Source organism: Oryctolagus cuniculus, chromosome 14, assembly GCF_964237555.1.
Source record: "Oryctolagus cuniculus chromosome 14, mOryCun1.1, whole genome shotgun sequence".
NCBI lineage: Eukaryota > Metazoa > Chordata > Mammalia > Lagomorpha > Leporidae > Oryctolagus > Oryctolagus cuniculus.
Window position 1 is genome coordinate 201283 of NC_091445.1, and position 574701 is coordinate 775983.

The following is a 574701-nucleotide window of genomic DNA, read 5'->3' on the forward strand; positions in this document are numbered from 1 at the left end:
ACGTGCTTATCCTGTGGACTTGAATGGCAACTGCCGCAGCGAAGCCTAAGTCAGCTGATTCCCAGGGGATGGGGCCTTCCAAGACCCCTCAGCTTCGGCCTGGAATCATCAGCTATCAGGCACCAAGAGAAGAAAGACTGGCAGCACCACTGCTTGCCTTTCCTGCAGTCCGACTACACTCAATGTGGATGCAACATATTTAAAATTTTTATCAGAATAGAAAGAATGCACACAATTCCAATTTCAGCATTTGCCAAGGAAACCACATCTTTCTCTCCCCCAGTTCTATTAACTTATTTTCTCAGAGGCAACTGTGAATTGCAAATAAATCTGTACTGTTTTAGCCAGATTCAGGGGCCAGCTCTGTGGCATGGCAGGTAAAGACGCCACCTGTGATGCTGGTATCCCATATAGTCACCAGTTCGAGTGCTGGCTGCTCCACTTCTGACCCAGCTCCCTGCTAATGGCCTGGGAAAAGCAGTGGAAGATGGCCCACTGCCATCAAAAACCAGGACTTTCATTAAATATTGTTCAACAATTCACATTTTTCACTTGTTTACATAGTCAGTACATATATTCCCAAATGGCTCATATTTTAAACACTTTTCTTAAATAATAATAAAGCCAAATATCCCACATAGTGATTAAGAATTTAAAAATAGCCTATAAAAGTTATAATGAAATGGTAAGTTCTCAAACACTACAACATGTAGGGTTATTCTTTCTGAACATTTCCATCAGACTCTTAAAGAAAGAAAAATAAAATAAGCAAATGAGTCTTTTTACTTCCATTAATAGGCAAGTCTTCCCAGGTGCTTTCTTCTCATATATTAAAAAACATTTTTTTGTCTAAATAGAAAAAACACATAGTTCCAATTTCAAAATTGGAGATTTTTCCGATTGCAAAGTTCACACAGTCAGAAGTGCACCTTCCTTGCCCTGCCGTTGCCCAGCTCTGTAATACTTTCTTACATATATTCTGAAAGTGTTTCTGAATATTTGTGTTACTCAGCTTTTTGTTACTACAAGTAAAATATCTGATAGGTGCTAAGGTTTATTTTTGCTCACAGTTTTGGAGGTTCAAGTCCAAGATCAGGTGGCCCCACTGGTCTGGCATCTGATGGACCACATGGGGAGGCTCCCCCGCCAGCCAGGAAGTGGAGAGAGGAAGCACACTTGTCTACTTCTAGGTAGGTTCTCCTTATGAAGCAACCACGATTCTATCACAGGGGCCCCACCCCAACAAGCTAATTAACTTCCAGCCTTAACCCAGGAAGGTAGACTCGTCTTCAGGGAACACCCAAGCTGGTATCAAATCCATAATAGAAGTCTGTATGTTGAAAATAAAAACATGTTACCATTAAGACTACATATTATATATCTGTAATTTTTACATATGAACGATGAAGAAAGTTAAACCTAATGAAAGAATTTTGGGAAAAAAAGGAAACCAGTGCTAGGGGAATTTATTATGGTTCACAAAGCATGCCTCTCTAAAACTGAATCAACCTTTAGCAAAAGTTAATGTATACAGGGCCAGCACCGTGGCTCACTTGGTTAATCCTCTGCTTGCGGCGCCAGCATCCCATATGGGCGCCGGTTCTAGTCCCGGTTGCTCCTCTTCCAGTCCAGCTCTCTGCTGTGGCCTGGGAAGGCAGTGGAAGATGGCCCAAGTGCTTGGGCCCCTGTACCTGCATGGGAGACCAGGAGGAGGCACCTGGCTCCTGGCTTCTGGCTTCGGATAGGCGTAGCTCTGGCCGTAGCGGCCATTTTGGGAGTGAACCAACAAGAAGGAAGACCTTTCTGTCTCTCTCACTAACTTTGTCAAATAATAATAATAATAAAAAGAGTTAATGTAATGTATACAGTTGTGGTTTTCTTTCTTTCTTTTTTTCTTTGAGAGGTAGAGCTACAGACAGAAAGAGGGAAAGTCAAGAGATAAAGGTCGTCCATCCACTGGTTCTCTTCCCAAATGGCCACAACAGCCAGAGCTGGGCAGGTGCCTCCTCCAGGTCTCCCATGCGATGCGGAGGCCCAAGCACCCAGGCCATCTTCCACTGCTTCTCCAGGCCTAGCAGAGAGCTGGATCGTAAGAGAAGCATCCAGAACTTGAACCAGCACCCATATAGGACACCAGCACCACAGGCAGAGGCTTAGCTTACTATGCCACAATGCCGGCCCCAAATTTATACAATTCAGATTGTTAAGTTATCTGTGTTTAATAGAAAATACTTAACTGGCACCCCAGTTCTGTTAAGTGTTACTTTATAACAACATGATTTACATTTAACACTTAGATGTTTTAATAAGATTTTATCAAATGTGATAATGTTATGATAAAATGTTTTTGAATGCAAACTATTTAATGTATATCTTAATAATTATACAAACCTGACTTGTGATTTCTTCCTAATGTGATAAGTAATGGCTCATCATTTAACTGATTATAAACTTGAGTATATTTCTAGGGAAAAAAAGAAAAATTTTCAAAAACCAACATCATGTTTCCCTTGCCCCCACCAAATTCTGAGACTTGCTTACTTTTATTACAATCTTACTTCTCAATCCAAATGAGGAAGAAGGGCTAGGACAAAACCATGGAGTCAGAAAGCTTATCAGGATACTTTAAAAAAGCATATGGAAAATGGAATAAAAAGATGTACTTATTTTGGTGCAAAGAAACTTTGAAATTCATGTATATAGTTTTTTTGTAAATATGCAATTTCCATGAAAATTTTGAAGACTTCTGTATGGATGGATTTCAAAAATTTTTGAATAATTTTTTATTTTGACAGCAACAGAAAAATAAAGATCTTTCATCTGCTGTTTCCTGCCCCAAATGTCCACAACAACTGGACCTGAGCAGGCTGAAGTCAGGAGCCCAGAACTCCATCCAGATCTCCCACATGGGTTGGAGGGCCCTAAGGACTGATCCATCGTCTCCCAGGGTGCACATCAGCAGGAAACCGGATCAGAAGCAGAGCTGAGACTGGGACCCAGGTACCCTGATATGGGATGCAGGCATCCCAAGCAGTGTCATAACTGCTGAGCTACCACACCCATCCCTAAAATTATCTTTTAATTCTATTTTTCCATAAACTGGTTGAAGTATCCTTATATTTGGGAGTCTGGGGTAATGTAACATATGCAAAGAATTGGGGCCAGCGCTGTGGCGCAGCAGGTTAACACCCTGGCCTGAAGCACCGGCATCCCATATGGGTGCTAGTTCAAGACCCGGCTGCTCCACTTCTGATCCAGCTCTCTGCTATGGCCTGGGAAAGCAGCAGAAGATGGCCCAAGTCCTTGGGCTCCTGCACCTACGTGGGAGTCACAGAAGAAGCTCCTGGCTCTTGGCTTCAGATTGGTGTAGCTCCAGCCATTGCGGTCAATTGGGGAGTGAACCATCGGATGGAAGATCTCTCTCTGCCTCTCCTCTCTCTGTGTAACTCTTTCAAATAAATATATAAATCTTAAAAAAAAAAAGAATTAACTTTCTTCTTAGCAAAGTATTAAAACACTTGCCTGGAAAAATTATGAAGCTCTTGAATGTATCTCTTCAAAAAATCTTCAAGACAATGAAGCATTAGTTAAAAGTGAAATCAATGCAACTTAAAATAACTTCTACATCCTTGCTGGACCCATTCTTTCTGCTAATACTTAGCTGCAATCCTATGGACATGAAATTTCTGAAACTCAGAAAATCTCATTTTTATTTCAAGATAAATTTTGAAGCAAGTAGAGAAGGTAGCAGGAATTCAGGTTTCTTGTTTTAGGTGAGTTTCCCCGGCTCTTTCTAGGCCCACACAGCGGCCTGTAGCTATCCTTGCTGCCCACAAGGACGACTGTACTTTAAATAAAGGTATTGACTGAAAGGTCAGCTTTAAGTTTGTGAGTAAAAGAAACCCAGAAAGTTAATATGAGCTAGTATGAAAATGGCTTTATTTAAACAAGGAAAAAGCATTGTACTTTCTGCAATAGATGAAGAGTTAATACTTTTCCTTATACCAGTAAACACACATCTTACCATAGTTATTTATGTTAAAATACGCCCACCAGGCAACATACGATAAAATACGAATGTTGGTTAATAATGTGAACACACAATAAATGGCTAAGAAAACAAGGCTTTAAAATGTTAGTTCTTCACATTCCGCATAGAACTTCCAGTGTTGATCCATTATATGGCATGGGAGAAATTCTTGATCACTGATCAGCAATATTTCATTTATTTGTAGATAACAGGGGACACTTTCTGTTGACTCTCTGGAAGTTCCTGTTTAATAAAAGTATCAACAAATTAAAAAATGCCTTTAAATCCAAGATTTACATTTCATCATTACAAACCATAGAATCCAGCGCAGGCTGTGTGAGAACACACATGGGAGAACCTGTAACTTAAGGTACTGGTAATGACAGCAAGGCCTGAGTCTCAGGTACAGAGACCATCACCCCTTGGAACTGCCACACTTGAGCTCATGGGCACCCATGCCCGTGACACAGCCAGGTGTGCAATGAGGGGACGCTGGGGATCACACCAAGGCTAGGCTCACAGGAATAAAGGCCTTCCCCAAACGCTAGTCCCATCTACAGTGCTTTTAATAGATGAGCTTCATCTGGTGGCTTTTTATTTTTATTTCATTATTTTTAAAGTCTTTTTTTTTAAGATTTATTTTGCTTATTTGAAAGCCAGAGTTACAGAGACAGACAGGGGTCAAGAGAGAAAGAGAGAGAGAGTTTCCATTTGCTAGTTCACTCTCCAAATGGCCATAACGGCCAGGGCTGGGCAAGGCTGAAGCCAGGAGCCAGGAACTCCATTCAGGTCTCCCTGTGGGTGGCAGGGACCCAGGTACTTGGGCCATCCTCCCCTGGACCACAACCCAGGTGCATCAGCAGGAGGCTGCATGTGAAGCAGGCAGTGGCTTAGCCTGCTGCACCTCAACACAGACTCCAAACTCAATCTACTTGCATTCTAACTTTCACTGACCTAGTGACTCCCAGAAGAGTGGTTTACAGTACAGCAACACTAAAGTTAAACCCTTTCCCCTTAGCCTATCATTCTTCTTTGTCAAACAAGAAAACAGCACCTGTATGAAGGCTGTCTGTACCATGGCTAAGCATGAGTGGGTATTACTTCACCCTCTTAACTGGCTTTGCTTGGAGAAGAACCTGGGCTCTTTCCCATAGGGCTGCGATGATTTAACAGAGAGGGTCTATTTCAAGCGCACATTCTCTTTTTTTGGCAGGGCTGACTTTATCACTAAAGTCTTAGGCCTTTCTCATCAGGCTAGCTATGACACGTGGCTAGCATAGCTGCAAGACTGATCATGAGGCCGGCGCCGTGGCTCAATAAGCTAATCCTCCACTTAGCAGCGCTGGCACACCAGGTTCTAGTCCAAGTCGGGGTGCTGGATTCTTTCCCAGTTGCCCCTCTTCCAGGCCAGCTCTCTGCTGTGGCCCGGGAAGGCAGTGGAGGATGGCCCAGGTGCTTGGGCCCTGCACCCTATGGGACACCAGGAGAAGCACCTGGCCCCTGCCTTCAGATCAGCGCGGTGCGCCAGACACAGCGCACCAGCCATAGCGGCCATTGGAGGGTGAACCAACGGCAAAAGGAAGACCTTTCTCTCTGTCCCTCTCACTATCCACTCTGCCTGTCAAAAAAAAAATAAAAATAAAAAAAAAAGACTGATTATGGCTGATATTCTATCTGTTAGCCATTGCCATGGCTTTTCTAAGTGACAAGGGTATGGCAGCCAAATACCCATGCCAGCTCCACTCAAGTTCCTCAGTAGTGGAAGTGATGGGGACAGGCAGAGAGGTGGTGAGGGAGAAGAAGGGCAGAGAGCATGCAGCCTTCCCTTACAATTCAACGTAGCGGCTGCAGGCTCGGTCACCCTCTCCCCATCACGCACCAGACGCTCACTTCCCCTCATGCCAAGACAGTGTGTACTGCAGGCCACTTGGAAACGCTGAGACCCCAAAATTCCAATAAACCTAGGACACAGGTGAAGGTATGCAAGCCCCACAAACTCCACCCTCTATCCTGTGAAAGGAGCATCCCAGCTTCAGTGGGGGGCAGCCAGTATTCCTTGCTCATGGAGACAGGTTGCCCTCGCTCACGTGCACATGTGCATCCTTCCTTCCCAGAAATCCCGCTTTCCTGCGCCTTTGCGTCTGCCTGGGACGCTTCCCCCCAACACACGGCGGCACTTCCACGGGGACAAGGCTGTGGGAACAGGCTTCTCACTCCATGAAGCACAGCCTGAGACCACCCCCAGTCTCTTATACAACAGCTTCCTTCCTGTAATAATCAGACCGGGGCAGTCGGGCAGGAAGAAAAGCACCAACCCCTGCAACACAACTGTCAGTGCCTCTGCCGGCAGCTCCATTAGTCTCCGCCCACCACGGCATCTCTACCCACGTACTTCCAGTCTGTGCTGCCCCCGGCTGTTAAATTCACCTCTGGCTAACCACCACTTGCAGTTTTCTTTGTAGCTATTCACAAGAAAAGCCCCACACATCTGGGGGTGGGGTTAACCAAACCCAACACACAATACAGAAAACCGAGCTAAACAGGAAAATCCCCACGAAACTAAATGTGAGAACACAGCAACTGACTTCAAATTCATGTTCCCAGTTTGAATTTTTACGTGGCTATCAAATTTCCAGAGCACTGCACTAAATACTCAGTTTGCCCCTGGCCCCTGATGTCAGGAGGCCGGCTTCCTGCATTCCAGGCCAGGAGGCCGTTTTAGGTGCTCTGACTAGGCCTGGATTGTTCTATGGCATGATGGACGGTGCAGCACACAGACTTCTGGCGGACTGCCAGGACCCAGCATTCACCTCTTCCCTGCGACAGGCACAGTGCCCTCTGGGAGGGCTGTATGGAGCAGGGTTCAGAAGTCTGGTGGGATATAGGCAGGGAGGCAGTGAGGAGGAGCGGAGGAGTCACTCACCCAAGCTCCGCCCTTTTCCACGTTAATCCAACATGGCTGCAGGCTTGGTACATCCACTCCTGAGCCTCACTTCCCATCATGCATCAGATGCCATGACGTCTCCTCATGCCAACATGTGTTCTGCAGCCACACATGCACCAGATGCCGTGAAACTCCTAGAGATGACAATTTGCTGCAGACCCTGCCCTAAACCCTGCCCCATTTGAATATTCAACCAGGCCTCACCCTGGGCATCATCCCTGTGCCACATTCCATCTTACTGTGTACCAAATAAATCTCACATTCCTGCTCTGTCTTATCTGTGCCTCTCACGCCTGTGGGCAAGAGCCTGAAACAGCCCAGCAGAGGGGTCCCCCCGTCTTGGGCCTGCAACAATCCCACTGTGTGTTCTTTTCTTAAGTTGTTTTTCTCAAGTTACAAGTTGTTTTTCCATTCTTACTTGGGACATGCAGATTTGAGTTCATATAAATCCTATCATTGTAGTTTTATCTGTATTTGAAGATGTGGGCCTTAAATTCTAAAATCAACATGTTTTTCTATTTTTTTTTTCTGTTAAGTCACCAACAATGCAAAACATTTTACTTAAAAACAAAGTTAAGGAAACAAAATGGAGTCGGTTTTGTCCATTTGTGATATGCTCTATACAATACAACAAAAACAAAAATAATCAGATTTATCTGATGGCTCACTTCACTATTCTACAAACTCTTTTCACATTTTACCTCTCAACCTTGTCATTTATAAAACTAGCTCAGGAGCAACTGACTTATGAGGCTCACTTCTGGCTTCCTTGATTTGTTCTTATCACCTAAGCATTCAGTACTTCCCCAAGAATGCGGAATCAGACTTTGCTTACTCTGGTCATAAATGGAAATGACCATAATGCATACATACTTCTTCTGTGCTGTTTTCCTCACAACATTTCTGGCACCAAACGTGTGGGTTTCTTCCGTATACCAACCATTTGTCCAACTCCCCGGCACCAGCTCAGTGTCCTACAGTCAATTCAGCTCTGACACTGACTACTCAGAGTCAGCATCAGACTCCTGCCACTGCCACGGGTGGAGGGGCCCAGTCCCCAACACTGGCCATGCCTCAGACACCAACTGCAAGCAGCAGGTTCTGGCTCCTCACGTTTCTGTCCAGTGTGGCTACAAATCAGAAGGTTTCCCTAACATTCTCCCTACCCCAGGGTCTGATAATTCACTAGAATGACTCAGAGATCAGGAAAACGCTTTTCTTACTATTAAAAGACACAACGCAGGAACAGCCAAATGGAAAAGGTGAGCCGGGCACGGAGCTTCCCACGCCTCCCTGGGCACCACTGCCCAACACCTTCCGTGTTCCAGAGGTTCTCTGACCCTGTCATGGAGGGGTTTTACAGAGACCTCACTACACAGCTATGGTTGTTTGAATCACTGGCCACCAGTGGGTAACCCAATCTTCAACCATTTTGCCCTCTGCAGGGATGTAGGAACAGCGTAAAGTTCCAGGCTTCTGATGAGGGTCTGGTCGTTCCGATGATGAACCCCTACCCTGCAGCTGTCCAGGGGCCAGTCAGGAGTGGCCTCATTACAATACCAGACACTCCCATCACTCTTACCAAGGGAAATTCTAAAGGTTTTAGGAACTCTGTGCGAGGAACCACAGATACAAACCATATCCTTCTGTGATGCCTCAATTCTGAATTAGAAATATAATTCCAATAAAAGCAAAATAATTATTTCATTAGATGACAAAAATCCAAATGCTCTAGTTATGTTTGTAAAAATGTTCTACTATTGTTATTTAACAGAAAATTAAATTCCTTTTTTAAAAATAAAGGTACAGGAAAGGATAATGATGGTGATGAAAATTATATATAATTTGCCATTTAAAGCTAAATTAAAACTTTCCTGTAGATTTACAATGATAAGATCATAACTGATCAGTGGAAACCACATTAGAATCAAGAAACAGAGCTGAAGGGAGTGGGCCCGGGATCAAATCCTGCCTCTACTCTGATTCAACTTCTGGCTAATGTGCCTGGGAAGCAGTAGGTGACGTTACAGAACATCCCCAAAACTGGTTGGAGCACTTGCTATAGAACCCCAAAACTTGGCCAGCGCCGTGGCTCAATAGGCTAATCCTCCACCTAGCGGCGCCGGCACATCGGGTTCTAGCCCCAGTCGGGGCGCCGGATTCTGTCCCGGTTGCCCCTCTTCCAGGCCAGCTCTCTACTGTGGCCTGGGAAGGCAGTGGAGGATGGCCCAGGTGCTTGGGCCCTGCACCCCATGGAAGACCAGGAGAAGCACCTGGCTCCTGCCTTCGGATCAGCGCGGTGCACCGGCCGCAGCGCACCAGCCGTGGCGGCCATTGGAGGGTGGTGGACCAATGGCAAAAAGGAAGACCTTTCTGCCTTTCAAAAAAACAAAACAAAACAAAACAAAACAAAACTGGGCCCACACTGATATGCACCAGGCCAACTGCTGACAAGGGCGGTGGAAGAAAGCAGGTGTTTACAGGCCATGCGTGGAGCAGGGAGTCAGGAAGCAATTGCTCAGTTCCCAGACTCTATGAGGGATGAAGGCCACAAACCTTAGAGACCAAAGCTGGAGATGAGCAATGCATCTCTGGTTGGTCCAAAGCACATGTGGCCCTGCCTTGAACAGTGACAGGAGACGGCATGTACTTCTGAAGACACGGTGATAGCAAGGTAGGCTCCAGCCTAGCTGGGATCTATGGGCAGACTGGCTATTACCTTGCTTGGCCAGGGTATGTAGTTCCTGAATAACATCTCAATTAAAATCTAGCATCAAGCCCTCCTCGTTCTTCTGCCACACCCTAAATTCAGTGAGTTGATCTTCAGTGAGGAGTTGATGCGTAATCACCACAGGGCAGACTCAGGGACTGTACAAGCTGAGGCAGAGGTGTGGCCTGATAAACTCTACACAGAAGCCTTGAGGAATAGGGCTTGGTTACAAAGATGGCCTATTTACCTGGGTCCTTGACACCCATGTGGGAGACCCAGACGGAGTTTCAGGTTCCTGGCGTTGGCCTGGCCCAGCCTTAGCTGTTGAAGGCATTTTGGAAGTGAACCACCAGATGAAGATCACTCCTCTCTTTGACTCTCTTTTAAATAAATAAATAAATACTTTAGAAAAAGAGAAAGAGAGCTGAAATATAATTATTTAGAAGAGTAAAACTGAGTCCTTATACTCTGAGGGAAAGCTGAAATCCAGTAGGTATTTTCTTAAGGTGAATTGGGGTTGGTGAACTTGATTTACTATGTGGGGTGTTCATATATTCTGCACTGCTAAGGGACAACATATGCACAATAACCCAGCAGGGCCTGGCTCAGGGCGGATGCTCGAGAAATGCCCACTCTTCTTGGTCCCTCCTATCAGTACAAGTCTTCCCTGTGGTTAGATTATAGGAGTGCTAATCAGGATACCAGAGTGAAGACATCATGACTCAAACAGCGGGAGAGAACCAAGGGTTGTAAACAAGAGCTCAGACAAACCCTCCTCTTCCTCAGCGCTGAAGGCTAGGAAGTTCTTAACCACATGAATCAGAAGCACCTGTGAACATTGCTCCGTTACACACTCTTTTACTGAGAAATGAGGCACAACAACAGCACTGAGATGAAGAAAACTATGTTCCCAAAGTCGCTTACTTACAAGAAATTATCAGTGTTATTAAAAACAAAAAGCCTATGCTTCCTGGGAAAGATTTTTCTAATTTCAGATGAACAAAAGATGTTAGGAGCTCATGAAAGAACATACACAATTAGCGCGTACTAAATGATGGCCTGGAAATCAAAGACTTCAGAGAATACTTGTTTCTTTTTCTGCTTAGCTGAATACATTGAATGTGTTTTCAGTATCTTGGTACTACAGTGACAGGCAACACAGACATAAAACTGGCTTTCCAGGTAAATAGTGAAATGTGATATATTTTAACTGAATTTAAAAAATAACTGGGGAAAGCGTGTCCAAACATAATGTCACAAATCATGTAGAAGTTTGTGAATGTTCATTTTTTCCTTCTGTTTTACCCTGAAATGTCCCTCAATAACACAGAACTGCAGCCAAGCAGGCAAAAGGAGGGATGTTGGGAGGAGGGAGGCAGCACGGGTTGGCTCCACTGTGAAGCTGGCAAGCGTGCTCCAGGGTTTCAACAGAACGTTGCTTTTAGGTTTGTGTTTCTATGTTTAAAAATCTTTAATCTGAAACAACACATACCTCAACATGCTAACACACCACATTTTAACATATTAATAGATATCATCTGATAAAAATGTTTAGGAAATACTGATTAATAAAGTTAAACAGATTTCTTTATAAGGGAGTGAGAAAGGGAGCAGAAGAAGGAGAGTTCTCCTTTAAATTTTCGGCTAAGAAAACTAATGGGTCACCATTTTTATATTTAACAATTATAGACAGCAAATTCAGGAAAAGGAGATATTAACTATCCAAAATCTCATCTACCATTTGTTGAATTCACCTCAAATTCCATTACAGCCTGTGAGATGTAGGCATTTCTACCATTAGGACAGTTTATCAAAGCAAACCCAGTCTTAAAACAGTAGTCCTCGGGGTACACTTAGTCTCCACTCACTCACCCTTCACTGAGTGAGGAGTATTCCATGAACACTCTTGGGAAGCACTGAGGAACAGAATGGAGAAAACCCGTACCAGTCTCTCTGAACTCAAAGATCTTCTACCAGTGGATACAAGACTAGCGAGCTGGCAACTGTTTATAATATACAGTGATATACATAAGGTAAACATCAATTTGCATGCTAGAATCTATACATTTCTCATAAAAGGAAATGAAATCAAAAAGTCTCTCTCTTTTTATTCTTTACAGATTTCATTTTCTGAAACACATTTGGGTCCTGTGCTGGGCCATCTAAGCCAGCTCATCCACCAAGACACAGTGGGACTGACAATTCTGCTGGATTAGGGTTGCCCTGGTCCCATCAGGAGGCAGGGTCACTCTGGCTGTGGGAAATGTAGGCGGCCCTTGCTGGTCCCCTGAGTCCTGAATGCCTGTGGGCTGATGACAGCCACACGGAAATTGTAAGCCCTTCTGGGTCCACAGCATCAGAGCTGTGACTCCCACAACCATTTTCAACATCCAGAAGAGAACGATTCTCTCCTGAATGCTTTGCTTGTCAAAGGGTTGGAGAGTTTCACATTTGTTTAACTTGCCAGGCCCTTGGACTTGCTCCAGGGACCACAAAACCAGGTAGAAAAGAGTCTTAATCACGGAGGTTCAGAGAAAGCTGCAGGAGAGGCCTACAGCAGCCAGCAAGAACTTACTGTAGGCTTCTGGGCCCAGAGCAAGGCAAGAAGCTGAACAGCACGTGGTGGCCCACAATTCTTAAATTAGCCTCAACATTTTCTGAAATACTTAAAGGAAAGAAAAATAAGGATTTCTGGAAGGAATAATAAGAAACTATTTCTATTATAGGTGAGACAAGTGGCAACTCAGAACCCATTTCTGATTTCATAACCAGGGAAATTCTGAGGAAGGAGACCCTGTCTGGGGTTGGAAATGCCTGCCTAGAAGCAAAAAGTGTCAGAAACAGATGGCCTTCATGCTGTAAGGAAGAACCCACAGTTCTGCACTGACTCTTCCAGGTAGGGGTGGGGGAGGGGCAGAGAGAGAGAGGGAGAGAGCACACGCGAGTGCATGTGCAGCTATTCCAGGCTCAGGAAACAAAGCAAAGGGTCAACTATCAAAGGTCGTCAAATCATCACCTGCCTAAGAGATCAAATATTACTCACTGATCCCACAGTCAGGGTAGCCACATGAGTCACTTTTAAAAATTCAAGGGGCCATCCTCTGATGCAGTAAGCTAATCCTCCGCCTACAGCACTGGCCTCCCATATGGGCGCCGGTTCTAGTCCTAGCTGCTTCTTTTCCTATCCAGCTCTCTGCTATGGCCTGGGAAAGCAGTAGAAGATGGCCCAAGCACCTGGCTCCTGGCTTCGGATCAGCGCAGCACGCCGGCCGTAACGCACCGGCCATAGTGGCCACTTGGGGGGGTGAACTAACGGAACAAGGAAGACCTTTCTCTCTGTCTCTCACTGTCTAACTCTGCCTGTCAAAAAAAAAAAAAAAAAAGAGAGAGAGAGAGAGAGAGGAGGAGAAAGTAGTTATCACTGGGGCTTGTTCTAAGAAGAGGAACAACCCCAGAGAGGTCCTGGGCAGGCATGTGATGACAGAAATCCTGTTTAGGTTCTGATCTGGTCATCAGTGTCCCAATTTTCTGTTTTGCACATTCTCCTTGCCTAAAGTGTTCCAACTGTCAGGACAGAGTCACTGTGGCTGGGAGGAGACACAGCTGGAGTGGTGCCCACTTCTCAGAAAGAGGCCCTGCCCTATCCCAGAGCATTTCAAAGTCTGCTCTCTGCACTGCAGACAACAGTGTCCTCAGTGTGCCATGCTGACGTCTGCTCCATCAGGTGAAGGGCATTGCTTTAATAATACCCTTGACTCACTTGAGTGCCTATTTTCAGAAAACATGGGAAACAGGCCAGCCTATGTGCAGTGGGCTAAGCCACTGCTTGGTATACCAGCATCTCCTATCACAGTGTCTGGCTTCAACTCTAGCCACTCCACATTTCTGATCCAGCCTCCTCCTAATGCACCTGGGACAGCAGAAGATGACTCTTGTGGGAGACCCAGATGGAGTGCAGGTTACAGGCGTCCATCTGGCCCAGACGCAGCTATTGATGCCATTTGGGGAATGACCATGGATGGAGACAGTCTCTCTACCACCCCCCCAAGACACACCACCTCGCAAATAAATATTTTTTAGAAAATACATAAAATTATCTAAATCATGCCTTCAGAAAGGAAGAAAGATCATTTCCCCTCTTTTGACACTTTAAAAAAATCTGTGCAAAGTAAATTCAGCATAGATATAGAGAAAGGAATTATGAAAAATGTTGTCACTTCTTAAATCCTCCTAGAAACAACTACGGTAGAACAAACAGAACACAAATGCTGGTGGGGAAGAGTTCACATGAATGACTTTATGACAGAGCAATCCATTCAAGAGACACACCACTGAGTATATGTGCATGTGTGTTCATATGTTCATAGTAACAGCACCATTCCCAAAGCCAGACAATAAAAACACCCAAACCCATCAAAGGGAGAGCGGACAGGTGGTGATCTACCCACATACAGGGTGTTATTGCTAAAGGTGACAGACAGGGATGTATTCCCTAACAGGGTGTTACTCAGTCCTGAGAGGGGACAGATGGCAGTCTGTCCACAAAACAGGTGTTAGTCATGAGAGGGGACAGATGGTGGTGTTATTCAGTCAATACAGGAACCACATCCTGACACATGCAGCCACATGGATGATCCTCAAAGACATAAAGAAGTCAGACAGGAAAGGTCAGACATTGTAAGATTCCGTTTACAAGACAAAAAGCCTTCTAATGGTTCCCTGTTAGCTGGGAAGCAGGTACAGGGTTTCCTTCTGGTGATAACAGTCTTTGGCGCTACAGAGAGTGGTAGCTGCAGAGAGTGGTGAACGTACTGGATGCCACTGGACTGCTCAGTATGAAATGGTTCATGAATTTCACCTCCCACAGGAGGGTTCTCAGGAGGGGGGGTGTTGGTGTGCACCTACCTGGTGGGTGAGTCTGAGGTGGCCTTGGAGGTGAAGGTACTTCTTCAGAAACATACTTCAGAAGCTGCTTTCCCAGATACGTTACCTGCGCAGGATTAAACACCAACTTTGAAATCACTTTTGTAAGAGGCAAATACACCTACATCCTGAAAAGTTTCACTTTGTGAGGCTTATTTTATAAGTACTATTTCATTGGAATGTAGTGATGCTTGTTTCCTTTGTGTGTCTGGCTCCTTTTATACTGCAACAGAATTGAGAGAGTGAGACAGAGATGTTCCACTCACAGAGCCTAAAATACTTGGTATCTGCCCCTCTACAGGAAAAGAAGTTTACCTCACGTCGTACATTAATGCTGTTATCCATTCACTTATTCAACAATTAATCCAGCACCTGCTACATTGTAACTTAAAAAAATTTAAAAATATGTATTTACTTATTTGAAAGGCAGAGTTAGAGAGAGACACACGCAGAGAGATCTTCCATCTGCTGGTTCACTCCCCAAATGGCCGCAACAGCCAGCGCTGGGCCAGGCTGAACCCAAGAGCTTCTTCAGGGTCTCCCACGTGGTTGCAAGTGGGGCCTGAGCACTTGGGCCATCCTCTGCTGCTTTCCCAGACCATAGCAGGGAGAAGGATTGGACGTGGAGCACAGGACTTGAACCAGCACCCATATGGGATGCCAGTGCCACAGGCGGCGGCTTTACCCGCTACGCCACAGCACTGGCCCCATGAAGTTAATGTTAAATAAAAAAGCCATAAAAGTGATAGTACTTTCCAAGAAACCAGATATCTGATTAGGTGAATGACATTCCAGGTCTAGGTGGACATGTTTGTTTGTGAGCTGAGCTTTTGTTAGCAGCCCAGAAGGTCAGAGCTTAGAAATATCTATGCAGGAACTGAGGGGCTGAGGCAGATCCCTGCCAGAAATGCTTGGGCCTCCAAGGTCCTTGGGCTCCCAACTCTTGTAAAGGGCAGTGTCTAGGTTCACTGTGGGCAAAGCAGCAGTCTCAACTGAACATCCTCCCTCAACCACAAGGCCCGGTAATGACCCTCTGTACTCCCCTAACTTCTGTGCTCATATTTCTGACAGCATTTAGGACACTTAGGAAAACCGCGTTTTAAGGTGTCTCCTTCCACACGCCACTAGTGCCCTGAAGAGAGGGGCTGTATTAGACTCACTTTTATGCCCTCAGAATGTCTGATAATACTAGGGAAAAGACACTGAAATCCTAACTCTTAAGTGAGATTCTAAAATTCTCCAAGCCTGTTTGTGTATTTTTTACAACTTTTACATATTTATATGAAAGGCAGAGAGACAGAGTGAGAGAGAACTTCTGTCTCCTAGTTCACTCTCAGAATGCACTCAACATCCAGGGCTGGGCCAGCCTGAAGCCAGGAACCTGGGACTCACCCCAGGTCTCCCAAGTGGGTGGCAACGACTCGGGTTCTTCAGCCAGCACCTGATGTCTCCCTGAGCGCACATCGGCGGGAAGCTGGATTAGAAGTTAAGCACCCAAAACTCACACCAGGCACTGCAATATGGGATGCAGGTGTCTCAACTGCTGTGCCAGACACCTGCCCTGACAGTCTGCGTGTTTGTAAAGTAATACCTCCAATTATTCAGCTACTGTGAGGATTAAAGAAATCATGAGAAAAGAGCATTTGGCTACTACCCAGCACATCCTGAGTACTCTAGAAATGCATGTGAAATTGAACTGAGGGAGAAGGACCCAGGGATCTGGAGGGTACAGGCACCCTTTCAGGGCAAGAACCCAAGCCTGGCGATGGAAATGCAATAGACCTGGCTACCCAGGGTGCCAGTTCTGTCTCACACATCAGGGGAAGAGGAGAGCAAAGGCCCCCGAGGGTCACTTGTTAGTTTCCCAAACAACCAATTACTTATAAACAATGGATTCTGTGTGTGTCACGCCCTGACAGTGTCCAACACATCATACACACTCGACGAGAAAGCTCAGAGCATTCTCACCCAGACTGCTAGTGCTTTAAGAAAAATCCACTCAGTTAAAACCAACTTCCCACAAGTAGGCATGAATTATTGAACAGGTTAATGGACAGACTTCAAAACAAACAGGCAGAAGGTCCCTTCTGGAAACTGAATTTCATTAGTGCCCGTGCTCTGGAAGGCAAAAGCATACAAACATACATCACATTTGCCCAGGACTCAAACCCTGAACCTAGAACTCGGTCTGTGTCACCAGGCCCAGGCCCAGCTCACACACCCGCTCCGGCAGAGGCATGGCGGGAAGAGTTGCACGGCTCGGGATCGTCACCACTCCAGACTTATGTTAGTAGGGGCAGCTGACATGACGCTACTCTCCCTTAGGTGAGGACAGGCCAGGGAGGCAGAGCTTAGTTCACGGAACAGCTATGTGCTCTTGTCTTCTGAAAATGTGGAACTGCAGGAGTCCTGTGTTAGAGCCCCTGATGCTTCCACTCACACTCTGCAATCACAAGGTCTGCTATTACCCAGCAACGAACCTGCGGTGGCTTGGAAGTGAGGTGCACGGAGCCGTGTGTGCAGACATAGGAGAAGGCTGGATCATTCAGCCTGCTACTCTTCTGGAAATGCAGTTAGCAAACCTAAGGAAACTGTCAATTTTATTTGGTAAGATCTTAAGAAACAATGTGAAATATTTACTGTCATTATTAATTGCCTTCACAATGTTTCTTTACAACTTACATGCTACTGTGCATTAAAATATATAAAACGAGGGGCTGGCGCTATGGCGCAGCAGAAAAGCTGCCGCCTGCAGTGCCGGTATCCCGTATGGGCGCAGGTTTGAGTTCCACTTCCGATCCAGCTCTCTGCTATGGCCTGGGAAAGCAGTAGAAGATGGCCCAAGTCCTTGGGCCCCTGCACTCATATGGGAGACCCAGAAGAGGCTCCTGGCTCCTGGCTTTGAATTGGCACAGCTCCTGCCGTTGCAGCCAATTGGGGAGTGAACCATCAGATGGAAGACCTCTCTCTCTCTCTCTCTCCCTGCCCGCCTCTCCTTCTCTCTCTGTATAACTCTGACTTTCAAGTAAATAAATAAATCTTTAAAAAAAAAATGTAAAAGTAAGCTGCTGTGAACACTTACAAGGAATTCAGGAATTTACTTCCCTGTTGGTATTCCATTTTTTTTCTTCGGCAGTCTGTTCACAGATGATCAAGTGATCATTTTAATTCCACTGACAGTTTTCTTTTTAAAGATTTATTTATTTATTTTTTACTTGAAAGGCAGAGTTACAGAGAGGGAGCGGCAGATGCAAAGATAGAGAGAGAGAGAGAGAGAGAGAGAGAGAGATTTTCTCTCCCCAAACAGCCATAACGGCTGGATCTGGACCAGTCCAAAGCCAGGAGCTTCTCCCCAACCTCCCACATGGGTACAGGGGCCCAAGGACCTGAGCCATCTTCCACTGCATTTCCAGGCACATTTGCAGGGAGCTGGATTGGAAGTGGAACAGCTGGGACTCAAACCGGCACCCACATGGGATACCAGTGCTGTAGGTAGTGGCCACTATGCCATGGCACCAGGCCCTCCACTGACAGTTATCAAAAAGCAAGTCTTGGGTCTCACCAGCAGAAGCATGTGCGAGCTGAGAGTGTTGGCCAGTTCTACTGCCATAGCCCCCAGAAGCACCCCCACCTCCATGTGTGAAGTAGCTTTCTCTCAGCCTGCAAGGGTCCGATTTGCCATCCGAAGAGACCTCTACTTTTTTCTTTTGTATTTTGGTAAACATTGAAGAAGCTGGAGCTGTTAAGTTTATTTTGGGGAAAATATCAGAACTGTTTTATTTGGTGTCATGAACTTCTACTGCTTTCAATACATGATCAGTAATCAACTGTTTTGTATACTTGTTTTCATTTCGACAAGCACTGTAATTATAGTTATTAGAATAAAATCTAATAACTATTAAAAAAAGAAGCAAGTCTTAAAAATTTTCACCACCCCAAGGTGAGAAAGAGGAAAAGATAATTGTGTTTTATCTCAGGGTGGGGGAAAAAAAAGGCAAAGAAACAAAAGTATAAACTTTCTTTGAAGTTCACTATATCACAAAAAAATTCTAAGAACATAAGATGTTTCTCAAATGAAATACTTCTTTAAGAATTCAGAAAACAATACAGAAAGTAGCTTCAAAAAGATCCCCAGGACAGAAGTACAGGGAGCTCTCCCAGCATTCACCTGCCCCACCCAGTCCTAGCTCTCCTGCACTCCCTGGACAGCAGGCCGCGAGGTGAGAGAGGGCCCTGCACATTCTTTGTTCTCAGGATTCTCTGCTCCTGGATATCTGTGTCTTACAAGAGGTCCACATCTCTACCCTCCTCCTTCTCCCTCTCCCCTTCCGCATGCAGTTGATGGACGCTGGGCTCCTGGGGGGCTTAAGCTCAGACACCCAGAGAGCACAGCTGAGTGAGTGAGGCCAGCTGTGTCCCTAGTTCCTCATCCCAACCTTTCCATGTCTCAATATTCCTAATCCTGGTAGTGGGAGGAGCCTCCTTCTCAGGAGAGTGGTGGGGAAGGGCAGGGAACCACACCACATCCAGAGGATTCAGCTTATGAGGGTGGAGACTCAGTGAGCTCTGCATGGGAAATACACAGAGATCTGTCCACGCTCCCACATCACTGCTAACTAATCTCCATTAATCCTCCGCTGGGCTTTCACACGAATGAGCAGTCAGCCCTGTTAAAATGCTTTTTTTAGTTTGCATACTGCAACTAGCTCACAAAAAGGCATTTTTTTCTGTGGAAGTGGGAAATCTTTGTTGCACAAGACTGAGGCTTTGCATGTATTCAGAAAGGTGACCAGCTAATGCTACATGCTCGCTTCTATCCAGCGCAACACCTTTCCAATGACAGTTGTAGTCTTCCTTGTGCCACTGTTATAATTGCAGAAAACAGTGTACAAAAAATCAGAAAGTAAGGCTCTAGTCCTGGTCCTGGAGGCTAATCAGGCCACTGAGACTCTGCTTTTATCTGTAGCAGGGTGACAGCTGCTCCTCCCACCTGATGAGGCTGCTGTGTGGAGGTGCGCCATAAGCGACAGCGCTATGCGATTCCTAGAATCTCCAGGTTGTCAGCATCTTTCAAACCATCTAGCCCCTTGGGAGCAGCACTGTGGTTCAGTGGATTAATCTGCCACCCCTGGTGCTGGCATCCCATATGAGCATCAGTTCGAGTTTTAGCTATCCCACTTCTAATCCAGCTCCTTGCTAATGCACTGGGAAAAGCAGCAGCAGATGGCCCATGTATGTTGGGCCCCTGCCATCCATACTAGAGACTCAGACAGAATTCTAGACTCTTGGCTTTGGCCTGGCCCAGCCCTCGCCACTTTGGCCATATGGGAAGTGAACTATCAGATGGGTGTGCGCTCTCTCTCTCTCTCTCTCTCTCTCTCTCTCTCCCCTGCTCTCTGTAACTCTCTACCTTTCAAATAAGTAAAATAAAATTTAAAATTCCCATCTAGCCCTTATTTTATACACAAGAATGCAGGTTCAGAGAGGTGGATTCAGCTGACTTAGATCGAGGATGATTCTCGAGAGAACCACTTGGAAAGCTTCTAAAATGCTATCATCTGGTCCCCAACCAAACCACAAGGACACTTCAAAAAGTTCACAGAAAAGGGAATTCTAAGATAAGTTTATTTTGATGCAAAATGTTTCAAATTTTTACTTATTTCTTTTACTTAAAAGGCAAACATAGAGGGAGACTGAGTGACAGAGGGATTATCTCTCAACCACTGGTTCACATCCCAAATGCTAGCAACAGCCAGAGCCGGGCCAAGCCAAAATCAGGAGCCAGGAACTGAAGTCCAGTCTCCACGTAAGTGGTAAGGACCCAACTTGAGCTACCACCTCTGGCCGCTCACGGTATGCATTTGTAGAAAGCTGGAACTGGGGACAACGCCAAGACTTGAAACCAGGCACTTTCACATGGGACTCAAGTACCCCAAGCAGAGTCTTGACCACACCGCCAAATGCCTGCCCCAGGGTACAAAAAAATTTTGACATCCAAGCATTCAATTAGATCAGAAGCTATGAGGCTACGGTCCAGTAGGCATTGGTAATTCTTTTAAAAACCCCTTAAGCGATTCTAATGTGTAGTCATGATTGAAAACCACACAACTTCCAGTGGAACCAGGAAACAGCTTGGTGTCCTGTCTCTCACCCAGAGGACACAGCAGAGAGCGAAGACAATGATGCTGTGGGCAGAAGCACAGGATTCGTTTGGCAAAGCTACGAAGTAACGCAGCTGCTGGGTGGGAGACGTGAGTCATCTGTCTAGTGGCTCTGTCCTCCGTCTGATGCACGGCACGACTGCGTTTATGGCATTTCTGGCTGACAACCACCTCTGGCCCTGTATCCGTACAACCACCCTCAGAACTAGTCAACAGAAATGTTCACCATGGACAATGCAGCAAAAAGTAACTTCCATCAGGAAGACACTGAATTCAGAAGTCACACAGCAGGGGCTAGGAGGGGGGGAGAATTCCTGCGGGTCTTAAGTCTCTTGCTGGTCCCTTTTGTATTTAGGGAAATATTATGTTTTACTTCATTAGAATAATAGTAACACATATTAACTAAATTATCAATGCACCAGGGGTCCCAAATTTTCTACAGGGAGTCACAAAGACTGAAATCCCTTGTGCAGGATCAAAGGGAAAGAGAAGGGGCAGCACAGTTTCTGAATCCAGGTGAGGAGCAAGGAAGGGAGTCCTGGGGAGTCTGTGTGACCACATTGTGGGGATTTCGGCGAGGGTGGAGGGGGTCCCATGTGGACCAAAGCCAGCTCTGGGGTCATTCACATTCAGATTTCTTAAAAACAACAACAACAACAACAAAAACTCAGCATCCCCCCCACCCCCCCAACCCCCAAAAAAATATTCCATTCCATTTGAATAGGAAATTAAACCTAAGAATGACCACAAAATAAACAGAAGGAAAGAAGGGAGGGAGGAAGGGAGGAATGATGCACCCACCTTGCTCCAAGCGTAATTCCAGGTCACATAACTGCCGCCACCCAGCAGATCTTTGATCCAGCTAACAGGGTTTTGATAAATCTGACCATTTTCTACTTCAATTTTACCGCTCAATAAAATGCTGGCTTTGTGAGTAGAATCCTGAAGTGAAAAATAAAACAGAGATTAAAAATCGCTACAATAAGTGAACTTCTGCTTCTGGCCATGAATAGCGACCACATTCACTCTAACATAATCACAAACACCAAACACAAAGCACAGTGATCTCAGACAGAGCTTGGTGAGCCCCACAGGTGCCCCAGCTGACCTCCTGCAGGCATTCCAGCCAACCAGGGGGAAAGGCAACCCGGGCGACGCTGGGGACTCCCTGAGCTGAGCAGACAGAGCACAGTGCCCTGGAGGCCAGGGGTCAGGACGCTGCTGGGCAGAGCCGGAAGGAGGGAGAACTCTGTACACGATCAGAGGGCTCCCCTGAGGTGGCCTCTGAGCAGTAATGGCATGCGGGTGGGCAGAAACTCACCAAAGGCACAGCCACTTGAAAGGCCTGGAGGTACAGGCACTGGGCCTCCCACAGGGCAGGGAGTGGGGCGTTCCAACAGCAAGACTGGGATACAAACCCTCGGAGCCAGTGGGGAATTGGGAAGGTACTCTGAGAGCCTTGATGCACTAGTGGAAAATGCTGAGCCCTAAAGTTAACGCTGCTCCAATCCTGCCTCACACATCTTAAAAACAAGACACCAAAGAAACTAACTGGTTCCAAGTAACTTAACTACATTATAGAACAAAATTTCAAAATATTTATAAGAATACAAAAGGCAAACTTCATAATGTTTGCGATCCAGTAAAAAATTAAGACTTAGGAGCTGGTGTTGTGGTACAGCAGGTAAAGCCAGGGCTTGCAGCGCCAGCATCCCATACCAGAGTGCCAGCTTGAGTCCTGGCTGCTCCACTTTCTATCCAGCTCCCTGTTAATGCACCTGAGAAAGCAGCAGGAGACAGTACAAGTAACTGGGCCCCTGCCACCCACATGCGAGGTCTGTGTGGAGTTCCAGGTTCCTGGTTTCAGCCTGGCACAGCCCCAGCCGTTGTGGGCATTCAGGGAGTCAATAAGTGAAAGGAAGATCTCTCCTTATCTCTCCCTCTCTCTAACTCTGCCCTTCAAATGAAAAAAAAAAAATTACGTGGAAGATATAAAAGAGACTCAAACCTCTAGAGATGAAAATTATCATGTATGAGACAAAGGATACAATGAACGGGATTGCTAGCAAATTAAACATTACAAATAAAAAGATTAGTGAATACAAAGACATAACACTAAGACTGCACAAAAATGAAACACAGAAAAGAGAATTTTTAAAAAATGAACAGAGCATCAGTGAGTCGTGGAATGCCTCCTAATATCAGTGTAACTTCAGTCCACAAAGGAGGGAGCAGAAGGGAAAATACTTGAAGAAGCAATGGCTGAAAGTTTCAAAACTTGAGGAAAAGAAAACCTAGAAATCGGGCCGGCGCCGCGGCTCACTAGGCTAATCCTCCGCCTACCGGCGCCGGCACACCGGGTTCTAGTCCCGGTCGGGGCGCCGGATTCTGTCCCGGTTGCCCCTCTTCCAGGCCAGCTCTCTGCTATGGCCAGGGAGTGCAGTGGAGGATGGCCCAGGTGCTTGGGCCCTGCACCCCATGGGAGACCAGGAAAAGCACCTGGATCCTGGCTCCTGCCACCGGATCAGCGCGGTGCGCCGGCCGCAGCGCGCCAGCCGCGGCGGCCATTGGAGGATGAACCAACGGCAAAAAAGGAAGACCTTTCTCTCTGTCTCTCTCTCTCACTGTCCACTCTGCCTGTCAAAAAAAAAAAAAAAAAAAAAAACCTAGAAATCCAAGAAGTTCAACAACCTAAGCATAAGAAACATGAAAAAAAAAAAAAACTCACTCTAATGGTCATCATAATACAAATTGCTTAAAACCAGTGATAAAGAGAAAAATCTTAAAAAGTAGCCAGAGTGAGGAAAGGCTGTTATGTTACTTAGAAAGGAGCGAAGTCAGAAATGGCAGATTTCTCCCTGGAAATGCCTGCAAGAAAACAGCAGACCAGCATCACTGAGGTCCTAGGAGTCTACTTAGCAGAAGGCTTCTGAAATGAAGACGAAAGGTGAGCAGGTGGCACCGCAGGTGCAGGGTAAGCCACCACTAGGGATGCCGGATCGAGTTCCAGCTGCTCCACTTCTGTTTCAGCCCCCTGCTAATGCCTGCTGGGAGGGAGCAGATGACAGCTCAAGTGCTTATGGCCCCGACACCCATGTGGAAGACCCAGATGGAGTTCCTGGCTCTTGGCTTTGGCCTGGCCCAGCACTGGCTGTTGCTGGCATCCGAGGAGAGAATCAGCAGATGGAAGATTCTCTCTCTCTCTCCGCCATTTGAGCAGATGAAAAAATAAACATCCCTTTAAAAATTAAGGTGAAATACACTTTTTCAGACCTGAAAAGACAAAGGGTCATAACCAGCAGACACCCAGCACAGAAGTGTTAAAGGTGGTCCCCCAGGCAGAAGCAAATGACAGCAAATGGAAACCAACCAGGATCTGCACAGACAGGAGGAACACCAGAAAGAATACATTGGAAAGACAGTCTGCTTTGTTATTCAAATCTGCTTACGTAGTGTGATGTTTATTACTTACGAAAAAGTAAAATAGAGAACACAGGTCAGAAGCAGAACTGGAAATACATTGTTTTTACATTTTTACATATATAACATGTATATGTAACATGGTATAATATTACTTAAAGGTGGACTGATAAGTTAAAATACATATTGCAAGCCCTAAGAGCACAAAGAAAATAAGAAAAATACTTAGTAAGTCAACAAAGGAGATATAAAAGAGAAAAAATTTAATAGGGAACAAAGAAGAAAGAAATACAAAACACCACATGATATATTTAAACCTAACTATCTCAGAACTAACATCAAATGTAAATATTCCAGGATTGATTTCTGGCATGAAAGCAACACGCAGTCACAGAAACTATGCTTTGAAGTCTGACTTTTTCCAGGCTGGCAAAACAGAACAGCCCTATCTTCTCACCTTCAGTGTAGTATTCAGTGAATGATAGGACATATTCAGCATTTGTGCTGGATGACTTTTCTGCACACACTAATCCAAGTCTCTGAGCACATGGAAGGTAGGCCAGGATAAACTACCATGCTCGCTAGAGCAGGTGTATTAAATGCATTTTCAACTTCAGATGGGTTTATCAGGATGGGACCCATCGTAAGTCATGTGTAATATACAAAGCACATGCACAACTCAAAGTCTCAAGAAAGGGCCACAAGGGTGTGAAGCAGGGGCCGGCACTGTGGTGTAGAGGGTTAATGCTCTGGCCTGAAGTGCCGGCATCCCATATGGGCGCCAGTTCTAGTCCCGGCTGTTCCACTTCTGATCCAGCTCTCTGCTATGGCCTGGGACAGCAGTAGAAGATGGCCCAGATCCTTGGGCCCCTGCACCCGGGTGGGGGACCCGGAGGCAGCTCCTGGCTCCTGGCTTCAGATCGGCGCAGCTCCAGCCGTTGCAGCCAATTGGGGAGTGAACCATTGAATGGAAGATCTCTCTCTCTCTCTGCCTCTCTTCTCTCTGTGTAACTCTGACTTTCAAATAAATAAATAAATCTTAAAAAAAAATAAAGGTGTGAAGCAAATGCGGACACAGAATCCGCGACAACTGGGTCACAAAGGTGAGAGTGTGTGATGCTTGAGCCAAAGCTGCTTACGCCCTTGGCTCTCAGCTCAGCGCGTGGGCTGCAGCCCTGAGGCGTGCCCTCTTCCCTTCCAGCACGTTCTTTACAAGGCACAGCATCTTACAAAGTGATATTAGAATGACATGCGGCTGATTTTATAATAGTCACATGACATTATCACGAAAGGACAGAGGCAGAACAATGCTGTGAGGCACTACATTTCTCTCCCTAGAGTTAAGATAGTAAACATATCAGGCGGATTCTGTTAAGTGAGAATGTATGTTAAATACTAAGCAAGTGCTACAGACAACTCAAAATATACAGTGATAAAGTCATTAAAATGTAACAATGGAAAATATTTACTTAATATAAAAGAAAGCAATAAAGGAAGTACAAAGGAAAGAAAGATGAGGCATATTAAAATCACAAAGCAAAACAACACAAATAAATCCAACAATATTAACAGGATTACACTTGAATAAATTAAACAGCCTAGCCAAAAGTCAGAAACCATTAGAATTGATTAAGAAACAGGATCCAATTATACAAGGCAGACATTTGCTGGACTGCCTTTCAAATAAAATTCAGAAAGAAAAAATATGAAAAAACAAAGTAAGAAACATTCTAAAATTCATATGGAATTGCAAAGGACCTAGAACAGCTGAAGCACTTTGAAGAACATAATTAGAGGACTAAAGCCACCTGATGTCAAGACTGAAATTATCTACAGTACCTACCAGAGTTCAGTACTGATAGAGACGGGCAAAAAACCAGATCAATGAAACAGAAAAGAAAGTCCAGAAACAGGCATATACATAAACAAATGACTCATGGTAGGGGTGTAAAGGCAATTCAAAGGAGAGAAGACAACTTTTCCAACACACACTGCAGCTAAAATTGGACATTCGAATTCAAACAATGAACAGGGTTCCCTACTCTGCACCAGATATGAAAATCAATTCAAAATGGGTCATATCCATAAATGCAGGATTGAAATTATAAAAAAGGAGAAATACTTGTTATCTTGGGTCAAATATTCTTAAATATGACAAAACATAATGAGAGAATTAATAATTGGACTTAACAAAATCAACCCTTCTATTCTTAAAAGACAATGTTAAGAGAATGAAAAGACACATCATGGTCTAGTAAAAAGATTTGAAAAGTATGTGTTTAGGACATGGGCGTAAGGCTTGGACTTCTCGGAGCTGAAGGCTGGCTACTCAGCCCTGAAGGCCCGCAGACCCAGCGGGGTGGCTGCCATGCGCGCCATGGCTTCTGGAGGTGGTGTTCCGACAGAGACAGGCCACCGGGCTGGAGAGGGAGGTCATGATGGCTGCATGGAAGGGACAGGACCTGTGCCATGTGCTACCCCTAAAGGCAGCTTCAGGCACCAAGGAAGGCCTAATGTAGTCCCTTCTGTCACTACCAAGTGAGCAGTGGGCTGCATCTGTGAGGATGACAAAGTGCTGTTGGTGTCTCACCAGCTGGCCCGCTAAGCCCCTGCACTAACTTAATCAAAATGTGCTATGAAGTTTCTTCTTTCCAATAAAGATTAGCCATTATACTGGCTTCCCCTCCCATTAAAAAAAATATGTGCTTGGTAAAGGACCAATAAAAAACAGGGGCAACGCATTTGAACAGATACTTCAACAAATAATAAACATGGAATACTGATGGCAAATAGCTCATGAAAAGATGCTCCACTTCATTAACATTATATATATACAAATTAAAACCACAGTAAATCACTACACATATGTATGTGACACATATGCATCTACACTACATGTTACCATGGCTGAAATTAAAAACTACTGAGTGGGGCCAGCGCTGTGGTGTAGCAGGTAAAGCCGCTGCCTGCAGTGCCGGCATCCCATATGGGCATGGGTTCAAGACCCAGCTGCTCCACTTTCAATCTAGCTCTTTGCTATGGCCTGGGAAAGCAGTAGAAGATGGCCCAAGTCCTTGGGTCCCTGCACCCACGTGGGAGACCCAAAAGAAGCTCCTGGCTCCTGGCTTCGGATCGGTGCAGCTCCGGCCGTTGCAGCCAATTGGGGAGTGAACCAGCGGATGGAAGACCTCTCTTTCTCTCTCTCTCTCTCTGCCTCTCCTTCTCTCTCTGTGTAATTCTGACTTTCAAGTAAAATAAATAAATCTTAAAAAAAAACTTACTGAGTGTGAGTGGGTATATGGAGGGATCAGAACTTTTACACAACCCATGAGAACATAAAATTTTAAAAACACACTGGCAATTTGTTGAAAAGTTAAATGTATACCCACCATATGATACAGACATTCCATTTCTAGGTATTTACACGAGAAAAAATAAAGTCTAGTACCAAAACTTGCACAACAATGTTCATAGTGGTTTGCATGTAATAGCCTGAGATAGGTACTACTTAGCAATAACTTGGTTGACAGAGAAGGAAAGAGGAACACTGAGAGATTTGAGATCAAGCTTCTAATTGGTTCATGAAACTCCACGCTGGAGCTTTAAAATTAAAATATGTTGCTCCTAACTTATAACTAAAACTCAGTAGCTAGAAAAGGCCTTATTATCTAGAAATGGGAAGGGCTGAAAACAGCTCATTGCAATAAAATTCTGGTTAGTCTGAATTTCTGTTGGAATAGTCCACAAAGAGCGCAAGGGCTGGAGTCTTCTCATTCTAAATTTCTCTTCCAAAAAGCAAATGGGAGGAGAGGGGAGGGGAAGCCTCTTTTGTAGGGGTATCTGGCAGAACCTTGATTCCTCCAGAACTTTCATGCAAATGTGATACTGTTTTAATCAAGTCAGATTTACCCAAACTCCAAGTCATAGCAGCACACTAGTCATTCTTGAGACTTAGGAACCAAAGACAGCAAGAATTTATTATTCTGACGTTGCTTTTAAATCCTTCCTGCTAACTGATTAGTTCTCGTTTAAGACCAAACCTATGAGAGCAATTGCAAAAGCACCGTCTCTCTTGCTAAGAACACAACAGGTGCAATCCTTCACTCAAGAAGCCCAGCCAAACCCCACTGCCTTTAGCAGAACCAAATGCCTACACTATGCCACAGCGACAGTTACCCACCACAAAATCTGCATGAGTATAGAGAAAAAATTAGTACCTGTGTTTTGAATTCCAGAATGTTAACTCCTGGACGAATCCTGCCTAGTGACATCAAATCTTTTATCTGCATACACTTCTTTTTGGGAGCTGGGCTGTGGTTTACAGGCTTTTTAATGAGATGCTGCTGACCCGCCCCAGAGGGAATATGGCAGGCATTTGTGTGTGGAGCTGCAGCTGCTGGCTTAAGAGACGGGCCCGCCAGCTGCACATCACCGCCTGAGGCCACAGCCCCTGGATGTGCCAGGGATTTGGATGTCGCCCGCGGCGGCTGCTGGAAAGTGGTTGTCTTGTTTCCCTGTTGTGACTCCCGAGTGGAAAGGTCTTCAGCCCACCTAACAGTGGATGGGTAGGCATCATTTTGGGCAGGTCCGCCGGTAGCCTCTGGAATCCGTGATGTGCCCACTTCTGCAGGAGCACTGTAGAACTCACACCCGCTGGCTGCAGTTTCTGGAAGATCATTTTCTTTTTGTGAAGATTCCAGTGGTGCAACCGCAGCAACAGGCTGGGATGGTGACCCAGGCTTCTCAGGGCCATCTGAATGTCTGGACTCTGACAATATATCCAAGGTGCCATCACTGACACTCTGTTCAGCATTTACCTCATTGGCAAAAATTTCTTCTCTTCTCACTGCCTCTGAATTTGCACAAAATCTGGTATTCTGGCTGTCAACACCAGTTTCGAGAGTGTCAGGAGCATCTGACTGAGGCTGCAGCGAGTTTTCAAGGCTGGTGAGCGCCTGGTTGTCCCTCTCACTGGAGATCTCTGAGGTCGATGCTGGTTTCCTTAAACCAAGACCAGACAACGAAGTATCATTCTTATAGCTCTGAATTTTTAGGCTTATTTTTTTCTGTTTTTTTGCCACAACTAAAAGGTCCTTCTGTCTTGTGGCCAAATTGGTCAGCTGTTCTCTCAGAGCTCCCTGTTTAAATGAGTCTATGGACACCCTGCAAGAGGAAGCACAAAGAGCAGAAAAAACACATAAGCAGTAGAAAATGTTTTCCAAAGTCATCAGGATGTCAGAGAGACTCTGTCTCAGTTCTAATTGGCTCCAAGGACACAAAGATCTGATGGGGGAAGCTCAGACAGACAATTTTAAGTTCACGAGCTGGAAGCTGCACCTCCTTCACTGTGTTGACATGTTCACCTACCTGTCAATCAGGGGCTTCTCCCCAGGAAATAACTTCCTCTCACCGAGGACATGGGGGTGGGACCACGTAAACACTCCTAAAAAGCCAGGCAGAACAGTCTCCTCCCTGTGGACTCCGGACAAGGAGAGCAGCGTATGGTAATTCCCTTTCCTTAGCCTACTCTCCCTAAATAAAGCCCTAATGTGCTCGGGATTTTTTTTCTTACTTTGCAAATAAAGTTTATCACACTACATGCCATGTTTGTACCTGTACTTGGAATTCTCTGAGTGAAAGGCAAGAGTCTGGAAAATTAATTTAGGCCCAAACTAGCCCACAACAGATCTTCCTGCACGACCCATCACCTCTGAAAGGAAACTGAGCCCCTCACTCAAGCTGACTCTGCCCTCGTTCAGGCAGTGACCGTGTGGTCGTTCAGATTTATATTCATGCCATTACTGGGCAGCTGTGAGACACAGCCTACAGGAAGTAGAATTCGGGTCATTTACTTAGATAGCTACTAGTCTTTTGTTGGAAGGCAGCAGCTGAGGGCAGAGGACAGGCCCCTGCTTCAGTGGGAAAGTGTATTAGGAAATAAAATTTGGGAGTAAATTCTACTCATGTTCCTTAGCTCAGCAGGGACAAGACTGCTTTGTGGAAAAGCATGACTTCAGCAGGATCTGAGAAACGCCAGCCTGCACTGAGATACTTCCAAGGCCAGGGGGCCTACCCAGACAAGTGCCATCCAGGGTATAACCCAATCCTCAAAATCTCGAGGAGGAAGGAGGAGGAAACAGCTCACAGCCCCACACCTCTGTGGCTATGACAGCAGGATATTGGACACTTTGTTTCCAGTGGTTCTCAGACTTCTAGGCCTTGAGACCTATTTATACTCAAAGAATTACTGAGGAGCTCAATGAGATTTTGTACAGACAGATCATATCTATCAACATCAACTGCTTTAGAAATTAAAACAAATTTTTAAAAGCAAGAATATAGAATCATTCATTCTCTTAGCCTTAAGAGTAATGATATCATCACACATCATGTAGCCTCTGGAAAATTCACTGTACACCCATTAGAGAATGAGAGCAAAAAGCATCTTTAATAATGTTGTAACAATATATTCAACACTCCTGAAATGGTCTCAGGGATCCCCAGAAGTCCCTAGACCCCATTTTAAGATCTGATATTTTGCTGGCAGAGCTGTGGCACAGTCGGCTAAGGCGCTGCCTACAGTGCTGGCATCCCATATGGGCACTGGTTTGAGTCCCGGCTTCCAATCCAGCTCTCAGCTATGCCTGAGAAAGCAGTAGAGGATGGCCCAAGTGCTTCAGCCCCTGCACCACATGGGAGACCCAGAAGAAGCTCCTGGCTCCTGGCTTCAATTGGTGCAGCCGCAGCCGTCCTGGCCATTTGTGGAGTCAAACAGTGGATAGAAGACCTCTCTCTCTCTCTCTCTCTGCCTCTGCAACTCTGCCTTTCAAATAAATAAATAAAATCTTTTTTTTATTTTTATTTTTTTTTTTATTTTTTGACAGGCAGAGTGGACAGTGAGAGACAGAGACAGAGAGAAAGGTCTTCCTTTGCCTTTGGTTCACCCTCCAATGGCCACTGCGGCCGGCGCACCGCGCTGATCCGAAGGCAGGAGCCAGGAGCCAGGTGCTTTTCCTGGTCTTCCATGGGGTGCAGGGCCCAAGCACCTGGGCCATCCTCCACTGCACTCCCTGGCCACAGCAGAGAGCTGGCCTGGAAGAGGGACAACCAGGACAGAATCCGGCGCCCCAACCGGGACTAGAACCCGGTGTGCCGGCGCCACTAGGCGGAGGATTAGCCTAGTGAGCCGCGGCGCCGGCCTAAATAAAATCTTTTTAAAAAGATCTGAGATTTTAAGACAAAACTGTACAAATATCTCACTTTCCTATGAAAGTTTATTGTTACTAAATTCCATGTAGACTGTGTGTTAAAGGAAGTATATACAAGTGAAAAAATCAACAAGAAAAAATTAAATTAAAAAATTAGATTAGCAAGCAACTTGTAGCATGCAAGAAGCTGGATAGAGGAGAAAGAAAAAAAAGGGAATACTAGAACACTTTAAACTACATGAAGGGGCCAGTGTTGTGGCATAGCGGGTAAAACCACCACCTCTAGTGCCAGCATCCCATAAAGGCGCCGGTTCTCATCCCAGATGCTCCACATCTAATCCAGCTCCACACTAATGTGCTGCAAAAACAGCGGAAGACGGCTGATGTCCTTGGGCCCCTGCACCCACATGGGACACCCGGAAGAAGCTGCTGGCTCCTGGCTTCCAATCGGCCCAGCTTCAGACATTGTGGCCATTTGGGGAGTGAACCAGTACATGGAAGATCTCTCTCTTTGTGTCTGCCTCTGTCTCTCTCTATATATACCTCTGACTTTCAAATAAATAAATAAATCCTTAAAAAAAACCTATATAAAACAAAGAGCTCCAAAAAAGAAAAAATGCTCTCTTTACAGTGCTCAAACCAAGATTCAAAGCCTAACAGCAACCTGAAACCCCAGAGATCAAGAGCTTTCTAGAATTCCAGGTATAATGTCAGCCATGGGGCACCAGAGGAAAGCTGAAGCTAGCCTGTCCAAGGCCCCTAGAAAGTACACTGACTTACTCAGTAACGACAAGAGGCAAGCCAGGAAACAGAAAAGAACTTACGAAACTATTCACGAGGGAGAGAGGCAAAGTGGGTATAAGAGAGTAGATTAATAAGTAAAAATAAAAGAACTGATGTTTAACTAAATTCAGAAAAAAACTGAATATAAATAGACGTCAAATGATTATTAAGCAAGAACATGAAGGAAATATTTGGCATTGTGGAACAGTGAGTAAAGCTGCCACTTGCAACGCTAGTATCCCATACTGGAGTTCTGCTGAATCCTGCCTGTACCACTTCCAATCCAGCTCCTTGTTAACACACCTGGGAAAGGCAGCAGAAGATGGCCCACGTACTTGGGCCCTACCACCAAAGATGGAGACCAGATGGAGCTCTGACTCCTGGCTTCAGCCTGGACCACCCTGGCCCGTGCAATCATCTAGGGAGTGAACTGGCAGACAGAAGATGAATCTCAATCTCTTTCTCTCTCTCTCATTCTCTCTGCCTTTCAAATAAATAAATAAATTTTTTTAAAAAGAAAAGGAAATATTTGGAAACTTAAAATGTGAATAAAGAACAGGGGAATATATAGCTAAGTCTATGAAAATATAGAACAGTGCCCAAGGAAGAAAAAGTCACAGAACACTGTTCTGAGAAAGGGGGAGAAGACACAGCCCTGCCTGGTCACGATGCAGCTCCCAGGGCTGTGCGCTGGGGAGAAGCAAGGCACAATCCCCTGCTCGGAAGGAAAGCCTTCAGCATCAAGAGTAGAAAGTTAAAGTGGAAAACTCCAGTGCGTTAAGGAAAGAAGTTTACCTGTGGGACTTGTGGCCAGACAGACTTTCATAGAATTTATAGACAACTTTTTTCACATATTAAAAAGTTCTTTTCTGAGTATTTCAAGTAATAAAATACAAAAATATCTTTCTGGGAAGTATAATTCCCCATGGTGATTATTTTAGGTAGGAAGTCAGAAATGAGCTTATGTGTATGTGACAAAGGCCTAAGGAACTGACATTTAGGACCAGCATCTGCATCTCAAAGTCATCTCAATAACCTTCCCGGTGCAGCCCAGTATCTGCACTTCAAACACCCTGCCCCTTCTCCCTGATAACCATCCCTCCTCTAATGGGAGGACACCAGCCAGGCTTCCTCCTGTCTGGTAACTTCAGGGGGAAAACACAGATAGGAATCTTTCGTATTTACATCCAAAATGTCCTTAGAAAACCTCATAAAATCATTTTTTTAATCTTAAGCAATGTTTGTATTCCTAAGGAATTCCAGGCCTAACTATTAAAGCCAAAAACGGGTAAATTCCAGAAACTCTGAAGCACTCCTGCTTCACTCACCTGTACTTTTTCGCCAGATCATCTCTTTCTGCCTTCTGTTTGGCAAGCACATTATCCACAACCTCTTTGATCTGCAGCATCTTTTCAATGTACTGTTCTAGAAGCAGATAAAACAGTTAACGTCACACATTACAGTCAGCCACACTCTAGTGTTAATTTTAAAAAATATCATTATTCTCTACTCGCCTCTCCAGTATTACTGACCCTGAAACCTAAATCAAGACTTAATTAAAGGCTGGGCATTTGGCCTGGTGGTCACGCTGCCCGTGTTCCATACTGGAGTACCTAGGTTTGATATCAGGCTCCAGTTCCCGATTCCAGCTTCCTGACAACACACCCCTGGAAGGCAGAGAGACGGCTCAAGCAGCTGGGTCCCTGCCATCCTCGTGGGAGACTTGGAATGAGTTGCTAGCTCCTGACGCAAGCCCAGCCATTGAGGGTGTATGAGGTGTGAATCAAAAGATGGGAGCTCTCTGTTTCTCTGTCAACATGCTTCTCAAATTAAAAACAAAAATCATTAAGACTATTTAATTATGTTACAACATGGGAATTCTCTGAGGTGTATAGGTACAAACACTATACACCCACCGTACCCAGAAAGAGCCAGGCTTGACTAAATTCTAATTCTGCTGCCCCACTTGACAAAGCTCGGGAAACCTGGGAAATTATGGGATATGTACTCTTTAGAATACTATACTACAGTAAGAAACAACGAAATCCAGTCATTTGCAACAAAATGGAGGAATCTGGAACACATCATGCTGAGTGAAGTAAGCCAGTCCCAAAGGGACAAATACCATATGTTCTCCCTGATCAGTGACAACTGACAACACCAAAAAGGAAACCTCCTGAAGTGAAATGGACACTATGAGAAACGGTGACTTGATCAGCATAGCCCTGACTGTTAATGAACAACTTAATACTTTATCCCTTTTAGTATTTTTTTGTCTGTTCTACTTAATATGACTGGTTTAATTCTGTAATTATCACACAGTTATTCTTAAGTGTTGAAAATTAACTGAAATGTGATCCCTGTTAAACATAAGAGTGGGAATAAGAGAGGGAAGAGATGTATAACTTGGGACATGCTCAAGCTGACTTGCCCCAAATGGTAGAGTTAGAAACATACCAGGGGATTCCAATTCAATCCCATCAAGGTGGCATGTACCAATGCCATCTCACTATTCCAAGTGATCAATTTCAGTTCACAATTGATCATAATGAAAGGACTAAGAGTCAAAGGGAGCACATAAACAAGTCTAGTACCTGCTAACACTAACCGATAGAATAAATAAAGGGGAGAGTGATCCAACATGGGAAGCGAGATACTCAGCAGACTCATAGAATGGCAGATGTCCTAAACAGCACTCTGGCCTCAGAATCAGCCCTAAAGCCATTCGGCTCTGGCTGAAAAGCCCATGAGAGTATTTCAGGCATGGAAAGCCAAGACACTCTGGCAAAAAGATCTCTGAGTGAGATCCCAGTGGAAAGAACAGGTCTTCAAAGAAGGAGGTACCTTTCTCTGAAGGGAGGAGAGAACCTCCACTTTGACTATGACCTTGTCTAAACAAGATAAGAGTTGGAGAACTCAGAGGGCTTCCATAGCCTTGGAAACTCATGACTGGAGCATAGGGAGATTACTGATGCCATAGACAGGAGTGTCAATTTGTAAAGTCAACAACAGGAGTCACTGTGCACTTACTCCTCATGTAGGATCTCTGTCCTTAATGTGCTGTACATTGAGATTTAATGCTATAACGAGTACTCAAACAGTATATTTCACTTTGTGTTTCTATGGGGGTGCAAACTGTTGAAATCTTTACTTAATGCATACTAAACTGATCTGTAAAAAAAAATATTTATCAGAGTAACACTATTTCCTTAATGACTAGAGGACTCAATATCAATAATACTACTTGAACTTATTCATTAATCCATAGATCACAGTATACAGTGTTAAAGTAATTTTAAGGGTTATCTAATTATAATAGCATATGTACATCAAGGTCTCCAGCATTATTTACAGATACCTCGCATAGGGTCAAAACATAGGGTCAAAGCATGTATTACACATGACTAACACTATTTGTAAAAGCTGTGTTTTCAAGGCTCGTATGACGGTCACGGAAAAGAGTGTCAGTGTTCAAGGTCCAGAGCTCCATGTCTTGGCAGAGGCGGATCTCGGATCAGTCACTTACAGGCAGGAAGTTGTGGGAAGGCCGTCACTCTGGGCAGTAGGCTCAACGTTCCCAGGCGGACGGCCAGGCGAGAAGTTGGAGAGGTCCCCTGCTGAGAGGCCTGGTCCGGCTTCGGGGTCAGGTCTGGCAGCAGGCTGATAATGACTCCAGGCCAGGCGGTGAGATGGCATCTTGGCTGGTCAGACACACGGCAGGACAGCAACACAGCAGCTCCACTGGCCTCTTGATCCCGTCGTTGCCTTGTGCCACGTAGCAAAAGCCTGCAGGCTGGCTCTTCGACTCCAAATGCGAGGAGATCCAGAGGTTCACTTGCACTGGGCCACGCACACACACACACACACACACTCACAGACACACACTCACACAGACAGTGAGGTTACAGCTCAGGGACAGCTCTGCAGGTCGGCTTGTGCTGCTACCTGCTCCGTGCACAGTAGCAGGCTGCCACTTCAGCTCCGGATGTGTGGAGATCCAGAGGTTCACACACACCGGGCCATGATCCCCGAGAGGATGAAGAGTGGTGCAAGGGTTCCCTTTTTATCCTCATTTTTGGCAGTTCTCCAGCTTGCTGTTCTCCAACTTGTCCAATCAATGCCGTTTCCTCCTTGCTTATGTTTGAACTGTCCCGTCAGCGTGGGTAGGAGGGTATTGCCCGTAGTGCACTGTTACCTGACTGACCAGAGATGTCTGCCTGGTATGATTAGGAGTGTCTCCCTAACAGCCGTTAGGCATTGCCTCAGCTCCTGACTGATAACTCCACTTTACTTTTATTTTGTGGCTAGTGGTACTTCTTAACTCAGTGTTTTACTGTGTTTCCACAGTTCATCTCCTTTCCAGGTAAGCGGTGATCTGTGACTCTTTTTGAGATTCCTGTGGGATTCCCCACACTCATTAGCAGGGAACTGGATCAGAAGTGAAACATCCAGGACACAAACCGGCACCCATAGCTTTATCTGCTATGACACAGTGCCAGGCCCATTTTTTGAGATTTTTAGAAAATTTATGAGAGGCCAGTGCTGTGGCGTAACACGTAAAGCCACCATCTTCAATGCTGGCATCTATATGGGCATGGGTTCGTGTCCCGGCTGCCCCACTTCCAATCCAGCTCCGTGCTAATGGCCTGGGAAAAGCAGCAAAGAATGGCCCAAGTCCTTGGGCCCTTGCAGCTAATAGGAGACCAGGAAGAAGTTCCTGGCTCGTGGCTTCAGCCAGGCCCAGCCCTGGCCATTGTGGCCATGTGGAGAGTGAGCCTGTGGACAGAACACACTTCTGTCTCTGTCTCTTCCTCTCTCTCTCTGTAAGTCTGATTTTCTTTTTTATTTTCTTTTTTTTAAGACAGGCAGAGTTAGCCAGTGAGAGAGAGACAGAGAGAAAGGTCTTCCTTTTTCCGTTGGTTCACCCTCAAAGTGGCCGCTAAGGCAGGCGCACTATGCCGATCCAAAGTCAGGAGACAGCTGCTTCCTCCTGGTCTCCCATGGGGTGCAGGGCCCAAGGACCTAGGCCATCCTCCACTGCACTCCCGGGCCACAGCAGAGAGCTGGCCTGGAAGAGGAGCAACCAGGACAGAATCCGGCACCCCAACTGGGACTAGAACTCGGGGTGCTGGCACCGCAGGTGGAGGATTAGCCTAGTGAGCCGCGGCGCTGGCCTGGAACAGATTTCTGAGAAGAAAATGTGGCACCCCACATTTTATTTTCTAAATAAATAAACAACAAATCTTTTTAAAAATTTTATTTGAAAGGCGGGGGGTGGGGGATCGATCGATCTTCCAAGTGCTGGTTCACTTCTAAATTGGCAGCAATAGCCAGAACTGGGCTGGGCCAAAGCCAGGAGCCTGAAACTCCTTCTGGGTCTCCTGCATGGGTATCAGGTGCCCAAATGCTTGAGTCATCCTCTGCTGCTTTTCCAGTTGCACTAGCGGGGAGCTGGATCAGAACTGGGACAGCTCCTCTAAAGACTGTACAGAGGACATAACAGACTCCACAGAGGTGACTGCGGACTGTTTAGAGGACATGGGTATCTGCGTTCCTCCTGCACATCCGTAAGTCAATCCCACGAAGAACGAGATGATTCCACAGCAAGGTTAGGAGAAGGCCGCTGCTGGGTTGGGGTGTAACTCCCTTCTCCTAACAGTGGGCACAAGGTGCGGCAGTCCTGAAGACCTGGTGTGAAGCTGCACCAGGAGGGCTTCCACCTGAGGGTGACTATGTAGAAAGAAAAGGTGGAGACTGAGCGGGCCCAGGAAAGGGCCATGTACACTGCCCACAACATGGGTGTTCCAGTGTCCACACTTCGGAAGTCTCAGAAAATAGCTTTCAGAGACCGAGTTTAGACACCTGCCAAAAAGCAGCAGAGCCAACTGCATCACAGTTCAGTCACCAGCCAAGAACACCAGGACCCACGGCCTTTCTTTTCCTCCCTTAAAAGGCAGTGAAACACAAATTAACAGATCATGACCAGTCAATGTATCAGTTAGAACAAAAATTTTAAAACCTGGGGGTAGAATAAAGGTTTACTAATCTCAGAAGCATTCAAACAACAAAAGAAAAAGGCTGGTAGAATTTTATTATATAGAATTTGCAGATGTATATACATAAGCACAAACTAATATACATTAGAAATAAAAAGCCAGTCAAGTGGCTGAAAAAGCACTTTGAAGCCGGCATGGTGGAAGAGGCCCAATAACTGCATTCTATAAGTGGGCTCCCACCAATGAATAGACGAAGATTAGGAACAGTCAACTCACAAACTAGGAAGTCAAAGCACTGAAAAATATCAGCAATATTCAGCAACAGGAACACAAATGTGAGGTAAATTTTCTTATCAAACTAGTAAGTTTATTTTAAATGAAAACACTGATGTTACTAGCACTGTACACAAAAACAGACACTAATATGTGTTAATGAAATGAAGTATATAATAGCTTAGGAAATCATTTTGTCAACATAAATCAAGAGGTTTTTAAGTGTTCATATAACTGGTCCCAAAAATTCTAACTTAATCATAAGTTCAGGAAAAAGCTACATGATATTAAGATACTAGCAATAGAGATAATATACGTGTTCAACTAAAAGGGAAAAATTTAGTAAATTGTGAAATGTATTTGGATCTGATGTTCTGTGACCACTAGGATTTATGGCTATACCAGTACTGCTTTAAAGGCTGTACTGGTGCCAAGGAGAGGCCTGGAAGCAAACACACCAAAGTATGGCAGGGCACAGCAGCTTAGATATATGTCTATGTGCCTTTTATAATAAAAATATAAACCTGGAAAAATCATCTTACATGCATGAGGCATTAGAAATAGTAAAATATAATAACTGTACATATTGGTGGATATGCGTTATACTATTTCCCTTAAAACATAACCTGTAGCATATGTTAGGGAGGATAAAAAGTAGAATAGGTACAACTTAAAGAAAAATTTTTTAAAATAATTAATTTATGAGAGAGAGAGAGAGACAGAGAGAGAGAGAGAACACTCATCCATTGGTTCACTTGGAAAATTCGGGTAACGACTGGGGCCGGTTCAGGCTAAAGCCAGGAATTCAATGCGAATCTCCCGTGTGGGTGGCAGAGACCCCACCACTTGAGCATCACTACTGTCTCCCAGGGTGTGCAAGAGCAGAGAGCTGGAGTCAGGGGCCAGACAGAAGTCACACTCAGGCACTCTGGTGTGGGATGTGCATATCTCAGCACTAAGCTATCTGCATCAGAAGGAAACACTTTTTTTTAAGACTATGCGAACACTGACTTATGATAAGTGAGGAACAAACAGTTCCTCACTAGCGGTGCCGGCACACTGGGTTCTAGTCCCGGTCGGGGCACCAGATTCTGTCCCGGTTGCCCCTCTTCCAGGCCAGCTCTCTGCTGTGGCCCGGGAGTACAGTGGAGGATGGCCTGAGTACTTGGGCCCTGCACCCCATGGGAGACCAGGAGAAGCACCTGGCTCCTGCCATCGGATCAGCGCGGTGCGCTGGCTGCAGCATGCTGGCCGCAGCGGCCATTGGAGGGTGAACCAACGGCAAAGGAAGACCTTTCTCTCTGTCTCTCTCTCTCTCACTGTCCACTCTGCCTGTCAAAAAAAAAAAAAAAAAAAAAAAAAAAAAAAGGACTGATGAACTACTTTGAATTACTTTACTTTAGCTAACTACTTTTCACCTAACTTTTAAAACAGATCTGAGTATGTCAGGAGGTATTTTCCACTGTATAAATAATAACTCTAGAAAATACAGTTGAGTTTGTGAGTAGTCATTTAAGATTTGAGAAATTAAGATTATGACATCAGGGGTCACAGTTTAATTTGCTATTTTGAATCATTAGTGTTTTTGCAAATAGGAAGACAGCCATGCAATAAGGCATCCACCGGGCAGATGTGCAGCTCATCTAAAAAGCAGGAGCATTTTCTCTGTCCACCCCCTGCACAGTCTTCTGATCTATTTTTGAGTCACCACAGCTAAATGAGGAGGAGCCACAGAGCAACATAACCTGACCCATCTTTACCACCTAATGCTTTCAGTCGTATCTTTCACCTAAGCCTGTCACAGCAGTAGCTTGTCTTTACATGGATCTGAATGTCTCTCAAATTACTTAGGCCTATACCTTGCATCTAGAAGCATCCCTGTCAATAATTACACAGGTCGCTGGTTTGTATCACTGACTTCTTTTTTTTTTTTTTTTTTTTTGACAGGCAGAGTGGACAGTGAGAGAGAGAGACAGAGAGAAAGGTCTTCCTTTGCCATTGGTTCACCCTCCAATGGCCGCCACGGCCGGCGCGCTGCAGCCGGCACACCGCGCTGATCCGATAGCAGGAGCCAGGTGCTTCTCCTGGTCTCCCATGGGGTGCAGGGCCCAAGCACTTGGGCCATCCTCCACTGCCTTCCCGGGTCACAGCAGAGAGCTGGCCTGGAAGAGGGGCAACCGGGACAGAATCCGGCGCCCTGACCAGGACTAGAACCCGGTGTGCCAGCGCTGCTAGGTGGAGGATTAGCCTATTAAGCCGCGGCGCTGGCTTGTATCATTGACTTCTAATAATAGTTCCTGGCATTTTAAAGATTCTCACATTTTTTAAAAAATCACTTTTTTAAAAAATCACTTTTTCAGCTTTGAAATAAACATGCATCTTAAGAAGAAAATGAGGCAGTGGTGTCTTGGACGTCCAAAATAATCACACTGAGTAAGAACACATATTTACCTGCATCTTCTTGGTTTCTGATTTCAAACTCCAATAGCATTTCCTGTTTTTCCTCTATGTCCTGTAGAATGGCACTGATGGTCTGATGCTGTCAGATACAATAGTAGAAAATCCATTACAAGAGGCAGTGTGCTCTCTGAAGAGTAAGTACAAAATAAAGCAGTAAATACAATGCTGCTAAAACATGCTCAAATGTTCTCATGCTTTGTGTAACCTTAACTAATAAGCAGATCTGAAAACAAGTAGGTTTAACTATGTCATGATTTATGCAGTAGATCCCTGGGGAAAACAGAATTTAAGAGTAGAAACCATATAAGGTAATCATAACTTCTTACTAACTTCTGTTAAAATAATAGGCATAGAGGGGCTGGTGCTCTGGTGTAGCAGGTGGAGCCACTACCTGGTGGGGCAGGCACCCCATATGATGATGCCAGTTCATGTCCCAGTTGCTTCACTTCCTATCCAGTTCCCTGCTAATGCACCTGGGAGAGCAATGGAAGATGTCCTCGGGCCCCTGTACCCAGGTGGGAGACCAGAAAGAAGCTCCTGGCTCCTGGCTTCAGCTTGGCCCATCTCCAGCCATTGTAGCCATGTGGGGAGTGAACCAGTGGATGGAAGATCTTTCCACCCCCTCCCACTCCTACCCCACCCCCTGCAACTCTGCTTTACAAATAAATAAAATATTTATTTATTTATTTATTTTTTATTTGACAGGCAGAGTTATAGACAGTGAGAGAGAGAGAGAGACAGACAGAAAGTTCTTCCTTCCATTGGTTCACTCCCCAAATGGCCGCTACGGCCAGCAACTGTGCCCAACCCAAGCCAGGAGCCAGGTGCTTCTTCCTGGTCTCCCAGGCGGGTGCAGGGGCCCAAGCACTTGGGCCATCCTCCACTGCCTTTCCAGGCCACAGCAGAGAGCTGGACTGGAAGAGGAGCAACCGGGACTAGAACCCGGCGCCCATATGGGATGCCGGCACCGCAGGCAGAGGATTAACCAAGTGAGCCACGGCGCCGGCCCCATAAATAAAATCTTTTTGAAAAATCATAGGCATAGAAGAAAAAATAAGCCACTTGGCACATAATATTAAAGATTCACATATATTCAACTAGACAACTCTTAGACTTTGTGTTATTAGAATCTCACACATAGTCGCAGAAAGAAAACACTGCTCTTTCAAAAGCTCACAGAGGAGATTTAACTCCCCAGCTTTGAGTTGTCGGCACCCATCTTCCTGCCTGGAATGCCGGCGATTGCCTTTGCCCACATCTCTCCCCAGTTGTGGACGACACCAGCACTAAGTGAGACCTCAACAGGTACTGCCTATTGTTACTGCTAGCACATCCTACACCCAAAACTTGTGACCAGTCCATACTGATTTCTCTTTTTCCAGGACTACTTAAGAATTTCAGGGCTATACAAATTAGCAGTAATACATGTAATGCCTTCCACATTTTCTCAAGATATGAGGGTCCTGCAGGTGGGTGCAGGCTTTCTATTTATGTTTGCTTTCCCCAGCACTGGGCACAAAGCTGTTGCCGAATAACAGGTGACTGGTGGACTGACAGCTGATCTACCCTCTCAAACACTCCCCATACACTTTCATTTTATCATGTTTCAGTTCTCAAGGCCTTCAGAAGTACGTCTGAAATGTTACCTTGGTGCTCACAAGGGATATGGAAAATGCACAGTACAAAAACTACCTACTCATTTGGTAATGCAACCTTACTGCTAAAATTTATTAAATGGATCGAAATGGAACTATAAAATATCAATAGTCAAAACCACCACCAAAAAATCCAAAAACCTCTTTATATAGGGACTGTCTTAAGGTTGTAAAAGTGAGGTCAAGGGTTACAAAGCCTCCAGCTACAGGTTAAATCTTTCTGCATGGCCCACATTGTAGATATAATCTGCCTTGGCCAACACTGGCTGAAACGTACTCACAATGGTATTTTATTGAGAAGGCTACCTTGCTTATGGAGTTTGTGTCCAACTAAGGATTAATTTATCCATCAAGATGCATCTTACAGAGTATCGGCTATGTTATTTTTGTAAATGCCTACTGTTACATGGTAGGTTTCACAGCAAACTGTATTATCAACTATGTAGGAGCCGGGACAGGTAGATGAGGGTTCCTTTCTGTGCACTGCACAGCTCACATGCTCTTGGAGGGAGGGACTGGGAGCTATGACAACAGTAGTGTCTCTGGGACAAGAAACAGCCAAGCAACTCATGCTAGACAAGGGACGGCAGCTCATCCGTAGCTCTGCACTCCACACAGATGACTGAGAGTTACCCACACAGCACAGCTCCACTCAGGCCATCTTATCTTCTTATGAAAACAAATACTTTCAACCTGTGTGCCCTTGAAATGGAAAGCATTCTGCCGGGCCAGTAGCTGGCTGGCTCAAAGAAGGGCATTTTCTCGCTAAATAATGGAAGAATTTCACTCACCATAGGAAGACTCTTCCTTGTTTTTTCTTGGCAGGAGTGGGAAGGTGGACCAACAGGGCTGCCATCACAAAAACACCTTTTTTGTCTTTTTGACCGAACAGCAGGAGATTTTACTTTAAAAAAAAATCAGAAACAGAAGAATGTGCAAAAAGTTAGCCTCATTTTATCATTTTAACGGTGACAGGTACAGGATGGATAAATGACGTCTCCAATTACAGTACCTCAGTGCTTGTGAAGTGACAGGTAAGGCAAGCACTTACTGAGCACATACTGGTGTGGGCACGGAGGTAGCCAGTAAGCAGCAGAGGTCCCCAGCACCTCCCCGCAGCCTCACCCACACAACCCAAACCACCCCCTGCAGTGCAGAAGAAAACCGCAGCTTTTAGTTTTGCCACTTAGAAGTGAAGCCGTTAAAAGCAACCAGTGTGTTGGGCCGGTGCTGTGGTGTGTTAGGTTAATCCTCCACCTGAGGCACTGGCATCATATACGGGCACCAGGTTCTAGTCCCGTTTGCTCCTCTTCCAGTCCAGCTCTCTGCTGTGGCCCGGGAGAGCAGTGGAGGATGGCCCAAGTGCTTGGGCCCTGCACCCGCAGAAGGAAACACCTGGCTCCTGGCTTCGGATCGGTGCAGCACCAGCCGTAGCGGCCATTTGGGGGGTGAACCAATGGAAGGAAGACCTTTCTCTCTGGCTCGCTCTCTCTAACTCTGCCTAATAAAAAAAAAAAAAAAAAGCAACCAGTGTGGCTTCCAGCTATGTCCCTGTGATGATCCTTAGCTCATTATGTCACTACAGCAAAATTACCATGACTGACTTACCTACTCCCGTTACACTTCCAAGGCTTCCAAACAGGAGCAAGGAAATGGGCAGCAGTCAAGCCTCCCCTAAACTCCACCCGCTCTGAGTGTTCAGGTAAGCTCCATCCCAGACACCAGTGCCCCACACAGAGGGACAGCCTGACCTGCTGAGTGCCCCTCTCCCCTGGACATGCCTGCACTCCTTCCCCAGTGCACACCTTCACCATGCACCTCAGTCTGGCTCTCACCAACCTTTACCCACAGCTTGTCCTTGAATTCCTTCTTGCCTTGCAGCCACAGCATGGATCCAGCCCCCCAGTATCACTTTTCATGATCTCATCTAATCTCACAGGAACCCTCTGGGGTAGGCAGTTTACTATATTCGTTTTATAGAACAGCGTGAGCCCTAGCAGTGCTTAGAAAGGTGTCCAACGTCACAGAAACACTGACTCCTAACACCTGATCTTATCAGTTCCCAAGGCCCAGCCTTTATCCACCAGGACTTGATTCACTGCCTCTGCAAATTTCCCACAGACCTTCCTCCTGTGTGGACACCCTTCCTCCATATCCCTTGAGGGTCCTGACCAAGGAGGTATATGCATAGCAAGCAATAGACATGTGGGAATAAAGTAGCACTCCGAGTAACAGAGCAGCCAACAATTTCAAATGCAAGGTTGCTTTAGCAAATTGAACTGATCTAAACAATGAGAAATGAACCTTCGGTATGGCTGTGGAGAGGGACAGAGAAATAGCTGGAGCCCTGAGAAAAGCCCTGATCCTATGAACTTACTACATAGTAGCAGGCAGTGATAAGAGTACCCTGACCTACATGTGACCTAGCCCATTAGTAAAATACCACACAATGAATATCCCTGGCTCTGACCAACCCCATTCATAATTCTTTCTTCCTTGAGAATCAACGGTTGGTGAGGATGACACTGGAAAGGGGAGAAGTGTGTGACGGGTTCTCTCTCCTTCCTCATAGTTGGGGCAAACATGTTTCTGAGGTTCTTCTGAGTCGAAGGAAAATGAATAACAATGGTCTTCTCTCAGCCTTAACAAAAGGCAAACTATTGCTAAAAATGCTTCATAACTTTACAAATATACAAGTATATTTGCTTAACTAGCATTCTTGGAATATCAGATTCCTAAAAGTTGGTATAATTCTAAACAATGTACAAATCATTACAAACTCTGAGGTGAAGAACTCTTAGTTGTAAAGACTTCTGCATAATGTGATCCCTTTCCAGTCCCTACACAAATCTGTTTAGTAAACAAATCTCCTTAGTTTCAATTAAACCTCTGTTGCATATCCAGTGTTACAGATATTAATGTTTGATGGATGAATGACACAGGTTTCATTTCAACATGTAACTCCAATCCAATAGGATCATAAGATCTATAAACCAAATTTGAAAATGCTAATTTCTTTTTTTCTCCAAAGAAACATTTTATTTAATGAGGACAAATTTTATAAGTACAACTTTAGGAATATAGTGATTCTTCCCATCATACCCGCCCTCCCACCCACACTCCCACCCCATTTCCTTCTCTCTCCCCTGTTCCCAGTCCCACTATCCATGAAGATTCATTTTCAATTAACTTTATATACAGAAGATCAAATCTATACTAAGTAAGGATTTCAACAATTTCAACACACAGACACACACACACAAAAACCTGTTTGAGAAGTTTTATAGTTAGTTTTCATAATACAACTCACTGAGGAGAGAAGTCCTGCATGCGAAGTAAGTACACAGTGACTCCTGTTATTAATTTAACAATTAACACTCTTATTTTTATGTATGCCATCAGTGATCACCCGTGGCTCTTGATGTGAGCTGCCAAGGCAATGGAAGCCTTTTGAACCCAAAAACTCTGTCAGTATTTAGACAAAGTCATAAGTAAAGTGAAAGTTCTCTCCTTCCTTCAGAGAAAAGTACATTCTTCTTTGATGGCCATTTCTTTCCATTAGGCTCTCTTTCACAGAGATCCTTCATGCAGGACATTTTTGCCACAATGTCTTGGCCTTCCAAGTCTGAAATGCTCTCATAGGCTTTTCAGCCAGACCAGAGTGCCTTAAGGACTGATTCTGAGGACAGACTGCTATTTAAAGCAATTGTCATTCTATGAGTCTGCTGTGTGGACTGCTTTCCATGTTGGAACATTCTCTCCTTTATAATTCTATTATTATTACCAGACATTTGATCTTATTTATATGATCCCTTTAACACTTATTCCTATCTATATGAACAATTTAACACTTAACACGGTCTCTTTAACACTTAAGATGGCATTTTTACCATCCAGTGTAATGGGATTTGGGGTCCCACTGCTAGGAATATATGTAGAACTATACAGATTTATAGTTATAAACTTCTTCCTCTCTCTATTATTCCCACTCATATTTTACTGAGATCTATTATCATTTGACTTTATACACATATCATTAACTCCATCTTAAGTAAAGAGTTCAACAAATAGTATGAAGCAGAGAAAAAAAACTGTTCTTCAATAGTCAAGACAAGGGCTGTTCAAGTCTTTGCTTCTCAAAAGTGTCAATTTCATTTCTACAGACTGTCTGTTAGGTGTTCTATTAGTTATCACAGGTCAGGGAGAACACATGGTATTTGTCCCTTTGGGACTGGCTTATTTCACTAAGTGTGATGTTTTCCAGATTCATCCATTTTGTTGTAAATGACCAGATTTCATTTTTTTTAACTGATGTGTAGTATTCTATAGATCATGCCCCATAATTGTTTTATCCAGTCTTCAGTTGATGGGCATTTAGGTTGATTCTATGTCTTAGCTATCATGAATTGAGCTACAATAAACATGGGGGTGCAGAAAACTCTTTTATTTGCTGATTTCATTTCCTTTGGATAAATTCCCAGGAGTTGGATGGCTGGGTCATATAGTAGGTTTATATTCAGATTTTTGAAGTATCTCCAAACTGATTTCCATAGTGGTTTTACCAGTTTACATTCCCACCAACAGTGGATTAGGGTACCTTTTCCCCCAAATCCTCACCAGCATTTGTTATTTGTTGATTTCTGTATGAAAGCCATTCTAATGGTGGTGAGGTAAAACCTCATTGTGGTTTTGATTTGCATTTCTCTGACGACTAGTGATCCTGAGCATTTTTTTCATGTGTCTGTTGGCCATTTGTATTTCCTCTTTTGAAAAATGTCTGTTTAAGTAATTTGCCCATTTCTTCACTGGGTTGTCTGGTTATTGTTGAGTTTCTTGATCTCTTTATATATTCTGGTTATTAATCCTTTACCAGTTGCATAGTTTGCAAATAATTTCTTCCATTCTGTCGGTTGCCTATTCACTTTCCTGAGTGTTTCTTTTGTAGTAGAGAAGCTTCTCAATTTGAGGTAATCCCATCTGTCAATTTTGGCTTTGATCGCCTGTGCCTCTGAGGTCTATTCAAAGAACTCTGCCTGTGCCAATATTTTGCAGGGTCTCTCCAATGTTCTCTAACAACCTGATGGTATCAGGTCATAGATATAGGTCTTTAATCCATTCTGAATAAACTTTTTGTATAAGGTGTAAGGTAAGGGTCCTGCTTCATACTTCTGCATGTGGAAATCCAGTTTTCCCAGCACCATTTGTTGACGAGACTGTCCTTGCTCCAAGCATTGGTTTTAGCTCCATGGTCAAATACAAGTCGGTTGTAGATGCTTGGATTGATTTCTGGTATTTCTATTCTGTTCCATTGGTCTATCTATCTGTTTTTGTCCCAGTACCAGGCTGTCACTGCCTTGTAGTATGTCTTGAAATCTGGTATTGTGATGCCTCTGGCTTTGTTTTTATTGTTTAAGATTGCTTTAGCTATTCAAGGTCTCCTGTTCCTCCATATGAATTTCAGCATCATTTTTTTCTAGCTCTGAGAAGAATGTCTTTGGTATTTTGATCAGTATTGCAATGAATCTGTAAACTGCTTTTGGAAGAATGGACATTTTGATGATATTGATTCTTCTAATCCATGAACATGGCAGATTTTTCCATTTTTTGGTATCTTCTATTTCTTTCTTTAATGTTTTGTAATTCTCATCATAGAGATCTTTGACATCTTTTGTTAAATTTATTCCAAGGTAATTTTTTTTGGTAGCTATTATGAATGGGATTGATCTTAGAAGTTCTTTCTCAGCCATGTCATTGTCTGTGTATACAAAGGCTGCTGATTTTTGTGTATTGATTTTATATCCTGCTATTTCACCAAACTCTTCTATGAGTTCCAATAGTCTCTGGCAGAGTCTTTTGGATCCCCAATATATAGAATCATGTCATCTGCAAAGAGGGATAGTTTGACTTCTTCCTTCACAATTTATATCCATTTGATTTCTTTTTCTTGCCTAATGGCTCTGGCTAAAACTTTCAGGACTATATTGAACAGCAATGGCAAGAGTGGCCATCCTTGTAAAGCCTCCCACAGTCATGAGCACCCAGCCTCCTGTCTACTCTCTACACCAGACTCGGGAGTCTCCCAAGGAGCGTTGCTCGGCGCCAACACAAGCTGGCATAGCTGTTATGCATGTCCAAAATGGCACCGGCTATCAGCTTGTCACAGGATGCAGTTGCAGGGTGACCAGGGAAAGAGAAAATGTTGTCCCCCCACTTTGTTTTTTCTCCTCTAGTTTGGCGTATACACTATCCCCCAAGGGGTGTGGGAGACAGGGCCCGTCTCTCACAAGATGGTGCTGAGAGGAAGTGGAAAAATGCGGAACTGAGAATGGAGTGTTGCAAATGCCGAATGACTGGGAGCTGACCTTATCATCGATTGGAGGAGAACTGCGTGCACACCGCGTGGACTCAAACCTGATTGGTCTGATTGCCGCATGAACTGAGGGACAATTCTGATAGGTGGAAAAGGACTATACATGGAAGAGAATATAGCGTAGAGTGCTCTCTTTTTTTCCTCTTTTCTATCTTTCTACCCTGTAACATTTTCTATTAATAAAGCCCTACTGAAGGGGAAGCAAACAGCGTTCGGTGTCGTTCCTCCACGGGCAGGAGAGTGACAAGGGGCTCCTGGCCAGATTCCCTCTAGGTTCTTCCTGCAGCTTTATTGCCAGTGGCTTTGGCTGCTGCAGTCTGGTCTTGCCTTGCTCTCCAACACTGGTACGGGGGCTCTCAGCTGCTGGGGTACTGAGCTGTGCGAGTCCTCACCCTCCATATAGGTCCACTGTGTCCCTCAAATTTGCATAGAGTTTACTGTTTTCTCACTAACTCTGCCCTGAAATTGCATTCTTTCCACTTTTTTAAAAAAATATCTTCTCCTAGATTAGAGCAGCAAGCTCCTTCCCTACACCTTCATCTTAATTTCTAAAAATAAATAATGGCTTTATAAGCTGTACTTTGGAAATTTATATTCATAAATAAAAGTTTAAAAAAAATAAATAAATAATGGCTTTTAAGGGTTAAACATAGGAAACATCTATCCTAGTTATGAAATAATTTATAATGCACACCTCAATATTTTATTTTTATAAGCAGAGGTATATACTTGTATAAAATGGCAAGAATACGGGTGGGCATTTAGCGTAACAGCTAAGATGACATGGGGGTTGCCGGCATCCCTGATCAGAGTGCATGGGTTGGAGTCCCTGCTCCCCATTCCAGGTTCCTGCTAATAAGCCCCTGGGAGGCAGCAGGTGCCAGCTCAAGGACTTGGGTCCCCATCACCCCCATGGGAGATCTAGATTGAGTTCTTAGATCCTGGCTTCAACCTGGCCCAACCCCTGCTATTGCAGGCATTTGGGGAGTGAACTAGGAGATGGCAGATCTCTGTTTCTGACCTTCAATAAACATTTTAAAAAATAAAATAGCAAGAGTACTTATATACATACCTGTAACTACGGCATTACTGCCATCTGTACTCTCAGTCTCAACAGCACCGTAAGATCTCAGCAGCTCTCTCATTCGTTCATCATCTGCTTCATCTAAAGCAGTCTTCTGATTCTGATGTTTCTGATTAGGGTCTGCTCCATGTTGTAGTAGAATTTCAGCAGCCTACAAGGTATTCTTTCAAAGTTATTTCTACAGACACAGGATTTCGTCACAGTACTGCTAAGCATTAAAAGTTATCAAGGAAAAAAAGATTTCAAACTTTAGTCAACAACATTTTTTATTAAATCTGATATGTCAAATGTAAACTGATCCATCAACGTGCCCTGATTGGTACTCCTAAGAGAACCACATGTGACAACAGGAAGTATGACATGCTGCTTAACTGCAAAGGTAGGAGGCTCAGGTAAAGTAAGTCAGTTCTAGACTGTCTGCCATCAGGACTTTCTGCAATAATGAAATATTCTGTATCTGCTCTCTACAATAAGGTAGCCACTAGTCACATGTGGTTACTAAGCATTTAAGGTTTGGCTAATGTAACTAAGCAACTAAATTTTTTATTTAATTAATTTAAATAACTAAATGTTCCTAGTTGCTACCAGATTGAACAACACAAGTCTAGTTGGCTGTTCAGATTAAGCCACATTCATGGAAATGTGGAATTACTGAAGGATTTATCTATCTCTTTAACAAAGGCCCTTGTGCTTCCATAAATTGTTAGGGCATGTAGTGGAGAAGAGTGAAAGGGTTCCTTGAGGACCACGTCAGATCATAAATGGTACAATGAACTGCCAAAGACATAGCTGAACAAAATTCTAGAGAACAAAGTATTGACTACAAATAAGATTGCTCCAAGTAACTCAAATTTGTATTTAGAAGTTTGCAATAGGCCGGCGCCGTGGCTCACTAGGCTAATCCTCTGCCTGTAGCGCCGGCACTCGGGTTCTAGTCCTGGTTGGGGCACCAGTTCTGACCTGGTTCCTCCTCTTCCAGTCCAGCTCTCTGCTGTGGCCTGGGAAGGCAGTGAAGGATGGTCCAGGTCCTGGGCCCTGCACGTGCATGGGAGACCAGGAGGAAGCACCTGGCTCCTGGCTTCGGATCGGCGCAGCATGCTGGCCGTAGAAGCCATTTGAGGGGTGAACCAATGGAATGGAAGACCTTTCTCTCTGTCACTCTCTCACTGTCTAACTCTGCCTCTCTCTCTCAAAAAAAAAGAAGCTTGCAATTGATCAAAATTAAAGATTATTACTAACTGTATTAGTGTAAGTTAATAGTAAAAAACAGTGATCACACCTGCATATGGCAAGCAAATGGCTCAAACTACTGAAAAGTTTTCAGTTAGAAAAAGATGGTCAGAATTTAGTTAACAAGGGAGAGACACTACATGTGAGATTTTAAATCTTCCTGCTATGTCCAGGGATGGAGAGGCAGAGAAACATAGGAGAAAATGGGCCAGCAGAAGTGACCAAGGAAAGCTCCTTCTTTCTTCTATCTGCCGAGGGAGCACAGCATAAAGAACACAATCTTGTTTAAAGTTAACCATTCAAACTCATGCCTGCTACTTAGCATCTATATCTGTGGGCAAATTACTCAACACCTCTGACCCCGCTTGTTATCACCTGTGAGAATTCAGTGTGAACTCCTATAAATTATCTGGTGTACAGTGGGCTGTCAATGAATCCAGCCCTCTAAAATCTGCCCTTTTTGGGGTGGGGGGTGGTGACAAGACGAATCATGGTAATGAGAGGCAGTAAATGGCACATGAAAAGTCTCCTGCAAAGAGGCTAATGGAACCTGCACATAGGTGGCTAATGAACTCTGAGTAAAGAATGGGAATGTTATTTATTTTTAGAAGATGGGTTATCAGTACCTAAATCCAGCAGTTTATAAGTGACTGATCAGTAAAGTCACTTGTACAGTGATTTAAACACAGAGATTCCTTAGACTACTATCAGAAATTTTGCAAACTGGGAATCTATGCCTTAATCAGCAGATACTCATTTCCAGCATTACATGGGGATACACAAAGTCATTTTTGGAAAAAGCTTTTTTAGACTCTTAAAAACATACACCATACTAATGCCTACTGTGCCAATGTGTTAATATGCAGTCTTTGTAGACATTGTCTAATTTAACATGGGTTCATTTTGTATACTAGTTTGGAAAACACTCAGAACTCATCTCAGAGAGAATGGAACCCTGAACAGCTGATTTTTCCAATAATACTGACAGGAAAAAGTCTAGGAGCACAGCAGCAGGGTAGCAAGGCAATAACCAGGAAAGGCTGAAGGTAAAGTTAGAGGAGGTTCAAGCAGTGGGCCTGGGGGCCAAACAGTTTGGCAAAGATTAAGTAATCAAAAGTAGGCCCCTTACCTTTTAAAAAACAAAACCAAAACAGCACACTGAAGAAGCAAGCACTGCCACCATCATGACATAGACACAGCCCACTGAAGAAGCCACTACCCACATGGTGATTAGAAAAGCCCACTGAAATAATCAACCATTACCACCACCATGTTGTAGAAACAGCTCACTGACCTAATCAGCACTCTGGCCTCAGAATCAGCCCTGAAGGCATTCAGATCTGGCTGAAAAGCCCATGAGAGTATTTCAGGCATGGAAAGCCAAGACACTCTGGCAAAAAAAAAAAAAAAAAAAAAAAAAAAAAAAGACCTAAATGAAAGATCTCCGTGAGTGAGATCCCAGTGGAAAGAATGGGCCATCAAAGAAGGAGGTACCTTCCTCTGAAGGGAGGAGAGAACTTCCACTTTGACTCTGACTTTGTCTATTAAAGATCAGAGTCGGTGAACTCAAAAGGCTTCCATAGCCTTGGCAACTCATGACAAGAGCCTAGGGTGATTACTGATGCCATAAACAAGAGTGTCAATTGTTAAGTCAACAACAGGAGTCATTGTGCACTTACTCCCCGTGCAGGATCTCTGTCCTTAATGTGCTGTACATTGTGATTTAATGCTATAACTAGTATTCAAACAGTACTTTACACTTTGTGTTTCTGTGTGGATGCAAACTGTTTAAATCTTTACTTAATATATACTAAATTGATTTTCTGTATATAAAGATAATTGAAAATGAATCGGTGTGAATGGAATGGGAGAGGGAATGTGAGATGTGAGGGTTGTGGGTGGGAGGGAAGTTATGGGGGGGGAAGCCACTGTAATCCAAAAGCTGTACTTTGGAAATTTATATTTATTAAATAAAAGTTAAAAAAAAGAAACAGCTCACTGAAGAAACCACTACCAACATCATGTTTTAGCAACAGCTCACTGAAGCACTCATTACCACCATCATGACACAGATACAGCCCACTGAAGCAATCATTACTGCCATGTGGATGTAGAAACTGCTCACTATAGTCCACCACCATGACTTAGAAACATTCCCCCATCACAAAAATCCTTTCTGGCCCTTTAAAATCAAACCCCTCTCAAGGCCTTTTGGCTCCTAGAAACCCCAATCTCCTTCTGTCACTTTAAATTCTGTCTTTTATGGATTTTAACACACAAGGAATCACACAGTCTGACATGCAGTCTTTCCTGTCCAGTCTCTGACATAGCAAGACGCTTTTAAGATTCACCTGTATTACTGCCCGTATTAACAGTTTGCTCCTTTTACCAATTTAATTATTCATTTATCAATTGATAGACTTTTGGGATCCCTTCCAGATTTTTGCTATTGTGAATAAAACTGCAATGCACATTCTAGTACAAGTGTTTGTAGGGACAAAATGCTTTCATTTCTCTTGGGTAAACACCTAGAAACAGAAAAACAGTTCATACAGGAAGTGTGTATTTAACATAATAAAAAAAATCCAACTGTTTTCCAAAGTGTTCCATTTTTCATTCCTACCAGTAATCTAGGAGTTTTAATTGCTACACAATCACCCTAGTATTTAGTATTGTGGGTCTTTAATTTTGTGCATGCCAGTGGGTATGTACTGATACCTAGTTGTGCTTTTGGTTTGCATTACTCATTAACAAATAATGCTAAACATCGTTTGAAGCAATGGTATGCTACTTTGAAGCAGCGGTATGCTATGATAAATCTTATTTGGTGAAGTGTCTAAAAATCTACTGCCCATTTTTATTGGGTTGACATTATTAACTTTTTTTGACAGGCAGAGTTAGACAGTGAGAGAGAGAGAAAAAAATAAAGGTCTCCCTTCCATTGGTTCACCCCCCAACTGGCCGCTACAACCAGCGTGCTGCGCCAACCCGAAGCCAAGAGCCAGGTGCCTCCTCCTGGTCTCCCATGCACGTGCAGGGCCCAAGGACCTGGGCCATCTTCCACTGCACTCCTGGGCCACAGCAAAGAGCTGGACTGGAAGAAGAGCAACCGGCACCCCAACTGGGACTAGAACCCGGGGTGCTGGCGCTGCAGGCAGAGGATTAGCCAAGTGAGCCATGGCGCTGGCCGGGTTGACATTATTTTAACAGTTCTTTGTACATTCTGGATATAAACAATTTATAAGTAAATGTTCTGGGAGATATATATGTTCTTCCCATCTGAAAGGCATGCCTTTTGAAATCATTGCCTACCTCAGGAGACCAAAGTTTTGTGTTTTCTTGAGATTGCTTTAACTCTTACATTTAGGTATGATTCGTTTTAAATTAATTTTTATATATAGTAAAAAGAGCTCATTTCTTATGTGTTTTTTAAATATTTATTTTCATCTACTTGAAGGGGAGGGAGGGAGGGAGGGAGGGAGGGAGGGAGGGAGGGAGGGAAAGAGAGATCCCCTGGTTCATTTCCCAAATGCCTGTAAAAGACAGGGCTGGGCCTGGCCAAAGTCAGGAGCCAGAACTCTGCTCAGTCTCACACTGGTGGCAGGAGTCCAGGAAATTAAGCCATCATCTGCTGTCTCCAAACGTGAGTTAGCAGCCGCCTGGATTAGAGGCAGAAGAATGGGACCTGGCCAACTCCAATACGGGTTGCAGGCATCTCAAGCTATGGCTCAACCCACTGTCACAATGCCCACTTTTTTTTTCAAATGGAAAGCCAAGGATTGCAACTTCATTCATTTAAAGAGTAACCTTATCTATCAAATGTTTTGAAGTAGTATCAAAAAGCAATTGACCATGCATCTGTGAGTCTATTGCTAAACACTTTATTCTGTTCAATCAGTCTATTTGCAAATCTCAGTGGTTCTCAACTGGGATGATTTTCCCCCAGGGCACACACATTTGGCAATGTCTACAGACATTTTTGGTTATATAGATGGGGGCTGTAACTGGTATGACAGTGGGCAGTGGACAGAGTTCTGTTAAACATACCATAATATACAGGACAGCCTCCCATGACAAAGAAATTTCCTGTTCCAATTGTTAGTGCCAAAGTTACAAAACCTGGTCTAACTTATGCTAGTGAGACACTGTCTTTATTACTTGGCTATAAATAAGTATCTACATAGTTCATGTTGTGTTAGGTCCTCAACATTATTATTTTTCAAAATTGCCTTGGCTATTCTAAGCTCCTTTGACTTCTACAGAAATTTTTCAATCAGCTTATCAATTTCTATAGATTCCTTTTGAGATTTTGATTGGATTTGCACTGAATAAATTTGGATAGAAGGAGAGGCAAGATGATAGAATAGCAACAGGGAGGTCTGCTCTAGGCTTCACGAACTTAACAAAAAAAAAAGTGGAGAAGGTACAATCTCAGGGAAAACTGCAGTGGGAGGTGCTGTGAAAGCAGTGGCAACGGCCTGGACCCGAGTGGAAGGTGCAGACGTGCAGCCACAAGCATGGAGCATGGGGCATGAACACAACAAAGAACCCACTGATTCTGAGTGTGGCGGAGGGAACCAAACTCTGTCTGACCAAGAGAAACAGAAGGGCAATGGCTCTCGGAACCCCACAGTCTCTCTGTGGACAGGACAGGCTGGTGAGACAGTGAACTCTCTTGCACCTCTTAACCATGGGAGCCCTAGGTGTTGACACTAAGAACACCGTGATTCATGAGAGGGGGGAGGGTGTAGCTGGGGTTCTGAGCAAGCTCTGGGTGCAGTCATACTCTCAGAACGCCTTGGTTCCCACGGCAGCTCCTTGCATCTGGAATCGCACTCACAAGGAGGACTGCGCAGATCAGTCACGCGGATGAATGTTGAACAAACTGAGGACTAACAGCCAAGCACTGCTCAGCCTGAAGAGGAGGGGATGGAGTGGTCACACCAACAGACATGACCACCACTCCTCCTCCTCTGTTAATAAGAGGAGAGCTACCAACCCAACTTGGGTGCTACCCTGGATACACCTACCACACAGCTCTCCATGTTCACTGAAAGCACAGACATTCCACAGAGGTCCAGCGCAAAGACAAAGCCATCGGAGGGAAACAACAATTAACTCAATAAATGCCTAAAAATACAAGCAGGAATTCAAGAAACAAGATTAAGGAGGACACCAAGAGCCCCCCAAAGGAATACAACAATAGTTCAACATTAAAATACGAAGATGAAGAGATTGATGAAATGAGGAAATGGAATTCAAAAGTTAATCACAGCCGGCGCCATGGCTCAACAGGCTAATCCTCCACCTTGCAGCGCTGGCACACGGGGTTCTAGTCCCGGTCGGGGCGCCGGATTCTATCCCGGTTGCCCATCTTCCAGGCCAGCTCTCTGCTGTGGCCCGGGAGTGCAGTGGAGGATGGCCCAAGTCCTTGGGCCCGGCACCCCATGGGAGACCAGGAGAAGCACCTGGCTCCTGCCATTGGATCAGCGCGGTGCGCTGGCCGCAGTGCGCCGGCCGTGGCAGCCATTGGAGGGTGAACCAACAGCAAAAGGAAGACCTTTCTCTCTGTCTCTCTCTCACTGTCCACTCTGCCTGTCAAAAAAAATTAATCACAGGATTACTCAAAAGCAATCAGAAGCAAATCCACAAACTAAAGAAAACCGTATGTGACATGAATGAAAAATTTTCCCATGAAACTGAGGTTTTGAAGAGAAATGAAATATTTGAAATGAAGAACTCAATAGATCAAATAAAAAATGCAGTGGGAAGCCTTAACAGCACCCAGCAAGGCAGAATAAAGAATATCCGAATCAGAAGATAAACCTCTGGAAATCCTACAATCCGAACAAGGATAAAATAGAAATCTTAAAACCAGTGTTGGAGATTTATGGGATACCATCAAATGACCCAACATGAAGGTCTTAGGAGTTTCCGAAGATATGGAAAGAGAGAATGGACTAGAAGGCCTATTTAGTGAAATAATTACAGAAAACTTCCCGAATTTGAAGAAAGAAAGGGATGTCCAAGTACAGGAAGCACACACTCCTAACAGACATGACCAGAAGACATCTTCACCACGACACATTGTAATCAAACTCTCCACTGTAAAACATAAAAAAAGATGCTAAAATGTGCACAAAGAAAACCAGCATACTTTCAGAGGATCTCCAATTAGACTCACAGCTGACTTCTCATCAGAAACCCTACAGGCTAGAAGGGAATGGTGAGATACAGTCCAAGTCTTAAAAGAAAAAAAACTGTCAATCCAGAACACTGCACTCTGCAAACTCTCAATTATGAATGAAGCTGAAATAAAGACCTTCCATAACAAACAGAAATTGAAAGAATCTGTCACTACTCATCCAGCCCCGCAAAAAAATGCTTACGGATGTGCTACACACAGAAACACAGAAACATGGTCATTACTATGAAAGAAAGAGAAGGCAGAAATTCCCCCAGTAGAAGTACAAAAGAAATCCAAAGTAAACAATAGTAACATTTATGGGAAAATGGCAGGGCCAAGTTGTTACTTATCAATAGTCACCTTGAATGCATATGGCCTTAACTCTCCATTTAAAAGACACAGACTGGCTAAATGGATTAAAAAACAAAATCCATATATTTGATGCCTACAAGAAACACATCTCATCACTGAAAGTGAAAGGATGGAAAAAGATATTCCATGCTAACAGAAACCAAAAGAGAGCTGGTGTTGCCATCCTAATATCAGACAAGCTAGACTTCAATACAAAATCTGCTGAAAGAAACAAAGAAAGGCACTATGCAATGATTAATGGATTAATTCAACAGGAAGATGTGACTATACTAAGTGTATTTGCACCTAATTACAGGACACTTGGTTATTTAAAAGAAATGCTAATGGATCTAAAGGGAGATATAGATCCAATACAATAGTAACAGGGAATTTCAATACCCCACTTTCAGCAATGGACAGATCAATCAGACAGAAAATCAGCAAGGAAACAACAGAGTTAATTGACACTATAGACCAAATGGACCTAACAGATATCTACAGAACAAGAGTGGCAAAACACACATTCTTCTCACCAGTGCATGGTACTTTCTCTAGGATAGACCACATGCTAGGCCATGGAGCAAGTCTCATCAAATTAAAAAAAAAAAAAACTGAAATAATACCATGCATCTTCTCATGCCATAACGTAATAAAGCTGGAAATCAACAACTCAAAAATCTCTAGATTATATGGAAACACGTGGAGAATGAACAACATGCTCCTGAATGAACATTAGATCTTAGAATAAATCAAAACAGAAGTCAAAAATTTTCTGGAAACAAATGAAGATGAAAATACATCATATCAAAACTTATGGGATACAGCAAAAGCAGTACTAAGAGTGAATTTTATAGCAACTGATACCTACATCAAGAAATTGGAAAGGTACCAAAAAATGAGCTACCAATGAATCTCAAGGACCTAGAAAAACAACAGCAAACCAAACCTAGAAGGAGGAAAAAAATAATTAAAATTAGAGAAGAAATTTTTAAAAAATTGAAACCAAAAAATAATACCAAAAAATCGGTAAAATGAAGAGCTGATTTTTTTAAAAAAAATAAACAAAATTGAAACACCATTAGCACAGCTAACCAAAAAAAAGGAGGGAGAAGACACAAATCAATAAAATCAGAGATGAAAAAGTAAATGTAACAATGGATACCACAGAAATAAAAAGAATCATCAGAAATTATATAGGGCAGCGCTGCGGCTCACTTGGTTAATCTTCCGCCTGTGGCGCCGGGATCCCATATGGGTGCCAGGTTCTAGTCCCAGTTGCTCCTCTTCCAGTCCAGCTCTCTTCTGTGGCCCGGGAAAGCAGTGGAGGATGGCCCAAGTGCTTGGGCCCTGCACCCACATGGGAGCCCAGGAAGAAGCACCTGGTTCCTGGCTTCAGATCGGTTCAGCGCTGGCCATAGCAGCCATTTGGGGGGTGAACCAATGGAAGGAAGACCTTTCTCTCTGTCTCTCTCTCTGTCTATAACTCTACCTGTCAAATAAATTTAAAAAGAAATTATATAAAGAGCTGTATGCCAACAAACTGGGAAACCTTGAAGAAATGCATATATTCCTAGACACATAAAATATATCAAAATTGGGACATGAAGACACAGAAAACCTAAACAGACCCATAACCAAGACAGAAATTCAATCAGTAATAAAGACCCTCCCAACAACAAAAAGCCCAGAACCAGATGGCTCCACTGCTGAATTCTATCAGACATTTAAATAAGAACTAACTGTAATTCTTCTCAAGCTATTCAAAACAATTGAAAGGGGCAGAAACTTCACAAACCCCTTCTATGAAGCCTTCATTTCTAAGCCAGAAAAAGATGCAACAGAGAAATACAGACCAATATCCCTGATGAATATAGATGCAAAAAAAAAAAAAATCCTCAACAAAATATCTGCCAATCGAATCCAACAACACATCAGAAAGATCATTCACCCAGACCAACTGGGATTTATCCCTGATATGCAGGGATGGTTCAACATTTGCAAATCAATCAGTATGATACAACACATTAACAAACTGAAGAACAGAAACTATATGGTTATCTCAATAGATGCAAAGAAAGCATTTGATAAAATACAACTTCCTTTCCTGATGAAAACCTTACGCAAATTGGGTATAGAAGGAACATTCCCCAACAAAATCAAGGCTATCTATGACAAACCCATAGCCAGCATCCTGTTGAATGGGGAAATGCTGGAAGCATTCCCCCTAAGATCAGGAACTGGACAAGGATTCCCATTCTCACCACTGCTATTTAACACAGTCCTGGAAGTTTTAGCCAGAGCCATTAGGTAAGAAAAAGAAATCAAAGGGATACAAATTGGAAAGAAGGAAACCAAACCATCTCTATTTGCAGGTGACATGATCCTGTATACAGAGGTTAAAACAAAACTCCACTGAGAGATAATTAGAACTCATAAAAATGTGTTGTAAAGTGGCAGGATAGAAAGTTAACGCAGAAAAATCAATAGGTTTTGTATACACAGACAAGGTCATGGCTGAGAAAGAACTTTTAAGATCAGTGCCATTCACAATAGCTCTAAAAAATCAAATACCTTAGAATAAAATCAACCAAGGATGTCAAATAGCTCTATGATGAAAATTACAAAATGCTAAAGAAAGAAATAGAAGAAGACATTTAAAAATGGAAAAATCTTCCATACTCATGGACTGCAAGAATTATCAAAATGTCCATACTATCAAAAGCAATTTACAGATTCAATGTGATCCCAATCAAAATACTAAAGACATTCTTTGCAAATCTAGAAAAAAAAATGATGCCTGAATTCATAGAGAAACACAGACCTTGAATAGCTAAAGCAATCTTATGCAACAAAAAGAAAGCTGGAGGCATCATAACACCTGATTTCAAGACATACTACAGGGCAGTTATAACAAAACAGCCTAGTACTGGCACAAATACAGGCTTGCAGACCAACGGAACAGAACAGAAACGCCAGATATCAATCCATGCATCTACAACCAAAGGAGTTAAAAGCAATCCTTAGAGTAACAACAGTCTCTTTAACAAATGGTCCTGGGGAAACTAGATCTCCACATGCAGAAGTATGAAACCAGACCCCTACCTTGCACCTTACACAAAAATCCACCCAAAATGAATCAAAACCCTAAATCTACAACCTGATACCATCAAATTCTGCACTGCAAAATAAACACTCAGCTAAGTGAAGAGGCAGCTAACAGAATGGGAGAAAATATTTGCAAACTACATAACTGATAAAGGGTTAACATCAAAATCTATAAATAGCTCAAGAAATTCAACAACAGAACAAACAATTCAGTTAAGAAATGGGCAAACGACTTGAACAAACATTTTTCAAGAGAGGAAATTCAAATGGCTGACAGTTGAGAAAATCCTCAGGATCACTACCCATCAGGGAAATGCAAATGCAAACAACAGTGAGGTTTTACCTCACTCCAGTTATAATGGCCCACATACCGAAACCATCCAACAACAACTGCTAGCGAGGATAAGGGGGAGAAGCTGCCCTGGTACACTGTAAGCTGGTGCAACCACCATGGAAGACAGTGGAGATACCTCAGAAATCTGAATATAGACATACTATATGATCCAGCCACCCAACTCATGGGAATTTACCCAAATCAAGAAAAAATAGTATGTGAGAGTTATCTGTACCCCTATGTTCTTTGCAGCACAGTACACAATACTTAAGATATGGAATCAACCCAGATGTCCATCAGCTGATGACTGGATAAAGAAATTATGGTATATATACACTATGGAGTACTACTGAGCTATAAAAAAAAATTAAATCCTGTCTTTTGCAACAAGATCATCACAACTGGAAACCATTATACTTAGTGAACGAAGCCATTCCCAAAAAGATACCATATGTTCGCCCTGATTTGAGGTAATTAATAGTGTACCTGAAATGTAAGGCACTGGACTGAAATAGACATCTTGAAAAGCAAGGGTTTAGGCCGGCGCCGCGGCTCAATAGGCTAATCCTCCACCTAGCGGCACCGGCACACCGGGTTCTAGTCCTGGTTGGGGCACCGGATTCTGTCCCGGTTGCCCCTCTTCCAGGCCAGCTCTCTGCTGTGGCCCGGGAGTGCAGTGGAGGATGGCCCAAGTCCTTGGGCCCGGCACCCCATGGGACACCAGGAGAAGTACCTGGCTCCTGCCTTCGGATCAGCGCGGTGCGCCGGCCGCAGCGCACCAGCCGTGGCGGCCATTGGAAGGTGAACCAATGGCAAAAGGAAGACCTTTCTCTCTGTCTCTCTCTCTTACTATCCACTCTGCTTGTCAAAAAAAAAATTAAAAAAAAAAGAAAAAAAATAAAAGCAAGGGTTTATAGCCCTTGTCTCTTTCACTGAGAACAGGGTCTTGTTTTGCTTTCTCTTTATACTATTTGTTGAACTCTTTTACTTAGGGTAAGATTAGCTATATGATCATTAAGTTTACTGAAAGAAGATCATTGTAAAAGTTAATAGTGGGAATCTGAGAGGGAGGAGAAGGAAGAGTTGGAGCGTGGGTGGGAGGGGGGTTGGGGGAGAGGTGCCACTATGTTCCTAAAACAGTATAAAGGAAATATATGAAACCTGCATAACTTAAATAGAATATATAAATGAAAAAGAAAGAAAACAATGTGGATAGAAATGAAATGTGAACAATACTGAGTTTTCTAAGCCATGAACATGGTATAGCTCACCATTTATTTAAGTATACTTTAATTTATTTCAGCTGTGTTTTGTAGTACTCATTGTAGAAGTATAAAGGTCTTGACACATTTTGTAAACTTTATCCCTAAGCCATTTACTATTTTAGATATAACTGTAAATTATATTTTTAAAACTTTCAGCCTCCAATTTGTTCATCACTGCTACACAGAAATTCAGGTGAATCCTTATTAGAGTCACTCATTAAGTCTCACAGCAGGAGCCAGTGTTATGGCATAGTGGTAAAGCTACCACCTGCAATGCCAGCACCCCATATGGGCACCAGTTGAATTCCCAGCTGCTTCACTTCTGATCCAGCTCCCTACTAATGGCTGGGAAAGCAGCAGAAGATGGCACAAGTATTTGGCCCACTGCCACCAACACTGGGAGACCTGGATGAAGCTCCAAGCTCCTGGCTTCAGCTTAGTTCAGCCCTGGCTACTGAGGCCACTTGAGGGGCAAACCAGCAGATAGAAGACCTGTCTCTTCCTCTGTCTGTAACTTTTTCAAATTAAATAAACTATTTCCTAAAAAGTCTCACACCACAAAAATTATGCGACATAAAGTTTTTGTCATGTCATGAGATAAAGGTAGCCTTATTTTTTTCCTTTCCAAACTGTGTGTATGTCTTTTATTTGTTTTTCTTCCACTACTGCACTGGCTACAACCTTCAGAACAATACTGATTAGAAGTAGAGAGTATGGGAAACTCTGCCATGTTCCTGATATGAAGGAAAAAGCATACAGTCTTTCACTATTAGGTATGATGTTCTCTGGAGAGTTTTTCAAAGGCGTTCTTTTTCAGATTCAGGAAGTTCACTTTTTCCCCTTTTTTAAGATTTATTTTATTTATTTAAAGGCAGAGTTACAGAGAGAGGGTAGGAGAGACATAGAAAGAGAGGGGTCTTCCATCTGCTGGTTCACTTCCCAAATGGCTACAACATCTCTAGCTAGGCCAGGGCGAAGCCAGGAGCCAGAAGTTTCTTCAAGGTCTCTCATGTGGGTGCAGGGTCCCAAGTACTTGAGACGGCCTCTGCTGCCTGCCCAGGCACATTATCAGGGAGCTGGATGGGAAGTGGAGCAGCTGCACTATATAGGATATCAGCACTGTAGGCGACGACTTACCCTGCCGTGCCACAGCACCAAACCCAGGAAGTTCACTTCTATTCCTGATTTGCTGCAGGTTTTTCTTTGTATGTTGTTTCAACCATGAATGAATGCTAACTTTTTTTCTTTTTTTATTTATTTAACAGATAGAGTTGGACAGTGAGAGAGAGAGAGAGAGAAAGGTCTTCCTTCTGTTGGATCACTCCCCAGATGGCTACTATGGCCGGCGCTGTGCCAATCTGAAGCCAGGAACCAGGTGCTTCCTCTTGGTCCCCCATGCAGGTACAGGGCCCCAGCACTTGGGCCATCCTCCACTGCCCTCCCAGGCCACAGCAGAAAGCTGGACCAGAAGAGGAGCAACCAGGACTAGAACCCGGCACCCATGTGGGATCCCAGCGCCATGGGCGGAGGATTAACCAAGTGAGCCATGGTGCCATCCCCAAATGCTAACTTTTTTACAACTGTTTTTTCTGCATGTACTGGAATAACAGGTTTTCATTTTTAGTTTGTTACTTTGGAAAATTACATTGCTTTTATAATATTGAACTAATCTTACATTCCTGAGATACACTGCATGTGGCCATGTTACACATATATATATTGCTGGACTGACATTAACATTTTACCAATTGTTGTCTATGTGTGCTTCAAAAATACTAATCTGTAGTTCTGCTTTTTTGTAATTCCTTTTGGTATCAAAATAATGCCAGCCTCAAAAAATTATTATGGGAGTGTATTCTTTATACTTTTCTTGTAGTTTGTGTAGAGCTGGCTTTATTTATTCCTCAAATACTTGGCAAACATTTTCAATGAAGAAACCTGAGCCCACAATTTCTTTAGTGAAAAAATTTTTAAATGATAAACCCATTTTCCTTCAAAGATAAAGGCTTGTGTTTCTTCTTTGTGAGTAAGCCTTAACAGCTTCTTACAAAAAAAAAAAAAATGTGCCCACTTTATTTAAGTCATTCAATTTATAGGCATAGCCTAAAAACAATTGTACTATATTAACCCTGGAAGAGCTGCATGATACATGGTGATGTCCACTGATTTTTTTTTTTTTTTTTTGACAGGCAGAGTGGACAGTGAGAGAGAGAGAGAGAGAAAGGTCTTCCTTCTGTTGGTTCACCTCTCAATGGCCGCTGCGGCCGGCGCACCGCTCTGATCCAAAGCCAGGAGCCTGGTACTTCTCCTGGTCTCCCATGCGAGTGCAGGGCCCAAGCACTTGGGCCATCCTCCACTGCACTCCCGGGCCACAGCAGAGAGCTGGACTGGAAGAGGAGCGACCGGGACAGAATCCGGCGCCCTGATCGGGACTAGAACCCCGGGGTGCTGGCGCCGCAGGCAGAGGATTAGCCTACTGAGCCGCAGCGCTGGCTATGTCCACTGATTTCTAATATTAATAATCTGTGTCTTCTGTTTGGCTTAAGACATGGCTAGAGGCTTAAGAATTTTATTAGTATTTTCAAAGATTCATTTTTGTCAATTTTCTCTACTGTCTGCTTCATACTTCACTGATTTCTGTTTTATTTTGCTAATTTTCTTTTTCTGTTTTTTTTTCTGTTTGTTATTGAATATTTTTTTCTAACATAAGTATTTCAAATTTTAAATTTCCCAGTAATATTACTTCCTTTGAAATCACTTGTTTTATGTTACTTTTTTTCATGATAGTGTAACATGTATTTTTCCATAATTTGACTTAAAAGTTATGTCTTTATATTCTTTATATTTAAAATGAGTTACTTATAAACTTACAAAACCTGATCCAACTGATATTGTGATGTAAAATAATGTCCTATGTGCTACCATATGACCTTGCCAGAAAAAAGTGAGCCAAAAAAACACAGTTTAATAAATCTTTTGCAGTTTTAGAAATTAGCATATATTTCAATTAAAAACTAAGAGGCTATTCAATTTACAATGAGGTAACAACGTGACAAACCCATCATAAATAGAAAATACTGTAAGAAAAATGCATTTAATACACTCAACCAGGTGAACCTCATAGCCTAGCAACACAGTGCACTGTAGAGTACTGGCTGTTTACCCTCACGATCACAGCATTGAAACACAGTGCACTGTAGAGTACCAACTGTTTACCTCCATGATCACAGTATTGCAACACGGTGCACTGTAGAGTACCAGCTGTTTACCCCCATGATCACAGTCCTGCGACACAGTGCTCTGTAGAGTACCAGCTGTTTACGCCCATGATCACAGCCCTGCAACACAGTGCACTGTAGAGTACCAGCTGTTTACCCCCATGATCACAGCCCTGCGACACAGTGCACTGTAGAGTACCAGCTGTTTACCCCCATGATCACAGCCCTGCGACACAGTGCACTGTAGAGTACCAGCTGTTTATCCCCATGATCACAGCCCTGCGACACAGTGCACTGTAGAGTACCAGCTGTTTACCCCCATGATCACAGCCCTGCGACACAGTGCACTGTAGAGTACCATCTGTTTACCCCCATGATCACAGCCCTGCGACACAGTGCACTGTAGAGTACCAACTGTTTACCCCCATGATCACAGCCCTGCGACACAGTGCACTGTAGAGTACTGGCTGTTTACTTTCATGATCCATCCCATGGATGACTGAAAGCTGTGGCTGACTGCCACTGCCCAGCATGGTGAGAATACTGTACCAGCAAGCAGCTAACCTGGGAAAAGATCAAAACTCAACATCTGAAGTACAGCTTCCACTGAATGAAAACTGCTTTTGCATTATTGTAAAGTCAGCAAACTGTAAGTGGAGCCTTAAGGAGCCAGGGACCACCTGTTAGAAAAGTGTCCACCTCGCAGGCCTGAGACTGCTGCTCAGAGAGCTTACTTGCAAAGTTGGCCTTGGGTGGCATCAGTGACACTGGCCGGCAAATAGCACTCTACCCTAATTGCAAACACTTCGCCTGCTAAGGGGAGCTCATTATGCTTAAACTATCTTCACAACATGTGGTTTATGCCCTGGGTGTCTGAAATTTGGTCTATGCTAGGCAGAAAGTGCATACATTAAAAACCTTGGGCACTGAGTCACTACTAGGCCTCCCTGGCAGAAACGTCACAAGTGTTCCTACATCTTCACTGCTGGGGGAGAGGAGGCAGAGAGCACAAGAAAGCTTCCATTCACACAGATACTTCCAGATCCCACCTGCCTTCCTCCGTTGTGATCCAGATGTGCATCCTTACTGCACTGCTGTCACGAACCCAAGCCACCACGATCTGACAAATCTCCAAGTCTGGGGGTAACTCTGGTGATCCCCACCACACATACAAACGAGAGAACTAATGTTTTGTGTGTTTTATGTGACAGTTTCCAGGATAATGTCCAAAAATCTGAGTTTCCCACTATTAAAATTTGATATTTATTGTCTCTATACAGATAGCCAACTGTCATAACTAATTATTATTTCTGTTTGCTTTCTTCCACTTCAGCATCATAAAACCTTAAAAATCTGTCTTTTTTTTTTTTTGTTTAAATATCTTAAAGGCCAAAGAGTTTCTTTTCATTCAAAAGAAGACACACCAGATATTAGCCCATGTATCCTGGGATTAATGTTTTTTAAAGGAAGAAGACTTTTTGAAATTATTTGAGAGAGATCCCAGCCACGGATTCATTCCCCAAATGCACATAATGGCCAGGACTGGGCCAGGCTGAAGCTGAGAACTGGAAACTCAACTCAGGCCTCCCATGTTGGCGATACGAACTCCATTACTTGAGCCATCACCTGCTGCTTCCCAGGGTCTGCAATGGGAGGAAGCTGGAACAGGGAGCTGTCGGGCACTCTGATGTGGGAGGCGGATGTCCTGACCAGCATCTGAACCAACAGGTCAAATGCCTGCCACCACCCTAGGGTGCTTCTAATCACTGCTTCACATCTCTGATCTCCAAGTCATAAGTTCAGTGAAATTATCCCTTCATGTCACCACATTTAGGCAGAAAACAGCAGGAATATACTTTCATGAAACCAAATAAAGGGGCTGTGGCATAATGGTTACGCTGCCACCTGCAATGCCGGCATCCCACATGGGTGGGACCCTAACCTGACAAGCACTGTACCTGTAAGTGACTGTTTGTCACAGCATCATGTAAGGGCAGAATTCCATCCAGATTTCCAGAATTGACATTAGCACCAGCATTTAGTAACTCTACAATTACATCACTGCAGCCTTTTTGAGATGCCTCATGAAGTGGTGTCCAACCTAGAGAAGGAATGAAAGAAATAAACAAGCTGCTCCTTATCTATCCATATCTGTGTAGCATCCTTACTACTCAGCGTTTCCTATGTTAGTGCAATTAACGTCTACATTGATTCATATGTTTACTAAATATTGGACAAGAGACAACACTGAAAACTATGGCCTTAAAATGTATAAATGATCGACCTCATCACAAGTTATATTGATAAAAGAGACCAAACAGAGCCGGCGCCACGGCTCAATAGGCTAATCCTCTGCCTGCGGGGACTAGAATCCGGTGTGCCGTCGCCACAGGTGGAGGATTAGTCTGTTGAACCACAGCGCCGGCACACCGGGTTCTAGTCCCGATCAGGGCGCCGGATTCTGTCCTGGTTGCTCCTCTTCCAGTCCAGCTCTCTGCTGTGGCCTGGGAGTGCAATGGAGGATGGCCTAAGTGCTTGGGCCCCTGCACCCGCATGGGAGACCAGGAGAAGCACCTGGCTCCTAGCTTCAGATCAGCACAGTGCACCAGCCGCAGCGGCCATTGTGGGGTGAACCAACGGAAAAAAAGAAAGACCTTTCTCTCCTTTCTCTCTGTCTCTCTCTCACTGTCAACTCTGCCTGCCAAAAAAAAAAAAAAAAAAAAAAAAAAAAAAAAAAGACCAAACAGAAGGATTACAGAACAGAAAATGCAATGGGATACAATGAAATGCTAATCATTTCAATTTGCTTTAACTCAATATTAAAATATCTGACTCATGGGGCCCGGTGCTGTGGCACAAGCCCTGGCCTGAAGTGCCACTGAAGTGCCAGCATCCCATATGGGCACTGGTTCTAGTCCTGGCTGCTCCTCTGCTGATCCAGCTCTCTGCTGTGGCCTGGGAAAGCAGTAGAAGATGGTCCAAGTGCTTGAGCCCCTGCACCTGCACAGGAGACCCAGAAGAAGCTCCTGGCTCCTGGCTTCAGATTGGCACAGCTCCAGCTGTTGCAGCCATTGGGGAGTGAACCAGCAAATGGAAGACCTCTCTCTCTGTCTCTACCTCTCTGTAACTGTCTTTCAAATAAATAAAATAAATCTTTTAAAAAATTAATAAAATAAAAAATAAAATATCTAATTAATTTGTATCTTTGCACTGTCACACTTCATTTAAAAATGACACCTGACCAAATCAACCTTTGAGTTTTGCTCCTGAATTCTTCAGGGAAGATCTTTGTGTGTAAGCAAAATGTTAGAAGATCAATTTTGAAAGTTTTGAAAAAATAAGGGAGATAAAAGGAACAATTCAAAGGGAGGAGGAAAGAGTAGAAAGTACAGGAAATGGGAGTATCATGTATTCTCTCCAAAGTCGAGGAACAAGGAACGGAATCAAGACTTCCAAGGAATTACTAATTACTCCCCACTCTGTTGACCACACTGAATGTTTCCAAATGGATGTGAAAAACTGTTCCAAAGGAGAAAGATTTTAGAAACACTGTCTTACTATTCAACTAAACAATAACATGGTATAAAAGATTACTTGGTTCCCAGGTATAGATCAGTCAGGATCAAAAATGGGTGTGGGGATGGGGGTTCAGGGGACTAAAATGGGTGTGGGGGTGGGGGTTCAGGGGACTAAAATGGGGGTGGGGGTGGGGGTTCAGGGGACTAAAATGCATATACCAGGGAGTTAAATTGTGAAAATAATGGAATTGAAAGGACTCGGACCTGCATGATCTTTTAGGTTCACATTTGCTCCAGAGTCTATCAGAGTTTTTACCAGAGACAAATTTCCTCTTCTGGCAGCCAAATGGAGCCGACTCTCCCCTCTGGCATTCCGCTTATTGATCCCAGCTGTTTTCTTTTCTGTAGATTTGCCGAGCAAAACTGAGGCGTCTTTTCTGCCAAATGCTGTTATAAAGAATTTTAGAAAATACATAACAACTTCCTCAAAATACCGTAAGCAGAGAGCACTAAACAGAAACATGCGCCAACTGGTATCAGCACTGCTGTTACCGCTCTGCAGTGCGATCTGTGAAGAGATTACTGGTGTCAGCACTGCTGTTACCGCTCTGCAGTGCAATCCGTGAAGAGATTACTGATGTTAGCACTGCTGTTACCGCTCTGCAGTGTGATCTGTGAAGAGATTACTGGTGTCAGCACTGCTGTTACCGCTCTGCAGTGTGATCTGTGAAGAGATTACTGGTGTCAGCACTGCTGTTACCGCTCTGCAGTGTGATCTGTGAAGAGATTACTGGTGTCAGCACTGCTGTTACCGCTCTGCAGTGTGATCTGTGAAGAGATTACTGGTGTCAGCACTGCTGTTACCGCTCTGCAGTGTGATCTGTGAAGAGATTACTGGTGTCAGCACTGCTGTTACCGCTCTGCACTGTGATCTGTAAAGAGATTACTGATGTTAGCACTGCTGTTACCGCTCTGCAGTGCTATCTGTGAAGAGATTACTGATGTCAGCACTGCTGTTACCGCTCTGCAGTGTGATCTGTGAAGAGATTACTGATGTCAGCACTGCTGTTACCGCTCTGCAGTGCGATCTGTGAAGAGATTACTGATGTCAGCACTGCTGTTACTGCTCTGCAGTGTGATCTGTGAAGAGATTACTGGTGTCAGCACTGCTGTTACCGCTCTGCAGTGTGATCTGTGAAGAGATTACTGGTGTCAGCACTGCTGTTACTGCTCTGCAGTGTGATGATCTGTGAAGAGATTACTGGTGTCAGCACTGCTGTTACCACTCTGCAGTGTGATCTGTGAAGAGATTACTGCACGTCTTGAGCACATCACTTTGCATTCATTCTAGCAGCTGGTCAAACACTTGGTTAAAACACCACAAACTTGCCTCGCTCCACACGCATCTCACTCTCAGTAGTCCTTTAGCAACGGATAAGGTTTTTCTGAAAACAACCCAAGTTTAATATAAAAGTCTTGTTTTTACAGCTATTCTGTATCTCAGTGGATGTGTTCTATGACACAAGATGCAAAAATACCAATCTATGACCTGTTGGGCTCTCCTTTTTCTTTTTCTTCATAAAAAATGCAGTATGGTATCTCTGTGCAAAGATTTAAAACTTTCTCCTTGCAGTGCAAGCTAGAGACACTCAAGATGGAGCTGAAAGTAATGATGGATCCCTTGTGTCTCCCATTTCCTGCAAAACCATGCAAAAGTGATAAGAAAAGCCGTTTTGAAAGAACCACATAAAGAAAGTAGGAGAGACAACAGAAGAGAAAGACTTCCACAAATCTGAGAAAACTGAAAAGTGGCTGACGGAGAAGACTTGGCAGGGTGTGCCAAGCTTCAAATCGAGGGCTGGCAAAGGGGGTTAAAGAGGAAGAACTCAACCCCAACACACAGCATCGGGTGCCTCACGGTTCTTCCCCAGTCCTGACCTGTCTGGCAACCACTTCTCTATTCCCAGGCCCCCATCCCAAAGCCAGGAACCTAAGGTTATTCTCAATGGGAGCTGCAGGACAGGAGTGCCAGGCAAAGAGAAAAACAAGCTCACTTCATCTGCAGTCCCAGCTTCACCTGAGAAACCTGTCTAACATGAAGATTCACCAGCCCATCCTAACCCTGCTCTACAGGGTAGATTCCAAAATGGCAGCTGATGGCCCTCACACTCTAGTATTACAGTGTTCTCACATCCCTCCTTTTCAATCACTTGCTTCTAACCAAGAAAATGCCTTCACACTGCAGCCTTCCACGACCTTGATTAGGTCACTTGCTGTCCTGCAAGCAGCAAACAGAATGACTCTGGGCCATAGCCAGCTGGGACCTGTGCTTTCCTGAGGGAACTGAATTCACCCAACAATCCAATGTGGTGGATTCTTGCCTAGTCCAGCCTTCATATGAGATCTCTATCCTATCAGAGGGTTTGACCTCCAGAAACTAACAGATCACCAGAGCTGCTGTGCCAATTTGGGGTACAGCAATGGAGACGACCAATACACCAATGAAATTGAACTCCAGGGGATTCTGATGAGAACCACTGCACTAAACCATGGAATCCTTTAGGCCTTATTTCCTAAATACCAGCAACTATGCTTCAACTTTCAGGGCAAGAAATAAATAGAGGATTTTTTTTTCTAAAAAATGGACTCAGGTTATATGAATCACAAGGAAGACTGATAGCCTCATATCTATAATCTGCTGATATACACATAAAGACATATTGTTCTTTAAAGATCGGCACTCAGAAATTGTTTATTCAAAAAAGTGAATACATACACACACAGAGGTACTTCAAAAATTTCATGGAAAATGGAATTAAAGATAAGTTTATTTTTGTGCAAAAAACCTGAAATTCATGCATTTGAGTTTTCCAGAAGTATATGAAAAATGCATATGAAAAATTATGCACAGATTTCATTTTTTGTACCCAAATAAACTTATCTTTTCCGTTTTTTTAAATTATTTATTTGAAAAGAGTTGGGGGAAGAGTGAGCGAGCAAGCTTCTACCCACTGGTTCACTTCCCAAAAAGCCACAACAGCTAGGTCTATGCCAGACCAAAGTCAGGAGCCAAGAACTCCATCTGCATTTCCCACATGGGTTGCAGGGCCCCAGGTACTTGAGCCGTCTTCCACTGCCTTTGCCAGTATGAAGTCGGAGCCGAATCAGACTAGCCAGGATTTGACCCAGTACTCTGATATGGAATGCTGGCTTTGTGCCTTAGCCTATTTGTATTGAAATGAGACAAACTAAGATACTGATGGCAAGTCTGTGGAGGGTGAGAGGGTGCAGCAGAGCTCAGGGCCAGGTTGAAATCACTATTGTGTGATCGGGAGGAAGCTGGCCTTTGTGTATTCTGATATCTGAAATTACAAGCTCTGGGGCAGTGCAGCTCTGCTCAAGTGGCTTACAGTCTAGTGAGATGATGGATGGGCAGTGCATTTAAATGTGATTATGAACTGCTAGTGAGGAGTCTGCCTGTTTCCTGTGGTTGCTGTAGCAAATTATCACAAACTATGTGGCTCACACAACAAAAATTTGGGGCTGGTATTTGATGCAATGGTTAAGACACCCCTTGGGATGCTTGCATTCCATACTGGAGTGCATGGGTTCCAGTCCGGTTTGCTGCCAGTGTGCACTCTGGGAGCCAGTAGGTGATGTCTCAAGTACTTGAGTCCCTCTTACCCATGTGGGAGAGCCGGACTGAGATCCAGTCTCCTGACTTCAGTCTGGCCCTGACGCAGTTGTTGCATGCCATTTGAGGAGTGAACCAACATACAGAATATCTCTCACTCGCTAGCTCTCTCTCTCCCCATCTCTTTCTCAATAAAATAAAAATAATAAATACATTTTGAGATGGCGGAGTAGGGAGGGAGCTTACTGCTCTCATTGAGGAGAAGATAGTTTAAAAGAAGCAGATACAGTGAAATCTCAGGAAAGAGTTAGGGAGAAAGCAGCAGAGGAAACTCCATGCACAAATTAGAGAGACACCGCGGACCTACATGGAGGGTGTGGACACACACAAATCAAGACCCCAGCAGCCAAGACTCTAGATCAGCTTTGGAGAAAGGTGAAACCAGACTGCAGCAGCCCAAGCCACTGGCAATAAAGCTGCTCATTTTTCAAAAAGGAAATCCAAATGGCCAACAGACACATGAATAAATGTTCAGGATCACTAGCCATCAGGAAAATGCAAATCAAAACCATAATGAGGTTTCACCACACCCCAGTTAGAATGGCTCATATACAGAAATCAACAAACAACAAATGCTGGTGAGAATGTCGGGGAAAATATACCCTAATCCACTGCTGGTAGGAATGTAAACCGGTAAAGCCACTATGGAAGACGGTATGGAGATACCTCAGAAATCTGAATATAGCCCTACCACACGACCCAGCCATCCCACTCCTAGGAATTGACCCAAGGGAAATGAAATCGGCATATGAAAGAGTTATCTGCACCCCCATGTTTATTTTTTATTATTTGACAGGTAAAGTTATAGACAGTGAGAGAAAGACAGAGAGAAAGGTCTTCCTTACATTGGTTCACTCCCCTAATGGCCGCTACGGCCAGCACTACACTGATCCAAAACCAGGTGCCTCATCCTGGTCTCCCATGCGGGTGCAGGAACCCAAGCACTTAGGCCATCCTCTGCTGCCCTCCCGGGCCACAGCAGAGAGCTGGTCTGGAAGAGGAGCAACCAGGACTAGTACCCGGTGCCCCAACCGGGACTAGAACCCAGGGTGCCAGCGCTGCAGGCAGAGGATTAGCCAAGTGAGCCATGGCGCCAGCCTACACCCCCATGTTTATTGTAGTTAAGTTCACAACAGCTGACATAGAAACAACCCAAATGCCTATCAACTGAAGACTGGATAAAGAAATTATGGGATATGTACACTATGGAATACTACACAGTGGTAAAAATAAATAAAATTTGCTCATTTACAACAAAATGGAGAAGTTGGAAAGCATCATACTTATTGAAATAAGCCAGTCCCAAAGGGACAAATACCACATATTCTCTCTGACCTGTGATAACTAATAGAGCACCTAAAAGGCATCTGTAGAAGTGAAATTGACACTTTGAGAAGAAATGACTTGAACAGCCCTCTTCTTGACTGTTGAGGAACAGTTTTTTTTTATATACTATTTGTTGAACTCTTAACATAGAGTTAAACATATGTGTATAAAGCCAACTGAAAATAGATCTCAGTAAAAAAAAGAGTGGAATAAGAGAAAGAGGAGGAAGAGGGTTTTGGAGTATGGGTGGGAGGGTAAGCATGGTGGGGAGAATCAACATGTTCCTAATGTTGTAATTATGCAGTATATGATGTTTGTAACTGTAAAGCTGTATACTTCTGCATACATTCCTATGGACTTACTTCTAAGAGTACAGTTTAAAAACTTGCCATGGGACCCCAAATCCCCTTAAGCTGTATGGTAAAAAAACCATCGTAAATGTTAAAGTGATCATATGGATAGGATTAAGGGTCTGGTAATAATAATGAATAGAATTAAACAGGAGGGATTGCTCCAACATGAGAAGCAGTCCACACAGCAGACTCAAAGAATGACAATCGCTTTAAATAGCACTCTGTTCTCAGAATCAGCCCTTAAGGCACTCTGGTCTGGCTGAAAAGCCCACGAGAACATTCCAGGCATGGGAAGCCAAGACACTGTGGCAAAAAATGTCCTACATGAAGGACCTCAATGGGTGAGATCACAGTGGAAAGAAGTGGTCATCAAAGAAGGAGGTACTTTTCTCTGAAGGGAGGAGAGAACTTCCAATTTGCTTATGGCCTTGTCTAAATACTGACGGAATTTGTGGATTCAAAAGGCTTCCATAGCCTAGGCAGCTCATCTCAAGAGCCTCGGGTGGTCACTGATGTCATACATAAGAGTATTAATTGTTAAATTAACAAGAATCACTGTGTACTAACTTCACATGCAGGACCTCTGTCATCAAAGAGTTATATTATAATCATGTCTCAATGCTCGCAAAAGATGTATCATTCTAGGGTGCTTCTTTAAAGTTAATTAAGTTTCTAAAAAAAGAAGTGAGATTGACTTAAGGATGCAATGACTTTGAACGGCCCTTGTCTCAATTGTTGAGGAATGGATTTGTTTTGTTTTTCCCCATGCATATTGCTGAACTCTCTACTTAGTATAGAGTTGGTCTTCTGTGTATAATCTAAAATAGAAAAAAAAATTTTTTTGACAGGCAGAGTGGACAGTGAGAGACAGAGAGAAAGGTCTTCCTTTTGCCGTTGGTTCACCCTCCAATGGCCGCCACGGCCGGGGCACCGCGCTGATCCGATGGCAGGAACCAGGTACTTATCCTGGTCTCCCATGGGGTGCAGGGCCCAAGGACTTGGGCCATCCTCCACTGCACTCCCGGGCCACAGCAGAGAGCTGGCCAGGAAGAGGGGCAACCAGGACAGAATCCGGCACCCCGACCGGGACTAGAACCCGGTGTGCCGGCGCCGCTAGGTGGAGGATTAGCCTAGTGAGCCGCGGCGCCGGCCCCTTCCCTGCTTCTAAAAGCTGCAGATGGCTGTCAGCATTCCTTGCCCTCCCTGGCTTGGCTTACCCTATTCCTTTGCCTCCATAGTCATATCAGCTTCCCTTCTCCTGTGTATCTCAAACCCCCTTTTCTTTATCTTAAAAGGACACTCATCATTAGGGTTAATCCAGGATGACCTCCTCATCTCAAAGTCTTCAACTTGATTACATACACAGAGTCTTTTTCTGAGAAAGGTAATATTCACTTTAACACATAAGGTAATATTTGCAAGTCAGGAATTTGGGTATGGATCTGCTTTGCGAGCCACCATTCAACCTACTCCAGGATGTTTAAGAAGGGCTTCAGTTTCCATGAGAGGGGGACCCCGAGGGAAGGTCATAGCGAATACCTTCCTACCTCTTAGTAACAGTAGGTATAAACCAACTTTTAAGTGCTTAATGCTGAACCTGAAATGGTCCAGCCTAGTCTAGAACTAACTCAGAACTATCAAAGGGTGGTTAGCCTATTCATATTGCCACACACACAGCTCATTCATCTGACACTAAGAAACCCATGGCTATGCTTCTTTGGAAATTTCCCTTATTTTAAAAGGACTGAGTGGGGGTGTCAAAGGGTCTGACACAGCTTCCCCTGCCATCCTCACTGAGCATCCTTGCTTTTTATCTTTCCTCCTCTCACATATCAAACTAGATATTTTCACAGTCAGAAAGATGGGAAGAACACAACTAAAGACTAATGGACTCTCTGGTGGTACCATAATAAAATATATAGTTGAAACAATCTTATTACTCAGAGAATGACTGAAAAATAGGGGCTGACATTGTGGCCCAGCAGCTAATGGATGCCATGTCATGTCACAACTGCTCCACTTCTGATCCAGCTCCCTGCTAATGGCCTGGGAAAAGCAGCAGCAGATGGCCCAAGTGTTTGTTTTTGGTCCTTGCACCTACATGGGATATCCAGATAAAACTTCTGGCTCCTTGCTTCGGCCTAGCTCAGAACTGGATATAGTGGCTATCTGGGGAGTAAACCGGTGGATGGAAGATGGATCTCTCTCTCTCTATCTCTCTGTGTGTGTGTGTGTGTGTATGTAGCTCTTTCTGATAAATAAATGAATTTTAAAAACACACACAGTATATATATATCAGAAAGTTTAGAAATTCTCAGAAGCAGAGTGGATTGCTGGGCATGATTTAGTAAAGTTTCACCTACACAATCATGCAAATACAAACCTTGGTTGGAGGTAGAATTCAAAAATCTTGGTGTTTTTCTGAAATTCCAAACTTTGTTGTGCTCTTGGCAATCAGTAGGCATGTGCATTTCTGAATTGGCTTTTTCTCTTTTCTTCTCAGAGTTCCTTACAGCACCTTCATCTCCACTGATATTAGTTAATTCCCTACCTTAAACACAAACATTTTACAATATCAGCACTATCATTCTCCTTGCTAATTAAATGACTTGAAGAGAAAATTTACTAATGGGTTTGTATTCCAAGATAGACTGCATAAGGGAATTGAAGCCTTTAAAAATGTTTCTATATTGACATATACAAAATTTGCTGATTTCAATTCTGATGGGAATACAGCAAATAGCTGAAATCGATACAGTTAATAATTTCCTATCAGGAAAATGGTAGAGTTTCTAGTACTAATAAATGTTATATTAAAAGAAACATAAAAATTGATGGAAATACTATTTATTAACTTCTGCCAATATCAGTTCAGCAACCATATTTGATCATAATGGTTTGACTTTCAAAATAAACAATACTACAGGGGATGCCATTGTGACACAGTGGGCTATACCATGCCTATGAGGCTGGCATCCTATATGGGTGCTGGTTGGAGTCTTGGCTCTACTTCTGACCCAGCTTCTGGGTCAGCTTCTCACCCAGCTTGGTTCTACTTCTGACCCAGCTTCCTGCTGATGCACTTGGGAAAGCAGCAGAAGATGACCCAAGTGCTTGGGCCCTTCTACCCACACAGGAGATCCAGAAGAAGCTCCAGGTTCCTTGTTACAGCCTGGCCCAACCCCAGCTGTTGCAGCCATTTGGGGAGTCAGTCAATGGATGGAAGCACCCTCTCTCTCTCTTCCTCCCTCCCTCTGTGTGTGTGTGTATGTGCATGCGCACATGTGTCTCCCTCTTTCTCTGTAATTCCACTTTTCAAATAAATAAATAAATCTTTTTTTTTTTTTTTTTGACAGGCAGAGTGGACAGTGAGAGAGAGTGACAGAGAGAAAGGTCTTCCTTTGCCGTTGGTTCACCCTCCAATGGCCGCCGCGGTCGGCGCGCTGCGGCCGGCGCACCGCGCTGATCCGATGGCAGGAGCCAGGAGCCAGGTGCTTTTCCTGGTCTCCCATGGGGTGCAGGGCCCAAGCACCTGGGCCATCCTCCACTGCACTCCCTGGCCACAGCAGAGGGCTGGCCTGGAAGAGGGGCAACCGGGACAGAATCCGGCGCCCCGACCGGGACTAGAACCCGGTGTGCCGGCGCCGCTAGGCGGAGGATTAGCCTGGTGAGCCGCGGCGCCGGCCAAATAAATAAATCTTGTTTAAAAATGATACTACCACACCACATTGTGGCCCTCATGTCCTCATTGGTGTAAGTTCAGTTACAGGATGGGTGGAACTCAGAAATTTCTATAAAATAAGTAAATCTAAGGAAATGTGTACAAATTAAGCAATGCTATTAATACCTGGCTTGTGAAAACTTTCCTTTTCTTCTCTTTGGCTAAGTTGTTGGACATAGTTCAATTCTTTATTCACACTGTCATTTGAATGAAAATCTGTACTATGTATGGTCTCACTTTCTAGAAGTCCTGACCCCATTTTTTCAGTTTCAGTTGCTTGTATCATTTGAGAAGAAATGACTGCTGATAAAGGCCCACTTGAAGAATTTGCATTCTGGCCACCTTCAGTGCAGTTTCTTTCGGCATTGTGTTTGTTTTCCACAACACATGTAACTGTTTGACGCATTAAAGGGTCTGGTGCCCTTGGGCTACAGTTCTGAGGCTCTCTGGATGGCTCCACAGGAATAGTCAACTGTGAAGCTTCCTCTGTTCTCACACAAGTCAGGGATATTTGCTCAGAATTGCCATGTGAGTGATCAAAAGAAGATCCATAATTTGCAACATGTTGTTCAGAAATGACCATGTTAGCTTCCTGTTGTGGAAGTGTGGTTAGACTGTCTGCATTTAATTCATTTCCCTGTGGAAAATGGTCTGCAGAAGGTAAAAACGGTTGAAAATCCATCTCTTCTCTATTGGTTCTAGTCTCCTTATACTGATTATTGTAATCTGTAGAACATATCACCATTGTAGCCGTTACAGCCTTCTCAGAGGTACAAACACCACCACCATCACCACCACCACCACCATCAAGAGTTCTCTTTACAAAGGATAAGAAGGAACTTTCCCACTTATTAAGGCTCTCATCTTTTTGACTTGAGTTACTGTTTTCATGAAATTTAGAAGGGCTTCTGTGTTGTTCTTGGCCAGTAGGCGGCTGTGAATCTGTAGTAACAAGCGGTAACTCTGCTTCTTTATTTAATGCAATTCCTGAGAATGAAACACCTTTAGTTTGGTCACTGGATTTTAATTCCAAGAACTGTGATTCTTGACTCTTTGATAAATCCAGGTTCTGGATATATGTCTCTTTGGAAAATGAGCAAGCCTCCATATTGTCACCTGCTCCATCTTTCAGACCTGACTGAGCTGGACTGGAAGGTTCTTGTGGCTCTCCTGGAAGGCCATCAGGGCCATCAGGGTCAGAGTTGTGCAGCCCATGTTGCTGGGGTGTATTCAATCTTTTCACTCTCTTGGAACAAGACACAGCAAGGGCCTTTCTTGGACCGAAATCCCCATCATCTACTTGAGTCATTTTGTGTTGACTGCTTTTTATTCCTTTGCCTTTAGATACTTCTGTGCTAGAATCTTTGCCATTATGAAGACTGTTACTTCTGAGTCCTGTAGAGTGTATTTGGTTAAGAGTTGATTGTTCATGCTTGGCTTTACCAAATATTGTGTCTGTGGAATCTTTGTGGTAATGTTCACACGTATCGTCTTCATTCATAAATAAGCCCTCTTTGCTTCCTTTATCAAATTTTAGACATTCTGGTTTCTGTTTGTTGGAATTTTCAATACAAACCAAACAACTGTGACTTTCAGAATTGAATTTTGGCTCCTATGGAGACAAGATATATAGTTGGCTTTAATTTTCATCTGTACTTCTAAATTCAAATCAATGTGGATTATTGATAAGTCTTCATTCAATTTTATAATTTTATCTAACCACAAGATTAGTGGGATATATCCAACCTGACAGCACTGTACTTTAACCTTACTGGATATAATAAAAATTTTAATCTATTTAATTTTAATAGGCTCTTAAAAGGATCAGATCAAGATTCCATTACAAGGGCCCACCACAAGAATTCTTTAGAACCAGGCTCCTCTCCCACTGGTTAGAAGGCTGAAGTTAGAATGAAGATAATTCCTTCTCCTGATTCCTGGAAGAACTCTGGGTATGTGGAGGGTTTAAAAACAAGAAGATAAATATGCTCCTAAACTGGTCTGTATGGGAAGGTCATTGCCGGCTGCTAAGACTAAAACTGGAACCATTTCCTGTCACTCACCACAACTCATGCAAAGTATGGAGAGATGGTCTGACACACTGGACTCTCAGACTGTGCTTAGGCCAAGGAAATGCAACACGGTTGATAAACCACGGGCTCCAGGAGGAGGAGGAAAACGGAAATGGTTACCAATATATTAGCATGCCAAGATACTCTACATTTACTCAACTGTTTATCAAAGCAATGGCCCAGCATGCTCTGATTCTCATGTAATTATTCCAAAGTGTCTTAAAAGTAAAGGAGAAGCCACTGTTCTTAACGCTTCAGCAGTTTTTCTTTTCTGTCTGATAGTCTACAAAATAATCAGTAGGGGCATCCTCATAAAAACACTGGTTACTAAACACAGCTTTACCTGGCACTGCTGTACATTCTCTACAGCTGATGAGAAAACGCCGCTCCTCTGAGCTGGAAACAAAACAGAAAATTAAAGAAGACAGCTTCAGCAGTCAGACACTAGACTTCCAAAATCTACTAGTGCTCTGCTGTGAGAAAACCAAGCGGAATCACTTAAACTGTACAAACATGTTACATTAAAATTGGTGATTAAAGTAATCCTACCATATGTAATTTCCATATTCAGTAGAAATCAATTACTATCTTGAGAGAGCTAGAAACATTTCCATGGAAAAAAGCTAAAAACACTTCCATGGAAAAAAGCTAAACACAGTCAACCAAATACTACCAGAATAACAAACTCAAAATTTTTCATTTTCCCCACAGATTTATCTAGATGCCCTCTCGTTCGGTAACTTATGTGAACAAGATTTTATACATCAAAAAAACCAACTTTTTTTGGTCCTGTTTTAACAGATTTATTTATTTGAAAGGAAGAGTGACAAAGAGGGAGAGAAACAAAGAGGGGGAGATCGATCTTCCATCCATTGGTTTATTCCCCAAGTGGCTGAAAAAGCCAGGGCTTGGCCAGGCCAAAGCTAGACGCCAAGAACTCCATCCTGCTCTCCCACATGGGTGTCAGGGGCCCAAGCACTTGGACTATCCTCCATTGCCTTCCCAGGCACACCAGCATGGAGCTGAATCAGAAGAACAGCAACCATAACACAAATCGGCACTCTGATATGGAATACCAGGTGGCAATTTAACCCAAAATGCAAAAACACCAGCCTGGAGGAAAAAAAAAAATACTTTAATAATTGATCATTTCCTAATAGTCCTGAAGTTCTAGTTTGAATGCTGCATTCTCTTCAAAGTGAAACACACCTATACAGAAAAGGCCAATCACTTCATGGACACAGAAAAACAGATGATGTGGGAAAAACAAACACATAGGTTGCTAATAAAAGGAAGTGGTGTTGCCATCTCTTTGACTGTCTCTTCTAAATGCTGAAAGTGGAAGTATAACCATCTATACACAAATTTAACAACAAAAGATAAAAACCTAGAAATAAGGCCTTGTATCTAGGAAGTTGTCAATGAATAACTAAAAAAGGGGTGACTAAATGAAAAAATATCTCAGTTATGACACATAAAAATACAAATTCCAATGGAAGCAGATGTTTAGCTGAGCAGTTAAGATGCCTGGTTCCAATTCCTGGCTCTGGCTCCTGACTGCAGCTTCCTGCCAATGCAGACTCTGGGAGGCAGTGGTTCCTGCCACCCATGCACTCATGTGGAAAACTGGGATTGCTTTCTTGGCTCCTGGCTCTGGCCCCAGCTCAGGCCTAGTTACAGCCACTTCAGTAAACTACTGTATGGGAGTGCTCGCTCTCCCTGCCTTTCAAATAAACAAGAAACAATCTTTAAAATTTTTCAAAGAATATAAATATCCTTAAATATTTTATAAGATAGAATGTGAAAAATGGAAAAGAAAGGTATTCAACTTCTTTCTTTTTTTTCTTTTTGACAGGCAGAGTGGACAGTGAGAGAGAGACAGAGAGAAAGCAGAGAAAAGTCTTCCTTTTTTTCTGTTGGTTCACCCCGCAATGGCTGCTGCGGCCGGCGCACCGCGCTGATCCGATGGCAGGAGCCAGGTGCTTCTCCTGGTCTCCCATGTGGGTGCAGGGCCCAAGCACTTGGGCCATCCTCCACTGCACTCCTGGGCCACAGCAGAGAGCTGGCCTGGAAGAGGGGCAACCAGGACAGAATCCGGTGCCCCGACTGAAACTAGAACCCGGGGTGCTGGCGCCACAGGCAGAGGATATGCCTATTGAGCCGTGGCACCGGCCCAACTTCTTTCTTGTGAGTAGCTTTCATGATAGCAATCAAACTGATGCACACAGCACAGCACAGGAACCGATTCACTTCAGCTGCATCAAGAGAGGAGCCTTCCTCTGTCAGAGGGGCTAGGTGCAGTTTCAGAGTCACTTAAGTGCTTTCCAGCTAGGTGAAGGTGGGCAAGTTTTATGTCTCTGCCTCCATGAAATGTCCACTGATGTACGCTCATAACAGGCCTATCTATACAACTGCTGTGACGACTAAACGATAGAACCCTGCAGAGAGTTCAGCAGTGTTCCTGGGGCACGGGAAGGGCCCCATTACCACTACCACTGCTAATGGTGTTGCTACACAAGAGTGTAAAAGACACAGTGCCTTCTCTAAACCTTGGCTCTCCAATGAAAGAATACAAAAACAGCATTTTCCAGGAATCATCCTGCTGGTCCCTAAGAGAAACTTGAAGCAAAGAAGGGACATCCATTTCCTCTCAGTTTAATCCACTACATTTTTAAATGTGATCACTAACTAACATAGGCACAGACTTTTTTTTTTTTTTAAGTTTTAAGCTTTCTATTCAGTGAGAAATGCAAAGGAGTGAGGGCCCTATCTGAAAGAGAGGGAAGTCTGGATTCATACCGACCAGGAGCCAGCCACGTGGAGGAGCATGCAGGCCAGGAAGCATGGGGCAAGTGGCCCAAAGGCCACATGCCCTGGAGGCACAGGGCATCAAGGGCCCACGACGGCAAAAGGCCAAAAAGGGGCCAAAAGGGCTGGGCCCACCATGTCCCAGGCCTTTAATCCACTTCCAAAATGGGTGGTTAATTAACTGATTGGCCGGTGGGCACAAAGGTGTGGCCAGGTAGGGGCATGAGGTCACACAGGGGTGTGGTGAAGGCATGTTCTTCAAGCTCACAAACCTGATCAATTTTATCCTATAGCCTGCCTACAACATTCCCCACTCAGAGACTCCATTCGCTTAACTGCTTAATTTTTTTTAAGATTTATTTACTTATTTGAGAGGCTAGTGTTGTGGCGTAGTGGATAAAGTCACCACCTGTGACACCGGATCCCATATGGGTGCAGTTCCAGACCTGGCTGCTCCACTTTTGATCCAGCACCCTGTGAGTGTGCCTGGGAAAGTAGCAGAAGATGACCCAGTGCTTGGGCCCCTACCATCCATGTGCAAGATCCAGAAGAAGCTCCTGGCTCCTGGCTTCAGCCTGACTCAGTCCTAGCTGTTGCAGCCATTTGTGGGGTTGGGGAGAGTAAACTGGCAGATGAAAGATCTCCTTCTCTCTCTGTGTAACTCTCAAATAAATAAATAAAATTTTTTTCAAAACAGTATTTCTTAAGTTTGAACTTTCTTTTTTTTTAAGATTTATTTTATTTATTTGCAAGACAGAGTTACAGAGAGAGGTATAGACAGAGAGAGGTCTTCCATCCACTGGTTCACTCCCCAGATGGCCGAAACGGCGGAGCTGCACTGAACCGAAGCCAGGAGCCAGGAGCTTCTTTCGGGTCTCCCACATGGTGCAGGAGCCCAAGGACTTGGGCCATCTTCCACTGCAAAACTAGACCACAGTAGAGAGCTGGATTGGAAGAGGAGCAGCCGGGACTAGAACCGGCACCCACATGGGACGCTGGTGCTTCAGGCCAGAGCTTTAACCTGCTGCACCACAGCGCTAGCCCCAAGTCTGAACTTTTATTATTATTTTTTTTGACAGGCAGAGTGGACAGTGAGAGAGAGAAACAGAGAGAAACGTCTTCCTTTTGCCGTTGGTTCACCCTCCAATGGCTGCCACGGCCGGCGCGCTGCAGCCAGCGCATTGCGCTGATCCGATGGCAGGAGTCAGGTGCTTCTCCTGGTCTCCCGCGGGTACAGGGCCCAGGCACTTGGGCCATCCTCCACTGCACTCCCAGGCCACAGCAGAGAGCTGGGCTGGAAGAGGGACAACTGGGACAGAATCCGGGGCCCCAACCAGGACTAGAACCCGGTGTGCCGGCGCCGCAAGACGGAGGATTAGCCTAGTGAGCTGCGGCACCAGCCCAAGTTTGAACTTTTCAAATGAGCTTCCTTTAACGTAAGTATAATCCACTCAAAGAGTATCTATACACTTACACTGAGTATTTAACTCCAGTGCAAGAGCCTTTAATAATGGGAGTGGTGAGTAAAGATCTTCCTCGTACAAAAGATCTTTGCTGCTTTTCAGTCTTCCAGTGAAATAGGGCTACTTTGGTGTAGGACCAGGGTTCATCTCAATAATTGTGCAGCCATGGATTAACATCCCTAGTTTTCTCGTCTATATATTTGGGTTTGTAATACCTACTTACCCACCTGCTTATCTTTGGGATTGTTGGTGTGAGAACTGGAGTTAATGTCTGTGAAGTACTTGAGCAGTGATAGGGAAAGGAATAGAGACACACCAGCCGAACTCACCCTTCCGAGTCTGCGCCTGGGAGCCAGCGCTGTGGCATACTGGGTAGGCAGCTACTGCCTGCAATGCCAGCATCCCCCTTTTAATAAAAGATTTATTTATTTGAAAGGCAGAGTTATGGGGGTGAGTGGGTAAGAGGAGTGGGGAGAGGGAGGGCTGCAGGGGCTCAAGCACTTGGGCCAAGCTCTGTTGTTTTCCCAGGCACACTAGCAGGGAGCTGGACCAGAAGTGGAGAAGGGAGAAGCTGGGACTTGAACCAGCGTACACATGCTGGCATTGCAGGTAGCAATCGCCTAACCCACTCTGCCACAACGCCAGCTCCAAGGCACAGACTCTGAAGGGGTGAGTTTGGGCGGTGTGTCTGTATTCCTTTCCTATCTCCTGATGCTCGTCAGATACAAGGACTGTGCTCAGGTACTTCACAGACATTAACTCCAGGCCTCACACCAACAATCCCAAAGATAAGCTCGTAGGTTAAGTAGGTATTGCAAACCCAAACTTATAGACGAGAAAACTAGGGATGCTAGTTTACCCATGGCTGCACAATTATTGAGATGAACCCTGGTCCTACACCAAAGTAGCCCTATTTCAGTGGAAGACTGAAAAGCAGCAAAGATATTTTATACGAGGAAGATCTTTACCCCCCTTTCCCATAATTAAAAGCTCTTCCATTAGAGTTAAAAAAAAATACTCTGTGTAAGTATATAGATATTCTTTAGGTAGTTTATATTTACATTAAAGGCAGCTAATTTGAAAGTTCAACCTTTTTTATTTTATTTTTTATTTTTGACAGGCAGAGTGGACAGTGAGAGAGAGAGAGAGAGAAAGGTCTTCCTTTACCGTTGGTTCACCCTCCAATGGCGTGCTGCAGCCGGCGCACCGTGAAATTCAACCTTAAGAAATATACGAACCATCTGGGGAGGCATGATAATGCAACTTAGATTAGCAACTTTTCTGACAAAGGGAGATGGAGAGCTGAGTCCTAAGGAGAAAGATTTAGGACTTCTTCCCAACAAAGAACTCCCTTAGACAGGGATAGGTTAGAAGTGGGCAATGGTGAGCAGCAGCCTGGACTTGGAGTAAGGGAGAGAATGCTGAAGAAATCACTCCCAGAAGAGTGGGCAATGCATATCATCATAGAGACTCAGGCAACAAGGCAGATCTTCAAGGTAAAAATTAAAATACATATTTTTACCTCAAACTGGATATCTTACTGGTCATTTTTTCATATAGTTTGAAATGGAAATATTACTGTTTTAATAACCTATTCAATGTGTTTTTATAGACCTGACTTCAACAAGACACTGTCAGTCTCTCATCTTCTGGTGCAACTTGGGTACTTAGAAGAAAGTATTTTGCACTAAAGGACCATTAATTAACTGCCCCCGAGTGGCCTTTAATTATCAATGATGTTCTCTCTTTATTATAAAGGTATGGTATTTTGATCCAGATCCTAGTCTTTAATTAATGGCATTCAAACAACTGTATTTCTTGATCAAGTAAATGTTTATAAATAAATGGCTCTAAAATAAGAAAATGGATCCATTAGCCAAAAAGGAAAAACAGTCTCACTACCTTACAGTCAGATTGCTGTACTGCACTTAATTTTCAGTAGCAGATGCACCGGACCATAACTGGAATAACTCTTATATTCAACAGAACCCATTTCAGAAGGGGGTGTACTTTGAATTTCATTTACAATCACTTATATCAGGAAAAGATCTTCCCTCATAGACTTGTCAAAGGGTTTGTGCTGACACCCAATCATTAACCATGACATATACTTAACATCTGTCCTATTATCCTCGTGGACACGGAGAGGCCTGAGTTACACATTTTTAACCTCGCAGGCCTGAGCATTTCTTTATCCCACTGTTTTGGTTCCTATATGTTTGTCACTCATGTATTGTTAGGTTTTAGTGCTATACACAAGGGTACCTCAAAAAGTTCATGGAAACATACTATGAAAAAACTCCATGAATTTCAAAAAAATTTCACCAAAATAATTTCATTTTCCACGAACATTGTGAAGTACTCTGATAGTACCTGACATAGCAATCCATGAAAGAATGAATGAATCTCTTCGAATAATAAATCCTCGTGGTGTTGCTGAGTGGGCATCTGTGCACTGCCTGCTCATGTCTATCCTGGCAGCAGCCCTCTAAAAGAGAGCCCAGCTGGTTCCTGCTGCCAGACCCCTGGAGCTGTTTGCACCACTGAAGCTTCCAAGTCCTGAATCTGCAGCTTTTCCTTTAATTCTTCAGCTGCTCTGCCAACAAACTCCTGTTGCTGCCTCAAGTGGACTGGCTGCCCCAAAGAATTCTTAACAGAACACTGAAAGCTATATTAAGGAACTGACATCAGAGGGACACCTGGCTGTACAAGTGTTCCCCTTACACCTGTATCTGGGAACTGACACCAGAGGCATGGCTGTATGACTGCTCCCCTACAGCTGTGTCCAGGAACTACACCAGAGGCACGGCTGTATGACTGCTCCCCCACAGCTGTGTCCAGGAACTACACCAGAGGCACGGCTGTATGACTGCTCCCCTACAATTGTGTCCAGGAACTACACCAGAGGCACAGCTGTATGACTGCTCCCCTACAGCTTTATCCAGGAACTACACCAGAGGCACGGCTGTATGACTGCTCCCCTACAGCTATGTCCAGGAACTACACCAGAGGCACGGCTGTATGACTGCTCCCCTACAATTGTGTCCAGGAACTACACCAGAGGCACAGCTGTATGACTGCTCCCCTACAGCTTTATCCAGGAACTACACCAGAGGCACGGCTGTATGACTGCTCCCCTACAATTGTGTCCAGGAACTACACCAGAGGCATGGCTGTATGACTGCTCCCCCACAGCTGTATCCAGGAACTACACCAGAGGCATGGCTGTATGACTGCTCCCCTACAATTGTGTCCAGGAACTACACCAGAGGCACGGCTGTATGACTGCTCCCCTACAGCTATGTCCAGGAACTACACCAGAGGCACAGCTGTATGACTGCTCCCCTACAGCTGTGTCCAGGAACTACACCAGAGGCACGGCTGTATGACTGCTCCCCTACAGCTGTGTCCAGGAACTACACCAGAGGCACGGCTGTATGACTGCTCCCCTACAGCTGTATCCAGGAACTGACAGCAGAGGCACGGCTGTATGACTGCTCCCCTACAGCTGTATCCAGGAACTACACCAGAGGCACGGCTGTATGACTGCTCCCCTACAACTGTGTTCAGGAACTACACCAGAGGCACGTCTGTATGACTGCTCCTCCACAGCTGTATCCAGGAACTACACCAGAGGCATGGCTATATGACTGCTCCCCTACAGCTGTGTCCAGGAACTGACAGCAGAGGCACGGCTGTATGACTGCTCCCCTACAGCTGTATCTGGGAACTGACACCAGAGGCATGGCTGTATGACTGCTCCCCTACAGCTGTGTCCAGGAACTACACCAGAGGCACGGCTGTATGACTGCTCCCCCACAGCTGTGTCCAGGAACTGACAGCAGAGGCACGGCTGTATGACTGCTCCCCTACAGTTGTGTCCAGGAACTACACCAGAGGCACGGCTGTGACTGCTCCCCTACAGCTCTATCCGGGAACTACACCAGAGGCACAGCTTACAGTTGTATCCAGGAACAGACGCCAAAGTCATGGCAGTATGACACAGAGCTTTAAGCAAAGAAGACTTTCCTCTGCCAGCCCACTTTTGACTCTGCCGGGAAAGAAAAGTAGAATTTAGGGGGTCGACGCTGTGGCATAGTGGGTAAAGCCTCCACCTGCAGTGCCAGAACCTCTTTTGGCATTGGTTCATGTATCAGCTGCTCCACTTCCGATCCAGCTCTCTGCTATGGCCTGGGAAAGCAGTAGAAGATGGCCTAAGCCCTTGGGCCCCTGCACCTGCATGGGAGATCCAGAAGAAGCTCCTGGCTCCTGGCTTCAGATAGGCACAGCTCCAGCTGTTGCGGCCAACTGAGGAGTGAACCAGCGGATGGAAGATCTCTCTCTCTCTCTCTCTCTCTCTCTCTCTCTCTCTCTGCCTTTCTTTCTCTCTCTGTGTAACTTTGGCTTTCAAGTAAATCTTTAAAAAAAAAAAAAAGGCAGGCAGAATTTGCAGAGAGGCCCACTCACCTCATACCTGGAAAGAATCTCAGACTGACTTTTCCTAGGCACAAAGGGGAAATTCCAACAGTAGAAGTCTTGGTTGTTAAAGATAGTAATATTTTAAAACTTTTGGGGGCAACACAGTTTAAGAAAAGTGAATGCAGGAGGGGATGGCATTGTGGCCTAGTGGGTAAAGCTGCTGCCTGCAGTGCAGGCATCCCATATGGGCACTGGCTCTAATCCTGGCTGCTCTTCTTCTGAGCCAGCTCTCTGCTACAGCCTGGGAAAGCAGTACAGGATGGTCCAAGTCCCTGGGCCCCTGCACCCACATAGAGACCCTGAAGAAGCTCCTGGCTTCAGATTGGTGCAGCTCTGGTCATTGCAAACAGTTGGGGAGTAAACCAGTGGATGGAAGACCTTTCTGTCTGTCTCTCCCTCTCATTGTCTGTAACTCTATCTCTCAAATAAATACATAAAATCTTTAATAGAAAAAAAGTGAATTGGGCGCTAGCTCTGTGACGTAGCAGGTAAAGCTGCCGCCTGCAGTGCCGGCATCCCATGTGGGCACTGGTTCAAGTCCCAGCTACTCTACTTCCAATTCAGCTCTCTGCTATAGCCTGGGAAAACAGTGGAAGATAGGCCAATTCCTTGGGCCCCTGTATCTGCATGGGAGACCTGGAGGAAGTTCCTGGCTCCTGGCTTTGGGTCAGACCAGCTCCAGCCTTTGCAGCCATTTGGGGAGTGAACCAGCAGATGGGAGACCTCTCTCTCTCTCTCTCTCTCCCCCTCCCTCCCTCCCTCTCTGCCTCTGCCTCTCTGTAATTCGACCTTTCAAATAAATAAATAAATCTTTAAATCTTAAAATAAAAAGATAAAAGTGAATTAAGCACACACACAGTGCTTGGATGAAAAGAATTCATATTAGAGGATTAACAGCACTGATTCAACAAATGTTTGGTGAATTCCTACTACATGCAAGGCTTTTCAGTGTTCATCAGTAGACCACACAGAGATCCTCTCCTTCAAAGGACTTAGATTCTGGAGGGAAAAATGGAAAACAGAAGGTGAGTTAGCTGTCTAATGTGCCTGAAGGGAATGAGTGCAATGGGAAAAGGCTAAGCAGAGCGGGTCAAGGGGCTGCAGTGAGCGGGAAGTGCTTCCAAACTACATGCAAGAATCTTTGAGACCCTCCCTTCAAAAGGTAGACCGTTCCACTCTGCCAGAGTACAGACCACACTTAGCAACTCACTTCTAACACAGAACACAGCAGAAGTGTGGCACCTCACTCCAAGACAGGATATGAAAAGACTGGCTCTGCAGTAGGCATTTGGCTTATGGGTTAAGATGCCAGTTAAAACACCTGTGTCTGGGGCTAGCATGTGGTGCAAGGGGTTATTCTGCTACTTGCAATGCTGGCATTCCATATCTGAGTGCTGGTTCAATCTCAGCTGCTCCACTTCTGATCGAGCATTCCTGCCAATGCTCCTGTGAAGGCTGTGGAAGAAAGCCCAAGTGCTTGGGCTCCTGCCACTCTCATGGGAGAGCACGACGGAGTTCCTGGCTCCTGGCCTTGGCCTGGCCCAGACCTGGTGGTTGTGGCCAGCTGGGGAGTGAACCAGTGGATGAAAGGTCTCTCTGTCCCTCTCCTGCCTCTCTGTCACTCTCCCTTTAAAATAAATAGCTGCCAGCGCTGTGGTGCAGCAGTAAAGCTGCCACCTGCAATGCTGACATCCCATATGGGCACTGGTTCGAGTTCCGGCTGCTCCGCTTATGATCCAGCTCTCTGCTATGGCCTAGGAAAACAGTAGAAGACAGCCCAGGTCCTTGGGCCCCTGCACCTGTGTTGAAGACCTGAAGGAAGCTCCTGCCTCCTGCCTTCAGATCGGCGCCACTGTGGCCATCTGGAGAGTGAACCAGCGGATGGAAGATCTCTCTCTCTCTCTCTCTCTCTCTCTCTCTCTCTCTACCTCTGCTGCTCTGTAACTCTGCCTTTCAAATAAATAAATAAATCTTTTTTAAAATACATAAATAATTTTTCCCAGAAATTTTTATTTAAGGTATACAAACTTCATGCATTTCATAAATACAAATTTAGGAACACAGTGATTCTTCCCACCCCATCTTCCCTCCCACTGGCACTCCTAGCCTTCTTCCTCTTCCTTCTCCTACTCCCAACCTTATTTTCTACTAAGATCTAACTTCAACGAACTTTATACATATAAGATTAAAACCCTAAACTAAGTACAGAGATCAACAAATAGTATGAGGAAAAAAAACTGTTTTAAAGACACCTGTGTCCCATACCAGAGTGCCTGGGTTCAATACCCACTTCTGGCAACTGACTCCAGGTTCCTGCTAAGCCAGACCCTCGAAGCAGTAGTAATGGCTCAAGTAATTGGGTTCATGTCACCTCCATGAGATACCTAGATTGAGCTCCCAGCTCCTGGTTTCAACCTCTGGCTCAGCTCAGGAATTTTGTGAATTCTGGGAAGCACCCTAGTGGATATTAGCTCTCTGTTTCTCAAATAAACAAGTAACTTAAAGGTTTGTCTGGGCCACCTTCCTGCCCTCAGCTGGCTGGAGCAGTGTGAGATGCCCTATGAAACAGCTCGTGTGGGGAGTAACCACGTCTCCGCCAACAAGCAGCAGGGCACTGAAGCTGACGAGGCACAAGGGTGAAACTGAAGCTGAGTTTTCTTGCCATGGCGGAGCTTTGAGATGACTGCAACCATGAGAGACTGATCCAGAATCACTGCACCAAACACTCACAGATTTCTGACCCTCAGAGACACTGTGAGATAACACATGCCTACTTCTCTATTCCAAGCTGCCAATTATTAGGGCAGTTGTTAAATGGTAGGAGGTAGCTCATCTAATGAGAGCTGAAGGGGGCAGCAGAAGCATTAAATAGTGTGGCCAGGCTTGATCAAGAAGGTGGCATTTGAACTGAGACTATGAGGTCAAGGAGGCCTGTCTGAAGGGCAAGGAGATCAGGGCTTGCAGAATGGGTCACCCAGTTGGTGGTCAACTCATTGGGTAACTTGTAGGCAACTATAAGGTTTCTGGCTTTTCTTTTAAGTTAAGGGGAGGGCCACAGCAGGGTTCTGAGGAGAATGTTGTGATGTTTCCAACAAGTCTAACAGATGCACCAAAGAGAGTATAAAGGATGTGCCATTACTTCAACCATTTTTATATAATATAATTCATTGCTAACTACAGATTAAGCTTTTCTGTGGATCAATTTGATAGTCTTATAGATGGAAAGGCAAAATGAAAGCCCTAAGAAAAGATTCTGAGGGAAGAAAAATAGTCCTGGCCACACTCAATGAAAAGGAAACAACCTGACATAATTCACATCATATCACATTCTCCAGTCAGTGATGCATGGAAAAACCAGGAGTTTATGAAGTTTCTCCTCGGTCTGTAATTCACAACTTGGAGAAATACTAGTTTCTTTTTCTTTTAGAGTTCTTTCATTTTGTGCATTTACAAGCAAGTCACTGCACTTCATTACAACAGCAAAGACACCACTGCATGGATTTTCTCAAAACTCATGAGGAAAACAGATATGACTGGTATAATTCCAAGTCACTGACACGATGCCCACCTACAAATGGGCAGCTGGATCTTACCTGACCTAAGGCATTTCTTAAGTTTAGGAACATATCTCTCAAGGAGTCGATGCATATTTATATCCCTGGCCTCATCCAACGCACACTTCCCGCTGTCATTCCTATGTAACGGGTTGGCTCCATTCAACAGCAGCAGTTCTGCCACCTAAGAGGAGATTGCCAGACAAAGAGTAAGGCATACAATATGCAATTCTAAGTAACAACAAATGTTTCTTTCAAAAGCACAGAGTCTGTTTTATCAACAACACTTTTGCCCATTAAAAAAAAAAAAATAACTCATAGGGCCGGCACTGTGGTGAAGTGGGTTAAGTCATGGCCTGTAGCCCCGGCATCCCATATGGGTACCAGTTCAAGCCCTGACTGCTCCACTTCCAATCCAGCTCCCTGTTAATGTACCTGGTAAAGCAGCAGAAGATGGCCCAAGTCCTTGGGCCCCTGCAATCATGTGGAAGACCCAGAAGAAGCTCCTGGCTCCTGGCTTCAACCTGACCCAGCCTTGGCCTTTGTGGCCATTTGGGGAGTGAACCAGAGATGAAAGACTTCTCTTCTCTCTTTCTTTGTCTATACCTCTCCCTCTCTGTAACTTTTAGTTTCAAATAAATAAATCTTTTAAAAAAAAACTCATATAGTTGCTACTGAATCATAACTTATTCACATATAAATACCTTTTTTGGGAAAGATTTATTTATTTATTTGAGGGGCAGAGTGACAGACTGAGAGAGGGAGAGGTTTTCCATCTGCTGGTTCAAACCCTAAAAGGCTGCAACAGCCAGAGCTGGGTGGATCTGAAGGCAGGAGCCAGGACCTTCTTCTGGGTCTCCCACACTGGTACAGGATCCCAAGCACTTGGCCCATCTTCCACTGCTTTCCCAGGCCATAAGCAGAGTTGGATAGGAAGAGGAGCAGCCAGGACACGAACCAGTGCCCAGATGGGATGCTGGCACCACAGGCAGAGGTTTAGCCTACTATGCTACAGTGCCAGCCCCCAAATCCCTTTTCTTAAAACAAAAAGATGGAAGAGATTTTTTTAAAATGGAAACAAGAAGAAAGGGAGAAGGGAGAGAAGAAGAAAGTAGGAGAAGGGATGGAGTGAAGGGGGAAGGGAGGGAAGGAGAGAAAGAAGGCTGCAGCTGAGATGTCTGTAGCCAGGGCTGGTGAGCTAAGCTAGGGAAAACACGGGCCTCAGGACTGCATTCTGAGTAGAACCGAGCACTGACAGGCACCAGGAAATGGCCAGCTGTCCACCTGCATCTCTTCTGCTCCTCCTCAGTCCTCCCTCCACCACTACCGCTCCAGTGACCTCTCCGCTGAGCTCTCCCACCTGCATCTCTTCTGCTGCTACTGCTCCTCAGTCCTCCCTCTGCCACTACTGCTCCAGTGACCTCTCCTCTGAGCTCTCCCACCTGCATCTCTGCTGCTCCTCCTCAGTCCTCCCTCCACCACTACCGCTCCAGTGACCTCTCCTCTGAGCTCTCCCACCTGCATCTCTTCTGCTCCTCAATCCTCCCTCCACCACTACCGCTCCAGTGACCTCTCCTCTGAGCTCTCCCACCTGCATCTCTTCTGCTGCTACTGCTCCTCAGTCCTCCCTCCACCACTACCGCTCCAGTGACCTCTCCTGTGAGGCTCTCCCTGGCCCTCTTCCCCTCCCTGTAGCCCCAGAAAGAATGATCTTTCCATCCTTTGCTGTACATGGTGCATCACCGTGTCGAGTGTATTCTATATTACACTTGTTTCTTGCATGTCTGCCTCTTCTTCTCTACTCTATTGCTCAGAATGCAATGCTTTTCTCTCGCCTTCTGGAATCAGGAAAGATCATACTCTCCAGGTTCCAGCCCAAGCACCAGCTTCCTAGCATTACCTGTCTGATATTTTACGTCTTGTAATATCTAAGGCAGTGACCAATCCAACATGTAGGGTCCAGGCCATTTTTCTGACCCTATCTGCCTCATTTAGGAGATTTCCTGAGACGGCTCCAAGCCTCTGATGCTCCATTCCTGAAAACTGTCTCCCTCCACACAAAATTCTCAAAGCTGGGGGCTGAGTCAGTCCAGAACTGATGTGGAGTTCTGTCAAGCTCACTGGACTAAGTGAGATAACTTGAAGGCTCCTCAAAGCTAAATAGAGGCCAGCACCACGGCTCACTAGGCTAATCCTCCACCTAGCAGCGCAGGCACACGGGGTTCTAGTCCTGGTCAGGGCGCCGGATTCTGTCCCGGTTGCCCCTCTTCCAGGCCAGCTCTCTGCTGTGGCCCAAAGTGCAGTGGAGGATGGCCCAGGTGCTTGGGCCCTGCACCCATGGGAGACCAGGAGAAGTACCTGGCTCCTGCCATCGGATCAGCACGGTGCGCCGGCCGCAGCGCACCGGCCGCGGCGGCCATTGGAGGGTGAACCAACGGCAAAGGAAGACCTTTCTCTCTGTCTCTCTCTCTCACTGTCCACTCTGCCTGTCAAAAAAAAAAAAAAAAAAAAAAAAAAAAAAGCTAAATAGAAAGGGAAGTTTAAAAAGACAGACTTGGGGCCAGCACTGTAGTGTAGTGGGTTAATGCCCTGGTCTGAGGTGCTGGCATCCCATGTGGGTGCCACTTCTGGTCCCAGCTGCTACACTTCCAATCTGGCTCTCTGCTATGGCCTGGGAAAGCAGTGGAGGATGGCCCAGGTCCTTGGGCCCCTGCACCCACATGGGAGACCCGGAGGAAGCTCCTGGCTCCTGGCTTCAGATCGGCCCAGCTCAGGCCACAGTTGTAGCCTCAGTCTGGCTGGGTGAACTGACAGGGGGCTGGGTGCTCTTCACTGTGGGAGCCTTGTGTGCTGGAATTGTGAATACATGCTGGCTGTGTAGGAAGGCTCAGGGTGTGGCTGGGACTTTGCGCAGTCACTGTGGGTGCCTCCAAACACTCGGGTCTCCCTGATCGCTGGTGAGGGTTACTGCTGCAGGATTCATGCTCACACTGACAAATGCACGGATCCTATGTGTGGTTCTTTTGGCAGTGTGGACGAATACTGTACCCACTGGGGCTAGCACCCAGGCACTGGTCTCTGAGGAGAGGTGAGTATGAGAATACCAGAACACAGCAGAACAAACCTCCCCTCTGACTGAGAGAGAAAGAGAGAGAGAGAGAGAGTGAGTTACCACATCCAACTTACATGTCTCCTTGGACACTCCCCTCATCCTGGAGCACTGAGCAGAGCTCCCTGACCACACCAAGCACACACGTCTGGGTATTAAAAGAGCAGGCACTCCACTAAGTCACAGAGGCATAGTCCAAAGAAAAAGCCATCACAGGTGAAAAAAAAAAACGATAAGTAACTCTATAATTGCCTAATAATAAATTCAGCAATTCGGGCCACAGCCGTGGTGCAGTAGGTTAATCCTCTGCCTGTGGTTCCAGCATCCCATATGGGAACCGATTCTAGTCCCAGTTGTTCCACTTCCAATCCAGCTCTCTGCTACGGGCTGGGATAGCAGTGGAAGATGGCCCAGGTCCTTGGGCCCCTGTACCCACGTGGGAAGACCTAGAGGAAGCTCCTGGCTCCTGCTTCAGATTGGCTCAGCTCCAGCCGGTGCTGCCATTTGGAGAGTGAACAAATGGAAGGAAGATCTTTCTCTCTGTCTCTCCTTCTCACTGTCTGTAACTCTACCTCTCAAATAAAATATTTAAACAAAAAAAAATTCAGCAATTCAGAAATAAGAATAAGGAAAATAACACGATGGGCCCAAAAGACAAAACACTTCAAAACAAGAATGTGAAGATGAAGAGACTGACGAAATGCCAGAAACAGAATTCAAAATCTTGATCGTAGGATTACTTAGAAGCAATCAGAAGCGAATCCATGAACTAAAGAAATGCATACATAACAAGAATGAAAACCTTTCCAATGAAATTGAGATTTTAAAGAGAAACCATAATGAAATATTGGAAATGAAGAATTCAATAAAACAAATAAAAAATGTGGTGGAAAGCTTTAACAAAAGACTCGATGAGGCAGAAGAAAGGATATCTGAGTCAGAACACAATCTCTAGAAATTTTACAGTCAGACCCCCCCCCAAAAAAAGAAAAAATTAGAAAACTAAAAAACACTGTTGGAGATTTATGGGATACTATCAAATGACCCAACATAAAAATCTTAGGAGTTCCTGAAGACATGGAAAGAAAGAATGGACTAGAAGATCTATTTAGTGAAATAGTTACAGAAAATTTTGCTAATTTTTTTAAGATTCTTATTTATTTATTTGACAAGTAGAGTTACAGACTGTGAGAGAGAGACAGAGAGAAAGGTCTTCCTTCTGTTGGTTCACCCCCAAAATGGCTGCAACAGCCCGAGCTGGACCAATCCAAAGCCAGGAGCCAAGTGCCTCCTCCTGGTCTTCCATGTGGGTGCAGAGGCCCAAGCACTTGGGCCATCCTCCACTGCCTTCCCAGGCCACAGTAGAGAGCTGGACTGGAAGAGAAGCAACCGGGACTAGAACCAGCATCCATGTGGGATGCCGGAGCCGCAGGCGGAGGATTAACCTCGTGTGCCACAGCACCCCAAAAGCTTTGCTAATCGGAAGGAAGAAAGGGATGTTCAAGTACAGGAAGCACACAGAACTCCTAATATACATGACAAGAAAAGATCCTCACAACACACTGTAGTCAGACTCTCTACAGTAAAACATAAAAAAAAAAAAAAAGTTTCTAAAATGTGCTAAAATGTGAATGAGAGAAATGCCAGACTACTTTCCGAGGATCTCCAATTAGACTCACAGCTGAATTCTCATCAGAAACCCTACAGGCTAGAAGGGAATGGTGAGATACAGTCCCAGTCTTAAAAGAAAAAAACTGTCAATCCAGAACACTGTACTCTGCAAAACTCTCAATTATGAATCAAGCTGAAGTAAAGACCTTCCATAACAAACAGAAATTGAAAGAATCTGTCACCATTCATCCAGCCCTGCAAAAGATGCTTAAGGATGTGCTACTCACAGAAACATAGAAAGATAGCCATCACTATGAAACAAAGAGAAGGCAGAAATTCCCCCAGTAGAAGTAAAAAGAAATCCAAAGTAAACAATAGTAATATTTATGGGAAAATGGCAGGGCCAAGTCATTACTTATCAATAGTCACCTTGAATGCAAATGGTCTTAACTCTCCATTTAAAAGGCACAGACTGGCTAAATGGATTAAAAAACAAAATCCATCTATTTGATGCCTACAAGAAACACATCTCATCACTTGAAAGTGAAAGGATGGAAAAAGATATTCCATGCTAACAGAAACCAAAAGAGAGCTGGTGTTGCCATCCTAATATCAGACAAGTTAGAATACTTACAGAAAATCAGCAGGGCCAAGTCATTACTTATCAATAGCCACCTTGAATATAAACGGCCTCAACTCAGTTAAAAGATACAGACTAGCTGACTCAATTAGAAAATGAACCCATCTATTTGCTGCCTAAAAGAAACACATCTCACCAACCAAGATATATGAAGACTGAAAGTGAAAAGATGAAAAAAAAATACACCATGCTAACAGAAACCAAAAAAAGAGCTGGTGTAGCTCTAAAATCCTAAAATCAGACAAAATAGACTTTAACATAAAAAAAATCGTTAAAGGAGACAAGACATGGCCGGCGCCGCGGCTCAATAGGCTAATCCTCTGCCTTGTGGCGCCAGCACACCGGGTTCTAGTCCCGGTCGGGGCGCCAGATTCTGTCCTGGTTGCCCCTCTTCCAGGCCAGTTCTCTGCTGTGGCCCGGGGAGTGCAGTGGAAGATGGCCCAAGTGCTTGGGCCCTGCACCCCATGGGAGACCAGGAGAAGCACCTGGCTCCTGCCTTCAGATCAGCGCAGTGCGCCGGCTGCAGCACGCCAGCCACGGCGGCCACTGGAGGGTGAACCAATGGCAAAAGGAAGACCTTTCTCTCTGTCTCTCTCTCTCACTGTCCACTCTGCCTGTCAAAAAAAAAAAGAGAGAGAGAGAGAGAGAGAGAGAGAGAGAGAGACAAGACACCTTAAGGGATCAATTCAACAGGAAGATGTGACTATTATAAATATATATGCACCTGATTACAGGGCACCTGGCTATTTAAAAGAAATGCTAATGGATCTAACGGGAGACATAGACCCCAAAACAATAGTAATGGGGGAATTCAATACCTCACTTTCAGCAATGGGCAGCTCAACCAGACAGAACACAGAGTTAACTGACAGTACAGAGCAGATGAACCTAATGGGTATCTACAGAACTTTTCATCCTAAGGTCGCAGAATACACATTATTCTCATCAATATTTGAACTTTCTCTATGATAGACCACATGCTAGGCCATAACACAAGTCTCAGCAAATTGCAAAAAATCTAAATCATACCATGCATCCAATCTAACCACAATGGAATGAAACTGGAAATCAACCACTCAAGAAGCTCTAGAACATATGCAAATACATGGAGACTTAACAACACGCTCCTGAATGAACAGTGGGTCATAGAGAAATCAAAAAATTTCTGGAAACAAATGAAGATGACAATACATCATACCAAAATTTATGGGACACAGCAAAGAAATTTCTGGAAATGAATGAAGATGATAATACAATATATTAACTCTTATGCAATAGTGAAAAAGCAGTGTTAAGAGGAAAGTTTATAGCAATTGGTACCTAAATAAAGAAATTGTAAATGCACCAAATAAATGAGCTACCAATGCATCTCAAAGGTCTAGAAAAACAACAAACCAAATCCAAATCTAGTAGGAGAAAAGAAATGATTAAAATTAGACATAAAATACATAAAATTGGAACAAAAAATACAAAGATCCATGAAACAAAGAGCTGGTTTTTTGGAAAAAATAAACTAAATTGACACATCATTGGGCCAACTAACCAAAATAAAAAAAAAAAAAAGAGGGCGAGACCCAACTCAATAAAAGTAGATACAAAAAAGGAAATTTAACAACAGACACCACAGAAATTAAAAAGAATCATCGGGAATTACTACAAAGAGCAGTATGCTAATAAATGGGGAAACCTAGAAGAAATTAATAGATTCCTGGACACATACAACCTACCTAAAATGAGCCATGAAGACACAGAAAATCTAAACAGACACATAACCAAAAAGGAAACTGAATCAGTAGTAAAGATCCTCCAACAAAGAAAAGCCCAGGACCGGATAGCTTAACTACTGAATTCTACAAGACATTTAAAATACTAAATCCAATTTTTCTCAAGCTTTTCAAAACAACTGAAAGTTAGGATATCCTCCCAAATTCTTTCTATGAAGCCAGCATCACCTAATTCCTAAACCTACAAAAAGACGCAACAGAGAACTACAGATCAATTTCCCTGATGAACACAGACACAAAATCCTCAACAAAATTCTAGCCAATTTATTTCAACAAGACATCAGAAAGATCATTCACTCCAACCAAGTGGGATTTATCCCTGATATGCAGGGATGGTTCAGTGTTTGCAAATCAATGTGATATATAACATTAACAAACTGCAGAACAAAAACCATATGATTATCTCAATAGATGAAGAGAAAGTATTTGATAAAATACAACACCCTTGGGGCCAGCTCTGTGGTCTACCATGTAAAATACAACACCCTTTCACGATGGAAACTTTAAGCAAATTGGGTATAGAAGGAACATTCCTCAACACAATCAAGGCAATTTATGACAAACCTACAGTCAGCATCCTATTGAATGGGGAAAAGTTGGAAGCATTCCCACTGAGATATGGTACCAGCCACATATGACCACTCTCACCACTGCTATTTAATATAATCCTGGAAGTTTTAGCCAGAGCCATTAGGGAAGAAAAAAAAATCAAAGGGATACAAAATGGGAAGGAGAAGTCAAACTATCCCTATTTGCAGATGACATGATTCTACATATACGGGATCCAAAAGATTTCACTAAGAGACTACTGAATTCATAGAAGAGGTTGGTAAAATAGCAGGATATAAAATCAACACAGAAAAATCCAACAGCCCTTGCATATGCAGACAATTCCACAGCTGAGAAAGAACTTCTAAGATCAATCCCATTCATAACAGCTACCAAAAAGAATTAAATACCTTGGAATAAATTCAACCAAGGATGTAAAAGATCTCCACGATGAGAACCATAAAACATTAAAGAAAGAAACAGAAGAAGATACAAAAAAATGGAAAATATTCCATGTCCGTGGATTGGAAGAATCAATATCATCAAAATGTCCATACAAAAAGCAATTTATAGATTCAATCTGATCCCAATCAAAATATTAAAGGCATTCTTCTCAGATCTAGAAAAAATGATGCTGAAATTCATATGGAAACACAGGAGACCCCGAATGGCTAAAGCAATCTTAGACTACAAAAACAAAGACAGAGGCATCACAATATCTGATTTCATACTACATACTACAGGGCAGTTATACTCAAAACAGCCTGATACTGGTGAAAAAAAAAATGGACAGAACAGTGGAAAAGAATAGAAATGCCAGAAATCAACCCACACATCTACAACCAACTTATCTTTGACAAAGGAGCTAAAATCAATCCCTGGAGCAAGGACAGTCTCTTCAACAAACAGCACTTGGAGGGGCTGGCACTGTGGTGCAGCGGGTCAAAGCCCTGGCCTGAAGTGCCGGCATCCCACGTGGGCGCTGGTTCTAGTCCCGGCTGCTCCTCTTCCAATCCAGCTCCCTGCTATGGCCTGGGATAGCAGTCGAAGATGGCCCAAGTTCTTGGGACCCTGCACCCGTGTGGGAGATGCAGAAGCTGCTCCTGGCTCCTGGCTTCGGATCGGTGCAGCTCCAGTTATTGCAGCCATCTGGGGAGTGAACCAGCGGATGGAAGACCTCTTTCTCTGTCTCTACCTCTCTCTGTAACTTTTCAAATAAAGAAAATAAATCTTAAAAAAAAAAAAGCTCTTGGAAAACTGGATCTTCACATGCAGAAGTATGAAGACCCCTATCTTACATTTTACACAAAAATCCTCTCAAAATGGATCAAGCACCTACATCTATGACTCAATACCATCAAATTATTAGAGAACATTGGGAAACCCTGCAAGACATTGGCATAGGCAAAGAGTTCTTGGAAAGGATCCCAGAGGCACAGACAATCAAAGCCAAAATTGACAAATGGGATTACATCAAGCTGAGGAGCTTCTGCACTGAAAAGAAACACTCAGCAAATCGAAGAGGCAATGCATAGAATGGGGGAATTGTTTGCAAACTGAGCAACTGATAAAGGATTGGAACCAGAATATATAAAGAGATCAGGAAACACAACAACAACAAAACAAAGAACCCAGTTAAGAAATGGCACTGGGGCCGGCACTGTGGCATAGTGGGTAAATCTGCTGCTTGTATCCCATTCAATCTGAGTCCGGCTGTTTTACTTCTGATCCAGCTCTCTGCTATGGCCCGAGAAAGCAGTAGAAGATGGCCCAAGTCCTTGGACGCCTGCACCCGCGTGGGAGACCCGGAAGAAGCTCCTGGCTCCTGGCTTCAGACCAGAGCAGCTCCAGCCATTGTGGCCATTTGAGGCGTAAATCAGCAGACTGAAGATCTTTCTCTCTCTGCCTCTCTATAACTCTGATTTTCAAATAAATAAATTAATCTTTTGGAATATATATATAAGAAATGGCATTGCCAAAAATCTGGAATGAGGAGCTGGAGCCAAGAATCAAACCCAAATAATCCTATGTGTGATGTGGGTAACTTAACTGCTAGCCTAAATGATAGATGTATTTTTGAAAGCAGTTTTAGGTTTATGGAAAATTTGAGTTTCCATATACTCCTCATCCCTCTGTCCCTCTAGTTTTCCCTTGTTAATATCTTGTATTAATATGGTACATTTATTACAATTGAGGAGCCAATATTGATATATTATCATTAACTCAAGCTATCAGTTTACATTAGGGCCCAGTCTTGGGGTTGTACATCTCATGGGTTTTAACCTACATGTAATACCAGTAGGGTGTCAGGCACAGTTGTTTCAATGCCCTAAAAATCCCCTGTGCTCCATATATTTTGAAGCCCTGGCAATCTGATCATTTTACTGTAGTAATTCTTGTGCCTTTCCCAGATGTCTGTGGATGGAAACCCATGGTACATAACTCACACTGACTTCTCTTCCTTAGTAATAAGTATTTAAGTTTCCTATATATCTTTTCAGGGCTGGTTAGCTCATTTCTTATTCTTTTTTTTTTTTTTTTTTTTTTTTTTTGATAGGTAGGGTTATAGGCCGTGAGAGAGAGAGACAGAGAGAAAGGTCTTCCTTCCATTGGTTCACTCCCCAAATGGCCGCTACGGCCAGCACTGCACCAATCCGAAGCCAGGAGCCAGGTGCTTCCTCCTGGTCTCCCATGCGGGTGTAGGACCCAAGCACTTGGGCCATCCTCCACTGCCTTCCTGGGCCACAGCAGAGAGCTGGACTGGAAGAGGAGCAACCGGGACTAGAACCCGTTGCCCATATGGGATGCCGGCGCTGCAGGTGGAGGATTAATCAAGTGAGCCACGGCGCCGCCCCCATTTCTTTTTAATGTCAATTAATATTTTATCTAGATGTACCACAGTTGATTTATCCATTCAGTTATTGAATAATATCTTGTTTGATTCCAAATCTTGACAATTATAAATAAATAACCTATAATAATAAAAAAAAAGGGGGCAAAAGACTTAAGCATTTTTCCAAAGAGGAACTCCAATGGCCAATAGACACATGAAAAAATGCTCAAGACCATTAGCCATCAGGGAAATGCCAATCAAACCACAATGAAGTTTCACCTCCTTCCAGTTAGAATGGCTCTCATATAGAAATTAACAAACAACAAATGCTGGCAAGGATATAGGGAAAAAGGTAGTCTAATCCACTGTTGGTGGGAATGTAAACTGGTGCAGCCACTGTGAAAGACAGTATGGAGATACCTCAGAAATCTGAATACAGATCTACCATATGAACCAGCCATCCCACTCCTGGGAATTTACCCAGGGGAAGGCAGTGGAGGATGGCCCGGGTGCTTGGGCGCCTGCACCTGTGTGGGAGACCAAAAAAGGCACCTGGCTCCTGGCTTCGGATCGGCGTAGCGTGCCCTTAGCGGCCATTTGGGGAGTAAACCAGTGGAGGGAAGACCTTTCTCTCTGTCTCTCTCTGTCTCACTGTCTAACTCTGCCTGTCTGATTAAAAAAAAAAAAAAGTAAGATTGATACACCATTGGCCCAACTATGAAAAAATGAGGAAAAAGACTCAATTTAATAAAATCAGAGATGAAAAAGGAAATGTAAAAAAGGATATCACAGACATAAAAAGAACCATTAGAAATTACTACAAAAAAGGGGCTGGCACTGCGGCACAGTGGGTTAAAGCCCCAGCCTGCAGCGCCAGCATCCCGTAAGGGTGCTGGTTCAAGTCCCGGCTGCTCCTCTTCCCATCCAGCTCTCTGCTATGGCCTGGGAAAGCAGTACAAGATGGCCCAAGTCCTTGGGACCCTGCACCCACGTGTGAGACCTTGAAGCTCCTGGCTCCTGGCTTCAGATCAGCTCAGCTCTGGCCGTTGCAGTCATTTAGGGAGTGAACCAGCAGAATGGAAGACCTCTCTCTCTCTCTCTATGTATCTACCTCTCCCTGTAACTCCGTATTTCAAATAAATAAAATAATTCTTTTAGAAAAAGAAATTACTACAAAAAGCTATTTGCCAACAAACTGGAAATCCAGAATAAATGGATTGGTTCCTGGACACATACAATCTATCAAAATTGAGTCATGAAGACATAGAAAACCTACACAGATCAACAACCAAGATGGAGACTGAATCATTAACAAAGACCTTCCCAATAATGAAAAGCCCAGGACTAGATGGCTTCACTGCTGAATTCTAACAGACATTTAAAGAACTCTACTTCTTCTCAAGCTATTCAAAACTGAAAGTGAAGGGAATCGGCCAAACTCCTTCTATGAGACCAATGTCACCTTAAATCCAAAACCAGAAAAAGATACAACAGGGAAACAGAACTACAGACCAATTTCCTTGATAAACATAGATGCAAAAATTCCCCAACAAAATTCTACCTAATGGAATTCAACAACACATCAGAAAGATCATTCACCCAGACAAGTGGGATAGTATTCAGGGATAGTTCAACATTCATATATCAATAAATGTGATACATCACATTAACAAACTGAAGAACAAAAACCATATGATTATCTTGATAGATGCAGAGAAAGAATTTGATAAAATAAACCATCCTCTTATGATGAAAATCTTATGCAAACTGGGTACACAAAGAACAATGCTCAAAACAATCTAAGCAACTTATGAAAAACCTACAGCAAGTATCTCATTGAATGGGGGAAAAGTTAGAAGCACTTCCACTAAGATCCAGAACCAGACAAGGTTGCCTGCTCTCACTACTGCTATCCAATATTGCCCTGGAAGTTCTTGCCAGAGCCATTAGGAAAGAAAAAGAAATCAAAGAGATACAAACTGGAAGCAGGAAGTCAAAGTATCTCTATTTGTACATGACATGATTCTATATATAAAGGATCCAAAAAACTCCACTAAGAGACCATTAGAACTGATAAGAGAGTTTGGTATAGTGGAAGCATATAAAATTAACGAACACAGGGCTAGCGTTGTGGTGCAGCAGGTTAAAGCACTAGCCTGCAGTGCTGGCAGCCCATAGGGTGCTGGTTTGAGTCCTGGCTGCTCCTCTTCCAATCCAGCTCCCTGCTGATGCACCTGGGAAAACAGCAGAAGGATGGCCTAAGTCCTTGGGCCCCTGCATCCATGTGGGAGACATGGAGGAAGCTCCAGGCTCCTGGCTTTAGACTGGCTCAGCTCCAACTATTGCTCCCATCTGGGGGAATGAACCAGCAGATGGAAGAATTCTGTCTCTACCTCTCTCTGTAACACTTTCAAATGAATAAAATAAATCTTTTTTTTTTTGACAGGCAAAGTGGACAGTGAGAGAGAGAGACAGAGAGAAAGGTCTTCCTTTGCCGTTGGTTCACTCTCCAATGGCCGCCGCGGCTGGCGCGCTGCGGCCGGCACACCGCGCTGATCCGATGGCAGGAGCCAGGAGCCAGGTGCTTTTCCTGGTCTCCCATGGGTGCAGGGCCCAAGCACCTGGGCCATCCTCCACTGCACTCCCGGGCCACAGCAGAGAGCTGGCCTGGAAGAGGGGCAACCGGGACAGAATCCGGCGCCCTGACCGGGACTAGAACCCGGTGTGCCGGTGCCGCAAGGCGGAGGATTAGCCTAGTGAGCCGCGGCGCCGGCCGAATAAAATAAATCTTAAAAAAAATTAAAAGAAAACAAAATTAACACAAAAATCAATAGCTTTTGTATACACAGACAATGCCATGGCTGAGAAATTACTTGTAAACTCAATCCCATTAACAATAGCTACAGAAAAAAATTACAGGTGAAATATCTCTACAATGAAAATTACAAAACATATGAGAAGGAAATTGAGAGGCCAGTGCTATGGCGTAATGGGTAAAGCCACCACCTGCAGTGCCAGCTTCTCATATGGGCACCAGTTCAAGTCCCAGCTGTTCCATTTCCGATCCAGCCTCAGCTATGGCCTGAAAAAGCAGTGGAAGATGGCTCAAGTCCTTAGGCCTTCAGATCGGCGCAGCTCCAGCCATTGTGGCCATCTGGGGAATGAACCAGCAGATGGAAGACCTCTCTCTCTGTCTCTACTTCCCTCCGTAACTCTTTCAAATAAATAAAGTAAGTCTTTAAAAAAATAGACAAATGAGATTACATCAAGATGAGCAGCTTTTGCATGGTAAAAGAAATACTCGGCAAAGTGAAGAGGCAACCAACAGAATGGGAGAAAATGTTTGCAAACTATGAAACTGGTAAATGATTAATATCAGGAGTCTATGAAGAGCTTAAGAAGATCAACAACGGGGCCAGCACTGTGCTGTACTAGGTTCAGCCTCCGCCTGTGGTGCCGGCATCCCACATGGCACTGGTTTCATTTCCCAGCTGCTCCTCTACCAATCCAGCTCTCTGCTTTTGGTCTGGGAAATCAGTGGAAGAAAGCCCAAGCGCTTTGGCCTCTGCACCTGTTAGGTAGGAAGTCAGATATGAGCTTACGTGTGTGTGACAAAGGCCTAAAGAGTTGACATCTAGGTCCAGCATATGCATCTCAAAGTCATCCCAATAACCTTCCAGGGGCAGCCCAGTATCTGCATCCTGCCCTGCCCCTTCTACCCGATAACCTGCCAGGTGGGGGTCCCCACCCCTTCTGCCTGATAATCTTCCAGGTGCAGCGCAGTATCTGCATTTCAAATATCCTGCTCTGGATCCTGATCCTCCAGGGGGTCCTGCCCATCCTTCCTCTAACCAGGGCGACACCAGCCAGGCTTCCTCTTGAATGATAACTTCAGGGGGAAAACTCAGATAGGATTTTTTCATATTTACATCCAAAAAGTCCTTTGTTCCAAGAGGAGTAGAGGTGGGGAGTCAAGACCCATCCCCTTAGAAACCCCCCAGCCTCACCCGGGCTGCGCACTAGCCCCCTACCTCTATGCTGAGCTGCCCGCCTGGCCTGGCCAGGTGTACTCTCTTCACTCAACCATGTAACCCCGCTCTCCCCCTGTCTGAGAGACTGGGCACTCTCTCAGGTTCTGTCTGGAGAGGTGCCCATCTGTTCTTACAGATGTCCCTGCCCTAATAAACCTTGCTATTCTGCTTTCTGTCTCACGCCTGAATTCTTTCTTGTGCAAAGACAAGGACCCTGCCATTCACAAGTAACACACCCACATGGGAGACCCAAAAGAAGCTCCTGGCTTCAGAACAGCCCAGCTCCGGCCACTGTGGCCATTTATCGAGTAAACCAGTGGATAGAAGACTTGTCTCTCTGTCTCGCCCTCTCTCTGTTGGTAATTTTGCCTTTCAAATAAACAAAACTTTAAAAAGAAAAGAAAACAACAACAGAACAAACAATCCAGTTAAGAAATGGGCAAAGGACTTGAACAGGCATTTTTCAAGAGGAAATTCAAATGGCCAACAGACACATGAATAAGTGCTCTGGATCATCAGCCATCAGAGGCATGCAATCAAAACCACAATGAGGTTTCAACTCACCCTGGTTAGAATGGTCTCAATCACCAGTGCCATGGCTCATTTGGCTAATCCTCCGCCTGAGGCACCAGCACCCTGGGTTCTAGTCCCGGTTGAGGTGCTGGATTCTGTCCCAGTTGCTCCTCTTCCAGTCCAGCTCTCTGCTGTGGCCCGGGAAGGCAGTGGAGGATGGCCCAAGTGCTTGGGCCCTGCACCCGCATAGGAGACCAGGAGAAGCACCTGGCTCCTGGCTTCGGATTGGCACGGCGCGGCGCACACGCCAGCCACAGCACACCGGCCATAGCGGCCATTTTGGGGGTAAACCAACAGAGAAAGGAAGACCTTTCTGTCTCTCTCTCACTGTCTAACTCTGCCTGTTAAAAAAAAAAAAAAAAGGATGGTTCTAAATCAGAAATCAACAAACAAAAAATGCTGGCAAGGAAGTAGAGAAAAAGGTACTCTAATCCACTGTTCGTGGGAATGTAAACTAGTACAGCCATTGTGGAAGACAGCATAGTAATACCACAGAAATCTGAATACAAACCTACCATATAACCCAGCCATCCAACTCCTGGGAATTTACCCAAAGGAAAAGACATTAGCATACAAAAGAGTTATCTATACCCCCATACACATACACACACACACACTATGGACTACTACTCAGCCACAAAAAAAAAAAAAAAAGAAGAATAAATGTAGCTGGAAACCGTTACATTTAGTGAAATAAGCCAGTCCAAAAAAAGATAAATACTATGTTTTCCCTGATCGGTGGTAACTAATAGAGTACCAAAAATGTAGTGTATAGGAGTGAAATTGACACTTTGAGATTTGATGATTGTTTACAGCCCTTGTCTCTACTGCTGAAGAACAGTGTTTTTTCTTCTTGATATTTGTTGAACTCTTTACTTAGTATAGGGTTAGTCTTCTGAGAATAAAGTAAACTGAAAGTAGATCACTGTAAATACTGAGAGAGAAAATAAGAGAGGAAGGAGGAAGAAGGGGTAGTATGGGTGGGAGGGTGGGAAGCATCACTATTTTCCCAAATCTATACATATGAAATACATGAAAGCTGCTTGCCTTAAATAAAAAAATAGTCAGACAGTCAAAGCAGAGTCAAATCGGGACAGGCAAGGATCCTGAATGTAGGGAAGCTGTTTTTAGAATCATTAATCTTCCAAATCAGATTTGTTTTTGGTTGGAGAACATAACAGGAGCAAGCTCTGGTCTCTGAGTCTTTCAGGTCACTTGGTTGTAATACTCCTCATTGGTTACAGAATGATTAAACTATTTTGCATATTAAAAAAGTTCTTGTGGCTGGCATTGTGTTGTAGCGGGTAAAGCCGCCACCTGCAGTGCCAGCATCCCATATGGACACCAGTTGGCAGTCCCAGCTGCTCCAATCCAGCTCACTGCTATGGCCTTGGAAAACAATAGAAGATGGCCCAAGTCCTTGGGCCCCTGCATTCACATGGGAGACCAGGAAGAAGCTCCTGGCTCCTGGCTTTGGATCAGCACAGCTCCAGCCATTTTGGCCATCTGAGGAGTGAACCAGCAGATGGAAGACCTCTCTCCCTCGGCCTCTCTTTCTCTCTCTGTGTAACTCTGGCTTTCAAATAAATAAATAAATCTTTAAAAAAATTCTCCATAGTTATTAAAAGTATGTAAAAGGCCATCTACCATACTACAACCATCTCACTACAGAGTAAAATTTTACTGTAAATTCTGAGTATTCCTTAGCAGAATGAACTTGAAACTGAAATTCCTATATGGTTTTGTATTTTTCAGTCCCAGAGATATTTAATATTTTTTAAACATGGTATTGTCTCTGGAAACAAAAGCATGACAGTACCTTGTGATGCCCATTTATCACAGCGTCGTGTAGGGGAGTGATCTGGCACAGTCCTTTGATGTTGACATCTGCTCCACCTTTTAACAGTTCTCTGGCTACCTGGTAATACCCTCCCAAACTAGCTTCATGGAGTGCTGTCCAACCTATTATATAGAGAGGAAATCCAAATGAAGAGATTTAAAAATGGTAAATACGGTTACTAGTTTTCCTGTGAATTCCTTAAGATGCATATGGCTTTTTAAAGCAAAAATTATAACATTATATTTTGGTATTTATCATATCTATAGATATGTCACATATGACGGTTACAGCATAAAGAAGGGGAATAATAGGCTGTGGGCACTCAAGGTTCTTATATTTAGTATGAAGTATTACAATATTAACTCTAAGAAGAATGCAAAACATTCGAGGCGATTACTTAATCCCTAGAGCAACTGAAAAATAATGCAAAAACAAAGAAACAAAAAACAGATCAAATAAACAGAAAACAAGCAGAAAATGGTAGTTCTAAATCCAATCATTTATATTAAATAGAAATGGATTAATCACTTCAATTTCCAATTAAAAGGCAAGAGATTGACAGAATCAATAAAAAAGCAAAATTGATACTGTCTACAAGAAACATAATTTAATTATAAATACAAGTTGAAAATAAAAGGATGGAAAAGGATACTGCAAATAAACAATAAGCCTAAGAAGGCCAGCATGACTGCATTAATATTATACACAACAGATATCGAGACAACCAGGTATCAGAAATACAGACGCCATTAACTCTCGAAGGCAGACGATGGTTCACCTCCAAGGACACTTCCATCCCTTTTATCGCTCAAACTATAGTAAAAATTAGTTTGCTCAAGGCCACAAAAATGGCTACCACAGGAATGAGAAAATAATCATTAAAAAGATTATTTTCTTTTCTCAGTCCTGAACAACTAAAAGATAAGGTAAAGCAAAACAAACATTTTTCTTCTACAAAAATGCCAATGCCATATTTTTAAATTACTGAAGAAATTCCCACTGAAAACAAGGTACATTGCGTCATTGGAAGTAAAGTTAGGTGGGGTGTGGGTAGGGACTGCAACTTCAGGTGAGATCTCAGCAAAATGATCTAGTGACGGGCCATCTTGGGTCAATGAAGTTAGAAGAAGCCTAATTCAACAGAGGGCACCATCGCAGACCACAAATACGGCCAACAGAAGTCAAAGGTAAAAGAATGCCCCCTCCCCTAAGAGTTACTTCTCTTGTGTTGTAAAACTACTCCTCAAAAATAACCATGGAGTACACTTTGTAACAGATCTTTTATTGTCTCCAAAGTCTGAAAGGAATGAAATCCTCAGACAACATTTTCTTTCAACTATCTTGTAGGAAATCTCTTTAAAAATGAACAAAATTAGGAGTGGTTAAAATGCCAGTTAGGATGCCTGCATCCCACCTCAGAGCTCCTAGGCTCAACACCCAGCTCCAGCTCTGGACTCCACCTTCCTGCTAATGCAAATCCTGGGAGGCAGTGGTGAGGGCTCAAGTAGCTGGGTTCCCACCACCAGGCAAGAGATCTGGACTGCATTCCCAACTCCCAGCTTGGGTCTTGCTCAGTGAGCATCTGGGAGCGTGCCTGCACATGAGTCTTGTTTCTCTCGCTCTCTCTCTAACATGTGTATCTGCTTCTCAAACAACTGAATATGAAAAAATAAATAAAACCATAAATTTTCTATAAGGAGAACATAACAACACATGTCTAAAAAAAGATTCAAGGATAAAACAACTCAACAGCAAGAAAACACAATTTAAAATTGGGCAAACAACCTAGATAAGACATTTCTCAAGAGAAGACATCCAAAATTGCTAACAAGAACATGAAAAAAATGCTAAACATCACTAACAATCAGGCAAGTGCAAGTTAAAATCACAATGAAATATCACTTCGCACCTGTTAGAACAGCTGTGATCAAGAAGACAAAAATAACAAGTGCTGGTGAGAATGTGGCTAAGAATGTAAGTTGCTACAACTGATAGGAGAAACAATATGGCAGCTCTTCAAAAGCTAAAAACAGAATTACCATATGACTCAGCAACTCCAGGACTGGGTGTACATTGAAAGGAAATGAAATGCACTCCCATTTATCGCAGCGTAACTTACAACAGCCAAGACACAAAATCAACTTGAGTGACTTTCCACATTGAACAGATAAAGAAAATGGGGTACAGGTTGAGGAACCCTTATCTAAAATGCTAGGGAACAGAAGTGTTTCAAATTTTGAAATACTTGCATGTGCATGTTTTACAGGATGAGCACCCAAATCCAAAAATCCAAAATCTGAAATATTCCAAATCCTAAATGTTTTGAGAAATATGTTGGTTTTCAGAAAATTTTTAGTTTTGCAGCCTTTCAGATTTCAGACTAGGGATGCTCAACATAAGTTGGATGCGTGTGTGTGTGTGTGTGTGTATACACATGCATGTAGGTGCACACACACAACAAATGAAATACAGTTATAAAAGGAAAAAACCCTGTCATTTACAACAACAGGTGAACTGCAAGGACATCATGAAAGATAAATACCACAGGATTTCATTCATGTATAGATTCTACAAATGTTGATCTTAGAAGCAGAGAGCAGATGGTGGTTAGCAAGGATGACCGTGGTTGGGGGGAGGGGACTGTTGAGATACTGGTCACAGGATGCAAAATTTCAGTAAGACAGGAGGAATAAGTTCAAGAGATCTGTTGTACAATGTGGTAACTGACAATAACTGGAAATACATAAGGACAGTTCAAAAAGTTCATGGAAAATGGAACCAAAAGCAAGTTTATTTTGGTGCAAAAAATGTTGAAATCATATATACATAGGTATTCTTGAGAAGTGCTGAGTGTGTAAAATAATCATGTGAAGTAATATGTGTAATAATTAGCTAGACTTAGTCATTCCATAATGCATATATACGTCAAAGCATCAGATTGTACAGAGTAAATAAATACAATTTCATTTGTCAATGTAAAAATGGAATTAAACTTCAAAAATTCATGATAATGTTTATACAGCGACAGTTAACTCTCAGAGATATGAAGTAAATTCTTTTCTGTATGAACTAGTCCTTAACAACTGCCTATTTTTTTTATTTTTTTTAATTTTATAGCTAGAGACAGACAGACAGACAGAAAGAAAGAAAGAAAGAAAGGAGTTTCCATCTGCTGGTTTACTCCCCAAAATCCCACAGCAGCAAGCCAGGGCTGAGCTGGGGTCAGGGCTAAACCCAGGAACTAGGAACTCAATCTATGTGGCTGGTATCCCACATGGATGGTAGGGACTCAATTACTTGAGCTATCACCACCACCTATCAGGTCTGCACTGGTGGGAAGCTGGAATCACCAGCCAGAGCCGGGCATCAAACCCAGGAATTCTGATACAGCACACAGGCATCTGAATCACTAGGCCAAACATCCATCTCTTCCCTACTATTTTTAACATCATCTGTTTCTTGGTTGGCTAGTAGTATAAAGCTCTTGCTCTTATCAGCATCCTATATGACAACCTCTCTTTTCAGTCCTAACATGCTTAGGAATCAGATAGCATTATGTGTAAAATACAGCTCACAGCATTGGTCTGAGAGATGGCTTTAGTAAAAAGGCTTTATGAAATGTATTTTAGGTATTCAGTCTTTTTCAGTCTACTTCTTGGCTGTCACTCTTGTTTTTGATAGGTAAAGAATTACAACAGGGGTCGGCACTGTGGCACAGCAGGTAATGCCTACGGCACTGGCATAACACATGGGTGTTGTTTTGAGTTCTGGATTCTCCATTTCCAGTCTGGCTCCCTGCTAATGCATCTGCAAAGCAGAAAGACGGCCCAAGTGCTTGGGCCCCTGCATCCACGCGGGAGACACAGAGGAAGTTCCTGGCTCCAGGCTTTGGACGGGCCCAGCTCCGGCCTTTGCAGCCATTCAGGGACTGAATTAGCAGAGGGAGGATCTCTCTATCTCTTCCTTCTCACTCTCTAACTCTGCCTTTCAAATAAAACAAATAAATCTTTTTTAAAAAGGAATTATAGCAATTAGTTTTTAAATCAAGGACAAGGATATCGTAAAACATAAATGAGGATAAAATGCAAATCATACTTATGAAAAGACCATTGGTATGTTATTACAAAATTTTGTTTATTTCTCATAGGGCATTTAGCTTTCTTTATTGTTATTATAAAATTGTGACAGGTGACTCAAAAGTTTAAATTATCTACAAGGTATAGCAAGGTGGTTATAGACTACAGGTTATTTTGCTTGATTGTTTTAAAAGCAGGGCCTGTTCTTCATAAAAATAAATGACAATTTGTAACTGGCCTATTTCTGTCTTCTGTACCTCTGCTTGCTTGATAACAGCAAGGCCACCAGACTATGGTTCCTCTTGCCTTATCCCTGCTGCAGCCAAAAGATAACACAGGTGGCGTCAGGATCAGTGATGCCATGTCTGACCTTGACCAGGAACAATTGTGTCGTTAAAATTTTTCAAAGACAAATACAGTTGAAAAGGAACTGGCTGATTGGCTAACTGCTTCTCACTTCTGTATGCCTGTTTTCTGCTTGCACAAGCCCACACACGTAATTAAATGACTAAAAAAAAAAAAAAAAAAAAAAGTAGGTTTTGCCTTAAAAAACCCCCTGACACTGCAACTTGGGGCTGTCTTCTCTGGACTTGCTCTGTGAGACGGCAGTCACCAGTTGGCTAATAAAGACTCCTAATTTGATCTCAAAGTCTCGCTGCGCTTTTAATCTGTGCACCCCACAACAAAATAAATACATTGTGCAGAGTAGAAGCATGCTGTGAAAACATAACATAAAAGTGAAATGGTACATAAAAGTCACACACTGCTTGCCAGTAAGTCACCTGTGAGGACTTCCAGGTTCTAACATACACATTTTGAGTACACATGCACACACATGCACACACATGCACATGTAAGTGTGTTTTGGGAGGCTAAGTCATAGCTGCATTTTAACCATCGCTGGTGGAACCAGGGGTTGAGGTACAGCAAGTTAAGCCAGGCCTGCAATGCTGGCATCCCATATGGGAGTGCCTAGTTCAAGTGCTGGCTGCTCCACTTCTGATCCAGCTCCCTGCTATTGGCCTGAGAAGGCAGCAGAGGATGGCCCAAGTACTTGGGTCCCTGTGATCCACGCAGGAGACACAGACAGAATTATTGGCTCATGGCTTTGGTTTGGATCCGATGGCGATTGTGGCCATCTGGGGAATGACCCAGTGATGCTCTCTCTCTCTCTTTCCATCTCCCTATCTCTGTCTCTGTCTCTTGCCTTTCAAATAAACAAACATTTTTAATTTTAAAAAGAACATTCTGTCCCTCTCTTCCGATAACAACTGCTTTTCAAGTAAACAAACTTTTCAAAGGAAGAAAAGGAACATTGCTGGTGATTCTGATAGCAACGGTTTGCACACACCCTGTACAAACTGTGATCTCTGCAAGCCTGTGAGATAAGGGAGCCAGAAATAAAGAGAGCTAAGAGGCACAAACTGACAAGAGAGAGTAGAGAACAGGGCAATTCAAAAGGCCTAAAAAACATAGTAAGGAGGGGCTGGCACCATGGTGCAGTGGGTGAAGCCGTGGCAGCCGCTGTCTGCAATGCCAACATCCCATATGGGTACTGGTTCGAGTCTTGCCTGCTCTACTTCCGATCCAGCTCTCTCCTATGACCTGGGAAAGTAGAAGATGGCCCAAGTGCTTGGGTCCCTGCACTGGCATGGGAGACCTGGAAGAAGCTCCTGGCTCCTGGCTTCGGATCAGCCCAGCTCCAGCTGCTGTGGCCACCTGGGAGTGAAACAGAGGAAGACCTCTCTCTCTCTGCCTCTGCCTCTCTGTAACTCTGCCTTTCAAATAAGTAAATAAATCTTTAAAAAATAATAATAATAAAGAAAGAATTAGTGAAGCTTACAAAGTGCCTGGGGCAGTGAGGAAAAGGTGCATACTAACTGGCTGAAGCAAAGCAGGGAGCAGCCACGGAGATTAAAGCTGGCACAGAAAACAAAACTGCTAATGAAAAGAACCAAGTCTAAGACATGCTCAGGAAACCTACAAGTGCGAGCTGATTGCATGGAGAGCTCCTGATCTCAGTGGACAGACACAGGCAGGGGCCGGAGTTGGGGCGCAGAGGGTTAGGCTGCAGCTTGGACGGCAGTATCCCATATCAGAGAGCAAGTCCAAGGCTGGGCTACTCTGCTTCCCCTGCAGGTCCCTGCTAAAGTGCCTGGAAAAGCAGCTGATAATGACCCAAGTCCCTGGGCCCCTGCCACCCATGTGGGAGACCCTGATGGATTGATTTCCTGGCTTCTGGCTTCAGCCTGGCCCAGCTAGCCCTGCCTGTTGTGACATTTTGGGAAGAGAATCTACAAAAGGAAGAACCTCTCCCTCTCTTGCTCTCCTTCTCCCAGCTTTTCAAATAAATAAATAACTCTGTTGTTTAAAAAACATGGGCATAACCAGAGTACTAAGAGAAGCGCTATAGCTAGCAAATAAGGATCCCAAGTCAACAGTTTGGGATCATCCAAGTTGACTTTGGTATAAAGTTTAGAATAAATCCTGCTGAAACTCTGATTACACCATAAACCCCAGCCTTGCTAACACACATGCTGGAGATAAGCTGTGAACACGTGGTATCCACGGTCTGTGCCGTGCCATCTCTGTCTACCCTAAGACTTTCTGCACTGCTGCATAAACTGAGAAAGTATAGAACAAAAGGAAAAGTGTGGACCCCAAAAAGCATCTTCCAGGCTGGCCCAGTGCTGCTTAGTGCATGAAAGTGTTTAAGGCACCCTTCCTCTGCAGAAGAACAAACCGGATTCTCTCCCAAGGAAGATGGTCCCAGAGATACGGCACTGCGAAAAGACTGCTCTTTGAAGCTCCCTGTCCCACCCTCTCTACCTCACACTGCTCCATCTCCTTGCCCACTGCTCCTGCTACAGACCTGCCATTTGGTCAGAAGCCTCCCCAGGGGCTCAGTGTGCCCTCAGCTTCTCTCCTCCAGCCAAGGCTGAGCCTTACAGGAACACTGACCACAGAAAGCAGACCCAGGAGCCGTCCTTCTTTGGAACGACAATGGGCACGGCCCGCCTGGCATAATCTTTGAATGAGAAATAATGCACTTTTCCTGACAGCCACCGCCCCGACCGTCCCCTCCTCCCCAGCAGATGATAATGAAGATTACTTATGCCAGAAAACTACCCGACAGCTTTCTGCTCAGGACCGTCCTGAGGCCCACTTGGCTGTACTTGATTCAGATAAAACTGGAGAACACTCACAGGTAACCATGGGTGGGAACTCTAACTTACCAGCATAACTGGGCTGATTAACATTTGCACCTTTTTTTATAAAACAGTGAACAAGATCCACATCATTGTGCAGAGCAGCCTGATACAGTAAATTCTCTCCAAAAATGTTTCTCCGGTTAATGCTAGAAAGAGATATGTTATACTCTCTCCTTGTTCCTGAAAGGAGAAAATGAGCAAAAGAAAAAAAAAACGCTCATTTGAAAATCAGGTTGAATCCAATGAACACTCTGGAAGTAAGGTACACTATAGCTATAATGTTATCTATGTACAAAGAGAAGTGATAAATCTAATTAGTTTTAAAATATTTGTGGTAAATTATAAATCATGATAAGGTAGTGTATACTGGTTGAAACCCCATGAAAGATACATATGTGAGGACATTAACAGATTTTCTCAAAGGTTCTGGTGAAAATGACTATTCAAATCTAGAACTCTATACTATCAAGCTTACTAAAATGCTATAGGAGTGGGCAAAATCAGTTAAGATGCCCATGCACCAAACTGGCAAAGTATCTGTTCAACCGGTTCTTGACCCCAGCTTCCTACTAATGCAGACCCTGGGAGGCAATGGAGATGGCTCGAGCAACTGGGTTTCTGTCACTACAGGGGAGACCTACACCGAGTTCCTAGCTCTTGGTTTTCATCACAGTCTAACTCTCCCCAGTGCAGGCATTTCAGGAGTGAAACTGCATGGAAGCTCTCTGTCTCTGCCTCTCTGCCTCTGAAATAAACAAATAAAAAAACACTTTGAGGGACAGGCCTATTGCACAATGAGTTAAGCAGCCGCTTGGGACACCAACATCCACCATCGGATGCCAGTTTGAGTCCCAGCAACGTCACTCCCAATTCAGCTCCTTGTGAATGGGCCTCGTAAGCAACGCATGATGTCTCAAGTACCTGAGTCCCTGCGACCTACAGGGAGAGCATGGTGGAGTTCCTAGCTCCTGGTTTCCACCTGGCTGCTCTGAGGATTTGGGGAGCAAAGCAGCAGATGGAACATCTCCCCTGCTCTCACTCTGTCACTCTGCCTTTCAAACAAATAAATCTTAAAATTTAAATGACAAAGCAGCAAGGAATAGAAAAAAGTTCAGTGCAAACTAAGTTGTGGACGTTCACTTTCAGTCCTAACTAAATAACTGCTGTGACTTCCCCTCACCCCGTTCTAAACAACCAGAAAACTAAGTGAAATGCACGCAGGGAATCTAGTTTCAAACACTGGAGAGTGCAAAGTTCGAACCTAGGACCCCCTGAAATGAAGGGACACAGACAAGGGCAGGAGGCCTAGGATCACCCTGGCTTCTTGCACAGGGTTGGTAGGGGACAGGCAAAGCAGGTGGATCTTGCTGATGTGAGGAAATAGACATTAGATTGGAGGAGGCTGGGATGGCACAACTTGCTGGAAAGAACCCAAGATGAGAGAACACAGCAAAGACACTAGAAACTCATCCTGAGTCATTATCCAAATATTAAATTGCTTGTGTATAAGGCAAGCATCCATAGGCCAGCATGAACGACTATCAAGGAACTGTAATTAACCACCGTCAGAGAATACACAGAGCTTGGAGATACTCCCATGCCTACCAGCCTGCAAAGACAAATTCTGCTTAACAAGGAGAGGTAGGAGTTGGGGGGGTTGGGGGGACAGCTCTGATCTGGTAGTTCACTCCCCAGACGCCCACTCTGACCAGGGCTGAGCCAGATGCTGAGAATTCAACGTGAGCCTCCCACATGGGTGGCTGGGACCCAACTACTTGAGCCATTGTCTGCTGCCTCCCAAGAGTCCACATTTTCAGAAATCTAGAATTGCAAGCTGGAGCTGGGACTTGAACTCAAGTATGGGATGCAGGCATCCTAATCAGTGCTTTGGCTGCAAGGCTGAACACTCACTGCTACAGCTACCTTTTTTTTTTTTAATGAAACTTTGAGGGGCCAGCAATGTGGCACAGCAGGTTAACGCCCTGGCTTGAAGCACTGGCATCCAAAATGGGCACCAGTTTAAGACCTGCCGGCTCCACTTCCCATCCAGCTCTCTGCTTTGGCCTGGGAAAGCAGTAGAAGATGGCTCAAATCCTTGGGCCCCTGCACCCGTGTGGGAGACCTGGAAGAAGCTCCTGGCTTCTGGCTTTGGATTGGCGCAGTGTGGGGAGCAAACCGGACTAGACTGAGTTACTGGAATTAAGACTTATTCTATGCATCTGCTCTCCCACAATATGGCGCTGAGAAGGGAGAAACAGCTTCTACACAGATGCCTCCAGTTCAACCAATAGACTGTGGGACCTGCTCCTGATTGGAGGAGAGCAGCGTATTCGGCGTGTGGGCAGCCGAGTTGGGATTGGCGGAGGAGGACTATAAAGGAGGAGAGAGACGGCATGCACCAGGAACATCTAAGGGGAACATCTAGCTGAAGGAACACCCGTGCAGCCCCCGAGAAAGCCGGCCGGCGGTGTGCCGCTCCCCTGCGGAAGTGGGGAATGTGGCCAGGGGGAACTGCCCTTCCACGGAGGTGGAAGGGATAGTAGCCAACCCGGGAAGAACCAGCAGCAAACCCGGGGAGGGCCGAGCAGACGAAAGAACAGCGCAGGGTTTAGTGTCGTTCCTCCACGAAGAGGGGGAGCGACAGCGCAGCTCCAGCTGTTGTGGCCTTTTGGGGAGTGAACCATTGGATGGAAGACCTCTCTCTCTCTCTCTGCCTCTCCTCTCTCTGTGTAACTCTGACTTTCAAATAAGCAAAAAAATCATTAAAAATAAATAAATGAATGAAACTTTGAGAATGTTACACTTTTCAATTCTTAAAAATTTACTTATTTGAGAGAAAGACCCATCTGCTAGCCACTCCCCAAATACTTAGAACGGCTGGGGCTGAGCCAGGGCTGAATTCAAGAGGTGAGAACACAACAAAGGGAACATAATCTGACACTTGAGTGACAAAAGCTCAATCACTTAAGCCACCCCTGCTGCCTCCAGGGTCTGTGTTAGCAGGAAGCTAGAGTTAGGAGCCAGAGTCGTGACTCAAACCCAGGCACTCTGATATGGGGCATGGGTATCTTAGCCAGCACTTTAACCAGTAGGCTAAATACCTAACCCCAGAGTAGCTGTTCTTGCACATTCCATCAAATTTTCTACACAATCAGGCTGTTCATAACTAAAAACATCCTTTCTAAGCTGGGTGCCTTTTGTTCTTCTTCCTGACTGCCCTGGCTAGAACCTGCAGTACAGAGCTCAACAGAAACGATGGGAGGAGACGCCCCTGTTCTGCGGGACCATCTTGGGAAAGCCCTTTGTCAGGCTGAGGAAATCCCCCTCTATTCCTAGCTCACAGAGAGTTTGTATCAGGAATGGATGCTAAGTGCTGTCAAAGCCCTTTTCAGAATTTTAATATTAAAATGATCTTATGGGTTTTTTTCAGTTTATTATAATGAATTACAGTGATAAAAATTTTTAATTGTAAAACCAACCTTGCATTCCTAGCATAAACACTATTTGGTGTTGGTATATATCAAATCATGTTAGATTTAATATGCTAAATTCTGTTGAGAATTCATGAAGTAATATAGTTTTTCTTCTCATAACATCTTTGATTTTGGCATCAGTTTAATGGTGACCTTGTAAAATGAGTTGGGAAGTATTTCCTCATAAATTTTTTGGAAGAGTCTGTAAAGAACTGGCATTAATTCTCACTTAAATTTTTGTTAGAAGTCACCACTGAAAGTGCTTCAGATTGAAGCAGCCGATGCTACCAATGAATTGTGCAATGCTGGGAAAATCCTAACTCCTGCTGAACACAGTTTCCTGATCAGTGAAATGAAGAAGTGCAGGCAGGGAATAACCAGAATTCCATTTCTGTAAGTTACTTCCTTAAAGAAATGAAGAAATACTCAAAATATGTCTCACCTTTTCTTTCTCCAAATCGTTCATTCTTCCTGACCCATCCAGTCTGGAATCTGGATAAATGAGTATCCCTCCGTTTACCTCTTATTAAAGCAAGATCCTGCATTCTTGAAAAATAAATGTAGTTTTTAAATCACCAATGTTTTCTACTAGCATTCATGAAGAATCACACCAAATTTTTACTAGATTTTTAAAATGCAAAGGTATTTTACTGGGCTATTCTCCAGTGTATTGCAGCTTTAACAAGAAATGACTCCTCAATGGACTACACGTAAATCCATGGCAGGCAGGCCCATGCCACCCTCTCTCCATGACACGCGTGGGACTCGCTACTCTACTTGCAGTCACCTGCCAGTGTGAGCATTTTGAATCTCCCACTCCTCACTCCCCATTTCCCTATTCTAGGGAAAAAGAGGCAGGCTTTTTTGCAAAAGAAAAAACTTGTTATGTGGTATGACACTGATCAAAAATTGCGAAATCCAAAACAAAAAGAAATATAACAAATAAAATTTTTTACTTGAACCAAATTTCTCCAGCTATGTAAGTATCTATTAGGTACATACAGCCTACCTGGAGAGACACATAATTTGGTAGCATACCTGAAATTCTTAGTTGAACATTGATTTATTCCATCTTCACCACTACGTACTTTTGGTAAAATGTTTTCTGGCATCTTACACGTGTCAGCTGAGGGCTTTGCTTCCCTGATGACTTTCAGCTTTTCCAGTCTGGATGATCTCCTTAACACATGTGGAGCGTCCTGGTCACAGCCATTTTCCACTGGATTTGAATTTTCCTTACTGCTTAGTGGCTCACAAGAGGTGACATTTTGGTGAGAAGTCTGCAATCCACATGAATTTGGGTCTTCCAGAGTCTGTAAAGATGTAAATACACCCACAAACAATTACAGCACTGCAAAAAAATTTAAAACCAGAAGAAATTAAATTTTACCTTGTCCTCTAATCAAAATGCTTCTTACAAAATGAAAGTTCAAGAATTTGCAGGCATATGAACACAATGAAAAACTTATAACTGGTATAATAAAGGAAAATGCATATTTAAGAGGTTAAGAAGAGTGTAGGCCAGCGCCGCAGCTCAGTAGGCTAATCCTCCACCTTGCAGCGCTGGCACACAGGGTTCTAGTCCCGGTCAGGGCACCGGATTCTGTCCTGGTTGCCCCTCTTCCAGGCCAGCTCTCTGCTGTGGCCCAGGAAGGCAGTAGAGGATGGCCCAAGTGCTTGGGCCCTGCACCCCATGGGAGACCAGGAGAAGCACCTGGCTCCTGCCTTCGGATCAGCGCTGTGTGCCAGCTGCGGCGGCCATTGGAGGGTGAACCAACGGTAAAGGAAGACCTTTCTCTCTGTCTGTCTCTCTCTCACTGTCCACTCTGCCTGTCAAAAAAAAAAAAAAAAAAAGAAGAGTGTAAGTAAAAATAATTTTCTCAATATTCATTCTTAAATGCAAGGACGGGGCCGGTGCCGCGGCTCACTAGGCTAATCCTCCGCCTAGCGGCGCCGGCACACCGGGTTCTAGTCCCGGTCGGGGCGCCGGATTCTGTCCCGGTTGCCCCTCTTCCAGGCCAGCCCTCTGCTGTGGCCAGGGAGTGCAGTGGAGGATGGCCCAGGTGCTTGGGCCCTGCACCCCATGGGAGACCAGGAAAAGCACCTGGCTCCTGGCTCCTGCCATCGGATCAGCGCGGTGCGCCGGCCGCAGCGCGCTGGCCATTGGAGGGTGAACCAACGGCAAAGGAAGACCTTTCTCTCTGTCTCTCTCTCTCACTGTCCACTCTGCCTGTCAAAAAAAATAAAAATAAATAAATAAATAAATTCATAATAACATACTGATACAGTTGGTCACCATTCAGCAAATTAAAAGATGTAAACAGTGCTATATTTCCTTACATGAAAGACAAACAAGATATGAAATTTAGAAGTTAATAAGCATACAAATGACATTTTTGTATAAATTAACTTTACATAGAACATGATAAAAACAAATGAAACTTTTAACAATGCTTATCTCTAGAGACTGGAGCTGTAATTCTATATCTGAATTTTTTATAGAGGACACAAACTGCCAACATGAAAAAGGACCTCAGCCACTGCAGAACCACCTGGGCTGGAACAGCAGAAATTCTAAACTCCCGCAGCTATGACACTGGGCAGTATTCTCAGACGCAGAAGGCAAAGTTCTTCTTAAGCCTGAAGAGAGGCACAATTTTTTCCCCTCTCCTGGCAGCCTAATGCATATGTTCTATGTCTAATTATAAATTAACGCCAAGTCTCTTGCATTAATCCTTCTTTTATATAAGCAACCTAATAATATGTCTTCTTGGGTCTACTGGGAAGAAATCTATCCAATTTTCTAATTCCTCTGGAAACTCCATCCCACAGGAATTTCTAAAAAGATCACTGTTTGCTTCAAATTACAAAGTATCATCTGAGTGTTGATATTTGAGTAGAAAATGTGAACTTCACACAATGAGGACTTATTAAAGGTCACCACAGAAGGCAAACTCACAGCCTCATACTTAACCTACTTTCTCTGCTGTCAGATGCTTGTCCCGCTGCTCAGTTAGCCTGAAACCGTGTTCACGTGGTGTGTAACAAAGAGACTCCAAATCCACCCCTGCTACTTGCGTGCAGTCTTCGTCGAGCTCCACTTCCAAAGATTGGTTTCTAGCACTGAGACTGCCACCTTCCTCTTCTCCATGACAGATGGGCCCCACTCTGGCTTCTGACGACGCATTCAGGGTTGCCAACAACTCAGCTGGCAAGGCCGCACCTCCTGTGCCTTGAGGTAAATCTCCGCTACATGCCATCCAGGCAGTCAGAGGCAGGGGGACGGAACTCAGGGAGTCTCTCAGTGGACTCAGCAAGTCTCCAGGGTCAGCATCCTTCTTTATTTCCGACAGTTCCAACAGTCGTTCCTCCCAGCCACTTCCTGGTGATGTCAGCAACTTACTCTCCAAGGCAGACACAAAAGTTTCGAGAGAACTTCCTGCATCAGAGTTCTCTTCACGAGTCACACCCAGTGAGACTTCCTTTGAACCACACTCAGGAAGCGGATCTGATGCAGCTAAGACCGTCTCTGGCTCTGCTGATGACTTCTTCACAGCAACTGTGTCAGGTACTGTAACAGCAGCGCCTGAAAAAAGGCTAACTTCAGGGGAATCTGTGTCTTCACTCAGGTCCTGTGTACGCCAAATAGAAATTCTATGATTAGGACATGTACAAAAAGTGTTTAAAATGAAGTTTTAGTTTTATAATGTATTTTCTTTGTAAGGTATCCTCAAAAGATTCAGGGACGGACATCTGGCCTAGCAGTGAATACGCTGGTTAGAGACAGACCTGTGTCTCCCTCCAGACTACCTAATTTTGAGTCTTGATTACCAAATCGAGCTTCCTGGTACCGCACAACCTAAGATGCAGCTAATGCTGGAGTTAAATGGGCAGGTCTCTGACACCCATGTGGAGAAGTGCGTTGAGTTCCTGGCTCCTGGCTTCAGCCCTGGCCAAACCCAGTCCATACAGGCATTTGGGGAAGGCATCAACAAGAGACTGCTCTGTATCTGTCGCTCTGTCTCTCTCTCTCTCTCTACCTATTAAATAAGTGATTATTTTCAAAGGGTTGTCAAACACCCCCTCCAACCTTCCATAAATAAAAAGAATATTCGTTACTGCTCTCCTATACCAAATTACTAATGACTGAGTACACAATTAAACGCTGACTACTGGGCCAAGAGTAACAGTAGCTGGGCTGTATTTAAACCCCGTTAGGTTTAAATCACGTGCTAACAAGGAGGAGCTGCCATGGACAGCTGAACAGCCCAGGAGCTTCTTCTACATCTCCCACGTGGGTGGGAGGGGCCTAAGCACTTGGGTCATCTTCCCCTGCTTTCCTGGGCATACTAGCAGGGAGCTGGATAGGAAGTGAAGCAGCCGGGACTGACCAGTGCCCACATGGGATGTTAGCATCACAAGCAGCAGCTTAACCCACTATGTCATGCCAGTCCCAGATTTTCACAAATGTTAGAAAAATGCTTGGTGAAATAAAGTTAAACAAATTGCCTTACTGGGACTTTTCAGAGCATGTGCATTGTAAACCTTTAAGGACTTAGGACATGGTATTTTCCAAACTTATTGATCCAAAAAATCCTTCACAAAGACCTATTAATGCGAAAGGGTTCACGGGATTAAGAAATATTTATATAGTCGATGAATAATGACTACCAGATAGGGAACAATTACTCTGGTCAAGATCATAAGAGTTATCTGAAACAGATACACAGAAGGGGTAGGACTGAGCCAGAAATTAAAGGTTTGTAAAAGAGTAAAGGGGAGGATGGGGCCAGCATGTGGTACAGCAGGTAAAGCTGCCACCTGCAACACTGGCATCCCATGTGAGCACTGGTTCAAGTCCCAACTGCTCCACTTCTGATCCAGCTCCCACACTTCTGATCCAGCTCGCTGCTAATGGCCTGAGAAAGCAGCAGAAGATGACCCAAGGGCTTGGGCCTCTGCACCCATGTGGGAGACCTGGATGAAATCCCGGGCATCTGACTTTGTCCTAGCCCAGCCCTAGCTATTGCAAACATTTGGGGAGTGAACCAACAGATGGAAGATATTTCTCTTTATCTGTTTTTTTAAAAAAATATTTTTAAAAACATTTATTTGTTTACTTAAGAAATAGTTATGGAGAGAGGTAGAGATAAGGAGAGAGAGGTCTCCCATCTGCTGGTTCACTCCTCAAATGGCTGCAACAACCAGGGCTGCGCCAGGCTGAAGTCAGGAGCCAGGAGCTTCCTCCAGGTCTCCCACTTGGGTGCAGGGGTCCAAGCACTTGGGCCAACCTCTGCTGCTTACCAGGCACATCAGTAGGGAGCTGGATGGGAAGTAGGGCAGCCAAGACTTAAACCAGCACCCATATGGGATGCTGGTGGTGTAGGCCGGGGCTTTAACTCACTACACCACAATGCCAGCCTCATAAATAAATCTTTAAAAAAGAGAGAGGGCCGGCACTGTGGCACAGTGGGTTAAAGCCCTGGCCTGCAGCACCAGCATCCCATATGGGCGCTGGTTCTAGTTCCGCTGCTCCACTTCTGACCCAGCTCTCTTTTTGGCCTGGGATAGCAGTGGAGGATGGCCCATGTCCTTGGCCCCCTGCACCCACGTGGGAGACCCAGAGGAGGCTCCTGGCTCCTGGCTTCAGATCGGCCGTTGTGGCCCTCTGGGGAGTGAACCATGGATAGAAGACTCTCTGTCTCTACCTCTCTGTAACTCTGTCTTCCAAATAAATAAAATAAATCTTTAAAAAAGAGAGAGAGAAAGAGAAAGAGAGGAACACACTATTTCTTAAACATCAGCTGGGTATCAGATACCATGAGCCATCAGTGCTCTGAGTCCTCACCTACGTGAAATGAGTTTCACAGTCAGTACTTTACAGATGTATGTGGCAGAGTGGCACTTGGAACCTAAACCTGGTTCCAAATTTTCTGTTCTTTCCCCTGCCTTTTGGCTCTCTGCTTAAGTAAAAAGACATGGTGGCAGGACTGTGCAAGGTGCACCTGAGATAAAGACAACTACAGGCATGGCAGGGCTGCCTGAGGAGACGCTCTGCCGCTTGCTATCCCTGCAGAGTGGGAGAGCCGGGGGACAGTCCTCTGGTTCCCAAGACAGCAAGCAGAAAGCAAAGCCAAAGCACGAAGTTGACACTGAAGGCAACCAGAAAGAGAAAGCAGTGTCCACCACAAGGTATTGGAAGGACTAGTGTAACAGACAAGCGGACAGCAGGAATTCACTAGTCATGTCTGCAACGAGCTTAACAAGTAACACACTTCTCCAGACAAACAGTACCAGACATCACATTGGCTGAGAAACAGATAGAAAACCCCATTTTGTTAGACACAAGGAAGAATAAACACCGGAAGACCTATTGACAAAAAAGATTTCTATCTATTGAAATGGAGCCTAAGTCATATTCTTGCCTAGGGGAGACTGAATGAACTTGATATTGTCACTGAAACATTTTTTTTAAAATCCATAATCTACATAGCTAATCTCCATGGTAAGGACCAAAATTTTCTTTAAGATTTATTTATTTATTTTGAAAGTCAGAGTTACAGAGAAAGAGGGAGAGACAGACAGCGAGAGATCTTTCATCCACTGGTCCACTCTCCAGATGGTCTCAACGGTCAGCACTGGCCCAGGTTAAAGCCACTTGGGTGACGAGGGACAAAGCACTTAGGCCATCTTTCGCTGCTTTTTCCAGGCCATTAGCAGGGAGCTGGTTCCGAAGTGGAGCAGCCAGGACAGGAACCAGCCCCCATATGCGGGATGAAGGCATTGCACCTGCAGATTCACCTACAACATCACACCGCTGGCCCCCAGACAAACATTTTCAATACATTTTTAATTAAATCCACGTTCCACAAAACTAATCTCTGTGACACAGACCAACCTTTTCCGGGTACAGCAGAACTTCAGGACTTTCAGCCACAGGTCCTAGAAGACAACGATATATTTTTATTTGTTTACTACAGTACTAAAAATATGCCCTCTCACTCAGCATTTTACAATCAATTAACTTGAGTTCCCCTCAGTCGAGTGACATATAAATATGGATTTATTAATATAAAATTACTATTGTCTTGGCAATGAGGTTATAAAATTGCTCCATTTTTTTAAACAAAAATTGTATATGCCTTCAGATAGACTTGTAATTATCTGAAATTAGTTTAGCCAAAAATCAATGTTAACTCTTTTTTGGCTGAAAAACCATTCTGACTTTTCCAGTATCATCATCTGCTCCATTACAGGTAACAAAGCTTATGTGAATTCACGCCTCTAGAGAGAGGCATGAAACGAACACCCACAGGGGCCAGAAGGAGTCAAAGGCCCTGGAGAAGCCAGCGTGGTAGTGTAGTGGGTTAAACCACAGCCTGCATCTCATATGGTGCCCGTCCTAGTCCAGTGCTCCACTTCTGAGCCAGTTCCCTGCTAACATGCCTGGGAAAGCAGCAGGATGGCCCAAGTCCTTGGGCCCCTGCCACCCATGTGGGAGACCTGGATGAAGTTTCTGGTTCTTTGAGGCCATTTGCAGAGTGACCTAGTGAACGGAAGATCTTGTCAATCTTCTCTCTCCCTCTCTCTCTCTCAACATAACTCTGCCTTTCAAACAAATAAACAAATCTTGAAGTCTCCCTGAACAGTATGAGGACTGCTGCCTTGCCCCCATAGTCCTCCGATGGCAGCTCAAGTCAAGTCAGACTGAGCCAAGACGAGGGAAAAAGTACTTCCACTCCACACTCCCTTTGCCTTCTACCTCCACCACCAAGACTCAGGTATTCTGACATAGTTGGGTGGGAATTCAGGACTATGGATGCTTCAAGCGTGTTTGGTCACGTCTGGCTTCTTCTGAACCATCTATACAACTAGAATAAAAGAAAGCAGCTATTTGCTGAACCTCAGAATGCACATTCAAGGCAGACACATTTTTTCAGGTGGGACGGTTGCGGGGGGAAGTAGAATAAGTATAAATACATTCACAGAGCTTCACATTTTCCACAATATGTTTTTTTTTTTCTTGCTTCACCTTTGCCATTTAATGATTAAAAAAAGAAAAGAAATGATGACTATGAAACCAGCTAGGAAAGTTACGTTCATGGCATTCCATTCCCTCAAACGATGCTAAGCAAAAAGTCTTAAGAACAAATAATTTCTCATCCTTGCTTTAGAAACCTTTGTGTCAAGCAGTGATGGCACATTTACAGTCTGAATCTTAACCTCTATGCTTGCAAGGAGTCTTTCCTAAACAAAACTCTCAGATCCTTGGAGGGTTAAAGTTAAAACCGGACAAGAAGATTTCACCCTCTTCCTCCTCCCCTGCATTGAAACAAAGAATCTCACATCCTCCCTTGTTGTCTTCAACCACTGCATCTTCAAAATGATCATTTCTGGTTTATGCCTGCAGTTCCTATTTTCAAAACTCAATAAATCAGTAAAATATTTTATAGTAATTTATTACTGTATTAAAGAATTTTTAGAAGGAATTCTCATTCTCTAACTATGAAGTGTACTTTAAATTTACAAATACAAAAAATATTATCTTTTTAGTTATTTGAAAGTTACAGAGAGGGGCCGGCACTGTGGCATAGTGGGTGAAGCCGCTGCCTGCCAGCATCCTATATGGGCGCCAGCTCGGGTCCCGACTGCTCCACTTCCAATCCAGCTCTCTGCTGTGGCCTGGGAAAGCAGTAGAAGATGGCCCAATGCTTGGGCCCCTGAAGCCTTGTGGGAAACCCAGGGGAGGCTCCTGGCTCCTGGCTTCGAATCGGTGCAGTTCCAACCATTGTAGCCAACTGGGGAGTGAACCAGCAAATGGAGGACCTCTCTGTCTCTCTGCCTCTCCTTCTCTCTGTGTGTGTAAAGTCTCTCTGATTTTTAAATAAATAAATCTTGAAGAAAAAAAAAGTTACAGAGAGAGATAGAGAGACAAAGAGAGAGAGATTTTCCATCTGCTGGTTCATTCCCCAGACAGCTGCAACAGCCAAACTGGGCCAGGCTGAAGCCAGGAGCCAGGTGCTTCATCCAAGTATCTCATGTGGGTGGTAGGGGTCCAAACACTTGGCCCATCGTCCACTACTTTTCTCAGACCATTAGGGAGCTGGATCAGATATGGAGCAGCAGGGACACGAACTGGCACCCACATAGGATACTGGTGTCAAAGGCAGCAGCTTTATCTGCTGTACCACACTGTCAGCCCAAAAAGCATTATTCTTAATTCTTGTATATACTCTATAATTACTAGAAGAGTTTGTAATTCCTCTACTTTGCATTTGAGAGAGAAATAATGTAATGGTATGTGTAAGAATTAACTCTGAAGTGCCAAAGACAAAGAATGTGGCCATAGGAGCTGAGTTTTAATCTACACAACAATTTTAACTTGCATATAAACTTAACTTATACACAAACACTCTAAGGCCAAGCTAGCACAATTAACATAATTGGCTTATTCTGGTCATTCTACAGTTTGATTAGAATTACCCTTTCAATTTGGAGAGAGAAGATAGGACTTTATTTATATTAAACAGAGTCAACTACAAAAGCTAATGATTAAACAGTACTTCCATAAGATTAACCTACAGTCTGGAATTAAATGATTTTTCTGTTCTGATCACAAAGAAAGGAGTAGAAGCAAGAGAGAGCTGAAACAAAGTGCTAAAAGGGATGGGAACTGCCAACTCCAGTCTCTAGTCACCACAGCTTCAGGGCAGCAAGAAAATCACAAACTACTCATCCTGGCACGTCAGTGAGACTTGAGAGCACACAGTCATTAAGGGCAGGACAACAGTACACAGAAATCAACAGCATCACAAGGGATCAACGGCTCCCCAAAAGGCAAGTGGGCAGGAGGCTGGAGCTATGTGAAGTGGAGGACAGAGTGGACCCTTGTTTTCCTATAAATACTAGGATCATGCATGAGAATAGATCTTTTATGTAACAATTGCTGACACCTGCCAAGGCCAAAATCCAAAGAAGGAAAAGGAATGCCTAAGGCATAACATCGTCCCTGATTTCTCGGTTTCAAATTGCTTAAGATCATTTTGGGATAAAGGACTTCAACCTCTAAGACGGTCCCTCTGTCAGTTTCATCAACGTGCCTCTTCAGTGTATCAACAGCTGCATCTTGTAAAAGGTACATTCGTCATAGTCTGAATCATGTCAGGTTATTTGATAATGATCTGACTTTTACCAAGTCACAAAGTCTTTTACATATCTGAAGAACAAATCAATTACTATTTGCACTTATTTAAGTCAGTTTATTAAACTTTTATATCGAAAAGATGAAAACTTGAAAATTACTGCTTCTTGAACATTTAAATACTGATTATGAATTTAAATTCCCTTAAACAATTTAAAGTAAATGATTTTTTAAAGATTGTATTTATTTATTTGAAAGTCAGAGTTACACAGAGAGAGAAGGAGAGGCAGAGAGAGAGGTCTTCCATCTTCTACTACTTTCCCAGGCCATAGCAGAGAGCAGGAATGGAAGCGGAGCAGCCGGGACTCAAACCACCACCCATATGTGATGCCAACACTGCAGGCGGCAGCTTTACCCACTACGCCACAGCGCCGGCCCCAGTAAATGTTTATACTTCAAATATTTCATATAAAGGACAAGGCACACGAAGCACGAACTAAGAATCACTGTTTTGCCTCTACCAAACTGATCAGCAGAAGCATAACGAGTCAGCTCCTTATTTTTTCAGCACCGACCCCAGACATCATTGAGAGTCCTTGCTTTTTAGCAGTGACAGGATGTTAAGAGCCATCCTGTTTATCTTCAAGCTATAAGACGGTTACCAATTCTGTAAGGATCCTCGTTTATTTAGCATTTATACACTCACTGCACCCATAAATTGGGCACAAAGAAGGCTCAATACTTATTACAAGAATGAACAGGTACTATTAAAAACCAAAATCTAGAGATTAGGAGTGCATGTAAGAGTTAGTGTTAGTAGTGGCCAGTGTTGTGCACCACCAGGTTAAGCCACAGCTTGCAATGCTGGCATCCCATACTGGAGGTGTGGTCTGAGTCCCACCTGTTAGACTTCCCACCTTGCTCCCTGCTAATGCACCTAGGAAGGCACCAAAGATGGCCCAAATACTTGGGTCCCTGCCACTCATATGGGAGACCAGGATGGAATTCCTGGTTCCTGGCCCAACACTGGCTATTGTGGCCATTTAGGGAGTAAATCAATGGATAGAAGCATCTCTCTCTTTCCTTCCCTCTCTCTCTCCCTCCCTCCCTCTCTCTCTCTCTTTCTCTGCTTTCTTCCCTCCCTCCCTGTCACTCTGCCTTTCAAATAGATAAATAAATCTAAAAAAAAAAAAAAAAAAGGTCTGTGGTTGGCCACATGGTACTTCAAGACAAAGATGCCATCTACTAATACAGCCAAAAACCCAGGGTAATACTGGCCTGTGTGACTGTCAGCCAAAAAAGGCACAACACACATATTAAGAAATGTTATGAACATAAAAAAACAAGCACTGGTTTCAAATTGAGCCTTAAAATCACAAGTCAAAAGAGCAAGCGTTTGGTGCAGCTGGTACTGACGACACCTGCTCTGCTTCTCCCCTCAAGTGCACAGCACGACCCAGGGTCACCATCAACACCAACTTCACTTGAAGATGCACGCTGCGGGGCTGGCGCTGTGGTGCAGCAGGTTAAAGCCCTGGCCTGAAGCACCGGCATACCATATGGGTGCTGGTTCAAGTCCCAGCTGCTCTACTTCGATCCAGCTCTCTGCTATGGCCTGGGAAAGCAGCAGAAAATGGCCTAAGTTCTTGGGCCCCTGCACCCGCGTGGGAGACCCAGAGGAGGCTTCTGGCTCCTGGCTTCGAATCAGCTCAGCTCCGGCCATTGCAGGCAACTGGGGAGTGAATCAGCAGATGGAAGACCCACCCCCCTGCCTCGCCTCTCTCTGTGTAACTCCAACTTTCAAATAAATCTTAGAAAAATAAAAGATGCACGCTGCATCAGACTAATCATTCATAAATCCATACATAAATAAGCCTTCTGTTTTTAGGCATGAACAAATTTTGTTTTCAGACTTACATATGTGAAAACCACCTCTTCTCAGACTTACATACCTGAAACCCACCTCTTCTCAGACTTACATACGTGAAACACACCTCCTTTCAGACTTACATACGTGAAAACCCACCTCTTCTCAGACTTACATACGTGAAAACCACCTCTTTTCAGACTTAATACGTTAACCCACCTCTTCTCAGACTTACATACGTGAAACCCACCTCTTTTCAGACTTACATACATGAAAACACACCTCGTCTCAGACTTACATACATGAAAACCCACCTCGTCTCAGACTTACATACGTGAAAACCCACCTCTTTTCAGACTTACATACGTGAAAACCACCTCTACTCAGACTTACATACATGAACCAACCTCTTCTCAGACTTACATACGTGAAACACACCTCTTGTCAGACTTACAACGTGAAAACCCACCTCATCTCAGACTTACATACGTGAAAACCACCTCTTTTCAGACTTACATACGTGAAAACCCAATTCTCAGACTTACATAAGTGAAAACCCACCACTTCTGAGACTTACATACATGAAAACACACCTCTTTTCAGACTTACATACGTGAATACCACCTCTACTCAGACTTACATACGTAAAAACCCACCTCTTTTCACACTTACATACGTGAAAACCACCTCTTCTCAGACTTACATACGTGAAAACCACCTCTTCTCAGACTTACACACATGAAAACCCAGCTATTCTCAGACTTATATACGTGAAAACCACCTCTACTCAGACTTACATACGTGAAACCCACCTCTACTCAGAATTATTTACGTGAAAACCACCTCTTTTCAGACTTACATACGTTTAAACAACCTCTTCTCAGACTTACATACGTGAAAACCCACCTCATCTCAGACTTACATACATGAAAACCCACCTCTTCTCAGACTTACATACGTGAAACCCACATCTTTTCAGACTTACATATGTGAAAACCCACCTCTTTTCAGACTTACATACGTGAAACCCACCTCTACTCAAACTTAATACGGGAAACCAACTACTTCTCAGACTTACATACGTGAAAACCCACCTCATCTCAGACTTACATATGTGAAAACCACCTCATCTCAGACTTACATACGTGAAAACCACCTCTTCTCAGACTTAATATGTGAACCCACCTCTTCTCAGACTTACATATGTGAAAACCCACCTCTTCTCAGACTTACATACGTGAAAACCCACCTCTTTTCAGACTTACATACGTGAACCCACCTCTTCTCAGACTTGCATACGTGAAAACCCACCACTTCTGAGACTTACATACATGAAAACACACCTCTTTTCAGACTTACATACGTGAATACCACCTCTACTCAGACTTACATACGTGAAAACCCACCTCTTTTCACACTTACATATGTGAAAACCACCTCTACTCAGACTTACATACATGAAAACACACCTCGTCTCAGACTTACATATGTGAAAACCCACCTCTTTTCAGACTTACATACGTGAAAACCCACCTCTACTCAAACTTAATATGGGAAACCATCTACTTCTCAGACTTACATACGTGAAAACCCACCTCATCTCAGACTTACATACGTGAAAACCCACCTCATCTCAGACTTACATACGTGAAAACCACCTCTTTTCAGACTTACATACGTGAACCCACCTCTTCTCAGACTTACATACGTGAAAACCCACCTCTTCTCAGACTTACATACGTGAAACCCACCTCTTTTCAGACTTACATACGTGAAAACCCAATTCTCAGACTTACATACGTGAAACCAACCTCTTCTCAAACTTACTTACGTGAAACACACCTCTTGTCAGACTTACAATGTGAAAACCAACCTCTTCTCAAACTTACGTGAAAACCCACCTCTTTTCAGACTTACATACGTGAAAACCACCTCTACTCAGACTTACATACGTGAAAACCCACCACTTCTGAGACTTACATACATGAAAACACACCTCTTTTCAGACTTACATACGTGAATACCACCTCAGACTTACATACGTGAAAACCCACCTCTTTTCAGACTTATATACGTGAAAACCACCTCTTCTCAGACTTACATACATGAAAACCCACCTCTTCTCAGACTTACATACATGAAAACCCACCTCTTCTCAGACTTACATACGTGAAAACCCACCTCCAGTGTTTCCGTGGTTCAGTGGAAGCACAGCCTGAGGAAACAGCACGGCAAGCGGTGGACCTCTGCTCCTAAAAGCACATCAATCAGTAAATAAAAATAAATCTGAAATGGGAAGAAAAACCACCCTTTCTCATGCAAATACAATTTAAGTTTTCTTTTTATTTAAAGGGCTTTCCAAATAGGATATACCTCCATATTTTTATGACTATTCCCAATTTGTTAACTTTTACATTTTAAGTGGTTGCAAAAATGAAGGAGAAAACTGAAAAATTAATGCGCAAGCAAGTGAAACCACAATGAGGTCTGATGACTGCCAGGTAGGAATAGTGGGCCAAGGAGAAAATGATTATGTAGCTCGGCCATCCACAGACACACCGACAGTTGGTCATGATGGAAAGGGCAGGAAATACTGAAGGGAAGAGGTGGAAAGCAAAATAAGGGTCATGCGTAATCTGCAATTCTGATCATCTTCACTTGAATAATTAAAAGTTGACTGAAGATGGGCCGGCTCCGTGGCTCACTTGGTTAATCCTCTGCCTGCGGCACCAGCATCCCATATGGGAGCCGGGTTCTAGTCCCGGTGGCTCCTCTTCCAGTCCAGCTCTCTGCTGTGGCCCAGGAGGGCAGTGGAGGATGGCCTAAGTGCTTGGGCAGCTGCACCCACATGAGGAGACCAGGGAGAAGCATCTGGCTCCTGGCTTCAGATTGGCAGAGTTCCAGCCACAGCGGCCATTTGGGGGGATGAACTAACAGAAGGAAGAACTTTCTCTCTGTCTCTCTCTCTCACTGTCTAGCTCTGTCAAATAAAAAAAAAATTTAAAAATATTTGACTGAAGAAAGGCAAATCAGAGCCGGCGCCGTGGCTCAATAGGCTAATCCTCCACCTTGCGGCGCCGGCACACCGGGTTCTAGTCCCGGTCAGGGCGCCGGATTCTGTCCCGGTTGCCCCTCTTCCAGGCCAGCTCTCTGCTATGGCCAGGGAGTGCAGTGGAGGATGGCCCAGGTGCTTGGGCCCTGCACCCCATGGGAGACCAGGAAAAGCACCTGGCTCCTGGCTCCTGCCAGGATCAGCGCGGTGCGCCGGCTGCAGCGGCGGCCATTGGAGGGTGAACCAACGGCAAAAGGAAGACCTTTCTCTCTCTGTCTCTCTCTCTCACTGTCCACTCTGCCTGTCAAAAAAAAAAAAAAAAAAAAAAAAAAAAAAAAAAAAGAAAGAAAGGCAAATCAGCCACTTTTTTTTCCCTCAGCCTAATTTACTGCACAAGTGCAACCAAAGTGTCTTCCTTTAAAAACACACAAAAGTCCCTTGCTTCCGCTTTAGAAATCAGTTTCTATGTTCCAGGCATAGCTACTTGAATCTTAAGCAAGAATAACAAGTTAGCCTTTTCTTCTACCACAAAACTGAAGTGATCAATATAAACTATCTTGAAGACAGAAATGAAACTACTCATAAATAATGATAATTTCTGTGAAGCAAAAAGGAAAGAATGCTGTTTTTTTTCCTAAAATGTGATGCTTTGAGCAGAACAAGATTATTGAAAACAAAATAAAGCCATAGCTTGATTCAACAATGGGACAGCCTGGCAGGTTAGACATGGATTAAGGTATCATAGGTTCTCCCTGATCTGTGGTAACTAATAGAGCACCTAAAAGGTAATCTATAGAAGCAAAATGGGGCTGGTGCCGTGGCTCAATAGGCTAATTCTCCGCCTTGCGGCACCGGCACCCCGGGTTCTAGTTCCGGTCGGGGCGCCAGATTCTGTCCTGGTTGCCCCTCTTCCAGGCCAGCTCTCTGCTATGGCCCAGGAGTGCAGTGGAGGATGGCCCAAGTCCTTGGGCCCTGCACCCACATGGGAGACCAGGAAAAGCACCTGGCTCCTGGTTCGGATCAGTGCAACGCGCCGGCCACAGCGGCCATTGGAAGGTGAACCAACGGCAAAAGGAAGACCTTTCTGTCTGTCTCTCTCTCTCTCTCTCCCACTGTCCACTCTGCCTGTCAAAAAAAAAAAAAAAGTGAAATGGACATTTTGAGATGCAATGATTTTGTGCAGCCCTTGTCTCAACTCTTGAGGAACAGCTTTTTTTTTTTCATACTATTTGTTGAACTCTTTACTTAGTATAGAGTTAATCTTATGCGTATAAAGTTAAATGAAAATAGATCTTGGTAAAAAGAAAAAATAAGAATGGGAATAGGAGGGGAGGAGGAAGGAGAGTGGGTGCATGGGTGGGAAGAATCACTATATTCCTAAACTTGTATTATGAAAAGCATAACGTTTGTATACCTTAAATAAAAGGTTTCTGGGTAAGAAATAAATGGATGGATGGATGGATGGATGGATGAACAAACAAACAACAGAGATGTCTGCATTAGAAGGAAGGTGGAGTCAGGAGCTAGAGCCAGGTATTGAACCCAGGTACTCAGGGGACGATGGCATCTGAATTGGTAGGCTAAACTTCCCATTTCATCACACAAAATATTAAAGAGAAATACACTCAAAGGTAAAGACTTAATAAAACTAGTAACTTTTCTGTTTCATCAAACATATCCTCATCTAAAAACGGCCTTTTTTTGGCTGAGAGTATATGGCAGCGAAAAATACAATAATCACTAGCATTGTTTGGTGTTACAGCCATAATTCCTATTAAGGCACCACCATTTTACTCACAAGGGCTTTGGCATCACAAAACAGGCAAAGTCAGTATCGTTATGAAAATGGTGTGTTTTTTTTTTTTTTTTTTTTTTGGACAGGCAGAGTGGACAGTGAGAGAGACAGAGAGAAAGGTCTTCCTTTGCCGTTGGTTCACCACCCAATGGCCACTGTGGCTGGCGTGCTGCGGCCAGCGCACCGCGCTGGTCTGAAGCCAGGAGCCAGGTGCTTCTCCTGGTCTCCCATGGGGTGCAGGACCCAAGGACTTGGGCCATCCTCCACTGCCTTCCCGGGCTACAGCAGAGAGCTGGGCTGGAAGAGGAGCAACCGGGACAGAATCCAGCACCCCTACTGGGACTAGAACCCGGGGTGCCGGTGCTGCAGGTGGAGGATTAGCCTAGTGAGCCGCGGCGCTGGCTTGAAAATGGTTTTGACCTCACAGATTCTCTACAACAATCTCAGGGACTCCAGAAGATCCTCAAAACATACTTTGAAAATCACTGTTTTAAAATAACTGAAAGGATAAAGTTTTTTCAAGTTATAATAGTTGTATAAAATCTAATTTTAGTAAGCTAAATTCTTTTCTCATGCTAGCCTCCAAGTTTGCTTTTAAAACAGTATTAACAAGGCCGGCGCCGCGGCTCACTAGGCTAATCCTCCGCCTAGCGGCGCCGGCACACCGGGTTCTAGTCCCGGTCGGGGCGCCGGATTCTGTCCCGGTTGCCCCTCTTCCAGGCCAGCCCTCTGCTGTGGCCAGGGAGTGCAGTGGAGGATGGCCCAGGTGCTTGGGCCCTGCACCCCATGGAAGACCAGGAGAAGCACCTGGCTCCTGTTTCCTGCCATCAGATCAGCGCGGTGCGCTGGCTGCAGCGGCGGCCATTGGAGGGTGAACCAACGGCAAAGGAAGACCTTTCTCTCTGTCTCTCTCTCTCACTGTCCACTCTGCCTGGCAAAAAAATAAATAAATAAATAAATAAAGATTTAAAAAAAAAAAAAAACAGTATTAACAGAAAATCAATTTACCTAAATCTGGTATTCTTTTGTGTGAAATGAAACTTACCTAGAATGTCTGTAAAATAATACATACTTGTGCCTCTAAAAGGACAATTACTCAAAATATATAAAATAATTCCAAAAGTCTTAAGAAAATTAAGATTGGGGCCAGCACTGTGGCATAGTAGACTAACCCTCCTCCTGTGGCGCCAGCATCCCATATGGGTGCTGGTTCTAGTCCCTGCTATTCCTCTTCCCATCCAGCTCTCCTCTATGGCTTGGGAAAGAACCCGCATGGGAGACCCAGAAGTGCCTGGCTCCTGGATTCAGACTGGACCAGCTCTGGCCGTTGCAGCCATCTGGGGAGTGAACCAGAGGATGGAACTTTCTGTCTCTCCCTCCTCTCTTCTAACTCTGTCTCTCAAACAAAATCTTTTAAAAAAAAATTAAGATTCTTCTTAGATATACAAAACCACAACAAATTAACTAAACTTACAATATAATGAGAAGCAAAAATTAGTGAACTTACTGTAACAAAGCTGGAATTTGTCCTGCTTCACCTGGAGGTTGCTAAGAAGAAAATAGTAATTTTTTTCAAACTGATAGGGTAATCCAACACCACAAACTAAAAACTAACACTCACGGTAATTCTTGTATGTTCTTTCTTCTTTTCATTATTGTGGCACAATTCACCATCTTAACCACGCTTACATATACAGTTCTGTGGCATCAAGAACATTCACAAGATTGTACAACCATCACTTGCATGTATCTCCAAGGGGACTCATGCAATATTTGTCATTTTCTGACTAGCTTATTTCACTGATCACAATGTCTTCCAGGTTGCCAGCATGCGTCAGTATGTTCTTCCTTTTGAAGGTTCACTGTATGTATGTACATTTTGTCCACTCACCAGCTGATGGATACCTGCACTGTTTCCATCTTGGGAGGCTATATGAACACAAGGGTAGAAGTAACTCTTTGAGACCCCACTTTCACTTCTTTGGGGAACATACCCAGAGGTGGAATTGCTCGATTGTATGAAAATTCTACATTTAATCTTAAGAACCAGCCTACTGAGCACCAAAAAGGAAACCTGTTGAAGTGAAATGAGAAACAGTGACTTGATCAGCCCTTGTCCTGACTGTTGATGAACAACTTAATACTTTTCCCTTTTAGTATTTTTTTTGTTCTACTTAATACTATTGGTTGAACTCTGTAATTAGCACACAATTATTCTTAGGTGTTTAAATTTAACTGAAAAGTGATCCCTGTTAAATATAAGAGTGGGAATAAGAGAGGGAGGAGATGTACAGTTTGGGACATGCTCAATCTGACTTGCCCCAAACGGTAGAGTTAGATTCCAATTCAATCCCATCAAGGTGGCATGTACCAATATCATCTCACTAGTCCAAGTGATCAATTTCAGTTCACAGTTGGTCATAATGATAGGATTAAGAGTCAAAGGGATCACATAAACAAGACTAGTGTCTGCTAATACTAACTGATAGCATTAAAAAGGAGAGAGAACAATCCAACATGGGAAGTGGGATACACAGCAGACTCATAGAATGGTGGATGTCCTAAACAGCACTCTGGCCTCAGAATCAGCCCTGAAGGCATTCGGATCTGGCTGAAATGCCCATGAGAGTATTCCAGGCACGGAAAGCCAAGACACACTGGCAAAAAAAAAAAAATGACCTAAATGAAAGATCTCCGTGAGTGAGATCCCAGCAGAAAGAACGGGCCATCAAAGAAGGAGGTACCTTTCTCAGAAGAGAGGAGAGAACTTCCACTTTGACTATGACCTTATGTAAATAAGATCAGAGTTGGCAAACTCAAAAGGCTTCCATAGCCTTGGCAACTCATAACAAGAGCCTAGGTTGATTACTGATGCCATAAACAAGAGTGTCAATTTGTTAAGTCAACAACAGGAGTCATTGTGCACTTACTCCCATTGTAGGATCTCTGTCCTTAATGTGTTGTACAATGTGATTTAATGCTATAACTAGTACTCAAACAGTACTTTACACTTTGTTTTTCTGTGTGGGTGCAAACTGTTGAAATCTTTACTTAATATATACTAAATCGATCTTCTGTATATAAAGATAGTTGAAAATGAATCTTGATGTGAATGGAATGGGAGAGAGAGCGGGAGACTGGAGGGTTGTGGGTGGGAGGGAAGTTATGGGGGTGGGGGAGAGAAGCCACTGTAATCCAAAAGCTGTACTTTGGAAATTTATATTTATTAAATAAAAGTTAAAAAAATAAAAGAACCAGCCATATCACTTTCCACAGCAGTAACACCATTTTGTGTGCGCACAAGGGTTCTGTAAACCTTCCACAAAGGTTTCTTCATATCCCTGCCCACACTTGCTTTTTTCTATTTTTTATTATAATAGTCACCTCTTGGGTGTGAAGTGGTAACTAACTGTAGTTTGAGTTTGTATGATTAATGATATTGAGCATCCTTTCATAAGCTTCTTGGCCATTCATGTTTCTTCTTTGGTGAAATATCTATTGAAGTTTTTTGTAGATTTTTATGTATTTGAAAGGCAGAGCAAGAGAGGAAGAGAGAGAGAGAGATCTTCCATCCACTGGTTCACTCCTCAAATGCCTGCAACAGCCAGGGCTAGGCAAGGCCAAAACCAGGAGCCACAAACTAAATCCAGGTCTCCCGCACAGGAGACAGGGACCCAAGTCCTTGAGCCATCATCTGCTGCTGCTTATAGTACCACCAGCAAGAAGGCAGATCTTAAGCAGAGCTGAGATTCAATCCAGACATTCCAACAGGGGATGCAGGAGTCCTAAGCAGTGGTTTAATCTACCAAAATGCCTGCCCTGTCCAGTTTTTATTTGTCTTTTGTAGTTGTTGCTGATTTTTAAGAATTCTCTATATATTCTGGATATTAACACTTTATCAGACATGATTTGCCAATATCTTCTCTCCTTCCATGGATTTCCTTTTCACTCTTCTGCCAGTGTTCTTTGGCATACAATGGTTTTCAATTCTCATTAAATCTAACATCTATTATTCCTTTTATTAAATCTAATATCTATTATTTCTTTTATGAAATCTAACATCTATCATTTCTTTTGTAGCTGTGTATTTAGTGTTATATTCAAGACATTATTGCCAAATCCAGTGTCAGGATGCCTTCCCACCATGTCATCTTCTAAGGGTTTTATAGCTTTGGCTCTTTTTTCTCTGTCTTAACTTCTCTCTATAAAAGAATTTGTGGGACTTAAATGAAAAGAAAGGGAAGTGTTCCTTTTTTTATTCTTACTTCACCCCTCTTCATTAACCTATGAGGCTTCTGAGAAGCCATTCTTGTCAGGTTCTGAGTTTGAATATTTCTCCTGAGAACCAGAAATTATACAACTCAGTGTCACAGTATTGAGTGCCAAACTCATTCTGCCTAATTCTCAACTCATACCACAAAATCTGAAGATGTATCTCTTTTAAAAAAGGATGAAATGCACTAATAAAATGCTTCTATTTTAAGATTTCATGGCAAATTGATTTTCATCACCTTAAAACAAACCCTTGCCTTAAATATGTTGTCAGCATCAAAGATCTTTAGAAAAAGACCTCTCTTTGGGTACCCCGTTTGTTTCTATGATCAACATTAAAGCTTTCTAAAAATAAAGTCATTTCCCAAAGCTGCACACATTTTAGTGATCACAATACAGTTACACAACAGAGAACCTCAGTCTTCAACAATTAATGATAGTTTTATTTACAGATAATACAACCCCACCTAGATATCATGTCAGTTCCTCATGTATAAACTTCCTAAGAAGACTTAACAAAGCTCAGAGGCCCAGAGGTAAGAAAGAACCTCAAGAGACAGATCTAGAAATTTCCAAGGATTCATTCAACAGGATATACTTACACACTTACCAGGTATTTCCTGCACGCCACAAATCAATTCATTCCAGTATCGGCAACACTCACTTTGCTCACTAAGGGACCAGTAATACACACCCTGTTGCAGGTTCATTTTTCACTTGACCCTACTCACATTGATAAATGCAAAAGACAAGACAGCAGGAGAGAAGGGAAGATGAACCAGATAGCTGTTCTGTTTTTGTTGTGTCTTGTTTTGTTCTGTTTCCTTTTCTACAGGCATGAGTTAATGCCTCTGAGCACAATGGGAGCTGAAACTGTTCATCTGTTAAGCAACAGAAGGGCATAATCAATTTTTTCCTAAGGGACTCAAATTGCTATCTTTTGCTATTTAATATTTATTTGTGAGGCAGAGGTACAATAGAGAAGGGGAGAAAGAGGTCTTCCATCCCCTGGTTCACTTCCCAAACGACTGCCAACGGCCAGAGCTGGGCTGATCTGAAGCCAGGAGCTTCTTCTGAGTCTCCCTTGCAGATGTAGGGGCCCAAGCACTTGGGCCATCTTCCACTGCTTTCCCAGAGAGCTGGATAGAAGAGGAGCTGCCAAGACTTGGACCAGCATCCATATGGGATGCCAGTGCCACTGGCAGAGGCTTAGCCTACTGTGCCACAGTGCCAGCCTCTCTTTCTGCTATTTCCCTCCTACGACTCCACCTCTGTACTTTGGCCAGACCATTAAACTGTAGGGTTTTCTTGGTGTTTTATTTGTTGAAGGTGTGGAATGAAAGGTGAAAGAGAGGTTAACATAAATGTGTTAATGTGCAGGGTCTGCAAAAGCAGCAAATCTACGTATACACATATATCCTCACAGAAAAGCAACCTTCTACTCCCCGAGGCCATTTTCTTCAACTGAGTCACAGATTACTGGGCTGAGTCGCCAAGCCTGGCTCTCCACGATCCAGCAGACATTTCCACAACCTACAGAGTAGAGCACGAGATCCCCAAGTGTCTTATGGACCTTGAAGAACTGCTGACAACACTTGCTTATAATGTGTCTTCTCTCAGACTGAAGTACCCAAATTTGTTTACCTATGTAGATTCTCTTTAATATTTCCATGTGATTGCATTTTAGAGGGCTTTACCTGGACATACAGTGCCATTTGTACATTATTTCTGTATTCTTAAATGCTTACATTCTGAAATTCCACTCACTAGCCTTTAAATACAACCTAAACACACCGGTTTAACTACTGAGTAAGAACTGTCTGGGTCCAGTGTTGGGGTGCAGTGGGTTAAGCTGCCACCTGAAACACTGGCATCCCATATGAGGACCAGTCTGAGTCCCAGCTGTTCCACTTCCAATACGAATGAGCCTGAGAAAGCAAAAGAAGATGACCCAAGCACCTGGGTCTCTGCCACCCACGTGGGAGTCTTAGATGAGTTCCTGCTCCTGCCTTTGGCCTAGCTCATCTGGGGAGCAAACCAGTGGATAGAAGATATCTCTCACTCTTTTTCTCCCTTTCTCCTGCTCTCCTTCCCTCCCTCTAGAACTCTGCCTTGCAAACAAACAAAATATATCTTTAAAAAAAAAATGGCTTGGGGCTGGCGATGTGGCACAGTAGGTCAATCCTCCGCCTGCAGCACAGGCATCCCATATGGGTGCAGGTTTGTGCCCCAGCTGTTCCTCTTAGGATTCAGCTCTCTGCCATGGCCTGAGAAAGCAGAAGAGGGCCCAAGTGCTTGGAGACCCGGAAGGAGCTCTTGGCTCCTGGCTTCTGATCGGCCCAGCTCCAGCCATTGCAGAGCCACTGTCTCTTCCTCTCACTGTCTGTAACTCTACCTCTCAAATAAATAAATAAAATCTTCTAAAAATTTGTCTTTATGGTAGCCGAATCAGGTTCCAAAGACCTGCTTTCATCCCACTCATTCCCAGAAACATTCCTAAGCCACTTCAACTTCTGGACAAAGACAGTAGTTCTAGGATCCGAAGAACTGAATCAGAAGAAATGAACTTAAGAGTCAGGAAAAGGATATTGTGGGATGTGGAGCTCGGCTCTGGAAAGGACAGGTTCAGATTCAGAACAACTTTAGAGCCTTTTGGGAATTCACGTATCTTTATTCTCATGGGGGTGGGTGAGAATACCCAGGCAACACTTCCACTCTCGTGGCAGCAAAGGAGCTACAGCAAAAAGATCCATGCCCAGTCCTGTCCTCCATTTCTCACATGTTTGACAGACAGCAGTGGCAGGCAGCTGAGGAGTTACACAGCAGAACTCTCAGTTTCTGGGCCCACTGACCTGCAAACTGACCAGTATGCAGGCCTGCTGGGTGCCATCACGGAGAGGGAGCTGATTAACTCTATTTCCCCAACAGATACTCATGGCATTCCTGATCAGCTCAATAGAGTCAGGGGATTCCCTGTGTGTGTGCGTGTGTGTGTGTATGTGTGTGTGTGTTTGATTTTTTTTTTTTTTTTTTTTTTTGACAGGCAGAGAGAGAGAGAGACAGAGAGAAAGGTCTTCCTTTGCCGTTGGTTCACCCTCCAATGGCCGCCGCGGCCGGCGTACCGCGCTGATCCGATGGCAGGAGCCAGGTGCTTATCCTGGTCTCCCATGGGGTGCAGGGCCCAAGCACCTGGGCCATCCTCCACTGCACTCCCTGGCCACAGCAGAGAGCTGGCCTGGAAGAGGGGCAACCGGGACAGAATCCGGCGCCCCGACCGGGACTAGAACCCGGTGTGCCGGCGCCGCTAGGTGGAGGATTAGCCTAGTGAGCTGCGGCGCCAGCTGGATTCCCTGTGTTTTGAAAAATCATCTTGCATTTATGTGTCCCAACAATTTATGTCTCAGAGAGACAGTCGTAGGAGAAAATGTTACTTGCCCACTGGGGCTTAAAAAGATCATTTTGTGCACAGATACACAATCTTTCCATGAGTTCTAGCCTTACCAACCCTCCTCCTTCTTCCATTATACGCTCATAAAATTAAGCTTGGAGTTATTAATTTCCCTTTCTTGAACTCTTCAACTTATGTTATAAAAAAATTCTCTCCAACTTACTTTATAAAAAAATTTGATTTATTTATTTGAAACTCAGAGCTACAAAGAGAAAGGGAGAACCATATGGATGCTGGTTCATGTCCCAGCTGCTCTACTTCCAATCTAGCTCCCTGCTAATGTACCTGGGAAGGCAGCAGAGGATGGTTCAAGTATTTGAGTCCCTCCACCCAGATGAGAGACCCAGACGGAGGTCCAGACTCCTGGCCTCAGCTTGGCCCAGTCTTAGCTGTTATGGCCATTTGGAAAGTGAAACAATGGATGGAAGATTTCTCTCTTTTTCAAATAAATATATACATCTAAATAAGTAAATCTATCTATCCCTTTCTTCTATCTATCTATCCATCTATTTGTCCCTTCCATTCTCTAAAATTCTGCAGGCCTCTCTGGTTAGCTAACTTATTTATGGCAAGGGAGTAACCTAATCAATCCAAGTTTTCCCCATGGTGCTCCCAAAAAGAAACAAATAAGTGAGAACTCTTACACTATGTGTGTACACAGAGAGAGCAGGAGGACCTTTTCAGTGGTCCATAGCTCACATACCACACAGATCAGTATCTTCACACACTTAAGTTGAGTTACTGTATTCCCATTTTAACCTCTTTTCCTTTCACATCTCTCTCTCTACCAGAAAAAGAAAACCACAAAAGGCCTGCAAGGGGACAAAAGAAAATACCTTAAATTAAATTCCCCCTTACTGCCCAACAGATGAAAGACTTTCACCAAATTGCAACAAAGAAATAGGATGACTGTGTGGAGTAAGCAAACAGAAAGGAGCAAAATATCAAAGACAATTAGTAATCTGCCACTTTGAGAGACACTTCCAGTTTTTAATAACTATATTCAATCAACATGCTGCATACCTGTGAGACTGTGCCCTCACTAGGAACAGGCATCATCGTATTCTTATTCACTTGTTTTTGTGGATCCTTGCAGAGTTTGAACCTAAGTGGAATCTCAGGAGAAGGCAGGCCTAAAAGGAGATGTGATCATAAGTCATCTGCAACGGTCTTAAAAGCTAGGCTTCCACATCCCAAGGATTTCACAAACATGAATACACACCATAATAGCAAACCTACTTTTAGATATTTATTCTAAGAAAATAATCAGAAAAGTAAACAAAATGCAAGTATTAGGCTATTCACAGTAATATTCATATAAATATTATTAATTCATTGTGTAAAGTACAATTATGCCATTGAATAGTATGCAGCAACTTAAAAGGTTAACATTGGGGCCAGCGATGTGGCACAGCAGGTAAAGCCGCCACCTGCAATGCCAGCAACCCATACTGGTGTGGGTTCATGTCCCAGTTGTTCCACTTCTGATCCAGCTCCCAGCTAATGGCCTGGGAAAAGCAGTGGAAGATGGCCCAAGTGCTTGGGTCCCTGCCATCCACAGGGGAGACCTGGAAGAAGCTCCTCATCCCTGGCTTTGTCCTGGCCCAGTCCCAACCACTGCAGCTACCTGGGGAGAGAAGCAACAGATGGGAGACCTCTTTGCCTCTGTCTCTCCCTCTAACTCTGACTTTCAAATAAATAAATCTTTTATAAATAAATAAATGGTTTACATAAGCTCCTTCAATGTGAATCTGGAATCTCCTTTCTACACTGGCAGCTGAGGAGACAGTGGCACCTGCCATGGCTTACAAATGGCCCAGGGTAGGAATGGAGACTGAGGTCTCCACTGTACCATTGAAAGGTGCAGGATGGGCCGGCGCTGAGGCTAAACAGGCTAATCTTCCACCTAGCGGCGCTGGCACACCGGGTTCTAGTCCCGGTTGGGGCGCCAGATTCTGTCCCGGTTGCCCCTCTTCCAGGCCAGCTCTCTGCTGTGGCCTGGGATTGCAGTGGAGGATGGCCCAGGTGCTTGGGCCCTGCACCCCATGGGAGACCAGGAAAAGCACCTGGCTCCTGGCTCCTGCCATTGGATCAGCGCGGTGTGCCGGCCGCAGCGTGCCGGCCGCGGCGGCCATTGGAGGGTGAACCAACGGCAAAGGAAGACCTTTCTCTCTGTCTCTCTCTCACTATCCACTCTGCCTGTCAAAAAAATAAAAAATAAAAATAAATAAAAAAAAAGAAAGATTCCAGACTGATAGGTGATCAGTGAAACACACACACCTACACAGTGCAGTGGAGGATGAAGATGCAACTGCGTTCCAGTAGCAGACAGGAAGTGTCTACTTGAAAAAGTACCTGCTCCTACAGACCAACAATACCTAAGTACATTCTCGATGAGAAAAAGAATTTGCTTCTACCACATTCTGACTGCTGCGGGAGAGTTTTCTGTGTTCTTAGATTTTCCTTTGGCCTGTTCCTTTACTATGTGTAAAGTAACTGGCATATATATCGCCTGTTTTGTAGCTAAACGGCCAATGACAGATACATTTTGGTTGACTTCAAGTGGAGATAAGATGGAATAAAACAGGTTCTGTGCAAATTTCATGGCCACTAGTGGCATGCTCACTCAGCTCTTATCTCTGTCTCAGTAAGTTATTTTGCCCTCACCATGTTAACTAAACAATATAAACATCCTTGCACACCTCGTTTACCTGGAGAATTTTAATGATTTTTCCTTACTGTAAAATCAAAGACAATTTCAAAAATTTTTGTATATAGCTGTTACATGTAAAGCAAACTGCCTTCACATGGGGTAAATTATTCTCTAAAAAATGCTACACAGTTTTTTTTAAAGTCTTGTTTGTTTATTTGAGAGGTAGAATCACAGACAGAGAGAGGGAGAGCCAGAAAGAAAAGTCTTCCATCTGCTCATTCACTCCCCAAATGGCTTCAGTGACCAGACTGAGCTGATCAGGGGCCAGGAGCTTCTTCTGGTTCTCCCACGTGGGTGCAAGGGCACTTGGGCCATCCTCCACTGCTTTCCCAGACCATAAGCAGAGAGTTGGATTGGAAGAGAAGCAATCAGAACACAGACAGATGCCCATATGGGATGCTGGTGCAGCAGGCAGAAGCTTAGCCTACTATGCCACAGCACTGGTCCACTACAGTTTTTGCTTCAAAAAAAGCATCTTGTCTAAATAAAATTCTTATTTAAATGAAAAATAAAAAGTTAACAGGCGAGTAAAATGTTGTGGTAGACACAGAGAAGAGGAGAGACATACATAGCTTGATAACTATGAAAACTGGCATTAAAGTCTAAACAGCTATACAAAAACTAAGTACTAACCATTACTGAGAGTGGAATTACAAGGAAGGGCAAGGGATGAGATCTTTCACTTTCTACATTACACACCTTTATATTTGAAAAGCAGAGAGACAGAGACCAAAAGACAAAGAAAGATCTTTCAACCACTGGTTCATGCTTCAAATGCCCACAAAAGCCAGGACTGGGCCAGGTGAAAGCCAGGAGCCCAGAACACAGTCTGGGTCTCCCAAATGTGGCAGGGACAAAGTACTTGCTCCATCTCCTGCTGTCTCCCAGGATGGTTGTATCAGAAGCAGAATAGGTAGGAGACAAACCAGGCACTCTGGTGTGGGAAGTGAGTATTCCAAGTGGCAACTTAACAGCAGGGCCAAAGCCCATCCAGCCTTTTATACTTTTAGTAGTCAGAAAACATAATAAAAGTCTATCCATTTGGGGCCGGCGCTGTGGCGCAGAAGATTAAAGCCCTGGCCTGAAGCGCTGGCATCCCATATGGGTGCCGGTTCTAGTCTCCGCTGCTCCTCTTCCAATCCAGCTCTCTGCTATGGTCTGGGATAGCAGTAAAAGATGGCCCAAATCCTTGGGCCCCTGCAACCACGTGAGAGACCCAGAAGAAGCTCCTGGCTCCTGGCTTCAGATCGGCACAGATCCGGCCATTGCAGCCATTTGGGGAGTGAACCAGCGGATGGAAGACCCCTGTCTCTCTCTCTCTCTCTACCTCTCTCTGTAACTCTGTCTTTCAAATAAATAAAATAAATCTTTAAAAAAAAGTCTATATATTTGGAAAAGAAAGAAAAAAGTCTGGCTGGAATGTTGAAACAGACCTCTAACTTTTTCTTCCTACTTTATATATCCTAAGAAGGCACTTTGTAGACAAATAGCACATGTTTCCCCTTCCAATGACAAGTAGGAAAAATCAATCCACAACAAACTATAGCTTTCATTTGGGGTATCAGATGAGATGATATACAGTGAGAGTACTTTGTGGCCTACAAAATAATACACAAAAGTTGGAAGACCTTTGTGTATATTTAGAACATTTTTTTTTTTTTTTTTTTTTTTTTGGACAGGCAGAGTTAGACAGTGAGAGAGAGAGACAGAGAGAAAGGTCTTCCTTCCATTGGTTCACCCTCCAAATGGCCGCTACTGCCGGTACACAGTGCTGATCTGAAGCCAGAAGCCAGGTGCTTCCTCCGGGTCTCCCATGAGGCTGCAGGGCCCAAGCACGTGGGTCATCCTCCACTGCACTCCTGGGCCACTTTCCTTCTATTTAACATCTATTTACAGATATCTTCCAAAGTGGGAATAAAGCTCCCGGGAAGAAGCATGAAAGGAAATAGCCAAGCTTACACTTAAACCACTGCTGCAGAATTCATCTCTGTGAATGACCGTCTGGAAGGGGACTCAGGAAGGACAGAGAATTGGTAGGACAAAGACACTTTTTAAAAAAGATCTATTTATTTTATTATTTGAGAAGCAGAGTTACTGACAGACAGAGGGAGAGACACAGAGAGAGATCTGCCATCCCCTGGTTCACTCCCCAAATGGCCTCAACTAAAGCCAGGAGCCAGGAACTTCTTCCTGGTCTCCCACATGGGTGCATGGGCCCAAGGACTTGGGCCATCTTCTACTGCTTTCCCAGACCACAGCAGGGAGCTGGATGGGAAGTAGAGCAGCCGGGACTCGAACCGGCACCCACATGGGACGCCAGCACCACAGGCAGAGGCATAGCCTACTACACCACAGCACCAGCCACTCAAAGACACTTTCACAGACAGCTGTATGGGGGAGGGTGCTTGGCGTGGCAGTTAGGATGCTGCATGGGATGCCACATGTAAGGGTGCCTAGGCTCAAGTCCTGGCTCCACTCCCAATTCCAGCTTCTGACAATGTGCACCTCCGGGAGGCAGCATAGCTCAAGCACTATGTGGGAGACCGAGATCAAATTCCTGACTCCAGGCTTCAGCTTGGTCCAATCTCAGCTGATGCAGGCATGTAGGGAGTGATTGGAAATATCTCTTTCTGTCTCTCTCTATATCTGCCTTAAAATAAGTAAGTTTTAAAAAATGCTTAGTTTTATCCTGAAATAATGACTGATTATTAAAAACTATTATTAACCTTTATAAACAGACAGGCTCCAGGTTAAGCTGGAGACTTGGCAGGGAAGAGAGCCACCTGCATGCTACTTCAGCACCTCTGGAGCCCTTTCTAGGAGTCCTAAACATGTTTTGGAAGCTACAAGCCCCACTGTTGTCCTTATTGTAACAGACCTGAATAAACCTCAGAGTCTGCTAAAGTTGCCTAAAAGGGCTGGTGCTGTGGCGCAGCAGGTTAAGCCTCTGCCTTCGGCACTGGCATCCCATATGGGTGTGGGTTTGAGTCCCAGCTGCTCCGCTTCCAATCCACCTCCCTGCTAATGGCCTGGGAAAGCAATGGAAGACGGCCCAAGTGCTTGAGCTCCTGCACCCACGTGGAAGGCCTGGAGGAAGCTCCTGGCTCCAGGCTTCAGATCAGCCCAGCTCCAGCAGCTGCGGACATTTGCCAAGTGAACCAGCAAGTGGAAGACCTCTCCTTCTGCCTCTCCCTCTCTGTAACTCTGCCTCTCAAATAACTAAATAAGTATTTTTAAAAAAAAGATGCCTAGGGGCCAGTGCTGTGGCATAGCAGGTAAAGCCACCACCTGCAGTGCCAACATCTCATATGGGCTCCAGTTCGAGTCCCAGACACTCTACTTCTGATCCAGCTCTCTGCTATGGTCTGGGAAAGCAGTATAAGACAGCCTAAGTCCTTGGGTCTCTGACCCATGTAGGAGACCTGGAAGAAGCTCCTACTCTTGGCTTCGGATTGGCTCAGCTCTGGCCATTGTGGCCATCTAGGAGTGAACCAGTTGAATGAAGATTTTTCTCTCTCTTTCTCTGCCTCTGCCTCTCTGTAGCTGTACCTTTCAAGTAAATAAATAATTTTTTTGATATTTATTTTATTTATTTGAAAGACAGAGTTACAGAGAGGTAAAGAGAGAGAGGTTTTCCATCTGCTGGTTCACTCCCCAGATGGCCACAACAGCCAGAGCTGTGCTGATCTGAAGTCAGGAGCCAGGAGCTTCTTTCGGGTCTCCCACATGGGTGCGGGGGCCCAAGGACTTCAGCCATCTGCTGCTGCTTTCCCAGGCCATAGCAGAGAGCTGGATCAGAAGAGGAGCAGCCAGGACTAGAACCAGGGACCATATGGGATGCCAGTGCTTCAGGCCAGGGCTTTAACCTGCTGAGCCACAGCGCCAGCCCCAGTAAATAAATCTTAACAACAACAACAACAAAAAAGGGAACTAACTCTGTAAAGTTAGACTAAATATAACAGAAGTTAGTTTAATGAAAATGTAAGAGCACTTAAAAAAAGTTCATAAACAATAGAATTAAAAGACATGTGTTCTGTTGCAAAAAATATTAGAAGTCTATTTTCCATGTACTTTTTGAAGATCCCTTGTACTTAAAATATTAGGCAGCTTTCCACTGCTGCAATAAAATACCTGAAACAGGCTAACCTTATAAAGAAACAAGGTTTATTTTGCCTCAAGGGTCTGGGGTTAGGGTGTAGAGGCCTCGTCTGGCAATGGCCTTCTTGCTGGTAGAATGCTAAGGTGGCGCAGAGCATGAAATGGCAGGAGTCAGGGAGCACTCACGGCTGTCTGTGTCTGTGTCTGTGTGTGTGTGTGTGGTCTCTCCCACCCCTATAAAACCACTAGGTTTCAATCATGGGGACTCCAACCCAATGACCTAATGTAATCACTCCCCAAAGGCCCCATCTCCAAGCACCCAGCTGTATTAAGCCTCCACCCTCTTAACACCATTCATAGAAGACACATATTCAAACCATGGCACCTGGGAAGTTAAAGGGACTACATAGTGAAAAGAATCATCCTTACCTTCATATACTGTTCTTATACACTGGTGGAAACTGGACTCAGCTCTAAGAGATGTGTCTTCATCGAAGAGCAACCTTTCAAATACAAAAAGAAAAAGCAAAGGTTTTTTTATTATGTTTCCTAAACATAAAGATTAACATTCTATTGACTGTATTTGATTTGATATGCAGAGAGATAAATAGAGAAAGAGACGGAGAGCTCCCATCTACTGGTTGGCTCACTCTCCAAACGCTCGCAACAGCCCGCTGATCCCTGGAGCCAGGAACTCAATCCAAGTCTCTCATAAGGGTAGCAGGGGCCCAACAGCTTGAGTCATCACCTCCTGCTCCCAAGATCTGCATTAGCTCCTGCAGCCAGCGGCAGGAGCAAGCATCACACACAAGGGCATTGAGCCAATGTGGGACACAGGCGCAACAAATTTTTTAACTGCTAAGCCACACACCTACTCCTAGAATAACATTTTTTTAATTATATCTAAATTTGCCAAAAATTTTAGTTACACCACTATTAATATTTGTTTCAAAATATTATTTTTAAATATATATTAATTTAAAATTTACCCAAGATAAAAAATAGTCATATGGCTATATTCATTTTTACAAATATTATGATTTTTTTGGCATTTAAGGGTAAGGGACAAGTGTCGATCACTTTTGAACAGAGATACAGTGAGGAGATTATTTGAGGAGCCAGTGCTGATAGTCTTTCCTTCACATTTCTCTATACCACAAAGATTCTGGGATTAAAAACCCCAGGTTAGGGGTTGCATTGTGGCTCAACAGGCTAAGCTGGATCTTACAACTGCAGCAGCCTCTATCAGAGGGCCTGCTCATGTGCCGGCTGCTCTGCGTCTGAGCCAGCGTCCTGCTCATGCACGGGGGAAAGCAGATGGTGACGGCCCACTACTTGGGTCCCTGCCACCCACGTGGAAAACCCAGTTGGAGTTCCAGACTCCTGGCTTCAGCTGCTGTTGAGGTAATTTGGGGAGTGAACTAATGGACAAAAGATAACTCTCTCTCTTGGTCTCTCATTCTCTGTTTTTTTGAAAGGCAAAGTACCAGAAATAAATAAATCTTTAAAAAAATCCCAAGGTTAAATCTGAGTATAAGGGGGTGGTGTTTAGCATAGAGAGATTAAGACTGGGGATGCTGGCATCCTGTATCAGAAGGCTTGAGTTCAAGTCCTGGCTCCACTCCCTAAACCAGCTTACTGCTAACACACACCCTGAGAGGCAACAGGAAACAGCTCAAGTATGTGGGGACCTGGACTGAGTTCCCAGCTCGCAGCTTCAGCCTGTCCCAGGCCCAGGTGTTGCAAGCATTTGGGGAGTGAACCAGGGCATAGCAGCTCTCTTTCTCTGTTGTTCTCTTTCTCTTTCTTTGCCTTTCAAATAACTAAAGTAAATACATAAAAATTCAAAAACATAAAATAAATCTGAGTATACTTCATAATATAGAGTAACAAATTCATTTTGGGATTTGCCTCTTACTACATGTGTGGCAACACAGCAACACCAAGGGGATAGAGAGAAGATGCACAATTCTTGCCCTCAAGACCCTCCAGATTTGATGAGGGACAAAGAACAAAGAAAAGAGTATTGGTTTGTTTTTTTTTTTAAAGATTTTATTTATTTATTTGAAAGGTATAGCAGCAATTCCATTTCTGTACAAATGCACAAAGGAACTGAAAGTAGGAAACCAAATAGACCTTTTTATGTCCACGTTCACAGAAGCATTATTCAGAACAGCCAAAAGGCGGAAATAAACCAAATGTTCATCAATGAATGAAAATATAAATAAAATACGGTACATATTCACAATGGAATATTGTTCTTTTTTTTTTTTTGGAATATTGTTCTGTCTTAAGAGGGAAGGAAATACTGATACATGCTGTGGTATGGATGAAACTTGAAGACACGATGCTATCTGATAAGCCAGACACAAAAGGACAAATACTGCAGATTACACTTATATGAAGCACGCAGAGAAGCTGAACTCCAGAGGTGGAAAGCAGAATGGAGGTTTCCATGGGTGGGGGCAGCGGTGTGAGAAGTTACTGTTTAATGGTGGCGGGTGTCAGATTGGGATGATGAAAGGTTCTGGAGCTAGCCAGTGGTGGTGGTTGCAGAAAAATATGAATGAGCTTAACACCACAGAACTGTACATTTGAAAATGGCCAAAATGGTAAATTTTGTTATATTTTCCAGCAATAAAAAATGCTTCAATAACCTTTCTAGAATCCAAGAATGCAACTAACAGCTTTTCATGTGCTCCTCCCGTGAATACAAGCTGGGTCCAGGGAGTCCTCTAATGAACAAATGGAGTAGCTAAACTGGTGTGTTATTTCTGATGTTGATTACAAAAAGACACTGGCTTCCATCTTTTTCCTTCTCTTATTCTCCCACTTCTTTCCTGTGATGGAAGCCAGCTTGTGTGCTACAAACTGCCCTAGGGAAAGGCCTACATGGAGAGAAATTCTGACAGGGCCTCAGTCTACAGCCAGAGAAGAACCAAAAACTCAGTCCAAGAGCAGCGAAGAACTGGATCCTACAACATCCACGTGGGAGCAGATCCTTCCCAGTGAAGTCTTGAGATGAATGCAGCCTCAGTCGACACCATAAATTCAGTCTTGTGAAATACCTTGAGCCAGATGACCCAGTTAGATCACACCTGGATTCCTAACCACAGAAACTTAACTGTTTTAAAGCATTGAGTTTTAGAGTAAGTTGTTACACAGTAATAGAAAACCAATATACAGTAGTCACATTTCCCTAATTATCACTCTTTGTTCTGTTCCATTTAGGATCCAAAGTGCCAAGGTGCACATATTACATGTGGTTGCTATGTCTATTAAGAATATTTCGTGTGTTTGAAAGACAGAGAGAGAAAGAGAGTTCCATTTACTGGTTCACTCCCTAAATCCCTGTAACAGCTGAGGCTGGACCAGGTTGAAGACAGGAGACCAGAACTCAATCCGAATTTCTCACATGGGTTGCAGGGACACAACCACTACAGCAATCATCTGCCGTCTCCCAGGGAGCACATCAGAAGAGGAGGCAGGAATCAGAGGTGAGGCCAGGACTCGAATCAAGCACTCTGATGTGCAGCGCAGGAGTCCAAAGCGGCACCTTAACTGCTACACCAAACACCTGCCCCTGAAGTCTCTGTTATAACATATAAACAGCTCCTCCTTTTCACTCCCTCACCATCTGTTGAAGAGACAGAGCTGTTTTTCTTACAATTGTCTCACATTTCAGATTACTGATTGCATGCCACTTAACAAGTACCTCTGTCCTATACATTCGCTGTGAACTGGCAGATTTAGAGGTCTGATCTAATTAGTTTACTTTTGTGGGCAAATGTATACTAACAACAGGACAACAGAGTATGGCTGCTCCTTCTGTGATGTTAGTGGCTATTCGTGACCACTGTATAGATCCATTCATTATTTCACTTGAAGCATATAAAAGGATGATATTCTAATTGATCATGCTTCCTTAATTTATTACTGTAAACAAATATTATTAAAAACTTTTACTCACTAATTATAATCATCCTTATTTAAGCCACATTACTCAGCAAGTAACTCAGATTGTCTGCCTAGGAAAGTTTAGACCAATACCTGTCTTTCTCTTTACCAATTTCAGGAAAATGAAATTTTTTAAAAGGCCATTTTTTTAAAAAGATTTATTTTATTTATTTGAAAGACAGACTTACAGAGAGAGGTAGAAACAAAGAGAGGTCTTCCATCTGCTGGTTCACTCCCCAAATGGCTGCAATGGGCGGAGCTGCAGCGATCCGAATCCAGGAGCCAGGAGTTTCCTCCAGGTCTCTCATGTGGGTGCAGGGGCCCAAGAATTTGGGTCATCTTCTACTGCTTTCCCAGGCCACAGCAGAGAGCTGAATAGGAAGTAGAGCAGCCGGGACTAGAACCGGCACCCATATGGGATGCCAGTGCTTCAGGCCAGGGCTTTAACCCACCGTGCAACAGTGCTAGCTAAAAAGGCCATTTTTAACTCATTTTTGAAGCTCCTGGCTTCAACCTGGTCCAACCCCAACTGTTGAATCCATTTGGGGAGTGAATAAGCAGATGGAAGATTTTTTTCTCTGTGTGCCACTCATCCTTTCAAACACGTAAGTAAAAATCTTTTAAAAAATTGAGAGATTGGAGACGTAGTAGGTTAAGCCTCTGCCTTTGACACCAGCATCCCGTATGGGTGCCAGTTCATGTTCCAGATGATTCTCTTCTGATCCAACTCTCTGCTAATGGCCTATGAAAGCAGTGGAAGATGGCCCAAGTGCTTGGGCCCCTGCACTTACATGGAAGACCTGGAAGAAGCTCCTGGCTTCAGATCGACCCAGCTCCAGCCGTTGCAGCCATTTAGGGAGTGAACCAGTGGATGGAAGATCTTTCTGTCTCTTCCTCTCTCTGTCTATAACTCTGCCTCAAATTAATTAATTAATTAATTCTTTTTTTAAAAATAGAAGCTCTCAGAGACATCAGAAATACAAAAGAAACCACCTGTAAATTTTAGAAGAAAAAAAAAATGATTGTATCTGAAATTGGGGGGAAAAAAACACCAAATGGGCTCAAAAACTGAATGGAGATGACAAAGAAGAGATTAAGTGAACCTGAAGATACAGCATTAGATATTATATACTCTGGGGGCTGGCAAAGTGGCATAGTGGGTAAAAAGCCACTGCCTGCAATGCTGGCATCCCATATGGGCACTGGTTCAAGTCTTGGCTGCTTCACTTCTGATTCAGCTCATGGTAACGCTCCTGGGAAAGCAGCAGATGGCCCAAGTTCTTGGGACTTCGCATCCATGTAGGAGACTCAGAAGAAGCTCCTGGCTTTGGCCTGGCCCATCAATGACCAGGTCCAGCAACGGGGAGTCAGTCAGTGGATGGACGACCTGTCTGTCTCTGTCTCTCTAACTCTGCCTTTCAAATAAAATTTTTTTAAAAAATCTTTAAAAAAAAAGTAGAGGCCGGCGCCGCGGCTCACTAGGCTAATCCTCCGCCTAGCGCCGCCGGCACACCGGGTTCTAGTCCCGGTTGGGGCGCCGGATTCTGTCCCGGTTGCTCCTCTTCCAGGCCAGCTCTCTGCTGTGGCCCGGGAGTGCAGTGGAGGATGGCCCAGGTGCTTGGGTCCTGCACCCCATGGGAGACCAGGAGAAGCACCTGGCTCCTGCCTTTGGATCAGCGCGGTGCGCCGGCCGCAGCGGCCATTAGAGGGTGAACCAACGGCAAAGGAAGACCTTTCTCTCTGTCTCTCTCTCTCACTGTCCACTCTGCCTGTCAAAAAAATAAATAAATAAATTAATTAAATTAAATTTAAAAAAAAGTAGATATTACACAATCTAAAGAATTGTAGTCAACATATTTTGTAACGATCAGAGAGTTGGAGATCTGAGACACAATGTCCCAAAGTCTAATTTTCATGCCATCGAAAAATCAGAAGGAAAGGAGAAAAATCGGTGCAGAAAAAAAAATTGTTTGGAAGAACTCATGACACAAAAAGCCCTAAATTTGACTGAAAGATATGAATTTACAGATTTGAGAAGCTCAACAAAAACCCAAACAGGAAAAACAGAAACATCACGCCCAGACACATCATTAACTGTGGAGAATCAAAAACGAGAAAAGATTTTGAAAACAGGGGAAAAAGTTATGCCTCCCCACGAGAGAACAGTGATTCAAACGGAGGGAGACGGGGGCTTGATTGCAAAGGGGCTGCTCAGGGACTTCGGGGTAATGGACCCGTCTGGACCTCACCCTGAGAGTCCATGTGTCTGCACACCCACAGGGGCGTCGGCCACCTCCCACCCACAGGAAAGAAACGGAAACCCGTGTCACCCTTCACTGCTGTCCTCGCCTCGCCCCCGCATCCCACCAGCGGCCGTCTCCCGCCAAACTGACTTGAAGGTTCGCCCGATTCCCCCACGGATCCCCCCACGCACCACCGCGGGCGGAGAGCACTTTGATCCCAAACCGCCGCGGTGGCACCAGCACGGTAAAACGCGACCGCGCTAGCGTGGGGCTCGCCAGTGTGGACGAAAATCCGATCCTGGGGCTCTCCCAGAAGCGTCTCACGGGACCTGGCGGGGCAGCGAGTGCAGCCCGGAGACGCCCGCCGCCCGCCCCGCGCCCCCAGCCCCGCGCCCGCGGCCCCTCCGTCGGGTCGCCGCGCAGGGCAGAAAGCGCCGCCTTCCCGGTTCCCACGAGGCGCGCGCGCCCGGCTGGCGGGAACCGACTCCCCGCACACGTTCTTTCCTGAGAGAAAGTGCGGGAGCAGCTCCCGGCTCTGCACCCACGCTGCTCCGCAGAGCACGCAGGGCAGGGCGGGCGCCCCTCGACCCGGCCCCGCGGCCCGCCCGCGAGGGTGCTCCGCGCGCACGGCCACGCGGCGGCCGGGGTCACCTTCTCCAGGGCAGCGCCTCCTCCTCAGGCTCGCTGTCCGTGACCGACCCCTCCACCACGGTCTCGTCGCCGTCCCAGCCCAGGGCCCGCGCGCCCGCCTCCATCGTCGCCTCACGCTCCGGGGTCGGCTGCGCTCCTTCCCCGCAAACACGGACGCCTTGAGGCCGGGGGACACCGCGCGTCACCAACAGCGGTAACAGCCGGCGCGCGGGAAGACCCACGTCTCCAGGGCCGCCCCGGCCTCGCGAGCGTCGCCACAGCCGGAGCCGCGCCGCGTGCGCCCGGACCCCGCCTCCCGGGCCTGCCGGAAGCGGCCGCTGCGCGCCCCTCGGCGGCCGGGGCTTGCGGACCGCGCGGCGTGCAGACCCGGGCCTCCGGACCGGGCGGCGTGGAGACCGGGCCTCCGGCTGACCGCGCGGCGTGCAGACCCGGGCCTCCGGCTGACCGCGCGGCGTGGAGACCCGGGCCTCCGGCTGACCGCGCGGCGTGGAGACCCGGGCCTCCGGCTGACCGCGCGGCGTGGAGACCCGGGCCTCCGGACCGGGCGGCGTGGAGACCCGGGCCTCCGGCTGACCGCGCGGCGTGGAAACCGGGCCTCCGGCGGACCGCGCGGCGTGGAGACCGGGCCTCCGGCTGACCGCGCGGCGTGGAGACCCGGGCCTCCGGCTGACCGCGCGGCGTGCAGACCCGGGCCTCCGGCTGACCGCGCGGCGTGCAGACCCGGGCCTCCGGACCGGGCGGCGTGGAGACCCGGGCCTCCGGCTGACCGCGCGGCGTGGAAACCGGGCCTCCGGCGGACCGCGCGGCGTGCAGACCCGGGCCTCCGGCTGACCGCGCGGCGTGGAGACCCGGGGGCCTCCGGCTGACTGCGCGGCGTGGAGACCCGGGCCTCCGGCTGACTGCGCGGCGTGGAGACCCGGGCCTCCGGCGGACCGCGCGGCGTGGAGACCGGGCCGTGCCTCCGGCTGACTGCGCGGGCTTGCGGGACGCGGGTGCACCGGCCGGCGGCCGAGGGTGAGGGGTCTCCGGCCAAAGTGCGCCCCTGCGCTGGCGCTGCCACCCGCTCCCCTCATGGCTGTCCCCCAGCTGCGGGCACAGCAGGTGTTTATTAGACATGGGTGTGTTAGGTAGGAAGGCAGAAATTAGCCTGCGTGTGTGGGAAGGGCCTAAGGGAATTGACATCCACACAGTCCAGCATCCGCTTTTCAACGTCACCCCATAACCTCCCAGGTCCCGCCCAGACCCTTCTCCCTGCCCTGATAGACAGCCTTCCTCTAAGGCGGGCACCCTAGAGAGAAGCCAGCCAGGCTTCCTCTGACACCCAACAGGTCCTTGATCTGGAGGAGAGGGGGAGAGAAAAGGCGGGAAGGCAAGACCCATCCCCTTAAAAACCCAGCCGAAATGTGAACTGGGCACTGTCTCAGGTTCTGTCTGGAGAGGTGCCCATCGGTTCCTGCGGATGTCCCCACCCTAATAAACTTTGCCACTTTGCTTTCCACTGCTCTCTGTCTCACGCCTGAATTCTTCCCTGCGCGAAGACAAGGGCCCTCAGCTTTTTCTCTGGTGACATTTCGACCATCAGCTGCTCTGGCTGGTGCACTTTGTATTTCTCCCTCATCAACTCCATAAAGACAGGAGTGGTGCTTTTCATTTTTCCCTAGCCTAGCCATAATCTTTTCTCGAGGAAGTAGCGAGAACGTTATGTTAGGTATGTCTCAGTGTGTGTGAAAGCTTTTCATTCAAACCAGTTCAAAATAAAGCCGGGTGAACTCCACCTGCCAGGTGAGGGGACAACTGGAGCCTCCAACACACGGCACGCCTGTTAAGTTTCACCAGCTAAACAAATGAATGTTTTTCTGACCCTAATTCACTGCCCTTCTCACTACAAGGAGTGATTTTGCCATTACTATTGTTAGTATAATTTGTTCATACCTAAGCCATTATTTAAAACACTATTTAAACACTATTATTTAAAACACTACTTTTTGTAATTTTTATTTGTTTTAAAATCATATTTTTAACATTTTTCCAGTGTCACATTTAAGTGTGGAGACTGGATATATACACATAAATGCTATTTTTTTTGAAAACATATCACGAAGTGAGGGATTCATGCCAATGATTATAATGTGGAGAAAGAACAATATATTTTCATTTATGTGGTAATGGAGCAATATTTATAGCTGTATGTCAAAGGATATAACATATACACAATTTTTATACCCTCTATGTACTAACTTCTAAAAATAAAACATTTTCTTGTGTCTGAATTATTAGCATAAATCTCCAGCTCCATCAATCTAATTAAAATATCAGGATTTCCTTCTTTTTTACAGCTGAGTAGTATTCCATTATCCAATCATAAGTTTATAGACATCTAGGTTGATTCCATATCTTTGCTATTGTGAATTGAAATGCTAAACATAAGGGAGTAAAGGTAACTTTCATATGCTTGATGTATTTCCTTTGGATATATTCCCAGGAAGGGGCAGCTGAATCTTTTGGTAGATATAACTTTAGTTTTCTGAGGACTCTCTATACTGTTTTCCATAGTGGTTGCACCAATTTGCATTCCCACCTTTTTCTCTACAACCTAGCCAGCATTTGTTATTTTTAAGTTTTGGGTAGTAGTCATTCTAAACTGGTACTTCATTGTGGTCTTTATTTGCATTTCCCTGATGGCTAATGTTGCTGGGCATTTCTTCTTGTCTGTCAACCATTGTACTTCCTCCTTTGAAAGTGCCTATTCACTTCCTTTTCCCACTGCCTATTTCTTTTTATTTTCTCTCTCTCTCTATTTGAAAGTTACAGAGAGAAAGGGAGAGAGATCTTCCATCCACTGGTTCACTCCCCAAATAGCAAACAACAGCCAGGGCTAGGCCAGGCAAAAGCCAGGAACCAAGAGTTTCTTCCAGGTCTCCCACATGGGTGACAGGACCCAAGCACTCGGGCCATCTTCTGCTGCTTTCTTAGGCACCTTAGAGGGAGCTAGATTGGAAGTGGAGCAGTTGGAACTAAAACCTGTGGCTTAACCTGCTATGCCACATGCTAACCTCTTGCCCAATTCTTAATTGAGTTGTTTGTTTTGTTGTTGACTCCTTAAATATTCTGGATATTAATATTTTATCAGTTGCATAGTTTGCAATTATTTCTTCCATTCTGTGGGTTGCCTCTAATTGTTTCCTGTGTAGTGCAGAAGTGTCTTAAGTTTGATGTGATCCCATTTGTCTATGTTTGCCTTTATGGCCTGTGCTCCTGGGGTCTTACCAAGGAAGCTTTTGCCTAAACCAATGTCTTGCACCATTTCCCCTATGTTTTCCTGTAGTTGTTTCATGTTCACATCTTAACGTTAAATCTTGATCTATTGTGAGTTGATTTTTCTATTGGATATAAGGTAGGAGTCTTATTTCAAACAATTGCATGTAGTAATCCAATTTCCCCAACACCATTTGTTGAAGAGACTATCCTTTCTCTGGAAAGTGGATTGTAGCTCATTTGTCAAAGATTGGTTGGTCACAGATGCATGAGTTAGTTTCTGTGGTTACTATTCTGTTCCATTGGTCAGCACATCTACTTTTATACCAGTGCCAGGATGTTTCAATTATAACCGCCCTAGAGTATACCTTGAAATCTGGTATTGTCATGCCTCCAGCTTTGTTTTTATTAAGATTGCTTTGGTTTTTCAGGGTCTTTGGTGTCTCCATAGGAATTTTTTTTCTAGTTCTGTGAAGAATATCCTTGAATTTTCACAGGGATCGCATTGAATATGTAAATTGTTTCTGGGTAGTATGGGCATTTTGGTGATATTAATTCTTCTAATCCATGGGCATGTAAGATTTTTTCATTTTTCTTTTTTTTTGGTGTCTTCTTTATTTATTTATTTATTTATTTATTTATTTATTTTTACAGGCAAAGTTAGACAGTGAGAGAGAGAGACAGAGAGAAAGGTCTTCCTTGTCGCTCCCCCTCTTCGTGGAGGAACGACACAGGACCCTGCGCTATTCTTTTGTCTGCTCGGCCCTCCCCGGGTTTGCTGCTGGTTCTTCCCGGGTTGGCTACTGTCCCTTCCACCTCCGTGGAAGGGCGGTTCCCCCTGGCCACTTTCCCCACTTCCGCAGGGGAGCGGCACACCACCGGCCGGCTCTCTCGGGGGCTGCACAGGTGTTCCTTCAGATAGATGTTCCCCTTAGATGTTCCTAGTGCATGCCGTCTCTCTCCTCCTTTATAGTCCTCCTCTGCCAATCCCAACTCGGCTGCCCACACGCCCGAATACGCTGCTCTCCTCCAATCAGGAGCAGGTTCAGCTCCTGGAGGTCATCACTCAGGTTGACAAGAGGCAGCTGCGTAGAAGCTGTTTTCTCCTCTCCCAGCGCCATATTGTGGGAGAGCAGATGCATAGAATAAGTCTTAATTCCAGTAACTCAGTCCAGTCCGAGCTGCTCCCCACATTCCTTCCATTGGTTCACCCCCCAAATGGCTGCTGTGGCTGGCGCGCTGCGCCACTCCAAAGCCAGGAGCCAGGTGCTTCCTCCTGGTCTCCCATGCGGTGCAGGGACCCAAGCACTTGGGCCATCCTCCACTGCCTTCCCAGACCACAGCAGAGAGCTGGACTGGAAGAGGAGCAACCGGGACAGAACCGGCGCCCCAACCGGGACTAGAACCCCGGGGTGCTGGCGCCACAGGCAGAGGATTAGCCAAGTGAGCCACGGTTCTGGCCTTGTGTCTTCTACTTCATTAATGTTTTATAACTTTCATTGTAGAGTTCTTTCACACCCTTGGTTAAATTTATCCCAAGGTATTTAAATTTTTTTGTCTATTGTGAATGGTACTAATCTTATAAGTTATTTCTCAGCCAGAACATTGTTGGTATATGAGAATGCTATTGGTATTTATGTGTTGATTTTATATCTTAGAACTTTGTCAAATTCTCTTAGCAGTTCTAATAATCTCTTAGTGGAATCTTTTGGGTCCCGTATTTAAAGAATCATGTCTGAAAACAGGGATAATTTTATTTCTTCCCTTCCAATTTGTATCCCTGTCATTTCTTTTTCTTGCCTAACAGCTCTTACTAAAACTTCCAGAACTATATTAAAAGTGGTAAGAGTGGGCACCCTTGTCTGGTTCTGGATCTTAGTGGAAATGCTTCCAGCTTCTCTCCATTCCATATCTTGCTGGCCGTGGGTTTCTCATATTGCGTTTACTGTGTTGAGCTATATTCCTCCTATACCCAATTTTTTTAAGGTTTTTATCATGAAAGGATGTTGTATTTTACAATGCTTTCTATGCATGTACTGAGATAATCATATGGCTTTTATCCTTCATTTTGTTGACAATATGTATCGTGTCTATTGATTTGCATATATTGAATCATCGCTGCATAGCTGTGATAAATTCGACTTAGTCTGGGTGAATAATCCTTTTGACATGTTGTTGGATTTGATGTGCTAGTGTTTTGTCGAGGATTTTTGCATCTATGTTCATCAGATATATTGCTCTATAGTTCACTTTGTATGTACATCAGGTATATTGGTCTATAGTTCGCTTTTTGGTGTATCTTTTGTTTTGGAATTAAGGTAATGCTGGTCTCATAGAATGAGTTTGGAAAGGGTCTCTCCATTTCAAATGTTTTTGAATAGCTTGAAAAGAATTGGGATTCGTTTTTCCCATAAAGTTTCATACAATTCAGCAGTGAAGCCTTCCAGTCCTGGGTTTTTCTTTGTTGGAAGGTTTTTTATTATTGATTGAATCTCAGCCTTGGTTGTTGATCTATGTCTTTGTGCTTCAATTTTGCTAATTTTATAAAAGACTTATTTATTTATTTGAAAGGGGGAGAGAGGGAGAGGGAGAGGGAGAGGGCCTTCCCTCTGCTGGTTCACTCCCCAGATGGCCACAATGGCCGGAGCTGGGCCAATCTGAAGCCAGGAGCCAGGAGCTTCTTCGGAGTCTCCCACACAGGTGCAGGGGCCCAAAGCCTTGGGCCATCTTCTACTGCTCTCTCAGGCCATAGCAGAGAGGTGGATCGGAAGTGGAGCAACCAGGACTTGAACCAGCACCCATATGGGATGCCAGCACTGCAGGCAGCGGCTTTACCTGCTGCACCACCATGCTGCCTCCTCCATTTTGGTAAATTATATGTGTCCAGAAATCTATCCATTTCTTCTAGATTTTCCAATTTACTCGTATGTCTATAATAATTCCTGATGATTCTCTGTATTTCTGTGGTATCAGTTGTAACATCTTTTCTTTTTTTTATCTCTGACTTTATTAATTTGAGTCTTCTCCCTTTTTTAGTTCTGTTGTTTGTTTTTTGTCTGGTATGATCTGTCTGTTGAGAGTGGAGTTTTGAAGTCTCTCAGGATTATTGTATTAGAGCTTAAGTCTCCCGTTAGATTCATTGTCATGTTTTATAAAACTAGGTGCTCTGAGGCTGGCGCCGCAGCTTAATAGGCTAATCCTCCGCATTGCGGCACTGGCACATCAGGTTCTAGTCCTGGTCGGGGTGCCAGATTCTCTCCCGGTTGCCCCTCTTCCAGGCCAGCTCTCTGCTGTGGCCCGGGAGTGCAGTGGAGGATGGCCCAAGTCCTTGGGCCCTGCACCCACATGGGAGACCAGGAGAAACACTTGGCTCCTGGCTTCGGATCAGTGCGATGCGCCGGCTGCAGCACACCAGCCATGGTGGCCATTGGAGAGTGAACCAACGGCAAAAAGGAAGACCTTTCTTTCTGTCTCTCTCTCTCACTATCCACTCTGCCTGTCAAAAAAAAAAAAAAAAACCCTAGGTGCTCTGGCGCACTAGTTAAAGCCAGGGCCTGAAGTGCCAGTATCCCATGTGGGTGCCAATTCGAGTCCCGGCTGCTCCACTTCTGATCCAGCTCTCTGCTATGGCCTAGGAAAGCAGGGGAGGATAGCCTAAGTCCTTGGGCCTCTGAACCCACATGGGGAGACCCAGAAGAAGCTCCTGGCTCCTGGCTTCAGATCAGCTCAGCTCTGGCCATTGCAGTCCTTTGGGAAGTAAATCAGCGAATGGAAGACTTCTCTCTCTCTCTGGCTCTACCCCTCTCTGTAACTCTTTCAAATAAATAAAATAAATCCTAAAAACAACAACAACAACAAAAAAAAACTAGGTGCTCTAGCACTGGATATACATTTACTATAGTCACATCTTGTTGAATTGATCCCTTAATCATTACATAATGAACTTTTTTGTCTTTTTTTAAGATTTATTTATTTATTTGAAAGACAGAGAGAGGCAGAGGTAGAGAGAGAGGTCTTCCATCTGTTGGTTCACTGCTCAGATGGCTACAACAGCTGGAGCTGCGCCGATCTGAAGCCAGGAGCTTCTGCTTTTCCCACATGGGTGCAGGGGCCTAAGGACTTGGGCATCTTCCACTGCCTTCCTAGGCCATAGCAGAGAGCTGGATCAGAAGTAGAGCAGCTGGACTCAAACCAGCACCCATATGGGATGCCAGCACTGCAGGCAGTGGCTTTACCTGTTACACCACAGTGCCATCCCCCTTCTTTGCCTCTTAACAGTTTTTGCCTTAAAGTCTATTTTTTCTGATTTCAGACTAGCTATTCCTGTTGGTTTTTGATTTCCATTAGCATAGAATATCCTTTTCCATCCCTTCACTTTAAATCTGTGGGAATCTTTGTTGGTGAAGTATGTTTCTTGTAGGCAGGATATATTTGGGTCTTGTTTTTGTTTTTGTTTTAATCCATTCAGTCAGGCTGTAACTTTTAATTAGGGAACTCAGTCCATTTACATTCAAGGTTATTACCATTGACAGAGAATGACTTGGTCCTGCCTATTTTTCCATAAATATTCCTATTGTTGGTTTTGAGTCTCCTTTGTTCCTTTACTAGAGGGTTTTTTGGCTTCACATTCTTTCATGATGCTGATTGCCCTCCTCTGTTTCTGTGTAGTACACCCTTAAGTATCATTTGTAAGACTGGCTAGGTGGTGACAAATTTTTCAACTTTTTTCTTGTCTTGAAAGGTCTTTATTTCACCTCCATTTATGAATGAAAGCTTCTCTGAGTAAGGTATTCCAAGTTGGTAGTTTTTTTCTTTTAGAACTTGAGCTATATCTCCATTCTCTACTGTCCTGTAGGGTTTCTGTTGAGAGATCTGCTGTCAATATGATGGGAGTTCCTTTGACAATGACCTGGCATTTCTCTCTTGCAAATTTTAGGATATTCTCTTTATATTTTACTTTTGAAAGTTTGACAATAAGGTATCATGGCGAGGATCTCCTTGTTTTATTATTATTTTTCTTTTTTTTTTTTTTTTTTTTTTTTTTTGACAGGCAAAGTGGACAGTGAAAGAGAAACAGAGAGAAAAGTCTTCCTTTTTCCGTTGGTTCACCCCACGATGGCCACTGCGGCCGCTGCGCTGCAGCCAGCGCACGGCGCTGATCCAAATCCAGGAGCCAGGTGCTTCTTCTTGGTCTCCCATGCCGGTGCAGGGCCCAAGCACTTGGGCCATCCTCCACTGCCCTTCCGGGCCACAGCAGAGAGCTGGACTGGAAGAGGAGTTACCAGGACAGAATCTGGCGCCCCGACCAGGACTAGAACCCAGTGTGCCGGTGCTACAGGCGGAGGATTAGCCTATTGAGCCACGGTGCCGGCCTATTTATTTAGTTATTTAATTTGAGGGGCAGAGTTACAGAGAGGGAGAAACAGAGAAAGAGGTCTTCTACCCATTGGTTCACTCCCCGAATTACCACTACGGTCAGAGCTGGGTCAATCCAAAGCCAGTTTCCAAGATCTTCTTCTGGGTCTCCCATGCTGATGCAGGGTCCCAAGCACTTGGGCAATCTTGCACTGCTTTCCCAGGCCATTCGCAGGGAGCTAGATTGGAAGTGGAGCAGCTGGGACTCGAACCGGCATCCATATGGGATGCTGGTGCTGCAGGGAGAGGCTTAACCTACTCCGCCACAGCACTGGCCCCTGCGGATCTGTTCTAGTCATGTCTATTGGGGTTCTACATACGTCCTAAATGTGGATGTCCATATCTTTCAGCTTTTTTCAAATTAGTTTGGATTTAAAATATTCAAATAGATTGAAACACATCAAAAATATTAAAAGCTAGTACTTCATTAAATATAGTAATTGGCTACTTTTGCAGGAACCATTTATTATTCTAAAATTAATAAATAGAATATAACTAAGCATTTGTTGTACCCTTCCCGCACAATCTGTATTTCAGGATAACCAGAGTTGATAAAAGGAAAATATGTTTATAACACTGTATATTTCCTTATGGAAAAATCACAGCTAGGGGCCAGCTTTGTGGCGTAGTGAGTAAAGGCATCACCTACGGTGCTAGCATCCCATATGGGCACCAGTTTGAGACCCGGATACTCCAATTCCAATGTAGCCCCCTGCTTATTATGGTCTGGGAAGCAGAGGAAGATGGCCAAGTGCTTGGGGCCCTGCTCCCACATAGGAGACCCAGATAAAGCTCCTGGCTTCCACCTCACCCAGCCCCAGCCATCGTGGCCATTTGGGGAGTGAATCAGTGGATAGAAGATCTCTTTCTGTCCATCTTTCCCTCTCTCTCTGTAACGCTTTCAAATAAATAATAAATCTTTTGTTAAAAAAAAAGAAAAATCACAGCTAACAAATACAGAAAATCTAACATAAATCAGAAAAATCACCATTTATAACCCTTGAAACAGCAGACATAGGCGGTGATTGTTACAACTGCTAGAAAAAAAGACAGATCTTTGGGCCTTGGGCCCCTGCTGAGTCCGGCCCAGGGCTGGGGGTCCACCGAGGAGAGGCTGACCCTCCCTCCACACCTACCAGCCACCAGCGACTTTTGGGGCATCCCCCCACCCCGTGTATTTCTATTTGTTGAAAAGTGGACATTTTAAAAAATGGTCATGTTTGCTGCTTCTCATATTTCTGAGGAAACTGCTTTGTATTGTGTATTACAATGATCACCAGCTGAGAATATTGCTTTACAAGAGTTCTGTGGGGGTGTTTTCTTTTTTGTTATTAAACAAATACTTTAGATGGCAGGGGAAAAAAGCAATCATGGAAAAATATGAACGTGTGTCCTGTAAGCTGTGGACAATGATTATGGTAAGGGAGGCAGGGACAGCAAACAAAAGCATCAAACAGCTGAGCGAATACTGATGGCAGGTGTTTTCCAGACAAAGAACTGGAGAAAACATTCCAAGTGCCATCAAACATGCAGTTCAGTCAACAGTGGGTCATGAACAGGACGGTGGCCCTGTTTAATCACCCAGGGCATGGGTTCCAGGGAGCAGTGCCTCATCAGGTGGTGAGGAGAGAGGAAACCACAGGAGCAGGGAAACAGCCACCGCTAGAATGCACAGTGCAGGGCTAGCAGAAGCTTTTCCTCCACGGACTCCTCAGAAAGCCTGAAAACAGACCCTGGTCCTGGAAGGTCTTCATAATAGAAGTCTTTGTGGTACATTACCTATTTATCTGTTTACAATCAAATTTATAGTAGAAAAAAAACAAGTGAACCACCATGACTGTGTTTCTGAAAAGTGACCCCTCCTCAAGCAGCCTCCAGTGAGACATGGAGGTACAAGACAGCAACACATGACCCTTGGCCTGTGGAGGCCTCAGCTGCTCTGTGTGTGTATGTGTGTGTGTGTGTGTGTCTTTGTTCCAAGAAGTCTTTTAAAAGTTAAAAAAAATTAAAATTTTAAGAATAGAAAAGCCTCATAGAATGAGGATACAAGTAAAATATTTTGTATATAGCTTCACAATGTGTGATTTAAAAGTTATTACAAAACAACCAAAAGGTTAAAAACATTTACAAGCTTATAAAGTAAGTTACAGGGAGCCAGGGATAATTTATTATTTAAAAAAGAAAAAATACTGGAATGAATTCAGCGCAGCTGAATGCAGCTTTCTGAAGTCCATGTGAGTGCACACGGCACATCCCACTCACTGCCCAGAGCAGCTCCAAGCCTGCAACGCTGTCCCCTGGTAAGTGCCCTACACAGAAGCACCATTTAATAATCTTTTATGGTGTATTCTACTACGCTTTTCTTTTCTTTTTTTTTTTTTTTTACAGAGACAGAGAGAGGCAGAGAGATCCTCCATCTGCTGCAAGATCTGGGGCTGCGCCAGGTTGGAGCCCGGACCAGGAACTCTGCTGTGGTCTCCCGGTGCATGGCAGGGGCCCAGGTAGTTGGGCCGTCTTCTGCTGCTTCCCAGGCCATTAGCAGGAAGCTATATCAGAAGTAGAGGAGCTGGGATTCAAATCAGCACTCTGATCTGGAATGCAGAAGTCCCAAGGGCAGGTTAACCTCTGTGCCACCAGGCCTGCCCCTTACTATACCTTCTCTGTGCTTAGGTGTTTTTAGACACGTAACTACCATTGCATCCCAACTGCCTAAAGTATTCCGCACACCAACATACTCTGCAGTATTCACCACAGTAACAGCTGTACAGGTTTACAGCCCAGGGGTGTAGGCGGCTGCACTTCTAGGTGTGTGTGCGGATGCTCTAGGACGCCTGAAGAGCAACGGAACCACCTACCAGTTTTCTCAGTGTCACTGCCAGTAAGCACGCACGACTGTACAGACTGACCACCAAGGCACAGGTGAAGCAAAAGCCAGCTCTTCACGTGGCCATGCAATCTAGCAGAAGGAAAATAGCATGCTTTCTTTATGGCATTCCGAGTTGAGGTCTGGCTAATCATTGCACCAGCCAGTTACATGAGCAAGCAAGCAGCGATCAGTGTCGCGGCCTTGGCTGATCGCACACAGGCCATTCAGCTGCAATTAGCACCAGCCCGCCTGAGCGGACATTTTTGTTTGCTGGTCTTTCTCCTTCCAGCTTCTTTCGCCTTCTGTTTTTCTTCCTTACCTGCGCTCCTTCAGCCTTCTACCTTTTACACCGTCTTCCTAATATAATTGTGGCTCACACACCTCACACACTCTCCCTCACGCAGACTCCCAGAGAACTGAGACTGTTAGACGTACAGACCCTTCCTTCCTGCTGTAGAGTAAGCTCTGTGTATTTACACTACAGAAACCTTCAAGTCAGGTTCACCCCCAGGCTTCTGGACTCTTCTCAAGGACCATCCGTGCACTCTCTTGACAAACCAGTTAGCATGGAGCCCTGCTAAGCCAGTTCAGCACAAACCTTCACTCTGGATTGGATTCCTCACCCTCCACCAACCCCAGTGACATCTGGTCACCCTGGTTTGTCCTGTTAACATATTTGGCCAGAATCCCCGTCACCCCTGACATTTGACCTCTTGGTGATTTCCCGTCCTCTGACCCACCTGCATCTTCATTTGACTTCCATTTGCCCGCACTGCCTTCAGAGTTGAGCTCAATCTATTTTCCCTCTTAGTCCCTGTACCTCTGGCAATGACCTCAGTAAAGTCTGCCTTTCTCTGCTTTAACAAATGTCACCGAACAGCTGGCTTGTGGTGCAGCAGGTTAAGAAGCCACTTGTGACACCAGCATCCCACACTGGAGAGCCAGTTTGAGTCCTGGTTACTCCACTTTTATTTCCTGCTTACACACCTGGGAAGGCAGCAGAAATGGTCCAAGTGCTTGGGGCCCTGCCGCCCGGGTAGGAGACCAAGATGGAGTTCCTGCTTCCCGGCTTGTTAATGGCATTTGGGGAGTAAACCAGTAGCTGGAAAATTGCCCGCTCGCTCTCGCGCGCGCGCTCTCTCTCCCTCCAAGTAAATAAATAAGTAAATACCTTTTTTTAAATGTTATTGAGTATTTCTTCTTCTTCCCTCGCATCCCCAGCCACATCCTCATGCCAGCGTGCCGCCAGGGGAGCTGTTCTAGGACAGCGGCACGCCCTCTGGGGCTGCCGTTTGTTGGAAATGCACTGTCTCATATGTGATCTTCCGATGCTCTGGGAGACCAGGCCGACACCAGGAATCCTTGCCTTGCAGTTCCCTCTTTTTTTTTTTTTTTTTTTTTTTGACAGGCAGAGTGGACAGTGAGAGAGAGAGACAGAGAGAAAGGTCTTCCTTTGCCGTTGCCGTTGGTTCACCCTCCAATGGCCGCCGCGGCCGGCGCGCTGCGGCCGGCGCACCGCGCTGATCCGATGGCAGGAGCCAGGAGCCAGGTGCTTTTCCTGGTCTCCCATGGGGTGCAGGGCCCAAGCACCTGGGCCATCCTCCACTGCACTCCCTGGCCACAGCAGAGAGCTGGCCTGGAAGAGGGGCAACCGGGACAGAATCCGGCACCCTGACCGGGACTAGAACCCGGTGTGCCGGCGCCGCTAGGCGGAGGATTAGCCTAGTGAGCCGCGGCGCCGGCCCTGCAGTTCCCTCTTATCTAGGAGGTCAACCCTATTTGAGAAACCATTTCAACTTTGGAATCCAGAGCTGAGAGTTCACCCTGTCTTTCCGCTGAGGACCCTTTGCCCTGCAGACTGCCCTCTGGACAGAATGTAACCAGCTGGTTCTCTTGAGCACATGCCCGTGTCCAGCTTGGAAGAAGCATTTGCTGGAACAGATCCCAGCAGTTGCAGCTGCTCTGCCATGGAAGCCACGTCCACCTCTTGCCTGGTATTGTTCTCAGGTGTCCCACAGAAGTCCTGCTCACTGGACCTGGCTGGGGGAGGCAGGCGAGCCAGCCTGCTTGCAATCTCCTGAAAGAGGTCCGCACGACCCCCGGGAAGAGGTGGCTGTTGGCCATCTACCTCCAGCTCCCACAGGGTGCTTGTGGCAAACTACATCTACTGCTTCTTGGTGCCTTATTCAAAACACCCAGTTGAACATGAGAGAATACCTTTGTAAATCAGGATAAGGAAAGACTTCATAAAACACAAAATCACCACACAAATGGAAAAGATTGAGGGGGCCGGTGCCGTGGCTCACTTGGGTAATCCTCCGCCTGTGGTGCCAGCATCCCATATGGGTGCCAGGTTCTAGTCCCAGTCGCTCCTCTTCCAGTCCAGCTCTCTGCTGTGGCCCGGGAGGGCAGTGGAGGATGGCCCAAGTACTTGGGCCCTGCACCTGCATGGGAGACCAGGAAGAAGCACCTGGCTCCTGGCTTCAGATCGGCACAGTGCTGGCCGTAGCAGCCATTTTGGGGGTGAACCAATGGAAGGAAGACCTTTCTCTCTGTCTCTCTCACTGTCTGTATCTCTACTTGTCAAATTAAAAAAAAAAAAAAAAAGATTGCGGCATTGTACAACCTTAAACTTAAGAACTTCTATTCATCCAGAAGCACCATTCTCTTTTCCAATTAGATGCTTAAAATAGAACTAGGGAGAGAATAAAATCCTGCCTATATAAAGAATAACTACAGATCAATTACAAGAAGATAAGCAACCCAATAAATCCTACTTACAGGATTCTAAAGAGGAAAAAAATGTGACAAATAGTCATACAAAAAGGTATGCTCATTGAAATGCAAACTGAAACCATAATAAGATGGGATTCCACACTCGCATATTGGCAACAATTTAAAAGTGTGGAAATGTCAAGTGCTGGGAGGCTACAGGGCTCAGGAACTGACACACCCCACCCAGGAGGGCTCCAAACTCATCCCAGCACTGTGGGCAGCAGTTCAGCCAAGTTTCTTAGGTGAGCACAACCCAGCAACTCCATCCCTAGAGAGAGACCTACATGTTGGCACTGGACACCTGCACGGCATTGCTCAGAGTGGTCCCCCAGAATAAACAACCCACTGCCCCCCGAGGGGAACGTATCTCATTGTCCGTCACATGGAGAATGGATCAATACACCGTGTACTTGATGACTAAGAAAATGCTGACAATATCAGCATGCATAAATTTTAGAATTCATTCTTCACAGAGTTTAAAAACAAACAAAACCAAACCCTAAACAAGGTATTATTTAGGACACATCCACAGGTGATGAAAACTCAAAATAAGAGGAGGAAGTTAGAAGCAATACTCAGGAGAGTGACTGAGTCTCCAGGGGAAAGGCCCAGGAACAGCACTGGGCCTGCCCAGGTCTGGACTGAGCTGGGCCTCACCAGCGTCCGCCTGATGATTACGTGTCAGTTTTCACAGCAGAGGGACATAACCTGGTCAACACGCTATTGTGTGTACTGATTACATATTGTGCAACACAAAATGCAATGACGACATTAATAGACCATGTTAAATACATAGTATTTTTGTTGAGTATGAAGTACATACATACTAATTATATATGCTTTGTTATACTATAATCACCCTGAGTGGTGGGGTTCTGAGTCATTATTTCCTCCATTTCCCAAATTTCTTAAATCATGACATAATACAGTCATCCCTCCCTACCCAAAGGAGAGGGTTCTAGGACCTTCCACAGACACCAACGTCCTCAGATGATCCAGTCTCTTACACGAAACCGTGCAGTGTCTGGATAACCCACACACATCCTCCTGTGATAACTAACACAATGTAAGTGATGTATAAATAGCTGTCAGACTACATTCTTCGGTTATAACGAATAACAAGAAATAAAAATCTGTACATGTTCAGAGCAAACACAATTTTCTTTTCAATTCCTTTAGAGATTTGTTTGTTTATTTGAAAGGCAGAGTTTCAGAGAGAGAAAAAGGGAGAGAAAGAGGGAGGGAGGGAGAGAGGGAGAGAAAGGGAGAAAGGGAGAGGGGGAGAGAGGGAGAGAGATATAGAGAATCTCCTATCCACTGATTCACTTCCCATATGGCTACAACAGCCAGGACTGTGCCAGGCTAAAGCCAGGAGCTTTGGGTCTCCCACATGGGTGCAGGGGCCCAAGCACTCTGGCCATCTTCCACTGCTTTCCCAGGCACATTAGCAAGGAACTGGATCTGAAGTGGAACAACGGGGACTTGAATCATATGGGATGCTGGCATCACAGGCGATGACTTAACCCACTGCACCACAGCGCTGGTCCCTCTTTCCAATATTTTTTCTAATATTTTTAATCCACAGGGAATTGATCATGGAAGAGGAACACACAGATGCTAAAGACCAGCTGTACTTGCAAAGTCAGAAAACAGGAATTTTTTTTAACTTGCAGCTTTCTTGAGAATAGCCAGAATATTTCTAGTGTTTTTTGGAAGCTTGACTGAAACTTCAGTCCAGTTTCAGGTGCCCTGGAAAGAGAATCTTTGAAGTAAATTCCCACAGTGTCGTGGGGCAGACCTGTGAGTGCTGGGCCCTCTGTCACAGCCTCCCTTGCTTTGTGAAAATGCATTTCCTGTTTCTGAGCTGAGGCTCTCAACCTTACTGTTTCCAACGGGACCTCTGATTCAGCAACTCAGAAGCCTTGGAAGAAATAGAAAAGGGATAACGGTGCTGTGGCATAGCGGGTAAAGCCACTGCCTGCAGTGCCAGCATCCCATATGGACACCAGTTCGAGTCCAGGCTACTCCACTTCTGATCCAGCTCTCTGCTATGGCCTGGGGAAGCAGCAGAAGATGGCCCAAGTCCCTGGGCCCCTGCACCCACGTGGGAGACCCAGAATAAGCTCCTGGCTTCAGATCGGCCCCACTCCAGATGTTGCAGCACTCTGGGGAGTGAACCACCAACGGAAGACCTCTCCCTCTCTCTTCCTATACCTCCAACTCTGCCTTTCAAATAAACAAACAAATAAATCAAGAAACAAAGAAGTGGATCAAAGATGGTTTCCCCCATAGCACTTCAGCAGCGTCTAGTGGCTGTGTGAAGACAGAAGCATGCAACATTCCTCCAGGTAATCTGAAGAGCAGCAGTTTAGACAGCAAGACTGACATATTAGGTGGTCAAGTAGAATTCTCCTATGAATAAGTGATGTTACACCCATGGGTGCATGGGCCTCTTTCCGCAGCCCCCTGTGGAGCACTCTTATGAAGAACCCACTCTTATGAAGGTCCCAGCAGAGCACCCCGAAAGCTAAGGGGCTCCTGGGTGCAGTCAGTCGGTAAGAAACAGAGTTTGCAGGAATACACGCGGAGAGGAGAGGAGAGAGGGCAGAAGGGATCGCAGGGAAAGCAGAGAACAATACAGCAAGATCGTGGGGCTCACACAGTCACAGAACCAAGATTTCTTTTTAATTTTCTACATTTTGACATGACTGACAAATACTAAGTACACTTTTTACAGGGCACAGTGTAGCACTTCAGTATGTGTGTACAGTGTGTGATGATCAGATCACTTCCAACATTTGTCATTTCTTTGTCCTGGGAACATGCAAAATCTTCTCAACTAGCTGTTTTGAAATACACTGTTAACTATTTCCTCACCAGTCACCCCAATGTGCTGTGATTCCTCTTGTCTCACCATAGCCCCCTTACACATCAATCGTCCTCTGTCTCCCTTCCCTCCCATCCTTCCCACCTCCAGTAGCCGCTATTCTACTCTTCATTAAAAAAAAAAAAAAAAAACTATTTTATTTATTTGGAAGGCAGAGTTCCAGAGAGATAGAGGGGGAGAGACAGAGAGGGGAGGTCTTCCATATGCTGGTTCACTCCCCAAATAGCCACAACAGCCAAGGCTGAGCCAGGCTGAAGCCAGGAGCCAGGGGCTTCTTCCAGGTCTCCCATGTGTGTGCAGAAGCCCAAGCACTTGTGTCATCTTCTACTGCTTTTGCGGGCGCAGCCTGGACTCAAACCAGCACCCATATAGGATGCTGGCACTGCAGACAGCAGCTTAACCCACTGCACCACAGTGGCACCCCCTCCTCTTCACTTCTATGAGACAAACATTTTTGGCTTTCATATGTAAGTGAGATCTGCGGTTTTTGTCTTTCCGTGCCTGATTTATTTCACTTAGTATAATGTCCTCCAGTTCATCCGTGTTGCTGAACACCTGAAAGAATCCAGAATTCTAAGAAAACCACAGTTCAGCCTTTCTTCTAACCAGAGGGCAGGTTTCCCATTGGCCCATTGCTGTGTCACGGCCCTCACCTCCCGTCCAAGGCAGCTTGAATGAGAGATGAGAAACTCCCTGGGCAGGCATTTCGCTCAGTGGTGAGGGTGTCCACATTCTGTATTGCAGCGCCCGGGGTTGAGTGCTGACTCTGTTCTGACTCAGCTGCCTGCCCAGGCACACCTGAGAGGAGGAGCGATGCCTCACGTACGTGGGTCCCTGCCACCCACGAGGGAGATCTGGATTGAGCTCCAGGTCCTTGGCTTCAGCCTGGCCATTGTAGGCATGAGGGAGTGAACCAATGGATGAGAACATGCTTACTCTTTCTCTCTCACCCTGTCTTCAAAATTTAAATAAAAATAGCTAAAAAGCAGCAGCAGTTTGACTTCTGCCTGCAGACGTAGCTGGAGAAGCCCCAAGTGCAGCTCTGCTGGCCTCACTCGAACATGGCCTGGCAGAGACAGCTCTGTCTGGAGAAGGCTGCCAGCACTGCCCCAGAAACACTGCTGCTGCTTTTTTTTAAAGATTTATTTATGTATTTGAAAGTCAGAGTTACAGAGAAGGAGAGGCAGAAGCAGAGAAAGATAGATCTTCCATTGGCTGGTTCACTCCCCAAATGGCCCCAACAGCTGGGACTGGGCCAAGCTGAAGCCAGGAGCCAGGAGCTTTCTCCAGGTCCTCCACATGGGTGCAGAGACCCAAGCACTTGGGCCACCCTCTGCTTCTTTCCCAAGCGCATTAGCAGGAGCTGAATCCGAACTAGAGCAGCCAAGCCTTGAACCGGCGTCCGTATGGGATGCCAGTGCTGCGGGCAGTGGCTTTTACCCGCTGCACCATAGTGCCATCCCCGCACTGCTCCTTCTGACCTCTGCAGTCTGAGAGGGCTGGCGAGCAGGGCATGACCTAAGGCTCAGGTATCCTGCCCATCAGCCTCATACTTCCTGGCTTTCTTCATCTAATTTCTCTCACTTACCTTCTCTATCTGCAAATTTGTTATGACTAATTTGGTCCATCTTCAGGGACACTCAACTTGCAAATTACAAATGAAAATATTTCATTCACAGAAAAATTCATAAAGCCCAGGCCATGGTGTTACCATTCTCATGCACACAACTGCCTGCCAACAGCAATCACACATGCTGCTGGCCTGGGATCCCCAGTTAGGTGGACACAGCTCTGCCGTCTGGGGCCATTTTCCCCAACTTGGTAGGGGACTGTGATGGCTGCTTTCAGGCGGCAGCTTGACTGCGTATAGGAGCAGCTGGGCAGCCGGTGTCGCTCTGGCAACACTGGTGCCTCTGTGCGGGGGTTTCCAGAGAAGGCTGGCTTGTGGTGAGTCAGCGGACTGAGGGTGAACGGGCCATCCTCAACGTGGGGCACCCACCTCCTTTTAGAACATGAAGAAAAGGGCAGAGGAAAAGTTACACCTCCTCTCTCCCCCTCCTTCTCCTGCCTTGGACACTGAGGTCCAGCCTCTCCGGCCTTTGGCCTCAGAGTCCCGTCACCTGCTCCCCTGATCTGAGAACACTCAGGGCACCCCAGGATGTCCAGATGGCAAACAGCCTATTGCAGGACCTGTCAGTCAGCATAATCCCCCTAAAAATCTCTCATCAGTCATTCATCTTTCAATCTACTTATCCTCTATCTATCCTCTAATCTCTCATCAATCATCAGTCTAACGATGTGTCCATCCACCCACCTTTACCTTACTCATCGTCTACCTACCTATCCACCTTTCATCTCCTCTCATCTCCCCCTCTCTGCCTCTTTCTCTCCCTCTCTCTATGTAACTCTACCTCTCAAAGACATAAATAAAATCTTTAAAAAATAAAAAAAGAAGAAATGAGCCTCAACTGTATTTGTAATCAGGAAAATTCAAATTGAAATTACAGGCAATATCATCTCCTATCCTTATACATTTAGGCATACCATATTAGAAGCTTTTTCTCACGGGGCTGGCAATGTGGTGCAGAAGGTTAATCCTCTGCCTTTGGTGCCAGCATCCCATATGGGTGCCGGTTCAAGTCCTGGCTGTTCCTCTTCCAATTCAGCTCTCTGCTGTGGCCTGGGAAGGCAGTGGAGGAGGGCCCAAGTGCTTGAGCCCCTGCACCCTCATGGGAGACTAGGAAGAAGCTCCTGGCTCCTGGCTCCGGATTGGCGCAGCTGCGGCTGTTGCAGCCATTTGGGGAGTGAATGAACAAAAGGAAGACCTCTCTCTCTGTCTCTTCCTCTCACTGTCTGTAACTCTATCTCTCAAGTAAACAAATAAATGCTTTAAAAAAAAAAAAAAAAAGAAGCTTTTACTCATGTGCGTGGGAGACAAGTTCAGGATGTTCATTAAAGCCTCATTTATAATTATCAAAAACTGGAAACAAAGTTTATCATTAAAAAATCAACAAATAAATTTATATTCATATATACACCAGTGAAAATGAATGAACTATATTTATAAGGTTCAATTGAGTCACTCAGAAGAATAAAATGACTTAAAAAGGAAAATATAGAAGAACATTTCCATTTATATAACTTCCAGGAAAAAAAAACTACTTAAAATATACTGCCTAAAAATATGCAGCTGGTGCTAACGTCACAGCGAAAAGCATGCTGAACAGGCGCTCACCATGGCATAGTTTTAAATTCTCCAAAGTCTCACATAAAAACTGATAAACTAGACGACCAGACAAAACCTCCCTGGCAACATGAGCAATGGGACTAGACAGCAGCGCCCCCAGGCTGCAGAGGAAGCCAGGGGAAGCAGTGGGTGTGCAGCAGGCCCAGCACAGCACGGCTCACAAACATGGCGGGAAAGGGAGGGAGGGCAGCTCCAGAGCAGCCACTGACACCAGGCAGGCCCTGCTCGGTCCAGCAGACCAAGAGCACAGGGCCTTGGTGAGCCTGAGAACGGCTCAAGCGGTGCAGGCCCCATCAACAGTGGAGTCCACCCGCGAGGCTGCTCTTCTAGAAGACAAAGATCTACGAGGATCTACAAGGAAGAACGGGGCGGTGGAGCCCACCTCGCAGCGTGAAGCCCACTCTGCAAAGCTCACTCTTTCAGATCTTGTTTGTACATGCTGCTGAACAGTGCCGATCATAACCCAGAAAACCACAGTCCCACACAGCACAGTCCCAAAGTGAATCTGCAAAAGAGCAACATCCCTAGTCCGGGTGGGCGCTATGATGCGGTGGTTAAGATGCTGCTCGGAGCATTCCACATTGAGCGCCTGGGTTCAAGTCCCCACTGTGCTTCCAACCCAGCTTCCCGCTAGTGTGCACTGTGGGAGGCAGCAGGTAACGGCTCAAGCAGTCAGGTCCCTGCCACCCACGCAGGAAACTCAGATGGAGTTCTGACTCCTTGTTCTGGCCTGGCTCAACCCTGGCTGTCGGGAACACTGGAGGATGAACCAGCAGATGGAAGACCTCGATCTCTCTCAATCTCTCAATCCCCCCCCTCTCCCCCTCCCCCCCTTACACACACACACACACACACACACACACAGTTGTTCTGCCTTTCAAATAAATGAAAATAAATACACTTCAAAAAACTCCAGGGGACAGCACTGTGGTGCAGTGGGTTAAGCCACCACATGCATTGCCAACATGCCACATCGAAGCACCAGCTCAAGTACCAGCTGCTCTGCCTCTAATTCAGCTCTGTACTACCCACATGGGTGATCAGGACGGAGTTCCTGGATCCTGGTCTTGTGCTGGCCCTGCCCGGACTGTCGTGAGCATTTAGTGAGCAAATCAGCAGGCAGAAGAGTCCTCTCTGTCTCTCATTCTCTCTCTCTCTGCCTTTTCAATATTCTCTTTTTTAAAGATTTATTTATTTATTTGAAAGGCAGAGTTACAGAGCAGCAGAGGTACAGAATGAGAAAGAGAGAGGCCTTCCATCCGCTGGTTCACTCTCCAAATGGCCACAATGGCTGGAGCTGGGTCGATCCGAAGCCAGGAGTTTATTCTGGGTTTCCCACATGGGTGCAGAGGCCCAAGGACTTGGACCAACTTCTACTGCTATCCCAGGCCATCGCAGAGAGCTGGACCATAAGTGGAATAGCCAGGACTTGAACTGGCGCCCATATGGGATGCTGGCACTGCAGGTGGCAGCTTTACCTGTTACCCCACAGTGAACAAAATCCCTTAAATCTATAATCCACGGTGAGCATCTGGGCTAGGGATTAAGATGTCTAGTACACCTGCAGCCCATATCGAGCTGTCTCGGTTCAAGTCCTGGCTCTGTTTCCAGTTCCAGCTTCCTGCTAATGCAGACACTGGGAGGCAGGAGGTGACAGCAAGTGACTGGGTTCCTGCCACCCATGTGTGAGACCTGGATGGATTCCTGGCTCCCTGCTCTGAGTGCAGCCAGGGGCCTTTATAGACGTGTGTGGAGTAAACCAGGGCATGAGAGCTCTTTTTGTAAAAACTGCCTTTGCCTGAAAAATCCAGTGAAGCTACTCACTGGTTCAAAAATAATTGTGTGAGCAGGAGGAGAGCAACAGTGCTACTGCTGGATGAGATCTGTGCTCTGCACATGAACGTGTGTGCGATGCGTGTCCACAAACCCAGACAACACAGAAGGACGGCACAAGAAGGGGGAGATCTAGCAGGGCTGCTCATGTCAGTGCACGCCAAGTCACAGAAGAGTTTAAAAAAGCAGCGCCAAGCAGAAAACGAATGTGGAAATATTCTCTGAGAGGGCCATGCCCTGAGGGAGAAACGGCAGCTGCTTCAAGAGTGGGCCAGCTCTCACCCACCACCTCCACAACCCATCCCTGGAATGTACCTTCTCACATGTGGAATATTCCTTTTAGTGCTCTGTGGGCTTTTTTTAAAGGTTTTTTCCAGGACTGGCACTGTGGCATAGCAGGTAAAGTCGCCACCTGTAGTGCTAGCATCCCATACGAGTCCTGGCTGCCCAACTTCTGATCCAGCTCCCTGCTAATGTACCTGGGAAAGCAGCAGAAGATGGCCCCAGTGCTTGGGCCCCTGCACCCACGTGGGAGACCTGGAACAAACTCCTGGCTCCTGCCTTTGGCAGCCCTGGCCATTTGCAGCCATTTGGGGGAGTGATCCAGAACACAGATCTTTCTCTATTTCTTCCTCTCTCTCTCTCTCTAACGTTGCATTTCAAATAAATAAATAAATATTTTTTTAAAAAAAGAAACCAGTAATCTTTTTTTAAAAAAAGGTGTTTTGCTCTATTTTAAATTGAGCATTATTTTTTACACTTCACTATGCAATGTGTTTCATCTTCACATCATCTCTGATACTGAAGGCGTAAATTCTGCAAGGGCTCTTAGACAGCTCTGATCCATGCATTGTCACAGCACCGACTGTGTGTGGAAGCACTGTGTGTGTGGGTGAGAACTCTCTGCTGATCTTCCTCAGTTAATGAGGAGATGTCCTTCCTGTACATCTGCACTTCTAAGAGAGAAAAGTTCTCAAGACCCCAGCCCTGTGGGTGACTTCCAAGTCCAGCTTCCTGCTAATGCGCACCCTGGGAGGCAGCAAGTGATAGCTCAAGTGCTTGGGCTCCCTGTCACCACATGGAGACCTGAATTGAGTTCCCACCTCCTGGCTTCAGCTTGGCCCAGAATTGGTTGTTGGAGGAATCTGGGAGTGAACTAGCAGATGGAAGATAAATTTTTAAAATACATGATCTTTAAAGAAATAAAAAGGCAGAGAGATGAAGACAAATAAAGATCTTCCGACCACTGATTCACTCTCCAAATGCCTGCAATACCCAGGGTTGAACCAAGGCAGAGACAAAAGCCTAGAACTCAATCTGGGTTTCCCATACAGGTGGCAGGGACCCAAGTACTCAGACATCAGCTCCCACCTACCACGGACCGCATTAGCAGGAACTGAATCAGGAGCTGGGGCTGGAGCTGAACCCAGGTGCTGCAGCGTGGGAGGCAGGCACCTCCACCTCTGGGCTGAACGCCTGCCTTCCACATTTAATGTCAACATTTATCCAGGTCAAAGTCCTCAGGTGTCCCAGCTCCCGTTGTTCCACGGACGTGCACCCCTGGGGTGGAGCCTGTGAGTCAGATCCAGTGTGTGACAAAGGAGGAGGAATGACAGATGCTCTGTGCTTTTGTCTTCATCTGACACCAATCAGTGGCAAAACTATTTCTCCAGGTTATGCCAGCTGGGAGCAGGACCCCAGCTATCTGAAACCGGCGTCTACCACAGAGCTCCTGCTGCTAAGTCGTGTGACTGAGCCCCTCATCCAGTGGAAGTCCCTTTCCAGTCCTGACGCACAGGAGGCCGTCTGGGTGCCACACTGCCGTGACCAGCCTTTGTGGCAGGATGCCAGGCACTGCTTCCCTGGACCATCCTGGGCCATGGAGCCTCAGCTGCGTGCTGACTGCACCCTTCTGCCAGCCACGGCCTGGCCTCCGGCTCCACACCCTACACACGTCTGATGCTAGGAAATAAGGCCACAGACAGACACAAAGGGAGAAAAACAAGACCCCTGAGGAGGGCAGATGTCCTAATCTGCTTTCTGTAACCCCTGTTCCAGTTCCCCACAGGTGTTGCCCCATCTGGGCAGGTGTCCTGATCTCGGTTTTCTGTAACCACCTGTTTGAGTGTGGTTCCTCATGGGTGGTCCTCCGTCAAGCAGGCGGCAGTCAAACCCACCAGCACTGTGATGGTTAAGGGTGGACGCTGACCAGCCTGTCTGGACGCTCATTCTCAGGGAGTGGTCCCACTGGGCCTGTCTACACCTTCTGATCTCCTCTCAGCCTCTGGTGCCTGTCTGAACTGAGGGAATTCCCCCAATCCAGTCTCCAGTAACAGCACCGAGGTCAAGAGAGCACGACTTTTCCCTGTCACCATGTTCCTTCCAGCCCCCAGACCATCACACAAGGACTCGTCTGAACCGCACAATCCAAAGCTCCTGCCTCCACCCCGCTCCTCCACTCACGGAACGTCACGAAGCAGCTGAAACAGCGGAGGCATCGTTCGTTTGAAAACTGCCAAAAGGCTGGGGGGAATCCTGAAGAAATCTGGGGACATGTTCTAAGACACGGAGCCAGCCCCCCCTCCTGAGCAGTGCCATGCCAACTGCTTGACAAATACTCAACCTTCAGCGACCCCGCAAGGCAAGTCATCTGACCTTACAGTGAAGAGAGGGGCTGGGTGGGGCCCAGCAGCCTGCCCAGGTGTGGAGATGGAGGGGAGCGGGGCTGGTTCCCACAGCGCTGGCGAGGACTGCTTTCGCCCAGGCCGGACCTGCACAGCGCACACTCTTCAGCGCTCAGCACCACTCATGCAAGACCTTCCGCAGGGAAAGGCTCTGGGAGACCTGACGGTGGACACCCTGGCTCAAGCTGGGGTTTGGTTCTTTAGTTCAAAACGTTCCGCCAAAGTACTACATGCTGGGGCGTTGTTTTCTGAGCCCCACGCCCATCATTTGAAAGCTCCTGGTGACAAAATTGTTTTAGAAATAAACGAAAACCACGCAGCCTCTGAGTTTCGCACATGACCTTGTTCTAACTTGAGACTGCGACAGGTAGAGGGCAGATCCAGAAGCCTGCGTTGTGGAGTGATGCATGGGGCCAGCATCACCGTGGGAATCTGTGCAGTCCCAACACCCTCCCAGCGATGTCTTTAAAATGTGTTCAGTTAGGAAGCAGCGCACAGTACAGACAGAGCAGCACACACCCTGGAGCAGGAACTCCCTTCTCGGGTCTCAGGAGTAAGTCTGTAAGCTGCTTCCTCGTGCCTGGATTCACCCTCTGGCTGCCTAACCCCACTGTGGCTCTAAGGGAGATCACTGTATTACACCACCTCATCCATAATTTGGGACTCAATGTACTTTCTCAACTACCTCACAAGACAGTTTAAGATTAGAAAAGAGGGAATAAACTTAACACTGGGCTGAAGGGAGCCCAATATAATACAGCCCTCTTTTCTTTAATCATGTTCTGAATCGCTAAAGAAAAAATTAAAGAATATACAAGATAACATGATGCCTTTCTTACTGGTAAAGCTTAACATTGGAAAAATGGCTTATATCCACAAGCAGAGAGAATTCCAGATGCAGAATCCAAGAGCTGAAGGGCTTTGCTGACCAAGGACTGGATGCCTCCACACGGGGGACGGACTAAAAGGGTAGGCTTCCCTGGGCAGCTTCTCCCACGGCCAGAGGACTCGTCTCAACCCACCCAGGCTGCCCAGTCATCCTCTCTTCTGGGGAAAAGCTAAAGAGAGGTAGAAAGAATCAAGTGTTGTCTTGATAGAATCCCCCCGAGACAAGGCAGAAATGAAAAAAGCCTCCACCCAATTTGTCTGCACATACACACACTGCATTCATACTACTATCCAGCATTGTAAATAAGAAGACAGGGGCGGGTGTGTGGCCAAGTGGTCAACTCACGGCTTGGGACGCCCCACTCCACACTGGAGAGCCTGGGCTCAGGTCAATGCTGCTGACTCCAGCTCCCTGTTACTGCTTCCCTGGGAAGCAGCAGCATTGGCTTAAGTGGTCGGGTCCCCATCACACTCACGGAGACCCAAACTGAGCTCCCGGTTCCTGGCTCCTAGCTGCAGTCTGGCATGACTGTTGTGGACGTTTGGAGAGTGAACCAGTAGGGGGAGATCTCTCTGTCTCTCAGTCTCTCAAATATAATTCAACAAATAGATACTACTATAAATATGGTTGAAAATGTTTATCAATTGAGCACTGGGGGCAGGCATTTGGCACTGTAGTTAAGACGCCTTTTGGGAGTCCCACATCTTGCGTCACAGGTACCAGGTTCAAATCCCAGCTGCATTCTCTATTCCAGATTTCTGCTAATGTGCCTCCTGGGAGGCAGCAGGTGATGGCTCAAGTAGTTGAGTCCTTGCCAGCCACATGGAGAACCAGATTGAATTCCTGGCTCCTTTGGCCTGGCCTAGCCCTGACTGTTGCAAGCATTTGAGGAATAAATCATCAGATAAGAGATCTGTGTCCATCTCTGCCTTTCAAGTAAATAAAAAGAAAGAAAGAAAAAACTTTAAATTTTGAGCATTGGAGAGGTGCTCTGGGGCACAGAAAAACAGAAGCCATAAATGACCAATCCACTTTCTGACGCTTTCCTTATAAGGGAAATCAGGATTTCAACTGAGTAAAGTCTCAAGATGGTTCAGTTATGAATTAATTAACTTGGATAAGCTGCTGGCCTTGTGAAGAACTGCACGGAGAAAACTTCTGAATGCTCAGAGATGCAGTTTCATTTGAGACACCAGGTTAGGGAAGCAGAACCTGTCGCAGTCCCAGAAAACACCAGCATTGCTGGGCACGGCTGCAATAAAACAACACAGCACAAGTAGGCGTCACACACGAATTACGATCACATTCATGTTTAGCACTTGTGATCGGCAGACGGGGGTGCGTTTCATGAGTGCAAACCTCGGGCTTGGGGTTCCTCTTCCTGCCCTGTGAGTCCTCGGGCACCGTCTGTGTCAGTGACGAGAGTGATTCAGCACCACTGTCCGCAGGGATGCCCAGCCTGCTGCTCCCCACACCCTCTGTGGCAGGCAGACTTCCAGGTGACCCTGGTGTCCCCAGTTCTGCTATGCATGTCCTGACAAGCGCCCTTCTTAGTGGTGTATGTGAGTGACTGGTCTCCAGTGGGTAAAGTTTGGCCAGAGAGCAGCTGTCTCCATAGAGACAACTCTGTCTCACCAGCACTCACCCTGAGTGTCAGTGCTATTTGGGGGACGCCCTATGAGAGGCCCACAGAGCAGCAACAGCTTAGGAGAAACCGGGGCCTCCAACCAACAGGCAGAGAAGACCCAGTCCTGCAACACCCACATAAGAGAGCCTGGAATTTGTTCTTCCCAGCCCCATCTCCACAACAGCCCTGCTGACACCTGACCCTGCACTGGGCCACACCCTAAGGTAGAGGACACCTGGATCACACAGGCTTCAGAGGGGCAGCCCTGCTGACCTCACCTAAGACACGCTTTGCAAAAACAATTTTGCAAACTTCTAAAGAGGTTTCTATCATACAATTTAGTTACAAAAGGGGATGTGCAATAACCTGCTTTGGAGAACAGACAGGGGCAAAGTCCCAGGACTTCTCCCACACTTAGTTTCCAAACATCCTCTGGAGGCCAAGCCCTGAACAACATGCTCTCACCACTGCGCCCATGCTTCCTGTCTTACTCAGGTAACCTTAGCCTCTCCACCTCCAACAGGAATCTTTCTCTCTTTGGTTCCAAGGGAGGAGAGATTGACTGGGAGAAAACTGAATAGGGCTCCTTAGCTACATATTAGCAAGTGAAATGTTTAACTACAAAAACTTCCACCCTCCCTGCTTCCCCTGTGGGTAAAAGACCTCACAGAAACATCCAGGGGGAACACACTCAAGGATGAACACACAGACAAAAAGCCCAACGGGGACAGGCTGTGCCCAGCCTTTCTAGTCAGTTACCTGCTCGTCTGGAAGCCCATTCCCCTGCTTGAGTAAGTTGCAGTCACTCTGCCTGCGGCCGTCAGGGACAGGGGACGTTCTCTCCAGATCCACTTCCAGCTCCTGTGACCCCAGGACCCACAAGCGCTGGACTCCACGTTGCCTCCAGAAAACAACGATGTTGCTCACTCTCCAGAACTGCAAAATTTGCCACTTTGTGTCAGTAGACACTTGCACTGGTAGCCACCCAAGAGTGCGTATGTGTGTCTGGGGTGGGAGGGTGGGGGTCCTAGGGGCACCTGAAGAGAATAAAATGAAATCCAGACGGGTGTCCTCATCTGTGATTTGGGGTTTAAGGAGCTAATTCCCGCCACTAGGAGCTGCCCTAACAGGCCCTGGTTCTGTTGGCTACAGCGCCAGTCCAGAGCAGGTATTTAGCGTCTTGTGTTAAGAGTCCCACATCCCACATTTTATACACCGGGGTTTGATTTCCTTTTTAATTTGTATAGCATTGCATTGTATGGGTGTACCAAAATGATTTAACAAGCCCACTCTCGTTCCATCCGCATGAGAGCAAGGCAACAGATGGCCATCAGTGCTGGTTCAGTTAATCCCACCTGCAGACACTGAGACAACGGCCTGGTCATGGTGCATTTACGGAAACCAGGATGCAGGAATGGGCACAAAGAGCTGATCATTGGCTGATCACCAAGGGGAATCAAGAGATGGTGGATGGTGAGGCAAAGAGGGGGTCAGGAGTACCGCAGAAACCAATACAGGAAGCAGATGGCTCTGAAGGGAGCTTGTGGGGAGCAACCTGGTCTAGACTAAGTTACTGGAATTAAGACTTATTCTATGCATCTGCTCTCCCACAATATGGCGCTGGGAGAGGAGTAAACAACTTCTACACAGCTGCCTCTCACCAATTTGACTGATGAGCTGCAGGAGCTGATCTTGCTCCTGATTGGAGGAGAGCAGCATGCTCAGCGTGTGGGCAGCAGAGTTGGGATTGGTGGAAGAGGACTATAAAGGAGGAGAGAGACAACATGCACCAGGAACACCTGAGGAACACCTGTGCAGCCCCCGAGAGAGCCGGCCCGGCCAGTGGTGTGCAGATCCCCCGCGGAAGTGGGGAAAGTGGCAGGGGGAGCCGCCCCTCCACGGAGGTGGAGGGGTCGGCAGCCAACCCGGGAAGGACCAGCAGCAAACCCGGGGAGGGCCGAGCAGACAAAAGAACAGTGCAGGGTTCTGTGTCGTTCCTCCGCAAATGGGGGAGCGACAGGAGCTCCCTGTCAGACACTGGGTGGAGCAATGTGAGCCTCCCCTTCTTTGCCTCTTCAAAAGTTCTGTGAAAACACAGTGTGCTGCAGAAGCTGGGGACTGGCGCCTGCAGCACTGGCATCCCATATTGGCACTGGTTCGAGTCCCGGCTGCTCCTCTTGCGATCCAGCTCCCTGCTATGGCTTGGGAAAGCAGTAGAAGATGGCCCAAGTCCTTGGGCCCCTGCACTCGCGTGGGAAACCCAGAAGAGGCTCCTGGCTCCTGGCTCCAGTTGGTGCAGCTCTGGCCATTGAGGCCAATTGAGGAGTGAACCAGTGGATAGAAGACCCCCCCACCCACCCGCCCACTCGCTCTCTCTCTCTGCCTCTCCTCCCTCTGTGTAACTCTGACTTTCAAATAAATAATAAATCTTTAAAAAATAATAATAACCAGAAGCTGGAAGCAACCCAAGAGCCCATCTGTAGGCAAATGGATGAACGCATGGGGGTGCGTGTGTGGGGAAATGCCGCACAGCAGCGAAAAGTGAACTGCAGCACACAACACAGTGCACGTGGCACCTCCCAAGAAAAAGAGATCTAAGGGGGGCCGGCGCTGGGGCGCAGCGGGTTAACACCGGACTGAAGCGCCGGCATCCTGTATGGGCACTGATTCGAGACCTGGCTGCTCCACTTCCAATCCAGCTCTCTACTAAGGCCTGGGAAAGCAGTAGAAGATGGCCCAATTCCTTGGGCCCTTGCACCCACGTGGGAGACCCGGAAGAAGCTCCTGGTTTCTGGCTCCTGGCTTTGGATTGGCGCAGCTCCGGCCGTTGTGGCCAGTTGGGGAGTGAACTAGCTAAGGGAAGACCTCCCGACCTCCCTCCCTCTCTCTCTCTCCCTCTCTCTGCCTCTCCTCTCTGTGTAACTCTTTCAAATAAATAAATAAATATTAAAACAAAATAAAGAAAAAGAAATCAAAGGGATACAAATTAGGAAGGAGGGGAATGGCGCCATGGCAAAGTGGGTGAAGCCGCCGCCTGCAGTGCTGGCATCCCATCTGGGTGCCGGTTCAAGACCCAGCTGCAGCCGGTGCCATGGCTCACTAGGCTAATCCTCCACCTGCGGTGCTGGCACACCAGGTTCTAGTCCCAGTCGGGGCACCGGATTCTGTCCCGGTTGCTCCTCTTCCAGTCCAGCTCTCTGCTGTGGCCCAAGAGGGCAGTGGAGGATGGTCCAAGTGCTTGGGCCCTGCACCCCCCATGGGAGACCAGGAGAAGCACCTGGCTCCTGCCTTCGGATCAGCGTGGTGTGCCAGCCACAGCGGCCATTGTGGGGTGAACCAACGGAAAAAGGAAGACCTTTCTCTCTCTGTCTCTCTCTCTCACTGTCTAACTCTGCCTGTCAAAAAAAAAAAAAAAAAAAAAAAAAAAGACCCAGCTGCTCCACTTCCTATCCAGCTCTCTGCTGTGGCCCAGGAAAGCAGTAGAAGATGTCCCAAATCCTTGGGCCCCTGCCCCTATTTAGGAGACCTGGAAGAGGCTCCTGGAACCTGGCTTCGGATTGACCCAGCTCCAGCTGTTGAGGCCATTTAAGGAGTGAACCAGTGGATGGAAGACCTCTCTTTCTCTCTCATTGCCTCTCTGTAACTCTGCCTTTCAAATAAAATAAATAAATATTTTTTAAAAATTGGATAGGAGGAAATCAAATTATGGCTATTTGTAGATGACAGGATTTTATATATAGGGGATCCAAAAGACTCCACTAAGAGACTACTGGAACTCATAGAAGAGTTTGATAAAGTGGCAGAAAATATCTTAAATTTAATTTCTTTTCAAATAAAAAACTAGGGTGGGAATTTAGCTTCGTGGTTAAGACACCAGCATCCAACATCAGAATGGGTTTGTTTCCCAGCTGTGGCACCTGACTCCAGATTCCTGCTAATGTAACCCTGAGAGGCAGTAGTAATGCCTTAAGCAGTTTGGTTCCTGCCACCCACGTGGGAGACATGGATGGAGTTCCTGGTTCCTGGCCTTGGCCCTGGCCCAGTCCCAGCCATTGTGGGCAGGAGGAGTGTGAATCAGCAGGTTGGAGCACTCTTGCTTTCTCTCTCAAATATTTTATTAAAATTAGAAATGAAAATTAATGTAACCAGATATATTGAATTCCTTCCTAAGGGGTAAAACGTTGGAATGAATACAAGGAAAATGAATGTATCTGAAAGAAAAAATATGCTCTTACACAGAAAGGAAGTCTATAGCTACTGCTGCCATCAGTTTCTGTGTAGCTAATTAAAGAACCTCCCTAACAGAGACCTCAAACTTATTCTGTTTAACATATCCAAGAAAACTGAACCAAGAAATCAGGTGGTGTCTCTGTTACGGTTAATAACCCATGTCTGTATTGGAAGTGCCTCTTTCAGAATACATGTGTGTGTGTGTTCGCAGGTGCTGTGATGATCACAATGCATGTGTGTTTTGATAATTATTTGGCCCTAAAGTGGTGCACTGCTTGCACATGACATAACCCATGCACATGCTCTTGCGTGGCGTCAGTCATCTCTAGATTACTCTTAACACCCATGCAATATAAATGATATACAAATAATTGTTATGAAACATCGATTATGGGGTAATAAGAAAAATATGGATATAGTAAGTACAGATGTAGCATTTTTTCTGAATACTTTTATGTGAGGTTAGTTGAATCACAGATGTGGAACTGTGCTTATGGGGACCAAGTGGACAGAATATCACTTTTGCTTTTCTCAAACCTTTTGGGAAGCCAGGAGAACACAGGTCCCTCCCCCCTGCCTGCATCACCATGGACACTTGCTCTGCTGCACAGAGCTGTAGCTACTCCCTCAGACATAACGGGAAGGTTCACACAATGCTACATAACAGTTGACACCAGTAGCCATCATGAAACAAATACACAACAGCAAAGAACTCTGTATTTTCCTTTAAAAATGGAAAATGAGGAAATAGGTAGAATTTAGAATTACATAAAAAGTATTATTCTATGTCGAACAAAGGTTAGATTGAAATTTTCTCTGTATTGCTTTGGGGTTTCTCTCCATTTTAACACCTTACTTTTTTTTAAAATCCAAAACAAGCATGTGTTTCTCTATGACTTGATTTTAAAATTCCTACAGTTTAGACCTGTGTAGCTGAAAGGCAGTCTTGAGGAACCCAACCACCCACCGTGCTGGGACACTCAGTGTCCAGCTCCTCTGCTGCCAGTTCCTCTGAGCTGCAACTGTGAACTCAGGAGCAGTCCCAGCCAGAGGAAGGTGACAGACAGCACCGCGGGTTCTAGTCCTGGTTGGGGCGCCGGTTCTGTCCTGGTTGCCCCTCTTCCAGTCCAGCTCTCTGCTGTGGCCCGGGAGTGCAGTGGAGGATGGCCCAAGTGCTTGGGCCCTGCACCTGCATGGGAGACCAGGAGAAAGCACCTGGCTCCTGGCTTTGGATCGGGGCAGTGAGCCGGCTGTAGCGGCCACTTGGAGGGTGAACCAACAGAAAAAGGAATACCTTTCTGTCTCTCTCTCACTGTCTAAATCTGCCTGTAAAAAAGAAAGAAAGAAAGAAAGAAAGGAAGGAAGGAAGGAAGGAAGGAAGGAAGGAAGGAAGGAAGGAAGGAAGGAAGAGAGAGAGAGAGAGAGAGAAACCAATCATGGCAGTGGAGTATGATCAGAGGGAGTCACTCAGCTGGAGCCTGGCGTCTGGGGACTGAGCAAGAAGCCTCAGGGAACGCTTTCTGATGTTATGGTCTAGGACACAACAGGAATACAGAAAGAGACAGACAGGAAGATGTCAGCAGTCTTAAACGACTGAGTTTTAAAAATACGTAACCTTTGATGTCCAGCTGATTTCTCAATAATCCATTTATTAACTGACTAACTTGTTTACTGAGTAATCCATGTCCTCTTGTCTGAGTTATAATGGGTATAAATCGCTATTCTAGGGGCCGGCACCGTGGCACAGCAGGTAAAGCCGCCGCCTGCAGCACTGGCATCCCATATGGGTGCTGGCTGAGTCCCAGCTGCTCCTCTTCCAGCCCAGCTCTCTGCTATGCCTAGGAAAGCAGCAGAGGATGGTCCAGGTGCTCGGGTCCCTGAACCCCTGTGGGTGACCCGGAGCAGGTTCCTGGCTTCAGATTCGCTCACCTCTGGCCATTGCAGCCATTTGGAGGACCTCATTCTCTCTCTGCCTCTGCCCCTTTGTGGCTCTGCCTTTCAAAAAAATAAATAAATCTTTTTTAAAAAATAAATTGCTATTCTGCATTACAATGATTATTCATGCAAAGCTCTATTTGGTAGCTTGCTTTTATGTTACTTTAATTTTTCGATTGTTGTGTTGTCTCCAAGCTTTTAAAAAATTTTTTCAGGGCCAGCACTGTGGCACAGCTGGTTCGACCTGCATCACTGGCATCCCATATGGGTGTCGGTTCAAGTCCCAGCTGCTCCACTTCCTATCCTATCTGCTATGGCCTGGGAAAGCAGTAGAAGATGGCCCAAATCCTTGGCCCCCTGCACCAATGTGGGAGACCCGGAAGAAGCTCCTGGCTCCTGGTTTTAGTTCAACTCAGCTCTGGCCACTGTGACCATTTGGGGAGTGAACCAGTGGATGGAAGCTCTCTCTCTCTGCCTCTGTTTCTCCCTCTCTGTAACTCTGCCTTTCAAATAAGTAAGTAAATCTTTAAAACAAATTTTGTTTTCAACTACTTGAAAGACAGAGATTGATCTTCCATCACTCCCCAAACACACACAACAGCCAGGCCTGGGCAGGCTGAATACAAGAGCCAGCAACAAATCAAGGTCTCCTATATGGGTGGCAGCGTCCCGAGTGTTAATGAACCTAGGTAGATATCAGCCGATTTGTGTGAGAGGCCGAAGAAAATGAGAAGTTCTAGGAAACAAAGTTACGTGCAATGGAGCGAGGAAACATGTCCTGAGAGCAGGGCCCAGCCCCTGTCTGTCTCCCCCAGCCAAGGCGCCCTTGCCTGGCCTTCAGCAAAAGGAATTCACTGACCTGAGGGAGCGGTACAGCTGGTCCAACAAGGTTAGAATCACTGCACTGAAGGAGTCATTTGCTTCTCCAGCTAAGAACTTCGATGGCCAGTACTGTCCAGTGGGGTTTGTTTAGGGAATCCCACATCCAAACTCCCTACACACACACTCCCCAGGATGAGGAGGAGGGGAGAAGGAAGGAAAACCCACGTTGTGTCCATAAAAAGCCCAGTCTGAATGCAGCTGGGCTCTCAGCCCTTACTGAGCCGCCCGCCTGGTCCATCAGGTGCTGGCATTTCTGTCTCTTCACTTCTTCCCATAGAATTCTTTACTAACAGCGCTCTCATACGCTTGTCATCAGCCACAAACTTCATCATCGACAGAACAGGTTCCCAGGGTTCAGGTCAGCGGTTACACAAGCACTAGATGCCTTACCTGCTACTCCTCCAGGTGTCATCAGCAGGAAGGTGGGTCAGGAGCAGAGAAGCAAGAATCCAGCCAGGACTCCGACAGCTCCCAAGTGGCAGCTGAACCTGCTGTGCCACAAGCCTGCCCCTAGAAACTTGTAATTATTACGATTTTCTGACATCCGGGACACCTAGTCCCTCTAAATGCTCTCCTTTGAGACAGTTTCCTTTGTATATTCGCCAGATTTCACATGAATTTCAGGATTATTTTGTCAAGCACTTCCCTTTCCAAACACCTCCTGTTAGGAATTCAATAGGTCACATTAATGCATTTAAATGAAAACATCAACCCACACAAGAACATGTGCTACACTTGCCTTGCTTACATCTATTTTTAAAAATTAAACTCAAGCACTTTACCAAGTCCTATAACTCCTAACAGTTTTCCACTGATTCTTTCAAAGTTACCTAACAGTATATATTGGGGATCTTGACATATTCTAACAGTACCAAAATAAAATATTCACATAGCCCAGATTTTGTGCCAGATATTCTTTTTTCTGTAATTTTTAAATTTTTTTAAATGTATTTATTTGAAAGTCAGAGTTACACAGAGAGAAATGTAGAGGCAGAGAGGTCTTCCATCTGCTGGTTCACTCCTCAACTGGCTGCAACAGGTGGAGCCACGCTGATCTGAAGCTAGGAGCCAGGAACCTCTTCCAGGTCTCCCACATGGATGTAGGGGACCAAGGACTTGGGCCATCTTCCACTGCTTTCCCAGGCCACAGTATAGAGTTGGGTTGGAAGAGGAGCAGCTGGGACTCGAACTGGCACCCACATGGGATGCCAGTACTGTAAGTGGTGGCCTCACCCGCTACGCCCTGGCACTGGCCCCACCAGATACTCTTAGTGCTTTATACACTGGGGCCAGTGCTGTGGCATAGCAGTAAAAGCCACCTGCAGTGCCAGCATCCCATATGGACAGCAGTTCGAGTCCCAGCTGCTCCACTTCCAATCCAGCTCTCTGCTATGACTTGGGAAAGCAGTAGAAGATGGCCCAAAACCTTGGGCCCCTGCACCCACACGTGAGACCTGGAGGAAGCTCCTGGCTTCGGATCAGTGCAGCTCTGGCCATTGCGGCTATCTGCTGAGTGAACCAACGGATGGAAGACCTCTCTCTCTGACTTTGCTTCTGCCTCTCTGTAACTCTGCCATTCAAATAAATAATTTTTAAACAGTAAAATAAAATAAATGCTTTATACAGAACAACTGCATGAAGAAGTGTTGCTGTTATCTTCCTCATGTAGACTAGGAAACTGACAGAAGTCAGTGGAGAGGCCGGGAGGGCTGGCTGCTGCTGCTGCTCCTCAGTACTGACAGAGCTCCTCGTCTACCGTTTTTCTTAAACACTCCCACACTATTCTCTCGTGTGGGTGTAACACGACATACCACTGATGAATATGTTTCCCAACGATTTGCTATTTCAAGTAATGATGCAATCAATAACCTTGTACATAAATACTGCATTTGCAACTATAAATTTGGGGGCAAACTCTCAAAGGTGAAACTTATTTCTACACCAGTGTAGAGTGGCCATTAGCCGGTGCCATGGCGCAGTGGGTAAAGCCAGAGCCTTCGATACCAGCATCCCACACAGGCTATTGTCCAGTCCATGTCCCCAGCTGCTTCACTTCCCACGCAGCTCCCTACTAATGGCCTGGGAAAGTAGCAGCAGATGTCTCCAAATGCTTGGACCCCTGCACCCACGTGGGAGACCCAGAAGAAACTCCTGGCTCCTACCTTCAGACACCCCCCCCGCCCCCGCCATCTCTAGCCATCGTGGTCATCTGGGGAGTGAACTAGCACTGTCTCTCCCTCTCTCTCTGTAACTGACTTTTAAATAAAATAAGTTTTTTTAAAAAGTACAACCTTTCAAATTTTTAAAAGTCTAATGGGTGAAAAGTGCTATTAAAATGTAGTGAGGGGCCGGTGCCATGGCGCAGTGGGTAAAGCTGCCACCTACAGTGCCGGCATCCCTTATGGGCGTTGGTTCAAGTCCTGGCTGCTCAGCTTCTGATCCAGCTCTCTGCTATGGCCTGGGAAAGCAGTGGAGGATGACCTTGGGCCCCTGCACCCACATGGGAGACCCAGAAGAAGCTCCTGGCTCCAATCGGCACAGCTTTGACCACTGCAGCCATCTGGGGGGTGAACCAGTGGAAGTAAGACCTCTCTCTGTCTCTGTCTCTGACTCTGTGAAAGAAAGAAAGAAAGAAAGAAAGAAAGAAAGAAAGAAAGAAAGAAAGAAAGAAAGAAAGAAAGAAAGAAAGAAAGAAAGAAAGAAAAGAAAGAGAGAGAGAGAGAGAGAGAGAGAGAGAGATATCTTTAAAAAAAAAGTGGTGAAACAGTTTTTCATTGAAAAAGGTACACAAATCATGGTGCAGAAAGAGTCAGAAAAAGCCACCTATGGAACAGTTTGGTAAGGGGCTCCACCAGCCTGTAGAGCACCTTCTTCAGACCAGGGATCCCCAATGACATGTGCTGTCCCCACCTCCTGTCCCCACCTGTGACCACTGTGCTGTCCCCACCTCCTGCACCCACCTGTCCCCACCTGTGACCATGTGCTGTCCCCACCTCCTGCACCCACCTGTCCCCACCTGTGACCATGTGCTATCCCCACCTCCTGTCCCCACCTGTCCCCACCTGTGACCACTGTGCTGTCCCCACCACCTGTCCCCACCTGTGACCATGTGCTGTCCCCACCTCCTGCACCCACCTGTCCCCACCTGTGACCATGTGCTGTCCCCACCTCCTGCACCCACCTGTCCCCACCTGTGACCATGTGCTGACTCCACCTCCTGCACCCACCTGTCCCTACCTGTGACCATGTGCTGTCCCCACCTCCTACACCCACCTGTGACCATGTGCTATCCCCACCTCCTGTCCCCACCTGTCCCCACCTGTGACCATGTGCTGTCCCCACCTCCTGTCCCCACCTGTCCCCCCCTGTGACCATGTGCTATCCCCACCTCCTGTCCCCACCTGTCCCCACCTGTGACCATGTGCTGTCCCCACCTCCTGCACCCACCTGTCCCCACCTGTGACCACTGTGCTGTCCCCCCCTGTGACCATGTGCTGTCCCCACCTGTGACCATGTGCTGTCCCCACCTCCTGCACCCACCTGTCCCCACCTGTGACCACTGTCCTGTCCCCACCTCCTGCACCCACCTGTCCCCACCTGTGACCATGTGCTGTCCCCACCTCCTGCACCTGCCCTGTCCCTTGCCTGTGACCACTGCTCCTTACTTCAATCTCCTGTACCCCTCAAGTCTCCCAAAACTGATCTACACCTTGTCTTCTAACAGCATTGATTTGATTCACCCAGCTTAAAATTTTATACACACTAAGTCATACAGTATTTGCAAATTTTTAAAATGTATTGTTCATCATAACTATTTTTTTTTTTGGACAGGCAGAGTGGACAGTGAGAGAGAGAGAGAGAGAGAGAGAGAAAGGTCTTCCTTTTTCCGTTGGTCACCCCCCGTGGCTGCTGCAGCCGGCGCACCGCGCTGATCTGAAGCCAGGAGCCAGGTGCTTCTCCTGGTCTCCCATGTGGGTGCAGGGCCCAAGGACTTGGGCCATCCTCCACTGCCCTCCTGGGCCACAGCAGAGGGCTGGCCTGGAAGAGGGGCAACCGGGACAGAATCCGGGGTGCTAGCACCACAGGCGGAGGATTAGCCTAGTAAGCCGCGGCACAGGCCATAACTATGCTTTTGAAATATCTGCACATATGATGTTGAAAGTCATTTTTCCACAAACAAGATGTGGGGCTGCCAACCATCTATCTCTTTGCCAACCGTTTCAATTTTATGTCTTCTTTTTTAAACATGAATAATTTGACTTCATGTCTTTTTAAATATTGTACTTATTTATTTGAGAGGTAGAATTACAGACAGAGAGGAAGAGACAGAGGGAAAGGTCTTCCACCTGCTGGTTCATTCCCCAAATGGCTGCAACAGCTGGAGCTGGTCTGATCCGAAGCCAGGAGCTTCTTCCAGGTCTCCCATGTGGGTGCAGAGGCCCAAGCACTTGGCAATCATCTGCTTTCCCAGGCCACAGCAGAGAGCTGGATCCGAAGAGCAGCAGCCAGGACTTGAACCGATATCCACATGGGATCCCGGCACCGCAAGTAGAGGCTTAGCTCACTACGCCACAGCATCAACCCCTATGTCTTTTTAAAAATGTGATCACAGGGCCAGTGCTGTAGAACAGTGGGTAAAGTAGTGCTGGCATCCCATATGGGTGTCGGTTCAAGTCCTAGCTGCTCCATTTCTGATTCAACTCCTTGCTGTGGCCTAGGAAAGCAGTGGAAGATGGCTCAAGTCCTTGGGCCCCTGCACCATGTGAGGGACCTGGAGGAAGCTCTATGCTGCTGGCTTCAGATTGGCCCAGCTCCGACCTTTGTGGCTGTTTGGGGAGTGGACCAGCTAATGGAAGACTCTCTCCCTCCCTCCCTCCCTCTCTCCCTCTGCCTCTCTATAACTCTTTTCAAATAAAATCTTTTAAAAAATGTAATTGTATCATCATCTCCCAGAATTTAAGATTTTACTTTTTTTTCATTTTTTAAAAAAAGATTTACTTATTTGAAAGAGTTGCAGATGGTGGCAATGGCCAAGGGCTGAACCAAAACCAGGAGCGAGGAGCTTCATCCAGGTCTCCCTTATGGGGCCCAAGGACTTGAACCATCCTCCGCTGCTTTTCCCAGGCACATTAGCAGGGAACTGGATCAGAAGTGGAGCAGCAGGGACACTACCGGAGCCCATATGAGATGCCGGCATCTCAAATGGGCGGCTTTATCCGCTAAACCACAACACCGGCCCATATTGTATTTATTTGAAAGTTAGAATCACAGAGGAAGAGGGAGATACACAAAGAAAGATCTTCCACTTGCTGGTTCAGTCCTCAAAGAGCCTTAACAGCTGGGCTGGAGCCAGGTTCCAGGAACTGCCTCTGGATTCTCACATGGATGGCAGAGGCCCAAGCATTTGGCATCTTCTGCTGCTTTCCCAGGTGCACTGGCATGAGGCTGATCGGAAAGCAGAGCAGCTGGGACTCAAACCAGCACTCATACAGGATGCTGGCATCACTGCGGCAGCTTAACCCACTTCACCATGGTGCCAGCCTCCCCCTGCAGCTCTGGCCCAGCCCGTCCTCATGGCCATAGCAGCCCTCTGAGAGCTTTAAAACTGCAGCTTATATAATCTACAGTTTTCCCAGATAACATATGATAAGGAAGGCAGGTTTATGACAGGGACACTAAGTTGGCTTAGTGCTGATAAGTCAATAAATGTAACTCAAAAATCAAGAAATGAAACAGGGAAATCTATAGATCATTTGAATAGGTATAGAAAAAATATATAACAAAGTTCAGTACCTTTCATAATTAAACAAAATATTCTTAGCAAACTAAGAATCAGAAATCCCTTACATGGATGAAGAATGAAAACCTCACAACAAACATCAGTTTTTTAAAGATTTATTTATTTCAAAGTCATAGTTACACAGAGATAAAGGGAGAGAGAGAGATCTTCCATCTGCTGGTTCACACACCCCAAATGGCCACAACAGTCAGAAATGGGCCAGTCTGAAGCTAAGAGCTTCCTCTGGGTCTCCTTTGTGGGTACAGGGGCCCAAGGACTTGGGCCACCCTCCAATGCTTTCCCAGGCACACTAACAGGGAGTTGGATTTGAAGTGTAGTAGCTGGTACTTGAACAGGTACCCATACGGGATGCCGGCGCTACAGGCAGTGGCTTTGCCCATGACATCACAGTGCCAGCCCACAAACATCATTTTTAATGGTGTTACAAAGAATGAGGCAAAAATGTCTGTTTTCACCTCTTCTGTTCAATTTTTATTGGTGATACGAACCATTGCAAAGGCAAAGAGGCAGCAAAAACTGTTCCTATTTCCAGATAACAGGATGATTTACACTTTCAAAATCCCAAGGACTCTACAAACAACTATTAGAATAAATTAAATTATCAAGGTATCAGAATACAATATGAAAAATTCTGCAGTATCTTATAATGGCAGTAAACAATGGGAAAATAAAAGCTTTAAAACCTCATATACAGCAGTGCCCAAAACTTTGATAATTAATAATAAATCTATCAAAAGACATCAGAGACTTGAGATTAAGAACTGAAACACTAGTGCCACGGCTCACTAGGCTAATCCTCCACCTGCGATGCCAGCACACCGGGGTTCTAATCCCGGTCGGGGCACCGGATTCTGTCCCAGTTGCTCCTCTTCCAGTCCAGCTCTCTGCTGTGGCCTGGGAGTGCAGTGGAGGATGGCCCAAGTCCTTGGGCCCTGCACCCACATGGGAGACCAGGAGAAGCACCTGGCTCCTGGCTTCAGATCAGCGCAGTGCAGTGACCGCAGCATGCCGGCTGCAGCGGCCATTGGAGGGTGAACCAACGGCAAAAGGAAGACCTTTCTCTCTGTCTCTCTCTCTCTCACTGTCCACTCTGCCTGTCAAAAAGAAAAAAAAAAAAAAAAAAAAAGAACTGAAACACCCAAGTAAATGGAAAAGCATGCCGTTTTCCAAGACTAGAATATCATAAAGATGGAAATTCCTCTTAAATTGTCCTATAGATTTAATACAATCCTCTAACAAAATTCCAACAGCTCTCAAAATTAGAACTTGTAAGCTAATTCTAAGATGTACATGGAAATGCAAAGGAACCAAACATGTAAAGCAATTTAAAAAAAGTTAAAAAAAAATTGGAGTACTTACCCTGACATCAAATCTTCCTGTAAAGTTATGGTTATTAAGAGATTTTGTTATTGCCTGAAACATAGATGCCAGTGTAAAATAGAGACCAGAGCAAACCTCATTGTGTTGGTATATCCAAATGAAGCTCCTGGCTTAGGCCTGGCCCAGCGGCCCTGGCCGTTGCATCTATCTGGAACATGTACCAGTGAATAGAAGTTTCTCTCTCTCTCTCTGTAACTCTGAATTTCAAATAAACAATTAAATCTTTTTTAAACATTAAAAAAATACAAGGAAATGAGCTGTCTTCTCTATTCTTTTTTGCATTCCATCCCCATAATTTTTCTTAGCTACATTATTTCCAAATTATCCGAAGTTATATTTATAGTCTGTTCTGCAACCATAACTTCTGCCAATATTAAACATACAACTTGCTTTCCTTTAGGTAAACAGCTCTTCAGATAGAACAAGACGAGGGGTGCTGACAACACGAGCAGGGTATGCACACGTGGATACTGATTACATTACTCCCTGTGTACATGAGTATGATTCACTTTCTATAATAAAAGGTTATTAAAGTAATGCAAAGACGTAACAGAGAATCCTCCCAGGTCAAAGTACATGAATTGACTACGAAGGCAGGAAGGAAGGAGGGCAGGCAGGCAGGCAGGTAGGTAGGCAGGTACGAAGTGTGGTTGTAGTCAAGACATTTGGTTTGATTACTAAACTTCCTACAGGAAAATGGAGAGACATTTGACTTGGCAGATGATATTCTCATGTTCTGCATATTTGTAACCTAAAACTTAGTGCTTTAATCGTCTTTTCCCTCGGTGCTTTCTACATTATGTCAAACCTTCCTCTTTTTCACTAGCTTTATATTTAATACTTCCCAGTCAGTTCTTGATAATTTATTGGTTCTGTAAGAGGTGCTGTCTTATCTGTGAACAAACATCATCAAGCATGTGATTTTGGAACCCTTTCCTTACCACTAAAATCTCCCGTTAAGAGGCCATGTTCTTGTATTACCACCTACTCTTTGATTTCATTTTATTACGTGTTTTAAGGTTTAATTTATTTATTTGAGAGGCAAAGTTGGCGGGGGGAGACAGAGGTCCTCCATCTGCTGGTCTACTCCCCAAAGAGCCACAACAGCCAGAGCTGGGAGCCAGGAGCCAGGAGCTTCTTCTTGGTCTCCCACGTGGTTCAGGAGTCAAGGACTTGGTCCACCTTCCACTACTTTCCCAGGCCAGAGCAGAAAGCTGGATTGGAAGAGGAGTAGCCAGAACACGAATCAGCAGCCATATGGGATGCCGGCTACAGGCTTAGCCTACTATGCCACCATGCCAGCCCCCTTGTTTCATTGTTAATAAATTATTTTAAGAGAAAGAGAATGTTTATGATTAAGTTACTATCTTCTGGAGCGGGTTTGTCGCCCCCTCTTCTGCCTGGTGACGGTGGCTTTCATTCACCCACCGTGTTAACACGGTGTGTTCCTCTGCTTGCCACACCATTCCCTTTTGCTCATGCTTGCACAGTCCACACTCCACAGTGGTGGTTCTCAACGGCCTTCTGCCCTCCGATGGCCCTGCTGATGCTCTGTCAGAGACCCACAGCTGTGCAGCCAGGGCTGCTTCTGGCGTTCAGCAGGGAAAGGTCAGAATGGTCTAAATAACGGCGACCCACAGCTGCCCAAAGAATGATCTGGCCTCAAATGTCACGTGTCCATACTGAGGAACCTTGTTCTAGGGCCAGCTACTTGTGCAACACACGTAGACGCAGGGATTATCCTTGTTAACCCTCCTGTTTTTCTTCCTCTAACAACAACTTTGGAGCTGAACTCCAAGTTCTCCTCAGTAGACTGGGAACACAGGTGGGGGGGAGAAGGGAGAATTCTCCTGGGGCTGGGTGTACCTGTTGTTATAGTTCCTGAGCTTTGCTCTATTTTTTGAGATTGTTTTATATCCAGAAAGCCTCCTCCTGAGTCAGGCAGCAATTACTCCCATGCCTTCACATCACTTCCCTGATTCAGCCAGAACCACAGTCATGATGGGCCGGGACAGTTTTTTCTGTTGTTCCTGACACCTGCTGGGACAGGGGCTCTCCCCACATTTCTTTGACTTTTCTCCAGTCTGTCTACCAGCCACCTGCACCCATGTCTCTCCTGCTTAGGAGCTATTAAATGCTGAGTCAGATTACCCCACTCCTGTCTTGCTTGATAGATAGAGAGCAGTGGTGGGCTGAGGGCGCTAGAGTTAAAATCTTCTGTTTGGTTCTTTTGGGCTGTATTTTTCAGGGCCGATGCATACAGTTATTCTTCCTTTGCTTCATTACTAGTAGTGAAAATCCTCTCTCCCTCTCTCCTTTCATCGCTCCCCACTCCCTCTCTGTCAAGTAGTGAGGGGAATTTGGTGTCCAGCCACCATCTTCACTCAGTATTCTCCTACTACAGCACTGGATGGTAAGATAAACCAGATTAAATATTTGATCACCGTGGTAGTACTTTATTATTGATCTTGGATGGCTACAAGACCAGACCAACAGGAAGCACGGTGTCTGGGAGCTGACACAGGTTAGTTACTGTGAGGAGGCATATAAGCAAGAAATTAGAACCAAGTGCAAGATTTCCTAGAGGAGGCTTGTAAATACACCCTAAACAAGAAGTGGAAGGAATAAACCTTGCAACAGCCAAGTCAGGTGGACTACTTGCCCAAGATGTCCGACACCTCAGGATGAGGAACGGACCTCGCGGCACCGCTGACCACATGGCTCCAGCCAGTGCTTCCTTCCCGGTGTCTCTCACCGAGGCTGCTTCCAAGGTTGTCCCAGCCTATTTCTCCCAGCTGTCTCCGCTCTCACAGAGCAGGGACACAGGATGGGACGAGGGGGAGAGACGCCTAAGTATTCTTCGAAGTCCAGCTTGCCTCTCCTGTACCTAGTTTCCTCTGCATCCATGTTTTCTTCTCCTGAGTCACAGACAGCAAACCTCTCAGCGTTCTCTGATCACGTGGGGGAACCCACAAGCCTCCATGTTTCAGGATCCCCGGCCTTCTGCCTTCAAATGTGCAGGGCGTAAAGCCGTGTGCACCGCACGTTCCGAGGCCCGGCAGGAGCTGCATGCATTCCAAACACCCAGGTTCACCAGCAGTCACTGACCACGGCAGGGTGCAGGGCACCACTGTCAGCAGTAGTCCACGTTCACAACGCCTTGGGTGGACACGTTTCCCACAGGCAATCACCGCCCAGGCCCAGCTACCCTGCAGGGCCTGGCAGCCAGACGCGAACATCCACTCTCGGCCAGCAGAGGGCCGACTCCACCAGGGCCCAAGGCTGACCGCGGGGGACGGCGAGCCCGCCCAAGGTGCTGCGTGGACCGGCGCGTGAAGGGACGCCGCGCGAACTCCACCCCCCCACCCCCCGCCCAGCTCCCGCGCGAACTTGCAAGAAATTCCGTGGATTTCTCAACGGTTAGTTCTGTGGCTATTTAAGAGCTAACGTTGCCGGTCGGTGGTTAAGTCTCACGGTGGCTGGCCACTGGGGCAGCCGCGCTGCGGCCAGGTCGGAGGGCCTCCCGCGGCGTCCAGGCTCCGGCTTCCAGAGGCTGTCGCGGGCTGCTTGGAGGAGTTTGAACGACTCGGCAACCAGCCAGCAGCAGATCGGCTTTTGAAGAAACTATTCTCAGGGACGTGACCCTGAGGAGGCCACGCACCGGCCTCACAGCTGGCGGGCAGTCGACCGCAGAGCCGCGGATGTGCAGCCCACCTCGCTAATGCGGGAGTCCAGGCTCACAGCAACCATAACCTCCCCGAGCGGCCAAGCCTCCACAGCCACCGCCCTAGATCGGCTTGAAGCGCTTTGTCCAGAGCAAGGCCAGCTCGGAGCTGGAACCCCGGATCTCCCACGTTGGGGGGCAGTGACCCAGAGCCCCCCCCCCCCAAGTGCGCATAAGCAGGAAGGCGGCGTGGGGAGCGTAGCCAGGCTTCGCCCTTGCGAAGGCTAAAGACCCTCGTGCCACCACCACCACCTGCTCCTCCTGGGCGCCCTGTGCCCTTCTCGGCCACAGCTGAGGTCACTCGGACTCGGTCTCCGGCCTGCGGGTCCCTGTGAGCTCACACCACCTCTGACTCCGCAGTCAGACAAGCACACCCTGGATCCGGGATGTGGCCCGTGCTTGCGGCAGCTGTATTTAACTACCTGCCACCGCGGTGTTAGCCCTTGCCAGACAGCCCACAGCTCAGTGTGTGTCGGGGGTGGGGGGGTGGGTCACCATCAGCCGCAGGACTGCATCAATTCCTGCGGCTGCCAGGCCACACTGGAGCATCCAATCAAGTGTACGCACGGAGCCCTCCAAGGGACACAAACAGGCTAAAGCCTTACTTACATAAGGAGATACCCGTCTCTGTTCCGCGCTGAGGCTTCTGGATATAAATTCGACTGAGTTTTATGCCGGTATAAAGATTAGTAATAATAACAACAATAGTTTTTAAAAAGACTACTTCCTGTTGAAGGTCTCGGTGTCTCTGTTCACGGAATTCCCGCCAAAACATCAGCTGGGTGTCCCGCAACGCGCTCCAATTCTGACCGACCTGGAGTCAGCTTGGGGCCCACGCGTGAAGCCCCGCAGGAGTGTCCGCCTCTGCGGCACCACCAGCACGCGCGGCCGCCGGCGGCTGCCTGTAGGCTTGGGGTCTCCCACACCCCTCTCCTCCGGACACAGTTACATTCTGGAAAGCCCTTGCTCACTCGCGTGCGTTTGTTATAAGGGGCGGTCAGCCCGAGGGGACGCCGGGAGCCCGGCGCCTGCACCCGGGCCCCGCGGCCGCGGCCCAGCCGAGCACAGAGCCGCCCGCGCCTTGGCGAGGAGCGCCCTCCAGGGGGCGCCCCGGCGACGCGCGCCCTTTCCCGCCTCTCCCCTACCGGAAGCCGCCGATCGAGGGGCTCGCAGAGGATGTCCTTGATGTACAAACACCCCTCCCCCGACCCCAGAAGTCCGACTGGGAAGGACGCGGGTCCGTTCCCCTCACCTGAGTGGCCCGCGGCCGGGGATCCGCACCCACCTCGGAGCGCACGGCCTCAGCCCGCGAGCAGCGCGCCGGCAAGACGGAGGCGCCGGCCGCCGGCCGCCTTCTCCTCGCGGCGCAGGGGCGGCAGCGCAGCTGCAGGCCGCCCTCGCTCGCCCACACCGGATTCCGCTTGGGATGCTTACCCGGGGCCGGGGGAGCCTACCCCGAGGCCACGCCGGCCTCCAGTGCTCCTGCCCTGCGTAAAGGACAGGGCCTGTACGTGGGTCAGTCTGGAGGCCAGCCTCATCCTGAAAGTCTCTGTCCGTGCAGAACCTGCAGACGCGGCTTTCTCTCGAATTTCGCAAGACCTGCTGCTGTGGTTTCAGACTTGTGCCGCGCCTGGCTTTGTTCCCAGCAGGAGGGGTGATACCATGGCCCACCGTTCCCAACCCTCTGTCCCTTGCTGCTTCCCAGAGTAGGGGTCAGCAAACGTACACCATCTGTCTCCCTGCTTCTCTTGGCGCTACGGCTGATGGAGTCCTGGCCAAGGACAGGTAAGCAGGCGTCTCCGAGGAAGTTTAGGGAAAGTTTTCTTCTGGCCAAGGAGACAGGTGCAGTGCCTATGTTCTCATCCCCTCAGCCCTACCTTGAACTCAGCCGTGGGAGAGGCCGGCAGAACTGGGCGGCTCTCCTTGACCTCGCTGAGCGGCAGAGCCAATGCCAACCTCGATGGAGAATAAAAGTGTGTAAGCCACATGATGTCAGGGCTCCATGACAAAGCCCTGGAATTCACGCCATGATACATATTTAACTAGTTCCATGTTGCTTGTAATTTTTTAAAGATGTATTTATTTATTTGAAAGGTAGAGTTAGAAAGAGATCTTGTGTCTGCAGGTTCATTCCCCAATTGATGGCATACGCTGTCGCTGGGTGGGAGGAGGCTAGGAACTGCACCGTGGTCTCCCACGGCAGGGGCAGGGACCCAAGAAGTTGGGCAGTCTTCTGCCTTCGCAGGCACAGTAGCAGGAAGCTGGTTGGAAAGAGAACAGCTGGGCTCAGACTGGGCCCATGTGGGATGTGGGTGTCACAGGCAGCAGCTCAACGCACTGTGCTACAACACCTGCCCTTGTGACTGTTTTCTGATGACGGCACACCTCCACAAGTTGAACTCCTTGAACTGAACCGTCCACCTGCTTCTGAATTCTCACAATCCCTGAGTAGGTTTGGATAATCAGAAAAGTGCTTTCTAGAGAAATCTTTTCACATGACCTTAGGGTTCCACAAAAGCTGCAACCCAGATTATGTCAAAATTTTTGGAAAACAGTGCTTTTGGGAGCCAAATCAGCACCACCACCACCACTCGCCTAACACACTCTGAGCAAAATCAAGACATCCCTACTCACAGAAAAGGAGGAATAGGATGAACTGGAGGAGCAGGTGGATGTTTTGGCCTCATTTGTGCCTACCCATCAAGAAGCGTGAAACCGAGAGAAGGGATCTGTATACCTAGGTGTGGAGTGAGCAGGAGGGCTGCCTCTGTTGCGTTTAGGCCCGCCAATACCAGGGTGTCCTGTCCGGGGTGTTACGTGTGGTTGTGCCAGAGAACTCTTGCTGGGCCATGTATAAAGAAAAGAAGTTTGACTGACTGTAAGGAGCAGAAATTAAACAGCTTTACCATAATATTAACAAGAAATAAGCAAGAGCTGAGCCAACTGCAGGAGATCTGCATGGACTTGATAGGAACCACCCTTGGCCCACACACCCTCCTGGGGACCTTATCAGCCCTATGCTGACTGCCAAAACTGTATATAAACTGCTCTCTGAAGAGGCCCAGAGAGACTCTGAACACTCTCGTGAGAGCGCAGAGTGAAAGCTCCGGTTGGCCCACTGCACTCAGCCCTTCCCACAAGAGAGTTCTCGCAGCCAGCCCTGTGCTCACCTCATGCTGAGGCTCTGAGCTAGCCTGACTTGAAGCCCTGCTCGCCCAAAGCCGAGACGCTACTCGCCGTCTGAGACCTGCGTTCTGCTCAGCGGCACCACCCATGCGGATGCCGTGAGAGTCTGCCCTCTGTGGCTAAGACATGGGTGAGGAACACCAGAGGTACTTTGGGAACCCTGGGTGGTCCGTTCGCCCAGTGTGTTGTGAGAATTAGAATGTGTGACTTCCCCACTGCATGATAAAATCCTTATTGGAACCAACATTGCCTCGTTGCCCATGCTACGCTCGCAACACTAACACAATTCTGGCCAGCTTGATGCCAGCCTGGCTGTGTCACAGGATGGTACTAAAGCAGGAGAACCAACCAAGAGTAGAAGGGACTAAGTACACGAGGCAGCCGCCTTCTCTAACAACCTGTTCCTCTGAGAACTTCTTGGTCCCGTGGACCTGCTTCAGTTCCTTCTAAGGGTGGTGCCCCTGACCTAATAACCTTCCACTAGGCCTCACTTTTAAAGATCCACCATCAGTAAATACCACTGCACCTAGGACCAAGCTTCTAGCACAGGAGCCTTGGGGGGACACACAGAGCATATCCAAACCAGAAACATTCCTCTTCACTAGGCTATATTTCTTTTTCTTTTTCTTGGAAGGAGAAGGACACCTAGACAGAAACCACAAACTCTTTCCCTCTCCCTTTATTCCCTTTTCAGCTTAATGCCAGGTCATGGCACGTACCAGTCATGCTTTGAGCTCTCTGCCCAAACTGAGATGATCTGGTGCTCCAACCTATTTTAGTTCCCAAAGGAAGACAGATGGTTCCCTCGGCGATGGCTGGGTGGAGACAGAAGTCTTTGTCTATAGCCTGGGCCCAAGCTCCTGTGGGGCTTCCAGCATCTGGGCAGGGCCAGATGCTGTCCTGGTTGCTTTCCTTACCTTCTTTAGGGCATAAATTATGAACTCATGGAGGCATACATTCTAATTTTGCTAAACTTTTGTCAGTGCGCATAGGTCAAATTTCTACCCAAATTGTTTAAGTGACACATACCTGAAAAGTGCAGCGCGCAGGAGCGCTCCACAAAGAGGCAGAGAGCAGGGTCACAGTTGGCATATATGTTCCTCTCCCTTGGGGAAGATGTGCAGCCCGTCTTTCTGGAAGGGGCACAGAGACCTTGCTAACAGCTTGCTTGAGAACAGCAGGTCACTCTTCACCCATTCACTTTCCAGGAGAAGGAAAAATTGCATTAGAAGTGTCCTACCCAGCTAAGGAGATTGTACAAAAAACTTCTAACGTACTGCCAATGAAGTGGCGCATGTTACCAAAGTCTGAAAAGTGCAAAGTGGAGGAGGGGAAACATCAAATTTGAGGGGTGAGCCAAGCCCAGAGACTTCCCAGTGCTCAGTAGGCCTTGAGGGCAGGTCTTTGGGAGCATCAATAATGACAGCTTCAGCTCAGTCCAGGTGGGACAAATGTGGAAAGACCTGGAACCTTCCACAGGAGGCAGGACCTATAGGCATTAGAGATCCCAGAGTAGAGGGGCATTCTATAGCACAGGGTTAGAACATAAAGCAAAGGTACAGAATGCAGGGAAGCCAAGACCACACAGTACCTAGGAAGCTGCTGTAGTTCATTCAGTGTTAGGTTCTGGAGCTGGGGCCATGAGTAGGACCGGTGTTGCTTCCTTTATCTGTTTTTGAAGAGCACGCTTTGCTGGTTTCCCAGATCATTCCTTTATGTTGAACCATTTGCAGCCTCATAAATGTTTGGAGGGTTTAGCTTAAAGTCAAGTCTATGTATTACTGAGAGTTCCATGGATATTTCCAGCTAATGTTTATAAAATATTAGCTTTTTTTTTTTTTTTTTTTTTTTTTTTTTTTTTTTTGACAGGCAGAGTGGACAGTGAGAGAGAGAGACAGAGAGAAAGGTCTTCCTTTGCCGTTGGTTCACCCTCCAATGGCCGCCGCGGCCGGCGCGCTGCGGCCGGCACACCGCGCTGATCCGATGGCAGGAGCCAGGTGCTTCTCCTGGTCTCCCATGGGGTGCAGGGCCCAAGCACCTGGGCCATCCTCCACTGCACTCCCTGGCCACAGCAGAGAGCTGGCCTGGAAGAGGGGCAACTGGGACAGAATCTGGCGCCCCAATCGGGACTAGAACCCGGTGTGCTGGCGCCGCTAGGTGGAGGATTAGCCTATTGAGCTGCGGCGCCGTTAAGCCACTTTTATTTAGAGTCCTCTGTTTCATTCATTGTAATTTGCAGCAGATACAATGAAAGGCCCGCACACATGTCTACCAATGGGGACAGTAGTTCTGTATTAAAAGATTGCCTATCCATGGATTGCCCTGAGCATTTGCTCCATAGCTTTCTCTTCAATGGAGTTGCTCAAGAGAAGTGGGGAGGGTCCCCTTGGACCATTTTCCTTGTCATCTTTCATACTTGCCTGATAGGATCTCATTCAACTCCTGCAAAGATCCCCTCCTCCTCCCTTTTTCATTTCTTTCTGGACTCTCCCGACTGATTTCTGTATCTGGAGCTTATGCAGAGATAGACATCCATCTGAGCTAGCAAGAGTGAGAGGCTGGAGTTGGGAGAGACCAATGGGAGAGGGAGATTGGAGAGCTGACCACTGAGCCAGACCCTGCGTTTGCAGTGAAGGTTCCCTCCACCCTACCTGCTAAACAACGTATACTAGTGAGGGAGAAGTGGTCCTCATACTTGGATCAAAACTAGTTTTGTTGTTGTTCCATCCTTTCTTGGGCTTTCATTGACTCCTTTATGAACCGGTCCCCAGCTAGGAAAATCTCAGGATGGGCCTCATGCCCACTGCAGCGAGGCTGTTTCTACATTAGTGAGTACTGTTCTAAGGAAGACGAATTCTTTAAAGGAAAACACTATTCCAAAAACAGTTCATATCCACTCCTCAACTGACTCCACAAAGCTGGGAGAGGTCTACAGAGAGCAATGGGAAACCATAGAGAGGAAAATGGAGAGATGGTGAAAGCAGGTCGGGAGACAGCCGACGTCTCTCTGATAGACAACTTGGTTCTAATTTCTAGAGAGAGGGGCCAGCACTGTGGTTTAGTAGGCTAAGCCTCCGCCTACAGCACCGGCATCCCATATGGGCGGCAGTTTGTGTCCGGCTGCTCCTCTTCCAATCCACCAATCCAGGTCTCTGCTTATGAACTTGAAAAGCAGTGGAAAATCTTATTTGCCAAGTGCTTGAGCCCCTGCACCCATGTGAGAGACCCAGAAAAAGAAGCTCCTGGCTCCTGGCTTTGGATCAAGCCCAGCTCCAGCTGTTGTGGCCATCTGGGGAGTGAACCAGCAGATGGAAGACCTTTCTCTCTGTCTCTCCCTCTCTCTGTCTATAACTCTGCCTCTCAAATAAATAAATACATAAATAAACAAAATATTTAATTTCTAGAGAGATTCCAACCATTAAGTGTGGAGACTTCCAGAAACAAAGAAGGAAAATGCTTAGTTTTGGGGATAAGAGCAGCAGCCCACGTGAAACTACATCAGTAGGAATGTGACATCTGTCAGTCAGTCTGCTTGGGACTTCTTACCTTTTAAATCTGTGTTCTTCAGGACTTCAGATTTCAGTCCAGTAAAATTTTTTCCTTCAGCTCCTGCACGCAGTCCTGGCCTTAATGCTCAGATGGCCTCAAACCTACCCTTGTTCATGAAAAACCCAGGTTTTCCACCTGCCACTCCCTTTCCCCAGCACCCTTCTGGTGCAGTTGCCGCACGAGTGCCTCTGTCCAGTCCCTGGAGTCACCATCATGATTACCTACTGGGGCTTCCTCAGCCAACATGAGATGTTCCCAGACACTTACAAAATCTGGGGCAGCACTGACGGGCTGTGCTTGGGGGAAGACGGTCACTAGGACAGAGGTAACAGTGATGCCTGCCTCCTTGGTGGAAAGGCCTCCACTGGAGTCCCAGGTAGCCAAGGTATGGAAAGCACAGTCATCACTGGCGTTGATGATGTCATGAAGCAACCTTTGCAGGGAACCAGCTCCACAAAGGCCTACAAGAAGTGCATCCAAAATATACAAAATCAAAGTCAAACTTGAAGATATGACATGGCTGTAGGAGAAAAGCACCTCCCACTTTCAGAAATTGCCACTTCTTTTTGCTGAAGAAACGGGTCCAGGTGGCAGGGCAGCTCTGCTGGACTGCGTGAGGGTGGTGTGACCCCATGTGTGATTTCTCCTTGTGCATGGCTCAGAAAGGGGGAAATGTTAACAAGCGGGGCGATTGCTTTGGATCTGTCATGACGAGCTGTTGTTTGTCATCCACACAACACCAAGACTAAAGACAAATGGGAATGATGTCATCTTGAACTCCTTTATTTTGACCACTATTTATTTGAAGTGAAGGTATTGTTCTTGAGGAAAAAAATCATCTGTCTAAAACTAAATGCATTTAAATAGAAATGAAAGGGAAAGCTCCACAGCCCAAACTGTTCTCAGTAGACCCTGTGACGTCCCACTCAGATCACTTGCCATGGTGTCTGCAAAGTGTATTCTTCCCTCACCCTGCGCCTTAAGGGCTGAGCAGAGCATGGGCCCTCCGCCTGCCCCTCTTGGCCTTTCACAGGAGCGATCATCCATATAGCATTTGCCGGAAGCTAGGTGGGACCAACTATCACTTGCAACTTCTTGTTTAAAAATTGTGAAGTTTAGGGGCTGGCACTGTGGCGTAGCAGGTAAAGCCACCGCCTCCAGTGCCGGCATCCCATATGGGCGCCAGTTCGAGTCCCGGCTGCTTCACTTCCGATTCAGCTCTCTGCTGTGGCCAAGGAAAGCAGTACAAGATGGCCCAAGTCCTTGGGCCCCTGCACCAACGTGGGAGACCCTGAGGAAGCTCCTGGCTCCTGGCTCTGGATTGGCCCAGCTCTAGCCATTGCAGCCAACTGGGGAATGAACCAGCAGATGGAAGACCTCTCTGTTTGTCTCTCCTTCTCTATCTGTGTAACTCTGACTTTCAAATAAATAAATATTTTAAAAAATTGTGAAGTTTAAAAGGATGAAAAAAATAGTGTGCCAGAAAGAGAGGACTGCTCAGCACTGGAAGATATAAATTTGACACAGCTGGGAACTACAATAGGAAAGTACGACTCTTCACTGATACTATGAAAAAATATTTTTGCTTTTTAAAAAAGATTTATTTATTTATTTTAAAGATAGAGTTACAGAGAGAAGGAGAAAGAGGGAGACAGAAATAACTTCCATCCACTGGTTCACTCCTCAAATGGCTGCAAGGGCTAGGACTAGGCCAGGGCTAGGCCAGGCCGAAGCCAGCAACCTGGAACTCCAACCAGGTCTCTTTTGTGGGTGGCAGGAGTCCAATTACTTTAGCAGGGAACTGGATGGAAAGTGGAGCAGCTGATCCTTGAACCTGTGCTCATATGGGATGTTGGCATCACTGGCGGTAGCTTAACCCACTGTGCCACAACACCGGCAACGATGGCTGGAAAACCATCTTGCAGTAAAGCATCAGAAGTTTAAATAATTATATGGTGTGGCCCAAAACAGATAGTGTCGTTTATGCTGATACAAAGGAAAGCAGTGGACAAGTTTGGTGCCTGTGCTTGGGAGCCAGGTTCCAAAGTCCAGGTTTCAGCTCTGCTGCTTCCAAGGTTCATGAACTCAGGCATGCTACTTAACGCCCGTCTCTGTAGCTTGAGCATTTGTCAAGCACACTTTACAGGACAGCTTTCCTCTCAGAAATGCCAATCAAAGAAGGTAATGTATAGAGCACTAGAAATGTGGCTGAGTTGTGGGAAGTGCTATGTGAACATTTATTGTTGTTATGGTGACTCCCCATTTTCACGCATGACTCATGACGACAAAAACCAATAAAAGTGAAGGTCAGAGGCCTCACTTTTTTTTTTTTTTGCATTAGTAAATGTGCAGTGTGATGTGATTATTATAAGGTGACAACTACTCCAAAGGGGCACAGATGATTAGTTTGTACAACTAGCATTCTTTTGACATACATTTTGGGAACGATACAGAAGTTGTCTGAAGAAGATAAAGCTAGGGGTTGACGGTGTGGTGTAGCAGCTAAAGCTGCTGCCTGTGACGCCAGCATCCCAGATGGATGCCAGTTCATGTCCTGGCTGCTCCACTTCCAACCCAGCTCCCTGCTACAGGCCTGGGAACAATGGAAGATGATCCAAGTACCGGGCCCTTCCACCCATGTGGGAGACCAGAAGAAGCTCTTGGCTCCTGCCTTCGATCCGTCACAGCCCTGGCAGTTGCAGCCATCTAGAGAGTGAAACAGCAGATAAAGATCTCTCTCTCTCTCTCTCTCTCTCTCTCTGTAAATCTTTCAAAATTAACTAAAATCATTAAAAAAAAAAAAGAAAAGAAAGTGAAACTGGACCACGAGAGTTTCTTTGCTGCTGGCTTTTGCAGCTGTGCACCTGCCGGCATTCTCAATGGAGCAGAGTTTGGGAATGAAAGTTTTCAAACCTTGGTCTAAAGCTTTTTGTTCTAGGAACCTTATAATGCTTATGTGAATTAATATCTATAAGCTTTTGTACAATCTGCAACTTCTGTTCTGAGATGTTTAACTCTTCAGACTTCAAGGGCCATTCTTGATGACAATTTCTATGCCTTTGAATTTATATACTCGTTCTTCTTTTCCTTTTGACAAGCTCATAGTATTGCTAGCTTCGCCTGTTTTCTTTACTAGGCAAGGTTCATATAGGCAGGTATCGTGTCTGTGTACTGGTTGGTATATCTCCAGTGCCATCCACAGCACCCTGCACATAATGAGCATTTCAAAGAATTGGGTGAGGTGACGGCGATAAAGGCTGCAGCATGCAGCAATGGAGTGCTGTAAAATGGGCAGATTCTGGGGCAAAATCCAGCTTTTCTCATTTTTATGTGTTCCACAGCAAGTTGCCTTACATGCTTTCGTTTGTCTTTGTAAAATGATACTACCGGGTCGGCGCCGCGGCTCACTAGGCTAATCCTCCACCTTGCGGTGCCAGCACACCGGGTTCTAGTCCCGGTTGGGGCGCCGGATTCTGTCCTGGTTGCCCCTCTTCCAGGACAGCTCTCTGCTGTGGCCAGGGAGTGCAGTGGAGGATGGCCCAGGTGCTTGGGCCCTACACCCCATGGGAGACCAGGAAAAGCACCTGGCTCCTGCCATCAGATCAGCGCGGTGCGCCGGCCACAGCGGCCATTGAGGGGTGAACCAACGGCAAAAGGAAGACCTTTCTCTCTGTCTCTCTCTCTCTCACTGTCCACTCTGCCTGTCAAAAAAAAAAAAAAAAAAAGATACTACCTATTTCATAAGGATTATGAGCTTATAGCAAGAGGATAACTTGAATGTGCAGTACTTTCTATGTACAGTGTTTCAACACACAGGGCTTTAAAATCCAGTGAAGTACAAGTCCTCTTTAAAAGTTTCCACATAAGAAAATAAGACAAGCAGAGGTATCAGGGAGCTACAACCTATGCCTGAGGGACTCATAAAAGGCAAAAAGGTCCTTAAGGCATCCTTAGGATTTCAACATGTAAAGCGAGTAGACAAATCCAGGTTAAACAAACAGGACATAGAGAGAGGTAAAATGGGACTCAGACTGACTGGATAAGGGCTGGTTACGTTGGGCTGAACGTGGGGTGTGTGAACCAGGGAAGTGAGAGATGTGCTGGCAATGCAGGGTGGGGCCCTGCTGCTAGAGTCACCTTCTCTGACCCAGCAGCCAGCCAGACACTCCCAGCAACGTGGGGCAGGCCTGTGGCACCACAGGAGGATCACCGTGCCAGGGCGTGGGTCTGCTCTAGGAGCCGGAGCACCCGGAGTGCTAAGACCAGGTGGGAGAGCTGTGCCTCCTCCAGGTGAGGGAGGGGAAGGTGGGAGAGCTGTCAGCTCCTCCAGGTGGGGAGGGGTGGGGGGGCAGGTGGGAGAGCTGTCACCTCCTCCAGGTGAGGGAGGGGTGGGGGGGCAGGTGGGAGAGCTGTCACCTCCTCCAGGTGAGGGAGGGGTGGGGGGCAGGTGGGAGAGCTGTCACCTCCTCCAGGTGAGGGAGGGGTGGGGGGCAGGTGGGAGAGCTGTGCCTCCTCCAGGTGGGGGGGGGGCAGGTGGGAGAGCTGTCGCCTCCTCCAGGTGGGGGGGGCAGGTGGGAGAGCTGTGCCTCCTCCAGGTGGGGGGGGCAGGTGGGAGAGCTGTGCCTCCTCCAGGTGGGGGGGGCAGGTGGGAGAGCTGTGCCTCCTCCAGGTGAGGGGGGGCAGGTGGGAGAGCTGTCGCCTCCTCCAGGTGGGGGGGGCAGGTGGGAGAGCTGTGCCTCCTCCAGGTGAGGGGGGCAGGTGGGAGAGCTGTCGCCTCCTCCAGGTGGGGGGGGCAGGTGGGAGAGCTGTCGCCTCCTCCAGGTGGGGGGGGGCAGGTGGGAGAGCTGTCGCCTCCTCCAGGTGGGGGGGCAGGTGGGAGAGCTGTCGCCTCCTCCAGGTTGGGGGGGCAGGTGGGAGAGCTGTCGCCTCCTCCAGGTGGGGGGGGCAGGTGGGAGAGCTGTCGCCTCCTCCAGGTGGGGGGGGGCAGGTGGGAGAGCTGTGCCTCCTCCAGGTGAGGGGGGGCAGGTGGGAGAGCTGTCGCCTCCTCCAGGTGGGGGGGGGCAGGTGGGAGAGCTGTCGCCTCCTCCGGGGGTGGGGTGGGGAGCGAGGGGCAGAGCTGTCGCCCAGGTGAGGGACGGGTGGGAGAGTCGGCGTCCTCGGCAGGTACCGGAGGGTAAAGGCCCACACAGGCAGGGCCGGCCCCGCGCAGCATAACCGGAGCCCTCCGCTAACGCTAACGGGGGTCTCGCAGGCGTGAGGGCGGTTTGCATCTCGCAGCCCCTCCTCCGGTCGCCTCCCCTCCCGCCGACCGTCAGCAGCGCTCGCTTAGGCCTGCCCCCTTCCTCCTCCTCCACCGTCGGCCCCGGCAGCCGCTCGGGCCACCCCACCCGGGACCCCCTATCGCCTCGGCCGGGCGGCTCCACGCGGACGTCCTCGCGGCTCTCGACCAATAGGCAGGCCCCGCTTCCGGGCCTCGAGCCGCGATTGGCTGGCAGCGCCGTGGTGCGAGGTGGTGCGGTGAGGCTGCCGGCCGAGGGGGAGCTGGAGGCGGTTGTTAGGGCGACCGTTCGTGACGTAGGCCGTTCGGCGGGCGGCCCCAAGCTGATTGGTCGTTCGATCGGACGATCCTTTTTTATTGGCCGCCGGCTCGTGCGCCAGCGAGCGTGCGTAAGCCGAGGCTCCTTCCGCCCCGCGTCTCCGTTGACTGAGACGAGCGGAGCTGGGCGTCCGGCGCCGGCGGCCTCTGGTGAGATCCTGAGGTGAGGTCGCGGTGGGGAGCCGGGGTGCGGAGGGGCGGCGGGGCGGCGGGCCGCGGCGGGGCGGCGGCGGGGCGGCCTTGGGCGGCGCCGGCCTCGGGGAGGGGCGGCTGCTGCTGACCGGCCGGGAGCGGTCGTCGTCGCGGGGGTGCGGTCAGCGTGGCCCCGAGGCTCCGGGGCGAGGAAGGCCGGGCGTCCGCGGAGGCAGTGACGCGCGCGAAGGCCGCAGGGGCTGCTCCGGGACCCCCGGGCCGGGCCGGGCCCCCGCCGCTGCCCGCGATCTCTGAAGGGGCGAAACCTGCTCGGCGCCGGGGTCCTCCGGTCCGGCCGCGTGGGGTTGCGGGCTCGGGGTCAGCCCCGGACCCTGACGGCGCGGAGGTGGAAGCCTTGCGCGCATCCCGCAGCACCGGCCGCGGCTCAGTGGGCCGTTGCGAAATTGCCGGTGTTTGAAACTCGACCTTTTTTTTTTTTTTTTTAAACTTAGGGAAGTGGTAGTTTTAGGCGGTTTCATTGAACAGTTGTGTTTGTCAGAGGACTTGTAGTTCTAGTTTCCTGAGTGGAAGAAGAGAGCAGAGCCTGGCTTACAATCGGGGAGCGTGGGGTAGAACTGGGTACAGAATCCCTGTTCTCTGATCTCCAGCGTAAGATTTTTTTTTCCCTAGTATACTAAATCGAGCAGCAGCAAGCCAGATGCTGTTGGGGTTAAGAATGACTGCAGTCTAAGACGCGGTTCTTGCCTTTAGAGGCAAAATGTAGTCATTAATTAATGTGAGAAGGATGTCAGGTGCTGTATAATCAAATGCAGGATTATTATTGACCCAGGAACAGTGCTGAATGGGAGGAAGAATCCAGGTGCCCCGGCATCTCTCTCTGCATTCGGCCATAGTTGGTATTTCTTGTAGCAGATTGGATTAGAGTTGGACTATTCCAGTGAATTTAAATGCCCGTTCTTCTAAGAAGTTTGTGAAACGTTTGCAGCGTACTTCAGTCTGGCCAAGCGAGGCATATTGTCTGTTGACCCTGTTTCCTTTAAGTAAAAGTTTGATTGCAGCATGAATAAACACTGTATTTAATATACGTGCGCCTTCCTTAGCCTGCCAGTGCCCTTTGCAGCTGCTGCTGAAGGTGGAAGGTGAGATTCTGTAGCATGTCAGTGCTTTGCATAATCACAGAGAAATGAGATGGGAGTTTACAAGAAACGAGTTTATAATTATGGTTACTTTTGACACACCTTTGTTAAGATGACTTCGTATTTCCAAATAGGTGTGTGGTTGTCCGTGTTTTGGGTGGCTCATAGAGCTGTGTGTAAATTTTTCCCTGAATGTTGCGAAGGTTACTTTAAGAAAAAATATTGCAGAACTGACGATGCCACAATAACATTTTTTTTTCTTTAAAGATGTATTTATTTATTTGAAAGGCAGGGTACAAACACAGAAAGAGAGAGAGAGAGGGAGGGAGGGAGAGAGCGAGAGAGAGAGAGAAAGAGAGCTAGAGACAGAGAGAGCTTTCATCCACTGGTTCACTCCCCAAATAACACTGGAGTACCTGGGTTAGAGTCCTGGCTCTGGCTCCCAATTCCAGTTTTCCTGCCAGTGTGCACCCTGGGAAGTACCAGATGGCAATGGCACAGCTGGGCTGATCGGAAGCCAGGAGATTCTTCCGGGTCTCCCATGTGGGTACAGGAGCCTAAGGACTTGGGTCATCCTGTACTGCTTTCCCAGGCAATAGCAGAGAGCTGGATCGGAAGAGGACTCGAACGGGCACTCATGGGATGTTGGCATTGCAGGTGGTAACTTTAACTGCTATGCCACAGTGCTGGCCCCAACAGTTTAGATTATAATTCAGCTGGATTAAATAGTGATGTACTATATTGACTTGATAGGGAATTATCTAGGTTGAAGTGCCTTTTTTGGGGCAGTGGAGTGGGGTTGGGAGAGATTAGAAATCATTTTGACCTAGTTTTGAAACAAGTAGTTAATTTATTTTCTGGAATGTTACTGCTAATTGATTTCTTTAGATCAGTTTGTACAGTTTTTTTTTTAAGCTTATCATTTTAATTCCATTTTTCCATAAACTTGAGAGGGAGAGGGAGATCCTCCAACCACTGGTTCACTCCCCAAATACCTTCAATAGCTGGCGCTGGGCCAGGGCAAATCCAGGACCCTGGAACTCAGTCCAGATTCCATGTGGGTGGCAGGGACCCAAGTATTTGAGCCATCATCTGGTGATTCCCAGGGTGCACATGAGCAGGAAACTGGAATTGGGAGCCAGAGCTAGGAATCCAACCCAGGTACTCCAGTGTCAAAAGCAGGCATCCCAAGCATCCTGCTAGTTTAATAGAATTTTGTTGTTAATTTTCCAGCAAACCATTACAAAATATAATTTTTTTTCTCCTCAGTCTTCCATTAAAATGTTCCTTGAATAGTCAATTTCACTTTTAGCTTGAAGGCATGCATTACTTCCGTATCTAAGTGCTTTTTTTGCAAAAAGATATTCTTATGTCTGTTTCAAGATGTGTTGATTAAATGCATGTTACTATAGTGTAAGAATTTCTCTTTTAATTAAGTGGGAACTTGTCAGGCAGTGCTGTATATGAATGCAAAATATTGGGGGGGGAATTGATGACCAAGAGTTAGGATGGAAGATTGGAAAACATGAATGCGCACAAGCAGGTGCCTGCCACATTTGTACCTCAGGACTGACAGTTTAATATTGTGACTTGCAGCAAGAAATACATTTCATGTGGGAAGCTAGAGCACATACTCATAACTGTATGTTTCGTGAAACAAAGTTTCAACAAATAGTGCCTAGTTAGACTGTATGTTTTAGCTAACAGCTTTTGTTTTAACATTATTGTTTTGTTTTATTCTTTATACAAAATTTTCTGCTTTATTCTTTACATAGAATTTTCTGTTTTATTCTTTATAAAAAATTGATTTCGTGGTCTAAATAATCAAATGAAGGGCTGTGACCTAGAGTTTGGGAAGGACTGGTGTTAATTGAAATGTAAAGAAGTTGAAATGGTAGAGAAATGATACTCCATAATTGCTTTGGTCCCTAAAACTCTACAACCATAAATTAATGCTTTCTCTTTTTAAAAAATTTATTGTATTTATTTGAAAGGCAGAGTTAGAGAGGGAGATCTTCCATCCACTGATTCACTCCCCAGACAGGCGCATTGGCTGGGCTCGGGCTGGGTCAGGCTGAAATCAGGAGCCCAGAACCCCCTCATGTCTCCCGTGTGTGTGGCATGGGTCCAAGCACTCGCGCCATCTTTCTCTGCTTTTTCAGGTGCACTAGTAGTGAGCTAGCTTGGAAGTAGATCAGCTGGGACGTGAGCCTGCGTTCATATGGGATGCTGGCCTTGCAGGCAGCGGCCTAACCCCTCATGCCCAGTGCGGACCCCTGTCTTTTACTTAATTCGTTGTCTTTTTATTTCATGTCTTCAGTAGATGGATCAGTTTCTTAATTATTATGGAATGTGAGATTTTGTTTAAAATTTTTTAAAGGATTATTTATTTGAGAGGCAGAGTTACAGAGGCAAAAGGAGAAAGAAAAGGGAGAGGCAGAGACAGAGAAAGTCTCCCATCTGCTGGTTCACTCCCCAAATGGCCACAACTACCAGGGCTGGGCTAGACTGAAGTCAGGAACCAGGAGCTGCTTCTGGGTCTCCCATATGGGTGCAGGGGCCCAAGTACTGGGCCTCTTCCACTGCTTTCCCAGGCACATTAGGGGGGAGCTGGATTAGAAGTGGAGCAGCCGGAATGGGAACCAGCACCCATATGGGATAGGGGCACTGCAAATGTTGGCTTAACCCACTGTACCACAGCCCAACCCCTTAGTCTTACTTTTTATTTATTTATTTTTTAAAGATTTTGATATATGTATTTTAAAGTCAGAGTTACTCAGAGAGAGGAGAGGCAGAAAGAGAGAGAGAGAGGTCTTCCATCCAATGGTTCACTCCCCAATTGGCCGCAACGGCTGGAGCTGTGCCGATCCAAAGCCAGGAGCTTCTTCTCCCATGTGGGTACAGGGGCCCAAGGACTTGAGACATCTGCTTTCCCAGGCCATAGCAGAGAGTTGGATCGGAAGTGGAGCAGCCAGGTCTCAAACCAGCGCCCATATGGGATGCTGGTGCTTCAGGCCAGGGCGTTAACTCACTGCACCACAGCACTGGCCCCAAGCTTGCTTTTTAATCTTAATTTATTTTTATGGATAATTAATATGCTGTATCATACACATTGATTTCAGGATAAGAACTAAGGCTTGCGAGTTCCTTTTTTGGAGGCCAGACTTTTTTCAAAATCAGAATATCAGACTATTATTTGGCCAGCAAATATGGGGACATTTAGTCATGGTAGTCTTCAGATCAAAGCCTTCCAGATGAGGGAGTCTTCCAAAGGTTCATGGAAATGCGTATTATAAAGGAAACCATTCATGGATTTCAAAATTGTTTTGCACCAAAATAAGCTTATCTTTAATTGTATTTTTCCATGAACTATTTGAAGGGCCCTCATATGTTCTGTTGGGAATTCTTTGTAATGCTATAGACATCTTTAGTCGGTTATCCATTTCTACTCCTGTTGTAGTTTTTGATAAAAATACAGGAATGTTTCACATCTGATGCTTTCCTGTTGGTCTTCCAGCCCTACTGCTGATTTTGCTAAAAGGAAAGTAGCTACCAGAGCATATTTTTTAGCTTCCTATTAATGTAGGCACGTTGATAAGAAAATAATTTCTCTGGTGATAGCAGCATTAAACTGTTTCAATAAGTATAATTTTGCTGGTGACATTAGCATTTGTTTAGTGGAATAAAACAGTGTAGTACTTTCTGCCTTTGAAGACATTACATACTAACTTGTTTACTCACAAGTAGATTCGGTATTTCCTTTTTCTGGAACCAGAATGTGGCTGATGAAGAGGGTCCCTATATGTATTTTGTATCCAGGGAAAAGGAAATATGATAGTTGCATCTCACTTTTTTTTTTTAAGGTTTATTTTATTTATTTGAAACACAGAATATATAGAGAGGTAGAGCTAGAGAGAGAGAAAGAGGTCTTCCATCTGCTGGTTCAGTCCCCAAATGACTGCAACGGCCGGAGCTGAGCTGATCCGAAGCCAGGAGCCAGGAGCTTCTTTTGGGTCTCCCACACTGGTGCAGGGGCCCAAGGACTCAGCTCAGGCCATCATCTACTGCGTCCCCAGGCCTTAGCAGAGTGCTGCATTGGAAGTAGAGCAGCCAGGTCTCGAATCGGTGGTGCCCATATGGGATGCTAGCTCTGCAGGCCAGGGCTTTAACCTGCTGTGCCACAGCGGTGACCCCGCTTCTCACTTTTGATTTCTGCTTATTGTTTTTCTTATTGGTTCAGATAATAAAAGGTGCTGTATTTGTATGGTTTGATCTTAAATGCCTAAATTCATAGTTTTTAAGAAATGATTACAGCCGGTGCCGTGGCTCACTAGGCTAATCCTCCGCCTTGCGGTGCCAGCACACCAGGTTCTAGTCCGGGTCGAGGCGCCGGATTCTGTCCTGGTTGCCCCTCTTCCAGGCCAGCACTCTGCTGTGGCCCGGGAGTGCAGTGGAGGATGGCCCAAGTGCTTGGGCCCTGCATCCCATGGGAGACCAGGAGAAGCACCTGGCTCCTGCCTTCGGATCAGCGCGGTGTGCCGGCCACAGCACGCCGGTCGCGGCGGCCATTGGAGGGTGAACCAACGGTAAAGGAAGACCTTTCTCTCTGTCTTTCTCTCTCACTGTTCACTCTGCCTGTCAAAAAAAAAAAAAGAAAAAAGAAAAAGAAATGATTACATTTAAGTTGGCTGCCAGGGAGTACGAAAGGATTTAAGTATTTGAATAATGAAGTAATAACGATCTTCTTAATTTAATTCATAATTATTTTCCAGGATTATAAGGGACACTGTCAAAAAGTCACATGTGCAGGGCACTGTCCACACATAGCACGGTTTACAGTATTCTCTTCCTTAGTACCTTTCCCTAAAAATATTGTGAGCCAGGTATACTGAGTGTTCACACTTGATACTCCTTGTAGGGTCCAAGGATTTTGTAGCTACGATGCTTTCACGACTTTTCCGTATGCATGGCCTCTTTGTGGCCTCCCATCCCTGGGAAGTCATCGTGGGGACAGTGACACTGACCATCTGTATGATGTCCATGAACATGTTCACTGGTAACGATAAGATCTGTGGTTGGAATTACGAGTGTCCGAAGTTTGAAGAGGTTAGTGAAAGTAATTTGATACTGATTGCAGTCCATTTCATGTTCAGTTTCTAAAGAATGTCTTTTAGAGACATAATTTTTAAAAGCCATGAGTGAAATGTTTATTTTGGTATTCATGAACTTACCTTGTTTCCAATTATTTACATGGTATAGAAATATACTGGAAATACTTTAATTTTCTCCACTCAAATGAATTTGTGTTTGAGAAACATCTGTTACAAATGACTACCAGTGAGAAATGAGTATGATATATAACCCAGTGGATTATTTAAAAGTTGGATTTAATTTTTGATTTGTATGTCTGATATGTTTATTTGATCTGTATTGTGTCTGTATTAATGCTCTTAAAATATGTAAACTGGCACTTAAAACATAAAAGTTCTTATTTTTGATTATTTTAAAGGTCAAAACTATTGAAGTTTTTTCTTCTGTATCCCAATAGGATGTTTTGAGCAGTGATATTATAATTCTGACCATAACACGATGCATAGCAATCCTGTATATTTACTTCCAGTTCCAGAATTTACGTCAGCTTGGATCAAAATATATTTTGGGTAATGTTCTAATATGTTTAACTTCTTTGTATGCCATCAGATTTTTTATTTGCTATGGAAATAAACTTGTTTGTTCAAATCATGTATTTGGAAATACGTGTATTGCTGAACTTACACTGCCTGCATCAGTAGTTCCTTTTCTTATTATTGAGAATCAGACATCCTGAAATTTGAGACCTTCTGAGTCTATAAAGAAATGGTATATCTCAGAATATTGCTTGAGACTAAATGTTGCTGTGTAATAAAGGATGCAGTTCCTCATGGCTGAATTTTGTCATTTTAGGTATTGCTGGCCTCTTCACAATTTTCTCAAGTTTTGTATTCAGCACAGTTGTCATTCACTTCTTAGATAAAGAACTGACGGGCTTGAAGTGAGTATTAAAGCCTAACCGAACTTTCTTCAGAGTACATTTTTAAGAACCTTTCTTTCCTGTGCTGTAAAGGCAGTATATACATTTTCAAAAGTTAAAGTATGGGGAATTATGTCTGATAATAGTTGTGTTTCCACGTCCTTGGTGTTAAAAATGAATTGTTAGTCATGACTGTGTACTGTTCTCTGTGAACGTTGTAGAGTGTAATCCTTTAACGTGGGATTGCTGCGCTGCTTGGTCTTCATTGGCAACAGCGCTGTGACAGTTGTCTGCCTTAGGCTGTGTTCTGAAGGACTGGGACAGTGGCTTTGCTTTTCAGGGCTGTACTTTCCTTTTAGAGCTGTTGATGCTGTTACTGCCTGTTTCCTCTTTTATCTTTCCATAAGTAGTGGTTAATGAAACAAATGGTTACACCACTTTTTTCCCCATATTAATTCAGGGAAACTGTTTTTAAAATTAAGGATGGTATTTTGCCAATAAAACTAGCAAAGCACTGAAGCTTTTTGGTGTAAATATATTTACATTTAACATTAAGAATTTCTTTTAAGTTTTTATTTATTTACTTGCGAGGCAGAATTAGAGAGAGAGGGAGAGACAGAGAGAGAGGTCTTCCATCCACTGGTTCGCTCCCCAACAGCTGCAATGGCCAGAGCTGGGCCTATCTGAAGCCAGGAGCTTCTTCGAGGTCTCCCAGATGGGTGCAGGGGCCCAAGCACTTGGGCCATCCTCTACTGCTTTCCCAGGCCATAGAGAGCTGGACCGGAAGAGGAGCAGCCAGGATTTGAATCGGTGCTCACGTGGGTTGCTGACACCACAGGCAGAGGCTTAACCTACTTACACCATAGCACTGGCCCCCATTAAGAATATTTTTAACAAATGCTTTTGAGTATCTATTATGCTTAGGTTGAGGATGTCAAAGAAGTGTCTGGCCTGCAGAAAAGGTGCACACAACAGAATTAGACAAAGTGTGGAGGAGAAGTTTGTTTGAAAAATAATTTTTTAAACCACGTTTCTGTGTGCTAAGTGTATCTGATCATCTTGCTTTCTTTTCCAGTGAAGCTTTGCCATTTTTCCTGCTTCTGATTGATCTTTCCAGAGCAAGTGCATTAGCAAAGTTTGCCCTTAGTTCCAACTCCCAGGTGAGTATTATTCGTAAGATAGGAATGTGAGGAATATTCTTTGTTGCTTGTTTATGTTAATAGGGTATTTCTTCATAGCTCACAATTCAGGAATTGCCCAAAATTTGAAAAAAATTTTTTTTTTTTTATTTTGACAGGCAGAGTGGACAGTGAGAGAGAGAGACAGAGAGAAAGGTCTTCCTTTGCCGTTGGTTCACCCTCCAATGGCCGCCGTGGCTGGCGCGCTGCGGCCGGCGCAGCGCACTGATCCGATGGCAGGAGCCAGGAGCCAGGTGCTTTTCCTGGTCTCCCATGGGGTGCAGGGCCCAAGCACCTGGGCCATCCTCCACTGCACTCCCTGGCCACAGCAGAGGGCTGGCCTGGAACAGGGGCAACCGGGACAGAATCCGGCGCCCCGACCGGGACTAGAACCCGGTGTGCCGGCGCCGCTAGGCGGAGGATTAGCCTAGTGAGCCGCGGCGCCGGCCCCCAAAATTTGAAATTTAATTTTTAAGTTGTAAGACTTGTCTTTAAAAGTGTCTTAAGAATGGTCCCATTTACCTCGTAACTCAATTATAATTCCTTATGTACTAGAATATGTAATTTTTCCTATTTTCCTGCTTGAAGGTATTCAGAAATTATGATAATAAGACTTTGGGATAAGTAAGAGTATCTGCTTAGTGAAACACATCTGTTCTACTGGGCTCCAGGGAAGTTTTATTTTTTTAATTTTATAATTAATTTTTAGAAATTCATTTTACTTGAGAGGCAGAGAGACGAAGAGAGCTCCCCTTCATTGGTTCACTTACCAAATGGCTGCAATGACGGGCTGAAGCTAGGAACCAGGAACTCAGTCCAGATCTTGGTGGGATCCTGGGTGACAGGGACTCAACTTCTTGAGCTATTACCTCCTGCTTCCCAGGGTGTGCATTAGCAGGAAGCTGGAGTCTAGAGATGGAACTTGAAATTGGACTTAGTCACTCTGAATTTGAGATGCTGGTGTTGCAGCAGCTTAGTTAGCCTGAATGCCTGCCTCTAGGTTTATTTATTTATTCATTGGTTTTTAAATATTTGCTTTTTAAATTTATTGGAAAGGCATCGTGAGAGAGAGAGAGAGAGAGAGAGAGAGGGAGAAATCTTCTATCTGTTGATTCACTTCCCAAAACCCTCAACATCCAGTGCTGGACCAGGCTGAAACCAGGAGCAAGGAACTCCATCTTGGGGAGCTCAAGTAGCTGAGCCATCATCTGCTGCCTCCCAGGTGCATTAGAAGGGAGCTGTATAGGATGTGGAGCAGCTGGAATTTAAATCAGCACTCGGATATGGGGTGTGGGCATCCCAAGTGGCTTGACCTACTGTGCTACAACATCTGCCCCTACAGATTTATTTTTAAACCTTGAATTAACAAGGCATTTTCCCCCATATTACGTTTTTATTTATTTATTTATTTGACAGGCAGAGTGGACAGTGAGAGAGAGAGACAGACAGAAAGGTCTTCCTTTTTCCGTTGGTTCACCCCTCAATGGCCGCTGCGGCCGGTGCACTGCGCTGATCTGATGGCAGGAGCCAGGTGCTTCTCCTGGTCTCCCATGAGGGTACAGTGGGCCATCCTCCACTGCACTCCCAGGCCACAGCAGAGAGCTGGTCTGGAAGAGGAGCAACCGGGACAGAATCCAGTGCCCTGATCGGGACTAGAACCCGGGGTGCCGGCGCCGCAGGTGGAAGATTAGCCTAGTGAGCCACGGCGCCGCCCCATATTAAGTTTTATCTTGATTAGATACCTTAAAGAATCCAACTTCCTAAACTATCTTTTTTTTTTTCTTTTAAAAAAACACATTTATTTATTTGAGAGGCAGTTACAGAGAGGGAGACAGAAAGGTCTTCCATTTGTTGGTTCACTCCCCAAATGGCCACAATGGCCAGAGCTGTGTAGATACAAAGCCAGGAGCTTCCTCCAGGTCTCCCACATGGGTGCAGGGGCCCAAGGTCTTGGGCCATCTTCCACTGTTTTCCCAGCCATAGCAGAGAGCTGGATCAGAAGAGGAGCAGCTGGTACGCAAACTGGTGCCTGTACGGGATGCTGGTGCTGCAGGCGGAGGATCTAGCCTACTATGCCTCAGTGCTGGCTCCCCTAAACTGTCCTGTATCAAAGTATCTTTTAATCTTTTTTTTTTAAATTTTTTAATTTTTTAAAAATTTTTTTCCAGGCAGAGTTAGACAGCGAGAGAGAGAGACAGAGTTATAGACAGTGAGAGAGAGAGAGAGAGAAAGGCCTTCCTTCCTTTGGTTCACTCCCCCAGTGGCTGCTACGGCCGGTGCTGTGCTGATCCGAAGCCAGGAGCCGGGTACTTTGTCCTGGTCTCCCATGCAGGTGCAGGGACCCAAGCACTTGGGCCATCCTCTGCTGCCTTCCTGGGCCACAGCAGAGAGCTGGACTGGAAGAGGAGCAAACAGGACTAGCACCTGGCACCCCAACTGGGACTAGAACCTGGGGTGCCAGCGCCGCAGGCGGAGGATTAGCCTAGTGAGCTGCGGCGCTGGTAGGAGTCATATTATTTTGCAGAGATCCCACCTGTCTTTGTTTTCTGATGACACAGAACCTACAGTTATGGTAACCTGCATGGATTTTTTCCATAGTTTGCTATTTATTCTCCAGGCCTCAAAGTATCTTGAATATAAAAGAGCATGTAGTTCGATCTTGACTATGTATTTGATGAATGTTTATAATCATTTGAGCATGTGGAGAAGGATATGATTTAGGTTTTACAACACTAACATGATCTCATAAAAAATTTGCAGCTAAGCTTCTGTCAGTTAGACTGTAGTAAGATTTAATTATGTGAGATTTAAATGGTAGGGTTAATTAACCGCCACAGAGGAGTATTCTCAAGACTCATTCACAGGAAGGGGGGCAGGATATTAGGATTCTTCAAAAAGTTCATGGGAAATGCAGATTATGAAAAAGCAATGCATGGATTTCAAAAATTTTAGCACCAGGGGCAGACACTTGTCCCAAGACACCACTTGGAATGCCTTTATCTCATATTGGAGTGCTGAGGCTCTAGACCACACTTTGCACCTGATTGCAGCTTCTTGTCAGGTGCACCCAAGTGATGGATTAAGTAACTGAGTCATTGCCACCCACACGGGAGGACCTTGAATGAGTTCTCAGCTCTTGGCTTGCCCTGACCCAGCACTGACTGCTGTGGTTATTTGGGGAATGAACCAGTGGTTGATATGTTTGTGTGTTGTTCTCTTTTATGTCTTTCAAATAAATAAATTTAAAAAATTTTGTACCAAAATAAATTTATCTTTTTTTAAAAAAGATTTATTTATTTGAAAGAGTTACAGGGAGAGAGGAGAGGCAGAGAGAGAGAAAGGTCTTCCATCCACGGGTTCACTCCCTGATTGGCTGCCATGGCCGGAGCTGCGCCGATCCGTAGCCAAGAGCCAGGAGCTTCTTCCAGGTCTCCTACACTGGTGCAGGGGCTTTCCCAGGCCATAGCAGAGAGCCGGATCTATAACCAGCGCCCACATGGGATGCCAGCACTACAGGCGGCGGCTTTTACCTGCTACACCACAGCGCTGGCCCCTAAATTTATCTTTTATTTCTCTTTTCCATGAGCTTTTTGAAGTGTCCTCATAATTGGTCTTTTTTTTTTTTTTTTTTTTTTTTTGACAGGCAGAGTTAGACAGTGAGAGAGACAGAGAGAAAGGTCTTCCTTTTCTGCTGGTTCACCCCCCAAATGGCTGCTATGGCCAGCATGTTACGGCCAGCGTGCTGCGCTGATCCGAAGCCAGGAGCCAGGTGCTTCCTCCTGGTCTCCCATGCGGGTGCAGGGCCCAAGCACTTGGGCCATCCTCCACTGCCCTCCCGGGCCACAGCAGAGAGCTGGACTGGAAGAGGAGCTACCAGGACAGAATCCGGCGCCCCAACCTGTACTAGAACCCGGGGTGCCGGCGCCGCAGGCAGAGTATTAGCCTAGTGAGCCGCGGCGCCGGCTATAAATGTTCTTTTTTAACAAAAGTTCCTTTTTTTTTTTTTTGACAGAATGCCAGGGTGTTTTTGTTTGTTTGTTTTTTGTTTTTGTTATATTTATTTGAAAAGCAGAATTACAGAGTGAAAGAGGGAAACAGAGTTCTTCCATCCACTGGTTCACTCCCCAAATGGGCACAACGGCCAAGGTAGGACCAGACTGAAGCCAGAGGCAGAAGTTTCTTCTGGGTCTCCCTCATGGGTGCAGGGCCGAGCACCTGGTCCATCTTCTGCTTTCCCAGGTGCATTAGCAAGGAGCTGGATCAGAAGTGGACAGCTGGGACTCAGTGCTGGTGGCTTTACCCACTATGCCACAGCACTGGCCCACAGGAAAAATCTTTACATTAGTACTGTACTTTGTATTATGAACACCTTTTAGTCTTAACATATTATATATTTTATTCCTGTAATAATTTTAGTGTAACTGTAGGATATTCTCAACATTTTTTGAAAGTTACTTTGTACCATGCCCTTGCTAATATGTTTGGTTTGTGTTTTAGGATGAAGTCAGAGAAAATATTGCTCGTGGAATGGCAATTTTAGGGCCCACATTCACCCTGGATGCTCTTGTTGAATGTCTTGTGATTGGAGTTGGTACCATGTCAGGTGTGTAAGCAATTTTTAATATATGTAAAACTAAATATGTCACTAAAGAGGTGGCAAGAATCTTGGAGTTCCGTTGTTTATTATTCTTAAAAAATTTTAAGTAACATATGCACCTATCTGACCTGAAGTCGCTTTGCTTTGGTGAAAACTTAGCAGATTACTGATTTTTCTCTCTTGCCATGTTTTTCCATGTTCACTTTGTGGTGTTTTGTTCATTTGTGAATTTGGCTAGAATAGATGAGAGACTTGGTGTCTTTTTTTTTTTTTTTTTTTGACAGGCAGAGTAGACAGAGAGAAAGGTCTTCCTTTGCCGTTGGTTCACCCTCCAGTGGCCGCCGCGACCGGCGCACCGCGCTGATCCGAAGGCAGGAGCCAGGTGCTTCTCCTGGTCTCCCATGCGGATGCAGGGCCCAAGCACTTGGGCCATCTTCCCTGGCACTCCCTGGCCACAGCAGAGAGCTGGCCTGGAAGAGGGGCAACTGGGACAGAATCCAGCGCCCCGACTGGGACTAGAACCCAGTGTGCCGGCGCCACAGGCGGAGGATTAGCCTAGTGAACCGCGGCGCTGGCAGTGTCTTGTTTTCATTGTCAGGTGGGAAGCAGTGCCTGAGTCAGGGGCTGGATAGTTGTGAGATCTGCCAAGTAGGTGTCGGGAGATTTAGTCAGACACTAAGCACACATACTAGTAAGTATCCAGCGTGGCCTCAACATACATGCTTCCTCATGCTTAACTGGATAGTAGAGAGATTTTAAATAGGAAACAGGACTCCATTATACTGGATAAAAATTACGGCATGGAATAGAAATCTGCCATAATGAATATATCATACTGTTGTGTCCTAATGACTAGGTCTAGATTTTATGGCTTTCTTGTGGACACTATATTTAATTAACTGCTGCTTTCCTGTATTTCCTTGTGTTTTAGTGTCATCAATAGGGGGCTTAAACTTTCAGAATTAAATGATTTTACTTTTAAAGGATAGTTGGTTGTCATTAGTTGAGGTTTTTCACTAGGTGATATATCAAACATATAATGCTTCTTCTAACTTTTGAAAGATTTATTCATTTATTTGAAAGAGTTACAGAGAGAGAGAGAGAGAGAGAGACAGATTTTCCCCCTGCTGGTTCACTCCCCAGACAATTGCAACAGCCAGCTATCTTCTGCTATTTTCCCAATTAGCAGGGAGCTGGATTGGAAGTGCAATAGCTGGGACATGAACCGTTGCCCAAGTAGGATGCCGACGTTGCAGGTGGTGGCTTTACCCAGTATATCTTAATGCTGGCTCTTCTGATTTCCTAAAGATAAATTGATTATTAAGTTAGTTATTCCATCATTCAACAGATAATTTTTTAATTTAGAAAAGTTAAACTTCAGGGGCTAGCACCGTGATGTAGTGGATAAATGCGCCAGTACCAGCATCCCATATGGGCATCGATTCGAGTCCCGGCTGCTCCACTTCCAATCCAGCTCTGTGCTGTGGCCTGGGGAAGCAGTGGAAGATGACCCAAGTCCCTGGGCTCCTGCATGCGCGTGAGAGACCCAGGGGAAGCTCCTGGCTTCAGATTGGTGTAGCTCTGGCCGGTGTGGCCAGCTGGGGAGTGAACCAGCAGATGGAAGACCTCTCTCTTTCTCTCTGCCTCTCCTTCTCTCTCTGTAATTCTGACTTTCAAATAATTAAATAAATCAATTTTTAAAAAAGGTTACACTTTAAAATTCAGTTTGTTGGGGTTACATTTTTGTGTTTTTTTGTCGTTTCTGTTTTTAATGAAAATATTTGAGAAACAGAGAGAGAAATTTCCCATCTTAGGCTTGCTTCCCAAATGCCTACAGTAGCTGGTGCTGGGCAAGGCCAGTGTTAGGAGCTAGATATTCATTCATTCATTCCAGGTCTCTGCTGTAGGTGGCAGGGAGCCAACGACTTGAGCCATCACTACTGCCTCCCAGGGGCACATTAGCAGGATGCTGGATTTAGGAGTGTAACCAGGACTCAACAGAGACAGTCTTATGAACACCATATAATCCAGAATGGTGACCAGGTGACTGCTGACAACCTAGAAGCTGTTCTTCATGACCTTGGCTATGTCAGTGCATTTTTTCTAGCATGAGAGTGTGTGAAAAGAGGATCAGCCAGGAAGGAGTAGTGGGCTGTTAAACCAAGGATCATTCATTGGAATCTGATGTGGAAAGCAGCAGGGTGATGAGCTTTGTCGTGATCAGATTTGCATGAAATGATTAGATACATAGCTGGAGAATCCAGTGAAGAGACATTTATAGCTCTACGGAAAGTAGGGATTTGGCTTAGAGTAGGAAAAAAAGGATAAACTTAGAACCACTTTAATTAGGAAGCAGCCCTTTGAAAAAGCCAGTACAGAACAAGTCTTAGATTCTTGGAAGTATATGGGTCAGTGCTGTCTCTGTGTGGTGGCCGAGTGGAAGAGGAGGGACAGAGAAGGGAAGAGTGCCTGGAGGACACCTGGCCAGCACCAGTTACTGTTGAGAAGAGAAGCATGGGATTGAAAAACTTGGGTCAAGAGGGTTTCCATGGACTTGAGTTTGAAAGGATTACATTCAGTCACTATTTCAAGTATAGGTTGGTTTATAATGTTTTTGTCATAGTAATTTTATAATTTCTTGAATTTCCTTATTTGAGAATAATTAATATGGAATCTTCAAAAAAAAAACCAAAATGTATGTTTTTGTTTGATTCAATCAAATGATGTGATTTAGAGAATGAAAATATAATTGATGTTTTCTTCAGTGTTTACATTTATCTAGTTGAAAGGCAGAGAGGGAGGGAGACGGAGATCCATTAACATTCCATCTGCTGGTTCACTCCCCAAATGCCTGCAATAGCCAGGGCTGGGCCAGGCCAAAGGCAGGAGCCAGGATTCCATCCAGGTCTCCCACACTGGTGACAGGGACCACATGCTTGGGCCAGCTTTCACTGTTTTTTCAGGTGTGTTAGCAGGGATCTGGATTGGAAGTGGAGCTGGTGGGACTTGAATTACGATCATATGGCATGGCGGCGTCATGGGTGATGGCTTAACTTGCTGTACCACAGTGCTGGCCCCAGAAAAGGGAATCCTTTTAAATTTATTTTTATTATTTGAGAGGCAGATAGCTCCCATCCAGTGATTCATTCCCCAGTTGCCCACAGTATCTAGGGTGGGGTTGGGATGGGACTGGGGCTGGAGCCTGAAACTGGGAATTCAACCCAGGTTGCTACCCATGTGGGTGGCAGGAACCCAGACCACTTGAGCCACCCACCTGCTTCACAGAATGTACATTAGCAGTACACTGGAGTCAAGAGCTGGAGATGGGAATGGAATCCAGGTCCTGATAAAGGACATGGAGCCTGTAACTGCTAGGCTCTGTGCCTGCTATCAGAATCATTTTTTATTTGTGTCTCAAAGCATTTTATTTTAAATGACATCCGAAATACATTTTATATTAATGAGTACTCCAGTGTATTTGTAAAGTAAGAGTAGGAATCAGTAGTGCAGTGTTGTCCATCCTCTGTACTTTGATTACCAAGTGATACCTTCAACATTTTCTGGTGTGACATGTTAATTTTTAATCATTTTTTTCAAACATAAATAAAATGACCAAAATTATTAGAACACCAGTCAGTACCGTATAGTATAGTTTATAGTGAAATTGGAATTTAGTGGTATACAGAAGTAACTACTTGATGCTACTTCAGAGGTGGCATAACTGGCAATATATTCCATTTTTATAAAAAGCCTTGGTTCTGAGAAGAATTGCTATTGTGGTAACAAGTGGGATTGAATTATTAGTATGACTGTGGGAGAATTCCTCCCTTGTAGCTAGTTCTCCCTATCTGTGTCTCAAAACAAGGAACCATTGGAGAAGTGGTGTAGTGTAGTGGGTTAAGTCGCTGCCTGCGATGCTGGCATCCCATATTGGTGTTGGTTCCAGTCCTTACTGCTTCATTTCCTGTCCAGCTCCCTGCTATTACCCTGGGAAAAGCAGTGGAAGATGCCACCTACTTTAGAGACCCATATGAAGCGCCCGGCTCCTGGCTTCAGCCTTGCCTAGTGCTGGCTATTGCCACCATCTGGGGTGTGAACCAGTAGGTGGAAGATTACTCTTTTTGTGTCTCCCTCTCTTTCTGTAACTCATTCAAAGTAAATCGTTAAGAGAAGAAAAAGAAAAACAAAGCAAGGAGCTGTTGAAAGAGGATTGGAAATGTATTATCAGTATGTATTGAATACACCCACTGTTCCTGGCATTGCGATTCTGGGGACGTGGGTGAAGGAAGTTCCAGTGTTGCACCTGCTGTTCTCAAGGGTGGTGTCACCTCTGAGTTCTTCATTCTCCTTTGAGTAAATGGCAGAGACTTAATGTGCTTGTGTTTCTAATGTCTTTGTCCAGCCCCCAGAACTCTCTGTGATAGGTGCAGCATCAAAGATGTACATACTTTGCTGTTTATACTGTAATTTGTTTTCTAACCAGGAGTGCGCCAGCTTGAAATCATGTGCTGCTTTGGCTGCATGTCAGTTCTTGCCAACTACTTCGTGTTCATGACTTTCTTCCCTGCTTGTGTGTCCTTGGTGTTAGAGGTAAGAATGGGTCATTTTAGGCCCTTGGTAGGGGAGTAGTGTTTCTCATTACATCAGCACGCCTAGGCAGACTGATCCTTCCTAATGTAAGTGACACTGACTTACTTTGTAGCTTTCCCGGGAAAGCCGAGAGGGTCGTCCAATTTGGCAGCTCAGCCATTTTGCCCGAGTGTTAGAAGAAGAAGAAAATAAACCAAATCCTGTAACTCAGAGGGTGAAGATGATTATGGTAATGACCGTTCTCTTCTCCCTTAGTATCTTCAGTTCTAATGTCATTCTTTTTTAAAATTTGCGTTTTTACTTCCTATTTTCTGTCTATAATTTTTGTTATTTTAGTACTATTCCACCTTCTTCCTCTTGTTCTTAACTTGTTCTTCATCCTTTGAGCCTCCTGGTCTTTATTAGTCTCTCTCACCTAAATAGATTTTTCAAGTTCCTCTGCCTTAGCTCTGTTTAAAAACCTGTTCTCTGGGGGATGTTTTCAGTGGTTCTTTGGTTTCAGTAGTAATGGACCTATTGCTTTGCTTGGACACCTGACAGGTCTGGGGGCTTTCTTTCCATGGGAGGGGAGCCCAGGGGACATGGGGTCTATCTTCGAGGTGCCAGCGATGAGAAGTTGAGGTTCCATTGATAGGGAAAGGATAATTACTTAAATTTTGTCTCAGTCTCTAGGCTTGGTTCTTGTTCATGCTCACAGTCGCTGGATAGCTGATCCTTCTCCTCAGAACAGTACAGCAGACAATTCTAAGGTTTCTTTAGGATTGGATGAAAATGTGTCCAAGAGAATTGAACCAAGTGTTTCCCTCTGGCAGTTTTATCTCTCTAAGTAAGTTAAGTGAAATCTTTTTGTCATTCTATGCTATTAAATAGATTGGATTGGACTTTTATGTGTCAGCAAAATAACATTTTAATTTGCTTTCTTTTGTTTAGAATGATCAGCATGGATATTGAACAAGTGATTACTCTAAGTTTAGCTCTTCTTCTGGCTGTCAAGTATATCTTCTTTGAACAAGCAGAAACGGAATCTACACTCTCATTAAAAAACCCTATCACATCTCCTGTAGTGACCCAAAAGAAAGTCCCAGACAGTTGTTGTAGACGTGAACCTGTGGTGGTCAGAAATAACCAGAAATTCTGTTCAGTGGAGGAAGAGGCAGGAATAAACCAAGAAAGAAAAGGTAATTCTTAGTCTCTTCACTCTCAGGTCTCCCGTTACTAATTTGTCAAAGTGTTGAGGTCAGTATTGTGACATCTCTTTTGCTTTCTTGGATAGTTGAGGTTATAAAGCCCTTAGTGGCTGAAACTGACTCCCCACACAGAGCTGCATTTGTGGTTGGTGGCTCCTCCTTTCCTGATACTTCGCTGGTACTGGAGACGAAGGAACCTGAGATTGAACTTCCCAAAGAGCCTCGGCCTAATGAAGAATGTCTGCAGATACTTGGGAATGCAGAGGTGAGAAATGGAACATAAACTCAAGCCTGGAGTTTTTCTTTACAAAAGAACTTTTTTGTTAAGGGGAGGAAAAACCAATATTCACTGAGTACTGTGTGAAGCACTGTCTCACGTGATTTACAGCACTGTCTATTCTCCACAATCATGAGAGGTCGTGGGGTTATCTCCATTTCTTAGCATGAATCCTGAGACTGCAAGAGATTTAAGTCATCTCCCCGAGTAGTGCTTGCATTTCTAGGAAGTGGTGAAGCTGGGGACAGAGCCAGCCGTTCTCTGACTCTGCAGTCAGAAACGTCCTTGCTTATTGTTTATCACAGGGGAACAGCTGCTGTATTCTTTCCAGAGTGTGAGGGGGCTTAGAAAGGGCTCCACACAGAGTTAGAAAAGACTTATTTATTGATTTGAAAGAGTTACAGAGAGAGACAGAGATCTTCCATCCGCTGGTTCACTCTCCAGATGATCGCAACAGCTCCAGCACTGGGCCAGTCCAAAGCCAGGAGCCAGGAGCTTCTTCTGGGTCTCCAACGTGGGTGGTGTCTTCCGCTGCTTTCCCAGGCAGCGAGCAGGGAGCTGGATCAGAAGTGGAGCAGGTGGGACATGAACTATTGTCCATATGCTGTTATGGGCCTGGCTTTTACCCACTGCACCACAGTGCCAGCTACAAGAAAGTGTGTTTTTGCTTTATTTTGTGAGCTTGATGCTCATGAGGAAGCTTGATACCCTTCCTGAGGTTTGAACGCTGTTCTGATCACGTAAGTCCACTTACACCTTAGTGCAGATAGCACCTTCCATCCGTATTGCATAATCTAGCTAATCCTTTTAAAGAATATTTGACACAGGGCCAGCACTGTGGCACCTCCAGGTTAAGCCGGGCTCAGCTGCCTCCTGTGATGCTGGCATCCATGTGGGTGCTGGTTAGAGTCCCTGCTGCTCCACTTTGAATCCAACTCTGGGCTAATGCACCTGGGAAAGTAGGAGAGGATGGCCCCGGTGCTTGGGCCCCTGCTACCCAGGTGGGAGACCCAGATGAAGCTCCTGGCTGCTGGCTTTACCCTGGCCCAGCCCTGGCTGTTGAGGCCATTTGGCAAGTGGACCAGCAGATGGGAGATCTGTTTTTCTCTTTCCTTCTTTTTCTCTTAACTCTCAAATAAATGAATAAATCTTAACCTGCCATGCCACAGGGTGGCCCCTTGTTCTATTCAAATCATTTCCTTTCTTAGAAACTTAAAGCCCTCTAAGTTCTTCAGGTGCTTGTGTTTAATTTCAGGGGAGAGTTGATCTCCTCAACTGGACTGTCTACTATTGAGGGCCAGAATTTGTACATGTGGTTTGTAGTTTATATACAGAAGGTTTGCATTAGCCACTCCATGGAATAGGTAGACTTATTTACTGGTGAAATTTAGGCCTGAGGAGGGCAGGCCCACAGCAGAGTAGGGCAGCTGGAACTTAGCTCCTGAGGCTCCTGTCTCTGGCCCCTGCACTTTCCTGGAGTGCCTCCTAAAGCAAGCTGGCTCAGACAAGGCTTCCCTGCAGACTCTCAGGGCTGCTGACTGCCGTGTGCCTCCTAAAGCAAGCTGGCTCAGGCAAGGCTTCCCTGCAGACTCTCAGGGCTGCTGACTTCAAGACTGCCGTGTTTTTGCTTTGCCATAATTTATATAGTGCAACCATGTGATCTTTCAGGCTTGGGCTTTTTTTTTTTCTTTTTTTTCTTTTTTTCTTCCACTTGAAGGGATTTGTTACTGGGCAGGTTTATCAGCTGGGTGGTTCTGTAGTTTTTCTTAAGAGTATCTGATGTTTGGAATTTCCAACTTTGATTGGTCAGCTGCTGAATTCACATGTGTGTGACATGGGTTTGCATTGTGGTTGCATGCTAGAATTCTTTCATTGTGTTCTTTAGTCAGGGGCTTTTTGCTGAACCCGGTCATGGTTCTCCAGAGTACTCCACTCTGGCTGCCTTTGTTCCTGTCCCTGAAGCACATCTCCAGCAGGTGTTCCAGTCTTCAGGCAGATGCTGCCATCCTGTGAAACACTGGCTTCTCCAAGCAGGAGGAGCCTTTCTGTACTGCAGGTCCTTCTCTGGACTGTGCACTTCATGGCAGTTGTATCCTCTTTCTTTTCTGTATCACATGTTTACTTGATTCTTAGACCTCACACTCCTTGAAGGTTGGGTCCATAGAGGGTCTTTAGGGTTAGTAGATGCTCAGTAAATTTCCAAAGAATGACTTGTTACTGGAGAATCAAAGGGTCCTTGTCTTTGCACAAAAAAGAATTCAGGCATGAGACAGCCGTGGAAAGCAAAATAGCAAGGTTTATTAGGGTAGGGGCATCTGTAAAAACAGATGGGCACCTCTCCAGACAGAACCTGAGAGAGAGTGTGCAGTTCACATTCAGGCTGGGTTTTTAAGGGGTTGGGTCTTGCCTTCCCGCCTTTTCTCTCCCCCACTCATTCTTCTCCTCCCGAACAAAGGACTTGTTGGGTATAAATATGAAAAATTCCTTTCTGAGTTTTTCCCCCTGAAGTTATCAGACAGGGGAAGCCTGGCTGGCGTCACCCCGTCTTAGAGAAAGGATGTTTATCAGGTCAGGTAGAAGGGTCTGGACTCCCTGGAAGCTCATCAGGATCCAGGCGGGACTTTGCAGATACTAGGCTGCACCTGGAAGGTTATCGGGGTGACTTTCACATGCGGATCTGAACCGCTGTAGATGTCAGTTCCTTAGTTAGGCCTTTGTCACACACATAAGCTCATTTCTGACTCCCTACCTTACAGAGTTTGCATTTGTAATGTACAAACCAGCTAATATTTACCTTAATATCTGTAGAAAAACTAGATCTGTTAATAAAGCTATAAGTAGTATTCATAAAATTGAATTAGTTATGGTGCTAACCCATGAAGGTGCTAATTTTTTTTTTTTTTTTTTTTTTGACAGATAGAGTTAGTGTGAGAGAAAGGTCTTCCTTCCATTGGTTCACCCCCAAAATGGCCGCTATGGCCAGCGCTGTGCCGATCCGAAGCCAGAGCCAGGTGCTTTTCCTGGTCTCCCACACGGGTGCAGGCGCCCAAGCACCTGGGCCATCCTCCACTGCCTTTCCAGGCCACAGCAGAGAGCTGGACTGGAAGAGGAGCAACCGGGACTAGAACCCGGCGCCCACATGGGATGCCAGTGCCGCAGGCAGAGGATTAACCAAGTGAGCCACGGTGCCGGCCCTGAAGGTGCTAATTTTCAAAATACAACTAATAAACCAAAGGAAACTACTGGTCATTTATAACTCAGGGTAGAGGTTCTATTTCCCTCACTCTTTGTTGGAACTGACTTTTTTTTTTTTTTTTTTAAGATTTTATTTATTTTTATTTGAGAGGTAGAGTTACAGACAGTGAGAGGGAGAGACAGAGAGAAAGGTCTTCCTTCCATCGGTTCACTCGCCAAATGGCCGCAGCAGTCGTAACTGCACTGATCCAAAGCCAGGAGCGAGGCTCTTCTTCCTGGTCTCCCATATGAGTGCAGGGGCCCAAGGGCCTGGACCATCTTCCACTGTTTCCCCAGGCCATAGCAGAGAGCTGGAGGAGAAGTAGTGCAGCTGAGAATAGAACCAGTGCCCATATGGGATGCCGGCACCTCAGGCGGAGGATTAACCTACTGTGCCACAGCGCTGGTCCCTTTTTTTTTTTTTTTCTTTTTTTTAAGATTTATTTATTTGAAAGGCAGAGTTACAGAGAGACAGAGGCAAAGAAAACCGTCTTCTCTCTCATGGTTCATTCCCCAAATGGCCACAACAGCCCGAGCTGAGCTGATCTGAAGCCAGGAGCCCACGAGCTTCTTCTGGGTCTCCCACTCAGGTGCTGGGGTCCAAGTACTTGGGTTATCTTCTGCTGATTTCCCAGGCCATAGCAGAGAGCTAGATTGAAAGTGGAGCAGCCAGGACTTGAACTGGCACCCACATGGGATGCCGATACTGCAGGTGGCGGCTTTACCCAATACACCACAGTGCTGGCCCCTCCCTCCCTCCCTCCCTCCCTCCCTCCCTCCTCTGTGAAGTGCTGCTACCAGGTGATGAGATTAGATTTTAGCAGCGCATGTGGAACACGCATTTCACTTAGCAAAGAAGCTACCTGAGATGCCCACATACCGGAGGGCCTAGGTTTGATTCCTCTGGCTCCTAACTCCAGCTTCCTGGTAATGTGCACCCTGAGAGGCAGCAGTGGGGACTCAAGTGGTGGGGTCCCTGCCACCCATGTGGGAGACCTGGATTGAGTTCTCAGCCCTGGCTGTCAGAAGCATTTGGAGAGTGAACCAACAGATGGGAGATCTCTATAAGTAAAATTAAAAGTGCACATAGAATGTCAGCTTTCAGAAAAAGAAATATGAATAGCTTCTTTTAATAAAAGATTTGTTTATTTGAAAGGCAGAGTTAGAGAGAGGAGAGATCAAGAGATCTAGAGATATTCTATCCACTGTTCACTCCCCAAATGGCTACAATGGCCGGAGCTGGGCCAATCCGAAGCCAGGAGCTTCCTTCAGGTCTCCCACGTTTGAGCTGTTCTGTTTTCCCAGGTGCACTAGCAGGAAGCTGGATCGTAAAGGGAGCAGCAAGCATTAGAACTGGCACCCAGGCCGGTGCCGCGGCTCACTAGGCTAATCCTCTGCCTTGCGGCGCCGGCACACCGGGTTCTAGTCCCAGTCGGGGCGCCGGGTTCTGTCCCGGTTGCCCCTCTTCCAGGCCAGCCCTCTGCTGTGGCCAGGGAGTGCAGTGGAGGATGGCCCAAGTGCTTGGACCCTGCACCCCATGGGAGACCAGGATAAGTACCTGGCTCCTGCCATCGGATCAGCACGGTGCACCGGCCGCAGCGCGCCGCCACGGTGGCCATTGGAGGGTGAACCAACGGCAAAAGGAAGACCTTTCTCTCTCTCTCTCTCTCTCTCTCTCACTGTCCACTCTGCCTGTCAAAAAAAAAAAAAAAAAAGAACTGGCACCCATGTAGGATGCTGGTTGCACTTACTCACTACACTGCAGCACCAGCTCTTATGAATAGCTCTTACAAATGTGAAAAGATGATCAGCCTCACCCTAAGAGAAATGCAGATTCAAACTATACTTGAAATATTTTGGCCGGCGCCACGGCTCAATAGGCTAATCCTCTGCCTGGGTGCCGGCACACCGGGTTCTAGTTCCGGTAGGGGCACCAGATTCTGTCCCGGTTGCTGCTCTTCCAGTCTAGCTCTCTGCTGTGGCCCGGGAAGGCAGTGGAGGATGGCCCAAGTCCTTGGGCCCTGCACCCGCATGGGAGACCAGGAGAAACACCTGGCTCCTGGTTTCGGATTGGTGCAGCGCGCCAGCCGTAGTGGCCACTTGTGGGGTAAACCAATGGAAAAAGGAAGACCTTTCTCTATGTCTCTCTGTCTAACTCTGCCTGTCAATAAAAAAAAAAAAAAAAAAAAAATTATGAGAAAGACTTTCAGTTCTATATCACTACATATATTTTTTTAACCACGTGAATATATTACCTGTTTAAAGCGTTTATGAAACTTTACTATCATTCACATGGTAGCTGTAAAGCTTGACACGCTAGAGCTCTGCAGAATTGCATCTTTCTTTGTTAAAATTTGAGAGACAGAGTATTCCCTACTGCTGTCTTTTTTTTTTTTTTTTTTTTTTTGACAGGCAGAGTGGACAGTGAGAGAGAGAGACAGAGAGAAAGGTCTTCCTTTTTTGCCGTTGGTTCACCCTCCAATGGCCGCCGCGGCTGGCGCACTGCGGCCGGCGCACCGCGCTGATCCGATGGCAGGAGCCAGGAGCCAGGTGCTTTTCCTGGTCTCCCATGGGGTGCAGGGCCCAAGCACCTGGGCCATCCTCCACTGCACTCCCTGGCCATAGCAGAGAGCTGGCCTGGAAGAGGGGCAACCGGGACAGAATCCGGCGCCCCGACCGGGACTAGAACCCGGTGTGCCGGCGCCGCAAGGTGGAGGATTAGCCTATTGAGCCACGGCGCCGGCCCCCTACTGCTGTCTTACTCCTCAGGTGGTTGAGGCTGGGTCCAGGCCCAAGATAGGAGCTGGGAAAGCAAATCCAGGTCTCCCATGTGGGTGACAGAAACCCACCTGTACATCACCTGTTATCTGTCGGGATCTACACTGGCAGGAAGCGGGAATCAGAACCAAGCATTGAATCAAAGTGCTGCCACCTGGGGTGCAGGCATGCAATTGCTGGGCTAAAAGAAACACTTGCTCCTTTACTGTGTATTGATGCAAGTACTGTCTAGGCTATAAAGACCACAGTGATAAGGTATTATGATTTTCATTTGGCTTTGTGTTTTTTTTTTTTTTTTAAAGATCTCCTTGTACTAAAAAACTGTAGTGAAAAAATAGAAAAGATTTATGTTATTTTAATTTAGCGTTATTTGTGTTAAGTGGCTTACATATTATAAATACTATGAAGTACAGTTTTTCAAGTCTTCTGTCATCTAATTTCTCTCCCATTGTCCTCCCATTTCTTTAGAAAGGTGCAAAATTCCTTAGTGATGCTGAGATCATCCAGTTAGTTAATGCAAAGCATATCCCAGCCTACAAATTGGAGACCCTGATGGAAACCCACGAACGAGGTGTATCTATTCGTCGACAGTTACTTTCCAAAAAGCTTCCAGAGCCTTCTTCTCTCCAGTACCTACCCTATAGGGATTATAATTACTCCCTGGTATGTGGTTTTTTTGATTAGAGGTTTGCTTTGTGGGTTTTTTTTTTAGTCTTTGTAAAAATTACATATATAGTTTTATAAAACATTTTATTTTGAATAGTTCTAGTGTAATTTATAAAACATTTTTTGCTGTTATAGTCAGTTTTCTAAGATCCTAGTTTTTTCCAGCACTTTGAAAGAGTAAATTAAATGTTGTTGATAGACGAAGGATGAAGTCTGGAGCAAGTGACTGACGCGGGCTGAGGTGAGCGGCTGTGTGCAGATGCCCTGTGCCTCCTTTGCCCATCAGGTGCTGGGTGCCTGCTGTGAGAACGTGATTGGGTACATGCCCATCCCCGTGGGAGTGGTGGGACCTCTCTGCTTGGATGGAAAGGAATTCCAGGTTCCCATGGCAACAACAGAAGGCTGTCTGGTGGCCAGCACTAACAGAGGCTGCCGGGCAATATGTGTAAGTCGGGATTTACCCTTTTGCCTGTTTTCAAGTACACCGCAGGCAAGGTGACAAGAAGAGATCTGGAGATAGGGACACCTTTGGGGTCACATGAGTTCAGGCTAACATGTGCTTCTGTGACATGACTCTGCACAGCTTGGTGGCGGTGCCAGCAGCCGAGTCCTTGCAGACGGAATGACGCGTGGCCCAGTCGTGCGTCTTCCCCGTGCTTGTGACTCTGCAGAAGTGAAGGCCTGGCTCGAAACCCCAGAAGGGTTCGCAGTGATAAAGGAGGCATTTGATAGCACTAGCAGGTATGTGAGTGGGTTTCTTTATTTGCTTGTATTTCAGAACCAGTGCCTTTTTCAGCCTTTTTCAATTGCTAAACATAATTGCATTCGTAAGACACCACCACAAAATACCCACTTTAAACCCATTTATTCAAGATGAGTAATATTTATGCTTGGTGGGAAGGAGAAGAAACAATGTTGATTCAGACAGAGATGCCCACACCCTGTGCAGCCTAGTCTTAGCTTTGTCAGCAAGGCACTAGTAGGATGAGTGTTGGGTCCAGTGGGTTAAGGTGTTTCAGATACCTGTATTCCATGTCAGAGTGCCATAGACCCCTCTTGTGCTGTGTCTCAGAATGAGACAGTTAAAATAGAAGAAAACAGTTTATCCTACATGTTTCGTTCACAGATTTGCCCGTCTGCAGAAACTTCATATAAGTATGGCTGGACGCAATCTTTATATCCGTTTCCAGTCCAGGACTGGGGATGCCATGGGGATGAACATGATTTCAAAGGTGAGCATGGACGGACTGTATGGAAAAGGATAGACACAAAACTTGTAAAAGTAATCTTCACTCATAGAATGACAGTTGCTTTAAGTAGCACTCTGACCTCAGAATCAACACTTAAGCATCCTAGTCCAGCTGAAAAGCCCATGAGAGCATTTCAGGCATGGAAAGCCAAGACACTGTGGCAAAATATATTCTGCCTGGAGGACCTTTGTGAGATCTCAGTGGAAAGAAGTGGCCATCAAAGAAGGATGTACTTTGCTCTGAAAGGAGGAGAAAACTCCCATTTTGCTTATGGCCTTATCTAAATACTGATGGAGTTTATGGATTCACAAGGCTTCCTTAGCCTAGGCAGCTCATGTCTAGAGCCTCAGGTGGTCACTGACATCATAAATAAGAGTAGTAATTGTTAAATTAACAACAGGAGTCACTGCACTTACTTCCCATGCAGGACTTATGTCTGTCCTCAGTGAGTTGTATTATGACAGTGTGTGTGCACATGTTCGCAAATTGTTGTCTTTACTTGGTGTAGAGTTGGTCTTTTGTGTATAAAGTTAATTGAAAATGAATCTTAATGGAGAATGGGACTGGGAATAGGAGAGGGAGGAGAAGGTAGGGTGAGAGTGTGGGTATGGTGGGAAGAATCACTATATTCCTAAAGTTGTACTTACCAAGTTTGTATTCCTGAGATAAAAGGTTTAAACTTTGGGGGACAAGAAAAATTGTCACAGGAGGGCAGGAAGATGGATAAGACTTGTCTTCATGGACAAATGACAGTTCATGTTTATGGATCACTTAATTATTTCCTAAGAAGTCTGTGTAAGGCTTTCATTTTATTCTACTTGTATTTATTACAAGATACAATGTTCAACCCATCCTGTCAGGCTGTGTGGTTTGTGTGTTGATAAAGGTTATCTAGAAAGAGAAGATAGTGATTAAATGTATAAGCTTTAAAAATTGTCAGTAAATGGTATGGTGATTTCTCAATGGCTTGACAGTGGAACTGCCATAGGCTCTAGCAATTCTGCTGTAAACCCAGGAAAACTGAAAGCAGGGTCCTGCCGAGATGAGTGTGCCCGTGTCCACCGCAGGACAGAGCCACAGCAACAGCAGGTACCCACTGATGATGAGTGGACAGGTGACATACATATGTATTATGTGTTTCTCAGCCTTAGGAAGGAAAGGAGTTCTGACACCTGCTATCATGGGTGATCCTTGAGGACGCTGTGATTGGTGAAATGAGCCAGTTATGAAAAGACCGCGTGCTACTGTTCACATGAGGTCTCTGAAGATGTCAGGGACAGAAAGTGGGGGTCACCAGGGATTGCAGAGGAGTGGCGAGCAGGGAATTGTTTAGTGGGTTGTGGAGTTGCCGCTCTTTATAAGGCTGAAAGTTCTGAGGATCGGTGCACTCTAGTGAACGTCCATGACAGGTTGGGACAATAAACTTTGTGTATTTGACAATTAAAGTGTTCAGCTGCCAGAGTGTTGTGTGCTATCGAGATGCGTGTAGTTAATTACTTTCACTCATTTGGATGTCTTTGCAAGGCCTGTTTCCAGTATGCCATGTAAATCCTAGCAGCTCTTGCACAGACAAGACTGACTTGAACCACTCACTGCTCTCCACAGATTCGGTAACTGGGCTTTTAGATAACTGTAGCTAGCGTGGCTCTTCACTGCATGCTGAGTTACGCCCCAGTGACGTGGGAATGTTTTACACACTCATTGAGTATGGCTAACTATATTCAGAACTATTTCATAGATAGGAAGAAACCCTCTAGTCTAAAAAGGTGACTACTTCCTGCATAGTAATGTGGTGGTGTTGTTGACAGGGTACAGAAAAAGCGCTCTCCAAGCTGCATGAGTATTTCCCTGAAATGCAGATTCTGGCAGTCAGTGGCAACTACTGCACTGACAAGAAGCCTGCTGCTGTCAACTGGATAGAGGGGCGAGGAAAGACTGTTGTCTGTGAGGCTGTCATTCCAGCCAAGGTTGTCAGAGAGGTGAGTGTTGCAATGAATGTCTTTATTTTATTTATTTTTTGACAGAGTAGATAGAGAGAGAGACAGAGAGAAAGGTCTTCCTTTGCTGTTGGTTCACCCTCCAATGGCCGCCATGGCCGGCGCGCTGCGGCCGGCACACCGCGCTGATCCAAAGGCAGGAGCCAGGTGCTTCTCCTGGTCTCCCATGGGGTGCAGGGCCCAAGCACTTGGGCCATCCTCCACTGCACTCCCGGGCCACAGCAGAGAGCTGGCCTGGAAGAGGGGCAACCGGGACAGAATCCAGCGCCCCGACCGGGACTAGAACCTGGTGTGCCGGCGCCGCAAGGCGGAGGATTAGCCTAGTGAGCCACGACGCCAGCCATGAATGTCTTTATTTTATAATGTTTGGATTTAAAAATTGGGGAAAGTAGTATTAAAGTATTAAATAGAATTAGATACATGGGGTTGTGTTTTCCATTGGCGATGACATTTTCATTGTACCATATCCATCTGTCTGTATGTGGGGGAAAAAATTCTTTTTTTTTTTTTTCCTATTAAGGACAGGACTATTAAGGAAAAGAGGTGGGTCCATTTAAGATTCATTTTTTTATTTGAAAAGCAGAATTAGAGACAGGAATGTTCCATCCGCTGGTTCACCCTCCAAATGGACACAGTAGCTGGAGCTGGACTAATCTGAAGGCAGGTGCAGTAGCAGGGAGCTGGATTGGAAATGGAGCAGCTGGGACTCGATCTGGTACCCTTGGGATGCCGGTGCTGCAGGCGGCAGCTTTACAGGCTACATCACAGCACCGGCTCTGACTCCTTGCTTTCAGGAGCCACAGCTAGACCAGAGGGAAAATGTGAATGTGCACAATTCTGTTTTGCAGGTGTTGAAGACCACCACAGAGGCAATGATTGACGTCAACATTAACAAGAATCTGGTGGGCTCTGCCATGGCTGGGAGCATAGGTGGCTACAACGCCCATGCAGCCAACGTTGTCACTGCTATCTACATTGCCTGTGGACAGGTGAGCTCCCAGCCTCCACTCCTCCTCTTTCCCGTGTTCTGAGTGGAGGAGTACAGTGTGTCGTTTCCTTCTCAGGATGCAGCACAGAACGTGGGTAGTTCAAACTGCATTACTTTGATGGAAGCAAGTGGCCCAGCCAACGAGGACTTGTACATCAGCTGCACCATGCCATCCATAGAGATCGGAACCGTGGGTGGCGGGACCAACCTCCTGCCTCAGCAGGCCTGTTTGCAGGTACGCGCAGCCAGCTCCTCCCCTGGTTCTACTGGGTACTTCACATCACTCCTCTCTGCATTTGAGCTGGTTTTGGTTCTCATTTTTCCTACTAGCTTAACTCCACCAGAGCATGGACACTACAGCATGTTGAAGCATATGCTTAGCAAATTGAGAGAGCACTAATGCATGTCCACTTGGAGTCGATTGTGACTATCCTTAGCTGTGGTGTTTGCACTGCACTGTTAGTCCTGGCTGTCAGGTCTTAGAAATTTAATCCCTTGCACCGGTTCTGTCCCGGTTGCCCCTCTTCCAGTCCAGCTCTCTGCTGTGGACCAGGAAGGCAGTGGAGGATGGCCCAAGTGCTTGGGCCCTGCACCCGCATGGGAGACCAGGAGGAAGCACCTGGCTTTGGATTGGTGCAGCGCCAGCCGTTGTGGCCACTTGGGGAGTGAACCAATAGAGGGAAGACCTCTCTCCCTCACTGTCTAACTGCCTGTCCAAAAAAAAAAAAAAAAAAGTTTTAATTCCACAGTGTAGTCTAGTTCTAGAAATTGCTGGTTTTGACTCACTGTTGATTCTTGTTGTGTTCTTCTCTGGCTGCAGATGCTGGGTGTCCAGGGAGCCTGCAAGGACAGCCCAGGGGAGAACGCCCGGCAGCTCGCCCGGATAGTGTGTGGGACAGTGATGGCAGGGGAGCTGTCCCTGATGGCAGCACTGGCAGCTGGACATCTTGTCAAAAGTCACATGATTCACAACAGGTACGTCTTCCTGTCTACACTGTGTGTTCCCTGTACCTCAAAAACTGTGCAGCATAAAAACCTGTGCCTCAGATACAGCAGTCGGATGATGATTTTGTATTCTTGACACCCTGTGCATTGCTGCTTTGTCTCTCTCTGCCGCAGGTCAAAGATCAATTTACAAGATCTCGAAGGAGCTTGCACCAAGAAGGCAGCGTGACTAGCCTGGCAGCTGGGAACTGGACTCCGTGGGCACTGGGTTCTAAAGGACTAACATAAAGTCTGTGAATTAAAAATCTCAATGCAGTGTCTCGGTGAAGATGAGTGGACACGACCGGGCGATGGCTGCTTGGTGTTGGGCTCTCGCAGAGGTTGGGTCCTTTCCTTGCAGACCGCTCAGATCTGAACCATGTTAGCGCTTTACGTGCTGTGTGCTTTGGGACGATTTCTCCACGGATCCTGGGCTTCAGCGCACCAGTCAGCTGCAGTTCACTTGTGAAAGCAGAGACAAGCTGGGGAAAATTCCTTTCTTTTGATGAAGAGCGTAGTGATCAGGATGAGATTGCTCTCCCGTTGCAGCCCCCGTGGGCTGAAAATGGATTTTTAAATTATATTGTAGATGACAAAACTGCTGATTTTATAGTTAATTTATTATTCAGTCTGAGCGGTAGAACTTTAAGAGCTATGTTTATTTTTTTGTAAAGCTAATACTCCATTTGGTGCTGGTCTAGTTTGGTTTCGGGAGTCACTAACATGATTCCAGGGGCCCTGCCTCTGAGGGAAGAGACTCTCACCCCTACTGCAGAGTACTGCACCAAGCAGGGCAGAGTAGCTCTGTTCAGGAAAACCCACCTCTGCGCTTACCTCCCTGGGCCGTTCGCTCCGAGGGGCCGTTCGTCTGGGTGCCGTGTCTGTCTCGATTGGCTGTGACGGTCTCAGCACTGGGCGCTAGGAGACAGCGCTGTGCGCTCTGCTGAAGGTGCCAGAGCTTAGACAAGGCGACGGTCGAGCACGAACAAGAACTCAGCGTGGAGTTTTCAAAGGAAAATACCGTTTCTCTAAGCCGACTTTAATTTCTTACAGGACATTTTAATTTATCTAGCTGAAAAATCTAGAGTTTTTTTGTAAGCAGCTCTATCAGATCTGTAAATGTTGTAATAAAGCTTCTTAAGCTGGGAGATGACTGAAAATAGAGTTCAAGAATTAAAGACCAATCAGTTTGTATCCTGAGAAAACATTCTAGCTTGAGCCAGAACGCAGTTTCCTGTCGTGTGACCCAGGAAGCCAGCGAGGGAGGGTCAGCGGGCAGAGCCAGCGAGGGCCCTGAGTCAGTGCCTTGTTCCTGTGGCCAGGATGCTGGGGACTGAGCACTTGATGGATCCAGGACAGCTCTCAGCTTCCTCAGGGGCTCAGCAGAGTTGTCGAAGCCTACCTTTTTGTTCATGGGAAAGTTTTGTATAAATAAAGAACTGCTTTATTTTGCATTCCATCTGACGCCTCAAGTGTGGAAGACAGATCCGCGGAGCGACGGGCAAGGCGGTGGCAGCGTGCGGAGCCCAGTGGCCGCCCCGCCGCGGCTTCCGACGCCTCTGTTGCTTTCCAGCAGTGGCGGACTCAGCAGTCTCTTCATGTGGCGACTGTCACCAGTTTCATTGTGCTAAATCAGTGTTTTGTACGATTACTAAATTGTATACATTTTGTTAAGAGTACTTTTTCTCAGTTCCAGTAAATTAATTATGAAGAGGAAGTTAATCCTGGTAAGTGTGCTAGTAGCGTTTCTTTCTTGGTGTAAGCCTGCAGTCTGTGCGGTCTGACCAGGGCAAGCAGCAGCGACCGCCGCGCCCCGCGGCCCACAGTGGACATGGCAGGTTGGAGCTGCGTGTGCACTGATGGTTCTCAACACCGAGAGGGCTGCTGATGTCGAATTCACAGTCTCCACCAGACTTCTTTCAGACAGTGTCAAGGCGGGTGGGGTGAGGAGGAAGGGGAGGGATGGAGTGTGCAACAGGCTCGTGTGAGAGCTATGAAGCCCGAGGCCCAGATGCTAGGCGGCCATTTGAATTTTTCGCTGAAATGACCTAGTGTGGGTGCTGCCCGCTCCACAGCCGAGGTGGCAACAGGAGACGGTGCAGGAGTTGCAACAGCTGTGCTCGGGGGCCTGATGAGCGCTAGGACTGTTCTGAGTCTTAGGCGGACAAAGGAAGCAGCCCGCAGTGACGGGTCAGCCCACAGGACGACAGAAGGAGCACTCACGTCACTGTCCGGACACTGAAGTCAGCAGGAAGCTCACTGAATGTCCTCTCCTCAGACTGCTCCTGCTCTAGCTGGAAAAGGCCAGAAGGTATTAATAGTAAACTTCTCCCAGTTGGTAGAAGTAGCAGGTAAACTTTCACAGTGGGAGCCAGGGATGTAGTTTGCAGTGCACACATTTTAGGTGCAACCTTCCTTTTGCATTGTGCTGCCCAGGGAACACACACCCTCCCCTCACTGCGCCTGGCTGGTCTGAGCGCCGCTGTGGGAGGTATGGGCACAAGGCAGATGGCTGAGAAGTTTTCTGAACAGCTGCTCCCCACAAGAGTAAAAGAGCCTTGGGCCAAGCAGACAGACTGGAGGCAGAGTGCAAAAGGCTGCCCCGACACGATGGTTCTCACTAGACACAGGCTGCTGGCCCTGGTCTGACAAGAGCAGAGCCAGCCCTGGCGGTTCTAGCCACCTAGTAAGTCCCGCTGTTGTGCTGGCACTTAATTTTAGTGTCTAATGAGCAGTATTAGAAAATTGTGTTTATTGTTGGTGAAAACCTAACACACAAAATCCAAGAGCAGCAAGAAGGGCCATTTTGGTTCTCAGTTTCAGATCGCCGTCCACGACTGGACAGCCCCATTGGTCTGATGTCTGGTGAGCTTGGCAAATGGTGGAATGATACATGCAGAGGGAGGATGAGCCCCCCCAAAGACATACAAACACCCACTAGGCTGCGCCTTTGGATCCCGTAATTGTCTCAAGCCCCCACCTTTAGCCCATTTGCAATTAACATTAATCTGTTAACCAGTAACATATAACGGGGGAGAGCCAAGTCCTGGTCAAACGTGGTATTTTCTAATGCTCTTAAAAGTTTAGCTGGAAGGCCGGCGCCGCGGCTCACTAGGCTAATCCGCCTAGCGGCGCCGGCACACCGGGTTCTAGTCCCGGTCGGGGCGCCGGATTCTGTCCTGGTTGCCCCTCTTCCAGGCCAGCCCTCTGCTGTGGCCAGGGAGTGCAGTGGAGGATGGCCCAGGTGCTTGGGCCCTGCACCCCATGGGAGACCAGGAAAAGCACCTGGCTCCTGGCTCCTGCCATCGGATCAGCGCGGTGCGCCGGCCGCAGCGCGCCGGCCGCGGCAGCCATTGGAGGGTGAACCAACGGCAAAGGAAGACCTTTCTCTCTCTCTCTCACTGTCCACTCTGCCTGTCAAAAAAAAAAAAAAAAAAAAGTTTAGCTGGAATTCATCCTAGAGAAATGTAATAATTAGAAAAGTATTTTAGTGTTCCCACCACCTCCTTCCCCCTAGCTGCTGAACAACACTGAAATTCTCGTCTTCGACATGGAAGGGGCTGCCCCAGAGAAAGAAGACACTTGGAACTACATCGTCTCTGTTCTTGCACTCTGTCCCAAAGGGCTTCAAACTCCAAGAAGCTGTCCTTCCAGGAGGACGATGCCAACACTGTCTTCACCATCAGCACCCACCTGCCCTGTAGCCCCGAAGTTTCCAAGCTGGGAACTTAAAAGAGTCACAGTACCTGGGCAGGACGCCTACCCCACAAAAGCATCTAGACAATTCTGAAGTCCACTGGCAGCAAAGCGTATAGGTGTGTATCTGAAGCAGGATAAGCCACCTACCTGTGTTCACTGCACACTGCTTTGCTTCCATGCAAATCTGAAACTAAACAGGGCTGAGAGAGGATGCCATGGTGGGGCTCAGTGTCCACTCTAGGTATGCAGTGGGGGCACTGGATGCAGTAAAGCAGCTCCCCAGTTTCGGCCCTGCACGGTCTATGATGGAGAGGACTCCACTCCCGCGCTTCTTCATGGCCTTGGTGCTTACCAAGGAGATACCAGGAGCGCTGCCTTTCTGCTCATTTATCGTCTGGACTGGACTGGAGCTGTGGCCCAAAAAGGGTCTTAGAGTGGACCTGTCCATGCGCTTGTTGCCCCAGCCTCCTCGGGCCTCAGGCACAGCACGCTCATGCTAGAACCATCGCTCCTCCCAGGAAGCCATCAGGGCCGAGCGGCCATCCACCTCAGGCCACGGCTCCTTCAGCAGAGCTGGGCACCGTTTCCCACAGTGCACAACCGTAAGCAGCCAGTTAGGCAATCTTAAGTGGACAGCCTTGGCAGAGCCCAACTCTGACTTGCCCAGGATAGCACCTCTGTAGCCACCTCTAAGTGGAAGCCAGACCTTGCACATAACATAGGCCTCAGAAGAGTGGCCTGGGACACACATCACCAATACGTCTTTCTTGATGAGTTACACTGAATTATTAACTATAAAAAAAATGACAAACGCAAGTTGTTAAAATCTTTTTCTTCCTGTACTCTTACAAGTCGTCCCACGTTTCCTCTGGCCTGCAGTCTCCTGAAGACAGGGCTGCTGCTTTTCTTGTCACCTTAGAACCAGTGCCCAAGGCCCTGGGGGACTGCTGAGCGGCCACAGGGTGTTACTGTAGTCAGCCCTCAGGCCAAGGAGACAGTAACAGGGGAAGGGCGGAGCCTGGAGCCAGGTACCAACATTCCAATGCGTTAGCTGTGGGGCTGTCAGGTCATTTTTTTCTTTTCTTTTCTTTTTTTTTAAATATAAGAGGCAGAGAAAAATCTCCCATCTTCGGGTTCACTCCCTAAATGCCCCTACTGGTCAGGACTGGACTGGGCCAAGACCTGGGAACTCGACCTGGGTCTCCCACATGGGGCCATGAGCCGTCACTGCTGCTTCCGGAAGCACTGAACCCAGGCACCCTGATGTGGGATGTGGGCGAGTACCGGCCGTTCAGTGCCCTGATCTCTAAGACGAAGCAGCTGGACTAGCTGTCTCCTCCCAGAGCACCTCTGATGCAGCCGACTTGGGGAGCGGGCCGCACCTACCCCGGGCACACCAACCCCCCAGCTCTCCTCAGAAGCTGCACCCTCTCTAGTCCAGAGCCCCAACCATCAGCCTGCCGCCTCCCTGCTGGGGACATGGAGGAGGGGGATGCAGTAGGTCTCATCCTCCAGCGTCACCCTGCAGGTCCCCTCTGCTCCTCCAGTGCCACACGCCCCTCCCTGTTAGGCCTTACCTGACTGGTGCAGCCAACACCGCACACAGGCAGTGCCACAGCAGACGGCTAAGCCTGCACACACCCAGGAAGTCGCGGGGCTGGTCTCAGCTGGGCAGCGGGGGGGGGGGGGGGGGACCAGCCCTTCCTTAGAAGGGAACGGTGTGGGGGGGTCTGCTGTGCCAAGAAGCTCCTGGCTCCCATGTGGCCCAGCCCTGGTGGTTGCAGCCATCTGAGGAGGAAACCAGCAGATGGATTCCCGTCCTCCCTCCTCCCACCCCGAACTATGCCTTTCAAACAGATCTTTAAAAAAAAAAGCTCTCCTCTCTCCATTCCCAACAATGGAATGGTAATCATTTTCAAGTAGAAAACAATACTGTTTGATTTATTCCACTTCCAAGTCCAACTGATGTTGCTTGGATGTGCTCGGGGCGTTACCAGTGCTGCGCCTGTTGCACACACCCTTCTGGACGTGTCCTGCCTGAACAAGAGCCTCCATTCTGCTGACAGTCCCGACACGTGTCCAGTGTCAGCACGCCTGTGCCGTGCGCACCCTCCCATGGCAGCGCTTACCCACTCCCGTAGTGGCCTTGAGGATCCAACAGCCCGCCACGGCAGGTGGCTGTGACCAGGAAGGCGCTCTGCTTCTCAGTCCCGGGACTCCCAGGAGACTATCAGGTACTAAGAGCAGAAAGTCAGTCACAGACCATGAACAAATCATCATCTGGTGCTGTCCATGGCAGGGAGGTGGACAGACTTGGTAAAAACCAACAGCCACTTCCTGTCTTCTGAGAACACAGCTGACAATCAAAAAGTCTGCACATCTCACACGCCCTATCACCCAACGCCTCACGTCAACGACCCTGATCTCAATGCCGATTTCCTTTGATTCTGAATACATGTCCAGAGCTCGGCTATCATGAAACAATGGAGGTCTCTTCACTGCCTCATCCCAGAACGCTAGCACTCAACACGTACTCCCCTCTGAGAGCTGTTTCAGGCGCTGCAGAGCTACTGATACTGACCCAGATCTTGCGAGATGGGCTGAACCTTGAACGCGGACAACGTCTCGGTTGAACTGCCACTCAGATGAATTCCTCACGACTGCACTCAGCTATCTCAAGCCTCCGGATTCTAAAAACTCACAACAGAAACAAACCGCAGCCCACTGAGCTGCTTCCCCGGGGCTCAGAGAGCAGTGGTGACGGCCGTGGAGCTGTCTTACACTGGAAAATCTATCAACCTCCTCGGGCCTGCTTGTAGCTGCTTTACAAGCTCACTTGCATTGTCTACACTGCAGGACAGGAGGGCTGGCGAGGCACAGAATGGCATGATTTCCTCTTTGGCGCCTCCCTTCCTCCATGTGGTGGGACTTCAAAGACCCGATACTGAAACGTGGGGCCGAGACCTGACACGCTCAGGGGTGTTAGTCCACCCAACACTGTACCCTAGTGTACAGGAACAGGCATCACACAACAGAAAAACAGACCCAAGAGCCACCGAGGAGGCCGGCTCCACACCTGCAGCACAGCAGGCCCAGAGAGGAAGAGAGACAGACACACACACACAGAGGCCAATGTCTCCACGCCCAGACATGGAACCAGCGTGTGTTCACAGGTAACACTTTTGATGGTACGCGCACAAACATTAGGAAAGACACACACTCGGTGCCTTTCAACACAAACAGGGACTACGGGAGCTGCACACCCACACTTGCCAAGTGTAGGCGGTTCCAGGGCACAAACTTGTTGAGTGCAACGAGGGGGCTGACAGTGTATCAGTACATGAACGCACCTGGCCTGGTGGCTGAGTGCCGGGATTGGCACACACCTCCACCTCCTGCCGATGCAGATCCGGGCAGGCAGCAAGTGGTGGCTCAAGTTCTGGGGTCCCTGCCACCCACAGGACAGGCCTGGCTTCAGTTCCCAGTTCCTGGCTTTGGCCTGGCCCTGCTCTGACCTGCCATGGCTGTTGAGGACATTTGTAGTGAACCAGCAGGCGGAAGCTTGCTCTCCCCACCCCGTCTACTACCTAAGTAAGTACAGCTAGGCTGTAACTCATCGGTGTTTCCTGTTTCTTTGACCAGGTTCTAACTCACAGTTCACAGAACACAGAGGCCCAGTATTTCAGCTTTCATCTACTCAGAGAATAACACAGGGTTAAGGAAAACCAAAAACCAATCAGGCAAGCACGTTTCTCCATAATACTTTAATATTTTTCCACTTTTAAATACTGGTTTTAATTTTGTGATTGTAACATGGAAGATCCCACTGTATTATTTTAAAAAATCATCAGAATGGTAAAGCTATTTAGAAGTTACACTCCACACTCCCAAGGTACTGTAGCGATTAGGCTTTGAGTCTGCAGATGAACAACGATGACCCCAATACAGTCTGTACACCCTGGCTGACAGCGGTGAAGACGCTAGACTGGACAAGCAACCGAGAAGCCCGCGGGACCCACAGAGCCAGCGGAGCCGCCCACGCCGTTTGGCTGCCTACTCAGCGGGGAAGCCCGGCTCCTCCCTCCCTCCCAGACCTCGGCCGCGCCAAGCGTCCTGGATTCCGAGTGCTCGCTGTGCTCTCCTGCCCTGTCCAGCAGGCACACAGGGACAAAACCGCTCCGTGATCAACGAGTTTCAAGTTTCCAACAGCACAGAAGAGTAGAAAAGAGAATAAAAGGACAGCATTTTTCCTTTCTTCCTGGGGATGAGAGAACGTCGTGAGCACTGCGCAGCAATGAGCCGCCAGGCTGAGTGCCGTCTGCAGGGCCAGGCCCTCCCAGCCCCGGCCTCGGCCTCGGGGGCCTCTTCGTGTCCCTGAATCACCTCCAAATCTGACTGGGGGGGGGGGGTAACGCCGTGAGAACCAGTACAGCTCTCTCGGGCTAGAACGCGTCTTTCCTTTCCTTTCCTTTTTAATGCAAATGTTTTTAGTATAATCATTTCACTTACAGAATAAACTGCAAAGTGTATCATCATATTTAACGCAAAGACAACTAACGGTAATGGGTTCTGGACACTGTTTTGTAAATTTCCACACTTCTAGAAAATACTTCTAGAAAGCTGATTCCGGCAAGAGTTCCTGTGTGTGCACACGAGCTACCAGAAACGGCATGGAGACATTCACAGTGAGCAAAGCGCTTCTGGGACTCCGACAGCGGCTCTGCCAACTCTCCCCACCCCACCCCCATCCTCCCATCCCACCCACAGCTGATTGTAAAATAAAATACACATTTGAGGTATAAATTTTTTCTAAAACATCACAATATAAAATGCTGCCTGGGGATGTAGCAACTGATAGATCACTTGTCTTGCCTGCCCAACTGGCATTCCCACCGCAGAGGCACTTCCTATGTAGTCATGAGTAACGACTCTCTGTAATAAGGCATAGTCCATGCACATCATGTAAAGTAAATTAAAAAATAGAAAAGATTTGAGTGTGAGATCTGCGTGCATGTAATGTAAGCATTTGTTTTGTATGTTTTTCTCTCTGTACAGAATAATAAATATCATTATATCTGATGCAAGTAATTCACTTCCAGGACTGTGCACACTAAGTGATCAGATTAATCCCATCATTAAATTATCATCTTGCATTTATCATTAAGACTCCACCACCACACATGGGATATATACAGGACGCGGTCTATGCCACGGAGAACAAGCCAGCGAGGCGTCTGTGCAGGGCCTCCGGTGTAGGAGCAGCCGCTGAGTAGCACAGCCCAGACCCTGACGGGAGCGGCCACTCTGACTTCGACGACGTCCACTGCTTGCCTCCGCTCCGTGTCAAGGTTTTCACACCGCAGGGGTATTTTACTTCTCAACTTCTTACAGCAACAAGGACAGCGTGTCACCTGCAACCGGGGAGCTCTCGCTGCTCTGCCGTCTGCATCGGCGGCAAACCGAGCGCTGGCCGCCCGCACTCTGCTCCAGCCAGGAGAGCTAACAAGCACACCTGCTACTGAAACCCGGAAACAGTGCATCAAATGTCAAGCTCAGTCTGATTTGCTTATCCAGCAATACTGTATATTCTCTCACAAATCTCAGGAAAACAAGCTCATTTCAACCTGACCATCCACCAGAAAGCAGCCCACACCCACAGGTTTTGTACAGTTTCTGTTTGGAGGCAGAAGAACCTAAATTTGAAGAATCACCAAATTGTGTTTGTGACAAACAGAAAAAAAATCTGTAGCACACAGTACACAACTAAAATACAACAGAAACATAAATCTGGGGGAAAGTCGGCTTTGCAGTCCTTCTCCATCAGAATCCATGTTCTTCATGGGAGTAAGACTCTAGAAGAGGCGAAATCACAGGTCACGGACGGTCTTCAGTTATTAGGACACATGACAACATGAATCATTTAGAAATCAGCAGCAATGAATTCTATGATTATACAAAGCAAAAAAGTCAAAAAACTCTGGACCAAATTTGACTGCAGGCCTGGAAGAGCCCCATCCAGACGGGTGGTGCACAGACAGCACTCGCCTCATGTGCGCTCACCTTTTGTGCTTTTACTTTGTGCACAAAAACTGGATACAGCTAAGGATCTTAGGCCGGATCATAGTAAATTAAAAATTCTGAAAAAGTTTCCAAAAATTAAAGCATTAATTCCTAGTTGTAACTTGAAGTTGATTTTTTTTCTCTTCTAGGAGCAAGCAAATAAAAATATAGCCATATACATGTAACTTGACATGTATCTACAGCTACCCGCTGGCAAGGAGATCTCGCGAGAGATGGCTAGTGTGAAATGCTCAGCTTCACACTGGGCTATTTCCTCACTGCTGTGTGAAGGCCAAGGCTGTGGGCCAGACAGGCTGTAGATCCTACGTTCCAGCTGAGAGCACTCACTGTGTTCTTTTTCCTCCAACATGGAATGTCACACAGCCTGTCTTCGGTCACTGCAAGAAAGGACAGGACACTGAAATCAGCACTAAGTCACTCACCGCTGCGGGACTCACAACAGCTCCTTCCCACTCTCCAAGTTCACGGACCACAGACTCTCCACTGACACTCACCTCTTAAGGAGTTTCACCTTTAGGAGTATAAAATTATTAACCTTACATATTTTCGCAACTTAGTCGTAAGCTAGGAAGACGGGGTGCACTGGGTCTTCTGCAAGTCACGAAGAACTGCAGAGAGTAACGTGCTACAGGGGAGCAAAGAGGCAGCAGGCAGAGGTCTTGGGTTCTTACACCACAAACTGGCATCTCCTTCCTTACAACCAAGAATTTCCAAACTGTACTAAAGCTATGGAGACAAGTATGCCTTATTTAAGAAACAAACATGCTTGGGCCACTTGTCAAAGCAGCTTACATTGGGTCTGGCTTTCAAGTCTGGGCCGTGTGGCTCTTACACAACTTCTCCAAGCAGGACCCCATCTATCAACTGCACTCAGACTGGGAGCATTCCCCAGGTTTCAGTACTAGGATCCATTCCATACATACATCTTTAGTATCCAATGCTAAGAAGTCACTTTAGGTTAATACAGGTTTTCACCTTAGTTAAGGTTGGATCTCAACCTCGACTCAACGGGTAGAGGGGGCTGTGGCCAATCTTCTCTATGACATCACTCATACACATGTGTGCCTAGAAACAGTGCTACCTGGTTCCCCAGAGAGGAATTTTCCAAAAAGATTTCAAACCTTTCCTCCTAGGTCCACAAAAGAAAATGTGCATGTGTGTGAGCAAATGGTCAACGAAAACACTGCTCCAACCCACTGTTCTAGAGGTAAACGCTCCTCAATCTTTTTTGTTGTTGTTGTTAAGAGTTACAGAAAGACAGGGAAAGACACACACACACTCTTCAATCCACTGGTTCATTCCCTAAATGGCCGCAGGGCTATGCCAGACCCAAGCTAGGAGTCAGGAACTTCCTCTAGGTCTCCTCTGTGGATGGCAGGGGCCCAAGCACTCAGGCCATCTTTCTCAGGTGCATCAGGAGGGAGCTGGATCAGAAATGGAGCTGCTGGGACTCGCCCATATGGGCTGCTGGATTGCAGGTGGTGGCTTTTACCACTTACACCACCACTCTGGTGTCACCTATGCTTAAACAACTTGTTCTTCTAAACACAGCTGACAGCATATTCTATGGGGAGACTTCAAGCACTTGGCCATGTGCAGCAGCTGCTAAGCTGCTACCTGGAACACTGAGTACCACTTCTGCTTCAGGTTCCGGCTTCCTGCTAGCGCACATCCGGGAGTCTGGTCCCTATCACTCATGAGAGACCTGGATGCAGTTCCTTGATTCCAGCTTCAGCCTGGCTAAGCCCTGACTATCATGGGTATTTGGGAAGTAAATAAGCAGATGCAGGATGTATTTCTCTTTCAAATTAAAAAACAAAATGTCATAGAAGGCATTACAAGCCAGAAAATAGAGACTTCATCTCCCAACATAAGCTCCAGCCGTGACTCCAGCCATTTAGTGCACCCAGAGAACGGAGAGTCCTGAGACACTGTTTTACACTAACTGAGGAAAAAAATGGGTGCTCTTAAAGCCTTTTTTTTTTTTTTTTAAGATCAGGAAACAAAAAATGTCAGGAGCTGCCAAACGAGCACTGTGAGGTGAACACCTACGCCTCCCATCACAACTCTGGTAAGATGGCTCTGTGAGTAGGAGCCCTGTCGTGGTGAAGGAAAACTTGTGGGTGTTGTGCTAAGGCTTTGCAGACTTCCTCCAAACGCTCTCGGAATAAGCATACGGGTCCATCTTCAGCCCTCCAGAGTCAATGAGCAAAACGTCTTCAGCACCTCGGACACCTGCTGCGGTGACTTTTGCTCTCGACCGGTCTGCTGCTGCTTTAACTGGGCCACTCCACGTGGCGGCAGGAGCTGCTCTGATTGGACTGTGTCTTCCGCGTGACACCTGCAACGCTGTGTCTCTTCTGCAGCTGATCAGGGCGTCACCAGCTCCAGCACCCACGGACTGCAGCCGCTCAGATGTCGAGGCTGGGGGCGCTGGCTGCTGCGGTTCCTCCCCAGTCCTCTTTGGTTAGGTCACCAACAAGGCTCAGGATTTCCTCACAAACTGATCCAGTGGGTCTGCCGCCGTGGCTTCATCTTCAACACCAGCTTGTCCCTTTTTAACATGAGTTATTCGCTTTTTTAAAAAAAGATTTATTTTAATTATTTGAAAGGCAGATTTAGAGAGAGACAGACAATCTTCCATCTGCTGGCTCACTCCCCAGATGGCCACAATGGCCAGGACCGGGCCAGGCCAAAGCCAGAAGCCAGGAACTACATCCAGTTCTCCCCAATGTGTGCTGGGGCCAAAGCCTTTGGGCCATCCTCTACTGCTTTCCCAGGTGCATTAACAGGGAGTTTGCGTCCACAGCAACTGGGACGCAAACTGGCACCTACATGGGATGCCAACATTGCAGACTGTGGCTTAACCCGCTGTGCCATAACACCAGCACCAAATTATCCATTTCTAAACCACTGATCTCACTGGGGCATTGTCCCCATGAACATAAATGATGTCACCGTTCTTCCCTCAAGCTTCACCACTGTACCCACGTTTGTTTTGCTTCAATTTTAGCAGAAGTCATGATTCTGGTAGGGGCTCGTTTCAAATTGGTATCTTTATCCTACTCAGTGCCTCAAACTAGATCCTGCTCAGACATGTTAAGATAAGTTAGCAACAGTTTATTTTGGTGTGAAAAACCTGAAATCCAGGCATCGTGGGGCTGGTGCTGTGGTCTGGTGGGTAAAGCTGCCACTTGAAGGGCTGGCATCTCATATAGGTGCCGCTCGGAGACGTGGTTGCTCCACTTCTGATCCAGCTCCCTGCAAATGTGTGAGCCTGAGAAAACAGCAGAGGATGGCCCAAGTGACTGGGCCCCTGCACCCACATGGGACACCCGGAAGAGGTTCCTGGTTCCTTGTGTCATCCTGGCCTGGCCAAGCACCAGTTATTGCAGCCATCTGGGGAGTGAACCAGAAGATGGAAGATCTTGCTCTCTCTCTCCCTCTCTGTCTCTGTAATTCTGACTTTCATGTAAATAAATCTTAAAAAAAATCTAAGAATCCTTTTCCTGTAATATGCATTTTCCATACATTTTCTGATGATCCCGTTGGGCATATTTAAATATATCCCATTGTGTATTTTATATTCAAGAATGGAAGGCAGCATTTTCTGCCTTCGCTCAGTGTCCAGGCCTCTTTGCTGAGGAAGTCAGAATAAAATGCCAAGAGAGGCCCCTTTCTGCGTGGTCGAGGCGAAGACAGCAGACGTGGCTGCAGGCCGGGTCTGGCGTGCACTCAACCAGCAGTGCTCAGGGAAGCTGGAGGCCTTGTCGAGAAACACATGACATCTGTTCTCTGTCATGTCTGATGATTACGGCATGGAGACAGAACCAGTGAGAAGCACTGTGTCCAGATCCAGCTGTGACAGTTCTACAGCACAGATAATTCTCAAAGCATGCAGCACACTTATGCAGCACACTCTGCCTGGAGAACGCCAGGCTGCATTCCACAACACCCAATATTCATGCAAGTAACACTGGAACCTCTGCAACATTTTCCAGTAACTTCTGCCTGGAAACCAAGTATGAGACATCAGCTGCCCCACGTGTCAGTTTATGATAATAAATGGAGCCTCTGTGCTTTCAGACACACACACATGTGAAAGGTTTGTGGAAAGACAGAATCAAAAAGGGAAGATTATTTTGGTGGAAAAAGTTTTTAAATTCAAGCATGTAATGCATAATGAAAACCTTCATGGAAATGCCTGTACTCCAACGAAGTCCGTACTTCTAATACGCTCATTTTCTTTTTCTTTCTTTCTTTTTTTTTTTTTTTTGACAGGCAGAGTGGACAGTGAGAGAGAGAGACAGAGAGAAAGGTCTTCCTTTTGCCGTTGGTTCACCCTCCAATGGCCTCCACGGCTGGCGCGCTGCGGCCAGCGCAGCGCGCTGATCTGAAGGCAGGAGCCAGGTGCTTCTCCTGGTCTCCCATGCGGATGCAGGGCCCAAGCACTTGGGCCATCCTCCACTGCACTCCCTGGCCACAGCAGAGGGCTGGCCTGGAAGAGGGGCAACTGGGACAGAATCCGGCGCCCCGACCGGGACTAGAACCCGGTGTGCCAGCGCCACTAGGTGGAGGATTAGCCTAGTGAGCCGCGGCGCCGACCATGCTCATTTTCTTTAAAAAAGACCTATATATTTGAAAGACAGAGCTACAGAGAGAGAGAGAAATAAAGAAGAGAGGAGAGGAGAGAGATCATCCAGTCACTGGTTCTCTCACCAAATATCTGCTAACAGCCTGGTCTGGGCCGGGCTGAAGTCAGGATCCAAGAAACCCAGACTGGTTTCCCACATATGTAGCAGGGGTTTGGGCACCTTGGTCAGTACTTGCCACCTTCCCAGGCACATTACCAGGAAATTAGATGGAAAACAAAGCACTTAGGACTCGAACTAGCATTTCAATTCGGATGCCAATATTGCAAGCGGAGGCTTAACCCACTATGCCACAAGACTGGCACCAATAATACTAAATCCATTTTCCACATTTTGAAGCACTCTTGCACTATAAACACGTTAGAAATCATACTTGTGGGCCGCACTGTGGTATAGCAGGTAAAGCCGCTGCCTGTAATACCGGCATCCCATATGGAAGCCGGTTCAAGTCCCTGCTGCTCTACTTCCAATCAAACTCCCTGCTATAGCCTGAGAAAGCAGCAGATGAGGGCCCAAGTCCTTGACCCCTGCACCCGAGTGAGAGACCTGGAAGAAGCTGCTTGCTCCTGGCTTCAGATAGGCCCAGCTCCAGCTATTATGGCCATCTGGAGAATGAACCAGTGGATGGAAGACCTCTCTCTCTCTGCCTCTCTGTAACTCTGCCTTTCAAATAAATAAATACTTTTTTTTTTAAATAAAGAAATCATACTTAATAAAAAATATCAGTAATTACATAGCTACTGACTACATTATTTTCAGTTTAAGAAATTTACTCAAGGGGGCCGGCACTGTGGTATAGTAGGCTAAGCCACCGCCCGTGGCACCATGACCTCATATGGTCACCAGTTCATGTCCCAGCTGCTCCTCTTCCCTTCTAGTTCTCTGCTATGGCCTGGGAAAGCAGTCGAAGATGGCTCAAGTGCCTGGGCCCCGGCACCTGTGTGGGAGAGTCAGAACAAACTCCTGGCTCCTGGATTTGGATGGGCCCAGCTCCAACTGTAGCGGCCATTTAGGCAGTGAACCAGCGGATGGAAGACATCTCTCTCTGTAACTCTGCCTCTCAAATAAAAATCTTAAAAAAAAAAATGGACTCAATATAAACTTCTCAGCCAGTGATTTAATATGCAGAGTAGATAATAACAGGATGTTCACACATGTATACTGTTTGTATACAGTTTACAGTATTGTGTTAAACTACAACAGATTTCACAAGAACAGAATTATGCAAATTGTTCTCAAATGAACCAAAGCATGCTGAAACTAAAAGATTCAATTAAAAACTATAGTCAGAGGGTAGTTTTTGCCTGTTGTGATGAGAAACACATGGAAATTATTCTCATGCACTGTGTGAGAAGATATGCAGACACAAGCACTCCAGTGCACAACTGCTGGTGGGAGGTGAAGTATTACCACCTCTGAAGAGGGCAGTGCCTACATTACAAACGCACAAACCACCGGCACGGTCACCTATTTGTCCTATATATAACTTTAAAAAAAAAAGATTTTATTTATTTGAAAGACAGAATTACAGAGAGAGAGGCAGAGCCAGAGAGAGGTATTCCATTCCATTGGTTCAGTCCCCAGATGACCACAACAGCCAGAGGAGAGCTGATCCAAAGCCAGGAACCAGGAGCTTCTTCTGGTCTCCCACGCGGGTGCTGGGGCCCAAGGACTAGGGCCATCATCTGCTGCTTTCCCAGGCCATAGCAGAGAGCTGGACCAGAAGAGGAACAGCTGGGACCTGAACAGGTGCTCACATGGGATGCCTGCACTGCAGATGGCAGCTTTACCCGCCATGCCACAGCACCAGCCCCTATATAGACTTTCAAGTTTACAATGTCGTATGAATACAACTAGCTGTTCTAGTAAAAACTGACCAATATTAACATGTACCAATGCAGAAGTGGCTAAATAACCTACATCCATCCAACAGGAAGCCATTAAAGAACAAGGTAGGGCAAAGGTCTGACACAGCAGCTGAGCACCCCACGCTGCAGTGCCGTGTTTCAGTCCTGATTCGGTCTCTGACTCCAGCTTCTATTTATCAGCAACCTGGGAGGCAGCAGGTGGTGGCTCAAGCGCTTGGGTCCCTGCCACCCTGTGAGAGACCTGGACTGAGTTCCTGCTACTGGCTTTGGCCTGATCCAGCCTGGCTGTTGGGGCATTTGGGGAGTGAACCAGTGAGTGGAAGATCCCTCTGCATCGGTCTTTGCATTTGAAATGAAGAGTGAAAATGAATAAATAAAAATGTAAAAAGCACATCTTTTTTATGCTCTGTGGGCATCTGGGGAATTAAATAGCACATGGGAGATCTGTTTCTCTGCATTCCAAAAACAAAGCAAAAGAAAACAGAACTACCCACCCATTTAAGAAAAATAATGATGGCTTCTTACCAATAGAGAAGACCTTCAAGATAAAATGGTATATACAGCGTACTCCCTTTTCTTTCTTTAAAAGAAGTGTGTGTGTGTGTGTGTGTGTGTGTGTGTGAGAATATACCTATGTTTTCTTGCTGAGGCACTACAAAATATCCTCTGTGGACAGGTGTTTGGCACAGTGATTATGACTTCACTTGTGACGTCTGCATCCTGGATCAGAGTGCCCAGGTCTGAGTCCTAGTTTTGCTTCTGATTCCAACTTCCTGCTAATGTGCCCCTGGGCGGCAGTGATGTCTCAAGGATTTGGAGATCTGTCACCACATGGGAGACCCAGATGGAGTTCCGGGCTCCTGGCTTTAGCCTGGCCCAGCCCTGGCTGCTATGGACATTTGCAGGGTGAACCAGTGGATAGAAGATTGATCCCTCTGTCTCTTTCAAGTAAATTTTTTAATTGTATGTCTCTGGAGACATATAAGAAACTAGTTACAGCAAATACTATTCTTACTTTATATACAGTACATAATTATATAATATTTTGGGGGAGTGGGCAAAAATCAGTGAATGAGGGTACAGTGGGTAAATTTTACCTATTTTTGAAGCACTTTAACTTATTAAACATATTAAAGAGTCCAGTCAGCTTCTTCTATGAAAATGTTCAATACAGCACTGTTGGACAGTAAAAATATGGAACCAACCCAGGGGGCTGGCTAAAAATCCAACAATATTCAAGTGAGAACACTTTCCATGTCTCAGGTCTCTGTATGGAAAGACAGTCGGGATCTACTAAGCTGCAGAACAGTAAGCATAAAATAAACATTTTTTACCACAAAAAGATTTATCATCAGATACACAGGAAAAGTCTAGAAAGAACATATAAGAAGTAAGTTTTAAAGCTCTAACAACCTATTTTCCGGGAACATCATTCAACAGCCACCATTTCCAACAACTAAATTTTACTATCTGCGGAGTGATTCCGATAAAGTTTAAAAAAAAAAAAGGATAAAATATACCTTTTAATACTAGAAAAGAATGGGTGTTCCCGCAGTTTTTTCTTGTACGTAGGAAGTGAAGCGTTTCAGAAACTTAGGGTACTCTCGTTTCGCCACTGCCCTTAGCACTGAGGCTGGCGCCCAGCCTCCCGGGTTCACTGAAACAAAGCGGAAAATCAAAACTTTTAAAGACACAATTTTGAAGACACAAAACTTTTGAAGACACAATTCTCCAGAAACAACTGCAGTGCTTCAGTCGTTCCTCAGCTTTTAAAAATTCTTCACTACGGAAAGGTCAGTCTCTCTTAAAACCCAGACCATTAATTCTTTAACAGTGATCAGAGCAGACAAGAAAGCACTCAGTACTGTCCTGGCATGCTCTTAAGAGCGAAACCACACGCAAACAGTCGCAGAGCCACACTGGGTCATTTAAGGCAGATCGATTCATCAACCTTGACTAAAATTAAACAGTAATTAGCAGTTGTATCCTGGGATAAAGAAGGCATTTTGGGTGTTTGGATGGCAGTGCCTACTACAGGTGCAGAACAGGTGTGCTTTGGTTAAAGCAGGCAGTGTCAAGGGCAGAAATACCTAACTAATGACCACTCAAGGCTGGGGGAGCCATGACTCAGAAGACTCAAAGTCTGGCAATGGGATAAAGAATACTACATTGGCTGGTGCTGCGGCTCACTTGGTTAATCCTCCACCTGCGGCGCTGGCACCCCGGGTTCTAGTCCAGGTTGGGTACCGGATTCTGTCCCGGTTGCTCCTCTTCCAGTCCAGCTCTCTGCTGTGGACCAGGAAGGCAGTGGAGGATGGCCCAGGTGCTTGGGTCCCTGCACCCGCATGGGAGACCAGGGGGAGGCACCTGGGTCCTGGCTTTGGATTGGCACAGCACACTGGCCATAGCGGCCATTTGAGGGGTGAGCCAACGGAAAAGGAAGACCTTGCTCTCTGCCTCTGTCTCTCTCAGTCTTAACTCTGCCTGTCACACACACACACACACACACACACACACACATACACACACACAAAAAAAGAATATTACATTTTCTCTCCTGTTACTTTTAGGCAAATTTCTAATAAAACGACACTTAAAGGGCTGGTGTTGTGGTGTTGTGGGTAAACCCACTGCCTAAAATACCATCATCCCATGTAGGTGCCAGTTCACGACCCAACTGCTCCACTTCCAATCCAACTCCTTGCTGATGCTCCTGGAAAAGCAGTGGCAGATGGCCCACATCCTTGGGCCTCTGCACCCACGTGGGAGACCCGGATGAGGACTGTGGCTCTGGCCTGGCCCAGCCCTGACTGCTGTGGCCATTTAGGGAGTGAACCACCAGACTCACCTTCTCTGTAAGTCTGACTTTCAAATAAATAACTCAAGCTTTTTAAAAAAGGCTCTTTACAATCAGGATTTACAGTAGTGACCTAGAGATGAAGTTTTTTTTGGACAAGGCAGAGTTATAGACAGACAGAGACAGAGAGAAATGTCTTCCTTCCGTTGGTTCACTCCCCCAAATGGCTGCTCTGGCCGGCGCTGTGCTGACCTAAAGCCAGGAGCCAGGTGCTTCCTCCTGGTCTTCCACGCGGGTGCAGTGTCCAAGCACTTGGGCCATCCTCTACTGCCCTCCCAGGCCACAGCAGAGAGCTGGACTAGAAGAGGAGCAACCGGGACTAGAACCCAGCGCCCATATGGGATGCCAGCGCCGCAGGTGGAGCATTAACCAAGTAAGCCATGGCGCTGGGCCCTAGAGATGAAGTTTTAAGACTTACTTGTTTAGTCTCAGTTTCAGAAATTCTCATTTAGTATTTCTAAGAGAAAATTCAGGCATTTTTTTTCAATAATCGCACCTCAGATAAACCTCATTGACTATGATACTGCCACTTTGCAAAGCTAGGTATATGTATATTCAAAGTCTCCCAGACAATTCTAATGTACCTCTCTCCAACTAACAATCAGTCATCTACAGGGTAAGAAGTAACAAGGCAGCTGCTGTACAGCACTTAGGAAATCCACAACGCCACGCAGCAGAAACAAGGAAACAAGCACTCACCATTAGCTACGTAGGTGATCTTGCATAGAATGTTGTCCCTGCTGATCTCCTGGTTTCCTTCCGGTGGGCTTACTAAGGTTTGACAAATCATAGCAACGTTTATTTTGGCACGGACACATCGATTGTTTAGCTGTCAAAACAAAAACGGAAAACAAAGCAGTATAGGAGATACCTAGCGTTGCATATTCCTGTTGGTCTCATATCACCTTAGGTTAACCCAAATCACTAAATAAAGACATGGCAACCTCTTAGAACACCAGCATTTTCCCTCCTCCTCTTTTTCAAATTATTTATTTATTTATTTATTTATTTTTTGACAGGCAGAGTAGACAGTGAGAGAGACAGAGACAGAGAGAAATGTCTTCCTTTGCCGTTGGTTCACCCTCCAATGGCCGCCGCGGCCAGTGCGCTGCGGCCGGACACCACGCTGATCCAACGGCAGGAGCCAGGTGCTTCTCCTGGTCTCCCATGGGGTGCAGGGCCCAAGCACTTGGGCCATCCTCCACTGCACTCCCTGGCCACAGCAGAGAGCTGGCCTGGAAGAGGAGCAACCGGGACAGAATCCGGCGCCCCGACCGGGACTAGAACCTGGTGTGCCGGCACCGCAAGGCGGAGGGATTAGCCTAGGAGCCGCGGCGCCAGCCTTCCCTCCTCCTCTTAATTAGTAAATGGAGCCAAACTCTACAGGAGAAACAACAACAAAAAAAAATTTTTTTAACAGTAGTGGACAACAGAGCACAGACAACTCTAGGATGTAGACTTCTAACACCAGCCCTGAGCTGTCTCACCAAACCTCAGAAGGCAAGTGAGACAGCTCTGGGGGGCTGCTGGCAGTCCTCACCGTGGCCCTTAGACAACGGGCTACATGGGTGTAAGCAGCCAAGCCCACAGCAAACAAAATCATGGACACATTAGCAAACCCAGGCTCTTCAGGTACAGTCCGTGTCTGTCACCTCTACCCCGCCTGTGTACTCTTCAGGTACGGTCCGTGTCTGTCACCTCTACCCCGCCTGTGGACTTGGCTTTATCCCTGGCACACACACTGTACTTACAGGAGCGCTGTCGTGATCCACAGAAAAGTTACAGACTATCCACGTTTCAGGGTCATTTTCAGACAAGGCTGGTATCTTTCGGATGGCAGAAAGATATAACACATCTCGCTGAGACGCAGGCCACACTCTCTGCGCAAGAATTAAAAATCTTTTCAAAATTTGGATTACTTTTCATTCACATGAAACATGGAACTAAAAGCAACAATGTAAAACCACTGACTGTCTCAGTTGAAGGCACAATCTGTCAAATTTAAATGGAAAGCATTTGGAGACATCTACCAAAGGCTGAATCTGAACCAAGCTGTCGACTCTGCGGAACAGCATAATCAAAGGAACAATGTCCTATTTATTTTAACTGTCCACTGTAACCAGTTTTCAGAATACAGTTCACTACTATTTGTTTCATTCAGAGTAACAGGGAACCATAACTACTATCTACTCATCAACCTGAACAAAAACTCTATCCCTGTTAGGCAACAAACTGACTGTGTCCCCTTTTTCTCACAGCCCCTGGTGCTTTGAGATAAAAAACTTAGAAAGCAAAGGTTGTAGGGCAAAATGGATTGCTTCTTCGATGTTGTAACATACTTGAAAGAATTTCCAATAATTCACACCAAGTATTTCAACTTTAAGATAAACAAGGAAAAACATATCCATGGGAATGATAACGCAGCACAGGTCTCTGATAACTGCACTGCTTTTTCTTACCAATTTTTCTTAAAAAAGATTTACTTATTTGAAAAGCAGAGTGACAGAATGAGAGACAGAGATATCTTCCATCTGCTGGTTCACTCCCCAAATGCCCGGGGCTGGGCCAGGCTGTAGCTAGGAGTCAGCATCTTGATATGGGTCTCTCATGTGGGTGTAAGAGGCCTAAGTATTTGGCCGACCAGTTTTTGCCCCTCAGGAGCGTTACCGGGAAGCTGGAGGGAAGGGCAGAGTAGCAGGACCACGACAAGGCACTCTGAAACATGATGAGGCACCTTAGTCAGCTGTGCCACAATGCCCATCCCACTACCTGCTTTGAAGGACAGAAAATAAACTTTTATCCTATTTCAGTCCACACGTAGCCAAACTTGGGTCTTACCACCCGGCGTGTTTCCTGCTTCTTGAATGTTAACCAAGAGCCACCACCAAGGCGCTGATACAACATACACCACTTGCAAGTGAAATGTTCCTTAGTAAACATGGATAACTTCACCAAGCTGAGAACTGGGCAGAAACCAATGGAAAAAACCTTCCTACACTTGCCCAACTACTGTAGAGCTGATGGGTACATTCTTTCCAGTTTGTTACAACATCAAAGAGCTACCATGATGGAAAGAAGGGACATTTAAAGGAAACTTATTTCAATATTCAGAAGACAATCTTATGTTCTTGTTGGGAAAGAAGTAAAATTTAAAGAAACATATGGTTTAGTGTTTGATTTTGATTGTGCTAAACAGCTGTTCCAGGACAATTTGTTTATTGTGTACTGGGAAATAATAATTGACTTAAATTAATATCTTAAATTACATATAAAACATTATTTTAATCAGTTTTAGTTTTAATTTTCAATCCAACAATCAACCTGACCTCACCCTACCGATCTATGATTTGCCAAAAGGAAGACTGCAGGGACTGTTTCCCCAGGATCAGTTATCTTTAGACAGTAACACTCTTCTGATTCCAAATCACCAGCTATTTATCTGCATTAAAAATCACAGGACGACTACTTAGACTTTGTTCTAGAGTTCAGATTTCATGCTGGAGCCCAACATGCAGAAGCTGAAGCACGGTCTTGATTGAATCTGCTCAAGCTCCGATTTCAGCTAGACCCTAACTGAACCCTGTGTGCGGCAGCACCGTCTCTAGTGAGCAGCCGCTGTTAAGACGCAGGGCAGCTCATGAGGATGAGACAAGCCTTAGCCACTTTTCACATATTCAACTCAATTAAAACAAAGATGAAATACCACCAAATGAGAAAAACGCAGCACCAACTGAATGATTTTTTTGGTGGCTCTCCCCAAAATTTTAATTTATTATTCTGGAAGTATAATTTGGCAACTTTCAGAAAAGGAACAGAGCAGAATAAGGTGAGAGAAATAGTCTGTGATTTTAAGTATCTACAAAAACTGAGGGAGAAATGACACAAACGGAATCCATTTAGAGTGCTGCGTTCCCATGGTCTGGAGTGTGCGCAGCCTCTCAGCAGCCACACTGCCACCTTTCCCCTGCTCCCAGGTAACACTCTGATCACTCCGAGGCCCCCAGGGTAATGCCACGTCCCACTCCCATTATCACTTCCATGCAGGAAACTAGGATCCACTCATCTACTCGGTAACGGCTCTTTGTTCCCTACAGCAGAAAAGTGTTTACATGCATTCCAGAAGGTTCTTTTCTAAATTTAACATGTGCATAGAGAAAAATTAACTGCAGATCCTTACCAAGCACTGCCTCTAGATTCTGATTCTTGCTTGTATACACTTCTGCTCTACTGAATGGACACACTTTTCAAATATATGACATTTGTGAATTAACGAAGTCTAGATCTTCTGCGGCATCTGATTTCCCACCAAATTTTATTTTAGAAAATTTACGTCTGAATTACGGTAGAACCCCTATGGGATGGATAGAGGTCTTTACCTTGTGTGTCTGATAAATAATGATTGCGTTATCAGCTAGTGTTTCCACCACATGGAAGTTTTCTATAGTTGCTGAAATGGAAAGAGTAACATTAGTAGAAAAAGCATGGACATTACACCTTACTGGGGCTAAATCCAGATGGGAAGTAGTACTTCACAATTTTAGGACTGTCTGCTCTCGTGCTATAGAGAGGAGCTTTGATGCATGATCACCAGGAAGGCCAATTTAATTTGGGCCTAATATCTATCTACCATAGCACAAAAACAATTAACCACTACTGCATTACTAGGGTTGAACTAATTCCTGGGGCTGGCGCTGTGGCGTAGCGGGTAAAGCTACCGCCTGCAGTGCTGGAACCCCATATAGACACCGGTTCGAGTCCTGGCTGCTCCTTTTCCGATCCAGCTCTCGGCTATGGCCTGGGAAAGCAATAGAAGATGGCCCAGGTCCTTGGGCCCCGGCACCCCCGTGGGAGACCCAGAAGAAGCTCCAGGCTCCTGGCTTCAGATAGGCACAGCTCTGGCCATTGTGGCCAACTGGGAAGAGAACCAATATATGTAAGACCTCTTTCTACCTCTGCCTTTCCTTTTCTCTCTGTGTAACTCTGCCTTTCAAATAAATTAATAAATCTAAAAAAAAAAGAAAGAAAGAAATTCCTTAAAGTGTAACTAACTCCTCCCTCTGCCCCATTTATTGAAGTTAAATGAGTTGTTTAATCTAGGGTTAAGTGACTATCTTTGTGAAAAAAGAATGTCAAATCTATAAATGATAAACAACTTAGGAGGCTGAGAAATTTCTTAATTTACAAAATTTGGTGCTGAAGGGGAACACAGAAACTAATAGTAACTCCAAGCTAACCATAGTATGATTCATTTACTATGAAATCAAAACTGTTTAGGCGAGTGTGATAAAGGATAAACATTCTGTTTCAGTTCTGTCTTTTCCACTAACTGATTCTGTGCCTTTGACAAGTCACTTGACCTATGGGAGTCTTACCTTATGTGCATGTAGAGTGAGAAATAGTACTGATAGTAATCTACCATGAAGACGAACAAGGAGAGGCATCAGAGCACAGGATACACTACCCTAAGGAACACTGTCACAGTGAAAAGCTCTATTTAAATGTTAGGGGTGTGTGTGTGTGTGTGTATACATACTTTCTGTTGTTAATATTTATTTATTTGAAATGCAGAGTTAAATGAGACAGACAAAAAGACAGAGACAGTGAGAGAGAGGTCTTCCATCCACTGGTTCACTCCCCTAATGGCCACACTGGCCAGCTCTGGGCCAGGACAAAGCCAAAAGCCAGAAGCTTCCTCTGGGTCACCCACAAGGATGGAAGGGGCCCCAATACTTGGGCCATCCTCCACTGCTTTCCCAGGTGCATCAGCAGAGAGCCAGATCAGAAGTGAAGCAGCCAGGACTCAACCAGTGCCTATATGGAATGCCAGCACTGCAGGTCGCAGCTTAACTTGCAATGCCACAGTGCCGGCCCCTATCTGGACTATTTTCTACACTGACCTTATAAACTACAGTTCAGATACAGAAAACTAGGTTCAACTTGATATGAAATTCAAAATAATCATTAGGTTGAAATACACAAGTAACAGCAGCTTACTTTCCCAGTCATTGCGAACATCAACATTCCAGAAGTAACTGCAGACCTCATGTCCTGTGACACCTCTAACCGCATGGGTAGCTTTCAAAGGATCCAGAACGATTCCATTTTCTTCTACTTCTCTTCTGTACACCTAAAGAGGGCGTATTTAAAACTGTTTGAAAGATAAAAAGCAAATCCCTAGAGACTAGAAAGTCTGTCTTTAAGCTATGTTTTAGATTAAAAAAAAAGTCATTCATTTTTATTTATTTGAAAGGCATGGTGACAGAAACAGAGAGAGCATCAAGAGACAAAGAGAGATCTTCTGTGTGCTGGTTTACTGCCCAAATGCCTGCACAGCCAGGGCTGGGCCAAGGTGAAGCCAAGAGCCCAAAACTCCATCCAGGTCTCCCAGGCCAAAAGATAAGTATAGGAGAAAAGAGCACGCATCCTGGGCTGCTCTGGACTTGCTCCTGAGGTCAGCTCTGCACTGACCAATTAGCAAGACCTTTCAACAGCTGAGCTAAAGCCCCTTTTCCAACCAGCTTATCAGAGTGTCTCCTTTGCCTCCTCCATGTCAATCTTCTTCCCTACTCAAGAGGAAATCCCTGTATTCATACTGTATCTCATTTGCCAGGATAACTTGTCTATACAAAAACCCTGAACACATGATTTGCTTTCACTTTATTGGTCCTTTTCTTTTTGTTAAAATGTCTCGTTTCCATCTCCAGATACAGCTCAGATATTTCTCCTCAATGTCAAGCAATCTAAAGACTTGAAACTGCAGAGGTTTTTCTTTCCTAATTTTCTTCACCACTCATCTGTACTCTTCCTCTAACACATCATCAGATGGAGTCAGCAATGCTCTTTTAAATATCAATATCCCCTTTACTCAACTAAAGCTTCAGCTTGGAAGGAGTCTGATTAAATCTCTCTAGATCTTTAGCTTCAATGTCTTGGGACTGAGGCATCCCGGAGTTCAAGCTGCTACTGCTATCCAGTCCATCTCTGCAGCTCCTATTCCTGGCTCCTATTCTGTGTCTTGTGCTTAGTGATTGTGAACAAGACTAGTTGAGCAATGTTCAAACATCGAAACAGGTGCAAGGGCAGGCATGTGGCACAGCAGTTAGGATGCAGCGTGGGACATCTGCATCCCAAATTAAAGTGCCTGGGCTCAAGCCCTGGCTCTGCCTCCAATCCAGTTTCCTGTTAATGACCGCTGTGGGAGACAGAAGATGACGCTCAATTACCTGGGTCCTCACTACCCACAGAAGAGGCCCAGACTGAGTTCCTAGCTGCTGGCTCTGCACTGGCACAGCTCTGGCTGTTCTGGCATTTGGGGAATGAACCAGTGAATGCAAGATATTTTTGTCTCTGCCTTTAAAATAAATTAAGAAAAAAAAAAAAAAAAAACCAACCCTTTTTTAAAAATGCAGTGAGAAAAAAAGAAAAAGGTAGGTATAGGTATAGATCAACAGGGAGAGAAAGTGAAACTTAGGCACAACATTCAGTGTACTTAAAAAAAAACAACTAAACATGCAAATCAAGGGCCATCAGCTAAATGTGATCTGTTCCTATCTAAATTCTCCAATTCTTTCTATGACCTAGGCAAAACAACATGGTCTGGTGATAGATGCATACGATAATCACAAAGAAGTAAGTACAAGTGAAACCGGAGAAGCACAGAGACATTTTATTTCTAATATCTGGTTCTTCGTTGATGGTAGTAACTTGTTTTGAAGTGATTTGAAGATGCTGTCCCCATTCATAGCAATAATAGTGAGAACCCAACAGAGCTCCTGTCACGTTCAGTGGGGATTACCTTCATCTCTCCTTCTTCTACAACCAGCTGCCAATTGGCGTCGCCACCTACATCCTGCAATGAGTAAGTCATGTGGTTGTGCACCATTTCTTCAACCTTGGAAGGAAAAAGAAAGCGGTGAGGATCCACATTCTGCAGGTATGTCACGCTCTAAGACAGAACAGTACTGTCTACTTCAGTTCAGAAAGGGTGCGATTAGAAAGCTGAGCAACCACACGCACAGTGGTTAGTGAGCAGGCGTTTTACATGGCTGCCAGAGTTCAGTCCACATTCCAGACACTCAGGTTAATGAAAAGAGGAAAAAATGCAAGATGCTTTTACTCAAGCAACAGCCTGGCCTCATGTGCACCAAGTGACCGGAATCAGCATTTTCTGAGAAATCAAAGCTTCTATCCTCTACTTTAAAGTACAGAGATGATGTCTTAAAGTGGAAAACCATGGTACGCTAAGGGCAGAGACACACAAAGGGGTCAGAAGCTCAAGTGTTCCTCCACTTCAGAGTATGCAGGGATACCAGAAACCCAGTTATATGTTAGAGATCTGACACAAAGGTGATGCACTTTCCCTTATTTCATTGAAAAACCTTGATGTTATTATAAGAGGAACTAACTTACAAATAACCAAGCCCCAACTCTATTGTGCTAATTCTTTAATTCAAGCTTTTACACGTAATCACCTTTTAGCTCATCTTTCTAAATTTCTGAATAAGCTTCTTTTACTGAAATTTAAATGCCTTTAACATTCACAAATTACACTTTTGTAGCTTCTATAAGCAACTAAAACTGAACACATATTGAACACTCCTAGAATCTTCAATCACAGTTATCGGTAACATTTCACAGGTGCATTCTTTGCAACATTTGCTTCCCAGTTTGAAACATGTTTTTAAATAGAGCTGAGGTGATAAATACTGTATACACAAAACAATGTCATAATAAATACATCATAGTAGGCAGAAAGTAGGTTGAAATTATGTACATTATACTTCTAGTTAAAAATTTACTCCTGAAGTTCACTATTATTTCCCTCAAGACTACTGTGTGGATCAGGACTGCAGAACAAGGACCTAGTCCAAGCCGGCTCTGAAGTAAGCACACACTGGGTGTCAGGCCGCAGCTCTCCAGCTCTCACCCTGGAGCACGGTTTTGTTTCCTTGTTTTTTTTGACAGGCAGAGTTAAGACAATGAGAGAGAGAGAGGTCTTCCTTCTGTTGGTTCACTCCCCAAATGGTCGCTGCGGCCGGCCCGCTGCGCTGAACCGAAGGCAGGAGCCAGGTGCTTCCTCCTGGTCTCCCATGGGGTGCAGGGCCCAAGCACTTGGGCCATCCTCCACTGCACTCCCAGCCCACAGCAGAGAGCTGGCCTGGAAGAGGGGCAACCGGGACAGAACCGGCGCCCCAACCGGGACTAGAACCCGGGGTGCTAGTGCTGTAGGCGGAGGATTAGCCAAGTGAGCTGCGGCGCTGGCTGGAGCACTGTTTTCTATAGCAAGGGATGCCATCCATGTGAGGCGCTCCAGTACATTCTATAATTTCATGAAGTCTTCATTAGAAAATGCAACTGCTTTCAGAGGGTCAGGATGATAAGGAACGATTCTAAGTTACAAATACATACAAAATGTGTCTCAAAAGTAAGCACAGTAGTGTTGCCTTCATTCATCAGTCTGTATCACATTATGTTGGGATAAAGTTTTGTCCTCTTTAGATCCCAATCTTACAATTCTTTAGGTTTGAATATGGGATTTCAGGTGAGAAACAAGGGAGTTAAGAACACCGAGTTTATTCCAAGCTGAGGCAGAAGGAAATGCTCCCCAGAAGCAAGTCTTACTCTAAGCGGGTTACCTGTGAAGGAAGGTGTAAAGAACAGGGCACTGGAGCAGGCGCTGTGGTACAGCAGGTGAAGCTGCCACGCCTGCAGTGCCGGCATCCCATATGGGCGCCAGTTCAAGTCCCGGCTGCTCCACTTCCTAGCCAGCTCTCTGCTGTGGCCTGGGAAAGCAACAGAAGATGGCCCAAGTCCTTGGGCCCCTGCACCCATGTGGGAGACCAGGAAGAAGCTCCTGGCTCCTGGTTCTGTATTGGCACAGCTCTGGATGTTGTGACCATTTGGGGAGTGAACCAGTGGATGGAAGACCTCTCTCTCTTTGCCTCTCTGTAACTCTGCCTTTCAAATAATAAAACTTCTTTTTTTAAAAAAAAGGGTGGGGGTAGTAATTTTATTCTGTTAAAAATACTTCTGCTTTGAAAAAATGTACTTACATGTAGCTCTTTTTTCAGAAAGTATGGAGATAAGTAGTGTGTTTTTATTTGGGAGACTATTTCTGAGTTAGGTTGTTCAAATATTCAAGAAATTAAATGTTACTGATTTGTGTTTCTATCCACAAAAAAATCAGATTCCACAAAACCACTGAATAGATGAGAGCAAAAGTTAATACACAAAAAGTACACTTAACACTGTCCTTCTAAATAAAAAAAAAATCCTAAAACTGTACCTACAGAAAAGTTTCAGTCTTTTCTTCTAATATACTCCCCTGATTTAAAGAGAACAGAAAAAGCTCAACAAAGAAACACTTCAGGGTATTCAGTGCTACGCTCCTAGGCAGTGCAACACCACCCCGTGGTGGCCTCTCCACAGGGTTCAACACGACACCTGCAGGGCGCCATCTTCCTCAAGGTAACAACAGTAAGGTTAAGAGGGACAACACAGGCAAAACCTCACCATAAAGACTCGTATGTTCCCTGCAATCAAACACGGAGCCAAAATCACCACAGGTCGAGTGACTCGGTTCCTGGGACTTCAGTGCTGTGCCAGCACTCACCCGAATGACCTGCTCAGTCTGCTGCTGAGCTGTGACTCTACGGCTCAAAAAGACGTGAGGCCTTTTACATCTGCAGTCAAGACTACAACACAGGGTGGGTGCTGTGGTGCAGCAGGCTAGGCCCCCGCTCGGAACGGTACTCCATATCAGAGTACTGGTTGAAGTCCACCTGCTCTCCTTCCAATTCAATTCCCTGCTAATACATCAGGGACAGCAGTGGAAGACGGCCCAAGCGCTTGGGCCCCTTGGCATTTATGTGGGAGACCTGGTTCCTGGCTACTGGTTTCAGTCTGCCCAGTCCAGAGCTGTTGGTGGCCATTTGGGGAATGAACCAGTGGATGGATGATCCGTTTCTCCCTGTTTTTCTTTCAAATTAATCTTTAAAGAAAAAAACAAAAAACCTGACCATTTTATTAGGCTAAAAAATCAACATTCTATAAAACAAGTAATACCTACTGTCACGTAAAAAAAAAAAAAAAAAAAAACTGGATCAAAATCAATGAAACAGGTGAAAAGTTTTGTTAGTTTTTTTTTTTTTTTTAAGATTTTATTTATTTGAAAGAGTTAGAGGTACAGAGAGAGAAAAAGAGGTTTTCCATCCATTGTTTCACTCTCCCAATGGCCAGAACAGCCGGAGTCGAGCAGCTTCTCCAGGGGCCCAAGGACCTGAGCCGTCCTCCACTACTCTCTCAGGCATATTAGCAGGGAGCTAGATTGGAAGTGCAGCAGCTGGGACTTGAACTGGCATCCATATGGGATGCTGGTGCTGCAGCCCGGGGCTTTAACCTGCTGTACCACAGCACTGGCCCCAGTCTGCTAGTTTTAATTAGGCTAAGCATAATTTCAAGAATCACGGCTCTGAGTTTTATAGACCTAGAATTGAATATGCTAAACTAACATAAGCAGCATCTTCAAAACCAATGAACTGTGGAAAAATGGAGACAAAATACATTTGAATAAGAGATGCTATCACTCCAAGTCTAATCTATTCCATCTTAGATTTCAGTATGATGCCATTAAGGGAGTTCACTGAATTGGATTTTTCTAATATTATTAACACAAACATGTGAAAATAAAATTGTCCTCTAAGGGTTCAAACATAGTTCAGGCCTCTTTCTACAAACCATGTGAAAGGAACATAATCACCTCTATTACTACACACAGGGGCTAGCTGGGAGGAATAACTTATTAATGACGAATTAAGTGTGCACTGTTAACCCATAAAAATGGCCAAAGACATAAACAGTTAATTTATTAAAGAAATGCAAATGGGCCAGTGCTGCGGCTCACATGGCTAATCCTCCGCCTGCGGCGCCCCCTGGGCTCTAGTGCTGGTTGGGGCGCTAATGACACCACACTGTTTAGAAAAATACTTGAAAATCTCAATGTTATTTTCTTCAGTTCACCACTTTTGGTACACAAAGCAGTGTCGGGTCCATCATAAGCACTACATATGAAGCAAAAAAAAAAAAAAAAAAAAAAAAACTACAAGCAAGGTATATCTTAATTTATTTATCTGAGTAACATAAAAAGTTGTGCAAACAATTAAGTTACAACTCAAAGTCTTAAACATCAAGCCCTTACTCCTTAGTGACATAGACATCTGCACTGTGCAGCTCCCCTCTGGCTGACACACAGCTGGGGCTAGCTAGCACGCAGGGCTGGCCTCATCATCACTGCCTTACACTGCCTCTTTGCTCTTACGACATTTTCACTTGTATTACAACTTCTGTGTTCTTACATTTCAAGGGAAAATGGGGACAAATATTGAGGGTTTGAGTATGTGATTTTATTATCTCTTATTATATAGTTTTGTCACTGATTCATTCTACATATTTTTTTTTGAAAGCATGAATAAAAGTAGGAAACACTGCAGCATGTTTGGCTAAGAGTAATTTCTGATCAAGGAGTGTTAAGTCTTAAAGATATTCAAAGACAAAAAAAAGCTACAAAAATCAAAAAAGTGTATTTCAAGTCGGTCTCTTCTGCAGCCATAGTTAAAACTAAGCTTTACTTGTACACGTAAAATAACAGAAATATATATATATATTTTTGACAGGCAGAGTGGACAGTGAGAGAGAGAGAGAGACAGAGAGAAAGGTCTTCCTTTTGCCGTTGGTTCACCCTCCAATGGCCGCCACAGCTGGCGCACTGCGCTGATCTGAAGCCAGGAGCCAGGTGCTTCTCCTGGTCTCCCATGGGGTGCAGGGCCCAAGCACTTGGGCCATCCTCCACTGCATTCCCTGGCCACAGCAGAGAGCTGGCCTGGAAGAGGGGCAACCGGTACAGAATTTGACGCCCCGACCGGGACTAGAACCCGGTGTGCCGGCGCCGCTAGGCAGAGGATTAGCCTAGTGAGCCACGGCACCGGCCCAGAAATATTATTTTACACTGTGACTTTCAAAAACTTTTATTGGAAATTGATAAAGAAAAAATGATGTAAAGGAATTATTCTATTATATTTGCAGTAAAGCTCACACTCCTGGAGACCTCACCAGAGCCAGGTTCTGGGTACGTCACAACAGTGAAGCACTGGAAAGCTAGAAAACTAGCCCCAGATGAGGCAGCTGACCCGGATGCACAGAGGGCTCCAGCACTTCACATAAGATAACATAACGTGATTTAATAAAACACAAACACCATAAAGACATAAAGATGTGAAGAGTAAAAAAGTTTTTTAAACTAATGCTAATTTAACTAAACAAGCATTCCTCTGACTATAATTTTATCTTGTTTTGTGGGTAGAGACTGTATGCACCCAGCTTCCTGCCTTATATTTTTAAACACTCAGAGATGACAAACAGAAGCAGTTTCCATATATTTTTAGCATATCAACAGGAATATTAACTTATAACATCCAAAGGTAACCTGCATAAGGAAAATCCAACTTGCTCAATGGGAATGAACGATACAAATATTTAAAAGTCTTTCCTTGCTGAACGTAATTGGGAGATATTTTAAATTAAAAATGAATGTGCCTCTATACTAACTCCATCCTACAGATGAGAAGATGGCCATGAAAGCTGCAACATCTGGACTGAAGGAACAGATTTACATGATTTATAAAAAAACATAGCCCCTGCTTCTTTCAATTCAATTTGAAAATCTTTCTGGAGTACCTCCTATCTGACAAGATTCCAAGCCGGTCACAGTGGACGATACATGGTCAGGGGCACATGCAAGCCTGAGAGAGGAACTGTTTAGTATACAAGGAAGGTCTTTTTAATGCTCATTGTTACTGTTCAAAACTTAAAACCCAAACAGGTGGGCCAACCAAATACTTTCTAGAAACTGGGCAAGCAGGCTGAAACAGAGCACAGAATGAAATCCATCTGCACATTCATACAGTACCTGGGAGCTGAATCTGTGAGCATCGTCAGAGGCACTGACTAGATCAATGGAAGACATGGAGGAAGAGCGACTATAGGGCTACCAGAGACAGACAAAGAAAAAACCAAGTCATCAGAACAAAGGCACAACAGAGCATTCTGTACCAACTTCCAAACACGATCAAAGGAAGAAAACAAGGCACCGTATGAAACAAGCGCAGCAGCAAGTGCTGACTTCATGACCTGTTATGTACTATGTTCCAGAATCTTCCAGACTGCAATGCTTCCAGTCATATAAAACAGTACCACTTAACCCCAGAGAAGGAGATTTCACAGAACCAACTACACTTCTGGCTGTCTTAGACTAGCCACCAGTCCCTATACACCCATCCCTCTTTGACTTCCCCCCCAAAATAGATCATTACCTTCTGAACAAGATAACCAACTGTCTTAGACTATCTATATTGTATTCAACATATGAAACAAACAAAAAACCAAAGCTCATTACTTAAATTAATTCAAAAGAGGAGAAAACTCTACTGCAAGATGGTCCCATCAACAGTGAAGCCCAATGCAGGGTGTGAGTGCAGGGAACTGTGACGTCGGTTTACCTTTTGTACAAATCTGTGAGTCCCTGCCGAAGAAAAGGCATCTCCAGACGGCGAGGATGCAGGCCAGTGCAACCTGACCTTTTCACTCTGTGACTAAAAAACATGTTAAGATGAGAAGTTTTTAAAGTATACTTTTGTAGCATAGGCATGCACAATATAACCAGGAACTATCAACATTTAATTTGTAAGCACTTTAGTACTTGTATTAAGGAACTACAGACATCCTGTCCCAAACCTTTCATTGTAGGGATCCCAACACATTATTCTCTGACTCCACAGACACAATTCACCAGGCTAAATTCTTTGATTTTGCTCCTCATCAGAGCCCCCCCTACCTGCACAGCATCATGTATTATGCATCAGTCTAACATTGTTGCCAAATTTCTTCTATCCCAACTCTGTGCCAATCATGCCAATCCCCTACTTGGTCAGTGCCCTGTGGGGCTGGCCCCAGCTTCTAGACCATCAGGATCCCAGCACTGCTTGCTGCACTTAGTTCCCAAGAACAGCTCACGTGGGTGTCTCTGCCTCTTTCTCCTGACAGCAATCTGCCCTCATCTCAGCACCTTACTCTTGGCAAGCTGCCACTCAAGCTCCTTCCCCTTCTGCAGCTTGTCTAGTGTCTTCTCCTGTACGCAACAAATACTCCTAAAAGCAATGTACCAGAAACTGTATTGTACAGTGTGTGTGTGTGCCCATCTTAGGGTAATTTCTACATAATGCTGTATGAACACAACTTCTAACAAATTTACTGCACATCTCTTTCCCTATGTTTGCAAAAATGTAAACTCAAAAATGTGTGATGTGTGTCGCACCTGGAGAACACTGAGGTCATGGCTGTGCTGTCGACAGCTCTGTCCAACAGAGAGCGAACACGGAAAGGATGGAACCCAGGGACCTGAGTTCTTCAACTCTGGGTCCTGACTGCTCTGGATCATCAGCACACCATGATGTAGCTTTGTGATACTGACATGCCTCGCTATCAAGCAAGGAAAATCACAGTATCTGCAAAGACTTATGTAGAGCACCTACCAGAGTGTCCAGATGGATGTAAATTAAGTGATCTGACAGTCTCATGAATATTTCTAAGATTTACGGATGTTTCCATTGAGTCTCTTAACTAAGTGTGCTGCTGTCAGTAGGGTACGATTTTGTGAGCCAGAAGAGATCTTCTGTATCATCATCTCACTCCTTTTTCTACTGGTTAGAAAAAACCAAGGCCCAGAGAATCTACGTGGTAAGCTCACAGTTGCGCAGTCAGTCAGCAGCAAAACTGAGAGGAACGCTGAGTTGTCCTGACCCCAGATTTCCCTCCCCCTCCCCAGGTTCCTCAACCTCAACAGAAGGAAAGTGGAGGGAAACACAGCAGACCACTTCAGACTTCCACAACACAACAGTGCTGTTCTAGGGCACTGTGCCGACTTCGAAAAGCAGAGTCCCTCTGAACTCAAAGTTTCCACTGAGTGCTTCATAACAGATTTTGCATATAAAAATGAGTAATACACTTTACACATTAACCTGTTCTGAAATGAATTTTTGATTACTAATCTGAAATATAATGAAGACAGGCAAATAGGCACAGCTGCAGGTGATGTAACCTTAACCAAATAGATCAAGAAATGGGCGTGTGCTCTCTCTCTCTGCCTCTCCTCTCTGTGTAACTCTGACTTTCAAATAAACAAACAAATCTTAAAAAAAAAAAAAAAGAAAAGAAAACGAAAAGAAGGCCGGTGCCACAGCTCACTAGGCTAATCCTCCGCTTTGCGGCGCCGGCACACCGGGTTCTAGTCCCGGTCGGGGTGCCGGATTCTGTCCTGGTTGCCTCTCTTCCAGGCCAGCTCTCTGCTGTGGCCAGGGAGTGCAGTGGAGGATGGCCCAAGTGCTTGGGCCCTGCACCCCATGGGAGACCAGGAGAAGCACCTGGCTTCTGTCTTCGGATCAGCGCAGCAGCCACTGGAGGGTGAACCAACGGCAAAGGAAGACCTTTCTCTCTGTCTCTCTTACTGTCCACTATGCCTGTCCAAAAAAAAAAAAAAAAAAAAAAAAAAACCACCACCACCACCACAACAAAAGACAAGAAAAGAAATGGGCACAATGGTCATGACTGCCTCACAAGAGGGAGTGAACCAGCCAACACACTGTGCAGGTTCACTTCCAGTATGAAATCTGTATACATGTGATTATCTGCAAGACGCTCAATAGCCTGTTTATCCAGATTTGTCCCCCTAAAAGGCTAAGTAAGTTTCTACAGCAAGTAGCACAACCTAAGTTGGGAGTGCGGTGGCGAGAGTGTTGGAAAGAGTAACTAAAATTCATCCTTAAGTACCTAAGTTCCATCTACTTAAAAGATCTGAGAAATGCTTCCTCTGCTTTCCACAGGAAGAAAGCTGGGTGTAAGTGCCATGGATTCAACGATGAGAATGAAGTCCTGAGCAAGGGAAAGGTGGGGAAAACTCCAGGTGAGCACAGTCGACACCGTGAAGGGGCTAACAGTAAACCCGCAGGGGTAAAATTTCTGACCACCACCTCTTCTAATTTGTGGGCTATTTGGTGAAGAGAATGTAAAGAGAGTTTTTAATCAGAATAAATATGTGCCTGATATTAACAGAATGGTTGAAGCTGGATACTTCAAGGGAACAGGCAGGATATTTCCATTTCAGTTCATATTAACCGTGCATACTTATTTCAAGCAATCACTGAAATTCTTCCAATTGCTTGGAAATTGATATACAAAAGAACAGATTTATAACATTTTCCTAAGGACAAATTTTCCAGTTCTATTTATATGAAATAACATATATCAAGGAATGCCTATGGTGTTAAGATGGATTCCAGCTTAGGGTCTTAGTAGCAGGGATACCTGTTCTTCTATTTTGTCTTGTCTGTCAAGAGCAGCTTCAACAGCATCAAAGAACTCCTCTTCATTGATCAGACTGTTTGGGCCTTCCTGTTCAAACACAGAAAAAAACAGTGGTTGATTCAAGGCAACAGAGAATACTGAAAACCTTTGTGTTCCATTCATGGAGCACACATTTACCAGACAAGTCAAGAGAGCAGGTAACATCATCACAAGGATGAGGAACATGCTCTATGGAAAATCCACCAGTGTCACACTTACAACCCACTCAGTACTCACATAGTTACGGTGTTCTGACCAACACTAAGGAAATGTAAAGCTAAGTTTATTTTGGTGCAAATCAGTGCAAGTGAGGGAGAGTGTCTTGAAAATCTCACAAAATGTATGTTATGAAAAAAATATGCATGGATTTGAAAAAATTTCACACTACAATAAATGTGACTAAATCCATTTTCCATAAACTATTTCAACAGTATCACACTACCCATATGTTAAGGTACCAGGGTAGGGCCTGATGACCTGTGGACCATGGTCACATTCACTCTGCCCCTTCCTGTAGCTGGGCGAAAAAAGCAATCATTTCATGACATGGCAAAACTAAAACATTGGTGTCCATCAATCAATCACACACAATCATCTATGTACTGTTTATGGCTACTTCTGCGCTGCAGGGCACAGCCAAGGGCTTGCAAAACTGATGGCAGAGACATAAAACTGGAGAAGAGTAGTGCAGAGCTGCAGCAGGTCTACAGCCAATAAAAACTATACAGAGTTCAGAGAGGGATCTTCCAAAGGAGAGCTAATCATTCTATGGAGAAAGAACAGTTGGGCTGCCCTTTGAAAGTCTGGTTATATGGCAGAACAGTGGGCATCAGTCACTTGGAGAAACTGTTACACTAAAAATTCCTAGGTGTCCATCCTCTGAAATCAGGTTTTGTTAGTATCTTATTTTGTAAAATTTCTTGACTTATTTTAAATGCAGAGTTAAACAGAGAGAGAGAGAGAGAGACAGAGACAGAGAGAAGCAAGTAGAGATAAATCTGAGAGAAATCTTCCAACCACTCGTTCACCCCCAAATGGCTGCAGAGGCCAGAGCTGGGCAGATCCAAAGCCAGGAGCCAGGAGCATCTTCCAGGGCTTCCACGTTGGGGCAGAGGCCCAAGCAATTGGGCCATCCTTCGCTACTTTCCCAGGCCATTAACAGGGAGCTGGATCAGAAGTAGAGCAGCAGGACCTTGAACCAGTGCCCAAATGGGATGTTGGCGCACCAGACAGTGGCTTTTACCCGTTATGCCACAGTGTCAGGCCTACAGAAATTAGTTTTTAAAAAAATTCATATATTTGAAAAGGTGGGGGGGAGGGGTGGAGATGGATCTTCGACCCACTGGTTCACTCCTCCAAACAGCCACAATTGCCTGGGTTAGGCTGAGCTGAAGCCAGGAGCCATAACTTCATCTGGGTCTTCCATGTTGGTGGCAGGACTCCAGGTAGCTGGGCCATCATGTGCTGCCTCCCAGACACATGAGCAGGAAGCTGGAAACAGAGTGAAGCTAGGACTAGAGCTAGACAATCCATGATGGGATACAGACATCCCACGTGGTAGCTTAATCCACTGTGCCTGCATGCCCACATCCCAGAGACTACTTTTCAAAAGGTATCTGGGGGCTGGCACTGTGGCGCTGTAAGTTAATCCTCTGTGTGCAGTGCCAGCATCCCATATGGCACCAGTTCAAGACCCAGCTGCTCCACTTCTGATCCAGATCTCTCTGCTATGGCCTGGGAAAGCAGTGGAAGATGGCCCAAGCGCTTGGGCCCCTGCACCCACATAGGAGACCCAGAAGAAGCTCTTGGCTACTGGCTTCAGATCGGTGCAGCTCCGGCCATTGTGGCCAATAGGGGAGTGAACCAGTGTGGATGGAAGACCTCTCTCTCTCTCTCTACTTCTGCCTTTCTGTAACTCTGCCTTTCAAATAAATAAATAAATCTTAAAAAAAAAAAAAAAGGTATTAGGTGGAGACCAGGTGCACAAAGTAGGTGATTTTTGTGCAAGTGTGACCTCAGCTGTATCAGAATATGAAACTATAAAGTACAAGGGTAGGTATTTGGTGCAGAGGCTGGGTGCTGCTTGGGATGCCACATCCCATATGGGAGTATTTGGGTTTGAATCCTGGCTCCATTCTGCTCAATTTTCCACCTTTTTGCTAATGCATGCCCTTGGAGGGAGTGGATGATGGTGCAAGTACTTGGATCCCTGACACCCGTGAGGGAGACCAGGATGGAGTTCTAGGTTTCTGGCTTTGACCTGAAATCTTCCTGCCCTGCCCTTGGCTGTTGTGGGAGCATTTAGGGAGGGAACCAGAGGATAGAAGATCTCTAAATTATTTAAAAAAAAAAAAAAAGAAGAAGTTTTTAAAAAGGACTTTGAAAAACATCCTTTTATTTTGTCACATGTATAAAGGGAAGGAACTATCTATTGCTAAATCTAATAGGCCCTCTTTGTCTTATTTGCCCTCATAGGATTTCTCCTGCTAAGGACTCTTTATTTTTTATTTCTGAAGACTTACTTTATTTATTTGAAATGCAACGAGAGAGAGAGAGATCGATCTTCCATCCACTGGTTCACTCCCCAGATGACCACAACAACCCTGGTCGAAACTGGGAGCCAGGAACCAGGAGCCTCATCTGGGCCTCCCATATGGGTGCAGGGACCCAAGGACTTAGCCATCTTCTGCTGCTCTCCCAGGCACATTAGCAGGGAGTTGGATTAGAAGTGGAGCAGCCATATGGGATGATGGAGTTACAGGCAGCAGCTTAACCCATTATGCCACAATGCCAGCGGCCCTTTAAGGGAGCTGTAAGAAAGACTGCTCTCTAGATTTTTTTGCCCTTAAGCATGCTGGATGCTCTCGCCATCCTTTAAATGCAGTTACTCCTGTTTCACATAGATGATCCTCAATTTTCAATGGTGTTGATCCCATAAACCTACAGTAAATTAGAAAAATGGCAAACTGGAGTGCATTCAATACACCCAGCTGACTGGCCGCACCAGAACACAGCAACACAGCGCACCACAGAGTCCTAGTGCTCACCCTCATGATCTCCCAGCTGCCTGACAACTGCTCGAGTCCTGCTCCTGGCCAGCATAAAAGAAGTCACAATTTAGAGTTCCAGGTACCATTCCTGCTGAATGCATATTGCTTTTGCACCACCATTAGGTGGGAAAATTGTTAAGTCGATAAATCAAAGACCACCTGTAGTGGCTCTAACTACATCATTCTCACTCATTTCCAAGGCTTTGGCCATGGTCTCAATTCACAGGCAGACCATTACTCTCGGGAGCTAGACTTTTTATGCTTAATCATGTACAGGTTTCCTCATGGGAAACTCCCAATGAATGGGTCTGCTGCTCTCTCTAGCCATGCAAGCTTAGTCTACCCCTTTGAATGTCAATGCAGCACACTGTTTCCCATGATGCACCCAAGCCTCTTTCAGAATTCTGAAGATGCCAAGATGAGCATGTGTGCAGAGTTCCACGAAGAGACCCATGGACACGTTCCCAGAAGACATCATGTGTACTGAAACCTGCCTGAATTCCACCATGTTTCTATATTCTAATAAAGGGGTCCACTGAGCTAGAGGGTTTGCTCCCCTCTGGTCACCTCATGGTGTGTGTCCCTCTTCATGAGTTTGCCTGTACTCATGCCTGAATAATGGATTCTCCCTCTCTCTTTAAATAAATCCTGCTCCCATTATCATACACTTAGATCATGCGGGAGCAAGAATGCTGGACAGCCGGGAAAGCCATTCCCACAACACCAACAGAGCTTCAACACAAACAGCTTGCCCTGCTGCAACGTCAGCCCAAGCCGTGACTCAGTCCCCACTCCCTAGTCCTGCTTTCCAAACATGTGATCAGTGTGTCTCCACTCTCCCTGCTTCTGTGCAAATCCAGCTCATCTACACTACTGGGGAAAAGTCCCCAAGCCCTGAGACATAACTGTCACCTTCAATCTGCTCTTCTCACTGCAACAAAGAATGATTTTCCTAAACCGAGATCTGAAAATGTCATGTTCTTGCTGAAAACCCAGTATTTCTAACGGCTCAAGTACTTGGGTTCCTGCCATCTGTCTTGAAGACCTAGGCTGGGTTCTGGGCTCCTGACTTTAGCCTGGGAAGTGAACCAGACGATGGATAGTCTGCCTCTGCCTTTCAAGTAAAATGAAAACCAATAAAGACTGAGGAAAGAAAACCCAACACCTCAGGATCTGAAGAGCTCCTCCTTGGGTTCACTCTCTTCGAGTCACTCTCCTCCTACTCCCTCTTCTCATCGGTAGACTCAGCAGAGTAGTGCTCTGGCTCCCGGTGCCTGGAGCAAACACTCAACTGGGGCTATTCACCTGGCCAATGCCTTCTTACTTTACTCATTCTTAAGGTTTCACTAAAGTGCTATATTTCCTCTGGGAGTCCAGCCCTCAGTTAATTCCAGGGGCTGCAAGTGCTTCAGAGAACACATCAGCAGAATCACTAACCTACATTCCCCTTGGGAGGTTATCAGAACCACCCAATAACCCCCTGTATCAGTCACACACTCAGAGAACAGGTTATTTTAGCTGTGCGTTACGCGATCTAGAAGGATCTGCCTCTGCCCATGTCTTATAAAGTCTGGAGTGCCCCAGGGCCCTGCACTGCAGTTTTAAGAATGGGTTTAACGTTACAAAGGAACTTCCAAGGCTGCAGATGACAGAAACATTTAAGCTTTGCTTATTAACTACAACATCATGGAAATTTAATAATAACCAAAATAATGTCATAGTTTGAATTAAGCCCATGCAATATGTAATACACGATTCTTGTGTAATACAGACACAAGACAAAATAGATGGCTCCAAACTCTGAAAAGGTTGAAGAAAAGGTATCCGTTTATGTAAGAATTTAAGTTTAACTAGAAATTAAATCTCACAGGATTCAGTGAGGGGGAAAAATTAGAGTATCCTTAACCATTCACTCACTTAAGAGAGAAAAAAAGGGGTGTTTCAAATAAAAATCAAAGGATGTGTACTCAACAATGCCAGAGGAAAAAAAACTCCATAGCTTCTAGGCCTTTTGGCTACGATCAAGTGCAGGAATAAAAAACAGATTCCCACTTTGTAACGTAAGCTTAAAAATTCAGATACTTCAACAATACACTTAAACAGACCGCTAAAAACAAAAACACAAAAGCCAACAACGAAACACAGAAAATAATCATTTGAAGTGGACAATGCTTTCCAACCACAATGCCAGATGAGAAGGAAGGCAGTCAGAAAAAGGGCCTCTCTGTGGCACAGGGCGGTAAAGCTGAGACGCTGGCATCCCACATGGACACCAGTTTGAGTCCCAGCTGCTCCACTTCCAAACCAGCTCCCTGCTAATGGCCTGGGAAAAGCAGTGGAAGATGGTCCAAGTGCTTGGACCCCTGCCACCTACATGGGAGGCCTGGAATAAACTCTGGACTTCTGGCTTTGGCCTGGCCCAGCCCTGGTCATCGCCACCATTTAGAGAGTGAACCAGTGGATGGAAGATCTGTCTCTAACTCTGACTTTAAATAAATAAAATAAACAGATAAATAGGACATTAAAGATAAAGGGATGAACTGCATGCAGGACCCAAACCGTCTTTTGGTAAAACCAACAATCACACACTAAAGAAGAAAAGAACTGCAAAAGTGAAAGGAAAATTCTATCCATCTTCCCAATCAACCAGAAAAAGAAACTTAAAAACAGCCAAAGGCTAAGGAAGAGTCGTTAAAGAAATACGAATGAATGATAAAATATATTTAAAAAGCCAATAGTTATTCCCAAGCTAACCTAAAATAGTGAAACAATCTGCCTGAGAATAAAAATTATAATAGCTTATATTTCAATGATTAAGATTTTTAAAACCAGCAAGAACAGCTAATTATGTAATTTTTATACATTTTAGAAGAAACAAACTGACAATTTCACAATATTACAACCCAGGTTGGAAATCCATTGAAGCATAAAAAAACTCAGGGACTGGGCATCTGGTGTGATGCTTGAATCTCTTCAGCTGCCTGCATCGCAACCCTTATCAGAATGCCTGGGTTCCAGTCCCCAGTCCTGCTCCTGCTCCAGCTGGATGCTAATTTGCACCCTGGGGGCAGCTGGTAATGACTCATTACATACACCGGTCCCTGCCATCATGTGGAAGACCAGAACTGAGGTGGCGCCTCCTGGCTTCAGTCTGGCCCAGCCTGGCTGCTGCAGGCATTTGGGGGAGTACACTAGTAAACAGAAGATTTCCATTTCTGTGTCTGTTTTTATTTTTTTTTTAAGAGATTTTATTTATTTATTTGAGAAGTAGAGTTACTGACAGTGAGAGGGAGAGACAGAGAGAAAGGTCTTCCTTCCATTGGTTCACTGCCCAAATGGCCTCAATGGCCAGAGCTATGCCGATCTGAAGCCAGGAGCTTCTTACGGGTCTTCCACGTGGGTGCCGGGGCCCAAGGACCTGGGCCATCTTCTGCTGCTTTCCCAGGCCACAGCAGAGAGCTGGATTGGAAGAGGAACAGCTGGGACTAGAGCCGGCACGCATACGGGATACCAGCGTTGCAGGTGGAGGGTTAACCTACCGCGCCACCACGCCAGCCCCTTTTGTGTCTGTCTGTCAAATAAAGGCAGAGTGCCTTTCAGATAATTAAAAAATTAATAAATATTAAATGAAAATCCAGCCAATTAGTAGCTCCTCCATCTCCATTTTCTTGTTCTTTTTAAAACTATTTATTTATTTAACTGAAAGGCAAGTTCACAGATAGAGAGAAGGAGAGACAGAGAGAGATCTTCTATTTGCCGTTCACTCCCCAAATGGCCGCGACAGCCAAAGCCAGGAGCCAGGAACTTCTGGGTATCCCATGTGGATGACAGGGGCCCAAGGACTTGGGTCATCTACTGCTGCTTTGCTGGATGAGAAGTGGAGCAGTTGGGACTTGAACTGGTGCCAATATGAGACGCTGATGTCGCAGGTGGCAGTTTTATCTGCTATGCCAGAACGCCAGCCCCCACCTCCCTTTTTCAAATACAAATGGCGAGAAACTTTGCCTCTGTATTCTTAATATAACCATTTTCCTCTGCCTGTGGCGCCAGCACTCCAGGTTCTAGTCCCAGCTAGGGCGCTGGATTCTGTCCCAGTTGCTCCTCTTCTAGTCCAGCTCTCTGCTATGGCCCGGGAGTGCAGTGGAGGATGGCCCAAGTGCTTGGGTCCCTGCACTGCATGGGAGACCAGGAGGAAGCACCTGGCTCCTGGCTTCAGATCAGTGCAGTGCTGACCGTAGCGGTCATTTGGGGGGTGAACCAACAGAAAGAAGACCTTTCTCTCTGTCTCTGTCTATAGCTCTACCTGTCAAAAAAAAAAATATATATATATATATAACCATTTTACATTCTGCTTCTACATCAACAGTACTCCTTACTATCTCATTTTTAAAATGCTGATTTCAGGAATATCAGCAATGTTTAATCACATTTTCCAAATAAATTTTTACACATTTTTTTCTATTAAGAAATGCTAGACAAAAACAGCTCATAAAATTTTCATGTGCTATGTCAATCTGGAGAGGGTTTTTTTTTTTTTTTTAAGAATTTGTAATTATTTATTTATTTATTTGAGAGGTAGAGTTAGAGACAGAGGGAGAGACAGAGAGAAAGATCTCCCATCTGCTGGTTCATTCCTCAAATGGCTGCAATGGCCAGAGCTGGGCTGATCCAGAGCCAGGAGCCAGGAATTTCTTCTGGGCCTCCCACATGGGTGCAGGGGCCAAGCACTTGGGTCATCTTCTGTAACTTTCCCAGGCCACAGCAGAGAGCTGGATTAGAAGACAAGCAGCAAGGACAGAACCAGCACCCGTACAGGATGAAACAAGTTGATTTCAAACACTTCCAAGCTTCGGTAAAGGCAACTGGAACAATTCAGGTTCTTGAGTGGATGAAATCTTGCAGCACAGCACAGACTGAACTCTTCTGCCTTAGATTTTTTCCTCCGTAATTTGCTTTTACTAAAACAAAGCACGAGGAGGCAGGCATTGCACCACAGTGGGTTAGGCTGGGCCTGGGACACCCTCACCCCATACTGAAGCGCAGGTGCAAGTCCAGCCAGGTGCCTGCTGATGTCTCTGGGAAGGAGCAGCAGATGATGTCTCCAGCACATAAGTTCCAGCCACCCACACGGGAGACCAGGATGAACTCCTGGCTCCTGGCTTCAGCCATTGTGCTCATTTGGGGAAATGAACCAATGGATAGATTCTCTCTCTCTCTCTCTCACTCATCCTTTCAAACAAACAACTCAATAAATAAATCTTCATCCTTTTTTTAAAATAAATAACAGCAGCCAGTGCTGTGGCACAGTGGGTAAAGCCGCCACCTGTAGTGTCGGCATCCCATATGGGCGTTGGTTCTGATCCAGCTCTCTGCTGTGGCCTGGGAAAGCAGCAGCAGATGGCCCAAGTCCTTGGGCCCCTGCACCCTTGTGGGAGACCCAGAAGAAGCTCCTGGCTTCAGATCAGCCCAGTCCAGATGTTGCAGCCATTTGAGGAGTGATCCAGAGGATGCAAGACTTCTCTCTCTCTCTCTGCCTTTGTCTCTGTAACTCTGCCTTTCAAATAAATACGTACATCTTTTAAAAAGAATTTAAAGAACATAAGTAATATTAAAAATGATCTTCACAGGGGAGGAAAAAAAACTTTTCCTATTATCAGAGCCAGCCTAATACTGGGCCCTTGAAAGTCCACGTCAAACTTTGAAGGCAATAAAAACACTTCAGAGTAAGCCTGACACTTACATATCATATTACACATTTACTAAAATAAATACTGAGGAACAAGCTACACATGCAGAGTATCTGAAGGTTACAGAGCCACTTCAGACCAGCGTCTTCCCTGAGATATGGCTCAGCTGCTTTTCTAAGATCACAACAGACATCCATACTTCATAATCTGGCCCTCCAAAGTGGGATTTCTTCTTGAGCTCTGCCATTGCATTTTTGTATGCTTCCTCTGCTCTTCTTCTCTTTTCAGCTTCCTATTAAGAGAGAGAAAAAAGGAAAATATCATTTAAAGTGGAAATTTTAAGTAGTGAAGTCTTTTAAGTGGGTTTCCTCTGTATTTCAGTGTTATTTTACAATTTGATCAAATACTGATTTTACTCCTGTGAAAAAGAAGAGCATTATTCTATCCGATTAAACGTTGTCCTCTGGGCTATATACTTCATAGAAACTATCACCATTTAAATCTCCACTCCCTTAATGGAGAGGCATTTGGCACAGTGGTTAAGATACCAGGTGGGACATGTGCATCCCACAAGGGTGTGGCTGAGTTACATACACACCACTGCTGACCCTGGCAGGGAGGCAGTGCAGAGGGGAAGAATTCAACTAACTGAGCTCCTGATACCCAAGTGGGAGACTTAGGATTGAGTTCTGGACTACTCTGTTTGTGACCCAACTTCCTGCTCACGCACACCATAGAGGCAGCAGGTAATGCTGAGGGATACAGATGGAATTCTGGGTTCCTGCATTCAGCCTGGCTCAGCCTGGCTGTTAGGGGCATTAGTGAAGTGAACAAGTAGCCAGAAGATTGATTCTCTCTCTCTGCCTTTCAAAATAAAAAAAGAACTTAAACAAACAAAAAAAGGTCCACAGAGAACTTACACAAAGGTAACTACTTCTATATACCACATCTGAATTAAAGGTAGTGCACATCAATAAATTTAGCTTCAGAGATCTTATTCACCAGGTGATTTCAGTGTAGGTAGGAGGAACAGGACTATAGATCTGCTAGAATGGCTAAAATTAAAAAGATCACATACAACTCTGCTTTGTAAAGATTTATTTATTTTATTATTTCAAAATAGAAATGGTGGGAGATCTTCCAACTGTTGGTTTACTCCCCAAATGGCAAAAACAACAAGGTATGGGGCAGGCCAATGCCAGGAGCCAGGAAACCCATCCTGGGCTCCCACATTGAGAGGCAAGGACCCAAGTAACTCCCACCATCACTCACTGTCTTCCCAGGTACTCTGAGTAGAGATGAAACATTGCAAGTGGCAGCTTAACCCGGTGCACCACAGTGCTGTTCCCTGTCCTCTCCCCGCCCACAACAATGCTGTCAGGAGTGAAGTGTAAGCTGACTTCTCATATGCTGATGGGAATGTAAATTAACCTAACAGGCTTCAGAAAATCACTTTCCAGTATCCACTAAGGCAAAGTACATATCCTAGAAACCAGGGGTTTATTCCCAGGTATTTAACCATGAGAGCTTATACACCAAAATATATACATGAGAATCTTCAGCAGCTTTTCCCTAACAGCCAAAAAACGAAAACCAATGGCCCTCCACAGGAATATAGATTAAGTGAAACTGTACAATTAAAATGCATTACAGTACAATACTATCTAACAAAGAGAAAGAATAAACAATCACTAAATGCAGCAATATGCATAAATCTCACAATGCTAAAGACAAACAAACAAAAGACAAAAAAAATCGATAAAAAAATGTATTTTATGAATCCATTTTTACGATGACCAAGACAGGCAAAACGAATCTATGAAACAAAATCAGAACCGTGGTGTTACGTGTTGTTCAGGATATGTCTCCCCAAACTAATTCAGATGTTTAAACCCCAAAGTCTACTGTTAATGGCTAATAGAAAAAAGAGGAGGCTTGTCTCAATTATGGTGTCTGAAGCTGGGGCCTTTGAGAAGTGAATGAATGAGACTGGGTCCCCAGGGCCACGATGACAGTGTAAGTGAAGAAGAACAGTGGGCTTTATGTATCTCTCTGCACCGTGGTGTGCCGTGGGACTGTCCCTCTCCCTCTTCTCACCTACCAGATGCCTCACCCAAAGGGTCTACTCACTTGTGCACAGTGAGTAGCACTGCAAGCTGAAATAACCTTTGTTCCTTTCTAAGTAACTCTTCTCCAATATTATAGGTAGAGTGTGGAAAACCTAACACATGTGGTCAGCTCTTTGGGTGGTTGTATTGGTATGGCTAAGGGAAGGGCATGAAGTTATCTCCCAGGGTATTAGAAGTCATGATGACCAGTTACAGGGTGTATCAATTTGTAACCAAAACAAACAGTACACTTTAGTCTATTTATGCTACACCTTAATTTCAATATGCTTAGTCTACTGGATAAGGCACGAGTTAAGATGCTATATCTTACTCCGAAGTACCTGGCTTCAATTCCTGCCTCTGGCTCCTGATTCCAGCTTCCTGCTAATACAGACCTTGGAAGGCAGCGATGATGGATCAATTAACTGGGTTCCTGACACCCATGTGGGAGTCCTACACTGAATTCTTGGTTCTCAGCTTTGGCCCCCACTGTTTAGAAAGGCAATCAGCACTTGTGAGTACTTTTTCCCTTTGACATGCGAATTAAAAACAAAAAATTTTGTTTTAAAAAGACAGTAAAATGCATATAGCGGTAATATTTCTATTTTTTAAATAAACTAAAAGTTCATTTATTTTTATCTATGTGAAAGGCAAAATGACAGAGAGACAGAAAGAAAGAAATCATCCATGCACTAGTTTACTCCCCAAAAGCCAGGAGCCAGGAATTCCATCAAGGTCTTCCAGGTGGGTGGCAGGGACCCAAGTACCTGAGCCATCATCTGCTGCCTCCCAGGAAACACATTATCAGGGAGCTGACTCAGAAGTGGAGGTGGGACTTGATCCCAGGCACTCTGATAGGAGATGTGGACGTCCCAAGCTATGGCTTACTTAACCCACTGTACCACAGTACCAATATAAGCATTAAAAATCCTCAAGGGCAAGTGAAAAGACATGTATGCGGAGCTACTTGCCTGAGTCTATTCATGCAAACACATCTATATTCAATGAATACGTTTTCTCTTACTTAGAACTAAAATTGGTAAAATAGGATTTCTACTTTTCCTGTACAGGAATGCCTAACAACTAAGTATAGTTCTTCTACAGGAGTAGATTTTTATTATAGGCAATCATGAAAAGCTATCACCATTACATATTATTAACTTTCAACTCACTGAAAGAATATTAGGATCAACATTATATATCCACATAAAAGTATAATTAAACAACTATATTAGTAAATACCTGTTATTATCAGCTATTTAATTGCTCTCAGATTTTAGGCTCCTTGAGGGATTGCTTCTTGCTCACTACTGTTTTCCCATTCTTGGCTTAAACCCAGGCACACCACAGGTATGCAAATACTTCTTGAGATGTACAATTTCATAAAACCATGTTGTTATCATTGTCCTTTCTTTTTTAAATTTTGAATTACCTAAAAGATAAATGAATTGCTAAACACCTTTCTCGGCAAGTTTCTGCACACAACGAACACCAGAAAGTTCTTGAGTGGATAGTTGTTCATCAACAAATCCACACATCAAATATGTGTGTGTGAACACAAATGTGCAGACGTGTGCACACATACTTACATTCCATGTACAATTTAACTGGGATTCTGTACAGTGGAAAGGATAAGCAAGATCTGACACCAGTCAGCCCCATAAGGTGATTACAGATTACATTATTTTCTGGATTCCAAGGATACAGCCATCTTTTCTGGGTGTTCCTTGGTTAAGAATACTGCATGGAGAAGCAACAAAAGTAGTTGTTTTCAGATTCTTTGATTTTCTCTGCATATTGTTATGCAGTAAAGAAAGAGAATGGATAAAAATAACAAGTGTGAGGGCAGAAGCCAATCTCCCTTTTCAAAATAACAAATCTGAATACTGAAAAACTGCTATATAATGTAAAAAGGTTTTCTCAAAACATTTTAAAAAATTTTTAAGACTTATTTATTTTGTTTGTTTGAAGGGCAGAGATCGATAGATCTTCCATCTGGGGGTTCACTTCCCAAATGGCTGCATGGCCGGGGCTAGGCCAGATCAAAGCCAGGAACCTGGAACCCCATGCGGGTCTCCCATATGCGTGGCAGGCACCCAGAGCCATCTTTTCCTGCTTTCCCAGGCACATTTGCAGAGAGCTGGATTCGAAGTGGAGCAGCCAGAACTCAAACTGGCACCCATATAGGAGCCAGTGTCACAGGTGGTGGCTTAATCTGCTGTACCACAACACCAGTCCCAAAATTTCTGATGCAGTGTAGTTACAGTAGATGATTGAAGGATATGTCATTTCAACTCCAGAAAGAAAATGAAATCCCCACACAGTAGCTCCTAGAGCACTGCGGTTCGTGGTCTCACTGTCTGTTAGCCAAGGTCATCCAGAAGGGTAAGTATAGTACAGTAAGACACAAAGTGACAGACAAGACTGACTGCCAAGACACATTCATCTTTCATTACAGTGCACTGTGACACACCTATTCTATCTTACGCCCAATTTATAAATCAAGCTTTATCACAGGTAGTATGTACAGGGAAAAACATAGTACACATGCAGTTTGGTATTATCCATGGCTTCACTCATCCACTGGGGGTCTTGGAATGTATTCTTCACAGATAAGAGGAGTCTAATACTCCAGTTTAAAGCAATACTTTCATAAAAATTGTCTGTTTTAAAAGAAGACATACTGAGAGTCCATGTGACTTGCTTTCACCTGCCTCTGTACTGAACACTTCTCTTTTCTTGACAAACACGGGCATCTTTCTGGATACACGGCACTATTCAAAATTGGCCATTCTGCCAGAACATCAGGTGGTACTGGTCAAACTGAAACACCTTCAAATACTGCAAGCCATAAAACTTAACTGATAAGTGAGAAGACACAGGCTGGTTTCTAGCCTAGTCTATGGAGCTGCAGTATGAGAACAGAAAAAATTATCTCACTCTGCTACCTAACACCTCTGGACAAGTTCCTGGCACACATTTCCTTCTTCTATACAACAGTGCTGACTAGAACTAGATTCTAGGTATGTGTCAATTCTAACATTTTACTATTTTACCAAAGTTGAATTACAAAGCCAAGTTTTCCTAGGAAACAAATTCACGGAGCCATACTTCACACCAGAAATTAAAGACTCAGACTGTAATGTATTATCAGAGCTATAGTTTAAACAAAGGTGGGAAAATGTGAACACAGGGAAGTGTTCAAACAACACAATATGTCTTACCTGATATCACAACAACCCTGGGAAATGCACTGTTATGATGGTAGTAAGTAAATGTTTAACTAAATAAATTGGGGCTTAAGAAGTAAGTTCATACAACTTAAATACAGTTTTACATACCACATACAATAAAGGTAGGTATGGTTCATCACCCCTATCCCAAAGCATTATTAATCCCATCATAAAAATGTTTAGATTCAATCCTATCAGGAAAGAGTACTGTATGGTAACTAAATAAATTACTGGAGAATCTTATTAGGAAGATGAGTTTAAGATTCTCACAAAATTTCAGGGGAGTTGTACACTGCCCACTGCTTCCATCAATCAAGTACATTACTCTCTTAAGAAGTCACTTTTGGTGAAAAGTTCAATCAAGCAATGAACAGCAGGAGAAACTGGTCTCACCTTGTCGTGCCTCTTCTGCCAGCTCTCCTCGCGTTTCACCATTAGCTCAATACAATGAGAAAGCGTGGCAAGAATCCCAGCAGTAGTTGCTTTAAAAGTGATCGCTTCCCCTTTGAAGTCTATCCCATTGATTCCTTTAGGTGTTACATGCGGAAACACTGAAAAAGAGAGGTATTCATTCAAAATCTTCCAAATGAAGAATTCTTCATTACAATTAAAGATTAAAAATATTTATTAAACTAGCAAGCTTAAACATATTTATGGATAACAATTATTCCTCTCTGGCCCAACATTTAAAAATCTTCTATCCACGCTCTGTGAGCCAATACGCTCTGTGGCAGCATTATGTACTCACAAGTCCTTTTCTTCAGATCTACTTCCTGAAACCTGTTTGCTGTGCTGCGCCCAGTGAAGCAAGTGATAGGAGGAGCAATACTGGAACAATATTCCCGCAGCTTACAATGGGACCTAACTGTGGCAAGAGCTACCTGACATTTTAAGAAACCTAGAACGTAAAATATCTGAATATAAACTATAGAATTTAATAAGGCAATAGAAAATTTGGAAAACAAATATTCAAATTTAAGTCTAGGACCAATGCACATGTTAAATAGTTTGCTTACATTTCATAATTTGAACTCACAGCACTGAAATAGTCTTTAAAAAACCACAAAATGCAAAGAGAGCATAGTATCTTAATCTATAGCTAACAAAAAACTATTCCAATAGAACTCTTACCAATGAAATGCCACTTCTGTGAAAACTCATATGCAGACAGGACCATAAAAGTATAATCAGTAAGATAATAAAGTGATGAACTAGACTTCGTCAGTGTTTAAAATTTCTGCACTTGAAGATATTGATATAAGAATTAAGAGAAAAGCTATAGACATGCATAAAGATCTTTACATAGCATCTATTAATAAAGAACTTATCTCTAGAACATACCAAGCAACCTTTAAAAAGTGAGCAGGGGCTAGTGCTGCGGTACAGTAAGTTAAGCCTCTGCCTGTGGTTCCGGCATTCCATATGGACCCTAGTTCAAGTCCCAGCTGCTCCTCTTCCAATCAAGCTCTCTACTCATGGCCTGGGAAAGCAGAAGATGGCCCAAGTGCATGGGGCCCTGTACCCATGTAGGAGACCCAGATGGAACTTCTGGCTCCTGGCTTTGACCTGGCCCAGCTCCAGCCATCTGGGGAGTAAACCAATGGATGGAAGATCTCTCTATCTGTAACTCTGCCTCTCAAAAAATGAATAAATAAATCTTAAAAAAAAAAAAAAGTGGGCAGACTGTCAACACCCTTAACTAAAGAGGAGGCACAGGTAGCAAATAACACAAAAAGACAATTAACACACTTGCTACTAGGGAAATAAAAAGAAAACCATAATGAAATATCACTTCCTATCTACTAAAATGACTAACATTTAAAAGGACTGACTACAACACAAATTGGTGGGGATACTCAAGAACTAGAATCATATACTGCTAATAAAAAATATCTGGCATTTCTTTAAAAGTTAAAAACATCTACTATATGATGTAGTATTCCACTCCAGAGCATTAAAACCAAGAGAAATAAAATGTATGCTCACGCAATGGCAAATGATCATAGTGACTTTATAATAACCTGCAGATACACTGATAACTGTTGTATATCTGTATAGTACTCAGCAATGAGAAGAAATCATCTAACAAGACATGAAGAAACAACAGTCTCAAAGTGAAAAAGAATCCAGGCAAAAAAAAAAAAGGTGCATTATATGAGTCCACTTACATTAAGTTCTAGAAGATGCAGATTAATCTACAGGGAAAGAAAACAGATCTGCAATTGTTTTACAGTGAAGGGGATGACAACACAGATGGACAAAATTTTGAGGTGACAGATACGTTAACTACGTGTTGACAGTTTCATGAAATACCTACATCCACTAAACTACACACTTAAATCATGTCAATTATATACCTATAAAGTTTTTTTTAATATTTTATTTATTTAAGAAGTAGAGTTAGAGAGAGAGAGACAGAGGGAAAGACAGAAAGAAAGGTCTCTCATCCGCTGGTTCATTCCCCAAATGGCTGCAACAGACGGAGCTGGGCCGATCTGAAGCCTGGAGCTTCTTCTGGGTCTCCCATGTGGGTGCAGGAGCCATCTTCTACTGCTTTCCCAGCCATTGCAGAGAGCTGGATGGGAAGAGGAGCAGGCAGGACACAAACTGGTGCCCACATGGGATGCTTGCGCTGCAGGCAGAGGCTTGGCCTACCACACCACAGTGCTGACCCTTGTGGGGAGCAGCTCGGACTGGACTGAGTTACTGGAATTAAGACTTATTCTATGCATCTGCTCTCCCACAATATGGCGCTGGGAGAGAAGTAAACAGCTTCCGCACAGCTGCCTCCAGTTCAACCAATAAACTGTAGGACCTGCTCCTGATTGGAGAGCAGCGTACTCGGCGTGTGGGCAGCCGAGTTGGGATTGGCGGAGGAGGACTATAAAGGAGGAGAGAGACGGCATGCACCGGGGAACATCTAAGGGGAACATCTAGCTGAAGGAACACCTGTGCAGCCCCCGAGAAGAGCCGGCCGGCGGTGTGCCGCTCCCCTGCGGAAGTGGGGAATGTGGCCAGGGGGAACTGCCCTTCCACGGAGGTGGAAGGGACAGTAGCCAACCCGGGAAGAACCAGCAGCAAACCCGGGGAGGGCCGAGCAGACGAAAGAGCAGCGCAGGGTCTTGTGTCGTTCCCCCACGAAGACGGGGAGCGACAACCCTAAATGTATGAAATTTTTTTTTAATTTTATTTAAGTTATACAAGTTTCAGGTAACCTATCAAACTTTAAAAGTTTTCTTTGCCAGACTAAAAACGCTTTGTATGAATGTTGTAACTTCTTTACTTTCCACCACTTTTATAAATTACTACTTTACAGATGACCATACTTAGAAATTCAAACATACCTAGGTCTTAGAATATGTGCAAGTAATAATGGGTACTCACTGCTAAATATTTGCTAATTTATATACTTACAAGTCAGTGTAATGTGAAAACAAAATGACATGTCTTTGAAAAAATTCTAGCAACACAGAAATGCACCTCTTTAGTTACACTTACTACTTTTAGAAAGAGCTACCTCAAATCCTTTTCAGAATGATACAGACTTCTATTACCGATTTTGAAGCTGTGGGGAGCAATCCGGACTAGACTGTTACTGGAATTAAGACTTATTCTATGCACCTGCTCTCCCACATTATGGGGCTGGGAGAGAAGAAAACAGCTTCTACACAGCTGCCTCCAGTTCAACCAATAAACTGTAGGACTTGCTCCTGATTGGAGGAGAGCAGCGTACTCGGCGTGTGGGCAGCCGAGTTGGGATTGGCGGAGGAGGACTATAAAGGAGGAGAGAGACGGCATGCACCAGGAACATCTAAGGGGAACATCTGAGGGAACGCCTGTGCAGCCCCAGAGAAGAGCCGGCCGGCGGTGTGCCGCTCCCCTGCGGAAGTGGGGAATGTGGCCAGGGGGAACTGCCCTTCCACGGAGGTGGAAGGGATAGTAGCCAACCCGGGAAGAACCAGCAGTAAACCCGGGGAGGGCCGAGCAGACGAAAGAACAGCGCAGGGTCCTGTGTCGTTCCTCCACGAAGAGGGGGAGCGACATAATGGTGCCGTGACTCGGATATGAAGCCTAGGCAGCGTTTAGTGTTGCTCCTCCACGAAGAGGGGGAGCGACAGAAGCTTTTCAAACAACATTTGGAGAAATAAGGGTCTCACACAGTAAGCACTCTGAAAAAATTTCTGTCACATTATATCAGTTAGAACACGAAAGTCGGAGTAAAACCTCATCTTTGTCATCCACCAGGCTCCTCTAAATATTGGTTACTCCAACTGTTTTCTCTCAGTCTCTATCTTACATGATACAACCTCAGCTTAATGGAAAAAGCTAACTAAAACCCCAAAGTACTTGCTAATTTTAGATGAGAACACAATGTCCAAGGTTCCCCCTGAAGACATTGCTAAAGAGATAACAGGACACTGCCAATGACACATTGTATTAAAAGAAAGAGGAAAATTTAACTACACATATGAAGGGCTAAAATGGAATAGGGTCAATATATTTAGTTTTTCTTTTGTCATTTATGATTTGCATAACTAAAGGTCATAAGCCTTTATTCCCATATTTCTTCTAAGAATTTTACAGTGTTAGCTCTGGTATTTAGGTCTTTGATCCATTTTGAGCTAACTTTTGTATTTGGTGTGATAAGAGGATCGACTTAATTCTTTTACATGTGGATATCAAGCTGTCCAAGCTGTCCCAGCATAACTGTTGAAAAGAATATTTCTCTGCCCCTACACTGAATTTTCTTGGCACTGTCCCAAACTGACTTGCCTGCAAATGTGGGAGCTTACTTCTGGACTCTCAATCCTATTTGATTGCTCTAGTGTCTGTCCTTATGCCAGACACACAGCCTTGATTACCACTGCTCTGTACTAAGCTACAAAACTGCAAACTGGGAATCCTCTCTTTTTCCAAGATTCTTTGGTGATTCTAGGTCTCTTATATATCTATATGAATTTTAAGATCAGTTTGTTAATTTCTGAAAAATAGCTACTTAGAATTTTCAGGCCGGTGCTGCAGCTCACTTGGCTAATTCTCCGCCTGTAGCACCGGGTCCCGGTTGCTTCTCTTCCAGGCCAGCTCTCTGCTGTGGCCCGGGAAGGCAGTGGAGGATGGCTCAAGTGCTTGGACGCCTACACCCACATGGGAGACCAGGAGAAGCACCTGGCTCCTGGCTTCAAATTGGCGCAGTGCACCGGCCATGGCAGCCATTTTGGAGGTGAACCAACGGAAGGAAGACCTTTCTCTCTCTCCCTCCGTCTAAACTCTGTCCAAAAAAAAAAAAAAAAAAAAAAAAGGATTATGGCATCTGTAGACTCAAATGAACATTTTATTCTTTAAATATATTATATATAATAAATATTTTTTATAATAAATGTGCAATTTTATTTTTAAAATCATTTTTGTTTATTTATTTGAGAGGGAGGTAAGTACTCTAATCCATTGGTTCACTCCCCAAATTCCTGAAATGGCCAAGGTTGTGCTGTGGCCAAAGCAAAGAACTGAGAACTCAATACAGGTCTCCCAAGTGGGCAGCAGGAATCCAACTTCTTGAGATGTCACTACACACTCCCAAGGCTGACATAAGCAGGGTGCTGGGGCAGAGAAATGAACTGAGGAATTCAGATATGAGAGATGGGATTCTTGACCACTAGGCCAAATGCCCATTTTGGATGCCTTTTCTTTTTCTTATCAAGGGTCCTGACTACGAAATCTAACATAATACTGAGGTTAGTTCAGGGGTTTTAACAGACTTTATGTCAAAAATTTTATTTATTGGTATGATTAAGTAGTTTTGGTCTTTATTCTACTGATTATATTACACTAAAAACTTGTGTCCTTCAAGGACTGTCAGTTTAATCTAAGTCAACTTGTTGCATATATATTCACAGCATTCCCCTCTATTTTTATTACCTAAGATCAGTAGTAACGCCTTTCTTTTCATACTGGATTTTAGTAATTCTATTCCTGCATATTTGGTCAAAGGTTTGTCAATTTTTTGTTCTTTACAAAAAAAACCTACTTATGGTTTCACTGATTTTTCTATATAGTTTTTCTATCTTTCATCTTTTATAGCAATGGTGTTTCAACTACAAATTTCTCTCCAAGTATTTCTTTCACCATAGTCCATTTTGGTATGCTGCATTTTTGTGTTTATCCATATCAAAAATCTTTCATCCACTGAATAAGGGTGCTATTTTACATATATTTGTGAATTTTCTGAATTTTCTTGTTACTGATTTTATTCCACTGTGGGTGGCAGATATACTCAGTATGTCAGTCCTTTTAAACGAATCAGGGTTTATATTATGGCCAAGCAGAAGGTCTATTCTAGACAATGTTTCTTGTGCAACTGAGAAGACCTACTCTTCACTGCTGGGTACAGTGTTCCACAGAACGCTTATTAGGTCTATTGCTGTAGAGTACGTGCATGGCTTCCACTTCCTTATTCATCTTCTTCCTACTTTTCTATTTACTATTCAACGTTGGCTACTGAAGGCTCTATTATTATGGTCTTTTTCATTTCAACTCAGTACTTCTGGGATCTGTTGTTAAGTATATCTATGTATATAACTGCTGTATTTTCCTGATGGTTTGACTATCTTATCATTATAGAATGTCCCCTGTTGTATCAAAACATATAAATTAAGACAGCATAAAATATAAAAAAAAAGAAAAATTTAAAATTGGCAGGTAAGAACTTAAGCAGATTGCGAAAACTATCCTATCATGATCTGTAACTCTTGAAACGTGTCGTCAAAGGAAGGTGCTTCCTTATAAGGCTCCAAAAATTTCCTCCTTATAGACAGCAGGCCAATTAATGGCTGCTTTACACGGTGATCTGTTGTCAAGAAGATCCAACATGGCCAGTCCACCCCAATTAGCACCTGTTCCCAATATGAGGAGCCCCAGCACTGGGCAAGCAGCTGTCGTGACAAAACTGGCTTCTGCCAACCCTGCCAAGAACAAGGCCACTGGAAATGGAACTGTCCTGAGTTTGCACACTCAGCTCCCTGCTGAACCACCTGCCTGGCCTGCCCAGGTGTATTCTCTCCATTCCACCATATAACCTCGCTCTCCCCCAAGTCTAGTGACTGGGCACTCATCTGTCCCCTCTGTTCTGACGGATGCCCTATCCCCAATAAAACCTTATTACTTTAAAGAAAATATCTTCCTTAATCTGATCTACATTATTCTAATTGTCTTTCTTCTCATCTTTGCACTCTCTGGGAGTTTTACTCATGTTATAGCCTTTGTTCCAGTCCCCCAGCCTATACATGTAATATTTACTAGCAGGTTATTATTAAGCACAGCTTTCAAAAATTCTTTGCACCAAAATAAACTTATCTTTTGGGGCTAGCACTTTGGTTTAGCAGGTAAAGCTACCGTCAATGGTGCCAGCATCCCATATACATGCTGGTTCAAGTCCTGGCTGCTCCACTTCCAATCCAGCTCTCTGCTATGGCCTGGAAAAGCAGTAGAGGATGGCCCAAGTCCGTGGGCCCCTCTACCCTCATGGGAGACTCGGCTGAAGCTCCTAGCTTCGGATCGGCGCAGCTCCGGCCATTGCAGCCAATTGGAAAGTGAACCAGTGGATGCCAGACCTCTCTCTCTGTCTTTACTTCTTGAACTCTGACTTTCAAATAAATCTATCTATCTATCTATCTATCTACACTTATCTTTTAATTCTAGTTTTTCCTTGAACTTCCTGAGGCATTCTTCTGATCTTTAAAGATGTGATCTGATCTTTAAAGATGGCCCTAGTGGTGAGAATCATTAGTATGTCCACTCCCAAGACCACAGTATCATTTCTGGTTTTCAAGATAATTGAATCTAGTACTAAAAACCTTCCTGTATTTCCCAGATGAAGGAAATAATTCCACTCTACAATCAAGCAGCTGCAGATTTAACACTATCAGATTATTCATGATGCTTCTGACTATCTTATTCCTGGAGTTAACCACAGGACAACACACTCCATACACAGTGGTTAAGAGACGTAATTTCCATCAACATTAAGAAGAGAATTAGTTTAAACAATGAACTCAAGTGTACTTGAAATGTAATTTATGATCCAAAAATTATGCGGAAATCTTGTCCCATATTTCTCTAAATGACTTTAATAACCTCATCTTTTGCTGCTTGGACTCAAAGCTCCCTTTTTTAAGGGCTTAGGAGGTAACAAAGGGACATGCGATAACTATAAAAATTACTTATTTTTTAAAACTGATTTTCATATTTTAGTCAAAGTACTATTGATTTAACAAGTTTAAAAAGTCAACCAGGGCTGGCGCCGCGGCTCACTAGGCTAATCCTCCACCTTGCGGCTCCGGCACGCCAGGTTCTAGTCCCGGTCAGGGCGCTGGATTCTGTCCCGGTTGCCCCCTTCCAGCCCAGCTCTCTGCTGTGGCCCGGGAGTGCAGTGGAGGATGGCCCAAGTGCTTGGGCACTGCACCCCATGGGAGACCAGGAGAAACACCTGGCTCCTGCCATCGGATCAGCGTGGTGCGCCAGCCGCAGCGCGCCGGCCGTGGCGGCCATTGGAGGGTGAACCAACGGCAAAGGAAGACCTTTCTCTCTCTCTCACTGTTCACTCTGTCAAAAAAAAAAAAAAAAAAAAAAAAGTCAACCAGAAGTGTGAGAATTCTAATGGTGAGCACAGAGATGGCCTGTCTGACTTCCTCCCACCCTATGATGATGACTTTCAGCTCTGCTAAGTTTTCTCCTGGCAAACACCAAACCCTTTATTTCTTAAACATCACTGACTCACCATTTTGGTTTTGGGTGTTATCTATGGACTTCACAATTCAGTAAACGAAGCTTGGGTTCCCCATGCATCACTCTTTTTCTATTTCTGTGTTTTCGATAGAGACTTGGTAATACTTTTGGTTACAATTATATGAATTGCTGGCATAATTATGAACAGGCAAACACTGTTGTCTGCTGAGCCAAGCAGTGTATTATAATTATGCTTCCTACCTTATCTATCCTTTTGCTTTACCTGGAGTTAATGAATTGCCTCAGTAAAAATAATTACTAAGTTTTCTGTGTATTCCACTAACTTTTCTCAAAGGAGTGAACACAGTGGTCCTACAGAGTGGTTCTCAAGTGAGCAGTACCCAGCATCATCTAAGGACCTGTAAAAAACACAAAGACTCAAGCCCTGCCCACCTCACTTACTGAACCAGAGTATTCAAGAGTGGCGACCAGAAGTCTGTCTTTCCACAAGTCCTTCAGCAAATTCTGATACATGCTAAAGTGTGCGAACTCTCCAGCCTTCCACCACCACCAATCAATACTCCTGCCGACATGGTCAAATGTGCTGGTGAATTTACCACTGATGCTTCTGGCCGGCGCCGCGGCTCACTAGGCTAATCCTCCGCCTAGCGGCGCCGGCACACCGGGTTCTAGTCCCGGTTGGGGCGCCAGATTCTGTCCCGGTTGCCCCTCTTCCAGGCCAGCCCTCTGCTGTGGCCAGGGAGTGCAGTGGAGGATGGCCCAGGTGCTTGGGCCCTGCACCCCATGGGAGACCAGGAAAAGCACCTGGCTCCTGGCTCCTGCCATCAGATCAGCGCAGTGCGCCGACCGCGGCGGCCATTGGAGGGTGAACCAACAGCAAAGGAAGACCTTTCTCTCTGTCTCTCTCTCTCACTGTCCACTCTGCCTGTCCAAAAAAAAAAAAAAAAAAAAAAAAAAATTTACCACTGATGCTTCCTTCTTTAGTGTTTACTACGAGTAGGATGGGTTGGTATCTAAACCTTTGTTGCACAGCCACACGCCTTCTTTCCTTTTCTCCTGTGCTAAAACACCATGTCCAGGATCCCTGATTTCCTTTCTTGGTTTAAGGCTCATCTGGTAGAAGAGTAGCTTACTGTTGAAGCTATGTGGAAAATAATTTTTTTTTAAGATTTATTTATTTGAAAGTCAGAGTTACACAGAGAGAAAAGGAGAGTCAAATAGAGAGGTCTTCCATTTCCTGGTTCACTGGCCACAATGGTCGGAGCTGTGCTGATCCGAAGCCAGGAGTTTCTTTCAGGTCTCCCACGTGGGTGCAAGGGCCCAAGCGTTTGGCCTACATTCTACTATTTTCCCAGGCCAAAGCAAAGAGCTGGATCAGAAGTGGAGCAAAATGGTATGCTGGCAATGCAGGTGGCGGCTTTACCCGCTACGTCACAGTTCCAGCCCCGAAACTAAATGTTTAAAACTCTAGGGTATCTTAAAATACCTTTACTTCAGGCCGGCGCCGCGGCTCACTAAGCTAATCCTCCGCCTAGCGGCGCCGCACACTGGGTTCTAGTCCCGGTCGGGGCGCCGGATTCTGTCCCGGTTGCTCCTCTTCCAGGCCAGCTCTCTGCTGTGGCCTGGGAGTGCAGTGGAGGATGGTCCAAGTGCTTGGGCCCTGCACCCCATGGGAGACCAGGAGAAGCACCTGGCTCCTGCCATCGGATCGGCATGGTGCGCCGGCCGAAGTGCGCCGGCCGCGGCGGCCATTGGAGGGTGAACCAACGGCAAAGGAAGACCTTTCTCTCTGTCTCTCTCTCTCACTGTCCACTCTGCCTGTCAAAAAAAAAAAAAAAAAAAAAAAAAAAAAACCTTTACTTCAGCCTCATATCTTATTGAAAGTTTGGCTGGGTATAGAAGTAAAGATTGAATATATTTTCCGTGAGAATTATGAAAAGCTGGTGCCGTGGCTCACTTGGCTAATCCTCCGCCTATGGCACTGGCATCCTACATGGGCGCCAGGTTCTAGTCCCGGCTGCTCCTCTTCCAGTCTAGCTCTCTGCTGTGGTCTGTGAGGGCAGTGGAAGATGGCCCAAGTGCTTGGGCACTGCACCTGCATGGGAGACCACGAGGAAGCACCCGGCTCCTGGCGTCGGATCAGCACAGTGCCGGCCGTAGCAGCCATTTGGGGGGTGAACCAATGGAAAAAAGACATTTCTCTCTACTTCTCTCTCTCTCACTGTCTAACTCTATCTGTCAATTAAATAAAAAAATTTAAAAAAATAAAATATTTTCCGTGAGAATTATGAAGAGCACTGTTCCACCTTTTGTGAAGGCCAGCACAATTCTTATTGAAAATTTCTGATCTATGATGTCACCTATTTTTCAACCCCATCCCCGTCTTTTGCTGGAAGGAAGATGCCTGCCTTGGTGAGGGAACTGTTTTGTTGTCTTTTTTTTTTTTTTAAAGATTTATTTACTTTTACTGGAAAGTCAGAGTTACACAGAGGAGAGGCAGAGAGAGAGAGAGGTGTTCCATTCACTGGTTCACTCCGTAGTTGGAGAGTTCGCACACTTTAGCATGTATCACTCCAGGAGCCAGAAGCTTCTTCCAGGTCTCCCCCGTGGGTGCAGGGCCCAAGTACTTGGACCACCTTCTACTGCTTTCCCAGGCCACAGTAGAGAGCTGGACTGGAAAAGGAGCAGCTGGGACTTAAATTGGCGTCCATATAGGATGCCGGTACTGCAGGCAGCAGCTTTACCTGTTATGCCACATCACCGGCCCGTTTTGTCTTCTCCAGCCCCACACAGTTAGTTGGGTGTACATAGGTCATTTTTCAATCCTAACTTGAAACCCTCATGTTGGTTCTTTGATAACTCTGTCCCTGTAATTCTGTTCCCCCATTTCTAACATAAATCCTATGTATGTTGGGTCTCCTGGGTAGGTCCTCAAATTTTCTCTTTTCTATTACTTAGCTTTTTTTTCTTATTTTCTGGGAGTTTTTCTCAATATTATAGACCAACTCTGCCTACAAAGTTTTAAAATCTTCCTTTTCTAACTTTTAATTTACTAGAGCTCTCTCATGTTAGGAATAAAATCACTTTGCTTTGTTACTGAAGACATTAAGTACAATTTTCTTCTGTTTGCTACACAGTCTGAGTTTCTTCTTCCAGGTTCCCTGTGCTGGTTAGCTGTGAGGAGGCTACGTTCGAGTATCTGGAGATCTGGTCGGTCCAAAGGTCTGAATACACTAAGCAGTGCCTTTCAGCTACTGGACTCCATCAGAGGGTGACCTGGCAGTGAGATAACCTCGTCACGTGACTCCCTCAGAACTCTAAAGTCTTGGCTCTGTGACCACTCAGTTTCTCCAGCTCTCTTCTGTATCAGAAATAAATGCCTTATTATTGATAGGTATTCTAAAACAGAATAAGAAAAGGGGTTTGGAGATTACACCCTTCAGAATACAGACTTTTATCCAGCCTGGCTACTTCAGTTCTTGCAAAAATGCAGTCAGATCTCAATGATCACATGTATTTCTACGTAATCACCGCTTTCAGGATAATATACTTATCTCATTCTAGGCCAGCTGCTACTGACTCTATAAGTCTCCCGTTCAATTTCTAGAGAAAACAGGCTTTAATTTTTTTGGGGGAGTGTAAATAAGCTATGCAGGATGGAGGACTGGGCCTGGGAGTTTAACAATGTCTTTCAATAATTTTCTAATGTTCATAGAAAACATTTTTTCTAGTAACACAGATTATTATTCTGAAAATAACAGGTAACTAACAAAACTTTCCCAAAATAATCCTCTAATTCCATAAAGATTATATTAATCTGGATGATTTGTAAATGTCAGCAATTCAGTCACGAGTTTTAAGGACAAATTATAAAGCAAGGTGTCACATTAAGCTAGTACTCTGCAAAACTGTGAGCTCAGTAGATTAAAAGGAAGAAAGGGAGAACCATAATGAAAATAAGAAATAAACAGGAAAAGAGGACAAAGTGGGGGAGGAGAAATATTAGATTGTACTATCAAGAATGGATTATTTTAAGATGATCTCTATAGCAGAAAACTATTTTTACACATACAACAGTTTAAAAAAAACTTAACTTGGAAATGTGCTACTATATAGGTTTTACTTCATATTCTTCACTAATTTCAACAAAAATAAGCCAAGTCAGGCTTATTTTTTCAACATTTTTCGTAACTGAAAAAAATCTACTTGTAGTAGGAAGAAATCCACTCTAGCTTTCTCTTTAGGAATGTTAGAAGAGCACTGATTATAACTCACAGCGATGAACAATTTAGAATTCTAACAAGTCAGCCATCATATCAGAGCGATAAACCACAATGTGAAGCCTACATCCTGCTCCGCTCCTGTGAAGTCAGAGCTCCCACAGTAACTTTCCTTTAATAAGGCTGCTTTATATACTCAGCAAGTATACCAACCACAGAGAAATATACTCTAAAGAAATGCTCAACTCAAATTCCGCAAGATGTTTCCCCTCCCCTAAGAAAAAAAGCTGAAATAAAAGGTCCATAGTCTAATTTAGAATGAGGCTTCATTAGATAGCGACTTGCTGCTATTATAAAAATGTGTATTTTACAAACAAGTCTTTTTGAAAGAAGATATTTTCAAATAGATCCCAGTAGTTCTACTACTTTTTAAAAATTATTCAATTATATCATTATTATTTATACTGAGCTATTATATAAACCCAGAAAGTAATTTTATCCAGCTGAGGAGAAAAACAGTATCACTTACACTTTTCTTTATTGCCATTGGTATTATGCAAGAAGTCTCCATCAGAACGTGTAGCAGGAAAATCATCTTCATCATCTTCTACCACTAAACAACAAACACACACAGATATTAGCATGAAAAGAAATGGAAATTAACCAGCTTATTTATTCTTATCTTCAAATGAGTCTGTGAATTTAAGATCTTATTTGTCTTTGTGTTTTCACTGGTTATCAAGGTATACTCAATAAATACACTGTGCAATATCCTTAAATACAACAGACATTAAGATTTATTTATTTGAAGGCAGAGTGACAGAGAGAGGGGAGAGACAAAGACAGAGACAGAGAGAAAGAGAGAGAAAGTCTTCCATCCAATGGTTCACACACCAAATGGCTGCAACAGGGCTGGCCCAGGCTGAAGCCAGGAGCCAGGAATTTCAACTGAGTCTCCCAGGTGAGTGGCAGAGACCCAAGAACTTGGGCCATCATATGCTGCTTTCCCAGTTGCATCAGCTGGGAGATGGGCTGGAAGTGGAGTAGCTAGGACTTGACTCAGCTTTGATATGGGATGACAGCATATCAAGGCTTAACCTGCTGCACCACAAACTCAATCCCTACATTCTTCCAAAAACTCTATCCATTTTCATTTGTGTAGGGGATGACCACTGGGTCGTGAATTACTTTGCCTCTGACGTCTTCCTATCCCTTCCTACCTAATGGGGCTATTTCCTACCTGTACAGGAGACCTAGAAGGGCTTCAGCAGGACTGTAAAAGGATACCTTACATGTGGAAGTGGAAGATTCCTAAACTAGCCTCTGCCGTTGGTTCACCCTCCAATGGCTGCCGCAGCCGGCACACTGCGGGCCGGCGCACCGCGCTGATCCGATGGCAGGAGCCAGGTGCTTCTCCTGGTCTCCCATGGGGTGCAGGGCCCAAGCACTTGGGCCATCCTCCACTGCACTCCCGGACCACAGCAGAGAGCTGGCCTGGAAGAGGGGCAACCGGGACAGAATCCGGCGCCCCGACCGGGACTAGAACCCGGTGTGCCGGCGCCACAAGGCGGAGGATTAGCCTAGTGAGCCGCGGCGCCGGCTTCCTCTGGGAGTTCTTAAATGTACTTAAATGGATATGTTGGATACATAGGAAAAAATACAGCTTTTTCCAAATGTGATATCAGTTTTGGTCCATCTCAATGTATCCGTGTCTGGACATCCCTTTTAATTTGTATAATTCCACTAAAAAAGAGAATCCACTTGTACTCTCTTTTTGTCTGTCTACAAATCCAATTACTTAAGGTAGCACTGATGCCTCCTAGGGTGTGTATTAGTCAGGTGCTGAGTCAAGAATTAAACTAGGAAAAAAAATAATCAAACTAAGGTACCCCAATGTGGGACACAGGCATCTTAACCACTAGGCTAAATGCCAGCCTCCTTAGGGCTGCTACCTGTTCTTCTTTTAAGGATTTATTTATTTACGTGAAAGAGTTACACAGAGAGAGGGATGGGAGAAGAGAAGAGAGGTCTAAAACCTGCTGGTTCACTTCCCAAATGGCCACAATAGCCAGGGCCAGGAGCCTCTTCTGGATCTCCCTTGTGGGTGCAGGGGCCCAAGGAATTGGGCCATCCTCTGCTGCTTTCCCAGGCACATTGGCAGGGAGCAGAATCAGAAATGGAACAGCCAGGACTCGAACTGGTGCTCATATGGATGCCGGAGTTGCAAGTCGCGGCTTTACCCACTACACCACAGTGCTGGATCCAGGGCTTCTTTATTTCACAGGTTGAGAATCCCTAATCTGAAATGCTCCAAAAACTCTCAAACTTTTTAAAGCATTGACATGACAGGACGAATACAAAATTCTGCATCAGGGGCTGGTGCGGTGGCGCAGTGGGTTAAAGCCACTGCCTGCAGCATTAGCATCCCATATGAGTGCTGGTTCCAGTGCCGGCTGCTCCACTTCCGATCCAGCTCCCTGCTAATGTTCCTGGGAAAGCAGTGGAGGATGGCCCAAGTGCTTGGGCCCCTGCACCCACCTGGGAAATCTGGAAGAAGCTCCTAGCTCCTGGCTTCAGATTGACTTGGCTTTGGCCATTGCAGCCATTTTGGGAGTGAATCAGTGCATGGAAGACCTCTCTCTGTCTCTACCTCTGTCTGTAATTCTTTCAAATAAATAAAATAAATCTTAAAAAAAAATCCAAAGGACTGGCCCTAGGCATAGCGGGTAAAACCACTGCCTGCAGTTCTGGCATCCCATGGGCGCCAGTTCTAGTCCCAGCTGCCCCACTTCCGATCCAGCTCTCTGCTATGGCCTGGGAAAGCAGTAGAAGATGGCCCAAGTTCTTAGGCGCCTGCACCCACACAGGAAGACCCGGATGAAACTCCTGGCTTTGGATCAGCATAGCTCCGGCCATTGCAGCCAATTGGGGAGTGAACCAGCGGATGGAAGACCTCTCTCTGTCTCTGCCTCTCCTTCTCTCTCAGTGTAACTCTGACTTTCAAATAAATGAATCTTATAAAAAAAAAAATCCAAAATTCTACATTTGACTTCATTTGACCTCATATAACAGGATATAGTCAAAACATAAGCACACTAAACATTCTGTACAGAATTACCTTTAGGCTATGCGTACAAGTGTACGAAACACAAATATGTTTCTTGTCTAGACTTGGGTCCTTTCCCTGAGATACCTCCAAGTAAATGCATCTACCCCAAGGAATGAAAAGTAAGTGAAATCTGAGATACTTCCAAGCATTTTGGATCTGGATACTTACCCTGGTTTACTAAGGAGCTCCCCTTCCTACAGAGAAAATATCTCAACTCACGTCTGAGGCCTGCGTCTCTGCCTCAGGACCTCAGCTGCACAAAAAACATCTCTACTTATTTCTGGGGATGTACAATCCAGTTCAACTCCCTGAACCTGCTGTCAACCCTTGTTACAGAGGAGGCAACTGCAGAGACGCTAGGTGGTCCTGCTTCCACAGCTGCTTTAAATACACCCAGTTCTAGCAGTAAACATCGTTCTGGTCAAATTCCATGGCAGACAGGAACCTGGTACTGGTGTAAGAGGTTGTGCAGGCGGTGATGTTGTAGAGAAACAGGGTGCTTGTATCGCAGGCATCCCATGTTAGAGTGCTAGTTTGAGTCCTGCCTGCTCCACTTCCCATTCACCTTCCTGCTAATGTGCTCAGGAGGGAGGGCAGCAGCTTTACCCAGTATGCCACAGCGCTGGCTCCACTGATTCACATTAAAAAGAGGTTTTCAGGGTGCGTTCTAACACAATGACTGATGTCCTCATAAGGGAAATTTGGTCACAGACACAGAAGGATGGTGATACAAAGACACAAACAAAAGACAGCGTTTGGGGCCAGTGCTGTGGCAGAGCGGGATAACGCCCTGGCCTGCAGTGCCGGCATTCTATATGGGTGCCGGTTTGTGTCCTGGCTGTTCCACTTCAGATCCAGCTCCCTGCTAATGGCCTGGAAAAATCAGCAAAAAATGGGCCAATGGCTTGGGTCTTCATATCCATGGGGCAGACCCAGAAGAAGTTCCTGGCTCCTGGCTTGGCCCAGCCCTAGTCCCTGCAGCCATCTGGGGGGTTAACCAGTGGATGGAAGAGCTCTATCTCTGTTTCTCCCTCTAACTCTAACAAATGAATGAATCCTTTAAAAAAAAAAAAAGTATACCGCCTTGCGGCGCCGGCACACCGGGTTCTAGTCCCGGTCGGGGCGCCGGATTCTGTCCCGGTTGCCCCTCTTCCAGGCCAGCCCTCTGCTGTGGCCAGGGAGTGCAGTGGAGGATGGCCCAGGTGCTTGGGCCCTGCACCCCATGGGAGACCAGGAAAAGCACCTGGCTCCTGGCTCCTGCCATCGGATCAGTGCGGTGCGCCGGCCGCAACGCGCCGGCTGCGGCGGCCATTGGAGGGTGAACCAACGGCAAAGGAAGACCTTTCTCTCTGTCTCTCTCTCTCACTGTCCACTCTGCCTGTCAAAAAAAAAAAAAAAAAAAAAGTATAGTATATTTTAAATAAAGGATGAACAATCAATTGCCCCTATTTGGGGGAAAAAACGTTAAAGAATCAAAAACTTATCAAATACAAAGAAATTTTTTTTTTTGAAAGAGAGGGAGACAGAGAGAGAGAGAGAGAGGGAGAGAGAGCGCGCGAGCACACGTGCGATTCCATCTCCTGGTTCACCCCCACAAATGGCCACAAAAATTGGAGCTGGGCCAGGCTGAAGCCAGGAATCAGGAGCTTCATCCAGGTTTCCCACAAGGACTTGCGCCACCCTCCACTGCTTTCCCAGGAGCATCAGCAGGGAGCTGGATCAGAAGTGGAGCTGCTGGGACTCAAACCCGTGTTCATATGGGATGCTGGTGTTGCAGGTCACAGCTTAAACCATTATGCCACCAGCATAATAACAAAATTAACAAAACATTAATTAATCAGCTATTATAATTTAATTCAATTACCACCCTCCATCTTCAAGACTTTGTCATCTTCCTCAGCTGATTAATTTTCAATAATTAATAAAATAACAAAATTATTAATTAATAACAAAATTAAGTTATTTTAAGAGGAATATGGACTTCTGCTTCTAGTCCAGATTAACAGGGACTGAATTTATTCTCTATCATGAAACTCAAAAGCTGGACAAAATTATTAAACACTGGTTTTCCAGACCTTGGATATAAGCCCACAAAGGACAGTGACCTGCATGGCTAGGCAAGAGGCATGAGGCAAAGCTCCAGGACAGTTTCAGCTCAGTGACAGGGGGGTCTCCGGGTCGTGCACTAAAGGAAAACCAGAAGGTGCCCTGCAGACTCCCTCAGACGAGAAGATGGAGTTGGCAGCCCACTGCTCAGGAGAAAGATACACACAGAAGGCTGGAGCCAGCAGCTGTTCCGCTTTGTGTGCCCAGCAAATAGCCCGGACGGCAAGGGACCTACAGAGGCCAGGGAAAGCACCTGTTCTCACAGTGCAGGCGGGGAAACCTCACAAATCATAGCGAACCGGTTGGAAAACTCACAGGAGTCTTGTCTCAGGAGTGGGAGAAATGCAAACACACTGTGGAAAGGCTCTGAAGCTAAGCATCAAGTGCATGACAGTGCTGGGAGGCAGTCTGTGGTAAGCATGCGCACTGTAAGCCATGAACTACCCCTAAAACAACAAGGAATAGCTAAGAAGCCAAAAAAGGAGATAAAATCAAAGTGTTCAAAAAATACTTAATACAGAAGAGGAAGAAGAAGGGAACAGAGAACACAAAAAGAATCTGAACTCAGATCACATATAAAACCATGAAATGTGGCTGGCGCCGCGGCTCACTTGGCTAATCCTCTGCCTAGCGGCGCCGGCACACCAGGTTCTAGTCCCGGTTGGGGCACCAGATTCTGTCCCAGTTGCTCCTCTTCCAGGCCAGCTCTCTGCTGTGGACCAGGAAGGCAGTGGAAGATGGCCCAAGTGCTTGGGCCCTGCACCCGTATGGGAGACCAGGAGAAAGCACCTGGCTCCTGGCTTCAGAGGGGCGCAGGGCGCCAGCCTCGGCAGCCATTTGAGAAGTGAACCAACAGAAGACGACCTTTCTCTCTGTCTCTAACTCTGCCTGTCCAAAAACAACAACAACAACAATCCATGAAATGAAATAATCTCAAGCAACCTAGTTACATTGGGAATCAACAGCCAGTTAGCAATTTTGTCCTCACAGTAAATTAAGAAGGAAAACTGAAGAACAGATGTTGGCAACAGCAGTATCTTCAGCACAAAAGAAAAACTAACTTTCAACCTCACATTAAACATTATTTGAAGTTGGTAGCCACGGTAGTTGTAACACCCGCTGGCACACCCAGATTCCCTATCAGTGCCTGGATTAGGACTCCTGGCTCTACCTCTGATTCCAGATTCTTGCTAACACGTATCCTGAAAGACAGAAGCTGAGGTCTCAAGCACTTGGGTCTCCCGTGTGTGAGACTCGACTTGTGTCCCTGGCTCCTGGTCTGGCCTGGTTCTGGCTGTTGCAGACACAGGGGGAGAGAATCTGCTCAGAAGGGAGCTCTCAGCTCACCTTTCCTCTGCCTTTAAAAAAAAAAAAAAAGTTAATAAAAGATTATATCTAAAGTTTTAAAAAAACTTTAAATAAAAATCATTTTTAAAATATTAATTTATTTATTTGAAAGCTAGAGTTACAGGGTCAGGGGATACGGAGGGAAAGAGATCCTTCATCCACTGCTTCACTCCCCAAATGTATGCAATGACCAGGTTAAAGCCAAGAGCCACGAGCTTCATCCAAGTGTCCTATGTGGGCAGCAGCCAGCCCACTCACTTGGGCCATCCTGGCTGCTGAGGCACATCAGCAGGGAGTTGGATTGGAAGTGGAGGGGCCAGGACATGAACCCACACCCATATGGGATGCCAACACTGGAGTGGCAGCTTAAGATGCTGTGCACAGTGCCAGCCCCTAAATAAAAATTATATTTAAATGTATATGTAGTTTAAATTATTTCTTCCTGAAAAAAAGGCAGAGACTGGGGGAACAGAGAGAGAAAAGGGAGCAGTTACTGAGTGCAGCAGTCAACATGCTGCTGGGAAGTGACTATCCCACATCGCAGGGGCTGGGTTTGATGCCCACCTCCAGCTCTGGATTCCAGCTTCCAGCCAGTAAGTACCCTGGGAAGAAGCAGGTGATGCCTCAAGCAGCTGGTCCCTGCCATTCATGTGCCACCTGGCCTGAGTTCCAGGCTCCTGGCCATTAGTAGCATTTAGGGAGTGAATAATGGATGGGAGCTCTAACTGCTTCTCAAAATTCATACAAAGTGCAAATGCATGAGAGACAAAGAAAGGAGAGTGATGGAAAGAAGAGGAAGAGCGGAGGAGGCAGCAGAAAGAAATAATGATTCCAGCTTTGGAGGATTCAACATATGCTTATCTCTTATGAGACTCATTGCAGGGTACTTTACTAGACAAAATTGGAAGTACTCGCTATTACCAAAATAACAGCATTTTTTAAGTGGAATAATCATTGAAAAGTCTTCAACAGTATCTGATATGGATGACAGAAGTGAATTTCAATGTGTTATTCCACTACCTAAGTTATAAGGACATTGAAATATGTTACAGTGGTGGTATGCAGCAAAAGGTGACTACAATTACCCTCGTCATTTACAGACTTTACATTTAAAATCTACACGCTCTAAGCCCATTCATTCTCCAAGTGAAAGTAGTGGTAACAGCCTAATTAACCTTTATCCCTTTGGAATTCATCTCTGGAGACAGCATCTGCACAGGCATCAAAGTACTTTTGCAGGGTATCAACCTGTCTGCACAGGATGTCTCTGAAGGTTTCCATCTCAGCCAACTTCTCACGTAAACTGTGGCCTTTCTGTGAACAAAAATGGGCAATGTAATTCCAATGAATCCAAACTGGACTATGTTGGGTCCTACGGTATTTCACCACCTTTTAAGGTCTGCAGCTTATCAGACAGAGCTTGGGATAAAGAGAATGTCAAGTTCAGTGTAGTATTCCCAAGAATAGGCTTGAAACTGACTAACCTATTGGCTTTAGAATGACAAACTTGTAGGAAATACGAAAGCAATAATGCCAGGTAATTTGCTAATACAATGCTCACTACTGTTAAATTTGATAATGTGACAAAACACCATGAAAGACTTTGAAATAGGCAAAAACACTGCTGGATCAACTTTCAAAGTCAAGGTTATCATCACTGATGGGACCTTCAGGGAAGGGCTTTCTCTCCTAATTCAAAAGTTTTTGACATTTACCGTATTTGAGCTATTTTATAGCTCTTTTAGTGGACAACTGAGAGCTATAAATGATTTTTGTCCATAAAGACAAAACCTTTGTCTTTGTCTGGTGCAGAGGCACTGATTACTATCCATGGACACATCACTTTTACATTAGCAAATTCATTTCAGTATTATTCAGATTCTCCCTTGAACCAATTTTAACATTTACTCTTGTATGCCATTAATGAATTAACAAAATTGGTGGGTTCGTTTTGGATTTTATCACTTAAAAGTTATTCTCTAACAACTTCAATAAACTGATGTTGTAGGAAAGATCTTTCAAAAACCTATCAAATGAGGTCTGATCACAACAATACTAAATGTTCTTAATTTACATTGCCTTACCCTGAAGCACTCCCAACACAAACCTTGAATGAAGAGGTGGAAGTTGCAGAATAGCCACTAGCTCCAGACACCAATGACACCATTGAGCCATGTCTACGCAAGCTGGATTCAGATCCATATCCAGATTCAGTCTAAATGGAAAGTAAACCATAAAGATCTTATATAAAAACAAAACGTCTCCTGCAAATCAATAAGGTTATTATAGTAATCACTGGCAGTCTGGATTCCGGTAACAAATGTAACTGGGGCCGGTGCTGTGGCTCAGCAGGTTAAAGCCACGGCCTGCAGCACCGGGATGCCGCATGAGCAGTGGCTCGAGTCCTGGCTTCTCCACTTCTGCTTCAGCTCACTGCTAGTGTACCTGGGAAAGCAGCAGGGCTGCCCAAAGTCCTTAGGCCTATGCATCCATGTAGGAGAATTGGAGAATGCTCTTGGCTGGCTTCGTTCTGCCCAGCTCTGGTAGGTGTGGCCAATTTGGGAGTACATTAGCAGATTTAAGATCTCTCTCTATATATATCTCCTTATCACTCTCCCTGTAACTCTGCCACTCAAGTAATAAAAAAAAAAAACTAAATAAAATCCATTAATTGATAAGCAATGCCTTTCAATTTCTATTTGCCATTTAATTTAGAAATTTACTGAACACCCAACCATACGTGGGGCTAGAAGTCTACAACAGTGTTTAAAAACAGGAAAACACCGGCCGGCGCCGCGGCTCACTAGGCTAACCCTCCGCCTAGCGGCGCCGGCACACCAAGTTCTAGTCCCGGTCAGGGCGCCGGATTCTGTCCCGGTTGCCCCTCTTCCAGCCCAGCTCTCTGCTGTGGCCCGGGAGTGCAGTGGAGGATGACCCAAGTGCTTGGGCCCTGCACCCCATGGGAGACCAGGAAAAGCACCTGGATCCTGGCTCCTGCCATCGGATCAGCGCGGTGCGCCGGCCGCAGCGCACCAGCCGCGGCGGCCATTGGAGGGTGAACCAACGGCAAAAGGAAGACCTTTCTCTTTCTCTCTGTCTCTCTCTCTCACTGTCCACTCTGCCGCGGCACCGGCCATATATATCTATTTTTAAAGATTTATTTTATTTATTTGAAAGTCAGTGTTACAGAGAGAGAGAAGAATTAGAGAGAGAGAGAGACGTGTCTTCCATCTGCTGGTTCATTCCCCAGTTGGCCGCATCAGCCCCTAAAGAGTATATTTTCAAATCCTTGTCATTACTGCACTGTAACTTAAAAACCAATACCAAGGCCGGCGCCGCAGTTCACTAGGCTAATCCTCCGCCTGTGGCGACAGCACACCGGGTTCTAGTCCCAGTCGTGGCGCCAGATTCTGTCCCGGTTGCTCCTCTTCCAGTCCAGCTCTCTGCTGTGGCCCGGGAGGGCAGTGGAGGATGGCCCAAGTGCTTGGGCCCTGCACCTGCACGGGACACCAGAAGAAGCACCTGGCTCCTGGCTTTGGATCAGCACGGTGCACCAGCCACAGCGCGCTGGCCACAGCAGCCATTGGAGGGTGAACCAACGGCAAAGGAAGACAGCTTTCTCTGTCTCTCTCTCTCACTGTCCACTCTGCCTGTCAAAAAAAAAAAAAAAAAGTAATATCTCATATGAAAGCCATTTATGGAGGCCGCCATCTGCAGTGCCAGCATCCCATATGGGCACCGGTTCAAGTTCCGGCTGCTCCTCTTCTGATCCAGCTCTCTGCTATGGCCTGGGAAAGCAGTGGAAGATGGCCCAAGTTCTTGGGCCCCTGGACGTGCATGGGAGACCAGGAAGAAGCTCCTGGCTCCTGGTTTCTGATTGGCACAACTCCGGCCGTTGTGGCCAACTGGGGAGTGAACCAGCGGATGGAAGCACTTTCTTTCTCTCTCTCTGTGCCTCTCCTCCTCTGGGTAACTCTTTCAAATAAATAAATAAATCTTAAAAAAAAAAAAAATGAGTTCTACTGCGATGAGGCTGGAAGGGTTAAACCAAGGCCTTATCGAACACCCCAGTTCTAGTCTTAAGGAAAGGCCCATCTAAGTGTGGGCTAGAAAGACAAATGTTAAAAGGAAAAAAAAAAAGTATAAGGGCAGAAGAAAATAAAGACACTGGACATCACCACCCAAATGCAAAATGGAACTATGGAAGTGGAGGGCTCTGATACTTGCTCCCAAATTATCTGGAATTTCAGATCTTCCTTTTTGCATGTTGTAAGTCATTCTTTTGGGTGTAAGTTTTTTTTTTTTTTCCTTCTAAAGATTTATTTATTTATTTGAAAGGCAGAGTTAGAGAAAAAAGAGAAAGACAAAGACTTTCCAACTTCTGGTTCAATTCTCAAAAGGCCACCATGTTCATTGGGTGATCAGAGGCAGAGAGAGAGAGAGAGAGAGAGAGAGAGGGAGCAAGCGAGCAAGCGAGCTCTAATGGCTAGAGCTGGGCTGATCCAAAGCCTGGAGCCAGGAGCTTCCTCTAGGTCCCCAACATGGGTGTAGGAACCCAAGGACTTAGGCCATTCTCTACTGCTTTCCCAGACCATAGCAGAGAGCTGGATCAGCACCCACATGCGATGCCGGCAATGCAGGTGGTCGCTTTACCCACCACGCCATGGTGCCAGCCCCCAAAATTAAAGTTTTCATGTGGTCTGACTTGTCTATGTTTTTCTCTAGTTGCCTGAAACTTTGGTATCAAATTCAAGAAATCACTGCCAAATCTTTTTTTTTTTTGACAGGCAGAGTTAGACAGAGACAGAGAGAAAGGTCTTCCTTCCGTTGGTTCACCACCCTAAATGGCCACTACAGCCGGCGCGTTGTGCCGATCCAAAGCCAGGAGCCAGGTGCTTCCTCCTGATTTCCCATGCAGGTGCAGGGCCCAGGGACCTGGGCCATGCTCCACTGCCCTCCCGGGCCACAGCAGAGAGCTGGACTGGAAGAGGAGTAACCGGGACATAATCTAGTGCCCCAACCAGGACTAGTAACCGGGGTGCCGGTGCCGCAGGAGGAGGATTAGCCAAGTGAGCCGCAGCACCAGTCATTGCCAAATCTTGTATTTAGAAGCTTTTGCCTTATGTTTTCTTCTAAGAGTTGTCATCATTTTAGGTCTTACATTTACATCTTTAAATCATTTTTTATTCTGTATATGGTGTGAGGTGGACATCCACTACAAGTGAATAATTTCCCAGTAACATTTGTTGAAAAGACTCTTTTCCCCCATTAAGTGGCCTGACATACTCACACCAAAACAATCTCACCATGTATATGAGGGCTGACTTCAAGACTGTTTTATTCAACTTATCTATATATCTACTATTGTAAGATTATCACACTGATTTGATTACTGAGCTTTGTTCTTTTTCTGTACTGTTTTGGTATTTAGGATTCCCTGACATTCCTTATTGATTTTAGGAGGGGGTTTTCTATTTCTGTAAAGAAAAAAAAGTCACTGGAAACTTGGTAGGGATTGCATGGAACATACAGATAACTTGGAGTGAAAGGGATGTTTCAATAACATTAAGACTTCCAAACATGGAGCGTGCCTCCTTGTATTTACATTTTCTACCATTTCTCACAGCAGTGCTGTGTGCTTTTCATTGTGTAAGAGTTTTTGTTTCTTTGGCTAATTCTTAAGTATTTTACTATTTTTAACAATACAAATGCAGGTGTTTTCCTGATTGATTTTTAGGTTGCTTACTGGTAATGTATAGAAATTCAGCTGATTTTTTTGTGTGCTTTGTATCTTGACACTTTGCTGAATTATTAACTCTAACAGTTTTTCTCTATGTTACCTCTGGCACTGACTATTAAATATCTGTGAACAGAGAGCATTTTACCTCTTTACTTCCAATTTGACTGCCCTGTATTTCTTTCCTTGCCTTATTGTTCAGGGCAGAACTTTTAGTACTGTGTTGAATAGAAGTGGCAACAGCTGTTATCCTTGCCATGTTCCTGATTTTGGAGGAAAAGCTTTCTGCTTTTCACCAGAGTACACTGTTTAAGTTTTTCATATAAGATTATGGCTTTTATTATGTCCAGGTGGTTTTCTTTCATTCCTACTCTGTTAATTGTTTTCATTTTTGTGCTAACTTCGGTCAAAAAAAATTTTTTCGTATCATTTGAGAAGATCATCCATTTCGTTCATGCTATTCCTGAGTATGACACTGATTTTCTTATTTTGAACCATCATCACATTACAGAGCTAAATCTCATTTCCTCATATGCTGTTGTATGTGGTTTGCTAATGTTCTATGGAGGATGTCTGCATTCATTTTATTTTTTACTTTTTATTTATTTATTTGCGACTTAGAGTTACACACAGTGAAAGGGAGAGACAGAGAGAAAGGTCTTCCATCCGCTGGTTTACTCCCAAAATGGCTGCAACGGCCCGAGCTATGCTGATTCAAAGCCAGGAGCCAGGAGCTTCCTCTGGTCTCCCAAGCAGGTGCAGGGGCCCAAGGATCTGAGCCATCCTCCACTGCTTTCCCAGGCCACAGCAGAGAGCTGGATTAGAAGAGGAGCAGCTGGGACTCAAACTGGCGCCCATATGGGATGCCAGTGCCGCAGACAGAGGGTTAGCCTAATGTGCCACAGTGCGAGCCCCTGCATTCACTTTCATAAGAGACATTGGTCTATAGTTTTCCTGCAGCGTCTTTGTCTGGCTTTGGTAAAACTGGTTTCAAGGAGATATGAATGTTCCATCTGTTCAATAACATGAAAATGTCTGGGACAGACTAGTATTAGTACTTGTTTAAATATTTGGTAGAACTTCTACAAGTTAACAGCAACACAAAAACACAGTTGAGGAACGGGCAGACACTGTGATGTAGTGGGTTCAGCAGTTGCTTGGGACACCTGCATCCCATACTGCAGTGTCCGTTCCTGTCTTGGCTCTTCTGCTTCCATCCAGCTTCCTGCTGATGCATCCTGGGAGGAATAAGATGATGGTTCATGGCTGGCGCCGCGGCTCAATAGGCTAATCCTCTGCCTTGTGGAACCGGCTCCCCGGGTTCTAGTCCCGGGCACCCCTCTTCCAGTCCAGCTCTCTGCTGTGGCCCGGGAGTGCAGTGTAGGATGGCCCAGGTGCTTGGGCCCTGCACCCGCATGGGAGACCAGGAGAAGCACCTGGCTCCTGGCTTCGGATCAGCATGGTATGCCGGCCGCAGCAGCTATTGGAGGGTGAACCAACGGTAAAGGAAGACCTTTCTCTCTGTCTCTCTCTCACTGTCTACTCTGCCTGTCAAAAATAAAAAAAGAGATGATGGTTCATGTGCTTGGGCCCAGGTACGCACATGGGAGGCTCAGGTGCAATTCTGGGCTCCTGGTTTCAGTGGAGCCTCATGCTGGCTGTTTTGCACATTTGAGGAATGAGCCAGCAAACGGAGGAGAGCAATGTCTTGCACATATGGGAGCGCTCTCTCTCTCCCCTCTCCTTCAAGTAGATGAAAATTACACTTCTTTATAATGGGCAGACTTGACACTTCTTCAAAGAAGATACAGAAATGGCTAGTAAGCACCTGAAAACATGTTCGACATTAACAATCATTAAAAAATTGCAGATTAATATTCTAATGAGATACTATCTATACCAGTAAAAGGGTTAATATGAAAACAAAACAAGTGTGGGCAAGGATAACAAGAAACTGGAACCTCTGTTCACTGTTGGTGCAAATGTACAGCTACTATGGAAAACAGATGGTGGCGCCTCAAACAATTAAAAATGTAATTCTGCTACTGGGTGTAAACCAAAAAGAGTCGAAAGAAAAGTCTCAAAGAGAAATTTGTGTGTTCACAGCAGCATTAGTCACTATAGCTAAAATGTGGAAGCAACCCAAGTGTCCACAGATAAATGAATAAGTAAAATGCAATGTATCCAAATAACGGAGTATTTCTCAGCATTAAAAAGGAAAAAAATTCTGCCATATGTTGTAGCATGGATGTGCCTTGAAGACATGTGACAACGTCTTTAAATCTATGTAAATCTATAAATCTACTGATATTTATGTGCATCTTAAATGTCCCTGGTACACTTGAGAAGAATGCTTATACCACTGTTGGGTATTATTAGGTATATGTGTGCCAGTTTTAAGGGATTAACTGTGTTAAATCCCGTTTTTTAGCATAATTCTATGTGGCTTTTCTACCCAATATTAAAAGGATACTAAAGTCTCCAATTATTATTTCTTACTTCAATTCTAAGCTTTTGTTTCTCATTTCTGATGTTGTCACAAGGTCTGTAAATGTTTTAACTGCTAATTGTTCTTGTAGTAAATATTTTCTTGCAAAGTCCTTCTTTTCTTCTTTTTGAACCTCTTCTGATTTCAAGTCTATTCTGTCTGAGATTTTATGGCCAACTCTCTTCTGGTTTATTTACATGGATTTTCAATCCCCTCCTCCCAAGTCTTCCACCTTCCATCTGCTTATAATTCTGAATCTAGATGGAATATCCTGTAGATAATACAGAGCTGAATTGTGTGTTCTTATCCATCCTGCCAAACTCGGTCTTTCAACTGTGGAACTTGACTTATTTAAAGAAATTAGTAAAAAGGAGAGAATTATTTCTGTCATTTTGTTATTTGTTTTCTTTTTTTAATATATACATATCTTTTTATTTGACAGGTAGAGCTATAGACAGTGAGAGAGAAAGAGAGAGAGAGAGAGAGAGAGAATAAGGTCTTCCTTCCAGTGGTTCACTCCCCAAATGGCCACTACAGCTGGTGCTGCGACAATCCAAAGCCAGGAACCAGGTGCTTCTTCCTGGTCTCCCATGCAAGTGCAGGGGCCCAAGCACTTGGGCCATCCTCTACTGCCTTCCCGGGCCATAGCAGAGAGCTGGACTGGAAGAGGAGCAACTAGGACTAGAATAGGCACCCATATGGGATGCTGGCACCCATATGAACCAAGTGAGCCACAGCCCCATTGTTATTTGTTTTCAATACATCTTATAGCATTATTCCCTGCATTTCTGATGTTACTGTTACCTTTTATACTGAGCTGAATTTTTGTGCAGTGTAGTGTTTTAATTTCCCTTTCTGAGTATTTCCTATAGTTACTTTCTTTTTGGTTACCAAGTAGGATTACAATTTACTTCCTAAAGTTACAATACTCTAAGTAGAATTTATACCAGGCTAACCAAATGACCTACAAAAATTCTGCTCCTTTATAGATAGCTGTCTCTAATTCTTTCAAATGCTAATATTTCAAAATTACATCTTTTTCATTGTGCCCCGAAACACTAGCTTGTTTTGATATATCTGTTTTGTTCACATATCGTTTTCTTGTCTTTATCTACTCCCCGTTGTTGGCTCCCTGAGCACACTGAGAGAGGTGATTTAATGTCTGCCTAGTATGCCCACCATCAGATTTTTCCCAGGGTCAGTGTCTACTAAAGCATTTTTTTTCTTTTGAAAGGGCCTTACTTTTCTGCTTACTTATATATCTTGTATTTTCTTTCTAAAAATTAGATATTTGATCACAATAATTGGTAACTCTGGAAATCACTCTTCTGTTACCACGATTTGATCATTGCAGGAACTCTGCATGCCAAGAATCAGTATGAGGTACAAAAGCCAAGTCTTAGGTCTTTCCTGTGCCTTTCCCTGCGCAGACATGGTCATTTTAATTTTCTCACATATGCAGTGCTTTTTGTATGTCTTAGTCTTTGATATTTGGCTTGTAAAAGGGAAAGCAAGAAAAAATGAAAGGGACAGAGAAAGGCACACAGGATACTACTTCAGGTGGAAACAGAGGAGTCTGCAGATCAGTAACAAGCAGAGATAAGAGCAAAGATCTCTGACATTTGAAGGAAAGGGTCCTTTGGGCTCACGCTGGCTACCCAACTGCGTGCAGTCAGCTCCAGAAACACATGCAATGCTGCATGTCAAGGACTGGGGCTGCAGGACTGGTAGCTGCCACTGACTCGTCTGTGAAGTATGTGACCTTCTATGTGACTGGCAAATGACAGATTTGTGTTCAGGCAGGTTGATTCTTTTTCTTTTTTTTTTTTTTTTTTGACAGGCAGAGAGAAAGAGAAAGAGAGAAAGAGAGAAAGACAGAGAGAGAGAGAGAGAGAGAGAGAGAGAGAGAGGTCTTTCTTTTTCCATTGGTTCACCCCCCCAAGTGGCCGCTACAGCCAGCACGCTGCAGCCAGCGCTCTGCGCTGATCCGATCCCAGGAGCCAGGTGCTTCCTCCCAGTCTCCCATGCGGGTGCAGGGCCCAAGGACCTGGGCCATCTTCCACTGCCCTCCCGGGCCACAGCAGAGAGCTGGACTGGAAGAGGAGCAACCGGGACAGAATCCGGTGCCCCAACCTGTACTAGAACCCGGGGTGCCAGCGCCGCAGGCGGATTAGCTTAGCAAGCCACGGCGCTGGCCAGGCAGGCTGATCTTTTAAGCTGTATGACATTCACTTACTTTGTCACCTATTTTTTTTTTATTACTCCTACCTCACTGCAATGCTTCATCGCTCAACATCACACAAGCAAAGGATCCTCACCAAACATAAGATAAAATATTTTTAGTTATTAGCTAAACAGATTTGGTAGATGGGGCCAGTGCTGGGGTGCAGCAGGCTGAAGTCCTGGCTTGCATGAGCCAGTGTGCTATATGGGCACCTGTTCCAGTCCCAGCTGCTCCACTTCCGATCCAGCTCCCTGCTAATGTGCCTGGGAAAGCAGTGGAGGATGGCCCAAGTCCTTTGGCCCCTGCACCCACATGGGAGACCCAGAAGAAGCTCCTGGCTCCTGGCTCCATATCAGCTTAGCTCCGGCCATTGTGGCCATTTGGAGAATGAACCAGCAGACGGAAGACCTTTCTCTCTCTGTCTCTACCTCTGAGTAGAGAGGTATACCTTTAAGTATAAAGGTATCTCTGTAACTCTTTCAAATATATAAAATAAATCTCTAAAAAATAGAAGATTGTTGATGAAAAATATGTTGTGTTCCTTGTACTTATTGAAAATCAGAATTATATAGAGAGGAGAAGAGAGAGAGTGAGACAGGCAGACGGACAGACATATCTTCTACCTGCTGGTTCATGCCCAAATGGCCACAATAACCAAGGCTGGGCCAGGATGGAAACCAGGAGTCAGGAGCTTCTCCTAGGTCTTCCACATGGTTGCAGGGGCCCACGAACTTGGGCCATCTTTTATTGCTTTACCAGACACATAAGCAGGGAGCTGGATCAGAGGTGGAACAGCTGGGATTTAAACTGGTACCCAAATGGGAATGCTAGCCTCTCAGATGGCAGCATTACTGGACATGTCACAATGTCAGCCCCTTTTTGAGTTTTCAGTCAACATTCTAAGATAATGCCCAATATACTCAGCAGCTAAAATCTGAAAAGCCTGTACTATTGTCAACATGTGAAAGCCATGCCATATACAAATACTTTCACAAACACAGAAAAAAGCAGAATCCCATTTGTCCTAGTGACTGTCAGATATTTTCCCTCTTAATAAAATTTCAATACAGTATCAAGAAATAGCATGAAACTTCATTTTCTTTAATATCTTCTACCAACAATATGGAACAGTTATTCAACTCTAGATTAACTGGGATATTTTTTCCCTTTCATTTTTATCTAAAGAAACATTTATAAGCAACTTACAGACCAATAAAGAATACAGGAAGAAACTGAAAATCTAGTTAACAGTCACCTAAATTTTTAGTGTCACATATGTGGTAAATATTAAAAAAAGGACTTCCAAATCTGGTAAACCACAAAATACATTTGAGGATACTATAAATATCAATCGCACCCATTTCTTTTTTTAAAGGCAATCCAATGTATTCTTTTGTTGTACTCTGGAAAATGTCAAGAGATTAGCACAGTTAGCAAGAGTTCAAGCTGAAAAGAAAGCAGGAAAAAAAAGGTCATGATAAACAAGGAAACAGAATGAACAGGATGGGAGAACAAAAGTCATGAACAAACAGGAAGCAGGAAAGGGAGAGAGGACCTCCAGGAAGAAATCAACCAACACTAACTGTAGCTGGGGAGAGCAAAGGAGTTTTGTTAGCAACTCATTTAATAGCACTCAAGAGTTAAGTATATAATTCCACTTTCTCTCCAAGCAGACCATTCTAACTTTCCATTTCTCAAGAGAACATAGGTTAGCCTCTATTCCCTGTAACTTCAAAGAGTTTAAGTGCAATGAATGAATCTGTGATGCTAATACTTTTGAAATATTAATTGGAGAAAACATCTATGATCAACGTTAATAATACTGCAACACTTATTTCCAGAAGTGTGCACAAGTTACACCTCCCAACAGCAGAGCATAAGTGTACTTCAAAAAGTTTGTAGAAAAACATAATGAAAGGTTTATTTTGGGGCTAGCAATGTGGCATAGCAGGTAAAGACGCCGCCTGCAGTGCTGCATCACATATGGGCACTGGTTCAAGTCCCGGTTGCCCCACTTCCGATCCAACTCTCTGCTATGGCCTGGGAAAGCAGTGGAAGATGGCCCAATACTTGGGCTCCCGCACACATGTGGGAGACCCAGAAGAGGCTCTTGGCTTTGGATCAGCACAGCTCCAGCCATTGCAGCCATCTGGGGAGTGAATCAGCGGATGGAAGACCTCTCTCTCTGCCTCTGCCTCTCTTGTAACTCTGCCTTACAAAAAAAAAATAAATAAATCTTTAAAACAGTTATTTTGTGCAAAACACCCTGAAATCCACACATGCAAGGAACCTTCAAAAACTTCATGGTAAACCTGCATTATGAAATAACAATGTATGGCTTTCAAAGGTTTTTTTCACACCAAAATAAATTTATCTTTTAAATTCTAGTTTTCCACAAACTTTTTGACTAACCCTGGTATGAGATTACCTGTTGCTCCACATTCACAGCAACATTTGGTACTCAGTTGTTTTTTTGTTGTTGTTGGTTTTTTTTTTTTTTTTTTGACAGGCAGAATGGACAGTGAGAGAGATAGAGAAAGGTCTTCCTTCCATTGGTTCACCCCCCAAATGGCCGCTACAGCTGGCGCACTGCAAAGATCCGAAGCCAGGAGCCAGGTGCTTCCTCCTGGTCTCCCATGCGGGTGCAGGGCCCAAGCACTTGGGCCATCCTCCACTGCCCTCCTGGGCCACAACAGAGAGCTGGACTGGAAGAGGAGCAACCGGGACAGAATTTGGTGCCCCGACCGGGACTAGAACCCAGTGTGCTGGCGCCGCAGGCGAAGGATTAGCCCAGTGAGCCGCAGCGCCGGCCCTCCTAATTCTCTTTTGCCAACTTGATAATTCCCAGAGAGCAATCTAGCTTAAAAACTATAAATTATGGGCCCTTTCCCCTCTATCCAAGAATATTTACTATATTAAGTATTTAGGTAATAGACAAAAGTCTACACGTACATGTCATCTCAGGTAAATACAGTTTTCAAAAACTGGAGGTAGCAAAAACTAACAAATATAAAGCTACTTTAGAAGCCTGTGACAGTTGAGTGCTAAAACAACTGAAGAGAAGTGTGGATGTTAGCACAGTGACTGAGACACTGCCTGGCACACTCACATCCCACACTGCAATGCCCGTGTTTGAGTCCTGCTTCCACTTTCAGCTTCCTGCTAATCCACACCCTGGGAGGCAGCAGGTGTTGGACCAAGTGTATGGGGCCCTACCAGCTATGACAAAGACCCAGACTGAGTTCCAGGCTCCTAGCTTTGACCTGGCCCAGCCCTCACCGTTGTGGGCATTAGGGCAGTGTATGGATGCAAGTGGATGGGAGATTTCTGTATGTCTCTTTGCCCTTCAAATAAAAATAATAGTTAAAAAGTTACATTTGCATTTTTAGTCCTTGGCCAGCTAAATTAGACTTAAATGCTAAGCTTAGTTTATGAGGTGATCATTTGTAAAGTAAACAAGTATAGAAAGGGCTTCCAGTACTGGTTAAGATAGTTCTCTAGTATTCCAGTTTACTAGGAGCAGGTGTTTGGCCTAGCAGTGAAGGTACACAAATCACATATCAGAGCATGTGGATTCAGTACCAGTGTCAGCTCCTGACTCCAGCTTCCTGATAATGTAGACCATGGGAGGCACCAGTGATGGCTGCGGATTTAGTTCCTGCCACCTTCTTGGGAGACCTGGATTGGGTTCCTGGATCCTGGCTTCAGCCCTGTGTCATCTCTGGTTGTTGCAGGCATTTGCAGAGTGGACCAGTGGATGCCAACGTTTTCCTTCTCTATTTCCCCCTACTCCTCAAATTAAAAACATTTTCAATTAAAAAAAAAAAAAAGAATGGCACATATAGATAATTAATGACTTCACACGGCCTTGATATTTAGAAACTGTCATGAGGTAACTGGTAAGTGCTGCCATCTACATATATTTAAATAGTTGTCTACGTATTTATTAAATTTAATACAGAAGAGAAGATGTCAAATAAGCAAAAATTGCTCTTAAATTAGAAAAAAGGCAGCAAAATCAAACAGATCAGATACCAGGGTTGGTGAGGGAGGGGGCTCACTATGACAATCAGAAACACGACCTTAAAAGGATCTCAAGAGTGATCAAGAGTTATTTACATGTTGCTTTGGTAATAACATTTTCATACACTAGTTCACTTTGAGGAAAATGATTAAGTTCCTTTCAAAGATTTTTTTTTACACATAATCTCCTCAGACACCAATCTCTAAACCTTGCAGGTTGAAAATGAACCCTTCTTTTCAAAGTATTAGATGGTACTTTACAGATGAATTAGACCTTCACAAAGGGATAAAAATAAATTAAAAATAAGTTCTATAGATTCCCATTACAGAAAACCAACATCTGTAAAAACTACCATTTGGATTTTTCCTAATTATTTTTCTATGACTTCTCATGTCCTGGATAATTTCCGCAATGTTAGGAAAGTTTGTGTGGTCGATGACCACCAAAATTTCAGGATCTGCTAAGGTTGCTCCCTTATGGAGATAAAGAAATAACCAGTTTCTATGAGAGCCAGGACACTTTTTTTTCAAGATGATTTTTAAATCGACAAATGCCAGTAAAGACCCTGAGGAGCTGGGAGGTCAGGTGGGAATGTATTTCTTTCAGAGTGAGCAGAAATGATGTTTAGTTAAACCACATGCATTTCAACTAAAGAAGATTCTAGGAATAACCTTTTACTATATTTTTTTTTTTTTTTGAAAGGCAGAGTTAGAGAGAGACAGAGACAGAGACAGAGAGAAAGGCCTTCCTTCCATTGGTTCACTCCCCAAATGGATGCTACGGCCGGTGCGTTGCGCTGATCCGAAGCCAGGAGCCAGGTGCTTCTCCTGGTCTAACATGCGGGTGCAGGGCCCAAGCACTTGGGCCATCCTCCACTGCCTTCCCGGGCCACAGCAGAGAGCTGGACTGAAGAGGAGCAACCGGGACAGAATCCGGCACCGCAACTGGGACTAGAACCTGGGATACCGGCGCTGCAGGAAGAGGATTAGCCTAGTGAGCCATGTTGCCGGCCCACATTTTACTTTTATACATGAAATAATTATTAACAATAATTAACAACAATTTCTCTTTCTTTGTCTATAAACAAACTATCCTTAAAAACTGGGGAAGGAAGTTTCTATAATGTATTTGAAACCTGCAGCTGAATTTTTCCATAAGTAAAATCATCACATTTCTGTAATCTAAGCTTAAGTTCCACTACTCTGAGAGTCTATCTTGCTCTCAGAGGTAAAGAAACCAACAATATGGAAGACAGCCATGCTTCACTTACGTCCACTCAAAAAGAACCTTGTAAAGCAGCAGTGGGGAGCCTTGTCTCTACTAAGGGCCATCTAGATATTTATAATGTCACTTGCAGGCTGTACAAAATTATCAACAAAAATTAGCCTGCTACAGATTTAGCGAATTTCAAGTCCTGATCTAAGGTTGTCTTGGCAAGGCCAGATCAAATGATTCCGTGAGCCTAATAGGGTCCATGGTCCAGACATTCCCTACCCCTGTTATAAAAGAACTGCAGTTGGACTTTACTGAAAAAAGTAAGCAAAAAATAATAAAATATGCCGCCGGCGCCGTGGCTCAATAGGCTAATCCTCCACCTTGCGGCGCCGGCACACCGGGTTCTATTCCCGGTTGGGGCGCCGGATTCTGTCCCGGTTGCCCCTCTTCCAGGCCAGCTCTCTGCTATGGCCAGGGAGTGCAGTGGAGGATGGCCCAGGTGCTTGGGCCCTGCACCCCATGGGAGACCAGGAAAAGCACCTGGATCCTGGCTCCTGCCATCGGATCAGCGCGGTGCGCCGGCTGCAGCGGCGGCCATTGGAGGGTGAACCAACGGCAAAGGAAGACCTTTCTCTCTCTGTCTCTCTCTCACTGTCCACTCTGCCTGTCAAAAATAAAAAAAAAAAAAAAATAAATAAAATAAAATAAAATATGCTTAATTCAAAAAGAAAAAAAACAGCTCTGTAATCTAAAATTTACTGATTGAGCCTCAAGGTCATTTCAATTAAAAAAACAATCAGTTCTACTTAATAACGTCTTTAATCACTAGCAGGAGGGCTGGCCCTGATTAAATAAATGAATGGGTCATTCTCATATGCACAAGTGGCTAGTCTCACTGAAAACAGAATTCTTCATCCCAAACTGACATATTCTAATTCACTGTGTTCATTTTTGACTCCAAAGTCTTTCCTTCCCTCTCTACACCATAACCGGGGGAATAGATCTGTCAGCCTGACGTAATTCAACATGCGTTATCTTATTCATTAATGCAACGTTGACAGGCACCACCACTGCACAGGGACACACTGGCTGTGCTGTCTGGACCAGGTTGGCCTCCAAAGCACTGATACTCTGGAGTACTAGTTCAACTCTCAAATAACAGAAAAATATTCCTCAATTTTCCATGTGGAGACTCTTTTCTGAAGTAGTAATAGCAAGAAAAGATTAAGAAAATGTTTAAAGCATTATGGTAGTAAATCTGAAACACGGACAGCAAGAGAATACACCACAGCCACTTTTCTGTAGTCAGGAACGAAAAGCTAACACATGATCCACACTGAAAAGCATATGCACATAGCATGCCAGGCCAGAATGATTTTGTGTGTGTACATGTTGCATGTGTTGTGCCTGTTAAAAAGAAGCAAAACAGTTGTTTCAACTATAACTCTAAGTAACTCAAAAGAACAAGTATGCTTATAAGCACAAAGTTCTCTGAAGTCACACTCAAGAATGGCCTGGTAAATTTAGAACTTTCCTTGTTTTTCCATTTTATCCTGGTATCACTAATGAGCTAATAATGCTGATTAATTACTTAATTACTTAATTATTTTTTGACAGGCAGAGTTAGAGACAGAGAAAAAGGTCTTCCTTCCGTTGGTTCACCCCCCAAATGGCTGCTATGGCGGGTGCGCTGTGCTGATCCGAAGCCAGGAGCCAGGTGCTTCCTCCTGGTCTCCCATGTGGGTGCAGGGCCCAAGCACTTGGGCCATCCTCCACTGCCCTCCCGGGCCACAGCAGAGAGCTGGACTGGAAGAGGAGCAACCAGGACAGAACTGGCACCCAACCGGAACTAGAATCCGGGGTGCCCATGTCGCAGGCGGAGGATTAGCCTAATGAGCCGCAGCACCAGCCAATGCTGATTTATTAATATCATATATTTATTTCTTTCATGTACTGATCACATACTAACAGCAGAAGTTAAAAGGCTAGTTTTAAGTTATAAGCATGTGGCTATACATTTATATTAAAAAGACATTCTGGGGACTGGCGCTGTGGCGTAGCAGGTAAAGCCACCGCCTGCAGTGCCGGCATCCCATATGGGTGCTTGTTCACATCCCAGCTGCTCCACTTCTGATCCAGCTATCTGCTATGGCCTGGGAAGGCAGTGGAGGATGGCCCAGGTCCTTAGGCCCCTGCACCCGCAAGGAAGACCTGGAAGAAGGTCCTGGCTGCTGGCTTCAGATTGGCGCAGCTCTGGACATTGCAGTCAACTGGGGAGTGAAACCAGCAGATGGAAGACCTCTCCATCTCTCCACCTCTTCTCTCTCTGTGTAACTCTGACTTTCAAATAAATAAATAAATCCAATAAAAAAAAAAGACAGTCTGGGGCTGGGGCTGGGGCTGGGGGCACCTGCAACCCATATGCATGCCAGTTTGAGTTCTGGCTGCTCTACTTTCAATCCAGCTAATGCCTGGGAGGGAAGTAAAGATGGCCCAAGTGCTTGGGCCCCTTCACCCAACTGGGAGATCCAGAGGAAGCTCTTGGTTCCTGGCTTGGATCAGCCCATCTTCAGCCAGTGCAGCCATTTGGGGAGTAGACCTGAAGATGGAAGACCTCTCTTTCTCTCTTTGTGGCTCTGCCTCTCAAATAAATAATTTTTTTTTAAAAAAGGGATGTTCTGTTTATCATTAGATATCTTAACATTTCAAATGGTTTTCAAATATTTGCACTAAGTATTTACCCAAACGATTATAGATGACTAGAAAAATTACATTGAAGCTCTTACACAGGATTTTATAATCCATGTTTATTTCAGAATTTTTACCTAAAATATTTTAAAGTATTTTTAAGTAAATCAAAAAAATAAAAATCAAGATGTTTTATAAAAGGAATATTTTTGTCTTAACAATGAAAGATAGTTAATAGAGCAAATTTACCATTAGTGCAATTCAAGTTGCATTCATTAAATTAAAAAAAAAAAAGAAATAAAGTTTAAAAATCTGCATTTGTATTGTTTTAATCATTACCACCCAAATAACATTCAGTTTTTCACTAATATATGTTACATGTCAAGACCTGGTTTAAGGCAGTCACTAGCAGCCTCTTACCACATCTGCCCTGAACAGGTGAGCATCAGAGATTTAGATTTTACCTTGTGCTGCTCAATGGCATCTATCCACTGCTGTCGGTGATCGGGGTCCTGCGCACGGAGATACCAAACACTGTCATTTACACTTATATCAAAACGACACTCATCAAACTCATGAGGCTGTGGAAAAAACAGAAAACAAAAAGCAAAGCTAATTATATCCTTAGAAGTGTTATATCCTATATAAACCATTCTGTGCTAGAAGACTCATTAATTTTTCTACTCAAAAAACTTGGCTGAAGATGTCTCAGATGAGCAAGCACAAGGTCACAGTTAAAAGAAACCAAGTATCATTCACCATTACAAATGATAATCAAAAACATCTATTTCAAAACACAAAGCTAGCATTTTTATCAAATGCTCTGAGTTGGCTTAACTAGTAAAAATACCACCTAAAGCACATTTTTTAAAACAGTGAAAGTTTTAAGAAAGACATTCACTGCTTTTCCCTTACACCGTTATTCAAAAAGTTCCCAGTATGAACAGCTTAATTTCATTAAATGTGCTAAAAAAGGTATTCTGATTCACAGTTATTTCATGATATACAATTTTCATGAACTTTCTGAAGACACTTCACATGCAAGAATTTCAAGATTTTGTACACCAAAATAAACATCTTTTAATTCCATTTTCCACAAACTTTTTGAAGTACCCCATGCTTTATGAAGAACCAAGTAAAAGAAGTAAAGTTAATGATTGGGCTCCATAAATTGTCTCAATGTGTCTGCAGCAACTAATCCTGAAAACGTTTCAGACTTTGTATGGTGTTTAATATTCTCATATAAGCTTTAGAAAAATGAAAGCTTATTTTTAAATACTACCACATTAAAATATCATTTGATTTCTTTAATTCTTTTGCTCTAAATTTTGTAACTAAGGCAATTTACTTGTGGGTCTTACCATAATTTTGGCAGTGGTTGTTAATTCATAGAAAACAACAAGTGAGGAGTAAAAGCCAAAATTAGATGAATCTTTGGAAGGCAACAGGCACATGCCCTAAGGACATGCAGTAGGTGATTTAAAGTAAGCTAACAGAGCTAAGAAAAAGAGAAAGAGAATCCATAGTTACATCTGAAGCAGCAAATCATGCTTAAAAAAGAAAAGCAAATTATGCTTAAAAAGCCATTGGCATGATAAACATACTTGAAAAAAAAAAAAAAGCACAAAAGGAACACAATATAGTCAATTATTCCCTAACAATGTATTTCCAGTGAGGGACTGTCTATCCAAAGGTGGTTCCATAAAGCTGAAAAATTCCTATTGCCTAGTGAGGCCACAGCTGTTGTAACACTGGGGCAAACTGCATCACTCACATGTCTGGAATGATGCTGTCAACAAACCTACTGTATGCACTGCTGGCCCTATAAAAGCCTAGCAAATGCAATCATGGACATAAATGATAAACAAATACAATCATGCAATCATATGCATCATGGACATAAATGATAAACGATGACTAGCTTATGTATTTAGTGTACTACAATTTTCATTATTTTATAACGTACTCCACCTATGAAAGAGCATGCTGGGGTGGGCACTGCAGGGCTGTGGATTAAGCAGCTGCCTGGAATACCTGCACCCCAGATCAGAGAGCATGGCATCAAGTCCTGCCTAAAATGCAATCCAGCTCCTGCTAATGGGCACTTGGGAGGCAGCAGATGATGCTGATGTACTTGGGTCTCTGCCACTCACGTGGGAGACCCAGATGGAGTTCCTAGCTCCTGGCTTCAGCTTAGCCCAGCCCCTGCTATTGCAAGCATTTGGAGAATGAACCAGTAGATTAAGATTTTTTTCCCCTCTCCACGTTCTGTCCTTCAAATAAATGGTAATAATTTAAAAACCAACAGTAGGTTGTATTCCATAGGCAGAAGCCCAATATTCTCTGGACTGCACTGAGAGGCCAGATCAATGACAGGCCTCTCCCACCCAAGTGTGTGCAGGTACACCATGTAATACTTGCACCATGACAACCCTGCTCAACACCACAATTCTCAGAACATGGTCCATCATTAAGGGACACATAACCTTCACACGTAGGCAACAGCAAATGCTTCAGCTCGAGTTTTCTAAGATGGGAATATAACAAGTGAAAAATGAAGATATACTATGGCCAGGAAAAAAAAAACACAGAAAGACTAATACAAAGATGTATTCTGTGAAGTTTATTATAAAGGAAAGGGGGCAGTACAGTGTTTCTCGGGCATTACCATTTGTTCTCCCCCAGAGAAATTATATGCTAGAGTAACATTTTGTCATGTAGACTTTTTGGAGCCACAAATCATTGTACTAGCAATGATTTCACTCCCCTAAGAACCAAGTATCACTACCACTGGGAATGCATACTACAGAAAAAAATAAAGAGTACTCCTCATCTTCACTCTGTCAGCTTTGTTAGAGGTGAAACACACTCTCAGATGAAATGCACACATGGGATTTGCACTTACACCCACCATCTACCTAACTTCTGAGGAACATAGGAGGTATAAACACACAAATAAAAAGATAGAGGGAAAGTCTGAGGTGCTGAAGTTGTATAGCAGGTTGAACTGCCACTCGGGATGTCGTCACCCCAGATCAGAGCAACAGTACTGATCCTAGCTTCCTGATAATGTGACTAGTAATACAGCAAATAACAGCCCAAATACTTAAGTCCCTGCTGGCAAAGTGTGAGACCCAGATGGCATTCTAGGTCTCCCATATGCCTTTGGCCTGGGTGTATTTGAGGAATGAACCAGTGGATGGAAGATTCTCTTCCTCTCTGCTTTTCAAATAAATAAATTAATCTTTAATAAAAAGGGAGAAATTTTCATCAAATTTAAAACTGGAATGTAGTAACTAATTCTGCATACTAATAAAGCTGCAAATTGAAATTAAATAAACCAATCTATACACAACCCTAGAAAATAAAGAAAGTGGAGGCAGCAGGTAGCCCTAAAGGTAAAGAAAGGCATGGGTAGAGTGGACCACAGCAGAGCTGAGCGAGTCCTTAGAGGATGCAGTTAGGTCCCTGGAACTCAACATGACCACAGCAAGCACGGGTGACTGTCCAGCTCCCACCATGTGACAACATCAGAAGTCCCACACATTGTACGCTGAAGAGATGAGATCAGACAGTCCTACACAGCACCCCATGGAGAATGCCACGCAGGGAGGGGTAGGGAAGCATGCACAAGGCTTCGTGTTCAAGATCTCTTTCCCTTTCTTGGCTCCCAAAAGGACAGGACCCTTATATATACCTACTTCTGCCTGTTACAAAGATTCTCCTAAGGTAAAAGTAATCTGAGAGAAAAGGCCTGCAGTATTAGTATCTGAGGGCGCCAGACCCAGCACTTTAACTGTGTGAGAGTCCTAAACTGTGGAGATAAAGAAAAAAAATCACCTTCCAGCAGTGAAAATATGCTTCACCAAAATGATGGAGTAAACCAAGAAGGTTAAGAGGCTCTCGAAATCCAGGAAAAGAAGAATGCAACAGAGACATGCCAAAGGACTTCTCAAGAAGACAAAAGCAAAAATGCTACACAGTTCTGCAGAAAGCCCTTGGTGGACAGGAGGCCTAGATGGGACTTCTCTAGTGGGCAAGAAAGTAGAATGGAAAGATTACCCATAAGGCTATTGCTGAAATTGCCTGTTTTTTCACTCATTGCAAGCACATTTTCTTTTACTTCATGGAACATACTTATAATAGTAGCTTTAAAATTCTTGTCAGATAATTCTAATATTTAGTTCATCTTGAGCTTGGCATTTGCTTAGGTCTCTCAAGAATATGCTTCTTCAAAGCCTAAGTAATCTGGGGTTAGCCCTGTACATTGTTAAGTGTTAGGTTGAGCTCTGGATTCTGTTATACTGCTTGGAAAACAGTGGTTTTGTTTTAGCTGGCAATTATTGGCTTAGAGTCAAACTGCCAATTCTGCACATGGTTTAATGGACCGCACCAACCTCTCAGTTCTGATCACTTCCACCCTGGCCTGCACACACAGGACGGTACAGCTAGGGCTTTCTGTAGCCTTTCCCTGGCTCTCCATTTCAGGATTATCACCTCCCCATCTAGGTTCCCTCCCTCAGTTGCTACAGCTACAAAGATGGCAAGTGTTCTTCAGAGAAGTTTTAATTCCCTCACACCTGTGCCCTAGGCTCAGCAGTGACTCTGATCACAGCTCCACCTCTCTCAGCCACACAAACCTGCGATTCAACAGTCAGCCACCGACTTGGGTAGAGCAGAAACACACAACTGAGGTCCCCCGTACTGGCTCTCTCCTTTCCGGAGTTCCCACCTCGATTCCCAGATTTGGTCGGTCAGAAGGATGGTTGGTGAGCTTCTCTGATGGAGATCTGACTCTTACTCTACCCAATTTGCAAACAGTCTACCAAACACAGGTGAAACTCAAAGTTTCATCATTAGCTCGGCTTAGCGTCTAACTTTGTCACAAAGACAAATAAATTACCAGCAACAGAATATGATTCTTGCCCATTTAAAGAGAAACGGCATTTATTGGGGCTGGCGCTGTGGTGTAGTGGGTGAAGCCGCCGCCTGCAGTGCTGGCACCCCATATGGGCTCCAGTCCATGTCCTGGCTGCTCCACCTCCAAACCAGCTCTCTGCTGTGGCCTGAGAAAGCAGTGGAGGATGGCCCGGGCCCTTGGGCCCCTGCATCCACGTGGGAGACCCAGAGGAAGCTCCTGGCTCCTGGCTTCGGATCAGCGTAGCTCCGGCCATTGCGGCTAACTGGGGAGTAAACCAATGGATGGAGGACCTCCCTCTCCCTCCCCCCGCCTCTGCTTCTCCTTTTCTCTCTGCACAACTCCAACTTTCAAATAAATAAATCTTTAAAAAGAAAAAAAAAAGGCATTTATTAAGTATCAGACATGAGATATGAAGAACAGATACTAGAACATGGGAAGGTGAGACCAGCTATGAAGCCCCGCTGGGGCTGCACCACGTGTGCTGCTCCTATGACCCTGGAAGCCACTACTGGCACTACTGTGGTAGAGACGGGATTGTGCTGTGCCTGCTTTGCTGTTCTGGATGTTCCTGCTCCACAGAGCAAGGTGGAGAGAGAAATAAGCAAGACTGTGGTATGGTAGGACAGCACAGCAACCGTGGAACCGGCCAGGCCGCATTCCTGGCCCATAAGCTAACCAAGGCAAAGTGACCAGACAAGGATAGGAAATGGGAGAGAAATATTATACGTATATGTGGGAGACCATCTACTCATACTCAGTAGGGAATCTGATGATGGGCAGTGAAGGAGTCTCTCTCACTTGCTCACTTTTTCCCTGCTTAAATTTTAATTAATTAAGATTATTTCGACATAGAGACAGAAAAAGTCAGAACTCCAATCCATGGGTTCACTCCAGAAATGGCCAGGAGTAGGCCAGAACTGAAGCCAAAAGCCAAAAGCTTAATCCAGGTCCCCCTCCATGTTCCTGGATCTCCATGTTCCTGGATGGAAGGAATCCAACCACCTGAACCATCACCTGCTGACCCCAAAGGGCACACTAGCAGGAAGCTGGAATGGGGAGCAGAACTGGACTTTTTTCTTTTTGACACGCAGAGTTAGACCGCGAGAGACAGAGAGAGAGAGAGAGAAAGGTCTTCCTTTTGCCATTGGTTCACCCCCTAAGTGGCCGCTACAGCTGGCAATGCATTGTGGCCAGTGCGCTGCGCCGATCCGAAGCCAGGACCCAGGGGCTTCCTCCTGGTCTCCCATGCTGGTGCAGGGCCAAGGACCTGGGCCATCCTTCACTGCCCTCCTGGGCCACAGCAGGCCCAGAACTGGACTTGAACCCAGGTGCTCCAACGTTACAGAACCTAGAACCTACTCAAGTGGAAGAGCTACTCTTAGTAAGTGCATCAGGTAAGTTAGTCAAAATTAAATGATTTTAGGTATCACGTGATCTAAAGAACACTGAATTTAGCCTATGTACAAGCCACTTCCTCTACCAGACTATACGGGATAATCATCACAATACAGGCATATACCACAATGAGGATCGAGGCTTAAGAGCAAGCCAATTAGCTATATGCAGAATCTGCCATACACCAGGGAATGAAAACCTTGCTTTACAAATGCAGAACTAGGCTGCTCCTCCTGTGATCCACCTCTCTGCTATGGCCTGAGAAAGCAGTGGAAGATGGACCAAGTGCTTGGACCCCTGCACCTATATGGGAGACTGGAAGAAGCTCCTGGCTCCTGGCTCTGGACTGGCCCAGCTCCAGCCACTGGGGCCATTTGGGAGAGAGCCAGTGAATGGAAAACCTCTCTCTCTCTCTCTGTCTCTGTCTCTGCCTCTCTGTAACCCTGACTTTCAAATAAATAAATAAATCTTTTAAAAAAGACAGTATCTAATTGGTATCAATTTTTAACACAGGGCTTCAGATAACTGTATAGCAACTGCCTTCAAGCTTAAGAACGTAGAAATCTTGCCATGCTCTCTTCACTGCACCTAGCACAAACTTAGCCTACACAACAGGACTGGTGATAAAGGAAAATCTGCATCTATCACTCCTCTTTTCAGAACCCTTTACCGCCTCTCCATTACGAAGCTTACACCTCTCTGACCTACGTGAGGGCCTCTGAACACCCACATCTTCTTCTAGAACACTACCTTCCAAATATATTCATTACTGAGCCTTGTTGTTTCCTTAGGTATTTTATGTCAACTGAACCACCTCCTCTGCTACCAGATGTAGAATTTCAACTTCTACCCTAAGTCCCACTTCTTCACACGTACCTCCCATCCCATTTAGTAGCTTGAAAATAAGCAAGTACAGGAAACACAGTTAGGAAACAAAATGACAGCTTCTAGGCACCACAAAACTCCAAAGACTGGAACCATGAAATACATCTGGGTGGTCAGGGCACTCTCCACCTTCAACACTGGAGATAAAGAAAAATACATTGGAGTATCCTTTTTCCAAGTATAACACCAGTGTTTTGAGGCAAAACCAATGCCTTGGATGTAGGCATTTGGTACAGTGGTTGAAGATGGTTAAAGATGACAACTGAGAGGCCATATCCCACGCTGGAGTGCCTGGATTCAAGTTCTGGCTCAGCTTTTGATTCTTCCTGCTGAAGCCAGGGGCTGAAACACTCGGGCCATCTTACATGCCTTCCCAGAAGCACTAGCAGAAAGCTAGGATCGGAAGCTAAGGAGGCAAGAGGTAATGGATCAAGTACTTCGGTCCTTGCCACCCACGTGGCAGCCCAAGTTTGAGTTCCAGGCTTCTAGTTCTGGACTGCCTTTCAAATAAATAGGTAGGTAGGTGGGTAGATAGATAAATAGATAGGTAGGTAGATAGGTAGGTAGATAGAATAACACTGATGTCTTGTCCTACATGTTACTATGCAGAAGGCTATATACCACCTCCCAAAACAAGCAAGCAAAATACTTTGCATCCTGAGACGGCAGAAAAATAAATCCAGAGTCACCCTATCTGGTTCTAAGTCCCTGCAAACACAAATCTCAAGCCTCTCCTGTAACTACTGGCTATCCTAACCTTGACTTCTACAGAGGTGATCCCTGAGGACATCTAATAACCTTTGCAGATGCAGTACATAAGAAGCACATAAAAAGAATAGCTGTTCTTGTTACCCCACTTTAAACACTGATAATATTCAAGAAGCTGGTTCCTCTGAAGTATATGTATTCCCTTGCAAACCTCCTTTGTAAGTGAACTTCTTAACGCTATGGGCTCTGTTATATCCTTGGATACTGCTTATCAGCACTCGTGTACTGTAGTGCACTATAGACAGGTACAGATGAGTCTGAAACAGGGCATGTTGAAAGTCTGCATGTGACACAGTAACAGCCCTTTCATTTCTGCAAAACTACATCCTAAGCAACCTGAAATACAATACTATCAAAATTTCCTCTGAGCATTCTTTAAATTCTCTTAGATTATTATTTCTTGGGTTTTTATAGTTTCTTGATCGCTTAATCCCATACTCCAGCCATGATGGTAGTAACAAAGTTAAGTTCATAGAAGGTCAGTTCAGTTAGAGCAAAGGTCTAGTAAGATATCGACTCCCCCAAAATAGGCCTAATAGGATTCCCACCTCATGGAATATTATACAGCTATTTTAATATACAACTTTGTGCATATCAAAGAATTGTATCAAAGATGAAAAGTAATGCTCTCCAACTGTATGATTACAGCTGTCTTCATTCACTTACTTTTTTTTTAATAAATCACACACAATATTTTTGTCAAGGGTCAGAGAGAGAGGCATATTCTATCCACTGATTCGCTCCTTAATTGGCCTCAATGGCCAGGGTTGGGCCAGGCTAACGCCAGGAGGCAGAACTCGATCTGGGTCTCTGACAGGCGTGCCCGGATCTCAAGTACTCAGCCACCAATCCACCACTTTCCAGGTGCACTGGAAGGGAGTTGAAATGGAGAGTGGGGATGCAGCTGCCCCAAGTGGTTGGTTAACCACTGCACAATGCCTACACCAAAAATATTCATTTAAAACATGTAGGATTTGTGGTTAAATACAGCACAGTGAATATATTTCACCATTATTTATTTACCAAACTTTCTTAAATGACAAGGAAAAGCATTAAGCTAGAAGAAAGAAAACAGGAAAGAGGACAACAAGAGATTTCAATCACTTGTTGATATTGCAAAGCAGATATGCCCATGGGTGCACCACAGTTGACCACGGACACCTAAGTGTTCAGTAGGGGACAGACTAAGTAGCAAGCTTGTTTGTGCCAGAAAACCACAGGGAGAATAAGAAGATTGAGACTCATTAATTTTAAGTTGTAGAAATGATTATAAGTACAGAAGAATTAGCCTGTCCAGACATCATCCTTAAAAACAGATAGAAAGATGTTCAACCTGATCACAGTGTGAGACCATTCTCGCCAATGCAATCAAGGCTCCAAGAGCATTAGCTGACCCGGGAAGGGGCTGGGAAGACATGAGACGAACCTGGAAAAATCCTGAGTCTGAACGTAATAAAGCACTTTTTAAAAAAATCAGAGTGGGGCTGGCACTGTGGCAAGGCGGGTAAAGCTGCTGCCTGCAGTGCCAGCATCCTATATGGGTGCTGGTTTGAGAACCAGCTGCTCCACTTCCTATGCAGCTATCTGCTATGGCCTGGGAAGCAGTGGAGGATGGCCCAAGTCCTTGGGCCCCTGCACCTGCATGGGAGACTCAGAGGAGGCTCCTGGCTTTGGATCGGAGCAGCTCCAGCCAATGCGGCAGACTGGGGAGTGAGCCAGCAGATGGAAGACCTCTCTCTCTCTCTCTCTCTCTCTCTGCTTCTCTTTCTCTGTGTGGCTCTGATTTTCAAATAAATAAATTAATCTTTAAAAAAAAAAAAAAAAAGGCAACAAGAAGCTCACAGGACCCAGAAAACCTCAGGGCAAGGCCTGTGTCTTATAAAAAAATTTAAAAAAAAAATCACAGAGGGATGTCAAAAGCACTAGGAAAGCAGTGTGAGGGAATTACATTAACCAAACCTATGACAATTTGATCTGCAAAATATGTAACATAAAATGCTGACTGATAAATGCGGAAAGAGGTTGCAGCATCAGAAAATCACCATTTTGCAACCATTACCGAGAAGACAGGGTGGGGCAGGAATCATAAATGGTTGTTAAACCAAAAGGGAAAAGTGTGATGAGAAACAGGATTTTTACATGGCCTTCAAATGCCTCCTCACATAGCTGACTTTCCAGAAATCCTGGCCTTTCAACTGGATGAATGAAAGTTAACATCACACGTGAGGAGCATATATCACCAACTCTTTGATGAAATACCCTGTGGACACCACATGTGCCAAGGAAATAAACCCCAAATCTAATCACAAAGAATTAGGTGAACCTCAAAAGTTATTCTGACGGACGTGAATTTTTTTTTTTTTTTTTTGAAAGGCAGAGTGGACAGTGAGAGAGAGAGAGAAAAAGGTCTTCCTTTGCCGTTGGTTCACCCTCCAATGGCCACCGCGGCCAGCGCACTGCAGCTGGCGCACCACGCTGATCAATGGCAGGAGCCAGGTGCTTCTTCTGGTGTCCCATGCGGGTGCAGGGTCCAAGCTTGGGCCATCCTCCACTGCACTCCCTGGCCACAGCAGAGAGCTGGCCTGGAAGAGGGGCAACCAGGACAGAATCCGGAGCCCCGACCGGGACTAGAACCCGGTGTGCCGGCGCCGCTAGGCAGAGGATTAGCCTATCGAGCTGCGGCGCCAGCCCTGACGTGGATTTTTTTTCAAAGATTTACTAATTTGAAAGGCTGAGTGAGAGAGACAAACAGGCAACACAGCCAGAAGGAGATCTTTCATCTGTTGGTTCACTTTCTAAACAGCTGCAACAGTCAGCAAGCACTAGGCCAGGCCACAGCCAGAAGTCCAGTATTCCATTTGGGTCTCCCATGTGGGTGCAGGGACCCAAGGAGTTGGGAAATCTCCCACTGTTTTCTCAGGTGCATTAGCAGGGAGCTGTATCAGAAGCGGGGCTCACATGGGATATCAGCATTGCAAGCCGTGTCTTAACCTGCTGCACCGCAACACTGCTCTGTGGGTCTGGTTTTTTCAAAAACGTCAATGTCATACCAGGTAGAGTAGCTAAGAAACTGATCTGGATTAAAAGAATCTCAAGAGGCATGAAAACTAACTGCAATACATGTTCTGCACTGAATTCTGGGCTGAAGGGTAAAACTGCTTCAAAGGACACTGCCGGAACTGCTAAGGTTGGAAGACCATATATCAGAAAAAGGTATTACGGAACATTTCCTGAATTTGTAATGCAATTAACGAAGAGAGTATCTTTGCCCTTGGCAATTACACCTGAAGTATAAAGGGGAACAGTGGTGTTAAGCATGCAATCCACTACCATGACCCACAAAACAGAAGGAGTGTGTGTGTGTGTGTGTGTGTGTGTCTGTGTGTAAAAAGAGAACAATGAAAGAAATGCTGTAATGTTAAAATACTGATGAACCTCAGCACTTAGAGGGGTTACCTACTTAATTCTTAAACTTATTCTATATGAAATTATTTCAAAAAACAATTTTCACAAACAAGTTAAAGGCAAATGACACAATAAAGACACCACTGTCAACTGTGTATTTGTTCCCTCGCGATAGGCCTCTCTGAAAGAAGCACTTAATCTTCCATATTGTCAACGGGAGCCACTCTTTCAGGCATTTGAGGAAAACCTCTACCATTACCATCAAAGACTAAGGGCCAGGCTGGCGCTGCGGCTCAACAGGCTAATCCTCTGCCTAGCAGCGCCGGCACACCGGGTTCTAGTCCTGGTCAGGGAGCCGGATTCTGTCCCGGTTCCCGCTCTTCCAGCCCAGCTCTCTGCTGTGGCCAGGGAGTACAGTGGAGGATGGCCCAAGTCCTTGGGCCCTGCACCCCATGGAAGACCAGGAGAAGTACCTGGCTCCTGCCTTTGGATCAGCGCAGTGCGCCAGCCACAGCGCGCCAGCCGAGGCGGCCACTGGAGGGTGAACCAACGGCAAAGGAAGACCTTTCACTCTGTCTCTGTCCACTCTGTCAAAAAAAAAAAAAAAAAAAAAAAAAAAAGACAGACAGACTAAGGGCCAGTTCCCTTAGTCCCCTGTGGCACAGGGGGTTGAGCCACCGTCTACAGCACCAGCATTCCATATGGGCACCAGTTCAGGTCTCAGCTGTTCCACTTCCAATCCAGCTCCCTGCTAATGGCCTGGGAAAAGCAGCAGCAGATGACCCAAGTGCTTGAGCCCCTGCACCAATGTGGGAGCCCTGGATAAAGCTCCGGGCTTTGACCTGACGCAGTCCTAGCTGCTGCAGCCATTTCGGGAGTGAGCCAGTAGATGGAAGATCTCTTTTCGTGTCTCTGCCTTTCTCTGTAACTCTTTCAAATAAACAAATCTTAAAAACAAAACAAAAACCAAAGACTAAACACACAGGACAAAAATCTTACAGTATCCAAAGATGAAATGACACTCCCCAATGTGGTACACTATCCCCACGCACTGAACACACATACGTAGGGCTTCTACCAGATCCTCTCAGTTGCCACTTCGTTAACCTCTCTCAGAGGCCTCGAATGCTTCTCAATACAGTCCAAAATCGATCATGTGATCGGTCTTCCCTGAACTCTCCTGCAAACTTCCACAGTTCTCTGTATCAGCTGCATAGACCCGAATCATCTCATCCCTCATTTCTCTCACAACTCATAAGGAAACCACGCACAAATGTGCGAGTCATGTCAACTCCACTTTCAGAACAAACTCAAATATAGCTATTTCTCATCATCTTTGTCACAATTCTGATCCGAGACACCAGCATCTTTTTTATTTTTATTTTTTTAGATTTACTTATTTATTTGAAAGGCAGAGTTACAGAGGCAGAGGCAGAAAGACAGACACAGTGGGGGTGTCTTCCATCCACTGGTTCACTCCCCAAATGGCCAGAGCTGGGCCGATCCGAAGCCAGGAGCTTCTTCTGGATCCCTCAAGTGGGTGCAGGGGTCGAAGGACTTGGGCCATCTTCCACTGTGTTCCCAGGCACACTGGCAGGGAGCTGGATAGGAAGTGGAGCAGCCAGGACTCAAACCAGTGCTGATATGGGATGCCAGCGCTGCAGGTGGCAGCTTTACCTGCTACACCACAACATCAGCCCCAGACCATCATCTTTTATCTGGATTATTTACTACAGTCTTTAAAGGCTGCCTTGCACTTTCCAGCTTCCATTCCTGCCTGCTATAGCCTCTACTTAACACAGCAGCCAAGCTGATCCCTTCAAAAGGCTCACAGGACTCCTGTCCCAGCCTCCAACACCTTCCCACCTTCCTCAGCATGCAACTCTCACAAGGCCCGTCTGCCCCTTCAGCCCTCCTTGCAGGTCTTCTCCAACTGCTCTTGCTTCTTCCCCTCAACTGGCCTGGCTCTTTCTTTTGTCTCTTCCAAATTTCTATTCAAATTTCTCATTCACCCATTACAAGAACATTTTCCCCTACATTTTTTACCTCTGAAATTAACAACTGTTAATTTGGAATTGTCAGTGTGGTATATAAAATAATGGTGCATCTTAAATGTGGGGACATCAGACTCACTAAACTACAGTAACACTTTTTCAGTCTACCTTAAAATCAAAGACATCAAACTAACTAAGCCTACGAATAAAAACAGCTTAAGAGAGTAGAAGCTAGGATCAGAATCTAGGAAGAGACCCCCACAGAAGGTTCTGAGTAACAGGTGATCCCCAATTACAAGATCTCTATCCTAACTGTTTGCTTTTTTGCTCACAGACTTCACTTGCAAATCTTTCAGGAAAACATACTAGAAGGCACATTGTAAGTATTCCTTATTCACTTGACTCAACACACTGATTCATTAGCATGACTCTTAGTTCTACCTCAGCAATTCTGCTATCAAATAAAGGCTAGACAATGATACAATTTTCATTGTTTTAACATCCAAACCTATACTGTCCAATACACATAGTTATTAACCACATCTGGCTGCTGCACAATTGAAATGGAGCTAATCTGAACTGAGATGTGTTAAGTGCAAAATACCATAGCTGGGGGTTGGTGTTGTGGAATAGTGAACACAGCCACCAGCAATGCTGGTATCCCAAATGGGTGTCAGTTCATGTCCTGGCTGCCCTACTTCTGATCCAGCTCCCCACTCATGAAAAGCAGTGGAAGATGGCCCAAGTGACTGTGCCCTGCCACCCTCGTGGGAGACCTGGATGAAGCTCCTGGCTTTGGCCTGGCCCAGCCCTGGTCATTGCAGCGATATGCGGGGTGAACCAGTGGATGAAGATGTCTGTCTGTCTGTCTGTCTGTCTCTCTCTCCATCTCTCTGTGTCACTCTTTCAAATTAATAAATAAATTATTTTTTTAAAAAAAAGCTTTAAGTTTTAAGACTTGGCTAAGAATATTTATATAGCCGCAAATTCTGTGGCCTAGTAGGTACAGCTGCTGCCTTCAATGCTGGCATACCATATGTGTGCCAGTTCAAGTCCCAGCTGCTCCACTTCTGATCCAGATCTCTGCTCTGGCCTGGGAAAGCAGCAGAAGATGACCCAAGTACTCAGGCCCCTGCATCCACGGGGGAGACCTGAAGGAGGCCCCTGGCTTCGGTTTGGCCCAGCTCTGGCCGCTGCGGCCATTTGTGGAATGAAACAGCGGATGGAAGACTTCTCTCTGCCTCTGCCTTTCTGCAACTTTGCCTTCCAAATAAAAAACAAATCTTTAAAAAATGTTTATATAAAATACCTCAGTAATAATATATGACCATGTATTAGAATGGTAACATTTTGGATGCACTTAAATAAAATTAATAGAATTAACTGTACTTGTCTTTTTTTCTTAATGTGGCTACTAGAAAAATTTAACTATATATGTGGTTTTCACTTGTAACTCACATTCTATTTCTGCTGGACAGCTGTAACTTAAACCACTCATTCACTCACCTACCCAAGACCATGGTTAGGAGCACCTATGAGTTACCAAGCAGTGTGCAAGACACGGGATACACTGGTGAGGATAAACAAACATAGCCCTCAACTTTGAAGCACTAACATTAACCAAATCATCACAAAATAAATGTAAAATCTCTGGTGCAACAAAGCATACCTAAGAAAGGTAAGCAGTATTGAGAAGCTTCTAACAGAAGGAGGTAACAGAAGGACAGAGAGACCAGAGGAGGCTCCAGCGGAAGCCACACCTGAGGAAGGATAAAATCAAACAAAATGGAGTGAATGAATACATGACCAGGAAAAAGAACACTGCACACTGCCAGAAAAGCCTCAGCAGAGATCCTGTGGCAGGAAAGAGCGAGCCTGACAATTCACGGAGACAAGGACGGCCTGTCTGGGGGTGAGACCATGAAAAGAAGCCTGGTGGGATATGAGACTGAAGACAGGCAGTGGTCACACCACACACGATCATACCAGCTGAGAGAGTGGGCTAGTACAATGCAACTTTCTCTTCCCCACTGGGCCTCTCATGTTTCATCTCACAAGTGCAGATACGAATTCTCTCCTCTTACAAGATGGTATCAGTAGATTAAAAGAAAAGAAAATTCTAATGCTAGGAAAGCTGTGTGGCCCACTGGATCAACATCAGTTAAGACACCCACATCCCACAACAGAGTACACAGGGTCAATTCTTAGTTCCAGCTACCAATTCTGGTTTCCTCCCCAGGGAGGTACCAAGTGATAGTTCAAGTAGCTGGGTTCCTGCCCTGCATCTGGGAGATCCGGAATGAGTTCCCTGCTCCCAGCTTCGATGCCAGCCCAGCCCTACCACTGCAGTCATTTGGAGAGCGAACCAGCAAACAAGAGCTGTCTCTCTGCCCCTCAAATTAAAAATAAGTTAAAAATTGTAATGCTACAAAAATCTCTGCAGTCTCTTGCAAACATTCCTGTACTCCTATGTAGATCTCATGAGACCTCAAATTCTGTCTCAGAACATTTTTTTTACAAGTAGGAAATGAAATAAATAAGATTTTAAAGGAAAAAAATAATGAGTTAATATAAAGAGTGACTTTATATTAACATAACATGTGGTGGTCTGTAAAGGCATTTTCAGATACCTCCACATACCTATGTAATGCTGACAATATTTGTACCTTGAGTCAGTGAAAAAGTCACAGGTACTGACGGTATTACTGTGATTCATGTCTATACATTTTTATTCTTATTTATTTGAGAAGTAGAGTTACAGATAAGAGAGGAGAGAGACAGAGAAAGGTCTTCAACCACTGGTTCACTTCCCAAATGGCCACAATGGCTGGCTGGGTTGATCCAAAGCCAGGAGCTTCTTCTAGTTCTCTCAAATGGGTACAGGGGCCCAAGCACTTGGGCCATCTTCCACTGTTTTCCCAGGCAATAAGCAGAGAGCTGGATCAGAAGAGGAGCAGCCGGGACACGACTGGCACCTATATGTGATGCTAACACCGCAGGCGGTGGCTTAGCTTACCATGCCACAGCACCAGGTTAAAGCCCTGGCCTGAAGTGCTAGCATCCCATATGGGCGCCGGTTCTAGTCCCTGCTGCTCCTCTTCCTATCCAGCTCTCTGCTGTGGCCTGGGATCACAGTAGAAAATGGCCCAAGTCCTTGGGCCCCTGCAGCCGTGTGGGAGACTCGGAAGAAGCTCCTGGCTTCGGCTCCTGGCTCCTGGCACAGCTCCAGCCGTTGCGGCCAACTGGGGAGTGAACCAGCAGATGGAAGACCTCTCTCTGTCTCCACCTCTCTCTGTAACTCTTTCAAATAAATAAAATAAATCTTTAAAGTTATTTGTGTTTCTTCCCAAAAGTTCTATTTTCATATGGAGCTTGCAAATATTTGCCTATACCTAGTGTGAATTTTAAAAATACTAAATTCTTTTTTTTTTTTTTTTTTTTTAAGATTTGAGAGGCAGAGTTACAGACAGCGAGAGGGAGAGACAGGGACAAAGGTCTTCCATCCACTGGTTCACTCCCCAGATGGCCACAACGGTTGAATCTGGGAAGATCCGAATCCAGGAGCCAGGAGCTTCTTCTGGGTCCCCCACGTGAATGCAGGGGCTCAAGCTCTTGGGCCATCTTCTCCTGCTTTCCTAGGCCATAGCAGAGAGATGGATCAGAAGAGAAGCACCGGGACTAGAACCAGCGCCCACATGGGATGCTGACACCACAGGCAGAGAATCAACCTACTGCGCCACAGCACCAGCCACCAAAACTAAATTCTTAGCATTGCTGAACTTTAAATTTTATCTAAGCTGTATATAGGTTACATTGAAAACTGTTTCTCTAAAGCTCTGACACTTGAGGAACCATTATATAAAATCCCTGGTTAAATTTTTTCATTGAACTTTTAAAAATCATTGGGTGCATGGCAAGGTGGTCGAAGTGGATTCTGGGACATCCATATCAGATTGCCTGGTCTAAGTCCAAGCTACAATGCTCCCAATCTAGCTTCCTGCACATGTGCACCTCGGAGACAGCAATGATAGCTCAAGGATTTGGGTCTCTGGCACCCTATGGGAGGCCTGGATTGAGTTCCAGGCTACACCTTGGCCCAGCCCTGGTTGTTGCAGGTATTGGGGTACTGAAACAGCAGATGGAAGATCTCTGGCTCTCTCACAAATAAAATAAAAGTCTGGTGCTCTAATTTGTTCACCTGAAGGCCTTCAGGATTTTATCTTTGAAATCCAGCAGTTTTACTAGTATGTGTCTCAGAGTTCATCATTTGGAGGTAATTCCCCCAAGTATCGGAGAGTAAGCCTTTCCAGAATGTGTAAATCCAAGTTTCATCCTATTCCTAGAAAGCTTCCTGGGTTACAGTTTTAAATATTTCATTTTAAAACTATCATTCTTTAGAAACTACAATAATATGAACATTATTCCTCCTTTACATATCTTCTATTTCCTTAATCCATTTTCCCCCTTTTTCCTTTTATATTTGAAAGGCAGAGTTACAAAGAGAGGGAGGGAAAAACAGAGAGGTCTTCCATCTGTTGGTTCACTCCCCAAACAGCCCCAACAGTCGGCCTAAAGCCAGGAGCTTTTTTCAGGTCTCCACTTGGTGCAGCAGCCGAGGCACTCTGGCCATCTTCCATTGCTTTCCCAAGCGCATTATCAGAGAGCTGGACTGGAAGTGGAATAGCACGACTGGAACCAGCACCTGTACGGGATGCTGGCAGTGCAGGCAGCGGCTTAACCTGCTACACTACAACACAGGCCCCTTCTTTTATCCATTTTTAACCCTTTTTACCTTATTTGGTTATTTTCCAGTCTCTGATGTCCTTACTAGATTTTCATTGGAAACTATTCTCCTTTCTGGGCATTTTTTCACTGGAGAAAGTCTTTGCCATTTTCTTTCTTGAGTGAAATTTAAGTGATCCTTGTTTTAGGGGGGTCCATCTCTGTGCTTGACTTTGAATGTGTAATTCAAAGTGATTTTTTTATATGCTGAAATCTGAGTGTAGTACTGAATTCTATCTGAAGTAAATACTAAAAATTTTCTTTTGCTTCATGGTTGTTTTTTGGGGGTAGACAATTTTCCTCAATCTGTCTGAGATTTTTTTCCCCTCTGGCTCTGCGTATTACTTCTGTATGGATTTAATTTTCTTTTGGTTTATTTTTGTGGTATTGAGGCATTTTACGATATTCCTAGCTGAATGGCACCTGTTTTCTGTCATCCGCCAGGCCTAAATATGTGAATGGAGCCATGTTTGCTCTGGTAGTAGGGAAAGGATTCTGACATTGCCAATTCTGCAGTTCCTTTTCTTTGCAGGTCTTTAATTTTTTCCTTGATCATCTGATTCACAAAAAACTGGTCATCTTTCCATTCTCCCCCAAAAGATACATCTTTGGAAATGTTCCTTTAAATCCCATTTGTCCCCCTTATTGTTTTGAAGGGCTCCTTTTTGAAACATCTTTCCTGTAGTCCAGTTCTTGTCTGGTTACTTTTTTATGTTTTCAGATTAAAGATGTATTTAATCGGTCTGGCGGTCTTCCAAGTTCCCTCCATCCCAGTCCTTTTGCCTTAGCAACTTCTCCTGCCTGCTCTGATTCTGCCTACCACTCAGCCAGGCACACTGAAGAGCTGCTTCCCTGCACCTTACGTAATCACTTAGTAGTGCAGGCACTGCCTGTCTACAAGTAACGCTGCAGGGGCTGTTCTGAGTAGCAGCTCTGTAGGTGTGGAGTCACCCTGTGTCTTTCAGAGAGAAGGTTTGGGAAGCTGTTTACCACGGACCTCCTGCTTTCCTCAATGACCACCATCTTCTGCTATGCTCTGCAGCCCACACACAGCCCTGAGCTGGATGGATTCTTACGGTTTGGCATGAGAACAGTGTCTCCTCCCCACTCTCTAGGAGCCATCACTGTCACCTGATGATAGCACGTACACTACCTAGCACAACCACAATCCACAGCCCTCTGTTCTTGTTTTAAGTTATAGCAAAGAACGCCCACAACAGGTGAGGGGGTAATCTTCAGCAGCTTGCTAAAAAGTTACCTTTTAGGAAAAATAAGCTTTTCAGGAAGAGTAGGCTTTCAACAGTAGAGGAAGGAAAGAGCACTCCAGACAATGGGACCTGAACAGGCAGTCACAAAAGGACGTCAAGGTGCCAGTGAGACAGGCAACCAGGGAGCCACAGGAGATGTCCATCTGTTCTCAAGACTCCTCCCACTTCTGCGACAATCACTATACTTAACAGTCTCCCTAACTCTGCCAAAGTCAGCGGCACAGTTAGCATTCTTGACATGTAATGAACTTACTAATTGGGGCTGGCGCTGTGGCATAGCGGGTAGAGCTGCTGCCTGCCACGCCAGCATCCCATATGGGCGCCAATTTGAGTCCCGGCTGTTCCACTTCTGATCCAGCTCTCTGCTACAACCTGGGAAAGCAGCATAAGATGGCCCAAGTCCTTGGGACCCTGCACCAGTGTGGGAGACCCAGAAGAAGCTCCTAGCTTCTGATCAGCACAGCTCCAGCCACTGAGGCCATCTGAGGAGTGAACCAGAGGATGGAAGACCTCTCTCTCTCTGCTTCTGCCTCTCTGTAACTCTGCCTTTCAAATAAACAAATATTAAAAAAAAAAAAAAAGAACCCACTGATTCACATGTCAGAACGACAAAAGTACAGAGAGTAAGCAGCTAAAAAAAAATGATCTGCACTAGTAATACCCATTCTGTATTTGAGCACTAGTTCCCTGCTTTGCAAACAGCACACATCAGAATCACCAACACACATTAAAGACAGAATGCTCTATGGATAATTCTCCAACAGGTTCACATACTACACTGATGTCTTGCTCTGGAGACCAGATGGCCGGCATTGAGCCTTCCACCACATCCTGCTCCTTTTCATTAAATATTTCCTTGTTTTGACGGGGTATATTTTCAAGTAAATCCTTGAAGAAAGGTTTAGAGAAACCTACATAGTTCCTTGAAGAAAAATGTTTTTGTCAACGTGATTTTATTTCATTTTTTTTAGTGGAAAATTTCGAACATGTTGAATTAAAGACTAGGACAAGGAATGCCATTACTACTACTTGGTTTCAATAATTATTAACTCTCGGTCACTTTTGCTTCATCTACATCCCCACCAGTTCACTTCCAAATGGACTACTCTGAAGCAAATACAAAACATATTTGTAGACAGCTGAAAACATACCCCTAAAATAAGACATTTTATATTACAAGAAGGGAGCCAAGCAGCACTGCGGCTTAGCAGGTAAAGCTGCCACCTGCTCCGCTTCAGATCCAGGTCCCTGCTAATGACCTGGAAAAAGCAGAAGATGGCCCAAGTGTTTAGGCGCCTGTCACCCACATGGGAGACCTGGATGAAGTTCCTATATCCCGGTTTTGGCCTGGCTCAGCCCTGGCTGTTGCGGTCATCTGGGAAGTAAACCAATGGATGGAAGATTTTTTTTTTTTACGATTTATTTATTTATTTAAAAAAGACAAAAATTTGCTGAGGTCATGATTTTAAAATGCTTTTATTCTGACCTTATTTTTTTTAGGGTTTGCTGGATATAGAATTCAGAGCTGAAGATAATTATTTTCCAGATAAAAGACATGGTCTGTCACATTCTATTTCCCAGCTCATTGTTCCTTTTTTAAAGTATTTATTTTTTATTTATTTGCAAGGCAGAGAGAGGGGAGAGAGAGATGAGAGGAAGAGGAAGGAGAGAGAGAGAGAGAGAGACACACACACACACACAGAGAGACCACCTAAAGTCCTGTAACAGCCCAGTCCAGGCCGACAGCTAGGAAGTCAATCTGGGTCCTGAGCCATCCCTGCTGCCTCCCAGGGTGCACATTAGCAGCACACTGGGTGTGGATGTCCTAAGTGGTGTCTTGGCCAATGAACCAAATGCCCACCTCCTTAACGTTATCCCTAAGAAACCCACAGTCATTCTGAATCCTTATTCTGTTGTCAAGTTTTCCTTCTGGAAGCATCCTGGACTTACTGTCTTCTAACGATATGTCTGTAATGCAAATCTTTTTTCATCTAATATGCTGGGACTCAGCCCCCTTTTAAAATTTATTTATTTATGTATTTATTTATTTATGTATTTATAGTTATTTATGTATTTATGTATTTATTTGAAAGAGAGGGGGAGGGAGGGTGTCAAGGGAAGGGAGAGGAGCAGGAAGAGGTAGAGGGGGATAGGATGGGGAAGATCAATCTCTCCTCTGCTAGTTCATTCCCCCAAATGCAGAGAATGGCCAGGAACAGACTAGGGCACCCAATCCCTTGAACCGTCATCTGATGCCTCCCAGGGTCTGCATTAGCAGAAAATGAAACTGGGAGCCACAGCCAGGAATCGAATCCAAATGACCCAGTGTAGAGCTTGGGCATCTTAACTGCTGGAACACACACCTGTATTCTTTGGCTCTCTCAATTTTGAAAATTCATGTCCTTTATTATTTTTTTTTTTTGGAAGACTTGTTTCCCTTTTTTAAGAAATTAAATACATAGGCAAATTGAACACAAACATGGCCACCAAGATTTAAAGCAACAAAAAACATTAAAATTCAAGGACTTTCAGTCTAGAGAACTCTGACTTCTTCTACACCCCAGCTGAGTTCCACAAACTTCAAACGCTGAACATCTAGAAGCTGCACTGCTTCCTGATGCACTGGTCCTGGGACAGAAGGTCATGTCCTTTATTCCTCACTGATGATTCCTTCTGCTCAGGTTTTTCTCCGAAGCCCCAGTGTTCAGAGATTAGAACTCTTAGATCATTCCTCTACTTTTAGCTTTTTTATTTATCAACTTTAAAAAACTTTTCTGTTTTCTAAGAAATGTCTGTAATTCTAGCTTCTAACTCTTCTAGTAGTTTTCACCATTGTTGTATTTATAATTTTCAAAAGCTCTTTTTTATCTTCTTCCTTTTTATAATATACTATTTTTGGTTTTGTGAATCTAAACACTCTTAATTCTTTAAAAATAGCAATGGGGCAGGCATTTGGCCAGTTAAGACACCTGCATCCCACGTCAGAGCGCCTTAGCGCGACTGCTACTGCTTGATACCAGCTTCCTGTTAACGCAAATCCTGGGAAGCAGCAGTGATGGCTCCAGTACTGGGGTTCCTGCCACCCACATGAGACCTGGATTGAGTTCCTGGCTTCTGGCTGCAGTCCCAGCTCAGCCCCAGCAATTGCAGGCACGAGGGAGTGAACAGCAGATGGAAGCTCTCTCTGTGGACTGTTCTCTCAAATTAAAAAAATACCGAGAAATGTTCTTCTTTATTCTTATTGAATATCTGAATAATTCATGACCTCATTTTATATTTCTCCTCTTGATCTATTTCATTTTGGAAAGTTTCCTCACATGAATGATAGTCCTTGGTTGTTTTTTGTTTGCTTGTAGACTCAGTTATTTTTAAGGCAGAGTTACAGAGAAAGGGAGACAGAGACAGACAGGGAACTTCCATCCACTATTTCACTCTCCAAATGGTGCAATGGCACAAGTTGGTCCAGGCCAAAGGCAGGAACCCAGAACTCCACTCAGGTCTCCCACATGGGTGGCAGAGACCCAAGGACCTTTGCCCATTTTCTGCTGCATTGCCAGACACATTAGCATGGAGGTGGAAGAGAAGTAGAGTGGCCAGCACTTCCAAGGGATGCTGATGTCACAGGCAGCAGCTTAACTTATTGTGTCACACTGCCGACGTTGTCTGGTTGTTTTTAAAAGTTGGAAACTGGGGACTGGCATCCTGGTGCAATGGATGCAATGCCAGCATCCAAAATGTAAGTGTAAGTTACGAGCTCCAGCTACTTCACTTCAGATCCAGTTCCCCGCCAATGTGCTGGGGAAAGAGGCAGAAAACGGCCCAAGAAACTTGGGCCTCTGTCAGCCATGTGGGAGACAAAGATGGAATTCTGGGCCCCTGGCTATAGCCTGACAACCCCTGGCACTGTAGAAATTTGAGTAGTGAGCCAGCAGATGGAAGACACCTCTCTCTCCTTCCCTCTAACTCTGCCTTTCAAACAAATAGCCGGCGCCGCGGCTCACTAGGCTAATCCTCCGCCTAGCGGCGCCGGCACCCCGGGTTCTAGTCCCGGTCGGGGCGCCGGATTCTGTCCCGGTTGCCCCTCTTCCAGGCCAGCCCTCTGCTGTGGCCAGGGAGTGCAGTGGAGGATGGCCCAGGTGCTTGGGCCCTGCACCCCATGGGAGACCAGGAAAAGCACCTGGCTCCTGGCTCCTGCCATCGGATCAGCGCGGTGGGCCGGCCGCAGCGCACCGGCCACGGTGGCCATTGGAGGGTGAACCAACGGCAAAGGAAGACCTTTCTCTCTGTCTCTCTCTCTCACTGTCCACTCTGCCTGTCAAAAAAAAAATAAAATAAACATCTTTTTTTAAAAAAAGAAAAGAAAAGCTCACCTGGAGCTCTGACAAGAAGGGCACAGCCACCAGCTTTAAAAAAAAAAAAATCAGAAATCCGGAAAGCTGAGTGGGAGCCTTATCACTATGAACAGAAGTTTAGAAAGATGGACTTCACTCCAGGAAAAACTGAGTTGGAAGCTCTGCTGCTGTTATCTCTAGGTCTTTCCTCTTGAGATGTCAAACTCTGGAGAAGACCATGCAACTTCCTGCCCTGGGCTCAAAGCCTGTTGGTCAGCATTTGGGAGACAATCTGGAACCAGGGGGGAGACAGGGTGGAGTGAGGTCTCAGCATTAATCCTCCTATGTAAGAGTTTAGTAGGATTTTTTATTTTCAACTGTATCTGATGCCTACTCCTCCTCCTTGCAGTCTAGAAACCAACTGTTTTACGCTCTTCACAGAGGCCCACAGTGGAAGGAGAAAACATCTGGGGATTCGACTGCTTCTCAAATTGATACTTCATCATCCTTATTTTCAACATGTTCTATCCTAAGGCCTCATTTCAGGAGGTGTCCAACTCAGCTCAAGTCTAATATATTACAACATAAATCTAGCTGTCAGCTGTCACAAGGGACAGTTCAGGTTGCTCAGACTAACACTGTTTTCTGGCTTCCACAGACCTATCTTCTGTTGCCATCTCTCCTTTTCTCCTGTCTCTTGGGGCTGAAAATATTTTTAATCTCTCTACTGTTCTATTTATGGTGACGGGGATAAAGTAGATGCATCTTTCCCAAGAAGAGATGGGTTTACATGCACGTTTTCAGGAATGATTATCCAGCCTCAAGACAACATCTTACCCGCTGGAGGAGCTTTAACTGGTCATGGCTTCTCAGTTGCTTGGTTCCTGGTACTCAACTGATACACAATCTTTTTTTCATTTTTTAAGTACTGAGTCCTCACTGGTGGGGGGGTATAATTTTAAAAGAAGTAACTGCTGCAGAATATATATTCTCTGCCTTGGGGACCAAAAGACTCCCTCAGCTCTATCAACCACAAGTTTCTTCCTTCAAGCAAGATTGATCAAGGCCAAGTCTTTCCAGCACTGCCTCTCTCCCCAGCAAAGTCCAACAATGACAGAAGTTTACCTAGTGACTTCAATGAGCAAGGAGTTCAGCTGGCAATTTAAAAATAAAGCTTTGTCATTTTAATTAAACTACAGGATGCCACTATGATCTAAATAAAAAAAAATTTAGAAGTGAGAAATCTGCCTCTGTAATATATATCCCAGAAAAAACAGAGTATTAAAATTTCTGATAGTTTTGCAAACTATATTGGGAAATAAATAGCTTTCAACACTTCCTTAAGAAACAAAGTGTATACATTAAAATATGTCTTAAATATAAGTTGACTTTTTTCAGTGATAATGACAAAAAAAAGTCTGTTACACTGGGAGACAATACTCACCAAAAAAATATGTTCAAAAACATGTTGAACATACTTTGAACATATCACCAGAGATACAAATAATGAACAGATATAAAAGAACAAAAAGAACAAAGAAAAAAGAACAGATGAAAAGATACACAACACCATTAAACACCAGAAAAATACAATTTGAAACCACACTGGGGGAACGGTGGTGTGGTGCAGTGGGTTAACGCCCTGGCCTGAAGCACCAGCATCCCATATGGGTGCCGGTTCTAGACCCGGTTGCTCCTCTTCTGATCCAGCTCTCTGCTATGGCCTGGGAAAGCAGTAGTAGATGGCCCAAGTCCTTGGGCCCCTGCACCCACGTGGAAGACCTGGAGAAAACCCCTGGCTCCTGGCTTCAGATCGGCGCAGCTCTGGCCATTGTGGCTACCTGGGGAGTGAATCAGTGGATGGAAGACCTCTCTCTCTGTCTCTACCTCTCTCTGTAACTTTCAAATAAATAAAAATAAATATTAAAAAAAAAAACCCACACTTAACTATCACTGTATACCTACTAGAATGGTTAAGATACAAAACAAGAAACTTGGCAATACCAAGTGTTGACAAAAATGCTGAACGACTGGAATGCTGATAAACTGTTAGCAGGAATGTGACATGTAACTGTTGCAGCAGGTATTTAGCCTAGCACTCAAGACAGTCCATGACACCGGAGTATCTGGGCCAAGTGCCCGCCCCAGCTCCTCACTGCAGCTTGCACACTGACGAGTGCAGACTGTGGGAGATAACATCGATGGCTCAAGTGACTGGGTTCCTGCTACTCACATGGGAGACCTGGCTCAAATCCTACAAGTTGTTGGCATCAAGGGAGTAAACCAGCACACGGGACTGTGCTCTCTGTATCTCCTTCTGTATTTCAAATAAATAAGATTTGATAGAAGAATTTTAAAAGATGGTATTGATACTCTGATGAACAGCTTGCTAAGTTTCTTATAAAATTAAATGTATAGGCCAACGCCACAGCTCAACAGGCTAATCCTCCACCTGCGGCACCGGCACACCGGGTCTAGTCCTGGTCGGGGTGCCGGATTCTGTCCTGGCTGCCCCTCTTCCAGGCCAGCTCTCTGCTGTGGCCCGGGAGGGCAGTGGAGGATGGCCCAAGTGCTTGGGCCCTGCACCCGCATAGAGACCAGGAGGAAGCACCTGGCTCCTGGCTTCGGATCAGCGCGGTGCGCTGGCCACAGCAGCCATTGGGGGGTGAACCAATGGAAAAGGAAGACCTTTCTCTTTTTCTCTCTCTCTCACTGTCCACTCTGTCAAAAATAAATAAATAAAGTTAAATGTACACTTATCATACAACCTGCTATTTCACTCATGGTGTAGTGTGATTATATGAGTACATGTGTAAAAACTAAATATACTTTTTAAAAAAAATATTTATTTGAAAGCCCGAGTTACACAGAGAGGAGAGGCAGAGAGAGAAAGAGAGAGAGAGAAAAGTCTTCCATCTGATGGTTTATTCCCCAACTGGCTGCCAACAGCCAGAGCAGCGCCGATCTGAAGCAGGAGCCAGGAGCTTCTTCCGGGTCTCCCATGTGGGTGCAGGGGCCCAAGGACTTGGGCCATCCTCCACTGGCTTTCCCAGGCCACAGCAGAGCGCTGGATCAGAAGTGGAGCAGCCGGGTCTTGAATCAGCACCCATATGGGATGCCAGTGCTGCAGGCCAGGGCGTTAACCCGTTGTGCCACAGCACCGGCCCCAAAGAACGATATATACTTAAGAAGTGTGAATATTACTGAACAATAACTGTACCTCAATAAATCAGGTTCTTTTTTTCTAAAAAGCTTTTTATTTATTTATTTATTTATTTGGCAGTGACAGAGGTAGAGAGCTGAAGAACACTCCCATCTCCCAATTCATTACCTAAATGCCTGCCTGGCTGGGGATAAAGCAAGAGCCAGGCACTCAATCCAGGTCTCCCACATGGGTGACCGGAAACTACTTACTCAGCCACTACTGCTGCTTCCCAGAGTGTACATTAGCAGGAAGCTGGAATCAGGAGCCAGAGCAAGGAGTCAACCCCAGGTATTGTGATGCATGATGTGGCCAATTAACTGCTGGGTTAAATGGGTGCCCCAATAAATCTGGAAAATAAAAAACCAGTAGAAGGGCTGGTGCTGTGGTGTAGTGTGCTAAGTCTCCGCCTGCGGCGCCAGAATCCCACATGGGCACCAATTCAAGTCTCAGTTGCTCCACTTCTGATCCAGCTCTCTGCTATGGCCTGGGACAGCAGTAGAAGATGGCCTAAGTCCTTGGGCCCCTGCACCCACGTGGGAGACCCGGAGGCAGCTCCCGGCTCCTGGCTTCGGATCGGCGCAGCTCCAGCCGTTGCGGCCACCTGGGGAGTGAACCAGCAGTTGTTAAGACCTCTCTTTTTCTAACTCTACCTCTCAAATAAAAAACCTAAAAAAAAAAAAAAAAAAAAAAAGTAGAACAATAAGATGATAAAGAGCACAAAGACTATGCAGAGAACATGTATAAGAATTGTACATATTTGGGTGGAGAAAGAGTATTACTTGGTGGAAGGGCACTTCTTATAAGAACTGCATGAAAATTTGTTCAAACATGACAGGCCACATGTATCCTGGCTCTCCTGAGTCAACTGCACCACTGTTCTCTTTTGATACAAGGGTTGGCTACCATCTCTTTCTTTAAAAACTGGAGGCTTCATTTCTAATTCAAACATGTTATAGAACAAAAAAAATCTGAGCGCACCCACGTTCCAAGAATTGTACAAGAGATTTTCATGCCATTTCTTCTATGTATCATGGCACACTGAAATCTCATCTCCTAAACTTAATCAGTTCAGGAAACTGAAGCTTAAAGAAACTGCTTAATCTGTCTATGGTTGTAATTTCAAGTACTTTGGATGTTAAGATAAAATGCTAAATAAAAAATAAAAATAAAATGGGAAGCGGAAAAGGGGGTCCTGTGTTGTGGCACAGCGGGTAAAACTACCGCCTGCAGTGCCGGCGTCCCAAAAGGGCACTGGTTAGAGTCCTGGCTGCTTGTCTTCCCATCCAGCTCTCTGCTGTGGCCTGGGAAAGTGGTAGAACTTGTCCCAAGTCCTCGGGCCCCTGCACCATGTTAGAGACCTAGAAGAAGCTCCTGGTTCCTAGCTTCAGATCAGTGCAGCTCTGGCTGTTGCAGCCAATTGGGGAATGAACCAGCAGATGGAAGACTTCTCTCTCTCTCTCTGCCTCTGCCTCTCCAATAAATAAATAAATAAATCTTTAAAAAAAGGAAAACAAGACTTGGAACAGGTATTTGGCATAGAGACTACTTAGAGCTCATGCATTCCATCATCAGTGTCTCTGTTTCAGTCCTGGCCCCACTTCCGATTCTGGTTTTCTACCTGCTTATGTGCATCCTGGGAGGCAGCAGGCGACTGACCAAGTACTTGGTCTCCACTACCCCTGTGAGAGATCTGGACTGAGTTCCAGGCTCCTGGCTTTGGCCAGGGCCAGATCCAACCTCAGTTGCTTTGGGCATTTGGGGAGTAATCCTGAAGATGGAAGATTTCTATCTGTGTCTGTCTCGGTCTCTCTGCCTTTCAAATGAGAAAAGAAAAGAACATTCCAATAAAAGAAAACAAGCCTCTTACCAACTAACCCAAGCAAGTGTATCTTGAAGTTCACATGTAAGCTTTAAGGAGACTTCAACACTGCAATACAGACCACATTTACTAGAGATTCAACTGAAGGCATTAATAGTGAATTTCAAATCCCGAGTTGCTTTGTAAATATTTAAGTTATGTTCCTCCCAGTCCACACAAAATCAAATGCACGATCTATGTAACTTTCCTATGGCCAGTGGCATGTGCAAAGGAACTACCAGATGTGAATGAAGAGGTTCTAGTCTTAAGTGATACTCTGTGCTATGGGCTGGATTGTTTTCCCCCCAAATTTGCATGTCCAAGTCCTAACTTCTAATACCTCAGAATATGACCTTATTTGGAAACAGGGTCATTGCAGATAACTGGGCAGGAGGAGGTCACACTGAACAGGGTGGGCCAGTAACTAATAAAATTGTTGCTTTATAAGAAGAGAAAATCTGCACAGAAACTCACAATGTGACACTAACATGAAGGCAGAGACTGCAGTAATGCAGGTGCCAGCTGAGGAGTACCAACAAGCAGCAGCAAACCATGAGAGTGTCCAACAGGTTCTCCCCAACAGCCGACAGAGGGAACCAACCCTGCCCACACTGGCATGGGGAGACAACAGACTTCTGTTTTTTTAAGTCACCCAGTTGGTGCGAGTTTGTTTTGTTATCTGTGACAAACAAATACATTTTGTAATTATTATCTTTCAGTATCTTAAACATTTTCTGCTACATTTGTGTTATCTGAGTTAGATTACTAAAGTTATAATCAAGTTACAAAAAGATGCAAGGTATTATTTATTTACAAATGAATTGTTTAGCAGTTATTTAGTTTTTGAAGGCAAAAATCTTAGCACAGTAAGACTGTAATTTCTTTAAAAACTCACTGGCAAATGGTCCTGAATCTGAAGAATTATCAAGTCGTATGTTATCTTTGTTTTTACTTCTGCATATACTTTCCTTCAGTTCAATATAGCAAAACTACACACCAGATAAAAAGTCTGCTTTCTGGACTTCTCACAAACCTGGAGTTCCTTCTATAATGACTATTTATGGCAATAATTATCCTTGGTTCTATCCAATTTGCTGACTATAACTTCCGCAGCATATTTTCTTATTTTACAACTGCATATTCAAAGTCTTTTGATACTGACTACTCTTCATTTGGTACTTCAGACATTTTTACTGATCTCTTTAATTCTGAACACTTACTTTTACTGCTTCTACAGCTCCACTGGCTTCTCCAATTGTGCCAGGTTCTCTCAGATTCTTTGGCAACTCTTACTTACCTAGGAGCTATCTGGTTGCTTTTTTTTTTTTTTTTTTTTTTTTGACAGGCAGAATGGACAGTGAGAGAGAGAGAGACAGAGAGAAAGGTCTTCCACTTGCCATTGTTCATCCTTCAATGGCCACTGTGGCCGGCGCACCACGCTGATCCGAAGCCAGGAACCAGGTGCTTCTCCTGGTCTCCCATGCGGGTGCAGGACCCAAGCACTTGGGCCATCCTCCACTGCACTCCCTGGCCACAGCAGAGAGTTGGCCTGGAAGAGGGGCAACCGGGACAGAATCCGGCGCCCCAACTGGGACTAGAACCCAGTGTGCCGGCGCCACAGGTGGAGGATTAGCCTATTGAGCCGCGGTGCCGGCCTGGTTGCTTTTTTAAACCCTGCAGTAAGAATTTTAAATATCTTTTTTAAAAAATATTAAAACCCAAATTTGGTGAAAATCTCCCTAATAACCAAACAATAATAAAAGGAATTCCAGTCATTTGGCCATTTAAAAAGTACCATGAGGCCAGCGCTGCGGCTCACTAGGCTAATCCTCCGCCTTGCGGTGCCGGCATACCGGGTTCTAGTCCTGGTCAGGGCGCTGGATTCTGTCCCGGTTGCCCCTCTTCCAGGCCAGCTCTCTGCTGTGGCCAGGGAGTGCAGTGGAGGATGGCCCAAGTCCTTGGGCCCTGCACCCCATGGGAGACCAGGAGAAGCACCTGGCTCCTGCCATTGGATCAGCGTGGTGCTCTGGCCGCAGCGCGCCGGCCGCAGCAGCCATTGGAGGGTGAACCAATGGAAAAGGAAGACCTTTCTCTCTGTCTCTCTCACTGTCCACTCTGCCTGTCAAAAAAAAAAAGTACCATGAGTTATCAAGTACACAAAGGCAGATGCCAAAGTTAAGTAAGACCTGGGCCTACAGAACTCAGGCAAACTAACTTTACAGACACCACTATTTCTATTACACCAAAAATTCCCTACCTACCTGTGTCATTAAACATCTTTTAATTTCAGTGAAGTACAAACAAATCACTTCTTTTACCTTTACAAACAGATGATTCACAGTTTAAGATACTAGTTGATAAAATATTAGCAATGTAATTTTAAGTATGGTACAGAAAAAGAAGGAATAAGCAAGCCAAATAAACAGAGGATTCTAAAACAACTTCAAATGCACATGAAAATGTAAAAATGTAGTAAAAATATGCTATTCTAAACCAGTGGGGAAAAGATAAGTTATTCAATTAATTATACTAAGACAAAAGGTCAGTCATGCAGAAAAATACAAAAAGCTACATGCTGTATCATTCCTTAAATGACAACATCTAGGCTAATCCTCCGCCTAGCGGCGCCGGCACACCGGGTTCTAGTCCCGGTTGGGGCGCCGGATTCTGTCCCAGTTGCCCCTCTTCCAGGCCAGCTCTCTGCTGTGGCCAGGGAGTGCAGTGGAGGATGGCCCAGGTGCTTGGGCCCTGCACCCCATGGGAGACCAGGAAAAGCACCTGGCTCCTGGCTCCTGCCATCGGATCAGCGCAGCGCACTGGCCGCGGCGGCCATTGGAGGGTGAACCAACGGCAAAGGAAGACCTTTCTCTCTGTCTCTTTCTCTCACTGTCCATTCTGCCTGTCAAAAAAAAAAAAAAAAAAAATTCAACATAAAGAGTGAGTGAAAATACAGCTGCATCTGTACAGAAGTGCAGTTTTTTCAAGGGAAACACTTATCTCACACAGAAGCCAGAAAGGAGAAGATCGCGAAAAGGATACAAACATTAAACTGTCCATGAGGCCTAAAGCCGGATCATTAAACAAGAGTAAATATACAAACAGATAACATGGGAGAGAACACTTGCTACAAATGTAACTAATGGCTAATTATATAAAGAATTTCTACAAATCAATGAGAAAAAAAAAAAAAAGATAAACCAGCAACTGGGAGGGAAAGGAAACACACATGTGTTATCTCCGAAAAAAAAGATAAACCAGCAACTGGGAGGGAAAGGAAACACACATGTGTTATCTCCGAAAAAAAAGATAAACCAGCAACTGGGAGGGAAAGGAAACACACATGTGTTATCTCCGCGTGTTAGCATGCAGGTAGCTCCTCAGCTTCATGGACAAAACACAGTCTAAAATAACGAGATGCTGTTTTATCTAAAACTGTGATACATATTCTAACATTTGTCAAACTCAGCTTCATTAATACTTGAGAGGATAGGGAGAGACACACATTACTGGTAGGAAGAAGTGGCACTCTTCTGAAAGGGCATTTGACAGTAATTAAACATAGATTTTAAAGTGCACATGTTTGTTCCAATAATGTTTGGAATAAAACAAAATTAAGACTTTATCTAAATGCCAAGAACAGGGAAGGGGCAAATAAATAAGACACAACTAAACAGAATGTAGTAATTAATACCTAAGATGCACTGAAAGAAAACAAGGGGAGAATAATAGGTTTAGTATACTCATATACTCTCAAATGATTCTAGACATAAACAAATAAATGCTTATATACAAAGAGGGATCAGCAATTTACCTTTGGATGTTTCCTGAGTGGAAGAATAAAAATAAAAAGAAGCATTTACTTTTAAAAAAATTTAATGTCATGAATTACATTTTTTATCATGTGCATTTGATTTTTGTTTGTTTTTATTTGACAGGTAGAGTTACAGACAGTGAGAGACAGAGAGAAAAGTCTTCTTTCTGTTGGTTCACTCCCCAAATGGCCGCCATGGCTGGAGCTACGCCAATCCAAAGCCAGGAGCCAGACACTTCCTGCTGGTCTCCCATGCGGGTGCAGGGGCCCAAGCACCTGGGCCATCCTCCACTGCCCTCCCAGGCCAAGCAGAGAGCTGGACTGGAAGAGGAGCAACTGGGACAAGAACCGGCGTCCATATGGGATGCCGGTGCTGCAGGCAGACGATTAACCAAGTGAGCCACGGTGCCAGCCCCGTGCATTTGATTTTTAAAGCAGAATTTTTAAAAACTTAAATACTTCATCAGCACTTGCATTTCACTAAATTACAATATATTCTGAGCATCTACTATAGGGCAAGTTTTGTACCAAGAGCTGAGTCCTAAGTAACTATTAAAACTAAAGTGGGGCTCCAGCACTGTGGTGTAGTAGGTTCGGCACCTGCAGCACCGACATCCTGTATGGGCTCGAGTCTCAGCTGCTCCACTTTCTATCCAGCTCCCTGCTGATGGCCTGTGAAAGCAGCAGAGGATGGCCCCAGTGCTTGGGCCCCTGCAGTTCCATGGGAGACCCGGAAGAAGCTCCTGGTTCCAAATCAGCCCAGCTCTGGCCATTGTGGCCATTTGAGGAGTGAACCAGCAGATCAAAGACTTTTCTCTGTCTCTCCTTCTCTCTGTCTGTAAATCTGCCTCAAGTAAATAAATAAATCTTAGAAAAAAAAAAAAAAACCCTTCATGTAGGGAATTGGAAATTCACCTTTCTTTCTGCGTTTACTCCATGTATAGATAGCTCTTCCCCCCCCCAACAAAGACAAAGTGAAGGAGTGCTATTTTTCTTCTCATCCACCTATCTCACTTCCATTAAAGAATACATTTCCCAGGAAATACTCTGAAGTTTAAAATTATTTCATCCAATTTGTTATCACATAAAGAATATGATTTTTATAAGATTTAATTATTAACTAAAGTAAACCAATTTATCAATGATTCAAGCTCTATCAGAAAAAAAGGCTCAGAAATTAAGTCCACTAAACATTTAGTAATGACAGGTTTACAGTAAAGACACAACTCCTCAAGCCCAGATTTCTTCACATATGAATACTATCAATTTCATCAGGATGCTACAGGAACAAATTCACCATTACATACACTTTATCATCAGAGATGAAGTCACCTAGGTAACAGGCTACATTTTTTAAAAGGCCCATATTTAAGGAAAAAATATTTCACAAAGAGTAACGGTTATTATATACTTTACAAGTTTTTATTTCTTTCATTTTATTTTAAAGGCAGGGAGAGAGAGAGATTGCAAGAGACAGACAGACAGAGAAATATTCTACCCACTACTCACGCCACAAAAGCCATGGCTGGGCCAGGCCAAAGTCAGGAGCCTGAAATAATCTGGGTCCTCCACGTGGGTGCCAAGGACCCAAGGGCCTGACTCATCACCTACTGCCTCCCAGGGTGAATATTGGCAGGAAGTTAGATCAAATATGGAGTTGCCAAGTCAAGAACCACTCACCCCAACATAGGATGCAGGCAACCCACAAAGCAACTTAACAGCTGGTTCCAAATGTCCACCCCTACGTTTACTACTTATGCCAGTGTTGTGGTGCAGCAGGTAAAGCAGCCACCTGCCATACCAGCATCGGTTTGTATCCCAGCTGCTCCACTTATGATCCAGCTCCCTATCAGTGGCCTGGGAAAAGCAGCAGCAGATGGGTCAAGTGCTTGGGCCCCTGCACCAATGTGGGAGACCCAGATGAAGCTCCTGGCTTCGTGTTGGTCCAACCCTGGCTGCTGTGGCCATCTAGGGAGTGAAACAGCAGATGGACAATCTCTCTCACTCTCTCTCTTTCTCTCTGTAACTCGTTCAAATAAATAATCTTAAAAAAAAAAAAAGTACATATTGAACTTGCACTCTTTATCCTGAGATGTTCCCTGTATTCAGTTACACCATGTAATTTTCTTCAAACATGTAACATGTAGCCCATGAACCCTCAGAGCAAGAAGACTGAAAGCTGAAGTTCATAACACAATATGGGTGTCTCCTCTATCATCTGTTTCACTGTTATCTAAGACTACCACTCAAATTCTACTGCCTCATTCCTCTTTTTACTCTTTCTGCCATTACTCAGCCCAGTGAATAGGTCACTTGGAAATCTCCCCTTCCAAAGTACCCACATTGTTTCTACCCATTTCTCTCTGTACCACAACCAAAGTTCTAGGATGAACTAGCAGTGTTTTTTCCCAAGGCAGGCACAATTAAAAATCTTTTCCCCCAAGTAACACTAATATTACGATCTGTAATAGAAGATAGGTTAAATTTAAATCTACAGAAACTACTAGAGTACTCTAGGAAACAATACAATTTCATTTCTACCACATTATCATATCAATCAAGAACATGCTATTTTCAAAAAGTCAAGCACTGCAATTAACACACATCTGACAACACGGGCAGAAGGGTCAAGGCAAGGCCCTTCAGGGTCTTCAGGCATATTTCCAGCAATTCTTTTGCCCCCACACGAAAGAAAGAAAAATGAAACATCCAAAAGATTAAACAAGATACAAACTTAAAACACAGTACAATGTACCACATACCAGTCAAGATAAATACCGTGGCTTTATGTTCAAACAGTTCTTTAAAACTGCCTCTAAGAACACAGAGTAGCAAGTTTTATTATTCTGCCTTTCAAACAATCCCTCTATGTTCTTCCAACATGACAATGAATTAAGCTTTGTTTTCAAACTCTGAATATACAAGGAGGGTAGAATGTGTGAAAAATGATGGAAAAATACTGTTAAGGTTTTCCTTAAGTCAGATTTAGATAGCAACAGAAATCCAAAGCTTTTACTTCTATAAGCAGTATAAATTCTATCACAAGATAATTTTGATTTATCTTTGAATGGGTTAGTAAAAGCAGCACTTTTGTTTTAGCAAAGTCATTATCAAATTTTAACTAAAACATTAGCTAGCTGTCCTGTCATTGCCAGCACCTTTTTTTTTACCCTTTATTAAATAAGAGTACTTCAAAGGCTGTGGAAAAATGAAATTAAAAGACTGATGCAATGCATTTTTAAAATCCATGCATAACTTTTATAATACATGAACTTTTTCAGGACTTTTTTTTATATGTTTTATTTCTTTAATTTTCCTGCTTTAACTTTCTCAATAACCTACCAACTAACTGTCCCAATCTCAGCAAAAAAACAAACAAACAAACAAAAAAACACCACATTTTGTTCTAAAGGTCTGGTATATCTGACTTGACATACCAATAATATTATTGATGACATTATGTGACTACACAAAATGATACTCTACAGTAATCAGCATTCTACAATAACTTGATGGACAAAGTATCAGAGTGTGGTCCACAAATGCACCTCTAATACCTAGAACAGCCCTGGGATGGAGCTGATGCTCAGGAACGCCCATCGACTCACCGAAATGACAGCCTTGCTGAGACAGATGGATCCCCTGCATCCATACTCTGTCTCATCTTCAGATTTGTAGTAACTCAGAGTGTTGTTTTTCAAGACCACCCAACGATCCTGCCACCCATGGATGTAGTTTGTCCACTGAGAGGGGAAGAAAGAGGGAGGTAAGAGGAAGACAATGTCAGTATTCTATAAAATCAAACTTCTTGAAATAGCAATCTAGCTTCAAAAGTAAAATGTGAAAATCATAATCATAATCACAAATAGAAGATTATAAAAAGTGAAAAGTTGAGATTTTTCAAGATTATATAATGTACAATATTATAAATAGATTAAAAAAAAACCCACAACATTTTCGTCTAATATTTGAGAAATAAAAGTGAAGCAGGATTTTGCTTTTTAAAAAAAATTCTGCATGGTTGTTTGCCAGCCTTCATCCTCCCCTCCTCATCTCATTCATGAAACTTAAATCTATTTCGGTCCCTCTCATAATTAACATACTCAAGATAAAAGTTCAGTTACACAGTCATTCATTGTCTACACCAAATACTACATGAAATCTTCTAAATCAACACAAGCATGAAGCCAAATCATTGCCAAAACTCTACTTATGTTCTAAGTTATTCCATATGAAAATGTATGATGGTCTTAACTACAGCAAAGTAAAACTACTAGATGATTAATATGTAATAAGTCCACATCAACTTTAGTTTTTCCTCTAGTGTACTCAACATACATTTTAAATGGCTATTTTCTGTGTTTATCTAAAGTTGCATCTTTCAAGCCTAAGCGTAATAATGAAAATATAGAATTGGTTCTTAAAAACAAACTTGGATTATCGTTCTCTAATACTATTTATAAAAATGGCTTCTGTGTCTTGCTGCACAGAGAGGACCACCATAAACTGGCAAAGGCAGCTATGTAACCTCTATGGACTATTTAATTCTGTGTGATTTTAATTACATCTGGGGTTTTATGTATAGACAATTTCAAAAATGAATGGAATGGATTGCTGAAATATACTGCACTGGCTCAGGCTCTTCATCTATGAGGAAACCTTTACTTTTCTACAACCCACTCCAGCATATTTGACATCAGTTCAGCTCTGACTTCTAAGCCTCACCATCAAACCCATTCTAAGAGCTCACTCATGCCAATGACTCAAGTCCTTCTTTTCTAGGGTCCCCTAATGACCACGTTCTTATTTCTACCTCACTGTGACTCCGCCACCTAGACGCTGACTTCAAACAAACAGTTCCCTTCCGTCAGTGTGTTTGCTCCCTAGGTTCCCGTTCCTTGGCTAGATCCTCACTTCTGCAGTCACGCAAACACAAGTCTGGCTCACAGCATCTTCCACGAACAGAGCAGTGGATACAGCATTGCACAGACTCAGCCACTTACATCTTCTGTGAGCAGAGGTTTGGCAAATTAACTTTCGTGAGCTTCCGTTTTTGAGTCTGTTGTCTGAACAACTGAATAAAATAATGAAAGTGCCCAGCACAGTCATGGAAGATAATGTTCCACTACTGCTTTTCTATCTCTATATCCCAACACCAAATTCTGATCTTCTTTCCTTCATATTCAACTCTCATATTTGCCTTCTCCTTTGAACTTTCAACTATTCCAATCAATGAACATGTTCCTAGACTGCCTGACCTCTAAGTACCTTTTCCGTATTCATAAGTTACATCATTTTATTTAATGACCAATCATATTTGCTTACTTCTCTTACATCTTAACCTTGATTCTCCAGCTCCAAAACATAAGTACCAAGTTCCCATTTCCTTCACACCAACCGTTCAGACTGGTGTTCAAGACCTTCCATGGATGAATTTCACTTTCCCATCAGCACCCTTCCAAAAGGCAAGTCACCGTGTGACATGGTCATGTTCCTTCCCCTGATGCGTGCTTATCTGAACAGGCTTAGAACAGTGCCCAGCACACAGTACAGTCTCAGTGCCTGGCAGCATTATGCCCAAGTCACCCTCACCTTCAGCTCTCACTACAACAGACTCTCTTCAAAGTGACAGGAGAGACTTCTGCAACTGTGTAGCCATCATTTCATATAATTTTCTTCTAGAGGACTCCACAAATCACATCAGCCTCAGGACTGCATCCAGCAAACATTGCTGTTACTACCACATCTGGAAGACAGGTTTTCGCCTTTTCTCTACCCTCATGCTTCCCCATTTAACCAACACAAAGCAGTGTGTTGCAAACTGCAGGAGAATCAGAGATTCCTATCACCAATAGCCCAGCAAGCACAAATTCAAGAGGAAAAACAAACAGTATTTTGACAAAGAATCAGAACCAAGTTACATATAAAATACTGTGAAAATTCAAAGAAAGGAAATCTGAAAGACTGACAAAGTGAGCAAAGGCTCCACGTAGTATCTGAGATGACAGAATCACTGTGGAGAAACTGAGGCCCAGGAGACCACCAGGCGCGGAACGTGCAGAAGCAGCTGAGATCTCGTTTATCTGAGCTTCAGCGGCCCAGGGCCTACTGAAGTGTGACTCTTTTCCCAATCATCATTCATCCTGTTACCTGTGATTACCATTCGGAATTATCACCTATCCAAGATTTCTGGAACTCTTAAATGAATCTGTAAGAAATACGCTGTATAGATATTTTCATGTATTCACGTCATCATATAGAAAAAAAAAACTCTTTGCACTAGTATATTTCTGATATCAATTTGCACACCCCATTCCAAATCCACTCCATTTGGGGGGATGAGGAATATAATGTATTGGGACTTTACATTATTCAACACAAGGAAAAGGGCAGATGCTGAGTTAACTCTTGTTTAAAATATCAGATAAATACAAAGGAATTAAACACATAATACATACGTAAAAACATGCACCTGATCAGTATACATAATCACTATAAAATGTCCTTGATTAAAAGCTTCCAGAAACACTACACGGAGCCATACTTAAATCTCAGCAAACTTCCCTTCACACAGCTCTTAACAAAAACACTAAAAGCTACATTCTGCGAGTCCACATACGCAGCAACAACCAGACCGGCAGTTACCTGCCGTCCACAGGAGCGGTCTGCGCATTTCCACGCCGAGGTCACGGCCCCCCATTTTCATATGTCCACTGTATTACTCCGCAGGAGTGCTGGTGACTTTTTCCACCAGCCACGGCACTCCACCTCTCTCCAAACAGGTCAAAAGGACAGTTTGTTTCACAGAATACTTAACCCTGCCACAGTACTGATATGGTAGTCTGCTGCTTATCTAAAGAGAAGTGATGCAACTACTGGAGACACTGAGAAGCGAAGAACTCACTTCGCAGACAGTCCCATCAGAAGTCTGCACCTTGCACACTGGGATTCACTCCAGACTCCCACACGACAAGACCATCTGACCACAGAGACCCCAGGGAGCGTCCCCGTACTGAACTCCGTCACCTGTCCACTGTGCTGTCACCACTCGCACACCAGCCTGCACACTGCTGCCAGCCTAGGCCCTTCCCCTCCAGCCTGCTAAAGGCGGTCACAAGGCCTAACGGGAAACACTTCCACCGACGACGTCCCAACGTCTCGCAGAGCCACGCGGGGCGATTCTGCACGTGACCCAGCATCAATCCACGACCAGCTGGTGAGGGGCCGGCTCTCCTCCGCTCAAGTCCACTGCCCAGCCGCTGCCACAGGTTCAACAGTCGCAGCGAGGGAAGTCGCAGCAGGCCGCGGGGCTGCGCGCACGGCGAACACGCGGAACGCGGAACCGCACACGCCGCGCGCGTCCCGAACGCCTTCCCCACCCACAACCCACGGCGAGCGGCTCCGACGGGGTCCCAGCCGCCGCGAACGTCCCGGCACCGTCACGTGCCCGTCCACGGGCTCTGCGCCGGGCGAGCACCCAAGTCCTCAGTCCTGGCTCACCGCGCGCCGGCCCGGAGGCGGGGTCCGACCCAGCCCAGGCCCGGCCCCGAGGCCGCGCGGGCAGCGCCGCCGGCCCACGGCGCGGAGGCGCCTCGCCCCCGGGCCGCAGGTGAGCCCGGGCGGGGCGCGGCCGCGCGCGCGCGCTCACCTTGCTCAGGACCCCGCAGCGCTCCACCGGCGGCCCGGACTCGGTCTCCGGGTCCTCCTCCGAGCCCGACGAGTTCCAGCTCTGGTTGTCCGACATGGAGGCGCGACGGCCGAGCGGGAGAGCGGCCCCGGCGGCCCGGCCTGCGCCGCAGCAGGCGCCCGGCGCCCGCGGACAGGGCTCTGGGGACGGCGAGGCGGCGGGCACACGCCCCGGCGCGGGGGGCGGCAGCAGCGGGGAAGCCCGCCCGCCGCGTCGCGGCCGCCGCGCCTGGCTCCGGGCGGAGCGGGGAAGGCGAACGAGCGGCGAGGGAAGCCCGCTCTTCCGCTTCTCGGCCGCCGCCGTGACCCTGCGCTGCGCCCGGCGCCGCCGCCCGGACCCGGCCGCTCGCTGCCACCTCGGACAGGGCGCGGGAGCGGCAGGGAGGACGAGCCCAGCCGCGGAGCGCGGGTCCCTCACGCCGCCGCCGCCGCCATCTTCCTGCCCAGCACTATTTACCCTCCCGCCCCTCCCCTGCCCCTCCCCGCCGGCTCCTCGGCTCCCGGCTCCCGCCCGCTCCCTCCCCGGCGTCTGACGCGCGGCGCCCAGGGCCCGGGTCCCCGCCGGCGACGCCGGGCCGGAAGTGCAGCGCGGGGGCGGGGCGGCGGCGCGCGGCGTTCTGGGCGGGGCGCGCGCGGCCTGCTGGGAGCTGTAGTCGGGGCGCGACGGCGGGTGAGTCGGCGGCGCGGGGACGCGGGGTCGGCGGGTGGGCGAGGCTGCGGTGAGGTGGCCGCGGCGGCGGGGACCCTCCGTGAGGACGCGGAGGGGCCGGCTGGTCGAGCGGGCGGGCTCCGGCGGCCGGGGCCGCGCCGGCCGTGGCGGGAGACTGGGTTTTGCTTTGAGGCGGTCGGGGAACGGGCGACGCCGCAGGGCTGTGCGTTGAGCCGCCTGTCCCCGGCGCCTGTTCGCCGTTTCCTGAGGGTCGCCGCTAGTCAGCGTCGTTATTAAGATGCGGAGCGCTCGCTGACTGCCGGGCTGGGCAGAGCCTCGGGGTCTGAGGGAGGAAGCGCGCGGCCCGGAACGACTGGTAGTGGCGAGAGGCGCGTGGGGACGCGCGGGACGGGCCGTGGGTCTTGCCCGGGCAGAGGCTGACAGCTGCGATGCTGTGGTGAAGTCGCGGTGGCGCGCGGAGGGCCTGCGAGAGGGGGCGTTTGGATCCCTCGGTCCTCGCGCTAACGCACGGGCCCGAGGCTGTCGTTCAAGAGCGAGAAAGGAGGACATTGACTTGGCGGTTGACGCCTCTTGGGTGGGTGGCGGAAAGTGCGCCTTCACCACGTTACGTTTCGCTCTGCCGTAGCCTGGAGATGGCCTGGTATGGCTAGACTTGCTATTTCTGGTTTTCTCAAGCGCTAGGTTTTTAAAATATCACTAAGTAAACGAATCATTGAGAGATTCACTTCATAATGCAGTTTAGACTCACAGGAGCGTACGTTTTAAATTGAACTTTCTGTGGTGTTTTATACCTTTTAAGGTTGTGTGTGGTTAGAACCACCAGCAGTTAGATCACTACGTTACCCACTTGGTAGGAAATTGCTTCATCGTATTTAGTATCAGTGTGAAAAAGTGCCTTTTTACAAAAAGGTTCTTAGTACATTTTTCCTTTGTAGTTAAACACTAAAGTGTTTTTAGGTACAGAAAGATTTTTGTGTAATGATTACAATCCCACATTAGAGGTTGGGGTTTACTTAATTACTGTCAATGGAAAGAAATTGTAGTACTGGGATATGTGAGCTTTCTTTGTTCATTTGGAGTGATAGCTGTTGAGTTTTCTTTCTCGCTTAGGGACTTCCCTGCCCAACCTCTGATAAATGCCACATATCTTCTCATTTTATTTAGTGTTTACTATTACAAGTTTTTGAGGAACTTCATTTTATTTTTAGAACATTGTGAAGAAATGGCATGTTTACGGTATTAACTATTTATGTTGTCTAGGTACTTTCAATATGTGAACTCATTCCTTAAAGATCATACACAGAGGGTAGGCATTTGGCCTAGCTGTTGGGACTTCCAAATCTCATGTCGGAGGACCTGGGTTTGTGTCCAGGTTCCGCTTCTGATTCCAGCTTCCTGATTATGTGCACCCTGGTGGGGGAGGGGGTCGTGGAATGTGATGACTTAAGTAGTCATGGGTCTCTGCTGTCCACATGGGAGCCTCCCCGGAACCTGGACTTCGCTCCAGCCCAGCCTCAACAATGGTAGGCATTTAAGGATTGAAACAGTGGATATGTATCTGTATCTCTCTCTGCCTGTCAAATCAAGAAAAGTAAATTTCAGTAAGTCATCCATAAGCATTGTAGGTTTCATTTTACAGATAATAAAAAGTAAAACAAAGGGAGGCTTAGTAACTGATCCAGGGTCATGGAGCCACAAAGCGGTGGAATTAGGTTTTGAAACCAGGTCTGATTGCACGGACTGCACGTATCCTTTTCTCTGCTTCAGAATACCTCTCAAAGTGCGAGTTGTGTGAATACTGTATTCTGTAGATAGAGTGTGTCAGGAAAACGTGCTCTTAACTAATATTTTAAACATCTTGAATTTGCCTGACTTATTTACATCTGTGGTGTCTTATTTAACATCAACTCTAGAGAACTTTTTTCTATTAAATTTCTCATATATTTGATGAAGAAACCACAGGAAACTTAAATAATACTCCAAAGGTCACACAGCTAGTAAAGGACTAGAGCCCAAGTAGCCACGTTCTAGATTTAGTTCTCATTCCGCTAGAGTTCCCCATCCTCTGCTCAGGCTTCTTGTTGTTCCACATCATCTCACTCACCAAAGATACACCACCAACCCTTCATTCCTGTCCTCTGTTCCCCTGCCAAGATGTAGCAATCAAAACCCCACAGGTGTTGGAACAGAGAATGTTGACACTTTGATCAACAAGCACAGGAATGAGGGGGATATTGGTTACTGAAGCTGAGTTTGTGGTAGGAGAGGACGTCCTAAGCTGAAACTGAAAACATTGTCTAATTGTTTAAAAGTAGAACTATAAAGATCCTGTTAACTCAGACTGCCATAACCAAGTCCCATAGATAAGAAAGTTCTGGCCTATTTGCTTCCTGTAAATGTACCAGTCCTACTGGATTAGGGCCCCACTGTATGGCTTTGTTCAACTTTATTCACCAACTCATAAACCCTTTGTCCAAGTATAGTCACATTGAATGCTGGAGCTTCGTTCAGCTTAAGAACTTTGGTGAACACATTTCAGTCCCTAACAAGTGCTTGTAGTTCCTGTTCACATGGAGTTTGTGTTGAGGATGCATTTTCAGTTAAAGTAGTTCTTTGTTAGCTAACCTGGAACTATAACTGTTCTTTTTTTTTTTTTTTTTTTTTTTTTTTTTTGACAGGCAGAGTGGACAGTGAGAGAGAGAGACAGAGAGAAAGGTCTTCCTTTTGCCGTTGGTTCACCCTCCAATGGCCACCGCCGCCAGCAGCCAGCGCACCGCGCTGATCCGATGGCAGGAGCCAGGAGCCAGGTGCTTTTCCTGGTTCTCCCATGGGGTGCAGGGCCCAAGCACCTGGGCCATCCTCCACTGCACTCCCTGGCCACAGCAGAGGGCTGGCCTGGAAGAGGGGCAACCAGGACAGAATCCGGCGCCCCAACCGGGACTAGAACCTGGTGTGCCGGCGCCGCTAGGCGGAGGATTAGCCCAGTGAGCCGCGGCGCGGCCCGGAACTATAACTGTTCTTTATAACATTCTTCCCACTTCAAACTGAACCGTGACCCGTTAAAAATCGAGCGTTCTGGGACAGGAGTTTATTCTAGCAGTTAAGACACCTTTTGGGGCACCTGCATCCCTTATTAATGTGCCTGGGTTTGAGTCCTGGCTTCACTCCTAGTTCACGCTATTTGCTGATGTGCACCCTAAGAGGCAGCAGGTGATGGCTCTATTGGTTGGGTCCATGCCGCCCACATGGGAGACCTAGAACGAGTTTTCTGCTTCTGGCTTTAGCCTGACCCATCCTGGGCTTTTGCCATTATTTAGGGGTTAACCAACAGATGAGATATCTCTTCTCTCTCTCTGCCTTTCAAATAACTAAGCAACCTAGAGATCTTAATCTATTCAACTTATAGCAGCTGCTATGTACCAGTTTATATAGAAAAACACCAAAAATGTATTTGTAGGGGTGTATCACAGAAGTGATATGCAACAAATCAAGGTGTTCCTAACAGCACTTCACATTCTGAGTCTTGTAAATTAACTTCCAACTTAGAGTTAGTGATGACACTCTTTTTCCACACATTTTCCTCTTACCATCAACAGAAATGATGATTGTAGCATTTAGGGATGCCCATCATTGTCTCCAGGTTTTTTCCCCGAATTACTGATCTCTATTCCTCATGTTTGGGTGCATACATAGATAATGACATTTATGTCACTACTGTTGCCTAGTTGCCAAAGTTTATATGACACATCCCAATTTTAGAGATGTTAAAATATGAACTTAGCCGGCGCCGTGGCTCAATAGGCTAATCCTCCACCTTGCGGCGCCGGCACACCGGGTTCTAGTCCCGGTCGGGGCGCCGGATTCTGTCCCGGTTGCCCCTCTTCCAGGCCAGCTCTCTGCTATGGCCAGGGAGTGCAGTGGAGGATGGCCCAGGTGCTTGGGCCCTGCACCCCATGGGAGACCAGGAAAAGCACCTGGCTCCTGGCTCCTGCCATCGGATCAGCGCGGTGCGCCGGCTGCAGCGGCGGCCATTGGAGGGTGAACCAACGGCAAAGGAAGACCTTTCTCTCTCTGTCTCTCTCTCACTGTCCACTCTGCCTATCAAAAAAAAAAAAAAAAAAAAAAAAAAAAATATGAACTTGAAGTCATCCTATTGTTCCTGAGATTAGCACAATTTATGATTTTTCAGATAATGTGTATGTGGTCAGTGTTTACTGTTGGGCAAGTTACATTTTAAATTATATATTGAGAACACCTATTTCGTAAGCATTATGTTTAAGCACTGCATAGAATTGCTTTTGTTGTGCAATTAGAACTTTGCATTTCTTGCTGTTATGCAATTGCCATATAACGAATATCAGTTTTAACTTTATTTTTTGTGCATTTGTATAACTTTCTTGGGGTTGTTTTCCAAAAATGATCTGCTGAATAGAGAGCATGTACGGTACAGTGTGTTACCATCAGATCATGCTCCGGGAAGGCTGTGAGACTGAGCCTCCCCTCACTCTTACCCATAGCAGTCGGGTGGCATCCAAGCAAGCTATCGGAAGGAGACTGTGCCAGGAAACCATTGTTTCAGAATGAACCACACTGAGAATAACCAGTTTATTATGGTTAGCCACTTGGGTATTGACTGTTATTTTTTCACATCAAGGCGTTTTTTGACTAAAGGGGCAGAAATACATTCACAGTATTTCAAATGAGAATGTTTATTGTGGTGATCTCAGGATGCTCACCTGGACCACGTACATACTGGACTTGGGGTTTTCTGTCCATCTCTAGGACCTCATGGCATCTTTCATCTCTGAGTTACTGTGTTCTCAGTCTTTGTCTCTTTGAGCTCTCGCCGTGTATGTTTGCCCTCTGTGTCTGTGCCCTCTCAGGGTCTCTGGCTTGCAAGTCATAGCAACAGGCAGTTGGTCAAGGAGTGCTCTAATCAGCTTTTCCCAAGGGTGTGGGGTGTACAGCTACCCCTTTTGTGGTTTGTTTGGAGTGGGAACCTTATTAGAAATAATAGGCCATGTATCTAATGCATATTATTTTCATTGTAGTATTTTCCTAACTGTAGGTGGGGAAGAGGAGTGGAGTTCTTAGGGAAAAATAATTTAGCATATATAAAAATCTTTTGTCTTGGGGCCGGCGCTGTGGCTCACTTGGTTAATCCTCCACCTGTGGTGCCGGCATCCCTTATGGGCTCCGGGTTCTAGTCCCAGTTGCTCCTTTTCCAGTCCAGCTCTCTGCTGTGGCCCGGGAAGGCAGTGAAGGATGGCCCAAGTGCTTGGGCTCTTGCACCCGCATGGGAGACCAGGAGGAAGCACCTGGCTCCTGGCTTGGGATCGGGCCAGCACGCTGGCCGTAGTGGCCATATTGGGGGTGAACCACCGGAAGGAAGACCTTTCTCTCTGTCTCTCTCTCTCATTGTCTAACTCTGCCTGTCAAATTAAAAAAAAAAAAAAAAAAAAAAAAAAACTTTTGTCTAGCACCACACACATAATTCATCTTTTCAAGAATATACTAGCATGTGATGTTTAAATGGATGTGTTAGACTGCATGTGTTTATTTTCACTCACTAGAGTGTAAGCTCCATGGAGCAAGAACTTTGAACTTGTTTTCATCTGATTTTTCATGTAACTTTTTTTTTTAAGGTTTATTTCTTTATTTGAAAGAGTGACAGTAGGGAGAGACAGATCTTCCACTGGTTCACTGCCCAAATGCCCACCATAGCCGAGCCAGGGCCAGGATCCAAGAACTTTATCTGGGTCTCCTATGTGGCTGGCAAGGACCTGAGCACTTGGATCCACATCTACTGCCTTTCCAGACACATTAGCAGGAAGCAGGATTGGAAATGGAGGCGCTGGGACTTGAATTGGCACTCTTACGTGGGATGTAGGCATCCCAAGTGGTGGCTTCACTGGCTGCAACACAGTACCTGCCCCTTCCATAACTGTCTATCTTTAATCTCTAGAGTAGTGTTCAGCACACAGAAGGCATTCAGTATAAGTAATGAACAGACTTTATCTCTGAGGTGATAATAAAATTCAAGATACAAGGTAGTGTGCTGACTATTGTAGGGGTTTCAAGATAGTAAAACAAAAAAAAGGAGCATTTTGAGATGGGGGCTTCTGCTCTCAAGGAGCTGATCAGAGAAAACTGTCTTAAGAAGGTTATACATGCAACTATAATTGAACTAGTGTTTTGCATACTGAAAGATGGTGCCCTTTTCTGTGCCACCTGGAATGGTAGACCTTGATCTCTGGTTCTGTTGTGTAACCCTCCTACTGTCTCTCTAGGATACTTGACCCAGCTTCTTTTAGTTTAAACAATAGCTGTTTAAAATTTTAAAGAGAAGAGTTCTTGTTTCTGGATCTTGTTCCACCAAGTTAGCATGTAAACTTTTTAATGAATCTTGTTGCTTTAAAGGTATTATGCTATAAATTTATAAATTGCTCTCTATGCCTTGCTGCTGTGCATGGGATATGCAACATGGCTCCTGAATCAAGTTCAGAAATTTAAAGGATTTATGAAACTTCCTCTGCAAGTCTCTCCCCTTCCCATTTTATTCTTGGGATCCTTATATGTGTCATTTTGAATGAGTTGGTTTTCTTATTTTGACTACTTATAGATCATATTAGCCTTTCCTGGTTTTCCTATCAGGTCCATTAAAGAATCCTACATGTTGCTGCTACTGTTTCTGGGTGTGAATTGTAGCTGGCTTCATCCCTAATAACCATGTGACTTAGGGAGTGTCTTTAAATAGTCTTTAAATAGTGGCTTTAAATAGTCTTTAAATAGTGGCTTAGTAAGTGGAGTAACAGTATAACCATTCACCATAACTTTATGTATCCCAGTTGTACTGTTATGTGCATTTGTACATGGATTTTTTAAAAAGATTTATTTTTTTATTTGAAAAGTAAAGTTAGATTTTCCATGCACTGGGTCACTCCCCAAATGGCTGCAACAGCCAGGGCTGGGCCAGACGAAAGTGAGGATCCATGAGCTTCATGTGGGTCTCCCACTCACTGGGAGAGCAGGGAACTGGATCAGAAATGGAGCAGCCAGGACTTAGTGCCCACATGGGAATGCCATGCTAAAGGCAGAAGCTTACCTGGCTGTGCCACAGCAACGCTGCCTCCTTCCCCTCGGTGGATATTTGCATAAGCATATCTGGGAAGATTTTCTTTTATGTGAAATTTGCTAAATGCATCTTCCTCCTTTTTATTTTTTTAATTTAAAAAATGATTTACTTAGACAACAGACAGAACTCCTGTTCTGTGGTTCACTCCCCAAATGCCCACGGCAACTGGACCTGGATCTGACTAAAGCTGATAGCTGGGATCCAGGTTACTCAATCTAGAGCTCCCGTGTGGGTGGCAGGAACCCAGCTACTTGAGCCATCACCACTGCTTCCCAGGGTCTGCATTTGCAGGAGCTGGAGCAGGGTATCTAACCCAAGTATCCTGTGGGGTGCAGGTGTTTTAACAATTAGGAAATGCCCACCCCACCTCCATTTCTGACCGTGGGTACTATTACAGAAGTGTAAAGGACCACAAGAAACTTGTATGCATCATCTTTAGTGATAGTATATGGAATAATTGAAAGATATTTTGGCCGGCGTCACGGCTCACTAGGCTAATCCTCTGCCTTGCAGCGCCGGCACACCGGGTTCTAGTCCCGGTTGGGGTGCCGGATTCTGTCCCAGTTGCCCCTCTTCCAGGCCAGCTCTCTGCTGTGGCCAGGGAGTGCAGTGGAGGATGGCCCAAGTGCTTGGGCCCTGCACCCGCATGGGAGACCAGGAGAAGCACCTGGCTCCTGCCATCGGATCAGCGCGGTGCTCCGGCCGCAGCGCGGCGGCCATTGGAGGGTGAACCAACGGCAAAGGAAGACCTTTCTCTCTGTCTTTCTCTCTCACTGTCCACTCTCCCTGTCAAAAAATTAAAAAAAAAAAAGATATTTTTGTGACTTCAGAGTAGTGGGTATAAAAACACTTATAAAGTGAATATAGGCATCTTGAAGTCATTACTCATCTTTGTATCTTAATCTTTTATGTTGATGGAAGCAAACAAACAAAGATTGTGAAGGTTTTCTCTGTATTTACTCTAAGTATAGTGGTATTACTGTCTACTTTTTAAAAATGTAAAAGTTTACTTTATTGGACACCTAGAATGGCATTCAGGTGTGCTTTGATTGTTAAGGCGTGCCTTACTTGGGTAAATTATTATATTCTGGAATGAATTAAAATGGCTAGCCCTTTCCCGTGAAACCAGAGAAGGAAATGCAAAGCAGTTCAGGTTTGGTTGTCACATAAAATTAAGGAGTGTCACTGCATTAATCCTTTGTAAAGCACTAGGATATGTAAGGGCCAAATTTAGCTTTTGAATTCCTTCTTTGAGTAGCAGGATTTGGAAGCACTGATATTTCATGTTTTCTTCTTTCTGAGAAGCCTCTCAGAGGACCAAAATGATATTCGTCTTTTAACAGAATAAAATTCACCTTGCAATTTACTATAAAGATCTATTTACCCCTATATAAACTGAAGACAAATAATGACACCTAGAGGGGTTTATTTTACCTGTATCTAAAGCGTTTTCTTATTTCATCATCCTAGGAATTATTTAAACATTATTTGTCAATTATTTTTAACAGCATTAATGAAAATATATTTTAAAATGGACTGAAATCATCTAGAATGATGATCCACTAGCAACATCAATCTTATGATATTATCTTTCAGTTTTCATAGTGTTTCCCAGATACATGAAGGCACAAAACCACTGAGACACAATTCTTGTAGTTTTATTTTTGTAGCTTTCACTGAACACAGTTGAGAGTTCTGAATTTTCACTTTCTGTCCAGTATGGAAAAGAACAAAACAGAAGAGTTTCACAATTAGCAGACAAGTCAGAAGCTGAATGTAGAGACAAACAGCATTCTACAGTATGATGGCAAAACTGATCCTGTAGTTACAATTTCAGACTGATAATGTCAGATGCTTCAAATGCATGCTATTTTTTTTCTTTTAAAAATATAAATTTATTTATTTGAAAAGCAGAGCCTCCACCCCCACCCCCAAGATAAATTTCGATCTATCCACTGGTTCACATCGCAGATGGCCACATTAGCCAGAGCTGAGTTAGGCTGAAGCCAGGAGCCTGGAACTCCATCTGGGTCTCCCAACAGGGGTGCAGGGCCCAAGCACTTTAGACACCCTCCAGTGCTTTCCCAGGTGCATTGGCAGGGAGTTGGATCAGAAGTGGAGCACTAAGCACTTGAACTGGTGCCTGTATAAGGATGCCAGCATCACAGGCGGTGGCTTCTTACTGCATCACAGTGCTGACCCCACTTGCTATTTTCTTTTTTATTTATTTTATTTATTTTTTATTTTTATTTTTTGACAGGCAGAGTGGACAGTGAGAGAGAGAGACAGAGAGAAAGGTCTTCCTTTGCCATTGGTTCACCCTCCAATGGCCCCCGTGGCCGGCGCGCTGATCCTGAGAGTGATCAGAGAGAGTGCATTACACCACACTTTCCAGCGGAACTTGGAATATCACATTTTGCTGAAAGGACTTAGGACAGCATTCTCCCCTCCTTTATGATGCATGTGCACTGCAAGTTACTTGATACGGTTTGTAAATGAGCAAATACTTAAGGCAGATGTACACACAAAGGGGAGTGGAAAGATGATAGATAAAAAATTTGTTGGACTTTATAAATATAGAAATAAAATGCTTACAATTATGGAGGATCTAACATGATTGTCTTTTCTTTAACAACTTCATAAGATGTCAAAGTTGTCAACTTTGATGAAACAAAAGTAACAAGAAGCTACAATCTCTCAACAGTGCACATGGAATCTGGAATCTTTAGAAGATAAGAGCTTGAGCACAGAAGTCCATCGGCAGCCAGTTATGTTCAAAGGACACTGCTTATTTCAGGAAAATATGGGATAAAAACGTGGGTTTCCTGTGTTTCGATGTTTATTACAATTTCTAAAAAAGTCTTTAAATAACACTTCATAAAGTAGCTCAAAATTATGGTAAATGGTCATGGTAATTTTTCCAGAAGTACTAAGGGTTAAATCAGTTATTATTCTGTTCAACACAAGACAAAAAGATAATAACAATAGGCTCCACAGGTCTTTAAATTATTTATGGGTAATTCAAACAGACTTACTAGTATAGGCTAACAAGAAAAAACTGGTTACATAATGTGCTACTGCAGTTAAAGAAGCACATGAATAAATTTTTTAATAAAACTGTAAAATTAAAGAAACACTATCCAACATACCTAAAATATCATCTGGCTTTGGCAAATTCTCAAATGCCTTTAAATCATTTAGGATAACAGTTGTAATCTAGAATCAATTCTATGTGTAATACAGTATATACAGCAGTCTTCTGAAGCCCAAAGTCTGGAGTGGACTGTTCACTACCTATGACTTGGGGGCAACTTTATAACTTCTTTGAGCTTTGATTTCCTTATATGTAAAACAAGATAATATCCATCTTGCAAGATTTTTGTGATGGAAAAATAAATGCAGTGAACCTAAAATAATGTCTGATATTAAGGCCCCTAACAAGTACCTACTCTTCACAGAAACCCACAGTGGAATCTGGTTCTTCAGTCTCTCATTAATTGTGTCGGTGATTTTTTTCTGGACCTTGTGAATTGTGGCTCCTACAGCTTCTTTTCAATCATCAACCAACTAAACTAATTTTATTCACTAATACCACTGAACGTCTACTATGAGACAAGCAATTTTATATTTTTACCTGTTCTTCAATAATAATATAACTGTTAAATACATATCAGTGTCTTTGTTACTGCCTTCCTGGGCCACAGCAGAGAGCTGGACTGGAAGAGGAGCAACCTGTACAGAATCCGGCACCCCAACTGGGACTAGAACCCGGAGTGCCGGCACCTCAGGTGGAAGATTAGCCTAGTGAGCCGAGGCACTAGCCTAGAATACTGATTAAGAGGGGCAGGCGTTTAGTCATATGGGGGTAAGCCACTGTCTGCAACGCCAAAATCCAATATGGGCACCAGTTCATGTCTGGGCTGTTCCAGTTCCCATCCAGCTTCCTGCAGATGGCCTGGCTCCTGACTTCTACCTTGCCCAACCCTGGCCATGGCAGCCATCTTGGGGGGTAGGGGAGGATGAGCCAGCAGATGGAGGATCTCTCTCTTTCCTGTTTCGCCTTCTCTTTCTAACTGACTTTCAAATGAATAAATAAATAAATTTTTTTTTTTAAAAAAAGAGTAAGAATGGAGACTCAGGATGGAATGTGTATTTGAATTTTGGAACAGATACATTTTGTAAACATAAATGAATAATGTGAATTCTCTAAGCCTCCATTTCTTATGTATTTTGTTAATAGTTACTCTATTGAGGTATCTAAATTATGAGTACTCCTGAGGAGTAATGCTTGCATATTACAAATTGTTGGTAAATATCGTCATTTGTTTACACATTTTTAACTTACTGTAGCAAATATAGCCAATCTTTATGGGGCTTCATCGTTTCTGTTTTCATCAAAGTCATTTTCCCCCACTTTGGTGGGCTCCTCTTATCCTGAAGAGGATGAAGTCACTGGCGGCATCGAAAGAGGGAACTAGTTCTAACTACTGCTCTGACTTCTACAGAGACGTTCTTAGGAAGGAAATGAGGAAAAGATAAATTCCCTCTCTTAAGAATACCAAGCAAGCAAACCTCAGCACCCTACTAAGTAAGATTTTTGCCATGAAAAACTTTATTCAGACATCATTTTGTCCCACATAATGCCTTCTTGCATGTCCTCATTTATTTTATTTTTTTTCTTTTTCAAGGTATTTTGAAAACTGGTGATTTGCCTACTGGAGGCAAACTTCTAATTTAATGTGACTATTTTAAAACCTTAGGTTCTTTCATTTGAAATGAAAGAGGCATATCTGAAGTAGGTGGTCAGAGCTTCGCTAGTCTGAGTTGAGTTTAATCTCAGTGAATGCAACTGTAAGATATTCTGGACTTTGTTTCTGCACTTGATTTATTATTAATGAAAGACATTGTCTGTTTCATTTGGCTTTTGAAATAGAATTCCTGACATGAAAAAGCCTGCAGAGACCGTCTTCTGTCCCCTTGCTGTGAAAAGCACGTAGTGGAACACGCTGTCCTCTGGTCCAGCTGTTGGAGGCTCGGGGTGGTTTCACGCTCAATCGGCTGTTTGGATTTTATTGTTGTCATACCTGCTTTTCTTCTCTTAACTTTGAAGTTTTCCTGTCTCAAGTTGTTTGCATCGTTTTGATAAGCTATCTCAAAATCTTTTTGGAAAGAAGTAGACAGATAGTCAAGGTGGGTAGGTAAGACAGCACGTAGACCAATTATTAAAGCAATCCATGCTTATAAATAAAGAATTCCCATGTGTATCCCTTTTTTTATCCCAGATTGTTTTGCTGGGCAAAAGCTGATAATATTTCTCTTATGCATTGTTTTAAAGTGTCTGTGGTGTTAAGACAAGTCCTTAAGAATTTATGGGCATAGATTCTTAATCACAGCATTTCTTAAAATAGGGAAAAATTGGAAACAGCCTAACTGCCGTCATGAGGGAGCTGTTAAGTAAAACGTGGCCCAGCCATAGAGGCAGCGCAAAGAAGCCAGTGACATTGGTATTGCAGTGTTGGAACCATCAGACAGAAATATTTGAAGACCATAGTAGAGGCTGAGCAGACCCCAACAAGGTAAACTCACACACCCAGGCACGTCACAATAGCAAAGGAAATGGCCCACTATTTAGTCTTCATGTAGAATATGAAGGCATACATAGGGTTAAATCAGTTATGTCCAGTATTTATGAGAGTATTTTTTAAAGTTCATGGAAAAGTAGAATTAAAAGGTAAACTTACTCTGGTACAAGAAATTTGAAATCCTTGCAAAGTTCATAACATGCATTTTCCATGAACTTTTGAAGACCCTTCTATATATAGATGTCAAAATGTTCAACATCAATGTCTTTTAAAATAAATTTATACTATAAATCTGCTTTCTATTTCAGAAATGTGACTTTATCTATTATCATTCCCATCAGTTTCCTGTTTACTCCTTCCATTAGTAGTCTACCAAACAAACACTGTAATGTGTCACTAATTTTAGGTGTTACTTTCTTCGTAGTTATAGGATAGTAGTAGATATGAGGGTTTTGAAGCTAAGTCTGAAATACAGGCCCAGACCTATCAACTGCGGACCGCATGACTAGGTATACGAGGGCTATGAGGCTAAGCCTGAAACAGTCCCAGACCTATCGACCGCTGATCACATGAGGGCTTTGAAGCTAATCCTGAAACACAGTTCCAGATCTATCGACTGCTGATCATGTGACCAGGTACATGCAAAATTAGTAGCTTAGCACCCTCATCTCACCCATACCACATTTCTCTCAGCATATAGTCACTGTTTTTGCCAAAAAGTAATTGAGGTGTTCCCATTAATTTCCTGCTTTTCTGTATGTTGATTTGCCCATCAGGTACTCATCCAGTATAGATTTTTAATTAAGACCACCAGTGGTCTAGCAATTTTTGTCTTTTAGAATTTATATTTTAATTGTACTAAGTATTCCAAGAAAGAGTGCTTTAATTTTTTCCTTGCACAGAATTCTACTAAGAAAAGTGATTTGGCATAAGTTATTCCATTGATCAGTTTATTTGTATATTTAAATTTTTGTCTTTATTCAAATGAAAACACTTCTTAGTATGTATGTGTACAGCCGTGCCCTAAGCTCTAGTCTTATCAAAGAAGATCCCGTTTTCAGTTCCCTGAGATGACCTCTGCGTATACAGCTGGCATCGTGAGAGTGAGGAATCCAAGTGGCAGGAAGAGTACCTAGGATGGAGTTGACATTCTCCTATGATATGAACCCTATGATATGATTTGGTTTTACACCTTATCACTTCTGCTTCTGCTCTATCCTATTAGAAGCAAGTCTCTTCCGGGCCGGCCCTGTGGCGTAGTAGGTTAAACCTCCACCTGTAGCATTGGCATCCCATATGGGTGCCAGTTAAGTCCAGGCTGCTCCTTTTCCGGTCCAGCTCTCTGCTAATGGCCTAGGAAAGCAGTGGAAGGTGACCCAAGTGTTGTGGCACTGCACCCACATGGGAGACTCAAAAGAAGCTCCTGGCTCCTGGCTTCAGATGGCCAGCTCTGGCCATTGCAGCCACTTAGGGAGTGAATCAGCAGAAGGAAGACATCACTGTTTTTCCCTATCTCTGTAACTCTGCCTCTCAAATAAATAAATCTTTAAAAAAAAAAAAAAAAGTGAGTCACTTCATTGCATTTGATGGTATCCGTTTGTTGTACCTTTTTTTTTTTTTTTTTTTGTAATTTATTTGACAGAGAGAGTCAGACAATGAGAGAGACAGAGAGAAAGGTCTTCCTTCCATTGGTTCACCCCCCCAAATGGCCGCTATGGCTGGCACTGTGCTGATCCGAAGCCAGGAGCCAGGTGCTTCCTCCTGGTCTCCCACGTGGGTGCAGGTGCCCAAGCACTTGGGCCATCCTCCACTGCCTTCCCAGGCCACAGCAGAGAGCTGGACTGGAAGAGGAGCAATCGGGACAAGAACCTGGAGCCCATATGGGATGCCGGTGCTGAAGGTGGAGGATTAACCAAGTGAGCCATGGCGCTGGCCTCATGTTGTACCTTTTTCTCAGTAACCCATCCGTAAGGTATTGCAGGTAATTATTTTCCTAGTACTAGGAAATACATATATTTTGTTTGTTGATCCAATTTTGTTCCTTTTTTTCCCCACAGACATTTGTTTATTCATTTGAAAAGCAGCATTACACAGAGAGGAAGATGGAGAGAGAGCGATCTTCCATCTGCTAGTTTACTCCCCAAATTGCCCCAACATCCAGGGCTGGGCCAGGCCAGGCCAAAGCCAGAAGCCAGGAGCTCCATCCTGGTCTCCTACATGGGTGGCAGGGGCCCAAGTGCTTGGGCCACCTTCTGCTGCCTTCCCAGGCTGTTAGCAGGGAAGTAGATCAAAAGTGGAATAGCCAGGACTTCAGCTGCACCCACATGGGCTGCCGGCATAAATAAACAGATTGATTTATTTATTTGAATGACAGAATTACAGAGAGGTGGAGGTAGAGGCAGAAAGAAAGTCTTCTTTCATTCCTCAGATGGCCGTAATGGCTGGAGCTGTGTCAGTCTGAAGCCAGGAGCCAGGATCTTTTCTAAGTCTCCCATGCTGGTACAGGGCCCAGGCACTTGGGCCATTTCTCTACTGCTTTCCCAGGCCACAGCAGAGAGCTGGATCAGAAGTGGAGCAGCCGGCACCCATCTGGGATTCTGGCACTGCAGGCGGTGGTGACTTTATCCACGACACCACAGTGCCCCCCCCCCCATTTATTCTTTTACAGCAATAGAATATACATGAAAAAATTACAGAAGAGCTGCATAGTAGCATTAGTAGAACAAAGATTTAAGAAGTTTGAGGTTTTTAATCTGAGATTGCACCTGAAAACAGTTATGTTGATAAACTCTCTTGAACCCTACTGTCGACTGGTAGAGCTGCGTGAAAACCAGGAAATCCGTAGCTTTGCATCAAGAAACAGCGTCACGGCCGGGGTTCAGAAACTTCAGGGGTTCTTAAATGGATCATTTTTCTGTGATGTTAATAATAACTTTTACAGCTCTTTCTGATTCTGCTAGATGTTTTCCTTCCAATAAGGTAGGACATAGTATAGTAAAATAGCCTAGTCTGCTGACAACAGTCTAGTGACCACAGAACTGCTCTGCCTGCCTCTGTTTCATGAGTCCACATCCCTGGAATCAGCTATAAGATAAAAACTTAATTGTTCACAACTATTAAATGCCTTGAATGTGTTTATTGAGTTAAAACAAAGTTAGCATTGTTAAATACCTGGAGAACTTTTATAAAGTATGCAGCTCATCGTCACACAGGAATTTATAATCTGGGCTTTGAGGCATTTTTACCTTTGGATTGGCTCTTAGTTAATGTGCTAATAGCAAAATATGTTTCCTTCTGTGCTAAACGATGTAACATATTCTACAGTAGTGAATTTTATGTTTATAGCATTAGCTGAAGTTAAGTGTTTTGACTTATTCTGTCCCTGTCTCTTTATTAGAACCAGAAAGATGAACAGAAAAACAAGGAGAGAGGGGCTGGCAGTGAGAACACAAGCAGGTGCTCCGGGGTCGGCTGCTGTCTGCCTTCTTTTAGTGACACATTCTTGGTGTAGGACCTGTGGGTTCCATTATTTCCCAGAGATGCGCTACCATTTTTTAATTTTATAGTTCAGTTCAAAATGTTTGAACTATTCTACAGTGCATTTTGCTGATGTTAAAACTAAAGCTAAAAATACAAAGTCAGATCTGTGCTTGGACTGCACCGTATAAAAACTATGGACATGCTATTTCAATTTGTTCCTTTCTGTGTGCATAAAATAATTGCAAAAGTACATGGAAAAGTAATACATGATACCTAATAATCTATAAGTGTTGTTGCAGTCTTTTCTGTTCTTATAATTTAAAAATATTTTGTAATAAATGAAACTGAAAAAGGAAAATTTTAAGTCATTTGTGTAATATCTATTTAGCTGAAAATTACTTTTTAATTTAAAGTAGTCTTAATTTCAGTGTGTGTAAATTTGTTGTAAAAAGAATGTTTGCTCACAGACTGAAGTTTTGTACTGAGATTTAATCTGTTCAGAGAGCATTAACCACTTGAAGGTTTTGGAGATTTTTAAATAGTATTCATTCTTGAGGTTTCTTAGGGTTTTGAGGAGGTTGCTGGCTTGGCTGTTCTGTGGGTCAGACACAGGAATTGGAGAAATGACTGCATTAGCATCTCCCTCACTTTCCCATGACCTGCCCATGGTTCTCTCTTACTACCTTTAGCATATTTTGCATATTTTCTGGTTTTTTTTGTTTGTTTGTTTTTTTGTTTGTTTTGTTTTTTTTTTTTTTTTTTTTTTTGAAAGGCAGAGTGGACAGTGAAAGAGAGAGACAGAAAGGTCTTCCTTTGGCCGGCGCCGTGGCTCAATAGGCTAATCCTCCACCTTGCGGCGCCGGCACACCGGGTTCTAGTCCCGGTTGGGGCGCCGGATTCTGTCCCGGTCGCCCCTCTTCCAGGCCAGCTCTCTGCTATGGCCAGGGAGTGCAGTGGAGGATGGCCCAGGTGCTTGGGCCCTGCACCCCATGGGAGACCAGGAAAAAGCACCTGGCTCCTGGCTCCTGCCAGGATCAGCGCGGTGCGCCGGCTGCAGCGGCGGCCATTGGAGGGTGAACCAACGGCAAAAGGAAGACCTTTCTCTCTGTCTCTCTCTCTCACTGTCCACTCTGCCTGTCAAAAAAAAAAAAAAAAAAAAAAAAAAAAAAAAAAAAAAGGTCTTCCTTTGCCGTTGGTTCACGCTCCAATGGCCGCCATGGCCGGCGCACAGCGGCTGGCACATCGCGCTGATCCGAAGGCAGGAGCCAAGTGCTTCTCCTGGTCTCCCATGCAGGTGCAGGGCCCAAGGACTTGGGCCATCCTCCACTGCACTCCCGGGCCACAGCAGAGAGCTAGCCTGGAAGAGGGGCAACCGGGACAGAATCCAGCGCCCGGACCGGAACTAGAACCCGGTTATTTCTTGATGAGTCTTGTCAACATGCTAAGTGCCTATGCCATTGTTTACAGTTGGTGTGTCTTTTATTGGAGGAACCTTGCACTAAAATGTCATCCTTAAAATTCCTTCTGGAAAGTTCTGTCTGTATTGTTACTACAACCCGAAACAGACTTGCTTTGTGTTTTTAAGTGGTGACCTGGTACAATCAAACTGGGGAGCATTTGAATATTTTCTGAGAAAATGTGCCTTTAAACCAATATGCTAAACCACAAGACCCGAGAATTCTTTCCTTTGAGCTTTGTGTTACTATTTGTGCTTCTGAGTTGAAGTGAAACAGACTAAAGTCTGTACTGTCAGGTGCAAAAATGGCCTTTTCAAGAAAACCCTTAGTTCTAAAGTCACAGTTACCTCCATCCATAAGACCTGGGGCTTCTTGTATGATGCTGCCTGGTAATCCTAGGACCCAGTGGATAGCAAAGCAAACAAATTCATCTGCAGGTTTGTGATTTTTGGCTTTTTCAAGAGTGCTTACCCTGTTGCCTTTTGCAGACTCCTGTTTTTACCTTAAACAGTGAGAAGACAGGACACTGTGGCACAGTGGGTCAAGCTGCTGCCTGCATCCCAGTACTAGCTACTCCACTTCTAATCCAGCTTCCTGCTAATGCATCCTGGGAGGCAGCAGAAGCTGGAGCAAGTACTTAGTTCCCTGCCACCCAAGTGGGAGACCGAAGAGGAGTTCTGGGCTTCTGGTTTCAGACTGGCCCGGGCTTTTTGTGCTTTTGGGGGGAGTGAATCAGCAACTGGAAGATTCTCTCTCTCTTTCTCTCTCTCTCTCTCTCTCTCTCTCTTTGCTTTTAAAATATAATAAAAATAAATAAACAAATGACACAGTAAAAGCAGGCATGCAGGTATTTAGCCTAGTGGTTAATACGCCGGTTAAGAGGAGAGTATTTTGCACAACATCTAAGATTGCCTCATCCCATGTTGGAGTACCTGGGTTCAAGGCCCAGGTTTGTCCCTGTGTCCAGCTTTCTACTAATGCAGACGCTGGGAGTGGGAAGGTGATGGCTCAAGTATTCGTGTTCCTGCCACTCAGATGGAAGACCTTGACTGACTGCCCAACTCCTGGCCTCAGACTGACTCAGCCTCAGCTGTGGCACGCATTTGATAGTAAACCAGAGGCCAGCACTGTGGTATGGTGGTAGATGCAGGGTTGGCATCCCATACGGGTGCTGGGTCAAGTCCCAGCTGCTCCACTTCCAATCCAGCTTCTTGCCAGTGTGTCTGGGAAAGCAGCAGAGGATGGTCCTTGGGCCCCTGCACCCACGTTGGAGACCCAGGGAAAGCTCTTGGCTCCTGGCTTTGAATCTGCCCAGCTCCAGCTTTTGGGCTGTTTAGAGAGTAGACCAGCAGATGGAAGATCTCTCTCTGCCTCTGCCTCAGTGTCTCTGTAACTCTGATTTTCAAATGAATAAAGATATGTTAAAAAAAAAAAAAAAAAGAGTGAACCAGCAAATGGACTCTGTCTTTCTGCCTCTTTCAGTTTCAACACCTGGCCCTTGATTCTGAATCCAGTTTCCTACTAACATGGATTCTGGGAGGCCAGGATTGAGCTCCTGGCGCCCAGCTTTGCACTACTACCGTTGTGGGAATTTGGAGTGGTAACCAGCAGATGGGAACTCACTTGCTCCCTCTCTATGTGTGTCTCTCAAATAAATAAATACATTGTTAAAAATCAACAAAAAACAAAAGCAAGGTCAACACAGCCTCATAATGATGGCACCAACAGGAACTCATGGGGGTAGGCATTGAGGCACAGAAGGTTAAGCTGCCACTTAGAATGGCCACACCCCCAAGGGCCTGGGATCAAGTCCTGCCTCTACTTCTAAGATCCAGCTCCCTGCTGATGCACACCTTGGGAGGATCAGGTGATAGCTTGAGTACTTGGGTCCCTACTTCCAGTGCAGGAGTCCAGGATGGAGTTCTGGTTTACAGCTCCTGCAGGGGCCCAAGTGGCAGTGACCCACTGAACCACCTGCCCTCCCCAGAAGGTTATTTATCTCTACTTGTTTTTTTTGTTTTGTTTTGTTTTTTTGTTTTGTTTTGTTTTTGTTTTTTTTTTTTTTTATAGGCAGACTGGACAGTGAAAGAGAGAGAGACAGAAAAGTCTTCCTTTGCCGTTGGTTCACCCTCCAATGGCCGCCGCGGCCGGCGTGCTGTGGCCGGCGCACCGCGCTGATCCGAAGGCAGGAACCAGGTGCTTCTCCTGGTCTCCCATGGGGTGCAGGGCCCAAGCACTTGGGCCATCCTCCACTGCACTCCCTGGCCACAGCAGAGAGCTGGCCTGGAAGAGGGGCAACCGGGACAAAAATCCGGCGCCCGGACCAGGACTAGGACCCGGTGTGCCGGCGCTGCAAGGTGCAGGATTAGCCTAGTGAGCCGTGGCGCCGGCCTCTACTTGTTGTTATGTATCTAATGTTGAAATAAAGAAAAGCTACAAGAATTTCAACACTGACTCTAGAAAAGTAGCTATCTCCTGTTATTCCATGTGATTACTTCCTCTTGCTGTATGAGTAACAAAATGAGCTACTTAAAACAGATCTGCTGCTGAGATACTGAGTGTGTTCTTTGCCAGGCTGGTTGGGGGCACTCTGCATCCATCATTGGAAGAAGTCAAGTTTCTCCCTTCCTGGAGCTTACCTTTCATAGGGAAGACAGACAAGCACCATACTTAGTAATTTACGTTGGGAAATGAAAAGGCCTGTGAAGAAGCAGTGGGGTGGGAGGCAGCGTGGAGCTCAGATGGTTTTAGAAGAATCTATTGGCAGCAGTGCCGTTGATTGACAGTAAGGGAGCTAGGGCAGAGGCAGAGCATTACCTTAATCCAGGCAAGAGGTGATGATGGTTCAGAGGAGGGGGAAGCAATGAAGATAGAGTGGGGTGGTGAAAGGCAGGTGCATTTGAAAGTCAGCACACACAGGGTTTCCGGAGAGCTTGGATATCGATGCATGAGAAAGAGAGGGGTTAAGAATGACTCCCAGGTGATTTGCATGACCTGCCTGGAAGAGATTAGAGTCACCCTCAACTGAAACAAGGAAGCAGCAGGTGGAGCTGGTTTGGAGGAAGGGAGGCACTGAAAGATAGATTGTGGAGATGTCAGGTATCTGGACGGCCGCTGTCAACCTGGAAGTCACTGGCATCTAAACGACATTCAGTGTATTTGCCTGTGGGAATGGACCAAGTTGCGCCATAGTTACACAACAGCGGTCAGGAAGAAGCTGAAAACTGTCTATCTCACAGACTTGCTGATAACCCAATTCCTCTGACAAAATGAACCAAAACAGGGCGGGGCCTTGAGGCACAGCAGGTTAAGCCACCTGTTCAAGTCTCAGTTCCTCCACTTCTGATCCAGCTTCAGTGAATGCATCCTGGGAGGCAGCAGATGATGGCCCACCTGCTTGGGCCACATGGGAGACTGGAACAGAAGACCGATCTCCCTCTCTCTCTCTCTCTCTCTCTCTCTCTCCCCCTACCTACCTTTCAAGTAGATGAAAATAAATGATAGACATTTAAAGGAAAATAGATAACCTCTTAGTTTGCCCGCATCCCTTATTGGAGTGTTTGGTTGGAGTCCCAGCCTCCTGCGTACAGTCCCACTTCCTGCTGCTAGAAGACAGCAGATGAGGGGATACCTGGAATGAGTTCTAGCTCCTCGTTGTTACAAGCACTTGGGGAGTGAAGCAGCTGATGAAAGATCGAGCTCTTTGTCTCTGTCTCGCTGTGTGTTTTAAATAAAATGAAATTATTATTCATCATATTTGAAGTAGTAGTTATTCAATAAGTACTTTTTTCCTTTCCTACATTTCATTGTTTAAAATGCAAGGCATTGGGGCCAGTGCTGTGGCATAGTGGGTAAAGTCACTGCCTGCAGTGCCAGCATCCCATATGGGTGACGATTTGAGTACCAGCTGCTCCTCTTCTGATCCAGCTCCCTGCTAGGGCCTGGGAAAGCAGTAGAAGATGGCCCAGGTCCTTGGGCCCCTGCACCCGTCGGGGAGACCTGGAAGAAGCTCCTGGCTTCAGATTGGCCCAGCTCCAGCCATTGCAGCCATTTGGGGGAGTGAACCAGCAATGGAAGACCTCCCTCCCTCCCTCTCTCTCTCTCTCTCTCTCTCTCTTTTTCTCTCTCTTTCTCTCTGCCTTTGCCTCTCTGCAACTCTCTGCCTTTCAAATAAATAAGTTTTAAAAAATACTTAGTATCAAGAACACACAAATTCTATTTCATAAAAAATATGCAGTCTTCATGCACTACTTCAGTAGTGCTGGTGTAGTGAAATGATGACTGAATTATATTTGCCTGATTCTCTAGAAAATGCCAAGTAATCGGATAAGCATTAGCCAAAATGAATATTATTAGGCTGAATACAATGATTAAAGGGAAATATTCAAAGTATGAAAACAGAAGGAAGGCTGTATTTCTTTGGGCACTCAGAAACAGCATCTGCACCAGTGGTTCTTGTACTTTGGGACACCCTGCAGTTGCCTGTGTGTCTCTTAGAACTACTGCTGTCTGGCTCCCAGACCTTCTGATTTCAGTGTGATGGAACTTGAGAATCAAGATCTTCAAAAGTTGTCCTGGTGTGTCTAATCTGCAGCAAAGTATGAGGACTGCCCAGTAGTCACAGTGTCCAGAATCCCTTCCAAAACTTGCTGGTGCCCAAAATGGAAGTAGCACTGTTACAAAAGATCCTCAAGGCAGAGAGGAGTAAGTGAGCCCTCTCTAAGTCACGCAAATAAGAAGTCACTGTCAAGGCCAGCATTGGACCTGGGTAGAGCTGCCACCTGTGACACTGGCATCCCATAGCGGCACCACTTTAACTTCCTGCTGCTCCTCTTGTGATCCAGCTTTCTGCTAATGTGCCTGGGAAAGCAGTGGATGATGGTCCAAATTCCTGGGACCCTGCACCCATGTGGGAGACCTGGAAGAAGCCCCTGGCTGCTAGCCTGGCCCAGCCCTGGTTGTTGCGGCCATTTGGGGTAGTGAACCAGCAGATGGAGGACCTCGCTCCCCCCCCCCCCCCCCCGTGTAACTCTTCAGATAAATGAAATAAATCTTTTATAAAAAAAAAAAGTCACTGTTGTTTGAGATTTGTGGTAGCTATCCAACTGGCTGTCTAGTTATAGCATAAGTGAATCCCTTACTGGAGGTGGTTGCAGTGTTATGGGTGCAAATCCCAGTCCTTCCTCTTATTTATTTATTTTTTGGATAGGCAGAGTTAGTGAGAGAGAGACAGAGAGCAAGGTCTTCCTTTTTCCGTTGGTTCACCCCCAAGTGACTGCCACAGCTGGCATGCTGGGGCCTGCACACTGCGCTGATCTGAAGCCAAGAGCCAAGTGCTTCCTCCTGGTCTCCCATGCTGGTGCAGGGCCCAAGGACCTGGGCCATCCTTCACTGCACTCCCAGGCCACAGGAGAGAACTGGACTGGAAGAGGAGCAACCAGGACAGAATCCAGCGCCCCAACTGGGTCTAGAACCCAGGGTGCCGGCGCTGCAGGTGAAGGATTAGCCTAGTGAGCCGTGGCGCCGGTCAGTCCTTCCTCTTATTAGCGACTTTAATAGACAATGCATTTAACCTTTGAAATTCCATCGTTTTCTCTTTGCAGGAGAGTTGTGAAGATTCTTTTTTGTTGTTTTAGGTTTTACTTATTTATTTGAAAGGCAGAGTGACAGAACAGGGGGTGGAGAGAGAGATGGGGGAAGAGAGAGAGAAGAGAGAGTGAGAGAGAGAGAGAAAGTTATTTCCTTGGTTCACTCCCCAAATACCCACAACAGCTGGACCTGGGCCAGGCTGAAGCCAGGAGTCCAGAACTCTTCTGGGTCTCCCATGTGAGTGGCAGGGACTTGGGCCATCATCTGCTGCCTCCCGTGAGCATTAGCTGGACAGAAGTACAAAGTAGCCAGGACTAGCCGGGGACTCCACCAGGCGCTCCAGTATGGGATGTAGATATTGCAAGCAGTAGCTAACCTATCCCGCCACAGCACCTGCCCCTACAGCTAATATACTTGTATGTGAGGGTAAACTATAAGGAACTATAGAAAAATATTAAAGAATTATTACTTGACAGGATTTTTCTTAACCTTAGAGGAGACTTAGTATTATACACAGGGCTGCTGTTACAGCACAGCAAGTTAAGCTACCACCTGTGATGTCTGTATCCCATATGAGTGCTAATTCAAGTCCTGGCTTCTCACTTCCAGTCCAGCTCCCTCATAATGTGCCGGGGAAAGCAGTGGAAGATGGCCCAAGTGCTTGGGCCCCTGCCACCCAGCTGCCACCCATGTGGGAGACCAGGATGGAATTCCAGGCTCCTGGCATCAGCCTGACCCAGCCCTGGTGTGTGTGTCTCTCTGTGTGTCTCTCTGTCTCTACCTCCCTCTCGGTAACTCAAAGCCTTTAAAAAAAATTGTGCAGTGTAATAATATCCTGGAAGTAAGTAGGTTATTGTTTTGTCTTTGATTTTTTTCAGTGTTAGGAATGCAGCTGTGCATACAGGAGATAATAAATGCTATTGAACTTAACATATGCAATAGAGGAAGCATTATTTCATACTTATTTTCTATATAGTGTGTTAATATGGCTAGAAATGCAAGCTGTGTTCTCAGGCCTTGGTGTCAACATAGGCTATACCCCTGATAGCAAACATGTGTCAGTGGTCATATCCTAAGACTCAGCTTTCTTCTCTGTTTTTTTTATTGGGAATTATAATATCTACCTCTCATAGTGTTCTGGAGTTCACGTGTGCAGCCCACACATAGTGCCTGACAAACAGCCTGCAGAGATATGCATTTCTTTCTTCCTCCAGGAATATAGGCATCTTGGGATAGTGGTTTTTTTCCTTAGCTAAAAATTCCTAATTCATTCTTTAATTTGCTTTGCTGATTTCTGTACCTTTCTAGCTTTAAGTGTCCCACAACCCCCATGGATACTTTTAAAACATTGTTGAATCTGTGTTCTCTTTCAGGCACTTTTTTAAACGCCATTTTAAGTTTACGCCATGGAGGAGCAGCACAGTTATGGAGAGGACCTTCTGCTTAGGGTGGGACTTAATGACAACAAAGCAGGAATGGAAGGGTTGGATAAAGAGAAAATTAACAGAATTATATTGGAAGCCACAAAGGTATGTTTCTTGTTTCTTTTCATGTCTGCAATTTAGTAGCATTTTACTTTGTTAGAAAACCATTGCTTGAAATATAAAATTATTAAAATTTTCATTTTGTCGTACACTATTACTAAACTACAAAAGTGTGGCATGGGGCCAGTGCTGTGGTATAGTTAAGCCTCCCTCTGCAGTGCCGGCATCCCTTATACACACTGGTTTGAGCCCCGGTGGCTCCACTTCTGATCCAGCTTCCTGCTACTGTGCTTGGGAAGGAAGCAAGGGATGACCCAAATGCTTGGGCCCCTGCACCCCTGTAGCAGACCTGGAAGAAGCTCTGGGCTCCTGGCTTTGGTTGGCCCAGCTCCAGCCATTATGGCTATTTGGGGAGTGAACCAGCCGGTGGAAGACTCCTCTCTGTCTCTCCCTCTCTTAGTAACTCTGCCTCTCAAATAAATAAATCTTAAAAAGAAAGAAAGAGAGAGAGAGAGAGAGAGAGAATGGCATAACCTCCCCTCTGTGCTATTGCTCTTCCTGTCCAGATTTCTGCTTCACACACATAGGCTGTGCATGTAAAAGCGAAATGACGGGCATGGTCTGTTCTACCCCAGTGGGAGAATAATGTAGTTGTTTTCTTCTTTGGTGCTGTTGGGTTTTTTCCTCAGTGTGAGCTGGAGGTCTTTTTGTGCAAGTAATTAAAAATCTGCTTTCTGGTGGATGGTGCTGTGGCATAGAGGGTATGCAGTGCCAACATCCCATATGGGCACCGGTTCAAGTCCCGGCTGCTCTACTTCTGATCCTGCTCTCTGCTCCAGCCTGGGAAAGCAGTAGAAGATGGCCCAAGTGCTTGGGCCCCTGCACCTGCGTGGGAAACCCTGAAAAAGCTCCTGGCTTCTGGTTTCCAGTAGATGGAAGTCCTCTCTCTGTCTCTCTGCCTCTGCTTCTTTGTAACTCTGCCTTTCAAATTAATTAAGTAATCTTTTTAAAAATCTGCCTTCTGGTGCTGACACTGTGGCATTAGCAGGTAAAGCCCGCTTTCTGCTTTCTTCTTTCTTCTGTAGATGTGCACATAATCTACTGAACCAGCCAGAATCTTTACTGATAGATGTTTTAAGTCCTTTCTAGTCTTCTGTTTTAAACACTGTACTGCACTGAGTAATCTTGTACTTCATAGCTTTTGTGTGTGCAGTATAGAGATTACTCAGGGCGGAGCTGCTCCACCAAGTGTGCGTGGCACAGGGGCACAGGTGTGTGTGTCGTTTTTATGAGGTGCAGGTCTGTACTCACCTCTGCAAGCTTGTACTAAGCCACATGCAGCATCACAGGAACCCCAGGACTTAGGTGCTTGTTCATAAATTCATTCCACAGGCCAGCGCCATGGCGTAACGGGTAAAGCCACTACCTGCAGTGCTGGCATCCCATAAGGGTGCTGGTTCAAGTCCCAGCTGCTCCACTTCTGATCCACCTCTCTGTTATGGCCTGGGAAAGCAGTAGAAGATGGCCCAGGTCCTTGGGCCCCTGCACCCGTGTGGGAGACCTGGAAGAAGCTCCTGGCTCCTGGCTTCAGATCAGTGCAGTTCTGACCATTGTGGCCAATTGGGGAGTGAACCAGCGGATGAAAGATCTCTCTTTCTCTCTCTTTGTCTCTCTGTCTCTCTGTCTCTCTCTCTCTGTCTCTTTCTCTGCCTCTCCTTTTCTCTCTGTGTAACTCTGACTTTCAAATAAATCAATAAATCTTAAGTGAATAAATTCATTTCACAGAGAAGGAAACTGAGATGTAGCAAGATTCCAGCGCTGCAGGCAGTGGGTTAACCTGGGAGCCACAACACCGGCCCCAGAGCTGAGTAGTGTAGACCTTCTGGTTGTAGTCTGTACTCTCAGCCACCATGTTATACTCCCTACAGTGATGCTTTCCTTCACACCTTTGTCTTATACTTTGTCTTGTTTTCCTCCACAGGGATCTAGATTTTATGGAAATGAGCTCAAGAAGGAAAAGCAAGTTAACCAGCGAATTGAAAAAATGTTGCAGCAAAAAGCTCAAATAACCAACCAGCAGCTAAGGAAAGCACAGCTACAGGTATTAATTTGACTGTTGAATTAAGTGGAAGCTGATAGAACAGTAATTGACAGTTAAAATACATGGCCATCATAAGGCCAACATTGTGGCTCGGTGGGTTAAGCTGCCATTTGGGACCCCTGGATTCCATATTGCAGTGCTAGTTTGAGTCTCCACTAATCTGCCTCTTATCCAGCTTCTTGCTAATGTACCTGGGAAGGCAGCAGAAGATGGTCCAAGTTCTTGGCCCCCTGCCATCCATGTGGGAGACCCAGATGGAGTTCTGGGTGCTTGGCATCAACCTGGCCCAGCCCTGACGGATGGAAGATATCTCTCTCTCTCTCCCTCCCTCTCTCTCTCAGTTGCTCTGCCACATGGGTGGCAGCGACCTAAGTACTTGATCCATCACCTGCGGCCTCTTATTGTTGTGCCATAGTAGGAAACTGGAATCAGGAACTAGATTGGCATTCAAACCCAGGCATTCTGATATGGGATGGAGCATCCCAAGCTGTGTGTTAACTGCTGTGCCAAATGCCCACCCAGGTTCTTTAAGTCATATTGTCCCATCGTTTCCTGGAACTGTCCTTACCTAGACTGACAGAACTGAATTATTTCCAGTCCATGTTCCATCACTTGCTGTGGAAGAGAGGAGGAAAAGTTGGAGACAAGTAGTTTTTTATTAAAGAAGTGACAAGGAAGTTGCTGTGCACATTACTTGAGTCCACATGGCTTTGGCAGGAGCTGGGAGCCACAGCCCCTCCTAATTGCAGCAGGCGTCGTCAGCATGTTCTCAGTGGGTGCCTTGCACTCAGCTGAAAACCTGTTATATGGAAGGAAGCAAGAATGGGTTTGGAGGTTCAGCTAGTGTTCACAACAATATCCAAGGCCCACATTTCTACATTTATAAGATCTTAGTGTTGAGGAGTTTTTTCCTTGCCATTTGTTGTAAATAGTTTTCCAATATGTTGTTTGCCTTTTAAGTTTGCAGGAATTTTTTCCTATATGATTTTAAATATTTGTATTATCCAACCCAGTAATATATAATATATATTTTAAAGATTTTATAGAGCAGTTTTGAAGTTCACAGTGAAACTGCCCACAGAGGCACAGTCTCCCCTGCTGCCACCCTCGCCCAGGAGTAGGGGTCCATGGTTGCAGTCGATGTCCTACGCTGCCACACGTTGTCCCCAGAAGCTGACGTTTGGAGTCGGGCTCACAGCTGGTGTTGTGCATTCGTGGGATCTGGCCAGACTGCGGTGACCTACTCTGTAGTAGCCTCCAGAGTGGTTTTCACTGTCCTAAACCTCCTCTGTGCTCCACCTGTGTGCACCTCCTCAGCACCATCCCCACCTCTGGAAACCACTGGTCTTTGAACTCTTGCCATAGTTTTGCCTTTTCCAGAGTGACTTACAAATACAGTTAGAATCCTATAGCCTTTCCAGACTGACTTCTTTTGCCTAGTCGTATGCATTTAAGTGAATTTCACATCTTTTCACAACTTGATAGCTGTGAAAAAAGCTTGATAGCTTTCTTTAAAAAAAAAAAAAAGATGTATTTATTTATTTGAAAATGAGAGTTATAGAGAGGCAGAGGCAGAGAGAGAGAGAGAGAGAGAGAGAGAGAGGTCTTTCAGCTGCTGGTCACTCCCCAAATGACCTCAGTGGCCGGAGCTGCGCCAATCCCGAGCCAGGAGCCAGGAGCTTCTTCCAGGTCTCACATGTGGGTACCGGGTCCCAAGCACTTGGGCCATCTTCCACTCCTTTCCCAGACTATAGCAAAGAGCTGGATCAGAAATGGAGCAGCCAGGACTCAAACCAGTGCCCATATGGGATGCCAGCACCACTGGTGGTGACTTTACCTGCTACACCACAAGTGCTGCCCCGATAGCTCATTTCTTTTATATGCTTAATATTACGTGTTGTCTGGATGTACCGCAGTTTATTTATCCTTTCATCTACTGAATGAAGGATGTCTTGATGCTTCTAGGTTTTGACAGTTTTGAGAAAGCTACTGTAAACATCCATATGCAGCTTTGTATGTACATGTTTTCTCTCCATGAGTAAATAGTAAGGAGTACAGTTGCCCGGCCAAATAGTGAGAATAAGTTTAGTCGTTTTTGTTTTTGTTTTGTTTTGTTTTGTTTTGTTTTGTTTTGTTTTTGACAGGCAGAGTTAGACAGTGAGAGAGAGACAGACAGAAAGGTCTTCCTTTTGTTGGTTCACCCCCCAAATGGCCGCTACGACCAGTGTGTTGTGGCTGGCACACTGCGCCGATCCAAAGCCAGGAGCCAAGTGATTCCTCCTGGTCTCCCATGTGGGTGCAGGGCCCAAGCACTTGGGCCATCCTCCACTGCACTCCCGGGCCACAGCAGAGAGCTGGACTGAAAGAGGAGCAACTGGGACAGAATCCAGTGCCCCGACCAGGACTAGAACCCGGGGTGCCGGCGCCATAGGCGGAGGATTAGCCTAGTGAGCCGCGGCGCCTACCCTTAGTTTTTTTTTTTAATTGCAAAACTCTCTTCCAAAGTGCTTATAGCATTTTGCATTCCCACAAGCAGTGAATGAGAATTCCTGTTGCACATCTGCAAGCACTTGGCGTTGTCACTGCCCTGGATTTTGGGTATTCTAATGGACATACAGTAGAGTGGTGTTTCACTGTGGCTTTGATTCGCATTTCCCTGGGGACACATGATCCAGTGCATCTTCAAATCATAGGCTGTATGGATTCTTTGGTGAGGTATTGGTTAATGTCTCACTCCTTTGAAAAATTAGGTTATTTTCTTTTCAATGCAGTACTCTTTTTTAAATTAATATAAATCATGTATTTCATAGATAAAATTCTTTTTTAAAAATTTATTTGTTTGAAAGGCAGAGTTATAGAGAGGAAGAGGCAGAGAGAGAGAGAGAGGTCTTCTTATCCTCTGGTTCACTCCCCAAATGGCCACAACAGCCAGAGCTGGGCCAATCGAAGCCAGGAGGTTGGAGCTCCTTCCAGGTCTCCCACACGGGTGCAGAGGCCCAAGTACTTGGGTCATCTTCTGCTTTGCCAGGCACATTAACAAGAAGCTGAAGCAGAAATAGAGCAGCCGAGACTCAAACCAGCGTCCATATGGGTTGCGGGTACTGTAGGCTGCAGTTTTACCCACTACGCCACAGCACCAGCCACTCATAGACACAGTTCTAAGAGTATAATGATACTTTCCTCCCTCCCTCCACCCTTCCTTCCTTCCTTCCTATTTTTCTTTTAAGGTATTTTTTTTTTTTAATTGACAGATAGAGTTAGACAGTGAGAGAGAGAGAGGGACAGAAAGGTCTTCCTTCCATTGGTTCACCCCCAAAATGGCTGCAACAGCCGGAGCTATGCCGATCCGAAGCCAGGAGCCAGGTGCCCCCTCCTGGTCTCCCACGCAGGTGTAGGCACCCAAGCACTTGGGCCATTCTCCACTGCCCTCCCGGGCCACAGCGGAGAGCTGGACTGGAAGAGGAGCAGCCAGGACTAGAACCTGGCGCCCATATGGGATGGCGGAGCATTAGCCAAGTGAGTCACGGCACCAGCCAAGGTGTTTTTTTAATGATGAGGTTTTTTCTTTAATTTTTTTACTGTTGAGTTTTTAAGAGTTGCTTGCATTTTTGGGGTAACAATCTTGTATTAGATATTTGTTTTGCAAATATTTTCTCCCAGTTTGTGGCTTATCTTTTTATTCTTTGACAAGGTCCAACTTATGAATTCTTTCTGTCATGCTTGTGCCCTTAGGTGGCGTCAAGGAAGTTACTGTCAAGCCCAAAGTCATCCAGGCTTTGTCCTTTCCCATCTGCTAGGGATTTTGTATTTTTGTGTCTTAGACTTAAATCTGTGGTCCACTTTGAGTTCATTCCTGTGAAGGGTTTAAGATCTATGTCTAGATTCACTTTTTGATATGTGGATGTCCAGTTTTTCTAGTACAGTTTGCTAAATGACTGTCCTTTCACCATTATATTTTTTTTGCCTTTTTGTCAAAGATGAGTTGATTCTATTTATGTGTGTCTGCTTCTGGGCTCTCTGTTCTGTTCCACTGATCTAACTGTGTGTTCTTCTGCCAGTACCACATTTTTTTTTTTTAATTTTTACATTTTGTTTTTAATATAAAGTGAACAGATTTAAAGTAGTTCATAGATACAATTCTAAGAATGTAATGACACTTCCCTCCCTCCCTACCCCATTTCCTCCCCCTTCTTCCTTTTTTTTCTAATTTTAGCAATAACATGCTTTTAATTTACTTTATACTCAAAGGCTCAGTCCTCCCACTAAATAAAGAATTCAACAAGTAAAAAGACCATAGTTCAGTAGGAAGATGGACAAGTTCCATAAGCACTAATCAAATCCAAAGATGTCAGTTTCACTGATATACATTAAAATTTTTTATACTCTATGTATTAGCTACCACAAAACAGAGAAAGCATATGATATATGTCTTTTTGGGTCTGGCTTATTTCACTAAGCATAATGATCTCCAGTTGCATCCATTTTGTTGCAAAAGTCAGGATTCCATTCTTTTCTAAAGCTGAGTAATACTCCATCATGTATATATACCACATTTCGTTATCCAGTCTTCAGTTGATGGACGTTTAGGTTGCTTACTTACTTAGCTATTATGAATTGAGCTGCAGTAACTTGAGAGTTGAGGTAAGTCTTTCATAGGCTGATTTCATTTCCTTTGAGTGTATATCCCAGGGTGGGATGACTGGCTCACATGGAAGATCTGTTTTTAGATTCCTTAGGGATCTCCGTGCTGTTCCCTAATGGTTATAGCAGTTTACGTCCCCACCAACAGCCACGCTGTCTTCATCCCTGTAACTTTATAGTAGGTCTTGTGGTTGTGCAGTGTCAGTCCTTTGTTTTGGCTCTTCTCCAATACTGTGTTGGCTTTTCTGGGTCTTTTCCCTTTCCATGTAAATTTCAGAATCAGTTTGTTGGTGTTTGTCGCTCCCCGTCTTCGTGGAGGAACGACACAGGACCCTGCGCTGTTCTTTCGTCTGCTCGGCCCTCCCCGGGTTTGCTGCTGGTTCTTCCCGGGTTGGCTACCGTCCCTTCCACCTCCGTGGAAGGGCGGTTCCCCTGCCACTTTCCCCACTTCCGCGGGGGAGAGGCACACCACTGCCCGGCTCTCTCGGGGGCTGCACAGGTGTTCCTTCAGATAGATGTTCCTTTTAGATGTTCCTGGTGCATGTTGTCTCTCTCCTCCTTTATAGCCCTCTTCCACCAATCCCAACTCTGCTACCCACACGCCGAGTACGCTGCTCTCCTCCAATCAGGAGCAGGTCCTACAGTTTATTGGTTGAACTGGAGGCAGCTGCGTAGAAGCTGTTTCTCCCTTCTCAGCGCCATATTGTGGGAGAGCAGATGCATAGAATAAGTCTTAATTCCAGTAACTTAGTCTAGGCCGAGTTGCTCCCCACAGGTGTTCATAAAATAGCTTGCTGAGATTTTCACTGAGGTTGCATTGAATCCATAGATAAAGTTGGGAAGAGCTGTTATCTTGACATTATTGAATTTTCCTTTCCATAAACATGGAATTTCTTTCTACTTATTTAGTTATTTGATTTCTTTATTCAGAGTTTTGAAGCTTTCTTCATAATGATCTTGTACATATTGTGTAAGACTTATACCTAAGTATTTAATTTTTGGTGGTGCTAATGTAAATTCATTATGTTTTTTTTTTTTTCAAATTTCGGTTGTTCATTCATGATACATAGGAAAGTGATCAACTCTTGTATATTAACCTTATATCCTGCAACCTTGTTAGAATCACTTATTAGTTCCTGCAACAGTATGTTTTTAATGCTTTCTTTTTTCTTGACTTTGGTGTTGTGCTTGAAAAATTATTCCCAAACCATATACATTCCTTTAGAGTTTTTATGGATTTTATTATATTCAGATCTTTAGTAAATTTGGTATTTGTTTTGATTTGAGGGATGAAGTCTTTTTAAAATGATATTATACTCTCCCTAAATGGTATTATTTTTTCTAACTGGTAATTCACTTGTCCTAATACCATTTACTGAATCCTTTCTCTACCCAGTTCAAATGAGGCACCTCCAAACACCAATTTCTCATTGTTTGTTCTGTGATTTATTTCTGTTCTCTTTTCTAATCAATGGAATTTTTTCCTGTATCAATATCATGCAGTTTCATTACCAAACTGTTGAAATAAAGTCTGATATTCATAACTCTTCTTTAAACTTTTCCCATGCATCATCTCTTCCAAATAAACGTAAGCATAATTTTATCGCATTTCTAAACTTTATTTGAAAAAAAAAAAAAGTTTGAGGTTTATTTTCTTCGAGAGACAGAATGCCTATCACTGGTTCACTCCTCAAATGCCTACGAGAGCTGGGCTGAGCCAATGCTGAAGCCAGGATCTGGTCTCCCACAAGGGTGCCAGTGCTACCTTCCTTTTTGAGAGCCCATGGCAAGTGTGTATGTGTGTATGGTATGTGGATGTGGGTGTGTGTATAGTGTGGGTGTGGGGGTTTGTATATATGGGTGTTGGTATCTGGATGGGTGTGCAGTGTGTGTGTGGTATGTATGTGTCAGGGGTGTATGGGGGAGAATGGGGTGTGTAGTGGAAGTGTGGGTGTGGGTATAAGAGGGTAGTAGGGATGTATGTGTGTATGTGGGGGGGCATGTATGTGGGGAGAGTGTATATGTGGATGTGGGGTGTGTGTAAGTGTGGGTGTGTAGCGGTAGGTGTGGTAGGGGTATTTATGTGTGTGTGGTGAGGGTATGTATGTGTAGGGGTATGTGAGTATGTGGGATGTAGGTGGGGTATGTGAGTGTGGTGGGGGTGTGTATGTGTATGGGGGTGTGGTGGGGGTGTATGTGGGTATGGGTGGGGGTATGGGGTGTTTATGTGGTGGGGGTGTGTATATGTATGTGTGTGTATGGTGAGGGTATGTATGTGGGGTGTGTGTGTGGTAGCGGATTTGTATGTGGGTGTGGGTGGGTGGGGTATGGAGGTGTGTATGTGTGTGTGACGGGGGTGTATTGAGGGGGTGTGAATGTGGTGGGGATGTGGGTGTGGGGATGTGGATATGGCTGTGAGTTTGGTGGGGGTGTGTATGTGTGTGGGAGTATGCGTATGGATATGTGGGTATGGGTGTGGGTTTGGTGGAGGTGTGTATGTGGGGGAGGGGGGGTGTGGGTTTGGTGGAGCTGTGTATGTGTGTGGGAGTATGTGGGGGTGTGGGTATGGGTGTGGGTTTGGTAGGGCTGTGTATGTGTGGGAGTGTGGGTATGGGTGTGGGTTTGGAGGGGGTGTATATATGGGGGTATAGATGTAGGTTTGGTGGGGGTGTGTATGTGGGGGGTGTATGTGTGTGGGAGTGTGTGGGTGGGTGAGTTGGGTGTGTGGGTATGGGTGTGGATTTGGTGGGGCTGTGTATGTGGGGGTGTGGGTTTGGTGGGTATGTATGTGTGTGGGGGTATGGGTATGGGTGTGTGGGTATGGGTGTGGATTTGGTGGGGCTGTGTATGTGTGTGGGAGTGTGAGGGTGTGGGTTTGGTGGGGTGTGTATGTGTGTGGGTGTGTGGGGGTGTGGGTATGGGTGTGGGTTTGGTGGGGGTGTGTATGTGTGTGGGGGTGTGGGTATGGGTGTGGGTTTGGTGGGGGTGTGTATGTGGGGGGGTGTGGGGGTGGTGGGAGGAGCCACCTGCAGTGTCTTGAAGCCAATGAGGACACCAAAGCTGAGCATCCACAACACAGATGTATTCAGCAGCTGAGGAAGGGAGGAGAGGAGTCTAGCTCACTCTCACATCAGCTTCTCCACCTACTGCACCATAGAGTCACAGATATTGGGCAACAGATGTGGGGGGATGGCCATGCAAAAGAGCAGGGGAATAGTCATTGCTTTTCTGGGAAAGGGGAGGAGTAATTCTCAGAAGAGGGAAGTCACCTTTCTTTTTGTGTCCGCCTGCTGAGGTTGTCATGGTGACCGACAACTGTCATGCCTGGTAGGAGTGTTGCTTAGCATGGAAATTGGATTATAGTGAAGTTTGAGGTGTCCTGGGGGTAGCTCAGGTAGCTACAGTGGGTCTAACTGATCCTGGATGGTTAGCCTAAGGGGGTAACTTCTGACCAATAGGCGTCCTGCTCTCAAAGAGGGGATTGAAGTTTAAGTAGTTCTTGCAGGCGCTGCCTGGGTGACAATCCTTTGAGCCATCCATCCCCTGTGCCTCCCAGGGCTGCATAAGCTGACAGCTACAGTCAGAGCCAGAGGGAATTAGCCCAAATGCCTGCTCTTCAAGACTTTTTTTTTTTTTTTTGTAATTTTTCATTCTGTTCACAATTACATTGTTTTAAAAGTTATGTTAAGCCTTGAGCAGTGTACTTTCTGGGCATTTTGTTGTCTTATGGATATGTAGTATCTAAATATCTCTTCTAAAAATGTAAAGGTGCAATATATATGAATGGTGCTAGCTAGCAATTTTTTTTTGCTATCATGCTATTTCTAAAGTCCATATCCTTAAGTATGCTTATAATCTGGAGGAACAGAAAACACCTTCCAGTGTGGATGAAACTTAGGGTTTTGTTCCAGTTTTTGGTTGCCTGTTTCATGGGAGGCTCCCTGGCTCCTTCTGCTATGGAAATGGCAGGAAATGTGTTTTATGTTGATTGTTTCATTTGTTGAGTTTCCTCTGAAAGAAACTGTGTAAATGGGAGGGGACTGAGGAAGTCCTAAGGAGTCAAGAAGAGAACAGAGATGTTTTCAAGGGAAATATGTTCCTATTTTAGAGTCCTAAAATTTCCAAATTCTAGGCTTTTTTTCCACCTGTTGGGACAGGAGCTGAGGTAGGAACTCTGCAGGCAGGAACTCCCAGGTGTTTATTCAGAGTTCTCTAACCTACCCCACCCTCATGAGAATTCTTAAAGGGACTGTTGTCTCACAACTGCCAAGATATCTTAGAATTGTTAGCAGAGATGAGTGGGGTAAAGATTCTTGTCTTGGAATTCAGACATGAAGTGGAGATGAGTGGTCAGCAAGGTGGTGGGGTTTAGTGGGGCAGGGCATCCATCAGGACGGATGGGCACCTCTGCAGGTGGAATTTGAGAGTGAGACTGGGGAAAGTAAGGTCGCATGGTTTGCTTAATGGAAAGAACACACCTGACAGACCAGGGGAAAGAACTGAGAGCTGAGTGCAGTCTACATCCAGACTGCGGCCTGTTAGGCATGGGGCCCTGTTCTCCCTCCTCTGGACAAAGTTTGCTGGGTAAGAAGTAGGTAAAATTTCTCCCAAAGTTTCATTACCGACCATGATCAGACTGGACAGTCCACTTGACCCTGGGGTGGGGGGGGGGGGGTTTCTGCAGGAAGTCTGTGAAGGTTTCATCACCCAGGGTAATCAGGCTTGCTAGCCCATGTGGCCCGGGCCGAGGATTCCGCTCGGGAGCTCTCCTTGTGGGGAAGCCTGGGACCACCATCAAGGTAGCAGGGTGTGGGCCGGACTTTGTTGTGGTAATATTGGGCGGCTTCCAAGCTGTGCTTCTGAGGCGCTAGAGGCTGCTACATTCCTTCCCACAGAAGCTCGGATTTCCTTGAGCCCTTCACACACACACAGGCTAACGTCTGACTTCCCAGGGGCCAGTGGATTGGCCAGACAGAGATCCATGGTACACTCAGGGGCAGCTGATGGGCGAATCAGTTCACTTTATTAACCCAGATTTACTCGATAGTTGCTAGGGAAATAATAGGTAAAAAAGATGAAAAATGTTATCTCTGAAATACTCTCCTAGATGTAATGGAACTGGGTTGTTTTTTTTTTTTTTTTTTTTTTTTTTTTTTAGTAAAGAAGCTGTAATATAAATACAAAATATATCATTAGAGATTGGTTTAGTTACTGGAGACGTGTAGAATAGGTCCTTGTCCCCCATAAGGAGAGAATTTCAGACGTAAGCAAGCAAAGTGCAGTGAGGCAGCTCACCCGACAAGCCACCCACCTTCTTTCCAACTGCAGTTTATAAGGGTGTGGGGGCCACTTCTTCCCCTCTTTCTCTCCGCCCCTCATCCTTCTGAGACATTGCTGGACAGAGGGGCTTTCTGGTTGTGAAATTCCTCCCAAAGTTTTATTATCCAGTGTTATCACACCAAATAGCCTCCTTGGCATTGGGCCAGAAGGATTCTCCTGAGAAGTCTCCAGGGGGAAGGCAGAGACCCTAACAAGACTAACAGACATGGGTGGGACTTGGACCCTAACAAGACTAACAGACATGGGTGGGACTTGGACCCTAACAAGATTACAGGACATGGGTGGGACTTGGACCCTAACAAGATTACAGGACATGGGTGGGACGTGGAAATGGCTGCTGGCCAGGCTGCTGCATTTCTTCCTATATGAACTTCCTGTCTTTTCCCTTTAGCCCCTTTCACTCAACCCAGGCTGATATCTTTCTTTCTCCCTAACAGTTTGAACTTACTTCAGTGTTAAAGCTTTTTAAAATCTATTTCAAGGAAGCATATCATAAGTTGATGGGAAAAGCACAGTCTTGAGGAATGTGGGTTTTAGACTAGTGATGGGGTTGCCCAGCTGCGAGACCCAGGGCCTAGGGCTGGCGTTGCTGCCATGTGACTCAAGGCCATGTCACTGTCTCTTACCAAGTTTTGGCTTCCTCTTTGGTGAAACAGGAGTGATGATGAAGATCCTTCTGACTGGAGTCACAGTGAGACCTAGGAAGCACTTGGCTGTTATGTGACTCACATAATATGTGCAGTAAATATCACTAAGACTTTTATACAGGTCATTTTAAACCCTTTTCCTATCCCAGGATAAACACATTCTGTGGGTGTCTGCCTCTTTAATTCTTTCAATAACTCTTTAGGTGAGGCTTAGTCTCACTTTACAAATAAGAAAAGTAAGGATGACAAGGGTCAGCTTGCGCACACTCATGTAACTAATGAGTGTCAGTTCTTAGATCCAAAACAAATTCTTACTCTTTTCCTGGTTATGTATTTGAAAGGCAAAAAGAGAGAGAGGGGAACAGAGAGAGATCTTCCATCCATTGCTTCATTCCCCAGATGCCTGCAACAGCCAGGGTGGGCCAGGCTGAGGCCAGGAGCCAGGAACTCCGTCCAGGTCTCCCATGTGAGTGGCAGGGACTCAACCCAGCTGAGCCCCCAAAGCGCTTGTTCTTAACATCTGGAGCACACATCCGTTTACAATGGTGACAAGAGGAACAGTGTACATGTTAGAGACTCAGATCAGAACTTGAAAGCTGTGAGGGAAAATGGAAAGTAGGAAGGCATGAGGACTTCAGTGGTGTGGTGCATACCTGGAGGCGCAGAGTCAGGCGGGGGTGCGCAGTGAGCGCAGCGAAGGAAACGGAACGTGTGAGTCGTCTGCTGGGAAGGCTGCCCTTTGGCATTGCACACTCGCTTTACAGGAGAATGGGCTGGAAAAGGCAGGGTCAGCGCGGGTGTAGGAGTCAAGCAGGACCCCTGCCTGGGGTGGGGTTTGCTTTTATTATTCTTTTCTTGTCAGGCTGATTCCTCGTTCTCTCGAATCTTGTATCTCGGGCATATTTTCTGGATGAATATGGACTAGTTGTTACTACTCTGTCATTTGTGCACATCTTGCCAGGATGCTCAGTTCCCTAGTTCATCATGGAGATACTACAGCAAATAAGGCTGAATTCCGATGCCAAACTGGAGTAAGATCGGCAAGTTCTGTGACATCATGTTTCACTACAAGGAGATTGCCTTCTCCACAGCTTCTCCACTAATACTGCTTTTTCTTTTTTAACCAACTTTTACACACCACTGTAAATTTCATTCCTGTGCCCCTCCCCATGTCTCTTTAGGGAAAGAATTCAAAGACAGATAAGATCTTTTGAAGGAACTTGGAATTTAGTACCTAATACAACACATGTATAATAAGAGCAGGAAAACAAATACAAGAACATTAAATTCTGTGCCTTGGAGGACAGAGGTCGAGTTAAGTTACCTAGAGAATTTGTGAGCTGACCCCGGATGGCTTGTGACAGAGCTAGGAGAGGTGTCTGAACCCCAGGGCTGCCTGAGGAGGCACAGAGCACCCTGGCCATCCGTGCCCTCTGCAGAGTCAGGGCTGCTGGGGACAAATAGAATTTGGGGTGACTGTTTCCAAAAGAGGACTTGTCATTTGTAACCTGCAGCTCTGCAGAGTGGAGACAAGGTTGAAGTACAGTAGAGAGAGAAAAGCCACATTGTACCACTGTAGCTCTCCACCTTGGAAGAAACTTGTGTTCCAGAGATCACCCCACTTGCTTATTTGGGCTGCTTTCCCTGTATTTGCCTGCTCTTCTTATTGTTTTAATTTATCTATTTCAGAGGCAGAAAGAGACAGACCCGTCGAGCCAGCTCCCATCTGTTCACTCTCCAAATGCTAAGAGCCAATTCAAGGACTCAGTCACTTGAGTTATCACTATTAACCCCCCAGGGTGTGCATTAGCAGGAAGCTGGAATCAGGAGTAGAGTCAGGACCCGGGCACTCTGGGATTTGGGTGTCTTACCCACTGTGCCAAATGCCCACACTGTTCTGACTGCTTTGTTACCGAGCTCCCTACTGGTCTTGGGTGCAGATCGCACATCCTCGGCTTGCAGCGCACCAGGCCCTGCTCCCTGTCCTTGTTTGCTCCAGCTCTTCTGACTGCTTTCTCCTCTCATGATTTTACTTTCAGACTTTCCACAGCTGTATACCACATCGATCACAACGTTACTCAGCATTGTGGCCCAGCGGGTTAATAGCCTCTTGCAACCCTGGCATCCCAAATCAGAGTGCCAGTGTGGGTCCTCCTGCCTGCTCTACTTCTATTCCAGCTCTCTGCTAATGCACCTGGGAAGGCCGCGGAAGGTGGTCTAAGTATTTGGGCCCCTGCCACCCATGTGGGAAACCCAGATGGAGTTCCTGGTTCCAGACTTTGGCCTGGTCCAGCTCCAGTCATTGCAGCCATTTGGGGAGGGAACCAACAGATGGAAGATCTCTCTCTTTGTCTCTCCTCCCTCTTTTTCTGTCACTATGCATTTCAGATAAATAAATAAATCTGAAAACAAGAAAACTCAAAAACCTGTCACACAGCCAGCCTCAGCTGCAGAGAAGATTGGAAAATACAATTTAGCATTAGAAGCAGGCCACAGAAGAGGCACAGTGGAGAATAAGTGTGTTTGCTACAATGAACTCCCCCCTTTTTTCCCTTTTTAATTTTTTAAAAATATTTATTTATTTATTTGAAAGCCAGAGTTACACAGAGAGGAGAGAGAGAGAGAGAGAGAGAGAGAGAGAGTGTCTTCTATCCAATGGCTCACTCCCCAATTGGCCACAACGGCCAGAGCTGCACCAATCCGAAGCCAGGAGCCAAGAGCTTCTTCCAGGTCTTTCACGTGGGTGCAGGGGCCCAAGGACTCGGGCCGTCATCTACTGCTTTCCAGGACCACAGCAGAGAGCTGGATCAGAAGTGGAGCAGCCAGGTCTCAAACTGGTGCCCATATGGGATGCCAGCGCTTCACGCCAGGGTGTCAACCCACTGTGCCACAACACCGGCCCCTCCCTTTTGAATTTATTAGGAAGCAGAGAGAGAGAGAGAGAGCTCTTCAGTCCACTGCTTTACTACCGAAATGTCTGCAGGAGACAGGGCTAGAGCTGGCCAAGGCCGTGATCCCAGAGCCCAGTCTGGGTCTCCTACATGGGTGGCAGGGAACTAGCTACTCGAGCCCTCACCACTGCCTCACAGCATTTGCAGTAGCAGGAGCTGATTAGAAGCAGAGTCTGGATTCAAAACTGGAGACTGAAGTGGCACGTGGGCAGCCCAAGCAGCAGCTTAACCACGGCCAAATGTCCACCCCTTTCTTCTTTCTTATCAGTCCAACTCTTTCTCTAAAGAAACAAAAATTATTTAAAGATTACATTCTTGGGGCTGGTGCTGCAGTATAGTGGGTAAAGCCGCCACCTGCAGTGCCAGCATCCCAAATGGGCACCGGTTCAAGTCCCTGCTACTATGGCCTGGGAAAGCAGTAGAAGATGGCCCAAGTCCTTGGGCCCCTGCACCTGCATGGGAGACCCAGAAGAAGCTCCTGGCTTCTAGCTTCAGATTGGTGCAGCCCTGGCTGATGTAACCATCTGGAGAGTGAACCAGCAGACGAAGACCTCTCTCTCTGCCTCTGCCTCTGCCTCTCTCTCTCTGTAACTCTGCCTTTCAAATTAATTAATTAATCAAATTAATTAATTAATTTTTTAAAAAACACCCAGATTACATTCTTTCTTCACTGTTGTAATGCACCTAGGAAAGCAGCAGAAAATGGCTTAAGTCCTTGGACCCCTGCCACTCGTGTGGGAGACCCAGATGGATTTCCAGAGTCCTGGCTTTGGCCTTATCCAGCCCCAGCCATTGCAGCCATCTGGGGAGTGAGCCAGCAGATAGACTGTCTCTCCCTGTCTAATCGCTCGCTCTGTGACTGTGCTTTTCAAATAAATCAATAAGTGCTTTTTAAGAAAAAAAAAAAGTTCCAGCCTTAATGGGCAACAATAAAGTATACATAAACACCCACAAACAGTAATGAAATATACACCCATAAATATCAGCAAAGTCTGCTGCAAAAGCCGGCGCTGAGGCTCACTAGGCTAATCCTCTGCCTGTGGTGCCGGCACCCCGGGTTCTAGTCCTGGTTGGGGCACCAGATTCTGTCCTGGTTGCTCCTTTTCCAGGCCAGCTCTCTGCTGTGGCCTGGGAGTGCAGTGGAGGATGACCCAGATGCTTGGGCCCTGCACCCGCATGGGAGACCAGGAGGAAGCACCTGGCTCCTGGCTTCGGATCAGTGCAGCACGCTGGCCGCAACACGCTGGCCATAGCTGCCACTTGGAGGGTGAACCAACGGGAAAGGAAGACCTTTCTCTCTGTCTTTCTCTCTCTGTCTATGCCTGTCAAAAAGAAAAAAAATCAGCAAATTCTGCAGTCACAATTCATAGTAGATGATAGATACAGACACAAGTAGATAGCTACTTGCTAAATTCAAATCAGTGTTTTGGCTAATGATGCTTCAATGTAATGTCTAAACATGTTAACTTTTTTGTTTTTCATTAAGGTTGACAGATTTGCAATGGAATTAGAGAAGAGCCGGAATCTGAGCAACACCATAGTACATGTTGACATGGACGCTTTCTATGCTGCTGTGGAGATGCGGGACAACCCGGAACTGAAGGACAAGCCCATTGCTGTGGGCTCAATGAGTATGTTGGTAAGTGAGTGAAGATGGAGAGTGAAGTGGGAATTTCATACATACTCTAGTCAGTCTTCCTGCTTCATGAAGGGGAAAGCCGTTATTGAGTTCCATCCCTAGTCGAAATGTTTTTACAAGAACAATTGTTCAAACATAAGACATAAAACTTAATTGGAGTGTGTGCAAAGTGTTTGGTGCCACAGTTAGGATGTTGCTTGAGACCCACGTCCCACACTGGAGGGCCTGGGTTTGGTCCCAGCTCTGCTTCTGGTCTAGCGCCTGCAAATGTGCACCCTGGGAGGCAGCAGGTGGTAGCTTTAATGTTTGGGTCACTGCCGCCCGCATGGAAAACCAGAGTTGAATTCTGGATTCCTGGCTTCTGCCTGACCCAGCCTCAGCTGTTGTGGGAATTTGGAGAGTGAACCAGTGAATGTAGATCTCTGTCTATATCTTCTCTCTTTCAAGTAAATAAATGTAAATTTAGAAAATTTTTAATATTTAAAGCTTTTAAACTTTACTCATTACATTTTAGAGACTTATCTGACCATGCATTAGCCCTTTGATTTTTTAAAGCAAATTCCAGAAGTGTACTAAAAGTTTGAGTATGATCATCCATACCCAGAATCCAAGAATTTTTTTTTTTTTTTTTTTTTTTTTTTTTTGACAGGCAGAGTGGACAGTGAGAGAGAGAGAGAGAGACAGAGAGAAATGTCTTCCTTTGCCATTGGTTCACCCTCCAATGGCCGCTGCGGCCGGCGCACCGCGCTGATCCGAAGGCAGGAGCCAGGTACTTCTCCTGGTCTTCCATGGGGTGCAGGGCCCAAGTTGCAGGGCCCAAGGACTTGGGCCATCCTCCACTGCCTTCCCTGGCCACAGCAGAGAGCTGGCCTGGAAGAGGGGCAACCGGGAAAGAATCCGGCGCCCTGACCGGGACTAAAACCTGGTGTGCCGGTGCCGCAAGGCGGAGGATTAGCCTAGTGAGCCGTGGCGCCAGCCCCAAGAACATTTTAAGTCTCCTACATGACACTGTAAGATTTCAAATTTCCAGATTAGGGATGCCTGACCAGTAAAGTATAAACTGATATCCTTTAATCCAGAGAGCTCCAAAACCTGAGATACTTTCCTGGGTAAAGGGTGCTTAACCTGTATCATGGTATAGTATTACTTTCTATTCTGTTACTTTTATGTGACACCTGTATTAGTTGTACTATCCCATTACCTCACAACTATTCTATCCTGTTTATTGTACTGTTGCTTCCATGTAACATCACCTACTATCTTACAAAGTTTGATCTATACTAGATAGAGTACAGGTATAACTTTTATCTTTTTTTTGTTTGTTTGTTTTTGTTTTTTGTTTTTGACAGGCAGAGTGGACAGTGAGAGAGAGAGACAGAGAGAAAGGTCTTCCTTTGCCGTTGGTTCACCCTCCAATGGCCGCCGCGGCCGGCGCGCTGCGGCCGGCGCACCGCGCTGATCCGATGGCAGGAGCCAGGAGCCAGGTGCTTTTCCTGGTCTCCCATGGGGTGCAGGGCCCAAGCACCTGGGCCATCCTCCACTGCACTCCCTGGCCACAGCAGAGAGCTGGCCTGGAAGAGGGGCAACCGGGACAGACTCCAGTGCCCCGACCGGGACTAGAACCCGGTGTGCCGGCGCCGCTAGGCGGAGGATTAGCCTAGTGAGCCATGGCGCCGGCCTCTTTTATCTATTTTTTTGTTTTGATTAATTTGTTTGAAAGGCAGAATGGCAGAGACAGAGAGGTCTTTCATTCTCTGGTTTACTACCCAAATAGTGCAGTGTCCTGGGCTGGGTTAGCCCAAAGCCAGGAGCCAGGAACTCCATAAGGGTCTCTTACACGGGTGGCAGGTTGCCCATGCACTTGGGCCATCTCTGCTACTTTCCCAGGTATTGGGTTGGAAGCAGAGCAGCTGGGACATGAACTGGCACTCAGATAGGGGATGCTGGTGTTTCAGTCAGCACCCTAACCTGCTGCACCGCAACGCTAGCCACACAGGTATGCCTTTTCAAACCAGTGAATTTAGTACCTGGAAATGTAAGGGAAGCTTCTATCTTCTTAGGACAGTCTTGCTTATTACTTGTTATCACATTCTGAGTAAGGGCAGCAGTGAGAGAGGGTCGTGGTTCATGACAGTCGGCTGTAAGAGAGATGTCCTTGAATTGAATGTGCCTATCAGTAATGTGTTTCTTATGAATACATTGATCGATATTTCCACTTAGCTTTCTGTATTTTTCCCCATGTGGTCAATTCTCCTTCAGTCTACTTCAAATTACCACGCAAGAAGGTTTGGTGTCCGTGCAGCCATGCCAGGATTTATCGCCAAGCGACTGTGCCCACAGCTTATTATAGTGCCCCCCAACTTCGACAAGTATCGAGCCGTGAGTCAGGAGGTAAGTGGCCGTATCACCTCAGCTCACAGCCCTCACTGGTTTCCTGCCTGCAGTCTGAGTGCCTCCACCCTTCAGGACACGGGCTCGGCTTATCCCTGCAGTCCTCCCCTACCACTTCCTCTGGGCTCAGCATGGTTCCCGGAACATAGCATTCTGTACCCCTTACTTTTTTGCTTTTATGTGTATTTTTATTTGCTTAGAAAACTTTGAATAGCCTTAATTATGTATAAAAATAGCTAGCCATTTTCCCTTAATATGCAATATAAATTTCCTTCTAGAACTGACTTGTATTTGTGATTTATAAAATCTGCTCATCATTAATTTCAGTCTTTTCTGAATACGTTTTTATCAGTGTTTTTGAACAGGGACGGAATTTGCAGTTCTCATTAGCTGCTTTCCACACCCTACGATCTAAGGAAGGTGTCTAATGTCTAAGAAACCAGTCAGCGTGGAGAAAGGGCGTAATCCATTGCTTCGGAAGAGGTCCCTGAAATATAAAGATTTGCTTATTTGTCAAAGTCCCAAACTGTCTCATGTGAAAAGCTGCCGCTTCCACGGTTTCGATGGCAGCTGGCCTGTCCTGTCGTGCTGGTATTTGTAACCTGCACCAGATGTTGCAGTAGCACACCAGACGCTTGGCAGCTGCGGCAGCACTCAGACCTGTGCTGCCCTCAGGACATCTGCACCGTTTATTTGTATTCCCCTGCAGAGGACACCTCATTCCAAGTCTAAAAATCGTTCTTTTCTTTAAATCTCTCAGCAACTGTCTGTGGAACTTTGTGCTTACCTCGGAAAAGGGGGCTGGAGGGGGAAACATTCACATTTGGTGATTATTTATCTCTTTTACTGTATTTCTCATTTTTGTTAAAAAAAAAAAGATTGATTGATTTGAAAGGCAGAGAGAGAGAAAAAAAAAACAGAGAGCGATCTTCTATCTGCTGGTTCACTCCCCAGTTGGCCACAATGGCCAGGGCTGGGCCAGGCAGAAGCCAAGAGCCTGGAACTGCACTTGCCCCTGTAGGTGGCAGGGGCCCAAGCGCTTGAGCCACCATCTGCTGCTTTCCCAGGCACACCAGCAGGGAGCTGGATCTGAAACAGAAAAGCTGGGACTCTAGCCAACTTAGCCTACTGTGCCACAATGCTGGCCCCGTCATTGTATTCCATATTAAAAGAGATAAAATGAGACCAGGATAAGTACCTGGCTCCTGCCATTGGCAGTGCGGTGCGCCGGCCACAGCGCACCGGCCGCGGCAGCCATTGGAGGGTGAACCAACGGCAAAAGGAAGACCTTTCTCTCTGTCTCTCTCTCACTGTCCACTCTGCCTGTCAAAAAAAAAAAAAAAAAAAAAAAGAGAGAGAGAGAGAGAGATAAAATGTTCATCATAACTATTACAGGCTTTAAAATTTTAAAGTCCTGTGAAGAATTTTTAAGAATAAAATAAAATCCTCCTTTAACTCAGTGCAACTATTTTTTTTTTTTTTTACAGGCAGAGTGGACAGAGAGAGACAGAGAGAAAGGTCTTCCTTTTGCCGTTAGTTCACCCTCCAATGGCCGCCACGGCCAGCGCGCTGCAGCTGGCGCACCGCGCTGATCCAATGGCAGGAGCCAGGTACTTCTCCTGGTCTCCCATGGGTGCAGGGCCCAAGTACTTGGGCCATCCTCCACTGCACTCCCTGGCCACAGCAGAGAGCTGGCCTGGAAGAGGGGCAACCGGGACAGAATCCAGCGCCCCGACCGGGACTAGAACCCGGTGTGCCGGCACCGCAAGGCAGAGGATTAGCCTAGTGAGCCGCGGCGCCGGCCAACTCAGTACAACTTCTGACACATGACAAATATATACGAACAAACTGTTTTTAGCCATCTTTAGTCTGGTTAGTTATATCAATTGGAGAAATACTCAGATTTGAGCAGGATCTACCTCGGTTATTTGTAGATAACAAATGAATTCTTATGTGTAAATGAACTGTAGCACAAATTTGTCACTGACTGCAGGTACATCAATGTTTATGGATTGGTTCAAAAGCTTAAGGAAGTGCTCATTCTGCTTTACCCGAAATGCTGTAGTAGCTTTCATCGTTCTTGGAGCTCTGCATGATTGGTCCTTCCTGGGACGTGTCTGTTTCAGTTCCGGTGGCAGTCTGTGAAGGAAGCCAGCACACAGCCCTGTCTCTAGGGATGCTGCCCATTCAGAACCTCAGGTGGCTGCCAGCCACAGGCTTGCCATGGTGCCTTTTCCCTGGAAAGATTCTAGTGGGACGCATTATAAAAATGGTCTCTTCTACAACAACAAAGCTAATTAAGGTACCCTCCTGAGTAAAATGTGGCCAAGCTTTGTGACATCGTTTTCTAAAATTCTCCTTGCCGTGGCTGGTCATAATGGTGTGAGACTAATACGCTGTATTTTATGAAACAACGGGAAGAACAACTTGCTGTAAATGCGTGGACGAAAGCGTAATTCATGGACGTGCATGACGTGCGTGTTGCTTGGTGGCCGTTCCCTCTAGTCACAGCTGATACTCCGGGGCTAAAGAAAACTTAAGTTTTATGTAATACTTTTGTCTTGTGTGAGTGTCTTACATGGGTAGCATCTGTAATTCTCATCCCTTTCCCTAAGAGGCAACTCCAGACGTTTCCTATCATGTAAAGGGGTCATGGAATTGAACTGCAGCTTGTACATCCTGGTCATTCCAGATTGCAGTAGATAAGAGCTTCATGTTCTTGTATGGAAGCTTGTGTTAATGTGTATATTAAATGGAATTTTATTTGAATGTTATCATTTATTGATATGTGTCTGCTTTCCAAAGCAACATGGTACATTTGTGTAAAATTACCCCTTTTGAAATGAACAAAAATCATAAAAAGTGAGCGGGAATGGGATTCACCCTATTGTTCCTGCGTGTGCTTCTGACTCAGTACCTGAAACCTTGACTGTTTTTTTCCTCTGCCTCCCAGAATGATGCTGTCCAGGATTTATATTAATTGTTTTCTGCATCTTGATATAGACGGCTAAATAGAGATGCATAAAATGAAGCTGTTTTGTGGTCTTCTGCCTTCATGATCTGCTTTAATTCAAAAGAATTGACAAATATGTCCTCATAGTGAATTATTTATTCCTTAAATCCATGAGTTATTGATTGTAGAATCATTATTGTAGTTGCAGAGCAAAAGTACTGAACTTTTTTTATCTGCTATATGGAGAGACTTTTGCTATAGTAGCAAAATTTAAAGCTTTTTATTCCTTTTGAAGGTTAAGGAAATACTTGCTGATTATGATCCTGATTTTATGGCCATGAGCCTGGATGAAGCCTACTTGAATATCACAAAGCACTTAGAGGAAAGACAGCACTGGCCAGAGGACAAAAGAAGGTACCTCTCCCAGATGGGGAACTCTGCAGACGATGGTAAGCAACTTACTGGAACCCTCAGACTGAAAGCCAGAAAAACAGCCTTTCAAACTGAGCTGCTTGACTCATTACCTGATATAAGTGTAGATGGTAGGACCAGACACATCTTTATGAAAATGGAAAATTGGAAACGTAGAATATCTCTGTGGGTCTTCCAGCATATGTTGGAAGCCACATTTAAGCTGAATGAGATTGTTGAAGTATAGGCCTGAGTCTTCAGAGTCCCTGAGCAAGGGAGTTTGCCAGCTGCTGTTTTACTGAGATCTGACTAGCAGACGGTTTGGATATGGCACTGAAGCTGAGGAAGCTTCTGCTTAATGTTAACAATGTCTTTGGTTGTTGTTAAGGAAAGTAAATAAAATTTTTTTAAAGATTTATTTATTTATTTGAATGGCAGAGTTACAGAGAGAGAGAAGGAGAGACAGAGAGAGAGAGAGGTCTTCCACCCCTGGTTCAATCCCCCAGTTGGCTGCAATGACCAGAGCTGTGCTGATCTGAAGCCAGGAGCCAGGAGCTTCCTCCGGGTCTCCCACACGGGTGCAGGAGCCCAAGGACCTGGACCATCTTCCACTGCTTTCCCAGGCCACAGCAGAGAGCTGGATCAGAAGTGGAGCAGCCAAGACTTGAACTGGCGCCCACATGGGATGCTGGCACTGCAGGCGGCAGCTTTCCCCACTATGCCGCAGCTCCAGCCCCAGTAAATAAATTTTTAAAAAGAAAAAGATTAGCCTCAAACATAGCAAAATGTTGGGTAATTTTATTTTTTCCCATTTCCCAAATTTTTATAATCTGGTTATACAGCACAGCAATAATGATTCTTTTCAACGTTGACCAAATTAATGACAGCTTATTCCCAGCGTTTGCTTTGGACTGTTTCTTACAGTTGTTTTATAGACAATGAAACAGTGAAATGCATTGGCCGTCATGGTGGAATGCTTCAGTGCTGTATTAGTTCCCTGATTACATCAACAGCTGCTTCAACAGTTGGTTACAGCAGGTCCTTGCAGAAGCAGGCGATGTTCGGATTCAGGCTCTGCGGCAGCTCTGATGGTGTTCCGAAAGACAGCATTCTGGACCTCACAGTGACTCGCCTGAGGGCAGGGGAGTGCAGGCCTGAGGTGCAGACCCAGCTCCTTACAGGGTGTCTGCAGAAGGGGCTCGTGCACGACAGGTGCTTGCGCGGTCTGCAGTTTCTGTACAGCTCTTTTTGCCTCGCCCCTACCTGTCAAGTTGGGAAATGGGATCCTGATAGATACAGTTTCAACTCCCCTCTGAATTGCTGTACATTGAAAACTCGACATGGAAAACATCTGTGGTGCAATTCACACCACACACTGTAAATTATGAAACTGATCAGACTCTAATCATAGTATTTATGTTTTCTTTACAAAAGTTCTCACAAAAGACCAAGTTCATTTTTCAAAACACATTCATATGTACCTTGAAACTTACATATTTAATTTTTGCTTCTGCATTTGCCTTAATTTGGAAAACATTTATATACATATGTAATAAAATTAAGAAATAGGATCAAAAAACCATTGCCAATCTCAGTTGTTATAAACACATTTATGGGGCCAGAGCTGTGGCTTAGTGGGTAAAACCACCACCTGCAGCACCGGCATCCCATATGGACACTGGTTCGAGTGCTGGCTGCTCCACTTATGATCCATCTCTCTGCTCTGCTGTGGCCTGGGAAAGCAGCAGAAGATAACCCAAGTCCTTGGGCCCCTGCAACTGCTTGGGAGAGCTTGAAGTTGGGAGACCTTGGGTGACCTTGGCTGTTGCAGCCAGCTGGGGAGTGAACCAGCAGATTGAAGACCCCTCTCCCCCTCTCCCCCTCTCCCCCTCTCCCCCTCTCCCCCTCTCCCCCTCTCCCCCTCTCCCCCTCTCCTCCTCTCCCCCTCTCCCCCTCCCCCTCTCTCCCCCTCTCTCCCCTCTCTCTCTCTCTCTCTCTCTCTCTCTTTTTCTCTTTCTCTCTCTGCCTCTCTGTAACTATGCCTTTCAAATAATAAACAAATCTTTTTTAAAAAAATAAACATATTTAAATCTTCCTGTATTAAGCCAAGGGAAGTCTTTAATGAATTTGTACATGATGACATTTAAGTGTAGTTTACAGTCCATATATGAAAATGCAAATAAAATGAAGCAATAACCAGGTTGATATTTTTCTTTTAGTGTTTAATAATTACAGTTTACAGTATATTGATAATAAGGGTTATTTCCCTTACACTTTACTTCAGTTAATCCACTCAGACCTTAAGAATTTGTATATGTAAAAACCATAACTTTCGGGGGTAATTTCTGTTTTGAAAATATGTCCCTAGAAAAAAGGATACCTTGCAAACACGCGAGTCAAAACTGGAGACAGCGTTTGAAAGATGAGCATTCAGATTCTTTGAACTTCTGAAGTTTCTTCCATGAATGAAAAATTAAGGGCCTTTTTTCCCTCTAAAAAACTTATTTTTGGGGTATAGTTATTCCATATGGTTTAGTATCTTTCTCCTGATTCCTAAATTCTAGTTTTCTCTAGGAAACAATAGAGGAGAAAAGGTTTTTTAAGAAAAAAAGAATGTGAACAGGTGATTTTTTAAGAAAAACTTAGAACTGGTGTTTTCTTTATCACACTTACAAAATATAAATGATAGTATTTCTGATCTTGGTTCCTAGAAACAAACTAAATTTGTTTTGTCTTCAGAAATAACTTAAGAAACACTAACTTGTGAGCTTTTCCTGTTTGTAATGCAGATATGCCAAGCAAGGAAGTGGGTGTGCTGGGTGAACAGGACCGGGCCATCTCCCCACTCCTTTTTGAAGACAGCCCCCCTGACTTGCAGCCTTTGCAAGGGAATTCTGGAGAACAAAACAATCCTCAAATACTCCACAACTCAGTTGTTTTTGGAACATCAGCAGAGGAAGTGGTAAAGGAAATTCGTTTCAGAATCAAGCAAAAAACAACACTGACAGCCAGTGCAGGTATTTAAAAACATTAAAGACTATATGGTTGTGACTTTCAAACTGGCTAATTCAGTATAATAGTGTAGTTTCTTATTATGAAACATCTAATGGTATTTAACATACTCATTCTTTGATTTGACTTCTAAGAGCTTTACCTGTCAGAATAGCTGTGAACATATAGATGATACGTTACAGTTAAGCAGAAAAGGCCGTAAACCCAAAAGAAAAACTGTCCTAAAATATCAGGTAGCTATCCTTTTTTGAGCACGAAATATATTTTATTGGCTTTGCATGTAGGTCATAATGATGATTTTTGATTGGAAGACTTCGGTTCTTTCCAAGAATATGTTGCAGGGGAGAACCCGGGTGGCCACCAGGTAGGAGACAGAAGAATCGCCGTGGAGCAGTGCAGCAACTGTGTCAGTGACCCGTGAGGACATCACTGTGTCTTTGTGTGGTGACCGCCGCTCATCACAAAGACTGTAAAAGCTGCACCCTGATTAGGCTAATCCTTTATTTCTGGGCCAAAGCATGAATAATCAGTTCTAGGAAGATGTGTATGGAAATTGAAAGGAACTGTTTAATGAATATATATTTGATTATACCTGCTTCAAGTTGTCTTAAACATCCAGACTTATAGAAATTGTAAAACATTATTCTGATAAGTAGTCCTTTCCTTTGTGAGCAACATAAAGAATGAAAAAACTTAATTATCATTATTTTAAATATATTGTAACCCAGAATCTTTGACTTTTTTTCTCTTTGTGGATAATCTCTATATAAGATTTTTTCAAAGAGTAAACATCCATCCTGAACTCTGAATTTTTTGGGGAAGTAGATAGAATCGCTATAAAACAACCCTGTAAATCTTACTAAAGATAATAAGTAAACAAATAATAATACTTGGTATTAGCTCAGGGAATGAGTATTTAGCCTCGCTGTTAAGACGCTCATGTCGCACATGGGGGTGCCTGAGTTAGTCTCCAGCTCTGGCTCTGCAGACCCTGGGAGGCAGCAGTGATGGTGCAAGTGACCTGGGGAACCTGGGGAGGCTTCTCAGCTCCCATCTCCCACCTTGGCCCAGAGCTAGCCTTTGCATGCATTTGGGGGTGAATTAGCAGATGGGATTTTTCCCAGGCTCTTTCTCTGTGTCTCTGAATTTAAAAAATATGTATTACTCAACTCTGAAATTACTCTTAGATTTTAGAGTATGAAAAATTAAATATTCTTTATCTTTGCTTCACCAAATTAGTAAAATTCCTTTTCCTAAAACCATAGCAAGCCCTGGTAAATGGTAATCAAACTTTATTTTTAAAGTAGTATTACATGTCATTTTGTAAGATATACAGATTTTTTGCATTTAAGGTGTTTTTCTGTTTTGCAATTACATATTTAAAAGTTGTACATATCAACAGAATTTTCTTCTTTTAAGGCATTGCCCCAAATACAATGTTAGCAAAAATATGCAGTGATAAGAATAAACCAAATGGACAATACCAAGTTATCCCCAACAGACAAGCTGTGATGAACTTCATCAAGGACTTACCCATAAGGAAGGTGAGATTTTATAGACAATGTTTCATCTACATGTTCACTCTTCAATTCTGAAGAGAAACTATGTAGGCTGATAATAATTCTATGCTGGCAGATTTTGAAACCATAGATGACACAGCAAGAACCATAATGGCTGGTTGTATTTAGGTTTGAAGGAATCATTCTTTTTTTTTTTTTGACAGGCAGAGTGGACAGTGAGAGAGAGAGAGACAGAGAGAAAGGTCTTCCTTTTGCCGTTGGTTCACCCTCCAATGGCCGGCGCGCTGCGGCCGGCGCGCTGCGGCCGGCGCACCGCGCCGATCCGATGGCAGGAGCCAGGAGCCAGGTGCTTTTCCTGGTCTCCCATGGGGTGCAGGGCCCAAGCACCTGGGCCATCCTCCACTGCACTCCCTGGCCACAGCAGAGGGCTGGCCTGGAAGAGGGGCAACCGGGACAGAATCCGGCGCCCCGACCGGGACTAGAACCCGGTGTGCCGGCGCCGCTAGGCGGAGGATTAGCCTAGTGAGCCGCGGCGCCGGCCTTGAAGGAATCATTCTATGAAGCGTTGCAGGTTTGGTTCAGGAAGCTTATTTGCTAGAAATGTTGAAGGAGTTAATAGATGACAGAATTTAAGTGGACTCCTGCCATGGAAAGGAAAATAAAAAGAATACTTGGAAGAGCCTGTTCAGCTGGAACTAGATTCTGTCTCAGTTCTCATGCCCAGGTTGCTGCCAGATCAGAGAGATTCAAATTATTATAGTTTTTTTTTTTATTTTTATTTTTATTTTTTTTTTTTTTGACAGGCAGAGTGGACAGTGAGAGAGAGAGACAGAGAGAAAGGTCTTCCTTTGCCGTTGGTTCACCCTCTAATGGCCGCCGCGGCCGGCGCGCTGCGGCCGGCGCACCGCGCTGATCCGATGGCAGGAGCCAGGAGCCAGGTGCTTCTCCTGGTCTCCCATGGGGTGCAGGGCCCAAGCACCTGGGCCATCCTCCACTGCACTCCCTGGCCACAGCAGAGGGCTGGCCTGGAAGAGGGGCAACCGGGACAGAATCCGGCGCCCCGACCGGGACTAGAACCCGGGGTGCCGGCGCCGCTAGGCGGAGGATTAGCCCAGTGAGCCGCGGCGCCGGCCTCAAATTATTATAGTTTTTGACAAAATAAACCAAAATACTTGAGCATCTTTAACATGATAAAATTATCCCACAGAGGTTCCAGAAGAAGTTTTATTAGGCTGTAGAGCTTCTAGATTTCTTTGCATATATACATATATACAGACACACACAAACTTTTCTTTTTGACAGTGATTGCTGTGCACACTATGTGGTGTTAGAGGACCTGCTTTTCTCACTCCACATGGTGTCTATGAATGAATATTCTCTGGGTGTATTTCTAGCCCAGGGGAAAGGCTCTCTCAAAGGATACACAGAGCCTCTAAAATGGTTACTGATTATGTCAGGTATCTCTGGAGAAGTGTATTCCAGTATGTTTTTCAGTGTCTGAATAGTGTTCCGTTAGCAAAGCTCTGAGTCAAACAGCTGCAGAGTGAACTACCCTTGGGTGGGACACTCTGTATATGGCTACATTAGAAATACATCAGTTGTGTAGTACAAGTTCCATTTAAATTTGTTTATCCCACCATTCTTCAAGGTTATAAGATTACAGAACTCCTTTTTTAAACACCTTTTAAAATTCCATGAAACACTACTTTTGGAAGTGTGGTCAAAAAGTAATTAAGGGGCCAGTGCTCTGGCGCAGCGGGTTAAAGCCTTGGTCTGCAGCGCTGGCATCCCATATGGGTGCCGGTCTGAGTGCTGGCTGCTTCACTTCCAATCCAGCTCTCTGCTATGGCCTGGGAAAGCAGTAGAAGACGGCCCAAGTCCTGCATCCGTGTAGGAGACCCAGAAGAAGCTCCTGGCTCCTGGCTTCAGATCAGCGCAGCTCTTGCGTTGCAGCATCTGGGGACTGAACCAGTGGGTGGGAGACTTTTGTCTCTCTACCTCTGCCTCTCTGTAACTCTGCCTTTCAAATAAATAAAAAGACTTTAAAAAAAAAATTAATTAAAACAGTTTTATTGTAGCACTTGTGAAGATGGTCACATTATTCATATCTTTTATTTATTATAAAAGGTATAATGAGATTATAACCTCAGTTCTTACCTTAATTTTAAAAATTAATGATAAACATTGATTTTCTTCTAGGTTTCCGGAATAGGAAAAGTTACAGAGAAAATGTTAAAGGCTCTCGGAGTTGTCACTTGCACAGAACTCTACCAACAGAGAGCATTACTTTCTCTACTTTTCTCCGAAACGTCTTGGCATTATTTTCTTCATGTCTCCCTGGGTCTAGGTTCAACACACCTGGCAAGGTATCGTTAAGTGTAGTTGTCCTGACTTCGCTTTATCATTTGGTGCTGAAATACTAGTTTTAATCATCGAGACGGAGGCTATAAATATAGATAACATGGTTTTTAAACCGTTTCAGACAAATTAATTTAGGATATAACCTGTGAATTAGAGTCAACAGATTGCATGTGTGGAAGGAAAAGACAGGTGCAGGTCACTGTGAGGCCACTGGCTTTTGGGTAGATGAACAAGAGGATGTACAGCTGCTTTCCCTCCTGTCCTTGCTTTGTTCTTGGTGTGGAACATAGCAGGAGTGCTAGGGGTTGGTTTGTTGAGGGAAGAAATTTGGCTTCTGAAGTAAGAAGATGTGACAATTCTTGGAAACACCTTGATGAGCTAACTGCACTTCTGTTCTAGAAGTAGAAATGGTCACTGGTTCACTGCGAGGTGTTTTGTGTGAGGCATTGTTCTGGGCACTAGGGGTGATAGCAGGAAACAGTACAGAGTCCTCCTCCATGCAGTCTGGAGAAGAGGGGCCAGCACTGTGGTGTAGCGGGTAAAGCTACCACCTGTATCGCCAGTATCCTGTGTGGGTGCTGGTTCAAGTCCCAGCTGCTCTACATCTGCTCTGACTCCCTGCTAATGGACTGGGAAAGCAGTGGAAGATGGTCCAAGTGCTTGCGCCCCTGTTCCTCATGTGGGAGACCCAGAAAACACTCCTGGTTCCTGGCTTCTGCCTGGTCCAGCCTTGGCCATTGGGGCTGTCTGGGGGGATGAATCAGCAGGTGGAAGATTTCTCTCTCTCTCCCCCTCTCCTCCTTTCTCACCCCCTCTCTCCTCCCACATCCCCTCTCTCCCCCTCTTTTCCCCCCTCTCACCCCTCCCCCCTGCATCCCCTGTGTCCCTCCTCTCTCCCCCCACTCTCTCTCTCCCTCTCTCACCTCTCTCCCTCCCTCTCTATAACTCTGACTTTCAAATCTATAGACAAGTAGAAGAAACTGAAAATAACCAAGGAAGGGTAGGCACCAGATTCAGCAGCCACGATGCCCTTGGGGTGCCCACATTGCATGGCAGAGTACCTAGGTTTGAGTCCCCGCTTCACTTCCAGTTCCAGCTCCCTGCAAGTGTGACCTGGGGGCAGCAGGTGATAGCTCATATACTTGGGTCCCTGCCACCCATGCGGGAGACCTGGATTGGCTTCCTGTCTCCCAGCTTGCAACCCAACCCAAGCCTGGCCCAGCAGCCTCTGCTATTGTGGGCACTTGAAGATCTGTCTGTCTCTGCCTTTCAAATAAACCTCATCCAAAAAAAAATCCAAGCAAACAAATGGAGACAGTGAAGCAGAGCGAGGCACAGAAACTGCCTGGGGGAGTGTGAGGGTGGCAGCGGCCGTCCAGAGGGTGACGGAGGGGCCAGCCACGCGAGGATCAGGGAGGGAGCAGTCTTAAGCAGAGGGGCCTTAGGGGCTGCAAGTGTAAACCTGGGCTGAGTGGAACGATGGGAGCAGGAGGTGACGGGGGTGGCGGGGTGGCCTGGTCCTGAGCGCCCTGCTGCCAGCCTGCCCGAGGCCGCGCTCTATCTTCTGCCGAGTCTCAGGGCTCCCTCAGCTGGCTGTAATGACATCACAGCACAGTGAGTGCTCTGACGCTGAAACAGCAGGAAGCCAAGCTGCTTTAACCCACAGTCACCCTCTGTTTAGTTCCAGAGCATGAGAACAGCCTACTTCTTTTTTTTTTTTTTTTTTTTTTTTATTTTATTTTTTTGACAGGCAGAGTGGACAGTGAGAGAGAGAGACAGAGAGAAAGGTCTTCCTTTTGCCGTTGGTTCACCCTCCAATGGCCGCCGCGGCCGGTGCGCTGCGGCCGGCGCACCGCGCTGATCCGATGGCAGGAGCCAGGAGCCAGGTGCTTTTCCTGGTCTCCCATGGGGTGCAGGGCCCAAGCACCTGGGCCATCCTCCACTGCACTCCCTGTCCACAGCAGAGAGCTGGCCTGGAAGAGGGGCAACCGGGACAGAATCCGGCGCCCCGACCGGGACTAGAACCCGGTGTGCCGGCGCCGCTAGGCGGAGGATTAGCCTAGTGAGCCGCGGCGCCGGCCTGAGAACAGCCTACTTCTAACATGGTAGCCTGTGGTATTTAGAGATGCAGGTAAGGCAGTACGTGAAAGTCACAGGATTTTCTCAGTCATATCAACTATCAGACCTTCCTAGCCTTCTAGCCCTGTTCCCTGGTGCTCCACTCTGCTTCTTTTTTTTTTTTTTTTTTTCTCAAGATTTATGTATGTGTTAGAAAGGCAGTTACAGAGGTGGGGAGGAAGTGGGGGAGAGAGAGAGAAAGGTCTTCAATCAGCTGGTTCACTTTCTAGATGGCTGCAATGGCCAGAGCTGGGCCAGTCTGAGGCCAGGAGCCTCCCTCGGGTCTCCCACGCAGGTACAGGGGCCCAAGGACTCAGGACATCCTCTACCACCCTCCCAGGTCAGAGCATAGAGCTGGATAGGAAGTGGAGCAGCTGGGACTTGAGCCAGCGCCCACATGGGATGCTGGTGCTACAGACCAGGGCCTTAATCTGGCCCCTTTGCTTTGTTTTTCAATCTGAGTACTTCTCTCTGAACATGTTCCATAACCGCTTCTATTTGTTTATCTGTCTCCCCTGTGGAATATTTGTTTTCTTAAGGGCAGTCTATTACGTCCTCAAGTTCTCAAACAGGGGCCAGCGCCGTGGCTGACTTGGTTAATCCTCTGCCTGTGGCACCAGCATCCCATATGGGCTCCAGGTTCTAGTTCCGGTTGCTCCTCTTCCAGTCCAGCTCTCTTCCAGTCCAGCTCTCTTCCAGTCCAGCTCTCTGCTGTGGCCCGGGATGGCAGTGGAGGATGGCCCAAGTGCTTGGGCCCTGCACCCCATGGGAGACCAGGAAGAAGCACCTGGCCCCTGACTTTGGGTCGGCGCAGGGCCAGCCGTAGCGCCAGCCGTAGCCGCCATTTGGGGAGTGAACCAATGGAAGCAAGACCTTTCTGTCTCTCTCTCTCTCTGTCTCTCTCTCACTGTCTGTAACTCTGTCAAAATAAATAAATAAAAATCTTTAAAAAAAAAAGTTCTCAAACAGATTCACTAAATATTTGGAAAGTGAATAATCTGTGTGTCATTCCAGCTCTCATGGCTTTAGCCATTCCTATCAGAGCAGCTGGAATCCAGCCAAACCAGTAGGCCCAGATTCCCCATCTTCCTCTTGCTCTGTAGCACACTCTGAGTTCTGTAGAGTGATGGATAGGCTGCAGGAGAGAGAAGTGGCTGTTCTAGATGCAAAACTAGATAACTAATAATAAAGTTTAATTACCTCCCATAACTGCAAGCTATTGTACTGCCACCTCCTAGTGTTTTTTTTTTTTTTTTTAAGATTTATTTATTTTACTTGAAAGTCAGAGTTATTCAGAGAGAGAGAGAGAGAGGGAGGTCTTCCATCCGATGGTTCACTCCCCAGTTGGCCGCAACGACTAGAGCTGTGCCGATCTGAAGCCAGGATCCAGGAGCTTCCACCGGGTCTCCCACGTGGGTGCAGAGGGTGCCCAAGGGCCATCTTCTACTGCTTTCCCAGGCCACAGCAGAGAGCTGGACAGGAAGTGGAGCAGCCGGGTCTTGAACCAGCGCCATATAGATGCAGGTGCTTCAGGCCAGGGTGTTAACCTGCTGTGTCACAGCGGCAGCCCCATCCTAGTGGTTTTTATAAGTTCTGGTTTTTGACAGTCAGGTTTTCAAAAGAAGAAATTTGTAATATCTCCATATTCTCAAGCTTATTCTCTTCAGTAGATTCAAACTTGATTCATGACATATGTAATCATGGTAGTATCTTGTTTATGCTCCTTGGTGACTTTTTTTTTTTTTAATTTGTTTATTGTAAAGTCAGAGTTATGTGGGGAGGCCCGGGGAGAGAGAGATCTTGCGTCTGCTGGTTCACTCCCCAGCTGGCTGCAATGGCTGGGGCTGGGCCAGGCTGAAGCCAAGAACCAGGAGCTTCTTCTGGGGCTCCCATGTGGGTGGCAGGGGCCCAAGCACTCAGGCCATCTGCTGTGCCCATATGAGATGCTGGCATCACAGGCAGTTTTACCTGCTACACCACAACACCCAGCTCTGACAGTTTTATTTTTAGATTTAAAAACTTCACTGTTTTTCACAATGTTTAAACTTAAAAAAATTGAGATGTCTTAAGGATGATTGATAATATTAAACCCTGCTGTTTAACTGAAAGGAATTCAGTCTTCTCTAAGAAAGAAAATAATTTTTTTTTTCATTTCCAGGGATGGAGAGAGGAAAAGTATGAGTATTGAGAGGTACTGTTTTGTTATTTATTATTAATTGTTCATAACTAATGTTATTGTAAATTAACTTTTAATAAAAATGTCAGTGAAAATGAAAAAAAAATTTACCTGCAGCGCACAGTAGCCGTTTCCTGAAGTAACCGCCCTAGTATGCTGCTCTGCTTTCTCCAGCTGCTGAACTCTCAGTGGGAAAAAATGAACTGTAGCAATTTTTTAAAAAATTGGCCCTACTCCTGCTCAGGGAAACCAAGCATTTTAGGTCTCCAATCTTAATTTCTAGCCTTCTTTATAAGAATAATTATATTGCATATTTACTTGGGAAATTTAAGAAGTGATCATGGAAATTCTTCCTGAAAGTCTTCAATATTGGTGAAGAAGCAGAGGTGTCAAACGGAGGTTAAGCATCCCTAATCCAGAAATCCCAAATCCAAAACTTTCTGAGCACCATGTGATGCCATGAATATAAAAGTCCCCCCAGACTTCATGAGACAGATGTTGTATAAAATTACCCACAGGCATGTGTGTAAGATGCATATTCATATCCTTGAATAGAGAATTGGTCGAGTGATTTATGTCATTTGTGTGGGTATTATACCCCCGTATATGAGGACATTGCTTATTCACTGGGAACAGTGAATAAGTTCAACTCAGAACAGCAAGGTGCTAAGCCGTGTGACTAACAGCTTACTCTTTATATAAGAAAATGAGAGGAAATGTTTGCTTGCTTGCTCATATTTCTGTGGGACGGTTCTGAAGGAATTCATGAGAATAAGAAACTGGCAACCTCAGTTGCCACCAGCTGGCTAACTGAGGGCTGGGGATAGGTTGGAGGGGTGCTTTCCTGAGCCTTGCACTCATCCCTGGGATCTGTCCTGCCTGTCGTCCTCGTATGCTAATATCACCTCTCAACTTCTTTCAGCACTGCCTTGCAGATGAATTAAACTTCTCTACTTTTAATCTCAACAGCTCCGCATTTCCAGTTGTCTGTTAGACAATACTGCCCAGGTACCAGGAGGCAGTTCCTAAAATCTACTTAAAGATAGTCCCTATCTAGAAAACTCCTGGGATGATGTTCTGGAGCAGTGTCTGTATAAATGTACGCCTGTTGTGTTAACAGTCAGTGACCTTAATCAGCTTTTTAAAAAAATACTGTAGAGAGAACAAGAGTGTGAAATTGCTCCTTTGCGAATTAGCTTACCTATCCAAATTGTTTTCCATTATTTATGTAGATCTTAGATGTTTAATATATCTTAGTTCATCCGAAAACATTATTTTGTACTACAGAAAATATAACTTAATGCTAAGCCATTTAAACACACCTCAGGTGACCCTAAGTTGTTCACTGAAATAATTCTTGTCTTTCTAGAACATTCAGTGAGCTAAGCAAAGCAGAAGAACAGTACAGCCTGTGCCAGGAACTATGCAGGGATCTTGCTCAGGATCTCCAGAAAGAAGGACTGAAGGTACTTCATTTTGATGCGGCAGTCTTGGTTTTTAAAAATTTTAGTAATAAAATAAAGACTAAAATTACAGATTTCTTAAAGAGGAATACAGATTAATAAGTGTTGGAACAGACTGCCCCAACCCCCAACAAACAGAGAAAAAAATCGACTCCAGCCTGTGCCTGAGTTCTGGGAGGCTGGGTGGCTCCAGTGTGATTTGAGAAACTTGATAGTACCTGGGGACTGCATTAGAGTAAGTTCCAAACCAGAATATACTGGCATTAGATAATAAGGCAGGGGGGGGGGGGTTCCCCCAGAACAGTACTCACAGAGGTCCCTTTCCAGTTGTCCTTTGATGTTTTTCTCACATAGACAATGACCTTGTAGAAATAAACATTTTGCCTCAAGGCTCTCATCCAGTTTGTTTAACACATTGAGAAAAAAAACCCTAGAAGACTTTGAACTTTCTGTTTTACAACTTTCACCTATGACAATTCATGTTTGATATTTTCCCAACACTTCCAAACAAAGGTTATTACAAAGTGTGATAAAAGATATTCAAAGTCATGAAAAATGGCATATCTATTATAAATAGTTTTCTTACAATCCTGTCATACTTTGAGTATAAAGAATTCTTTTTAAAAAAAATTAATTTTAGAATGATTTATTTTTTTTTAAGTTTGCTTTTGGAAGGTAAAATGACAGAGAGAGGCAGATCTTTCATCTGCTGGTTCTCTCTCCAGATGTCTGCAGCAGCTGGGGCTGGAGCTAGAAACTCCATCTGGGTCTCCCACGTAGGTGGCAGGGACTCAGATAGTTGTGCCGTCATCTGTTGCTTCCCAGGTGCACTAGCTGGATTGGACCGGTGGTGAGACTCAGTCCCGAGAGCTCTGATTCAGGATATGGGCATCCCAGGTAGCGGCTTAACTGGGCCGTAACGCCCATCCTTAGAATCATTTTGGATTTACAGAAAAGTCGCAAAAATAATAGAGTTCTGATATACCCAGTTTCCTTCATTGCTAACATCTTATATTATGGTGGTACAGTAGTCAAAATGGAAACACTGAAATGAGCACATTGCTGTTAACTGAACTCCAGACACTAAGTGGATTTTACTTATTTTCTTGTTAGTGTTCTGCCTCGTCTAAGAATTGACCAGGGAACTACACTGGCATTAGGTCTTGTGTGTGCCCAGTCGTCTGTGGTCTGTTTCAGTTTCTCAGTCTCTTCTTTTTCAAACCTTCACAGTCTTGAGAAGTGCTGGCCAGGTATACTACAGACATCCCCCCATCTGGTGTATCGATAATTTTATAGTATCGCCCAGGGTTCTGGGTTTTTGGAAAGATGGCCTCAAATGTGAATGCCCTTCTCATCACATCCCATCAGGAGCATGTGACAGCCCCTTGGCAGCCTCCATCTCTTGGATTCTCCACTGTGAGCCACTGTTTTCCCCTGGGAAGTAAGTCAGCAAGTCTAACCCACCCTCAAGTGAGGAAGGGCAGAAATTAAGTTCTACCTCCAGGAGCTAATAAAATACACATAACATAAATTCACCATTTTAATCATTTTTAATTGTATGATTCAATGATATTAAGTACATTAACTGTGCAAACACCAGCACCGTTCATCTCTGGAACATTGTCCTCATCTCCACGTGAAACTCTGTAAAGGAATTTCTGAGGAATTGTTTGTCATAGTGTCTGGCATACAGTGGGCACACAGTAACTTTGATCTATCCAAAAGATGCTGTCAGTGAGGCACCTCCTTACAGCTATTGAATTAATCTCTAAAAAGAGGTTTAGTAACAAGAAAAGTGATCAATTAACTTTGTTCTTTATATAAAGATCTTTTATAAAATTCAGTTCGGGGGGCAGGTTTTATTGCACAACAGGTTAAGCCACTGCTTGGGACTTCTGCATCCCGTGTTGGAGTGCGTGCTCCATGCTTCTGATCCAGCATCCTGCTACTGCACTGGGAGGCAGCAGGTGATGGCCAGAACACTCGGGTTCCTACCAACCACGTGGAAGACGCGGATGGAGCTCTTGACTCTTGGGTTCAGCCTGGTCCAGCCCTGACTGTTGTAGGTGTTTGGGAAGTGAACTGGTGATTGGAAGATCTCTGTCTCTTCCTCACTTTTGGTCACTCTGCCTTTGAAATCCATGAAATTTTCTTAAAGCAATCAGTTGAGAATGGTAATGATGACTTTTGGCTAAATTGGGGTTTCTAAATTACTCCTGAGTTTTAGTTATTCCTTTGGACCATTTTCATTACTGTGTTCCATCAGTGACTGATCTGCCTGCCCCATTTTATGTGTAAGTGGAGACCTAAAGCCATGTGTGACGATGTCTTCCGTGTGTGGCAGGGTAGAACTGTCACTGTGAAGCTGAAGAACGTGGATTTTGAAGTAAAGACGCGAGCGTCTACAGTTCCATGTCTTGTTTCTACTTCAGAAGAAATCTTTGCTGTTGCCAAGGAGTTGCTAAGGACAGAGATTGATGCTGATTTTCCACATCCCTTGAGATTAAGACTTATGGGTATGACTTCATTTCTTGTTTTTCCTTAAATCTACTAGATTTTGCCATCAACTTTGGAATATTATCGCCTCTTGTTTATTTTTTAATCCCATTTAGGAAGTTCTCACTGTGTGCTGCTATTTAGCTTAATCTTTAGAACCAGATGTATATGAAGCCAGGCTCATTCATTTAATTCCAGTTCTTTTCCTTACTACTTATTGAAATCCTGGGGGCAAGGTGTGTTTCAAAATACAGAACTTTACAGCTTTTGAAAGCAAAATTCTGTGCATGGAGACAAGAGTGTTAGGTCTTACTGTGTGTACCTGAGGTGTCATCCCACTGTAAAACATGTTATTGTTTCAGTAGCAAAACAAAAACACACCAGCAGTCTGTGAAGACTCTAAATATCCTCACGGTATTTCAGTCCTTGGCTATACTTGTTTTGTACAATTTTCACAACTTTGGATTTCAGAAGGATGATAAGGGACTGTGACACTGCTGAAACGGTGTGTCCAGTCACTGCGTGGTGGAAACATAAACACAAGTGTGAACTGGGGAGAGAGTGTGACAGGTGTTTCCGACGCTCTCCCGACTGCTAACAGCGCACCATGAGCCGCATTTTCTCCTATAGGAAAGTCAGCTGAATGAAGCCTGCTAACGGGAAAGCTAACGAGCAGGCTTCTGTGGAAGCTTTGTTCAGAGTCGCCAGGCTGGCAGGTACCCAGCATACCCTTCAGGGAGTGAATGGACGAGTCGACTGCAGTATCTCCAGACAGTGGGGCAGTAATGTTCAGCACATAAGAAAACAAGCTCTCTGGCTGGCGCTGCGGCTCACTAGGCTAATCCTCCACCTAGCGGCGCCGGCACACCGGTTTCTAGTCCTGGTCGGGGCGACGGATTCTTTCCCGGTTGCCCCTCTTCCAGGCCAGCTCTCTGCTGTGGCCCGGGAAGGCAGTGGAGGATGGCCCAAGTGCTTGGGCCCTGCACCCCATGGGAGACCAGGAGAAGCACCTGGCTCCTGCCATCGGATCAGTGCGGTATGCCGGCCGTAGTGCGCCAGCTGTGGCGGCCATTGGAGGGTGAACCAACGGCAAAAGGAAGACCTTTCTCTCTGTTTCTCTCTCTCTCACTATCTACTCTGCCTGTCAAAAAAAAAAAAAAAAGAAAGAAAGAAAGAAAGAAAACAAGCTCTCGATTAGCACTGTGGCTTACTTTGCTAATCGTCCGCCTGCGGCGCCGGCACCCCGAGTTCTAGTCCCAGTCAGGGTGCCGGATTCTATCCTGGTTGCTCCTCTTCCAGTCTAGCTCTCTGCTGTGGCTCAGGAGTGCAGTGGAGGATGGCACAGGTCCTTGGGCCCTGCACCCGCAGGGGAGATCAGGAGGAAACACCTGGCTCCTGGCTTCGGATCGGTGCAGCGCGTGGCCAGTTGGAGGGTGAACCAACGGAAAAAGGAAGACCTTTCTCTCTGTCTCTCTCTCTCTCTCACTGTCTAGCTCTGCCTGTCAAAAAAAGAAAAAGAAAAAAGAAAAACGAGCTCTCAAGCCCTGAAGACACATGGAGGAACCTTAATTGCATATTGTTGAATCAAAGCAACCAATCAAAAAAGGGCACACAAGGGATTCCAACTGTGTGACATTTTGGAAAATGCAAAACTATGGAGACAGCGACAACATCAGTGACTGTCAGAGGTTCCGGGAAGGAAGGGAAGAGTGAGCAGAGCACAGAGGATTTTAGGACTGGCAAGGGGCTCTGTATGCTGTAGAGGTGGGCACACGCTGCTGCACACTTGTCTCAACACATCGAAGGCACAACACCCAGAATGCACCTCCATGTCAGCTGAGGACTTGGGGAATAAAGTTTTCTCAGTGCAGGTTCCTGAGTTTAACACATGGTCCAGTCTGGTGCAGGAAGTAGGAGAAGGCTGTGCAGGTGTCGGGGCAGGGGGTATACAGGAACTCTCTGTTCCTCTGTCCAGTTTCACTACGAACCTTCAGCTACTCTAAAACATAAAGCTTGTTTTTATAAAAAGAGCAGGACAGCAGTTGTGGCACATGGTGTAAGTTGCTGCCAGGGTGCCACACCCCATGCTGGAGTGCCAGTGTGAGTCCCGGATGTTGTAGCTTCTGGTCAGCCGCTTCCTGGTGCACCTGAGAGGCAGCAGGAGTGCCCAGGTACTTGGGCCTCTGCCACCATGTGAGAAAGCCAGATGGAGTTCCTGGTGCCTGGCTTCAGCCTGGCCCAGCCCTGGCTGCTGTAGGCATTTGGGGAGTGTTTTCTGTTGTTCTGCCTTTGAAGTAAAGAAAAGCATTTTTTAAAATAAAAGTTAAGAAAAAAAGTTTTAGAACAAGCTAAGGAGTCAGTGTAGTTGATTCTAGTTAGTTACTTAATAGCATGAGTGTCAAATACTAATTGGAAGTCCTAGATAAGGCCAATTCCAGAAAATATTTGGGGACAGTGCTGTGGCACAGCCGATTAAAGCCCTGGCCTGAAGCACTGGCAACTCACATGGGCGCCGGTTCTAGTCCCAGCTGCTCCTTTTCTGATCCGGCTCTCTGTTGTGGCCTGGGATAGCAATAGAAGATGGCTGAAGTCCTTGGGCCCCTGGACCTGCATGGGAGGCCCAGAAGAAGCTCCTGGCTCCTGGCTTTGGATTGGTGCAGCTCTGGCATTGTGGCCATCTGGGGAGTAAATCAGCGGATGGAGGACCTCTCTCTCTGTCTCTACCTCTCTCTGTAACTCTGTGTTTCAAATAAATAAAATAAATCTTTAAAGAAAAAAAGAAAATGTTTAATGCATCCCAGTTTTATAAAGGCAATGTCTTCTCACAATACCCGCTTTAGTTTAGAAAACTATATCCAATGTTTTCATATTGCTCTCAGTCATGCTCTCTGTATGTGTCGCGGCAGTATTGCACAAAATGTTTTTATGCACTGTGAGTAAATTGGCTTTGTTGAATTTGGGATTGACTGGTTGTGACTGGTCTAATGCAGGTGTTCGGGTGTCTGGTTTTCCCAACGAAGAGGACAAGAAGCAGCAGCAAAAGAGCATCGTCGGCTTCCTACAGACTGGAAACCACGTGCTGCCCGCCACAGGGCCTGTGCTAGAGAGAACTGGCATGGATCCGCCTGAAAAACCTCTAGAAGTGTCTCAGAAGAAGAGTTTCTTTGATAAAAAACGATTAGAAAGGAAAGGGAGTCACCAAGACACATTGAAACATGAAGCTGCAGATGAACAGAGTTTGCAGACCTCACAGCCACTGCCAGTTTTACAGAAGATGAGTGAGAATTTAGCGTTGGAGAGTGCGGGTGGCCTTGGCACCTTCACCTGTCCTGTTTGCTCCAGGGAGCAGGGACGCATCAGTCTGGAAGCCTTCAACATGCACGTGGATGCGTGTCTCGATGCACCTTCAGGCAGCGCGGCCTCCAGGGGGGCCCTGGGCTCACAGGCTGCCTCCACTGAAGTCAGCAGGAAAGAAAATGCACATCACTCTTTCTCGTGTGGGGAGACGCAGGATGATCGGGAAAATGTCGACATGGCTTCAGTAGGTTTGGAAGAGTCTACAGGTAACTCATCTGAGGTACAGAGTGCAGACGCTTTGAATCATAAGCACAAGGAGGAGTGTGATGGTCTTCCAGACAAATCCTTCAGTATGGAACATGGTCGCCAGAATTCTTCTTGCAGTGTTGCACTGGAAAAGGAAGATCCTGGGCCGTTAGGTGGGCAAGAATGCCCCCAGCCTTATTTATATGAAGTGGCAGCAGGCCAAGCTCTAGTATGTCCTGTTTGTAACCTAGAACAAAGGACTTCAGATCTTACCCTGTTCAATGTGCACGTGGATGTCTGCTTAAATAAAGATGTTATACAAGAACTGAGAAACGATTCGGTTAATCCTGTTCATCAACTCAAAGAAAATTCTAGAAATGCTGGTGAGTCATTTTAAAGAATGTGATTTTCTATGAAATTTTTTTAATTAATGAGATTGTTGGTAAAGTAGGACACAAAGGTTTGAGGAGCTGAGCAATATATTAAAAAAATAACTTCCTTTGGAGAACATTTGCCAAGACACAGTAGTCAATTAACCATAGTCACAAAGCCAGAAAGCCTCTGTGACTTGTTTTTTGGTAGTGCAAACTAGTCAGATTTCAAAAATGAAATTAGGTCTAATGCTGAAAGAACTAGTGATAGTGATAGTAAATTATGAAGAAATTGTGCTGTATAGTTTCTAGTTTGTATAAGTAAAAACTGTGTAGTACCAAGAAAGTTTTTATTAATCAGCCAGTTTTAATTTTTAAAATTTTTATGCAGCTTTTCAGTTATTTCATGTTGTTCATTATGGAATTTCTTGACTTTTCTTCCCTCAAAAGGCAACTCAAGCAGAGCACAGAAGACGTTAGCAAAAACAAAAAGGTATGGTAATCTGAACTTCAATAGAACGAGCTACAAAAATGTCATATTTTGAAGTTTAATTTCTAGGAGGCTTTAAATTTTGATTTTTTTTAATCATCAGGTCATATTTTTTAAAAAGAGCTATTTGCAGAATTATTTTTAAAAATCTCTTCCTGTCTCTTAGTTGTGTTTCTTTTCATTCCAGGCCAGCACTGATGAAAAAGAACTCGGCATCAAAGAAAGTAAAGCCAAGCAGTGCCACACGTACCCTTGATATATTTTTTAAGTGAGCATTTTATCATTAATTTTTAATTGAAACTAATTTTATAATCAGTGGATTTAATATTCATTTTAATTTACAGATTCCTTTGATGGAGACAAATGCATAATTCCTCTGTAAATGACATTTCCTTTTCTGAGAATGAAGAATGTACAAATTTACTTCTAAGAATGTGGAATGTGCATGAATTTACTTCTAAGAATGTGCAATATGTACAAATCTACCTCTGTGTACGTTTTCTGTAATATGAGAACTTTTACATCCATTATGGATCAGGTGGAAATTAGTCCTGTTAGAGATCATTTTAAAAAGGGGAACAGGAATGGAATCTGAATATGATTTGTTATTTTTACAGTGGATATAAAAACACAGGCGTCAGGGCTCTCAGTGGTCCCTACAAGCACTTATCCACTCTCTGGGCATCGGACTGCTCTGATCTTAGTATCTTCTGATACCTTATGGACATTCATCATTAGAACCTATCATAATTTCTATGATGAGTATTAACTTAGCAGAACTCCTATGCCTGGTTTTGTTATCTTCAGGAAAATAATATCACAGTATTATCTGTGTTAAAAGGATCGTTGCTTAAAATATCACTATTTATTGGTTTTTCTTATTTATAATCCCTTTATCTTATGAATGAACACTTGATTTACTTTATACACAGTAATTTTATATGTGGGACTTTTAAGTGGCAGGTTGTTGTCTCTGGCAGTTACATCTGCTTTTTCCACAAGTATATTAAAAAGGATAAATTATACAGGCATTTTAAGAGGGAAATGTACAATTCAAAAGGTTCATGTGTATCAAAACATCTCCTTTATCTTAGTTGCGTTTCTAACACAGCGTAATAGAAGTGGTATGCTGAAGACTTGTGTTAGTGGAGTCTCTAAGACAGTTGTGTAGCTGGAGCAGACGCAGTCAGAGTCTTCACCACAAGAAGGAACTGCATCTTGTTCTCCTAGAGCTTTGTTTTCTTTTTCCTTTTTTTGCTTATTATTTAACCATATAAGGAATTAACATTAATTAGCATCTCGCACAACCTTTGGCTGCAGGGCCGTCTTGAGTCTTAACTCCTAAACTGTTTGGAACCAGGCACCACAGCAAGCACAAAGCTGCTGCACTTAGGTAAATTCCAGACCCAGCAAAACTGCTTTAAATGTCCTGAAAAGACAGCACTCTGTTTTCTGACCCGCCTGAAGTTTATTGTTTTAATATTAGAGCAAATATCAAATTATTTTCATTTATATAATTAAACTGGATGTTATCTTTAGTAATATTCAATAATAATTGAAAGTAAAATTTATTTTTAGTCAATCTGTTAGCCAACAGAGATGCATGTTTTTTGTGTGTTCTTTCCCTCTGATGATTTCACTCATGTTTTTTTTTTTGCTCTATTCTGCATCCTTCACTCTCTGTTTTTTTAATGTACCAAATCCACTTTCTTATTATAATTTTGATTTGAGGAAAAAGTACAGCAAGACTACAAGAAGTGGTAAGAAGCACCCATGATCAGATACAAAACCACTGGGGGAATACACAACTTGTGGCTGTGTGGTAAAATCCAGTATCTGGAATATACTTATATAGGTGATTCTTGTGGATCAGTGAGAGAAAGACAATCAATAGAATTTTGTCAAGAGACTTTTTTCCCCCACTCTGTCTGAAAGGCAGAGAGACAAAGAAATCTTTCATCCCCTGGTTCACTCCCCAGACACCCATGACAGCCACAGCGGAGTTAGGCCAAAGGCAGGAGGCCAGGACTCAGTCCAGGTCTCCCACACAGGTGGTAGGGATCCAAGGACGTGAGCCAGCATTTGCTGCTGCCCAGGGTGTGTGTCAGCTGGAAGCTGAACTTGGAAGCAGAGGAGGGACTTCAGGCACTCTGACAGGGGAGGCTGGCGTTGCAGGTGGCATCAACTGCTGTGCCAGACATCCGCCCCAGTCGAAAGACTGTCAGTGACCAAGAAACACGAAAGCATTCATAGTCGAATTCGTAATCCGATATGAAAAACACAGAGACATTATTACATTCCTGCCACATTCATGAAAAAATAAACAATGATATGAAGTTTCACTGATGATGTGAATTCTTAATTCCATAACATCTGGTGAACAGCCTGTCCTTTACTTGGCAGTTCTCTGCCCTGCTCTCTGAGCAGCTGACACCAGGGCAGCAGGGGTGCCACTGCAGGAGCCGGAAGGAGGAAGAGGATGGCAGGACCATCGCAAGCTGGCTAGGACGCTAGCAGAGGAATCCACCCTGCCCCGTGCAGGTCCTCCTCCTCCCTTTCCCTCTGCCAGGGCTGGCAGAGAGCCTTGCTCTTATTATTAATCCAAGGGTGTGCCTCGCCCTTTGTGCTCTCTCTACATCTGCCTGGGCGTTTGTTCATAGATGGTCCCTTATCTCAAAATACAATGTTTCCCCTGCCAGAGTCCTACCTAGCACATGGCTCAGGAGGACTGTTGAGCTTGTGCCCTATTCACAGCAGCACTGTCACAGCTAAAGTCTGGAAATGAGCCCAGTGTTCAACACCGGAAAAACAGTTAAATCCTGAGGTGATGTGGTCCTGTACATTCAAACAGTGGGATTATGCACAGTGGGGCAAATGAAGGAAATAGATGGAGAGCAGTGAAGCCAGAAGCAGAGGGTGCTGCCTGCATGTTTCCACTCGGGAGGTTTAAACAATCACAACCCAGTGCCATGGCTTAAGGGTGTGCCCATATGAGATAAAACTACAGTGAAAACCCAGTGTTTTTTTTTTTTTTTTTTCAGAGAATATAAATCTATAGTTTTATTAAGACAAAAACTGACAGTGTGGTATGAAGTTTACATTTAAACAAAGTTTTCACAGAAACCTAACACATGCCTACAGAGATTTTTACAATGCAGCTCTAGATGCAGGTCTAGACCATGTCAAGAACTGATGGATCTTAGGAATCAAGACGGAACATCTTGGGTCTCAGTTAATTCTTAGGATAAAAAAAAAAAAACCGGTTTGGTGTTTTAAAGTAAACCACTGCCCCAGTATGAATGATTATTCTTCTCCTGAGACCAGGGCTTCTGAAATTCAACCCTTGAATAGTTTCAATGAAACTTGTGCTGTCAGTGACTGAACCCTGCCACCCATGGTTTCAGAGTTCAAAATTCAAAACAAACCAGAGGCTTCAAGAGTTTGCTACCTTAAGAGTATGGGTCCTTGTTTTTCCCTACTCTGCCATCTCCTGTACCACTCTCTTCCCCTCTTCCAATACCTCAGCCAGTGGTTTGGATGGATAAGCTGATACAACTTCATAATTGGAAAAGAAAGGGTCTTCTTGTCTAATTTCAAGAATTAGCACCTCTGAGACAGAATGCTCTATCTGCCTGTGTACATTCTCCCTCCCCAGTCAGTCTCCATCTCCACAACGGCAGCTTTGGTAACTTGTGAACTGGCTTAGTTCTCTGTGGGGGACATTAAGCTCAGGCAGGGAACACCTTGGCTTACAGGTTTCAGGCATTCACAGCTTTTAAACAGTCTCTCTAGGCCGGCGCCGCGGCTCACTAGGCTAATCCTCCGCCTAGCGGCGCCGGCACACCGGGTTCTAGTCCCGGTCGGGGCGCCGGATTCTGTCCCGGTTGCCCCTCTTCCAGGCCAGCTCTCTGCTGTGGCCAGGGAGTGCAGTGGAGGATGGCCCAGGTGCTTGGGCCCTGCACCCCATGGGAGACCAGGAAAAGCACCTGGCTCCTGGCTCCTGCCATCGGATCAGCGTGGTGTGCCGGCCGCAGTGCACAGGCTGCGGCGGCCATTGGAGGGTGAACCAACGGCAAAGGAAGACCTTTCTCTCTGTCTCTCTCTCTCACTGTCCACTCTGCCTGTCAAAAAAAAAAAAAAAAACAGTCTCTCGCAGTCCCCATTTATGGTGTCAATGACATTTTTTTGAAAAGGTAAAATATCCTGGACATAGAACCAAATCTTAAGTTAGTTGTTCGCTCTACTGTTTCATCATTTCCCCAATCAAGCCCCAAATTTTAATCAAAATGATCCAACCCATTTCCCTTTCTCCCTATCCCATCCCTCCCACCCCTAAATAATACACCAGTAATAGCCAAAAACTACACACATGCTACGCTGTAAAAACGCAGAGTTAACACTATTGGGAAGAAGGCTGTGGGTTGTAGAGATGCTCTTTGAAGACCTACAGTATCTTTTTGTTCTCCCACACACCCAATTCTGCAAGTTTTGTCCTTCATAGAAGGCCCTTTGCTTCTCTCAGCAAAGCACAGAATGGGCTGCCTTGAAACACTTCTCCCCATTCCCCTCCACTGGAGTGTGTGAACTACATAGCTTGGAACAGCTTAAAGCACTTGGGCTGCTGCAGGGCACAGAAACTATACTGGCTCTTCAAAGGACATCTTCTCAAGCCACCTCTATGGTGTCAAGACAAGTAGAACTTCTTCCCTCCTCACTTGAAACCCACAGTCGGATGTGACGGGGCTGGTACTCAAGAGACTTAATTCTTGTCATCTTTTTTGTCGTCATCCTCCGAGGGATAGGAGTGCCACGTCAGCCTTTCCTCATAGAAGGAAATGACAACCTGTGGGCACTTGACATTGGCTTCCTTGGCAGGGACCAGGTCGGCCTCATCAGAGTTTTTCCATTTCATCAGGAACATGAGTTCTCCACTTGAGTCTGTAGCTCCAATGATCCGTTCCGGCTCCAAACCCCGGGCAAAGCCTCGTGGCTTTTCTGACTCTTCTTTCTTCTTCTTTGGTTTGCTCTCTTCTCCCTTATCTTCAGAATCAGAATCAGCTTTGCGCTTGCCTCCCTCTGACTTATCTGTCTCATGTGCTGTTTTCTGTGACTGCAGAAACTCAGCAATGAGGTCAGGGCAATCCAGATTCTCTTCTGGTTCCCACGTATTGTCTTCATCTGAGAAACCTTTCCACTTTAGGAGGTACTCCACTTTGCCCTTTACAACTCGACAGTCAAGAACTTTTTCCACCACATATTCCTCTTCCTCCTCTTCTAGCACCTCCTCCACTTTCTTCTTGAAAACCCAGTGTTTTGTCATCGCCAAAGGCAGCAGTGGTGCCTGGGGGAGCAGGGCAGTGGCACAGAGCACGGGTCCTGGCAGGCCTTTCTGTCCAGGTCAGTTGGTGACTGCATGGGTGTTGAGCTCTGCAGACATACTTTGTACACTTGGATTCATATACAAAGATTAAAAGACAATGAAGTACCTCACACACACAGCCTATGTCACAATAAAACGTAAAAAGAACGCCAGAAAGCACATTCCCTAGAGGGTGGGGTTCCCGCTCCTCTGCAGGCCCCAGGGACGGGGGGTCCACCCCAGCCAGCAGAGTGCTCACAGAAAGGATTTTCTGCTCGCGTCTTTCCTTACCAGCCTCACCCAACACTTCAGTGGTTTAAGGGAAAACGGTGTCACAGTTTTCACCTGTCAGCACCAAACAGGCCACTAGTTTGCCAGCCTGGGCTGCTTTGTCCCTGCTTCCCACAGACCCCTCAGGCACTAAGTCAGTTCTGTAGGTCTGGTTCAGAATCTCACGTCATTTGTGAGTTATGGAGATCCAAAGCTGGGTCTTTTTTTTTTTTTTTTTTTTTTTTTTTTTTTTTTTTTTGGACAGGCAGAGTGGACAGTGAGAGAGAGAGAGAGACATAGAGAAAGCTCTTCCTTTGCCGTTGGTTCACCCTCCAATGGCCGCTGGCACACCGTGCTGATCTGAAGCCAGGAGCCAGGTGTTTCTCCTGGTCTCCCATGGGGTGCAGGGCCCAAGGACTTGGGCCATCCTCCACTGCACTCCCGGGCCACAGCAGAGAGCTGGCCTGGAAGAGGGGCAACTGGGACAGAATCCGGCACCCCGACCAGGACTAGAACCCAGTGTGCTGGCGCCGCAGGCGGAGGATTAGCCTATTGAGCCGCGGCGCTGGCCCAAAGCTGGGTCTTTTAAAGAGAAATCACTTGTAGGTTTCTCATGGGACGTGAGCTTCGTTGGCTGGTGTTGGTGCAGTGGTTCAAGGGCAGGTCCAAAGGCACTAGTTTCCTTGGGCTTTCAATAGTCTACTTAAGGCTTTCTACTTCAACCTTGAGTTCCAGCTGGGGGACAAAGGACAAAGGGGCAGCTCTCAGACACATCTGGGCTACTCTCAGGGAGCTTCCTGGAATCAGACACATCCGGGCCACTCGCAAGGAGTTCTGCAAGGCCAGCAGCAATTCTCCCTCCCATCTTGTTGCATCCTCGTCGTAAAGGGAGCCTGGAAACTTGGTCATCTTGGATGAGCACATTGCTGCACCAGGCAAAACCATTTAAGAGTATCCGTAAGAACAACATGAAGCCTGCTGTTGTCCTGTTAATATTAAAAATTTATTTTGGAGACAGAGTCCCCTCTGCTGATTCGCTCCCCCACCCCCCGCCCCAACTGCTCACGAGTCAGAGCTGGGCTTCGCAGAGGCCAGGAAGTAGGAACTCAGCTCAGGTCTCCCCCACCTCCAGGATCCACATTAGCAGGAAGCTGGAGGCAGGAGTCAGAGACAGGTATTGAACCCAGATATTTCCTGTAAGGAACAAAGGTGCCCTAACTCGCATTATAACTTCTTGGCCAAATCCCTATACCCAGGGTGGACTGTGTGTGTGTGTGTGTGTGTGTGTGTGTGTGGCCATTTTATTGGAAAGGTGGAGAGGTACGGAGAGACAGATCTTCCATTTGCTGTTTACTCCCCTAATGCCTGCTGAAGCCCAGAACTCAGCCCAGGGCTCCCATGGGAGTGTCAGGGACCCAAGCCATCACCTGCTCCTCCCAGGGGCTCATGAGCAGGAAGTGGGATTGGAAGCACAGAACAGGGACCTCAACTGGGCACTGTTACGGGATGCAGACGTTGGAGCAGCAGCTGAGCCACTGTGCCCGATGCCCTCTTTCTGGGTGCATGTTTCAAAACAACTCTATCCAGAGAAAAATAAATGATCATCCTAAGCCAGAAGTCCCCAAGGCTAGTCTGAGGCCTAGCAAGGACTTGCAGGACCCTGAAACACTGTAATGTTCACGGCTAGAGATGGTGACAGTGAGAAGGGCGCAGTTAAAGTCAGCAGAGGGGAAATGCATGTGGGTGACATCCAGGACCACCCGGGCACAGCCTGCAGGTGTCTGCTGGTGGAGTCACGTGGTGCACACCCAGTTCTCTGGAAATGAGTGACAACATGCAAAATACTGCCGCCCAGGGAGCCCCACCCCCTGGTGTCCAGGGCTTTTTCTTTTTTCAAGGACTTATTTATTTAACAGAGAGAGGGAGAGGGCTTTCACTTACTGGTTCACCCCCCAAGTGGCTGCAAAGGCAAGGGCTGAGCCAAGGCGAAGCCAGGAGCTTCATTCGGGTCTGACATGGGTGGCAGAAGTCCAAACACTTGGCCATCTGCTGCGTCCCCAGGCCAATAGCAGGGAGCTGGATTGGAAGTGGAGCAGCCAGCGCATGAGCCAGCACCCATATGGGATGTCGGTGTGGCAACTTCACCCGCTACACCAAACGCCTGCCCCACCCCGGGCTGGGCCCGAGTCCTGCAGAGCCCAGAGGTAGCTCATGGCCCACGGTCAGGCTTCCAGTGTTGTTAGCAGAAATCTCCCAGCAGACTAACTGCTCAGACACCGCCAAGGCGGCAGCGCCCCCTCCCCAAGAGCTCCAAAGCCTTCCCCAGGAAGAGGCCGGTCCTGGACAGAGGTCACGCTTTGGGGGAGCCGGCTTTGGGCCACGTGAGCCTGCTGAGCTGACCCAGAACTGCACCCTTAACGTGAATGTCGAGGGTTAGCGCGTGCCAGCGTAACGATGAGAGACCTGGGCTCTGTGGCGCGCTCAGGACAGCCGTGCGTTTGCACTAAGCCACCACCAGTGTGCAGAACAGAGCGACAGCTGCAGACCTAATTCCGCGGTAGCTGTGTCGCCCTCTCTGCAACTCCAGGATCTCTTTAACAGCGCACTTCGCATGGCTCCTGTAATCGGTCGCCGTGCAGCGGACCTCAGCCTTCCGCGATCACATCGAGCGCAGGCTGCATCCGAAATACTTACACGGAGGGGAGACCAGCGGCGGCTGTGCGCGTGCGCAGGGGGACTGAGTGTGGGGCGGGGCGCTGGCTATGCGCGTGCGCGGAGGCCCCAAGGGGGGGCGGGGCGTACGCCGGCCCCGGCGCAGACTCGGAGCGCAGTGACGTCCTACGCAGCAGGGCGGGCGCGAGTGCTCCTGGGGCGGCGGTGCCGCGGCGGGAGCTGGCGTGGGTCGGTGCGTGGGCGGCGAGCGTGTGGTGGAACGCACTGGCGGCAGAGCTGGGCAGGGCCGCCGCGCGGGAGTCCGTGGGGACAGGATCCGGGATTTCAGGGAAGGAGCGTGTCCGGAAGTTCCCAGAGCGGAGGGCGTGTGGGACCCCTGCCCCGTCCGTCAGCCCTGAGGCCCGGCCCTGACCCTGACCCCGACCCTGACCCCCACCCCCCTGCGCGGGCCGGGCGGTCCTGGGGGGACCCTGCCCTGTCCGTCAGCCCTGAGGCCTGACCCTGACCCCGACCCCGACCCCCCTGCGCGGGCCGGGGCGGTCCTGGGGGGACCCTGCCCTGCCTATCAGCCCTGAGAAGCCCGGCCCTGACCCTGACCCCGACCCCCCTGAGCGGGCCCGGGCGGGCCTGGGGGGACCCTGCCCCGTCTGTCAGCCCCGAGAGGCCCGGCCCTGACCCCGACCCCCCTGCGCGCGGCCTGGGGGGACGCCTGCCCTGTCCGTCAGCCCTGAGAGGCCCAGCCCTGACCCTGACCCTGACCCCGACCCCCCTGCGCGGGCCCGGGCGGTCCTGGGGGGACCCCTGCCCCGTCCGTCAGCCCTGAGGCCCGGCCCTGACCCTGACCCCGACCCCGCTGCGCGGCCCGGGCGGTCCTGGGGGGACCCCTGCCCCGTCCGTCAGCCCTGAGGCCCGGCCCTGACCCTGACCCCGACCCCGCTGCGCGGCCCGGGCGGTCCTGGGGGGACCCTGCCCTGCCTGTCAGCCCTGAGAAGCCCGGCCCTGACCCTGACCCTGACCCCGACCCCCCTGAGCGGGCCCGGGCGGGCCTGGGGGGACCCTGCCCCGTCTGTCAGCCCCGAGAGGCCCGGCCCTGACCCCGACCCCCCTGCGCGCGGCCTGGGGGGATCCCTGCCCTGTCTGTCAGCCCTGAGAGGCCCAGCCCTGACCCTGACCCTGACCCCGACCCCCCTGCGTGGGCCCGGGCGGTCCTGGGGGGACCCTGCCCTGTCCGTCAGCCCCGAGAGGCCCGACCCTGACCCCGACCCCCCTGCGCGGGCCGGGCGGTCCTGGGGGGACCCTGCCCTGTCCCTCAGCCTTGAGGCCCGGCCCTGACCCTGACCCTGACCCCCCTGCGCGGGCCGGGCGGTCCTGGGGGTACCCTGCCCTGTCCGTCAGCCTTGAGGCCCGGCCCTGACCCTGACCCTGACCCCCCTGCGCGGGCCGGGTGGTCCTGGGGGGACCCTGCCCTGTCCCTCAGCCTTGAGGCCCGGCCCTGACCCTGACCCTGACCCCCCTGCGCGGGCCCGGGCGGTCCTGGCGGGACCCTGCCCTGTCCGTCAGCCCTGAGGCCCGGCCCAGGTGGTCCCGGGGGACCCTGCCCTGCCCGTCAGCCCTGAGAGGCCCGGCCACCAGGTGCGCGGTCCCGGGGGGCACCCTGTCCTCTGTACCCTGTCCGGCGGTCCAGCCACCCTGGCGGGACCCTGCCCCCTTCACTGGTCTTCGGTGCTTGGCCGCACGGACTTGAGGGGACACGGGCTGGAGCGGAAGCTGGCCGAGTCTGGGCGATAGGGCCGGACCCGGAGGAAACCCGGGAGACCCACGCAAGTCGCGCGGGTGCCATCGGTGCCGTGCGCTGTCCTGCGACCAGGGTTCGGAGGGTGACCCAGGCCATCGCCGCCATCAGTTGCTGGGTGACAGATTGCGCATTTTTTTTTTAAAGCAAGAGTGAATCTTTTTGGCTTTTAGCCTTTTATATTTATGTTTCAAATCCACATTTTAGAAGTAATCATAGCGGAAATTCTATGAAATTACTAGAAGTAGCTTTGTAAATTAGTGACATTTCCTCTTTTAAAAAGTTAAAACCTGCTTTGGTGTGGAAAGGAGAGAGAAGCGTTTATAAAATCCGGGTCACCCCACCAGCAGTGCTTTCACTTTAGAGTTAGCGTGGTCTGTATGTGCGAGGTTGGTGACAGCCACGTGACACAGGTGTGAAGCAGGAAGGAGCTGTGTGGCAGCAGGTGTGCGGAGGCTGGGCGTGCAAGGAGACAGGCGGTCAGAGGCGGCCTCTGCTGTCCTCGCTGGGGACGCCCTTGTGCCGCCTCCTCGTCCGCCGGCCCTGGCTCTGCTCCCGAGTGCCCTCTGCAGAGCCTTCCTTCCATTGCGTTGCTCAGGCCCTCTGACCTGAGCACTGACCGGCAAACAGTCCCTCGGTTTTCCCTGCTCCAAACCAGCCCGTGCTTTTCTTCCAGAGTAGCCAAAAACAGTGCTTCCGCAGTATCATGCTGTGGTAAAAGCAAGACAAGGAAGTTCTCCATGCTCGGCACTGTGTCCAGGGTCAGTGGGGAAGTGATGGTAGCATAGATCATTTCTGCGATGTAACGTGATCGATTCCAGGAAACGGCAGTCAGCGCCTGCACACGCCGCAGCCTCGCTGTTGCACAGTCAGTGATGCCGTCGCGACGCTCACCTGCAGTTAGGCCGTTGACCACACTGCACGGCTTTGTGGATTCCTGAGCAGAGCCCCCAGCGGCTCACTCGCCCAGGAGAGGGCACGTGGGGCCCCAGGGGCTGGGGTGTGTGTGTGTGGATTGAGCTTCTGACAGAACTGACCTGCGTGAAACAGGAAAAAGAACATATGGTCCACAGTATACTCGCTTGTCAGCTGGTCAGGCTCTCGGGGAACGTAGTCCCTCCGAGGCTGTAGTTCCCACAGTACACCGCCTTGGGGTTTGTGTCTGCGGGGCAGGGGGAGCCCCACCACACCCCTGAAGACGGAGCATAGCGATGCATTTTCTCCTGGGTTCGAGAGGGTTCTAGCGTAACTACGTTTCCTGGTTAGACTTGGAAGCGGTTGTGTGGCGTGAATTACTTGGAGCAGACCTTTCTGATCTGTCGTTGGCTTGCTTGCCGTTGGATGCTGTTTCCGCTGCAGATTTCTCTTTTTGTGTGCATCTTCTGATTTACAGAATTTTGGCTGTAAATATAATAATATACAGAGATACGTATCATTTAATGTCCTGTTTTTCCATGTACATATTATTACTTTCTGTATTAGTACATAGATTGATTTCTGCATTCTGTTCAATTCACCATATTTGGTATTTTTAATTCGTTTTTCTTTAAAAGGCAGATACATGCGCACACACATACGTGGGGAGAAAGAGAGACAGAGAATACCTTCCATTCATTGATTTACTCCCCTGTCACTCACAGCCAGGGCTGGACCAGGCCAAGCCAGGAGCCAAGAGCTTGAGCTGGATCTCACAGGGGTGGCAGGGCCTGGGGCACTTGTGCACCTGCGGCCTTCCAGGGTGTGCACCAGCAGGCAGAAGTGAGGCCAGGACTCGAACAAACCCCTGTGCTCCCACAGTGGATGTAGCCGCTCCCACCGGCTCCACTGCAAACATCAGCCCCATATGCTCATTTCATTTTGTCTTCCAGGGAAAGTCTGAAGTTGTGGGAGGTGTTCTCAACACAATAGGTAATTTTGTCTTTTTTTAAAAAATATTTGTTATTTGAAAGTCAGAGTTACACAGAGAGAAGGAAAGGCAGAGAGAGAGGGTCTTCCATTTGCTGGTTTACTCCCCAAGTGGCCACTGTGGCCAGAGCTGTGCCAATCCAAAGCCAGGAGCCAGGCGCTTCTTCCTAGTCTCCCACGTGGGTGCAGGGGCCCAAGCACTTGAGCCATCTTCTAGTGCTTTCCCAGGCCATAACGGAGAACTGGATTGGAAGTGGAGCAGCTGGGACACGAACCGGCGTCCATATGGGATCAGGCACTGCAGGTGGAGGCTTTACCCGCTACGCCACAGCACCGGCCCCGACATATGGCCGTTTTCACTGATATGGAAGCATACTGGTTTGGATTTAATATTTCAAAACCTGTGAGTTTGAGATGAACACTGAAATTATATAATTTGTATGAAAATGAAACGTTTTATAAATTGATTAAAAGAATTCAAAATAAATGAAAATGAAAACTGGATTCCCTCTTATAATTGAGTTTATTTTGGAGGTCAAAACTTACTTGCTTTGAATTATTTCATGTTTCAAAAGAATTACCCAGAAAAGATAATAATTCATATTTATCAAGTGGGAAATTAAGTCTTACTTTATTAAAAATAAAATTATGTAGGCTCGTCTAGAAAAGGTTTAATACTGAAGTCGCAGCCATGTCTGATCCCTCCAAGCAGACTACACAGAACCGGGGCGCGTTAAGCTCAGGGTTAGGGCGGACCCATCCAGGCAGGGCCGAGACGTCCCGCCCGCAGCCAGAGAGGCAGAGGCAGGCGGACGGAAGGACGGACGGACGGGCCGCGGCGCCTGCGCCTGGCCATGCACCGCCTGTGGCTGAGGCGGGCCCGGGAGCGGCAGGCTGCAGGCGCGGACCCCGAGTTCCGTGAGTCCTGGGCTGGGGTCGGGGATGTCGGCGCCTCCTGGCACTGGGGCGGGCGCGCGGTTGGGCAGGTGCGTCGGGACCGCAGCCCCAGTCTCCCGCCCTCGGGCAGTCCCGGCCCCTGCCGCAGGCTGTGCGTGGAGGAGAGCCTGCACTCCCCCAGGCAGGAGGCTCTCCAGGGAAATGATTGAGACGTCCGCAAGCTGGAGCTTCCCGCGGCCGCCCCCTGCGTCCTGCCCGGCCAGCGCTCTGCGGCCCCTGCCCTTGGCGCTGCCAGGTGCGCGCGCAGACCTGCGCGCCTCCTGGAGGACTGAATTCGCACTTCTCTGTGCACGCCGCCTGCAGACCCGTGGGTTTCTCTGGCTACTTTGGTTTCTTTGCCTCTCCACGAAGATTTTGGAATCCGCGTCTCTGCAGTGACAGAATGCTCGCTGGCACCTGACCCGTAGTGCACTGCGGGGACTCCTGACAGTCTGCTAGTCTGTGGGCTTGGAATACCTTTCTGGTCATTTTAGTCGTCTTTGATTTCTTTCTTTCTTTCTTTCTTTCTCTTTCTTTCTTTCTTTCTTTCTTTCTTTCTTTCTTTCTTTCTTTCTTTCTTTCTTTCTTTTTTCTTTTCTTCTTTTTTTTGTATGTGGAAACTACATGTCTTGTTGGATACATAGGCAAAATTTTTTTTCTGTGATCAGCATTGAGTTTTTTTAATTATTTATTTATTTGAAAGGCAGAGTTCCAGAGAGAGGGGGAGAAAAACAGATAAAGATCTTCGATCCACTGGGGGGTCACTCCCCAAATGTCCATAATGGCTGGGGCTGTACCAGGCCCAAGCTAGGAGACAGGAGCATCTTCAAGGTCTCCCACATGGGTGCAGGGGCACAGGGATTTGGCCATCCTCTGCTGCTTTCCCAGGCCCATTAGCAGGGAGCTGGATCAGAAGTGGAGCAGGGAGGACTTGAATGGCACCAGTATGGGATGTCAGCGCTGCCAATGGCAGCTTAACCCACTGTGCCGCAGCACCAACCCCTCCCAAGCATTATGTTTTAAATCTTGGTTTTCATTTGTTTTTTAGCTGGCATCTAGAAACATGACTGACAGTTACGTCCTGGCCTTATGTCCTGTAGCTTTGCTGGACATGCTGGTCACCTCCAGGAGTTGTTCTGCGCCTTTCTCTGGGCTCTGTAAGCAAGCAGTCTGCAACCAGAGCAGAGGCCTTGGGCTTTTCCAGGTCCGGTGTCTTTCTTCTGCTTTTATAACCGCTGACCTGAACTCTGGGAACCTGTTCTGTCGATGACAGTTTGTGGCTGATGACAAGCGTATGAGAGCGCTGTTAGTAAAGAATTCTATGGGAAGAAGTGAAGAGACAGAAATGCCAGCACCTGATGGACCAGGCGGCGGCTCAGTAAGGGCTGAGAGCCCAGCTGCATTCAGACTGGGCTTTTTATGGACACAACGTGGGTTCCCCTTTCTTCTCCCCTCCTCCCCATCCTGGGGAGTGTGTGTGTAGGGAGTTTGGATGTGGGATTCCCTAAACAAACCCCACTGGACAGTACTGGCCATCGAAGTTCTTAGCTGGAGAAGCAAATGACTCCTTCAGTGCAGTGATTCTAACCTTGTTGGACCAGCTGTACCGCTCCCTCAGGTCAGTGAATTCCTTTTGCTGAAGGCCAGGCAAGGGCGCCTTGGCTGGGGGAGACAGACAGGGGCTGGGCCCTGCTCTCAGGATGTGTTTCCTCGCTCCATTGCATGTAACTTTGTTTTAGAACTTCTGTTAAACTCGGAGGCTGCTCGCTACCTAGCTGCCTTAATGCTTTGACCGTCTCGTCTCACCAGCTAGGACTTTCAGCACAGTATTTTATGGGAGAGCTGAGAGTGCTGAGCTCTGCTCTTGGGCTTGTGTTTTTTGTTTGCTTGTTTTTAAGATTTATTTATTTGAGAGGCAAAATTACAGAGAGAGGGAAAGACAGAGAGAGAAAGGTCTTCCATCTGCTGGTTCACTCCCCAGATGGCTGCAATGGCCAGAGCTACACTGATCCGAAGCCAGGAGCCAGGAGCTTCTTCCAGGTCTCCCTTGTGAGTGCAGGAGCCCAAACGCTTGGGCCATCTTCCACTGCTTTCCCAGGCCAGAAGCAGAGAGCTGGATTGGAAAAGGAGCAATTGGAACACGAACTGGCACCCATATGGGATGCTGGTGCTGCAGGGGGAGGCTTAATCTACTGTGCCACAGCACAGCTGTTCACTCCGTCTTAGCTGCAGAAGCACTCACACTCCAGGACGAGTGGGTCTCTAGCTGTCAGTTCTTCCTCAACTCCCTCACCACGTGAGGAAGCCCCTCCAGGCACAGTCTGCAGACAGCTGTGTGTCTTTTTGTTTTCTTATTCTTGAATGGATATTATGTTTTTCTGAATGCTTCTTCCATGTCATTGATAAGATCACGTGTTTTTTCTTCTGTAGGCTGTTGATATGCATGATTACATAACTGATTGTCAGGCTGAGCCAGCCCTGCACCCTCAGGCTGAGCCCCGCCTGGTCAAGGTGTGATTGACTTTGTATTTGTCACTGGGTGTGGTTTGATAACTTGGAGGAGTTCTGCACGCTATGTTCACGGGGATATTGGCTTTTAGCTTTCTACCCTTACAACGGCTTTGACCCCCCACCCCCGCCGTGTTCCGTCAGGGATGGGGTCCAGTTGCTGTTTACCTGTAAACATTTCGTAAAATTCACCAGTGAAGCCATATGAACTTGGAAATTTACTTTTGGAATATTTTAAGCTAAAAATTTAATTTTCTTAATTACTACAGGGTCACGCAGATTATGTGTACAATCTTGAGTGAATTCTGGTGGTTTGTGGTTTTGTGGAATTGTTGAATTTGTGTGGGTGGCGTTGGTCATGGAAGTCCCCTGTCATCTTTTTCACGTCATGGCGCTGCAGAGACGCGTGCTGTTTCATTCCTAGCGTTGGCCATTTGCATCTGCTCTCTTTCCTCACGGTCACGGTGGCTACAGGTTGTGATTTAGCGATGTCCCCATAGAACCAGCTTCTGGTTTTGCTGACCTTTTGTGTTGTTTTCTGGTTTTCAATTTCATTGGTTACCGCTTTTACTTTTGCGATTTTTCTCCTGTCTGATGCTTTGGGTTTATTTTGCTTTTCCCTTTTTGCCTCTCTTAAAGTAGGAAATTAGTTTCTTAATTTGAGGCCTTTGTTCTTTTCTTTTGAAATTATTTAATGCTGTAATTTTCCTCTAATCATGTTTTAACTTCATCTCACACATTTTGATGTAGTTTATTTTTTCAAAATACTTTAAATTTCCTTTGAGATTTGCTTTTTTTTTTTTTTTTTTTTGACAGAGTGGATAGTGAGAGAGAGAGAGACAGAGAGAAAGGTCTTCCTTTGCGTTGGTTCACCCTCCAATGGGCGCCACAGCCGGCACGCTGCGGCCGGTGCACCGCGCTGATCCGAAGGCAGGAGCCAGGTGCTTCTCCTGGTCTCCCATGTGGGTGCAGGGCCCAAGTACTTGGGCCATCCTCCACTGCACTCCCGGGCCACAGCAGAGAGCTGGCCTGGAAGAGGGGCAACAGGGAAAGAATCCGGTGCCCCGACCGGGACTAGAACCCGGTGTGCTGGCACCGCAAGGTGGAGGATTACCCTAGTGAGCCACGGCGCCGGCCGAGATTTGCTTTTTAACCTGTAGTCCAAGAATTGTTTTTGATGGGAAGATCTGATAATCCTAGGCCTGAAAGCCCTCTTGGCAATTCTTTGGAATTGGGTATGGACACCGCCACCCCGTCCGTGCAGCATGCCAACAGTGTGCAGTGTGCCAACAGTTATTCACAGCGTCCTAGCGCTCTCAGGTCCGTGGGTGAGTGGATGCTGGTGGCACTGGCTGAGTGGAAGGTCAGGCTGGTGAGCTATGGGAGGCCTTCCAGATGTCACCGTGCAGCCAGAAGGCCCTGGCCAGGAGTATCGCCGTGTCCTGGGATTTACAGGGAACCCGATCTGGGTACAGTAATGAAGCAGGGAACCTGCTGGCCAGAGCAGGTCAGCCAGTGACGTGGGGTGGGGAGGCCGCGATGAGGAGGGGATGTGAGCTGGAGGACACTGTGTGGGGAGGACTGGATGGTCAGGATGGCAGTGTCTACACAGCACGGGGAGGACTGGATGGTCAGGGGCAGTGTCTATACAGTACGGGGAGGGCTGGATGGTCAGGATGGCAGTGTCTACACAGCACGGTGAGGGCTGGATGGTCAGGATGGCAGTGTCTACACAGCATGGGGAGGACTGGATGGTCAAGATGGCAGTGTCTACACAGCACGGGGAGGGCTGGATGGTCAGGATGGCAGTGTCTACACAGCACGGGGAGGACTGGATGGTCAGGATGGCAGTGTCTACACAGCATGGGGAGGACTGGATGGTCAGGATGGCAGTGTCTACACAGCACGGGGAGGACTGGATGGTCAAGATGGCAGTGTCTACACAGCACGGTGAGGGCTGGATGGTCAGGATGGCAGTGTCTACACAGCATGGGGAGGACTGGATGGTCAGGATGGCAGTGTCTACACAGCACGGGGAGGACTGCATGGTCAGGGGCAGTGTCTACACAGCATGGGGAGGACTGGATGGTCAGGATGGCAGTGTCTACACAGCACGGTGAGGGCTGGATGGTCAGGATGGCAGTGTCTACACAGCATGGGGAGGACTGGATGGTCAGGGGCAGTGTCTACACAGTACGGGGAGGGCTGGATGGTCAGGGGCAGTGTCTACACCGCACAGTGAGGACTGGATGGTCAGGATGGCAGTGTCTACACAGCACGGGGAGGACTGGATGGTCAGGGGCAGTGTCTATACAGTACGGGGAGGGCTGGATGGTCAGGATGGCAGTGTCTACACAGCACGGTGAGGGCTGGATGGTCAGGATGGCAGTGTCTACACAGCATGGGGAGGACTGGATGCTCAGGGGCAGTGTCTACACAGCATGCGGAGGACTGGATGCTCAGGGGCAGTGTCTACACAGCATGGGGAGGGCTGGATGGTCAGGATGGCAGTGTCTACACAGCACGGTGAGGACTAGATGTTCAGGATGGCAGTGTCTACACAGCATGCCGAGGACTAGATGGTCAGGATGGCAGTGTCTACACAGCACAGTGAGGACTGAATGGTCAGGATGGCAGTGTCTACACCGCACAGTGATGACTGGATGGTCAGGATGGCAGTGTCTACACAGCACGGGGAGGGCTGGATGGTAAGGGGCATTGTCTACACAGCACGGGGAGGACTGGATGGTCAGGATGGCAGTGTCTACACAGCACGGGGAGGACTGGATGGTCAGGGGCAGTGTCTACACAGTACGGGGAGGGCTGGATGGTCAGGATGGCGGTGTCTACACAGCACGGGGAAGACTGGATGGTCAGGGGCAGTGTCTACACAGCATGGTGAGGGCTGAATGGTCAGGGGCAGTGTCTACACAGCATAGGGAGGGCTGGATGGTCAGGACACCAGTGTCTACACAGCATGGGAGGGCTGGATGGTCAGGATGGCAGTGTCTACACAGCACGGTGAGGGCTGGATGGTCAGGGGCAGTGTCTACACAGCATGCGGAGGACTGGATGGTCAGGGGCAGTGTCTACAGAGCACGGGGAGGACTGGATAGTCAGGACAGCAGTGTCTACACAGCACGGGGAGGACTGGATGGTCAGGGGCAGTGTCTACACAGCATGCCGAGGACTGGATGGTCAGGGGCAGTGTCTACACAAAACGGGGAGTACTGGATGGTCAGGGGCAGTGTCTACACAGCATAGGGAGGGCTGGATGGTCAGGACACCAGTGTCTACACAGCATGGGAGGGCTGGATGGTCAGGATGGCAGTGTCTACACAGCACGGTGAGGGCTGGATGGTCAGGGGCAGTGTCTACACAGCATGCGGAGGACTGGATGGTCAGGGGCAGTGTCTACAGAGCACGGGGAGGACTGGATGGTCAGGACAGCAGTGTCTACACAGCACGGGGAGGACTGGATGGTCAGGGGCAGTGTCTACACAGCACGGGGAGGACTAGATGGTCAGGATGGCAGTGTCTACACAGCATGGGGAGGACTGGATGGTCAGGGGCAGTGTCTACACAGCACGGGAGGACTGCATGGTGAGGGGCAGTGTCTACACAGCACGGTGAGGGCTGGATGGTCAGGGGTAGTGTCTACACAGCACGGGGAGGACTGAATGGTCAGGACAGCAGTGTCTACACAGCACGGTGAGGACTGGATGATCAGGGCAGTGTCTGCACAGCACGGGGAGGACTGGATGGTCAGGGGCAGTGTCTACACAGCACGGGGAGGACTGGATGGTCAGGGCAGTGTCCTCACAGCACGGGGAGGACTGGATGGTCAGGACAGCAGTGTCTGCACAGCACGGGGAGGACTGGATGGTCAGGGGCAGTGTCTACACAGCACGGGGAGGACTGGATGGTCAGGGCAGTGTCCTCACAGCACGGGGAGGACTGGATGGTCAGGACAGCAGTGTCTACACAGCACGGGGAGGACTGGATGGTCAGGGGCAGTGTCTACACAGCACGGGGAGGACTGGATGGTCAGGATGGCAGTGTCTACACAGCACGGGGAGAACTGGATGGTCAGGATGGCAGTGTCTACACAGCACGGTGAGGGCTGGATGGTCAGGGGCAGTGTCTACACAGCACGGGGAGGACTGGATGGTCAGGGGCAGTGTCTACACAGCACGGGGACTGCTGGATGGTCAGGAGCAGTGTCTACACAGCACGGGGAGGACTGGATGGTCAGGGGCAGTGTCTACACAGCATGCGGAGGACTGGATGGTCAGGGGCAGTGTCTACACAGCATGGGGAGGACTGGATGGTCAGGATGGCAGTGTCTACACAGCACGGTAAGCACTGGATGGGTAGGATGGCAGTGTCTACACAGCACGGGGAGGACTGGATGGTCAGGGGCAGTGTCTACACAGCATGCGGAGGACTGGATGGTCAGGGGCAGTATCTACACAGCATGGTGATGACTGGATGGTCAGGGGCAGTGTCTACACAGCACGGGGAGGACTGGATGTTCAGGATGGCAGTGTCTACACAGCATGGGGAGGACTGGATGGTCAGGGGCAGTGTCTACACAGCACGGGGAGGACTGGATGGTCAGGGGCAGTGTCTACACAGCATGGGGAGGACTGGATGGTCAGGATGGCAGTGTCTACACAGCACGGTAAGCACTGGATGGGTAGGATGGCAGTGTCTACACAGCATGGGGAGGACTGGATGGTAAGGATGGCAGTGTCTACACAGCATGGGGAGGACTGGATGCTCAGGGGCAGTGTCTACACAGCATGGTGATGACTGGATGGTCAGGGGCAGTGTCTACACAGCACGGGGAGGACTGGATGGTCAGGGGCAGTGTCTACACAGCATGGGGAGGACTGGATGGTCAGGGGCAGTGTCTACACAGCACGGGGAGGACTGGATGGTCAGGGGCAGTGTCTACACAGCATGGGGAGGACTGGATGGTCAGGGGCGGTGTCTACACAGCATGGGGAGGACTGGATGGTCAGGGGCAGTGTCTACACAGCACAGGGAGGACTGGATGGTCAGGGGCAGTGTCTACACAGCACGGGGAGGACTGGATGGTCAGGGGCAGTGTCTACACAGCATGGGGAGGGCTGGATGGTCAGGGGCAGTGTCTACACAGCACGGGGAGGACTGGATGGTCGGGGCAGTGTCTACACCGCACAGTGAGGACTGGATGTCAGGAGGGTGAGCTGAGGGCTGCGTAGGGAGCAGAACTCCTGGACCTGGAGAACTGGAGCAGGGGAGCTGAATGGGTGGGAAAGCTGGATATTTTAAGTGAAGATTTCAGGTGGTGTGGAGTTCCGGTGTTGACTGAGAGTGTGCCCCTTGACTGGGTGGCTGAGGCCAGGTGGGGACAGGTGTTGGGTGTGAATGAGACAGGGAACTGAGAGGCCGACGTCGGGCTTAGTGTCCTCAGCAGTGGTGATGTCACCCCGGTGGTGGCAAGAACAGGAGTAGAAAGAGGATTCCAGGTGCTGGAAGGGACTTGGAAGCCCGTGTCAGTTTGCTGGGACTGCCTTATGAAAGTGGCCCAGAGACACGGAACTACAGAAATGCGTCTTCTCCCAGTTCCAGGGGCTGAGGCCAAGAACCGGTGGACAGGGCTGGTTTCTTTGTGTAGCCGGCGTCCCCCATGGCCTTTGCTCTGTGTCTGCGCTGCACTTGTCTCTCCTGCAGAAGCAGCCCTCAGCTCACATCAGACCTCACGCTGCCTTTACGTTAAGGTCTGATGTTCACAGCTGCGGGGGTGTGGGGCGGCACTGTGACTGTGGGGGGCACGGCCCCGCCCCCACACCCTCTCCTGTGGAGGAGCTGCATGGCCAATAAGTCTTAGGAAACCACTCAGCAGCATAGCTACAAACCTGCCCAGTGGGGCCGACGCTGTGGCACCGTGGGTTAAGGCTCTACCTGCTGCACTGGCTTCCCCACGGGCCCTGTTTTGAGTCCCCGCAACTCCACTGCTAACGGCCTGGGAAAGCAGTGGAAGATGGCCCAGTCCTTGGGCCCCTGCACCCACATGGGAGGCCTGGAAGAAGCTCCTGGCTCCTGGCTCCAGATCAGCTCAGATCCAGCTGTTGCAGCCAACTGGGGAGTGAACCAGCAGATGGAAGATTCTCTCTCTCTCTCTCTCTCTCTTCCCCCCCCCCCCCCGTAACTCTACCTTTCAAATAAATAAATAAATCTTTTAAAAGTGGCAGCTCCTTCTGGAAATGGCTGCTGTGAGGCAGGCACCATCTGATTTTGCCCCTGTGTTGGGGCCGTCCCGAGAGCCCTCCAGGTCCTCTGCATGACAGAAGCCTCAGTAAATCCCGGGCTGTTCTCTGCTCCTTACCAAGGGCAGGCAGCTGCGGGAGTGCGTGTTTGTGCGTGACGGGCGGTGTTTGCAGTGGGTGTGACCTTTCCTGCAAGTCTCAGCCTTTGTGTATTTATGGGATGGGCTGCATTTTAGGGCTTGGTCCCTGTACGGGTGGCGTCTGTGCAGTGCTGTAGGTGGCAGCTTTATCACTGTGGGCTGACCTGTGGGCCTCCGCCCCAGTGAATCTCACACACATTTTCACCAACAGCAACCCCTGGGAAGGGAGTGCCTCCCCCATTCCACCCCAAGCCAGACACCACATTGCTGCCTTCCGGGTGGGCCTTGTGAATAAGATTTCGTTTGGGACCAGGACACTTGAAGGACGTGGAAGCAGTCGGAGCAGCAGAAGTGGATCTTGACAGGGCAGCTTTGTGAAGTGCTGGGGCCCAGCTGCCCGCTCAAGGGCAGACTGGAAGGCCCAGCCAGTGGTTCCCGCGTCCTGGGGCTTTCTCTTGGGCCTCAGCTCCTGTGCCAGCTGGGCTTGCTCTCTTCCAGTGCTGCCCGACGAGAGATGCTTCCAGGATGCGGCCAGAGGCAACGATCTGGATCTGATGCAGAAGCTGTTCAAGAAGAAGGTTAACATTAATGCTGTTGACAGTGTGAGTGGCGGCCGCAAACGGCAGGTCTCCAAGTGGGCTGGGGGTGCGCAGGTCGCCTGCAAGAACAGTGAGAACGGGTGTGTGGCAGAGACGAGGGCATGGCCTGTTGGTGGTCCCACCAGTGGGATCCAGCCACGGAGCAGACTCTGGGGGATGTGCACAGGGTTTTACACACATCTGTGAAAAGTCAGGGGGTGGGGTGGTGGAACCTAGTTCAGGATCATGGCCCTGCCTGTTCCTGGCCTCACACATCTGGGAAGGCAGGTATCTCTTGCTGCACAGTCCGAGTGACGTCTCTGGCCAGTGGTGTCCTTTGTGGTTAGGTTTTTCCAAATTTAAAATGCAAGGGAGTGTGTGGATTTTCATTTCACTGCATTTGAAACAGCGCATGTGTGTGGAGCAACGGGGCTGCCGCTGACACCTAGCTCCCCCTGCCGGGCTCAGGGCAGAGGTGCACCTGCCATGCTTTGCCTGCCATGGGGTCTGTGAGGGCTTCTGCCGCCCCTCAAAGGAGCAGTGTGAGTGCTATGTCAGCTGCGTGCGGTGATTTGTGCAGGGGTGCAAGGTGAATTTCACACTGAGGGAAAGGTCAGCTTAGCCTCCTGCACGTCCGGGCCCTTCTGTGGCGCTGTGTCCCGTGGTCACACAACTTGCCGTATGAAAATAAGACATTTTAACCACGGAGAGTTGAGCCTCTGCCTCTGGTGGGCATTTGGGGCAGTGGTTAAGATGCCGCTTGGGATGCCCACATCCCCTGTCAAAGTGCCTGGGTTCACGTCCCAGCTCTGCCTCCAATCCCCGCTTCCTACTGCTCCTCACCCTGGGAGGCAGTGGGTGATGGCTCAAGTGCTCGGGTCCTGCCACCCACGTGGCACAGTCTCTATCACAGGTTGTAAGGAGGTCCACAGTGAGCCTGACAACGGTTTGCTACAAACAGGAACAAGTGGGTATCGTCTTGGCTGGGGGTTCCCCAGTCTCCTGCCACTCTGCCCATGAGCCAGGTGACCCAGGACATGCTGTCGTTCTAGGACAAAGCTTAAAATATCAGAAAGGTGGATGTGGAAGCGTGAAATGGCTGAGGAAGCACGCTGGAGACTCCCTCCTGCATTTGAACAATGACCCCGGCGTTCACGGTTCGACAGCGAATCTCTGTAGTCATGACCTTCAGAGACACAGATCTAGAGAGACAGAGACAGAGACAGAGAGAGAGACAGAGAGAGAAAGAACTTCCCTCTGCTGTTTTCACTCCGGGCTGCCTGCACCAGCCAGAGCCAGGCTCTCCGCCTGTCCCCTTTCCAGGAGCGTGTTAGGAAGCTGGATCTGAAGCAGAGCTGGCACTTGAACTCAGTGTTCCAATATTGGGTTTGGGCGTCTTACGTAGCGTCTTGTCGGCCCCTGTGGTGGATCTTAAGCAGGTGGGTGGCTTTGCTGAGTCATCTTGGCTGCTCTTTGGCTTGCACACTTACTGATGAGTGAAGTTTGCAGGGGAGACTGTGAACCCAGCTTCCACAGAGCAGAGCCCTAGACGGGGCTCAGTGGCAGGCTGACTCATGTTTTGTCAAACAGATCTCATCAGCAGCTTAAGAAATCAAATATTTAAACAATTCTCATATTTTTGTGATTGTTTATATGGAACAAAGAATGGACATCCATGCCAGGCACCTTCTTTGGGAGTACAGGCGTTGTCCGGAGTCTGGAAACAGGACGCGCATGTGACTTGCAGGCAAAGCAGCCGTGATCGGAGACGCGTGCAGGAGCCACGTGCAGCGTCCCTGTGTAGCAACAGAATTCACGGATTTGTCTCTGTGTCTGCCTGTCTCAGGGTCTGTGTTCTCCCCTCCCTCTTTCCAAAACAGTTTATTTCACTGAAATTCAGGGTCTAACAAATCATAGAAGAAAGAACATGAATGGATTCAACATAAAGGAGAATTTTTGTTATGCATTGATATATTCTAGGAAAGGAAGTCATAATAACGCACGTGACACAGCCTCACAGCCTCCTGTTGCAGAGGGCAGGGTGTGCCGAGGGCATCGGCTGTGGGGGGCTGCCACCACCCCCGGTGGGTTCTGCTGGGCATTGTCCTCACAGCTCTAGGGGAACCCAGAGTGCTGTAACATAGCCCAACTGCAAATACGCGATGGAAAATGACTGCTGTTGGAGCAGCCGGAGTCCTGACGGGCTAACCGATGACTGATGACCAGGCCAGCTTTCTGTTCCTCAGATGAACCGCACAGCTCTGCACTTCGCTGTTGGTCGGAACCACTTGTTGGCCGTGGACTTCTTGCTGACTCACAAGGCCAGGGTGGACATCGCAGACAAGGTAAGCTCGCCTCCTCCTGGACAGGGGCTTGCACCTGGCGCTCTGATTCTCCTGCCCCTCCCCATGTCTGCCTGGGAGAGGGCTCTTCAGCAGAGTGTATGTGTGCTGTGCTCGCAGGATTCTGTTACCACTACCTGTGGAACTTGGCCAGTTACTGACTTTCCTGTAATGACCTGGTGGCCAGTAGCCATGAGAGGATCCCCAGTGTGGAATCTGGGGAGAGGAGGACAGAAGCTGACTGGCCCCAGGGATGTTAGATCTTGATTTTTCCCTGTGAACTCTGGTAATAAATGCTGTGTGCCTGGCATACTTATTAACGTTGTGCCCAGCTGTGTGAGTGTTCCCGGCTGAGCATCACTGAGAGCCTGCAACTTTAAATATGACCTCTGAGTGCTGACACTACATGCGGAAAATCCTATCCCTGGCCAACATACAGGTGCACAATCTATGTAAAATCACCTTCCAGGTACATGGGTAGAGTGTTACAAAACAGGTCCGAACTTCATTTTTAAAGGTTTATTTATTTATTTGAAAGTCAGAGTTACACAGAGAAAGGAGAGGTTGAGAGAGAGAGAGAGGTCTTCCATCCAGTGGTTCACTCCCCAGATGACCGCAATGGCTGGAGCTGTGCGGATCCGAAGCCAGAAGCCAGGAGCTTCTTCCAGGTTTCCCACGTGGGTGCAGAGGCCCAAGGACGTGGTCCATCTTCTACTGCTTTCCCACACCGTAGCAGAGAGCTGGATTGGAAGAGGAGCAGCCGGGACTAGAACTGGCGCCCATGTGGGATGCCGGCACTTCAGGCCAGGGCATCAACCCGCTGCACCACAGTGCCGGCCCCCCGAACTTCATTTTTAGACTTGAGTCTTACCCCACCAGATATCTCACACATGTATGCAAATACTGCAAAATCTGAGGGATCCAGAATCCAAACACTCCTGGACCCAAGTGTTTCACATGAGGACTGGAGCTGTGTATATAACACCTGGTGTAGAGGCGAGGCGGCTGAGGCACAGCGAGATGGCCCGTCCTGCCTGAAACAGACAGCAGGCAGGATCCTTCCTTCCTTCCTTCCTTCCTTCCTTCCTTCCTTCCTTCCTTCCTTCCTTCCTTCCTTCCTTCTTTCTTTCTTTCTTTCTTTCTTTCTTTCTTTGACAGGTGGAGTTGTAGACAGTGAAAGAGAGAGAGATAGAGAGAAAGGTCTTCCTTCCGTTGGTTCACTCCCCAAATGTCTGCCGTGGCTGGCGCTGCGCCGATCCAAAGCCAGGAGCCAGGTGCTTCCTCCTGGTCTCCCATGTAGGTGCAGGGGCCCAAGCACTTGGGCCATCCTCCACAGCTGTCCCAGACCACAGCAGAGAGCTGGACTGGAAGAGGAGTAACCGGGACTAGAACCCGGCGCCCATATGGGATGCAGGTGCCACAGGCAGAGGATTAACCAAGTGAGCCACTGTGCTGGCCCCAGGAAGCAGGATTCTGACTCCAGAGACCCACTATCCACACTAAGGTCAGCCCCAGCCCTAGGGCCCCCCGTTTCCCACCTTCTCTGAGGAGCCTGCTGGGGAAAGCCCCTCACTGTGAGTACCCCAGTAGCAGAAGAAGGCAGGAGCCTTGCTTTGAAGTTCTGTTTCTGCATCAACCACAGGACCATGGTTCCTGAAGGCAGTTCGAGTCTCGGCTGCTCCATTTCTGATCCAGCTCCCTGCTGACGTGCCTGGGAAAGCAGTGGAGGCTAGCCCGAGTGCTTGGGCCCCTGCACCCACCTGGGAGGTTTGGAAGAAGTTCCTGGCCTGTGAACCAGTGTATAGTGTATAGAAGATTCTTTCTCTCCTTCTTGTTCTCTCTCTCTGTACCTCTGCCTTTCAAATAAGTAATCTTAAAAAAAAAAGTCACCAGGTGATTGTGTGTGGGAAGCACAGGAGAAAGACACAGTCCCAGCTCTCAGGGGCAGTCTGTAGCCGATGTCTGTAGCCGATGTCTGTAGCCGATGTCTGTAGCCGATGTCCGTAGCCGATGAGAGCTGTGCAAGGCATTGCACGCTAGGGATCACCCACATGGCCTGCAGGAGAGAGACCGGGTGAACTGAGGCTCCTCTTCCCAATGACTAAAGGATTCGGGGTGGGGGTGGGGGTGGGGGTGTGCAGGTGGAGCTCAGAGGTCACTGACAAGCATCTGCTCTGGGAGCTGCTTGCCCTGGGGAAGCTCCTCAAGCGTGTGTGTCCCGAGGAGGAGCCATGGCCCCACGTGACCATTCAGGCAGGGAGGGCAGGCTATCAGCAACTGCCAGGACTTCACTCACTGCGGCTCGTGGTGAGGCAGGTGTGGTCGTGACCCACAGCTTGCTCGGCAGTCCCCGGTGCGCTGGCTTCGTCGGAAGACTTGGCTTTGGGAAGGCTCCGGGGTGTTGCTCGGAGCAGTGACGCCCTGCTCTGTGCTTGTGGTTTCAGACTCAGGTTGCCTGCAGCTGGAATTCCCAGCTTCTCGATTTTAGGCTCAGTGCTTAGAATTTTTAATTCTGAGTGCTTTAAATTATGAGTGACCTGTCGGAGAAATGGAGCTCCTATGAAACCAGGATGCATGCCTGTCCCAACAGGTGTTTCAGAAAAGCGTGTGGAAATGCAGTGTTAAAAAAAAGAAAGAAAACATGGATTTCACTTTTTTGGCACTAAAATAGACTTATCTTTTAAATTCATTTTTCCATGAATTTTTTGAACTACCTTCATATTTTGGTGCAAAAATGCTTTGAGAGCTTTGTATTGTTTTCTCATAACGTGCATTGTCCGTGAACACCTCCTACTCTGGTCTCTTCCATGACCAGATTTGAACGCAGACTCGGGAGTGCTGAGCAGCATTCCCGCCTACCTGGTTTACCGAGAGGCAGGCACAGCTCATCTAGAGAGGCAGGAGCCATGTGGGCAGGGCGCCCCTTGGGCAGCTGCTTGCAAGGAGGTGTGATTAGTGTTGATGGGGACGCAGGGTCAGGAAAGCAGGCACGGCTGCAGAGGCCCAGGCTGAGACAGTCAAGTGCCTCACAGGAGGGGGACAGGTCAGAGTCAGGGCCTCTTCTGCCAGAGCCTGGGGCCTGCTCTCCACCGTGGCTGAGGCGTGGAGCCCACCGTGGCTGAGGCGTGGGGCCCACCGTGACTGAGGCGTGGGGCCCACCGTGGCTGAGGCATGGAGCCCAGGGCCCTGCTCCGATCTCCCAGCTCACCTCTCCACCATGGCTGAGGCGTGGAGCCCACCATGGCTGAGGCGTGGAGCCCACCGTGGCTGAGGCATGGAGCCCAGGGCCCTGCTCCGATCTCCCAGCACCACCCACCCACAGCCAGGCTGTGCTGCCCACATCTTTTGTGCTCAGCTTGCACACAAATGCCCAGTGCATCCCTCCTGATCTGAACCTCTGCCACATGTTGTGTACATGGGTGTGCAAGGAATACTTTTAAGTTAGCTTCTGCATAAATGGGATCTCTTTTTGAATTACTTGCCTTTCCTGGTCTTCTTTTTGGATACCACCTAGTGATGACACCTGAGCACCTGAGCTCTGTGTGTGTGTGTGTGTGTGTGTGTGTGTGTGTTTAACATTTATTTATGTATTTGAAAGGTAGAGTTATAGAGAGGGAGGGAGGGAGGGAGGGAGGGAGGGAGGGAAGGAGAGAGAGAGAGAGAGAGAGAGAGAGAGAGAGAGAGAGAGATCTTCTATCTGCTGGTTCACTCCCCAGATGGCCACAGTGGCTGGAGCTGCACCAATCTGAAGCCCGAAGCCAGGAGCCAGGAGCTTCTTCCTGGTCTCCCACATGGGTACAGGGGCCCAAGGACTTGGGCCGTTTTATACTGCTCTCTCAGGCCATAGCAGAGAGCTGGATAGGAAGTGGAGTAGCCAGGACTTGAACCAGCACCCATATGGGATGCCGGCGCTGTATGTGGGCGGCGGCTTTACCCACTACACTACAGCACCGGCCTCTGTTGTGTGTGTTCATTTCTGTGCTTTCCTATGATCAGTAGCCTTGTCTGTACTGATGTATCTATCTGGCTACTGATACCATGGAGATAGTTGGAAATGTGTGCACACACACAAAGCTTTTCTTCATCTCTTCTTTAATAAAGAATAGGATGACATGTTTTCTCTCCATCTTTTTTCCATATTTAGCAAAGCTCATGGAAGTCTTTCCAAGTCCATTATTAAAGCTCCAATTAATTATTTTTAGTGGCTGCATGATAGGGTATAGCTACTTCATCATTTATTTAACATTCTCACATTGACAGACATATTCCTGGTTCCTGGTTTTCTTGCTATAATTAACACCCTCAGATATATAACTTCAGAGGATGGATTCCCAGGTGGGATGCTGTATTTTAAACTTTGGCAGAGACTGCTAGATGGCTTAAACAGCCGTGGCTTCCTTCCCCCTCGTACCTTCCCAGAGGACTTTTCTGTAAATACTTTCTATTGGTTTACTTGTCTCTTTCTTGTTGAATTTTTCAAGTGCTTCGTGTGTTAGAGAATTATTGCTGCTTGTTAATGATACATTTAAACATTTATGGCTTGTTGGCTTTGTTTGCTATGTCTTTCCTCTTGTAACTCTGGACTGAGAGTGCACATTACGGTCTAGAGCTTGTTCTAAGACACTTGCTGTTTGTGTGCTTTCAGATGAACTCAGTGCCATGTAGTGTTCACTCTCGCACGAGTGCTGTGTTACGCAGCATCCCATTTTTCCTTCCAGATGGCAAACCACCTCTTCCTGAACTATTCACTACACGTACTCATTTCCTCCATGGAAGTTAACGCGCTTTTGCTCTATATTTAATTCTCTCTTCTTGATTTTCACAGTTGAATCTTAACTTGGTCTCTGTTGGCTAAGCTGGGGATGGCCTCCTGACTGACAGGTTCTCTTCTCTCTCCCCTGGGAAGCATGGCCTGACGGTGATGCACCTTGCAGCTTGGTCTGGAAGCCTGGAGACCACGCTCATGCTGGTGAGAGCTGGAGCAGATCAAAGAGCCACGACTCAGGTGGGTGTGTGGTCACCCCTACACCCCTGCAGGAGGGGGGTTCCAGGTCACAGTGAAGAAGCTCACGGCTTCTGGATGACTGCAGGACGGGATGAATGCTCTCCACTTCGCAGCTCAGAGCAATAACGTGCCGGTTGTGGAGTACCTCATTCAGGATCTGCATCTCTCGGACTTGAACCAGGCTGACAAGGTGTGTTTTTTGGCGGTGTGACAGTCACCCTCCTCCCTCAATTTCACATTCTTCTTACCCCAGGGAGGTTATGGAACTCACAGCTTATGTGGGCAGTGGGTGGTGGGCCCCAGAGACCATTTGAGAAGTTACCAGAGCCAAGTGGGGCGATGTAAGGGAGAGGAGATCCGCTACAGGTAGGAACTTTCATTGTTTACTGGAGTCTCTGTAGTCAAAATGCAAAGAATTTTCTTCTTTGGAGAAGTGGAAATTGTCACCCTGGGTAACAACACAAACATCAGAAAGAGATTCTCATAAGATGATACTTACTGGGCAACAGCAGTGTATGGCAAAGGGGGATACACATAATGTAGGAAACAGTGAGGTACACCTGATGTAATACACCTTGGGATACAGGTGACATAGGAAACTGTGTGGTACACCTGATGTAGCACACCCTGGGATACAGGTGACAAAGGAAACTGTGAGATACTCCTGATGTAGCACACCTTGGGATACAGGTGACATAGGAAACTGTGGTACACCTGATGTAGCACACCCTGGGATACAGGTGACAAAGGAAACTGTGAGATATTCCTGATGTAGCACACCCTGGGATACAGGAGACATAGGAAATTGTGAGATACTCCTGATGTAGCACACCTTGAGATACAGGTGACATAGGAAACTGTGGTACACCTGATGTAGCACACCCTGGGATACAGGTGACAAAGGAAACTGTGAGATATTCCTGATGTAGCACACCCTGGGATACAGGTGACAAAGGAAACTGTGAGATACTCCTGATGTAGCACACCTTGGGATACAGGTGACATAGGAAACTGTGAGATACTCCTGATGTAGCACACCCTGGGATACAGGTGACAAAGGAAACTGTGAGATACTCCTGATGTAGCACACCCTGGGATACAGGTGACATAGGAAACTGTGAGATACTCCTGATGTAGCACACCCTGGGATACAGGTGACAAAGGAAACTGTGAGATACTCCTGATGTAGCACACCTTGGGATACAGGTGACATAGGAAACTGTGGTACACCTGATGTAGCACACCCTGGGATACAGGTAACAAAGGAAACTGTGAGATATTCCTGATGTAGCACACCCTGGGATACAGGTGACAAAGGAAACTGTGAGATACTCCTGATGTAATACACCTTGGGATACAGGTGACAAAGGAAACCATGAGATACTCCTGATGTAGCACACCCTGGGACACAGGTGACAAAGGAAACTGTGAGATACTCCTGATGTAGCACACCCTGGGATACAGGTGACAAAGGAAACTGTGAGATACTCCTGATGTAGCACACCCTGGGATACAGGTGACATAGGAAACTGTGAGATACTCCTGATGTAGCACACCCTGGGACACAGGTGACACAGGAAACTGTGAGATACTCCTGATGTAGCACACCCTGGGACACAGGTGACATAGGAAACTATGAGATACTCCTGATGAGGCCAGCTCTCTGTTGTGGCCCGGAAGGCAGTGGAGGATGGCCCAAGTGCTTGGGCCCTGCACCCCATGGGAGACCAGGAGAAGCACCTGGCTCCTGCCTTCAGATCAGCGGGGTGCGCTGGCCGCAGCGCGCCAGCTGTGGCGGCCATTGGAGGGTGAACCAACAGCAAAAGGAAGACCTTTCTGTCTATCTCTCTCTCTCACTATCCATTCTTCCTGTCAAAAAAAAAAAAAAAAAAAGAGAGAGAGAGATACTCCTGATAGAGTACACCCTGGGATACAGAGATGTAGGAAACTGTGAGATACTCCTGATGTAGCACACCCTGGGACACAGGTGACATAGGAAACTATCAGATAACTCCTGATGTAGCACACCCTGGGATACAGGTGACATAGGAAACCATGAGATACTCCTGATGTAGCACACCCTGGGATACAGGTGACATAGGAAACTGTGAGATACTCCTGATGTAGCACACCCTGGATACAGGTGACATAGGAAACCATGAGAGCGACCTGATGTAGCACACCCTGATGTGTTCAAGGAGTTAGGCAGGGGAAGTTGTTAAAGGCAAGAACAAAGAGGATGGCCTCGGATGTCTTGGAATAGCACACTCTGGCCACAGTGACCAATAAGCATGGGGACATTAGTCCGAGGTTGAACACATGGTGCTGGGCAGATGTCCTTGTGGAAGCTGTTTTTCTGTAGGTTGTGGTGGCCTCTTTGTCATGTTGTAGCTCTGACAGTCTTGTGACAGTTACTCCCAGACATTTTTGCTGAAGAGTCCTTCCTTTGAGCCTCCTGGCTTTATTATTTTTTCTGGGGTGAAACAGGCGCGTCCTTTGGGATTCTGACGACTTGCACAGAATGGGTGTAGGAAGACTTGAGAAGCCAGGTGTTCATGTAAAGTCGTTTGGCCCCGGCAGACCCGAAGACTGAGCGCTCAGGTCCCTCACATGAGGTGGGATGCGGGTGTCAGCGCCACCCAGGGTGCTGTCTGCACCTTGAACACACTCGGTGCCCCGGCCACACCACCACTCAGATCCCACGGCCTCTGGTCCCGGCGTGAGAGGACCCAGGGTGTGCAGTTGTGGAAATGTGAGGACCCGGGTGTCTGGTGTGGGAGCAAGAGGACCCGGGCATCCAGTGTGGGAGTGAGAGAACCCGGGGCATCCGGTGAGAGAGCGAGAGGACCTGGGCGTCCGGGTGAGGGAACGAGAGGACTCTGGGCATCCAGGTGTGAGAGCGAGAGGACCCGGGTGTCCGGGTGAGGGAACGAGATGACTCTGGGCATCCAGGTGTGACAGCGAGAGGACCCGGGTGTCCGGTGAGGGAGCGAGAGTCCCCGGGTGTCCGGGTGTGGGAGCGAGAGGACCCGGGGCATCCGGGTGTGGGAGCGAGAGGACCCCGGGTGTCCGGGTGTGGGAATGAGAGGACCCGGGGCGTCCAGGTGTGGGAATGAGAGGACCCCGGGTGTCCGGGTGTGGGAATGAGAGGACATGGGCATCCGGGTGTGAGAGCGAGAGGACCCGGGTGTCTGGGTGTGGGAGCGAGAGGACTCGGACGTCCAGGTGTGGGAGTGAGAGGACCCAGGTGTCCGGGTGTGGGAATGAGAGGACCTGGGCGTCCGGGTGTGGGAGCGAGAGGACCCGGGGCATCCGGGTGTGAGAGCGAGAGGACCCGGGTGTCCGGGTGTGGGAGCGAGAGGACCCAGGTGTCCGGGTGTGGGAATGAGAGGACCTGGGCGTCCGGGTGTGGGAGCGAGAGGACCCGGGTGTCCGGGTGTGGGAGCGAGAGGACCCGGGGCGTCCAGTGAGGGAGGGAGAGGTCCCGGGGCGTCCAGGTGTGGGAGCGAGAGGACCTGAGTGTCCGGGTGTGGGAGCGAGAGGATCCCAGGGGCATCTGTGTGTGGGAGTTTGAGGACCCCGGGTATGGGAGTGAGAGGACCTGAGTGTCCGGGTGTGGGAGCGAGAAGACCCAGGGGGGTCCGGGTGTAGGATCTAGAGGATGCTGGGCTGCCGGTGTGTGAGTGAAAGGACCCGGGGCATCCGGGTGTGAGAGCGAGAGGGCCTGGGGCGTCCGGGTGTGGGAGTTTGAAGACCCCGGGCGTCTTGTTGTGGGAGTGAGAGGATCCAGGGGCATCTGGGTTTGGAGTGACAGGACCTTGTGTGTCGGGGGTGGGAGCTAGATGACTTGGGGCATCGAGTCTGGGAGCCGATAGGTGGCAGGGACTCCGAGTGTGGGAGTGAGAGGACCCAGGGCACCAAGAGTAGGTTTGAGAGGATTCAGTGGTCTCCAGGTGGGTGTGAGGGGTTGGGGGGTCTTGGTCCAGCACTGGGGCTTTGGGGGCATCCAATGCATTCCTGGGTTTCCCTGAGGATTCAGGGGTTTATGGGTTGGGGTATGAGTTGCTTTAGGGGGCATCCAGTTCCCAGCTTTGGGGAATTCAGGGTGGGGTGGGGTCATCCAAAACCAAGCTGAGAGGATTCACTGGTGTCCAGGTTAGGATGTGAGGAGATTGGGGGGTCTGGGTCTGGCATGAGGGGCTTCAGGGGCTGTCCACGTGCGGGTGTGAGGGGCTCAGGGGCCGTCCACGTGCGGGTGTGAGGGGCTCAGGGGCCGTCCACGTGCGGGTGTGAGGGGCTCAGGGCTGTCCACGTGAGGGTGTGAGGGGCTCAGGGGCCATCCACGTGCGGGTGTGAGGGGCTCAGGGGCCGTCCACGTGCGGGTGTGAGGGGCTCAGGGGCCGTCCACGTGCGGGTGTGAGGGGCTCAGGGCTGTCCACGTGAGGGTGTGAGGGGCTCAGGGGCCATCCACGTGCGGGTGTGAGGGGCTCAGGGCCGTCCACGTGAGGGTGTGAGGGGCTCAGGGGCCGTCCACGTGCGGGTGTGAGGGACTCAGGGGCCGTCCACGTGCGGGTGTGAAGGACTTCAGGGGCCTTCCACGTGCAGGTGTGAGGGGCTCAGGGGCCGTCCACGTGCGGGTGTGAGGGACTCAGGGTTCGTCCACATGCTGGTGTGAGACTTCAGGGGCCGTCCACGTGCAGGTGTGAGGGGCTTCAGGGGCCGTCCACATGCGGGTGTGAGGGGCTTAGGGGCCATCCACATGCCGGTGTGAGACTTCAGGGGCCGTCCACGTGCGGGTGTGAGGGGCTCAGGGACCTTCCACGTGCAGGTGTGAGGGGCTCAGGGGCCGTCCACGTGCGGGTGTAAGGGGCTCAGGGGCCGTCCACGTGCGGGTGTGAGGGGCTCAGGGGCCGTCCACGTGCGGGTGTGAGGGGCTTCAGGGGCCGTCCACGTGCAGTTGTGAGGGGCTCAGGGGCCGTCCACGTGCCGGTGTGAGACTTCAGGGGCCGTCCACGTGCAGGTGTGAGGGGCTTCAGGGCCCGTCCACGTGCAGGTGTGAGGGGCTCAGGGCCGTCCACGTGAGGGTGTGAGGGGCTCAGGGGCCGTCCACGTGCGGGTGTGAGGGGCTTCAGGGGCCTTCCACCTGCGGGTGTGAGGGGCTCAGGAGCCGTCCACGTGCAGGTGTGAGGGGCTTCAGGGGCCGTCCACATGCAGGTGTGAGGGGCTCAGGGGCCGTCCACATGCTGGTGTGTGGGACTTCAGGGGCCGTCCACGTGCGGGTGTGAGGGGCTCGGGCCTTCCACGTGCAGGTGTGAGGGGCTCAGGGGCCGTCCACGTGTGGGTGTGAAGGACTTCAGGGGCCGTCCACGTGCGGGTGTGAGGGGCTCAGGGGCCGTCCACGTGCGGGTGTGAGGGGCTTCAGGGGCCGTCCATGTGCGGGTGTGAGGGGCTTCAGGGCCGTCCACATGCGTGTGTGAGGGGCTCACGGGCTGTCCACGTGCGGGTGTGGGGTGCTTCAGGGGCTGTTGGATTGGAGGTGGGGGGTCTTAGGGGCGTCCAATAGCAGACAGGAAAGGATTCATAGGCCTTCTGATTGGGCCTGAGGGGAGTCAGGGGTGGGGAGTCAGGTGTGGGAAGACTGAGGGGGCCTCCGAGTCCAGGTGTGGGGGGATTTAAGGGGCCGGAACCAGGCCAGGGGAAAAACTGCCTTGACAGACTGCTGGCTGGCCTGTGACATCTGTGCACAAAGGCTATGGCCGGGGGGCAGTGGTGGGATAGGCTGAACTGTGACAGCTCCACATCAACATGGGGTGTGGGTGTGTGTGTGTGTGAGAGAGAGAGAGAGAGAGAGAGAGAGAGAGATTGATTCTCCTTGGAAAAGAGGGCGAGGAAGTCAGGGGACAGAGTTTTTGTGCATGTGTGTTTCAGCCACCTTCACTGACATTCTGCCCCTCTGGCCACCCAGGGCAAACAGGCCGTCCTGCTAGCTGTGTGGCCGGCTCTCCATCACCATGTGCGCTGCGTAGCCGCCTCCCTTGTGGGCTCTGAGCCTCTTGAGGACAGGGCAGAACAGTTCTCCCAGCTGCTCTGTTGCTGTGACCATACCTGGCACATACATGGCTGCCCCTTAGCTGTGATCAGTGAGCGAGCAACTTTTAAGAGTGTGACTGAGGGTTTGCTGTCGTCACCAGGGTCTCCTGGTTTGTCTCCCTGGCCCTTTGTCGTGGTCTTTTGCAGGTATTTTGGGAGTTGGACACAGTAAGGGTTGGTCTGTCATTTCCAAAGGGCTGTGTGTGCTTGAGATTTGATTTCCCCTCTTCATTTATGTCTGAGTTGCGAGCAGCGAACACTCCAGGCAGCCCTGTCTCAGTGATTCCCTGAGGGTGAGGAAGGGTCAGGCCCTCATGCCTTGGCCAGTAAGGGATGTAGGCCTCGCTGGCAACATTACTGACCCAAGAATAAATAATTATGTCAGTTTGTTTCTAGTTTCCACACATGCACAAAAACTCAAGGTCTTCAAAAAGTCCCAGCAAAACACTGAATGGGTTGAAAAAGTTGTTTTTTTTTTTTTGATAGGCAGAGTTATAGACAGTGAGAGAGATAGAGACAGAGAGAAAGGTCTTCCTTCTGTTGGTTCACCTCCCAAATGGCTGCCACGGCCGGTGCGCTGCACCGATCCGAAGCCAGGAGCCAGGTGCTTCCTCCTGGTCTCCCACGCAGGTGCAGGGCCTAAACACTTGGGCCATCCTCCACTGCCTTCCCGGGCCACAGCAGAGAGCTGGCCTGGAAGAGGAGCAACCGGGACAGAATCCGGTGCCCCGACCGAGACTAGAACCCGGGGTGCCAGCATCGCAGGCGGAGAATTAGCCTAGTGAGCTACAGCGCTGGCCAAAAAAGTTTTTGACATCTAAACAAACTTGTCTTTAAGTCCTTCCGTACAGACTCCTGTGGGGCCTCTGTAGACAGCTTTTGTTTGGTTTTGTTTTTGCCATTTATCAGTTCAGCACCTTCTCCTCCTCTTTGGGCACCAAGAGTGCTCACCAGCAGCCACGAGAGGGGAGGACCAGACTGACTCCGTTCTCTCATAAAGGGGCTGGGCCTTTTCCTGCCTGTGCACACACCTCGCTCAGCTTCCCTGAGAAACACTGGGTCGGTTTGCTAGTGTTGTCTTCTCTTTGATGGGAGGTAGTGCTTCAGTCAAGCTATGCCACCTTCCTTTTCCTCCTCCTAAAAGCCTCAGTTACAAAACTGAGTTCTCTGCAGTTCTCTCTTCTTAAATGGCATTTCAGTTCTTGCGGTGGGGTCTCCACTGGCAATGTGGAGTTGGAGAAATGACCACCATCAGAAATCCGTGTTTGAACTTCCCTTCCCAACAGGTGAACCTGCTCACTCCTCTCCCACCCTCTTCTGTGGGCGATGTTTCATCTCTCCCTTCCATTTCACGTTGACCCGTGCCCAAGGGGTCTCCTGTTGACTTTTGTGAACATACTACTGGACAGACTTTGAGTCATAAAACTGCCAGTTCCAAAAGGAATCTGGTCTGGCTGGGGTGGAGGAGCACGTGGGCCTCAGAATGTTGCTGGCTGCTGCTCTTCACGGAATGGGTAACAGACACTGCAGCTGTGGTTGATCCCCAGAGAGGAAGAAAGCCATTTCTCTGTGCGGCAGAGAGGGGCCACGTCGAAGTGATAGAAACACTCACCCTCCTCAACCTGCATTCTTCAGAGAAGGACAAGGTGAGGTGGGCTCTGTTGCTTCAGTGAGGGTGAGAGGGGTAGAAGGTGGATGAGGGTGTGCTAATGCGTGTTGGTCCCAGGGGATCGTGGCTGTGCAGGTGAACTCTGCCGAGTTTGCTGCGGAGCCTCTTGACCGGCAGCTGCCACGCCATAGGTGTGTGTGAACTGGCTGACCTCAGGTTCTCCGGCACCTGCTCTAACCTGCCCTTCCACGCCATAGGTGTGTGTGAACTGGCTGACCTCAGGTTCTCCGGCACCTGCTCTAACCTGCCCTTCCACACCATAGGTGTGTGTGAACTGGCCGACCTCAGGTTCCCCGGCACCCGCTCTAACTGCCCTTCCACGCCATAGGTGTGTGTGAACTGGCCGACCTCAGGTTCTCCGGCACCCGCTCTAACCTGCCCTTCCTCGCCATAGGTGTGTGTGAACTGGCCGACCTCAGGTTCCCCGGCACCCGCTCTAACCTGCCCTTCCACGCCATAGGTGTGTGTGAACTGGCCGACCTCAGGTTCCCCGGCACCCGCTCTAACCTGCCCTTCCACGCCATAGGTGTGTGTGAACTGGCCGACCTCAGGTTCCCCGGCACCTGCTCTAACCTGCCCTTCCTCGCCATAGGTGTGTGTGAACTGGCCGACCTCAGGTTCCCCGGCACCTGCTCTAACCTGCCCTTCCACGCCATAGGTGTGTGTGAACTGGCCGACCTCAGGTTCCCCGGCACCTGCTCTAACCTGCCCTTCCTCCCTGCAGGCTGCTGGACACCCAGCACCTGCTGAGTGGGTTGGGGCGGGGAGCCTGGAAGACAACAATCTGGATGTCCTTTTGATGGGTGTCTTAGAAATCCCAGGTGGGATGGCGGGCCAAGGGCTCCACTCATCGTTACGTTGTTGGCCATCTGTGCCGGTTAGGTCTCAGTTTGCTCTCACACAGGCTAAGCGGAATCTCTTGTGTGTGCAAAATTATTGATGAGAAGTATGGATGACTTTTCTTTCAGACAGCTGTGTCTTCTCATTTTAAATGTAGAGATTTATGAATTTCACCTAAAACTTGGGCTGAGACAGCCCGCACACTACACCAGAGTTCTGGACAAAGTAAAAATGCAAGGGGGCGGTGTCCTGGCTTGGCACCCCGCAAGTGCGTCTCTGTTGCAGGAGGGAAACACAGCCCTGCACCTGGCGGCAAGGGGTGGGCACAGCCGAGCTGTGCAGCTGCTGCTGACTCAGTGGCGAGGAGTGGATGAAGTCAATGAGGTACGGAGGCACTCACTGCAGGTGGGGCCTGGGGCTTCAGCAGGGAACAGATGGGCGGAAAACAGAACAGTTAGGGCCACGACCCCGAAGATTCCTGCTGCTTTTCTCCAGCACTTTCCACAGTACTCTGTTATATTTGTGTGCTCACCCACTCATTCCAAAAATGCTTGTTTCATATATGCCCTAGTCTAGCACCCTGTAGGTTAGAAGGGCATGCAAGGGCAGGTGTGTGGCATAGCGGGTTAAGCCACCACTTGGGACACCTGCATCCATATCAGAGCCCCTGAGACGGAGTCCTGGCTCTGTTTCCAATCCAGCTTCCTGCTGATTTGCACCCTGGGAGGTAACAGACAATGGTGTGTGTGCTTGGGTCCCTGCCGCCCGTGTGGAAGACCTTGACTGGGTGCTGGGCTCTGGATGTGGCTTGGTCCAGTAAAGCTGGGAGAGGGTTTAGGGGTTGATCTGCCTCTGCTATTCAGGTAGATGAGAATGAATACATTTTTTAAATTAAAAATAAAGGAAGAGCATGCAAAAATATACTGGATTAGATGCAATAAAAGGTATGTATAGGGTGCTATTTTGTTTATTTTAAGGATTTGTTTTACTTATTTGAAAGAGTGTGGGCGGGAGAGAGAGAAAGAAACAGAGAGATAGGTGTTGCATCGCTGGTTCACTTCCCAAATGGCTGGGGTGGCTGGAGCCAGGCCAGGCTGCAGCTGCGAGCCTGGAATTCCATCCTGTTCTCCCACATGTGTGGAAGGGACCCAGATACTTGGGCCATTCTCTGCTGCTCTCCCAGTCACATTAGCATGGAGATGGACCAGAAGTGGAGCAGCTGGGACTCAAACCAGTGCTCTGATGCAAGATGCCAGCATTACAGGCAGCAGCTTAACCCACTGTGCCACCATGCTGGCCCCTGGATAGGGCATTCAAAATATTCATAGAAAATGGAGTTAAGGGGCCGGTGCTGTGGCCTAGCAGGTAAAGCCGCTGTCGGCAGTGCCGGCATCCCATATGGGTGCTGCTTCACGTCCTGGCCGCTCCACTTCTGATCCAGCTCTCTGCTGTGGCTTGGGAAGGCAGTGGAAGATGGCCCAAGTCCTTGGGCCCCTGCACCCGCATGGGGGACCCGGAGGAAGCTCAGCTTCGGCCGTTGCAGCCATTGGGGAGTGAACCAGTGGACAGAAGACCTCTCTCTCTGCCTCTCCTTCTCTCTCTGTGTAACTCTGACTTTCAAATAAATAAATAAATCTTTAAAGCCTTAGAGAGGTTTAAATGGAAAGGCTGTGTCACGTAGCACATGAAAGGTGCCTGTGGTGGGTGTGTGACTGGGGGTGTCTGTAGTTATAGTGCTATGGTGCAGAAAGTGGGATCCTAGCTGGCATCAGCGTGAGCAGTGTATACAGTTGTCAGTATGAGCAATGTATACAGTCATCCCTGAGTCTACGGACCTGGTTCTGGGACCCCCAGGACATACCAGATTGGATGCTGCTCAAGTCCCGAGAATGCTGATCTTACCTAATGCAGTGTAGATGCTGTGCAGATCATTCCTCCACTGTGTGGTTTAGGACATAACAACGAAAAAAATCTGTGTCTGCTCAGTGTGGATACAGTCAATCTCTCTCTTCCTCTCTCTTTAATTTTTTTGTCCCTCTGGCGCTTGAGTCTGTCGGTGTGGGACCCACTGATACGGAGACCGCCTGCCTTGCTGTTGCCCTCGTTCCCTTGTGGTCAACAAGTGCTCACTGAAGGCCAGGACACAGGGGGGCCTCCATGCTCACTCTCCTCACCATCTGTCTAATGAGCCGGCTGAACTGGTTTATTCACTTGAAGAGGAGCACAAGAACTGGGTCTTCCTGCGTGAGGAATGAAGTGTTGAAAACTCAAAAAGATCAGGAATCGGGGCTCAGCATTTGACACAGTGGCTAAGACACTGCTTGGGACACCCAGGTCCCATATTGGTTCATTCACCACTTTTGCAGCCTGCACTGCGGTGCAGCAGGTTAAGCATCCATCTGTGGTGCTGGCATCCCACGTAGGTGCCAGTTCCAGTACCAGCTGCTCCACTTCTGATCCAGTTCCCTACTAATGGCCTGGGAAAGCGGCAGAAGATGGCCAAAGTGCCTGGGCCCTTGCATTTGCTTGAGGCATCCAGAAGAAGCTCCTGGCTCCTGGCTTTAGATCAGCTCAGCTCCGGCAGTTGCGGCCATTTGGGGAGTGAACCAGCAGATGGGAGACCTTTACCTCTGTCTCTCTCTCTCTCTGTCTTTAACTCTGCCTCTCAAGTAAATAAATGAATCTAAAAAAAAATCTCCACCTTTACTTTGGATTCTAACTTCCTGTTAATGTGCACCTTAGGGGACAGCAGGTGGTGGCTTCAGTATTTCAATCCCTGGTAGCCATGTGAGAGACCATTGAGTTTCTGGATCCTGGCTTTGGCCTGGCCCAACCTTGGCTGTTGCAGGAATTTTTGGAGTAAACCAGTGGAGAGAAGACCTCTGTCTCTCTCTCTCTGTCAAACTAACAAGTAAGTAAAGTAAATAAGTAAAGATGAAAATAAAACAGGAGTCACCAGGGGTCAACCTTGGGTGAGGTTGACCTGCCCAGACCAGTGTGGAGACTGTCTCACCCACTCCTGTGGCTGCAACACAGTGTCTTAGACTAGGAATTTATAAATCATAAAATCCTTTCAGTTTCCTTTGTATAGGAATAACTATCTCTCTTTTTTTTAATTTTTTGACAGGCAGAGTGGACAGTGAGAGAGAGAGAGACAGAGAGACACAGAGACAGAGAGACAGAGAGAAAGGTCTTCCTTTTGCCCTTGGTTCACCCTCCAATGGACGCCGCAGCCGGCGCACCACGCTGATCCGATGGCAGGAGCCAGGTGCTTCTCCTGGTCTCCCATGGGGTGCAGGGCCCAAGCACTTGGGCCATCCTCCACTGCACTCCCTGGCCACAGCAGAGAGCTGGCCTGGAAGAGGGGCAACCGGGACAGAATCCGGCGCCCCAACCGGGACTAGAACCCGGTGTGCCGGCGCCGCAAGGTGGAGGATTAGCCTAGTGAGCCGTGGCACCGGCCTATAACTATCTCTTTTTAGTGGCTGCCTAAAATTTATCTGTTTTTAGCTCTTGCACATTAGCTTGTTTCAGGCTTTCTTCACTGTAGGCAGTGCTAGCATGTGACAAAAAGATATACTTACTCCTGTACAAAGGAAATCTTAGTTTATAAACCTTAGTTTGAGTTCCTCACTGTTTCCTTTTGGTATATTCTTAGATATAGATTATGGGTCAAATATATGGATGCTTATTACACTCTTTCATATGTTAAAATTTGAATTCTTTCCTTCACATCTTTTGAAAATATTTTTTCCCACCTGGGTTTGCCTTTTGGCATCTCTTTTTCTGGAAGAATGGGAAGACGTGTCGTGAGCAGAAATTCCTTGGTAAGCAGCTGCCCCAGGCATCCGGGAAAAGCAGTATGGGGTGGAGTCTTCCAGCCTTGCTGGGACAGAGACGTGGTCCCCACATTCACCTCCCTGTTAGCAGGATGTCCCTATCTGATTGCTGTGACTTGGACCCTCTGGGCTTGCCCAGTACCATTGCCAAGCAGAATAAAGTCTCAGGGTGCTGGTTAGGGAGGGACGTATGCTTCCCCACAGCACTTCCAGGAATATTCGGGAACCACGTGTGAGATCAGTTCGTTTTTTTCCCTCTATGTCATGGTGAAAACTAAACTCATGGCCAGCACCGTGGCTCACTTGGCTAATCCTCTGCCTGTGGCGCCGGCACCCTGGGTTCTAGTCCCAGTCGGGGCGCTGGTTCTGTCTCGGGTGCCCCTCTTCCAGTCCAGCTCTCTGCTGTGGCCCGGGAGTGCAGTGGAGGATGGCCCAGGTGCTTGGGCTCTGCACCCGCAGGGGAGACCAGGAGGAAGCACCTGGCTCCCGGCTTCGGATCGGCACAGTGCGCTGGCTGTAGTGGCCATTAGGGGGGTGAACCAATGGAAGGAAGACCTTTCTCTCTGTCTTTCTCTCTCTCACTGTCCACTCTGCCTGTCAAAACAAACAAACAAACAAACAAAAAAAAAACCCACTAAATTCACTTTGCCCTGTTGGTGCTCTTGCCAAGTTTCAGGAAAGTGAAGTGCTGAGATTACTTTTTTAAAAATTGACATTCTTTTTTAATTTTTATTTTTAAAAAGACATAAAATTTTTATATTAAAGGCAGAGTTAGATACACCGTGAGAAAGAGAGAGAGAGAGAGAGAGAGAGAGAGAGAGGACAGAGAGATCTTCCATCTGCTGATTCATTCCCCAAACGGCTGCTATGGCCAGGGCTGAGCCAGGCTGAAGCCAGAAACCAGGAGCTCCATCCGGGTCTCCCTCGTGGGTGCAGGGGCCCAAGCACTTGGGCCAACTTCTGCTGCTTTCCCAGGTGCATTAGCAGGGAGCTGGATCAGAAGTGGAGCAGCCAGAACTTGAACCTGTGCCAATATGGGATGCTGACACTACATTGAGCAGCTTAACCCACTGTGCTACAATGCCAGCCCCAACGCTCCTTTTTTAAGACAGTCAACCTTTTAGCTCATTTGATAGGTTAAGGCTGTTCTTGGCACAAGGGCACTTCTAGTTTGCGCTGTAGCTCTGCTTCTGAGATGATCTTTCCTGTGGGAAGGGCTGTGTCCTCCCTGCCTTAGGATCCCAGCATGCACGTAGTGTCTGTGGGCCTCATCGGTACAGGGTGAGGGTGTGATGGGGTGGACAGTGAGAAGGGTGTGGCCTGGAGTTGTCAGGAGTGCGGGCTGTGGTGCTCACAGCCTGCACCCTGGCTCCGTGGCCCTTCAGCTGAGGTTCAGTTTACTTCTCTGTAAACTGAGGACAGAATGGTCACAATCTTTGGGACTGTGCTGTGCTCTTAGTGGGCCAAGGCGAGTGGTCTCAGCAGCGGACGTAAGCACCGAGGAGCTCGCTCAGTGTGACCGTTACCAAGAGTGGGGCATGGGGTGGGAACAGGGAGGGCTGTCTCTCAGGGCTTTGGATCCTCACCAGGGACAGTCAGGATGACTGAATTCTCTTTGTCAGGATGGAGAGACACCGTTCTTCCTGAGTGTCCAGGGGGGCCACGAGGAATGCAGCCAAGTGCTCCTGGAGGCGGGAAGCGACATCAACGTCAGAAATAAGGTAGGTGACCCGAGACTGGGTCCTGCATTGCTCTACCGCTGGGTTTTTGTGGGATTAATATTTATATGTTTCTTGGTAAAAATGAATGATATACCTCTGATATCCCAGTTAACTCTCTTCCAAGTGTTTCTTCTTTTCTCTGGGGAAGAGTCTCTTGACAGTGGGGCACTTGTCACTTGCTATACACAGGACTCTCTTCTTTCGTCCTGGGTGGGCTTCTCTGTACCAGCTGGCCGCGCCTGCTTTGCACAGCAGTGCTGGAGAGGATGTGTGCTGGCTAAAGCTCGACGTGGCCCACTGGCGTCTTTTCCCAGGTTGCCTGATGCTCTGGCGTGTCTGAGGCTGGACTGTTGTCTTCCTTTTCTTCGGTCAGAAAGCCATAGTTTGAAAGGTCGTGGAAGTTGTCCCGGATTGACAGTGGATGGTGGGCTAGGGGTTGGGGGTGGGGGTTACACTTGTGTCTCATTACACAGGGGCTACAGGTCCACATGACCTCTTTCTTGTTTTTCTAATTAACTTTGAGTTTTGATGAAAACCACTCATGACCTGAACATTTGAGTAGTACCACTGGATAAACTTTCCTGAACCCCGCAGCTCGGTTTCACTCTACAGAACTCACTCGGTACTGCTTTCTTTATTCTCCCCAGAGCTCTGCACCGCCCCTCCCCCCACCGGCCCAGCATACAGGTGCACCTCCTGTGCACTCACTTCCATGGTGGTGGTAGTCTGTGTGTTTCTTGAACTGCAGATATGTCTTGGGGATCTTTATGTTGGCACGGTGTTTAAACAGCACCTTTTCCGGAAGACAGGTGCTGTTTCATGCTTTATATCCTGCTGGTGGAGTGCCCATTGTGCAACCCTTTAGGTCAGCAACTTGTCACTTTCCTTCTACCCACACATGGGACGTTATGTTAAGACACTGCTCTAAAGGCTGGCATTGCGGCATAGTGGATAAAGCCACTGCCCGTGTGGGCGCTGGCTCGTGTTCCCACGCTGCAGTTCTGCACTTCTCCCTGCTATTGGCCTGGACGTGCAGTGAATCCACACCCACGATTCACTGGTCTCCTATTGCTGTAAAACACCATGCTGGACCCTCTGCAGGAGGCAGGACAGCTGAGAGCGGCGTGGCCAAGGGCAGCCAATGCAGGCCGAGTGTGTACCCCAGCACCAGGCAAACTTAGCTGAGCCCAGGGCCACTGCTGGTGTGCAGGAGTCGTGGGAAGCTTTGGCGCTGTGCTGGCCAGAGGAGTGACGTGGAGGGTGGTGGGACTGGGGACCTCTGAACAAGCCTCCATTCTCAGTTCTGGGGGTTGGCACTTGGTGCTGGCAGCGTTGATTCTGGTGAGGTCTCTCCGGGCTTGCAGATGGTGCTCTCCTTGCTGTGCCCTCACGTGGTGCCAGGGGACCTACTGCTCTCTGGTCTTCTTGGTGCAGATCCTGAGGCTGAAGGCCCCACCTTGTGATCTAAGCCACCCAGTTCTGTCAGAGTGGGACTAGGGCTCCACAGGAAATTTGGAGGGACTCAGAGGCTCGTTCATTGCACGTGTGGTCCTCAGGGCTCCAAGACTTGAGGGAGACGCGTCGGGTTTTCTTTTTGAACTGGTTGTCCCCTTCCCTGGGTTAACTGGTTACCATGCGACAAACAGCATAGAGCCAGACCTCACTGGATCCCCTCCCCCGCTCTCTGGCTGTCCTTTCAGCTCAACGTAAGCGCTTTGCAGACTGCAGCCCGGAACGGCCAGGCATCCCTCGTCAAGTTTCTTCTCCGAGAGAACGTGGACCTGCACCAGGGCCTGGACGTAAGTCTCTTCCCTGCCGCAGGCCTTGGCGCTGGCAGCCCTGGGGGAGCGCCGCCGGTGGTCGTGTGGGACGAGGGGCTCCTGGCAAAGCGGCCTGGCTCCTTCCGGAAGCTGAGTCTTAACCCTGAGAAGTCAAATCTGAGACATGAATTTGGGGGCCATTGAAGTTCTGAACGGAGTGAATTCGCGATGTTTGAAATTCTCATTTTTGCTGCACTAAAGCTTGCTTGTGAGTCCCTAGGGGCAATTCTGTATGAGTGTTGTCTTGGGAAAAGAGTGAGGCCGCTGGGGACAGGAAGAGGACTGGTCACTTCCCTGCCCTGGGCAGCTGTGTTTTCCTGTGGGAAGTCCCTCTTTTATCCTGCCTTAGATCTGCAGTAATTGGAACTGCCCTTGGAATTGGCAGGGCCCTCTGCTGGGATGAGGCGGGAAGCGCCCCTGTTTTCCAGGTTCTTTCCTCCTCTGAGGACATTATTTCCCGAAACCCTGCTATTTATTTAGTGCATTAACTCAGCGCAGAGCTGTGGTTTGAACTGCATCACAGTGTGGCACACAGCATTGGGCTCGGGCTCTGGACTTGCTCTTTCTTGGACAGTGCTGGGCCCCACTGGGGCAGCCGTCCTGCCAGGGCAACTGCCCGCAGGAGGCTGTGTCCTCAGCAGGGGAGGCCACACAGGACCATGGCTGTGTCTGCACAGCGCCCCTGCCCTCCCTCGTGGTGTCTGCCCCCACCCCAGTGCTCGACTTCTCCACCATGGTGCCCCCACCCGCCTTGTCCTCTGGGCGCTGCTGGCCTCCCCACCCTGTCTGCTGCGGATGGAGGGACACAAAGGTCTGGGTTCAAGTCCTGTCTCTGCATGTCCTTGCTCCGTGGCCCTGGGTGGTTTCTGCTCTTTTCTGTCCTCCTGACAAAGGAGGGACTGGATGGTGCCTGGACAGCATCACCTGTGTCTGGAACACGGCTGGGTTCTCCTGACACGGAAGGTCACGCTAGCTTGCATTCGGGCCACTCACTGGTCCTCGGCCCCCACCCTCCCACAGGGCTGCCTCCTCTTCCGCTTACCCTCTCTCGCTCCTTCACTTTTTTTTTTTTTTTTTTTTTGGATAGGCAGAGTGGACAGTGAGAGAGAGAGACAGAGAGAAAGGTCTTCCTTTTGCCCTTGGTTCACCCTCCAATGGACACCACGGCCGTTATCGCGCTGATCCGAAGCCAGGAGCCAGGTGCTTCTCCTGGTCTCCCATGCGGGTGCAGGGCCCAAGCACTTGGGCCATCCTCCATTGCACTCCTGGGCCACAGCAGAGAGCTGGCCTGGAAGAAGGGCAACCGGGACAGAATCCGGCGCCCCGACCAGGACTAGAACCCGGGGTGCCGGCGCCGCAGGCGGAGGATTAGCCTAGTGAGCCGCGGCACTGGCTTGCTCCTTCACTTCTTTGCTTTTTCCTTCCCTCCCCACCCAGCTGTTCCTCTCCTGCCCACGTTTTGTCTTGGGCTGCCCCCGGTGCTCTGTGAGGTGGAGGTGTGTGTGGACCTGGCAGGAGGCTCGCATGGGGATGGGTGAGGGCGGAAGGTGTGGCCAGGAAGACAGGCAGTTTGGCCCCAGACGAGGAGATGGGGAGCAGGCTGCATACAGCTCTCCAGCTCACCTGGGAGAGGGGGCACCAGTTCTGTAAGGTGCTCTGGGGAATAGGGGCTCTCTGTTCCACAGTGCAAGAAATGTAGGCTCTCTTCCCCTGGGGAGGTTCCCACTGCCCCTCAGCTCAACAACCTAACACTGCCTGAGCTCCCTGCTGGTGCTGTGCCGTCAGTTCATTGGGAAAGCCTCTCCTATCCTCCCACCTCACACTTGCTCCCCCACGATTTGTAATTGCACATTTCTTGTGTGACTTTAAAAAGATTCCCGAGAACGGGCTTTGTTCACCACTAAATCTCTGGCACCCTGAAAAGGGCCTGGCCCACAGCAGGTGCACAGGCTGCAGTTCCGGACGGGGCAGAGGGTAGAGCAGGTCTGCGTGGCAGCCTCGATGGCCAAGGTTGCTGACACGTCTGCTCAGGAAGCACCTGCTGGAGTTGCCGCTTAGGGACTGACTGACGGGGCCAGAATCTCTGGGGCTGACACTGGTGTTCTGCTCTGCAGCCCACGGAGTCCCCTCTGCACCTAGCAGTGACCCACAACCACATGGCCATAGTGACCAGCCTACTGCAAGCGCAGCACGACACCAATGTCCTCAATCAGGTAAGCCGGCATATCAGAGCCCCGGGAGTATTGTGGCTTTCTGGTCAGGGTTGAGGGGCCCTGGAGACCCCTGGGGTGTGTGTGCGTTCTTTCTAACCTTTGCCTTCTGTCAAAGCCTGCCACCCCACCCCCGCCAGCCACACGCACACACACACACACACACACATGTACGCGCAGGCTTGGCCATGACCAGGGCAAGGCGTCCTCATTGGTCAGCTCGCTGGTCCCCTAGACAGGCAGCTCAGCAGGGGCTTGCCAGAGACACTGAGGTCAACAGCCACCCCCTGCCCCCTGCCGCAGGGGCCTCTGCACAGAGGGCAAATGTGGCTTCCTTCGCCCAAAGCAAACTTGACCTCTTGGAGTCAAAGTCACCTGGGATTCAATCAACTGCAGCAGAATCAAAGCCCCCTGAAAGCAAAGTCTCCCTCTGGGTGGGAATGGAAATGTGGGGGGCAGGCGGGAAGGGAGGCCTGCCCCAGCCCAGCCGCCCTCAGCCCTCAGCCCTTCCACTCTGAAGCCAGGCCCACACCCAGCCCTGCCGTCTCCTCCAGCCCCACCTTGGTCTTTCAGTGCCCCCAAAGCTTGGGTGGAAGACGCCTTTTGTTATTGAAGATACTCGGGTACTCCTATCCTGCCTAGGGGAAAGTGTTTGCTAAGTATACAGGCCCTGTGGTCAGTTCACTGACCACACGAACTCTCGAAGGAGCATGCGTGACGCCTGCCTTCTGTTACGGGACTGGACTTAGCTGTGTCAGCCGTTTTCTCAGACCAGGAGTATACATATAAAATAAGGGAAAACACAAGTACGCAAAGCAACTTGAATGTGTTTGCTGCTTCCACCAAAGCGAGAGAGAGCTCTTGGCTACGTTTCCAGCTTCAGGGTCAGGACCGCGCCGCAGAGTAGTGTTTATCGGCTCTGAGGTGTGATGCCCGTCCCTCTGTCCATGCTGGTGTAGACGCTGGGTCGGTGTGTCAGTGGGTGTGGTAGTGTTAGCAGAGATGGCTGCAACACAGGTTCTTGTCTTCACACAAGAAAGAATTCAGACGTGAGACAGATTACTTGTAAGCACAGTAGCAAGGTTTCGTGGGGTGAGGCATCTGTCGACACATTGGCAGGGCCGGCTTTGTGACCTAGTGGGTAAAGCCGCCATCTGCGACTCTGGCATCCCAGGTGGTGCTGGTTCAAGTCCCGAGTGCTCCACTTCTGATCCAGCTCTCTGCTAATGGCCTGTGAAAGCAGTGAAAGACGGCTGGGCCCCTGCATCCATGAGGGAGACCCGGTCGCAGGGTTTAGTGGAGAGAACACCTGACAGGCCAGGCGGGCGGCTCAGGAGGGCTGCAGCTGCGCATGCAGTCTACATTCAGACTGGGCCTTTAAAGGCATGGGGCAAGGGAGGGGGCTCAGTTCTTCTCGCCGTTTCTCCCTCCCCTCCTCCTGATTCTCCTGGCCAAAGCTTCGCTGAGTATGAATTCAGGAAAATGTCTCCCTAGGTTTTACTGCTCACTGCAGTAGGGGGAAGGCTGTGAAGATTTTTTTTTTTTAAGATTTCTTATTTATTTGAAAGGCAGAGTTACAGAAGCAGAGGGAAAGAGAGTATGTTTCTATCCGCTGATTCACTCTCCAAATGACCACTATGGCCAGAGGTGGGCTGATCTAAAACCAGGAGCCTGGAGCTTCCCCTGGGTCTCCCATGCTGGTGCAGGCGCCCAAGCACTAGGGCCATCCTCTGCTGATTTCCCAGGCGCATGAACAAAGAGCTGGATCGGAAGTAGAACAGCCAGGACTCAAACGGCGCCCGTGTGGGATGCTGGCACGGCAGGTGGTGGTTTTACCCACTATACCACAGTGCTGGCCCCGGCTATGAAGGTTCTACTGCCTGGTGTTATCAAGCTGGGTAACCCATGTGGTGTTGAGCAGAGGGGATTCTTTCGGGGGAGCGTTCCCTGGGGGAAGGCTGGGCCCACCTGTCGCGTTGCTGGGGTAGGGCAGGACTCTGGTGTAAAATGCTGGGCTGCTTCCACGGCTGCCCGAGGCTGCTCTGCTGTGCTCAGGCCCCCACACACGTGGGCTAACCTCTGTCTTCCTAGCTAACAGCGTCTTGGTGGATTGCCCAGAGGGTGCCAGCCACGTGTGGGAGGACCTCTAGTAACAGCTCTTGGATAGTCACACGCTCACCTCGGCAAGTGGGTCCTGTGCTCAGGCAGGAAGAGCCTGGGCTCCGGGCTTTGTGACCCGGGAGGTTGCTTCCCTCTCTGGCTCCTTCCTGCCTGCATTCAGCTTTCCTTTCCACGAGGTTCAGCTGGGTGATGTTTGTGTATGTTTCACGTGTTTCTTTTGAAACACCCTCTCGATAAGAAGGAATCCTGTACATCTTCATTTATTACAATACAGACGCTTAGACAACAGAGAAAAACACCAAGAGGCAGAAAAATAACTTAGAAATTACCACTGATGGCTTCACTCAGGGGTTTCCTTCGCTTCTGTTTGTTTATTTATTTTGTGAGAGGCTGGGGGAAAGAGGGAGAGTTTGATTCTTTGGTCCACTGGTTCACTCCCCAAACGCTTGCAATGGCTAGAGCTAGGCCAGGCTGCAGCTGGAACCAGGAAGTCAATCTGGCTCTCCCACATGGGTGGCGGGGACCCAGGTACTCGAGCCGTCCCCACTGGCTCCCAGGGTCTGCATTAGCAGGGAGTCAAGAGCTGAAACTGGGACCTGAACCCAGTACTCAGGTGCAGGGCCTGGGTGTCCAAACCGATGGCAGAAGGTCTACTCCTTGTGTGTTTATGTTTTAGTTAAGCTCAGCTAGATAAAGTGTTATTGTTTCCTAAGGTTTTTAATGGTATAGGCACTTTGCATTTTAAAATAACTTCTGGGGGGGCATTTGGTGTGGCAATTAGGATGCTGCTTGGGATGCCTGTGCCCCACACTGGAATGCTTGGGTTTTGGTCCTGGAGCCACTCCTGACTCCAGCTTCTTGCCAGTGCACACCCTGGCACCCACATGGGAGACTGGCTGAATTCCAGGCTCCCATTTTTTTTTTTAATTTGACAGATAGAGTTAGACATTGAGAGAGAGAAACAGAGAAAAAGGTCTTCCTTCTGTTGGTTCACTCCCCAAACGGCAGCCACGGCTGCCACTGCTCCAATCCAAAGCCAGGAGCCAGGTGCTTCTTCCTGGTCTCCCATGCGGGTGCAGGAGCCCAGCACTTGGGCCATCCTCCACTGCCCTCCCTGGCCACAGCAGAGAGCTGGACTGGAAGAGGAGCAACCGGGACTAGAACCTGGTGCCCACATGGGATGCCAGTGCCGCAGGCAGAGGATTAACCGAGTGAGCCATGGCGCCTGCCCCCCCGTTTTTTTCCTAAGATTTATTTATTTATTTGAAGGCAGAGTTACAGAGAGGCAGAGGCAGAGAGAGAGGTCTTCCATCTGCTGGCTCACTATCCAGATGGCTGCAAGGGTTGGAGTTACACTGATCCAAAATCAGGAGCCAGGAGCTTCTTCTGGGTCTACCACGTGGGTGCAGGGGCCCAAGGACTTGGCCATCCTCTATTGCTTTCCCAGGCCATAGCAGAGAGCTGGATCAAAAGTGGAGCAGCTGGGACTCGAACTGGTGCCCATATGGGATGCTGGCACTGCAGACAACAGCTTTACCCGCCAAGCCATAGCGCTGGCCCCAGGCTCCTGGTTTTGACCCTAAACTGGGGCGTCTGGGGGCTGAGCCAACAGATCAGGGTATTCTCTGTGCCTTTGTCTTTCTGCCTTTTAAAGTCATTTTTTATTGTGGTAAAGTATGCAAAATTTACCATTGTAACAATTTTGAAGCGTACAGTTCTGAGGTGTTAATTATTCACATTTTTGTGTCACTATTGCCACTGTCTACTTCTAGAACTTTGCCCTCTTCCCAAACTAAGACCTTGAACCTGCTAAACAGCAGCCCCTCTCCCTGCTCCCAGGCCCTGGCAGCCACCATTCACGCCCGCTCTCCGTGAAGGTGCTCCTGGTGCCCACACTGGCGTCATTTCAGGGCTGCCTACCTTCCAGCATGCAGATCAGCACAGTTCACTTGCGCGTCCCTCAGTTTTTCGTTGCTATGATGCCTGTCCCTGTATCATTTAAAACCTGTGACACCACTCGCTTCCTGAGTCTGTAGGATGCTTTTCCTGGCCCTGCCCTTTCATTGTGAAGTCCTCTCCTTATTGCGCTGCATGAAGTTTTCTTAATCTCCGTGGCAGAGGCAGCAAACCCCACTACACGTGGCCGCCGACCTTGGGGACGTGGAACTGGTGGAGACCCTGCTGCAGGCAGGCTGCGACTTGAAGGCCGTGGACAAGGTGATTGCCTTTGCCGTTGCTTCCCATGGCTGTCAGCTGGGAGAGGGCTGCTCCCAGTCACGAGCCAGTCTTCATCCCGGTCCCCCAGCTCTGAGCTCAGCAGCTTCCATTCCACAGCCCACCCTGCTGGCGTGCCCCCTGAAGTCACGGTAAGAGATCTCGCTTTTCTCTGCCTACCACTCCTTTCTGAGCATGGAGGTAGCCCCGGCCCCTTGTGACCATTTGGGAAACAGGCCCAGCAAGGAGGGTGAGTGCGGCCACCCATAGCTCCAGCTTGGTTCATTAGGCCACCTGCCACGTGAGTCCTGAGCCTTCTTTGTGTGGTTTATTCTATCCCTGTTGCTGTGTAGTGCTTCCATGACCGTTTTGAGGGTTAGGGTCTGTAGCATGAGGCACGGGTTCACGGGGTGCCCGCGGGGTGCTGGCCTGCTCGGTGAGCTTCTCCAGGTTCTTTCCTTCACCCTCTCTCTTTCTGGGGTCTGGCACAAAGTGGGCTCTGACACATACTTAGTTCATGAAAGAATGACCCTTCCTGTCTGTGACTGTTACCAGAGATACACGTTTCCAAGCTGGCTAGGAGGAAAGGAGCCCAGGTTTCAGGCGGATTGGACTTTGCCAGAAGCCTTCTCAGCCCAAGGCAGGGCAGGGTGTATGGACCCACTCCAGCCTCCGCCCCTCTGAGGTTTGCTCACAGCTTGAAAATGTTCCCAAAATGGGCTAATTATGGTGATTCAAAAGGTTTTGCAGGCCAGAATTGAGACAGCATACAATTAGAGGCTTGGTCGATGCCTGGAAAACCCAGTTCTTCCTAATTGCATTACTGTCTCTTTTGGGGTTGGGGCTGATTACTTCCACCACTAATTTTCCGTGTTCCCTGCGTCTTGGTGCCTGGATGGCAACCCCAGTGTTGGAGTGGGAATTGTGCTGTGGCAGCCATCTAGGACGAGGATTGTGGGATATGTTTATAGATCTCTAAGGACAGACAAGCAGGTTTCTAAGATTGAAACAACTTCTGGGTTATTTAAAAAAAATTAATTTGAGAGAGACAGAAAGAGGGGCGAGGGGAGATCCTTCATTTCCTGGTTCGTTCCCCAAATGCCTGCAACAGACAGGGTTAGGCCAGGCCAAATCTACATGGGTGTCAGGGACCCAAGTACTTGAGTCTTCGGTGCTGCGCCCCAGGGTGACATCAGCAGGAAGGTGGGTAGGAGGTAGAGCTGGGGCTCGAACCCAGGCCCTCTGACATGGGATGAGGGTGTGCCAAGGGAATTGTTTTTTTTTAATGCCCAGACCAACGTTTTATTGAGCTTATGCAGCTAACAGACTTGTGTCAACAGTGCCAGTTGACAAAGTTTTGCTGAATATTACAGCTGTGTCTACTAAACACACGTCTCTCTGAGATTTAAAAACAAAAAAGGAAGTTAACAAATACTGAGAGAGAGAAGGAAGACACACATCTCGAGTCTCCCAGGAAGGCAAAATAAAATGCCACGTGGCTTGTTCCCCGGTGTTCCCCGTGCCTAGAGTACTGCTACCACCACGGGCTCCCCTCCCTGCCAGCGGCTAGGGAGGGGCGGGGAGCAAGGTCATCCTGGGCATGACTCTAACCCTGACCCTAACCCTAACCCTGGTGTTGACACCCTCCTGGGGCTCTGATGGCAGACTGCTGAGCAGAGCCCATTTCCTGGGAGCAGCAGAGGGAGCCTGAGATGGCAGCCCATACACCTCAGCAGGGGTCCTCGCCCCTTTGTCCAGTGCGGTTCAGCATTGAGGTTGTCTGTTCCCGGTTGGCAATAAAACCTGAGCTGTTTTGCCAAGAGAACTCTTAAGCACAGTGCCAGATGCCCACTTCCTGGGGTTGTTTTTGACCCTGAGCTTCATTTGTTATCCAGGGTCCCTAAGCTAGTTCTTCACGGGACGTGAAAAGTAAGTGGAAGCATCGTCCTTAGATCCTGAAGTTGTCCCCCGCATAACAGTTGGACGTGGCTCTTGCAGAGCGGGTGCTGGAGCTTGAGAATGGTACACTTTTGGTAACGTGCACAGGCCACTGTAGGGCTCCAGGCAGCTCGTGCCTAGCTGTGGCCAAGACAGCCCGTATTGCTCACTCCACGTGGTAACCGTTCACGCCCCTTGCCACTGGGCAGAGGCAGGATGGTCTAACAGAAGCCGTACGAGACAGGAGCAGGGAGCTGAATGCCACGCTGCAGTTACCTGTGCTGCCATCACCAGTGTCGGCGTCTTTTTCTTCTTTTTCTTTAAAAAAAAAAAAAAAAGATTTATAGGCTGGTGCTGTGGCTCACTAGGCTAATCCTCCGCCTGCGGTGCTGGCACCCCGGGTTCTAGTCCCGGTTGGGGCACCGGTTCTGTCCTGGTTGCTCCTCTTCCAGTCCAGCTCTCTGCTGTGGCCCGGGAAGGCAGTGGAGGATGGCCCAAGTCCTTGGGCCCTGCACCCGCATGGGAGATCAGGAGAAGCACCTGGCTCCTGGCTTCGGATTAGCACGGTGCGCCGGTAATAGTGGCCATTTTGGGGGTGAACCAATGGAAGGAAGACTTTTCTCTATGTCTCTCTCTCTCTCAAACAAAAAGAAAAAACATAATAAATTAAAAAAAAGATTTATTTATTTATTTGAAAGGCAGTTACAGAGAGGCAGAGGCAGAGAGAGAGAGAGTCTTCCATCTGCTGGCTGACTCCCCAGATGGCCGCAATGGCCGGAGCTATGCTGATCTGAAGCCAGGAGCTAGGAGCTTCTTGTGGGTCTCCCACATGGGTGCAGGGGCCCAAGAACTTGGACCATCTTCTACTGCTCTCCCAGGCCATAGCAGAGAGGTGGATTGGAAGTGGAGCAGCCAGGACTTGCACCGGCACCCATATGGGATGCCAGCACTGCAGGTGGCGGCTTCACCTGCTATGCCACGGCGCCGGCCCCACCAATGTCTTAATAACACCCAGCTCATTCTTCCTTATGACTCACCCTCTTCAAAGCAAGGCCTCCACTCCCTGGTCTAAAGTGGCTACTCATGCTTCAGCCGTCATGTCAGCATTCCACCCGGGAGGAGAGAGGGAAGAGAACAAATCCCTGCTCTCTCACAGATACTTCTCAGGAGGTGCAGGTGCCTCCGCCATCACCATGCTGTGGACCAGAAGTTAGGTGCCCAGTCGACCAGCAAGGAGCAGGGAAACGTTCAGGGGTTTCATTCGCTTTGTCACCCTTTGTCACCCTCGCCTCTGCCCGTGAGCCAGATCCTGAGCCCCAGAAAAACTGGCCCAAGCTCGCCCAGCGAGAAGATGGTGGGGTTGAGCTCTGCTGCCCGGTGAGAACTCCCCATCCCAGGCTTGCCTTTGTCTTTCAGCAGGGAAGGACTGCCCTGGCCGTGGCCGCCAGGAGCGGCCACAGCCTGGTTGTGGACATGCTCATTAAGGCGGAGAGATTCTGTGCCTGGAGACAGGTGAGCTGAGCCCCGAGCCGTCCCTCTTCTCCAGCAGCACAGGGGTCTGCTGACTCTGTTGTCTGCCCTGAGGGCAGAGCCTGGTCAGCAGTGCTGCGACTTTGCCCTGTCCTGTGCCATCTCCACTGGTGGGGAGGCGGGGTGTGGGAAGCAGCCGCCGCTTCTTTCTCCTGTTCTCCTGCCCACCTTGGTGTCAGCCCTGGCGTTGATGCCCGCGGCGCCTTCCTTCCAGGGTCTTGGCTGTGGTCTGCTCCCCGGGGGCTCTGCTGAGAGGTATAAAGCCCCCTTCGTTTCCTGGCTCTGGGGTTTCCAGGCCTTTCTGGCCCCCTGCACCCCGGTGTGTGACAGTGGACTGTGGCTAGAAAACCTGTTCACGCTGACAACACAGAAACCCAACCTTCTTTTCATTTCCTCTGACAGCAGAAGGTCCTGCTGCTACTGCAAGAAGGCTGCCCTCCCCGCATGACCAGGTCTGCGCCCAGACACCAGCTTAGTTGCCTGCCTGTGGTTTCTGTCCCAGGCAGCACAGCTACCCCAGTCAAATGTGTTAGGGCCACTCCCAGTCCTTGCTATGTTTGTCCCTGCCAGGAGCGAATCTGGGTGCACCTGCTGAGATCTGGGCGTTTCCCACAGATCCTTAAAGCAAAGCGCATTTATCTCAGTTTGCTGCCCCTGAGTAATTCTGGGCATTCGCTCTCCCCCCCACTTTCTGTACGTGGAAGGCCTTGCCCCTCCCCTGGGCTTGTGGCATCTCCTGGGGAGGCAGCTGGTGCGGATGTCCTCAGCCACGTTGGGTTCTTGCCGCAGGTCCTGCAAACCAGGTCCCGTATGCTTCTTGTCTCTTTCCTGTCCCAGCAGTAACTCCCAGCTTGCTACTCAGAATTATCTTTCCTCAAGATTCGCTTCTGTTTAAATGAAAGACAAAAATAGAAGTTATCGTGCATAAAAAAATGAGCCGGTCACCGACTTGCTGCTTCTGTATGTGGGCACCTGCAGGACGGGTGTTTCCAAGGCCCACAGCACCTGCCTCCACGTGGGGATTCCCCCCGTGCTTTCGGTTTGCTTCTGCAGGACTCTGGCAGACCCTGCAGAGGGGCGACAGGAACCTTTGCAAAGCCAAGAGGCGACGGCACTCTGGGCATGAATGGGTCCTTCAGAAGCTCATGGGGAAATGAAGTCAGCAGATAAGCGTATTTGGTGCAAAACCTTTTTGAAACCCATGCACGGTTTTTTCTTTTCTTTCTTTTTCTTTTTATAACATTTATTTTATTTATTTGAAATACAGTTACAGAGAGAGGTAGAGACTGAAAGCGAGAGGTCTTCCATCCACTAATTCACTCCCCAAATGGCTGCAAAGGTTGGAGCAGGGCTGAGCCTATCTGAAGCCAGGAGCTTCTTCCGGGTCTCCCACATGGGTGCAGGGGCTCAAGGACTTGGGCCATTGTCTACTGCTTTGCCAGGCCATTAGCAGGGAGCTGGATCAGAAGTGGGGCAGCTAGGACTCGAGCTAGTGCCCATATGGGATGCCGGCACTGTAGGCAGGGGCTTTAATCCACTGCACCACAGCACTGGCCCCACGATTTTTTCATCATGCACATTTTCCATAAACGTTTTGGACTGCTTCTGGCTGCATTGGCTGGAACAGTGTCTGCTCCTGTCCTCCCTGCTCCCTCCCCCAGGCGGGGCCCCCCACTCAGCAGAAAGCGGGAGGGTCTGAGGGGCGGGCTGTGGGGTTGTGTTGGTTGTAGTAAGGATGAACCCCATCCAGGTCCCACCGCCACTTCATGCGAGGAAGTTGAATGCTAAGAAGAAAGGGGGTGTGGTGGGAAGTAAGGCCACCAAAGGCGCATCTGCCATCGTGACAGACCCTCTGTCCTCTCCTGGGGACATGCTCATAGGCTCACGACCCGTGAGCCTGCAGGCGTCACCACGGTGGGTGACAGAGCAGTGGGGACTGGGGACACTGAAAATGGTCTCGGCTGCCACCTCGCCTGCCGCACCTGGAACATGCGTGCACCTCTCCTGAAATACGCAGCGAATTCAGCGTCTGAGAGCCCTGACAGCCGTCTCCTCCTCCTCCTCAGGAGCACGGCGAGGGCCCCCGCGCTCCCCTGACGTTCAAGCAGGACCACAGCCTGGAGACTAGGCCTGTGCGCGCACTGCTCTGGGACCTGGCCTACCGGCAGCTCAGCGCCAACGAGTGGCAGAGGCTGGCCCGGTCCTGGGGCTTCACGGAGGAGCAGATCAGAGCCATCGAGCAGCAGTGGGCAGGTGAGTGTGGCGTGGACCACGCGGGCAGGGACAGGTAGGGCCTGTCACAGGCTCCTCAGCTCTAGGAACGGGACAGTTGTCTCAGGTCCACACAGGTGACTGGGGAAACCTGTGGGGAAGGGAAGTGAGACGGTGACTTCTACCGGGTCCTGTGTAGAAGGGAAGTGAGATGGTGACTTCTACCGGGTCCTGTGTAGAAGGTGAATTCAGGCCCCAGACTGAATGGGCATGAGGGTGGTGAGGGTTTAGGGCAGGTGTCACTGCTGTCCCAGAGATTGTCCTGGGGTCAGTGGGTCTGTCCGGTGGTCAAGAGGCTCACTGCTTCAGGAGGTGTGGTGTTGCCAGCTGTCGTAGGGTGTGGCCCTGGGGTGTCGTGGCCGGCCTCTGAGAGACTCATGGGGTGCTGCCTCAGGGCCTCTCAGGAGAGGTGTCCACGCTGCGGCGTCACCTCTGCAGGATGAATGAGGTCAGGGCAGTTCTGCTCTATCAGGGTTGAAACAAAACCAGGAAATACCAAGTTTGCTGGGCACTGGCTAGCTAGAGTTTAAAGGCAGGACAGCCGCATGGCGTGGGGCAAAGCATGGCTGTCGAGTGGGAGCAGTGGCTACTGAGATCCCATGTGGCCTTGCGGCACAGCAGACAGCGTCATGTTGCGGGAGCACGTGTGGGAGCACAAGCACGTGGGGCCTCGCTGGCTCCCTGTCCTCACCTGCTCCGTGAGAGCCCGAGTTCCTGCGTGAGCCCTTCCTTAACAGCTGAGCGCCTCTCCCAAGCCCCACAGCCTCGGAACCATCACCTTGCAGATTAAGCGTCGCCATGAGTTTGGTGACAACCACATTCAGAGGACAGCAGCGTGGTGACAGTGATGTCCACAGTCCAACTGCACTGTGACTCGGGAAGGCTCCTGCACTGGAGAGCTTGTGGGCTTTTGAGCAGGCGAGTGACAGGTTGATGACGGCTTTGGAGGAGAAATAGGGGCAGGCTTTGGGTGGTGCCCGCATCCCAGGCGGGAGTCCTGCCTCCTCTTCTGATTCTAGCATCCTGCTCATGTGCACCCTGGGAGGCGGCGGGTGACGGCTCAAGTGTTTCGGTCCCTGCCACCCACGTGGGGGACTTGAATTGAGTTCCTGGTTCTGGCTTCAGCGGGCCTGGCCCTGGCTGTTGAGGGTATCTGGGGGATGAACTAGCAGATGGAGGATCTGTTTGTCTCTCAAAGAAAGCAAGGGATTGCAGTCACAACAGGACATTCGCTCGTGGTGTCTTACCTTGGCCCTCTTGTGCTTTGCACAGGGAAGGAGAGTTTCCGTGAACACGGCCACAGGGCCCTGCTCATCTGGCTGCACGGGGCCCTGCTCACACAGCCCCACCCGGCCAAGCACCTGCATGAGACGCTGGTGCGCGCAGGCTTCCCAGAACTGGCCGGTAAGTTCTCCACAGGCAGGAGCTGTGCCTGGAAGCGGTGGGGCGGGTGACAGAAATGCCACCCAGAGAGCAGAGGTCCCACTGTGGGCTCACGCGGAGTAGGGGGCTTGTATGGAAGGAGCCTCTGGAGAGGGACCACCGCACTCAAGTTGTAGCCGGCTGCTCTTGGTGCCGCCCCCTACTGGCTTCCTGGAGAAGCACGGGGAGAAGCAGCAGCGCTCCCTGCTCTGGCTGGCTGGTCTGAACGTCCCCTGCAGGCCAGCACGAGGGTACTGTAAAAGCCGCTGTGACCCCTGCTGGCCCCTTGGAAAACTTGGCAGTTAATCCCACGGCAAACTCTCACACGCCAGCGTGCCAATACCACTGCCAGGCTGAATGGAGGGTACCCGCTGCAGCTTTCATGCAAGCGTTTATCTGCAGCTGCAGAGGTGAGTGACTCGGGCCCTGACTGATGGCGTGTCAGGCAGCGGCCGGGACAAGGAGATTCCCATGAAGTTGTCGTCAGCTCGGGGGCCTTCCCCCTGCTTCATGGGCATTCTCCCAGGACAGACTCCGTCCCCCACCCCGAGGCCTGCAGGATCTGTGCGCCGAGGCGAGCCACGGCCCTCCTGTGCTGCCAGCGCTCGCCAGGAGACAAGCAGGGCAGGAACTAAGAACGTCCACTTCAGGGGGCTGTTGTGAGGTTAAAGGAGGAACAGGCCTGGGACAGCGTGTGGCTTAGGAAAGGCCAGTGGTTAGTGAACATCGCTGTTAACAACAGACAACCCTATAGTGACAATCAATGTTACTTTTTCCAGAAAAGACTCGTCAATTCAAAAATGACTCTGACTCATGCTCCAGGAAATGTGCCGTTTCATAAGTGCCTGAAGACTTGTGTACGTGTTTTCTTTCCAATTCAGCATCTTTAAGGCTGTGTCCTCCCACAGCATGCGACGGTGGTGACAGGACGCGCTCACAGGCGGAGGACACCACCAACTCCCCAACCACTCGGGTGCTGTCAGATACGCTTCGTGGTTTTCCTTAAGGGCAGTCTGTCTGTGGTTCTTCCGTCTGTCATGTGATGGGACACGTAACCTGGGAGAGTCGGAGGGTCGGAGGGTCACGTTTTGGTGAGATTCCGATGGAGCAGCACTGGTGTGTATGGAAACCCGGGGGTTTTCCAAGATACGGATTTGAAGGGGGCTTTGCCACCCACTCACTGAGAGCTTCTGGCCTGTGATCGTCAGACCGAGACCTTCAGCTTCGTTCCTGGAAAGAGGCACGACTCGGCGAGGGTTCCCCTCAGGCCCACAGCCTGGAAGTCACGCCTCCGGCTCTGTCTGCAGCAACACGCTGGGCTTGGAACATGATGCTGTTGGCTTTACATCACATGTATGTGGAATACGCTGCTTAAAATTACCAGGCGCCTACATACCAGCCTGTTTTGGTCACTTGGTGGATACTTACAGCATGAACACGCATTGCTTTTGACACCTGAAGTTGAGATGGACGTGGAATCGGGACAGCTTCTCCATCGGATCACACACATCCATCTCATCACTGAAGCTTGCCGGTCTCATTTCCATCTCCACAGCCACCAGGCAGTAATAAAATCCTGAGCAGGCTGAGCCTGGTCACTGCATCCAGTCTGTTGTTTTACAAGTCCCGTGCCGACTGGCAGCGACCTGCCGAATCCTATGCATGCTTCAAACGGCTAAAAACTCATGACTCCAGGTCTTTTTTAAAGATGTATTTATTTATTTAATTGAAAGAGAAGGGAGAGAGAGAATCTTCCATCTGCTGGTTCACTCCCCAAATGGCCGCAACAGCCAGGGTTGGACCAGGCTAAAGCCAGGAGCTTTAGGTCTCCCCGATGGGTGCAGGGGCCCAAGCACTTGGGCCATCCTCTACTGCTTTCCCAGGCACATTAGCAGGGACCTGGATCGGAAGTGGAGCAGCCAGGATTTGAACCTGCGCCTATATAGGATGCCAGCACTGGTGACGGCAGCTTAACCTGCTGAAGCACAGCACCAGCCCCCAGCTCCAAGTTTTGTAGGAAGGCAGAATGGTCTTACCCCATCTGCTGGTCAACAAGGCCAGCTTCCACTGGTCTTGCTGCACCCCCTCCCTGCCAAAACAAGTGGGCATACACACTGCTACTGCGTCAGGTGCTTTACTTACCACTAATTACTGGAGCTTTAGACAGTACACACACTTCTGATCTGAAGCTTCCCACATAGACCTTCATTGGGCATGTACAGCCAGCTTAACCACGTGGCTTTGGTTTGGATGCTGCCAACGCTTTCTAGCCATAGTCTAGGGTCCTCACGGAGGAGGAGGGCAGCCTTTTCAGGAGTGCAGACCCAGGGAGGTGGGGGTGGAGGAAAGGAGTGACCCAGGGGAAGGCCACGGGCACCAGGCTTTGAGTGCCTGATTCTCCTCTGGTGGGACCGTCCCGTATCAGAGTGAGGAGGCCCTGCCTGCTGGCCAGCAAGGTGTAACTGTGGGCTGAGTAGACCCAGTGGAACCTCTGGGCTCTGTGATGCAGATCGGAGTGAGGAGGGGGCACGGGGGCCTGCAGAAGCCACAAGCTGGTGGCACCACGGCAGCTGTGTCAGAGCCCCGAACAAGCGCGCCTGCGCATCTGCTCTTCAGACACTGCCTGGCACTTCTGTGCTTCAGAAAGGGGAGGCCTGGCCAGAAACAGCACTTGCCCAGGCACACTGGTTCTCCATGTGCGGCAGCAAGAAACACGGTTTCCTGGGGTAAGATCGGGGCACAGCCTAGATGATGTCCGATGGGATGAGGCGTCAGGTGCCCCCGCTCCGAACCCAGCCCTCGGCATAGCCCACAAACACCCGAGAAAGGGGAGCCTGGGCACAGATGAGGCTGCCGAGTTCACCGGAATCGGGAGTGGGGCCAAGGGGCCGGCCGGCCTGCATCCGCCCCTCAGGAGCCTGCTCTGCCCTGACAACTTCTGGGCTCTTCGTGTTGGCCACCACTTACTTTTGCCGAGTTGCCTGGACGAGGCTGGTGCTCATGGAGCCACACAGCTCAATGCTGCCATCTGCAGGAGACGCAGAGGGGGCATCAGAAACAGACGGGAAGCTTCCGGGCTCCTGCACTACAACTCCCTGCGGGGGTCGCCAGCCCTGCCTGGTTCCAAGTGCTGAGCCCAGGAGAGTGGTGAACACGCCAGCGCCACTAAAGCTTTGTGACAAAAGATGTCAGTGTGACTCCCGCTCTTCATCTTTTAAACCTAAAACTGCCTGGTATCTCCCAGTTCTAGTTTAGTAGTTGTGTACGCTGCAGCGGGGTAACACGGGGAAACAACGTAAACAGATAGGCTCTATAAGCTCTGATGACAGAATCTATGACAAGTTGAACGTAATAAAAAATAGCTTGTTTTAATTTTTAAAAGTTTTACTTAATTTCTTAAATAAAAAATAACATTAAAATAATTTCTACATATTGTTACAAAGGATGATGTCGCTTGAAAAAGTCTCTTGTAATTCTGGAAGCTGACCATGATGCATCTGTGATGTTCTAAGAATTCGGAAAGTTAACAACCCAAGACTGCCAACCCTCAGTGAGGGCAGAGGAGCGAGCCGCTCTCCGTGGCACGCGTTGCCGTCAGTCGACCACTTTGATGGACTGCACGCTGCCGAGGGAGTGGGCGTGGGTGGATCTGGTCCCCAGAGACCTGGAAGCCGATGAGCTGCTCTCGGGAGGAAGGGCCCGAGGGTACTTTGCTGCAGTGGCTTGAGGAATGGTCTGCTGAAACGAAAGAGAAGACCGCTTCAGGAATCCGCGAGATCGCCACCTGTGACAGAACCCAGGCTCCAGTGGACGCCAGTGAGGAGTGAAACAAGACGAGGAGGCCGTGCCCCGGGAGCCCACAGCTCGGCTGCAGAGCAGGGTCCCTGGGTCACGCACACAGCCACAGCTGCCATTCCTCCCAGAGGCCAAACCAGTGCAGGAACTCCGTGCACAGAGGGGTCAGACCAGCACTGGCCCCGTTCTATCCAGCCGCCTCCTCTCTACCCTGAGGTCCAGTCTGGTTCCTGCTGCGTGCAGCTCAGCTCGAGGGGCGGGACACATAGTGGTGGTCTCCCCAGAAGCAGGATGCTCCACGGCTTCCTACCCACGAAGACCACGAGGCCAGGGAGCACCTGAGGGAGGCCTCGACAGCGCCCACAGCTCAGGGCACTCGTGGACGCGAGCAGACGCCAGCACCCCAGCCCACCACACGCAGTCCCTGCATGCAGTATGCCCAGATGCCATGTGCGCTGTGTGAGCGGCACACGTGCTCTCTGCACACAGCATGTGGCCCACACACGTGCTGCAGCACCCACAAGGGCATGCTCTGCACCCGTGCACGATCCACACACGTGCTAAGGTACACATGTGCGCTATGCACACAGCGTGCGACCCCACTCGTGCTGTGGCCTGTTCCACCTGAGGCAGCTTCGCAGGAGCAGGAAGGGAGATTTCCACCAGGGTATGCGACTCAGAAAAGTCACCTTTAAAATACTTTCAGAAAAATTACATATCTTTTGTCAAAACATTCACACTAAGTAGCTCAAAAACTAAGAAGCAGTTTTTCTTAAAAAAAGTGTTGCTCCCCCTCTTCGTGGAGGAACGACACAGGACCCTGCGCTGTTCTTTTGTCTGCTCGGCCCTCCCCGGGTTTGCTGCTGGTTCTTCCCGGGTTGGCTACTGTCCCTTCCACCTCCGTGGAAGGGCGGGCCCCCTGCCACTTTCCCCACTTCCGCGGGGGAGCGGCACACCGCCGGCCGGCTCTCTCGGGGGCTGCACAGGTGTTCCTTCAAATAGATGTTCCCTTTAGATGTTCCTGGTGCATGTTGTCTCTCTCCTCCTTTATAGACCTCTTCCACCAATCCCAACTCGGCTGCCCACACGCCGAGTACGCTGCCCTCCTCCAATCAGGAGCAGGTCCTGCTGTTTATTGGTTGAACTGGAGGCAGCTGTGTAGAAGCTGTTTCCTCCTCTCCCAGCGCCATATTGTGGGAGAGCAGATGCATAAAATAAGTCTTAATTCCAGTAACAGTCTAGTCCGAGTTGCTCCCCACAGATCCCCCTTTCTTTTTATTTTTTGGCGTTGATACGCTCCTGTCTTCGGTGCCCCGCGGCACACACTCTGCTCTGCTTGCTAGAGTTGCCCACAGGTGCTTACAAGTCCTATCAATCAGACAAACCGAATCCGGGTCCTCTCTTCGCCATGTTGTGAGGAGGTTTTTAGGCGCTGATGCGTGCCTGTGTTCGGTGCCCTGCAGCGCATGCTCTGCTCTGCTAGAACTGCCTGCAGGTGCTTACAAGCCCTAACAATCAGGCAAACCGAATCCAAGCCCTCTCATTGCCGTCTTGTGGGGAGACTTATTGGTGTTGATAACGTGCCTGTCTTCGGTGACCTGCAGCTGTCCACAGGTGCTTATCGTCTCCCTAATCAGGCAGACCGAATCCAAGCTCTCTCATTGCTGTGTTGTGGGGAGGCCTTATTTTTCTCTATTTCTCTATCTCCGGGCATTCCTATCTCTCCCATTTTACTTCTATCTGCCAGCATTCCTATTTCTCTCATTTTACTTCTAAATTTCTGTTTCTCTTATCCCTGCGGCTTCCCGGCGCCCGCCCCGAGGCTGCTTCTCGGTGGCTTCCCGGCTCTGAGCCGCTTCAGCCCGCGCTTCTCTCATCTGCGCGGCTTCCTGGCTTTGCGTGGCTTGGCTTCGCGAGCTCCGCGGTCTCCACGCCCTTCGCATCCGCACCACGGCCTCGCACTAGCCCCACATTCCCTATCTATTCATGCCCCGTGCGCTCTCTCTGCACGCGGCGGCTTCCGCGAGTCACACAGCATAGCTTACGTTTCCGCCACCACCGGTATTCAATCTAAGTTCCCTGGGCTAACCTGGCGAATTCAACCTAGCTTACGCGTCTCCGCCTTATGGTTTGGTTTCCCATCTTTTGCTCCCCGGGCTAATCTGACGGATTCCAACCTGGCCCACGTTTCCGCCTCTGGTTTAACTTTTCGCCTTTTGCTCCCCAGGCTGACTTAAAGAATTCCAAGCTGGTTTACGTTTCCGCCTCGGCCTTCCCCCCGCGGCTTCAATTTCCCTAACATTTTTCTCTACCCGGTATGATTCCCTCGCCCGCAGGTGCTCACCACCTCCCTAATCAGGCAGACCGAATCCAAGCTCTCTCATTGCCATGTTGTGGGGAGGCCTTATTTTTCTGTTTCTCTATCTCCGGGCATTCCTATCTCTCCCATTTTACTTCTATCTACCAGCATTCCTATTTCTCTCATTTTACTTCTAAACTTCTGTTTCTCTTATCCCTGCGGCTTCCCGGCGCCCGCCCCGAGGTTGCTTCTCGGCGGCTTCCCGGCTCTGAGCCGCTTCAGCCCGCGCTTCTCTCATCTGCGCGGCTTCCTGGCTTCGCGCGCGCACTCCGCGGTCTCCGCGCCCCTTCGTGCCCACACCACGGCCTTCGCACCAGCCCCGCGTTCCCTATCTATTCACGCTCCGTGCTCTCTCTGCACGCAGCGGCTTCCGCGAATCACACAGCGTAGCTCACGTTTCCGCCACCACCGGTATTCAGTCCAAGTTCCCCGGACTAACCTGGCGAATTCCAACCTGGCGGCCCACGTCTCTGCCTCTGGTTCCAGATTTTCGCCTTTTGCTCCCCGGGCTGACCTGAAGAATTCCAAGATGGCTTACGTCTCCGCTTCAGCCTGCACTCGTGGCTTCATTTTCCCTAACATTTTTCTCTACCCGGTATGTTTCCCTAACTTTTCTTCCAACAACAATATTCCCCTCTCATTTCTCTTGGCCTCTCCCCACAGTCCGTATCCAAGTCTAAGTTTCTTATAGGTTTCACTTTCACTTTCAACCTGCAGTCCGTATCTGAGTCTAAGTTTCTTCTTGCTCTCACTTTAAATCCTAACTTCTTTCCCACAGTCCATATCCGAGTCTATGCCTAGGCTTTCGATAGCTTCTTCCGGCACCTTTTCTGTCCGGCTTTTCCCTAGGCTCTTTGCTAGTCTCTCTCTCCGGTATTTTCCACTTCTTCCCGTTTCTTCCCTCCTAAGTTTCCTATCCGAGTCACGGCACCATTATGTCGCTCCCCCTCTTCGTGGAGGAACGACACAGGACCCTGCGCTGTTCTTTCGTCTGCTCGGCCCTCCCCAGGTTTGCTGCTGGTTCTTCCTGGGTTGGCTACTGTCCCTTCCACCTCTGTGGAAGGGCGGTTCCCCCTGGCCACTTTCCCCACTTCCGCGGGGGAGCGGCACACCACCGGCCGGCTCTCTCGGGGGCTGCACAGGTGTTCCTTCAGATAGATGTTCCTCTTAGATGTTCCTGGTGCATGTTGTCTCTCTCCTCCTTTATAGTCCTCTTCCACCAATCCCAACTCTGCTACCCACACGCCGAGTACGCTGCTCTCCTGCAATCAGGAGCAGGTCCTGCTGTTTATTGGTTGAACTGGAGGCAGCTGTGTAGAAGCTGTTTCTCCCTTCTCAGCGCCATATTGTGGGAGAGCAGATGCATAGAATAAGTCTTAATTCCAGTAACTTAGTCTAGTCCGAGTTGCTCCCCACAAAAAGAAACCTTAAAAACAATAGGTTTTCCTTTCTGATCTGCCTTAACAAAATCTCTTGCATACATACGTGTCTGTACATAAGTACCTGTAGATTACACACGGGGACACTCGCGCTGGTATGAAACTCTGACAACACTCCGCTGACCTCCCCAGAGCACAGGCTCTTAGCAGGAAGGACAAGAGGAACAGCAGGGAGACTCAGTGTGGCCATCCAGAGAACACAGCACAGAGCACACGCTGCCCAGCCGGCGGGCAGTGGGCAGGAGGCGTGTGTGTGCCAAGCGAGCCTGGTGGATCAGTGAGGTAACACAGTACAGAGGACTGCAGCTGTGTCCATCACGGCACCCCAACAGGGGAGAACAGGAGGCAGCTGGCATGTGAGGTACACAGCAACACACACACAGAGACAGCCGGCGGCTCCCTACAGCACACACCGCGTATGTAGGGTGCAGGCCGCGAGATAAACTTCGTAACGGGTTGATTTTCTTCTGTAAAGCATGAATTCCTGTCATCTCTACAGAAGTAAGTGTTGTAAAGGTTAAAAGTAAACGTGATGCTCTTTGTGCCTTATGTATCTACAGTTCTGATTTCTATTTTTTTCAGCACATAAAATGTGAATAGGTAGGAAGAGTGTCCATTGTGACACAAAAACATAGTCTGTTCGTTTATTTGAGAGGCAGAGACAGTGCATTCAAGCGAGCTCCATATCTACCAGTTCACTCTCCGAATGCGTACAATGCCTGGGGCCGAGCAGCCCTGAAGCCAGGAGCAGGGAGCTGCATGGGGTCTCCCACATGGGGGGCAGAGACCCAGTGACTCGAGCCAGGGTGCATCAGCAGGAAGCCGGAATCGGGGCCCGGGACAGGTGGGACTTGAACCCAGGCACTGTGGATCTAACTGCTACGCAAATGCCCGCCTTGGGCTCTGTTCTTGTAACTCTTTTCGAAGTACCTGTTACAGAGAATCCTGACCCGCAGGCTGCTGTGCGAACAGATGCTCCCCGTATCCTTTCCTATGGACTGCGTGCGGTCTGCTCGAGGCTCTGGGCTGACAAGCGTCTTTACACATCTTAATTTTCGCATTCCCTCCTTTACCCTGAATCCTGAAAACAACCCTGGGGGCCAAGTACTCTTACAGATCCCTGTCACAGAAGAACATTCTCTGACGCGTGGATGCCGTGGAGGCAATGAGTATCCACACTGAGGCATTCGTGGCTGTAGTCTGCTTATTTCTGCAAATCGCCCGTACCTTCCTTTGTATCACATGGATTTTTACAGCCTGGGTTTTTTTCAAACCTGAAATATGTTGACAATTGCAGTGAAGGAAGAGAAAAAAGATGTTTAAAAAAAAGAACAAAAGTTAAAAACTATAAATGCAGGGAATCTTTTTGGTAATCTGATATCTACCGTGTGAACACGTGGATACAGTTTTCTTTTTTGAACCAATAAAAAATGCTGTGGTGTAGTGGGTGGAGCCGCCGCTGTCTGTGACGCCCGCGTCTCCTGTGGGCACTGGTTTGTGTCCTGGCTGCTCTACTTCTGATAAGGCTCTCTGCTAACGTGCCTGGGAAAGCAGTGGAGATGGCCAAGTACTCCCCCACCCCTCTTTGTTCCTTCCCTTTCTCTTTGTAACTCTGACTTTCAAAAATAAAAATAAATCTTAAAAAAAAAAAGTAAAAAAATCCCTGGCATGTCTTACCCTCTGGTCACCGGCACACTAGATTCCTTTCGTAACTGATATTTTATACTGTCTGGAAGAAACGTCTTTGAAACTGATTTCCTACCCGAGGAAACGGATTACAGCAGATCTGATCACCGTACGCCAGTGCAGAAAGACTAACCGCAACAGCAGAGCACACGCCACTCCGACTCCAGATGTCACCAGACCGTCCATCTGAACTGTCAGGGAGAAGAGTGGCCGCCCCCCGCGGCTTACCACTGTGACTGGGTGGTGCTTCTCCACGACCACGGAGCTCACGGGCGGAGAAACACCCATGATAGCCAAGCTGCTGTTGACTCTGTTCTTGGAGGCGAAGTCGCACTTCCCCGTGATCCGGGCCGTGATCGTCCTCCCTGCCTTCTGCTGTGCGGAAGTTACGACTCTCGGCACGTACTAAAAAACAGAAACAACCCTGCTGGTGCGGATTCACGCAAAAGGCCGATGGCTTTAGTTCCAGACTCGTGAAGAAAATACACAGGACTTAAAATCACTCCGTATTCAACCATCTTTAACATGAAAACCATCTTGAACATGAAAACAAGAAACCTACAAGGACATAAGAAGCAAAACATGACGCCACACAGCCCTTCAGCTCTGGTTTGCCAGCCGTTTCAAGGGAGGCTAGGAAGTGTTCTATAACAGCTCGGACTCCCGGGAGGCTGCAAGGCCTGGGGGCGAGGCCTGTGCATCCCAGCCATCACCCATTCCCGGCACTGACTGCCTCTTCGTCATGACCGTCTGGCTGACACCAGACCAGGAGCAGACAGATGTGACGCGTGCAGGATCAGTGTGGCAGTCCCATGTGTGCACCCTGGGAGCCAGCACAGACCTTGCATGTCCACAAAGACTGGCCTCCTTCCTGCACCTCTGGCGGCCACCAGTCTGTCTGATCTACCCTGTGGCCCGCGGCATAATTAGCATCATCGTTACGTGTATGCTTTGCCTTTTCCTTCTCACTTGATTAATAAACTTCTTATCAGAAAGGAGCACAAAAACCTGCTATAATATATATAATTTTTAAGATTAATTTATTTATTTGAAAGGAAGAGCAACAGAGACATAGAGATCCTCCATGGTTCACTCCCCAAATGTCAAGGCTGGGCCAGGCTGAAACCACGAGCCAGGAACTGCATCCTGGCTCTGGGGAGAGAGGGGAGAGGGAGAAGGGGGGGGGGGGAGGGAGGGAGGGAGGGGGAGAGGGAGGGGGAGGGAGAGGGGGAGAGCGGGAGAGGGGGAGGGGAGAGGGGGAGAGAGGGAGGGAGGGAGAGGGGGAGAGAGGGAGAGAGAGAGAGAGGGAGAGGGGAGAGAGGGAGAGAGGGAGGGAGGGAGAGGGGGAGAGAGGGAGGGAGAGGGGGAGAGAGGGAGAGAAACAGAGAGAGGGAGAGGGGGAGAGGGGGAGGGGAGAGGGGGAGAGAGGGAGGGAGAGAAGTGAAAGAAATGAGAGAGTTATCTTCTATCTGCTGGTTCATTCTCCAGATGGCTGCAATGGCCAGGGCTAGGCCAGGCCAAAGCCAGTAGGCAGGAGCTTCTTCTGGGTCTCCCAAGAACTTGGACCATCCTCCACTTCTTCCCAGGTGCATTAGCAGGGAGCTGGACTGGAAGTGGAACAACTGGGACTTGGGCCAGCACCCACATGGTTAACCTCCTACTCCACAGCACTGGCCCCCAGTCTTATTTCTGAGCTAAAACTCCCCTGCGTATTCAAACGCTGCTTAGCCACGTCTACTTCTATTCAAGCTCTTTAAATTAAGTAGCATGTAACATTGTTTTCTAGAGTTGGTAGCTCTATTTTGTGTTTAAAGTGATCACAGATTATTAAAATTTTAGTAGTATGACATTCTTAAACACTGGTTTGACAAGGGATGAAACAGTTTGACAAAACTATATTTGCAGCAATACTGATAGACACAGGCATTTCTTCTTTTTTCGGTGTGTGTTTTGATTTTTTTTCTGGTTTTAACTCCCACATAGAAGGGAGAACATATGCTATTTGTCTTTCTGTGTCCAGCTTACTTCATGCAACATGATGTCCTCCAGTTGTATCCACATCTGGATGCAGATGGTAGAATTTCATTCTTGTTCATAGCTGCATAATATTCCACTGCGTATATATACCACATTTTCTTTTGTCCACTCATCTGCTGATGCACACCCTGTTCTGTGTTTTGGCTATTGGGAACAGTGCTGCAGGTATCCCTCTGATACATGTTTATGCATTTGGGGTATGTACCCAGGAGTGGGCCTGTTGCAGCATATGGAGAGTTAGCAGCTCTTAAAAGGTGCAAGTTAAAGTCAGCGGGAGTACTGAAGACGACCACTTTCTGTTGGCTCGGGCCTCACCTCACCACAGGGCCATGGCAGCCCTTCCTGCCTTCCTGGGAACACTGAGAGCAACCCTGGGGCAGGCACCTGGTACAGCAGTGAGGAGGCTGTGTGGGTCCCCCACATCTGGGGCCAGAGCACTGGGCTCCAGCTTCCGGCTAATGTAGGCCCTGGGAGGCAGCTCATGTACTTGGGTCTCTGACACCCACGTCGGAGACCTGACTGGAGTCCCCAGCTCCTGGCTCGGCCTAGCAGTTGTGGGCATCTGGGGAGTGAACCAGTAAACCAGTGGGCAGGCGATCTCTCCCCAACTGTTTATGTGCCTTTCAAATAAAATGGAAAAAAAAAGTTACCAGGTGTCAAAGTGAAAGTCTGGCTTGTAGGCTGCTCCACCCTCTGAAAAAACATTGAGTGAAGCCGACAGGTCTGGCAGCAGGCGGCCGGCCTCTGTGGCTCCAGCATCACAGCCCGACCAGCTGCACTGGGGAAGGCACACACGCCGCTCCCCAAGTCTCCCCAGCGCTCTGGTACCAGCTGCACTGGGGAAGGCACACACGCTGCCCCCCAAGTCTCCCCAGCGCTCTGGTACCAGCTGCACTGGGGAAGCCACACACGCTGCTCCCCAAGTCTCCCCAGCGCTCTGGTACCAGCTGTGACTCAGGGAAGTCTCTTCCACCTTCATTCTGATTATGAACTAAAAGTTTAAGCGTGGGCTGGCGCCACGGCTCACGTGGCTAATCCTCCGCCTGTGGAGTACTAGGTTCTAGTCCCCCGGCTTCTAGTCCCGGTTGCTCCTCTTCCAGTCTAGCTCTCTGCTGTAGCCCGGGAAGGCAATGGAGGATGGCCCAAGTGCTTGGGCCCTGCATCCGCATGGGAGACCAGGAGAAGCACCTGGCTCCTGGCTTTGGATCGGCGCAGCGCCGGCCGTAGCGGCCATTTTGGGCAGCGGTGGGGGAAGAGCAACGGAAGGAAGACCTTTCTCTCTTTCTCTCTCTAACTCTGCCTGTCAAAAAAAAAAAAATTACTTGAAAGGCAGAGTGACAGAGAGTGAGTGGGGTAGAGAGAGAGAGGGAGGAGGAGAGACAGAGAGGTTGCTTTCTTCTGGTGCTTCACTCTCCAAATGGCCTCAATAGCCGGTGCTGGGCCAGGCAAAACCAGGAGCCAGGAACTCTGTCCTGGGTCCCATGTGGGTGCAGGGGCCCAGGGACTCAGGCTATCCTCTGCTGTTTTCCCAGGTACATTTTAGGAAGCTGTATCAGAAGTGGATTAACCAGGACTCAAACAGGCCCTTCAGTACAGGATACGGGCACGGCAGGTGCCAGGTGAACCTGCCTCGCCACAATGCCAGCCCCCAAACGGTATTTTTACTTTCACTACTGTGGTAGCGCTTCTGGTTACATTTTTCATTCTCAATTAATACTTAGCCACTTTGTGCATTAAATATCTGCGGCTTGGCCTAGATACCACGCACTTTTTCTGCATAGAAAAATAAGTTCTGCGCCCAAAATAGCCACTTCACAAGCAAGTTTCTTAACCCTGGCATAACGCGGCACGTGCATCGACTGTACCTCTTCCGGCGCGGCGGCAGCGGCCGGTCCTGTGCCGAGAACAGAAACGGGGACGTAGGCAGAGGATGCGGAAGCAGCCCCAGCAGAAGTCGTGGAAACAGCAGAGGGGATGGCAGCGATGCTGGTAGCTCCAGCCCCTGCCCCTGCGGGGGACAGCAGCAGGGGCAGTGTCACCGTGGAGGGCGTCGGTGGGGCCGAGGGGTCCAGGTGGGCGGCAGGCTCTTTTCCTGGGGCGCCAGGTCCGTGCTCCTCCCTTCTGGTACTGGCGCAGTCTGTTCCTGCAGAACAAGGTCAGCTCCGTTAGTCCTCCACGACGAGGGACCGGCACTCTCGAGCACGCAGGTGTGTGTGCCACACGGAGTCCAAGACCAGTGCGTGCGGTGTGTCGGCAGCAAGCCCTGTAGGACCTGCTCCTGCGGCCGGTGAGGGCTGACCAGAGAGGCGCTCACGGGAGTTCAGCGTGGCCACACCGCTGCCAACAGCACACGGGGCCTTTGCCTTGTCACCTGGCAACCTTAAACACAGCCTGGGATTCCGTTAGGACCACCTTCTGCAATCCCACCAACCCCTGCACTCCCGTCTACTGCTCCCATCCTAAAAACAAAGAGGTATTTTATTTCTCAACTTTTCTGCAAATAATCAATCAGGAAAGTGAAAATCTTCACTTTTGGTACTGCAAGAGCAATGCGCTCCTAGAGCAGGTAGCAAGCCACGCCTGAGGATGTACGTCCATACCTAACTGCCTGGGTGCCCTGGCGTGGGACAGACTACACGGTCTCCTAACTTCAAGCCACGCCTGAGGACACACGTCCATACCTAACTGCCTGGGTGCCCTCGCGTGGGACAGACCACACGCTGTCTCCTAACTTCAGTGCATTTCCCTTGAGAATCAGAGTGGTCAGTCTCCACTGGGTTGGTATCTGTGTGGTGCAAAGGAAAGGTGTCGTTTGGGCTGCTGAGCCCGAGGGATGTTCCGGGTCCCCGGGCGGTGGGCATGGTCCAAGTTCTCTTTCAGTGGTTTCTGTGTTGCTGTCTTTCCACCCAGAAACTTGGGCTCCGGCCTACGTCCTTTTCCTAGAACACACATAAAACAGGCGGAGGACTCGCCGCCATAGTAATCAGCCTCAGCAGGGCCACAGGGCCTAGATTCTTTGAAACCCTCTGAAGGAAAGGGATTAATTCAGTATTAAAAAACTTAATTTTAAAACAGAACACACACTCTGAGCTTCAGCATGTTTTTGAGACTGGTGCGTCTGGGTGGGGGTCAGCCTAGAAGATGGCAGCCCCTGCTGACGCGGGCTGACTGCGCGGATCCTGCCTCTCAGGTGCTGCCGCTTAAAATAAGCCCTGTGTTTCTAGAAGTTTACTTATTGTTCTTTATTCTTTTTGAACTGCTGTGTGACACAAAGAGGGAGGGAGAAAGAGAGACTGACTGATTTTCCTTTCGCTGGTTCACTCCCCAAATCCCTGTACCAGCCAGGGCTGGGCCAGGCCAAAACAGGAGCCTAGAACTCCTTCTGGGTCTCCTAGGTGGGTGGCAAGGGCCCGAGGACGGGAGCCTCTGCTACCTCCCAGGGGGCGCATTAGCAGAAAGCTGAGTTGGGAGCGGAGGCAGGACCCGATCCAGGCACACCATCAGGAGGCAAAGACTCCACCTGCTGGCCACATGCTTGCTCCTCTTTTCATTTGTAGGGTAAGTTTCTCAGTTGAAAAGCATTTTTCTACTGTACCTAAAATTGCTTTAAAAATTGGCAGGCATCATTTTAAAAGCCAATTTTATTGTCATGTTTTGCCTTCTTCATAAAAGGCTCTAATTTACAGTCTAGAAGATACAGAATACCGTACAATGTGAGATGGCTTACCAACTACAAGCAATGCAGAATCAGGGTAAACAAAAAATTCACACATTGGTTTTGTTCTGACAAATGCATTATGAGCCTTGCACTATTAAAACTGCATTATAAAAAACAACTGTTGTAAGGGAACAAAGGGGTCGCTTCTCGGCCTTTTGGCTAAGATCAAGTGTAGTATTAAGGGCACAAAGGGGAAAGGAGCAATTTCAGAGGGGCTGCTGCTGTGGTGTAGCAGGCTAAGCCTCCGCCTCTGGCACCACATCCTGTGCCGGTTCTTGTCCCAGCTGCTCCTCTTCTATCCAGCTCCCTGCTATGGCCTGGGAAACAGCAGAAGATGGCCCACGTGCTTGGGCCCCTGCACCCGCGTGGGAGACCTGGAAGAAGCCCCTGGCTCCTGGCTTTGGGTCGGCCCAGCTCTGGCTGTTGTGGCCATTTGGGAACAGCGGTTGGAAGACTCTCTCTGTCTCGCCCTCTCTCTGTCTGTAACTCTGCCTCTCAAATAAATAAATGAAAGCTTTAAGAAAAAAAAATAAAAAGCAATTTTCAAAAGAGCTATTATCAAGTTATCACATAATCTGAGTGTCACAGCAAATCCAGTATTGAGTCCCACTGAACTCTGCCCACCCAGGCGGGTGTTTCCTTTGTGCACTGAGCACCCCTGCTGTGATGAGCAGTGCACTGGCCACTCAGAACCTGCGCCCCCTGCAGGTGCCAGCCAACCCAGCAGTGAGAGGCACCAGCAGACAGAGAACACCCGTGTCCCGTCAGACTTCTGCCTACGGCAGGCGTAACAGATAGTAAAATGAGGAGACATCGCTTTCTTGTCTCTCAACCTAAGCAGTTTTAATAGTAAGAATAAAATTTGCAAACTCTGTATGTCTTGCAAGGAGATAATCAGATTCCTCAAGTCAGCACTAGTCCATCCTCAGGGGATAACTCTCCTTCAGCACTGGCAAGCACGCAGCAGACCGTTCTGTGGGACACGTCAAGCCCGCTTCTGGGCTGTGGTGGGTCTGTGACTCCGAGTTCTGACTGGCACAGGGGGCCGCTCACGCACTGCCACCCACACGTGTGATTTAAGTGTGTGTTGATGCCTTATAGCAAGGGCTTAAGAAGCCCACGGGAGCCGGCGCCGTGGCTCAATAGGCTAATCCTCCACCTTGCGGCGCCGGCACACCGGGTTCTAGTCCCGGTTGGGGCGCCGGATTCTGTCCCGGTTGCCCCTCTTCCAGGCCAGCTCTCTGCTATGGCCAGGGAGTGCAGTGGAGGATGGCCCAGGTGCTTGGGCCCTGCACCCCAGGGGAGACCAGGAAAAGCACCTGGCTCCTGGCTCCTGCCAGGATCAGCGCGGTGCGCCGGCTGCAGCGGCGGCCATTGGAGGGTGAACCAGCGGCAAAGGAAGACCTTTCTCTCTCTGTCTCTCTCTCTCACTGTCCACTCTGCCTGTCAAAAAAAAAAAAAAAAAAAAAAAAAAAAAAAAAAAAAAAGAAGCCCACGGGAGTCCCTGGCTGTACTCAGATCACGTTAGTAGTGTTACAGATGAGACCGTGCCACTGACGACTAGCGCAGGAGTCCCACACGGGACTGACTATGAGGGGCGCCACGTAATGTGCAGTGCTGGTCTGCAACGTGGGGGGCCGACTTAGCTAAGACTACACCTCCACCTCACTGGGCCTCTCACAGTAAAACGCCTGGGTCCCAGAGCAGCCAGAGAAGCTTCCGCCACCCTCCTGGCTCAGAGACGGCCAAGGCCACGGAGGACGCTGCCCTGCTGTGCACTGGTGGCGGAGGGTTCCAGGCCCCGCTTTTCTGACATGTGAACGAAACCACAAAGCGTACACTCAGACCTCACGCAACGCGTGGGCTGCCTTGGAAATGAAATGACTTCACTTGACTTCTACACGGATCTCTTCGCACGTTCATTCAAAATTAATGTCGTGGAGGCTCTCTTAATTGGAAGAAAAACAGTTTTTTAAAATGGCAAATTATAACAAGATCAGATATATCTGATCAACAAAAGGAATTTGGCCACTAAGGAAAACACAACAATAGAAAGTTTATACTAAGGGCACTGTAACTACTGTTAGACAAGACTTGCACAGTGTTGTACATGGAAAGCGTACTTCAATGTCTACTTCAGTGAAGAGCTGACAGGCTGCTGGATCACACCGGGATGGCACAGCCATCATAACCTCACAGCACACTGCAAGCTGGATGAAACACCGTGAAACGAATCCTTTCCAGGCCTGGAGGAGAACACCCGCGCCAAGCCCGGGAGCTCAGGGCTCAGTTCTCCCAGGTCCTCTTCTGCACACAGGCAGTCTCCACGAGGTACCAACCTGCATCGCCTCTGCTCTGAAATATGGTCATGGCCTCGAGGTTTAGCGCGCACACCCCCCTCATGAAGGCTTTTTTCATGGAGTCTTCAAAGTGCTCCTTTTCCTGCTGCATTCTCTGAATCTCAGCTTTCGCATTTTCCAAAGCTCCAGATAACTAGAACAAGGAAATAAGAAAATTAGATAAAAGGAAAAGATCTGAGACACCAGGAGGAAATCTGTTAAGACAAGTGCATTGGCAGGGAGCTGGATCAGAAGTGGAGAGCTGGGACCTGAACTGGACTGGTGCCCGTGAGGGATGCTGGCATCGCGAGCGAGAACCTGCTGTCCCACGTGCTGGCCTCGCCTCTACCGTGCCATCAACAATTGTCTTCGTTTTCTAACAGTCCCTTTGAAGTCTGCTGCAATGTCTGGGATGTCCTGCCCTGAACTAACTGGGACAGTAGGAGAACTGTAGCTGTGAGCTGCGGATGCCCTGGCTCCTCAAAAAGTAACTAAGTGCCTGCAATCTGAGCCACCTTCAAAAGTCCATGCTTTCCGCACAGCCAAACTGTGCAGGGAAACGAGGCATGAGATGCCTTCTCACCGACCAGGCCTGAAGGGACTGCATTTTCTGTATGTCCTTTTGAATTGCAGAAAGTCATCTGTATGATGAAATTTATTCTTAGCAGTAAGAGAAGTTAGTGCTATAATGCTGAAACTTTTTAATATTTCATATGCTATAGGAGGGCTATTGCACTCTTCATAAATTCCTCATGTGTTCTATTTCATTTTGGATTACAAATGTTTTCCCACAGAAACCACTTTATTATTAAAAGTCAATGGGGGCTGGCACTGTGGCTCAATAGGCTAATCCTCCACCTGCGGCGCCAGCACCCCGGGTTCTAGTCCTGGTTGGGCGCTGGATTCTATCCTGTTTGCTCCTCTTCCCGTCCAGCTCTCTGCTGTGGCCTGGGAGGGCAGTGGAGGATGGCCCAGGTGCTTGGGCCCTGCACCTGCATGGGAGACCAGGAGGAAGCCCCTGGCTCCTGGCTTTGGATCAGTGCAGAGCACCGGCCATAGCAGCCATTTGGGGGGGGGGGGGGGGACCAACGGAAAGAAGACCTTTCTCTCTGTCTCTCTCTCTCTCACTAACTCTGCCTGTCAAAAAATAAACAATAAATAAAAAAAATTTAAAAAGTCCATGGGAAAATAATTCCAGTTTATACACAATTGCTTAACAGCAAATCTTGTAAGAGTGCAGTTTAGGGGCCACTGCAGTGGTGTAGCAAATGAAGCTGCCGCCTGCAGCTGGCATCCCATGTGGGCACAGGTCTGAGTCCCGGCTGCCCCACTTGGGACGGAGCTCCCTGCAATGTGCCGGGAGAGCAGCAGAGGATGGCCCAAGCGCTCGGGCCCCCGCACCCAGGAAGACCTCTCTCTCTCGGCCTCTCCTTCTCTCTCTATGTAACTTGCCTTTCAAATACATAAATAAATCTCTAAACAGACAAAGGGAACACAGTTTATTTACGTTATCCCAAAAATAAGCATTTTGCTTTTGGTCTTTGTTTTTGGCCACATAAAAACCAAAGACGACGACTGAATATAAACCACAGTGAGTCTACTCTTGTTAACAGGAAGTGAACACTCAGAAAAGTGTACCATCGCGATTCTGGCCTCATAGTCACTGGAGATCTGGACACAGACTTCCTCCGCTCTTGCCTGGCAGGCTCGCTCCACCACGTCTTTCCACCGCTTCTGCACCACGCAGCGCCAGCCCCGCCACACCTTCTTCAGCAGGCTTCTCTGGAAGTACTGGTCGGCCAGCTTGCCTTCATAGACCTAGGGGAGGGCAGCACGTGCATCACAGCACGGGGGCCTGGTCAGCGAGCGGGCAGGAACAGCACACGACCCGTCCGTCCGTCCACGTAAGCGCACACATGACCGTCTAACTTCTGCACACGCAAGCACAGGCTCGGAGAGGGCGGCCGGCAGGTCTCTGTCACGCAGGCTAGGGTCTGTGTCTGACGCTACAGCCGACTTCTTCCTTATCACCCCACTGCTTTATGCAGCTGATCCCACTGGGGGAAAGCAAGCAAGCACACAGAAAACCAGCAACTTGCCAGCTGTCACTTCCGCTGTGGACCACATGACCCCTGAGCTGAGGGGAGCAGCTTCCTGCAAGTGCCCGGCCGAGCAGGGGCGATCTAACCCAGCCCCGGCTGTCCTGAGCGCGACCCCATCCTTGTATCAAAAGAACTCAAATTCTCCTGAAGAGGTAGTTTCAATGCTTGACTTCCTTAAATTTGCCCAAAGTGATGGCAGCACCGAGTATTTTGAAGTCACTGACAAGTAACTTTCCAAATATGGCCTAAGTACTCATTTCAATGTGACTGATGTGGATCTGACTGACTGGGGTTAATGAAACAATGTCAGCACTAGGACGTATTCTCAAAGGAAAAGCTGTGTCATGCTAACAGCTTTCTCCCAAAGCACTTGGACACTACATGCACAGAGACTGCCCGTGGGTCCCACGAGCCACATGGACAGCACCTTGTCTTCATCACCAAGGGCCCCTCTTCTGCTCTCAGGTTTAAACTGTACACTACAAACTAGGGATCACTTCAACAAAGCTGAACACGCATGACTCCCTTCACGTCTCGTTCTAGGAATCTACAACAAACACTTGTACAGTTTTTTATGTCTAAATGTGGTAAAGCCTACGATACATGAAGATAACAGATTCTTGCCGGTCAGATCTGTTATACGGGCTCTGTGATGCCTCTGCACCTCAGGCAGAATCCTCACGCCTACCGTGGAACAGTACACGACGCAGCTCTTGGAACACAGATTTGTGTCACGAAATCTCAGAGCTCTACGAAATCGAACTCTTCTGAAAGAAGAGCAACATTAACACACAGTTCACTGCGGCTGATGAGAGGCAAATCCTTGTCTGACGGCCCCTCCGTTTAGCCCGCCCGTGTCCTCTGGACACTTACGTCCTGCCTGGACTTGACGTGCCCGATGCGCCAGTGGAAGAAGGTTCTCATCAGCTCGATGCGCTCCTTTTGCTTGCCCACGGCGTGCGACAAGCTAGAAATCACCTGTCAACAACAATTGTTCCGATTAACGTGAGAGCACAACAGCAGCAGAGGACAAAGGGATCTTCTCGTCATCCAGGTACATCCAGCACTCATGTATTACAGGTACAATCTGAAATACTAAAAATGACCTCTGAGAGGATGACTGAAAATGTGGGTAACATTGGTACCCTTTTTTTTTTTTTTTTTTAATTTGACAGAGTTAGACAGTGAGAGAGAGAGGGACAGAGAGAAAGGTCTTCCTTCCATTGGTTCACCCCCGTAAGTGGCTGCTATGGCTGGAGCTATGCTGATCCGAAGCCAGGAGCCAGGAGCTTCCTCCTGGTCTCCCATGGGGTGCAGGGCCCAAGCACCTGGGCCATCCTCCACTGCACTCTTGGGCCACAGCAGAAAGCTGGACTGGAAGAGGAGCAACCGGGACTAGAACCCAGTGCCCATATGGGATGCCAGTGCCGCAGGCGCAGGATTAACCAAGTGAGTCACGGTACTGGCCCCACCCCTTTTATTTTTAAAAAGACCAAAAAACTTCCCCTGATGGGTCCGCTAAGTCTCCGTGAATGGAGGGCTCCACGCTCACTGTGTGCACCCTGCTAACGGCCACCATGCACTCAGCACAGCTGCTGGCAGTCCAGGAAGCACAACCACACGTGCGAAGCCGGCTGCAGACACAGTCTCTTCGCCAGACTTGCGGGCAGGGCCAGGGTTCAAGCCTCTTCCTGTCCCACTGTGGCCCTGCCTACAGGAGACCCTCAGGAACTGCCTAGTGATTTTCTCAACGCCGTGAGTTTATGAATGCAAGTAATTATTTTATTTTGCTATACTCTTTTCAACACTACTCTTATCTGTAAAACAAAACCCATAAAGGATTTTAAATCTTAATGTTCTCTCTTACCAAGGGCTGATCAACAGATATTTGTGACTAAAAATGGCCACGTTCAAGATTCCTGGTTAGTGTGACACACCCACCAGAAGACATTACTCCTGTTCTTTAAGTAACTATCTGAAGAGGACAGGGCACAGTTCAAAGATGCTGGTCACAGTCTGTTAGAAGAAACTGGCTGGGGGCTGGCCCTGTGGTGCAGTGGGCTAAGCCTCTGCCTGCAGTGCTGCCATCCCATATGGGCACCAATTTGTATCCTGGCTGCTCCTCTTCCGATCCAGCTCTCTGCTAAGGCCTGGGAACACAGTGGAGGATGGCCCAAGTCCTTGGGCCCCTGCACCCACATGGGAGACCCAGAAGAAGCTCCTGACTTCGGATCGGCACAGCTGTGGCAGTTGTGGCCATTTGGAGAGTGAAATCAGCAGATGGAAGACCTCTCTCTCTCTCTCTGTAACTCTGCCTCTCAAATAAATAAAAACCGTAAAAAACACACACACACACACACTCACTCACACACACACTGGCTGGATTCTGTTTTTTCTAAGACACTGGCTAGGTTCCATTTCTTCTAAGATACTGGCCGTGTACTACTGTAAGACACTGGCTGTGTTCTGCTAAAAGACACTGGCTATCTGTTTCTCAACCCAGATAACAAAACATGGCTGTCTTACTTTTTGCAAACTGAAAACCTGATATGTACACTTTTTATATGTGATGCTTAAAAATTAAAAAAAACACTTCAAAATATATAAAAATCTTAGGTTTTGAGGGAAATGAAGAAAATGACACAGCAGCTGCTGCCTCAGGAAAGCAAACCAGGTAAAAGCCCAATTACGAGTCTATAAAGCTGAAGGAGGGTGTGGGGCTGACAACTGGCTTACTGGTTACTGGGGCTGCTTCTGCTTCCCCAGCCCTCTGATTGCAGCCACGCTGCTGTCCTGACCAGTGTGCCACTCAACCACCGCCTCTGTCAAGGTGCTGTCAGGAGGAAAAACAGCACAGTTCTGAACGACACACTCCAGTGCTTAGGAGGCCAACATAAAATGAAATAAAAGGTATTTCCTGAGTTTATCAATAAAATGAACACTCATGTATTACAGGTACAATCTGAAATACTAAAAATGACCTCTGAGAGGATGACTGAAAATGTGGGTAACATTGGTACCCTGGTGTTCCGTCAAGGGCAGTTTGAGAAAAAAAAAAAAGATTCCTAAAAAATGAGACTATATGAGCCAGTGACATCACACTGCTCAACACCTACAAGACCAGGGTCAGTGACATCACACCACACAACACCAAGACCACCGGGGTCAGTGACATCACACCACACAACACCCAGACTGCCGGGGTCAGTGACATCACACCACACAACACCCAGACTACCGCAGTCAGTGACATCACACTGCTCAACACCCAGACTGTCGGGGTCAGTGACATCACACTGCTCAACACCCACACTGCCGGGGTCAGTGACATCACACTGCTCAACACCCAGACTGTCGGGGTCAGTGACATCACATGCTCAACACCTACAACACCAGGGTCAGTGACATCACACCGCTCAACACCCAGACAACCAGGGTCAGTGACATCACTCTGCTCAACACCCAGACTGCCGGGGTCAGTGACATCACACCACACAACACCCAGACTGCCGGGGTCAGTGACATCATACCACACAACACCCAGACTGTCGGGGTCAGTGACATCACACCACTCAAAACCTACAACACCAGGGTCAATGACATCACACCACTCAACACCCAGACTGCCAGGGTCAGTGACATCACACCGCTCAACACCCAGACTGCCAGGGTCAGTGACATCACACTGCTCAACACCCAGACTGCCAGGGTCAGTGACATCACACTGCCCAACACCTACAACACTGGGGTCAGTGACATCACATCACTCAACACCCAGACCACCAGGGTCAGTGACATCACACCGCTCAACACCCAGACTGCCAGAGTCAGTGACATCACACAACATTTAGAACGCTGGGGTCAGTGACATCACACTGCTTGTCAGCCAGGTAAACAATCCTTTGGCCGTGCCTGCACTGTCCCATCAGTGTTTGAAAGGAGTCTTCCTTTGGACTCTTTTGTGAGCTGAATAACCATTCGTTCCTGGAATTCAGTATCTAGCCAGACAGTTGCTGAATCTGTTAGAAAGGAAAGAGACCTCATCTTTCCTCCCGAGGGAGATTTCAAAGGCTCTGTGCAGCTCCTGCAGGTCGCTGATCTGGTCGTTCAGTTGTTTCAAATGGGCCGCATGCTTTTCTTTTTCTTTTTTCATTTCCATTCGGTGCCAGTCGATAAAATTAAGTCTCCATTTACTCAGTTCAGAAATGATATTTGTCTGAAAAACAAATATGCTGCCAACTAAATGGCTGGTTTGTTAACACCTCTTACAACTCCAAGAAGGCTAAGAAACACTAAACAGTACTGGAATGAGCAATCAACACAGGAGTGGTAAGACTCGCAGGCACTAGCTGGCCCACCACCACACCAGGGCCACGACTGTTCCCTGTGTTACAGTGCTCTGTATGAAACCTTGTTGTCATTTAGGAAAAATTTCAGGCTTCACTCACCAAGTCCCTCTGTTTATCCAAGGACTTAAACGTTCACATGAAGATGGGCCAGGAGGGCGGCTGTGGTGGCCCAGCACTAAAAGCCACCGCCTGGGAGGCCCATGTCCAGTAAAGGAGCGACAGAGCCTCGGCTCCTCCACTTCTGATCGCTTCCTGCTGGTGCCCTGGGACGCAGCAGGTGATGGCCTGAGTGCCGGGTGCCTGCCATCCAAGCGGGAGACCTGGACTGAACTGCTGGCACCTGCCTTTGGCTTGGCCCAGCCCTGGCTGTTGCAGGCATTTGGGGAGTGAACCAGTGGATGGAAGACCTCTTTCTCTCTGTGTCACCTTGCCTCTCAAATAAATAAGTAAGCCTTAAAAGAAAAAAAGACACCAGGAAACCACGCAGGACACCTGGCGGGGGCCGGGCTGTTGATGGCCAGGAAGCTCTGCAGACACAGAGGCAACGGGAGCCGGCAAGGTGGGCACGTGGTCCCCACACCAGGGACCCCGTGGCCACCTACGGCCAGTCGCGAGTCCTCTCAGCCTCCGTGGCTGGCACGGGTCATGTCACCTGAAGACAGAAGGTTCTGCGTGCTGGTGGCTGACGCTTCAGGGAGCGTGAAGCCCGTTCCCAGGGGAGGAAAGGGGACACTGTGGCGAGGGAATCTCTAGAAGTGAGGGTTCCAGCTGGGGAGAAACAAGTCCCGCAGAACTCACACGGCTCTCACTCTCCATGTACGTGAACATTCAGCTTCTTCAAAGTGTTTTGGAAAAACCATCATTTTCTCCATTCCAACAGGTTTTTAATATACTTGTTTAATATTAAAGACAGAAAGACACAGAGACACAGATGGAGAGAGATCTCCCACCTTCTAGTTCACTCCCCAAATGCCTCCAACAGCCAGGAGTCGGGAACTCAATCTGCGTCTTCCACATGGGTGGCAGGGACCCAAGCATTTCCCCCATCACTAGCTGCTTGCACGGTGCACACTAGCAAAAAGCTGGATTGGAGGCGGAGGTGCTGGGACTCAAACCAGAAACTCAGAGAAAGGTTGCGCGTCCCCAAGTGGTGACTTACCTGCTGAGCCAAATGCCTAGCCCCACTTTTTCTACATGGCAAACAGACTAGCCATCTCTGCAGGACGCGGCCCAGTAGAGGCCAGCGACAGCACTCAGTACTCAGGACGCAGCCCATCAGAGGCCAGCGACAGCCCTAAGTACTCAGGATGCGGCCCATCGGAGGCCAGCGACAGCACTCAGTACCCAGGACACGGCCCATCGGAGGCCAGTGACAGCTCTCAGTACCCAGGACGCGGCCCATCGGAGGCCAGCGACAGCTCTCAGTACCCAGGACGCGGCCCATCGGAGGCCAGCGACAGCACTCAGTACCCAGGACGCGGCCCAGTAGAGGCCAGCGACAGCACTCAGTACCCAGGACGCAGTCTACTGGAGGCCAGCGACAGCCCTCAGTACCCAGGACGCGGCCCATTGGAGGCCAGCGACAGCCCTCAGTACCCAGGACGCGGCCCATCAGAGGCCAGCGACAGCCCTCAGTACCCAGGACGCGGCCCAGTAGAGGCCAGCGACAGCACTCAGTACCCAGGACACGGCCCAGTAGAGGCCAGCGACAGCCCTAAGTACTCAGGACGCGGCCCAGTAGAGGCCAGCGACAGCACTCAGTACCCAGGACGCGGCCCACTGGAGGCCAGTGACAGCCCTCAGTACTCGGCAGCATGTGTGCCTTACCGCCGTTCGCGTGGTTGCTGCAGGGGCAGCCACACGAGGGACGCACACGGCTAACCCTGCACCTGCGGCTTCACAGTCCCAGCTGTCAGTGCAGGCCGAGCTTTCCGCGCCCGAGCAGCCACCCAGCGCAGTCGCACGGCTGAGCGCCTCCCGGCTGCACACGTGGCCTGACACAGACGCTCGCTCTGAGCCAGAGCTGGGCCGCAGGAGCCCCGTGCGAGTCCGTGCAGGATAAGGACCGAGCAGCGCAGTGCCGACACGGAACTGACTTCCCAGGAAACTGAACATCGATGCTTTTTAAATTCAAAGGGCAGAACGCTCAGCTGGATCACGAGACGCCCCACTCCACGGACCGGCGGCGACCGGAACCGAGTCGCTGCAGTACCTTGAGACCCGAGCTCCAGAGATCCAGCACGCTTTCCACCTTCTGCAGGTTTTCCTCCGAAACAAGGAAGTCGCCCACGACGACTTCCCGGGCTTCCGTGTGACTAGAAGTAGACCCTGGGGAGGAAGAGTCGCCCAGGAGATGCGAACTGAAAAAGTCCATGACCGGGTGAGATGCCTTCCTTGGCGACAGAGCCGGTGACGACCCTGGAAGAAAGGAGAGGTTGGGAATGGCCCGCCCTGGCAAGGAGTCGAGCAGGAAGGCTCTAAGATTTCTGCTACCTACAGAGGCTGAGAAAAAAGTGCAGGAATTCCCATTCAGCTGTGCCTTGGTCTGGCTACTTTGGTTTCAGTGTTGCCGGGATCAGGCTTGACTGGCACGAGAGGCCGCCCACACTCTGCCTTGTGGCAGCGAATGACTGCCAGCCCCAGTAAGGATGCTCGCATAGCCTGAGCCCCGGCGTCATCACCCGCCCCATCGCAGCAGCGCCAGCCGAGTGCCTGCACGGCTCCCGATCCAGAGTCCAGGGCTTGCTCGGCCAGGCCTGGGAGGCTGAGTGGCCAGTGGTGTCAGAGCTCGCACACAGCCGTGCTGCCTCGCAACGGGCACTGGGGCACGCCTCACGCGACTGCAGATGCACAGCACACAGGGAGCACTAGTGGAGCGCTGTGTCAGATACTCCAAGGCAGCCCGTGCGTCTCCGCCAGCAGGGGAGAAGCACACACCGGCACGCCCGTGCCTCTCGCCCCTGTGTGTACGCAGGGCTGCATCTGTTCTGACAGTGCAAGACGCCAAGGCCAGGACTTCACCGCAGGTTCCTGCTGCAGGCCCTCCTCATGTGGCCCAGGTCCTGAGACAAGATGGAAGGGCCTTCCCCTCTGCACTGAAGGAATCCCTCAGAGACTACACAGACCTGTCACTCAGGGTGCATCGCTCAAGAATTCCTTGCAAAAGGGAAAATCATTCCTTCATCTCTGCTTGGCACAAAAAGCCCAACACAAGGCTTGGGCCGGCCACACCAGGAGACCCGCCCTGCACACGTGTGTTCTGAGGACGGCTCCGGAACCGCGAGGGCATGGTGGACAACACGCATGCACGCCCTTCCCTGGGCTCCACCAACCAGACCTGTGCTCGCGAGAAAACAGAGCCTTGAGCTGGAGAGCTCAGAGGGCCAAGGAGAAGACACTGCCAGGGCTTCAGTCCCAGGCGAGGAAGCTGAAGGAGAGGCCTTCCCAGGATGGGACCACACTCCATGACACGCATCACACAGCAAGACAAGCACCCTCACTACGCCAAGGAAAACGTCTCAGTCTGGTTCTAGGACGCGCTCAAACCACTTTCACCTTACTTAAAGGGCAGAGAGAACGACCCTTCATCCGCTGTTCACTCCTCAAACCGCTCAACACCAGAGCGGGGGCAGGCAGAAGCCAGGAGCCTGCAACGCACTCTGGTCCTGCCAGGTGGCTGGTGGAGACCCCGCACCCACTTGCTGCAGCAATGCAACACCTGCGTCCACAGACCGTGAGGAACCACAGGCCCCAGAGCCGTGACCCGGGCGCCTGTCCCCCCTCACTGTCTGTAACTCTGCCTCTCAAGTAAATAAATAAATCTTAAAAAAAAAAAAAAACACAAAACCCAACACTAAATGATAGAACAGGTGACGTGGAGGCGAGACGAAAATCATCACGTGGTGTGCAAATGCCGAGAGCTAGGAAACAGCGCTTTGCCGAGAGCCCAGTAAGCCTGACAACGCTCGCCCTCCGCCTCGGCAGTTCTGAGCAGGACGCCACAGGTTCTGACGCACTAACTCGTGGGAACCGCTCCATTTCAGAATCTTAAATATTATCACCTAAACTGGCAACACTGACACTTAAAAATCCTGCCAGTAAGCAGTACACTGAAATCACTCCTCTAACTGCAGAGATAATATTCATTAAAGTGCCGTACGTTGTACATAAATGAAAGCAAGCCAAGGAAAAGCCATACCGTCTGTCTTTGAGTTATTTAAATCACTTTTTTTTCCAACTTCCATCCCAGTTTCTCTTATCACAGGGTTGTTTCCTGCCAAAAAGGAAAGTATTTTTCAGTTAAATGGAGCTGCTCTTCACACACCTGTTGCATGTTTTAAACTCAAGTCCTTTTGGAAAAGGCTGAACACATATACTATCTTACGGGAGGAAACAGCCGCGTCCTAAACCCCAGTGATGACCTGGAAACGCCGGAGAGCTGGGGTGAGGAACGCAGCCCGAGCCGTGTCCCTGGGAACCGCGGAACAGCCGGAAGGAGACAAGCTTCCAGCGGCCCTAGGCAATTCTGATGTGCTTACTTCAGTTCAGGAGAACGAGCAGGGACCCCATGTGGAGGCCCCCTGTGTAATCAAATCACGACCAAGATCAGTGCCGGGGCAGGGGGCACTAAACCCCAGGTTCCTATCTCTGAGTACGCTGGTTTTCTGAAGGTTCTGGAGCCACAAGCCCATACGCTACTCCAAGGCAGCTGGCCAGACTTGGCAGCAATGAAGCACCTGCGTCCACAGACCCCAGGGCCGTGACCCCGGGAGCCCAGCAGCCTCTGGCACTGGGCAGGCCATGACCCTGGCAGCTGTGCCTCTGGTGTGACCACCGCCATCCTGCGCAGAGAAGGCTGCCTGGGCCTTGCACTTTATGACTATGGAAAGGGTGGGTAAAGGAACTTCATCCTGCTTTCACCTCCACCACCCCCCAGCCGACAGCTGCCTGTGTCAGCGCTCCATCCTGTGGCTGACACGGCCCACGCCTGGGGCCACCTGAGTGAGGCCAGCTCAGGCAGTGCTCCAAGCCCGGACAACCGTGCTGACAAAGTACCAGAGTGTGTTCTGAGGGTCACTGAGGACCACCTTAATTCTGGGCATGGGCATCGAGTTTTCAAGACAATCCTGGCATCAAACCAGGAGCAGGAGCGGAGAAGCAACACATTCCGCTGAGACCGCACCTGTGGCAGTGCTGTGTTACCTCTACTTTTTCTTAAAGATTTATTTATCTGAAAGGCAGAGCTACAGAGAGGGAAGACAGGAGAGGTGAGAGGAGTGGGGAGGAGAGAAGACACAGAGAGGGAATCTTGCATCTGCTGGCTCACTCCTGAAGTGGCTACAACTGCCAGGTCTGGGCCAGGTGCAGGGGCCCAAACACTTGGGGCCATCTTCTGCTGCTTTCCCTGGCTCACAGCAGGGAGCTGGGTCAGGAGTGGAGCAGCTGGGACTTGAAATGGCGCCCATGTAGGATGCTGGTGTCACAGGTGGCAGCCCTAGTTCTACTGCTTTTCATAAAATGAAGTTCACATAAAAAGTTGGGTATCTCATCATCATCTCAGGGCCAGGAGTAATACCGAAAAGTGTAAGGCTCCCTCGGTGACACTGACACACGTCAATGATGGTGGAGAGGCGTCCTCCCGATCCTAAGGCAGCTTCATTCATAAGCCCCATAGCGAACTCAGAGATTTCTCAAAAGATATACACAACCTTGATGATGAAGGATGCCACCAGCTGCAGCAGAAATTCTCGTATCGGGCGCCCCTTCTGCCCGGGGGTGAGACGCCGCAGACGCGCCGGAGTCGGCCGGGGGATTCATGATGGCGTAGCGCAGCAGCTCCTCGTACTCCTCCTGCGGGAGGCCAGCAGTCAGGGCCGCTCGCAGCACTCGCAAGCGCCAGCGGCCCCGCGTCAACCTCAGCCCAGCAGCCGTCATCCCACTGCTGCTCCAGTTTGCAGGAGACAGATTTTGTTAGTGAGTCAACACAGTGAACAGTGTTTAATCTTCAGGTCAGTGTGACTCAAGATGAGACAAGCTGTTAACAAGCCACAGGTTTTAAGTACTTACAAAGTATCAGAATCTTTTGACAGTACGTGGCCCAAACACATGGAGGCACCACGGACAGCGAGGCTGCATTGCCTCTGCCCTACTCGCCTGCTCAGCACTGTCCAAGGCAGAGCCACGGACTCTGTGAGAGGCACACCACACAGCTCGAACTTACACACTGAACCTAAACCTAACAGCTGTAGTTCTGCCTAAATCTGCTTTTTATATTGTTAGTTGAAGTACAACTGTTTGAAAAAGCAGTACCTGTTACTGTGTGTGTGAAGGCTGCTAGTCTGTAGGACAACTGGATGTCAGGTGTAGCGTGGTAAGCCACAGCACGGAAATCCACGTCCACGTCACGTCCTGTGTCCTGCTCATGTGCCTGGGAGGCAGCAGATGACAGCCCGAGTCTTTGGGCCCCTGCACCCATGTGGGAGACCCAGAAGCTCCTGGCTGCTGATCAATGAAAGTCAGAGTTACAGAGAGAGAGCTCTTCCATCCGCTGGTCCACTCCCCAACTGGCCGCAACAACCCGGGCTGGACCAGGCGGAAGCCAGGAGCCTCTTCCAGGTCTCCCACAGGGTGCAGGTACCCAGACAGCTGGACCATCTTCTGCTTTCCCAGGTGCATTAGCAGGGAGCTGGACTGGAAGTGGAGGACCAGGACTCAAACCACCGCCCATATGGGATGCTGGTGCTGCAGGCTGGGGTTTCACATGCTGCACCAGAGCGCCGGCCCACTATTTTATTCTTAACATCACTCGTGGCATCGACATGGACAACATCCCCAGATAATGCTATTATAGGGAAGGGAGACAGGCTTCCAACTTGGTCCAGGAGCCAGTACAGACCAAGCTGAGGGCTACTGACAAACGGACTCTGAACGCTGCTGACATGGTAAGAAGGTGATCAGTGACACAGATGACTTCTGACGGGTCTGGAAAATTCCTCCCCACCTCCCTCCATTTCACTCTGGGGATCTGGTCTTTGGATTTCAAGCTTCGTCTCTTAATGAGAAGACAACTGGAGGCCTCACGAGTGTTCCCATTTCAGTGCGAACGTATGGGCAGTTTTTGAATAACCTGCACAGAGAGTGAGGGTGCAGGAACACAGCAGGGCGTGGGCGAGCTGCCATCACGGGGAGGCGGGGGTGGGCTGCTTCATCCTGGGAAACCTTCCCAGTTTCTACGTCTACAAGTTCAATTCAAACGACACTGCTTTCATAAGACGTTTCTGAAGCTTCTCACGTCGCAGCGTCAGCCACTCTGCTTGGACGGGACACGACGTCCAGCCTTTCGCCTCTTAGGTGATGTAGCTAACTACACGCCTAGGCTAACCCGTCAGTACCTCTCCCGCTCTTGAGGATGGCGCGTCGGGAGGAAAATCAGCAAAGCCCTCTGCAGCCAGCCCCTCTGTCCACCTGCGCTGTCAGGAGTGTCCTGGCGACGGGGCGGAGCCTCCCAGGTGAGAACTCAGGGGCCGGGGTTCTAGAACTCGGGCGGGCTGACAGTGCTCTTACACGTGACAGCGGCACGTGTCGATGCAGGATTCTTCCTTCCAGAAAAAGTGCCTGAAATACCTATCTCCTCTCTGTGCGCTGAAGCCTCCTCGCACGGTGTCTGAAGGGCTCCTGACTGCGTTCTGGGAGCCGCGCACAGTGACCTCCCCGTCTGGAAGTAACCGCGAGGCTTGGTATCACTGGAAACCCGAGGGCGGCTTTGTGCGTGGAAGGAATGAGAGGAAATGCATCGCTACTTTTCCTCGACGCCGCCCTGTTTGAAGTCAAAGTCACAGCAAACGGAGACACCGCTGCCTACCTGGAGTTCTGTGGAGACGGAGCTGCCCGCGTCCGAGTTACTCTGCATAGCCGGGAGTGAGTATTTGTCCTCTTCCGATGACATTCTGCACAGCGCTACAACACACAGGCGGCCGCCTTAGCTTTCCCTCGGAGCGAACCCAAGGGACAGTGCTCCGCAGATATGCAAGTACAACCTTCCCTGGGCACGCCGAGGGCCGGCAGCAAAGGCCAGGGCCAGGAGGAGGGAGAGCCGGCGCCGAGCGGCGGGAGGCACACGGACACGCACTCAGGAGGAGAGACCAGCAGGTGCGCACAGAGCGTCCTGGGGGCGACACCGAGGGGGAAAGACCAGCAGGTGCGCACAGAGCGTCCTGGGGGCGACACCGAGGAGGAGAGACCAGCAGGTGCGCACAGAGCGTCCTGGGGGCGACACCGAGGAGGAGAGACCAGCAGGTGCGCACAGAGCGTCCTGGGGGCGACACCGAGGAGGAGAGACCAGCAGGTGCGCACAGAGCGTCCTGGGGGCGACACCGAGGAGGAGAGACCAGCAGGTGCGCACAGAGCGTCCTGGGGGCGACACCGAGGAGGAGAGACCAGCAGGTGCGCACAGAGCGTCCTGGGGGCGACATCGAGGAGGAAAGACCAGCAGGTGCGCACAGAGCGTCCTGGGGGCGACACCGAGGAGGAGAGACCAGCAGGTGCGCACAGAGCGTCCTGGGGGCGACACCGAGGAGGAAAGACCAGCAGGTGCGCACAGAGCCTGCCCGGTGCCGGCCGGCGCCGTCCCTCCGGGGACTGCCTCTCGGGACTACTCCTGCGAGAAAGGACTTCAGACAGGGCTTTCAGCAACAAGGAAACGCGTTCCTTCAAGGCGACAGCTGCCTGTGTCCCGGGAGCTCGTCTGCCCAGGGAGCCAGCGGTGTAGACCACACCCGTGACCGACACCCTAAGGAGTCAAGGCTGGGGCAGGGGCAGCCCCCTTTGTGGCTGGGGTGGCAGGGGCGCGAGGAGGGGGCGGCGGGCAGGGAGGCCCTGGGGCACGCGGGGCCCGAGTCCAGCCCGCGCCGCGGACGGCTGCGCACTGGCTGCGGATTAAAGCGGACGCCGCCGCCGCCGGACGCGGCCGCCCCGTTACCGGAGTTACGGCGGTGACGCCGCCGCCTGGCACGACCGGCCCACCACCCTCGGGGATGCCCCTGACCGCGCATCGGCGCGTCTCCCCGCACGTCCCCCGCGCGCGCGCAGACCCTCGGGGCCCGAGCGCCAGCACCGCGCCGTCTGCGGGAGACCCCGCGCCAGCGGTCAGGCTCCCGCGCACGTGGGAGGAGCAGCGCCCTCGGCTTCCGGCGAGTCGGCGGTCAGGGGCCAGGCCTGCGCGGGCGAGCGCGGCCACCGCCGGACCCCCTGGCCCCCGAGGGGACGCAGCTCGGGGCCCCGCACCGCGGGCCGCTCCCGCACACCAGGGAGCGCAGCGCACCGGGATCTGCCCGCCCGCCCCGAGTCCGCGCCGCAGGCCCTGAGGCTCCGACCGGCTCCTCCCCGGGGTCGCCCCGACCCCCCGCGCCGGCCGCGCACCCTCACCAGGCCCCGCCGCCGCCGCCGCCGCCCGTCCGCCGCCGAGGACTCCAACGACAGCCGCGGGCACCGGCCCCGCCCAGCAACGCGTCCCCTGATTGGCCTGGATGCGGGGCGGGGCGCCGCCGCGGGGAGAAGCCGGAAACGCGGGTGCACAAAGTCCCGCCCCCTGCGCCGCCGTTCCGAGGGGCGGGGTTTCGGGGAGCCGGGCGGGGCGCTCGGGGCGGGTCCGCACATGCTCAGTGATGGCCGCGGCGGGGCAGGGTCGGGCCCAGTGGGCGGGATTTAATGAAGCCCCGCCCAGGTCGGCCTTGCCCGCCGGTCCTTAGCGTCGGCCTGCGGCTGCGCCGTTACGAGGGGGCGGGGTCTCGGCTCAGGATGGGTGTGCGCATGCTCAGTAGCAGTCGCGGCGTGGCAGGTGCGGCCGCAAGAGGCTGGTTGTCGGGAGCTCCCCGGCCGGCCCCCGGGCGTTCTGCGATGCGCCTGCGCGGGAGGCGAGCCCGGGGCGCCCGCGAACTAGGTGCTACGAGCAACAGCTTCTCGAAAGCGCGGTGCTAAGCCCCGGGCGCGGCCGTCGGCGCGGTGGTGGTTCCCACACGGGCCCGCGGTCCCCCGTGGAGAGGTCGCCAGCCTGGCCCTTCCTGGCGCGTGGGGCGCGGTGCGGAGATGGAGACCTGGAGGCGGCGGGCCGGTCCTCTCCGGGGAGGGGGTGCTTGCGCAGCGCCGTCCTTGGGGAGGCCTGGGTCCCACGGATCCAGCCTCGCCTTCCCCGAGGTCCCTCCCCGACGGCCTGGTCGCCGGCGCGGACCGCGCCTGATCGTTCGCGCCCCGCCGCGGGAGGCGAGCGCGCCGGCTGCTGTGCTGCAGCGTGGGGCCCGCGGAAGAAGGCGGGCATCACGCACGCCTAAGCAGCGGGGACGGGGTGCGGGGAAGGAGGGAGCCGGCGGCGCGGGCCCTGCCCTCCCCCGCCGCCCGCCGCGCGCCCGAGTACCTGGGGACAGGCGCTGCTGCCTGGGCTCCGCAGGTGCGGGCGGGGCGGTCACGCAGGTCCCGGCGCTTCACGCGCTCCGTAGGAGCCGCGCAGCCGGCCTGCGTCGGGGTGACCAGCAGCCTGACGCCACAGAGCCGCCCGAGAGGGCCGCGCCCCCCGGCAGGCCACAGCCCACGTGCGGCCCGACCTCCCCCTGCTGGTGTGCACCCTGGCAGGCAGCACGTGGGGCTCCACACCCGGGTCCCTGCAGGCCTCGGGGGACACCAGGTTGAGTCCCCGGCGCTTGCTGTTGCGAGTGAGCCAGTGGGTAGGAGGGTGGTGCCCGGCTGTGCAGGACTTGCTCAGGGTTGAGGTTGTACCCACTGTGCTTGTTCAGCAGGCACCAGACGGGTGGCAGGGGAGATGGGAGAAGATGGGGCTGAGCTCCGTGCAGCTGGACTTGGGGACTCGCAGGCGCGCTCCTGAGGGCGGTAGGGCAGTGTCCAGGCGAGCCGTGCCCGCGCCCGGGTCTGTGGCCTAGGAGGCGGGCGCTGGTGGACGAGCAGACTGAAAGGGGAGGAGCAGCCTGCTTTAACCGTGACAGTGGCGGTGGACTCCACTCGGGTAGCACATCTGGAGCTTGGGGGCGAGGCAGGGGCCGGGCTGTCAGCTGGGCGCTCCCACCGGGATCCCAGGAGGGCTGCGAGGCTGGGCGTCCGATGCGGCGGCATGAGCTCACAGCTCTCACGTGCTGCCCTGCGGGGTGTCTGCAGGCAGAAGCTTGGGAGATGCTGTGTCAGTGACCTGGCTTGCTCCAGCCCTCTGTGACAACCATGGCAACACCCTGAGGCTGGCCCCCAAGACGCGTGCAGTGGAGCCAGGATGCCCTCCTGGACCAGCCTGCACCCATCTGACGCCCAGCCAGGTGTGGGAGCCAGCCGAGGACAGCAGGGACGCCCGGCCGCCAGCCTGCCCAGCAGCACTGCCTTAGTACTGATTGCTCAAAGCCACCCTGTCTCAGGCTGGACTAACTAACTGTGGCGTAAGATAATGCACAGAAAACAATTTATTTTTTAAAGATTTATTTTATTTATTTGAAAGGCAGAGTTTCAGAGAGAGAAAGAGAGGTAGAGATCTTCCATTTGCTGGTTCACTCCCCAGATGGCCACAGTGGCCGGAGCTGGGGCGATCCGGGGCCAGGAGCTTCTTCCAAGTCTCCCACGTGGGTGCAGGGACACAGGCACTTGGGCCTTTGTCTACTGCCTTCCCAGGCACATTAGCAGGGAGCTGGATTGGAAGTGGAGCAGCTGGGACTCGAACCAGTGGCCGTATAGGATGTTGGCATTGCGCCCACTATACCACAGTGCTGGCCCCAATAAATGCATTCCATTTTTCTACAAACTTTTGGGAGTAGCTTCATAGTGTGTATTTAAAGTATAAGGAGTATTTTGTAGAATGTTTGCCTTTTAGAATTTTTAATAATAAGAAAAAAAGCAAATACACAATACCAGATCACTCACTCAAAGGTCATTTACATTTCAGAAACACACCAGAGGAAAACAAAATTTTTGCATTTCTCATGTGTTCTCTTTTTCATTAAAATACAGAAGACAAAGGATCCTAATAGTATGTAAAACAAGTCCTATCATATACCTTTGGCTCTGTTCTATAAGAAGTTTTAATCGTTGGTAGAATTTTATATATTTTGCCTGGCTGGCGTTGTGGCGCAGCTGGTTAAGCCGGCACTTGCAAGGCTGGCATACCACACTGGAGCACCAGTTTGAGTCCTGGCTGCTCCGTTTCTGACCCAGCTCCCCGCTAATGTGCCTGAGAAGGCAGTGGAGGGTGGCCTGAGCGCTTGGGCCGCTGCACCCACGTGGGAGACCCGAGTTGGGTTCCGGACCCCTGACTTGGGCCATTGTGGCTGTTTGGGAAGTGAACCAGCTGGTGAGAGATCTCTGTCTCTGTCTCTCTGTAACTCTGCCTTTCAGATAAGTAAAAGAAATCTTGAAGGAAAAGAAAAAGCACACAGCATTTTGGGTTGGTCGTTGCTCAGCTGGTTGATTTTATTTTCCCAAGGTACGAGGGTGTGAAAAGTCCACCTGAGCTGCTGTCACAGTGATTGTAAGCTGGGTGCTTCGTGTCTCCCAGCCCTGGAGGCTGAGTCCCAGCCAGCACCTCTGGGCCATGGCCTTGCTGCTTCTCCCGGGGACACAGCCCCTGCCCTTGCCCCCGACCTCACCTCTCTCCCGGGGACACAGCCCCTGCCCCTGCCCACGTCCTCACCTCTCTCCAGGGTAGACATCCCCTGCCCACGTCCTCACCTCTCTCCCGGGGACACTGCCCCTGCCCACGTCCTCACTTCTCTATAGGGGACATAGCCCCTGTCCCTGCCCACGTCCTCACCTCTCTCCCAAGGACATAGCCCCTGCCCCTGCTCACAACCTCACCTCTCTCCCGATGTTATGGGATGCACAGAGTAAAAGCACAGTAAGACCTTGCAAAAGGTCAAATTAGGAGTCTTTATCAGCCAGCTGGCGACTGCTCTCTTGCAGAGCAAGTCTGGAGAAGGCAGCCCCGAGTTGCAGTGGCGGCGGGGGCGGGGGGTTTAAAGGTAGAAACTACATCTTGGTGGCCTTGGCCATTATCAAGCAAGCAGGCAAGCGGAAGTACGAAGCCAGAAATGTGCCAGTTGCAGCCAGAGGAGCAGACTGGTATCTGTAACTTGTTTCTCTCAGGGAACCCTCCCTGCTCTGAAGCAAGATAACCTATAACCACGCAGGCAGGCCACGTCCCATGAAAAAAGCCTCAAAGCACCCTGTCACACCGAGGGCACTGCTCCTGCCCACGTCCTTTCTGCCCTCCTCAGTGCACCAGTTGCTTTGAGAAGGTGCCACCTCCTTCCCCAGTCTCCCTGTCACCTTGGGCACAGGACGTGCATTGGGGTGGGGGCACAGGCACCAGACCACGGCACTGTGTTTGAAGAGTGGTGCAGTAAAACCCAAGAGCTGCTGGCTCTTTCTAAAGTTTATGCACAAACCCTGCGGAATTCTAAGGAACACACACCAGGAACATACTCTCTGAAGTAAGGTTGCAAGATGCCGTCACAGCCCTGTCCCGACTGTCATTAAGCTGATCACAGCACAGCTGAAATGGGCAGAAAACGTGCAGTACAACAGCAAGGCTTTTGCCACGAGGAGCGCAGAGCCGGGCTCTCTGAGACCTGCGCCCTTGGCAAGGCCCGCCCCCCAGAGCCACACTTGCCTGTGGTTGGTCGGCCGTGATTCCCTGGGGCTCCTCTCTCTAGTGTGCACTGTGCACTTTGCTCATCACTCTGTCACGGGTTCCTGCTGGCCTGATCATGGTGTGCGCTCGGCCTGGGCAGGCACGGTGCCTCCCCCACTTCTGGGTTCCCTGTGGCCCCACACAGACCTTGGGGAGCCCTCGGTCAGTGCTGCTGGATGCCGCTGGCTCCCCCTCGTCTGAGCAGGCTGTGTTGGACTCCCTGACCCTGGCGGCTTCCACAAGCAGGGAGTTTGTCCCAGCCACGCCAGGTGGCAGTGTGACCCACGCCTGCAGGCCTCCGAGGCTGGGGTGATTCTGCAAAGACCGTGCACAGCAAGAAGCAATGGACTTAACGTTGTGTATTTCAGTCGGGGATTTAAACAGTCATGCAATGCTGCTGACAGAGAAGTGGAAAAGCAAGTCTTACTCCCGTGCTGTCGACAGATGCCCAGGCCTGAGCGTGTGTCCCTCAGGGGTCGGGAGTGGCGTGGACAGTAATCAGACTGTCCCACCTATCAGAAGTCAAGATGAACCTGGTTGTCTACACGCTGTGTTGGGAGTTATGAAGTGGTTGAGTTTTGGTGCAGCTGAAGGATTTGTGCAAAATACTCTCACCCATGTAACAGTAAACTCCCGTTGCCTTAAAGCTGTGATTCCAGTTGACGGGCCTGTGCGTGGAGTAACGAGGGGTAATGGCGTTGGTGGCAGGTCACTCCCACCTCCGAGCTGCGCTCTGAGTGGGGGTCGGGAGCGGGGCAGGAACCAGTCCTCCAGGGCCTACTGTGGACGCTTCCGGCTGCCCGGCACCCTCAACACCGCCTCGTGCCCGGGATGCCCACGGCTCGGCGGGGGCACGAAACTCGCTTTCCCAGCTTCCCTCGCAGCAGGCGCTGGCTCTCCCGACTCAGTGCACCTGGGCGCGAGCAAGCAGCCCGGCAGGCAGGCAGGAGGCAGGCGTGGCAGCAGAGGGCCGGGCTCCTCAGCAGCACCCCTTCCCGCGTTGCTGGCCGCTGGACCCGGGCGTCCCCAGGAGAGCTGGCAGCGTTTGTGCAGACCTGGAAGCAGCGGCTCCTGGGAGTGCTGGGTCTGGTTCCTGGCCGCTCACAGCGCCCGCACCGGCTCTGCAGCCCCTCGGAGCCCTGAGCTCCCTCTTGTCTTTCCCGTAAGCCGCTCAGGGTCAAGGTAGGTTGTCTCGCCGAACTCTTAAAACCTGCAGGAGCCGGATAAGAGGATTTGCTGTTCTTTTTCTAGATACCAGTGAGGAAGAAAGGGTGTGAGGTGCTTCAGGAAGCTCGTGGAAAGTGGAACTGAAAGGATTTACCTTGGCACAGAAAACGTTTAAATCCATGCATAGTTTTGTTGTTGTTGCCTGCCTTTCTTCCTTTCTTTCTTCATTCCTTTCTGATTTTATTTATTTGAGAGGTAGAGTTAGAGAGAGAGAGAGAGAGAGAGAGAGAGAGAGAGAGAGAGAGAGAGAGAGAGAGAGAGAGAGAGAGGTCTTCCATCTGCTAGTCCACTCCCAAATGGCTGCAACAGCCAGAGCTGGGCCAATCTGAAACCAGGAGCTTCCTCCAGGTCTCCCACGCGAGTGCAGGGGCCAAAGCACGTGGGCCATTTTCCACCGTTTTCCCAGACAACAAGCAGAAAGAGGAGCAGCTGGGACTTGAACCAGCACCCATAGGGGGTGCTGGCACCACAGGCAGAGGCTTAACCGGCTATACCACAGTGCCAGCCAGGGGCCGTGTTGGGGAGAGGGTGAGAAAGGGAGCAGGTGGCTGGCAGGAGGGAGTGGCGTCACAGGAGTTGACATTGTTTGTTCATCACTTTAACGAACTCTTTCTTTGGGTAATTGAAGGTACAATCCATTTGAGTGTGTCGGTCAGACTTTGGACAAAAACCTACAGCTGTGTGGTTGCCGTCCACGGGCCTCAGCGCCCCCTCCCAGGCCTGCTTCTGAAACCACCGCTTCCTGGGGCAGGGCTGGGGGCGGCGGTGGTTCCGGCCAGAGCGAGGTCGCCCGGCTCTCACAGTCACTGCTGCCCCTACGGCACCCCCAAGGAGCGTGCAATTGTGCCTGTCACCTAAAATACAAATAACAAAATCTTCTTCGAACTGAACAGCTAGAAAACAAGTTTCCAAAATGAAAACAGGAGGAGGATTGAACAGTGCGTTGGCTGCAGGATGGCAGCTGAGCCCCTGGAGGTGAGGAGGGCCACGGCGATTCCACAGCCTCCCCACCAGGACGCCTGCAGGAAAGCACAGGCCAGGAACCGACGCGGCTGCAGAACAACTGGACCGCGTGTGCTGTGGGGAGCAGTGGGAAAGGGTGTGGCCAGTCCTTACAGTTAAATGCACTCTTATTTTTTTTTTTCCTTTTTTTCCTTTTTTTTTTTTTTTGACAGGCAGAGTGGACAGTGAGAGAGAGAGAGACAGAGAGAAAGGTCTTCCTTTTGCCGTTGGTTCACTTTCCAATGGCTGCCGCGGCCAGCACGCTGCGGCCGGCGCACCGCGCTGATCCAATGGCAGAAGCCAGGTGCTTCTCCTGGTCTCCCATGGGGTGCAGGGCCCAAGCACCTGGGCCATCCTCCACTGCACTCCCTGGCCACAGCAGAGGGCTGGCCTGAAAGAGGGGCAACCGGGACAGAATCCGGCGCCCCGACCGGGACTAGAACCCGGTGTGCCGGCGCCGCAAGGCGGAGGATTAGCCTAGTGAGCCGTGGCACTGGCCTAAATGCACTCTTAGAACCAGACGCCCACGGCCCTGTCCCTGTGCCTTCACCCTAGGGAAGTGAAAATGGGTGTGCGACTGCTCACAGCAGCCTGACTGTGACAGGCGAATGTCTTCCCCAGCGAATGCAGGATCCTGGCCTGCCTGTAAAACACGGTTTACACAGGCAGTCGAACTTTTTGCTATAAAAAAATTTGAAGTGGGGCTGGCGTTGTGGAGTAGCAGATGAAGCTGCCTCCTGCGATGCTGGCATCCCACATGGGCGCTGGTTCGTGTCTCAGCTGCTCCACTTGTGATCCAGCTCCCTGCTAGTGTGCCTGGGAGAGCAGAGGAAGATGACCCGAGTGCAGCCACATGGGAGACCTGGAGGTCTGGAAGTGGCTCCTGGCTCCTGGCTCCAGCCTGACCCAGCCCTGGCTGTTGGGGCCATCTCGGGAGTGAACCATTGGATGGAAGATCTCTGTCTGTCCCCCTTTCTTTGTGGCTTTGACTTTCAAATAAATCTAAAAAAGAAACCAAATTGAAGTTCATACAGTTTGTTCGTAATATGGATTTTCCACAAACTTTCCAAAGATCCCTGATACAAGTGAGTACTCCTCGGAAAAAAAACAGCACGTGCAGCCACTTACGTGGGTGTCAGTGAGTGACGCCAGTCTCAGCTTACCTACCGTGTGCTGCCATGTATGTCACATTCTGCACAGGACGCGGCTGCAGTGCGGGTACAGGTCCGTGCTTGCCCAGGGTGGGGGGAGGGAGAGGCATGAGGACGTCGCTCTGCCTGCTTCCTGTCAGCGCTGCTGGGTACGAAAGTCTGAACTAGCGACGTTACGAGGTTATGCAGCAAGGAGCGCTGGTGCCCGTGAGACCCCTGAGGTCTGAGGCAGGGCTGCAGCACGGCGGGCAGCGTGGCTCAGTGTCGAGGCCCGGGCTGAGGATGACCGCGCCACCTTTCGGCAAAGTGGTGAAGGGGTCACAGGAACTCCCCTGCTCTGCAGCCTCTGTGAGGTGCGATCATTGCAAACCAAGAAGGAAACGGCGGTGTTGCTAGGAGCCAGGCTGCAGAGGCCGCAGACAGAGCGAGCTGGGGTCTGGAGGCTCTCATCTGAGGTCTGCTCTCCAGGCGTGGGGCCCAGGCTGCGGTGTGAGGGAGGGATCTGGGTGCATTTGGGAGGCGATGTTAGAAGCCGTGAGCCTGGATAAATCCACCGAGGGCAGGGGTCCAGACCAAGAGGGGAGCGGAGCAAGAGCTGAGCTGTGGGCTACCCCCCTGCCAGCCAGCAGAGGGAGTGGGGTGCACTCTTAGAAGACCACGACTCCCGGGGCTGTTTTCCATTTTCTGAAAACCCTTTGATGTGCGTGTGCATACATGTGTGCACTCTTATGCACACGTACACGTGTACAAGGCATGTGTGTGCAATGTGTACATATGTGTACACGCATGTGTGCACATGTGTGTGGGCATGCAGGTGTGCACACATGTGTGCGTGGGCATGCTTGTGTACATGCGTGTGCATGTCCCTGTGTGGGGCTGGACAGAGCTCTGGGACTCGCAGCGGGTGGCTTTGCTGATAGATTTGAACCTCTTTCGGGTATTGTGGGCGTCTTTCTCCTTTGCTCCTATGCGGGGCGGATTCCAGTCAGATCTGACAGGGTGCCCACAGGCTGCCCCCGCCCCCTCATGCCTTCAGCCCTGCTTCCTGGCTTTACAAACTGCACTTCTTCCGATGCCTGCTGCCTCTGGGGCTCGTCTTGGTGCCTTGGGGGAACACAGTGCCCTTCAGTGTGTTAGAGCGGCTGGACCGTCTGCTGTGAGGCTCCTCCCCCTAAGAGGGAAATGAAGGCAAAGTCTGATTCCCATTAGGGGGGTTTCTCATTCTCTCTCAGCCCGCGGGGACCGCTGCTTGCTCGCGGTACTGACCGTGCCCGGCCCCTGTCCGCCCGAAGCTCTGCGTCTCTAACTGACGTTTCCCTCGGGTCGTTGCTGCCTCGCGGCAGGCGCCTGCTTAGCTGACTTTTGCCCCAAGACCCGGCAGTCACTGCTGTCGCTGCTCCTTTTGGAGGGAGTCCGTGACACCCCACGCCCAGTTAGGGAGCAAATCGGTGATTTGAGCTTCTGTCCCAAGAAACTGGGCCAAGAACAGCAGGTTAGATCCAAGATTGGAACAGAAACCACATAGATCGAGTCAGAAATCGATGAAATATAGAGCAAATATCACAGAAAGGATCTACAGAAACGGAAGGAGTGACAGACACGACACAGTGGCTGTAGATGACTGTTTATGACCTGAAGATGCCCGGGATTGAATATGTATGAGATACTTTAAAGTCGAGTCCAATGAATCAAAAAATCTATTTCCTAATAAGATACAGTGCACTGAAACGGACGTCTATTTCTGGTATAAACAGAGCTATGAGGGATCTTTTTATTAGTCACTGATTCATATCTGTGTCCATGTGTTTACTGTGATATTTGCCTATTAAAATTGATTTATGGCGGGCCAGCACTGTGGAATAGTGGGTTAAAGCCACGGCCTGGAGTGCCAGCATCCCTTATGGACGCTGGTTTGAGTCCCAGCTGCTCCACTTCTGATCCGGCTTCCCGCTAATGCTCCTGGGAAGGCAGAACAGGGTGGCCCAAGCCCTTGGGCCCCTGCACCCATGTGGGAGACAAGGAAGAAGCTCCTGGCTCCTGGCTTCAGATTGCCTCAGCTCCAGTCATTGCAGCATTTTGGGGAGTGAACCAGCAGATGGAAGACCTCTTTCTCTCTCTCTGTCTCGACATCTCTCTGTCTTTCAAATAAATAAAATAAATCTTTAAAAAATAAAATAAAATTGATTTATGGAATTCTTTTATGCCATAATTTATTAACAGTTTGTTAAAAAATTCATTTTTTATTATTTTTTTGAAAAAACTTCAGAGAGAGACAGGGAAAAACAGAGACAGACATCTTCCGTCCGCTGCTTCATTCCCAAATGGTCCCAATGGCCAGGGCTGGCCAGATCAAAGTCAGGAGCCGGGAGCTTCCTCTGGGTCTCCCACGTGGGTGCAGGGGCCCAGGCACTTGGGGCATCTTCCAGTGAGAGTGAGCGCCTTTCCCAGGTGCGTTAGCAGGGAGCTGGACCAGAAGTGCAGCACCCAGACTTGAACCAGCGCCCGTTTTGGTTGCCAGCTTTGCAGATGGCGGCTTTACTGCTACAAGGCTGGAACAGTGTACTAACCGATTGCCACACACATTGCAAATACGTCTCTCAGTGCTTTCACCTTTATAACTTACTCAGAGAATACAGAAATTTGAGCTTCATATACAGTTAAGGCCGGCGCCGCGGCTCACTAGGCTAATCCTCCACCTTGCGGCGCTGGCACACCAGGTTCTAGTCCCGGTCGGGGTGCCGGATTCTGTCCCGGTTACCCCTCTTCCAGGCCAGCTCTCTGCTGTGGCCAGGGAGTGCAGTAGAGGATGGTCCAAGCGCTTGGGCCCTGCATCCCATGGGAGACCAGGATAAGTACCTGGCTCCTGCCATCGGATCAGCATGGTGCGCCATCTGCGGCGGCCATTGGAGGGTGAACCAACGGCAAAGGAAGACCTTTCTCTCTGTCTCTCTCTCTCACTGTCCACTCTGCCTGTCAAAAAAAAAAATACAGTTAAAATGGTTGAATTTTTCAATTCAATTACCCTCATTTTATCCCCATATGGTTTCTTCTAGTTTTTGTTGACTGTATGTATAATTATGTATGTAAATGATTATGTATATATTATTATATACACATATATACTTTGAAAGATTATTATGTAAAACTTCTCAGTTTGATGTGTGATGCGAGCCCACATTGCCTGTTGTCAACACCGTTTGCAACGTCATCAGTGCTCTTTCTGTTGGTTTGTGATGCTTGCCTGAGCTGGAATCTGCCGCTGTGTACTGCTGTGTGTTGCTCTTTCTGCTGCTCTGTGAGGTCTTCAGTTAGTTAGTTCTTTCAATTCTCTCCTTGTCCTCCGCACATTTCAGAACAATTTGGATTTTGTCACGAGCAGGAAGTTCCGTGGGGATGGGCATTTAGCCTGGGGGTTAAGAACTCTGACACCAGCCGGCGCCGCGACTCATTTGGCTAATCCTCCACCTGCGGCGCCGGCACGCGGGTTCTAGTCCTGGTCAGGGCGCCGGATTCTGTCCCAGTTGCTCCTCTTCCAGTCCAGCTCTGCTGTGGCCCGGGAGGGCAGTGGAGGATGGCCCAAGTGCTTGGGCCCTGCACCCCATGGGAGACCAGGAGAAGCACCTGGCTCCTGGCTTCAGATCGTCGCATCGCCGGCCATAGCGGCCACTTGGGGGGTGAACCAACAGAAAAAGGAAGACCTGTCTGTCTGTCTCTCTCTCACTGTCTAACTCTGCCTGTCCAAAAAAAATATTATTTTATTTATTTGAAAGCAGATTGGCAGAGACAGGGAGAGAGGAAGAGAGAGAGATGGAGAGACAGGGACAGAGAGAGGTCTCCATTCACTGGCTCACTCCCCAAATGATTGTAGTGGTCAAGGCTGGGCCAGGCTGAAACCAGGAGCCTGGACTTCCATCCTGGTCTCCCACATGGGTGCAAGGACCTGAGTGGCTGGGCCATCTGCTGCTGCTTTCCCAGGCGCATTGGCAGGGAGCTGGATCGGAAGTGGAGCAGCTGGGCGTTGAGCCAGCACTCTGCTATGATGTCCCAGTGTTGCGGGCTGTGGCTTCACCCTCTGTGCCACATTGGCCCCACGCCTTGCCCTTTGAGTATTTTCAAAACTAAGATACGCTCTGTGAACACCCTGAATTCTGCGTGTATTGTTTCGTATATCTGTGTTCGTATACCTTGCCTTTTGAGCCCTTCTGTGCTTGAGCATAATCTAGTTAAAAGGGTAAGTGGGCGGGGCTGGGCCCAGGTGTCTGCCAGCAGGTGGGAATCAGAAAGCAGACGCTGCGCAGAAGAGGAGGCGCTCCTGGCATCTGCAGCAACACCTGGATCTGGGGGCATCCTGTGCAGGAAGAAGCAGGCCCGCAGAGACAGGCGAGGTCTCCCGCGCGTACAAGCTTGAGCGTGCGCAACCTGAGAAGCTGAGTGCACAGGTGTGGACTGTGGGGCCCTGGCCCCCGTCAGCCTGAAGGGGCAGCTGAGCGGCAGGCGGCGGCGTCTGCAAGTTCATCTAGGGGCTTGCTGGGGGCTCGGAGAGAGGTCTGCGGGGTTTCTAACATGAACATCGGCAGACGCCCAGTGCGTTGGAGATGCTGACCGCCCTGACTGCGTCGCTGCGCACTGGACACGGGACTGATCTCACCGTGCCACAGACACAGGCCACCAAAAGAACAGGAGTGTTTGCCTAAAATTGTCTGTGCACGGACCAGGCTGTGACTGTTCCGCTGGTCTGCTGCCTGTGCCTTGGGGGTCGGGACACGGGGCTTCTTTGCAGGACCGGAAGTGGATGCGCAGGGCCTCGGGGCTCTGCTCAGGGAGAGCCTGCCTTGTCCCGACCTGGCCCAGCCTGGGGCATGCAGCCCGTGGGCGAACGCGCCTCTTCCCCTGTGTGTGTCCCTCTGCTGTGTACCCCAGCCTTGGCGGTGACGCCTCCGCACGGGTGGTGCTGTGCAGGGCCCGGCTCACCCACGCTGCTCAGCCAGCTCTTGTGGCTTCGGTTAGAAGTGTTGGCGCCCCAGCACGGGCGACAGAGCCAGCGGGAGCCCTGGCTTGGGAGGTGCAGACGTGGAGAAAGACAGTGAGTGAGGGGGGCCTTCTGTTTGGCTTTTTAGTTCCTCTAGGGAAAAATCCTGTCTTTGATGGGTGGCATCATCCATGGGTGATGGCTCCCAGGCCGGTCTGCAGTGGCACTGTCCTGGCGTGTGTGTGGGTTCTGCTGGTGCAGGCTAGGCTGGGGGGCAGGACTCACCTTCGTGGGAGGACAAGTGTCACCAGATGCTGAGCATTTTGGGTCACGGTCTTCCCCAAACGCCCCTGCCAGGGGCCGGAGGGCACCGTCCCCGCCGCGGGTGTCAGAGGTGTGGGCGGATTCTGTTCATTAGGAGCCCACTGAGGCTGAGCATGGCCTGAAGGACTGAGCACAGGTGGCCTTTGTGCTTGACGAGGATTCCTGCTGGGGCCACGGGCGAGGGCAGTGTACCCGGGGCCGCCGGCAGCTGCGGCGTGGAAGGCGGCACATTCCTCTCTGGGCTGCCGCCCTGCTCTGCACACGCACACAGGGAGATTGTCGAGCTCCCAGCCAGCGAGTCAGAAACTCAAGCCCAGGATTTCTCTTTTGCCTCCAAACACTGAAATCAGTTGATTTGCTAAAGCAGTAATAATTCCATGCGGGAGGCAAGAACTGTAGCATCGCTGAGACGAGGACAGCCCAGTTTGCGGCATGAGCAGCAGGGAGTTGGAACAGAACGTGTGGGTGATTTCGAGGCCGTTCTGTGTGTGTGCAATGAGGAGAAGCGCACGGGGACAGCGGCTCCCCCGGGACCGGCCCTGTGCGGGAGCCGCTCCCCGCCCCGCAGCCCTGGGTCACGGAGGAGCTGTGCACGCCTGGTGCGGCCTGCTGCCTGGTGCACTGGCGGTGCTTCTGCATTCAGCTCACGGCCTCCCTGGAGCCTCCAGGAGCTCACGCTGTTCCACGGCCGTCATCCGGATCCATTACGCTCTGTTCCCTGCAGCTTTGTTCCCAGCTGCCTGTGACGCTGTAATTGAGAAGGAAAATCGAAAACACAGGCTGACTTTGAGGTTGGCTGCCCAAAGCATTATTGAACGTACTGCCCAAAATCTGGCGTGAGCAATCCAGGGCAAAGTGACATTTCAGTGGGGGAACCTCAAATCAGCGGTTCTTTTACGTTAAAATAAGTCCCGTAGGAGAAAAATGCTTGCTGAAGTCTGGGATGGATTTACGTGTGGAAAACAGAAAATTCAAACCAGCAATTTAAGCCCTAAAGGTTTACTGCAAAATCACTACCCATCATTGAAGCAAATGAGCTTCCTGAAAACCAATGGTTATAATTGTTTATTTTAGAAACTTTGTTAACGATTGGTATATGTATTGATTGTATGTCTAGAAAGCAGTATAAGACCTGAGGAATGGTGATCCAGGCGTGCAGTGTGAGGTGTGACGTGTGGTGCTCCAGGTGTGCAGCGTGAGGTGTGACGTGTGGTGATCCAGGCGTGCAGTGTGAGGTGTGACGTGTGGTGCTCCAGGTGTGCAGTGTGAGGTGTGACGTGTGGTGATCCAGGCGTGCAGTGTGAGGTGTGACGTGTGGTGCTCCAGGTGTGCAGCGTGAGGTGTGATGTGTGGTGATCCAGGCGTGCAGTGTGAAGTGTGACGTGTGGTGCTCCAGGTGTGCAGTGTGAGGTGTGACGTGTGGTGATCTACATGTGCAGTGTGAGGTGTGACATGTGGTGATCTACATGTGCAGTGTGAGGTGTGACGTGTGGTGATCTACATGTGCAGTGTGAGGTGTGACGTGTGGTGATCTACATGTGCAGTGTGAGGTGTGACGTGTGGTGATGCAGGTGTGCAGTGTGAGGTGTGACGTGTGGTGATCTACATGTGCAGTGTGAGGTGTGACGTGTGGTGATGCAGGTGTGCAGTGTGAGGTGTGACGTGTGGTGATGCAGGTGTGCAGTGTGAGGTGTGACGTGTGGTGATCTACATGTGCAGTGTGAGGTGTGACGTGTGGTGATCCAGGTGTGCAGTGTGAGGTATGACGTGTGGTGATCCAGGTGTGCAGTGTGAGGTGTGACGTGTGGTGATCTCATGTGCAGTGTGAGGTGTGACGTGTGGTGATCCAGGCGTGCAGCGTGAGGTGTGACGTGTGGTGATCCAGGTGTGCAGTGTGAGGTGTGACGTGTGGTGATCTACATGTGCAGATGAGGTGTGTTCCTCTGAGAAATGTCTGTTTCGATCTGTTGCCCATTTTTAATTGGATTTTTTTCTTTTTGTAATGGAGTTATTTGAGTTTTTTAGTGTGTTCTGGATATGAACCCCTTACCAGAAGCAGCACTTGAAACATTTTCTCTCGTTCTGTAGTGTGTTTCCTTGCTCTTTGGTTGTTTCCATCGCCATGCACAAGCCCTTTAGTTGGGTGAAGTACCATTTGTGTGCTTTTGCTTTTATTTTGTGAGTTTAGGGGTCTGGTGTAGATTTCTTTCCTGTCCCAGTGCCATGCAGTGTTCCCTGTGTTCCTTCTGTTAGTCTGAAGTTCCATGCCTCACATGTAGGCCTTTATATTCCATTGTGAGATGACTTTTGTACGTGGTGAGAGGAGTCCAGTTTCTTTCTCCTGCCTCTGCACAGCTGATCCAGCGCTCTTCACTGAAAATACTGCCCTTGTGGCCACGCCTGTTCTCGGCACCTTTGTCAGTTGGCCATAGATGCACGGGTTTACTTGTAGGGTCCCTATTCTGTCCCACTGATCTCTGGGTCTGTTTTATGCTACTATCATGAAGTTTTGATTAATGTGGCTTTGAAATACATCTTAAGGTCAGGTAGTGTGATGCCTCCTACTTTGTTCTTTTGGCTCAAAGCTGCTGTGGCTGTTTGGGGTCTTTTGTAGTTCCGTTCACCTCTCAGTAGTGTTTTCTTCTAGTTCTGTGAAAAATGTCACTGGGGTTTTGACAGGGATTGCACTGAGTCTGTAGATCACGTTGGGTACCGTGCACATTTGAACAGTGTTCACTCTTGTAGTCCATGAATCTTTTTCACAGTTACACAGTGGTGTGTGGGGCACGTCTGCCACTCTGTTGAGTGCACATGAGCTGGAGGTGGCTGATTCTATACATGGTGACAGGGCCAAGGAGCCAGGGATGATGGGTGCTCACCGACGGCGTGTGCCAGCCCCCTCCCTGCACCTGGCTGGACCGCAGGCACCTCAGAGAGGAACACGTGGGTGTACACGTGAGGTTAGCGCAGACCACCGGGGTGCTCTGTGACAGCAGCACTGACGCCGGGGTGCTGCGCTAGTTCCTCCCGCAGCCAGCCGCCGACACAGTGACGGTCTCGCCAGGTGCATCCCCCCTTGAGAAGCGCTCGGCCATTGCAGACGCCGAGTGTGCCGGCCTCAGCCCTGCCTGAGCGGAGGTGAAGTGTCCGGTCCTTGCTCAGGAAACCAGGCGTCATCCTGACAAATGGGAACCTTTGCTCCGGGGTCGGAGGGGCCTGCGGGACAGACTTGAGTGACAAAGGCTGATGCAGGAATCAGAAGTCGAGAAGGAGCCTGCCGGGCCTGCCTCCCCCTGCGCTCGCGCCCGAGTCTCCCGTCCGCCGGGCCCGCCTCCCCCTGCGCCCGCGCCCGAGTCTCCCGTCCGCCGGGCCTGCCTCCCCCTGCGCTCACGCCCGAGTCTCCCGTCCGCCGGGCCCGCCTCCCCCTGCGCCCGCGCCCGAGTCTCCCGTCCGCCGGGCCTGCCTCCCCCTGCGCTCACGCCCGAGTCTCCTGTCTGGCTGAACAGTATTCCTTCACGCTCAGACCAGACTTTGCTGTAGGGAGACCACAGAGATGGTTTAATCTTTGCTCTGTCAGGGTTGATCAAGATTTATTTCATTATAGTTTAGAAAGCTTTTGGCTGGCATCGCGGCTCACTTGGCTAATCCTCTGCCTGTGGTGCCGGCACTCCAGGTTCTAGTGCCTGCGCCGGATTCTGTCCCAGCTCTTCCAAGCCAGCTCTCTGCTGTGGCCCGGGAGTGCAGTGGAGGATGGCCCAGGTCCTTGGGCCCTGCACCCCATGGGAGACCAGGAGAAGCACCTGGCTCCTGGCTTCGGATCAGTGCAGTGCACCGGCCATAGCGGCCATTTCGGGGGTGAACCAATGGAAGGAAGACCTCTCTGTCTTTCTCTCTCTCTCTCTCTCTCACCGTCTAACTCTGCCTGTCAAGAAAGGAAGGAAGGAAGGAAGGAAGGAAGGAAGAGAGAGAGAGGAAGGAAGGAAGGAAGGAAGGAAGGTAGGTAGGTTGGTTTCACTGCTTGTTAGTGCCAAAATTGTTTAACATTCACTATTTTTTTTTAATTTTATTTTTTTTTTATTTTTGATAGGCAGAGTGGACAGTGAGAGAGAGAGACAGAGAGAAAGGTCTTCCTTTGCCGTTGGTTCACCCTCCAATGGCCGCCGCAGCCGGCGCGCTGATCCGATGGCAGGAGCCAGGAGCCAGGTGCTTTTCCTGGTCTCCCATGGGGTGCAGGGCCCAAGCACCTGGGCCATCCTCCACTGCACTCCCTGGCCATAGCAGAGAGCTGGCCTGGAAGAGGGGCAACCGGGACAGAATCCGGTGCCCCGACCGGGACTAGAACCCGGTGTGCCGGCGCCGCAAGGTGGAGGATTAGCCTATTGAGCCACGGCGCCGGCTTTAACATTCACTATTGTTGCAAAATACTGGAACATCTCTGTCCGGATTCCTCTGTTTGAGCTGTGAGGTTTCAGGGCCTTTTGACTTTGCTTGTGCAGGGACTAATCTCAGGTGTCTGAGCAGTCTCTGGCTGGCCTCACTGGCCTGGTGCATTGTGGGCTTTGTGTTACCTGGCGAGAGAGAATTCCATCCCGAATGGGCAGCCGTGAGGATCGTCTTTCACTGAGCATGCCTGATGTTGCAGAGGTTTTCCTCATGACTGTCTTCCAGGCTCTTCCAGGCCCTTCTGGGCCACACTTGTCCTGTGCCAAACACCAGAGAACACACTCACACCTTGCTGTGACGTCTGCTCTGGCAGGGCTGTGTCTGACCCTGACCCTGTCCTGACCCTGACCTGGCTCGGGGGTGGGGGCACATCCCTGGAGCCTGTCCTGACCCTGACCCTGTCCTGACCCTGACCTGGCTCGGGGGTGGGGGCACATCCCTGGAGCCTGTCCTGACCCTGACCCTGTCCTGACCCTGACCTGGCTCGGGGGTGGGGGTGCATCCCTGGAGCCTGTCCTGACCCTGACCCTGTCCTGACCCTGACCTGGCTCGGGGGTGTGGGCACATCCCTGGAGCCTCTGCCAGCAGAGGAGACCTGTCCCCAGCTCGTCTGCACAGGAAGTGGTCACATCCATGTGTCTCTCCCCAAGCAAGACGAAATGTTATCTGTCGCTCCCCGTCTTCGCGGAGGAACGACACAGGACCCTGCGCTGTTCTTTTGTCTGCTCGGCCCTCCCTGGGTTTGCTGCTGGTTCTTCCCGGGTTGGCTACCGACCCTTCCACCTCCGTGGAGGGGCGGGCCCCCTGCCACTTTCCCCACTTCCGCGGGGGAGCGGCACACCGCCAGCCGGCTCTCTCGGGGGCTGCACAGGTGTTCCTTCAGATAGATGTTCCCCTTAGATGTTCCTGGTGCATGTTGTCTCTCTCCTCCTTTATAGTCCTCCGCCAATCCCAACTCTGCTACCCACACGCCGAGCACGCTGCTCTCCTCCAATCAGGAGCAGCTCCTGCAGCTTGTCAAGTTGGTGAGAGGCAGCTGTGTAGAAGCTGTTTACTCCTCTCCCAGCGCCATATTGTGGGAGAGCAGATGCATAGAATAAGTCTTAATTCAAGTAACTTAGTCTAGTCCGAGTTGCTCCCCACAGTTATCCACTAGGCTGATGCTGAGCCAGCCCTGGGTGTGCACAGCCGAGCCCACAGCCTGTGGCATGAAGGAATGTGCAGGGACGCACTGACGTCTCACGGCGCACGTCTGACCGGCTTGCCGAGCGTGGCTGTGAGGTCAGCATTGCAGCCAGCTTGCCTGGGAGGTGTGTTCCGAGGGCGGGTTCTGAGAGCAGCTGTGTGTGTCCCAGCTGCTGAGCTCGGACGGCAGGCTGGGCAGAGAGAACGGCTCCTGCCGACTCCATGAAGAACTCAGGCTGTCCACCTTTTCACGTTGTTAGTTATTTAGTAGGTAAAATATCTGCATGGTAGAAAACTCAGTACTTGGGCCCGGCGCCCTGGCGCGGTAGGTTAATCCTCTGCCTGAGGCGCCGGCATCCCATAGGGGCACCAGTTCTAGTCCCAGTTGCTCCACTTCCGATCCATCTCTTGCTATGGCCTGGGACAGCAGTGGGGAATGGCCCAAGTGCTTGGGCCCTGCACCCACATGGGAGACCAGGAAGAAGCTCCTGGCTACTGGCTCTGGATCGGCACAGCTCCGGCTGTTGCAGCCGTTTGGGGAGTGAACCAACGGAAGGAAGACCTTTCTCTGTCTCTCCTTCTGTCTGTAACTCTACCTCTCAAATAAATAAATAAAGTCTTAAAAGAAAAAAAAGAAAAAAAAAGTACTCACGAAGGGCATCGGAGGAACTCCCTTCTTGATCTGTGACCCTGAGCCCGCACGGCTCCTGCACGGCTCCCGCGTGCACGTCCAGAGGGAATCACACCACATTTCTGCTGCTTTTCCTTTTACATGAACGGCAGCATACTCTGCACAGGTTCTGTACTTAGCTTTTTAAATTATTTAAAGATTTATTTATTTATTTGAAAAACAGAGAGAAAGAGAGAGAGAGATCTTCCCTCTGCTGGATCACTCCCCAGATGGACTCAATGGCCAGAGCTAGGCCGATCCAAAGCCAGGAGCCAGGAGCTTCTTCCCACATGGGTGTAGGGGCCAGGCACCTGGGCCATCTCCTCCTCTGCTTTCCCAGCCATTAGCAGGGAGCTGGATCAGAAGTAGAGCAGCCGGGATTGGAACTGGTGCCGGTATCGACGCCGACGAGGCAGGCGTAGCTTTACCCACTGTGACACAGGGCTGGCCCCTGCACTTTGCTTTGTAAAAAGCTTTGATTTGAGTTATTTTAGACTTGCTGAGGGGCTGCAGTAATAGTTGAGATTCCCCTGCGCTGTGAGAGAACCATCACCAAAGCTGAATTCCCCAGCGCAGTCACCAAACGCAGCCGAGGAGGCGCAGGCTCAGGGGAGGAGAGATGTGCCCGGGCCGGGCGTCTGGGCAAGACCTCGTGTGCTGCCACAGGGCCGTGCTCCACCAGGTCTGTTACAGAGGCGGAGCTGGCTCAGCACTGCTGGGGGTGGGGTGGGGCTGGTTTCTGTGTGAGTGACTGGGTTTGAACGTGGGCGTATCTTCTTGAGAATCTTGCATTTCTACTCACTCAGAAAACAGAAGACACTGCTTTTGAGTTTTAGCTGTGCAGAACCACTCTCGGTGGAGATTTAGTTCAGAAAATACTTTAAGGCTCCAGTTAGAAAGTTCTAGAAGCAGCAGCAGCCCGGGAGACACAGTCCAGGACAGGATGTGGACTGCGCTCGTATTCTGACAGCCGCATGCTGCAGGCCATGTTTCAGTCCACCCCTTGCTGATTATGCCACAGTGGTCAGTGGAGCTGGCAAATTCGTGTCACCTGGTGCCATGGCCATGGCTGTGTCCCCATGGAGTCATGGCTGTGTCCCCATGGAGCCATGGCTGTGTCCCCGTGTAGTCATGGCTGTGTCCCCGTGTAGCCATGGCTGTGTCCCCATGTAGTCATGGCTGTGTCCCTGTGGAGCCATGGCTATGTCCCCGTATAGCCCCCGTGTAGTCATGGCTGTGTCCCCGTGGAGCCATGACAGTGTCCCGTGTAGTCATGGCTGTGTCCCCGTGTAGCCATGGCTATGTCCCCGTATAGCCCCCATATAGTCATGGCTGTGTCCCCATGTAGCCATGGCTCTGTCCCCGTGTGGCCATGGCTCTGTCCCCGTGTGGCCATGGCTGTATCCCCATGTAGCCATGGCTGTGTCCCCGTGTAGCCATGACAGTGTCCCGTGTAGCCATGGCTGTGTCCCGTGTAGCCATGGCTGTGTCCCCGTGTAGCCATGGCTCTGTCCCTGTGTAGCCATGGCAATGTCCCCGTGTGTCCATGGCTCCTGATTCTGTGGGACCCTGGTGCTGCACCATCACATACCGTACAGCACACAGCTCCTGCTGCTGGTGACGCGCACGTGTGAGATTTTGGTACAGCAGGTAAAGCCCCTGCCTGTGACCCCGGCATCCCATATGGACGCTGGTTCATGTCCTGGCTGCTCTGCTTCTGATCCAGCTGCCTGCTAACAGTGTGGGAGAAGCAGTGGAAGATGTCCCAAGTGCTTGGGCTCCTGCCCCCGATGTGGGAGACCCAGAAGAAACTCCTGGCTCCTGGCTTCATCCTGGCCCAGCCCTGGCCTTTGTGGCCAGCTGGGGAGTGAACCAGCGGGTGGAAGACCTCTGTCTTTGTCTCTCTCTCCGTCCCTCCCTCTCTGTAGCTCTGCCTTTCAGCTTCAAGGCATTCTGTCTGACTTCCTCTGTCTGCCTGGGTTTCATGCATGGTTCCTCCGTGCTGTTCTCTTCACGTCTTGCAAATGCTCCCATGTTCCCTAACCATCAGGTGTACACTCAGGGCATCCTGGGCCCCTCCTCTCCTGTTTCTGCTGTGTCCATCCTACAGCCTGGGGACATCCTGGGCCCCTCCTCTCCTGTTTCTGCTGTGTCCATCCTACAGCCTGGGGACATCCTGGGCCCCTCCTCTCCTGTTTCTGCTGTGTCCATCCTACAGCCCGGGGACATCCTGGGCCCCTCCTCTCCTGTTTCTGCTGTGTCCATCCTACAGCCCGGGGACATCCTGGGCCCCTCCTCCCCTGTTTCTGCTGTGCCCATCCTACAGCCTGGGGACATCCTGGGCCCCTCCTCTCCTGTTTCTGCTGTGTCCATCCTACAGCCTGGGGACATCCTGGGCCCCTCCTCTCCTGTTTCTGCTGTGTCCATCCTACAGCTCGGGGACATCCTGGGCTCCTCCTCTCCTGTTTCTGCTGTGTCCATCCTACAGCCTGGGGACATCCTGGACCCCTCCTCTCCTGTTTCTGCTGTGTCCATCCTACAGCTCGGGGACATCCTGGGCCCCTCCTCTCCTGTTTCTGCTGTGTCCATCCTACAGCCTGGGGACATCCTGGGCCCCTCCTCCCCTGTTTCTGCTGTGTCCATCCTACAGCCTGGGGACATCCTGGGCCCCTCCTCTCCTGTTTCTGCTGTGTCCATCCTACAGCTCGGGGACATCCTGGGCCCCTCCTCTCCTGTTTCTGCTGTGTCCATCCTACAGCTCAGGGACATCCTGGGCCCCTCCTCTCCTGTTACTGCTGTGTCCATCATAAAGCTCAGGATATCCTGGGCTCCTCCTCCTCCTGCCCATGGCGTGTTTGTCCTACAGGCCAGTGCTCAGCTCATGGCTTTCTGCCCCTCTAGCATTTTTGTGTGTGTGATATATTTGAAAGACAGAGAGCTGCCAGCCCTGGTTCACTCCCCAAATGTCTGCAATGACCAGGCTGGGCCAGGAGCTGGGAACCCAGTCCAAGCCTCCTATGTGGGAGCCATCACTGCTGCCCTAGTGGGAGGCTGGAGTCAGGAGCCAGAGTCCGGGATGGGACCCAGGTTCTGCAGGCAGGAAGCGGGCCTCTTTACCCCCAGGCCGAACAGCTGCCCTGGCGCTCTGTTTCGGCACCCAGACACGCCGTCCTTATTCATCACCCATGGCTGCTTCTGTGCCACAGTGGCTGAGTTGAGAGTCACAAGGAGACCCCCCAGCCCCAGCCCCAGCCCCACAAAGTGTAAAACATCTACAGCCCGCCCTTTGCAGACAGATGTGTGTGCCCCGCACTCGGCTCACGCGGCACATCCACCTGGCCGCCTCATCCCGGCCCCAGCCAGGACCGGAACGCCGCCTGTCCACCCGGTGCCTGCAGACGCCCAGGTGCTCCCGCTCGGCCCTGCCTCGCCGTGCGGCACGTGCGTTCAGAGCCTGCTGTTAGCACAGGGCTGACATGTACAACGCACGTGTGCTCCCCACACGTCAGAGATAGGCGAGTGGGAAACGTCACTTGTCTCGGAATCATTGCCGTTCACGCCGGTTTGGTTTTAAGGCACTTCGTGTTGTGACAGAAGAAATGCCCCTAAATTATTTTTATGAAATGTATCATCACTCTTCCTGTGGATCAGTGAACTGGATGACAGCTCAATTTGAAGGAGGCAAAACAAACAACGTCCCTTAGGGGACTCATTTACGGCTGTGGAAAAAGAATTCTGTTGCCTCTCGGGATAGAGCTCATGTGACAGGAGCCAGGAAAACCGTGAGAGAATAGGGACTGGCGGGGGGGGGGGGGGGCTCACCTGGTCCTGAAAGGAGATGTCTCAGTGAGCCGGGAGCGCGTCCAGTCCGTGCAAATAGTCTCAGAGTTCAAGAAACCCGCGAACAGTGTCCCCAGAATTGAAATGCCTGCTCGCTGGGATGTAGGAGTCAGCATTTGTGTGGGAGGGAGGGAGAGAGAGAGGAGAAAAGGAGACAGACGGAGAGAGAGGGGAGAGAGAGGAGAGAGAGAGAGGAGAGAGAGAGAGAGACAGGGATGGAGAGAGAGAGAGGGGAGAGAGAGGGGAGAGAGGGGAGAGAGAGGAGAGAGAGAGGACAGAGAGAGGGAGGGAGAGAGAGAGAGAGACAGGGAGGAGGAGGATAGTGAGAGAGGAGGGGGATAGAGAGACAGCGAGTGAGAGAGAGAGACGGGGATGGAGAAAGAGGAAGGGGAGAGAGAGAGATGGGGATGGAGAGAGAGGAAGGGGAGAGAGAGAGAGAGAGGGAGGAGGAGGATAGTGAGGAGGGATATAGAGAGCGAGTGAGAGAGACGGGGATGGAGAGAGAGGAAGGGGAGAGAGAGAGAGACGGGGATGGAGGAGGATAGTGAGGAGGGATATAGAGAGCGAGTGAGAGAGACAGGGATGGAGAGAGAGGAAGGGGAGAGAGAGAGAGAGAGGTCTCAGCTCTGTCTAGTTTACTTCTGTGTGTGAATCCTGAGGCAGTCATCTGAAACGTGGGGGGGTGCATGTGCGTACAATCCTGACCTCAACAGCAAAACAGGAATGAAGCAAGTAAGAGCTGAAGTATCTGCTGTATTTCAGGCACGGTGCTGGATGCTGACGGCTGAACTAACAGGAGTGTGAGGGGGTGAGTTGAGCCGAGACTGAGACCACAGGAGCAGGGGGCTCCACCCGTGACCTGCTGAGAAGGTGAGCGGCTCTGTGCAGCGAGGGGGCGGGGGCGCGGAGGGACAGCTGGTGGGGGGAGGCATCTCGCGCGAACACTGACACAGGGAGTGGACTTGCACTATAAACGTGAAGGTGCGGCTGCAGTGCGGGCGTGCGGTGCGCTGGACACCTGGGCGTCGACCTCATCTTTCCTTCTTTCTGCTTGTAAATATTGATTGATTGATGTATTTGGAAGTCAGAGTTGTAGACACAGATGGAGAGACAGAGCGAGAGCTTCTGTCCACTGGTTCACTCTGCAGATCCCACCCAGGGCTGGGCCAGGCTGCAGCCAGGAGCCAGGAGCCTCTCCCAGGTCTCCCACATGGGTGCAGGGCCCAAGCACTTGGGCCGTCTTCCACTGCTTTCCCAGGCCATAGCAGGGACCTGGGTGAGAATGGCGCAGCCGGGACTTGAACCGGTGCCCATGTGGGATGCCGGCATCGCAGGCAGTGGCTTTACCCGCTACACCACAAGTGTGTCTCCTCCACGTCCACTTTTGACCAGAATGCTGCCACATCGCCATATTTGGTTGCCGTAGAATCGTGGAAATTTACATCTACCTGTGTTTCTATTTTAAATCTGTAAAGTGGCAGTTGTTCCGAATGGTCCGCGTTTCTGCTTTACTCTCTGTGCTAGGTCAGGCCCCTCCCCTAACTCCAGGCGTTGTAGATTTCAGAGTGTAACTTTGGAAAAAATAGCTCTTTTTTTGTTTAGAAAGTGGGTTATCACTCACAAGAACTTGCAGAAATACTCCTGCTTCCCCATGACAACTGAGTACATGAGCACAATACATGTAATACACGTGTATAATACATGTAACACAAGGGCATAATGCATGTAACACACGTGCACAATACATGTAACACGTGTATAATACGCCAGCGCAGCGCAGACGCTGCTGTCGGCCTAAAGCCATTCACCCAGGGCGGGAGCATTTGGCTGTCGCGTTTCTCGTGCGTGACTTTCTCTCTTTGGATGTGATTCTGTGGTGTTTCATTGCACGTCTGCATCGCAGTAACCCACGTCTTCTGTCCCCAGAGAGGAACGCCCCCCTGCCACCCCCTGGTACCCACAGCCTTCCCTGACCCTGCGACGGGGACACTTGGCGCAGGTCGTAGGACGTGGGACCGCAGGCACGCGGCCTGGAGAGAGACTTTTCTCTCGGCAGATGCGTCAGTCCTGCATCCCTCTGTGGAGTATACTCCTCTGCGTGGGTTGGCCCTGGCCACCGTTGGTTGGCACATTCGTGCCGTTGGCTTGTTTCCAGTTTTGTCTGTTGCCAGCAGAGCTGCACTAAGTGTCCACCTGCAGAGTTTTGTGAGTTGTGAGTTCTCTGTGTCACAGTTCAGTTTGCAGTGAGCTTGACTCCTTTCCCTCCCATAAAGCACCACTGTTCCGTGCCACAGATGGCTTAATTCTGATTGGACCCAGTGAGCAGGTGCAGCAACTGTTTTATGCTAACTGATAGGACGTTTGCCTGTGACAGGGCAGGAAATTAACCTGAAGAACCCTGGGACCTTCTGCCTGAGCGGAGTGGCTGTGGCTCACAGGGGTGGGGTGTGCAGGCCCGACCCCGCTTAGCTTCCTGGATCAGACGAGATCGGACGTGTTCAGGGTGGTATGGCCGTGGACGAGACCCTCCTTCTAAAGCGAAAGGCGAGCTGTTACCCTTGCTCCTCCTGCAGAATCCTCCCCTGGGTGTGTTGCCCTGGCTGCTGGTTTCGAGTGGGGCCTGCAGTGGCCTGCACCCTGCCTTGGGTCCTGGGTGCTGCACCTTGTGGGCCACCTGCTCCAGCAGATCCGTGTGCTTGAAGTTTCAGTGGAAGACAGGGTCTGATTGTAGCACCTGGCAGGAGGCCCTAGGACGACAGAGCAAGGCCCAGCCGTCGTCTGCAGAAGGCTGCTCTCCTTTTGAGAGACAGCTCTTGGCCTGTGGCTAACTGAACACGTGACCTTGGGCCACCAGGTCACCTTGCTTCCTGAGCTGCCTTCATATCCTGGTGTCGTTGGCCCCACCAGGCCGTGAAGTTTGTCTGCGTGCATCACTAGGCTGAGGAGGCCCTCGGACACAACCCAGTGGCCGATGCCCCTGGTTCCCACGCCTGCTGTGCCGCCTTTTCCCTCCCAGCCTGCACCGGAGGCCTCCTGGGGAGTGCTGACAGGAAGTGAGACCCAGGCCTGGTTTCTAGGCGGAGCTGCACAACGCACAGGCACCGCCCATGGGGCACAGCCTCACGGCAGCGTCCCCGAAGGACAGTGTGAGGGGAGAGCTTCGGCAGGGCGCATGGCCTGGGCTGTCCCTGGAAGGTGGCGTCACCAGTCCTGACTTGGGTACAACCCGAGAGCTGTGGCCAGCTGTACGCTGGAGTGTCATGGACTTGGAGGAACAAAAATGGAAAGTGAGGCAAAACAGGCACCTGATGCAGGACTGAGGTTCCTGATGGTGCATGGGGTGGAGTGTGGCTCCTGCTGTGCTCTGACGGCAGTGTGTGGTTTTGCTGTGCACTGAGGGCTGTGTGTAGTTCCTGCTGTGACTGAGGGCTGTGTGTGGTTTTGCTGTGCACTGAGGGCTGTGTGTAGTTCCTGCTGTGACTGAGGGCTGTGTGTAGTTCCTGCTGTGACTGAGGGCTGTGTGTAGTTCCTGCTGTGACTGAGGGCTGTGTGTGGTTCCTGCTGTGCACTGAGGGCTGTGTGTGGCTCCTGCTGTGCACTGAGGGCTGTGTGTGGCTCCTGCTGTGACTGAGGGCTGTGTGTGGTTCCTGCTGTGACTGAGGGCTGTGTGTGGCTCCTGCTGTGCACTGAGGGCTGTGTGTGGTTCCTGCTGTGACTGAGGGCTGTGTGTGGCTCCTGCTGTGACTGAGGGCTGTGTGTGGTTCCTGCTGTGACTGAGGGCTGTGTGTGGTTCCTGTTGTGACTGAGGGCTGTGTGTGGTTCCTGCTGTGACTGAGGGCTGTGTGTGGTTCCTGCTGTGCACTGAGGGCTGTGTGTGGCTCCTGCTGTGCACTGAGGGCTGTGTGTGGCTCCTGCTGTGACTGAGGGCTGTGTGTGGCTCCTGCTGTGACTGAGGGCTGTGTGTAGTTCCTGCTGTGACTGAGGGCTGTGTGTGGTTCCTGCTGTGCACTGAGGGCTGTGTGTGGCTCCTGCTGTGCACTGAGGGCTGTGTGTGGCTCCTGCTGTGACTGAGGGCTGTGTGTGGTTCCTGCTGTGACTGAGGGCTGTGTGTGGCTCCTGCTGTGCACTGAGGGCTGTGTGTGGTTCCTGCTGTGACTGAGGGCTGTGTGTGGCTCCTGCTGTGACTGAGGGCTGTGTGTGGTTCCTGCTGTGACTGAGGGCTGTGTGTGGTTCCTGTTGTGACTGAGGGCTGTGTGTGGTTCCTGCTGTGACTGAGGGCTGTGTGTGGTTCCTGCTGTGCACTGAGGGCTGTGTGTGGCTCCTGCTGTGCACTGAGGGCTGTGTGTGGCTCCTGCTGTGACTGAGGGCTGTGTGTGGCTCCTGCTGTGACTGAGGGCTGTGTGTGGTTCCTGCTGTGACTGAGGGCTGTGTGTGACTCCTGCTGTGACTGAGGGCTGTGTGTGGTTCCTGCTGTGCACTGAGGGCTGTGTGTGGTTCCTGCTGTGACTGAGGGCTGTGTGTGGTTCCTGCTGTGACTGAGGGCTGTGTGTGGCTCCTGCTGTGACTGAGGGCTGTGTGTGGCTCCTGCTGTGACTGAGGGCTGTGTGTGGTTCCTGCTGTGACTGAGGGCTGTGTGTGGCTCCTGCTGTGACTGAGGGCTGTGTGTGGTTCCTGCTGTGACTGAGGGCTGTGTGTGGCTCCTGCTGTGACTGAGGGCTGTGTGTGGCTCCTGCTGTGACTGAGGGCTGTGTGTGGTTCCTGCTGTGACTGAGGGCTGTGTGTGGCTCCTGCTGTGACTGAGGGCTGTGTGTGGCTCCTGCTGTGCACTGAGGGCTGTGTGTGGTTCCTGCTGTGACTGAGGGCTGTGTGTGGCTCCTGCTGTGACTGAGGGCTGTGTGTGGCTCCTGCTGTGACTGAGGGCTGTGTGTGGCTCCTGCTGTGCACTGAGGGCTGTGTGTAGTTCCTGCTGTGACTGAGGGCTGTGTGTGGCTCCTGCTGTGCACTGAGGGCTGTGTGTGGCTCCTGCTGTGACTGAGGGCTGTGGTTCTGGGTCTGTGTTTTGTTTCTGGTGTGGCTGTTGGTGCTGAGTTAGCCTCTGCAGGAGCACAGACAGTGTATTCTGTGCAGTCTTGCCATCTCCCAGTGCTCACAGCCCAGCCGTGCTGCTTCTGTGCTGACAGAGGCCTGGTTCAGGGCTGGCTGAGTCCTGTTCAGGTTCAGAGCTGCTTTTTCTCAGGGGTTTCTGCATCTCCTTGACTGTTTGAAACGGGAGGCCACTGTCAGGCTGCAGATGTCTCCCTTCCCCATCGACGCTCCCAGCATGCAGTCTGCATGGTGGCCACTGTTGGGGCAGGCGCTCCTGGGGCAGCAGGAGCACGTCGCCACCTGAGCCACCTCCTCACTGCTGGGGTCACTGCTCCTCCCTGCAGGTCTCACGAGGAGACACTGACTGCCTGGGTGGAGTGGGGCCGCCGAGGGGACCGGGACCCCGCTGTGCCACAGCGTAGGCCACACGCCTGTCACTGCGCCCCTCTTCTGTGTGGGACGCTGGTGCTGGTCCAGCACTCAGCGCTGGGTCGGGATGGGGCGGCCGCCCACGAGCTCCGGCTGGCAGCCTGGCAGTGAGAGCTGCCAGTGCCGGGGCCACCTCTCGCGTGGCGTTTGCCGTGAGATGCTCCCCGTGCCTCCGCGTCCCTGAGAGCCAGTGCTCAGAGCGGCCCTCGGTCCCCAGCGGCCTGGGAGTCGAGCTGCTGCTCAGGGCTGCACACACAGGGCGGACGGACGGCACCTCGCTGGGTTTCAGCGGCCTTCCTTTCAGGAATTGTGCCCCAGGAAGTGTGTGCGTGCGTCACCGGCCGCACTGCTGGCAGGCCTTCCCGGCTGCCGACTAATTACAGGGAGCGCTGAGTGCTCTGAAATCATCAGAGCAAGTGTTGCTGCTGGCAGGACGATCCTGACTGGTTTTCCTTTTAGCGCTGCCAGCGGGTTTCCCGCACCTGCTGTCTGCCGGCTGATTGCGCACGACGGGCGGCCACGCTGTCGTGCTCAGCAGCGGCCTGAGAGCAGTCGGCGCGCATCGGACGCGTGATTCCCACCTCCGGTGCCTGTCTCGGTCCATCTTCTGCAGCACACGAGAAAAGAGGCTCACCCGGCTCCTGCTTCCGGCAGCCGCGAAGTCCAAACGTCACTGCACTGGTGACTGGGGAGGGCCTCCCGCCCCCGGCTGTGTCACTCTGTCACCGCCTGCTCTGTGTGATGGCACAGCAGAGGGGGGCCGGGCAGGTGGCAGCCCACTCTGTCTCCACTGCTCTCACAGGCTGACCTTGTCCTGTGATGACAACAGGAATCCCTTCGCGGGGGGCTGCGCATGGCCTTCTCACCTGCCCCCAGGTCCCCCACCTCTCAGTGCACTGGGGACCAAGGTTCCAGCACAGAGACCTTCTTGGGGCACAGACCCCAGCAGTGCACGTTGTCCCTCCTCAGGCCACATTCCCTGGTCCTGTTGTGTCATTGTCCCCACTGGAACCCCAGATGATGCGTGGGGTGTATGTGACCTCTCCCCCAGGAGTCCAGCAGCTGAGCTCTTTGGATTCCCTGCTGTGGCCTCTCCCTGTCTCAGAGATGGACATGAGCTTGGCAGAAGTAGCTGTGGCTCACCTGGAGGGAAGACTCGGCTGGGAGGTGGGCCCCCAGCGCCTGGGCAGGTGGAGGGGGCGATTTTCCATCCTGGGGAATCCAAGGGCAGCAGGGCTGGCTTCACGGTGCCTCTCATCTGTCTTGGGTTCCTACGCATTTGGAAGTTTGGAGCCGACTTTCTCTGTCCAGGGTTAGGTTCCTGGAGGCCGGCACATCGTTTTCCCAGTGCCCACTGTTGACATCCTCACAGCTGCCCTTCTAGAACTCTCTTGGGAGGGGGTTCAGAGACTGGAGTTAGAGCCGCCTGCAGAGAGTAGGTGCCGGCTGGAGGGGCCTGCAGCGCTCATTGCTCCTCAGGACCCAAGGTCTGACCGGTGGGTTTGGGGCAAATGTACAAAATGGTGGCAGTGGGAACAGGTGCCAGAAGTGTCTCTGAATGTCATCAAGGGTCCACCTGTGTTTCGGGGTGTGGACTCTGGATGGTCTGTAAGTGGGGAGGCAGCTGGCCCTTCCCAGAGGCAAGGAGTCACTGACCTTGAGGATCTCACGACCACTTTCTTTTTTCTTTTCTTTTTTTCCCAGAGAAACCTTTTATTTAATGAGTACAGATTTCATAAGTACTTTAGAAATATAGTGATTCTTCTGCCCATACCTGCCCTCCCACCCCTCCTCCTCCCTCTGCTATTCCCAGTCCCATTCTCCATTAAGATTCATTTTCAGTTAACTTCATATACAGAAGACCAACTCTGTACTAATTAAAGATTTCAACCATTTGCATATATATGCACACACATGAAAAAACTGTTTGAGAAGTGGTTTTACAGTTAATTCTCACAGTGAAACTCACTGAGGACAGAGGTCCTACATGGGGAGTATATAGGACCTACAAGGGGAGTATGCACAGTGACTCCTGTTGTGATTTAACAATTGACACTCTTATTTATGATGTCAGTAATCACCAGAGGTTCTTGACATGAGCTGCCTAGGCTATGGAAGCCTTTTGAATCCATAATCTCCATCAGTAGACAAGGCCATAAGCAAAGTGGACGTTCTCTCCTCCCTTCAGAGAAAGGAACCTCCTTCTCTGATGGCCCCTTCTTTCCACTGAGGTCTCTCTCACAGAGGTCCTCCATGTAGGACATCTTTTTGCCATAGTGTTTTAGCTTCTCATGCCTGAAATGCTCTCATGGGCTTTTCATCCAGACCAGAGTGCCTTAAAGGCTGATTCTGAGGTCAGAGTGCTATTTAAAGTGATTGTCATTCTATGAGTCTGCTGTGTGGACTGCTTCTCATGTTGGAATAATCTCTCCTTTTTAATTTTATCTATTATTATTACCAGACACTTTCTTCTTGGTAGGGTCTGCTCAGGCCCCAGTGCAACAGGGGATTGTGTTGTTCCCACTCAGGATCCTTGCCCCTGGTCTGTTTCGTGGGTGTGGCCGTGTATGAGTGACTCCGCCCGAAGAGGCCCTGTTCTGGAGCTCCACGTGTGGTGTCTCTGTAAAGCCAGTTCAGCCCCTGCCGTGGTTCCAGAGCTGTTTGCTGCTCCGTGAACACACGTGCTGTGTCCCCACAAGGACAGAAGCTCATCACTCGCTTCCAGGAAGGCACCCACTGGGGCAGCCGAGAGTCAGCCTGGTTGGTCTCCAGGATGCGGCTGCCCCGTGGCAGCAAGAGTCTGAGTGTTTGGCTCTTGCCTGTTCTGGCAGGTTTTTAATGTGACTGGGATTCTCAGCCTGGGGGTAACACAGTGTGGCACTGTTGGGAAGATAGTTTGGCCATTTCTAAAAGCTGAGCAGAGCCATAACCTGTGACCACTTCTAGGCACTTACCCAGGTGAGCTGAAAACCTGTGTCCATGCAGAAGCCTTCACATGAATATTTATAACAGACTCATGCATAATCTCTGAAAGATCCAGTACAACAGGTCTCAACAGGCAGGCGGACAAGCGACCTGGGCCGTGTGTGCGATGGGAAGGCGTGACACAGTAAGCCACACGGAGACATGGAGGAAATGCAGATGTGAACTGTACGTGAGAAACGCCAGTCCAGAGAGGCTCCGTGATGTGTGGTGACAACTGGGGACGTTCTGGAAGCAAAACCAGACAGAGAGGAGAAGGGCTGGCAGTTGCCAGGGATCTGAGGGGGAAGGGGGCTGGAGAGGGCAGGCCGGGGTGGTGAGGTGTGAGGATGCTGTGTGGGCGCTGTGAGTGGAGGGAGACGCAGGGGTCGCAGGGACAGATTGGCAAGCACCTGGGTCGCTGCCACCCGGGTGGAAGAGCTGGATTGAGATCTCTGCCCTGGCTTTGGCCTGGTCCAGCCCCGCCGTTTTGACCATGGGAATCACCGGATGGAAGACCTACATCTGTCTTCCTGCCATCCAGATAAAAAAAGCTTAAAAGGGTGAGGCTTATTGAATGCCTTGAAAAGAGCGTTTAGGGGGTCTAGGGGCCCCAGCGTGGAAGGCAGGCGGTGGGAGGAGAATCCAAGGGCATTAGAAGTAGTTGAGACAAGTTCGCTTGAGTGGTGGGGGAGGTGGACGCGGCCATGGGTGGTGGAGAAAGTGGCCTTACTGGCTGCAGGACGACAGCTTGGACAGCTTAGACCTGGTGCGCACCATCCTGGTGAACGGTCCATCTTCCCAGCCCCGGAAGAATCCCAGGTAATCTATGCTGGTCCCTGCCCTGCAAGAAGGGAGCAGAACACCCACCCCGCTGTGCCCCCCCCAGACAGGGGAGAGAACACCCACCCCGCTGTGCCCCCCAGGGGAGAGAACACCCACCCTACTGTGCCCCCCCAGGGGAGAGAGCACCCACCCCGCTGTGCCCTCCCCAGGGGAGAGAACACCCACCCCGCTGTGCCCCCCCAGGGGAGAGAACACCCACCCCACTGTGCCCCCCACAGACAGGGGAGAGAACACCCACCCCGCTGTGCCCCCCACAGACAGGGGAGAGAACACCCACCCCGCTGTGCCCCCCACAGACAGGGGAGAGAACACCCACCCGCTGTGCCCCCCCCAGGGGAGAGAGCACCCACCCCGCTGTGCCCCCCCCAGACCGGGGAGAGAACACCCACCCCGCTGTGCCCCCCCCAGACCGGGGAGAGAACACCCACCCCGCTGTGCCCCCCACAGACAGGGGAGAGAACACCCACCCCGCTGTGCCCCCCACAGACAGGGGAGAGAACACCCACCCCGCTGTGCCCCCCCCAGGGGAGAGAACACCCACCCCGCTGTGCCCCCCCCAGGGGAGAGAACACCCACCCCGCTGTGCCCCCCAGGGGAGAGAACACCCACCCCGCTGTGCCCCCCACAGACAGGGGAGAGAACACCCACCCCGCTGTGCCCCCCCCAGACCGGGGAGAGAACACCCACCCCGCTGTGTCCCCCCCAGACCGGGGAGAGAACACCCACCCCGCTGTGCCCCCCCCAGACCGGGGAGAGAACACCCACCCCGCTGTGCCCCCCCCAGACCGGGGAGAGAACACCCACCCCGCTGTGCCCCCCACAGACAGGGGAGAGAACACCCACCCCGCTGTGCACCCCCAGGGGAGAGAACACCCACCCCACTGTGCCCCCCCCAGGGGAGAGAACACCCACCCCGCTGTGCCCCCCCAGGGGAGAGAACACCCACCCCGCTGTGCCCCCCACAGACAGGGGAGAGAACACCCACCCCACTGTGCCCCCCACAGACAGGGGAGAGAACACCCACCCCGCTGTGCCCCCCACAGACAGGGGAGAGAGCACCCACCCCGCTGTGCCCCCCACAGACAGGGGAGAGAGCACCCACCCCGCTGTGCCCCCCAGGGGAGAGAGCACCCACCCCGCTGTGCCCCCCCCAGACAGGGGAGAGAACACCCACCCCGCTGTGCCCCCCACAGACAGGGGAGAGAACATCCACCCCACTGTACCCCCCCAGGGGAGAGAACGCCCACCCCGCTGTGCCCCCCAGAGGAGAGAACACCCACCCCGCTGTGCCCCCCAGGGGAGAGAACACCCACCCCTCTGTGCCCCCCACAGACAGGGGAGAGAGCACCCACCCCGCTGTGCCCCCCAGGGGAGAGAGCACCCACCCCGCTGTGCCCCCCCAGGGGAGAGAACACCCACCCCGCTGTGCCCCCCAGGGGAGAGAGCACCCACCCCGCTGTGCCGCAGCTCCTCCTGTGACTCCTCCACGGGGCACCCACGACTTCTGCACCTGCAGACTGCACCAACCAGGGTTGAGAGTATCTCAAACGCTGTCCCTGCTGGCGCGCCCGTGGCCAGGCTGGCTGGGCAGGTCAGTCTCTCTTACACAGCAGTCACACCGTGCTGGCTTGGAGGAAATCGGAGGGGACTTAAAGCACTCGGGGGTTCCTCGTAAACACCGTGCCCTTCTGTACCAGGACACGAGCATCCTTGGATACTGGAATCTGCAGGGGTCCTGGCCCCCGTGCTTGTACAGGACGGGTTCACGGGAGAAACCTGATGATCCCTGCACAGCCACATCGTGGTTACGAACGCCCTGAGGGGCGCTCAGCTCTGAGAAAAGCATCAGACAAATAAAGGGGATCTTGCAGGACTGCCACGGACGTCAGCGGCAGGGGGTGGGGCGGAGCCACAGCCGGGGGCTTAGCAGAGACTGCTCAGACCCCAGGGGTCCTGGAGAGAAGCCTGCAGGCGACCCCCAGGGGCTCGGTAAGCCTGGGACGTGGTGACCTGAGTGCCACACGACAGCGCTGCGCTCCTAACAGTGGAAACCACTGTGAATGTAGCACTCTTCTAAAAATAGTTGTCGCTCCCCCTCTTCGTGGAGGAGCAACACTGAACCCTGCGCTGTTCTTTCGTCTGCTCGGCCCTCCCCGGGTTTGCTGCTGGTTCTTCCCGGGTTGGCTACTATCCCTTCCACCTCCGTGGAAGGGCAGTTCCCCCTGGCCACATTCCCCACTTCCGCAGGGGAGCGGCACACCGCCGGCCGGCTCTTCTCGGGGGCTGCACAGGTGTTCCCCATAGATGTTCCCCTTAGATGTTCCTGGTGCATGCCGTCTCTCTCCTCCTTTATAGTCCTCCTCCGCCAATCCCAACTCGGCTGCCCACACGCCGAGCACGCTGCTCTCCTCCAATCAGGAGCAGGTCCCACAGTTTATTAGTTGAACTGGAGGCAGCTGTGCGGAAGCTGTTTACTTCTCTCCCAGCGCCATATTGTGGGAGAGCAGATGCATAGAATAAGTCTTAATTCCAGTAACTCAGTCCAGTCCGGGCTGCTCCCCACAATAGTCTACTCAACAGAGGTGTTCTCTGACAAAACACATGTTCCGTTTCGTTGCAGTTGGAGTCTGGAAACAGCAGAACAGCAGGCAGAGGGGCCCCACCCCAGGGCCTAGCAGAGACCATTCATGGTGGCCTCAGCTGGGAACTGAGCTCTGGCCTCTGGGTCACTGTTAACCACAGGCTCTTCCCGGAACCAAACACTGGGTGTGTGTGGACGGTGCTCTCTGGGATGGTGTGTGTGTGTGTGTGTCTGTGTGTGTGAGAGAGAGAGAGAGAGAGTGTGTGTGTGTGTGTGTGTGTGTGTGTGTCTCAGACCAGGCAAGTGTGAAGCAGTCACAAGAGAAGCTGGTGGAGTCCTGGCGCCCCTCTTGCTCCTCTGCAAGGTCCCGTGTCAGCCTCAGACAGGGCCCAGCTGCACCTGTTGGCGTGCGGAGCCTCTACCCGCCTCCTGGGTGTGCCTCCCTACCCGCCTCCTGGGTGTGCCTCGCTGCCTGCCTCCTGGGTGTGCCTCGCTGCCTGCCTCCTGGATGTGCCTCGCTGCCGCCGGAGTCAAAGGAGGTGAGGGTCTGATTCCCACATCGCCATTCCTCCCATTTCCCAGGCTTTTCCCTTGTTGGAATCGCAGGACAGCAGGAGCTGCTACTTCTTGTGTGCACACAGCCTGTGGGGCAGCTCGGGGCTCCGTGGCCCTGCGGCCTGTGCACGGAATCCACTGGACACTGCCTTTCCTTTGCTCCCGTCCTGTCCGCACAACCCCCAGCCAGCCTGCTCCTCTTGGGGCGGGGGAGTCACGGCAGGCAGACGAGCGCCTGCCACTCTGCAGCCATCCTCAGGAGGGCGGAGACTGGCTCGAGGGTGCGTGATTTCAGGGTGCTCCGAATGCTGTGGCGTCAGACGGGCAGCACAGGCCACACCCTCCCTGGCAGGGGCGGGGACTGGGGCCCAGGACTGCGTGGTGCTGTCACTCTTCTCTGTGGACGGGATGCCCGTCATGGCCCGCGGAGCTCGGGCAGGAGTTGGCAGTTACTGTGGAGGCGCTGTCGTGTGACGGGGCCCCACGGCGCTCATGGCTGTGAGGCCGTGGGGCGCCATCTCGGGAGGCAGAGCAGGAGTACCCGTGGCTTTACCCTGTGGGTGCCGTTGAGTGCTTCTGGGGATGACGTTGACGTCAGAGCCCTGAGCAGAAAAGGGGCTGGAGGGGGGAGGGTCCCGTCCCGCCCTCTGCAGGGCTCCCACTGGCCCCACGTGCTCTCTGCAGGGAGGGCAGGAGTGGGGTCTCAGGACCGGGGCAGGGGGAGGGCCCTGGAGGAGGATGAGGGCCGTGTGAGGAGGGGGAGTCTGTCCACCCAGGTCCTCCCTTGCTCCCTTTCCGACAGCAGGCTTTCCCCTCGCCGCATGCAGACTGCCTGGACCTGGCTCCTGTGCCCAGCCACGGGTCAGGTGGACAGGCACAGAGGCGCGGTCAGTGAGAGGGCAGGCGCCCCCTTGCTCTGCCCCTCGGAGCCTCCCCCCCCCCCACCCCCGCAGCACACATGGGACTGAACCCACTGCAGTCTTCAGAGGGTCTATTCTAACACAGAGAACGGTCTCACGGTCAGCCGAGAACACGGAGTTCCCATGCGCAACTCGGAGCTCGGGCTCCTTGGCGTTCTAGAACCCAGGGCCGGGTTTGTGGAGAGGGAGCGAGCCCTGCGTGTGGGCTCTTCTCGCTCCTTGTTCCTCAGGATCAGTGCTCCTCACCGCTCTGCGAGGGAATGCTTGGGTTGCTCCAGTTTTGGCCGTTAGCACAGCAGGGCTGTTTGGGGCGAGTGTTTCACGCACCAGTCCCCTAGGGCGTGTGCTCCCAGGGAGTGGCTGGGGAGGCACCTGCACTTCCAAGGCGGCCAGCTCTAGAACGGCTTCCTGCTCTGTACTCCCGCCAGGTGCGCACGAGGGTGTGACCCCGCCTCCTCACCATCCTCGTGGTCGTCGGAGTTAGCCGAGGGTGTGGCTGGGTCCACACTGCGGTTCCTGTTGTCCTCTTTCTGGTGGTGTTAGGAACTGGGCAGAGAGAACGAGTGGCCCAAGGCCTCTCGGCCAGCGGGAGCTGAAATGGGGCGGTGCTGATGCAGCCTGAGTTGGGAGCCAGTGGCCCTCTCGCCGTGCTGCACCCTGTGCACTAGGCTGGCCGGGGTGCAGCCGCCCAGGGCGGAAGCAGGGCGGAGCCACCTCTGCCCCTTTGCCTGTGCTCCTCCAGACGCTGCTCCCATGCCTCGTCTGAACCTCCTCCGTCCACCCTTCCAGTCCTCTCTGTCTCCTTTGTCCCCTATCTCCCTCTCTCCACACTTCCTTCCTGCGCCTTGAAGTCAGCACAGCTGTTGCTAGGATTGAGACAGTGAGACGAATATGCATAACAGAGCCTGATACTAATTGATTTTCCTTGTGTTCTGTGAAGGAATTACAAACCCACTCTTGCGGAGGCTGAGCCGTGCGTTTGCCCGTGTGATTGGAGACGGCTCCCAGGAGTGGCTGCCTCTGATATCCCTACTCTCACTTGTAATTACAACAGAGTCTAATCTTCTTAGCAAATGAAATTATGCAGCAAATTTATATTTAACACAAAAATGCTGAATGGGGAGTAGCCCGTCACTCATTACTGCCACGATGTTTTGGCAAGTTCTGTTCTTGGCTGCAAAAGAGAGACTGTTGCTGGTGAAA

At 47.6% G+C, this 574701-nt stretch overlaps 6 protein-coding genes and 2 pseudogenes across 52 annotated transcripts; 3 read left to right on the forward strand and 5 right to left on the reverse strand.

The window, feature by feature from the left end:
* Positions 1–3917: 3917 nt before the first annotated feature.
* On the reverse strand, positions 3918–205464 carry ANKRD31 (ankyrin repeat domain 31). 6 transcript variants are annotated; one of them, XM_051838688.2, is made up of 25 exons: positions 204702–205464; positions 152242–152315; positions 146025–146134; positions 138789–138829; positions 134616–134686; positions 127325–127368; positions 123405–124058; positions 121465–121739; positions 120869–120972; positions 116978–117133; positions 109645–109787; positions 92735–92879; positions 80735–80787; positions 78446–79931; positions 76982–77149; positions 69490–69672; positions 67666–67808; positions 50006–50168; positions 43355–43467; positions 40900–40987; positions 33508–33604; positions 28406–29351; positions 21570–21710; positions 14590–14674; positions 3918–4273 (listed from the first exon to the last, which is right to left on the reverse strand). In XM_051838688.2, coding segments are annotated over exons 1-25 (5631 nt in total). In that variant the 5' UTR covers positions 204704–205464; the 3' UTR covers positions 3918–4127. The 6 variants fall into 6 exon arrangements, with proteins under 6 accessions (XP_051694648.2, XP_069912373.1, XP_051694647.2 ...); XM_070056272.1 differs by lacking the exon at positions 204702–205464 and adding an exon at positions 158664–159024 and having other exon boundaries at positions 28406–29189; XM_051838687.2 differs by lacking the exon at positions 204702–205464 and adding an exon at positions 158664–159023.
* A 9610-nt stretch (positions 205465–215074) lies between these two features.
* On the forward strand, positions 215075–249170 carry HMGCR (3-hydroxy-3-methylglutaryl-CoA reductase). Of its 3 annotated transcripts, none has more exons than XM_070056274.1 (20): positions 215075–215093; positions 222631–222818; positions 223261–223372; positions 223656–223743; positions 224798–224882; positions 229398–229503; positions 233981–234087; positions 234200–234316; positions 234753–234913; positions 235018–235265; positions 235361–235539; positions 242032–242226; positions 242516–242674; positions 242813–242970; positions 243356–243461; positions 245288–245458; positions 246325–246465; positions 246541–246699; positions 247285–247439; positions 247584–249170. In XM_070056274.1, exons 2-20 carry the CDS (start codon positions 222654–222656, stop codon positions 247636–247638), a joined length of 2667 nt encoding a protein of 888 aa, XP_069912375.1. In that variant the 5' UTR covers positions 215075–215093; positions 222631–222653; the 3' UTR covers positions 247639–249170. The 3 variants fall into 3 exon arrangements, with proteins under 3 accessions (XP_069912375.1, XP_051694644.1, XP_051694645.1); XM_051838684.2 differs by lacking the exon at positions 215075–215093 and adding an exon at positions 216441–216586; XM_051838685.2 differs by lacking the exon at positions 215075–215093 and adding an exon at positions 217048–217715.
* A 5726-nt stretch (positions 249171–254896) lies between these two features.
* On the reverse strand, positions 254897–376778 carry CERT1 (ceramide transporter 1). 5 transcript variants are annotated; one of them, XR_001792585.3, is made up of 19 exons: positions 376306–376778; positions 372266–372400; positions 336499–336615; positions 319766–319873; positions 318834–318972; positions 311626–311709; positions 298528–298685; positions 292993–293085; positions 284018–284104; positions 281158–281250; positions 280569–280646; positions 274401–274496; positions 272600–272732; positions 270982–271052; positions 268357–268485; positions 267305–267434; positions 265269–265405; positions 257556–257605; positions 254897–256999 (listed from the first exon to the last, which is right to left on the reverse strand). XR_001792585.3 is itself a non-coding variant. In XM_008251138.4 (18 exons), the coding sequence occupies exons 1-17, from the start codon at positions 376399–376401 to the stop codon at positions 265278–265280; spliced, it is 1875 nt and encodes a 624-aa protein (XP_008249360.1). In that variant the 5' UTR covers positions 376402–376778; the 3' UTR covers positions 254897–257605; positions 265269–265277. The 5 variants fall into 5 exon arrangements, 4 of the variants coding, with proteins under 4 accessions (XP_008249360.1, XP_017194520.1, XP_051694625.1 ...); XM_008251138.4 differs by having other exon boundaries at positions 254897–257605; XM_017339030.3 differs by lacking the exons at positions 254897–256999; positions 257556–257605 and adding an exon at positions 257621–259803.
* LOC127488622 (U4 spliceosomal RNA) lies at positions 267025–267146 on the reverse strand (annotated as a pseudogene).
* Positions 375737–445946, forward strand: POLK (DNA polymerase kappa). 20 transcript variants are annotated; one of them, XM_070056279.1, is made up of 18 exons: positions 377093–377653; positions 378274–378536; positions 386853–386964; positions 401630–401785; positions 403722–403841; positions 418907–419059; positions 421319–421450; positions 424699–424852; positions 427604–427831; positions 429246–429370; positions 431546–431712; positions 435984–436016; positions 437371–437467; positions 439809–439980; positions 442951–443886; positions 444325–444367; positions 444552–444632; positions 444709–445946. In XM_070056279.1, exons 4-18 carry the CDS (start codon positions 401663–401665, stop codon positions 444716–444718), a joined length of 2574 nt encoding a protein of 857 aa, XP_069912380.1. In that variant the 5' UTR covers positions 377093–377653; positions 378274–378536; positions 386853–386964; positions 401630–401662; the 3' UTR covers positions 444719–445946. The 20 variants fall into 20 exon arrangements, with proteins under 20 accessions (XP_051694619.2, XP_051694618.2, XP_069912384.1 ...); XM_070056278.1 differs by lacking the exon at positions 386853–386964 and adding an exon at positions 400866–401001; XM_070056275.1 differs by lacking the exons at positions 377093–377653; positions 378274–378536 and adding exons at positions 389082–389338; positions 389557–389724 and having other exon boundaries at positions 386409–386964.
* Positions 445947–448979: 3033 nt separating this feature from the next.
* On the reverse strand, positions 448980–449716 carry LOC138845118 (chromobox protein homolog 1 pseudogene; annotated as a pseudogene).
* Positions 449717–452865: 3149 nt separating this feature from the next.
* On the forward strand, positions 452866–507256 carry ANKDD1B (ankyrin repeat and death domain containing 1B). 8 transcript variants are annotated; one of them, XM_008251117.4, is made up of 15 exons: positions 452866–452898; positions 466703–466806; positions 469029–469127; positions 474031–474129; positions 474215–474319; positions 481767–481865; positions 483014–483112; positions 488190–488288; positions 489989–490087; positions 492223–492321; positions 496558–496656; positions 500008–500103; positions 502188–502374; positions 503665–503796; positions 504594–507256. In XM_008251117.4, exons 2-15 carry the CDS (start codon positions 466759–466761, stop codon positions 504653–504655), a joined length of 1422 nt encoding a protein of 473 aa, XP_008249339.3. In that variant the 5' UTR covers positions 452866–452898; positions 466703–466758; the 3' UTR covers positions 504656–507256. The 8 variants fall into 8 exon arrangements, with proteins under 8 accessions (XP_008249339.3, XP_069912395.1, XP_002723069.2 ...); XM_002723023.5 differs by lacking the exon at positions 452866–452898 and adding an exon at positions 457131–457281; XM_070056293.1 differs by lacking the exon at positions 452866–452898 and adding an exon at positions 457131–457281 and having other exon boundaries at positions 500011–500103.
* POC5 (POC5 centriolar protein) lies at positions 507164–538172 on the reverse strand. 10 transcript variants are annotated; one of them, XM_017339016.3, is made up of 13 exons: positions 537062–537152; positions 535675–536294; positions 535500–535594; positions 533347–533488; positions 531837–531911; positions 529851–530056; positions 527329–527505; positions 524163–524267; positions 522826–523005; positions 521188–521341; positions 516996–517273; positions 513322–513498; positions 507164–507549 (listed from the first exon to the last, which is right to left on the reverse strand). In XM_017339016.3, the coding sequence occupies exons 3-13, from the start codon at positions 535581–535583 to the stop codon at positions 507409–507411; spliced, it is 1719 nt and encodes a 572-aa protein (XP_017194505.3). In that variant the 5' UTR covers positions 535584–535594; positions 535675–536294; positions 537062–537152; the 3' UTR covers positions 507164–507408. The 10 variants fall into 10 exon arrangements, 6 of the variants coding, with proteins under 6 accessions (XP_017194505.3, XP_069912391.1, XP_069912392.1 ...); XM_070056290.1 differs by having other exon boundaries at positions 507164–507552; positions 537062–537148; XR_011381831.1 differs by lacking the exons at positions 535675–536294; positions 537062–537152 and adding an exon at positions 538047–538172 and having other exon boundaries at positions 511821–513498.
* Between the last annotated feature and the right edge of the window lie 36529 nt (positions 538173–574701).

Excerpts from the sequence above, each read along its gene's own strand:
- ANKRD31 (XM_051838687.2), bottom strand. The coding sequence starts at position 158,767 with ATGGAGGCGGGCGCGCGGGCCCTGGGCTGGGACGGCGACGAGACCGTG. Across the intron at positions 80,788-92,734 it reads TAAGAAATGCCTTAGGTCAG|CTCAGAGGAGCGGCGTTTTC; the intron begins GTAAGATCCAGC and ends TTTTGTTTCCAG. Across the intron at positions 40,988-43,354 it reads CAAGGAAGAGTCTTCCTATG|CATCAGACCATCAGTGCCAT; the intron begins GTGAGTGAAATT and ends TGTATCTGACAG.
- HMGCR (XM_070056274.1), top strand. The coding sequence starts at position 222,654 with ATGCTTTCACGACTTTTCCGTATGCATGGCCTCTTTGTGGCCTCCCAT. Across the intron at positions 222,819-223,260 it reads AGTGTCCGAAGTTTGAAGAG|GATGTTTTGAGCAGTGATAT; the intron begins GTTAGTGAAAGT and ends GTATCCCAATAG. Across the intron at positions 247,440-247,583 it reads AGTCACATGATTCACAACAG|GTCAAAGATCAATTTACAAG; the intron begins GTACGTCTTCCT and ends TCTCTGCCGCAG.
- CERT1 (XM_008251138.4), bottom strand. The coding sequence starts at position 376,401 with ATGTCGGACAACCAGAGCTGGAACTCGTCGGGCTCGGAGGAGGACCCG. Across the intron at positions 311,710-318,833 it reads TGAATTCCAAAGGGATAAAG|TGGTAGAAGATGATGAAGAT; the intron begins GTTAATTAGGCT and ends TTTGTTGTTTAG. Across the intron at positions 293,086-298,527 it reads GGCAGAAGAGGCACGACAAG|GAAGCTGAAAAGAGAAGAAG; the intron begins GTGAGACCAGTT and ends CTCTCTTAATAG.
- POLK (XM_051838659.2), top strand. The coding sequence starts at position 401,663 with ATGGAGGAGCAGCACAGTTATGGAGAGGACCTTCTGCTTAGGGTGGGA. Across the intron at positions 401,786-403,721 it reads TTATATTGGAAGCCACAAAG|GGATCTAGATTTTATGGAAA; the intron begins GTATGTTTCTTG and ends TTTCCTCCACAG. Across the intron at positions 431,713-435,983 it reads GGTTCAACACACCTGGCAAG|GGATGGAGAGAGGAAAAGTA; the intron begins GTATCGTTAAGT and ends TTTCATTTCCAG.
- ANKDD1B (XM_002723023.5), top strand. The coding sequence starts at position 457,218 with ATGCACCGCCTGTGGCTGAGGCGGGCCCGGGAGCGGCAGGCTGCAGGC. Across the intron at positions 481,866-483,013 it reads ATTCTTCAGAGAAGGACAAG|GAGGGAAACACAGCCCTGCA; the intron begins GTGAGGTGGGCT and ends TCTCTGTTGCAG. Across the intron at positions 492,322-496,557 it reads ACACCAATGTCCTCAATCAG|AGGCAGCAAACCCCACTACA; the intron begins GTAAGCCGGCAT and ends TCTCCGTGGCAG.
- POC5 (XM_051838668.2), bottom strand. The coding sequence starts at position 535,583 with ATGTCATCGGAAGAGGACAAATACTCACTCCCGGCTATGCAGAGTAAC. Across the intron at positions 524,268-527,328 it reads CCCTCGGGAGGAAAGATGAG|GTGATTTCTAGCTTGTCGCA; the intron begins GTCTCTTTCCTT and ends TGTTGTTGACAG. Across the intron at positions 513,499-516,995 it reads CTGCCGCCGCGCCGGAAGAG|TACGTGCCGAGAGTCGTAAC; the intron begins GTACAGTCGATG and ends TCTGTTTTTTAG.